Here is a 576,716-nt window from a genome sequence, read left to right on the forward strand (position 1 = left end):
TATCAAATACTTAGGAATTCCTATTCATAGAGACCTCTCCCATCTATGTTATCTTAATTTTGGGCCCTTTATTGAACAATTCCATACAGACCACGGTTGGCAAGTTAGAACTGTAAGATTCACTACGTGAACCACTGGTGTTTTGTGGAAAAGCACATGTACACCGCGTTCCAAATTATTATGCAAAAAGTGTTTAGGAGTGATAAGGGAAGAATTTGTTTGTTTGTCAGTTAAACTCATTGATGGTGATGTGTGTCAGGGCTCTTTATATCACTGTAAGCAATTGCAGACACCTGTGCTAATTAGTTTGGCAGGTGTGTCCAATGAAAGGCAAGACTACTTAAGAAGGCTCTCTCACATTATTAAGCAGCCTACATTTTCTGCCAAAATGGGAAAGAAAAAGGATGTGTCGGCTGCTGAGAAGCAACAAATTGTGGAGTGTTTAGGTCAAGGCATGACTACAATCAACATTGTGCGATGATCAGGATGAAGTGTCTTGGCAATCAAGAAGTATGTAGCTGATTCACAGTACACACGTGTGCGTGCTGATAAGGCAAATTGAGGACTCTTTCCTACAGGCAATTACGTCAGGTTGAAAGAGCAGCGGCAAAAAAGCCTTGTCATAGCAGCAGACAAGTTTTTGAAGCTGCTTGTGCCTCCAACGTCCCCCGAACAACAAGATGCAGGGTCCTTCAGAGGTTTGCAGCTGTGCATACGCCATCCTGTCGACCTCCTCTATCCACTTCACACAAGCAGAAACGGCTCCAGTGGGCCAAACATTACATGAAGACTGATTTCAAAACTGTTTTGTTCACGGATGAGTGCCGTGCAGCGCTCGATGGTCCAGATGAATGGAGTGGAGGATGGCTGGTTGATGGACACCCCACGCAAACACGGCTACAGCGCCAACAAGGAGGAGGTGGAGTAATGTTTTGGGCTGGAATCATGGGGAGAGAGATTGTCGGCCCCTTTAGGATCCCTGAAGGCGCTAAAGATGAACTCCATAATGTATGTGGATTTTCTCAAACAGCACTTCCTGCCATGGTTCAAGAAGAAGAACCGTGTATTTCACAGCAAGATCATTTTTCTGCATGATAATGCACCATCTCATGCTGCACATAAAACATCTGCATCTCTGGCTGATATGGGCATAAAAGGGGACAAACTTATGGTGTGACCCCCATGCTCCCCTGACCTCTACCCCATTCAGAACCTTTGGAGCATCATTAAAAGGAGTGTCTATGATGGCGGGAGGCAGTTCACATCTAAGCAACAGCTCTGGGAGGGTATTCTGTCCTCATGCAAAACAATTGAAGCAGAAACCATCCAAAACCTGACAAATTCAATGGACGAGAGAGTTCAGAAGCTCCTTTCGAACAAGGGGTCCTATGTGAAAATGTAACATCACCTAGAATAAAGTTTTGAGTTGAAAACTGTTTGATTTCAGTTTCTAACAACCTGCTAATGCTTATAATTTCAAAAATGACCATTTTTTTGGTCTTTATTAAAATGAAAAGGTTGATCGAAAAGTTTGGGGGATCTAAGAGTGTGGCAACCCAGTAGTCATGATTACTTCGAATTCTGACAATATGAGGGTCATGCTGCAGGTAGTGCAGCAAGAAGGCACTTATGTGTCTTGCGCATCTCGGAGCCCCAAAATTATTTTCCGGGCTAGATGCAGCTAAAAATTATTTTTAATTTTAAATCTGGTGAAGCTTATTATAGATGGCCTAATAGGATCAGTGCTGCACACTGCTACAAAGCCCAAATTATTTTCCAGTCAAGATACAGATAAACATGATTAGTAATTTGAAAGCTTAAAACGGTTGGTAGGGTGATTTTAACCAATCATCAAGCTTTTACTCTCCCCAGGATGACACAGGGGTAGAAAAGTCGTTTCGGATCCATGATTTGTTCATCTTTATGAACGTGAGTCTGTCTACATTATCAGTGGAGAGCCGCGTGCGCTTATCTGTCAGCACACCACCAGCAGCGCCGAACACACGTTCAGACAGAACGCTGGCTGCGGGGCATGACAAGATCTCCAAGGCGTAAGTGGCTAGCTCCGGCCATTTATCCAGATTGGAAGCCCAAAAAGAGCAAGGGTCCAGTGACACAGTCGTGGCTTCAATGTTTACTTGGAGATACTCCTGTACCATCGTCTCTAGGCGTTGACTATGTGTCAGACTTCTTGTCTCCTGTGGCCTTGCAAAGGATGGGCTAAAAAAGTGGTGAAATGATTCCGCAAAATTGATGTTACCAGCAGATACTGTGGTTCTGTTACGGTTTGAGTGCTGAACACTTGACGGTCCCACGGTTGGCAAGTTGGAACTGTGAGATTCACTACGTGCACCACTGGTATTTTGTGGAAAAGCACATGTAAGATTCTGCAACAGTCTCTGCTGATACTCCTGCATGCGTGCATCCCTTTCTATGGCAGGAATAATTTCTGCAAATTTACTTTTGTACCGGGGATCTAACAGTGTGGCAACCCAGTAGTCAGGATTATTTCTAATTCTCACAATTCGAGGGTCATGTTGCAGGTAGTGCAGCAAGAAGGCACTCATGTGTGTTGCGCATCCAGGAGCACCAAGTCCCTGTTGTGTTGGTGGCGAGGTAACAATCATGCTTCCTTCCTCTGTCCTCTCCCCCCAACCTCGCACAACAGAAATGTGATCAAGGTCTCCCTCATCTGATGAGTCTTCCATCAGTTCGTCCTCCACTTCTTCCTGGGCTCCTGCACCTTCCTCACTAGTTTGGCTGCTACCATGCGCCCTGGTAAAATCATCTCCCCCACCCTCACATGCCTGCCGCCTTGGTGCTGCCGACCGTCTGGACCTTGCAGATGTTAGCCCTTCCGCATACAACTCCTCCTCCTCTACTTCCTCCACCTCCTCTTGTGCCACCACCTGACTCCGAATTCTGTTTAACATGTGCTCCAGCATGTAAATCACCGGAATAGTCATGCTGATAATGGCATCGTCAGCACTAAACATCTTCGTCGCCATTTCAAAACTGTGCAGAAGGGTGCATAGGTCCCTGATCTGAGACCACTCCTCCAGCGTGATTTGCCCCACCTCTGAATCTCGTTGGCCCAGGCTATACGTCAGAACGTATTGCACCAGGGCTTGTCGGTGCTGCCACAGTCGCTGCAACATGTGCAGAGTTGAATTCCACCGGGTAGGCACATCGCATTTTAGCCGGTGAAGTGGCAGGCCCAACGACTTCTGTAGAGATGTAAGTCGCTGAGCTGCGGGATGCGAACGGCGGAAGTGAGCACACAGCGACCGTGCCCTCTGCAGAAGGCCATCTAGTCTGGGATAGTGGGCTAAAAATTGCTGGACAACCAGGTTCAACACGTGAGCCATACAAGGCACGTGTGTGACATTGCCCCGGCGAAGGGCCGCACCCAGGTTTGCAGCATTGTCGCACACGGCCTTACCTGGTTTCAGGTCCAGTGGAGACAACCATTCATGAAATTGGTTCTCCAGAGCTGACCACAACTCCTCAGCTGTGTGACTCACATTTCCCAGACATTTCAATGTAAAAACCGCCTGATGACGTTGAGCCCTACTGCCAGCATAGTAAGGAGGTGTGCAGGATCCCTTCTGCGCAGTTAGAAAGCTTGTGGCATGACCAGACAGGCTTTGGGTGCAGGTGGAAGACCGAGAGGAGGTTGAGGAGGCAGAAGCAGTGGAGGAACTTTGACATAAAGAGGATTGACGCACAACTCGTGGGGACGGCAAGACTTGGACAGCAGCCCCTTGTCCTGCTGTCACCATAGTTACCCAGTGCCCAATCAGCGACATGTAACGCCCCTGTCCATGCCTACTCGTCCAAGTGTCTGTGGTGAAATGCACCCTGTCACACACAGAGTTTCTCAAAGAAGCGGTGATGTTGTGTGCGACATGCTGGTGGAGCGCAGGCACACCTTTCTTTGAGAAGTAGTGCCGACTGGGCATCTGGTACTGGGGCACTGCGACGGACATAAGGTCTCGAAAATCCTCTGTGTCCACCAGGCGGAAAGGCAGCATTTCTGTAGCCAAGAGCTTGCAGATGGTGAAATTCAACCTCTTAGCTTTCTCATGGCTAGGAGGAAATGGTCTTTTACTTGTCCACATCTGAGGGACCGAGGGCTGGCTATTGTGCTTAGACGGGGTTGATAAGGGTGTCCCCGGCAAACTGCCGGTCTGTGAGGAAGATGCAGGCGGACATGTTAGGTTGCCTTGATCCAAAGGTGGTGCTATCAATGTCGGACAGCGCTCAAGACCAGCTGGTGTTACCACCTCCAAAGAAAATGATGACCTGCCAATCACGCTGGCTGTTGCGGGTAAAGAGGTGGCAGGTCTGCGCCCCAAAACAGGTGTGACTGCTGTCCCCCCAGTCACAGAGGATGAAGAGGCCGCGGATGCACAAGATATGGCAGACGGTGGTTGGCCCGGCCGGCTAGGCCGCATTGTAGCACACTGAGCTTCCCACTGCAACTTATGCTTCATGTCCATGTGCCGGTTCATGCATGAAGTACTCAAACTATGTATTTTTTTTCCTCTACTTAGCTTTTGCTGACAAATGTTACAGATAACACGAGTTGGGTCATCTTTATCGATCTGAAAAAATGCCCAGGCTATGCAAGGCTTAGCACCCATGCGACCTGAAGAGCCACCACGACTTGTGGTGAGAGGCAGAGTTGTGTTTGAGGATGCAGTTGTTGACGTGCTTCCAGTACTACGTCTCTGTCCAGGAAGGCGCAACCTGACCTCGTCGTCACTAGCATCTTCCTCCACCTCCTCTGCTGACCTCATCTCTTGGCTGACTGTGGGTTGACAGTAAGTGGGATCTCCGACCTCATCATCATCACCCTGTGCGTTATCACACCCGTCGTCCTCAGAGCCAACCTGTTCCTGCCCTGACAAAAAACTAAAGTTGTCGCTCCAATCAGGTATTTGAGTCTTATCATCGTCTTCCTCATTGTCTCCACCAACAGGAGTTACAGTTTGGGAATGAGGGTCTACATTATGGTCAGAACCTTCTGCGTCTGGTCCTGGATCCGACTCATAAAGATTCTGGGCATCAGTGCAGATCATTTCCTCGTCTGGATTCACAGAAGCGCTGGAGTCGACCTCTGATTCCCAGGCTATAGTATGAGTAAACAGCTCTGCAGACTCAACCATCTGTTCTACCTCATACTCAGACGGGCAGCTGGAGATTTGGGAGCTGTGAGGAAGCAAGTGCGATTTGGGTGACACCTTTGAGGACTGGAGTATTTGTGATGTTGAAGTTGATGTGGAGGAGAGCCCACTTAAAGGAGCACTTGATATCCGTTGAAGCACCTGCTGTTTTTGTGCCTCATCTGGAATTTGTAGCGATTGGCGTGGCCGTAAGAAAGGGATCTTATCACATTGTCCGCTAAAAGAAGTAGACATTTTAGTTTGGCTGGAAGATGGTCTTTCTTCTGCACCTACCCCACGGACACAACCTTTTTTCCCCTTCCCAACACGCCTATTCCCCTTTCCACCAGCTGCAGGCCTTTTTCCACTCATTTTGGTGGTTAACTAATTCACAACTCTGGAGTTGTTTGCACAAAAAAACAATGGATGGTAACCGAGCAGAGCTGAGTGGCCAAACTGTGGTTTTAGGCCAAAACTATTGGCTGGGTTAGATGCAGAAAAAAAAATATATTTAATTTGCAACCTGATGGAGGTCAGTATAGATGGACTAATAGACCAAGTCCCACACACCGCTAGAAGCCCAAATATTTTTTCAGAGCTAGATGCAGAAAATTTTTTTATTCAATTTGCAACCTGATGGAGGTCAGTATAGATGGACTAATAGACCAAGTCCCACACACCGCTAGAAGCCCAAATATTTTTTCAGAGCTAGATGCAGAAAAAAATTATATTCAATTTGCAACCTGATGGAGGTCAGTATAGAAGGACTAATAGAACAAGTCCCTCACACTGCTAGAAGCCCAAATATTTTTTCAGAGCTAAATGAAGAAAAAAATTATTTTTAATTTGCAACCTGATGGAGGTCAGTATAGATGGACTAATAGACCAAGTCCCACACATTGCTAGAAGCCCAAATATTTTTTCAGAGCTAGATGCAGAAAAAAATTATTTTTAATTTGCAACCTGATGGAGGTCAGTATAGATGGACTAATAGAACAAGTCCCACACGCTGCTAGAAGCCCAAATATTTTTTCAGAGATAAATGAAGAAAAAAATTATTTTTAATTTGCAACCTGATGGAGGTCAGTATAGATGGACTAATAGACCAAGTCCCACACACTGCTAGAAGCCCAAATATTTTTTCAGAGCTAGATGCAGAAAAAAATTATTTTTAATTTGCAACCTGATGGAGGTCAGTATAGATGGACTAATAGAACAAGTCCCACACGATGCTAGAAGCCCAAATATTTTTTCAGAGATAAATGAAGAAAAAAATTATTTTTAATTTGCAACCTGATGGAGGTCAGTATAGATGGACTAATAGACCAAGTCCCACACACTGCTAGAAGCCCAAATATTTTTTCAGAGCTAGATGCAGAAAAAAATTATTTTTAATTTGCAACCTAATGGAGGTCAGTATAGATGGACTAATAGACCAAGTCCCACACACCGCTAGAAGCCCAAATATTTTTTCAGAGCTAGATGCAGAAAAAAATTATTTTCAATTTGCAACCTGCTGGAGGTCAGTATAGAAGGACTAATAGAACAAGTCCCACACACTGCTAGAAGCCCAAATATTTTTTCAGAGCTAAATGAAGAAAAAAATTATTTTTAATTTGCCACCTGATGGAGGTCAGTATAGATGGACTAATAGACCAAGTCCCACACACTGCTAGAAGCCCAAATATTTTTTCAGAGCTAGATGCAGAAAAAAATTATTTTTAATTTGCAACCTGATGGAGGTCAGTATAGATGGACTAATAGACCAAGTCCCACACACCGCTAGAAGCCCAAATATTTTTTCAGAGCTAGATGCAGAAAATTTTTTTATTCAATTTGCAACCTGATGGAGGTCAGTATAGATGGACTAATAGACCAAGTCCCACACACTGCTAGAAGCCCAAATATTTTTTCAGAGCTAGATGCAGAAAAAAATTATTTTTAATTTGCAACCTGATGGAGGTCAGTATAGATGGACTAATAGACCAAGTCCCACACACTGCTAGAAGCCCAAATATTTTTTCAGAGCTAGATGCAGAAAAAAATTATTTTAAATTTGCAACCTGATGGAGGTCAGTATAGATGGACTAATAGAACAAGTCCCACACGCTGCTAGAAGCCCAAATATTTTTTCAGAGATAAATGAAGAAAAAAATTATTTTTAATTTGCAACCTGATGGAGGTCAGTATAGATGGACTAATAGACCAAGTCCCACACACTGCTAGAAGCCCAAATATTTTTTCAGAGCTAGATGCAGAAAAAAATTATTTTTAATTTGCAACCTGATGGAGGTCAGTATAGATGGACTAATAGAATGATGCTATGCCCAAAAGATTTTACTTCACTAGGTGCAGTAAAAAAATTGGTATTCTATACACAGGTGGTATATCTTGCAACACAGATAGGCTACTCCACTGACTAACACACTCTGCAATAGGCCAAAAAGGATTAGCTTTGCTAGATTCAGCCAAATGCTGTGAAAAAAACTTGCACAGCACTGGCACAGACCTGCCTGGCAAAAACTGATAGGAACTGATGTAACCTAGTCCTGAAAAGGACTCCAATTACAATTAGTCTTTACTCCCACAATCTATCTATTTAAGAGCACAGACCTGCTTGATAAAAGTCGTAGGAAATGCTGTAACCTAGTCCTTAAAAGGACTGCAATCACAACTATTCCCTACTCCCAAGCTATCTGTATATTTGTGCGAAAATTGGCTTGAAATTAACAAGGTATAGCGCACACAGCAACAGCGGTGCCGTCTAACACGCAGCTGCAGCAGTGAGAAAATGGTGGCGACGGGGAAAATGGCTTGGTCTTATAGGGCAAGGACATGTGACATACACTGCCAATCACACATGCCCTTGCTTGTGTGAAAAAAAGCACTTCGCTCCGTGTGTGCGCTGCTGATAGGCTGACAGATTGCACCTCCCCACTGCAAATGCGGGAAAGAGAAAAAAAAATGGAGATCTTCATTGTTCCTGCAGAGATCCATCCCCTGCCCCTCCCCCCGCCCCGCTGTACACTCAAACTGCGTATTAACATTAATTTTCATCATTACTGAGAAAAAATCCAGTTATGATTTTGGTGCACGAACAGTTATCGAACATAACCTCGAACAGCCGAATTTTTCTCAAATTGTTCGTGTTCGCCGACCGGCTCGAACACCGCCCAAAACAGCTCGAATTTGAGATTGGCGAACAGTTCGAGTAGAACAATGCTCATCTCTAGTCAGTACAGATGGACTAATAGAACAAGTACCACGCACTGCTAGAAGCCGAAATATTTTTTCAGAGCTAGATGCAGAAATAAATTATAGTTAATTTGCAACCTGATGGAGGTCAGTATAGATGGACTAATAGAACAAGTCCCACACACTGCTAGAAGCCGAAATATTTTTTCAGAGCTAGATGCAGAAAAAAATTATATTGAATTTGCAACGTGATGGAGGTCAGTATAGATGGACTGTTAGAACAAGTCCCACACACTGCTAGAAGCCTAAATATTTTTTCAGAGCTAGATGCAGAAAAAAATTATATTGAATTTGCAACCTGATGGAGCTCAGTATAGATGGACTAATAGAAAAAGTCCCACACACTTCTAGATGCCGAAATATTTTTTCAGAGGTAGTTGCAGAAATAAACTATATTAAATTTGCAACCTGATGGAGGTCAGTATAGATGGACTAATAGAACAAGTCCCACACACTGCTAGAAGCTGAAATATTTTTTCAGAGCTAGATGCAGAAAAAAATTATATTGAATTTGCCACCTGATGGAGGTCAGTATAGATGGACTAATAGAACAAGTCCCACACACTGCTAGAAGCCTAAATATTTTTTCAGAGCTCGTTGCAGAAAAAAATTATATTGAATTTGCAACCTGATGGAGGTCAGTATAGATGGACTAATGGAACAAGTCCCACACACTGCTAGAAGCCAAAATATTCTTTCAGAGCTAGATGCTGAAAAAAATTATATTGAATTTGCAACCTGATGGAGGTCAGTATAGATGGACTAATAGAACAAGTCCCACACACTGATAGAAGCCGAAATATTTTTTCAGAGCTAGATGCAGAAAAAAATTATATTGAATTTGCAACCTGATGGAGGTCAGTATAGATGGACTAATAGAACAAGTCCCACACACTGCTAGAAGACGAAATATTTTTTCAGATCTAGATGCAGAAAAAAATTATAATGAATTTGCAGCATGGTGGAGGTTAGTATAGATGGACTAATAGAAAAAGTCCCACACACTGCTAGAAGCCTAAATATTTTTTCAGAGCTAGATGCAGAAAAAAATTATATTGAATTTGCAACGTGATGGAGGTCAGTATAGATGGACTAATAGAACAAGTCCCACACACTGCTAGAAGCCGAAATATTTTTTCAGAGCTAGATGCAGAAAAAAATTATATTGAATTTGCAACCTGATGGAGGTCAGTATAGATGGATTAATAGAACAAGTCCCACACACTGCTAGAAGCCGAAATATTTTTTCAGATCTAGATGCAGAAAAAAATTATATTGAATTTGCAGCATGGTGGAGGTTAGTATAGATGGACTAATAGAAAAAGTCCCACACACTGCTAGAAGCCTAAATATTTTTTCAGAGCTAGATGCAGAAAAAAATTATATTGAATTTGCAACGTGATGGAGGTCAGTATAGATGGACTAATAGAACAAGTCCCACACACTGCTAGAAGCCGAAATATTTTTTCAGAGCTAGATGCAGAAAAAAATTATATTGAATTTGCAACCTGATGGAGGTCAGTATAGATGGACTAATAGAACAAGTCCCACACACTGCTAGATGCCAAAATATTTTTTCAGAGGTAGATGCAGAAAAAAATTATATTGAATTTGCAACCTGATGGAGGTCAGTATAGATGGACTAATAGAACAAGTCCCACACACTGCTAGAAGCCGAAATATTTTTTCAGAGCTAGATGCAGAAAAAAAATATATTGAATTTGCAACCTGATGGAGGTCAGTATAGATGGACTAATAGAACAAGTCCCACACACTGCTAGAAGCCGGAATATTTTTTCAGAGCTAGATGCAGAAAAAAATTATATTGAATTTGCAACCTGATGGAGGTCAGTATAGATGGACTAATAGAACAAGTCCCACACACTGCTAGAAGCCGAAATATTTTTTCAGAGCTTGATGCAGAAAAAAATTATATTGAATTTGCAACCTGATGGAGGTCAGTATAGATGGACTAATAGAACAAGTCCCACACACTGCTAGAAGCCGAAATATTTTTTCAGAGCTAGATGCAGAAAAAAATTATATTGAATTTGCAACCTGATGGAGGTCAGTACAGATGGATTAATAGAACAAGTCCCACACACTGCTAGAAGCCGAAATATTTTTTCAGAGCTAGATGCAGAAAAAAATTATATTGAATTTGCAACCTGATGGAGGTCAGTATAGATGGACTAATAGAACAAGTGCCACAAACTGCTAGAAGCCGAAATATTTTTTCAAAGCTAGATGCAGAAAAAAATTATATTGAATTTGCAACCTAATGGAGGTCAGTATAGATGCACTAATAGAACAAGTCCCACACACTGCTAGAAGCCGAAATATTTTTTCAGAGCTAGATGCAGAAAAAAATTATATTGAATTTGCAACCTGATGGAGGTCAATATAGATGGACTAATAGAACAAGTCCCACACACTGCTAGAAGCCGAAATATTTTTTCAGAGCTAAATGCAGAAAAAAAATATATTGAATTTGCAACCTGATGGAGGTCAGTATAGATGGACTAATAGAACAAGTCCCACACACTGCTAGAAGCCTAAATATTTTTTCAGAGCTCGATGCAGAAAAAAATTATATTGAATTTGCAACCTGATGGAGGTCAGTACAGATGGACTAATAGAACAAGTCCCACACACTGCTAGAAGCCGAAATATTTTTTCAGAGCTAGATGCAGAAAAAAATATTGAATTTGCAACCTGATGGAGGTCAGTATAGATGGACTAATGGAACAAGTCCCATACACTGCTAGAAGCCAAAATATTTTTTCAGAGCTAGATGCAGAAAAAAATTATATTGAATTTGCAACCTGATGGAGATCAGTATAGATGGACTAATAGAACAAGTCCCACACACTGCTAGAAGCCGAAATATTTTTTCAGAGCTAGCTGCAGAAAAAAATATTGAATTTGCAACCTGATGGAGGTCAGTATAGATGGACTAATGGAACAGGTCCCATACACTGCTAGAAGCCAAAATATTTTTTCAGAGCTAGATGCAGAAAAAAATTATATTGAATTTGCAACCTGATGGAGGTCAGTATAGATGGACTAATAGAACAAGTCCCACACACTGCTAGAAGCCGAAATATTTTTTCAGAGCTAGTTGCAGAAAAAAATTATATTGAATTTGCAACCTGATGGAGGTCAGTATAGATGGACTAATAGAACAAGTCCCACACACTGCTAGAAGCCGAAATATTTTTTCAAAGCTAGATGCAGAAAAAAATTAAATTGAATTTGCAACCTGATGGAGGTCAGTATAGATGGACTAATAGAACAAGTCCCACAAACTGCTAGAAGTCGAAATATTTTTTCAGAGCTAGATGCAGAAAAAAATTATATTGAATTTACAACCTGATGGAGGTCAGTATAGATGGACTAATAGAACCAGTCCCACACACTGCTAGAAGCCGAAATATTTTTTCAGAGCTAGATGCAGAAAAAAAATATATTGAATTTGCAACCTGATGGAGGTCAGTATAGATGGACTAATAGAACAAGTCCCACACACTGCTAGAAGCCTAAATATTTTTTCAGAGCTCGATGCAGAAAAAAATTATATTGAATTTGCAACCTGATGGAGGTCAGTATAGATGGACTAATAGAACAAGTCCCACACACTGCTAGAAGGCGAAATATTTTTTCAGAGCTACATGCAGAAAAAAATTATATTGAATTTGCAACCTGATGGAGGTCAGTATAGATGGATTAATAGAACAAGTCCCACACACTGCTAGAAGCCGAAATATTTTTTCAGATCTAGATGCAGAAAAAAATTATATTGAATTTGCAGCATGGTGGAGGTTAGTATAGATGGACTAATAGAACAAGTCCCACACACTGCTAGATGCCAAAATATTTTTTCAGAGGTAGATGCAGAAAAAAATTATATTGAATTTGCAACCTGATGGAGGTCAGTATAGATGGACTAATAGAACAAGTCCCACACACTGCTAGAAGCCGAAATATTTTTTCAGAGCTAGATGCAGAAAAAAAATATATTGAATTTGCAACCTGATGGAGGTCAGTATAGATGGACTAATAGAACAAGTCCCACACACTGCTAGAAGCCGAAATATCTTTTCAGAGCTAGATGCAGAAAAAAATTATATTGAATTGCAACCTGATGGAGGTCAGTATAGATGGACTAATAGAACAAGTCCAACACACTGCTAGAAGCCGAAATATTTTTTCAGAGCTAGACGCAGAAAAAAAATATATTGAATTTGCAACCTGATGGAGGTCAGTATAGATGGACTAATAGAACAAGTCCCACACACTGCTAGAAGCCTAAATATTTTTTCAGAGCTTGATGCAGAAAAAAATTATATTGAATTTGCAACCTGATGGAGGTCAGTATAGATGGACTAATAGAACAAGTCCCACACACTGCTAGAAGCCGAAATATTTTTTCAGAGCTAGATGCAGAAAAAAATATTGAATTTGCAACCTGATGGAGGTCAGTATAGATGGACTAATGGAGCAAGTCCCATACACTGCTAGAAGCCAAAATATTTTTTCAGAGCTAGATGCAGAAAAAAATTATATTGAATTTGCAACCTGATGGAGGTCAGTATAGATGGACTAATAGAACCAGTCCCACACACTGCTAGAAGCCGAAATATTTTTTCAGAGCTAGATGCAGAAAAAAAATATATTGAATTTGCAACCTGATGGAGGTCAGTATAGATGGACTAATAGAACAAGTCCCACACACTGCTAGAAGCCTAAATATTTTTTCAGAGCTCGATGCAGAAAAAAATTATATTGAATTTGCAACCTGATGGAGGTCAGTATAGATGGACTTATAGAACAAGTCCCACAAACTGCTAGAAGGCGACATTTTTTTCAGAGCTAGATGCAGAAAAAAATATTGAATTTGCAACCTGATGGAGGTCAGTATAGATGGACTAATGGAACAAGTCCCATACACTGCTAGAAGCCAAAATATTTTTTCAGAGCTAGATGCAGAAAAAAATTATATTGAATTTGCAACCTGATGGAGGTCAGTATAGATGGACTAATAGAACAAGTCCCAGACACTGCTAGAAGCTGAAATATTTTTTCAGAGCTAGATGCAGAAAAAAATTATATTGAATTTGCCACCTGATGGAGGTCAGTATAGATGGACTAATAGAACAAGTCCCACACACTGCTAGAAGCCTAAATATTTTTTCAGAGCTCGATGCAGAAATAAATTATATTGAATTTGCAACCTGATGGAGGTCAGTATAGATGGACTAATAGAACAAGTCCCACACACTGCTAGAAGGCGAAATATTTTTTCAGAGCTAGATGCAGAAAAAAATATTGAATTTGCAACCTGATGGAGGTCAGTATAGATGGACTAATGGAACAAGTCCCATACACTGCTAGAAGCCAAAATATTTTTTCAGAGCTGGATGCAGAAAAAAATTATATTGAATTTGCAACCTGATGGAGGTCAGTATAGATGGACTAATAGAACAAGTCCCAGATACTGCTAGAAGCTGAAATATTTTTTCAGAGCTAGATGCAGAAAAAAATTATATTGAATTTGCCACCTGATGGAGGTCAGTATAGATGGACTAATAGAACAAGTCCCACACACTGCTAGAAGCCTAAATATTTTTTCAGAGCTCGATGCAGAAAAAAATTATATTGAATTTGCAACCTGATGGAGGTCAGTATAGATGGACTAATGGAACAAGTCCCACACACTGCTAGAAGCCAAAATATTCTTTCAGAGCTAGATGCAGAAAAAAATTATATTGAATTTGCAACCTGATTGAGGTCAGTACAGATGGACTAATAGAGCAAGTCCCACACACTGCTAGAAGCCTAAATATTTTTTCAGAGCTAGATGCTGAAAAAAATTATATTGAATTTGCAACCTGATGGAGGTCAGTATAGATGGACTAATAGAACAAGTCCCACACACTGATAGAAGCCGAAATATTTTTTCAGAGCTAGATGCAGAAAAAAATTATATTGAATTTGCAACCTGATGGAGGGCAGTATAGATGGACTAATAGAACAAGTCCCACACACTGCTAGAAGCCGAAATATTTTTTCAGATCTAGATGCAGAAAAAAATTATATTGAATTTGCAGCATGGTGGAGGTTAGTATAGATGGACTAATAGAAAAAGTCCCACACACTGCTAGAAGCCTAAATATTTTTTCAGAGCTAGATGCAGAAAAAAATTATATTGAATTTGCAACGTGATGGAGGTCAGTATAGATGCACTAATAGAACAAGTCCCAAACACTGCTAGAAGCCGAAATATTTTTTCAGAGCTAGATGCAGAAAAAAATTATATTGAATTTGCAACCTGATGGAGGTCAGTATAGATGGACTAATAGAACAAGTCCCACACACTGCTAGATGCCAAAATATTTTTTCAGAGGTAGATGCAGAAAAAAATTATATTGAATTTGCAACCTGATGGAGGTCAGTATAGATGGACTAATAGAACAAGTCCCACACACTGCTAGAAGCCGAAATATTTTTTCAGAGCTAGATGCAGAAAAAAATTATATTGAATTTGCAACGTGATGGAGGTCAGTATAGATGGACTAATAGAAAAAGTCCCACACACTGCTAGAAGCCTAAATATTTTTTCAGAGCTAGATGCAGAAAAAAATTATATTGAATTTGCAACGTGATGGAGGTCAGTATAGATGGACTAATAGAACAAGTCCCACACACTGCTAGAAGCCGAAATATTTTTTCAGAGCTAGATGCAGAAAAAAATTATATTGAATTTGCAACCTGATGTAGGTCAGTATAGATGGACTAATAGAACAAGTCCCACACACTGCTAGATGCCAAAATATTTTTTCAGAGGTAGATGCAGAAAAAAATTATATTGAATTTGCAACCTGATGGAGGTCAGTATAGATGGACTAATAGAACAAGTCCCACACACTGCTAGAAGCCGAAATATTTTTTCAGAGCTAGATGCAGAAAAAAAATATATTGAATTTGCAACCTGATGGAGGTCAGTATAGATGGACTAATAGAACAAGTCCCACACACTGCTAGAAGCCGAAATATTTTTTCAGAGCTAGATGCAGAAAAAAATTATATTGAATTTGCAACCTGATGGAGGTCAGTATAGATGGACTAATAGAACAAGTCCCACACACTGCTAGAAGCCGAAATATTTTTTCAGAGCAAGATGCAGAAAAAAAATATATTGAATTTGCAACCTGATGGAGGTCAGTATAGATGGACTAATAGAACAAGTCCCACACACTGCTAGAAGCCTAAATATTTTTTCAGAGCTTGATGCAGAAAAAAATTATATTGAATTTGCAACCTGATGGAGGTCAGTATAGATGGACTAATAGAACAAGTCCCACACACTGCTAGAAGCCGAAATATTTTTTCAGAGCTAGATGCAGAAAAAAATTATATTGAATTTGCAACCTGATGGAGGTCAGTACAGATGGATTAATAGAACAAGTCCCACACACTGCTAGAAGCCGAAATATTTTTTCAGAGCTAGATGCAGAAAAAAATTATATTGAATTTGCAACCTGATGGAGGTCAGTATAGATGGACTAATAGAACAAGTGCCACAAACTGCTAGAAGCCGAAATATTTTTTCAAAGCTAGATGCAGAAAAAAATTATATTGAATTTGCAACCTAATGGAGGTCAGTATAGATGCACTAATAGAACAAGTCCCACACACTGCTAGAAGCCGAAATATTTTTTCAGAGCTAGATGCAGAAAAAAATTATATTGAATTTGCAACCTGATGGAGGTCAGTATAGATGGACTAATAGAACAAGTCCCACACACTGCTAGAAGCCGAAATATTTTTTCAGAGCTAAATGCAGAAAAAAAATATATTGAATTTGCAACCTGATGGAGGTCAGTATAGATGGACTAATAGAACAAGTCCCACACACTGCTAGAAGCCTAAATATTTTTTCAGAACTCGATGCAGAAAAAAATTATATTGAATTTGCAACCTGATGGAGGTCAGTACAGATGGACTAATAGAACAAGTCCCACACACTGCTAGAAGCCGAAATATTTTTTCAGAGCTAGATGCAGAAAAAAATATTGAATTTGCAACCTGATGGAGGTCAGTATAGATGGACTAATGGAACAAGTCCCATACACTGCTAGAAGCCAAAATATTTTTTCAGAGCTAGATGCAGAAAAAAATTATATTAAATTTGCAACCTGATGGAGATCAGTATAGATGGACTAATAGAACAAGTCCCACACACTGCTAGAAGCCGAAATATTTTTTCAGAGCTAGCTGCAGAAAAAAATATTGAATTTGCAACCTGATGGAGGTCAGTATAGATGGACTAATGGAACAGGTCCCATACACTGCTAGAAGCCAAAATATTTTTTCAGAGCTAGATGCAGAAAAAAATTATATTGAATTTGCAACCTGATGGAGGTCAGTATAGATGGACTAATAGAACAAGTCCCACACACTGCTAGAAGCCGAAATATTTTTTCAGAGCTAGTTGCAGAAAAAAATTATATTGAATTTGCAACCTGATGGAGGTCAGTATAGATGGACTAATAGAACAAGTCCCACACACTGCTAGAAGCCGAAATATTTTTTCAAAGCTAGATGCAGAAAAAAATTATATTGAATTTGCAACCTGATGGAGGTCAGTATAGATGGACTAATAGAACAAGTCCCACAAACTGCTAGAAGTCGAAATATTTTTTCAGAGCTAGATGCAGAAAAAAATTATATTGAATTTACAACCTGATGGAGGTCAGTATAGATGGACTAATAGAACCAGTCCCACACACTGCTAGAAGCCGAAATATTTTTTCAGAGCTAGATGCAGAAAAAAAATATATTGAATTTGCAACCTGATGGAGGTCAGTATAGATGGACTAATAGAACAAGTCCCACACACTGCTAGAAGCCTAAATATTTTTTCAGAGCTCGATGCAGAAAAAAATTATATTGAATTTGCAACCTGATGGAGGTCAGTATAGATGGACTAATAGAACAAGTCCCACACACTGCTAGAAGCCGAAATATTTTTTCAGAGCTAGATGCAGAAAAAAAATATATTGAATTTGCAACCTGATGGAGGTCAGTATAGATGGACTAATAGAACAAGTCCCACACACTGCTAGAAGCCGAAATATCTTTTTAGAGCTAGATGCAGAAAAAAATTATATTGAATTGCAACCTGATGGAGGTCAGTATAGATGGACTAATAGAACAAGTCCAACACACTGCTAGAAGCCGAAATATTTTTTCAGAGCTAGACGCAGAAAAAAAATATATTGAATTTGCAACCTGATGGAAGTCAGTATAGATGGACTAATAGAACAAGTCCCACACACTGCTAGAAGCCTAAATATTTTTTCAGAGCTTGATGCAGAAAAAAATTATATTGAATTTGCAACCTGATGGAGGTCAGTATAGATGGACTAATAGAACAAGTCCCACACACTGCTAGAAGCCGAAATATTTTTTCAGAGCTAGATGCAGAAAAAAATATTGAATTTGCAACCTGATGGAGGTCAGTATAGATGGACTAATGGAGCAAGTCCCATACACTGCTAGAAGCCAAAATATTTTTTCAGAGCTAGATGCAGAAAAAAATTATATTGAATTTGCAACCTGATGGAGGTCAGTATAGATGGATTAATAGAACAAGTCCCACACACTGCTAGAAGCCGAAATATTTTTTCAGAGCTAGATGCAGAAAAAAATTATATTGAATTTGCAACCTGATGGAGGTCAGTATAGATGGACTAATAGAACAAGTGCCACAAACTGCTAGAAGCCGAAATATTTTTTCAAAGCTAGATGCAGAAAAAAATTATATTGAATTTGCAACCTAATGGAGGTCAGTATAGATGCACTAATAGAACAAGTCCCACACACTGCTAGAAGCCGAAATATTTTTTCAGAGCTAGATGCAGAAAAAAATTATATTGAATTTGCAACCTGATGGAGGTCAGTATAGATGGACTAATAGAACAAGTCCCACACACTGCTAGAAGCCGAAATATTTTTTCAGAGCTAGATGCAGAAAAAAAATATATTGAATTTGCAACCTGATGGAGGTCAGTATAGATGGACTAATAGAACAAGTCCCACACACTGCTAGAAGCCTAAATATTTTTTCAGAGCTCGATGCAGAAAAAAATTATATTGAATTTGCAACCTGATGGAGGTCAGTACAGATGGACTAATAGAACAAGTCCCACACACTGCTAGAAGCCGAAATATTTTTTCAGAGCTAGATGTAGAAAAAAATATTGAATTTGCAACCTGATGGAGGTCAGTATAGATGGACTAATGGAACAAGTCCCATACACTGCTAGAAGCCAAAATATTTTTTCAGAGCTAGATGCAGAAAAAAATTATATTGAATTTGCAACCTGATGGAGATCAGTATAGATGGACTAATAGAACAAGTCCCACACACTGCTAGAAGCCGAAATATTTTTTCAGAGCTAGATGCAGAAAAAAATATTGAATTTGCAACCTGATGGAGGTCAGTATAGATGGACTAATGGAACAGGTCCCATACACTGCTAGAAGCCAAAATATTTTTTCAGAGCTAGATGCAGAAAAAAATTATATTGAATTTGCAACCTGATGGAGGTCAGTATAGATGGACTAATAGAACAAGTCCCACACACTGCTAGAAGCCGAAATATTTTTTCAAAGCAAGATGCAGAAAAAAATTATATTGAATTTGCAACCTAATGGAGGTCAGTATAGATGGACTAATAGAACAAGTCCCACAAACTGCTAGAAGCCGAAATATTTTTTCAGAGCTAGATGCAGAAAAAAATTATATTGAATTTACAACCTGATGGAGGTCAGTATAGATGGACTAATAGAACCAGTCCCACACACTGCTAGAAGCCGAAATATTTTTTCAGAGCTAGATGCAGAAAAAAAATATATTGAATTTGCAACCTGATGGAGGTCAGTATAGATGGACTAATAGAACAAGTCCCACACACTGCTAGAAGCCTAAATATTTTTTCAGAGCTCGATGCAGAAAAAAATTATATTGAATTTGCAACCTGATGGAGGTCAGTATAGATGGACTAATAGAACAAGTCCCACACACTGCTAGAAGGCGAAATTTTTTTCAGAGCTAGATGCAGAAAAAAATATTGAATTTGCAACCTGATGGAGGTCAGTATAGATGGACTAATGGAATAAGTCCCATACACTGCTAGAAGCCAAAATATTTTTTCAGAGCTAGATGCAGAAAAAAATTATATTGAATTTGCAACCTGATGGAGGTCAGTATAGATGGACTAATAGAACAAGTCCCAGACACTGCTAGAAGCTGAAATATTTTTTCAGAGCTAGATGCAGAAAAAAATTATATTGAATTTGCCACCTGATGGAGGTCAGTATAGATGGACTAATAGAACAAGTCCCACACACTGCTAGAAGCCTAAATATTTTTTCAGAGCTCGATGCAGAAAAAAATTATATTGAATTTGCAACCTGATGGAGGTCAGTATATATGGACTAATAGAACAAGTCCCACACACTGCTAGAAGGCGAAATATTTTTTCAGAGCTAGATGCAGAAAAAAATATTGAATTTGCAACCTGATGGAGGTCAGTATAGATGGACTAATGGAACAAGTCCCATACACTGCTAGAAGCCAAAATATTTTTTCAGAGCTGGATGCAGAAAAAAATTATATTGAATTTGCAACCTGGTGGAGGTTAGTATAGATGGACTAATAGAACAAGTCCCAGATACTGCTAGAAGCTGAAATATTTTTTCAGAGCTAGATGCAGAAAAAAATTATATTGAATTTGCCACCTGATGGAGGTCAGTATAGATGGACTAATAGAACAAGTCCCACACACTGCTAGAAGCCTAAATATTTTTTCAGAGCTCGATGCAGAAAAAAATTATATTGAATTTGCAACCTGATGGAGGTCAGTATAGATGGACTAATGGAACAAGTCCCACACACTGCTAGAAGCCAAAATATTCTTTCAGAGCTAGATGCAGAAAAAAATTATATTGAATTTGCAACCTGATTGAGGTCAGTACAGATGGACTAATAGAGCAAGTCCCACACACTGCTAGAAGCCGAAATATTTTTTCAGAGCTAGATGCTGAAAAAAATTATATTGAATTTGCAACCTGATGGAGGTCAGTATAGATGGACTAATAGAACAAGTCCCACACACTGATAGAAGCCGAAATATTTTTTCAGAGCTAGATGCAGAAAAAAATTATATTGAATTTGCAACCTGATGGAGGGCAGTATAGATGGACTAATAGAACAAGTCCCACACACTGCTAGAAGCCGAAATATTTTTTCAGATCTAGATGCAGAAAAAAATTATATTGAATTTGCAGCATGGTGGAGGTTAGTATAGATGGACTAATAGAAAAAGTCCCACACACTGCTAGAAGCCTAAATATTTTTTCAGAGCTAGATGCAGAAAAAAATTATATTGAATTTGCAACGTGATGGAGGTCAGTATAGATGCACTAATAGAACAAGTCCCAAACACTGCTAGAAGCCGAAATATTTTTTCAGAGCTAGATGCAGAAAAAAATTATATTGAATTTGCAACCTGATGGAGGTCAGTATAGATGGACTAATAGAACAAGTCCCACACACTGCTAGATGCCAAAATATTTTTTCAGAGGTAGATGCAGAAAAAAATTATATTGAATTTGCAACCTGATGGAGGTCAGTATAGATGGACTAATAGAACAAGTCCCACACACTGCTAGAAGCCGAAATATTTTTTCAGAGCTAGATGCAGAAAAAAATTATATTGAATTTGCAACCTGATGGAGGTCAGTATAGATGGACTAATAGAACAAGTCCCACACACTGCTAGAAGTAGAAATATTTTTTCAGAGCTAGATGCAGAAAAAAATTATATTGAATTTGCAACCTGATGGAGGTCAGTATAGATGGACTAATAGAACAAGTCCCACACACTGCTAGAAGCCGAAATTTTTTTTCAGAGCTAGATGCAGAAAAAAATATTGAATTTGCAACCTGATGAAGGTCAGTTTAGATGGACTAATGGAACAGGTCCCATACACTGCTAGAAGCCAAAATATTTTTTCAGAGCTAGATGCAGAAAAAAATTAGATTGAATTTGCAACCTGATGGAGGTCAGTATAGATGGACTAATAGAACAAGTCCCACACACTGATAGAAGCCGAAATATTTTTTCAGAGCTAGATGCAGAAAAAAATTATATTGAATTTGCAACCTGATGGAGGTCAGTATAGATGGAATAATAGAACAAGTCCCACAAACTGCTAGAAGCCGAAATATTTTTTCAAAGCTAGATGCAGAAAAAAATAATATTGAATTTGCAACCTAATGGAGGTCAGTATAGATGGACTAATAGAACAAGTCCCACACACTGCTAGAAGCCGAAATATTTTTTCAGAGCTAGATGCAGAAAAAAATTATATTGAATTTGCAACCTGATGGAGGTCAGTATAGATGGACTAATAGAACAAGTCCCACACACTGCTAGAAGCCGAAATATTTTTTCAGAGCTAGATGCAGAAAAAAAATATATTGAATTTGCAACCTGATGGAGGTCAGTATAGATGGACTAATAGAACAAGTCCCACACACTGCTAGAAGCCTAAATATTTTTTCAAAGCTTGATGCAGAAAAAAATTATATTGAATTTGCAACCTGATGGAGGTCAGTATAGATGGACTAATAGAACAAGTCCCACACACTGCTAGAAGCCGAAATATTTTTTCAGAGCTAGATGCAGAAAAAAATTATATTGAATTTGCAACCTGATGGAGGTCAGTATAGATGGACTAATAGAACAAGTCACACACACTGCTAGAAGCCGAAATATTTTTTCAGAGCTAGATGCAGAAAAAAATTATATTGAATTTGCATCCTGGTGGAGGTCAGTATAGATGAACTAATAGAACAAGTCCCTCACTGCTAGAAGCCGAAATATTTTTTCAGAGCTAGATGCAGAAAAAATTATATTGAATTTGCAGCCTGATGGAGGTCAGTATAGATGGACTAATAGAACAAGTCCCACACACTGCTAGAAGCCGAAATATTTTTTCAGAGCTAGATGCAGAAAAAAATTATATTGAATTTGCAACCTGATGGAGGTCAGTATAGATGGACTAATAGAACAAGTCCCACACACTGCTAGAAGCCGAAATATTTTTTCAGAGCTAGATGCAGAAAAAAATTATATTGAATTTGCAACCTGATGGAGGTCAGTATAGATGGATTAATAGAACAAGTCCCACACACTGCTAGAAGCCGAAATATTTTTTCAGAGCTAGATGCAGAAAAAAATTACATTGAATTTGCAACCTAGTGGAGGTTAGTATAGATGGACTAATAGAAAAAGTCCCACACACTGCTAGAAGCCGAAACATTTTTTCAGAGCTAGATGCAGAAAAAAATTATATTGAATTTGCAACCTGATGGAGGTCAGTATAGATGGACTAATTGAACAAGTCCCACACACTGCTAGAAGCCGAAATATTTTTTCAGAGCTAGATGCAGAAAACAATTATATTGAATTTGCAACCTGGTGGAGGTTAGTAAAGATGGACTAATAGAACAAGTACCACACACTGCTAGAAGCTGAAATATTTTTTCAGAGCTAGATGCAGAAAAAAATTATATTGAATTTGCAACCTGATGGAGGTCAGTATAGATGGACTAATAGAACAAGTCCCACACACTGCTAGAAGCCGAAATTTTTTTTCAGAGCTAGATGCAGAAAAAAATTAGATTGAATTTGCAACCTGATGGAGGTCAGTATAGATGGACTAATAGAACAAGTCCCATACACTGCTAGAAGCCTAAATATTTTTTCAGAGCTAGATGCAGAAAAAAATATATTGAATTTGCAACCTGATGGAGCTCAGTATAGATGGACTAATAGAAAAAGTCCCACACACTGCTAGATGCCGAAATATTTTTTCAGAGGTAGTTGCAGAAATAAATTATATTAAATTTGCAACCTGATGGAGGTCAGTATAGATGGACTAATAGAACAAGTCCCACACACTGCTAGAAGCTGAAATATTTTTTCAGAGCTAGATGCAGAAAAAAATTATATTGAATTTGCCACCCGATGGAGATCAGTATAGATGGACTAAGAGAACAAGTCCCACACACTGCTAGAAGCATAAATATTTTTTCAGAGCTCGATGCAGAAAAAAATTATATTGAATTTGCAACATGATGGAGGTCAGTATAGATGGACTAATGGAACAAGTCCCACACACTGCTAGAAGCCAAAATATTCTTTCAGAGCTAGATGCAGAAAAAAATTATATTGAATTTGCAACCTGATGGAGGTCAGTACAGATGGACTAATAGAACAAGTCCCACACACTGCTAGAAGCCGAAATATTTTTTCAGAGCTAGATGCAGAAAAAAATATTGAATTTGCAACCTGATGGAGGTCAGTATAGATGGACTAATGGAACAGGTCCCATACACTGCTAGAAGCCAAAATATTTTTTCAGAGCTAGATGCAGAAAAAAATTATATTGAATTTGCAACCTGATGGAGGTCAGTATAGATGGACTAATAGAACAAGTCCCACACACTGCTAGAAGCCGAAATATTTTTTCAGAGCTAGTTGCAGAAAAAAATTATATTGAATTTGCAACCTGATGGAGGTCAGTATAGATGGACTAATAGAACAAGTCCCACACACTGCTAGAAGCCGAAATATTTTTTCAAAGCTAGATGCAGAAAAAAATTATATTGAATTTGCAACCTGATGGAGGTCAGTATAGATGGACTAATAGAACAAGTCCCACAAACTGCTAGAAGCCGAAATATTTTTTCAGAGCTAGATGCAGAAAAAAATTATATTGAATTTACAACCTGATGGAGGTCAGTATAGATGGACTAATAGAACCAGTCCCACACACTGCTACAAGCCGAAATATTTTTTCAGAGCTAGATGCAGAAAAAAAATATATTGAATTTGCAACCTGATGGAGGTCAGTATAGATGGACTAATAGAACAAGTCCCACACACTGCTAGAATCCTAAATATTTTTTCAGAGCTCGATGCAGAAAAAAATTATATTGAATTTGCAACCTGATGGAGGTCAGTATAGATGGACTAATAGAACAAGTCCCACACACTGCTAGAAGGCGAAATATTTTTTCAGAGCTACATGCAGAAAAAAATTATATTGAATTTGCAACCTGATGGAGGTCAGTATAGATGGATTAATAGAACAAGTCCCACACACTGCTAGAAGCCGAAATATTTTTTCAGATCTAGATGCAGAAAAAAATTATATTGAATTTGCAGCATGGTGGAGGTTAGTATAGATGGACTAATAGAACAAGTCCCACACACTGCTAGATGCCAAAATATTTTTTCAGAGGTAGATGCAGAAAAAAATTATATTGAATTTGCAACCTGATGGAGGTCAGTATAGATGGACTAATAGAACAAGTCCCACACACTGCTAGAAGCCGAAATATTTTTTCAGAGCTAGATGCAGAAAAAAAATATATTGAATTTGCAACCTGATGGAGGTCAGTATAGATGGACTAATAGAACAAGTCCCCCACACTGCTAGAAGCCGAAATATCTTTTCAGAGCTAGATGCAGAAAAAAATTATATTGAATTGCAACCTGATGGAGGTCAGTATAGATGGACTAATAGAACAAGTCCCACACACTGCTAGAAGCCGAAATATTTTTTCAGAGCTAGACGCAGAAAAAAAATATATTGAATTTGCAACCTGATGGAGGTCAGTATAGATGGACTAATAGAACAAGTCCCACACACTGCTAGAAGCCTAAATATTTTTTCAGAGCTTGATGCAGAAAAAAATTATATTGAATTTGCAACCTGATGGAGGTCAGTATAGATGGACTAATAGAACAAGTCCCACACACTGCTAGAAGCCGAAATATTTTTTCAGAGCTAGATGCAGAAAAAAATATTGAATTTGCAACCTGATGGAGGTCAGTATAGATGGACTAATAGAGCAAGTCCCATACACAGCTAGAAGCCAAAATATTTTTTCAGAGCTAGATGCAGAAAAAAATTATATTGAATTTGCAACCTGATGGAGGTCAGTATAGATGGATTAATAGAACAAGTCCCACACACTGCTAGAAGCTGAAATATTTTTTCAGAGCTAGATGCAGAAAAAAATTATATTGAATTTGCAACCTGATGGAGGTCAGTATAGATGGACTAATAGAACAAGTGCCACAAACTGCTAGAAGCCGAAATATTTTTTCAAAGCTAGATGCAGAAAAAAATTATATTGAATTTGCAACCTAATGGAGGTCAGTATAGATGCACTAATAGAACAAGTCCCACACACTGCTAGAAGCCGAAATATTTTTTCAGAGCTAGATGCAGAAAAAAATTATATTGAATTTGCAACCTGATGGAGGTCAGTATAGATGGACTAATAGAACAAGTCCCACACACTGCTAGAAGCCTAAATATTTTTTCAGAGCTCGATGCAGAAAAAAATTATATTGAATTTGCAACCTGATGGAGGTCAGTACAGATGGACTAATAGAACAAGTCCCACACACTGCTAGAATCCGAAATATTTTTTCAGAGCTAGATGCAGAAAAAAATATTGAATTTGCAACCTGATGGAGGTCAGTATAGATGGACTAATGGAACAAGTCCCATACACTGCTAGAAGCCAAAATATTTTTTCAGAGCTAGATGCAGAAAAAAATTATATTGAATTTGCAACCTGATAGAGATCAGTATAGATGGACTAATAGAACAAGTCCCACACACTGCTAGAAGCCAAAATATTTTTTCAGAGCTAGATGCAGAAAAAAATATTGAATTTGCAACCTGATGAAGGTCAGTATAGATGGACTAATAGAACAAGTCCCACACACTGCTAGAAGCCGAAATATTTTTTCAAAGCAAGATGCAGAAAAAAATTATATTGAATTTGCAACCTAATGGAGGTCAGTATAGATGGACTAATAGAACAAGTCCCACAAACTGCTAGAAGCCGAAATATTTTTTCAGAGCTAGATGCAGAAAAAAATTATATTGAATTTACAACCTGATGGAGGTCAGTATAGATGGACTAATAGAACCAGTCCCACACACTGCTAGAAGCCAAAATATTTTTTCAGAGCTAGATGCAGAAAAAAAATATATTGAATTTGCAACCTGATGGAGGTCAGTATAGATGGACTAATAGAACAAGTCCCACACACTGCTAGAAGCCTAAATATTTTTTCAGAGCTCGATGCAGAAAAAAATTATATTGAATTTGCAACCTGATGGAGGTCAGTATAGATGGACTAATAGAACAAGTCCCACACACTGCTAGAAGGCGAAATTTTTTTCAGAGCTAGATGCAGAAAAAAATATTGAATTTGCAACCTGATGGAGGTCAGAATAGATGGACTAATGGAACAAGTCCCATACACTGCTAGAAGCCAAAATATTTTTTCAGAGCTAGATGCAGAAAAAAATTATATTGAATTTGCAACCTGATGGAGGTCAGTATAGATGGACTAATAGAACAGGTCCCAGACACTGCTAGAAGCTGAAATATTTTTTCAGAGCTAGATGCAGAAAAAAATTATATTGAATTTGCCACCTGATGGAGGTCAGTATAGAAGGACTAATAGAACAAGTCCCACACACTGCTAGAAGCCTAAATATTTTTTCAGAGCTCGATGCAGAAAAAAATTATATTGAATTTGCAACCTGATGGAGGTCAGTATAGATGGACTAATAGAACAAGTCCCACACACTGCTAGAAGGCGAAATATTTTTTCAGAGCTAGATGCAGAAAAAAATATTGAATTTGCAACCTGATGGAGGTCAGTATAGATGGACTAATGGAACAAGTCCCATACACTGCTAGAAGCCAAAATATTTTTTCAGAGCTGGATGCAGAAAAAAATTATATTGAATTTGCAACCTGATGGAGGTCAGTATAGATGGACTAATAGAACAAGTCCCAGATACTGCTAGAAGCTGAAATATTTTTTCAGAGCTAGATGCAGAAAAAAATTATATTGAATTTGCCACCTGATGGAGGTCAGTATAGATGGACTAATAGAACAAGTCCCACACACTGCTAGAAGCCTAAATATTTTTTCAGAGCTCGATGCAGAAAAAAATTATATTGAATTTGAAACCTGATGGAGGTCAGTATAGATGGACTAATAGAACAAGTCCCACACACTGCTAGAAGCCGAAATATTTTTTCAGAGCTAGATGCTGAAAAATTTTTTATTGAATTTGCAACCTGATGGAGGTCAGTATAGATGGACTAATAGAACAAGTCCCACACACTGATAGAAGCCGAAATATTTTTTCAGAGCTAGATGCAGAAAAAAATTATATTGAATTTGCAACCTGATGGAGGGCAGTATAGATGGACTAATAGAACAAGTCCCACACACTGCTAGAAGCCGAAATATTTTTTCAGATCTAGATGCAGAAAAAAATTATATTGAATTTGCAGCATGGTGGAGGTTAGTATAGATGGACTAATAGAAAAAGTCCCACACACTGCTAGAAGCCTAAATATTTTTTCAGAGCTAGATGCAGAAAAAAATTATATTGAATTTGCAACGTGATGGAGGTCAGTATAGATGCACTAATAGAACAAGTCCCAAACACTGCTAGAAGCCGAAATATTTTTTCAGAGCTAGATGCAGAAAAAAATTATATTGAATTTGCAACTTGATGGAGGTCAGTATAGATGGACTAATAGAACAAGTCCCACACACTGCTAGATGCCAAAATATTTTTTCAGAGGTAGATGCAGAAAAAAATTATATTGAATTTGCAACCTATGGAGGTCAGTATAGATGGACTAATAGAACAAGTCCCACACACTGCTAGAAGCCGAAATATTTTTTCAGAGCTAGATGCAGAAAAAAATTATATTGAATTTGCAACCTGATGGAGGTCAGTATAGATGGACTAATAGAACAAGTCCCACACACTGCTAGAAGTAGAAATATTTTTTCAGAGCTAGATGCAGAAAAAAATTATATTGAATTTGCAACCTGATGGAGGTCAGTATAGATGGACTAATAGAACAAGTCCCACACACTGCTAGAAGCCGAAATTTTTTTTCAGAGCTAGATGCAGAAAAAAATATTGAATTTGCAACCTGATGAAGGTCAGTTTAGATGGACTAATGGAACAGGTCCCATACACTGCTAGAAGCCAAAATATTTTTTCAGAGCTAGATGCAGAAAAAAATTAGATTGAATTTGCAACCTGATGGAGGTCAGTATAGATGGACTAATAGAACAAGTCCCACAAACTGCTAGAAGCCGAAATATTTTTTCAAAGCTAGATGCAGAAAAAAATTATATTGAATTTGCAACCTAATGGAGGTCAGTATAGATGGACTAATAGAACAAGTCCCACACACTGCTAGAAGCCGAAATATTTTTTCAGAGCTAGATGCAGAAAAAAATTATATTGAATTTGCAACCTGATGGAGGTCAGTATAGATGGACTAATAGAACAAGTCCCACACACTGCTAGAAGCCGAAATATTTTTTCAGAGCTAGATGCAGAAAAAAAATATATTGAATTTGCAACCTGATGGAGCTCAGTATAGATGGACTAATAGAACAAGTCCCACACACTGCTAGAAGCCTAAATATTTTTTCAAAGCTTGATGCAGAAAAAAATTATATTGAATTTGCAACCTGATGGAGGTCAGTATAGATGGACTAATAGAACAAGTCCCACACACTGCTAGAAGCCGAAATATTTTTTCAGAGCTAGATGCAGAAAAAAATTATATTGAATTTGCAACCTGATGGAGGTCAGTATAGATGGACTAATAGAACAAGTCACACACACTGCTAGAAGCCGAAATATTTTTTCAGAGCTAGATGCAGAAAAAAATTATATTGAATTTGCAACCTGATGGAGGTCAGTATAGATGGACTAATAGAACAAGTCCCACACACTGCTAGAAGCCGAAATATTTTTTCAGAGCTAGATGCAGAAAAAAATTATATTGAATTTGCAACCTGATGGAGGTCAGTATAGATGGATTAATAGAACAAGTCCCACACACTGCTAGAAGCCGAAATATTTTTTCAGAGCTAGATGCAGAAAAAAATTACATTGAATTTGCAATCTAGTGGAGGTTAGTATAGATGGACTAATAGAAAAAGTCCCACACACTGCTAGAAGCCGAAACATTTTTTCAGAGCTAGATGCAGAAAAAAATTATATTGAATTTGCAACCTGATGGAGGTCAGTATAGATCGACTAATTGAACAAGTCCCACACACTGCTAGAAGCCGAAATATTTTTTCAGAGCTAGATGCAGAAAACAATTATATTGAATTTGCAACCTGGTGGAGGTTAGTACAGATGGACTAATAGAACAAGTACCACACACTGCTAGAAGCTGAAATATTTTTTCAGAGCTAGATGCAGAAAAAAATTATATTGAATTTGCAACCTGATGGAGGTCAGTATAGATGGACTAATAGAACAAGTCCCACACACTGCTAGAAGCCGAAATTTTTTTTCAGAGCTAGATGCAGAAAAAAATTATATTGAATTTGCAACCTGATGGAGGTCAGTATAGATGGACTAATAGAACAAGTCACACACACTGCTAGAAGCCGAAATATTTTTTCAGAGCTAGATGCAGAAAAAAATTATATTGAATTTGCATCCTGGTGGAGGTCAGTATAGATGAACTAATAGAACAAGTCCCTCACTGCTAGAAGCCGAAATATTTTTTCAGAGCTAGATGCAGAAAAAATTATATTGAATTTGCAGCCTGATGGAGGTCAGTATAGATGGACTAATAGAACAAGTCCCACACACTGCTAGAAGCCGAAATATTTTTTCAGAGCTAGATGCAGAAAAAAATTATATTGAATTTGCAACCTGATGGAGGTCAGTATAGATGGACTAATAGAACAAGTCCCACACACTGCTAGAAGCCGAAATATTTTTTCAGAGCTAGATGCAGAAAAAAATTATATTGAATTTGCAACCTGATGGAGGTCAGTATAGATGGATTAATAGAACAAGTCCCACACACTGCTAGAAGCCGAAATATTTTTTCAGAGCTAGATGCAGAAAAAAATTACATTGAATTTGCAACCTAGTGGAGGTTAGTATAGATGGACTAATAGAAAAAGTCCCACACACTGCTAGAAGCCGAAACATTTTTTCAGAGCTAGATGCAGAAAAAAATTATATTGAATTTGCAACCTGATGGAGGTCAGTATAGATGGACTAATTGAACAAGTCCCACACACTGCTAGAAGCCGAAATATTTTTTCAGAGCTAGATGCAGAAAACAATTATATTGAATTTGCAACCTGGTGGAGGTTAGTAAAGATGGACTAATAGAACAAGTACCACACACTGCTAGAAGCTGAAATATTTTTTCAGAGCTAGATGCAGAAAAAAATTATATTGAATTTGCAACCTGATGGAGGTCAGTATAGATGGACTAATAGAACAAGTCCCACACACTGCTAGAAGCCGAAATTTTTTTTCAGAGCTAGATGCAGAAAAAAATTAGATTGAATTTGCAACCTGATGGAGGTCAGTATAGATGGACTAATAGAACAAGTCCCATACACTGCTAGAAGCCTAAATATTTTTTCAGAGCTAGATGCAGAAAAAAATATATTGAATTTGCAACCTGATGGAGCTCAGTATAGATGGACTAATAGAAAAAGTCCCACACACTGCTAGATGCCGAAATATTTTTTCAGAGGTAGTTGCAGAAATAAATTATATTAAATTTACAACCTGATGGAGGTCAGTATAGATGGACTAATAGAACAAGTCCCACACACTGCTAGAAGCTGAAATATTTTTTCAGAGCTAGATGCAGAAAAAAATTATATTGAATTTGCCACCCGATGGAGATCAGTATAGATGGACTAAGAGAACAAGTCCCACACACTGCTAGAAGCATAAATATTTTTTCAGAGCTCGATGCAGAAAAAAATTATATTGAATTTGCAACATGATGGAGGTCAGTATAGATGGACTAATGGAACAAGTCCCACACACTGCTAGAAGCCAAAATATTCTTTCAGAGCTAGATGCAGAAAAAAATTATATTGAATTTGCAACCTGATGGAGGTCAGTACAGATGGACTAATAGAACAAGTCCCACACACTGCTAGAAGCCGAAATATTTTTTCAGAGCTAGATGCAGAAAAAAATATTGAATTTGCAACCTGATGGAGGTCAGTATAGATGGACTAATGGAACAGGTCCCATACACTGCTAGAAGCCAAAATATTTTTTCAGAGCTAGATGCAGAAAAAAATTATATTGAATTTGCAACCTGATGGAGGTCAGTATAGATGGACTAATAGAACAAGTCCCACACACTGCTAGAAGCCGAAATATTTTTTCAGAGCTAGTTGCAGAAAAAAATTATATTGAATTTGCAACCTGATGGAGGTCAGTATAGATGGACTAATAGAACAAGTCCCACACACTGCTAGAAGCCGAAATATTTTTTCAAAGCTAGATGCAGAAAAAAATTATATTGAATTTGCAACCTGATGGAGGTCAGTATAGATGGACTAATAGAACAAGTCCCACAAACTGCTAGAAGCCGAAATATTTTTTCAGAGCTAGATGCAGAAAAAAATTATATTGAATTTACAACCTGATGGAGGTCAGTATAGATGGACTAATAGAACCAGTCCCACACACTGCTACAAGCCGAAATATTTTTTCAGAGCTAGATGCAGAAAAAAAATATATTGAATTTGCAACCTGATGGAGGTCAGTATAGATGGACTAATAGAACAAGTCCCACACACTGCTAGAATCCTAAATATTTTTTCAGAGCTCGATGCAGAAAAAAATTATATTGAATTTGCAACCTGATGGAGGTCAGTATAGATGGACTAATAGAACAAGTCCCACACACTGCTAGAAGGCGAAATATTTTTTCAGAGCTACATGCAGAAAAAAATTATATTGAATTTGCAACCTGATGGAGGTCAGTATAGATGGATTAATAGAACAAGTCCCACACACTGCTAGAAGCCGAAATATTTTTTCAGATCTAGATGCAGAAAAAAATTATATTGAATTTGCAGCATGGTGGAGGTTAGTATAGATGGACTAATAGAACAAGTCCCACACACTGCTAGATGCCAAAATATTTTTTCAGAGGTAGATGCAGAAAAAAATTATATTGAATTTGCAACCTGATGGAGGTCAGTATAGATGGACTAATAGAACAAGTCCCACACACTGCTAGAAGCCGAAATATTTTTTCAGAGCTAGATGCAGAAAAAAAATATATTGAATTTGCAACCTGATGGAGGTCAGTATAGATGGACTAATAGAACAAGTCCCCCACACTGCTAGAAGCCGAAATATCTTTTCAGAGCTAGATGCAGAAAAAAATTATATTGAATTGCAACCTGATGGAGGTCAGTATAGATGGACTAATAGAACAAGTCCCACACACTGCTAGAAGCCGAAATATTTTTTCAGAGCTAGACGCAGAAAAAAAATATATTGAATTTGCAACCTGATGGAGGTCAGTATAGATGGACTAATAGAACAAGTCCCACACACTGCTAGAAGCCTAAATATTTTTTCAGAGCTTGATGCAGAAAAAAATTATATTGAATTTGCAACCTGATGGAGGTCAGTATAGATGGACTAATAGAACAAGTCCCACACACTGCTAGAAGCCGAAATATTTTTTCAGAGCTAGATGCAGAAAAAAATATTGAATTTGCAACCTGATGGAGGTCAGTATAGATGGACTAATAGAGCAAGTCCCATACACAGCTAGAAGCCAAAATATTTTTTCAGAGCTAGATGCAGAAAAAAATTATATTGAATTTGCAACCTGATGGAGGTCAGTATAGATGGATTAATAGAACAAGTCCCACACACTGCTAGAAGCTGAAATATTTTTTCAGAGCTAGATGCAGAAAAAAATTATATTGAATTTGCAACCTGATGGAGGTCAGTATAGATGGACTAATAGAACAAGTGCCACAAACTGCTAGAAGCCGAAATATTTTTTCAAAGCTAGATGCAGAAAAAAATTATATTGAATTTGCAACCTAATGGAGGTCAGTATAGATGCACTAATAGAACAAGTCCCACACACTGCTAGAAGCCGAAATATTTTTTCAGAGCTAGATGCAGAAAAAAATTATATTGAATTTGCAACCTGATGGAGGTCAGTATAGATGGACTAATAGAACAAGTCCCACACACTGCTAGAAGCCTAAATATTTTTTCAGAGCTCGATGCAGAAAAAAATTATATTGAATTTGCAACCTGATGGAGGTCAGTACAGATGGACTAATAGAACAAGTCCCACACACTGCTAGAATCCGAAATATTTTTTCAGAGCTAGATGCAGAAAAAAATATTGAATTTGCAACCTGATGGAGGTCAGTATAGATGGACTAATGGAACAAGTCCCATACACTGCTAGAAGCCAAAATATTTTTTCAGAGCTAGATGCAGAAAAAAATTATATTGAATTTGCAACCTGATAGAGATCAGTATAGATGGACTAATAGAACAAGTCCCACACACTGCTAGAAGCCAAAATATTTTTTCAGAGCTAGATGCAGAAAAAAATATTGAATTTGCAACCTGATGAAGGTCAGTATAGATGGACTAATAGAACAAGTCCCACACACTGCTAGAAGCCGAAATATTTTTTCAAAGCAAGATGCAGAAAAAAATTATATTGAATTTGCAACCTAATGGAGGTCAGTATAGATGGACTAATAGAACAAGTCCCACAAACTGCTAGAAGCCGAAATATTTTTTCAGAGCTAGATGCAGAAAAAAATTATATTGAATTTACAACCTGATGGAGGTCAGTATAGATGGACTAATAGAACCAGTCCCACACACTGCTAGAAGCCAAAATATTTTTTCAGAGCTAGATGCAGAAAAAAAATATATTGAATTTGCAACCTGATGGAGGTCAGTATAGATGGACTAATAGAACAAGTCCCACACACTGCTAGAAGCCTAAATATTTTTTCAGAGCTCGATGCAGAAAAAAATTATATTGAATTTGCAACCTGATGGAGGTCAGTATAGATGGACTAATAGAACAAGTCCCACACACTGCTAGAAGGCGAAATTTTTTTCAGAGCTAGATGCAGAAAAAAATATTGAATTTGCAACCTGATGGAGGTCAGAATAGATGGACTAATGGAACAAGTCCCATACACTGCTAGAAGCCAAAATATTTTTTCAGAGCTAGATGCAGAAAAAAATTATATTGAATTTGCAACCTGATGGAGGTCAGTATAGATGGACTAATAGAACAGGTCCCAGACACTGCTAGAAGCTGAAATATTTTTTCAGAGCTAGATGCAGAAAAAAATTATATTGAATTTGCCACCTGATGGAGGTCAGTATAGAAGGACTAATAGAACAAGTCCCACACACTGCTAGAAGCCTAAATATTTTTTCAGAGCTCGATGCAGAAAAAAATTATATTGAATTTGCAACCTGATGGAGGTCAGTATAGATGGACTAATAGAACAAGTCCCACACACTGCTAGAAGGCGAAATATTTTTTCAGAGCTAGATGCAGAAAAAAATATTGAATTTGCAACCTGATGGAGGTCAGTATAGATGGACTAATGGAACAAGTCCCATACACTGCTAGAAGCCAAAATATTTTTTCAGAGCTGGATGCAGAAAAAAATTATATTGAATTTGCAACCTGATGGAGGTCAGTATAGATGGACTAATAGAACAAGTCCCAGATACTGCTAGAAGCTGAAATATTTTTTCAGAGCTAGATGCAGAAAAAAATTATATTGAATTTGCCACCTGATGGAGGTCAGTATAGATGGACTAATAGAACAAGTCCCACACACTGCTAGAAGCCTAAATATTTTTTCAGAGCTCGATGCAGAAAAAAATTATATTGAATTTGAAACCTGATGGAGGTCAGTATAGATGGACTAATGGAACAAGTCCCACACACTGCTAGAAGCCAAAATATTCTTTCAGAGCTAGATGCAGAAAAAAATTATATTGAATTTGCAACCTGATTGAGGTCAGTACAGATGGACTAATAGAGCAAGTCCCACACACTGCTAGAAGCCGAAATATTTTTTCAGAGCTAGATGCTGAAAAATTTTTTATTGAATTTGCAACCTGATGGAGGTCAGTATAGATGGACTAATAGAACAAGTCCCACACACTGATAGAAGCCGAAATATTTTTTCAGAGCTAGATGCAGAAAAAAATTATATTGAATTTGCAACCTGATGGAGGGCAGTATAGATGGACTAATAGAACAAGTCCCACACACTGCTAGAAGCCGAAATATTTTTTCAGATCTAGATGCAGAAAAAAATTATATTGAATTTGCAGCATGGTGGAGGTTAGTATAGATGGACTAATAGAAAAAGTCCCACACACTGCTAGAAGCCTAAATATTTTTTCAGAGCTAGATGCAGAAAAAAATTATATTGAATTTGCAACGTGATGGAGGTCAGTATAGATGCACTAATAGAACAAGTCCCAAACACTGCTAGAAGCCGAAATATTTTTTCAGAGCTAGATGCAGAAAAAAATTATATTGAATTTGCAACTTGATGGAGGTCAGTATAGATGGACTAATAGAACAAGTCCCACACACTGCTAGATGCCAAAATATTTTTTCAGAGGTAGATGCAGAAAAAAATTATATTGAATTTGCAACCTATGGAGGTCAGTATAGATGGACTAATAGAACAAGTCCCACACACTGCTAGAAGCCGAAATATTTTTTCAGAGCTAGATGCAGAAAAAAATTATATTGAATTTGCAACCTGATGGAGGTCAGTATAGATGGACTAATAGAACAAGTCCCACACACTGCTAGAAGTAGAAATATTTTTTCAGAGCTAGATGCAGAAAAAAATTATATTGAATTTGCAACCTGATGGAGGTCAGTATAGATGGACTAATAGAACAAGTCCCACACACTGCTAGAAGCCGAAATTTTTTTTCAGAGCTAGATGCAGAAAAAAATATTGAATTTGCAACCTGATGAAGGTCAGTTTAGATGGACTAATGGAACAGGTCCCATACACTGCTAGAAGCCAAAATATTTTTTCAGAGCTAGATGCAGAAAAAAATTAGATTGAATTTGCAACCTGATGGAGGTCAGTATAGATGGACTAATAGAACAAGTCCCACAAACTGCTAGAAGCCGAAATATTTTTTCAAAGCTAGATGCAGAAAAAAATTATATTGAATTTGCAACCTAATGGAGGTCAGTATAGATGGACTAATAGAACAAGTCCCACACACTGCTAGAAGCCGAAATATTTTTTCAGAGCTAGATGCAGAAAAAAATTATATTGAATTTGCAACCTGATGGAGGTCAGTATAGATGGACTAATAGAACAAGTCCCACACACTGCTAGAAGCCGAAATATTTTTTCAGAGCTAGATGCAGAAAAAAAATATATTGAATTTGCAACCTGATGGAGCTCAGTATAGATGGACTAATAGAACAAGTCCCACACACTGCTAGAAGCCTAAATATTTTTTCAAAGCTTGATGCAGAAAAAAATTATATTGAATTTGCAACCTGATGGAGGTCAGTATAGATGGACTAATAGAACAAGTCCCACACACTGCTAGAAGCCGAAATATTTTTTCAGAGCTAGATGCAGAAAAAAATTATATTGAATTTGCAACCTGATGGAGGTCAGTATAGATGGACTAATAGAACAAGTCACACACACTGCTAGAAGCCGAAATATTTTTTCAGAGCTAGATGCAGAAAAAAATTATATTGAATTTGCAACCTGATGGAGGTCAGTATAGATGGACTAATAGAACAAGTCCCACACACTGCTAGAAGCCGAAATATTTTTTCAGAGCTAGATGCAGAAAAAAATTATATTGAATTTGCAACCTGATGGAGGTCAGTATAGATGGATTAATAGAACAAGTCCCACACACTGCTAGAAGCCGAAATATTTTTTCAGAGCTAGATGCAGAAAAAAATTACATTGAATTTGCAATCTAGTGGAGGTTAGTATAGATGGACTAATAGAAAAAGTCCCACACACTGCTAGAAGCCGAAACATTTTTTCAGAGCTAGATGCAGAAAAAAATTATATTGAATTTGCAACCTGATGGAGGTCAGTATAGATCGACTAATTGAACAAGTCCCACACACTGCTAGAAGCCGAAATATTTTTTCAGAGCTAGATGCAGAAAACAATTATATTGAATTTGCAACCTGGTGGAGGTTAGTACAGATGGACTAATAGAACAAGTACCACACACTGCTAGAAGCTGAAATATTTTTTCAGAGCTAGATGCAGAAAAAAATTATATTGAATTTGCAACCTGATGGAGGTCAGTATAGATGGACTAATAGAACAAGTCCCACACACTGCTAGAAGCCGAAATTTTTTTTCAGAGCTAGATGCAGAAAAAAATTAGATTGAATTTGCAACCTGATGGAGGTCAGTATAGATGGACTAATAGAACAAGTCCCATACACTGTTAGAAGCCTAAATATTTTTTCAGAGCTAGATGCAGAAAAAAATTATATTGAATTTGCAACCTGATGGAGCTCAGTATAGATGGACTAATAGAAAAAGTCCCACACACTGCTAGATGCCGAAATATTTTTTCAGAGGTAGTTGCAGAAATAAATTATATTAAATTTGCAACCTGATGGAGGTCAGTATAGATGGACTAATAGAACAAGTCCCACACACTGCTAGAAGCTGAAATATTTTTTCAGAGCTAGATGCAGAAAAAAATTATATTGAATTTGCAACCTGATGGAGGTCAGTATAGATGGACTAATAGAACAAGTCCCCCACACTGATAGAAGCCGAAATATTTTTTCAGAGCTAGATGCAGAAAAAAATTATATTGAATTTGCAACCTGATGGAGGTCAGTATAGATGGACTAATAGAACAAGTCCCAAACACTGCTAGAAGACGAAATATTTTGTCAGATCTAGATGCAGAAAAAAATTATATTGAATTTGCAGCATGGTGGAGGTTAGTATAGATGGACTAATAGAAAAAGTCCCACACACTGCTAGAAGCCTAAATATTTTTTCAGAGGTAGATGCAGAAAAAAATTATATTGAATTTGCAACCTGATGGAGGTCAGTATAGATGGACTAATAGAACAAGTCCCACACACTGCTAGAAGCCGAAATATTTTTTCAGAGCTAGATGCAGAAAAAAATTATATTGAATTTGCAACCTGATGGAGGTCAATATAGATGGACTAATAGAACAAGTCCCACACACTGCTAGAAGTAGAAATATTTTTTCAGAGCTAGATGCAGAAAAAAAATAAATTGAATTTGCAACCTGATGGAGGTCAGTATAGATGGACTAATAGAACAAGTCCCACACACTGCTAGAAGCCGAAATATTTTTTCAGAGCTAGATGCAGAAAAAAATTATATTGAATTTGCAACCTGATGGAGGTCAGTATAGATGGACTAATAGATCAAGTCCCACACACTGCTAGACCCGAAATATTTTTTCAGAGCTAGATGCAGAAAAAAAATATATTGAATTTGCAACCTGATGGAGGTCAGTATAGATGGACTAATAGAACAAGTCCCACACACTGCTAGAAGCCTAAATATTTTTTCAGAGCTTGATGCAGAAAAAAATTATATTGAATTTGCAACCTGATGGAGGTCAGTATAGATGGACTAATAGAACAAATCCCACACACTGCTAGAAGCCGAAATATTCTTTCAGAGCTAGATGCAGAAAAAAATTATATTGAATTTGCAACCTGATGGAGGTCAGTACAGATGGACTAATAGAGCAAGTCCCACACACTGCTAGAAGCAGAAATATTTTTTCAGAGCTAGATGCTGAAAAAAATTATATTGAATTTGCAACCTGATGGAGGTCAGTATAGATGGACTAATAGAACAAGTCCCCCACACTGCTAGAAGCCGAAATATTTTTTCAGAGCTAGATGCAGAAAAAAATTATATTGAATTTGCAACCTGATGGAGGTCAGTATAGATGGACTAATAGAACAAGTCCCAAACACTGCTAGAAGACGAAATATTTTTTCAGATCTAGATGCAGAAAAAAATTATATTGAATTTGCAGCATGGTGGAGGTTAGTATAGATGGACTAATAGAAAAAGTCCCACACACTGCTAGAAGCCTAAATATTTTTTCAGAGCTAGATGCAGAAAAAAATTATATTGAATTTGCAACGTGATGGAGGTCAGTATAGATGGACTAATAGAACAAGTCCCACACACTGCTAGAAGCCGAAATATTTTTTCAGAGCTAGATGCAGAAAAAAATTATATTGAATTTGCAACCTGATGGAGGTCAGTATAGATGGACTAATAGAACAAGTCCCACACACTGCTAGATGCCAAAATATTTTTTCAGAGGTAGATGCAGAAAAAAATTATAGTGAAATTGCAACCTGATGGAGGTCAGTATAGATGGACTAATAGAACAAGTCCCACACACTGCTAGAAGCCGAAATATTTTTTCAGAGCTAGATGCAGAAAAAAATTATATTGAATTTGCAACCTGATGGAGGTCAGTATAGATGGACTAATAGAACAAGTCCCACACACTGCTAGAAGTAGAAATATTTTTTCAGAGCTAGATGCAGAAAAAAAATATATTGAATTTGCAACCTGATGGAGGTCAGTATAGATGGACTAATAGAACAAGTCCCACACACTGCTAGAAGCCGAAATATTTTTTCAGAGCTAGATGCAGAAAAAAATTATATTGAATTTGCAACCTGATGGAGGTCAGTATAGATGGACTAATAGATCAAGTCCCACACACTGCTAGACCCGAAATATTTTTTCAGAGCTAGATGCAGAAAAAAAATATATTGAATTTGCAACCTGATAGAGGTCAGTATAGATGGACTAATAGAACAAGTCCCACACACTGCTAGAAGCCTAAATATTTTTTCAGAGCTAGATGCAGAAAAAAATATTGAATTTGCAACCTGATGGAGGTCAGTATAGATGGGCTAATGGAACAAGTCCCATACACTGCTAGAAGCCAAAATATTTTTTCAGAGCTAGATGCAGAAAAAAATTATATTGAATTTGCAACCTGATGGAGGTCAGTATAGATGGATTAATAGAACAAGTCCCACACACTGCTAGAAGCCGAAATATTTTTTCAGAGCTAGATGCAGAAAAAAATTATATTGAATTTGCAACCTGATGGAGGTCAGTATAGATGGACTAATAGAACAATTGCCACAAACTGCTAGAAGCCGAAATATTTTTTCAAAGCTAGATGCAGAAAAAAATTATATTGAATTTGCAACCTAATGGAGGTCAGTATAGATGCACTAATAGAACAAGTCCAACACACTGCTAGAAGCCGAAATATTTTTTCAGAGCTAGATGCAGAAAAAAATTATATTGAATTTGAAACCTGATGGAGGTCAGTATAGATGGACTAATAGAACAAGTCCCACACACTGCTAGAAGCCTAAATATTTTTTCAGAGCTAGATGCAGAAAAAAATTATATTGAATTTGCAACCTGATGGAGGTCAGTATAGATGGACTAATAGAACAAGTCCCACACACTGCTAGAAGCCGAAATATTTTTTCAGAGCTAGATGCAGAAAAAAATATTGAATTTGCAACCTGATGGAGGTCAGTATAGATGGACTAATGGAACAGGTCCCATACACTGCTAGAAGCCAAAATATTTTTTCAGAGCTAGATGCAGAAAAAAATTATATTGAATTTGCAACCTGATGGAGGTCAGTATAGATGGACTAATAGAACAAGTCCCACACACTGCTAGAAGCCGAAATATTTTTTCAGAGCTAGATGCAGAAAAAAATTATATTGAATTTGCAACCTGATGGGGGTCAGTATATATGGACTAATAGAACAAGTCCCACACACTGCTAGAAGCCGAAATATTTTTTCAAAGCTAGATGCAGAAAAAAATTATATTGAATTTGCAACCTAATGGAGGTCAGTATAGATGGACTAATAGAACAAGTCCCATACACTGCTAGAAGCTGAAATATTTTTTCAGAGCTAGATGCAGAAAAAAATTATATTGAATTTACAACCTGATGGAGGTCAGTATAGATGGACTAATAGAACAAGTCCCACACACTGCTAGAAGCCGAAATATTTTTTCAGAGCTAGATGCAGAAAAAAAATATATTGAATTTGCAACCTGATGGAGGTCAGTATAGATGGACTAATAGAACAAGTCCCACACACTGCTAGAAGCCTAAATATTTTTTCAGAGCTCGATGCAGAAAAAAATTATATTGAATTTGCAACCTGATGGATGTCCGTCTAGATGGACTAATAGAACAAGTCCCACACACTGCTAGAAGGCGAAATATATTTTCAGAGCTAGATGCAGATAAAAATATTGAATTTGCAACCTGATGGAGGTCAGTATAGATGGACTAATGGAACAAGTCCCATACACTGCTAGAAGCCAAAATATTTTTTCAGAGCTAGATGCAGAAAAAAATTATATTGAATTTGCAACCTGATGGAGGTCAGTATAGATGGACTAATAGAACAAGTCCCAGACACTGCTAGAAGCTGAAATATTTTTTCAGAGCTAGATGCAGAAAAAAATTATATTGAATTTGCCATCTGATGGAGGTCAGTATAGATGGACTAATAGAACAAGTCCCACACACTGCTAGAAGCCTAAATATTTTTTCAGAGCTCGATGCAGAAAAAAATTATATTGAATTTGCAACCTGATGGAGGTCAGTATAGATGGACTAAGTGAACAAGTCCCACACACTGCTAGAAGCCAAAATATTCTTTCAGAGCTAGATGCAGAAAAAAATTATATTGAATTTGCAACCTGATGGAGGTCAGTACAGATGGACTAATAGAGCAAGTCCCACACACTGCTAGAAGCCGAAATATTTTTTCAGAGCTAGATGCTGAAAAAAATTATATTGAATTTGCAACCTGATATAGGTCAGTATAGATGGACTAATAGAACAAGTCCCACACACTGATAGAAGCCGAAATATTTTTTCAGAGCTAGATGCAGAAAAAAATTATATTGAATTTGCAACCTGATGGAGCTCAGTATAGATGGACTAATAGAACAAGTCCCACACACTGCTAGAAGCCGAAATATTTTTTCAGATCTAGATGCAGAAAAAAATTATATTGAATTTGCAGCATGGTGGAGGTTAGTATAGATGGACTAATAGAAAAAGTCCCACACACTGCTAGAAGCATAAACATTTTTTCAGAGCTAGATGCAGAAAAAAATTATATTGAATTTGCAACGTGATGGAGGTCAGTATAGATGGACTAATAGAACAAGTCCCACACACTGCTAGATGCCAAAATATTTTTTCAGAGGTAGATGCAGAAAAAAATTATATTGAATTTGCAACCTGATGGAGGTCAGTATAGATGGACTAATAGAACAAGTCCCACACACTGCTAGAAGTAGAAATATTTTTTCAGAGCTAGATGCAGAAAAAACTTATATTGAATTTGCAACCTAATGGAGGTCAGTATAGATGGACTAATAGAACAAGTCCCACACACTGCTAGAAGCCGAAATATTTTTTCAGAGCTAGATGCAGAAAAAAATATTGAATTTGCAACCTGATGAAGGTCAGTTTAGATGGACTAATGGAACAGGTCCCATACACTGCTAGAAGCCAAAATATTTTTTCAGAGCTAGATGCAGAAATACATTATATTGAATTTGCAACCTGATGGAGGTCAGTATAGATGGACTAATAGAACAAGTCCCACACACTGATAGAAGCCTAAATATTTTTTCAGAGCTAGATGCAGAAAACAATTATATTGAATTTGCAACCTGGTGGAGGTTAGTACAGATGGACTAATAGAACAAGTCCCACACACTGCTAGAAGCCGAAATATTTTTTCAGAGCTAGATGCAGAAAAAAATTATATTGAATTTGCAACCTGATGGAGGTCAGTATAGATGGACTAATAGAACAAGTCCCACACACTGCTAGAAGCCGAAATATTTTTTCAGAGCTAGATGCAGAAAAAAATTAGATTGAATTTGCAACCTGATGGAGGTCAGTATAGATGGACTAATAGAACAAGTCCCATACACTGCTAGAAGCCGAAATATTTTTTCAGAGCTAGATGCAGAAAAAAATTACATTGAATTAGCAACCTAGTGGAGGTTAGTATAGATGGACTAATAGATCAAGTCCCACACACTGCTAGAAGCCGAAACATTTTTTCAGAGCTAGATGCAGAAAAAAATTATATTGAATTTGCAACCTGATGGAGGTCAGTATAGATGGACTAATAGATCAAGTCCCACACACTGCTAGACCCGAAATATTTTTTCAGAGCTAGATGCAGAAGAAAAATATATTGAATTTGCAACCTGATGGAGGTCAGTATAGATGGACTAATAGAACAAGTCCCACACACTGCTAGAAGCCTAAATATTTTTTCAGAGCTTGATGCAGAAAAAAATTATATTGAATTTGCAACCTGATGGAGGTCAGTATAGATGGACTAATAGAACAAGTCCCACACACTGCTAGAAGCCGAAATATTCTTTCAGAGCTAGATGCAGAAAAAAATTATATTGAATTTGCAACCTGATGGAGGTCAGTACAGATGGACTAATAGAGCAAGTCCCAAACACTGCTAGAAGACGAAATATTTTTTCAGAGCTAGATGCAGAAAAAAATTATATTGAATTTGCAACCTGATGGACGTCAGTATAGATGGACTAATAGAACAAGTCCCAAACACTGCTAGAAGACGAAATATTTTTTCAGATCTAGATGCAGAAAAAAATTATATTGAATTTGCAGCATGGTGGAGGGTAGTATAGATGGACTAATAGAAAAAGTCCCACACACTGCTAGAAGCCTAAATATTTTTTCAGAGCTAGATGCAGAAAAAAATTATATTGAATTTGCAACGTGATGGAGGTCAGTATAGATGGACTAATAGAACAAGTCCCACACACTGCTAGAAGCCGAAATATTTTTTCAGAGCTAGATGCAGAAAAAAATTATATTGAATTTGCAACCTGATGGAGGTCAGTATAGATGGACTAATAGAACAAGTCCCACACACTGCTAGATGCCAAAATATTTTTTCAGAGGTAGATGCAGAAAAAAATTATATTGAATTTGCAACCTGATGGAGGTCAGTATAGATGGACTAATAGAACAAGTCCCACACACTGCTAGAAGCCGAAATATTTTTTCAGAGCTAGATGCAGAAAAAAATTATATTGAATTTGCAACCTGATGGAGGTCAGTATAGATGGACTAATAGAACAAGTCCCACACACTGCTAGAAGTAGAAATATTTTTTCAGAGCTAGATGCAGAAAAAAAATATATTGAATTTGCAACCTGATGGAGGTCAGTATAGATGGACTAATAGAACAAGTCCCACACACTGCTAGAAGCCGAAATATTTTTTCAGAGCTAGATGCAGAAAAAAATTATATTGAATTTGCAACCTGATGGAGGTCAGTATAGATGGACTAATAGATCAAGTCCCACACACTGCTAGACCCGAAATATTTTTTCAGAGCTAGATGCAGAAAAAAAATATATTGAATTTGCAACCTGATGGAGGTCAGTATAGATGGACTAATAGAACAAGTCCCACACACTGCTAGAAGCCTAAATATTTTTTCAGAGCTTGATGCAGAAAAAAATTATATTGAATTTGCAACCTGATGGAGGTCAGTATAGATGGACTAATAGAACAAGTCCCACACACTGCTAGAAGCCGAAATATTGTTTCAGAGCTAGATGCAGAAAAAAATTATATTGAATTTGCAACCTGATGGAGGTCAGTACAGATGGACTAATAGAGCAAGTCCCACACACTGCTAGAAGCAGAAATATTTTTTCAGAGCTAGATGCTGAAAAAAATTATATTGAATTTGCAACCTGATGGAGATCAGTATAGATGGACTAATAGAACAAGTCCCCCACACTGCTAGAAGCCGAAATATTTTTTCAGAGCTAGATGCAGAAAAAAATTATATTGAATTTGCAACCTGATGGAGGTCAGTATAGATGGACTAATAGAACAAGTCCCAAACACTGCTAGAAGACGAAATATTTTTTCAGAGCTAGATGCAGAAAAAAATTATATTGAATTTGTAACCTGATGGAGGTCAGTATAGATGGACTAATAGAACAAGTCCCACACACTGCTAGAAGTAGAAATATTTTTTCAGAGCTAGATGCAGAAAAAAAATATATTGAATTTGCAACCTGATGGAGGTCAGTATAGATGGACTAATAGAACAAGTCCCACACACTGCTAGAAGCCGAAATATTTTTTCAGAGCTAGATGCAGAAAAAAATTATATTGAATTTGCAACCTGATGGGGGTCAGTATAGATGGACTAATAGAACAAGTCCCACACACTGCTAGAAGCCGAAATATTTTTTCAAAGCTAGATGCAGAAAAAAATTATATTGAATTTGCAACCTAATGGAGGTCAGTATAGATGGACTAATAGAACAAGTCCCATACACTGCTAGAAGCCGAAATATTTTTTCAGAGCTAGATGCAGAAAAAAATTATATTGAATTTACAACCTGATGGAGGTCAGTATAGATGGACTAATAGAACAAGTCCCACACACTGCTAGAAGCCGAAATATTTTTTCAGAGCTAGATGCAGAAAAAAAATATATTGAATTTGCAACCTGATGGAGGTCAGTATAGATGGACTAATAGAACAAGTCCCACACACTGCTAGAAGCCTAAATATTTTTTCAGAGCTCGATGCAGAAAAAAATTATATTGAATTTGCAACCTGATGGATGTCCGTCTAGATGGACTAATAGAACAAGTCCCACACACTGCTAGAAGGCGAAATATATTTTCAGAGCTAGATGCAGATAAAAATATTGAATTTGCAACCTGATGGAGGTCAGTATAGATGGACTAATGGAACAAGTCCCATACACTGCTAGAAGCCAAAATATTTTTTCAGAGCTAGATGCAGAAAAAAATTATATTGAATTTGCAACCTGATGGAGGTCAGTATAGATGGACTAATAGAACAAGTCCCAGACACTGCTAGAAGCTGAAATATTTTTTCAGAGCTAGATGCAGAAAAAAATTATATTGAATTTGCCATCTGATGGAGGTCAGTATAGATGGACTAATAGAACAAGTCCCACACACTGCTAGAAGCCTAAATATTTTTTCAGAGCTCGATGCAGAAAAAAATTATATTGAATTTGCAACCTGATGGAGGTCAGTATAGATGGACTAAGTGAACAAGTCCCACACACTGCTAGAAGCCAAAATATTCTTTCAGAGCTAGATGCAGAAAAAAATTATATTGAATTTGCAACCTGATGGAGGTCAGTACAGATGGACTAATAGAGCAAGTCCCACACACTGCTAGAAGCCGAAATATTTTTTCAGAGCTAGATGCTGAAAAAAATTATATTGAATTTGCAACCTGATATAGGTCAGTATAGATGGACTAATAGAACAAGTCCCACACACTGATAGAAGCCGAAATATTTTTTCAGAGCTAGATGCAGAAAAAAATTATATTGAATTTGCAACCTGATGGAGCTCAGTATAGATGGACTAATAGAACAAGTCCCACACACTGCTAGAAGCCGAAATATTTTTTCAGATCTAGATGCAGAAAAAAATTATATTGAATTTGCAGCATGGTGGAGGTTAGTATAGATGGACTAATAGAAAAAGTCCCACACACTGCTAGAAGCATAAACATTTTTTCAGAGCTAGATGCAGAAAAAAATTATATTGAATTTGCAACGTGATGGAGGTCAGTATAGATGGACTAATAGAACAAGTCCCACACACTGCTAGAAGCCGAAATATTTTTTCAGAACTAGATGCAGAAAAAAATTATATTGAATTTGCAACCTGATGGAGGTCAGTATAGATGGACTAATAGAACAAGTCCCACACACTGCTAGATGCCAAAATATTTTTTCAGAGGTAGATGCAGAAAAAAATTATATTGAATTTGCAACCTGATGGAGGTCAGTATAGATGGACTAATAGAACAAGTCCCACACACTGCTAGAAGTAGAAATATTTTTTCAGAGCTAGATGCAGAAAAAACTTATATTGAATTTGCAACCTAATGGAGGTCAGTATAGATGGACTAATAGAACAAGTCCCACACACTGCTAGAAGCCGAAATATTTTTTCAGAGCTAGATGCAGAAAAAAATATTGAATTTGCAACCTGATGAAGGTCAGTTTAGATGGACTAATGGAACAGGTCCCATACACTGCTAGAAGCCAAAATATTTTTTCAGAGCTAGATGCAGAAATACATTATATTGAATTTGCAACCTGATGGAGGTCAGTATAGATGGACTAATAGAACAAGTCCCACACACTGATAGAAGCCTAAATATTTTTTCAGAGCTAGATGCAGAAAACAATTATATTGAATTTGCAACCTGGTGGAGGTTAGTACAGATGGACTAATAGAACAAGTCCCACACACTGCTAGAAGCCGAAATATTTTTTCAGAGCTAGATGCAGAAAAAAATTATATTGAATTTGCAACCTGATGGAGGTCAGTATAGATGGACTAATAGAACAAGTCCCACACACTGCTAGAAGCCGAAATATTTTTTCAGAGCTAGATGCAGAAAAAAATTAGATTGAATTTGCAACCTGATGGAGGTCAGTATAGATGGACTAATAGAACAAGTCCCATACACTGCTAGAAGCCGAAATATTTTTTCAGAGCTAGATGCAGAAAAAAATTACATTGAATTAGCAACCTAGTGGAGGTTAGTATAGATGGACTAATAGATCAAGTCCCACACACTGCTAGAAGCCGAAACATTTTTTCAGAGCTAGATGCAGAAAAAAATTATATTGAATTTGCAACCTGATGGAGGTCAGTATAGATGGACTAATAGATCAAGTCCCACACACTGCTAGACCCGAAATATTTTTTCAGAGCTAGATGCAGAAGAAAAATATATTGAATTTGCAACCTGATGGAGGTCAGTATAGATGGACTAATAGAACAAGTCCCACACACTGCTAGAAGCCTAAATATTTTTTCAGAGCTTGATGCAGAAAAAAATTATATTGAATTTGCAACCTGATGGAGGTCAGTATAGATGGACTAATAGAACAAGTCCCACACACTGCTAGAAGCCGAAATATTCTTTCAGAGCTAGATGCAGAAAAAAATTATATTGAATTTGCAACCTGATGGAGGTCAGTACAGATGGACTAATAGAGCAAGTCCCAAACACTGCTAGAAGACGAAATATTTTTTCAGAGCTAGATGCAGAAAAAAATTATATTGAATTTGCAACCTGATGGACGTAAGTATAGATGGACTAATAGAACAAGTCCCAAACACTGCTAGAAGACGAAATATTTTTTCAGATCTAGATGCAGAAAAAAATTATATTGAATTTGCAGCATGGTGGAGGGTAGTATAGATGGACTAATAGAAAAAGTCCCACACACTGCTAGAAGCCTAAATATTTTTTCAGAGCTAGATGCAGAAAAAAATTATATTGAATTTGCAACGTGATGGAGGTCAGTATAGATGGACTAATAGAACAAGTCCCACACACTGCTAGAAGCCGAAATATTTTTTCAGAGCTAGATGCAGAAAAAAATTATATTGAATTTGCAACCTGATGGAGGTCAGTATAGATGGACTAATAGAACAAGTCCCACACACTGCTAGATGCCAAAATATTTTTTCAGAGGTAGATGCAGAAAAAAATTATATTGAATTTGCAACCTGATGGAGGTCAGTATAGATGGACTAATAGAACAAGTCCCACACACTGCTAGAAGCCGAAATATTTTTTCAGAGCTAGATGCAGAAAAAAATTATATTGAATTTGCAACCTGATGGAGGTCAGTATAGATGGACTAATAGAACAAGTCCCACACACTGCTAGAAGTAGAAATATTTTTTCAGAGCTAGATGCAGAAAAAAAATATATTGAATTTGCAACCTGATGGAGGTCAGTATAGATGGACTAATAGAACAAGTCCCACACACTGCTAGAAGCCGAAATATTTTTTCAGAGCTAGATGCAGAAAAAAATTATATTGAATTTGCAACCTGATGGAGGTCAGTATAGATGGACTAATAGATCAAGTCCCACACACTGCTAGACCCGAAATATTTTTTCAGAGCTAGATGCAGAAAAAAAATATATTGAATTTGCAACCTGATGGAGGTCAGTATAGATGGACTAATAGAACAAGTCCCACACACTGCTAGAAGCCTAAATATTTTTTCAGAGCTTGATGCAGAAAAAAATTATATTGAATTTGCAACCTGATGGAGGTCAGTATAGATGGACTAATAGAACAGGTCCCACACACTGCTAGAAGCCGAAATATTGTTTCAGAGCTAGATGCAGAAAAAAATTATATTGAATTTGCAACCTGATGGAGGTCAGTACAGATGGACTAATAGAGCAAGTCCCACACACTGCTAGAAGCAGAAATATTTTTTCAGAGCTAGATGCTGAAAAAAATTATATTGAATTTGCAACCTGATGGAGATCAGTATAGATGGACTAATAGAACAAGTCCCCCACACTGCTAGAAGCCGAAATATTTTTTCAGAGCTAGATGCAGAAAAAAATTATATTGAATTTGCAACCTGATGGAGGTCAGTATAGATGGACTAATAGAACAAGTCCCAAACACTGCTAGAAGACGAAATATTTTTTCAGAGCTAGATGCAGAAAAAAATTATATTGAATTTGTAACCTGATGGAGGTCAGTATAGATGGACTAATAGAACAAGTCCCACACACTGCTAGAAGTAGAAATATTTTTTCAGAGCTAGATGCAGAAAAAAAATATATTGAATTTGCAACCTGATGGAGGTCAGTATAGATGGACTAATAGAACAAGTCCCACACACTGCTAGAAGCCGAAATATTTTTTCAGAGCTAGATGCAGAAAAAAATTATATTGAATTTGCAACCTGATGGAGGTCAGTATAGATGGACTAATAGATCAAGTCCCACACACTGCTAGACCCGAAATATTTTTTCAGAGCTAGATGCAGAAAAAAAATATATTGAATTTGCAACCTGATAGAGGTCAGTATAGATGGACTAATAGAACAAGTCCCACACACTGCTAGAAGCCTAAATATTTTTTCAGAGCTAGATGCAGAAAAAAATATTGAATTTGCAACCTGATGGAGGTCAGTATAGATGGACTAATGGAACAAGTCCCATACACTGCTAGAAGCCAAAATATTTTTTCAGAGCTAGATGCAGAAAAAAATTATATTGAATTTGCAACCTGATGGAGGTCAGTATAGATGGATTAATAGAACAAGTCCCACACACTGCTAGAAGCCGAAATATTTTTTCAGAGCTAGATGCAGAAAAAAATTATATTGAATTTGCAACCTGATGGAGGTCAGTATAGATGGACTAATAGAACAATTGCCACAAACTGCTAGAAGCCGAAATATTTTTTCAAAGCTAGATGCAGAAAAAAATTATATTGAATTTGCAACCTAATGGAGGTCAGTATAGATGCACTAATAGAACAAGTCCAACACACTGCTAGAAGCCGAAATATTTTTTCAGAGCTAGATGCAGAAAAAAATTATATTGAATTTGAAACCTGATGGAGGTCAGTATAGATGGACTAATAGAACAAGTCCCACACACTGCTAGAAGCCTAAATATTTTTTCAGAGCTAGATGCAGAAAAAAATTATATTGAATTTGCAACCTGATGGAGGTCAGTATAGATGGACTAATAGAACAAGCCCCACACACTGCTAGAAGCCGAAATATTTTTTCAGAGCTAGATGCAGAAAAAAATATTGAATTTGCAACCTGATGGAGGTCAGTATAGATGGACTAATGGAACAGGTCCCATACACTGCTAGAAGCCAAAATATTTTTTCAGAGCTAGATGCAGAAAAAAATTATATTGAATTTGCAACCTGATGGAGGTCAGTATAGATGGACTAATAGAACAAGTCCCACACACTGCTAGAAGCCGAAATATTTTTTCAGAGCTAGATGCAGAAAAAAATTATATTGAATTTGCAACCTGATGGGGGTCAGTATAGATGGACTAATAGAACAAGTCCCACACACTGCTAGAAGCCGAAATATTTTTTCAAAGCTAGATGCAGAAAAAAATTATATTGAATTTGCAACCTAATGGAGGTCAGTATAGATGGACTAATAGAACAAGTCCCATACACTGCTAGAAGCCGAAATATTTTTTCAGAGCTAGATGCAGAAAAAAATTATATTGAATTTACAACCTGATGGAGGTCAGTATAGATGGACTAATAGAACAAGTCCCACACACTGCTAGAAGCCGAAATATTTTTTCAGAGCTAGATGCAGAAAAAAAATATATTGAATTTGCAACCTGATGGAGGTCAGTATAGATGGACTAATAGAACAAGTCCCACACACTGCTAGAAGCCTAAATATTTTTTCAGAGCTCGATGCAGAAAAAAATTATATTGAATTTGCAACCTGATGGATGTCCGTCTAGATGGACTAATAGAACAAGTCCCACACACTGCTAGAAGGCGAAATATATTTTCAGAGCTAGATGCAGATAAAAATATTGAATTTGCAACCTGATGGAGGTCAGTATAGATGGACTAATGGAACAAGTCCCATACACTGCTAGAAGCCAAAATATTTTTTCAGAGCTAGATGCAGAAAAAAATTATATTGAATTTGCAACCTGATGGAGGTCAGTATAGATGGACTAATAGAACAAGTCCCAGACACTGCTAGAAGCTGAAATATTTTTTCAGAGCTAGATGCAGAAAAAAATTATATTGAATTTGCCATCTGATGGAGGTCAGTATAGATGGACTAATAGAACAAGTCCCACACACTGCTAGAAGCCTAAATATTTTTTCAGAGCTCGATGCAGAAAAAAATTATATTGAATTTGCAACCTGATGGAGGTCAGTATAGATGGACTAAGTGAACAAGTCCCACACACTGCTAGAAGCCAAAATATTCTTTCAGAGCTAGATGCAGAAAAAAATTATATTGAATTTGCAACCTGATGGAGGTCAGTACAGATGGACTAATAGAGCAAGTCCCACACACTGCTAGAAGCCGAAATATTTTTTCAGAGCTAGATGCTGAAAAAAATTATATTGAATTTGCAACCTGATGGAGGTCAGTATAGATGGACTAATAGAACAAGTCCCACACACTGATAGAAGCCGAAATATTTTTTCAGAGCTAGATGCAGAAAAAAATTATATTGAATTTGCAACCTGATGGAGCTCAGTATAGATGGACTAATAGAACAAGTCCCACACACTGCTAGAAGCCGAAATATTTTTTCAGATCTAGATGCAGAAAAAAATTATATTGAATTTGCAGCATGGTGGAGGTTAGTATAGATGGACTAATAGAAAAAGTCCCACACACTGCTAGAAGCATAAACATTTTTTCAGAGCTAGATGCAGAAAAAAATTATATTGAATTTGCAACGTGATGGAGGTCAGTATAGATGGACTAATAGAACAAGTCCCACACACTGCTAGAAGCCGAAATATTTTTTCAGAACTAGATGCAGAAAAAAATTATATTGAATTTGCAACCTGATGGAGGTCAGTATAGATGGACTAATAGAACAAGTCCCACACACTGCTAGATGCCAAAATATTTTTTCAGAGGTAGATGCAGAAAAAAATTATATTGAATTTGCAACCTGATGGAGGTCAGTATAGATGGACTAATAGAACAAGTCCCACACACTGCTAGAAGTAGAAATATTTTTTCAGAGCTAGATGCAGAAAAAACTTATATTGAATTTGCAACCTGATGGAGGTCAGTATAGATGGACTAATAGAACAAGTCCCACACACTGCTAGAAGCCGAAATATTTTTTCAGAGCTAGATGCAGAAAAAAATATTGAATTTGCAACCTGATGAAGGTCAGTTTAGATGGACTAATGGAACAGGTCCCATACACTGCTAGAAGCCAAAATATTTTTTCAGAGCTAGATGCAGAAAAAAATTAGATTGAATTTGCAACCTGATGGAGGTCAGTATAGATGGACTAATAGAACAAGTCCCACACACTGATAGAAGCCTAAATATTTTTTCAGAGCTAGATGCAGAAAACAATTATATTGAATTTGCAACCTGGTGGAGGTTAGTACAGATGGACTAATAGAACAAGTCCCACACACTGCTAGAAGCCGAAATATTTTTTCAGAGCTAGATGCAGAAAAAAATTATATTGAATTTGCAACCTGATGGAGGTCAGTATAGATGGACTAATAGAACAAGTCCCACACACTGCTAGAAGCCGAAATATTTTTTCAGAGCTAGATGCAGAAAAAAATTAGATTGAATTTGCAACCTGATGGAGGTCAGTATAGATGGACTAATAGAACAAGTCCCATACACTGCTAGAAGCCGAAATATTTTTTCAGAGCTAGATGCAGAAAAAAATTACATTGAATTAGCAACCTAGTGGAGGTTAGTATAGATGGACTAATAGATCAAGTCCCACACACTGCTAGAAGCCGAAACATTTTTTCAGAGCTAGATGCAGAAAAAAATTATATTGAATTTGCAACCTGATGGAGGTCAGTATAGATGGACTAATAGATCAAGTCCCACACACTGCTAGACCCGAAATATTTTTTCAGAGCTAGATGCAGAAGAAAAATATATTGAATTTGCAACCTGATGGAGGTCAGTATAGATGGACTAATAGAACAAGTCCCACACACTGCTAGAAGCCTAAATATTTTTTCAGAGCTTGATGCAGAAAAAAATTATATTGAATTTGCAACCTGATGGAGGTCAGTATAGATGGACTAATAGAACAAGTCCCACACACTGCTAGAAGCCGAAATATTCTTTCAGAGCTAGATGCAGAAAAAAATTATATTGAATTTGCAACCTGATGGAGGTCAGTACAGATGGACTAATAGAGCAAGTCCCAAACACTGCTAGAAGACGAAATATTTTTTCAGAGCTAGATGCAGAAAAAAATTATATTGAATTTGCAACCTGATGGACGTCAGTATAGATGGACTAATAGAACAAGTCCCAAACACTGCTAGAAGACGAAATATTTTTTCAGATCTAGATGCAGAAAAAAATTATATTGAATTTGCAGCATGGTGGAGGGTAGTATAGATGGACTAATAGAAAAAGTCCCACACACTGCTAGAAGCCTAAATATTTTTTCAGAGCTAGATGCAGAAAAAAATTATATTGAATTTGCAACGTGATGGAGGTCAGTATAGATGGACTAATAGAACAAGTCCCACACACTGCTAGAAGCCGAAATATTTTTTCAGAGCTAGATGCAGAAAAAAATTATATTGAATTTGCAACCTGATGGAGGTCAGTATAGATGGACTAATAGAACAAGTCCCACACACTGCTAGATGCCAAAATATTTTTTCAGAGGTAGATGCAGAAAAAAATTATATTGAATTTGCAACCTGATGGAGGTCAGTATAGATGGACTAATAGAACAAGTCCCACACACTGCTAGAAGCCGAAATATTTTTTCAGAGCTAGATGCAGAAAAAAATTATATTGAATTTGCAACCTGATGGAGGTCAGTATAGATGGACTAATAGAACAAGTCCCACACACTGCTAGAAGTAGAAATATTTTTTCAGAGCTAGATGCAGAAAAAAAATATATTGAATTTGCAACCTGATGGAGGTCAGTATAGATGGACTAATAGAACAAGTCCCACACACTGCTAGAAGCCGAAATATTTTTTCAGAGCTAGATGCAGAAAAAAATTATATTGAATTTGCAACCTGATGGAGGTCAGTATAGATGGACTAATAGATCAAGTCCCACACACTGCTAGACCCGAAATATTTTTTCAGAGCTAGATGCAGAAAAAAAATATATTGAATTTGCAACCTGATGGAGGTCAGTATAGATGGACTAATAGAACAAGTCCCACACACTGCTAGAAGACTAAATATTTTTTCAGAGCTTGATGCAGAAAAAAATTATATTGAATTTGCAACCTGATGGAGGTCAGTATAGATGGACTAATAGAACAAGTCCCACACACTGCTAGAAGCCGAAATATTTTTTCAGAGCTAGATGCAGAAAAAAATATTGAATTTGCAACCTGATGGAGGTCAGTATAGATGGACTAATGGAACAAGTCCCATACACTTCTAGAAGCCAAAATATTTTTTCAGAGCTAGATGCAGAAAAAAATTATATTGAATTTGCAACCTGATGGAGGTCAGTATAGATGGATTAATAGAACAAGTCCCACACACTGCTAGAAGCCGAAATATTTTTTCAGAGCTAGATGCAGAAAAAAATTATATTGAATTTGCAACCTGATGGAGGTCAGTATAGATGGACTAATAGAACAATTGCCACAAACTGCTAGAAGCCGAAATATTTTTTCAAAGCTAGATGCAGAAAAAAATTATATTGAATTTGCAACCTAATGGAGGTCAGTATAGATGCACTAATAGAACAAGTCCAACACACTGCTAGAAGCCGAAATATTTTTTCAGAGCTAGATGCAGAAAAAAATTATATTGAATTTGAAACCTGATGGAGGTCAGTATAGATGGACTAATAGAACAAGTCCCACACACTGCTAGAAGCCGAAATATTTTTTCAGAGCTAGATGCAGAAAAAAAATATATTGAATTTGCAACCTGATGGAGGTCAGTATAGATGGCCTAATAGAACAAGTCCCACACACTGCTAGAAGCCTAAATATTTTTTCAGAGCTCGATGCAGAAAAAAATTATATTGAATTTGCAACCTGATGGAGGTCAGTATAGATGGACTAATAGAACAAGTCCCACACACTGCTAGAAGCCGAAATATTTTTTCAGAGCTAGATGCAGAAAAAAATATTGAATTTGCAACCTGATGGAGGTCAGTATAGATGGACTAATGGAACAAGTCCCATACACTGCTAGAAGCCAAAATATTTTTTCAGAGCTAGATGCAGAAAAAAATTATATTGAATTTGCAACCTGATGGAGGTCAGTATAGATGGACTAATAGAACAAGTCCCACACACTGCTAGAAGCCGAAATATTTTTTCAGAGCTAGATGTAGAAAAAAATTATATTGAATTTGCAACCTGATGGGGGTCAGTATAGATGGACTAATAGAACAAGTCCCACACACTGCTAGAAGCCGAAATATTTTTTCAAAGCTAGATGCAGAAAAAAATTATATTGAATTTGCAACCTAATGGAGGTCAGTATAGATGGACTAATAGAACAAGTCCCATACACTGCTAGAAGCCGAAATATTTTTTCAGAGCTAGATGCAGAAAAAAATTATATTGAATTTACAACCTGATGGAGGTCAGTATAGATGGACTAATAGAACAAGTCCCACACACTGCTAGAAGCCGAAATATTTTTTCAGAGCTAGATGCAGAAAAAAAATATATTGAATTTGCAACCTGATGGAGGTCAGTATAGATGGACTAATAGAACAAGTCCCACACACTGCTAGAAGCCAAAATATTTTTTCAGAGCTAGATGCAGAAAAAAATTATATTGAATTTGCAACCTGATGGAGGTCAGTATAGATGGACTAATAGAACAAGTACCACACACTGCTGGAAGCCGAAATATTTTTTCAGAGCTAGATGCAGAAATAAATTATATTGAATTTGCAACCTGATGGAGGTCAGTATAGATGGACTAATAGAACAAGTCCCACACACTGCTAGAAGCCGAAATATTTTTTCAGAGCTAGATGCAGAAATAAATTATATTGAATTTGCAACCTGATGGAGGTCAGTATAGATGGACTAATAGAGCAAGTCCCACACACTGCTAGAAGCTGAAATATTTTTTCAGAGCTCGATGCAGAAAAAAATTATATTGAATTTGCAACCTGATGGAGGTCAGTATAGATGGACTAATAGAACAAGTCCCACACACTGCTAGAAGCCTAAATATTTTTTCAGAGCTAGATGCAGAAGAAAATTATATTGAATTTGCAACCTGGTGGAGGTTATTTTAGATGGACTAATAGAACAAGTCCCACACACTGCTAGAAGCCGAAATATTTTTTCAGAGCTCGATGCAGAAAAAAATTATATTGGATTTGCAACCTGAATGAGGTCAGTATAGATGGACTAATAGAACAAGTCCCACACACTGCTAGAAGCCTAAATATTTTTTCAGAGCTAGATGCAGAAGAAAATTATATTGAATTTGCAACCTGGTGGCGGTTACTATAGATGGACTAATAGAACAAGTCCCACACACTGCTAGAAGCCGAAATATTTTTTCAGAGCTAGATGCAGAAAACAATTATATTGAATTTGCAACCTGATGGAGGTCAGTATAGATGGACTAATAGAACAAGTCCCACACACTGCTAGAAGCCGAAATATTTTTTCAGAGCTAGATGCAGAAAAAAATTATATTGAATTTGCAACCTGGTGGAGGTTAGTATAGATGGAGTAATAGAACAAGTTCCCACACACTGCTAGAAGCCTAAATATTTTTTCAGAGCTAGATGCAGAAAAAAATTATATTGAATTTGCAACCTGATGGAGGTCAGTATAGATGGACTAATAGAACAAGTCCCACACACTGCTAGAAGCTGAAATATTTTTTCAGAGCTAGATGCAGAAAAAAATTATATTGAATTTGCAACCTGATGGAGGTCAGTATAGATGGATTAATAGAACAAGTCCCACACACTGCTAGAAGCCGAAATATTTTTTCCGAGCTAGATGCAGAAATAAATTATATTGAATTTGCAACCTGATGGAGGTCAGTATAGATGGACTAATAGAACAAGTCCCACACACTGCTAGAAGCCGAAATATTTTTTCAGAGCTAGATGCAGAAATAAATTATATTGAATTTGCAACCTGATGGAGGTCAGTATAGATGGACTAATAGAGCAAGTCCCACACACTGCTAGAAGCTGAAATATTTTTTCAGAGCTAGATGCAGAAAAAAATTATATTGAATTTGCAACCTGATGGACGTCAGTATAGATGGACTAATAGAACAAGTCCCACACACTGCTAGAAGCCTAAATATTTTTTCAGAGCTAGATGCAGAAGAAAATTATATTGAATTTGCAACCTGGTGGAGGTTACTATAGATGGACTAATAGAACAAGTCCCACACACTGCTAGAAGCAGAAATATTTTTTCAGAGCTCGATGCAGAAAAAAATTATATTGAATTTGCAACCTGATGGAGGTCAGTATAGATGGACTAATAGAACAAGTCCCACACACTGCTAGAAGCCAAAATATTTTTTCAGAGCTAGATGCAGAAAAAAATTATATTGAATTTGCAATCTGATGGAGATCAGTATAGATGGACTAATAGAAAAAGTCCCACACACTGCTAGAAGCCGAAATATTTTTCAGAGCTAGATGCAGAAAAAAATTATATTGAATTTGCAACCTGGTGGAGGTTAGTATAGATGGACTAATAGAACAAGTCCCACACACTGCTAGAAGCCTAAATATTTTTTCAGAGCTAGATGCAGAAAAAAATTATATTGAATTTGCAACCTGATGGAGGTCAGTATAGATGGACTAATAGAACAAGTCCCACACACTGCTAGAAGCCTAAATATTTTTTTAGAGCTCGATGCAGAAAAAAATTATATTGAATTTGCAACCTGGTGGAGGTTACTATAGATGGACTAATAGAACAAGTCCCACACACTGCTAGAAGCCGAAATATATTTTCAGAGCTAGATGCAGAATGAAATTATATTGAATTTGCAACCTGATGGAGGTCAGTATAGATTGACTAATAGAACAAGTCCCACACACTGCTAGAAGCCGAAATATTTTTTCAGAGCTAGATGCAGAAAAAAATTATATTGAATTTGCAACCTGATGGAGGTCAGTATAGATGGACTAATAGAACAAGTCCCACACACTGCTAGAAGCCGAAATATTTTTTCAGAGCTAGATGCAGAAAAAAATTATATTGAATTTGCAACCTGATGGAAGTCAGTATAGATGGACTAATAGAACAAGTCCCACACGCTGCTAGAAGCCTAAATATTTTTTCAGAGCTAGATGCGGAAAAAAATTATATTGAATTTGCAACCTGATGGAGGTCAGTATAGATGGACTAATAGAACAAGTCCCACACACTGCTAGAAGCCGAAATATTTTTTCAGAGCTAGATGCAGAAAAAAATTACATTGAATTTGCAACCTAGTGGAGGTTAGTATAGATGGACTAATAGAACAAGTCCCACACACTGCTAGAAGCCGAAACATTTTTTCAGAGCTAGATGCAGAAAGAAATTATATTGAATTTGCAACCTGATGGAGGTCAGTATAGATTGACTAATTGAACAAGTCCCACACACTGCTAGAAGCCGAAATATTTTTTCAGAGCTAGATGCAGAAAACAATTATATTGAATTTGCAACCTGGTGGAGGTTAGTATAGATGGACTAATAGAACAAGTCCCACACACTGCTAGAAGCCGAAATATTTTTTCAGAGCTAGATGCAGAAAAAAATTATATTGAATTTGCAACCTGATGGAGGTCAGTATAGATGGACTAACAGAACAAGTCCCACACACTGCTAGAAGCCGAAATATTTTTTCAGAGCTAGATGCAGAAAAAAATTATATTGAATTTGCAACCTGATGGAGGTCAGTATAGATGGACTAATAGAACAAGTCCCACACACTGCTAGAAGCAGAAATATTTTTTCAGAGCTAGATGCAGAAAAAAATTATATTGAATTTGCAACCTGATGGAGGTCAGTATAGAAGGACTAATAGAACAAGTCCCACACACTGCTAGAAGCCGAAATATTTTTTCGGAGCTAGATGCAGAAAAAAATTATATTGAATTTGCAACCTGGTGGAGGTTAGTATAGATGGACTAATAGAGCAAGTCCCACACACTGCTAGAAGCCGAAATATTTTTTCAGAGCTAGATGCATTAAAAAATTATATTGAATTTGCAACCTGATGGTGGTCAGTATAGATGGACTAATAGAACAACTCCCACACACTGCTAGAAGCCAAAATATTTTTGCAGAGCTAGATGCAGAAAAAAATTATATTGAATTTGCAACCTGATGGAGGTCAGTATAGATGGACTAATTGAACAAGTCCCACACACTGCTAGAAGCCGAAATATTTTTTCAGAGCTAGATGCAGAAAACAATTATATTGAATTTGCAACCTGGTGGAAGTTAGTATAGATGGACTAATAGAACAAGTCCCACACACTGCTAGAAGCCGGAATTTTTTTTCATAGCTAGATGCAGAAAAAAATTATATTGAATTTGCAACCTGATGGAGGTCAGTATAGATGGACTAATAGAACAAGTCCCACACACTGCTAGAAGCAGAAATATTTTTTCAGAGCTAGATGCAGAAAAAAATTATATTGAATTTGCAACCTGATGGAGGTCAGTATAGATGGCCTAATAGAACAAGTCCCACACACTGCTAGAAGCCGAAATATTTTTTCAGAGCTCGATGCAGAAAAAAATTATATTGAATTTGCAACCTGGTGGAGGTTAGTATAGATGGTCTAATAGAGCAAGTCCCACACACTGCTAGAAGCTGAAATATTTTTTCAGAGATAAATGCAGAAAAAAATTATATTGATTTTGCTACCTGATGGAGGTCAGTATAGATGGACTAATAGAACAAGTCCCACACACTGCTAAAAGCCGAAATATTTTTTCAGAGCTAGATGCAGAAGAAAATTATATTGAATTTGGTACCTGGTGCAGGCTAGTATAGATGGACTAATAGAACAAGTCCCACACACTGCTAGAAGCCTAAATATTTTTTCAGAGCTAGATGCAGAAAAAAATTATATTGAATTTGCAACCTGATGGAGGTCAGTATAGATGGACTAATAGAACAAGTCCCACACACTGCTAGAAGCTGAAATATTTTTTCAGAGCTAGATGCAGAAAAAAATTATATTGAATTTGCAACCTGGTGGAGGTTACTATAGATGGACTAATAGAACAAGTCCCACACACTGCTAGAAGCCGAAATATTTTTTCAGAGCTCGATGCAGAAAAAAATTATATTGAATTTGCAACCCGATGGAGGTCAGTATAGATGGACTAATAGAACAAGTCCCACACACTGCTAGAAGCCGAAATATTTTTTCAGAGCTAGATGTAGAAAAAAATTATATTGAATTTGCAACCTGATGGAGGTCAGTATAGATGGACTAATAGAACAAGTCCCACACACTGCTAGAAGCCGAAATATTTTTTCAGAGCTCGATGCAGAAAAAAATTATATTGAATTTGCAACCTGAATGAGGTCAGTATAGATGGACTAATAGAACAAGTCCCACACACTGCTAGAAGCCTAAATATTTTTTCAGAGCTAGATGCAGAAGAAAATTATATTGAATTTGCAACCTGGTGGAGGTTACTATAGATGGACTAATAGAACAAGTCCCACACACTGCTAGAAGCCGAAATATTTTTTCAGAGCTAGATGCAGAAAACAATTATATTGAATTTGCAACCTGATGGAGGTCAGTATAGATGGACTAATAGAACAAGTCCCACACACTGCTAGAAGCCGAAATATTTTTTCAGAGCTAGATGCATAAAAAAATTCTATTGAATTTGCAACCTGGTGGAGGTTAGTATAGATGGACTAATAGAACAAGTTCCCTCACACTGCTAGAAGCCTAAATATTTTTTCAGAGCTAGATGCAGAAAAAAATTATATTGAATTTGCAACCTGATGGAGGTCAGTATAGATGGACTAATAGAACAAGTCCCACACACTGCTAGAAGCCGAAATATTATTTCAGAGCTAGATGCAGAAAAAAATTATATTGAATTTGCAACCTGATGGAGGTCAGTATAGATGGACTAATAGAACAAGTCCCACACACTGCTAGAAGCCAAAATATTTTTTCAGAGCTAGATGCAGAAAAAAATTATATTGAATTTGCAACCTGATGGAGGTCAGTATAGATGGACTAATAGGACAAGTCCCACACACTGCTAGAAGCCGAAATATTTTTTCTGAGCTAGATGCAGAAATAAATTATATTGAATTTGCAACCTGATGGAGGTCAGTATAGATGGACTAATAAAACAAGTCCCACACACTGCTAGAAGCCGAAATATTTTTTCAGAGCTAGATGCAGAAAAAAATGATATTGAATTTGCAACCTGATGGAGGTCAGTATAGATGGACTAATAGAGCAAGTCCCACACACTGCTAGAAGCTGAAATATTTTTTCAGAGCTAGATGCAGAAAAAAATTATATTGAATTTGCAACCTGATGGACGTCAGTATAGATGGACTAATAGAACAAGTCCCACACACTGCTAGAAGCCTAAATATTTTTTCAGAGCTAGATGCAGAAGAAAATTATATTGAATTTGCAACCTGGTGGAGGTTACTATAGATGGACTAATAGAACAAGTCCCACACACTGCTAGAAGCAGAAATATTTTTTCAGAGCTCGATGCAGAAAAAAATTATATTGAATTTGCAACTTGATGGAGGTCAGTATAGATGGACTAATAGAACAAGTCCCACACACTGCTAGAAGCCGAAATATTTTTTCAGAGCTAGATGCAGAAAAAAATTATATTGAATTTGCAATCTGATGGAGGTCAGTATAGATGGACTAATAGAAAAAGTCCCACACACTGCTAGAAGCCTAAATATTTTTCAGAGCTAGATGCAGAAAAAAATTATATTGAATTTGCAACCTGGTGGAGGTTAGTATAGATGGACTAATAGAACAAGTCCCACACACTGCTAGAAGCCTAAATATTTTTTCAGAGCTAGATGCAGAAAAAAATTATATTGAATTTGCAACCTGATGGAGGTCAGTATAGATGGACTAATAGAACAAGTCCCACACACTGCTAGTAGCCTAAATATTTTTTTAGAGCTCGATGCAGAAAAAAATTATATTGAATTTGCAACCTGGTGGAGGTTACTATAGATGGACTAATAGAACAAGTCCCACACACTGCTAGAAGCCGAAATATATTTTCAGAGCTAGATGCAGAATGAAATTATATTGAATTTGCAACCTGATGGAGGTCAGTATAGATGGACTAATAGAACAAGTCCCACACACTGCTAGAAGCCGAAATATTTTTTCAGAGCTAGATACAGAATGAAATTATATTGAATTTGCAACCTGATGGAGGTCAGTATAGATGGACTAATAGAACAAGTCCCACACACTGCTAGAAGCCGAAATATTTTTTCAGAGCTAGATGCAGAAAAAAATTAGATTGAATTTGCAACCTGATGGAGGTCAGTATAGATGGACTAATAGAACAAGTCCCACACACTGCTAGAAGCCTAAATATTTTTTCAGAGCTAGATGCAGAAAAAAATTATATTGAATTTGCAACCTGATGGAGGTCAGTATAGATGGACTAATAGAATAAATTCCACACACTGCTAGAAGCCCAAATATTTTTTCAGAGCTAGATGCAGAAAAAAATTACATTGAATTTGCAACCAGTGGAGGTTAGTATAGATGGACTAATAGAACAAGTCCCACACACTGCTAGAAGCCGAAACATTTTTTCAGAGCTAGATGCAGAAAAAAATTATATTGAATTTGCAACCTGATGGAGGTCAGTATAGATGGACTAATTGAACAAGTCCCACACACTGCTAGAAGCCGAAATATTTTTTCAGAGCTAGATGCAGAAAACAATTATATTGAATTTGCAACCTGGTGGAGGTTAGTATAGATGGACTAATAGAACAAGTCCCACACACTGCTAGAAGCCGAAATATTTTTTCAGAGCTAGATGCAGAAAACAATTATATTGAATTTGCAACCTGGTGGAGGTTAGTATAGATGGAATAACAGAACAAGTCCCACACACTGCTAGAAGCCGAAATATTATTTCAGAGCTAGATGCAGAAAAAAATTATATTGAATTTGCAACCTGATGGAGGTCAGTATAGATGGACTAATAGAACAAGTCCCACACACTGCTAGAAGCCAAAATATTTTTTCAGAGCTAGATGCAGAAAAAAATTATATTGAATTTGCAACCTGATGGAGGTCAGTATAGATGGACTAATAGGACAAGTCCCACACACTGCTAGAAGCCGAAATATTTTTTCCGAGCTAGATGCAGAAATAAATTATATTGAATTTGCAACCTGATGGAGGTCAGTATAGATGGACTAATAAAACAAGTCCCACACACTGCTAGAAGCCGAAATATTTTTTCAGAGCTAGATGCAGAAAAAAATGATATTGAATTTGCAACCTGATGGAGGTCAGTATAGATGGACTAATAGAGCAAGTCCCACACACTGCTAGAAGCTGAAATATTTTTTCAGAGCTAGATGCAGAAAAAAATTATATTGAATTTGCAACCTGATGGACGTCAGTATAGATGGACTAATAGAACAAGTCCCACACACTGCTAGAAGCCTAAATATTTTTTCAGAGCTAGATGCAGAAGAAAATTATATTGAATTTGCAACCTGGTGGAGGTTACTATAGATGGACTAATAGAACAAGTCCCACACACTGCTAGAAGCAGAAATATTTTTTCAGAGCTCGATGCAGAAAAAAATTATATTGAATTTGCAACTTGATGGAGGTCAGTATAGATGGACTAATAGAACAAGTCCCACACACTGCTAGAAGCCGAAATATTTTTTCAGAGCTAGATGCAGAAAAAAATTATATTGAATTTGCAATCTGATGGAGGTCAGTATAGATGGACTAATAGAAAAAGTCCCACACCCTGCTAGAAGCCTAAATATTTTTCAGAGCTAGATGCAGAAAAAAATTATATTGAATTTGCAACCTGGTGGAGGTTAGTATAGATGGACTAATAGAACAAGTCCCACACACTGCTAGAAGCATAAATATTTTTTCAGAGCTAGATGCAGAAAAAAATTATATTGAATTTGCAACCTGATGGAGGTCAGTATAGATGGACTAATAGAACAAGTCCCACACACTGCTAGTAGCCTAAATATTTTTTTAGAGCTCGATGCAGAAAAAAATTATATTGAATTTGCAACCTGGTGGAGGTTACTATAGATGGACTAATAGAACAAGTCCCACACACTGCTAGAAGCCGAAATATATTTTCAGAGCTAGATGCAGAATGAAATTATATTGAATTTGCAACCTGATGGAGGTCAGTATAGATGGACTAATAGAACAAGTCCCACACACTGCTAGAAGCCGAAATATTTTTTCAGAGCTAGATACAGAATGAAATTATATTGAATTTGCAACCTGATGGAGGTCAGTATAGATGGACTAATAGAACAAGTCCCACACACTGCTAGAAGCCGAAATATTTTTTCAGAGCTAGATGCAGAAAAAAATTATATTGAATTTGCAACCTGATGGAGGTCAGTATAGATGGACTAATAGAACAAGTCCCACACACTGCTAGAAGCCTAAATATTTTTTCAGAGCTAGATGCAGAAAAAAATTATATTGAATTTGCAACCTGATGGAGGTCAGTATAGATGGACTAATAGAATAAATCCCACACACTGCTAGAAGCCGAAATATTTTTTCAGAGCTAGATGCAGAAAAAAATTACATTGAATTTGCAACCTAGTGGAGGTTAGTATAGATGGACTAATAGAACAAGTCCCACACACTGCTAGAAGCCGAAACATTTTTTCAGAGCTAGATGCAGAAAAAAATTATATTGAATTTGCAACCTGATGGAGGTCAGTATAGATGGACTAATTGAACAAGTCCCACACACTGCTAGAAGCCGAAATATTTTTTCAGAGCTAGATGCAGAAAACAATTATATTGAATTTGCAACCTGGTGGAGGTTAGTATAGATGGACTAATAGAACAAGTCCCACACACTGCTAGAAGCCGAAATATTTTTTCAGAGCTAGATGCAGAAAACAATTATATTGAATTTGCAACCTGGTGGAGGTTAGTATAGATGGAATAACAGAACAAGTCCCACACACTGCTAGAAGCCAAAATATTTTTTCAGAGCTAGATGCAGAAAAAAATTATATTGAATTTGCAACCTGATGGAGGTCAGTATAGATGGACTAATAGAACAAGTCCCACACACTGCTAGAAACAGAAATATTTTTTCAGAGCTAGATGCAGAAAAAAATTATATTGAATTTGCAAACTGATGGAGGTCAGTATAGATGGACTAATAGAACAAGTCCCACACACTGCTAGAAGCCGAAATATTTTTTCAGAGCTAGATGCAGAAAAAAATTATATTGAATTTGCAACCTGATGGAGGTCAGTATAGATGGACTAATTGAACAAGTCCCACACACTGCTAGAAGCCGAAATATTTTTTCAGAGCTAGATGCAGAAAACAATTATATTGAATTTGCAACCTGGAGGAAGTTAGTATAGATGGACTAATAGAACAAGTCCCACACACTGCTAGAAGCCGGAATTTTTTTTCCTAGCTTTATGCAGAAAAAAATTATATTGAATTTGCAACCTGATGGAGGTCAGTATAGATGGACTAGTAGAACAAGTCCCACACACTGCTAGAAGCAGAAATATTTTTTCAGAGCTAGATGCAGAAAAAAATTATATTGAATTTGCAACCTGATGGAGGTCAGTATAGATGGCCTAATAGAACAAGTCCCACACACTGCTAGAAGCCGAAATATTTTTTCAGAGCTCGATGAAGAAAAAAATTATATTGAATTTGCAACCTGGTGGAGGTTAGTATAGATGGACTAATAGAGCAAGTCCCACACACTGCTAGAAGCTGAAATATTTTTTCAGAGATAAATGCAGAAAAAAATTATATTGAATTTGCTACCTGATGGAGGTCAGTATAGATGGACTAATAGAACAAGTCCCACACACTGCTAAAAGCCGAAATATTTTTTCAGAGCTAGATGCAGAAAAAAATTATATTGAATTTGCAACCTGATGGAGGTCAGTATAGATGGACTAATAGAACAAGTCCCACACACTGCTAGAAGCTGAAATATTTTTTCACAGCTAGATGCAGAAAAAAATTATATTGAATTTGCAACCTGGTGGAGGTTACTATAGATGGACTAATAGAACAAGTCCCACACACTGCTAGAAGCCGAAATATTTTTTCAGAGCTCGATGCAGAAAAAAATTATATTGAATTTGCAACCCGATGGAGGTCAGTATAGATGGACTAATAGAACAAGTCCCACACACTGCTAGAAGCCGAAATATTTTTTCAGAGCTAGATGTAGAAAAAAATTATATTGAATTTGCAACCTGATGGAGGTCAGTATAGATGGACTAATAGAACAAGTCCCACACACTGCTAGAAGCCGAAATATTTTTTCAGAGCTAGATGCCGAAAAAAATTATATTGAATTTGCAACCTGGTGGAGGTTAGTATAGATGGACTAATAGAACAAGTCCCACACACTGCTAGAAGCCAAAATATTTTTTCAGAGCTAGATGCAGAAAAAAATTATATTGAATTTGCAACCTGATGGAGGTCAGTATAGATCGACTTATAGAACAAGTCCGACACACTGCTAGAAGCCGAAATATTTTTTCAAAGCTAGATGCTGAAAAAAATTATATTGAATTTGCAACCTGATGGAGGTCAGTATAGATATACTAATAGAACAAGTCCCACACACTGCTAGAAGCCGAAATATTTTTTCAGAGCTAGATGCAGAAAAAAATGATATTTAATTTGCAACCTGATGGAGGTCAGTATAGATGGACTAATAGAACAAGTCCCACACACTGCTAGAAGCCGAAATATATATTCAGAGCTAGATGCAGAATGAAATTATATTGAATTTACAACCTGATCGAGGTCAGTATAGATGGACTAATAGAACAAGTCCCACACACTGCTAGAAGCCGAAATATTTTTTCAGAGCTAGATGCAGAAAAAAATGATATTGAATTTGCAACCTGATGGAGGTTACAATAGATGGACTAATAGAACAAGTCCCACACACTGCTAGAAGCCGAAATATTTTTTCAGAGCTAGATGCAGAAAAAAATTATATTGAATTTGCAACCTGGTGGAGGTTACAATAGATGGACTAATAGAACAAGTCCCACACACTGCTAGAAGCCGAAATATTTTTTCAGAGCTAGATGCAGAAAAAAATTACATTGAATTTGCAACCTAGTGGAGGTTAGTATAGATGGACTAATAGAACAAGTCCCACACACTGCTAGAAGCCGAAATATTTTTTCAGAGCTAGATGCAGAAAAAAATTATATTGAATTTGCAACCTGATGGAGGTCAGTATAGATGTACTAATAGAACAAGTCCCACACACTGCTAGAAGCCGAAATATTTTTTCAGAGCTAGATGCAGAAAAAAATTATATTGAATTTGCAACCTGATGGAGGTCAGTATAGATGGACTAATAGAACAAGTCCCACACACTGCTAGAAGCCGAAATATTTTTTCAGAGCTAGATGCAGAAAAAAATTACATTGAATTTGCAACCTAGTGGAGGTTAGTATAGATGGACTAATAGAACAAGTCCCACACACTGCTAGAAGCCGAAACATTTTTTCAGAGCTAGATGCAGAAAAAAATTATATTGAATTTGCAACCTGATGGAGGACAGTATAGATGGACTAATTGAACAAGTCCCACACACTGCTAGAAGCCGAAATATTTTTTCAGAGCTAGATGCAGAAAACAATTATATTGAATTTGCAACCTGGTGGAGGTTAGTATAGATGGACTAATAGAACAAGTCCCACACACTGCTAGAAGCCGAAATATTTTTTCAGAGCTAGATGCAGAAAAAAATTATATTGAATTTGCAACCTGATGGAGGTCAGTATAGATGGACTAATCGAACAAGTCCCACACACTGCTAGAAGCCTAAATATTTTTTCAGAGCTAGATGCAGAAAAAAATTATATTGAATTTGCAACCTGATGGAGGTCAGTATAGATGGACTAATAGAATAAATCCCACACACTGCTAGAAGCCGAAATATTTTTTCAGAGCTAGATGCAGAAAAAAATTACATTGAATTTGCAACCTAGTGGAGGTTAGTATAGATGGACTAATAGAACAAGTCCCACACACTGCTAGAAGCCGAAACATTTTTTCAGAGCTAGATGCAGAAAAAAATTATATTGAATTTGCAACCTGATGGAGGTCAGTATAGATGGACTAATTGAACAAGTCCCACACACTGCTAGAAGCCGAAATATTTTTTCAGAGCTAGATGCAGAAAACAATTATATTGAATTTGCAACCTGGTGGAGTTTAGTATAGATGGACTAATAGAACAAGTCCCACACACTGCTAGAAGCCGAAATATTTTTTCAGAGCTAGATGCAGAGAACAATTATATTGAATTTGCAACCTGGTGGAGGTTAGTATAGATGGACTAACAGAACAAGTCCCACACACTGCTAGAAGCCAAAATATTTTTTCAGAGCTAGATGCAGAAAAAAATTATATTGAATTTGCAACCTGATGGAGGTCAGTATAGATGGACTAATAGAACAAGTCCCACACACTGCTAGAAGCAGAAATATTTTTTCAGAGCTAGATGCAGAAAAAAATTATATTGAATTTGCAACCTGATGGAGGTCAGTATAGATGGACTAATAGAACAAGTCCCACACACTGCTAGAAGCCGAAATATTTTTTCAGAGCTAGATGCAGAAAAAAATTATATTGAATTTGCAACCTGGTGGAGGTTAGTATAGATGGACTAATAGAGCAAGTCCCACACACTGCTAGAAGCCGAAATATTTTTTCAGAGCTAGATGCAGAAAAAAATTATATTGAATTTGCAACCTGATGGTGGTCAGTATAGATGGACTAATAGAACAACTCCCACACACTGCTAGAAGCCAAAATATTTTTGCAGAGCTAGATGCAGAAAAAAATTATATTGAATTTGCAACCTGATGGAGGTCAGTATAGATGGACTAATTGAACAAGTCCCACACACTGCTAGAAGCCGAAATATTTTTTCAGAGCTAGATGCAGAAAACAATTATATTGAATTTGCAACCTGGTGGAAGTTAGTATAGATGGACTAATAGAACAAGTCCCACACACTGCTAGAAGCCGGAATTTTTTTTCCTTGCTTTATGCAGAAAAAAATTATATTGAATTTGCAACCTGATGGAGGTCAGTATAGATGGACTAATAGAACAAGTCCCACACACTGCTAGAAGCAGAAATATTTTTTCAGAGCTAGATGCAGAAAAAAATTATATTGAATTTGCAACCTGATGGAGGTCAGTATAGATGGCCTAATAGAACAAGTCCCACACACTGCTAGAAGCCGAAATATTTTTTCAGAGCTCGATGAAGAAAAAAATTATATTGAATTTGCAACCTGGTGGAGGTTAGTATAGATTGACTAATAGAGCAAGTCCCACACACTGCTAGAAGCTGAAATATTTTTTCAGAGATAAATGCAGAAAAAAATTATATTGAATTTGCTACCTGATGGAGGTCAGTATAGATGGACTAATAGAACAAGTCCCACACACTGCTAAAAGCCGAAATATTTTTTCAGAGCTGAATGCAGAAGAAAATTATATTGAATTTGGTACCTGGTGCAGGCTAGTATAGATGGACTAATAGAACAAGTCCCACACACTGCTAGAAGCCTAAATATTTTTTCAGAGCTAGATGCAGAAAAAAATTATATTGAATTTGCAACCTGATGGAGGTCAGTATAGATGGACTAATAGAACAAGTCCCACACACTGCTAGAAGCTGAAATATTTTTTCACAGCTAGATGCAGAAAAAAATTATATTGAATTTGCAACCTGGTGGAGGTTACTATAGATGGACTAATAGAACAAGTCCCACACACTGCTAGAAGCCGAAATATTTTTTCAGAGCTCGATGCAGAAAAAAATTATATTGAATTTGCAACCCGATGGAGGTCAGTATAGATGGACTAATAGAACAAGTCCCACACACTGCTAGAAGCCGAAATATTTTTTCAGAGCTAGATGTAGAAAAAAATTATATTGAATTTGCAACCTGATGGAGGTCAGTATAGATGGACTAATAGAACAAGTCCCACACACTGCTAGAAGCCGAAATATTTTTTCAGAGCTAGATGCCGAAAAAAATTATATTGAATTTGCAACCTGGTGGAGGTTAGTATAGATGGACTAATAGAACAAGTCCCACACACTGCTAGAAGCCAAAATTTTTTTTCAGAGCTAGATGCAGAAAAAAATTATATTGAATTTGCAACCTGATGGAGGTCAGTATAGATGGACTAATAGAACAAGTCCCACACACTGCTAGAAACCGAAATATTTTTTCAGAACTAGATGCAGAAAAAAATTATATTGAATTTTCAACCTGGTGGAGGTTAGTATAGATGGACTAATAGAACAAGTCCCACACACTGCTAGAAGCCAAAATATTTTTTCAGAGCTAGATGCAGAAAAAAATTATATTGAATTTGCAACCTGATGGAGGTCAGTATAGATCGACTTATAGAACAAGTCCGACACACTGCTAGAAGCCGAAATATTTTTTCAAAGCTAGATGCTGAAAAAAATTATATTGAATTTGCAACCTGATGGAGGTCAGTATAGATATACTAATAGAACAAGTCCCACACACTGCTAGAAGCCGAAATATTTTTTCAGAGCTAGATGCAGAAAAAAATGATATTGAATTTGCAACCTGATGGAGGTCAGTATAGATGGACTAATAGAACAAGTCCCACACACTGCTAGAAGCCGAAATATATTTTCAGAGCTAGATGCAGAATGAAATTATATTGAATTTACAACCTGATGGAGGTCAGTATAGATGGACTAATAGAACAAGTCCCACACACTGCTAGAAGCCGAAATATTTTTTCAGAGCTAGATGCAGAAAAAAATTATATTGAATTTGCAACCTGATGGAGTTTACAATAGATGGACTAATAGAACAAGTCCCACACACTGCTAGAAGCCGAAATATTTTTTCAGAGCTAGATGCAGAAAAAAATTATATTGAATTTGCAACCTGGTGGAGGTTACAATAGATGGACTAATAGAACAAGTCCCACACACTGCTAGAAGCCGAAATACTTTTTCAGAGCTAGATGCAGAAAAAAATTACATTGAATTTGCAACCTAGTGGAGGTTAGTATAGATGGACTAATAGAACAAGTCCCACACACTGCTAGAAGCCGAAATATTTTTTCAGAGCTAGATGCAGAAAAAAATTATATTGAATTTGCAACCTGATGGAGGTCAGTATAGATGTACTAATAGAACAAGTCCCACACACTGCTAGAAGCCGAAATATTTTTTCAGAGCTAGATGCAGAAAAAAATTATATTGAATTTGCAACCTGATGGAGGTCAGTATAGATGGACTAATAGAACAAGTCCCACACACTGCTATAAGCAGAAATATTTTTTCATAGCTAGATGCAGAAAAAAATTATATTGAATTTGCAACCTGATGGAGGTCAGTATAGATGGACTAATAGAACAAGTCCCACACACTGCTAGAAGCCGAAATATTTTTTCAGAGCTAGATGCAGAAAAAAATTACATTGAATTTGCAACCTAGTGGAGGTTAGTATAGATGGACTAATAGAACAAGTCCCACACACTGCTAGAAGCCGAAACATTTTTTCAGAGCTAGATGCAGAAAAAAATTATATTGAATTTGCAACCTGATGGAGGACAGTATAGATGGACTAATTGAACAAGTCCCACACACTGCTAGAAGCCGAAATATTTTTTCAGAGCTAGATGCAGAAAACAATTATATTGAATTTGCTACCTGGTGGAGGTTAGTATAGATGGACTAATAGAACAAGTCCCACACACTGCTAGAAGCCGAAATATTTTTTCAGAGCTAGATGCAGAAAAAAATTATATTGAATTTGCAACCTGATGGAGGTCAGTATAGATGGACTAATCGAACAAGTCCCACACACTGCTAGAAGCCTAAATATTTTTTCAGAGCTAGATGCAGAAAAAAATTATATTGAATTTGCAACCTGATGGAGGTCAGTATAGATGGACTAATAGAATAAATCCCACACACTGCTAGAAGCCGAAATATTTTTTCAGAGCTAGATGCAGAAAAAAATTACATTGAATTTGCAACCTAGTGGAGGTTAGTATAGATGGACTAATAGAACAAGTCCCACACACTGCTAGAAGCCGAAACATTTTTTCAGAGCTAGATGCAGAAAAAAATTATATTGAATTTGCAACCTGATGGAGGTCAGTATAGATGGACTAATTGAACAAGTCCCACACACTGCTAGAAGCCGAAATATTTTTTCAGAGCTAGATGCAGAAAACAATTATATTGAATTTGCAACCTGGTGGAGTTTAGTATAGATGGACTAATAGAACAAGTCCCACACACTGCTAGAAGCCAAAATATTTTTTCAGAGCTAGATGCAGAAAACAATTATATTGAATTTGCAACCTGGTGGAGGTTAGTATAGATGGACTAACAGAACAAGTCCCACACACTGCTAGAAGCCAAAATATTTTTTCAGAGCTAGATGCAGAAAAAAATTATATTGAATTTGCAACCTGATGGAGGTCAGTATAGATGGACTAATAGAACAAGTCCCACACACTGCTAGAAGCAGAAATATTTTTTCAGAGCTAGATGCAGAAAAAAATTATATTGAATTTGCAACCTGATGGAGGTCAGTATAGATGGACTAATAGAACAAGTCCCACACACTGCTAGAAGCCGAAATATTTTTTCAGAGCTAGATGCAGAAAAAAATTACATTGATTTTGCAACCTGGTGGAGGTTAGTATAGATGGACTAATAGAGCAAGTCCCACACACTGCTAGAAGCCGAAATATTTTTTCAGAGCTAGATGCAGAAAAAAATTATATTGAAATTGCAACCTGATGGTGGTCAGTATAGATGGACTAATAGAACAACTCCCACACACTGCTAGAAGCCAAAATATTTTTGCAGAGCTAGATGCAGAAAAAAATTATATTGAATTTGCAACCTGATGGAGGTCAGTATAGATGGACTAATTGAACAAGTCCCACACACTGCTAGAAGCCGAAATATTTTTTCAGAGCTAGATGCAGAAAACAATTATATTGAATTTGCAACCTGGTGGAAGTTAGTATAGATGGACTAATAGAACAAGTCCCACACACTGCTAGAAGCCGGAATTTTTTTTCCTTGCTTTATGCAGAAAAAAATTATATTGAATTTGCAACCTGATGGAGGTCAGTATAGATGGACTAATAGAACAAGTCCCACACACTGCTAGAAGCAGAAATATTTTTTCAGAGCTAGATGCAGAAAAAAATTATATTGAATTTGCAACCTGATGGAGGTCAGTATAGATGGCCTAATAGAACAAGTCCCACAAACTGCTAGAAGCCGAAATATTTTTTCAGAGCTCGATGAAGAAAAAAATTATATTGAATTTGCAACCTGGTGGAGGTTAGTATAGATTGACTAATAGAGCAAGTCCCACACACTGCTAGAAGCTGAAATATTTTTTCAGAGATAAATGCAGAAAAAAATTATATTGAATTTGCTACCTGATGGAGGTCAGTATAGATGGACTAATAGAACAAGTCCCACACACTGCTAAAAGCCGAAATATTTTTTCAGAGCTAGATGCAGAAGAAAATTATATTGAATTTGGTACCTGGTGCAGGCTAGTAAAGATGGACTAATAGAACAAGTCCCACACACTGCTAGAAGCCTAAATATTTTTTCAGAGCTAGATGCAGAAAAAAATTATATTGAATTTGCAACCTGATGGAGGTCAGTATAGATGGACTAATAGAACAAGTCCCACACACTGCTAGAAGCTGAAATATTTTTTCACAGCTAGATGCAGAAAAAAATTATATTGAATTTGCAACCTGGTGGAGGTTACTATAGATGGACTAATAGAACAAGTCCCACACACTGCTAGAAGCCGAAATATTTTTTCAGAGCTCGATGCAGAAAAAAATTATATTGAATTTGCAACCCGATGGAGGTCAGTATAGATGGACTAATAGAACAAGTCCCACACACTGCTAGAAGCCGAAATATTTTTTCAGAGCTAGATGTAGAAAAAAATTATATTGAATTTGCAACCTGATGGAGGTCAGTATAGATGGACTAATAGAACAAGTCCCACACACTGCTAGAAGCCGAAATATTTTTTCAGAGCTAGATGCCGAAAAAAATTATATTGAATTTGCAACCTGGTGGAGGTTAGTATAGATGGACTAATAGAACAAGTCCCACACACTGCTGGAAGCCGAAATTTTTTTTCAGAGCTAGATGCAGAAAAAAATTATATTGAATTTGCAACCTGATGGAAGTCAGTATAGATGGACTAATAGAACAAGTCCCACACACTGCTAGAAACCGAAATATTTTTTCAGAACTAGATGCAGAAAAAAATTATATTGAATTTGCAACCTGGTGGAGGTTAGTATAGATGGACTAATAGAACAAGTCCCACACACTGCTAGAAGCCAAAATATTTTTTCAGAGCTAGATGCAGAAAAAAATTATATTGAATTTGCAACCTGATGGAGGTCAGTATAGATCGACTTATAGAACAAGTCCGACACACTGCTAGAAGCCGAAATATTTTTTCAAAGCTAGATGCTGAAAAAAATTATATTGAATTTGCAACCTGATGGAGGTCAGTATAGATATACTAATAGAACAAGTCCCACACACTGCTAGAAGCCGAAATATTTTTTCAGAGCTAGATGCAGAAAAAAATGATATTGAATTTGCAACCTGATGGAGGTCAGTATAGATGGACTAATAGAACAAGTCCCACACACTGCTAGAAGCCGAAATATATTTTCAGAGCTAGATGCAGAATGAAATTATATTGAATTTACAACCTGATGGAGGTCAGTATAGATGGACTAATAGAACAAGTCCCACACACTGCTAGAAGCCGAAATATTTTTTCAGAGCTAGATGCAGAAAAAAATTATATTGAATTTGCAACCTGATGGAGGTTACAATAGATGGACTAATAGAACAAGTCCCACACACTGCTAGAAGCCGAAATATTTTTTCAGAGCTAGATGCAGAAAAAAATTATATTGAATTTGCAACCTGGTGGAGGTTACAATAGATGGACTAATAGAACAAGTCCCACACACTGCTAGAAGCCGAAATATTTTTTCAGAGCTAGATGCAGAAAAAAATTACATTGAATTTGCAACCTAGTGGAGGTTAGTATAGATGGACTAATAGAACAAGTCCCACACACTGCTAGAAGCCGAAATATTTTTTCAGAGCTAGATGCAGAAAAAAATTATATTGAATTTGCAACCTGATGGAGGTCAGTATAGATGTACTAATAGAACAAGTCCCACACACTGCTAGAAGCCGAAATATTTTTTCAGAGCTAGATGCAGAAAAAAATTATATTGAATTTGCAACCTGATGGAGGTCAGTATAGATGGACTAATAGAACAAGTCCCACACACTGCTATAAGCAGAAATATTTTTTCAGAGCTAGATGCAGAAAAAAATTATATTGAATTTGCAACCTGATGGAGGTCAGTATAGATGGACTAATAGAACAAGTCCCACACACTGCTAGAAGCCGAAATATTTTTTCAGAGCTAGATGCAGAAAAAAATTACATTGAATTTGCAACCTAGTGGAGGTTAGCATAGATGGACTAATAGAACAAGTCCCACACACTGCTAGAAGCCGAAACATTTTTTCAGAGCTAGATGCAGAAAAAAATTATATTGAATTTGCAACCTGATGGAGGTCAGTATAGATCGACTTATAGAACAAGTCCGACACACTGCTAGAAGCCGAAATATTTTTTCAAAGCTAGATGCTGAAAAAAATTATATTGAATTTGCAACCTGATGGAGGTCAGTATAGATATACTAATAGAACAAGTCCCACACACTGCTAGAAGCCGAAATATTTTTTCAGAGCTAGATGCAGAAAAAAATGATATTGAATTTGCAACCTGATGGAGGTCAGTATAGATGGACTAATAGAACAAGTCCCACACACTGCTAGAAGCCGAAATATATTTTCAGAGCTAGATGCAGAATGAAATTATATTGAATTTACAACCTGATGGAGGTCAGTATAGATGGACTAATAGAACAAGTCCCACACACTGCTAGAAGCCGAAATATTTTTTCAGAGCTAGATGCAGAAAAAAATTATATTGAATTTGCAACCTGATGGAGGTTACAATAGATGGACTAATAGAACAAGTCCCACACACTGCTAGAAGCCGAAATATTTTTTCAGAGCTAGATGCAGAAAAAAATTATATTGAATTTGCAACCTGGTGGAGGTTACAATAGATGGACTAATAGAACAAGTCCCACACACTGCTAGAAGCCGAAATATTTTTTCAGAGCTAGATGCAGAAAAAAATTACATTGAATTTGCAACCTAGTGGAGGTTAGTATAGATGGACTAATAGAACAAGTCCCACACACTGCTAGAAGCCGAAATATTTTTTCAGAGCTAGATGCAGAAAAAAATTATATTGAATTTGCAACCTGATGGAGGTCAGTATAGATGTACTAATAGAACAAGTCCCACACACTGCTAGAAGCCGAAATATTTTTTCAGAGCTAGATGCAGAAAAAAATTATATTGAATTTGCAACCTGATGGAGGTCAGTATAGATGGACTAATAGAACAAGTCCCACACACTGCTATAAGCAGAAATATTTTTTCAGAGCTAGATGCAGAAAAAAATTATATTGAATTTGCAACCTGATGGAGGTCAGTATAGATGGACTAATAGAACAAGTCCCACACACTGCTAGAAGCCGAAATATTTTTTCAGAGCTAGATGCAGAAAAAAATTACATTGAATTTGCAACCTAGTGGAGGTTAGCATAGATGGACTAATAGAACAAGTCCCACACACTGCTAGAAGCCGAAACATTTTTTCAGAGCTAGATGCAGAAAAAAATTATATTGAATTTGCAACCTGATGGAGGACAGTATAGATGGACTAATTGAACAAGTCCCACACACTGCTAGAAGCCGAAATATTTTTTCAGAGCTAGATGCAGAAAACAATTATATTGAATTTGCAACCTGGTGGAGGTTAGTATAGATGGACTAATAGAACAAGTCCCACACACTGCTAGAAGCCGAAATATTTTTTCAGAGCTAGATGCAGAAAAAAATTATATTGAATTTGCAACCTGATGGAGGTCAGTATAGATGGACTAACAGAACAAGTCCCACACACTGCTAGAAGCCGAAATATTTTTTCAGAGCTAGATGCAGAAAAAAATTATATTGAATTTGCAACCTGATGGAGGTCAGTATAGATGGACTAATAGAGCAAGTCCCACACACTGCTAGAAGCCGAAATATTTTTTTCAGAGCTAGATGCAGAAAAAAATTATATTGAATTTGCAACCTGATGGTGGTCAGTATAGATGGACTAATAGAACAACTCCCACACACTGCTAGAAGCCAAAATATTTTTGCAGAGCTAGATGCAGAAAAAAATTATATTGAATTTGCAACCTGATGGAGGTCAGTATAGATGGACTAATTGAACAAGTCCCACACACTGCTAGAAGCCGAAATTTTTTTTCAGAGCTAGATGCAGAAAACAATTATATTGAATTTGCAACCTGGTGGAAGTTAGTATAGATGGACTAATAGAACAAGTCCCACACACTGCTAGAAGCCGGAATTTTTTTTCATAGCTAGATGCAGAAAAAATTATATTGAATTTGCAACCTGATGGAGGTCAGTATAGATTGACTAATAGAACAAGTCCCACACACTGCTAGAAGCAGAAATATTTTTTCAGAGCTAGATGCAGAAAAAAATTATATTGAATTTGCAACCTGATGGAGGTCAGTATAGATGGCCTAATAGAACAAGTCCCACACACTGCTAGAAGCCAAAATATTTTTTCAGAGCTCGATGCAGAAAAAAATTATATTGAATTCGCAACCTGGTGGAGGTTAGTATAGATGGACTAATAGAACAAGTCCCACACACTGCTAGAAGCCAAAATATTTTTTCAGAGCTAGATGCAGAAAAAAATTATATTGAATTTGCAACCTGATGGAGGTCAGTATAGATGGACTTATAGAACAAGTCCGACACACTGCTAGAAGCCGAAATATTTTTTCAGAGCTAGATGCAGAAAAAAATGATATTGAATTTGCAACCTGATGGAGGTCAGTATAGATGGACTAATAGAACAAGTCCCACACACTGCTAGAAGCCGAAATATATTTTCAGAGCTAGATGCAGAATGAAATTATATTGAATTTGCAACCTGATGGAGGTCAGTATAGATGGACTAATAGAACAAGTCCCACACACTGCTAGAAGCCGAAATATTTTTTCAGAGCTAGATGCAGAAAAAAATTATATTGAATTTGCAACCTGATGGAGGTCAGTATAGATGGACTAATAGAACAAGTCCCACACACTGCTAGAAGCCTAAATATTTTTTCAGAGCTAGATGCAGAAGAAAATTATATTGAATTTGCAACCTGGTGGAGGTTACTGTAGATGGACTAATAGAACAAGTCCCACACACTGCTAGAAGTCGAAATATTTTTCAGAGCTAGATGCAAAAAAAAATTATATTGAATTTGCAAACTGATGGTGGTCAGTATAGATGGACTAATAGAACAAGTCGCACACACTGATAGAAGCCGAAATATTTTTTCAGAGCTAGATGCAGAAAAAAATTATATTGAATTTGCAACCTGGTGGAGTTTAGTATAAATGGACTAATAGAATAAGTCCCACACACTGCTAGTAGCCGAAATATTTTTTCAGAGCTAGATGCAGAAAAAAATTATATTGAATTTGCAACCTGGTGGAGGTTAGTATAGATGGACTAATAGAGCAAGTCCCACACACTGCTAGAAGCCGAAATATTTTTTCAGAGCTAGATGCAGAAAAAAATTATATTGAATTTGCAACCTGATGGTGGTCAGTATAGATGGACTAATAGAACAACTCCCACACACTGCTAGAAGCCAAAATATTTTTGCAGAGCTAGATGCAGAAAACAATTATATTGAATTTGCAACCTGGTGGAAGTTAGTATAGATGGACTAATAGAACAAGTCCCACACACTGCTAGAAGCCGGAATTTTTTTCATAGCTAGATGCAGAAAAAAATTATATTGAATTTGCAACCTGATGGAGGTCAGTATAGATGGACTAATAGAACAAGTCCCACACACTGCTAGAAGCTGAAATATTTTTTCAGAGCTAGATGCAGAAAAAAATTATATTGAATTTGCAACCTGATGGAGGTTACTATAGATGGACTAATAGAACAAGTCCCACACACTGCTAGAAGCCGAAATCTTTTTTCAGAGCTCGATGCAGAAAAAAATTTTATTGAATTTGCAACCCGATGGAGGTCAGTATAGATGGACTAATAGAACAAATCCCACACACTGCTAGAAGCCAAAATATTTTTTCAGAGCTAGATGCAGAAAAAAATTATATTGAATTTGCAACCTGATGGAGGTCAGTATAGATGGACTAATAGAACAAGTCCCACACACTGCTAGAAGCCGAAATATTTTTTCAGAGCTAGATGCAGAAAAAAATTACATTGAATTTGCAACCTAGTGGAGGTTAGCATAAATGGACTAATAGAACAAGTCCCACACACTGCTAGAAGCCGAAACATTTTTTCAGAGCTAGATGCAGAAAAAAATATATTGAATTTGCAACCTGATGGAGGACAGTATAGATGGACTAATTGAACAAGTCCCACACACTGCTAGAAGCCGAAATATTTTTTCAGAGCTAGATGCAGAAAACAATTATATTGAATTTGCAACCTGGTGGAGGTTAGTATAGATGGACTAATAGAACAAGTCCCACACACTGCTAGAAGCCGAAATATTTTTTCAGAGCTAGATACAGAAAAAAATTATATTGAATTTGCAACCTGATGGAGGTCAGTATAGATGGACTAACAGAACAAGTCCCACACACTGCTAGAAGCCGAAATATTTTTTCAGAGCTAGATGCAGAAAAAAATTATATTGAATTTGCAACCTGATGGAGGTCAGTATAGATGGACTAATAGAGCAAGTCCCACACACTGCTAGAAGCCGAAATATTTTTTTCAGAGCTAGATGCAGAAAAAAATTATATTGAATTTGCAACCTGATGGTGGTCAGTATAGATGGACTAATAGAACAACTCCCACACACTGCTAGAAGCCAAAATATTTTTGCAGAGCTAGATGCAGAAAAAAATTATATTGAATTTGCAACCTGATGGAGGTCAGTATAGATGGACTAATTGAACAAGTCCCACACACTGCTAGAAGCCGAAATTTTTTTTCAGAGCTAGATGCAGAAAACAATTATATTGAATTTGCAACCTGGTGGAAGTTAGTATAGATGGACTAATAGAACAAGTCCCACACACTGCTAGAAGCCGGAATTTTTTTTCATAGCTAGATGCAGAAAAAATTATATTGAATTTGCAACCTGATGGAGGTCAGTATAGATTGACTAATAGAACAAGTCCCACACACTGCTAGAAGCAGAAATATTTTTTCAGAGCTAGATGCAGAAAAAAATTATATTGAATTTGCAACCTGATGGAGGTCAGTATAGATGGCCTAATAGAACAAGTCCCACACACTGCTAGAAGCCAAAATATTTTTTCAGAGCTCGATGCAGAAAAAAATTATATTGAATTCGCAACCTGGTGGAGGTTAGTATAGATGGACTAATAGAACAAGTCCCACACACTGCTAGAAGCCAAAATATTTTTTCAGAGCTAGATGCAGAAAAAAATTATATTGAATTTGCAACCTGATGGAGGTCAGTATAGATGGACTTATAGAACAAGTCCGACACACTGCTAGAAGCCGAAATATTTTTTCAGAGCTAGATGCAGAAAAAAATGATATTGAATTTGCAACCTGATGGAGGTCAGTATAGATGGACTAATAGAACAAGTCCCACACACTGCTAGAAGCCGAAATATATTTTCAGAGCTAGATGCAGAATGAAATTATATTGAATTTGCAACCTGATGGAGGTCAGTATAGATGGACTAATAGAACAAGTCCCACACACTGCTAGAAGCCGAAATATTTTTTCAGAGCTAGATGCAGAAAAAAATTATATTGAATTTGCAACCTGATGGAGGTCAGTATAGATGGACTAATAGAACAAGTCCCACACACTGCTAGAAGCCTAAATATTTTTTCAGAGCTAGATGCAGAAGAAAATTATATTGAATTTGCAACCTGGTGGAGGTTACTGTAGATGGACTAATAGAACAAGTCCCACACACTGCTAGAAGTCGAAATATTTTTCAGAGCTAGATGCAAAAAAAAATTATATTGAATTTGCAAACTGATGGTGGTCAGTATAGATGGACTAATAGAACAAGTCGCACACACTGATAGAAGCCGAAATATTTTTTCAGAGCTAGATGCAGAAAAAAATTATATTGAATTTGCAACCTGGTGGAGTTTAGTATAAATGGACTAATAGAATAAGTCCCACACACTGCTAGTAGCCGAAATATTTTTTCAGAGCTAGATGCAGAAAAAAATTATATTGAATTTGCAACCTGATGGAGGTCAGTATAGATGGACTAACAGAACAAGTCCCACACACTGCTAGAAGCCGAAATATTTTTTCAGAGCTAGATGCAGAAAAAAATTATATTGAATTTGCAACCTGATGGAGGTCAGTATAGATGGACTAATAGAACAAGTCCCACACACTGCTAGAAGCCGAAATATTTTTTCAGAGCTAGATGCAGAAAAAAATTATATTGAATTTGCAACCTGGTGGAGGTTAGTATAGATGGACTAAAAGAGCAAGTCCCACACACTGCTAGAAGCCGAAATATTTTTTCAGAGCTAGATGCAGAAAAAAATTATATTGAATTTGCAACCTGATGGTGGTCAGTATAGATGGACTAATAGAACAACTCCCACACACTGCTAGAAGCCAAAATATTTTTGCAGAGCTAGATGCAGAAAACAATTATATTGAATTTGCAACCTGGTGGAAGTTAGTATAGATGGACTAATAGAACAAGTCCCACACACTGCTAGAAGCCGGAATTTTTTTCATAGCTAGATGCAGAAAAAAATTATATTGAATTTGCAACCTGATGGAGGTCAGTATAGATGGACTAATAGAACAAGTCCCACACACTGCTAGAAGCTGAAATATTTTTTCAGAGCTAGATGCAGAAAAAAATTATATTGAATTTGCAACCTGATGGAGGTTACTATAGATGGACTAATAGAACAAGTCCCACACACTGCTAGAAGCCGAAATCTTTTTTCAGAGCTCGATGCAGAAAAAAATTATATTGAATTTGCAACCCGATGGAGGTCAGTATAGATGGACTAATAGAACAAATCCCACACACTGCTAGAAGCCAAAATATTTTTTCAGAGCTAGATGCAGAAAAAAATTATATTGAATTTGCAACCTGATGGAGGTCAGTATAGATGGACTTATAGAACAAGTCCGACACACTGCTAGAAGCCGAAATATTTTTTCAGAGCTAGATGCTGAAAAAAATTATATTGAATTTGCAACCTGATGGAGGTCAGTATAGACATACTAATAGAACAAGTCCCACACACTGCTAGAAGCCGAAATATTTTTTCAGAGCTAGATGCAGAAAAAAATGATATTGAATTTGCAACCTGATGGAGGTCAGTATAGATGGACTAATAGAACAAGTCCCACACACTGCTAGAAGCCGAAATATATTTTCAGAGCTAGATGCAGAATGAAATTATATTGAATTTGCAACCTGATGGAGGTCGTATAGATGGACTAATAGAACAAGTCCCACACACTGCTAGAAGCCGAAATATTTTTTCAGAGCTAGATGCAGAAAAAAATTATATTGAATTTGCAACCTGATGGAGGTCAGTATAACTGGACTAATAGAACAAGTCCCACACACTGCTAGAAGCCTAAATATTTTTTCAGAGCTCGATGCAGAAAAAAATTATATTGAATTCGCAACCTGGTGGAGGTTAGTATAGATGGACTAATAGAACAAGTCCCACACACTGCTAGAAGCCAAAATATTTTTTCAGAGCTAGATGCAGAAAAAAATTATATTGAATTTGCAACCTGATGGAGGTCAGTATAGATGGACTTATAGAACAAGTCCGACACACTGCTAGAAGCCGAAATATTTTTTCAGAGCTAGATGCAGAAAAAAATGATATTGAATTTGCAACCTGATGGAGGTCAGTATAGATGGACTAATAGAACAAGTCCCACACACTGCTAGAAGCCGAAATATATTTTCAGAGCTAGATGCAGAATGAAATTATATTGAATTTGCAACCTGATGGAGGTCAGTATAGATGGACTAATAGAACAAGTCCCACACACTGCTAGAAGCCGAAATATTTTTTCAGAGCTAGATGCAGAAAAAAATTATATTGAATTTGCAACCTGATGGAGGTCAGTATAGATGGACTAATAGAACAAGTCCCACACACTGCTAGAAGCCTAAATATTTTTTCAGAGCTAGATGCAGAAGAAAATTATATTGAATTTGCAACCTGGTGGAGGTTACTGTAGATGGACTAATAGAACAAGTCCCACACACTGCTAGAAGTCGAAATATTTTTCAGAGCTAGATGCAAAAAAAAATTATATTGAATTTGCAAACTGATGGTGGTCAGTATAGATGGACTAATAGAACAAGTCGCACACACTGATAGAAGCCGAAATATTTTTTCAGAGCTAGATGCAGAAAAAAATTATATTGAATTTGCAACCTGGTGGAGTTTAGTATAAATGGACTAATAGAATAAGTCCCACACACTGCTAGTAGCCGAAATATTTTTTCAGAGCTAGATGCAGAAAAAAATTATATTGAATTTGCAACCTGATGGAGGTCAGTATAGATGGACTAACAGAACAAGTCCCACACACTGCTAGAAGCCGAAATATTTTTTCAGAGCTAGATGCAGAAAAAAATTATATTGAATTTGCAACCTGATGGAGGTCAGTATAGATGGACTAATAGAACAAGTCCCACACACTGCTAGAAGCCGAAATATTTTTTCAGAGCTAGATGCAGAAAAAAATTATATTGAATTTGCAACCTGGTGGAGGTTAGTATAGATGGACTAAAAGAGCAAGTCCCACACACTGCTAGAAGCCGAAATATTTTTTCAGAGCTAGATGCAGAAAAAAATTATATTGAATTTGCAACCTGATGGTGGTCAGTATAGATGGACTAATAGAACAACTCCCACACACTGCTAGAAGCCAAAATATTTTTGCAGAGCTAGATGCAGAAAACAATTATATTGAATTTGCAACCTGGTGGAAGTTAGTATAGATGGACTAATAGAACAAGTCCCACACACTGCTAGAAGCCGGAATTTTTTTCATAGCTAGATGCAGAAAAAAATTATATTGAATTTGCAACCTGATGGAGGTCAGTATAGATGGACTAATAGAACAAGTCCCACACACTGCTAGAAGCTGAAATATTTTTTCAGAGCTAGATGCAGAAAAAAATTATATTGAATTTGCAACCTGATGGAGGTTACTATAGATGGACTAATAGAACAAGTCCCACACACTGCTAGAAGCCGAAATCTTTTTTCAGAGCTCGATGCAGAAAAAAATTATATTGAATTTGCAACCCGATGGAGGTCAGTATAGATGGACTAATAGAACAAATCCCACACACTGCTAGAAGCCAAAATATTTTTTCAGAGCTAGATGCAGAAAAAAATTATATTGAATTTGCAACCTGATGGAGGTCAGTATAGATGGACTTATAGAACAAGTCCGACACACTGCTAGAAGCCGAAATATTTTTTCAGAGCTAGATGCTGAAAAAAATTATATTGAATTTGCAACCTGATGGAGGTCAGTATAGACATACTAATAGAACAAGTCCCACACACTGCTAGAAGCCGAAATATTTTTTCAGAGCTAGATGCAGAAAAAAATGATATTGAATTTGCAACCTGATGGAGGTCAGTATAGATGGACTAATAGAACAAGTCCCACACACTGCTAGAAGCCGAAATATATTTTCAGAGCTAGATGCAGAATGAAATTATATTGAATTTGCAACCTGATGGAGGTCGTATAGATGGACTAATAGAACAAGTCCCACACACTGCTAGAAGCCGAAATATTTTTTCAGAGCTAGATGCAGAAAAAAATTATATTGAATTTGCAACCTGATGGAGGTCAGTATAACTGGACTAATAGAACAAGTCCCACACACTGCTAGAAGCCTAAATATTTTTTCAGAGCTAGATGCAGAAGAAAATTATATTGAATTTGCAACCTGGTGGAGGTTACTAAAGATGGACTAATAGAACAAGTCCCACACACTGCTAGAAGTCAAAATATTTTTCAGAGCTAGATGCAGAAAAAAATTATATTGAATTTGCAACCTGATGGTGGTCAGTATAGATGGACTAATAGAACAAGTCGCACACACTGCTAGAAGCCGAAATATTTTTTCAGAGCTAGATGCAGAAAAAAATTATATTGAATTTGCAACCTGGTGGAGGTTAGTATAAATGGACTAATAGAATAAGTCCCACACACTGCTAGAAGCCGAAATATTTTTTCAGAGCTAGATGCAGAAAAAAATTATATTGAATTTGCAACCTGATGGAGGTCAGTATAGATGGACTAATAGAACAAGTGCCACACACTGCTAGAAGCCGAAATATTTTTTCAGAGCTAGATGCAGAAAAAAATTATATTGAATTTGTAAACTGGTGGAGGTTAGTATAGATGGACTAATAGAAAAAGTCCCACACACTGCTAGAAGCCTAAATATTTTTTCAGAGCTAGATGCAGAAAAAAATTATGTTGAATATGCAACCTGGTGGAGGTTAGTATAGATGGACTAATAGAACAAGTCCCACACACTGCTAGAAGCCTAAATATTTTTTCAGAGCTCGATGCAGAAAAAAAATATATTGAATTTGCAACCTGGTGGAGTTCAGTATAGATGGACTAATAGAGCAAGTCCCACACACTGCTAGAAGCTGAAATATTTTTTCAGAGCTAGATGCAAAAAAAATTATATTGAATTTGCAACCTGATGGAGGTCAGTATAGATGGACTAATAGAACAAGTCCCACACGCTGCTAGAAGCCTAAATATTTTTTCAGAGCTAGATGCAGAAGAAATTTATTTTGAATTTGCAACCTGGTGGAGGTTACTATAGATGGACTAATACAACAAGTCCCACACACTGCTAGAAGCCGAAATATTTTTTCAGAGCTCGATGCAGAAAAAAATTATATTGTATTTGCAACCTGATGGAGGTCAGTATAGATTGACTAATAGAAAAAGTCCCACACACTGCTAGAAGCCGAAATATTTTTTCAGAGCTAGATGCAGAAAAAAATTATATTGAATTTGCAACCTGGTGGAGGTTAGTATAGATGGACTAATAGAACAAGTCCCACACACTGCTAGAAGCCTAAATATTTTTTCAGAGCTAGATGCAGAAAAAAATTATATTGAATTTGCAACCTGATGGAGTTCAGAATAGATGGACTAATAGAACAAGTCCCACACACTGCTAGAAGCCGAAATATTTTTTCAGAGCTAGATGCAGAAAAAAATTATATTGAATTTGCAACCTGATGGAGGTCAGTATAGATGGACTAATAGAACAAGTCCCACACACTGCTAGAAGCCTAAATATTTTTTTAGAGCTTGGTGCAGAAAAAAATTATATTGAATTTGCAACCTGGTGGAGCTTACTATAGATGGACTAATAGAACAAGTCCGACACAATGCTAGAAGCCGAAATATTTTTTCAGAGCTCGATGCAGAAAAAAATTATATTGAATTTGCAACATGATGGAGGTCAGTATAGATGGACTAATAGAACAAGTCCCACACACTGCTAGAAGCCGAAATATTTTTTCAGAGCTAGATGCAGAAAAAAATTACATTGAATTTGCAACCTGATGGAGGTCAGTATAGATGGACTAATAGAACAAGTCCCACACACTGCTAGAAGCCGAAATATTTTTTCAGAGCTAGATGCAGAAAAAAATTATATTCAATTTGAAACCTGGTGGAGGTTAGTATAGATGGACTAATAGAACAAGTCCCACACACTGCTTGAAGCCGAAATATTTTTTCAGAGCTAGATGCAGAAAAAAATTATATTGAATTTGCAACCTGATGGAGGTCAGTATAGATAGACTAACAGAACAAGTCCCACACACTGCTAGAAGCAGAAATATTTTTTCAGAGCTAGATGCTGAAAAAAATTATATTGAATTTGCAACCTGATGGAGGTCAGTATAGATATACTAATAGAACAGGTCCCACACACTGCTAGAAGCCGAAATATTTTTTCAGAGCTAGATGCAGAAAAAAATTATATTGAATTTGCAACCTGATGGAGGTCAGTATAGATGGACTAATAGAACAAGTCCCACACACTGCTAGAAGCCTAAATTTTTTTTTTTGAGCTCGATCCAGAAAAAAATTATATTGAATTTACAACCTGGTGGAGGTTAGTATAGATGGACTAATAGAATAAGTCCCACACACTGCTAGAAGCCGTAATATTTTTTCAGAGCTCGATGCAGAAAAAAATTATATTGAATTTGCAACCTGATGGAGGTCAGTATAGATGGACTAATAGAACAAGTCACACACTGCTAGTAGCCGAAATATTTTTTCAGAGCTAGATGCAGAAAAAAATGATATTGAATTTGCAACCTGATGGAGGTCAGTATAGATGGACTAATAGAACAAGTCCCACACACTGATGGAAGCCGAAATATTTTTTCAGAGCTAGATGCAGAAAAAAATTATATTGAATTTGCAACCTGATGGAGGTCAGTATAGATGGACTAATAGAACAAGTCCCACACACTGCTAGAAGCCGAAATATTTTTTCAGAGCTAGATGCAGAAAAAATTATATTGAATTTGCAACCTGATGGAGGTCAGTATAGATGGACTAATAGAACAAGTCCCACACACTGCTAGAAGCCGAAATATTTTTTCAGAGCTAGATGCAGAAAAAAATTATATTGAATTTGCAACCTGGTGGAGGTCAGTATAGATGGACTAATAGAACAAGTCCCACACACTGCTAGAAGCCGAAATATTTTTTCAGAGCTAGATGCAGAAAACAATTATATTGAATTTGCAACCTGATGGAGGTCAGTATAGATGGACTAATAGAAAAAGTCCCACACACTGCTAGAAGCCGAAATATTTTTTCAGAGCTAGATGCAGAAAAAAATTATATTGAATTTGCAACCTGATGGAGGTCAGAATAGATGGACTAATAGAACAAGTCCCACACACTGCTAGAAGCCTAAATTTTTTTTTTTTAGCTCGATCCAGAAAAAAATTATATTGAATTTGCAACCTGATGGAGGTCAGTATAGATGGACTAATAGAACAAGTCCCACACACTGCTAGAAGCTTAAATATTTTTTCAGAGCTAGATGCAGAAGAAAATTATATTGAATTTGCAACCTGGTGGAGGTTACTGTAGATGGACTAATAGAACAAGTCCCACACACTGCTAGAAGTCGAAATATTTTTCAGAGCTAGATGCAAAAAAAAATTATATTGAATTTGCAACCTGATGGTGGTCAGTATAGATGGACTAATAGAACAAGTCCCACACACTGATAGAAGCCGAAATATTTTTTCAGAGCTAGATGCAGAAAAAAATTATATTGAATTTGCAACCTGGTGGAGTTTAGTATAAATGGACTAATAGAATAAGTCCCACACACTGCTAGTAGCCGAAATATTTTTTCAGAGCTAGATGCAGAAAAAAATTATATTGAATTTGCAACCTGATGGAGGTCAGTATAGATGGACTAACAGAACAAGTCCCACACACTGCTAGAAGCCGAAATATTTTTTCAGAGCTAGATGCAGAAAAAAATTATATTGAATTTGCAACCTGATGGAGGTCAGTATAGATGGACTAATAGAACAAGTCCCACACACTGCTAGAAGCCGAAATATTTTTTCAGAGCTAGATGCAGAAAAAAATTATATTGAATTTGCAACCTGGTGGAGGTTAGTATAGATGGACTAATAGAGCAAGTCCCACACACTGCTAGAAGCCGAAATATTTTTTCAGAGCTAGATGCAGAAAAAAATTATATTGAATTTGCAACCTGATGGTGGTCAGTATAGATGGACTAATAGAACAACTCCCACACACTGCTAGAAGCCGAAATATATTTTCAGAGCTAGATGCAGAATGAAATTATATTGAATTTGCAACCTGATGGAGGTCAGTATAGATGGACTAATAGAACAAGTCCCACACACTGCTAGAAGCCGAAATATTTTTTCAGAGCTAGATGCAGAAAAAAATTATATTGAATTTGCAACCTGATGGAGGTCAGTATAACTGGACTAATAGAACAAGTCCCACACACTGCTAGAAGTCGAAATATTTTTCAGAGCTTGATGCAGAAAAAAATTATATTGAATTTGCAACCTGATGGTGGTCAGTATAGATGGACTTATAGAACAAGTCGCACACACTGCTAGAAGCCGAAATATTTTTTCAGAGCTAGATGCAGAAAAAAATTATATTGAATTTGCAACCTGGTGGAGGTTAGTATAAATGGACTAATAGAATAAGTCCCACACACTGCTAGAAGCCGAAATATTTTTTCAGAGCTAGATGCAGAAAAAAATTATATTGAATTTGCAACCTGATGGAGGTCAGTATAGATGGACTAATAGAACAAGTGCCACACACTGCTAGAAGCCGAAATATTTTTTCAGAGCTAGATGCAGAAAAAAATTATATTGAATTTGTAAACTGGTGGAGGTTAGTATAGATGGACTAATAGAAAAAGTCCCACACACTGCTAGAAGCCTAAATATTTTTTCAGAGCTAGATGCAGAAAAAAATTATGTTGAATATGCAACCTGGTGGAGGTTAGTATAGATGGACTAATAGAACAAGTCCCACACACTGCTAGAAGCCTAAATATTTTTTCAGAGCTCGATGCAGAAAAAATCTATATTGAATTTGCAATCTGGTGGAGTTCAGTATAGATGGACTAATAGAGCAAGTCCCACACACTGCTAGAAGCTGAAATATTTTTTCAGAGCTAGATGCAAAAAAAAATTATATTGAATTTGCAACCTGATGGAGGTCAGTATAGATGGACTAATAGAACAAGTCCCACACGCTGCTAGAAGCCTAAATATTTTTTCAGAGCTAGATGCACAAGAAATTTATTTTGAATTTGCAACCTGGTGGAGGTTACTATAGATGGACTAATACAACAAGTCCCACACACTGCTAGAAGCCGAAATATTTTTTCAGAGCTCGATGCAGAAAAAAATTATATTGTATTTGCAACCTGATGGAGGTCAGTATAGATTGACTAATAGAACAAGTCCCACACACTGCTAGAAGCCGAAATATTTTTTCAGAGCTAGATGCAGAAAAAAATTATATTGAATTTGCAACCTGATGGAGGTCAGTATAGATGGACTAATAGAAAAAGTCCCACACACTGCTAGAAGCCGAAATATTTTTTCAGAGCTAGATGCAGAAAAAAATTATATTGAATTTGCAACCTGGTGGAGGTTAGTATAGATGGACTAATAGAACAAGTCCCACACACTGCTAGAAGCCTAAATATTTTTTCAGAGCTAGATGCAGAAAAAAATTATATTGAATTTGCAACCTGATGGAGTTCAGAATAGATGGACTAATAGAACAAGTCCCACACACTGCTAGAAGCCGAAATATTTTTTCAGAGCTAGATGCAGAAAAAAATTATATTGAATTTGCAACCTGATGGAGGTCAGTATAGATGGACTAATAGAACAAGTCCCACACACTGCTAGAAGCCTAAATATTTTTTTAGAGCTCGGTGCAGAAAAAAATTATATTGAATTTGCAACCTGGTGGAGCTTACTATAGATGGACTAATAGAACAAGTCCGACACAATGCTAGAAGCCGAAATATTTTTTCAGAGCTCGATGCAGAAAAAAATTATATTGAATTTGCAACATGATGGAGGTCAGTATAGATGGACTAATAGAACAAGTCCCACACACTGCTAGAAGCCGAAATATTTTTTCAGAGCTAGATGCAGAAAAAAATTATATTGAATTTGCAACCTGATGGAGGTCAGTATAGATGGACTAATAGAACAAGTCCCACACACTGCTAGAAGCCGAAATATTTTTTCAGAGCTAGATGCAGAAAAAAATTATATTCAATTTGCAACCTGGTGGAGGTTAGTATAGATGGACTAATAGAACAAGTCCCACACACTGCTTGAAGCCGAAATATTTTTTCAGAGCTAGATGCAGAAAAAAATTATATTGAATTTGCAACCTGATGGAGGTCAGTATAGATAGACTAATAGAACAAGTCCCACACACTGCTAGAAGCAGAAATATTTTTTCAGAGCTAGATGCTGAAAAAAATTATATTGAATTTGCAACCTGATGGAGGTCAGTATAGATATACTAATAGAACAGGTCCCACACACTGCTAGAAGCCGAAATATTTTTTCAGAGCTAGATGCAGAAAAAAATTATATTGAATTTGCAACCTGATGGAGGTCAGTATAGATGGACTAATAGAACAAGTCCCACACACTGCTAGAAGCCTAAATTTTTTTTTTTGAGCTCGATCCAGAAAAAAATTATATTGAATTTACAACCTGGTGGAGGTTAGTATAGATGGACTAATAGAATAAGTCCCACACACTGCTAGAAGCCGTAATATTTTTTCAGAGCTCGATGCAGAAAAAAATTATATTGAATTTGCAACCTGATGGAGGTCAGTATAGATGGACTAATAGAACAAGTCCCACACACTGCTAGTAGCCGAAATATTTTTTCAGAGCTAGATGCAGAAAAAAATGATATTGAATTTGCAACCTGATGGAGGTCAGTATAGATGGACTAATAGAACAAGTCCCACACACTGATGGAAGCCGAAATATTTTTTCAGAGCTAGATGCAGAAAAAAATTATATTGAATTTGCAACCTGATGGAGGTCAGTATAGATGGACTAATAGAACAAGTCCCACACACTGCTAGAAGCCGAAATATTTTTTCAGAGCTAGATGCATAAAAAATTATATTGAATTTGCAACCTGATGGAGGTCAGTATAGATGGACTAATAGAACAAGTCCCACACAGTGCTAGAAGCCGAAATATTTTTTCAGAGCTAGATGCAGAAAAAAATTATATTGAATTTGCAACCTGGTGGAGGTCAGTATAGATGGACTAATAGAACAAGTCCCACACACTGCTAGAAGCCGAAATATTTTTTCAGAGCTAGATGCAGAAAACAATTATATTGAATTTGCAACCTGATGGAGGTCAGTATAGATGGACTAATAGAAAAAGTCCCACACACTGCTAGAAGCCGAAATATTTTTTCAGAGCTAGATGCAGAAAAAAATTATATTGAATTTGCAACCTGATGGAAGTCATTATAGATGGACTAATAGAACAAGTCCCACACACTGCTAGAAGCCGAAATATTTTTTCAGAGCTAGATGCAGAAAAAAATTATATTGAATTTGCAACCTGGTGGAGGTTAGTATATAGGTGGACTAATAGAAAAAGTCCCACACACTGCTAGAAGCCTAAATATTTTTTCAGAGCTAAATGCAGAAAAAAATTATATTGAATTTGCAACCTGGTGGAGGTTAGTATAGATGGACTAATAGAACAAGTCCCACACACTGCTAGAAGCCGAAATATTTTTTCAGAGCTAGATGCAGAAAACAATTATATTGAATTTGCAACCTGATGGAGGTCAGTATAGATGGACTAATAGAACAAGTCCCACACACTGCTAGAAGCCGAAATATTTTTTCAGAGCTAGATGCAGAAAAAAATTATATTGAATTTGCAACCTGGTTGAGGTTAGTATAGATGGACTAATAGAACAAGTTCCCACGCACTGCTAGAAGCCTAAATATTTTTTCAGAGCTAGATGCAGAAAAAAATTATATTGAATTTGCAACCTGGTGGAGGTCAGTATAGATGGACTAATAGAACAAGTCCCACACACTGCTAGAAGCCGAAATATTTTTTCAGAGCTAGATGCAGAAAAAAATTATACTGAATTTGCAACCTGATGGAGGTCAGTATAGATGTACTAATAGAACAAGTCCCAAACACTGCTAGAAGCCGAAATATTTTTTCCGAGCTAGATGCAGAAATACATTATATTGAATTTGCAACCTGATGGAGGTCAGTATAGATGGACTAATAGAACAAGTCCCACACACTGCTAGAAGCCGAAATATTTTTTCAGAGCTAGATGCAGAAATAAATTATATTGAATTTGCAACCTGATGGAGGTCAGTATAGATGGACTAATAGAACAAGTCCCACACACTGCTAGAAGCCGAAATATTTTTTCAGAGCTAGATGCAGAAATAAATTATATTGAATTTGCAACCTGATGGAGGTCAGTATAGATGGACTAATAGAGCAAGTCCCACACACTGCTAGAAGCTGAAATATTTTTTCAGAGCTAGATGCAGAAAAAATTATATTGAATTTGCAACCTGATGGACGTCAGTATAGATGGACTAATAGAACAAGTCCCACACACTGCTAGAAGCCGAAATATTTTTTCAGAGCTAGATGCAGAAAAAAATTATATTGAATTTGCAACCTGATGGAGGTCAGTATAGATGGACTAATAGAACAAGTCCCACACACTGCTAGAAGCCGAAATATTTTTTCAGAGCTAGATGCAGAAAAAAATTATATTGAATTTGCAACCTGGTGGAGGTTAGTATAGATGGACTAATAGAACAAGTCCCACACACTGCTAGAAGCCGAAATATTTTTTCAGAGCTAGATGCAGAAAAAAATTATATTGAATTTGCAACCTGATGGAAGTCAGTATAGATGGACTAATAGAACAAGTCCCACACACTGCTAGAAGCCGAAATATTTTTTCAGAGCTAGATGCAGAAAAAAATTATATTTAATTTGCAACCTGGTGGAGGTTAGTATATAGGTGGACTAATAGAAAAAGTCCCACACACTGCTAGAAGCCTAAATATTTTTTCAGAGCTAAATGCAGAAAAAAATTATATTGAATTTGCAACCTGGTGGAGGTTAGTATAGATCGACTAATAGAACAAGTCCCACACACTGCTAGAAGCCGAAATATTTTTTCAGAGCTAGATGCAGAAAACAATTATATTGAATTTGCAACCTGATGGAGGTCAGTATAGATGGACTAATAGAACAAGTCCCACACACTGCTAGAAGCCGAAATATTTTTTCAGAGCTAGATGCAGAAAAAAATTATATTGAATTTGCAACCTGGTTGAGGTTAGTATAGATGGACTAATAGAACAAGTTCCCACACACTGCTAGAAGCCTAAATATTTTTTCAGAGCTAGATGCAGAAAAAAATTATATTGAATTTGCAACCTGGTGGAGGTCAGTATAGATGGACTAATAGAACAAGTCCCACACACTGCTAGAAGCCGAAATATTTTTTCAGAGCTAGATGCAGAAAAAAATTATACTGAATTTGCAACCTGATGGAGGTCAGTATAGATGTACTAATAGAACAAGTCCCACACACTGCTAGAAGCCAAAATATTTTTTCCGAGCTAGATGCAGAAATACATTATATTGAATTTGCAACCTGATGGAGGTCAGTATAGATGGACTAATAGAACAAGTCCCACACACTGCTAGAAGCCAAAATATTTTTTCAGAGCTAGATGCAGAAATAAATTATATTGAATTTGCAACCTGATGGAGGTCAGTATAGATGGACTAATAGAGCAAGTCCCACACACTGCTAGAAGCTGAAATATTTTTTCAGAGCTAGATGCAGAAAAAAATTATATTGAATTTGCAACCTGATGGAGGTCAGTATAGATGGACTAATAGAACAAGTCCCACACACTGCTAGAAGCCTAAATATTTTTTCAGAGCTAGATGCAGAAGAAAATTATATTGAATTTGCAACCTGGTGGAGGTTACTATAGATGGACTAATAGAACAAGTCCCACACACTGCTAGAAGCAGAAATATTTATTCAGAGCTCGATGCAGAAAAAAATTATATTGAATTTGCAACCTGATGGAGGTCAGTATAGATGGACTAATAGAACAAGTCCCACACACTGCTAGAAGCCGAAATATTTTTTCCGAGCTAGATGCAGAAATAAATTATATTGAATTTGCAACCTGATGGAGGTCAGTATAGATGGACTAATAGAACAAGTCCCACACACTGCTAGAAGCCTAAATATTTTTTCAGAGCTAGATGCAGAAATAAATTATATTGAATTTGCAACCTGATGGAGGTCAGTATAGATGGACTAATAGAGCAAGTCCCACACACTGCTAGAAGCTGAAATATTTTTTCAGAGCTAGATGCAGAAAAAAATTATATTGAATTTGCAACCTGATGGACGTCAGTATAGATGGACTAATAGAACAAGTCTCACACACTGCTAGAAGCCGAAATATTTTTTCAGAGCTAGATGCAGAAAAAAATTATATTGAATTTGCAACCTGATGGAGGTCAGTATAGATGGACTAATAGAACAAGTCCCACACACTGCTAGAATCCGAAATATTTTTTCAGAGCTAGATGCAGAAAAAAATTATATTGAATTTGCAACCTGGTGGAGGTTAGTATAGATGGACTAATAGAACAAGTCCCACACACTGCTAGAAGCCGAAATATTTTTTCAGAGCTAGATGCTGAAAAAAATTATATTGAATTTGCAACCTGATGGAGGTCAGTATAGATATACTAATAGAACAAGTCCCACACACTGCTAGAATCCGAAATATTTTTTCAGAGCTAGATGCAGAAAAAAATTATATTCAATTTGCAACCTGATAAAGGTCAGTATAGATGGACTAATAGAACAAGTCCCACACACTGCTAGAAGCCTAAATTTTTTTTTTTGAGCTCGATCCAGAAAAAAATTATATTGAATTTGCAACCTGGTGGAGGTTTGTATAGATGGACTAATAGAATAAGTCCCACACACTGCTAGAAGCCGAAATATTTTTTCAGAGCTCGATGCAGAAAAAAATTATATTGAATTTGCAACCTGATGGAGGTCAGTATAGATGGACTAATAGAACAAGTCCCACACGCTGCTAGTAGATAAAATATTTTTTCAGAGCTAGATGCAGAAAAAAACTATATTGAATTTGCAACCTGATGGAGGTCAGTATAGATGGACTAATAGAACAAGTCCCACACACTGCTAGAAGCCGAAATATTTTTTCAGAGCTAGATGCAGAAATAAATTATATTGAATTTGCAACCTGATGGAGGTCAGTATACATGGACTAATAGAACAAGTCCCACACACTGCTAGAAGCCGAAATATTTTTTCAGAGCTAGATGCAGAAAAAAATTATATTGAATTTGCAACCTGATGGAGGTCAGTATAGATGGACTAATAGAACAAGTACCACACACTGCTAGAAGCCAAAATGTTTTTTCAGAGCTAGATGCAGAAAAAAATTATATTGAATTTGCAACCTGATGGACGTCAGTATAGATGGACTAATAGAACAAGTCCCACACACTGCTAGAAGTCGAAATATTTTTTCAGAGCTAGATGCAGAAAAAAATTATATTGAATTTGCAACCTGATGGAGGTCAGTATAGATGGACTAATAGAACAAGTCCCACACACTGCTAGAAGCCGAAATATTTTTTCAGAGCTAAATGCAGAAAAAAATTATATTGAATTTGCAACCTGGTGGAGGTTAGTATAGATGGACTAATAGAACAAGTCCCACACACTGCTAGAAGCCAAAATATTTTTTCAGAGCTAGATGCAGAAAAAAATTATATTAAATTTGCAACCTGATGGAGGTCAGTATAGATAGACTTATAGAACAAGTCCCACACACTGCTAGAAGCCGAAATATTTTTTCAGAGCTAGATGCTGAAAAAAATTATATTGAATTTGCAACCTGATGGAGGTCAGTATAGATATACTAATAGAACAAGTCCCACACACTGCTAGAATCCGAAATATTTTTTCAGAGCTAGATGCAGAAAAAAATTATATTCAATTTGCAACCTGATAAAGGTCAGTATAGATGGACTAATAGAACAAGTCCCACACACTGCTAGAAGCCTAAATTTTTTTTTTTGACCTCGATCCAGAAAAAAATTATATTGAATTTGCAACCTGGTGGAGGTTTGTATAGATGGACTAATAGAACAAGTCCCACACACTGCTAGAAGCCAAAATATTTTTTCAGAGCTAGATGCAGAAAAAAATTATATTAAATTTGCAACCTGATGGAGGTCAGTATAGATAGACTTATAGAACAAGTCCCACACACTGCTAGAAGCCGAAATATTTTTTCAGAGCTAGATGCTGAAAAAAATTATATTGAATTTGCAACCTGATGGAGGTCAGTATAGATATACTAATAGAACAAGTCCCACACACTGCTAGAATCCGAAATATTTTTTCAGAGCTAGATGCAGAAAAAAATTATATTCAATTTGCAACCTGATAAAGGTCAGTATAGATGGACTAATAGAACAAGTCCCACACACTGCTAGAAGCCTAAATTTTTTTTTTTGACCTCGATCCAGAAAAAAATTATATTGAATTTGCAACCTGGTGGAGGTTTGTATAGATGGACTAATAGAATAAGTCCCATACACTGCTAGAAGCCGAAATATTTTTTCAGAGCTCGATGCAGAAAAAAATTATATTGAATTTGCAACCTGATGGAGGTCAGTATAGATGGACTAATAGAACAAGTCCCACACACTGCTAGTAGCCAAAATATTTTTTCAGAGCTAGATGCAGAAAAAAACTATATTGAATTTGCAACCTGATGGAGGTCAGTATAGATGGACTAATAGAACAAGTCCCACACACTGCTAGAAGCCGAAATATTTTTTCAGAGCTAGATGCAGAAAAAAATTATATTGAATTTGCAACCTGATGAAGGTCAGTATAGATGGACTAATAGAACAAGTCCCACACACTGCTAGAAGCCGAAATATTTTTTCAGAGCTAGATGCAGAAAAAAATTATATTGAATTTGCAACCTGATGGAGGTCAGTATAGATGGACTAATAGAACAAGTCCCACACACTGCTAGAAGCCGAAATATTTTTTCAGAGCTCGATGCAGAAAAAAATTATATTGAATTTGCAACCTGGTGGAGGTTAGTATAGATGGACTAATAGAACAAGTCCCACACACTGCTAGAAGCCTAAATATTTTTTCAGAGCTAGATGCAGAAAAAAATTATATTGAATTTGCAACCTGATGGAGGTCAGTATAGATGGACTAATAGAACAAGTCCCACACACTGCTAGAAGCCAAAATATTTTTTCAGAGCTAGATGCAGAAAAAAATTATATTGAATTTGCAACCTGATGGAGGTCAGTATAGATGGACTAATAGAACAAATCCCACACACTGCTAGAAGCCGAAATATTTTTTCAGAGCTAGATGCAGAAATAAATTATATTGAATTTGCAACCTGATGGAGGTCAGTATAGATGGACTAATAGAGCAATTCCCACACACTGCTAGAAGCCGAAATATTTTTTCAGAGCTAGATGCAGAAAAAAATTATATTGAATTTGCAACATGATGGAGGTCAGTATAGATGGACTAATAGAACAAGTCAAACACGCTGCTAGAAGCCAAAATATTTTTTCAGAGCTAGATGCAGAAGAAAATTATATTGAATTTGCAACCTGATGCAGTTTAGTATAGATGGTCTAATAGAACCAGTCCCACACACTGCTAGAAGCCTAAATATTTTTTTAGAGCTCGATGCAGAAAAAAATTATATTGAATTTGCAACCTGGTGGAGGTTAGTATAGATGGACTAATAGAAGAAAGTCTCACACACTGCTAGAAGCCGAAATATTTTTTCAGAGCTCGATGCAGAAAAAAATTATATTGAATTTGCAACCTGATGGAGGTCAGTATAGATGGACTAATAGAGCAAGTCCCACACACTGCTAGAAGCCAAAATATTTTTTCAGAGCTAGATGCAGAAAAAAATTATATTGAATTTGCAACCTGATGGAGGTCGGAATAGATGGACTAATAGAACAAGTCCCACACACTGCTAGAAGCCTAAATATTTTTTCAGAGCTAGATGCAGAAAAAAATTATATTGAATTTGCAACCTGATGGAGGTCAGTATAGATGGACTAATAGAACAAGTCCCACACACTGCTAGAAGCCGAAATATTTTTTCAGAGCTAGATGCAGAAGAAAATTATATTGAATTTGCAACCTGGTGCAGGTTAGTATAGATGGACTAATAGAACAAGTCCCACACAGTGCTAGAAGCCGAAATATTTTTTCAGAGCTAGATGCAGAAAAAAATTATATTGAATTTGCAACCTGATGGAGGTCAGTATAGATGGACTAATAGAACAAGTCCCACACACTGCTAGAAGCCGAAATATTTTTTCAGAGCTAGATGCAGAAAAAAATTATATTGAATTTGCAAACTGGTGGAGGTTAGTATAGATGGACTAATAGAACAAGTCCCACACACTGCTAGAAGCCGAAATATTTTTTCAGAGCTAGATGCAGAAGAAAATTATATTGAATTTGCAACCTGGTGCAGGTTAGTATAGATGGACTAATAGAGCAAGTCCCACACAGTGCTAGAAGCCGAAATATTTTTTCAGAGCTAGATGCAGAAAAAAATTATATTGAATTTGCAACCTGATGGAGGTCAGTATAGATGGACTAATAGAACAAGTCCCACACACTGCTAGAAGCCGAAATATTTTTTTAGAGCTCGATGCAGAAAAAAATTATATTGAATTTGCAAACTGGTGGAGGTTAGTATAGATGGACTAATAGAACAAGTCCCACACACTGCTAGAAGCGGAAATATTTTTTCAGAGCTCGATGCAGAAAAAAATTATATTGAATTTGCAACCTGATGGAGGTCAGTATAGATGGACTAATAGAACAAGTCCCACACACTGCTAGAAGCCGAAATATTTTTTCAGAGCTAGATGCAGAAAAAAATATTGAATTTGCAACCTGATGGAGGTCAGTATAGATGGACTAATGGAACAAGTCCCACACACTGCTAGAAGCCAAAATATTTTTTCAGAGCTAGATGCAGAAAAAAATTATATTGAATTTGCAACCTGATGGAGGTCAGTGTAGATGGAATAATAGAACAAGTCCCACACATTGCTAGAAGCCAATAAATTTTTTCAGAGCTAGATGCTGAAAAAAATTATATTGAATTTGCAACCTGATGGAGGTCAGTATAGATGTACTAATAGAACAAGTCCCACACACTGCTAGAAGCCGAAATATTTTTTCAGAGCTAGATGCAGAAAAAAATTATATTGAATTTGCAACCTGATGGAGGTCAGTATAGATGAACTAATAGAACAAGTCCCACACACTGCTAGAAGCCGAAATATTTTTTCAGAGCTAGGTGCAGAAAAAAATTATATTGAATTTGCAACCTGATGGAGGTCAGTATAGATGGACTAATAGAACAAGTCCCACACACTGCTAGAAGCCGGAATATTTTTTCAGAGCTATATGCAGAAAAAAATTATATTGAATTTGCAACCTGATGGAGGTCAGTATAGATGGACTAATAGAACAAGTCCCACACACTGCTAGAAGCGGAAATATTTTTTCAGAGCTAGATGCAGAAAAAAATTATATTGGATTTGCAACCTGATGGAGGTCAGTATAGATGGACTAATAGAACAAGTCCCACACACTGCTAGAAGCCGGAATATTTTTTCAGAGCTAGATGCAGAAAAAAATTATATTGAATTTGCAACCTGATGGAGGTCAGTATAGATGGACTAATAGAACAAGTCCCACACACTGCTAGAAGCCGAAATATTTTTTCAGAGCTCGATGCAGAAAAAAATTATATTGAATTTGCAACCTGGTGGAGGTTAGTATAGATGGACTAATAGAACAAGTCCCACACACTGCTAGAAGCCTAAATATTTTTTCAGAGCTAGATGCAGAAAAAAATTATATTGAATTTGCAACCTGATGGAGGTCAGTATAGATGGACTAATAGAACAAGTCCCACACACTGCTAGAAGCCAAAATATTTTTTCAGAGCTAGATGCAGAAAAAAATTATATTGAATTTGCAACCTGATGGAGGTCAGTATAGATGGACTAATAGAACAAATCCCACACACTGCTAGAAGCCGAAATATTTTTTCAGAGCTAGATGCAGAAATAAATTATATTGAATTTGCAACCTGATGGAGGTCAGTATAGATGGACTAATAGAGCAATTCCCACACACTGCTAGAAGCCGAAATATTTTTTCAGAGCTAGATGCAGAAAAAAATTATATTGAATTTGCAACATGATGGAGGTCAGTATAGATGGACTAATAGAACAAGTCAAACACGCTGCTAGAAGCCAAAATATTTTTTCAGAGCTAGATGCAGAAGAAAATTATATTGAATTTGCAACCTGATGCAGTTTAGTATAGATGGTCTAATAGAACAAGTCCCACACACTGCTAGAAGCCTAAATTTTTTTTAGAGCTCGATGCAGAAAAAAATTATATTGAATTTGCAACCTGGTGGAGGTTAGTATAGATGGACTAATAGAAGAAAGTCTCACACACTGCTAGAAGCCGAAATATTTTTTCAGAGCTCGATGCAGAAAAAAATTATATTGAATTTGCAACCTGATGGAGGTCAGTATAGATGGACTAATAGAGCAAGTCCCACACACTGCTAGAAGCCAAAATATTTTTTCAGAGCTAGATGCAGAAAAAAATTATATTGAATTTGCAACCTGATGGAGGTCGGAATAGATGGACTAATAGAACAAGTCCCACACACTGCTAGAAGCCTAAATATTTTTTCAGAGCTAGATGCAGAAAAAAATTATATTGAATTTGCAACCTGATGGAGGTCAGTATAGATGGACTAATAGAACAAGTCCCACACACTGCTAGAAGCCGAAATATTTTTTCAGAGCTAGATGCAGAAGAAAATTATATTGAATTTGCAACCTGGTGCAGGTTAGTATAGATGGACTAATAGAACAAGTCCCACACAGTGCTAGAAGCCGAAATATTTTTTCAGAGCTAGATGCAGAAAAAAATTATATTGAATTTGCAACCTGATGGAGGTCAGTATAGATGGACTAATAGAACAAGTCCCACACACTGCTAGAAGCCGAAATATTTTTTCAGAGCTAGATGCAGAAAAAAATTATATTGAATTTGCAAACTGGTGGAGGTTAGTATAGATGGACTAATAGAACAAGTCCCACACACTGCTAGAAGCCGAAATATTTTTTCAGAGCTAGATGCAGAAGAAAATTATATTGAATTTGCAACCTGGTGCAGGTTAGTATAGATGGACTAATAGAGCAAGTCCCACACAGTGCTAGAAGCCGAAATATTTTTTCAGAGCTAGATGCAGAAAAAAATTATATTGAATTTGCAACCTGATGGAGGTCAGTATAGATGGACTAATAGAACAAGTCCCACACACTGCTAGAAGCCGAAATATTTTTTTAGAGCTCGATGCAGAAAAAAATTATATTGAATTTGCAAACTGGTGGAGGTTAGTATAGATGGACTAATAGAACAAGTCCCACACACTGCTAGAAGCGGAAATATTTTTTCAGAGCTCGATGCAGAAAAAAATTATATTGAATTTGCAACCTGATGGAGGTCAGTATAGATGGACTAATAGAACAAGTCCCACACACTGCTAGAAGCCGAAATATTTTTTCAGAGCTAGATGCAGAAAAAAATATTGAATTTGCAACCTGATGGAGGTCAGTATAGATGGACTAATGGAACAAGTCCCACACACTGCTAGAAGCCAAAATATTTTTTCAGAGCTAGATGCAGAAAAAAATTATATTGAATTTGCAACCTGATGGAGGTCAGTGTAGATGGAATAATAGAACAAGTCCCACACATTGCTAGAAGCCAATAAATTTTTTCAGAGCTAGATGCTGAAAAAAATTATATTGAATTTGCAACCTGATGGAGGTCAGTATAGATGTACTAATAGAACAAGTCCCACACACTGCTAGAAGCCGAAATATTTTTTCAGAGCTAGATGCAGAAAAAAATTATATTGAATTTGCAACCTGATGGAGGTCAGTATAGATGAACTAATAGAACAAGTCCCACACACTGCTAGAAGCCGAAATATTTTTTCAGAGCTAGGTGCAGAAAAAAATTATATTGAATTTGCAACCTGATGGAGGTCAGTATAGATGGACTAATAGAACAAGTCCCACACACTGCTAGAAGCCGGAATATTTTTTCAGAGCTATATGCAGAAAAAAATTATATTGAATTTGCAACCTGATGGAGGTCAGTATAGATGGACTAATAGAACAAGTCCCACACACTGCTAGAAGCGGAAATATTTTTTCAGAGCTAGATGCAGAAAAAAATTATATTGGATTTGCAACCTGATGGAGGTCAGTATAGATGGACTAATAGAACAAGTCCCACACACTGCTAGAAGCCGGAATATTTTTTCAGAGCTAGATGCAGAAAAAAATTATATTGAATTTGCAACCTGATGGAGGTCAGTATAGATGGACTAATAGAACAAGTCCCACACACTGCTAGAAGCCGAAATATTTTTTCAGAGCTAGATGCAGAAAATAATTATGTTGAATTTGCAACCTGGTGGAGGTCAGTATAGATGGACTAATAGAACAAGTCCCAAACACTGCTAGAAGCAGAAATATTTTTTCAGAGCTAGATGCAGAAAAAAATTATATTGAATTTGCAACATGATGGAGGTCAGTATAGATGGACTAATAGAACAAGTCCCACACACTGCTAGAAGCCGAAATATTTTTTCAGAGCTAGATGCAGAAAAAAATTATATTGAATTTGCAACCTGGTGGAGGTTAGTATAGATGGACTAATAGAACAAGTCCCACACACTGCTAGAAGCCGAAATATTTTTTCAGAGCTAGATGCAGAAAAAAATTATATTGAATTTGCAACCTGATGGAGGTCAGTATAGATGGACTAATAGAACAAGTCCCACACACTGCTAGAAGCCAAAATATTTTTTCAGAGCTAGATGCAGAAAAAAATTATATTGAATTTGCAACCTGATGGAGGTCAGTGTAGATGGACTATTAGAACAAGTCCCACACACTGCTAGAAGCCAAAATATTTTTTCAGAGCTAGATGCAGAAATAAATTATATTGAATTTGCAACCTGATGGAGGTCAGTATAGATGGACTGATAGAGCAATTCCAACACACTGCTAGAAGCCGAAATATTTTTTCAGAGCTAGATGCAGAAAAAAATTATATTGAATTTGCAACATGATGGAGGTCAGTATAGATGGACTAATAGAACAAGTCCCACACACTGCTAGAAGCCGAAATATTTTTTCAGAGCTCGATGCAGAAAAAAATTATATTGAATTTGCAACCTGATGGAGGTCAGTATAGATGGACTAATAGAACAAGTCCCACACACTGCTAGAAGCCGAAATATTTTTTCAGAGCTAGATGCAGAAAAAAATTATATTGAATTTGCAACCTGATGGAGGTCAGTATACATGGACTAATAGAACAAGTCCCACACACTGCTAGAAGCCGAAATATTTTTTCAGAGCTAGATGCAGAAAAAAATTATATTGAATTTGCAACCTGATGGAGGTCAGTATAGATGGACTAATAGAACAAGTACCACACACTGCTAGAAGCCAAAATGTTTTTTCAGAGCTAGAGGCAGAAAAAAATTATATTGAATTTGCAACCTGGTGGAGGTTAGTATAGATGGACTAATAGAGCAAGTCCCACACACTGCTAGAAGCCGAAATATTTTTTCAGAGCTAGATGCAGAAAAAAATTATATTGAATTTGCAACCTGATGGAGGTCGGAATAGATGGACTAATACAACAAGTCCCACACACTGCTAGAAGCCTAAATATTTTTTCAGAGCTAGATGCAGAAAAAAATTATATTTAATTTGCAACCTGATGGAGGTCAGTATAGATGGACTAATAGAACAAGTCCCACACACTGCTAGAAGCCGAAATATTTTTTCAGAGCTAGATGCAGAAGAAAATTATATTGAATTTGCAACCTGGTGCAGGTTAGTATAGATGGACTGTAGTGCCGGCGTCCCTGCCCTCTGCTAGGCAGGGACGCTGTTCCCCTCACCGCTCTGCTCCGTGCCCGGCGTCCCTCTCCCGCTCTGCTGGCAGCGCGCGCTCCTTCCCGGCCACTGTGCTTAGGGCGCGCTCGCGCGCCCTCCCTCCCTCTTAAAGGGGCCGCGCGCGCCGTCCTAAGGAGTCCCCGGCCAATGGCCGGAGGACTTTACCATATATATTGCACCTCCTCCAAAATGGAGGTGCCCGAGCAATGTTGTTGCGCCGTTCTACTCTGCTTCAGCCCTCAGGTCCCGTTGCCAGTTACCTGCCAGATTCCTGCCAGCTTGCTGTCCTAATCCTGCCTGATTTCCTGTTACCTGCCTGCCTGCCTGAGGTCCGACGGTCTGCCTTACAACTCCGGTCAGTCTGTCTAAGGACCAACTTGCCCGCTCACCTGGGAGCGCACATCAGCTACCTGCCTGCTTGCCTGAGGTCCGACGGTCTGCCTTACAACTCCGGTCAGTCTGTCTATGGACCAGCTTGCCCGCTCACCTGGGAGCGCTTCTCCGCTACCTGCCTGCTTGCCTGCCCGGAGGCTCCGCTGTCACGTGCTGTGACCACCAGCTATTCCAGACACTTGCCCGCTCACCTGGGAGCGCTTCTCCACTACCTGCCTGCTTGCCTGCCCGGGGGTTCCGCTGTCACATGCTGGGACCACCAGCTATTCCAGAGACTCTTGCCCGCTCACCTGGGAGCGCTTCTCCGCTACCTGCCTGCTTGCCTACCTGGAGGCTCCGCCGTCACGTGCTGTGACCACCTGCTATTCCAGAGACTCTCGCTTGCTCACCTGGGAGCACACATCCTCCATCTGCCTTGCTAGCCTACCTGGAGGTTCAGCCATCACAGGTCGTACCTACCCTTTACCTAGAGACTGCCCCGGTCACTTGCCGTGACCTCCAGCCCGTTCTTCCAGAGACTGCCCCGGTCACTTGCCATGACCTCCAGCCCGTTCTTCCAGAGACTGCCCTGATCACTTGCCGTGACCTCCTGCCCGTACACCCAGAGACTGTCCCGGTCACCTGCTGTGACTGCCTGCCTGGTCGCCACCCGCTCCCTTACAAGGACCGATCCCTTGTTTAGTAGCCCAGAGGTTCCGCCTCCCAGACCCGTTACAGTTTGCTCGGGCCATGGAACCCGGTGGCACCCAAGCTCCCTCGCTCTCGGACCTGTGTCATGAACTGTCCCGTCAAAGGTCCCAACAGGAGTCCATCCTGGGTCACCTGCGGAATGTCAATACTCGCCTGGACACTCTGACTGTTCCACCAACAACCTCCGCCAGTGCCATGTCTCGCAATCCGGCAGCTCCGCTGTCCACTAACACCATGATATCCTACCCCGGACTTCGGCTTTCTGCACCTCCTCGCTTCGGAGGCGACTCAGCCCAGGCTCGGGGCTTCATAAATCAGTGCATCCTGCACTTTGAACTATTGTCCCACCAGTTTAACTCCGACCGAGCCAAAATTGCATTCATCATGTCCCATCTCACCGGGGAGGCCCTGGCCTGGCTAAATCCTCTATGGGAGAGAGGAGACCCCCTGGTGTCCAACTTGCCTGCTTTTCTCACGGCCTTCCGGAAAGTCTTCGACGAACCCGGACGGAAGACCTCATCCGCATCATCGTTGCTACGCCTCCGTCAGGAAAGTCTCACCGTGGGCCAATATGCCATACGGTTCCGTACCCTTGCCTCGGAGCTGGCCTGGGGTAACGACGCTCTGGTTTCCGTCTTCTGGGAGGGTCTGTCCGGCCATATTAAAGATGAACTTGCCGGTCGGGACATTCCTACCACTCTCGATGACTTAATAACTCTTGCCACCCGGATTGACCTACGGTTCCAGGAGCGTGCCAGAGAGGTCACCCGTGAGAGGAGGTTACCACGTCTAGCTCCTACTTTTCAGAAACCCGTCACTCCTTCTGTCTCTAACCAGGTACACCCTCCTGAGCCTATGCAGGTCGACCAGACCAAGATGGTCAAGACCCGTCAGGACTTACGCCGTGCCGAGGGAACCTGCTTCTACTGTGGCAGTAAGGAGCACCGGATCCGTGCCTGCCCGGAGAGGTCGGGAAACGCCTGTGTCTAGGTTCGCTCAGAGAGGTCCACCTAGACAAGAATAAATCCTCTCCATCCCTGCTGTTGTCAGTTTCAATCGTCTATGGGGAGAACCGTTATTTCGAACTAGCCCAACTGGACTCTGGAGCAGCCGGGAATCTTATTTCACAGTCCCTGGTAGAGAAATACCGCATCCCCACCAAACCTCTGGCTGTACCCTTGTCTGTTGCTGCCGTGGATGGGGGGCTCTTACCACGCCCCATCCAACTCATCACCGAATCCATTACTCTGCAGGTGGGAATGCTGCATTCTGAAAGTATCTCCTTCCATGTTCTGCCTGGACTCTCTCACGCCCTCTTGCTAGGCCTAGAAACATGCACCCGTTCTTGACTGGCAGACCGGAGAAGTCCTTCGCTGGGGACAGGGCTGCCATAAGACCTGTCTGGTTCCCGTTCATCCCGTCCGTCCTTCTCCTACCCCAGCTAATCTACCTGGACTTCCGATTCCTTATTGGTCTTATGCTGATGTCTTTAATAAAAAGGAGGCAGAGACACTACCCCCTCATAGACCATACGACTGCCCTATCGACCTGTTACCTGGTACTTCTCCTCCCCGTGGGCGTATTTATCCATTATCCGCTGCTGAGACCCGGTCGATGTCCGAATATATTGAGGAGAATCTGGCCAGGGGATTCATCCGGAAATCTACCTCCCCGGCGGGAGCAGGCTTCTTTTTCGTCAAAAAGAAGGACGGCTCTCTCCGTCCCTGTATAGACTATAGAGGCCTTAACCAGATCACGGTGAAGAATAAGTACCCCCTTCCGCTCATTCCGGAGTTATTTGATCGTCTGAGGGGGGCTAGAATCTTCACCAAACTGGACCTCCGTGGGGCGTACAACCTGGTTCGTATCCATCAGGGGGATGAATGGAAGACGGCATTCAACACCCGGGACGGCCACTATGAATATCTGGTAATGCCCTTTGGCCTCTGTAACGCTCCTGCAGTCTTTCAAGAGTTGGTCAATGACATCTTCCGGGACCTTCTCTACTCCTGCGTAGTGGTGTACCTGGACGACATCTTGGTCTTCTCTCCGGATCTCCAGACTCACCGGAGGGATGTTCGTCAGGTCCTGCTCAGGCAGAACCATCTCTACGCTAAATATGAGAAGTGCCTCTTTGAGCAGACCTCGCTTCCGTTTCTGGGCTACATTATCTCTCAGACCGGCCTACAAATGGATCCTGAGAAACTGTCTGCCATCGAGAAATGGCCCCGACCAGAGGGGTTGAAGGCTATTCAACGGTTCCTGGACTTCGCCAACTATTACCGCCTCTTCATCCCGCACTTCTCTTCCCGGACTGCCCTAATTTCCGCGCTCACCCGTAAGGGTACTAATCCCAAAGAGTGGCCGCCCGAAGCAGAGGAGGCCTTTCTTTCCCTAAAACAGGCCTTCTCTTTCGCCCCGGTGCTGCATCGCCCGGACGGCAACAAGCAGTTCTTCCTGGAAGTTGACGCCTCCTCCTCTGGAGCCGGAGCGGTACTTACTCAAAAATCATCTTCCGGGAGAATGGTAACTTGTGGCTTCTTCTCCAAACTCTTCTCCTCTTCTGAGCGCAACTATTCCATAGGAGACCGAGAGTTATTGGCCATCAAGCTGGCGTTGGAGGAGTGGCGTTACCTACTCGAGGGGGCTCTTCATCCGGTAATAATTTACACTGACCACAAGAACTTGGCTTACCTCCAGCATGCCCAGAGACTTAACCCGCGCCAAGCCCGGTGGTCCTTGTTTTTTGCTCGCTTTGATTTTGTTCTTCATTTTCGCCCGGCTGACAAAAACGTCAAAGCAGACGCCTTGTCCCGATCCTTTCTGGTGTCCGATCTCGAGGAAGAACCTAAACATATCATCGATCCCGCCAGAGTAATGCAGGTGGCTCCCGTGAGTCTAAATCGTCTCCCTCCCGGTAAGACGTTTGTTTCAGTACCTGATCGGGAGAAGATCCTACACTGGGGCCATTCGTCTAAACTAGCTGGCCACGCCGGTCAGAAAAAGACCCTCCAGCTTATTGCCCGGCACTATTGGTGGCCTACCCTGCACAAGGACATAATAGACTTTGTTTCTGCCTGTTTGTCCTGCGCCCGCAACAAAGTCCCGAGACATCTGCCAGCCGGACGCCTCCTTCCGCTTCCTGTACCTGCTGCCCCCTGGCAGCATATAGCAATGGACTTTATAACTGATCTCCCCGTCTCTGCCGGTTGTACGGTCATTTGGGTGGTCGCTGACCGCTTTTCCAAGATGGCTCACTTTATTCCCCTGCCAGGCCTTCCGTCTGCACCCGAGCTGGCTAAAGACTTTATCCGCCACATCTTCCGTCTTCATGGCCTGCCCCTCCACATCGTGTCGGATCGTGGGGTACAGTTCACCTCACGTTTCTGGAGAGCCACTTGTAAACTACTAGAAGTCACCCTGGACTTCTCTTCCGCTTACCACCCACAGTCCAATGGTCAAGTGGAGCGGATCAATCAGAACCTGACCAGTTACCTCCGGCACTTCGTTAATGCCCACCATTCTGACTGGGTGGATCTCCTACCATGGGCCGAGTTCTCTTATAATAATCACGAGAGCGAATCCTCCTCCAAATCCCCGTTTTTTGTAGTCTTTGGTCAGCATCCTCGGATTCCTTTTCCTGTCTCCACCTCTGTGGACAACCCGGCTGCGGAATCTCTCGTTAGCAAATTTTCCTCCATATGGGAGAGTACCCGGTCCGCACTCCTTCTGTCATCCGAGCGTATGAAAAGACACTCTGACAACAAACGCCTGGATCCTCCACAATTTCGTCCAGGAGATAAAGTCTGGCTCTCATCTAAATATGTTCGACTCAAGATACCTTCTTACAAGTTAGGGCCTCGGTTCATCGGTCTTCTGGAGGTCATCAGTCAGATCAACCCGGTGGCCTATAAATTGAAACTCCCGGCCAACTTACGGATCCCTAACTCCTTCCATGTATCTCTCCTCAAACCCATGGTGCTTAACTCTTTTCCAAGTCTACAGGTACGCCTCCTGCTCCGGTTTCTGCTGAGGACGAGTTTGAGGTAGAGAACATTCTTGCCACCAAAAGGGTAAGAGGAAAGACCTTTTTTCTGGTAGATTGGAAGGGGTTTGGTCCTGAGGAGAGAACGTGGGAGCCCCGGGAGAACATCCATGCCCCTCTCATCCTAGCTAAATTTCTATCTGGCCTAAAAAAGGGGGGGCCTAAAGGGGGGGGTACTGTAGTGCCGGCGTCCCTGCCCTCTGCTAGGCAGGGACGCTGTTCCCCTCACCGCTCTGCTCCGTGCCCGGCGTCCCTCTCCCGCTCTGCTGGCAGCGCGCGCTCCTGCCCGGCCACTGTGCTTAGGGCGCGCGCGCGCGCCCTCCCTCCCTCTTAAAGGGGCCGCGCGCGCCGTCCTAAGGAGTCCCCGGCCAATGGCCGGAGGACTTTACCATATATAAGGCACCTCCTCCAAAATGGAGGTGCCCGAGCAATGTTGTTGCACCGTTCTACTCTGCTTCAGCCCTCAGGTCCCGTTGCCAGTTACCTGCCAGATTCCTGCCAGCTTGCTGTCCTAATCCTGCCTGATTTCCTGTTACCTGCCTGCCTGCCTGAGGTCCGACGGTCTGCCTTACAACTCCGGTCAGTCTGTCTAAGGACCAACTTGCCCGCTCACCTGGGAGCGCACATCAGCTACCTGCCTGCTTGCCTGAGGTCCGACGGTCTGCCTTACAACTCCGGTCAGTCTGTCTATGGACCAGCTTGCCCGCTCACCTGGGAGCGCTTCTCCGCTACCTGCCTGCTTGCCTGCCCGGAGGCTCCGCTGTCACGTGCTGTGACCACCAGCTATTCCAGACTCTTGCCCGCTAACCTGGGAGCGCTTCTCCACTACCTGCCTGCTTGCCTGCCCGGGGGTTCCGCTGTCACGTGCTGGGACCACCAGCTATTCCAGAGACTCTTGCCCGCTCACCTGGGAGCGCTTCTCCGCTACCTGCCTGCTTGCCTACCTGGAGGCTCCGCCGTCACGTGCTGTGACCACCTGCTATTCCAGAGACTCTCGCTTGCTCACCTGGGAGCACACATCCTCCATCTGCCTTGCTAGCCTACCTGGAGGTTCAGCCATCACAGGTCGTACCTACCCTTTACCTAGAGACTGCCCCGGTCACTTGCCGTGACCTCCAGCCCGTTCTTCCAGAGACTGCCCCGGTCACTTGCCGTGACCTCCAGCCCGTTCTTCCAGAGACTGCCCTGATCACTTGCCGTGACCTCCTGCCCGTACACCCAGAGACTGTCCCGGTCACCTGCTGTGACTGCCTGCCTGGTCGCCACCCGCTCCCTTACAAGGACCGCTCCCTTGTATAGTAGCCCAGAGGTTCCGCCTCCCAGACCCGTTACATGGACTATTAGAACAAGTCCCACACAGTGCTAGAAGCCGAAATATTTTTTCAGAGCTAGATGCAGAAAAAAATTATATTGAATTTGCAACCTGATGGAGGTCAGTATAGATGAACTAATAGAACAAGTCCCACACACTGCTAGAAGCCGAAATATTTTTTCAGAGCTAGATGCAGAAAAAAATTATATTGAATTTGCAAACTGGTGGAGGTTAGTATAGATGGACTAATAGAACAAGTCCCACACACTGCTAGAAGCCGAAATATTTTTTCAGAGCTAGATGCAGAAGAAAATTATATTGAATTTGCAACCTGGTGCAGGTTAGTATAGATGGACTAATAGAACAAGTCCCACACAGTGCTAGAAGCCGAAATATTTTTTCAGAGCTAGATGCAGAAAAAAATTATATTGAATTTGCAACCTGATGGAGGTCAGTATAGATGGATTAATAGAACAAGTCCCACACACTGCTAGAAGCCGAAATATTTTTTTAGAGCTCGATGCAGAAAAAAATTATATTGAATTTGCAAACTGGTAGAGGTTAGTATAGATGGACTAATAGAACAAGTCCCACACACTGCTAGAAGCGGAAATATTTTTTCAGAGCTCGATGCAGAAAAAAATTATATTGAATTTGCAACCTGATGGAGGTCAGTATAGATGGACTAATAGAACAAGTCCCACACACTGCTAGAAGCCGAAATATTTTTTCAGAGCTAGATGCAGAAAAAAATATTGAATTTGCAACCTGATGGAGGTCAGTATAGATGGACTAATGGAACAAGTCCCACACACTGCTAGAAGCCAAAATATTTTTTCAGAGCTAGATGCAGAAAAAAATTATATTGAATTTGCAACCTGATGGAGGTCAGTATAGATGGACTAATAGAACAAGTCCCACACACTGGTAGAAGCCAAAATATTTTTTCAGAGCTAGATGCTGAAAAAAATTATATTGAATTTGCAACCTGATGGAGGTCATTATAGATGTATTAATAGAACAAGTCCCACACACTGCTAGAAGCCGAAATATTTTTTCAGAGCTAGATGCAGAAAAAAATTATATTGAATTTGCAAACTGGTGGAGGTTAGTATAGATGGACTAATAGAACAAGTCCCACACACTGCTAGAAGCCGAAATATTTTTTCAGAGCTAGATGCAGAAGAAAATTATATTGAATTTGCAACCTGGTGCAGGTTAGTATAGATGGACTAATAGAACAAGTCCCACACAGTGCTAGAAGCCGAAATATTTTTTCAGAGCTAGATGCAGAAAAAAATTATATTGAATTTGCAACCTGATGGAGGTCAGTATAGATGGATTAATAGAACAAGTCCCACACACTGCTAGAAGCCGAAATATTTTTTTAGAGCTCGATGCAGAAAAAAATTATATTGAATTTGCAAACTGGTAGAGGTTAGTATAGATGGACTAATAGAACAAGTCCCACACACTGCTAGAAGCGGAAATATTTTTTCAGAGCTCGATGCAGAAAAAAATTATATTGAATTTGCAACCTGATGGAGGTCAGTATAGATGGACTAATAGAACAAGTCCCACACACTGCTAGAAGCCGAAATATTTTTTCAGAGCTAGATGCAGAAAAAAATATTGAATTTGCAACCTGATGGAGGTCAGTATAGATGGACTAATGGAACAAGTCCCACACACTGCTAGAAGCCAAAATATTTTTTCAGAGCTAGATGCAGAAAAAAATTATATTGAATTTGCAACCAGATGGAGGTCAGTATAGATGGACTAATAGAACAAGTCCCACACACTGGTAGAAGCCAAAATATTTTTTCAGAGCTAGATGCTGAAAAAAATTATATTGAATTTGCAACCTGATGGAGGTCATTATAGATGTATTAATAGAACAAGTCCCACACACTGCTAGAAGCCGAAATATTTTTTCAGAGCTAGATGCAGAAAAAAATTATATTGAATTTGCAACCTGATGGAGGTCAGTATAGATGGACTAATAGAACAAGTCCCACACACTGCTAGAAGCCTAAATATTTTTTCAGAGCTAGATGCAGAAAAAAATTATATTGAATTTGCAACCTGATGGAGGTCAGTATAGATGGACTTTTAGAACAAGTCCCACACACTGCTAGAAGCCGAAATATTTTTTCAGAGCTAGATGCAGAAAAAAATTATATTGAATTTGCAACCTGATGGAGGTCAGTATAGATGGACTAATAGAACAAGTCCCACACACTGCTAGAAGCCGAAATATTTTTTCAGAGCTAGATGCAGAAAAAAATTATATTGAATTTGCAACCTGGTGGACGTTAGTATAGATGGACTAATAGAACAAGTCCCACACACTGCTAGAAGTCGAAATAGTTTTTCAGAGCTAGATGCAGAAAAAAATTATATTGAATTTGCAACCTGGTGGAGGTTAGTATAGATGGAATAATAGAACAAGTCCCACACACTGCTAGAAGCCTAAATATTTTTTCAGAGCTCTATGCAGATAAAAATTATATTAAATTTGCAACCTGATGGAGGTCAGTATAGATGTACTAATAGAACAAGTCCCACACACTGCTAGAAGCCGAAATATTTTTTCAGAGCTAGATGCAGAAAAAAATTATATTGAATTTGCAACCTGATGGAGGTCAGTATAGATGGACTAATAGAACAAGTCCCACACACTGCTAGAAGCCGAAATATTTTTTCAGAGCTAGATGCAGAAAAAAATTATATTGAATTTGCAACCTGATGGAGGTCAGTATAGATGGACTAATAGAACAAGTCCCACACACTGCTAGAAGCAGAAATATTTTTTCAGAGCTAGATGCAGAAAAAAATTATATTGAATTTGCAACCTGATGGAGGTCAGTATAGATGAACAAACAGAACAAGTCCCACACACTGCTGGAATCCGAAATATTTTTTCAGAGCTAGATGCAGAAAAAAATTATATTGAATTTGCAAACTGATGGAGGTCAGTATAGATGGACTAATAGAACAAGTCCCACACACTGCTAGAAGCAGAAATATTTTTTCAGAGCTAGATGCAGAAAAAAATTATATTGAATTTGCAACCTAATGGAGGTCAGTATAGATGAACAAATAGAACAAGTCACACACACTGCTAGAATCCGAAATATTTTTTCAGAGCTAGATGCAGAAAAAAATTATATTGAATTTGCAACCTGATGGAGGTCAGTATAGATGGACTAATAGAACAAGTCCCACACACTGCTAGAAGCCGAAATATTTTTTCAGAGCTAGATGCAGAAAAAAATTATATTGAATTTGCAACCTGATGGAGGTCAGTATAGATGGACTAATAGAACAAGTCCCACACACAGCTAGAAGCCGAAATATTTTTCCAGAGCTAGATGCAGAAAAAAATTATATTGAATTTGCAACCTGATGGAGGTCAGTATAGATGGCCTAATAGAACAAGTCCCACACACTGCTGGAAGCCGAAATATTTTTTCAGAGCTAGATGCGGAAAAAATTTATATTGAATTTGCAACCTGATGAAGGTCAGTATAGATGGACTAATAGAACAAGTCCCACACACTGCTAGAAGCCTAAATATTTTTTTAGAGCTCGATGTAGAAAAAAATTATATTGAATTTGCAACCTGGTGGAGGTTAGTATAGTTGGACTAATAGAACAAGTCCCACACACTGCTAGAAGCAGAAATATTTTTTCAGAGCTAGATGCAGAAAAAAATTATATTGAATTTGCAACCTGATGGAGGTCAGTATAGATGAACAAATAGAACAAGTCCCACACACTGCTGGAATCCGAAATATTTTTTCAGAGCTAGATGCAGAAAAAAATTATATTGAATTTGCAAACTGATGGAGGTCAGTATAGATGGACTAATAGAACAAGTCCCACACACTGCTAAAAGCAGAAATATTTTTTCAGAGCTAGATGCAGAAAAAAATTATATTGAATTTGCAACCTGATGGAGGTCAGTATAGATGAACAAATAGAACAAGTCACACACACTGCTAGAATCCGAAATATTTTTTCAGAGCTAGATGCAGAAAAAAATTACATTGAATTTGCAACCTAGTGGAGGTTAGTATAGATAGACTAATAGAACATTTCCCACACACTGCTTGAAGCCGAAATATTTTTTCAGAGCTAGATGTAGAAAAAAATTATATTGAGTTTGCAACCTGATGGAGGTCAGTATAGATGGACTAATTGAACAAGTCCCACACACTGCTAGAAGCCGAAATATTTTTTCAGAGCTAGATGCAGAAAACAATTATATTGAATTTGCAACCTGGTGGAGGTTAGTATAGATGGACTAATAGAACAAGTCCCACACACTGCTAGAAACCGAAATATTTTTTCAGAGCTAGATGCAGAAAAAAATTATATTGAATTTGCAACCTGATGGAGGTCAGTATAGATGGATTAATAGAACAAGTCCCACACACTGCTAGAAGCCTAAATATTTTTTCAGAGCTCGATGCAGAAAAAAATTATATTGAATTTGCAACCTGATGGAGGTCAGTATAGATGGACTAATAGAACAAGTCCCACACACTGCTAGAATCCGAAATATTTTTTCAGAGCTAGATGCAGAAAAATATTATATTGAATTTGCAACCTGATGGAGGTCAGTATAGATGGACTAATAGAACAAGTCCCACACACTGCTAGAAGCCGAAATATTTTTTCAGAGCTAGATGCAGAAAAAAATTATATTGAATTTGCAACCTGATGGAGGTCAGTATAGATGGACTAATAGAACAAGTCCCACACACTGCTAGAAGCCGAAATATTTTTCCAGAGCTAGATGCAGAAAAAAATTATATTGAATTTGCAACCTGATGGAGGTCAGTATAGATGGCCTAATAGAACAAGTCCCACACACTGCTGGAAGCCGAAATATTTTTTCAGAGCTAGATGCGGAAAAAATTTATATTGAATTTGCAACCTGATGAAGGTCAGTATAGATGGACTAATAGAACAAGTCCCACACACTGCTAGAAGCCTAAATATTTTTTTAGAGCTCGATGTAGAAAAAAATTATATTGAATTTGCAACCTGGTGGAGGTTAGTATAGTTGGACTAATAGAACAAGTCCCACACACTGCTAGAAGCAGAAATATTTTTTCAGAGCTAGATGCAGAAAAAAATTATATTGAATTTGCAACCTGATGGAGGTCAGTATAGATGAACAAATAGAACAAGTCCCACACACTGCTGGAATCCGAAATATTTTTTCAGAGCTAGATGCAGAAAAAAATTATATTGAATTTGCAAACTGATGGAGGTCAGTATAGATGGACTAATAGAACAAGTCCCACACACTGCTAGAAGCAGAAATATTTTTTCAGAGCTAGATGCAGAAAAAAATTATATTGAATTTGCAACCTGATGGAGGTCAGTATAGATGAACAAATAGAACAAGTCACACACACTGCTAGAATCCGAAATATTTTTTCAGAGCTAGATGCAGAAAAAAATTACATTGAATTTGCAACCTAGTGGAGGTTAGTATAGATAGACTAATAGAACAATTCCCACACACTGCTTGAAGCCGAAATATTTTTTCAGAGCTAGATGTAGAAAAAAATTATATTGAATTTGCAACCTGATGGAGGTCAGTATAGATGGACTAATTGAACAAGTCCCACACACTGCTAGAAGCCGAAATATTTTTTCAGAGCTAGATGCAGAAAACAATTATATTGAATTTGCAACCTGGTGGAGGTTAGTATAGATGGACTAATAGAACAAGTCCCACACACTGCTAGAAACCGAAATATTTTTTCAGAGCTAGATGCAGAAAAAAATTATATTGAATTTGCAACCTGATGGAGGTCAGTATAGATGGATTAATAGAACAAGTCGCACACACTGCTAGAAGCCTAAATATTTTTTCAGAGCTCGATGCAGAAAAAAATTATATTGAATTTGCAACCTGATGGAGGTCAGTATAGATGGACTAATAGAACAAGTCCCACACACTGCTAGAAGCCGAAATATTTTTTCAGAGCTAGATGCAGAAAAAAATTATATTAAATTTGCAACCTGATGGAGGTCAGTATAGATGGACTAATAGAACAAGTCCCACACACTGCTAGAAGCCGAAATATTTTTTCAGAGCTAGATGCAGAAAAAAATTACATTGAATTTTCAACCTAGTGGAGGTTAGTATAGATGGACTAATAGAACAAGTCCCACACACTGCTAGAAGCCGAAATATTTTTTCAGAGCTCGATGGAGAAAAAAATTATATTGAATTTGCAACCTGATGGAGGTCAGTATAGATGGACTAATAGAACAAGTCCCACACACTACTAGAAGCCGAAATATTTTTTCAGAGCTAGATGCTGAAAAAAATTATATTGAATTTGCAACCTGGTGGAGGTTAGTATAGATGGACTAATAGAACAAGTCCCACACACTGCTAGAAGCCGAAATATTTTTTCAGAGCTAGATGCAGAAAAAAGTTATATTGAATTTGCGACCTGATGGAGGTCAGTATAGATGGACTAATAGAACAAGTCCCACACACTGCTAGAAGCCAAAATATTTTTTCAGAGCTCGATGCAGAAAAAAATTATATTGAATTTGCAACCTGATGGAGGTCAGTATAGATGGACTAATAGAGCAAGTCCCAAACACTGCTAGAAGCCGAAATATTTTTTCAGAGCTAGATGCAGAAAAAAATATTGAATTTGCAACCTGATGGAGGTCAGTATAGATGGACTAATAGAACAAGTCCCACACACTGCTAGAAGCCAAAATATTTTTTCAGAGCTAGATGCAGAAAAAAATTATATTGAATCTGCAACCTGATGGAGGTCAGTATAGATGGACTAATAGAACAAGTCCCACACACTGCTAGAAGCCGAAATATTTTTTCAGAGCTAGATGCAGAAAAAAATTATATTGAATTTGCAACCTGATGGAGGTCAGTATAGATAGACTAATAGAACAAGTCCCACACACTGCTAGAAGCCGAAATATTTTTTCAGAGCTAGATGCAGAAAAAAATTATATTGAATTTGCAACCTGATGGAGGTCAGTATAGATGGACTAATAGAACAAGTCCCACACACTGCTAGAAGCCGAAATATTTTTTCAGAGCTAGATGCAGAAAAAAATTATATTGAATTTGCAACCTGATGGAGGTTGGTATAGATGGACTAATAGAACAAGTTCCACACACTGCTAGAAGTCTAAATATTTTTTCAGAGCTCGATGCAGAAAAAAATTATATTGAATTTGCAACCTGGTGGAGGTTAGTATAGATGGAATAATAGAATGATGCTATGCCCAAAAGGTTTTACTTCACTAGGTGCAGTAAAAAAATTTGTATTCTATACACAGGTGGTGTAGCTTGCAACACAGATAGGCTACTCCACTGACTAACACACACTGCAAGAGGCCAAAAAGGATTTGCTTTGCTAGATTTAGCCAAATGCTGAGAAAAAAACTTGCACAGCACTGGCACAGACCTGCCTGGCAAAAAGTGATAGGAACTGATGTAACCTAGCCCTGAAAAGGACTGCAATTACAATTAGTCTTTACTCCCAACCTATCTATTTAAGAACACAGACCTGCCTGATAAAAGTGATAGGAACTGATGTAACCTAGCCCTGAAAAGGACTGCATTTACAATTAGTCTTTACTCCCCACCTATCTATTTAAGAGCACAGACCTGCCTAATAAAAGTCGTAGGAAATGATGTAACCTAGTCCTTAAAAGGACTGCAAACACAACTCTTCCCTACTCCCAAGCTATCTGTAGATTTGTGCGAAGATTGGCTTGAAATTAACAAAGTATAGTGCACACAGCAACAGCTGGGCCGTCTAACACGCAGCTGCAGCAGTGAGAAAATGGTGGCGACGGGGAAAATGGCTGGGTCTTATAGGGCAAGGACATGTGACATACACTGCCAATGACACATGCCCTTGCTTGTGTGAAAAAATGCAGTTCGCTCCGTGTGTGCGCTGCTGATAGGCTGACAGATTGCACCTCCCCACTGTAAATGCGGGAAAGAGAAAAAAAAATGGAGATCTTCATTATTTCTGCAGAGATCCATCCCCTGCCCCTCCCCCCACCCCGCTGTACACTCAACTGCGTATTAACATTAATTTTCAGCATTACTGAGAAAAAATCCAGTTATGATTTTGGTGCATGAACAGTTATCGAACATAACCTCGAACAGCCGAATTTTTTTCAAATCGTTCGTGTTCGCTGAACGGCTCGAACACCGTTCAAAACAGCTCGAATTTGAGATTGGCGAACAGTTCGAGTCGAACACCGCTCATCTCTATTGCTGACCAGACATATTTAACAAGAGTCCTTATAAACGGTAGAACAGTAACATTTAATGAGGCACGGCCAGTGCAATGTAAATGTTTCTTTGAGCAACAGGCTCCAGTAATAACAGTATAATCTCCTTTGCAGCACAGCAGTACACAGTCTATTATCCTGTAGCACAGTTCAGCATAGTTTTAATGCATACACAACCACAGGCTTTTCCTTCACAAGGACTCAATTGTACACAGCATTCTTTATCCTGCATGGAGATGGAGGGAGGGAGGGTTTGATGAAGGAGATGATCCATATGAAAGGATTCCTTCCAGTCCTTATCTTCCTGGCCAACAATACTCCACATTGTTAGCTCAGTGAGTCTAACTGACCTTTGTTTAGCTTCCCTCCTGACCTGAATTCTGTTCCCTTGCCTTCTGTGAGATACAGATCATAAGCCACCTTTGTCTTCGGCTCCAGTCTGACAGTCAACAACTTCCCCACAATCCCCCTGGGGCTCTGCTAAAACACTCCCTGTCTACTGTGAGTGTGTTAACCCCTCTAGTTGCTGGATGCTTCTGGAGCACAACACTTCCTGTCTCCTGTGCTTGTGTTACTTCTAATAGTTGCTGAATGCTTTTAAAGCAACAGCACTACTTCTGCATGTCACATATATACTGTTCATATTGCGCACAAATATATAAAAGGAATAAGTCAAACATCTCATCGACAAAAGAAGAAAAAAAACATTTATATCAATAGGCAGAAAAATTTCTGTATTACACAAAAGTTTTGTTTGTGGCTCACTGTTAGAGATTCTGCCTTCCATATTACAAGTTCTGTTTTTGAGACCTGTCAATGATCAGCTACAAAAAAAAGCAAAGAATTAATTATATTTATAAAAGTGTCAACTTAGCACAGTCATAATTTGTGGTGATGGACTATACAAAGGATGGCTAGTCCTCCCTCAAATGTGACAGAAAGTGAAAATCTTCGCTGGGAGTGGAGAAGTCAGTGTCCTGTGTCAGGAACTACACAGTACTCATGTACTGTGATTGCTATGGTGTTAAAAGAATGGGCATAGAGTTGGGAGAATAGATTTTTGGGACTCTGGTCCATCGGCCAGGTCAGTAGTCTATGGCCGCCGGACAGGAGGCTCATGAATCTCTTACCTTCCGGGATCTCAGGCACACCTTTTGATTAGCCAGGCTAGTGCAATGTCAACAATGGAAACAATGGATCTTGGGTATCGTGAATCGATCCACCCAACTCTAACTGGACCCTTCCGGGTGCTGTGCAGCTGAACCGGATGAACATGTGATATGACCGCCCCTGGATAAATAACCAGTTGCTGTATTCCTGTTTATATTTGCAGGTGTTATTTATGGTATCGGATTAAAAAAATGTAGTGAAGCGCACACCTTTATAAACACACACGCACCTGCAGTTCTGTATATCAGCATATCGGAGAATTTTCAGAAACATGCAGTCAAAACTAGGACCTGTCTTGGGAAATCTTACACATCCTTCTAAAAAAACACATAATCAATCTGAACAGAAGCCAAATAAATCTACTGTAAACCTGCATTATATCTCTGTACCTGTGGGAGATTACTGCAGTTCGCAGAAATTTTGCAGACATCCCTTTCCTGATATTGCAGATCCTGAGCCGGTTTGTCAACAGAGATCTTTTCGAAAGATTTTTCATTAACACTTTCCATTGCAGATGTCTGTACACTGTGGCTCTAAAGATGCAATTTTCCTTCCATCACGGTATTGGTAAGATAGTGGGTTCAGAAAGGTTCTTAGTGTTGGAGTAATATATATATATATATATATATATATATATATATGTATATATATATATATATATATATATATATATTAATCTTCGTCTTATTTTAGGGGTTTCTTTAAAAATTGAACAGAAACATTATTCACGGTTAATGTGTTTATTGAACGCAGATCTCAAAGAGCCTTGGAGCTGACAGAACAATCACGAGAGTCTGTTCATGGGTATTGATTGCAGGAGCCATTACCTGACTCACCATCCCCCATTGCCACCCACTTCTTCAGGTTTAGTTTACCTGGTGGATTACACGTAGGAGAACTCGATTGAGATGCTTACATTTCACTCTTGTTAGCCAGTACTTGATATGAAAGAAGAAAGCAAACCAATGTTTTCCCAAATTGCTTCGCCAAAGAGAGTGTCTACAGGAGAATTGGAGATGCTAATCACTTACTAGGTAATGAACTTAGTCCAATCTCTACTTCTCAGATTTTTCTAAAATAGATAAGTTGTATTTCATCAGCTTTAAAGGGATTTTTAATACTTCCAAATTATTCATATTTGCATGTAGGTCTTTCAAAGACAAGTCCAGCAATACCTTTACATGCCCAGTCCATTCCTCTGTTATTGAGAAATCAGTATTTGAATTCATATCCAATTGACTATGGTAGATCTGAAGTCACTCCAGTTCTATTCCCCGCCATGCTCCGCCTCCTCCTGCCTGATTGACAGCCTCTATGATGTGTGACTTCAGGCAAAGGAGTCATCAGTCAAGCAGCAGGAGTGTCACGCTGGGTATGGGGAAAATCCAGTGTATAACGGCAGGAAAAGGGAAGGGTGCCCTACAATTAGGGAAAGGGGAAGTGGAGACCCCTAAACAGCTCAAAAAACAAAGCCTGTCTCCCTCATGGACCCTATATAGGTTCTGCACCTATCACCGAGCAGGAAACCTGGACATAACTAACTCTAAAGCTATGCCCTAGGTAGGGAGAGGAAGGGGTGAGCACTAGTCAGCCCCACTGCAACTAAAGTATACACTAAAACACTATATAAGTTGGTATCGCTGTAATTATACTGATCTAGAGAATCATGTTGCCAGATTATGTTTACTGCACAATGAACGCTGTAAAAACAAAACTTAAAAAATAATGGCAGGCCACATCACTGCTATGGGGCCCGTGAGCCGGCCCCTCTGCCTGGCCACCCGCCCATACAGAATGATAGGGGTGGAAGCATCTGTTGAAGCTCCTTCCTCCATCATCATTGCTCGCTGCATAACCGGAGGGGGGGACCAGTACGAGCAATGATGACGGAGGAGGATGCATCAGCAGACGCTTCTATCCCCATCAATTTTCCTCGGTGTCTGACATGTCAGAGCAGCGGGCGCAATGACTTCATTACAGGGCACCTGCTGCTCTGAGATGTCCGGCGCTTCACACCACAGGCTGAGGAGACTGGAGCATCGGCTGGAACCAGGAGAGGTGAGTACTTTTTTTAAAAATCAGTGACCGGTGGCCATAATACAGTATGGGGGAGTACATTATATGGTGTGGAAGACCATGGGGGTGCATTATACTGTATGGAGGACCATGGGGGTGCATTATACTGTATGGAGGACCATATGGATGCATTATATTGTATGGATGACCATGGGGGTGCATTATACTTTATGGAGGAACATGAGGGGTGCATTATATTGTGTGGCGAACTATGAGGGTGCATTATACTGGATAGAGGACCATTGGGGTGCAGTACACTGTATGGACGATCATGGAGGGCGCATTATATTGTGTGGAGGACCATAGGGGGCACATTATATTGTATGTAGGACCATGGGGAGTGCATTATACTATATGGAGGATTATGGGGGGTGCATTATGCTATGTGGAAGGCTATGTGGGGCCATTATAATATGTGGGGGTCCATTATACTGTATGCAAGCAATTATACAGTGTGAAGGTTTGCGTGGGATCCATTATACTGTGTAGGGGCCATTATACTGTTTGGAGGGCTAGTACGGGCCATTATACTGTATGTAGGCCTATTATACTGCATGGAGGGCTGTGTGGGGGTCACAGTTGGGGGATCATACTGTGTTAGCGTCACCATACTTTGCCTTGGGAGTTGAGGTGAGGTACAATAGGGTCATTATACTGTGCATGTGGAGGAATTCTTCATGGGGTTAACATACTGTGTTTGGGGGGCACTTTTGTTTGCATAATATTTTATGGGGGCAACTAAAGAGGAATCTAGGACTTCAGCAGGAGGAAAATTATTGTGTAAAGGCTGGAAAGTTGTGAGATCTGCTCTTCTGTGACCCCGACAATTATTTAATTGTTTTTTTTGGGGTGGCCCAATTAGAACTTTTGCTATAGGCCCCATAATTTCCATCTACGCCCCCTGATGGCGGAATTGTGTTTTTGCACCATTTTACCCCACTTGTGTTTTTTTCCTGTTTGTCGGTACATTATATGTTAATATGAAAGGATTCATTCAGAATTACAACTTGGCTATGCCAACATAAAAATAAAAATTAGCCCCAAAACAATAATTGCTCCCAGGGCAAGGGATTTAAGGGGTTGCCCCAAATTTTTTTCCTATTCACATTGTGGAGGATTGACCACTGAGACCCCAACTGATTCCAAGAAGGGTGAAATAAAATGCCCCGTACAAATTGAAAATTGAAAGGTGGCTGCACAATGGACAAGAACAGCTTGGCCATCTCTAGAGGTCACATAGACAATGACTAGAGCTGTGGTTCACAATTGCAAACACTGCTCCCTTGTGAATGGGTATTTCGGAGCCCTGCTCTTGAGTTTGGAAAGTCCCATTAAAGAACAACTGTCCTGGACATATCAGGTGATGAGGATAACAAATGACATTAAAGCCTGGACTATGTTGAAAATATTGATGTTGCTGAACCCAAAAGTAGGTTCATCTGAAATCCAAGATTGGACAAACTTGAGGCAAATGCTGTAAACTAAAAAAATAAAAATCATTACTTTCCTATTGAAGCTCCTACTGCTCCACCTCCACCTGTCCTTACCGTTTTTGTTTACAGGGTCGGAGTAATGACGTCCTGTTAAGTACAACACATGATCGTGCAGTCAATCACTGGCCTCAGTGGTCTTGTGTCATCTACCCCGGAGTCACCACATTGAGGCTAGTGATTTGCTGAATTGGTCATATGTTGTGGACGCTGTAGCTCTGTAAACACAGACTGATTTGGAACAAAGCAGAGGTAAGTAATATTTATTTTGTTATTTTACAACATTACTAGCCTTTATCTCAAGACATTTAATATTGGTCCATTTTTTTGATTTTCTGGACCATTCAAATAATCAATTGTGGAAATATTGAGACTTTGGTGGTTTCGAAATCATTGTTTGCACTCAACATGCAGATGGCTGCCCTTATTCTATTCCAGAATATAGTTGAGTTAGCACCTAACTCCAGAATAACTAACAGTATTTGTGACCAAAGTACCAACTTTAATAGAATTTTAGAAACATTTTCCAACTTTTCACATACACTGAGATGTCATAGAATTAAAATAATTTTAGGTGACAGGACCATGATGCAAACTTCAAACTGAGAATGAGACCTCATCATTACTTTGCACCACGCAGATGACTCAGCTATATATCGTGGTGCTGAGAGGCGTATACCTCTATAGTATGCAATCGTACCTCCACGTGCTGCCATACAGACTCCATTGGGTGCTGCATGTGAAGAGCAATAGTGTCCAACTAGTAGAACTTCAAAGGCAGAGCACCTCCATATAAATGGCTTTCGATAGATCGTGCCACAACTTTTTTTAATCGGAGGTATGTAAAGGTACAGTGGTGGTCCGAAAGAGAAACATACTCTAGGACCACTCCTAAATATTTCTGCAAACATGAAAAAGGGGGTTTAGAAGGGTAAACTTGGCTAGCGGTTAGCAGTAAGTACAGATATCGAAGCCACCAACTTGTCCAGCTGGAGTTTACACAAGAGCATAGTCATCCAACGTAGCCACTTGTGGTAGCCATATCTGATTATATATTGCCTAAACTCATGTGGGCACTGACTAACAAGGTCAACCCTTGATGTGTAAAGGACCCCCATATCATTAGAAAATTTCCCTGGTGTCTCCTTTAAAGAAAAAAAAGAAAAAAAAACATTGTTGAGCATTTCTATTATCCCAGCAAAGCATCACTGAAAAAATGTACAGATCGAAATAAGTCATTCATATCTGACTTGAACGCACCTACAATGGGCTCTGAAAGAAAACTACTAATGTCTTCTCAGGCTAAGGAAAAAACACAGAATAAAACAGAAAATAGGAAATTAAAAGCTTTGTTGGCAGCCGAGTGCTCTTTTAATAGACGGCTAAAGAAAAAAAGTGCATTTTATTCTTTACCAAGTAAAAGTTTTCAAAAAAGGGCATGCCAATAAAGATCTCTCATAGATGTATGATAATGAATTTACTAGCCCATCTCATTAGTGTAAAACATATGACCAAGAACCACCAGAGCACTAAGTAAAGTAATGATCTAGTAACCTATATACTTAGACCGCAGAATGTACACAAAATTATTAGCAGAACGTGCTGGTATTCAGTTATCATACTATACTGTAAAAATGTAAGGGTGCACCGTATTCATATGTAAGGTGAAACTGCTTTTGGTGTACAACCTTGATTCTAACATTTTGTAACTTGCTATCCCCCCTTTCTCAGTGTGCAGTTTGTCTTCATCAGCATTCTGCAAGCACCATGTGTACTGAAACTCCTCTTTCATTAACTTGTCAGCATGCACTGCACCTGCTATTGTCCACTTACTTGCCTGCCCTGAAAGCCCATTCCTCTGTTATGCATTTTGACAGGCAGTAGAACAGGAGCAGAGAAACAAAAAACCCACCCTCACTTCCTGTAGAGACAAATACCTACCCTCACTTCCTGTAGAGAGACAAAGACCTACCTTCACTTACTGTAGATAGATAAGGACCTGCCCCACTTCTTGTAGAGAATGACCCATCATCACTTCTTGTAGAGACAAAGATCTACCGTCACTTCCTATAGAAAGACAAAGATTTACCCTCACTTCTTGTAGAGACACAAAGACCTACCCTCACTTCTTGTAGAGAAACAAAGACCTACCCTCACTTCCTGTAGAGCGACAAAGACCTACCTCCACTTCCTGTGGATAGATAAGGACCTACCCTCACTTCCTGTAAAAAGAGAATGACCCACCATCACTTTCTTTAGAGCGACAAAGACCTTCCTTCACTTCCTATGGATAGACAAGGACCTACCCTCACTTCCTGTAGAGAGAAAATGACTCACCATCACTTTCTTTAGAGAGACAAAGACCCATCCTCAGTTCCTGTAGATAGACAAAGACCAGCCATCACTTCCTGCAGATAGCCAAAGACCCAACTCCACTTCCTGTAGAGAGACATAGACTTCCCTCCTTGTCCTGGAATTGCTGTCTGTTTCTTTGATGCTAAATGATGCGCCCCCTGGGCCTAGTGTGGACGAGTGTGGGTTACCCGGAGCCGGGTCTCTGGGGGTTGTAGTCTCCGTGGCGGCGACCCGGTCCCGTGGCTCAGGGTGGTCAGGCCGATGGCAGTCTTTTAGGGGTTTTAGGTTAATTGTCCGACTACGCCACCCGTGGATTGCGGTCAGGGTGTACCGCCGCTGCGAGGCAGTTTCTGAGGCTGGTGTGGTGTGCGCAGCAAAAGATGGGATAACTCCCCACGGGAGGAGTATAGCCTCAGGGCAGGGAATGTGGATGATGGGAGTGATGGTGTGCGGGCGTCCCAGCACTAGTAGTGCTGGTGCAGCGATGAGCAGGAACGACTCAGAGTCTTTGCAGTGCAGTTCAGGGTCTTTACTGGTGATATTAAGGCAGACCCTCCTGGGAGTACTGGCTAGCATAAGGGGCCTGGTCAGTCTGCGAGCAAACAGGAGTTCCCCTGGCCAGGTGGAGTTGTAGGCCTCCCCGTCTATCTGCACTCTTTCTGGCTACCTTGCTGAAAGTGGGTAGAAGTAGCCCACGTCCTTGGTATACCGTGTGGTGCTCACCCGTATGGCTGGTGACTTGGGGCCTTCTGTTAGCCTCCGCTCCTGGGTGGCGGTGCTGGTCCCTTCCTTGTGACTGAGCCTCCGGGCTTCTATGGCCAGAGGACCTGGAATCCCCTGCCGGCTGGTTTCTGCTGCTGGGTGGATATCAGTCCCCACAGCCTCGGACTCCGGTGTCCGGTTATCAGATTCTTCTGCCAGGGCGAGCTCTGCTCAGATCCAGCCCCTGGTCTTCAGCTACTGCTCCTACAGAGCTATTGCTGTAACTCTCCCTGTGTCTGGAACTGTCTCCAGGCTCTGACTCAACTGACTAATCCCGCCCCAGACCCAGTTTATAAGGGCAGATTCCTCCCCTCCCAGGTCTGGGCAGGAAGTGTTGCATGATTAAGGGCTCCTGACCAGAGAAACCTCCCACCTGCTCTCAGACGTAATATTTCCATTACTGTGGCTACCAGACCCCTGGGGTGCCACATTCCCCCCTAGTGAATTTTAGTACTCCGGGACTAAACACATTTTTAAGAAAACACAAATACAGGGTATAAACAATAATACAACAACATATATACAAGAAGCTTTAGTCTTTAGAGGTCACGGCGTGTCCGTAACCGGGTGTCCATAACTAGTGTTGAGCCACCCCCATAGTGTTCGGGTTCGGTTCGGTTCGTCGAACACCGGGATGTTCGAGGAACTGTTCGTCTAACTGTTCGTCGAACACCTTAGAACACCGTCGAACACCGTTAAAACCAATGGCAGGCAAACAAAAACACATAGGAACACATAGAAAACACCTTCAAAGGTGTCCAAAAGCTCACAAACTGCTCAGAAGACGCTTTCTTTAAAAAAGCCGGCCGGCAATTCAGCAGCGGCATACACCGGTACCCGACAATTTAGACATGAAGGAATAGAGCATCACACATAGATTAGATAGATAGAAACATGTCAGTCACATATATATGAAGTACAGTGACAGTGTTGCTTACTGTACTTGTCATTTAGTGTAAAGAATTTATTAAAAAATATAATAGTGTTTTCGTGCACCGTCTCTTTAAAAAAGCCGGCCGGCAATTCAGCAGCGGTACCCGACAATTTATAACAGACAGAATAGAGCTTCATACATAGATTAGATAGATAGAAACATGTCAGTCACATATATATGAAGTACTGTGACAGTGTTGCTTACTGTACTTGTCATTTACTGCAAAGAATTTATTTAAAAAAATAATAGTGTTTTCATGCACCGTCTCTTTAAAAAAGCCGGCCGGCAATTCAGCATCTGTACCAGACAATTTAGAATAGAAGGAATAGAGAATCACACATAGATTAGATAGATAGAAACATGTCAGTCACATATATATGAAGTACTGTGACAGTGTTGCTTACTGTACTTGTCTTTTACTGCAAAGGATTTATTAAAAAAAATAATAGTGTTTTCATGCACCGTCTCTTTAAAAAAGCCAGCCGGCAATTCAGCATCTGTACCCGACAATTTATAACAGACAGAATAGAGCTTCACACATAGATTAGATAGATAGAAACATGTCAGTCACATATATAATAAGTACAGTGACAGTGTTGGTTACTGTACTTGTCATTTAGTATTAAAATAAAGGATTTATTATTAAAAAAAATTGGCGTGGGGTTCCCCGTAATTTTAGTCTCTAGCGGAGGTTAAGCAGACAGCTGGGGCAGATGTTTGAAGCCTGGGAAGGGGGTAATACCCACGGAGCTTCCCAGGCTACTAATATCAGCCCCCAGCTGAATACCTAGCCTTTACTAGCTATTAAAATGGAGGACCCCCCCAAAAAAATGACGTGGGGTCCCCCCTAATTTAATAGCTAGCAAAGGCTAGGCAGACAGCTGGGGGCTGATATTAATAGCCCAGGAAGGGAGCCATGAATATTGGCCCCCTCCCAGGCTAGAAACACCAGCCCTCAGCCGCCCCAGAAATGGCGCATCCATAGGATGCGCCAATTCTGGCACTTAGCCTCGCTCTTCCACGCTGCCCTGGTGCGGTGGCAGGGGGTAATAGGGTTGGGGTTGATGTCAGCTTATAATGCCAGCTGACATCAAGCCCAGGTTAGTAATGGAGAGGCGTCTATAAGACACCCCCATTACTAACCCCATAGTCAAAGTTAAAAAAAAAACACAAACACCCAGAATAAAGTCCTTTAATTGAAATAAAGACACAATTCTTTATTGTTCTAAATTAAACCATACTTACCATCACGCCCATTCCAGCTGAAGCCAACGATCTCCTGCAATAAAAGAAAAATAATAAAGCAACCTCATCCTTACCTTTCTGTAACGGGTCCGGGAGGCGGACTGAAACGGGTCCGGGAGGCGGAACCTCTGAGCTACTATACAAGGGGGCGGCCCTTGTAAGGGAGCGGGTGGCAGTCTCTGGGTGAACGGACAGGGAGTTACGGCAAGTGATCAGGGCAGTCTCTGGGTAAGGGGTAGGTACGACCTGTGATGGCAGAGCCTCCGGGTAGGCTAGCAGGCAGGTGGTAGATGTGTGCTCCCAGGTGAGCAAGCGAGAGTCTCTGGAATAGCAGGTGGTCACGGCACGTGACGGCGGAACCTCCGGGCTGGCAGGCAGGTAGGTAACGGAGAAGCGCTCCCAGGTGAGCGGGCAAGAGTCTCTGGAATAGCTGATGGTCACCGCACGTGACAACGGGACCTCCGGGCTGGCAAGCAGGCAGGTAACGGAGATGCGCTCCCAGGTGAGCGGGCAAGAGTCTGGAGTAGCTGGTGGTCACAGCACGTGACAACGGAGCCTCCGGGCTGGCAAGCAGGCAGATAACGGAGAAGCGCTCCCAGGTGAGCGGGCAAGCTGGTCCATAGACAGACTGACCGGAGTAGTAAGGCAGACCGTCGGACCTCAGGCAAGCAGGCAGGTAGCTGATATGCGCTCCCAGGTGAGCGGGCAGGCTGGTCCTTTAGACAGACTGACAGGAGTAGTAAGGCAGACCGTCGGACCTCAGACTGGCAGACAGGTAACAAGTATTCAGGCAGGAATCAGGCAGGTAACTGGCAGGTACTGGCAGGTAACTAGCAGGAAACTGGCAGGAAACTGGCAGGAAACTGGCAGGTAACTGGCAACGGGACCTGAGGGCTGAAGCACAGGTGAGACACAGGTGCAAACAACATTGCTCGGGCACCTCCAATTTGGAGGAGGTGCCTTATATATGATGAAGTCCTCCGGCCATTGGCCGGGGACTCCTTAGGACGGCGCGCGTGGCCCCTTTAAGAGAAGGGGAGCGCGCGCGCGCGCGCCCTAAGCACAGGGGCCGGGAAGGAGCGCGCGCTGAGAGCAGAGCGGGAGGAGGACGCCGGGAAGGAGCGCGCGCTGACAGCAGAGCGGGGAGAGGACGCCGGGCACGGAGCAGAGCAGGAGGAGGACGCCGGGACGGAGCGCGCGCTGCCAGCAGAGCGAGGAGAGGACGCCGGGACGGAGCGCGCGCTGACAGCAGAGCGGTGAGGGGAGCAGCGTCCCTGCCTAGCAGAGGGCAGGGACGCCAGCGCTACAGTACCCCCCCCTTTAGGCCCCCCCTTTTTTAGGCCAGACAGAAATTTAGCTAGGATGAGAGGGGCATGGATATTCTCCCGGGGCTCCCACGTTCTCTCCTCAGGACCAAACCCCCTCCAATCTACCAAGAAAAAGGTCTTTCCTCTTACCCTTTTGGTGGCAAGAATGTTCTCTACCTCAAACTCGTCCTCAGCAGAAACCGGAGCAAGAGGCGTACCTGTAGACTTAGAAAAAGAGTTAAGTACCACAGGTTTGAGGAGAGATACATGGAAGGAGTTAGGGATCCGTAAGTTGGCCGGGAGTTTCAATTTATAGGCCACCGGGTTGATCTGACTGATAACCTCCAGTGGGCCGATGAACCGAGGCCCCAACTTATAGGAAGGGATCTTGAGCCGGACATATTTGGACGAGAGCCAGACTTTATCCCCAGGACGGAATTGAGGAGGATCCAGACGTCCTTTGTCAGCGTGCCTTTTCATACGCTCGGATGACAGAAGGAGTGCGGACCGGGTACTCTCCCATATGGAGGAAGACTCGCTCTTGTGATTGTTGTACGAGAATTCGGCCCTTGGCAGGAGATCCACCCAGTCAGAATGGTGAGCATTAACGAAGTGCCGGAGGTAACTGGTCAGGTTCTGATTGATCCGCTCCACTTGACCATTAGACTGTGGGTGGTAAGCGGAGGAGAAGTCCAGAGTGACGTCTAGCAATTTACAAGTGGCTCTCCAGAAACGAGAAGTGAACTGTACTCCTCGATCCGACACGATGTGACGGGGCAGGCCATGAAGACGGAAGATGTGGCGGATAAAGACTCTGGCCAGCTCGGGTGCAGACGGAAGACCTGGCAGGGGAATGAAGTGAGCCATCTTGGAAAAGCGGTCAGCGACCACCCAAATGACCGTACAACCGGCAGAGACGGGCAGATCAGTTACGAAGTCCATCGCTATATGCTGCCAGGGGGCAGCAGGTGCTGGCAGAGGAAGAAGGCGGCCGGCCGACAAGTGTCTCGGAACCTTGTTGCGGGCGCAGGACACACAGGCAGAAACAAAGTCCATAACATCCTTGTGCAGGTTAGGCCACCAGTAGTGCCGGGAAATAAGCTGGAGGGTCTTTTTCTGACCGGCGTGGCCAGCTAGTTTAGACGAATGACCCCAGTGTAGGATCCTCTCCCGGTCAGGTACCGATACGAACGTCTTACCAGGAGGGAGACAATTTAGACTCACGGGGGCCACCTGCATTACTCTGGTGGGATCGATGGGGCAGTCACATGGTCTACGAGGTGGTAATGTCTCTGCCTCCTCCATATCAAAGACATCAGCACAAGACCAATAAGGAATCGGAAGTCCAGGTAGATTAGCTGGGATAGGAGAGGGACGGACGGAATGGACGGGAACCAGACAGGTTTTATGACAGTCTTGTCCCCAGCGAAGGACTTCTCCGGTTTGCCAGTCAAGCACGGGTGCATGTCTCTGGAGCCAAGGCAGACCTAGCAAGAGGGCGTGAGAGAGTCCAGGCAGAACGTGAAGGGAGATACTCTCTGAATGCAGCATACCCACTTGCAGAGTAATGGATTCGGTGATGAATTGGATGGGGCGAGATAAGAGGCCCCCATCCACGGCAACAACAGACAAGGGTACAGCCAGAGGTTTGGTGGGGATGCGGTATTTCTCCACCAGGGACAGTGAAATAAGATTTCCGGCTGCTCCAGAGTCAAGTTGGGCTAGTTCGGAATAACGATTCTCCCCGCAGATGATTGAGACAGACAGCAGCAGGGATGGAGAGGATTTATTTTTGTCTAGATCAAGTCCTCTGAGCGAACCTAGACACAGGCGTTCTCCCGACCTCTCCGGGCAGGCACGGATCCGATGCTCCTTACTGCCACAGTAGAAGCAGCTCCCCTCGGCACGGCGAAAGTCCTGACGGGATTTGACCATCTTGGTCTGGTCGACCTGCATAGGCTCAGGAGAGTGTACCTGGGGAGAAACGGAAGGAGTGACGGGTTTCAGAAAAGTAGGACCCAGACGTGGAAGCCCCTTTTCACGGGTGACCTCTTTGGCACGTTCCTGGAACCGTAGGTCAATCCGGGTGGCAAGAGTTATTAGGTCATCGAGAGTGGTAGGAATGTCCCGACCAGCAAGTTCATCTTTAATACGGCCGGACAGACCCTCCCAGAAGACGGATACCAGAGCTTCGTTATCCCAGGCCAGCTCCGAGGCAAGGGTGCGGAACCGTATGGCATATTGACCCACGGTGAGGCTTCCCTGACGGAGGCGTAGCAGAGATGATGCGGATGAGGTCCTCCGTCCGGGTTCGTCGAAGGCTTTCCGGAAAGCCGTGAGAAAGGCAGGCAAGTCGGACACCAGGGGGTCTCCTCTCTCCCACAGAGGATTTAGCCAGGCCAGAGCCTCCCCGGTGAGATGGGACATGATGAATGCAATTTTGGCTCGGTCGGAGTTAAACTGGTGGGACAATAGTTCAAAATGCAGGGTGCACTGATTTATGAAGCCCCGAGCCAGGACGGAGTCGCCTCCGAAGCGAGGAGGTGCAGAGAGCCGGGGTCCGGAAAAGGATACCATGGTACTGGCCGTAGTTGCAGGATCAGACAGGGTGTTCAGGCGAGTATTAACATTCCGCAGATGACCCAGGATGGCCTCCTGTTGGGACTTCAGACGGGACAGTTCAAGACAGAGGTCCAAGAGCGAGGGAGCTTGGGTGCCACCGGGTTCCATGGCCCGAGCAAACTGTAACGGGTCCGGGAGGCGGACTGAACCTCTGAGCTACTATACAAGGGGGCGGCCCTTGTAAGGGAGCGGGTGGCAGTCTCTGGGTGAACGGACAGGGAGTTACGGCAAGTGATCAGGGCAGTCTCTGGGTAAGGGGTAGGTACGACCTGTGATGGCAGAGCCTCCGGGTAGGCTAGCAGGCAGGTGGTAGATGTGTGCTCCCAGGTGAGCAAGCGAGAGTCTCTGGAATAGCAGGTGGTCACGGCACGTGACGGCGGAACCTCCGGGCTGGCAGGCAGGTAGGTAACGGAGAAGCGCTCCCAGGTGAGCGGGCAAGAGTCTCTGGAATAGCTGATGGTCACCGCACGTGACAACGGGACCTCCGGGCTGGCAAGCAGGCAGGTAACGGAGATGCGCTCCCAGGTGAGCGGGCAAGAGTCTGGAGTAGCTGGTGGTCACAGCACGTGACAACGGAGCCTCCGGGCTGGCAAGCAGGCAGATAACGGAGAAGCGCTCCCAGGTGAGCGGGCAAGCTGGTCCATAGACAGACTGACCGGAGTAGTAAGGCAGACCGTCGGACCTCAGGCAAGCAGGCAGGTAGCTGATATGCGCTCCCAGGTGAGCGGGCAGGCTGGTCCTTTAGACAGACTGACAGGAGTAGTAAGGCAGACCGTCGGACCTCAGACTGGCAGACAGGTAACAAGTATTCAGGCAGGAATCAGGCAGGTAACTGGCAGGTACTGGCAGGTAACTAGCAGGAAACTGGCAGGAAACTGGCAGGAAACTGGCAGGTAACTGGCAACGGGACCTGAGGGCTGAAGCACAGGTGAGACACAGGTGCAAACAACATTGCTCGGGCACCTCCAATTTGGAGGAGGTGCCTTATATATGATGAAGTCCTCCGGCCATTGGCCGGGGACTCCTTAGGACGGCGCGCGCGGCCCCTTTAAGAGAAGGGGAGCGCGCGCGCGCGCGCCCTAAGCACAGGGGCCGGGAAGGAGCGCGCGCTGAGAGCAGAGCGGGAGGAGGACGCCGGGAAGGAGCGCGCGCTGACAGCAGAGCGGGGAGAGGACGCCGGGCACGGAGCAGAGCAGGAGGAGGACGCCGGGACGGAGCGCGCGCTGCCAGCAGAGCGAGGAGAGGACGCCGGGACGGAGCGCGCGCTGACAGCAGAGCGGTGAGGGGAGCAGCGTCCCTGCCTAGCAGAGGGCAGGGACGCCAGCGCTACACTTTCCATGGTTCCCAGGACAGCTCCAGCTCTGCTACATCGAGATGACAGGCTGGACCGCAGCAGAACGCTGCCATCCAGCTTGCCATGCCGCACACACTGAGAAGCGCAGGCATGCTTGCGCTCCTCAGTGTCTGACTGTGACGGCATCCAGATGACACGACAATGAACTCGGCTCACCTCATGTACGTCACTGACAGCGTGGGAAAATTCTCCTGCACTCAGCGCTTCAGCGTGAGAATTTACCACGCTGTCAGTGACGTGCATGAGGTGAGCCGAGTTCATTGGACATGACCTCGGCTCATCTGGATGCCGTCACAGCCAGACACTGAGTAGCGCAAGCATGCCTGCGCTTCTCAGTGTCTGCGGGATGACAGGCTGGATGGCAGCGTTCTGCAGCGGTCCAGCCTGTCATCTCGATGTAGCAGAGCTGAAGCTGTCGTGGGAGCCATGGAAAGGTAAGGATGATGTTGCTTTATTATTTTACTTTTATTGCAGGAGATCATTGGCTTCAGCTGGAATGGGCGTGGCGGTAAGTATGGTTTAATTTAGAACAATAAAGAATTGTGTGTTTATTTCAATTAAAGGACTTTTTTCTGGGTGTTTGTGTTTTTTTTAAATACTTTACTAGAAATTCATGGTGGTCATGTCTAATATTGGCGTGACCCCATGAATTTCGGGCTTAGGGCCAGCTGATAATGCCAAGCTGGCCTTAACCCCTTTATTACCCAGTGAGCCACCGCACCAGGGCCCTGGATGAGTTGGGTACAGCGCCAGAAGATGGCGCTTCTATGAACGCGCCATTTTCCGGGGCGGCTGCGGACTGCAATTTGCAGCGGGTGGGGCCCAGAAAGCTTGGGCCTCCCTGCGCTGCAGATTCCAGCCCCCAGCTGCCTAGTTGTACCTGGCTGGACACAAAAATAGGGCGAAGCTCCACGTATTTTTTTTTTAAATTCATGAAATTCATGGAATAATTAAGAAAAAAAGGGCTTCCCTATATTGTTGTGTCCGGCTAGGTACAAATAGGCAGCTGGTGGTTGGGAGCAGCCCGTTCCTGCCTGCTGTACCTGACTGGACACAAATATAAGGGCGAAGCCCCACATCAATTTTTTTTTCATTATTTCATGAATTTCCTGAAATAATTTAAAAAAAATTGACGTGGGGCTTCGCCCTATATTTGTGTCCAGTCAGGTACAGCAGGCAGGAACGGGCTGCCCCCAACCACCAGCTGCCTATTTGTACCTGGCCAGACACAACAATATAGGGAAGCCCTTTTTTAAAAAAATTATTTCATGAAATAATTAAAAAAAAATTGACGTGGGGCTTCGCACTATATTTGTGTCCAGCCAGGTACAGCAGGCAGGGACGGGCTGCCCCCAACCACCAGCTGCCTATTTGTACCTGGCCAGACACAACAATATAGGGAAGCCCTTTTTTAAAAAAATTATTCCATGAAATAATTAAAAAAAAATTGACGTGGGGCTTCGCACTATATTTGTGTCCAGCCAGGTACAGCAGGCAGGGACGGGCTGCCCCCAACCACCAGCTGCCTATTTGTACCTGGCCGGACACAACAATATAGGGAAGGCCTTTTTTTCTTAATTATTCCATGAATTTCATGAAATAATTAAAAAAAAAATGCGTGGGGCTTCGCCCTATTTTTGTGCCCAGCCAGGTACAACTAGGCAGCTGGGAGCTGGAATCCGCAGCGCAGGGAGGCCCAAGCTTTCTGGGCCCCACCCGCTGCATATTGCAGTCCGCAGCCGCCCCAGAAAATGGCGCGTTCATAGAAGCGCCATCTTCTGGCGCTGTACCCAACTCATCCAGGGCCCTGGTGCGGTGGCTCACTGGGTAATAAAGGGGTTAAGGCCAGCTTGGCATTATCAGCTGGCCCTAAGCCCGAAATTCATGGGGTCACGCCAATATTAGACATGACCACCATGAATTTCTAGTAAAGTATTTAAAAAAACACAACACCCAGAATAAAGTCCTTTAATTGAAATAAACACACAATTCTTTATTGTTCTAAATTAAACCATACTTACCGTCACGCCCATTCCAGCTGAAGCCAATGTCTTCTGCAATAAAAGTAAAATAATAAAGCAACCTCATCCTTACCTTTCCATGGTTCCCACGACAGCTTCAGCTCTGCTACATCGAGATGACAGGCTGGACCGCAGCAGAACGCTGCCATCCAGCCTGTCATCCCGCGGACACTCAGAAGCGCAGGCATGCTTGCGCTCCTCAGTGTCTCGCTGTGACGGCATAAAGATGAGACAAGCTCATGTCCAATGAATTCGGCGCACCTCATGCACGTCACTGACAGCGTGGGAGAATTCTCCTGCACTCAGCACTTCAGCGTGAAAATTCTCCCACGCTGTCAGTGACGTACATGAGGTCAGCTGAGTTCATTGGACATGAATGAGCTCACCTCATGCACGTCACTGACAGCGTGGGAAAATTCTCACGCTGAAGCGCTGAGTGAAGGAGAATTTTCCCACGCTGTCAGTGACGTGCATGAGGTGAGCTCATTCATGTCCAATGATCTCAGCTCACCTCATGCACGTCACTGACAGCGTGGGAAAATTCTCCTGCACTCAGCGCTACAGCGTGAGAATTCTCCCACGCTGTCAGTGACGTGCATGAGGTGAGCTCATTCATGTCCAATGAACTCAGCTGACCTCATGCACGTCACTGACAGCGTGGGAGAATTCTCACGCTGAAGTGCTGAGTGCAGGAGAATTCTCCCACGCTGTCAGTGACGTGCATGAGGTGCGCCGAGTTCATTGGACATGAACTCGTCTCATCTTTATGCCGTCACAGCCAGACACTGCAGAGCGCAAGCATGCCTGCGCTTCTCAGTGTCTGCGGGATGACAGGCTGGATGGCAGCGTTCTGCTGCGGTCCAGCCTGTTATCTCGATGTAGCAGAGCTGAAGCTGTCGTGGGAACCATGGAAAGGTAAGGATGAGGTTGCTTTATTATTTTTCTTTTATTGCAGGAGATCGTTGGCTTCAGCTGGAATGGGCGTGACGGTAAGTATGGTTTAATTTAGAACAATAAAGGAATGTGTCTTTATTTCAATTAAAGGACTTTATTCTGGGTGTTTGTGTTTTCTTTTAACTTTGACTATGGGGTTAGTAATGGGGGTGTCTTATAGACGCCTCTCCATTACTAACCTGGGCTTGATGTCAGCTGGCATTATAAGCTGACATCAACCCCAACCCTATTACCCCCTGCCACCGCACCAGGGCAGCGTGGAAGAGCGAGGCTAAGTGCCAGAATTGGCGCATCCTATGGATGCGCCATTTCTGGGGCGGCTGACGGCTGGTGTTTCTAGCCTGGAAGGGGGCCAATATTCATGGTTCCCTTCCTGGGCTATTAATATCAGCCCCCAGCTGTCTGCCTAGCCTTTGCTAGCTATTAAATTAGGGGGGACCCCACGTCATTTTTTTGGGGGGTCCCCCATTTTAATAGCTAGTAAAGGCTAGGTATTCAGCTGGGGGCTGATATTAGTAGTCTGGGAAGCTCCGTGGGTATTACCCCCTTCCCAGGCTTCAAACATCTGCCCCAGCTGTCTGCTTAACCTCCGCTAGAGACTAAAATTACGGGGAACCCCACGCCAATTTTTTTTAATAATAAATCCTTTATTTTAATACTAAATGACAAGTACAGTAACCAACACTGTCACTGTACTTATTATATATGTGACTGACATGTTTCTATCTATCTAATATATGTGTGAAGCTCTATTCTGTCTGTTATAAATTGTCGGGTACAGATGCTGAATTGCCGGCCGGCTTTTTTAAAGAGACGGTGCATGAAAACACTATTATTTTTTTTAATAAATCCTTTGCAGTAAATGACAAGTACAGTAAGCAACACTGTCACAGTACTTCATATATATGTGACTGACATGTTTCTATCTATCTAATCTATGTGTGAAGCTCTATTCTGTCTGTTATAAATTGTCGGGTACCGCTGCTGAATTGCCGGCCGGCTTTTTTAAAGAGACGGTGCACGAAAACACTATTATATTTTTTAATAAATCCTTTACACTAAATGACAAGTACAGTAAGCAACACTGTCACTGTACTTCGTATATATGTGGCTGACATGTTTCTATCTATCTAATCTATGTGTGATTCTCTATTCCTTCTATTCTAAATTGTCGGATACAGATGCTGAATTGCCGGCCGGCTTTTTTAAAGAGACGGTGCATGAAAACACTATTATTTTTTTTGATAAATCCTTTACACTAAATGACAAGTACAGTAAGCAACACTGTCACTGTGCTTCTTATATGTGTGACTGACATGTTTCTATCTATCTAATCTATGTGTGATTCTCTATTCTTTCTGTTCTAAATTGTCGGGTACCGGTGTATGCCGCTGCTGAATTGCCGGCTTTTCATGTTTCACTGTGAGCACTGTTCCCATCGATTTGGGCAATCACTGTAATGCCACAACCACCATGGCTGTGGCATTACAGTGAGTGGCAGACAATCCCTGCATGATTGGTGCTCTAAATAGCGCCAGACATGCAGGACACGCTTTTGGTGCACGAACAGTTATCGAACATAACCTCGAACAGCCGAATTTTTTGCAAGTCGTTCGGGTTCGTCGAACAACTCGAACACCGCCCAAAACAGCTCGAATTTGAGATTGGCGAACAGTTCTAGTCGAACACCGCTCATCTCTATCCATAACCTGTCAGTCCAAATAAACCTGAAGGGTAACTAGAGAAACATAATTAGTAACCAGGTAACAAAAATATAAACTATTTTCAACATTTGCAAGTTACAGATGACATTTTAGATTCTCCAGTGAGCGGGCATCTGTCCTCTAGTGCTCCTGGTGGACCTACGTAACCCACTATCTGGTTCTGCACTACAGGGTGTAGAAGGTGTTACGGGTAGGTCTGGCAGCTTTCTGCGTACTCTTTGGCTTACTAGGGGCACGGCAGGCTCACTACTAGCAGAGGGTTGATTCTCCTGGGCTGCTGGTATGGATTCTTCTGCCTCCTTGGCCGGCTGCTCTTCTGACACTACCTGTTCTTCTGTAGGCCCTAGAGGGGCTGGCTGGAGAAAGGTGAGGATGGGTACCACGACTGCGTTGTTGATCTGAGTCCAGGACCGGGGAAAGTCTCCGAGTACGGTACTGATCATTTCTTCCCTTTCCTCTGCGGGTTGAGGGTTTTCTTGATCTTCTTCAGGGCTTTGCAGCTGCTCGGGACACTTCTTCAGGTGGTCTCTTGAGACAATGGCTGTGGTCTCTCCTCCGTCCTTACTGATGATACATACTTTTGGGTTCTCATGACTTGAGGGCAGTACGGTGTACGGGTCCTTCTCCCATTGGTCGTCCAACTTGTGGAGCCGCCTCTTTCTCTTCAAGACCTGCTCTCCAGGTACCAGCGGAACAGCGGGAGCATACTGGTTATAAGCCTTCTCTTGCCTTTCTCTGGCCTGAGACAGACTTCGCTCGACACTCTCCTGTACTTTCCGGTACTGCTGCTGCCATTTTGTATCCCAGTCTGCCTCTGGTGAGGTGTCCTCAGGTATCAGGACTCCCATATCCAGGTCAATAGGCAGCTTACCAGGTCTTGCTCTCATTAGGTAAGCCAGGGTACAAGTTGGTGGAGCCTACGGGGATGTGATTGTACAAGTCCACCAAATCAGGCAGTTTTTCAGGCCACAGACTGCGTTCCTCCAGGGGCAATGTTTTCAGCAAGTCCATCACCACCTGGTTCATTTTCTCACATAGTCCGTTAGTCTGAGGGTGATAGGGCGTTGTTCTTATCTTCCTGCAGCCATACAGATTGCAGAACTCATGGAAGACCTCCGCTTCGAAGGCTGGTCCTTGGTCCGTCAGCACTTGCTCCGGATACCCGTGTGGACGGCAGAAGTGCAGTTGGAAGGCTCTGGCTGCAGTTTGGGCCATTAAGTCCTTGACAGGGACCACCACTAGGAACCGGGAGTAGTGATCTACGATGGTGAGGGCGTAGACGTACCCAGATTGGCTTGGAGCCAGTTTCACATGGTCCAGGGCTACCAGTTCCAATGGCTGCCTGGTGATGATGGGCTGCAGGGGACTCTTCAGGCTGGCACGGTCCTTTCTTCTTAGGTTGCATGGGCCACAGTCTCTGCACCACCTCTCGATGGCTCCTCTCATGCCTACCCAGTAGAACCGTTCATGCAACAAGAACTCCAGCTTCTTCCATCCGAAGTGTCCTGCTCCGTTGTGGTATGCCTCCAGAACCATAGCAGCGTCTCGTCTTGGGACCACTACCTGCCAGGTCAGCTCATGTGTTCGAGAGTTGACCATTCTCCAGCACAGCTTCTCCTTGTAAAGGAACAGCTTACTTTTCTCCTTCACAGTTGCTTGGTCTCCTCCGGAGCGTCTGGGTCAAGACGGGCATCAGCCTGTGTCAGCATTTCCTTCACCAGACGGACTGCGGGATCACTGTCCTGTGTCTCTGCCCAGCTGTAGTGGGGTAAGGGATTGAACGTAGCAGAGCGCCTGTCCCTCACACGGTGGGAATACAGGGTAATCCCATGGCGGTGGAACGCGGGGAGTTCGATTTCTTCCAGTTCTTCTGGATCTTCTCCTACGTCCGGTAAGTTTGGCATTCTGGACAGGGCATCCGCGTTGGCATTTGAGCATCCCGCCCGGTATTTGATGGTGAATTCATAGTTGGACAAGCGGGCCATCCATCTCTGCTCCAGGCCACCAAGTTTTGCAGTGTCCAGGTGTGTCAACGGGTTGTTATCCGTGTACACGGTGAACTTGGAAGAGGCAAGGTAATGCTTGAAACGTTCGGTCACTGCCCACACCACTGCCAGGAACTCTAGCTTGAATGAGCTATAATTCTCAGGGTTTCTTTCTGTGGGCCGTAGTTTTCGGCTGGCGTAAGCAATTACCCGTTCTTTCCCCTGCTGGATCTGGGACAGTACGGCTCCTAGCCCGATGTTGCTCGCGTCCGTGTGGAGGATAAAGGGCTGGCTGTAGTCAGGGTACGCCAGGATTTCATCCCCCGTGAGGGCCATCTTCAGCTGGCAGAAGGACTCCTCTTCCAGCTTTTCCCATCTGAAGGGCGGCTTCTGGTTTTTGGCCTTCCTGGATTGGCCTATCAGGAGGTCCTGCATAGGGGCTGCCATTTTGGTGAAACCGGGAATGAATCTTCGGTAGTAGCCTACCAACCTGAGGAACTGCCGCACTTCCTTTATGCTGGAGGGTTTTGACCAATCCTTAATCACGGTGATCTTATCGGGGTCGGGAGCCACTCCGTCAGCACTCACCACGTGTCCCAGGTACTGCACCTTTGGTTTCAGGAGGTGACACTTGGAGGGTTTCACCTTTAGGCTGTAGCTTGCCAGGGCATCAAATACTTCTGCCAGGTGTTTCAGATGGTCCTCGTAGGTTTTGGAATAAATGTTGACATCGTCCAGGTATAACAGGACCGTCTCGAAATTCCGGTGTCCCAGACAGCATTCCATCAACCGCTGGAAGGTTCCTGGTGCGTTGCAGAGCCCGAACGGCATACAGTTGAATTCGCTGAGACCCATCGGGGTGGTGAATGCGGTCTTCTCCTTGTCCGCCTCTGCTACAGGAACCTGCCAGTACCCGCTAGTAAGATCCAAAGTGGAGAAGAAGTTAGCAGATTTTAAAGCAGCTAATGATTCTTCTATTCTAGGTAACGGGTACGCATCTTTGTGTGTGATACGGTTGACCTTTCTGTAGTCTACACACATTCTCATTGTGTTGTCCTTCTTTTTCACTAGAACTAGTGGAGCTGCCCAGGGGCTGCAGCTGTCCCTGATTACCCCAGCCTCCTTCATGTCCCGCAACATCCCCTTTGCATGCTGATAGTGTGCAGGGGGTACAGGTCGGTATCTTTCCTTTATGGGTGGATGGTCTCCTGTTGGGATGTGATGTTCTACCCCCTTTACTCTCCCGAAGTCTTGCGGGTGTTTACTAAAGACTCTTTCGTACTCCTGAACCACCCGGTAGACTCCCTGTTTTTGGTGTGAGGGAGTGGAGTCAGTACCCAAATGCAGTTGCTGACACCAGTCCTCCATTTCTTTCTTAGAGCCGTTACCTTCCTCTGGTTGAGATGGAGGCAAGGGTTCCACGGCCCTTACAGAATTTTGGTTTATGGTGAACAATTTGGCTAGCATGGCATACCGGGGCAGGTATACTTCTCTCTCCCCGATATTTATGATGCGGACGGGCACCCTCCCATGGCGTACATCGACCACCCCCCGTGCTGTCAAAATGGTGGGCCTACTGTCTGAGTAGACGGGTTCTACCATTGCTTGGTAGTCTCTACCTCTTAGACCAATAGCTGCCCGGCACCAGATCATCATCTCACTTTTCAGGGGCATGGCAATAGGGAATGGGTCACACATTCTCACGCTACCTATCTCACCACCAGATAGTTACACTTGTTGCCGCTTCATCAGTGCCCGGATCTCTTTTTGGAGCACACGCTGCTGGCTGGAACTGGCGTTCTTGGCAACCTGCTGTAAAGTGAGAATCACCTCTGCAAGACAATTTTCAATCATGTTAGCTCCCAAGGTTATTCTAGGGTGACTCTCATGACAGTCAATGTCCACAATGATCAGTCCTTGTGCCACCAGTTCGACCTTACCGACCTTAATGGTCACCACTTTGAACCCCTCCTGCGGCACGGGCTGACCATTTCTGGCGATGATACTCAGGTCGTCATCTGGGTAGCGGGTTATGTCCGAGTCATTCCAGTACCGCTTAAAGAGCACGTACGGGATGGTAGTCACTTGTGACCCAGTGTCCAGTAGGGCACTCATAGGAATGCCATCCAGTACCACAGGCAAGACCGGACGTCCCCCTACGTATTTATCACGCCAGTTCGATGGGCCTGATGATCTTATGCCTGGGGGTTGGCCCTCTACCCCAGGTTGTGCCCGTTTAAATGACAGTACCTTGCCATGTGTCCGGGTTGATTGCAGCGGCGGCAGATGGGTTGTCCGTCCTCGTTGTATCTGTCGCTAGGTCTTCCTCTGGACGTTGGGATCCTCCTCTGTCGGCGCCATGGGACGTCCTCCGGTCCGGATGCCAGCTGGATCTTCCCTGGAGGGGAAACCTGTAAAGACTGCACAGTTCTGGTTAGTGCGGCTACACTTTTGGTTAACTCTTGGACCTGATGATGCAGGTCTGTAGCCGGGTTGTTATCCAAAGCCTGCGCACCAGCTCCTACAGACTCTGTAGACAAGGGCGCCGCCTCCTGATGATAGGTAATAGCAGAACGCCGGTGGGTTACAGCGCTACCCGGTGCCGGTTCTCGGAGCACCCGGATGGCCCTGTCTTTGAACTTTGCAAAGTCTAAACCAGGGTTCGGCAAGGCCATTGCAAGTAACTGGGTTCGGTGGGCGTTGGACAGCAGACCCTCAATGAATTACTCAGTTAACAGTTCATCTACATTTCGCACACTGTCAGGGTCTGCCGGTTTAATGGCTCCCAGGGCCTCTTGCAAATTCAAAGCATAGTCTCTTATACTGTCTTGGGCCCGCTGCTTGCACCCATAGAATTTCATTTTGATCTCTGCTGAGGTACGGGTATCAAAAGTGTCCCTCAGATGGGTTAAGATTTCATTTACAGTCTCCTTGTCCCGGACTGACCAGGACTTTACTTCACGTTGGGCTGCCCCGGTTAGCTGGCCTACCAATATGCTCACTTTTTGTCCTTCTGTCAGGGGGTATACCTTAAACAGGCTGTACAGTCTCTCTTTAAAGTCGCTTAGGGTATGCGACTCCCCTGAGTACTGGGGCAGCCAGGCCGCTCCGGGGATAAAGGGGTTTTAGGTTAATTGTCCGACTACGCCACCCGTGGATTGCAGTCAGGGTGTACCGCCGCTGCGAGGCAGTCCGCTGAGGCTGGTGTGGTGTGCGCAGCAAAAGATGGGATAACTCCCCATGGGAGGAGTATAGCCTCAGGGCAGGGAATGTGGATGATGGGAGTGATGGTGCGCGGGCGTCCTAGCACTAGTAGTGCTGGTGCGGGGATGAGCAGGAACGACTCAGAGTCTTTGCAGTGCAGTTCAGGGTCTTTACTGGTGATATTAAGGCAGACCCTCCCGGGAGTACAGGCTAGCATAAGGGGCCTGGTCAGTCTGCGAGCAAACAGGAGTTCCCCTGGCCAGGTGGAGTTGTAGGCCTCCCCATCTATCTGCATTCTTTCTGGCTAGCTTGCTGTAAGCGGGTAGAAGTAGCCCACGTCCCTGAGTATACCGTGTGGTGCTCACCCGTATGGCTGGTGACTTGGGGCCTTCTGTTAGCCTCCGCTCCTGGATGGCGGTGCTGGTCCCTTCCTTGTGACTGAGCCTCCGGGCTTCTATGGCCAGAGGACCTGGAATCCCCTGCCGGCTGGTTTCTGCTGCTGGGTGGATATCAGTTCCCACAGCCTCAGACTCCGGTGTCCGGTTATCAGATTCTTCTGCCAGGGCGAGCTCTGCTCAGCTCCAGCCCCTGGTCTTCAGCTACTGCTCCTACAGAGCTCCTGCTGTAACTCTCCCTGTGTCTGGAACTGTCTCCAGGCTCTGACTCAACTGACTAATCCCGCCCCAGACCCAGTTTATAAGGGCAGATTCCTCCCCTCCCAGGTCTGGGCAGGAAGTGTTGCATGATTAAGGGCTCCTGACCAGAGAAACCTCCCACCTGCTCTCAGACGTAATATTTCTATTACTGTGGCAACCAGACCCCTGGGATGCCACATAAAGACAGATAACAATTGACAACAGGTAATGGACAGTAAGTTAGAGAGAAGGGAGACACTTAGTGACTGACAGTTAAAAGTTATATTTCTGGGGGTAAAAGAATAATTTTGAAATTAAGTAACTTAGAGATTGTTTGTTAAGCAAATGAGATCATGTTGTCCTAAAGTACCGTGACCACTTAAGGCTCAAGTAAAAATGATCATCATGTACGTTACCAAAATTGGACTGTAGGACTTCAGCCCAAACTGGAAATTCTTCTGAGGGTTATCCTCGATTTAAACACAACATCTATATGTCCACTCTTAATTGCATTGTAATCTTTGTTGGTATCATTGCACTCTCAGAACATATAATTAATAAGGGAAAATTGATTACTTGAAAAACAATTCTTAAGAAAAATCTGCTAAAGGCAAGTGTCTGGCTCTAAAGTCAATTCCAAATGGTGTTATCTTCAGCTGCACCTTGAATGAAAACCCATTATAGATCCACCATAGGAACCTTTGTTGGACCAGTTTGACCCTTAATGTTACTATTATTCTCTTCCAAAAAATCTTCTGGTCAGAACTTGATTGGAATACCATTGTGTAAATGAGCCATCAAGGACTAATCTGCTGTTAAAAGTTAATTGTTTTTGAGTCACCTACTAAATGTAGCATTTTTCAATCATAAAAGTAAGATTTAGCATCATTAATGTAATTAGAATTTAGTTTACGAACTGAACTTAATCTCAGAGATATTGAGAGCAATAATTATTCCTATATTTTACAATCTTTTAGAATTAAGGAAATGGAAAATACATGGTGTTGTAGGTTAACACCATTTTTTAATTAATTTTCATATGACTTTAGTACATATTAGAAATAGATTTTTTCTCATACTTCAAACCACACAAGTCAAACTCTGGCCAGTGGCAACGCCAAATGGAGGACTATATGGGGCCATTATTCTGTATGGAGGACTATGTGGGGCCATTATACTGTATGGAGGACTATGTGGGGCCATTATACTGTATGGAGGACTATGTGAGGCCCATTATTCTGTATGGAGGACTATGTGGGGCCATTATTCTATATGGAGGACTATGTGGGGCCATTATTCTGTATGGAGGGCTATGTGGGACCATTATACTGTATGGAGGACTATGTGGGGCCCATTATACTGTATGGAGGACTATGTGGGACCATTATACTGTATGGAGGACTATGTGGGGCCATTATCCTGTATGGAGGACTATGTGAGCCCCATTATTCAGTATGGAGGACTATGTGGGGCCCATTATACTGTATGGAGGACTATGTGGGGCCATTATACTGTATGGAGCCCGTTATTCTGTATGGAGGACTATGTGGGGCCATTATACTGTATGGAGAACTATGTGAGGCCAATTATACTGTATGGAGGACTATGTGGGGCCCATTATACTGTATGAAGGACTATGTGGTGCCATTATACTGTATGGAGGACTATGTGGGGCCCAATATTCTGTATGGAGGACTATGTGGGACCATTATTGTGTAAGGAGGACTATGTGGGGCCATTATTCTGTATGGAGGACTATGTGGGGCCATTATTCTGTATGGAGGACTATGTGCGGCCATTATTCTGTATGGAGGACTATGTGCGCCCATTGTACTGTATGGAGGACTATGTGGGGCCATTATTCTGTATGGAGGACTATGTGGGGCCATTATACTGTATGGAGCCCGTTATTCTGCATGGAGGACTATGTGGGGCCCATTATACTGTATGGAGGGCTATGTGGGGCACATTATACTGTATGGAGAAATATGTGAGGCCAATTATACTGTATGGAGCACTATATGGGGCCCATTATACTGTATGGAGGACTATGTGGGGCCATTATACTGTATGGAGGACTCTGTGGGGACCATTATACTGCATGGAGGACTATATGGGGCCATTATTCTGTATGGAGGACTATGTGGGGCCATTATTCTGTATGGAGGACTATGTGCAGCCATTATACTGTATGGAGGACTATGTGGGGCCCATTATTCTGTTAGGAGGACTATGTGGGGACCATTATACTTCATGGAGGACTATGTGGGGCCATTATTCTGCATGAAGGACTATGTGGGGCCATTATTCTGTATGGAGGACTATGTGGGGCCATTATACTGTATGGCCGACTATGTGAGGCCCATTATTCTGTTTGGAGGACTATGTGGGGCCCATTATGCTGTATGGAGGACTATGTGGGGCCTATTATACTGTATGGAAGGCTATGTGGGGCCCATTATTTTGTATGGAGGACTATGTGGGACCATTATTGTGTAAGGAGGACTATGTGGGGCCCATTATTCTGTATGGAGGACTATGTTGGACCATTATTGTGTAAGGAGGACTATGTGGGGCCATTATACAGTATGGAGGACTAGGTGGGATCTATTAATCTGTATGGAGGACTATGTGGGGCCCATTATACTGTATGGAGAACTATGTGGGCCCATTATACTGTATGGAAGACTATGTGGGATCTATTATACTGTATGGAGGACTATGTGGGATCTATTATACTGTATGGAGGACTATGTGGGGCCATTATACTGTATGGAGGACTATGTGGGGGCCATTATACTGTATGGAGGACTATGTTGGGCCTATTGGACTGTATGGAGGACTATATCGGGGCCATTATACTGCATGGAGAACTACTTCATAAACAAGAAAATATAGGCAGTACTCTCTTTGCATTATTAGTTTATTAGAAATGAGTTAATTTTTTGAAATTTGAATTTGCCACCTTTGTCAAATTTTTCCTAAAAATATTTTTCCCAGCAAATTGATTTGCTGCACATCACGAATGCTACAAAGCCTCCAACAGTACTAAAAAATATATGTGACACTCTGCGGTCTCTTAGGACTCTATTGAACATCTTACAAGCTCTTTATTGCAAACACAGCCTTACCAATGTCAAAATGATCTCAACATATTTAATTATGATGGCCGATGCTCTTCACTGCTGTGCTGTCACATACTAACTGAACAGTTTATTCACTCTTTGAAAGCTTTCTCTAATCTTTATTGCTAAGTTGTCATGTCCTCTCACTGTCCAGATTCACCAAAAGCTCGCTGAGCTGCTGCATTCCCTGCTTGGCTTTTATACTGGCTATGATAGTCTTTTCTGATTGATCACCATGTGATGTGATAACTGAAAGGCACTACAGGGAAAGCCTGCAAGGCCATGACTAAGGACATATCTTCCTTTTCTGGCTCATGCAATCTGCTTTGTGAAAAATGCGGTGGGCAATTTTTTTTTCCAATTCTCGTGAATCGATTTGCATATTGTACAAATACACCAGTTCCAGCTAATTTCTTAAAAGTCGACACAAATTCGACTTGCATGGAATTGATTAACTGATCTCTATGATTTACATTAAGAGATAAAGACAGTAATATCTATACATAAATAATTTATTTGAAAAGAAGCAGGGAAGCAGTACTATCTGTGCCTACATTGTTCAAATGGAGAAGTAGGCTGGCAGTACGACAACTTTACAATGAAGCTTAGATGCAGAGAAGATCATTAATTTTTTCATGTCCAGTATATTTTTTAATGAACCAATTGCCATTGGAAGCACGTGCAACTTCTCTTTCATAAATATGAACAAATACATTTTATACCAGAATAGTACTACAATAAGGGGCTAAAAGGGCCAATGTAGACCTGTCACAGGTGTGTCAGGTGTGACAGACAGTCGTTCTGGATTCGGCTATAGAAGGTAACTGTGCTTGGCATTGCAGATGCCTTCTTGATCCTCTCATCTCTGTAGTAAAGTTATATCCTTCTCCCTTCAGGACCTAGCAGCGACTTTCACCTTCTGCTGTTGATTGACACATCCTTGCTTGGTAGTTAGAAACTCTCAGTTTCTCCAGAGAGTCGCTGGTGATAGTTCTATGTACCTCTGTGCAAACTTGGAGTATTGACAGTTGGCTAGTATTGTTTTTGGTGCCCTTGGAGGACAGTTGGCGCTATCTCTCTGGTGTCTGCTGAAGCCAACTTTATCCCCTTTGTTTGTTTACCTTGTTGTCTTTAGTTTGTACTGGGAGTTTACTAGTGCTCACCCTGTTCCCTCCCTATCTAGCTCTAGGAACATTCAGGGTTTAGGTTCCTGCTTGGCGATAGGTGCAGAACCTATATAGGGATGATAGGGTAAGCAGATGATATTAGATCTGCCTAGGGGTCTCCACTTCTCCTTTCTCTAGTTGTTGGGCTCCCTTCCCCCTCTTCCCATCATTATACATTTATTCCTACCCTCATCTTGCGTGACAAGACCCCTTTCTGCAGACTATTTTTGCTTTTACATGATAAGGAAAAGCATAAACAGATGGCAAATGATGGAAGATATCTATGAAGTATGGTAATGGCATATTGATTTCTTCCAGCTGTTCTTATTTCAATTATTTTTATTACTTTTGAATGGCGCAGGCAGGACCATACTAATATGTCATATACCAACATCCGATTTACCGATTCACACTACAGGAGGAGGCAGGCAAAGAAGTCTTAGGCAAAGAGAACTGGTGGAATAGAGTGGCCAAGTAGGGTGAGAAATATTGGGGCACCAGACCGGGCAGGCACCAACTTTACCACTGTGGTTCAAATTCGCCTCTACAACTTGCACAAGTCTAACTAATGAACCAATGGTTTATCAAACATACAATCTTTAAATGCAATCCAGCTTCTTCCAAAGTCACCAAACACTAATTCTACCTATGACACCCAACACAATAGCTTTGTGTAATCTACGGGAATTGGCAGTAAAAAACAGTTTTCATTTTCGCTAGAAACTCAGTAGGCTCCATTTTCACTTGCATCACGACTTCTGTTCCAAATTGAACCACAAAAGCTATGCGGGATCTGTTTTTTCAGTTCACTGGTTTTTATTTTTTATATATATATACAGTGCCTACAGGTAGTATTCAACCCCCTGCAGATTTAGCTGGTTGACACATGCGGAATTAACTTGGCATTGTGACATTTGTACTGTAGATCAGCCTGGAAGTGGGAAATGCTCTGCAGCAAATTTTTTTTTTTTTTTTTTTTTTTAAAAAAACGTTAAAAGTTAATTCAGAGTGTCATTTATTATTCAACCCCTCAAACCACAAGAATTCTGTTTGGTCCCCCTAAAGTATTAAGAAGTAGTTCAGGCACCAAGAATAATGAGCTTCACATGTGTGGATTAAAGATCTCTTTTGCCAGCCTTTTCTGATTATTTAAGACCCTCCCCAAACTTGTGAACAGCACTCAGACATGGTCAACATGGGAAAGACAAAGGAGCATTCCAAGGCCATCAGAGACAAGATCGTGGAGGGTCACAAGGCTGGCAAGGGGTACAAAACCCTTTGCAAGGAGTTGGGCCTACCTGTCTCCACTGTTGGGAGCATCATCCGTAAGTGGAAGGCTTATGGAACTACTGTTAGCCTTCCACGGCCTGGACAGCCTTTGAAAGTGTCCTCCCGTGCCGAGGCCAGGCTTGTCCGAAGAGTCAAGGCTAACCCAAGGACAACAAGGAAGGAGCCCCGGGAAGAACTCATGGCAGTGGGGACATTGGTTTCAGTCAATACCATAAGTAACGTACTCCACCGAAATGGTCTCCGTTCCAGACGAGCCTGTATGGTACCTTTACTTTCAAAGCGTCATGTCAAGGCTCGTCTACAGTTTGCTCATGATCACTTGGAGGACTCTGAGACAGACTGGTTCAAGGTTCTATGGTCTGATGAGACCAAGATCGAGATCTTTGGTGCCAACCACACACGTGACGTTTGGAGACTGGATGGCACTGCATACGACCCCAAGAATACCATCCCTACAGTCAAGCATGGTGGTGGCAGCATCATGCTGTGGGGCTGTTTTTAAGCCAAGGGGCCTGGCCATCTGGTCCGCATCCATAGGAAGATGGATAGCACGGCCTACCTGGAGATTTTGGCCAAGAACCTCCGCTCCTCCATCAAGGATCTTAAGATGGGTCGTAATTTCATCTTCCAACAAGACAGCGACCCAAAGCACACAGCCAAGAAAACCAAGGCCTGGTTCAAGAGGGAAAAAGTCAAGGTGTTGGAGTGGCCTAGTCAGTCTCCTGACCTTAACCCAATTGAAAACTTGTGGAAGGAGCTCAAGAATAAAGTCCACATGAGACACCCAAAGAACCTAGATAACTTGGAGAAGATCTGCATGGAGGAGTGGGCCAAGATAACTCCACAGACCTGTGCCGGCCTGATCAGGTCTTATAAAAGACGATTATTAGCTGTAATTGCAAATAAGGGTTATTCCACAAAATATTAAACATAGGGGTTGTATAATAATTGACCCACACTTTTATGTTTAAAATTTAATAAAATTCAACTGAGCAACATAACTTTTTGATTTGTAAGATTTATGCTTCTGTTCATAAAACCTACTCTCGTTTGCAGTTTGAAGGCTCTAACTTATTTGCATCTTATCAAACCAGCTAAATCTGCAGGGGGTTGAATACTACTTGTAGGCACTGTATATAAAGCATAAAGAATACATACAAATCGTACTACCGGTAAACGTACCAAGGTCAATAACAACCACAGCCGCACAAATGGTTATACAACTAAAGAGAAGAAATACACAAAATTTGATTCCCGGTCGAAGACAAGTGCCCAAAGGAAATGAGACCTTGTAATGTAGTAAGATAGATATTCCAGTCCATGTAGTGTAGGGATACAATATGTGAACTCAGGACCCCTTGACGTCATGCGAGACGTATTAATAGATAAATATAGAGTACAGAGACGCTACAATGGCTAAATGGTCCGCTCTGGAGTTTGGAGCATCAGAGTGAGGTTGAAGTAAGGCTGAAGCCTTACAGTACTGCTCCACTGGCTTGGTACTGCCCACATCATGCTGTACATCTCTTTAGAATGACTTGATGTGGGCACTGACTTGAGTGTAGCAAGAGCCGCTCTCCACTACATTGGTAAGTGTGTGGCATGGCATTATTCTTCCTCAACATCCACCCCTCAACTGATAGACCATAGCTTCCTCTAGGGTACAAAAAATTAGATGTCCCCCCCTATTGGTCCACTTATATTAAATTCCTTAGAATGTGATGTGGTCAGCCGACCACAGAGTAGCAGTATTTTGACTACAAACAAATAAAGGACATGCTTTGCAGCGCTGGGGTGCTAGGTTCAAATCCCACCAAGGACAACATCTGCAAGAAGTTTGTATGTTCTCCCTGTGTTTGCTTGGGTTTGCTCAAGGTTCTCCGGTTTCCTCAAACATTTCAAAGACATCCTGATAGGAGGTTTATATTGCGAACCCCAATATGATGGTGCTATATAAGTGAATAAAATAAATTATATATATTTTATATATTTATTTGAAGCATCTGTATATATATATATTAGATGCTTCTGTCTGGTCAGTGGTTGTCATGTGAGATCTTTCATGGTTTTTTTGGGCTGTGATGTTGCTTTCACATATTTTTACGCTGTTAGTATGGACATACATTTCCAGTAATGGCAGAGTTCCTCACCGCGTTAAGGTTTGTTCATATAAAATCACCATTCCGAACCATCAACCAAGGCAGTAAATAAGTATCAGCCTTTTACCAACTCAACATAAAAGTCTTTGGAACTTCAAGAGAATTTAAAGCATGGGATGATTGTTTTCCAATAAGGGTCAAGCAGAGGACAGAAGAGAATTAACACTGGCTGCATATGGCCTATGTGCACCCAGCCTGATTGCCTGTAAATCTAGATGCATTATGGGATATAAAACGTATAGTGTTTGGATTACAAGCCGGCTTCATAATTGCAATAAAATGGACCAAAACCTTTTATTCCAAGTAACGCACACGGAGAATGGAATTTATTTATTACACATACACATTACTAACAGCGCTTCCTCGATATAAATCCCTTTGCTAAAATTAGATCCTGATTTAATTTTGAACCAAGATAGCAATGTTGATTTATGGATGAAATTGTCCATCTATAGAGCAGTGCTAAACAATTCAAAGCAAAAAAGAAGTGTGCAAATTAGCTCTCTACAGAGCAGAGAAACTGTCTGGAAAGTGCAACCTATCGAGGAAGGCTCATTTTCCTACTTTACTGTCCTTGGAGATTTTCAATTAAACTCTAAATGATCTGATCTCTTTAAGAAGATACAGATCTCCACAAAAGTAAAATAAAGTGGCCAATAATGTGGAATGCCAAAGTTAAGAATTTCCATTGCATGCCCCTTTCCTCCAGGACTTCTCAGTCTCTTAGTGATGTCACTGCTTTCTGGGTCTTCTATCCTTGGATTACGATATCGGAGAGAATGAGACACAGGACAGGATGTATGTGTCAAACAAGCTCTAACTTTATTACAAAGCATAGGGTTTATATACACCCTGAAGGCAGGAAAAGGATTTACCATATATGGTCCGATTATACAATTTAGCACACAAAGACTGGTTTCTGTTCTCGTGATGTCTATGCTTGTGTTGAAACATTCAATCGGACACATTTAATTAGACACATTTAATCAGATACATTCTGATGACTAGCAAGGACACGTTAGTCTCTATTGATACAAGGAAGGAACATTTAGCTGTTGTTTTGACCTAAAGTAACTGTCAGATTTATATAGCATAGATGGGGCCTTTAAACTTGAGGGACCTCATCTTCTGCTATAACATTCCGTCCTTTTGTTCCTTCATTTATCAATATGAATTTCTACATTTTCTTTTAGTACAACGCTGAATACACATTAGAAAAAACTTAAAAACCAAATAAACCGCAAGACACATTAGCAAAACCTGAAAAATAGCTTGCACTATACCAGCCAACCACCCACCGATACCTTTAAAATAGACATTATTCACCCAATTAGAAGTGTGTAGATATCTTTCCAACAGGGAAGGTTTAAAGGCATCACTGCTTCCTGAAGTGGCATTATTGGCCCAAGTATCTGAACAGTTCACCCAAAAGTTTATCTCTTCCCATAAGACTGGAACAGCGAGAAAGGGTATGCTAGGGATGTCACAGGGGCAAGTGTACATATCCAACAATTAGCAATAGTCTGGTTTTGCTCCTTTAGTTCATTGATTAGAGCAAGATGGTGTTTAATGAATCTATTGTCGCCTCCATCTGTGGTGCCTAATGTAGTCCATGCACCTGTGGTCGTAAGGATGCAGGTAAGTATAAACAATGTCATCATTCTTTGTCCACTGGTTTTCCTAGTATCTTTTTGCAATGGGACACGTGGATCCAGGCCTCTTTTCCCTCTAGCTTAACGGCTGTGCTTGTGGTCAGCAGAACTTGAAAGGGTCCGTCAACCGTGGATCTAGGCTTTTCCTCACGTGTCTTTTTATAACCACCCAGTCTTCAGGTTGCAGCGTATGGCTGCTAGAGTCTTGATCTGGATCTGGAAGAGAACTGAAAACATTATCATGTATTTGCTTGATCTTTTTGTGTAAAGCCCTCACGTAGGAACTTAGCACATGGTTGTTCACTTCTAATGCTTGCGGATAGAAACACCCTAGGCTGGGTACGTTGCCAAACAATATCTCATATGGAGAGAGTCCAGTCTTTTTATTGGGCGTATATCTTACTGAAAACAGAGCAAGAGGTAAACAATCCGGCCATGGTTTTCCTGTTTCAGCCATGGCTTTCTGAATTTTTAATTTCAATGTCCCATTCAGTCTTTCCACTTTACCACTACTTTGTGGGTGATATGGGGTATGGAATGCATGTTGAATTCCTAGAGCTGACATGACTTCATTCATTATTTCACCTGTGAAGTGTGAACCTCTGTCACTCTCAATTACCTCTGGTACCCCATACCTGCAGACCACCTCCGCAAGCAGTTTCTTTGCGGTTGCCGCAGCCGTGGCTTTGGCAATCTGGAAAGCCTCTGGCCATCCTGAGAACAAATCAATACAGACCAACACATATTCCCATGATCCTGACTTTGGCAGCTGAATATAATCAATTTGCAGTCTCTGTAATGGATAGAGGGGCTGGGGGGTGTGTTTGGGTGGTGTTTTAACTACTCTACCCTGATTATGTGTAGCACATATCATGCACCCTTTTATTAGTTGTTCAATACAGGTGGAGAATCCTGGTGCCATCCAATCTTTCTGCATCACACTCATCACAGCCGTTTTAGATTGGTGTACCGGTCCATGTAGCATCTGGGCAGCCGCTGGGTACAGTGCCCTTGGAAGGCATCGTCGTGTCCCTTTCCCCCATACCCCATTTGCTTCATTCAGGCATGCACCTTCCTTTAACCACTTATCAACCTCCTCCTTTGAGCCTGAGCCTGCATTTGGGATAAGATGTCCTCCGACACAAAGGGGTTTTTAGGGGCACTTAACTGACGTACTGTTGGCCCTTGTTGCGGCTTACAGGCTGCTGTTTTTGCTGCTGCATCTGCCATCGCGTTTCCTCTACTCACCTGGTCCTTGCGTCTGGTATGTGCACTTACCTTTATGACAGCTACTTTTTTGGGTAGTTGTAGTGCATCAATTAACTGCTGGACCGCATCAGCAATCTTTATGGGGTGTCCTGCTGTCGTCAGGAAACCTCTTGACTTCCATATGGGACCAAAATCATGCGATATACCGAATGCGTACCTAGAATCCGTGTAAATGTTAACAATACTACCTTCTGCTAGTTTACAGGCCTCGGTTAGGGCCCTAAGTTCGGCCTCTTGAGCCGATTGTTGTGGGAGCATTGGTTCTGCCTTGATTACTGCATTGAGGGAGACAACTGCATATCCAGTATGGAAAGTACCCGAATCGTCCTGATGACGGGATCCATCTACAAAAAATTCAAAATCTGCATTTTCTAATTCATGTTCAAATACAGTAAGTAAACCTGCCGTTTCTTGTGCCATCATTTGTACACAGTCATGTGGAACTTCCTCTCTTGGATCTTCCTTAAAAAGCACAGTACCTGACCCCTCCTTTAGATCCGAGAGAGGTAACAAAGTTGCTGGGTTCAAAGTAGTACACCTCTGTAAAGAAACATTGGGAGGCATTAACAGTGCACATTGTAACCTGAGATGACGTGCTGCTGAGAGGTGAGCGGGTTGCACTTGGTTCAATATAGTGTAGACATCATGAGGTGTTAGAACGGTGAGCGGATGGTCAAGAACAATGTCTGTGGATTTATGGAGTAATAGTCCAACAGCATGCAGAGCATGTACGCAGGATGGTGCACCTCTGGCTACTGGATCTAATCTGCCACTAAAGTAGGCAACAGGTCCCTGATTGTCACCATGTGATTGAGTTAAAACTCCTGCTGCATGTCCAGCTTGTTCATGAAGGTACAGAGTAAATGGGAGCTCATAAATAGGGGTACCCAAAGCTGGAGCGGCCAAAATACGGTTTTTGAGAGAATAAAAACAGTCTATTGCCTCTGGTGTTAGTACAAAAGGTGTTGGGGTAAGACAGTCATAAAGGGGCTGCATCAAAACAGAGACGGCATGAATCCACTGTCTGCAATAGGAAACAAGTCCAAGAAAAGTTCTGAGGGCTGCAACATTGTTAGGGACGGTGAATGCCTGTACTGCTTGTTTGCGTGCATTTGTTAAATGACGGGCTCCTGGTGTAATGCAATGTCCCAAAAAGGTGACTGAAGATTTACAAAACTGAAGCTTATCTTTTGAAGCCTTGCAGCCAGCGCGATAGAGAAACAACATAAGTGATATAGTTGCGTTATGACATTGTTTCCTGGAGGGGGCACAAATGAGCAGGTCATCGACATATTGCAAAACAACGATATGTGGTTCAGACCATCCTTCCAGTATTTCCTGCAGACTTGCAGTGTACATGGTGGGGGAGTTCTGGGCACCCTGTGGCAACACTGTCCATGTATATTGACTGCCCTGGAACGTGAAAGCAAACAGGTACTGGCAGTCAGGATGTAATGGTACACTGAAAAATGCATTTGCCAAATCGACCACTGAAAAGCAAAGAGAGTTAGAAGGTATCTGTGACAGAAGAGTATGCGGGTTGGGCACAACTGGTGTTAGAAGTTCTGTGGCTTTGTTAACCAACCGGAGGTCATGGACCATTCTATATGCGGCTGGTTGTCCTGGCACGCTCTTTTTCTTTACTAGGAACAGGGGAGTGTTGCAAGGGGACTGGGTTTTGACTAGGACTCCCCTGTGTAGTAATTTTTGGACTTGCTGGGCTATGGCATTCTCCTGAGCCGAGCTAAGGGGATACTGCCTCTGTTGAGGTAAGATTGCTCCTGGTTTTAATTTCACCATTACTGGTTGAACTCTTAACCTACCGACATCTGAGGCCCAAAAGTCATGTGGCACAGCATGCTCCAATATCGGGGGAAACTCATTTTTCTCTTCTATTCCTGCAATATCTAGCGACATCATTTTGCAAAGGGTACTTGGTTTTAAACCTGGGGTCATGGTGACAGTGCCATCGGGATGATATTCAATATGTGCTTGCAATTGGGACAACACATCATTTCCCAAAAGATTACATTGGCCTCGGGGCGATACCATGAGCTGGCTATGTACAGTAGCTCCTTGAATTTGCAGGGGAATTCTCTTGGTGACAGAGAGCCGGACAGACGGGGAATTGAAGGGGGTGGCAATGACATGATGTGAAAAATCAGTGTCAGTGTATGGCCAATCACCTTGCGTAATTACTGAATTGTCGGCCCCCGTATCTACTTGGAAATCGATTTCATGTCCCCCTGGTAGGTTCACCTGCACTATACAACTGGGAGTTGGGGGTAGGAGATGAGGGGGTTCATGTGCAAGCTACCCTTATCCTATGGGGGTGTTGTTTGGTCGGCTGGAGGACCCGTACTCTGAGCATTTGGATACGGGTTGGTCCTACAGTCCTTTCTAAAATGTCCTGGCTTTTTACATCCGTAACATAGTCTCTGTCCCCCTCCTGCAGTCCGTCCTTTGTCTCGGTTGTTTCTAGGGGAAGTCTCTACTATGTGTACTCTGGCAGCTCTCTTTGCCTGCATTATGTCATGCTGTGCCCCCTGGGCTATTCTAGCCAAATCCTCTGCTTTCACTGATCTCCAGTCTGGTCTACTTGCTTTTACCTTCTCTGCAATCTCCTTATTTAGTCCATTCATGAAAGCACTTGCTAATACCCTCTCACTAGTCTTATTTTCGGGAATAAATCCCATTTCTGACCAAGTTCTCCTTAATGCCCAAAAGTAATCTTTGGGGTCTTCTTCCTTACCTTGAACCCGGTCTTCTAGTGTAACCTGCCTCTCTGCCTGTCTGTCTTTACATGCCTTTACCAACGCTGCTGCGAATAGGACTCCGGCTGCTGCATCATTAGATTCTGCATCTACGGGTCCGGTCCTATTGGCATACTGTTTGTTTGTCTCATCTTTTAACCTATCATAGCGGGCTTCATCTGCCAATTTTCCCTTAATTACCCCTTGTAAATCCAACCTAGTTGCATTGTACGTATCCTGTATGGTTCTTATCATTCTGGCAAAACCCATCGGGGACTGGGACGGATCTGGCAACTGGGAAATCAACGCCAATTGTTCTGAGGGACTCCATGGTCTATACATTAACATTGTACGGGTTTCTTGACCTGAAACAACTGCGTCCCCTACTGCTGCTGCTGCTGCTACTGCTCCCGCTGCTCCTGGCACAACTACCGTTCTCATTGGGAATAGACTAGCTGGGTGGGGTCTCGGTCCTCCACATGCCACACAGATGTCTGCTGTCAAGGGGTTCTGCTGTCCACATCTGGGGCAAACCCAGCAATTGGGTTCCTGGGAATTCTGGTACTGGGGTGGGGGTGACGTCGGGGGCAGATAGGGAGAAAAATCTGTCATTCCGGTTTTTGTCAGTCTGTAACATCCGTCTCCTAGTTCTTCAATCTTTCCTTCAAAATGAGCGCATGCATTCATCCATACATCCACTGTCTTCAACAGACCCTTATCTTTCAGCCATCCATGATAGGAGTTAAAGAAGGATTTCCATTTCTCTCCGTTCATCTCTCCATTTTCATTCATTCCCGCTTTACACAATATTTTGTCAATTCCATTCAGTGCCTGTTTCCCTTCTCTGCATACTACTAAGTCTTTGGCAGTAATGCCTTCTTTGGCATTTTAGTTCCCCATTCTTTCGGTTCTCCTCACTTAGAGTAGACTCCTCAGTCACTTAGACAATGGGCCACAAAGGTTTCTGAACCACACCACTACTAGCCTTCCAGGACTTATACGCCAACCAGAAAAAAAGACCAAAAACACCGATCCCGAGACACACCCACAACACAATCATCGGATTCATACTTTCATTCTTAAGTTTTTCCAAAGGATAGAAGGCAGGACTGACAATTTATCTGAGGGGATTCTACTGGTTCAAAGGGACCTGAGCCAGACAACAATCTGTGAATTACCTGGGAGCCGACCGCTCGGGGGTGAGGGAGTCTCTTCTATGTAGTGATATAATTTAGGTAGAATATAACAGTTATTCTTACCTCAGCACTGTATATATCACCAACAGAGAGCTTTGCTCGTCCCACGTCTCGGACCGGTCGAGCACCCCTGGGTAGATTAACTCAGGTCCCTGTTCGGGCGCCAGCTGACGTCACTGCTTTCTGGGTCTTCTATCCTTGGATTACGATATCGTAATCTCTAAATGATCTAATCTCTTTAAGAAGATACAGATCTCCACAAAAGTAAAATAAAGTGGCCAATAATGTGGAATGCCAAAGTTAAGAATTTCCATTGCATGCCCCTTTCCTCCAGGACTTCTCGGTCTCTTAGTGACGTCACTGCTTTCTGGGTCTTCTATCCTTGGATTACGATATCGGAGAGAATGAGACACAGGACAGGATGTATGTGTCAAACAAGCTCTAACTTTATTACAAAGCATAGGGTTTATATACACCCTGAAGGCAGGAAACGGATTTACCATATATGGTCTGATTATACAATTTAGCACACAAAGACTGGTTTCTGTTCTTGTGATGTCTATGCTTATGTTGAAACATTCAATCGGACACATTTAATTAGACACATTTAATCAGATACATTCTGATGACTAGCAAAGACACGTTAGTCTCTATTGATACAAGGAAGGAACATTTAGCTGTTGCTTTGACCTAAAGTAACTGTCAGACTTATATAGCATAGATGGGGCCTTTAAACTTGAGGGACCTCATCTTCTGCTATAACACTTAGCTAAGATCAAGTGAAGAATCTTTTGAAAAGTTGTTTTTAGGACCAGCCACCTTAGGAGATTGATAATATGCACACTGGTATTGGTGCACTTGTTAGTACGCCGGGTGGTTATAATGAGGTTGGAACCTCAGCACCGCAAAAGAAAATGAAATGAGACTGTGGGTCTTGCTGTAGTGTGAATTTATTTTGATCCGGCAAGGAGTCAAAAACAGATCTTGTCCAACGTTTCGACTTGGAACGGTCTTTGTCAAGGACATCTGTTGCAGGTGCAGGTAGACAGAAATTTAGTAGAACAATAATGTAAAACATAAAATCTATATGCAGAAAGTGAATAGAAGAAAGGTAGCACTTACCATAGGTATGCGGGATCTGCAATCTTTATTTGGATAAAAACATACGGGAGCAGCAGTGCGGGAGGAGTGCGGGGGAGAGCATTACTGGACTACGGCCGTTTCGCACTTGATTGCGTTTCTATGGGTCCACATGTCTTAGACTTTTCAAAAAAGTTGCCAAATTTTGCACAACACTATTCCTGTCCCCACCCTACAGTGATTACATGTCTTTCAGCTAAAAAGGCACTTTTTTTTGTGACAGCAAAATTTGCAACTTTTTGCACTAAAAGGTCACAAAAATGGTTAGAGCCAGAAAAAATACTATTTTGGACTTTGCACAAAATTCATGAAACACGTGCGCCATTTTGACAAATTTGGTGCAAAAAACATCATAGAGACCAGTATGGACCGGAAAACCACCAAAATGGAAGAAGCTGGAAATCAGTTAGGTTAAGTTTTACTTCTATTAATTTGTTTTTCCCTTTGTAAAAAAATGGCTTCACTGGGCAACCTGTGCAGAATAACATATTTTGATTGCAGAAATCAGTAATCTTTGGGCTCAAGGTCAATTTATCTGTAAAATTCATGCATCCCAAAAGCTGAATAACAAAAAAGCCAGAGTTTGCGTATGTGGTCCTGAGTGAGGGCGCACTAACATTAAAGAAGGATATGTCATTTGCCATAAATATGTATTTTTTTACATGGTGTAAATGCCACTGTTCTCCTGAATCTGGAATTGTTTTTCTTTTGTTTCTGCGTCTCTCCGTTCCTGAGATATCACTATCACGGTTCCACCCCTTACTGTGTCTGGGACGCAGTTACTGACAGCTCAGCTGTCCAATTTTGTACAGGGGCGTGCTGGAGCTGCCAGTACTGTGTTTGACAGCTTGACCATCCAATCAGATACAGGGGTGTGCAATAGCTGCCAGTGTGGTGATTGACAGCTCGGCTGTCCAATCTGAGACTGGGAGGCACTGGCTATCTTCAGGTGTTCATTATCCCAGATTAATGCCTGGCTACTTAACTGAGCTGTTTCCCCCAGATCTCTGCCAGATGTACATTCAGCTAGTGTGTGGTTTGTTCTCTGTGCCTTGCCTTCTGTTTATTGATCTGTTGCCTGACCTTGGACCTGGTGCTGACCATTCGTCTGTTTAACCCCTTCTGCTCTGATCTGCTTTCCTCTTGGTATTCTGATCTACGGAATGTTACCTGACTACGCCTTTGCCTCTTCCCTCTGTTTATGACGTACCCTCCTGGCTTTGACTTCAGACCCCTTGACTATCCCGTCTAACGGCCTGGCCATGAAAAGTGATTCAGCATCAAATTACATCTGGCCCATACGTTTTTTCTTTTTCACCTGTATGGAAACTGTTCACACTCTCTGTGACCAGATGGTGAATTTGAAGCTGATGACTCAGGATCTGGCTAAGGAATGCTGGAGTCTGGAGTCATCACAATGTCAGCTGCAGGGTCAGATAACTAATATAATGAAAACCTCTGATAGCCCTTCACCGCCGGCAGTCGCTGTGACGTCAGTACCCACTGATGTACAGTTGGTCTCTCCAGAACCTGTAATAGACCTCCCTGATTAATTTTCTGGAGAGAGAGACCAGTTTTGGGTCTTCAGGGAGAGCTGTAGGTTATTCTTTACCCTGCGCCCCCGATCGTCAAGGGAGGAGTTCCAGCGGGTGGGGATAATCATGTCCCTACTGCGAGAGGGTCCTCAGACCTGGGCATATTCCTTACCCCCCCCCCCCCATGCTCCAGAATGGTTTTCTATTGATACCTTCTTTGACAGTTTAGGACTGATATATGACAAACCCGACAGGATCTAGGTCGCTGAGGCTAAGATCACAAACCAGGCACAAGGGGGTCGCACAGCTGAGGACTAATGAACTGAGTTCCAGCAGTGGTCCACTGCAGTTCTGTGGAACGATGCAGCTCTAAGGTGCCTATTCCGCAAAGGCCTTTCTGAAACCCCTAAGGACGCTCTGGTCCTCCATGACGCTCCTTGTTCTCTGGCGGGGGCCATGACCAAGGCCTTACAAATGGACCGTAGAATCCGTGACAGAGACGTGATGAACAGCAGGCTGCTCGTTATATTTCCCTGGAGCAAGGCCATGTACCGGAGGTGGAACCATTGGAGATCAGAGTTGCCAGTCTTGTTGTAGAGAGAAGACGCAGACAAGATCTCGGACTCTGTTTGTACTGTCGTCTCTCTGGACATTTTCTCAAGGATTGCCCTACTCGTCCTCAGGCTACCAAACCACCAGGAGAACGTCTGAGTCAGAGTGATGGCTGAGGAGGTCACCCAGACTCCCAGGTACCTTTTTCTTCCTCCTCTAAGGTACTGATAAATACTGTGTTATCCTTCGAGAACCAGGTGTTCTCAACATTGGCATTCATTGACTGTGGGTCTGCTGCTAACTTTATTGATTCAGAACTGGTTCTGAAGTTAGGGTTAGGGACAGTTAGTTTAGAAAGACCGTTGCAAGTCTTCACCCTTGACAAAACATCATTATCCAGGAATTTGGTCAAGAAGGTTACGGTGGATTTCACGCTTCAAGTAGGAGCTCTCCACTTTGAATCCCTCTCATGTTTTGTGTTGGATAATTTATCTGCTGGGTTGGTACTGGGGCTTCCATGGCTGCAGATTCACAATCCTGTCATTGATTGGTGTCAGAGGGAGATTGCTAAATGGGGCCCTAATAGTTGCAAGAAATGTCTAAAAACTGTACAAATATGCTCTGATAGTCTGAAGGGTCTGCCTGGGTACCTGAAGGTCTTTGGAGATGTGTTTTCGGAAAAAGAGGCGGAGATACTACCTCCCCATCGTCCTTATGATTGTGCTATTGAGCTTATTCCTTGTGCCAAACTGCCTAAAGCTCGCCTTTATAATTTGTCCAGGCCTGAACGGGCCGCCATGAAAAAATATGTTAACGAAAGTTTAAGGAAGGCTCATATCTGTCCTTCCTCCGCTCCGGTAGCTGCAATTTTTTTCTTCGTAAAAAAGAAAGATGGGGGTCTCTGTCCTTGCCTCGATTTCCAGGAACTAAACAAAATCACGGTTAAAAAGTACTGTACATACCCACTTCCACTCATCCCCGACCTATATAATCAGTTTCTTGGGGTCAGGGTACTCTCTAATCTTGATCTTAGAAGGGCTTACAATTTGATACGTATCCTGGAGGGTGATGAGTGGAAAACTGCTTTTTTAACATCTAAGGGTCTGTTTGAAAACCTTGTCATGCCTTTTGGGTTATCCAATGCACCTGCGGTGTTTTTCTCTAATTGCATTGAAAGATATGTTGTCATTTATCTGGATGATATTGTAATTTTCTCGCCAGATTCGGAATCTCACCAGGAACATGTGTAAGGTGCCTCAGCGAGGTAGTCGTGGGTGAGCTGTAGCCCCTGCTCGCTCTGGCACCCTACAGACAATACGTGTCCTCTCTCTGATGTGTGGCTGTGTATGTGGTGCTCTCCACTTACTTCAGACCATCCGATCGCGGCTGTCTCCAGGCATTTCTCTTCTGGGACTAGGGCAGCAATAAATTCAGAGGACACCAGGTTCTTAACCATAACTTGGACTTTACTTGGGGAAGAGAAATATATACAGTATTTACAGGCAGATATAATGGATAAGGCCCGACAGGTTATCATCTCCCTCACAGGCGCTGGCAACATCTTCAGCCCTGATTCCCTCTTTAAGTGAAGCATCTCTGTGACTCTAATCTCTAGTCCAAGAGAAACTTTTTCAATATCAACAGTGTATTCGGATCCTATATCTCCCCCAAGCCTTAACCTGGAGTCCTATCTTCCTCTGCTGCCTGCAGACTGAAAGTGCCCCGGGTCCTCAATCCCTCTGTTGAGTTTCTCCGGCCGGCTAACAGGACTCTTGTGTATGGAGATCTTCACACTGGTGATCCCACTGTCTGAGGGTACCGAGCTCCCGTCTACCCTAGCAGCCACCATACACTCAGGCTGACCGTATGGTTCACAGTCCCAACTCTTTCTCACTTGTTCTGGAAAACTCACCACAGGTTTCCTAGAGTGCCCACCCTCTGTGGGCTGTCATCACAACCATTAACCCCATCACTGTCTGCAATACTATTGGCAGACCCAACCTGGCATCTGCACCCGGGACCCGGGACAGTGGCATCTTGTGGCTGGTTACCAATAATACAGCCCACAAGGAATTATATCAAAAACAAGCTTTATAAACACTCGATGCTTGGTCAAGGCGCTAAGTTCCCCCTCTACTCTACTGACTGGACCACTGCAGCTAACCCCTTATCTTGGCCTAACAACAGTTCAGGTCTAACTCCGGGAGCATTCTCTTTTAACTACATCAGTGCCAAAGGAAGGCTACGTCCTTCCCCACTATTACATTCCCCCACACTTTAATATTGGTCGTCCCCGACCACATTAGGCAACCAATACATACAGTATTAACATTCATAACATCATGTCACGTTACTAAAACATTTTAGTACAAGACTGGTCCTGAAGTCTTCTTCTTGGGTGGGAGACCGGCCCTTCTCGGTTAAGGGCCCAGGGAACATCGATTCAGGACAGTCCATTGTCATAACATTCAACTTTGCTCAGAAGTACCTGTCCTTCTTCGTAAGGACTCCGGAAACAATGTCAATGTCCATATTATTAAGATAGGTCAACACACCAATAGCCCTCAATCTCCTTCAAGGGCTGCATTCTGAGGCACACGGTCACAGGGAACACCCCGTGAGTCTCTTTCGTCTTGGCCCTCGCGGGGGTCACCGGTTCTTCCCACTAGGCCGCAAGTCTCTTAGGTTTAGAGGACATCCATCCTCAAGGTGTGCCTCAGGGCTGCAAATTCCAGCAGAAAAAGGCGCAACGGGCGCAACAAAAATAAAAGTAAAAATAAAAAGAGCAGCTCAAGTAGGTACTCAACTTGGTGCTGCTTGAGGCCTCCTTGGCCTAGGAGGTAGGGGAAACAGTCCTCCGATTCTTTCTCTTTTTTTTTTTTTTTTTTTAACTCTAAATCAACATGGGGCACTCTGCCCCAATTGGGAAACAGTCCCATAAAAAGGACCATGGCTGGTGGATCCTAGTGAAGGATAAATGGAAGGTCAACGGACCTTTTAATAAACCAACTCACTTCTTCCGGGCCTCCCTCCACTCCTTCATGAAGGTGGCCCATGCTGCAGATGAAGGTGACTTCTTCCACCTCCAAGGCTGGTCAGGGTACCTGCTGGGCCCAGGGTCCTCATCCAAAGACATGGCACTGCCGCAGCCAACCTGGGTAGGGCCGTAGCTGGTAACCCTGAAGTTGTGGACCACATTACTGGCTCCAGCTTGTGATTCTCCAGCAGTTCTCTGCCCAGCTCCTTCAGCCCCTCCTGGGTGTTTTGGCGATGAGCTGACAACGTGCGCCTCACTGGGAGAGTCAGCTGCCCCACAGCTTGCGAAGCCTTCCTCCTCTTCGCTCTCGATCTCTCCCCATTGCCGTTTTCTTTGTTCCTCCTCTTGACAGACACCGGCCTTGGGAGGGGGTAGAAATCCCTTAGGGGCTTCCCTAGCCCACCGCTGCAGAGCCTCTCTTTTGGCCCTCCGCCGGAAGACCTCCTCATCCATCTCGAGGACATCTTTCCATTCATAGTAGCGGGTGAGCGCAGCCGCGTACCACCCTCTGGAGCATTCGCACTTCACAAAGTGCACTATGTCTCCCACGTGCAGGTTGTGGAGGCGATCGGGCAGATACTCTCGCTTGACCGCCTCATGAGTAAAGAAAACTTCGTGCCCGGTCCATTCCTCCTCTAGGAACCCATATCCTTCTCTGATGCGGAACTCCGTGACCCGTCCCCGGGTCTGGTAAGCCTCCACTGACTCACTCCGTGCCGCTTTGGACCCTTCCAGCCAGCCTCACAGGAACGTATCGGTCCACCGCTGGTTCTCCCGTGGCGTCATTGGGGGATTACACGTGGTCAACCTCAGGCTACCAGGTTCGGAGTGGCGATTCGCTGGGGGTGTATTTAGGGCCTCCATCGCCATTTGCCACCAATTTATGCGGGTGAACTTTCTCTTTGGAGACCTCGCCTCCATCACAACACCTTCAGGCCTGGGAGCCTCGGCCGCCCCTCTGGGAGTTATCGCTATGGGTGCCGCGAGCAGGACCAGCCACCATGGTATATGCTGCTCACCTTCACCAGGCCGTGCTGCAGCTGCTGCTTCGGCCCGACCGTGATGTTCTTCGCCCTCCGCCGAGGGGGAAGCATCTTCCGGCATCCGCAGGATGCGCGTCCATCCCCTCCTCTTTCTGGGCCGGTGTTCTGACGCGACCGTCGCGTCGCACATCACTCCTGGCAGCTTCACCTTCAACCGCGCCCCTTCTCTGGGCTCGCTGGTACTCACTGGGCCGGACTTTGCTCTGCGCCGCGCCCTCTTCTACACTGGACGCATCTTCACTGCTGGGCCCATCCTCCTCTAGGCCGGAACTAGTAGGGGCTGGACATCTTTTCGCGCTCTCCGGCGCCGTCCACTCCCATGATAGGTGGTTCTTCTCCTGTACTTTACCGTCACTGTCACCATCTTGGAATCCATGCTTCGGGCCGCCATCTTGGGACACATGCCTTCCAACACTTTCTCTTCAGTGTTCTGCATCAGCTCTTCCCCGTTTTCTTCATGCGAGGAGCTTGCATCCTGCTGACTACTCCAAATGTAAGGTGCTCAGCGAGGTAGTCGTGGGCGAGCTGTAGCCCCTGCTCGCTCTGGCACCCTACAGACAATACGTGTCCTCTGTCTGATGTGTGGCTGTGTCTGTGGTTCTCTCCACTTACTTCAGACCATCCGTTTGCGGCTGTCTCCAGGTATCTCTCTTCTGGGACCAGGGCAGCAATAAATTCAGAGGAAATGAGGTTCTTAACCATAACTTGGACTTTACTTGGGGAAGAGGAATATATACAGTATTTACTGGCAGATATAATGGATAAGGCCCGACAGGTTATCATCTCCCTCACAGGCACTGGCAACATCTTCAGCCCTGATTCCCTTTTTAAGTGAAGCATCTCTGTGACTCTAATCTCTAGCCCAAGAGAAACTTCTTCAATATCAACATTGTATTCGAATCCTATATCTCCCCCATGTCTTAACCAGGAGTCCTATCTTCCTCTGCTGCCTGCAGACTGAAAGTGCCCCGGGTCCTCAATCCCTCTGTTGAGTTTCACCAGCCAGCTAGCAGGACTCTTGCGTAGGGATATCTTCACACTGGTGATCCCACTGTCTGAGGGTACGGAGATCCCCTCTGCCCTAGCAGCCACCATACACTCAGGCTGTCCGTATGGTTCACTGTCCCAACTCTTTCTCACTTGTCCTGGAAAACTCACCGCAGGTTTCCTAGAGTTCCCACCCTCTGTGGGCTGTCATCACAGTGTGCAATACTACTGGCAGACCCAACCTGGCATCTGCACCCGGGACAGTGGCATCTTGTGGCTGGTTACCAATACTACAGCCCACAAGGAATTATATGAGAAACAAGCTTTATAAACACTCGATGCTTGGTCATGGCACTAAGTTCCCCCTCTACTCTACTGACTGGACCAGTGCAGCTAACCCCTTAGCTTGGCCTAACAACAGTTCAGAGAGGTCTAACTCCTGGAGCATTCTTTTTTAACTACATCAGTGCCAAAGGAAGGCTACGTCCTTCCCCACTATTACACATGTCCGGGTTGTGTTACAAAGGTTAAGGGAGAACTCTTTGTTTGCTAAATTAGAGAAATGTGTTTGGTCACAGGGGCCCAAAACTCTGACTAACTTGCGTCCCTGTGCTTTTTTGCCTAAGAAATTTTCATCAGCGGAAAGAAATTATGTTGGGAATCATGACGTAAGTTACTTGCTGTAAAATTAGCCTTTGAGGAATGGAGGAATTTTTTGGAGGTGGCGTTTCATCCAGTTACTGTGATCACTGATCACAAGAATCTAGCCTATATTGTGTCAGCTAAAAGGTTAACTCCTAGACAAGCCAGATGGTACTTGATTTTCTCACGGTTTAATTTTTCGATTACATTCAGACCGGGGTCTAAGAATGTGAAAGCTGGCGCATTGTCTTGTAGTCTTAATCCAGTTTCTCCTCGAGAACCTCCATCCTCCATTATTCCTCAGGGTATTGTGGTTTCTATGGTAACGTCAAAATTGGAGGAGGAGATCCATGATGCCCAGTCATTGGCTCCTCCCTCTACTCCAGGGTCAAAATTATTTGTGCCTGTGTACCTAAGATTGTTACAGGAATTTCATGATTCTGTCTTGAGTGGTCATCCTGGGGTTACTGCTACACGGAACGCAATTGCCAGACTTTTTGGTGGCCATCCATGCTTAATGATCTCAAAGATTTTGTATCTGCTTGTGAAGTCTGTGCACGCGCTAAAGTCAGTCATAGCCGGCCGGCTGGGAAATTGGCTCCATTGACAATTCCAGAAAGACCATGGACTCATTTGTCCATGGATTTCATCACGGATTTGCCTCTGTCTGATGGGAAAACTGCTATCTGGGTGGTAGTGGACCGATTCAGCAAACAAGCTCATTTTGTTCCCTTGTCTGGATTACCTAATGCAGAGACACTCTCCAGGTTGTTTATTTCCCATATTGTAAGGTTACATGGTATCCCTCTTAACATTGTGTCCGATAGGGGAGTACAATTTGTCTCTAAATTCTGGAGAGCTTTTTGTAGTAAACTCAGGATTGACTTGTCATTTTCTTCTGCTTACCACCCTGAGACCAACGGTCAGACTAAGAGGACAAATCAATCTTTAGAACAAATTTTAAGGTGCTTTGTGGCGGCTCAGCATGAGTATTGGTCTACGTTTTTACCTCTCGCTGAGTTTGCCTTTGATAGTCGAGTGAATCAGTTTACTGGAACCTCTCTGTTTTTCTGTAATTATGGGTTTCATCCCTATTTTGGTGAATTTTCTAGAATTAGTTCTGAATGTCCTGGGGTGGAGGTCATCGTACAAAGACTTGGGGATGTTTGGAAGGAGGTTCAAAAGAATATTGAGACTGCTCAGACTCGCCAAAAACTGAAGGCCGATAGAAGACGTTCGGTGGGTCCTGTTTTTAAGATTGGGGATAAGGTTTGGTTGTCATCCAGGAACATTAAACTTAAAGTACCATCGGCAAAGTTGGGTCCAAAGTTTATTGGTCCTTATGAGATCCTTGAGGTGGTCAATCCAGTGGCATTCAGATTAAAGCTTCCTCCATCCCTTTGCATCTCTAACATCTTCCATAAATCCTTATTAAAGGAGTTTGTTCCCTCGGTATTGTCACTCTCATCCCCGCCTCCTCCAGTTTCAGTCAACGGTGGCTTAGAGTATGAGGTTCAGAGAGTGGTGGATACTCGTAGGGTCCGTAATTCCCTCCAATACCTCATCCACTGGAGTGAATACGGACCAGAGGAGAGATCATGGGTCCCTGCTTGAGATGTGAAGGCCGATCGGTTAGTCAGGGCCTTCCATCTAAAGTTTCCTGGGAAGCCTGGGGGTCCGATGGCCCCCCTCAGAAGAGGGGGTACTGTCACGCTTCCACCCCTTACTGTGTCTGGGATGCAGTTACTGACAGCTCAGCTGTCCAATCTTGTACAGGGGAGTGCTGGAGCTGTCAGTACTGTGATTGACAGCTCGACCATCCAATCTGGTACAGGGGCGTGCAATAGCTGAGAGTGTGGTGATTGACAGCTTGGCTGTCCAATCTGAGACTGGGAGGCACTGGCTATCTTCAGGTGTTCATTATCCCTGTTGAATGCCTGGCTATTTAACTGAGCTGTTTCCCCCAGATCTCTGCCAGATGTACATTTAGCTAGTGTGAGGTTTGTTCTCTGTGCCTTGAGTTCTGTTTATTGATCTTCTGTTGCCTGACCTTGGACCTTGTGCTGATCATCCGTCTGTTTAACCCCTTCTGCTCTGATCTGCTTCCTCCTGGTATTCTGATCTATGGAACGTTACCTGACTATGCCTTTGCCTCTTCCCTCTGTTTATGACGTACCCTCCTGGCTTTGACTTCGGACTCCTTGACTATCCCGTCTCACGGCCTGGCCGTGAAAAGTGACTCAGCGTCACAATCACCCATTCTTATCTTTATATAAATTTAGTTCTTTTAGCCAACTAGGCGTGTTGCTAAAAAAAATGCTTTCCGAGAAAAGCTGAGGCTCACGCCTGCTTGGCTAAAATGACTATATTTGTATACAGGGAAGAGGAGGCCATATCTCAGTAACAGAGACGCTCAGGAATGAATGAAAAACATCTCCGGATTCAGAAAAACAGCGGCATTTACGCCAGGTCAAAAAATTACATAGATTTATCAAGGTACAAGTCTGCTTTAAATGTTACTTTTTTGCTTAATATTTTTAGCACATTGTATTTCTTTCATTCTTTTGTTTTCTTTCTTTGTTACAAAAAAATATCCTCTCTCTACAGTGAATTGTCTCATTAATGCAGAATGTAGCTCTAGATTTTGTCTAAATCTCCCATACAAGGAAAAAAAAAGAAATGTATCTTTATTTTTGAAGAAAGTTTTTTTACTTTCTTATCATATTTGCTAATAGGATAAATGAAGACGTCATTTCTTCTGCACTGCCTCTGTAAACAAACATTCAGAAGTTAATAATCTCTTAAAGAAAAGTTTGAGTTTTCTCGATTTGAAGAAAATTTTCAACTCTTTTCTAATATGCAACAAATGATTCGATAACATCTGAGAAGTTAAAACAACTATGGTTTTGACCCTGGGACACTATGGCTGCTTTTATCAGGCACTATGGGGCCAATTCATCAAGACAATAGTGCACACTCGCACTACTCCAGTTTTGCTGGAGTGCAAGATGCTAAATTCTTTAACAGGTGCATGGCAGAGTGTCAGCACCTCTGTGCCCCGCAGCAGAAATGTTACCGGACTGGAGGAGAATTTCTGCCTTACAAAGCACCAACACTTTTGATGAAAATGGTAAAAGTTGAAGATTTTTTTGCGCAATTCCACATATCGCAAACGTTTTGCAACTTTTCAAAGTTTACAAACATATACATCTCTCTATCATCTATCTATCTATCTCATTTCTATCTATATATCAATCTATCTATCTATTTTCCATCTATTTATCTATCTAGAATAGAAAATTGAAACAGCTTACAATAAACATATAAATGATGGGTGCAGGGCCTCCCATGCAAAATGTATGCTTTTTACAAAAATATATAAAAATGGAAAAAGCAGGCAGCACTTCAATATTTACCAAAAGAAAAGTGGACTTTATTTAGCCCATGTGGGATGGCAACGTTCTGGTTGCAGTGAACCTTTTTCAAGCCATGCAACCAACACGCCATATAATAAAGCCTTTTCTTTTCGTAATTATTGGAGTGCTGCCTGCTTTTTCCATTTTTATCTATTATCTATCTATCTATCTATTATATATCATCTATCTATCTATCTATCTATCTGTGAAGCCCAGCTGTGCTTGGCATCACAAATCCCAGAAGGGTGTATTGAAGGATTCCTCCACAAGAGGCCCCCATACCATTCACACATCTCCACCTTCCACCTCAGACCACCAGAGGGAGCCCATTAGGGAGATATAAAAGGGAAGGTGGAGCCAGGCAGCCTTTAGTCTATTCTGGTATAACAGTGAGTCCAGTGCAGCCTGAGAGGAGTTACCTCAGAGGACAAAAGTCTGTTCCAGCTCCTGCAATTGCTATCCTGCAGTGGAGCTTCCAGATCAAGACTCCGTGTAGCTCAGAGAGGTGAGCTTTAGGTGTGCCGGCGCCATAATCGGTGAAGAGCGGCACGCTGCCGTTAGTTTGAGTAGCCTATTGAGGGTCCGAGTAGGCCGAAGGCGAGTAGAGAGAGTTAGTTCATAGGGGGCAGAGGAGCTTAACTAGCTCACCCCGAAGAAGCCGTTACCGGACACCGGGTCCGAAGCTTACCAGGATCTCCATGACCCAGTAAGATAAACCGGAATCCCTGGAGAACTACAGGTCCCAGGATCGCTAAAGTGCTGATACGTACCAGAGCCAGGAGACACATAGGCCCCGTAGGTCGGGAGCGTGCACTCCAAGAGAAGGCCCTACCACAAGGTCAGCCAGCACAGGACAGAGACAAGGTTAGGCCTAGCTCCAGGCAGGTCAGAAACTTATTACGCAGCAGCAAGAACCAGGAGGCCCAAAACCTGCTCATTGGGGAGGATCCGGACATACACCCTTCACCCTACAGTGCTCCGGGGAGTGCCTGAATTTCCATCAGTAAAAGGTACTGAAGTGACTTTTGTGTCCATCCCTGTTCTTGCTCCGACTCGGCTGAGTATCTCTGTCCTGCATCCCCGTTCATACACTGCCATGAGGTCCAGCTCCACCTGTGGGGAGCTATACCATCTAGCTGCCTTATCACCGGCCTCAGTGGACTGCGCAGCGCTGGTTAATATAATCAGAAACCATAGGTGGCGTCACGAACATTTTTATAAACTTAACATCTATCAACGCCTTTTTAAAGAGTGACCCCAGAGTACGGGCCCGGGAGCCGACCACCGCGACCTCCTTAAGGCTAAAGGCCCGGGTAACCGAGTCATCCCCCATCCCCTGGGCTAGTCATCTCTTCTGGCGTCACGAACAGGATTGCGTGCCCGCTGCAACGACACCGTGTTTTGCCCGTTGCCACCGGGTACTGTGCGCCTTTATTCTGAACTGTGTACATAAAGTTGTGGTGAAAGTTGCCGCCATTGTTGGGCCGCTGAGCGAGAAGAAGGGCGTAACCGTGGGAAAATAAGGGGCGTACCTGCAAAAGAGCGCGAAGTCCCGGACACGCCCCACACCTCGACGTCAAAGCAGGAAGCGCCAGGTCCTGTACGGAGCGTCGCTGAACGCTCTGACGTAGGACACAAGCGACGCAAGGTCCTGAAGATAACCGTCACCTGCGGAGATGCGGCCTACCGGAAGACAAATCAGATGGTAGGCCACGGTTAACTAGGGGGGCGCTAAGATGTCCGTCGAGCAGCAGAACGCCGACCTAACGGTCCACGTCCCTGAAGTTCAGCCCGCGCCCGATAATGAGCAGGCCGAAGCCGCCGCTCCACCGACAGCTCCTGTAACACCTGTAATTCCTATGACTTTGCCGTACATTCCTGGAGCAAAGTGGCTCCCCCAGTACAACAGCAAACCAGATACCCTGTCTGGATTCAAGCGGAAGATATGTGGTATCTTAGACATGTACTCTATGACCGGCAAACAAGGAGCTGCACGGGAAGTGGAAACATGGTCAGCCGCAGACCAGGAGTCAGTGTCCGCAATATTCCAAAAACTACAGACTGTATTTGAGGGCCTTACTGAGGCGGACCTCCGGATGAGTTTCTACAGCTGCTCCCAACAACCAGAGGACAATGTTCAGGACTACTCCTGGCATCTCCAAGGGGCCCTGCGGGTTCTGAACCAGGTTAGTCCAACCAGCGTTGAGAATGAGAACAAAATGCTGAAGGAACAGTTTGTCCGGAGACTGAAGTCTCCAGAGGAGAGCAGGACTGTGCGTTGGTGGTCCCTGGATCATCCAGATGCCACCTTTGACAATCTTAAGGACATGGCTATAAAAGGACTGCAGCCCCTGGAAACAAATGCCATCCAACGTTACCAGGGTGGGGCTACTCCAGTGCCTGCTACACCCACCTTATCCCCAGTGGCTGCTGAAGTTAAAGTCCCAGCAATGTCCCCTAAAGAACTGGACAGTCTGCGCTCTGAGGTGCGTCAGTTGAGCAAAACTCTGACCACCGTGCTGAGTGCTCTGCAGCTGCAGACGGAGCCCGAGGAAGGAGGGAAGATCCTGTTAGCCGACAGCCCAGAGGATGTGCCCTGGATGCGGAGGAGGAGGAGGCCAACACCACCCTCGCCAAGGACCAGTGACCAGCGCCGCCCACCGAGGGAACCAACCTGCTACCGATGCCGTAAGACCGGACACCTCGCCCAGAAATGTCCTTTAAACGAGAAAACCCTGGGTCCGAGGGCCGACACCCAGTAGTAGATTCACCAGGCCCATCAGACTGGTACAACAGTTTCGTCGGAGGAAGACCTTTCCTGTCCATTGTACTGGACGGGATCCCGACGCATGCCTTGCTGGACACAGGATCTCAGGTAACCATCATGCCTGAAGTCCTCTACAAGAGGTTCTGGTCCATGGACGATCTACGTCCGCCAGCTCCAAATTTGTCTGTCCATGCTTCAAATGGACTCCCCCTTAACCTACTCGGGGTTAAGAATGTGACTGTAAAGGTGGGGAGAGTGGAGCTGAAGGACCAGGGACTAATTGTAGTAGAGACCAATCCTGATGACACTAATCCGTACATGGTACTTGGCACTAACATTGTTGGTAACTGTTTGGGAGAGGTTGTGTTCTTACTCCAACAGATAGCTGACACTGCCAAACCAGGACAGAGGAGGGCGCTACAGAAGGCGATCCGAGTCCCGATGTATCAACAGTAAGTAAGACTAACAGACTGTGAAATCGGTAACGTGAGGGTAACAGACCCCATACCCATTGTCATCCCCCCAATGAGTGAAATGCTCATCTGGTGTAGAGCTGCCATAGGTCTTAGAGGACAGAGCTACCAGGCGGTAGTAGAACCCCTTTGCTCCGAGCATAGACCCACACTCTTAACCACCAGGGGAGTGGTAGATGTATGTAATGGGAGGGTGCCTGTCCGTCTTCTTAACCTAGGGGATGAGGTCAAACTGCCACATTATGCCACTGTTGCCAAATTACATGCTGTCAATAATAACTGCATCCATGAGGTGGAGTCCTTAACCTCACCAGACGAAGTAGAGGATAATGACCCTGCAACCCAGGTGGAGGATTGGTGTCAACAGCTCCATGTTGGGACAGACACCACTCCTGCCCATCAAAAACAGGGTATACACTGGGTGGTTCAAGAATACTTGCAGGTGTTCAGTAAACATCCACTAGACTTCGGGAGGATTAAGGGGGTTCAACATCATATCCCCACAGGCAGCCATTCCTCAATCAAAGAACGCTATAGGCCTATACCCCCAGCTCACTACCAGAAGGCAAAAGAAATGCTGCATGACATGAGGAAGGCGGGAGTGATAAGGTATACTTGTAGTCCCTGGGCGGCTCCCCTAGTGCTGGTCAGGAAAAAGGATGGGAGCATGAGAATGTGTGTAGATTACCGTCAAGTAAATCGCATTACACATAAAGATGCATACCCTTTACCACGCTTAGAGGAGTCCCTAGCTGCCTTGAAGTCTGCAAATTACTTTTCCACCCTTGACCTCACTTGTGGATACTGGCAAGTAGCTGTGGCTGAGGAGGATCGGGAGAAGACGGCCTTCACCACCCCGATGGGACTCTGCGAGTTCAACAGCATGCCGTTTGGACTCTGCAATGCCCCCAGAACGTTCCAGAGATTGATGGAGTGCTGCCTGGGACACCGCAACTTCGAGACTGTGTTACTTTACCTGGATGACGTAATTGTGTACTCCAGAACGTACGAGGACCACTTGAAACACCTGGCAGAGGTATTTGAGTCACTGTCCCGGTACGGGATGAAGTTGAAGCCCTCAAAGTGCCACCTGCTCAAGAAGAAGGTACAGTACCTGGGACACATTGTCAGTCCGGAAGGGGTAGCACCAGACCCAGAGAAAGTTACTGCCATCCAGAAGTGGCCGGAGCCGAAGAACCTCAAGGAGGTGCGTCAGTTCTTGGGACTAGTAGGATACTACCGGAGGTTCGTAAAGGACTACACAAAGAAAGCAGCTCCTCTGCAAGACCTCCTGGTAGGGCAGTCCCCCCAAAGGCAAAAATCCTCCATTCCACTGGGGTAAGGAGCAAGCAGAGTCATTTCAGGAGATGGAGGAGATCCTGACAGGTGATGAGCCTACCCTGACTACAGCCAACCGTTCCTGCTGTATATAGATGCCAGCAACGAAGGCCTGGGCGCTGTTTTAAGTCAGAAGCAGAATGGGCAAGAGAAAGTCATCGCATACGCCAGCAGGAAGCTCCGTCCGACTGAGAGGAACCCAGAGAACTATAGCAGCTTCAAGTTGGAGTTCCTGGCCTTAGTCTGGGCCATCACTGAAAGATTCAAGCACTATCTGGCTTCCAGCAAGTTCACTGCCTATACTGATAACAACCCCTTGACCCATCTTGAAACAGCTAAGTTTGGGGCTCTGGAACAACGATGGATGGCTCGGCTGTCAAACTACCAATTTACAATTAAATACCGGGCAGGCCGCAAGAACGCCAACGCCGATGCCCTGTCTAGGATGCCTCACCAGTCAGACACAGAAGAAGAAGTGGATGAGCTGGAAGAGATTGAGCTACCTGCCTTTCACCGGAGTGGGATGATCCATGAGCAACGAGCCTCCAGGAAGCCGCGTGAAAAGACGTTAAACCCCCTTCCTCACCATAGCTGGAAAGAGACCCAGGACAGTGACCCGGTTGTCAGCCGCATCAAACAGCTGATAACCCAAGAAGGTGCCTCCCTGGAGCAAGATGCGTCTCTGCAAGCAAAGCAGCTGTGGAACGAGAGAAGCCAGCTGTTTATCTACCGTGAGAAGCTGTGCCGGAGGTACGTTAATCCAAGAACCCATGAGATGGTATGGCAGATAGTGGTCCTGAAGACAGACATCCAGATGGTATTAGAGGCTTACCACGATCAAGCGGGGCACTTTGGCTGGAAAAAGCTAGAGACCCTGCTGAAATGTCGATTCTACTGGGTAGGAATGCGCAGCTCCATTGAAAGGTGGTGCCGGGACTGTGGACCCTGCGGCCTAAGAAGGAAAGACTTCAGCAGCCAGAAGGCACCCCTGCAGCCCATCAAGACGACTCGGCCCCTGGAGATCGTGGCCCTGGACCATGTCAAGCTCTCCCCTAGCAGGTCAGGGTACTCCTATGCTCTGACCATGGTAGATCACTACTCACGTTTCCTGGTGGTCGCCCCCATCAAAGACCTGACAGCAGAGACAGCAGCAAAGACATTTCAAGCGTATTTCTGCAGACCCCATGGCTACCCTGAGCAGGTGCTGACGGACCAGGGCCCGGCATTTGAGGCTGAGTTGTTCAAAGAGTTCTGCCATCTCTACGGGTGTAAAAAGATAAGAACTACACCGTATCACCCCCAAACCAACGGTCTCTGCGAAAAGATGAACAACATCATCATCGACCTGCTAAAGACCATACCACTTGAGGAGAGAAACCAGTGGCCAGACCTACTACCAGACCTAGTGGATCTGTACAATCATATACCAGTCAGTTCCACCAATTGCACTCCGGCATATCTCATGCGGGCAAGGCCAGGAAAGCTGCCCATGGATTTGGAGCTTGGTGTTGTTGAACCTGAAGCTGATATGACCACTGAGGACTGGGACACTACCAGACAAGAGCAGTACAGAAGGGTACAAGCTTGTGTCAAGGACAGTCTTACTCGGGTGAGAGAAAAGCAGGAAATGCACTACAACAAAAACGCACCCGCAGAACCTTTCACACCTGGTGAAACAGTACTAAAAAGGAAAAGACGTAACCACAAACTTGATGACCAGTGGGAAAAAGAACCCTACACTGTGTTACCGTCAAGATTTGACAACAAAAAGACTTGTATAATCAGTTGAGATGGAGGAAGAACATCTGCTACAGTGTCCAGGGAACATCTAAAATTGTGTCCACATCTACTAAGAACTCAGGAAGAATTGTCTCTCACAACGCAGGAAGAACCTAAAGAAGCGGTGATACCCACTGACCTAGGAGACTTCCCAGCGGATTGGCCTCAAGATAGGAGGTGCAGTAATCATTCCAGTACTCCAATTCTATGAACAACCAGAAAACCCTCTACAGCAAGTTGTACCTGTAAGTGCTGCAGAAGAGCCAGCTCAAGAAGCATCCCCGGATGAAGGATCCCCGGCAGGAGCAGAGCAAGAAGGCCCAGCCAATGGTAGACTTGCCAGTCCAAGAGAGAGGTTAATTCAGTTTTACAACATGGTCACACGTAGAACTGGTAGAGTAACTGAGGATACAGATACTGACACTCCACCAACCACAGCACTACGCAGATCAGTAGGCAGCACGAGAGGTAAACCCCCTGCTAGGTACACTGAGTAAAGTAGCAACATTTCAGAGAGTGTAGATAGTTACCCCTGGGGTATGGTATGTTAAATTGAAATGTACTGCATAATTGTGTATTTCCCATGCAAATGTACATTATTTTGTGTTTTGCTTATTTTTGAACAGTTTAAGTGATATGGACACTTTGCCTATTTACTTCTTTATTTACCAAAGAACTTTGTGGCTGAGGACTGTGTGCAGCCCAAAAACTCTTTATTATATATAATTGCGCTCCCTGGAGTGCCCTTTAGGTGACCTCAGAAGGAAAACCTGTCTGGAGTGGCACGTGTGGAGGTCCAACTCGGGATCTTCATGCCCTGCAGCCACCCCAGGGCCTACGTAGAGGGCTTAGGACAGGTCCCTCAAAACCTCCAAAGTACTCAACCTTGTGAGATGGACACCCTTCTTGGGAACCTCACCACAAGAGACTTGGATTCTGAGGACACTCTGTAATTGTTTTGTTATGTAACGTTTAAGATTCGTGCCTCCCATAAAGGGAAGATAGTCCTTATTGTTTTAGTATTGCTTATATTTCCTATTGTTATTGTTGTTTTATAAAATGTACTTCAGCCCAGGAGTGCTGAGTTTAACTAGGGGGGGATGTGAAGCCCAGCTGTGCTTGACATCACAAATCCCAGAAGGGTGTATTGAAGGATTCCTCCACAAGAGGCTCCCATACCATTCACACATCTCCACCTTCCACCTCAGACTACCAGAGGGAGCCCATTAGGGAGATATAAAAGGGAAGGTGGAGCCAGGCAGCCATTAGTCTATTCTGGTATAACAGTGAGTCCAGTGCAGCCTGAGAGGAGTTACCTCAGAGGCCAAAAGTCTGTTCCAGCTCCTGCAATTGCTATCCTGCAGTGGAGCTTCCAGATCAAGACTCCATGTAGCTCAGAGAGGTGAGCTTTAGGTGTGCTGGCGCCATAAGATCGGTGAAGAGCGGCACGCTGCCGTTAGTGTGAGTAGCCTATTGAGGGTCCGAGTAGGCCAAAGGCGAGTAGAGAGAGTTAGTTCATAGGGGGCAGAGGAGCTTAACTAGCTCACCCCGAAGAAGCCGTTACCGGACACCGGGTCCGAAGCTTACCGGGATCTCCATGACCCAGTAAGATAAACCGGAATCCCTGGAGAACTACAGGTCCCAGGATCGCTAAAGTGCTGATACGTACCAGAGCCAGGAGACACATAGGCCCCGTAGGTCGGGAGCGTGCACTCCAAGAGAAGGTCCTACCACAAGGTCAGCCAGCGCAGGACAGAGACAAAGTTAGGCCTAGCTCCAGGCAGGTCAGAAACTTATTACGCAGCAGCAAGAACCAGGAGGCCCAAAACCTGCTCATTGGGGAGGATCCGGACATACACCCTTCACCCTACAGTGCTCCGGGGAGTGCCTGAATTTCCATCAGTAAAAGGTACTGAAGTGACTTTTGTGTCCGTCCCTGTTCTTGCTCCCACTCGGCTGAGTCTCTCTGTCCTGCATCCACGTTCATACACTGCCCTGAGGCCTAGCACCACCTGTGGGGAGCTATACCATCTAGCTGCCTTATCACCGGCCTCAGTGGACTGCGCAGCGCTGGTGAATATCATCAGAAACCATAGGTGGCGTCACGAACATTTTTATAAACTTAACATCTATCAACGCCTTTTTAAAGAGTGACTGCAGAGTACGGGCCCGGGAGCCGACCACCGCGACCTCCTTAAGGCTAAAGGCCCGGGTAACCGAGTCATCCCCCATCCCCTGGGCTAGTCATATCTATCTATGATCTATCTATAATCTATTTTCTATCTATCTATCTATCTATCTATCTACAGTTGAAACCAGAAGTTTACATATATAAAAACACAAAGGGCAATGGTACCAAATACTAATGAAATGTATGTAAACTTCTGACTTTGCAGTAAGTAATAAAAATGCCTTAAAACATTCTCTCTCTCCGTATTCTGGCATTTGGCAGATATTAAAACTTATAGTAATCCTCATGACCTAAAACGGGAAAGGTTTATTCTGATTTCATGTCAGATATTAAGAAAAACATGTATATGTGTCTATTTATACAGTGTATGTAAACTTCTGGTTTCAACTATATTATCTATCTATCTATCCATTATCTATCTATCAATCTATCTATCTATTATCTATCTATCTATGATCTATTATCTATCTATCTATCTATTATCTATCTATTATCTATCTATTAGCTATCTATCTAACTATTAGCTATATATCTATATATTAGCTACTATCTATATATTATCTGCCTATCAATCTATTATCTATCTATCTATCTACCATCTATCTATCCATTATGTATCTATCTATTAGCTATCTATTAGCTATCTAACTATTAGCTATCTATCTATATATTAGCTATCTATCTATATATTAACTGCCTATCAATCTATTATCTATCTATTTTCTATCTATCTATCTATCTATTATCTATCTATTTATATATTATCTGTCTATCAATCTATTATCTATCTAAATAGAAAAGACAGATAGCAGCACAGAATTAAGCAGATTTTGGGTGCAATACTTCCTGAGTAATGCGGCTGTCCAACGCAAAATATATAAATGGAAAAAATCAGGCAGCTATCTAGCACCTTGCTTGACAAAGACAGTGCCATAAGGTCAAAACGTTGCACCACTTGGTGCTGGATTAAAGTCCACAATTTTTCCTTGAACTGGAGTGCTGCATGATTTTTTCCATTTATCTATCTATTTATCTACATATTATCTGTCTATCAATCGATTATCTATCTATCGTCTATCTATTATCTACATATATATTATCTATATATCTATTATCTATATATCTATCTATTAGCTATCTATTATCTCTCTATTATCTATATATCTATCTATTATCTATCTACTATCTCTCTATTATCTATATATCTAGTATTTATATATCTATTATCTATCTATTATCTATCTATTATCTATTAAATATCTATCTATTATCTATCTATCTATTATCTATCTATCTATTATCTATATATTGTAGGATGGCCGCTGGACAGGTCTTTGAGGGGAGATATGTGTCATCGAGGTTGGTAGCTTCAGTGATGTAAACCTGGGAAGTATGCTCCAGCACACATAGTGCTGAGATGGTTAACAGGGCGTATCAGGGCCGATTTTTACGAGCAGTCATAGGAGTTGAGAGGGATTGGCTGCTCACATATCCCCACCCCAGGGCATATCTATTATCTCTCTCTCTCTCTATATATATATATATATATATATATATATACATATATATACTGTATATACACTGTGTGCAGAATTATTAGGCAAATGAGTATTTTGATCACATGATACTTTTTATACATGTTGTCCTACTCCAAGCTGCATAGGCTTGAGAGCCAACTACCAATTAAGTAAATCTGGTGATGTGCACCTCTGTAATGAGGAGGGGTGTTGACTAATGACATCAACACCCTATATAAGGTGTGCTTAATTATTAGGCAACTTTAGTGATGAGCGAGTATGTTCTGTTAACCCTTTCGGAGAGTATGCTCAGGCGAGCACCGAGTAGTTACAGCTGCGCGGTGTTATGTTTGAATCACTCCCGTGTGCACGATTTGCGACTGTTTGACAGCTTTAGTACATGTGAGGAATGTCTATTTCTTACACATTCCTCACATGTATTAAAGCTGTCAAACAGTCGCAAATCATGCACACGGAAGTGATTCAAACATAACACCGAGCAGCTGTAACTACTCGGTGCTCGCCCGAGCATACTCGCCGAAAGGGTTAACAGAACATACTTGCTCATCACTAGGCAACTTCCTTTCTTTTGGCAAAATGGGTCAGAAGAGACATTTGACGGGCTCTGAAAAGTCCAAAATTGTGAGATGTCTTGCAGAGGGATGCAGCAGTCTTGAAATTTCCAAACTTTTGAAGCGTGATCACCGAACAATCAAGCGTTTCATGACAAATAGCCAACAGGGTCGCAAGAAGCGTGTTGGCCAAAAAAGGCGCAAAATAACTGCCCATGAATTGAGGAAAATCAAGCGTGAAGCTGCCAAGATGCCGTTCGAAACCAGTTTTGCCATATTTCAGAGCTGCAACGTTACTGGAGTATCAAAAAGCACAAGGTGTGCGATACTTAGGGACATGGCCAAGGTAAGGAAGGCCAAAAAATGACCACCTTTGAACAAGAAACATAAGATAAAACGTCAAAAATGGGCCAAGAAATATCTTAAGACTCATTTTTCTAAGGTTTCATGGACTGATGAAATGAGAGTGACTCTTGATGGGCCAGATGGATGGGCCAGAGGCTGGATCAGTAAAGGGCAGAGAGCTCCACTCCTACTCAGATGCCAGCAAGGTGGAGGTGGGGTACTGTTATGGGCTGGTATCATCAAAGATGAACTTATGGGACCTTTTTGGGTTGAGGATGGAGTGAAGCTCAACTCCCAGACCTACTGCCAGTTTCTGGAAGACAACTTCTTCAAGCAGTGGTACAGGAAGAAGTCGGTATCGTTCAAGAAAAACATGATTTTCATGTAGGACAATGCTCCATCACATGCATCCAACTACTCTACAGCGTGGCTGGCCAGTAAAGGTCTAAAAGAAGAAAAAATAATGACATGGCCCCCTTGTTCACCTGATCTGAACCCCATAGAGAAACTGTGGTCCATCATAAAATGTGAGATCTACAGGGAGGGAAAACAGTACACCTCTCGGAACAGTGTCTGGGAGGCTGTGGTGGCTGCTGCATGCAATGTTGATCGAAAACAGATCAAGAAACTGACAGAATCTATGAATGGAAGGCTGTTGAGTGTCATCATAAAGAAAGGTGGCTATATTGATCACTAATTTTTTTTGTTTTTGTTTTTGCATGTCAGAAATGTTTATTTCTAAATTTTGTGCTCTGATATTGGTTTACCTGGTGAAAATAAACAAGTGAGATGGGATTATATTTGGTTTTTATTAAGTTGCCTAATAATTCTGCACAGTAATAGTTACCTGCACAAACAGATATCCTCCTAAGATAGCCAAATCTAAAAAAAAAAAACACTCTAACTTCCAAAAATATTAAGCTTGGATATTTATGAGTCTTTTGGGTTGATTGAGAACATAGTTGTTGATCAATAATAAAAATAATCCTCTAAAATACAACTTGGCTAATAATTCTGCACACAGTGTACAGTATATATCTATTATTTATCTGTCTATTGATCTATTTCTTATCTATCTATTATCTATCTATTGTGGTAGATCGCTCACTTGGCTGCACATGGAGGTAGATACAGGTACACCGTCTCTTTAAATCTTTGATGGGTTTATTATAACAGCATAAACAAGCCGTTAGCCCATGAAAATAAACACAGTTTGCTGGGAAAAACAGGAAAACAAAGTCAAAAATGGTAACTAGTGTTGAGCGATACCTTCCGATATCGGGAAATATCGGATCGGATTGGATCGGACCGATACCGAAAAAGTATCGGATATCGCCGATTCCGATACCGGAAACCAATGCAAGTCAATGGGACATAAATATCGGAATTAAAATAAACCCTTTCTTTCCTTGTAGGTTATTTCTACATGAAGGAAAACAACTAAGAATAATGTAGAATGTATTGGGGGAGGGGGGAGGTGGGGGAGACAATAAAGGCATAGAGGTTTAGCCCAGTCAAATGGAATAGCAGGAATTACTATTTTTTTATTATGTTCTGAGTTACGGAAATATTAACTATGTTAAGTATTTTTATATTTTGTCAGATATTTATGTTTCACTACTTCCATGCTCTTCACCTTCTTTTTTACTTCTCCCACACTTTCTCCTTCATCATCCTCAGCATCTTTTTCATCCACTTCTTCTTCACCTTCTTCTTCTTCACCTTCTTCGTATTATTCTTTTTTTTACATTCTTCATATTCTACTTCTTCATCTTCTTCATATTCTTCTTCTTCATCATATTCTTATTTGTGACAGGCATTCCTGTAGTTGTTATCTATAAAAGGTTGGACATTACACCTTTCGTTCTGCCCGTCACAAAAGATTTACAACAGGATTTGTCCGCGTTCAGTTTGGCCTGCAGCAGCAGGTCTTTTCCAGGGGCACCACGAGGAGGAACGGACTCACCCCCATACACTGCTTAGTCATCTTCTGCTTATAATTTAGATGTTATCTTTTGCTCTGATTTTTAGTCTTATGCTTAATGTTCTTCCGCTTTTTGTTCTGCAGCTTCTTGTATTTCTGCTTCTTGGTTTTCTGTCTCTTGTTCTTCTGTATCTTGGTGCTTGTCTTCTCTTCTTTGTCTTCTTGGTCAACTTCTTCAGGGTCATCTTCTTGGTGTTCTTCGGGGTGGTCTTCAGGGTCGTCGTCTTCGGGGGTCCTCGTCTTCGGGGTCCTCGTCTTCTTCGGGTTGGTCTTCTGGGTCCTCGTCTTCGGGGTCCTCATCTTCTTCGGGGTGGTCTTCAGGGTCCTCGTCTTCTTCGGGGTGGTCTTCAGGGTCCTCGTCTTCTTCGGGGTGGTCTTCAGGGTCCTCGTCTTCAGGGTCATTGTCTTCGGGGTCCTCGTCTTCTTAGGGTTGGTCTTCAGGGTCCTCGTCTTCAGGGTCCTCGTCAGGGAGATCCAGAGTGATTACCAAGAACCATTTCAAAAAGCTTGAACTTGGAAATGTAGCAGAAGGTACAAGAAAGCTGAGGAACTACCGAGGACCAGCTGACGGTACTGGAACCCGGATGGGTAGCAGAAGGTACAAGAGCCAATGGAACTACCGAGGACCAGCTGATGTTACTGGAACTTGGTTACTAAGCAGGAGGTACCTGTGCCAGAAAGCACTACCAAGGACCAGCAGACGTTGGTGGAACTTGGATACCGAGAAGGAGGCACCTAATCCAAAGGCACTGCTGAGAACCAGCTGACGGTACTGGAACCCGGATGGGTAGCAGAAGGTACCCATGTAAAAAAAAGTTCAAGGCCGCGAGCCGGCCGCAGTTACCAAAACCCACAGTCCTACAGGGGGTGCTTGTCCTATTGGCACTATGGAACCAGCCTTCATTGCCAGATCCCGCAGCCCACATAGGAGTCACCTAAACTGCAGGCACCAAAGAGTCGGCTAACCCGACCGCAACACGACAGGACAACGCATTGGAGGCAAAGTGACGTTGACACTACCCGGAAACAGCTGGCGTGCTGGAACCAGGCTGGGCAGGAGGGAGTACCCGTGCCAAAGACACTGCCGAGAACCAGCTGACGGTACTGGAACCCGGATGGGTAGCAGAAGATACAAGAGCAAATGGAACTACCGAGGACCAGCTGACGGTACTGGAACCCGGATGGGTAGCAGAAGGTACAAGAGCCAATGGAACTACCGAGGACCAGCTGATGTTACTGGAACTCGGTTACTAAGCAGGAGGTACCTGTGCCAGAAAGCACTACCAAGGACCAGCAGACGTTGGTGGAACTTGGATACCGAGAAGGAGGCACCTAATCCAAAGGCACTGCCGAGAACCAGCTGACGGTACTGGAACCCGGATGGGTAGCAGAAGGTACCCATGTAAAAAAAAGTTCAAGGCCGCGAGCCGGCCGCAGTTACCAAAACCCACAGTCCTACAGGGGGTGCTTGTCCTATTGGCACTATGGAACCAGCCTTCATTGCCAGATCCCGCAGCCCACATAGGAGTCACCTAAACTGCAGGCACCATAGAGTCGGCTAACCCGACCGCAACACGACAGGACAACGCATTGGAGGCAAAGTGACGTTGACACTACCCGGAAACAGCTGGCGTGCTGGAACCAGGCTGGGCAGGAGGGAGTACCCGTGCCAAAGACACTGCCGAGAACCAGCTGACGGTACTGGAACCCGGATGGGTAGCAGAAGATACAAGAGCAAATGGAACTACCGAGGACCAGCTGACGGTACTGGAACCCGGATGGGTAGCAGAAGGTACAAGAGCCAATGGAACTACCGAGGACCAGCTGATGTTACTGGAACTCGGTTACTAAGCAGGAGGTACCTGTGCCAGAAAGCACTACCAAGGACCAGCAGACGTTGGTGGAACTTGGATACCGAGAAGGAGGCACCTAATCCAAAGGCACTGCCGAGAACCAGCTGACGGTACTGGAACCCGGATGGGTAGCAGAAGGTACCCATGTAAAAAAAAGTTCAAGGCCGCGAGCCGGCCGCAGTTACCAAAACCCACAGTCCTACAGGGGGTGCTTGTCCTATTGGCACTATGGAACCAGCCTTCATTGCCAGATCCCGCAGCCCACATAGGAGTCACCTAAACTGCAGGCACCATAGAGTCGGCTAACCCGACCGCAACACGACAGGACAACGCATTGGAGGCAAAGTGACGTTGACACTACCCGGAAACAGCTGGCGTGCTGGAACCAGGCTGGGCAGGAGGGAGTACCCGTGCCAAAGACACTGCCGAGAACCAGCTGACGGTACTGGAACCCGGATGGGTAGCAGAAGATACAAGAGCAAATGGAACTACCGAGGACCAGCTGACGGTACTGGAACCCGGATGGGTAGCAGAAGGTACAAGAGCCAATGGAACTGCCGAGAACCAGCTGGCGGTGCTGGAGCCCAGGGTAAATACTAAAAACAGAGGAGCCAGAGGTGTATTTGGAGGAGGTTTTAAATCCGTAGTACAGTGGATGTGGACAAAGCAGGAGAATTTGCCGGACACACAGCTGGGGATCAGCTGACGTTACTGAACCCCAATAACACTGGAGCAAGCGTTGACTGTGCAGACGGCACTTCTGAGCAGCAACTAGCGGTATTGGAGCCCAGGGTAAATACTAAAAACGGAGGAGCCAGAGGTGTAATTGGAGCAAGTTTTAAATAAGTAGCACAGTGAATATGGACAGAGCAGGAGAAATTGCCGTGAACACAGCAGGGGAACAGCTGACGTTACCGAACCCCAATAACACCGCAGCAAGTGTTGACTGTGCAGATGGCACTTCCGTGCGCCAACTGGCGGTGTTGGAGCTCAGGGATAATACTGAAAACAGAGGAGCCAGAGGTGTAATTTGAGCAACTTTAAAATCTGTAGTAGTGAGAATGTGGACAGAGCAGGAGAAATTGTCGTCCGCACAGCAGGGGAACAGCTGACGTTACTGAACCCCAATAACACGGTAGCAAGTGTTGACTGTGCAGACGGCACTTCCGAGCGCCAACTGGCGGTGTTGGAGCTCAGGGATAATACTGAAAACAGAGGAGCCAGAGGTGTATTTGGAGGAGGTTTTAAATCAGTAGTACAGTGGATGTGGACAGAGCAGGAGAAATTGCCGTCCGCACAGCAGGGGAACAGCTGACGTTACTGAACCCCAATAACACGGCAGCAAGTGTTGACTGTGCAGACGGCACTTCCGAGCGCCAACTGGCGGTGTTGGAGCTCAGGGATTACAGTTCAGGTGGTAGAAACATGAACAGAACAGGAGACCTGGATACTGTTGCCAACCAATTATTTATTCTGGAAGAGGAATGGCAAATTCATGAGAGATCCAGGCCTTGTTCATTTTGAGAAAAGTAAGCCGGTCAACGTTATCGGAGGATAGTCGCATGCGACGGTCTGTTAGTACACCACCTGCGGCACTAAAGACGCGTTCCGATAATACACTAGCAGCAGGGCAAGCTAGCACCTCCAGTGCATACTGACTAAGCTCTGGCCATGTATCCAGCTTACAGACCCAAAACTTGAAGGGAGAAGAGCCGTCTGGGAGTACACTAAGAGGGCAAGACATGTAGTCTGTCACCATCTGACGGAAACGTTGCCTCCTGCTGACTGGAGCCGTCTGTGATGGTGTAGACATTTGTGGCGGCGGGGACACAAAACTTTGCCACATTTCGGCCATACTGGTCTTGCCTTGTGCTGAGGCGCTGCTTCTGCTCCCTCTTTGTGCAGAGCTTCCTCCACTGCCTCGACGCACTGAGCTGCTTTGTAAAGCACTAGCAGCACTGCTCTCGGTTGGAATGGAGAACATGATGGAATGCACCAGTGCGTCTTGGTACTCCCGCATTTTACACTCCCGGTTCAACGGTGTTATGAGGCTTTGTAAGTTGTCCCGGTAGCGAGGATCTAGGAGGGTGGACACCCAATAATCAGCAGTGTTGAGAATGTGGGCGATGCGGCGGTCGTTTCTCAGGCACTGCAGCATGAAATCAACCATGTGCTGCAGACTGCCAACTGGCCAAGAAACGCTGTCCCCTGCTTGAGGCGTGATCTCTGCCTGCTCTGCATCACCCCACCCTCGCTCTAGATACTGACTACTAGAGCATTGTGTACCTCCCTCCTCTGGACAGATGTCTTCCTCATCCATTGACTCCCCCTCATCCTCCTCACAAAGTGTCCCCTGCCTAGGCCTTTGTGAGGAACCACGTTGCGCAGACTGTAGAGAAGCAGATGGCATTTGTGACTCCTCATCCTCCACCTCTTCCAAAACCTCGTCCCTTAGTGCTTGCAGTGTTTTTTCAAGCAGGCAGATAAGGGGGATAGTCATGCTGACTAGTGCATCATCTGCACTCGCCATCCGTGTGGAATAATCGAAGGCACGCAAAACGTGGCAAATGTCCTTCATAGAGGCCCACTCAGTGGTGGTGAAGTGTGAACGGCGCGCACTGCGACTTGTTTGCGCCTGCTGCAGCTGGTACTCCATTACTGCTGCCTGCTGCTCACACAACCTCTCCAACATATGTAACGTTGAATTCCACCTGGTGGGTAGGTCACATATGATGCGATGTTCCGGAAGACATAATCGGCGCTGCAGAGCTGCAATGCGTGATCTTGCATTGCTGGAACGCCGCAAGTGAGCGCACTCTATGCGGACCTTGTGAAGCAGTGCATCAAGATCCGGATAGTCCCTCAAAAAACTCTGCACGACCAAGTTGAGCACATGTGCCAGACATGGGATGTGAGTGAGGTTGCCTAGGCCCAGAGCTGCCACCAGATTTCGGCCATTGTCACACACTACCATGCCTGGCTGGAGATTCGCTGGCACAAACCACACGTCACTCTGCTGCTTGATGGCATTCCAGAGCTCCTGCGCTGTGTGGCTTCGATTCCCCAAAGAAATTAATTTTAATACGGCCTGTTGACGTTTGGCCACGGCTGTGCTCATATCGGTCATCATAACAGGTAACCGTTCACGGGTCGATGTGGAGGTAGACCGTGACGGCTCCTGCAGCGCTGATTCAGAGGAACTGGAGTATGAGGAGGAGTCAATGTGTACAGACTGGATTCCTGCAATCCTTGGAGTTGGCAGAACACGTACAGCACCACTCTCAAGATCTGTACCCGGCTCCACAACATTTACCCAATGGGCAGTGAGGGAAAGGTATCGTCCCTGTCCATGCTTACTGGTCCACGCATCAGTGGTCAGGTGGACCTTGCTACTGACGGCGTTTTGTAGCGCATGTTTAATTTTTCCCTCCACATGATGTTGCAGGGCAGGGACGGCTTGCCTGCTGAAATAAAAGCGGCTGGGCACGTTGTATTGTGGGACTGCCAATGCCATAAAGTTACGGAATGTGTCAGTCTCCACCAGCCTGAATGATAGCATTTCAAGGGCCAGTAGTTTAGCAATGCCAGCATTCAGAGCCTGTGCTCGGGGGTGGTTTGCCGAGTATGGGCGCCTTTTCTCCCATGCCTGTGCTAACGATGGCTGTAGACTGGCCTGGGAGTGTGAGGATGACTGGGAAAGTGGTGCTGTGGGTGGAATTACACTGTGTCTCTGTACAACAGTGCCAGAGATTCTTCCATGGCGATCCTGTGAGGAAGCCGAACCAGCTGTGTGTGAGCTGGAGGAAGAGGCTACAACACGAGCTGAAGAGGTGGTAGGTGGCGCTGTAGGTTGGCCTAGGTCTTCAGTGTGTTTGTGTAACTCCACCACGTGCTTGGTCCGCACATGTTTCCACATATTTGTGGTATTGAGGTTGCTGACACTTTTCCCTCTTTTCACCTTCTGATTACACAGCTTGCATTTGACAAAGCAAATGTCATCTGCAACTGTGTCAAAAAAGGACCAGGCACTGCAAGTCTTGGGAGCGCCCGCTTTGGATTTTGGAAGAGCCATGCTCCTAATGGGTGCCGAAGTGGAGGCTACAGGCAACCAAGTCTGCCCCCTCCCTCTCCCTCCTTTTTGGGCCGTTCGGGGAATCTCTTCCTCAGAGCTGCTCCCACCACCTTCCTGTCCCTCACGCCATGATGGGTCAAGGACCTCATCATCTACACCACCCTCTTCAAACAACTGCTTCTCCTGGGTAGTCTCGACAGCACAGTACGCACCAGAAAGTGGCACCTGAGTCTCATCATCAGATGCGTACTGAGGTGTGCTGCTGACCATAGGCACTGGCCCACCCGCCTCTTCAGATTCAGAGAGACAAAACGGTTGCGCATCACTGCATACTACCTCTTCTTCAAATTCTCGAATTCTGCTTGGCTGGCCCCCTCTTTCCAAGCCAAGAGATTCAGAGAACAGAAGTAGAGATGGCTCCTGTCCAGGGCTCTCTGACTGCCTGGGCAATTTGGCAGGTGGTGAAGAGACAGATGGGTGCTCTTCAGTGCTCAGGACCTGAGAGGATCTGGAACTAATTGAAGTCGATGCGTTAGCTGCCATCCATCCGACAACGGCTTCAATTTGGTCCTCGCGCAGCAGTGGGGTACGGCTAGCTCCTACAAAGCTGCGCATAAAGGACTGTTCCCTGGTAAAACTGGGGGATGCTGAGTCACTGGTGCCCGCAGCAGGCACAGAATCCCCACGTCCTCTCCCTGCAGGCACAGAATCCTCACGTCCTCTCCCTGCAGAAACTCCACACCCACGCCCACGCCCACGCCCACGACCACATGCCTTACTCCCTGCCTTCTTCATCTTGGTAGACTGATAAAGATAGGCAGAAAAGTACTAAGGGCTTAGTGTGCTTATTCCTGAACAGCTGCTAACAGGTATAAGAAACACTAATTTTATAAAGTGTGGACTAGACTTTAATATGAGCTAATGTGGCCTACACAACTGTAAAGTGGAGTGTTTGGTGAACTTTATTTAGGTTTTTTTTTGTCACAAAAAGACACTGGATGTGCCTAAAGATGTAATAACGATAGTATCACAAACTTTTTGTAGCTATTACAATGTAGGAAGGTAACCTACAATGCAATAGATGAGGCTGCAAAAAATAGGCTAATACTAATCTGGCTGGGGCTGCAGGGCCCAAGGCTGCAGAAAGGCTCCTCTATCTACTCCTATATAGTGTGTTTGGAATCAATTTAGCTGAATACGGATGGAACCACCACACTAATAGGAGATATCAGGAAAAATTATGAATTGGCAATAAAGGACAATGTATGAGGCAGTGACACACACTGAGTGCACTACAACCAGACGGGGTTGAAGCACACACTACAGGGTGAGCTGCACTCACACACCAGACCTTGCAGACAGCGGTGAGCAGTACAGATGCAGAGCACTGTGCACTAGCGCTGCAAGACGGAAAAAAATTTCTCTATCTACTCCTATATAGTGTGTTTGGAACCAATTTAGCTGAATACAGATGGAACCACCACACTAATAGGAGATATCAGGAAAAATTATGAATTGGCAAAAAAGGACAATGTATGAGGCAGTGACACACACTGAGTGCACTACAACCAGACTTGGCTGAAGCACACACTACAGGGTGAGCTGCACTCACACACACAGACCTTGCAGACAGCGGTGAACAGCACAGGGAACTGTGCACTAGCACTGCAAGGCACAGTGATTTAGAAAGTAGCTTGGGTAAAGCAGTATAGAGCAAATAGGTAGCTAAAACTGTCCCTCAGAACAACAGCGTCCTATCCCTAACTGAATTCACAGCAGAGTGAGCTCAAAATGGCGGCGGTGGCTTTTATAGTGCATCATGACATCATTTCAGCAGCCAATCACAGCCATGCCATTAGTTAAGATGCCTACATGCCTAACAGGATGTGCCCACACTTCTTAGGATCCTCATTGGCTGAATAAAATGAAAATGTCTCATTGCATTATGGGAACTTCCGATTCCGGTATACGATATTGCAAAAGTATCGGAATTAAGTATCGGAATTCCGATACCGCGAATATCGGCCGATACCCGATATTTCAGTATCGGAATGCTCAACACTAATGGTAACACAAAGAACGTAGTTCTTGTAATAGCAGGGCTTCGCCTGCTGGGAGTTCAGCAACTTCCCATGGTTCAGGAACAAACACGAGCTCCCTTCTGGAGCTTACTTCTCCAGACATTGAACTCTGAATGCCTCAGCTGTCCGAGTAATTAAACTCCCCCATACCACACCCTGAGCCAGAGAGATATGGTGAATGGCCTCCCACCCTTCGCAATGGCCGTTCACAAAAAACACTCCCTTTTACTATATACTCAACCCCTCTCAACAAATAACATGCTGGAGGAAATTTAATGGTTTTATTTCACTGACGCCAACAGCCTCAGGGAACCATACCTCCCCTCCAGCACTTTACCAGTAACTTTGTCACATATTCCCCACCCCTGCCCAAAAAGCCAGGGGTTTTGGCACCTTCACTCGCTAAACAGGGAAGTCTGGACAGGGCATCTGTGTTTCCAGGTAGTTTCCCGGGCCTGTGCTCTACATGAAAATTAAAATCTTGGAGTGCTAGGAACCATCTAGTTACCCAGGCATTGTTCCCCTTCCTTTCCCTCATCAATCTCAGGGGTGCATGGTCTGACACTAGCCTCAACTTTCAGCCTAACAGGTAGTATCTTAGGGTCTCAATGGCCCATTTGATGGCCAGGCACTCCGTCTTTACGATGGAATAGTTCTTTTCACAGGAGGAGAGTTTCCTACTCAGGAATAGGACTGAATGTTCATCCCCATCTATTTCCTGGGACAACATGGCACCCAAACCGACCTTGGAGGTGTCAGTCTGAACCACAAACTCCTTAGTAAAGTCAGGTGCTACTAAGACTTGCTGCTTACATAGGGCAAGCTTCAACTCCTGGAATGCCATCTCCGTTTCAGGGGACCACTTGGCCATGGATGTCTTCGTGCCCTTAAGAAGATCAGTCAGGGGGGCGGCTATCATGGCAAAATTTGGGATAAATCGCCGATAAAAGCCCACAATTCCCAGAAATGCACGAACACATTTCTTAGAGTTCAGTTGCGGGCAGTTTTGGATAACCTCCACCTTCTTTCCTTGCAGCTTTATTTCGCCCCTTCTGACAATGTAGCCCAAGTATTTTGATTTTTTCTTCCCAATGGTGCACTTCTTTGGGTTTATCGTAAACCTTGCTTTCTGTAGCGCATCCAGTACCGCCTGGACCTTCTGTAAATGACTTCCCCAATCCGGGATGAAGATTAAGATGTCATCAGGGTAAGCTACAGTGTACTTCTTATGAGAGACTAGGATCTGGTCCATGGCCCTCTGGAAGGTAGCTGGGGCTACCTGCAGATCGAACGGCATCCTGGTGTACTGAAAGCACTCGTCAGGAGTAGAGAAGGCCATTTTCTCCTTGGAACTTGGGGACAAGAGAATCTGCCAGTACCCTTTCGTTAGGTCCAGGGTGATGATATATCTGGCTGTAACTAGCCTCTCAATAAGCTCACAGATGTGGGGCATCGGATACATGTTGAACTTCGACACCTCATTCAGCTTCCTGTAGTCATTACAGAATTGCCATTCTCTGTCTGTATTCGTCACCAGGACAATGGCACTGGACCAACTGCTCTTTGACTCCTCGATGACGCCCAGGCTCAACATTCTCCTAACCTCTTTGGAGATTACCTCGTGGCAGGCTTCAGGAATCCGATACGGCCTTTGATTCACCCTTACATGTGGCTCTGATTTCATGTTCGACCACCTGCATACAACCTGGCAGCACTGAAAACAGGTCCCGGTTCCGCTGAAGCAGCTCTCGGCACTGTTGCTTCTGGGCCAGTGAAAATATCTCCGCCACTGTGACATTCTCAACTCGGGCTTCAGGATGGGCCCCCAGGCACATAGCTTCCACCGGCTCCCTGTTTCGCCAAGGTTTGAGTAGGTTAACATGGTATACCTAATACGGCTTCCTTCTTCCTGGTTTGTGGACCTTGTAGTTGACGTCACTCAACTTTTCCACCACCTCATGTGGCCCTTGCCACTTGGCCAATAATTTACTTTCCACCGTTGGGTTCAACATCAACACCTGGTCTCCAGGGCTGAACTCTCTCAGTCTCGCCGATCAAATGTAGACCCTTGCCTCTTGGGCCTCTTGTGCTTGTAAGAGGCTTTTCCTTACAATTGGCATCACCCTCGTAATCCGGTCTTGCATTTGTGCCACATGCTCTATGACGCTCCAGTGGGGTGTTGCCTCTGCTTCCCAGGTCTCTTTCGCAATGTCCAAAAGTCCCCGAGGGTGCTGTCCGTATACCAACTCGAAGGGTGAGAACCATGTAGAGGCCTGTGGGACTTCTATAATGGAGAATAGCAGGTAGGGAGTAGGCAATCCCAGTCTCGGCTATCCTTCTCCATGACCCTTTTAAGCATGGACTTTAGGGTCTTATTGAACATCTCCACCAGGCCGTCCATCTGTGGATGGTACACTGACGTCGTGAGTTGTGTAATCTAGAGAGCCTTAAACAACTCCCTCATCACCTTCGACATGAACGGAGTACTGGTCTGTCAGGATCTCCTTTGGCAGGCCCGTCGGAGAGAAAATATGGACCACTTCTCGCACTATACTCCGGGCAGAGGAGTTTCTCAGTGGTACTGCCTGCGGGGACCGTGTCGCATAGTCCAGCACCACCAGGATGTATTGGTGTTCCCTGGCGGACTTAATTAAGGGCCCTACAAGGTCCATAGCAATTTGGTCAAACGAGACCTCTAAAATGGGTAACAGAACCAGGGGACTATGGAAGTGGGACACAAGAGCAGTTAACTGACATGTAGGACAGGACCGACAATAGTTGACCACGGCCCGGTGACACACAGGCCAGTAAAATCTTTGAAGGACCCGCTACTGGGTTTTGTCTACGCCCAGATGCCCACCCAAGACATGAGAATGGGCTAGGTCTAGTACCCTACGGCTATAATGGACAGGTACCAACAACTGTTCTAACACTTACCTCTCTGTTTAGTGACCCAATATAGCAAATCCTCATTCACTGAAAAATAAGGAAACCTGGTATCAGCCCCCGGCTTTTGGGCAACTCCATTTATCACAGTCACATTGTCCCATGCCCCTTTTAACGTAAGGTCCTCCTTTTGAGCAGTCCCAAAATTCCCCCAGAAACTCCCAACTCAGGAATCTCAGCCTCTTGGGTCCCTGTCTCGTCCTCGTCACCTGCAAGGCCACACAGGGGGAACTCATAAGCCTCTGGCTGTAATGGGGATTCGTGGACGAACTGGCTCTGGTCTGAGCAAGTGGACACCCCCAACTTTCCCCACAAGTCCCAGAACAGCCGGAAGTCCCGCCTGATTATAACTGGGTGTAACAAGTCTCTGACTACCCCGACCTCATGGGACTCAGTACCACGGCTCATTTTTATAGTCACTTGGGCGACGGGGTATTTCTTGGTGTCTCGGTGGATACAGCAGATGCCCACATGTTTCCCAGGGATCAATTGGTGGGGAAGTGTGGCCCTTACCAGAGTCACCAAACTCCCCGAGTCCAAAAGTCCCGACACCAGTACCCCATTTACGTTCACGGGACATGACTGTGGCCCCTCAGCGGGCTGATGGTCCACACTGATAAGTGTAATATGAGCAGCGTTTTCTCCCACTCTGCCACCCACTCAAACACAGTCAAAAATGCCTCCACATCATCACCCGTGGTAATTTTTTGCATGGCTCGCCTTACCGATTTCCGCTCGAGTCATCACCTGGAGTTGGGGGAGGGGCTGTCATCCTTCCACGAACCGCCTCTGCGAGCAATTCCATTTGCTGCTGCTGTTGTTGGAGTTGGTCCTGTTGGTGCTGCTGCTGTTGGTGGATCTGCTACAATAGTAGCTTGCTTGTCTCCTGCTGTACTAGCACAAGATGCTTGACCAGGTCCTCAATACTGTCGGTCTTTGTTTCCTGACTTATGGCTGCCTTTTCCTAGGACATGTCCTCAGCCGTTACACGTGCCTCCTTGGTTCTCTCCACCAGATAACAGCTCTTCTGTGGAAGCAATCCAGTGATCCCAGATTTAAGACCAAATCCCTGTAAAGGGGTTGAAGTATGAAGGTCGGGGTTCCTATCTGCTCAAAGTCTTTCCAAGGTAGCTTTTTTGAGCATGTAGCCTCTGACAGATATTACCTCCCCTGGGCATTCTGTGTCCATATTTGGCTGAGCACTCCTCCCATCAGTCTGGGGCCTCATTCAGATGTTCGTTTTTCACGTATAGGTTCTATTCGTGATTGTCAAATGCTGAACACATACCCATTGAAGTCTTTTGAACTGTTCATATGTTCATGTTTGTTTGGAGACCATGTGCCTGCAAAAAAAATCACGGAGACATGTTTTTGAGTCACGGATCAAAATTACCAATACAAGTCAAGGGGTTGGTGAGAATCATGTACAGCACATGAATGATGTCAGTGTGCTGTCAGTGATTATCATTGACCAATTTGTGCACAAGTACTACAATTTTATAAGTATTGTGTATACGGCAGTAGTGCAGTTTAAGAATCATAGAATCCTAGAATGTTAGAGTTGGAGGGGACCTCCAGGGTCTTAGTGTCCAACCCCCTGCTCAGTGCAGGATTCATTAAACCATCTCAGACAGATGTCTGTACAGCCTCTGTTTGAAGACTTCAGTTGAAGGAGAACTCATCATCACTCATGGCAGCCTGTTCCTCTCATTGATCACTTCACTGTCAAAAAGTTTTTTCTAATCTCTAATCTGTATCGTCTCCCTTTCAGTTTCATCCCATAGCTTCTCGTGTTTCCATGTGTAAATGAGAATAAGGATGATCCCTCTACAGTGTGACAGCCCTTCAGATATTTGTAGACAGCTATTAAGTCTCCTCTTAGCCTTCTTTTTTGCAAGCTAAATATTCCCAGATCCTTTACCCATTCCTCATAAGACATAGTTTGCAGTCTGCTCACCATCCTGGTAGCTCTTCTCTGAAGGTACTCCAGTTCAGAGTCAAACATTCAATGCTTGGAATATATAATCTTCATCTATTTTTTCAGTTAAACAGTATGATCCAATCATGTTTATGTTATTAAATTTGTAATAATGAATTGAACAAAATATACCCCAATATATGTCATTCACTTTTGGAAATAAAAGAAAGTTCTTGGTACACTGGAATGTTCCCTTTCCAGATTCCTGCATTTGCCCTTACCCCAGAGGGCATTTATATACATTCATCCATTCATTCTAGTTCATGTTATATTGTTTAGCTGTTTCTGTGGCCAGAAAAAAAGGAAATTTGCAGCAGAGATCATTCGGAAAGTAGTTAAACACTGGAGATTTATAGTGAAGGGCATAAATGGGAATGCATGGTCCTTGATGTCATAAATCATGCAATGTGCGAAGGTGATATTATTTATAAAGAATCCAATAGTTCTCCAGGTGGAAGGTGGCTGGGAACAACGCCTGGTGAGTACATAACATTTATGGGTGAAGGGAGCAGCAGTTTACTAATTAGATTATGCATTAGATTAAGCTGTATATTGTAACAATTGTGAACAATTCAAATGTTTATCACCTTCCTACAGGACCGATGATAAATGTCCAATCACTGAGGCTCTGGCTGCTGAGGACCCTCTGATGCTGAGAACGGGGTACCCAAAGTCCTTTGTGTGAATGGAGCAATGGAGAGCATGTGCAACCATCTTTCCTATGCTGTAGATAGTGAATTAAGCAGTGGTTGCACATGCTCACCACTGCTCCATAGTGTTGAGCCACCCCCGTAGTGTTCGGGTTCGGTTCGGTTCGTCGAACACCGGTATGTTCGCCGAACTGTTCGTCGAACACCGTTAAAACCAATGGCAGGCAAACAAAAACACATAGAAACACATAGAAAACACCTTCAAAGGTGTCCAAAAGCTGACAAACTGCTCAGAAGACACAACTAACACATGGAAAAGTGACAAGTACATATAGTCATGCGAAAAGAAAAGAGGTGGAGGAGTAAAAGGAGGGGGAGACACAGATATAGGCATGTCATGCCCTTCTAAAATCAAGAAAGGCTGGAGTAAAAATCTAAAATCAGCCTACCAACACCCAGACGTCGTGACAAGAAAATTAAAAAAAGAAATATCTTTAGGTAGAATGGCGGTTCCATTCAGAACACTTTCCTTACAAGACGTAGTGGTATCCCCGTTGTGAGTTGTGCCAAAAGCGGAACCCAATACATTCGGACTAATCCACCATTTGTCATATCCAAGGGGCAGGTCAGTAAACGACAACATCGACGCGGAACCAAGTACAGTAGTATATACTGTACATCCTTTGACAAGGCAATCAGGCAGATCAAGAAGTTGGGAAGGGTCACCCTAATAGCCAAAACAGACATTGATGATTCCGGTTACTTACTACCTGTGCCTCCAAATAGTGTCCACCTATTGGGCTGCTCCTGGGAAAGAGCATACTATATAGATCGCTGTTTGCCCATGGGGTGGTCCAGATCCTGCTCACTATTTGAGGTGTTTAGTTGCTTCCTCGAATAGGTTGTAATGGACATTTCTAAGGGCGCACATATTATCCATTACCTCGACAACTTCTTATGCCTGGACCCAAAAGATTCTCCACAGTATGAATACACGCGGTAGTCCACCTGTGAGAAGGAGAGAGCAGGAGGGAGAGTGGACACCACAGAGCCGAAGGGTTAGATGGAGAACGGAAGAAGGAAAGAGGGCGAGGGAGGTAAGGGAGTACAGTGGAAGGCTGACCTGAGCTCCCCCACGTTCCTGCTGGGCGGGGAACAGCCCTGGGAAGCAAAGCCGCTTGCGCATCCCTTTGAGGTTACGGGCGCGAGCGGGCAGAGGGACTACGCTGGAGTGTAAAGCCGACACGGCCAGTTCGTTCCTGCCCGTGCGACCTCCGTGTCGCCGGGTTTGTGCCAGAGCCGTGGTGGACCATGACGGCGAGCCCCCCTCTCCCTATACTGGTGCCTGTCCGCTGGTGGATCGAGCCCCCCCGGGGTGGGGGGGAGTAACATCTGCAGAAGAAAGACCATTTTCCAGCCAAACTAAGATGTCTACTTCTTTTCGTGGACAATGTGATACGATCCCTTTCTTACGGACACGCCCATCGCAACAAATTCCAGATGAGGCACAAAAACAGCAGGTGCTTCAACGGATATCAAGTGCTCCTTCAATTGGGATCTCCTCCACCTCAACTTCAACATCACAAATACTCCAGTCCTCAGAGGTGTCACCCCAATCGCACTTGCTTCCTCACAGCTCCCAAGTCTCCAGCTGCCTGTCTGAGTATGGGGTAACACAGATGGTTGAGTCTGCACAGCTGTTTACTCATACTATAGCCTGGGAAACGGAGGTTTGCTCCAGAGCTTCTGTTAATCCAGACGAGGAAATGATCTGCACTGATGCCCAGAATCTTTATGAGTCGGATCCAGGACCAGATGAAGAAGGTTCTGAGCATAATGTAGACCTTCGTTCCCAAACTGTAACTCCTGTTGGTGGAGACAATGATGAAGACGATGATGAGACTCAAATACCTGATTGGAGCGACAACTTGACTTTTCGGTCAGGGCAGGAAGAGGTTGGCTCTGAGGATGACGGGTGTGAGAATACACAGGGTGATGATGACGAGGTTGGAGATCCCACTTACTGTCAACCCACAGTCAGCCAGTCGATGAGGTCAGCAGAGGAGGTGGAGGAGGATGCTATTGACGACGAGGTTAGGTTGCACCTTCCTGGACAGAGACGGAGTACTGGAAGCACGTCAACAACTGCATCCTCAACCACAACTCTGCCTCTGACCACAAGTCGTGGTGGCTCTTCAGGTCGCATGGGCTCTAAGCCTTGCATAGCCTGGGCATTTTTTCAGATCGATAAGGATGACCCAACTCGTGTTATCTGTAACATTTGTCACCAAAAGCTAAGTAGAGGCCAAAAAATCCATAGTTTGAGTACTTCATGCATGAACCGTCACATGGATATGAAGCATAAGTTGCAGTGGGAAGCTCACTGTGCTACAATGCGGCCTAGCGGGTCGGGCCAACCACAGTCTGCCCCATCTTGTGCATCCACGGCCTCTTCATCCTCTGTGACTGGGGGGACAGCAGTCAAACATGTTTTTGGACGCAGACCTGCCACCTCTTTACCCGCAACAGCCAGTGTGATTGGCAGGTCATCATTTCATTTGGAAGTGGAAACACCAGCTGGTGTTGAGCGCTCTCCGACATCGAGAGCACCACCTTTGGATCAAGGCAACCTAACTTTTCCGCCTGCATCTTCCTCACAGACCGGCAGTTTGCCGGGGACACCCTACTCAACCCCGTCTAAGCACGACAGCCAGCCCTCGGTCCCTCAGATGTGGACAAGTAAAAGACCATTTCCTCCTAGCCATGACAAAGCTAAGAGGTTGAATTTCACCATCTGCAAGCTGTTGGCTACAGAAATGCTGCCTTTCCGCCTGGTGGACACAGAGGATTTTCGAGACCTTATGTCCGTCGCAGTGCCCCAGTACCAGATGCCCAGTCGGCACTACTTCTCAAAGAAAGGTGTGCCTGCACTCCACCAGCATGTCGCACACAACATCACCGCTTCTTTGAGAAACTTTGTGTGTGACAGGGTGCATTTCACCACAGACACTTGGATGAGTAGGCATGGACAGGGGCGTTACATGTCGCTGACTGGGCACTGGGTAACTATGGTGACAGCAGGACAAGGGACTGCTGTCCAAGTCTTGCCGTCCCCACGAGTTGTGCGTCAATCCTCTTTATCTAGAAGTTCCTCCACTGCTTCTGCCTCCTCAACCTCCTCTCGGTCCTCCACCTGCACCCAAAGCCTGTCTGGTAATGCCACCCGCTTTCTAACTGCGCAGAATTAATCCTGCACACCTCCTTACTATGCTGGTAGCAGGGCTCAACGGCATCAGGCGGTGTTTACTTTGAAATGTCTGGGAAATGTGAGTCACACAGCTGAGGAGTTGTGGTCAGCTCTGGAGACCCAGTTTCATGAATGGTTGTCTCCACTGGACCTGAAACCAGGGAAGGCCGTGTGCGACAATGCTGCAAACCTGGGTGCGGCCCTTCGCCGGAGCAATGTCTCACACATGCCTTGTATGGCTCACGTGTTGAACCTGGTTGTCCAGTAATTTTTAGCCCACTATCCCGGACTAGATGGCTTTCTGCAGAGGGCACGGTCGCTGTGTGCTCACTTCCGCCGTTCGCATCCCGCAGCTCAACGACTTACATCTCTACAGAAGTCGTTGGGCCTGCCAGTTCACCGGCTGAAATGCGATTTGCCGACCCGGTGGAATTCAACTCTGCACATGTTGCAGCGACTGTGGCAGCACCGACAAGCCCTGGTGCAATACGTTCTGACGTATAGCCTGGGCCAAAGAGATCCAGAGGTGGGGCAAATCACACTGCAGGAGTGGTCTCAGATCAGGGACCTATGCATCCTTCTGCACAGTTTTGAAATGGCGACGAAGATGTTTAGTGCTGACGATGCCATTATCAGCATGACTATTCCGGTGAGTTACATGCTGGAGCACACATTAAACAGAATTCAGAGTCAGGTGGTGGGACAAGAGGAGGTGGAGGAAGTAGAGGAGGAGTCGTATGCGGAAGGGATAACATCTCCAAGGTCCAGACGGTGGGCAGCACCACGGCAGCTGGCATGGGAGGGTGGGGGAGAGGGATTAACCAGGGTGCATGATAGCAGCCAAACTATTGAGGAAGGTGCAGGAGCCGAGGAAGAAGAAGTGGAGGATGAACTGGCGATCGGCATGGAACACTCATCAGATGAGGGAGACCTTGATCACATTTCTGTTGTGCGAGGTTGGGGGGAGAGGGCAGAGGAAGGAAGCATGATTCTTACCTCGCTACCAACACAACAGGGACTTGGTCCTCCTGGATGCGCAAGACACATGAGTGCCTTCTTGCTGCACTACCTGCAAGATGACCCTCGGATTGTCAGAATTCGAAGTAATCCCGACTACTGGGTTGCCACACTCTTAGATCCCCGGTACAAAAGTAAATTTGCCGAAATAATTCCTGCCATAGAAAGGGATTCACGCATGCAGGAGTATCAGCAGAGGCTGTTGCAGAATCTTACATGTGCTTTTCCACAAAACACCAGTGGTGCACGTAGTGAATCTCACAGTTCTAACTTGCCAACCGTGGGACTGTCGAGTCTTCATCACTCAAACCGTAACAATAACACAGTATCTGCTGGTAACAGCAATTTTGTGGAATCGTTTCACCACTTTTTTAGACCATCCTTTGCAAGGCCGTGGGACTGTCGAGTCTTCATCACTCAAACCGTAACAGTAACACAGTATCTGCTGGTAACAGCAATTTTGTGGAATCGTTTCACCACTTTTTTAGACCATGCTTTGCAAGGCCACAGGAGACAAGAAGTCTGACACATAGTCAACGCCTAGAGAGGATGGTACAGGAATATCTCCAAGTGAACATCAAAGCCATGACTGTGTCACTGGACCCTTGCTCATTTTGGGCTTCGAATCTGGAAAAATGTCCGGAGCTCACCACTCACGCCTTGGAGATCTTGTCATGCACTGCAGCCAGCGTTCTCTCTGAACGTGTGTTCAGCGCTGCTGGTGGTGTGCTGACAGATAAGCGCACGCGGCTGTCCACTGAGAATGTAGACAGACTCACGTTCATAAAGATGAACAAATCATGGATCAGCAAGGACTTTTCTACCCCTGTGTCATCCTGGGGAGACTAAAAACTTAAGGATTTGGTAGAATCACCTCACCAACCGTTTTAAGCAACTCTGGGGCAATTGACGCCACTTAAGTGGTGTCTGTGCCACAATTTTTGGAAAAAATGGAGACTCTTTTTGGAGTCCCCTTGCTGTGTTTTACGTGACGTTGGCATCGTCAATTCCAGATGGGTTGGGTCGCTCCCCCTTCCTTTTAACCGTAAGAAACTACATACACTATGGCTTGGGGTAACACAGATGGTTGAGTCTGAAGAGCTGTTTTCTCAGAGGTCTGCTCCAAAGCTTCAGTGTCTACTAGTCAGCGTAGTAGCCCAGCTCTGAAGCAAGCTACACCGCTACAATTGGATGGGTGAGGATCGGTCACAGCTTTATTAACTCTTTATACTCATTCCATTAGAAAGGCATTTTATTTCTTAAATAATTCAGCTTGTTGCAGCATGCCCTGTGTCTCCACACCGGCAAGTTGGCCAACAAGTGTAACTCTCCAACATGTCCTTTCTATTTCCAGGCCACGGAGGATCCTGCGTACTCGTATGCAGGACTCTGACCCCCATCCATCACTCTTAACGCTTGTTCCACTCCGTCCTGGAGTCCTGACAGGAATATGTCCAGTCCAAAATCCATTAAGTGAACACCGTCGGGCCGTATGAGGCCTGCTTTATCTCCTTCCAGTTGTCGGTGTCGTATCACTACACCGCCTCTGTCTCTTCTAAATTTTGCCATCCGAATATTTATTACCCGCCTTGTCCGTTCGATGGCCGTGATGTCTCGCGCACCTTGTCATACCGCTATCGGCACAATCTCTGACCATACTATTTTTAGTTTTGTGAAAAATTCTCTGAAGCGCTCAGTGTCTAGTTTCATTATTGCCATTAGTTATGCGCTCTTGTGATGACCTAGGTCGTTTTCCCCGGCCTCTATAACTAAGATGACGGGACCTCTTGCCTCTCTCCCTACCTTGATTACCTCCATTAGTACCTGTGGCCATTGCAGGCCTCTAATACCTCTCCATTTGAAATATGTGTTATGAAACTCTAATTTCCTCCCGCCTGGGTGGACTTTCGCCCTTTTTTCTGCCCAATATATATACGAGTTGCCCATCACCCACACTGTTGGCTTAGCGCACCTGTAAATGAAACAAACCACGTTAGGATAACAAGTCTGGTCTTATGTATCTCGCCAAACATGTGGATCGCCATCTCCCTATCCTCTGAACTTCCGTTTCTGACAGTCCTGCTCTTGCTGCTTCCGTGGCCGCGCCTATGCGGAATGAGTGTGTCCCGTAATCTTTGGGGTGGTTCCCTACCGATGTTATGCATTTATTAAATATAGCTTGGAACTGGTATATTGATAATGGTGTTCCATCAATGTGTGATAGGAAGAAATTACTTTGTGATCTGATGGTTATATATGTTTTTACTATTGTTACCGGACTCAGTGTACCGTTTGTGGGTTGTGGAAGTACCCAAGTGCCCCTGCCCGCTGGAACCGTTTTCGATTTGCGTATGCGTAGACGTATTGCATTATTGGCTATGACTACGTCCTGGTGTAATAAGCCTCCACTGGTGGTAATTGTGGATGGAGGGACTAATTCGCTTATGCATAGCGCCCCGAAGAAGGCGATCGCAAATGCAGTAGGCAGTAGTATTGCTTCAAATTGTGAGTGTCATGTTAATGGTGTTAGGGATATGATGTGAGAAATCAGTTTTAGTGACACGGGACGGGACGTCTACACTCCTGACTTGGTTGACCCCTTTTCTACCCTTTTATGGATTGTCTGATGATGAATCTCTTTATCACATCTCCCCAATTCAGTAGTTGGAAGTGAAATGCTACTCCGGTCAGACACCGCTGCGCTGACTCCCCTGATATGCCCCTCATCATTAGCCGTTGGAGAAATTCTATGGTGACTTGTAATCTGGCTTGTTCACATTGGTCAACCTGTCTGCCTGCTACTAGTCATGTCCACTCTTCCCATGCCTTACCGTATGCTTGCCACGTCGACTGGGCAACTGACGCTCTGATTAATGGCATCAACTATTCGCCACTAGATCCCATAGGGAGGGTGGGCAACTGTTGCCCGATGCGTGGGCGTTGGGGAGGAGCTCTGTGAAAATCTGCCAATTGAATTGTGATAAAGCGTTAGCAGCAGCATTAGACTCCTCAGCATCGTGGCTAGCGCGGACCCATACATTGTGTTTTAGGCACAGGAATGCTAGCCGGCGTAGTAGGCCTAGCACTGGGAGAGACGATGATGCCATCTTATTAATGCAGTGCGCTAGGCTGGTGTTTTTTGTTATGAAGCGTATATTTTTGTTAGCCAGGCGCGCGTCCCATATTTCTATTGCTACCACTATTGGGAAGAAAAATTATTTTCCGGGCTAGATGCAGCTAAAAATTATTATTAATTTCAAAGTTGGTGGAGCTTGGGATAGATGGCCTAATACAATGAGTACAACACACTGCTACTATGCCGAAAATTATTTTCCGGGCTAGATACAGCTAAAAATTAATATTAATTTCAAAGCTGGTGGAGCTTGGTATAGGTGGCCTAATACAATGAGTACCACACACTGCTACTATGCCCAAAATTATTTTCCGGACTAGATGCAGCTAAAAATTATTATTAATTTCAAAGCTGGTGGAGCTTGGTATAGATGGCCTAATACAATGAGTACCACACACTGCTACTATGCCCAAAATTATTTTCCGGGCTAGATGCAGCTAAAAATTATTATTAATTTCAAAGCTGGTGGAGCTTGGTATAGATGGCCTAATACAATGAGTACCACACACTGCTACTATGCCCAAAATTATTTTCCAGGCTAGATGCAGCTAAAAATTATTATTCATTTCAAAGCTGGTGGAGCTTGGTATAGATGGCCTAATACAATGAGTACCACACACTGCTACTATGCCCAAAATTATTTTCCAGGCTAGATGCAGCTAAAAATCATTATTAATTTGAAAGCTGGTGGAGCTTAGTATAGATGGCCTAATAGAATGAGTACCACACACTGCTACAGGCCCAAAATTATTTTCCAGGCAAGATGCAGCTAAAAATTATTAGTAATTTGAAAGCTGGTGGAGCTTAGTATAGATGGCCTAATAGAATGAGTACCACACACTGCTACTATGCCCAAAATTATATTCCAGGCAAGATGCAGCTAAAAATTATTAGTAATTTGAAAGCTGGTGGAGCTTAGTATAGATGGCCTAATAGAATGAGTACCACACACTGCTACTATGCCCAAAATTATTTTACAGGCAAGATGCAGCTAAAATTATTAGTAATTTGAAAGCTGGTGGAGCTTAGTATAGATGGCCTAATAGAATGAGTACCACACACTGCTAATATGCCCAAAATTATTTTACAGGCAAGATGCAGCTAAAAATTATTAGTAATTTGAAAACTGGTGGAGATTAGTATAGATGGCCTAATAGAATGAGTACCACACACTGTTAATATGCCCAAAAGGTTTTACTTGGCTAGGTGCAGTAAAAAATTTGTATTAAATACACAGGTGGTGTAGCTTGCAACACAGATAGGCTACTCCACTGACTAACACACACTGCAAGAGACCCAAAAGGATTTACTTAGCTAGGTTTAGCTAAATGCTGTGAAAAACACTTGCACAGCACTAAAACAGACCTGCCTGGCAAAAAGTGATAGGAACTGATGCAGGGGAGTACATAGGAATCATGGGGCCCCATAGCAGAAGCTCTAATCGGGCCCCCCCCCCAAAAAGATAAATAAATAAATAATTGTCGGGGTCACCAAAGATCAGATCTCACAACTTTCCATCCTTTACATAGTAATTTTCCTCCTGGTGACGTCCTAGTTCTCTCTTTCATTGCCCCATAAAGTGTGATGCCAATAAAAGGGCCCCCCAAACACAGTATGAAAGCCCATGGTGAATTCCTCCACATGCACAGTATAATGACCCTACTGTACCCCACCTCAACTCCCAGGGTAAAGTATGCTGACCCCAACACAGTATGATCCCCCAACTGTGAGCCGCTAGAGAGGATGGTACATAATAAGGGACGGCGCAATGCATAATAAAAGAGGAAACTATATAACTAAGGATGGCGCTATACATAATAAGTGAGTACACTATATACTAAGGGACTGTGCTATACATAATAAGGCTACATTCCTGCATCTGTGTGCAGTGTCAGTGTGCTGCCCTGTTTTACTGACGCATTGAGCATGTCCTATTCTAATCCTCAAAATCGGATCAGAACAGGACATTCTCTTACCCTCTTAGATCTCATTCTCAGATACGTGATTTTCATGGATGTGTGAATGGATCTATAAAACTGTACGAGTCCGTGGACCATCCGATAAAAAGATCTGGCAGCACACGGACATTTCACACAAATTTGGGAATGTGGCCTAAGGGATTTTACAGATAACATTATCACTTCAAGTCACACAGTGCAGATATAGAATAATATTTATATCCAGGCACTTACCGCTGACATCTCATCTGATCAGAGTCGGTTTCTGCTGCTTCTTCTCCATCTGGTCAGACCTTCATGTCGACATCTACCAGTCACGACTCATCTTGTCACGATGATCTCCTGCCTAGAAAATAACAAAGTCACATATTGTATGCATACATGTGTCTCCCCCGCTCTGCGCCCCTGAATACAGATATGTACCCCCCCCATTAATATACTATTAGTCACTTAGTAATCAAAATATAAAGTGATAAGTAGCACTGTGCCCCCCATTAACTATAATCTGCACCGGCCAATAATATAAATTATTCAGTCTCTGTGACTCTCCCCAATTAACTGTAAGGCTGTGTGCACACGGAAAACATTCAAGGCTGCACAGTACGAGCAAAGTGAAACCCCCATAATTGCTCTCTCCCAGCACCCCCATTATTGCTCTCTCCCAGCACCCCCATCATTGCACTCTCCCACCACCTCCATCATTGCTCTCTCTCAGCACCCCCATCATTACTCTCTCCCAGCACCCCCGTCATTGCTCTGTCCCAGCACCCCCGTCATTACTCTGTCCCAGCACCCTCATCGTTGCTCTCTTCTACCACCCCCATCATTGCTCTCTCTCAGCACCCGCATCATTGCTCTGTCCCACCACCCCCATCATTGCTCTCTCCCAGCCCCCAATATTGCTCTGTCCCAGCATCCCCATAATTGCTCTGTCCCAGCACCTCCATCATTGCTCTCTCCCAGCCCCCCATCATTGCTCTGTCTCAGCACCTCCATCATTGCTTCTCCCAGCACTCCCATCATTGCTCTCTCCCAGCACCCGCATCATTGCTCTGTCCCACCACCCCCATCATTGCTCTCTCCCAGCCCCCATTATTGCTCTGTCCCAGCACCCCCATCATTGCTCTGTCCCAGCACCTCCATCATTGCTCTGTCCCAGCCCCCCATCATTGCTCTGTCCCAGCACCTCCATCATTGCTTCTCCCAGCACTCCCATCATTGCTCTCTCCCAGCACCCCCATCATTGCGCTCTCCCAGCACCCCCATCATTTCCCCTCAGCGCCCCCATCATTACTCTGTCCCAGCACCTCCATCATTGCTCTCTCCCAGCCCCACATAATTGCTCTCTCCCAGCCCCCCACCATTGCTTTGTCCCAGCACCCCCATCATTGCTCGCTCCCAGCACACCCATCATTGGTCTCTCCCAGCAACACGTCATTTCTCTCCCCTTCCCCACCATCCCCATTATTGGTCTCCCCAGCCCTATCAGCCCCATTATTGCTCTTCCCAGCCCCATCAGCCCCATTATTGCTCTTCCCAGCCCCATCAGCCCCATTATTGCTCTTCCCAGCCCCATCATTCCTCTCTCCAGCCCCATCAGCCCCATTATTGCTCTTCCCAGCCCCATCATTCCTCTCCCCAGCCACATCAGCCCCATTATTGCTCTTCCGAGCCCCATCATCCCATCATTCCTCTCCCCAGCCCCATCATCCCATCATTCCTCTCCTCAGCCCCATCAACTCCATTATTCCTCTCTCCAGCCCCATCAGCCCAATTATTGCTCACCCCAGCCCCACCATCCCATCATTGCTCTCCCCAGCCCCATCATTCCTCTCCCCAGCCCCATCATTGCTCTCCCTAGCCCCACCATCCCATTATTGCTCTCCCCAGCCCCATCAACCCCATAATTCCTCTCCCCAGCCCCATTATTGCTCTTCCCAGCCCCATTAGTCCCATTATTCCTATCCCAAGCCCCATCACTCCTCTCCCCAGCCCCATCAGCCCCGTTATTGCTCTCCCCAGCCCCATCAACCCCATTATTGCTCTCCCCAGCCCCATCAAACCCATTATTGCTCTCCCCAGCCCCATCAAACCCATTATTCCTCTCCCCAGCCCCATCAGCCCTCTCCCCAGCCCCAATATTTCTCTCCCCAGTCCCATCAGCCCCATTATTGCTTTTCCCAGCCCCATCATCCCACCATTTCTCTCCCCTCACCTCCCCTCCCCAGCATTTCAGTAAAAAAAAACAAGCAAAAAAAAAACAACAACTTACCTCAGCTCGCTCCCCTGCAGCAGCATCCTCCTGGTTGCCGGCAGCTTTCTTCCTGACCCAGGCACGTGCTGCATGATGACATCATCAAGCTGCGCGCGCCTGGGTCAGGGAGGAAGCAGAGGACGAACCCTCCAGCTCCGCTGCTATTCTCCTCCTGACAGCAGCTGAGCTGCAGGGTTCGCTCCCTGACCACCGCGTGCAGGGAGCAGCTGCACCTTGCGGGCCCCTTGGTGCAGCTGCATGGTGGGGACCTGGCACAGATGCACCGGCGGCGGTATGTCCACCCCTGGACTGCTATGGGGCCCCCCCGGCTCATGGGCCCCATAGCAGTCGCGTGGTCTGCCGCCATTGGCGGTACGCCACTGAACTGATGTAACCTAGCCCTCACAAGGGCTGCAATTACAACTAGTCACTACTCCCAACCTATCTGTCTATTTAAGAGCACAAACCTGCCTGCTAAAAGTCGTAGGAAATGCTGTAACCTAGCCCTCAAAAGGGCTGCAATTAGAACTAGTCCCTACTCCCAAGCTGTCTATTTCAGATAAAATTCGCTTGCAATTCACACAGTTATACTGTATAGCGTGCACACAGCAGCAGTGGTGCCGTCTAACACTCAGCTGCAGCAGTGAGAAAATTGTGGCGACGGGGAAAATGGCTGGGTCTTATAGGGCAAGGACATGTGACATACACAGCCAATGACACATGCTCTTGCTTGTGTGAAAAAAAGCACTTCGCTCCTTGTGTGCGCTGCTGATAGGCTGACAGACTGCACCTCCCCACTGTAAATGCGGGAAAGAGAAAAAAAATGGAGATCTTCATTATTTCTGCAGAGATCCATCCCCTGCCCCTCGCCCCGCCCCGCTGTACACTCAAACTGCGTATTAACATTGATTATCAGCATTACTGTGATAAAATCCAGTTACGATTTTGGTGCGCGAACAGTTATCGAACATAACCTCGAACAGCCGGATTTTTTTCAAATCGTTCGGGTTCGTCGAACGGCTCGAACACCGCCCAAAACAGCTCGAATTTGAGATTGGCGAACAGTTCGATTCGAACACCGCTCATCTCTACTGCTCCATTCATACAAGAGACTCAGGGACCCTCATTCTCAGGATTGGTGGTCAGACCTCCAGCAATTATACAATTATCTTCCATCACCTTTCATTTAAAGGGGTTGTCCAATGTTCTAATGGTGTCGGCAGTGGCTCTCCCAGGGATTGCGTGACATTGTTATTGATCCCTGTGGCCAATCAGAGCTGGCTATACTATCCTCTTCTTCGGGCATAATTGACATCTGGAGGAAGAGAGAGCTGGCTTCTCTCTCACTTCCTCCGGATGTCTTAATTTGTCTGATTGAGAGGAGAATGAAGCCAGCGCTGATTGGCCACAGTGATTGCATTACATAACAATGTCACGCAAGCCCAGAAAGAGAAAGTGCCGATAAGACTGGAATGGCACCGGAGGTGGGTATAAGTGTTATTTTTTTACTGGGGGGAAACAGCGATTCGGAAAGGGTTGTCCGAGTAGTGGATAAACCCCTTTAAAACCTATCTGGTTTGGACAATTCAGTCTCCATTTTATGTTGATGGTTTCCCTGGGATCAACATATTATGGGGATCTTGATATGTTGAAGCCCCTATGAATAGCTTGTAATCCAGGGGAAATAATCTCAATGAGTACTCGCCTACTAATGGGTATTCCATATATAAATATATGACCTATCCACAGGGCAGGTAATGAATTTCTAATTGCTGGTGATCTGACAGTTAGAATCCCCACCGATACTGAAGACTGGATGAAAGGAGCAGCAATGAGCATGTGCAACCTCTATTCCACTTACGCACATGCTCACTACTACTCCATTCACACTGGGAACTTTGGGTCTCTGGTTCCCAGGTTCAGTAGGGGGGTCTCAGAAGTTGAATTCCCTACAATTTGACTTTTAAGAGTCAACCCTTTTAGGAGCTTTAACCTGGGTTTGTCAAATCAGAGTACCTTCTTTATGGGATGATATAAACTAGAAAACATGTACATAATACAATCAGATATATTTACTATGTAACATAAAACTCCGCTCCTCCTCCTGTAGGCTCATGCTGCTCTCCGCTATCGGCACAGATGGGAATTTACTGTGAAAGTTACTGCAAAATAATTTCATCAATTAGAGTTTAGAATTGACCATCATTATAAATCTAGATGGCCAGAATGGAAAGATGTCTGGAGATGATACTAAACTACGGAAGATTAATAACACAGAACAGGACAATTATTCCTTAATATAATCATTTGCACAAAATTGCACTGAGAAAAGTAGACATGGCAGATGAGCTTCAACATAGATAATGGGAGTTAATGCACATGAGCTCTAGTAAAAAGTATGCTCGTTACATAATAAATGTAAAGAGAATGATGGAAAATGAATTAATTGTATTCAGAAACAGTGATGGATGTCCTGCAGAAAGGAAGATATATATGAAAAAACATAGCATTACCAGTAAAACAAAGCCTGAATTAAAGTGGTTGGCCAAACTTATCAAGTTAAAACCACGGGTTTGGCGATAACTCGCCAACATTGGGATTTCCACCATTGGGCCCTTCATTGATCTCAATATTGAAGTTTCACATTTGAATATTGCAAAACCGTGCTTGGGCACCACCACTGCTCCACTCACGATTGCGTGATGTAGGTGGACACACCGACACCAGTGTTTATTGCAGCTGAATGTGCGTCCGAGGATGCACATTTGGCCAAAGTCTATTGCTCTGCAGGGACCCACCAGCTCCCTGCACAGTAATACATGTTGCCGGCCAATCAGAGACCGACAGCTGACATTGGCATGCCAGTCACGAGTGGCGCATGACATCCTGCGCTACCCATAATGGCACACTGAAGTCAGCTACAGAAGAGTATGCCACACATCATAGGAGCGGAGGAGGGTAAGAAGAATTGTTCATTTTTTTATTATTATTTAATGTATTGGAAAAAAGTGGCAGAAGATTATACCAGGAAGGGGCCCAGGATAGGGGTCATTATACAAGGAAGGAGCCAAGATTGGGGAGCATTATGCAAGGAAGGGGCTCAGGATGAGGAGCATTATACAAGGAAAGGGACCAGGATGGCAGGCATTATACCAGGAAAAGGGAAATTATACCAGGAAGAGGGCCATAATGGGGGACATTTATAACAGGAGGAGGTCCAGAAAAGGGGATATTGTAGGGGATATTATAACAGGAAGGGGCTCAGGATGGGGGACATTATACCAGGAAGGGGAATAGAATTAGAGACATTATTACAAGATGGGGGCCATGAAGGGGGAGATTATTACAGGGAACAGCCAGGACGGGGGCATTATTACATGGGGGGCAAACAAGCAGGTTATTATAGGATCTAGAATGCTCCAAGGGCCCATACATCCGGCCAACATGCAAGTGGGACCCCAGGTCCAAATTTTGCACTGGATAGTAATGGACTCTAGTTACACTACTGGCTCCACTCATTATCTATGGTACTAGCTGATGTAGCCAAATGATGTACTCTGCTATCTCCTTCAGTTTTATAGACAAAATCGGAGCCGTGGTGCACATGTGCAGCCATGGCCCCATTCAGGAAGAAGAAATCAGAATCCAATTCTCAGAATCCCAGAATTCTCAGACTAATCTTCTTCACTGATGTGCTGTCACACACTATCTCTACATTTTCTTCAGTATTTTATGGATTTCTCTCTATCTCTATGGTTAAGCTGTGAGCTGTGAGGTCTTCTCACTATCTAGGTACACCACAAAATATCCACTGCATTCCCTGCCTCGGCTTTTATATGGTCTATGATTGTCCTTCTAATTGATTGTGATAGCGGCAAGGCATTATGGGGAAGCGTGCCCCACCACTGCTGAGGTCTTGTGATCTTTTTCTGTTTCTGCAATGTGTTGTTGACATCATACTTTAAGATACCCCTTTCATGGCCCCAATAATGTGTGAGAACATTAGGGGGTTTCAATAGGGGCAAAATTACTTTGTAAGGACTGCAAAGTTGTGAGATATGCTCTTCTGTGACCCTGCTGATTTTTTTAAATTTTTTTGTGGATGGGGTGCCCTAATTAGGACTTCTGCTATGGGGTATTATGTAGGCCATTGATTACACTGTATATCTTCTAAAGACAAATCTGGGCAAAACAAATCTTCAGTAACTATGCAATATGTGAACACACCCTAAGGCCATGTTTCCACATTGCATAAATGCTGTATTTTTTCTGCTGTGGTTTTTTTTGTGTGAAAACTTCATTGCATTTAGTAGTTTAAACAAAATGGATGTGATTTTATGGAAACTCTTTTCCAATGTGTGTTTAAAGACATTTAGGAACAGTGCATTTTTACCCACATAGGGCATGTTACTTTTTTCCTGTGGATTTTATTGTGTAAAGTTCTGCAATTGTCCTGTTGAACTAAAACAAACCCAAGGGAATAGAAACGGATTTTACATTGCTGAAATTTTTGCAAATACAACCATAGCATAAAAAATTGGAAGCAAAATTGCAAAACAAATCTTCCCAAAAAATGTATCAAAAAAGGTAAAATTGTTAAAATAATGCAGAAAGCAGAAAAAATGTAACAGATAAAATGCAGGAATATGGGTTAAGGCTAAGGTGAAACCAAAGTTCGCAAAGAAATCCACATGTGCTTTTGATTGGAGATTTTGATGCGGATTTCACATCAACATTTCTGAATTAGATGGGGCATGCTGATGATTTAAATTTCTACAGCACACCTTACTAAAAGTCCTTTCTGTTCTCAAGAATGGAGGGTTTTTAAATTTTATTGTTTATCGCTCGTTATCTAGGCTACCGACCACTCTTACAGTCTATCCGAAGTGGTTGGTCTCCTAGGCAAGCAGAGCATGGTGGCAAGATGTTTGCTATACAGTTTGCCCGCGAGATCGCTGGATCCAGCCCTTGTGCTCTTCTGATGTTGCTGAGGTAAGGTGTCATGGAGACGTCAGGTCCAATCATGGATCGCAATGCATGGAATGGTCTCGGGTCTCCAGTCCAGTTCTATGATGCCGGGGTGCGGAGACCCACAGCCAGTCCATGCATTGCGATCCATGATTGAACCGAGATCTACGGACCTCTGCATGAGCCCTAAATCTGTCTCTGCTTTTTTAGCATTAGAGAGCACAAAGTATAGACCAGCGTTACGACCATGCCTTCGCCTCACAACCGTGAAGCTGGGAGGCAGAGGAGTTGCGTTCTCCTGAAGAAGGAAACATTAGACAACCAACCCCTTTAATGAGAGCTGAATTAACTAGTTTGCAAAATAATTTTGTGACTTCTACTTTTTGGTGAGAAATATTTCCTCTTCTTCCGAAATATTAATGCACATCGCATCGGGGCATTGTTTTCTTTTTCAGTACATCAACAGAGACAAGGCTTAGAAAAAGGCTGAACATGATGGATTTAAGAATTTCTTTGTCTTGGTAATAAGGTGATACACAGTATAAACTATATAACAACACCAGAGAGGTAGATTTTGTGTTGAGGAATACTTTCATGATTTCTTTATATATTTATATGATGTAATAATCACACTGTGTGCTTTTTGTTTTCTTGCCTTCAGGAAAGGAACAATCGCTCTTATTGTGTGCTTTTTGTATCTCAGATAGGTGCTAAGAATTTTTAGTGGTTGGTAGTAGATGCATATTAATAATGCATTTGAAATCATACCTGTCATTTCAGGCGACTCCTCACAATAAGCTGTCAGGTGTGTACATGAAGAATAACACTATTTCTGTCAATTATTTGATTTGTATTCTGCATTTTCACCAGTTTTCTCTTCTATGGGCTTTATCTATAACTTTCAGTTGTCTCTGAGCTAGTGGGTGGACACTGGCTTTTGTGATGTCTCCCATACACAGAACACAACAACGGGAGGGATTCCTGCTTTCCTCTCAGGGAACCTGACAGCTGATACATGTTGCACAACCTACAGGCATCATGATTCAGACAACGGCTGTGTTTTTGCAGCCAAGTATGTTGTACTCTGACCTGCTACACCAGTTGAGAGAAAACATAATTTGAAACTCAACCGGGAATCATATGTCTCTGATGACTAGTCCAAGAGGCAGGTCCTCGGTGGCTTCTCCCAGCTTCTTCCCATAGACTGACACGTCATTCCCTATATACACATAGGGAATAACCTGTCTTTAATGGGGATTGGGGTAGGGATCACTCTTGTTATAGACATGTCACGGGTGTATCAGGTTGACAGACAGTCATTCTGGATCCGGCTGTAGAAGGTCGCTGCGCTTGGCTTTGCAGACTCCTTCTTGATCTTTTCATAATCCTACTCTCAATAGGACCCAGCGGTGATCTCCACATTCTGCTGCTAATTAACACACCCTTGCTTGACCTTCAAAAACCCTCAGTGTCTCCAGAGTTGCCAGTCATAGAAGTATATTCCTCTGTTCAGGCCTGGTGGTCTAGCAGTCAGCTAGTTTCTTCTTGGAGTTCCTTGGTGGATTGTTGTCGTGATCTCTCTCATGTTTTCTCAAAGCTAAATGAATTCCCTTGTCTTTTTGCCTTGTTTGTCTTTAGTTGCAGTGGGGCTGACTAGTGCTCACCCCTTCCCCTCTGTTACGGATCCGGGTGGTGGAACCTCTGTGCTGCGGTGCAAGGAGGGACCAGAGGGGCGTAACTAGGTATCAACTCGGACTGACCAAGGTCGCACGGCGGCTCAATCGACTCCGTGAACCAGGGAAGGACCGAGCAGAGGGACCAGGTCCTACTCTGGACCAGTCATTGTATAAGAGCAGGTGACTCCCACAGGTCAGAAGGCAGGGACTGACCGGTACAGCAGATGAACACGGCAGGCAGGCTGACGCGTGATCCGGGAAGACGGACTGGCAGACACCACGGGTAACTGGCAGGAGCCGCCAGGTAGTCTGACTGGTAGGCACGGCAGGTAACTGGTACGTTCTCCGGGTAGGCAGGCGAGCCTGGCCCATAGACAGACTGGCGGGTTTGGACCGTAGGCAGACCGTCGGGCTGGAGAGTGTACTTGGCTGGCGAGACAGGTAGTCAGGCTGGCGGACTGGACTGGTAGTCAGGCTGGCGGACTGGACTGGTAGTCAGACTAGCAGCGGGACCTGAGGGCTGAAGCAGAGTTAGAACACAGAGCTATAACCTTGCACGGGCACCTCCATTTTGGAGGAGATGCCTTTTATATGAGAGGTTCTCTGGCCATTGGCCGGGGACTCCTTAGGACAGTGCGCATGGCCCCTTTAAGAGGGAGGGAGTGCGCGCGCGCCCTAAGCACAGTGCTCGGGAAGCTGTGCGCGCCGGCAGCAGCAGCAGCAGGAGGGCCGGAAGATACCAGGCCAGGAGCACGGCGGTAAGGGGGACGGCGTCTCTGCCTGTCAGGGGGCAGAGACGCCGATGCTACACCCTCCCTACCTAGGGCCTAGCTCTAGGGTCAGTCAGGGATTAGGTATCCACTCGGCGATAGGTGCGGAACCTATTTAGGGATGACAGGGGAGTCAGGGTGTTTTAGATCTGCCTAGGGGTCTCCACTTTCCCTTTCCCTAGTTGCTGGGCTTCCCCCCTTTTCCCATCGTCAAATGCTGGATCCTTCCCATACCTAGCATGACAAGACATCTGAGATGCAAAGTTCTTTGTTGGCTTTTAAAGGTATCTTTACTCTTTAATATTACAGCATTTCAGAGTAAAACCGGCATAGCGTCTGATCCATGTTGCCCCTGGTTCATGCAGCATGTCACAAGCTGTCAGGCTCACTTTCAGCTGACCATAATTATGAAATTAATGTTGAATGAAATGGCCAAGGTCAACCCCTGCACCCCATGGACAGCCACTTTTAGCCAAGAACCTTCATTCAAACAATCAATCAAGAACAGAGATGAGCCAATATCTAGAAATTTATTGTCTACAGATTTGCTCAAATGAAACAGACAACATATATTCATTGTCCTCTGAGGTGTCTCCACAGCCTAAGGCATAATAATGGAAATGTGACACTGAGTCACTTCTTACGGACAAGCCGTGAGCCGGGGAAGTTAAGAAGTTCGATGCCTTAAAGCCAGGAGGGTAGGCATTAACAGAGGGAATGAGACAAAGGCGTAGTTAAGTTACAGTCCAGGTCAGAATTCCAAGAAGGTAGCGGATCAAGACAAAGGGGCTAGGTAAATGCAAGGTCGGGCAACAAAGATCAGAATATAAGAACTCAGAACAGAGAACAAACACACACCACTTGAGCAAAGCTACACCTGCCAATGTTCCAATCATTGTTTGCCAGCTAAGCAGCCAGGTAACCACTCAGAATGGGTGACACCTTGAGGAAACCCCACAGGCCCGGTCAGATTGGATAGCTGAGCTGTCATTCTCATTCCAGACAGCTCAGCACGCACCTGATTCTATAGGGTGGCTGAGCTGTTAGCCATAGCATCCTTACGTGGTGGAATTGTGACAGGAAAGGGGTGGAAAGGGGCTAAAAGATTTCAAAAATGTTATACTCACCTGTCCTAGGTCCACCCCTCATCAGTCCTGCTGCTGCAGCTCCCCGCCTGTACCTCTGCTAACTCAGTTAAGATCTTTCTTTCGGTCTTCTTCTTCAGGATGTTGACATGCATCGACTCCCCCACATGACCATTTGAGCCCTGGTCAGAAAAAAAAGACTAGACAATAGCAGGACACGCCAGAGTAAGGCCTAGGACATGTGAATATAATATTTTTTAATTTTTTAACTTTTATTGGTTCTCAAAATAATCCATAAATGTGGCATCAAGTTGGTTATGATTTATTTGTTATATTTTCTTATATTGCGCCATCATATTCTGCAGCACTTTACAAATATCATAATTGTCCCTATTGAGGCTCACAATCTAGATTGCCTATTAGATATGTCTTTGGAGTGTTGGAGGAAGCCTGAGAACCCAATAATACAAACTCCTTGCAGATGTTGTCCTTGGTGGGATTTGAACCCAGGACCCCAGCGCTGCAAGGCTACAATTCTAACCACTGAGCCAATATGCTGCCCATTGCCATTTTGTCTAGATTCATATAGCTTGAATACAAAAAAAATTGTATCATAGGAAATCAGAATTTTAAGGGAAATTTGTAATTTGATCCAATGCAAATCAATCAGCTCATCACTAATCAAGTTCAACATTTTCAGCCGACTGTTGGCCATAACATGCAGTTTTCAACACAATCGGCAACTTTAAAAAATAGTCTTTTCCCCTGGTCCCATCAGAAGATTTTTATTCTTTGTTCACACTATGTAATTACATACGCCACGATTTCACCCCTCAGTGTGTTTGGGATGCAGTTACTGATGGCTCAGAGGTCCAATCTGGTACAGGGGCGTACTAAGTTGTCAGCACTTTGATTGACAGTTTCGTGTCCAGTCTGGTGCAGGGGCGTGCCGAGCTGTAGGTGTTTTGGTTGACAGCTCAGCCATTCAGTCTGAGACTGAGAGGTGCTGGCTGTCTCCAGGTGTTCATTGTCCTTGCTACTTAACTGGGCTGTTAGTCCCATTCCTCTGCCAGACGTACTTTCAGCTTTTTGTGGTTTGTCTCTCTGTGCTTTGTGTTCTGTGAATTTATCTTTTCTTGCCTGATCTTGGACCTCATTCTGACCATCTGTCTGTTTACCCCTTTTGTTCTGATCTGCTATTTTTCTGGAATTTTGACCTCGGACCATTACCTGACTATGCCTTTGTCCCTTCCTTTTGCTTATGACATACCCTACTGGCTTTTGACCTCAGACTCCTTGACTATCCCGACTCACGGCTTGTCCGATAGAGGTGACTCAACGTCACCCCAAGACTCTGTAATTACGTGTTACAAGAGTGATTTTATCATGATCTGGTTGACAGAACCGAAATTAATAATCAGGTTAGGGTTTTTTTGTTTTGTTTACACCCATGGGTCATTTTTTCCTACTAGATTTCTTCACAAATTCCCGGTTGAAATCACCACTAGCTTTGATTTTGTCTCAGTGTCTTCTGGGTTTTCTCTTTTAATGACTTTTTTGTTTTTTCCCGTGCTCTGCTTAGTTGGTAATAGCCTCCATTCAGACTTTCACAATCTTGATCATTACTTTGGGCAGCCAAGAAGTTGTTAACCTGTCATACGCTCATTATTTCATTTGCGTCTCCTAATAGGTGACACTGTTACTTACCTAAATACTTTTCCTGAGCTGTGACTACATTTGCAAGTATTCAGTAAATTAAGTTTCTAGTATCTGTATTATTTTGTGTTTTTGTCTCGCCTTTGCCGGCTGGATGTCATGTTTCCTGCTGGGCTGGGTACTTAATTAAAACCCTAATTAAAATTGATCTAATCATTAGCATGCACCTGCTCTGGCTTTCCTTCGCTGTGCATTATATGGTCCTGTGAAGGTAGTAGCTTGGTTCTTAAGAAGTCAAGCCCAGATGTCATCTCATCCTGTGACAGACTCACAAACACCTGTATAATATTGATTTGCGATTGTTAGTGACCTGTACGAGGAACGAATGTGAGCCTGTGTGTGTCCGTATGTCAAGCTGTGTCGCGCTCCCGCTATCACTAATTTTAATACCTCTTAGTAATCACCTCTTTAGGAAAACATTTCTGCATCTCCCGCTGACACTCTTATAATTCCATCGAAAGCGCGGTAATGTATGCCACTTACTGATCATTGAGTCCTGCTTACTGAGTGCCGCTTGCTCCTTCTTGGAATATCTTTTTTGGTTTTTAATTGAGCATTTAATATAGAGCTATGTTCAGACCAATGTGCTAATGCCTGTCTCCAAATTGTGGAAGAGACAGCATCCTTGTACTTATCCATATATGGCACAATTAAATTAGCATTGTCTGCAAAATGGAGGGGACTTGTACATGCTGCAATTTTTTCTATCCAAGTAGAGAATCGGTCAGATCTTTTGAAATTCCAGTTCACCATCTTTGCAAAATTTTTCAAAAAGATTGATAAATTCACCCCAAATCTTAGCACTACAAGGCCACTAATGGTCTGGAAAATATGTGTATAACATTCGGAAGTCTTCTAGGACTGCATTAAACCCATTTTCAGCAATTTGATGCCAACACATCCTAATTAACGACCAAGTGACCTCGACATATCAGGCTAGGGGAAAATGGCCCGGTGGTAGCCAACAGCTGTATTCAAGAGGCATATATGGGATTAGCATTTGACTAAGGAAGTGTGCAAATAAAATATTTTATTTTTACAACATGCACCCTTTGTGTTGTAGACAGTTGTGTTTAAATTTTTGGATTATGCAAATTTACCTTTTTTCTTAAAAAAATAATAATTATGGCATTAGTAACAAAATTAGGACAGAGGAGCATTAACCTGTCTGCCTTGTTTGCAATGTGTAAAGGATATAAAAATGCTGTTATTAATGTGTTGTTAGTGCAGTATATCTCAGATCAATCAATTCACAGACACTGGCTATACAGGTCTTGAACCTCCCTATTCACAGTGACACTGATTCTGCAGGCCCAGCACTTCCATATTCACAGACACTGACTGCAGGTCCAGCACCTCCCTATTCATAGTCACACTGACTCTGCAGGACCAGCACCACCCTATTCACAGTCACACTGATTCTGCAGGCCCAGAACCTCTCTATTCACAGTCACACTGAATCTGCAGGTTCAGCACTTCTCTATTCATAGTTACACTGACTCTGCAGGTCCAACACCTCCCTATTCACAACCACACTGACTCTGCAGGTTCAGTACCTCCTGATCACTTGATAATGTCTGTAAAGCGCTGTGGAATCAATGGTGCTATATAAGTGAGTAAAATAAATAAATAAATCTTTGAATTATATTATTCACAGACAGAGACTATCACACCCATTTTTCAACGTGTATAAGCTCTGCATCTTTTCTGTTGCATTTTTTTTCAGCAGATCTCCGCATCAAAATATGCAAAAGAAATCTGCTCTGATCTTTGCTTTTTTTGCTGCAAGTGTTTTACCCTTGTTTTGATATGTTTTTGGTGCAGATTTTAAGCTGTTTTTTTCAACTATTTGTTTTATTGCAGAAACACTGGAGATTCTACAATTATTGCATTTTTACATGCATGTGTTCAGGCTCCCAATGAAAGCCTGTAGAGAAATGAAGCACCAAAAAATGGCACAGTTTAACAGGGTCCTTAAACGCACAGGGGTCAAGAGTTTTCATTAAATCACATTTAGTTTGCTTGAACTACTTAACTCAGCTGATCTTTTGCATACAAAAAATGCAGAGGAAAAAAATGCAATGTTTACACAATGTCTGAACATGGCCTTAGATTTCCCATGCATCCAACTGATATTCCCCACAATCTGCCTATGCCCATTCAATTCTTGATAAACTCCTCAGACCCCCCCCTCCCCGATAAAATCATAATCCCAAGTCTGTTTTCCTTCTATACATTGTATCTATTTCTGTATTTTTTAAAAATCTTTGTTTTATTTTAGGAACCACATTCCAGATTGTAACATTTGACAGTTCTATTACACGCTGCTCACTTTTAATGCGTTTTTTTTTTGTGTTTCCATAGTAATAGTTGTGTGATTTACTTCTCTCATGCTTTCTGCATATTCACCTGTAATTAATGGATAATTGTAAGCCTATTGATTGGGGGCTTAGTACTCCCTGACGATGGGTTCCTTCTAATAAATGTTTGCTCGGGCAATGATAAATATTCACAGCGTTCTTCCGATGCATCATCTACATTGTTTGTGTATTTATTTAGCAATCATGCTTTGTTTCCCAGATAAAGCGTATTAACAACTGAGTCAACTTGCAGAAGCTTCACATTGTAAAAAGTCCCTGCTCAGCTTGCATTGTAATGATGGAGATCAGCACTTTTTCTTGCAGCACCGAGGCCCTGGGGACAAATACAAAAATGTATAACAGGTAAATTACCCTAGTGTATGCTTGAGATTGGAAAATTATAATAAGGTTGTATTTAGCCTTTACTATCTACATTGGCTTCAGAACTTATGTTGCGGGGTGAAGTGCTGTGCATCTTTTCAGGAAGTGCTGTGCATCTTTTCGGAAAGTGCTGTGCATCTTTTCGAGAAGTGCTGTGCATCTTTTCGAGAAGTGCTGTGCATCTTTTCGAGAAGTGCTGTGCATCTTTTCGGGAAGTGCTGTGCATCTTTTCGGGAAGTGCTGTGCATCTTTTCGGGAAGTGCTGTGCATCTTTTCAGGAAGTGCTGTGCATCTTTTCAGGAAGTGCTGTGCATCTTTTCAGGAAGTGCTGTGCATCTTTTCAGGAAGTGCTGTGCATCTTTTCAGGAAGTGCTGTGCATCTTTTCGGGAAGTGCTGTGCATCTTTTCGGGAAGTGCTGTGCATCTTTTCGAGAAGTGCTGTGCATCTTTTCGAGAAGTGCTGTGCATCTTTTCGAGAAGTGCTGTGCATCTTTTCGAGAAGTGCTGTGCATCTTTTCGGGAAGTGCTGTGCATCTTTTCAGGAAGTGCTGTGCATCTTTTCGGGAAGTGCTGTGCATCTTTTTAGGAAGTGCTAGAGTTTTTATTTAGTAGAAATTATAATTTTTATTTATTTTTAATTATTTATTTTACTTACTTATATAGCGCCATTAATTCCACAGAGCTTTACAGACATAATCAGATCTGTCCCAGTTGAAGCTCACAATCTACATTCCTTATCAGGATGTCTTTGGAATATGGGAGGAAACCGGAGAACCCGGAGAAAACCTACGCAAACACGGGGAGAACATACAAACTCCTTGCAGATGTCCTTGGTGGGATTTGAACCCCTTTGGAAATACGATTAAGGAGGAAAATGAAGGGGGCAGATATGATGCACCTGATGAAGGGGATGGAACATCCCTGAAACTCATAATACCATTACACGCCTCATCTTGGGAATAGGCTGGTCTCCTACATCGCAGCACCCGGAACATATCTGCCCCCTTTTTTTCCCTTTTCCTCCTGAATTGTAGCTCAGCTCCTGCCCAGAAGGTTGTGGAGCCAGCAGTTGGTGCGAGAGCTAATTGGGGAAGCCATCCGTCCTACACCTCCGCCAAGAGTGTGCTTATTGAGTACAACAGTGCAGCTCCTTCCCGGGGAGGGTTGGAGTTGTCCAGGGTTGTCAGTTGTCCACTAAGCTAGAAGACTGAACCTCGCTGCTATGATACACACTACATGAAGAGAAAAGGGAAGATCCTGCTCCCCTATGTTTCTGTTGCACATGATCCAAAGCAGAAGCATCATGGAGGACATTATACAGCAGTAATGAGCAGTGTAGCTGTAAATCCAGCATGTGGATGACATAGAACACTTATTGGAAAGCAGCAGCACCCTCACCTTGTGACTTTGTGCAACAATCTCACACTCTGCTCTTCTTCTGCCTCTTCTTCCTCTTTTCCGACTCCTCTCAGTCAACTTTTAGTTGCAGCAACTGAACCTGATCCTCCAGTTAGCTGAAAATCACTGCAATTCATGGAAAACAGATTTTAATAAGTGAAATAAGAGTGAAAGATCAATGCAGCAAGAAAAAGAGGCATTTTTATTTACTAAGACATGAAAAATAGAGATGAGCCAATCTCTCGAAATTCGAATGTGGAAGATTAACTCAAATTCAGTCTGGAAATCCTATTTGTGTCAGATGCATTCTTCACCAATACAAAGTGCTCCGGTTGTCATTTACACATGTTTATTATGCTCTGAGGTCTCTACAAATCTGAAAGCGTAATAAACAGAGGACTGGGAATTGGATAATTAATGACTAGTAGAGATGAGAAAATCTTTTAAAATTCAAATCTGACAGCATTACAAAAAATTTTCGCCAAAAATTTGTTTTGCAGCAAATAAAAATTGTGGTGAACCGCAAGTACTCCAATTACCTTGAAAGGATGTATATGACAGTCTGAGGTCTTGCAAGACTGTATCCATTCCCTTTCAAGCTTTGCAATTCAAGCACAGCCTTAGTAATGTCAAAATGACCTCAATATATATGATTATGGGTAAACGGATAGTAACCAACAGCTTGTCCCTCACATACTAATCTTTTTCATTGCGGTGCTGTCACACACGATCTATACTTCAGTATTTTATGGCTTTCTCTCCTTATCTCTATCACTAAGCTGTGACCTGTGACGTCCTCTCACTGTCCAGATTCTCAACAAAATATCCGCTGCATTCCCTGCCTCTGCTTTTATACAGGCTATCATAATTCTCATGATTGGCTGTGCCTTAATGGATGATAACTGTTTCTTCAGTTTTTTTACGGCTTCCTCTCTATCTCTATTGCTGAGCTGTGACGTCTTCTCACTATCCAGATTCACTACAAAATGACTTCTGTATTCCCTACCTCTGCTTTTATTCCATTTTAGGCGATTGACACCAATCAAATAGTAAATTGTTCTTATTTGTCAGGCTCAGAAAATTCACATTGAATTGATTTGCTCATCTCTGATAATAATCTATTATACTCAAGAGTCGAAGATAAATTCTGCATCGAGATTTGACATGCTGCAGATTTGAAAATCGACATTGTATGTTAATTTAAGAGCAGAACATATCTGCAAGGCATAGGCGGGATTTGTTCAATCTCATCGACATTGTTGGTTCTGTATTATGATGCACATTTACTACTGTAAAATCTGCAAAAGAAAATCAGCAAGACGAATCAGCAGAAAACATGGCATATGTGCATTTACCTATAGGACTCCTTCACATGTCAGTGATTTTTCTCATACGCCCCAAAAAAAACGGTCCAAGTTTCATTGGTGTCTTTTATCAGAGTGTCCTGAGAGTTTGGTCAGTGTTACCATCAGAGTTTGGTCAAAGTTTCATTGGTTTCTCAAAGGCTATGTTCACACATTGCGTTTTTTCAGGGGTTTTTTATGCTTCTTTTATGCACATTTTAAGCTGCATTTTACAGTACCAGCAAAGTCTATGAGATTCCAGAAATCTCATGCACACAGCTTGGTTTTTATTTGTTCAGTATTTTGTGCCTTGCATGTTTTTTTGCAGAATAGAGCATGACACTTCTTTCAGTGTTTTTTTCAACATTTTTTCACCCTTTGGAAGTAATGATTGGTGAAAAAAGCGCTGAAAAAATGCATCAAAAATGCAGGTGTCAGGTTTTTCAGCATTTTTTTCAGCGTTTTTTTGTTCCAAAACCAGAATGAGATTTTTTTTTTTCACTGAAATTTATGTACATGCATAAAAGAGACAAAAAGACAAGGAAAAAATGCCTCAAAAATGCACCAAGAAACAAGCAAAAAAGCAAAAAAAATCCTGAACAAAACTCCAGCCAAGAGATCAGGTTTTGCTGCAGAAAAAAACGCTGAAAAAACACAATATGTGAACATAGCCTTAGGTGAAATAAAAATTGATGGAGGTTTCTTAAGCTTCTCCTTTTCAACAGGCCATTAAAAATGGATAACACACTGGTGGCTTCCGACCAAATACTGAATGTGTGAACGTGGCCTTAGGCTGCTATCTCTATATCACTACTATTGAGTTGTAGGCACTCCGTGTGTAGACATACTGTATAGAGACAGATTTAGGCTAGGGTTATGCCAGCATATTTTCTCTAATCTGAGAGAATCAGGCTGATTATGCTAATCTTACTCTGATCAAGATTTGGTCAGAGTGTGATCTGATTTTCTCAGATGAGAAGATGGAAAAAAACATTTCTCCATTTCTCCATTCTGTCACTCAGTGAAAATCAGACTGCACTCAGATGTTATCCGAGTGCAGTCTGAATTTTCCACAGAATCATTGACTTGCATGGCTAAGTGGAATCTCATAATTGGAGGCATGCTGCAATTTTTTACCTTGGTCCGCCTCGATCAGAGGAAAAAATCGGACATGTGCACGGCCCCATAGAACAACATTGGTCCAAGTGCGATCCAATGTTTTGCACTTGGACCTATAATACGGCCCTTATTTAGACTGTAGCTTTATTCTCAAGCATAATAAAAAAATGTTAAATCATTATAGTAAATTGTGCCAAATTTATTAAAAGGCACAACTATGCACATTAAATAGTATTAGAGATCTGACCATAGTAGCATAATGTTGGGCAGAAAATCCAAAATAAAACCTACCTATATGAATGCTGCTTTGAAATGTGTTGTGACGTTCCTCTGTGGTTTCTCCTAGGAATGTATTGATAAATTAACAAGTGGGTGTAACTATTCTACTTATCAAAGGGGTGTGTCCCTGCACAGCCTGATACTAGCAACACTGATTGGACAACGTCAGCGTGCACTGAGACACAGGTGTCCATTTATTCTTTATGTCATGCTAGATATAGGAAGATATACGTTTTTTCATCCCCTGCCCTCACACTTTATGTGCTCTTCATTGTTCCTCATCCCATAGCACCTATCGGGGTATCTCTAACCTCATAGCCACCGATTACACTAAGTGTCATCACACATCTTACATTGTTCTAGACCTCTAAATTTTTTTTAAAAAATTTTTTATATGTGTTCCCTTAGTTTACAAATTTCTACAGACAGCGGCCCAAATGCATCACGCCTTTAATAAAACCGGTATGTCACTTTTTTATTTTTCCCTTTCCTCCTAACCTAGTTCTCCTTCCCATCCCCTTTCCCCAGATCCTCTACTATATTATTATTTTTTCCCGATGTTGTATTTTCTGTATGTACATTATCCATGACCCATTGAATTTTGATCTCATTCTGTCAAACCTAAGTTATATGAATTGCATATTTCTATGTGGTACTCACTATTATATTTTTTTGCTTTTGTAGTACACCGATGAAGGTCTATTGTGACCGAAACGTCTGTTTATTTGTTATTTACTACATTACTTTATTAAAAATCACTAAAAGAACCCATGAGTCTTCTGAGTGCCAGGTTGTTTTTCTATATCTATACGGGCTTGTAACCCTACCTGGGCACCACCACCACTCCAGGAGTGCGGTAGTTTCTATTTTTATATATCTGGTTTCTATATACCAGCACCCTGTGGTGTCATGACAACTAACACCTTCTTCTACAACGCCGAGGAAACTTCCAGTATCATCTCCAACTCCAATTTTTCTTGTGACTTTCTGAAAATACCGCCCAGGGAAACAAGAAGCAGGGATTGGGAGAAGGAACTACGCCATTGCACCAATCTTGAATTACACTGTGCGACTCTTTCTGAATACGTTCGAGTTCAACGTATTCCAAGGGGACTTAGGGTCCCATTACGCCCCACTCTTTTTAGTAACCAAGAAGACTACTGTCTTAAGTTTGAACGTATTTTGAACAAATGCTCGTTTGATTTGATGACCCTAACAATTGAATCTTTACAGAAGGAAATAGTCATATCGAAGGAACAAATCTCTAACATTGAATCCCAACTGACATCTACGACCTCCGCGGAAGAGTTAAGCTCCTTAAAGATCAAGGTGAACCAGAACCTTGAACAGCATCGTCGAGATACAGAAAACAGGAAAAGGCTGAAATTTATCCGTGATACGGAGGACTACCAGAAAAATCGAGTTTACAAATGGCGCGACTTTTCTACCATAAAACATGGACCGGGGTATCCTGGACGCTCCTCAACCGATCTGTCCTCCTCCGGCTCGGAGACGGACAGACGGGATCAACCTTCCACCTCTACCCATCATTTTTTAGGTTACCGGAAGAAATACAACAGAAGAGGAGGAGGACGAGGAGAGGCGGCACCAACAGGAGGGGACAGGAACTTCACCAGAGTCACACGTTCCCAGGTACGACCCCATTGGTTGTGAACATTTCTTCTCGATCGCTTAGTATAGCGGAACTAATGGTATTACAAAAAGGCCTGTCCTTTTGCCCATCATATAAATGTAATACATTTGGCTTAGAAATGGAATTGCAGAGGTTCTTTAGGTCCATCAGACTGAAGACACATTTCTCCCAGACAACTATTACTGACACCACTATACCCACTAACAACTCCGTTAGCATCACAGCAACCAGTTTAGGCTTGAGAAACAAAAGCACATATCGACCCCCTCAACATTATCACGCAGCATAGACCTTTATCGATTTTATTAATCAATCCTTTCTAAAACTACGGTCGGACATTGACCTGGGCAGGTTACACTACCACCAGAATCTATCTTCTTTGGATAGACAGGCACTCAAAACACTTCAGTCCGACCCCTCAATTACCATAAAACCGGCAGACAAGGGGGGAGCGATAGTGGTGATGGACACATCCTTCTACCTAGGTGAGATCCAGAGACAACTGAATGACAGCTCAGTTTATCAGAAGCTCTCACATGACCCAACTTCCATGATCAGGGGGGCCATTTCCGAAACATTGAAACACCATTCCCTAAACGGGACGATAGATATCAAAACCTGTGAGTTTTTAACTAACAAATTCCCAATTGCTCCAGTGTTCTATATACTACCTAAAATACACAAGAACATGGATAATCCCCCGGGACGTCCCATCGTCGCCGCCACTGATTCTATTCTTTCACCATTAGCCATTTTTCTGGAGAAAGTCCTGACCCCTCTGGTTAAACAAACTGCATCCTTTATTCTTGATACAGGAGCTTTTCTTACCATTATTAGAGAAATCAAACAGGTCCACCCAGACTCCCTACTGGTCACTTTAGATGTAAACAACTTATATACCTCGATCCCACATGAAAAGGGTATCATTTGCGTCAAAAATCTATTGGAGTTGTCCCAAACACCACCTGAAATTAGCCACCTCTGTCTAGACCTTTTACATTTGGTCCTGTCCAAAAACTTCTTCCTCTTCCAGGATACCTTCTACTTACAGAAACAGGGTACCGCCATGGGATCCAATGTAGCCCCACCGTATGCAAACTGCTTCATGTCATCGTTTGAAGAAGAGGTGGTATATACGAACCCACTCTTCCAAACCTATTCCAGGATGTGGAAACGCTATATTGATGACATTTTTTGCATCTGGGCGGGACCCATAGAAACCCTATCACGATTCTTTGAGACCCTCAACTCATCCTGGGAGGGCCTACGGTTCACCATTTCCTCTAGCAGGGAATCCATAAACTTCCTCGACACTACCATTTTAAAAGATAATCTAGGACACCTCTCATCGGACCTTTATGTTAAACCCACAGACAGAAACGGCCTCTTACATTATACCAGCCTCCACCCCAAATCCATCTTCACCTCGGTGCCCAAGTCCCAATTCCACCGCGTTGAACGAATTGTTAGCAATCCTACCACACGGGACATCAGGATCACCGAGATGAAAGAGAAGTTCCTCAACAGAGGTTACCCACCTGATACATTATCTCGAGCCCTAGAACCCACCAACAGACCCAGACCTTCCACCAATAACCGTATACCGTTTGTCCATACCTACCATCCTGTAGTCTCGATAATACACAAGAAAATACGACAACATTGGAACATACTCCAAACAGCCTATCCCACAGTTCAAGAGTTCAAAGCTCCATTTTTACCATGCTACAAGAGACCCACTAACATCCGTGACCGCCTCGTCCATTCCGACGTAGGCACCCCCATCACTAAACCTAGACAAAGATTTCTGTCCACACCCAAAAAGGGGACATTCCCATGTCTTCAATGCTACCAATGCAACAATATCATCCGAGGCGACACGTTTTACCACCCACACTCGGGGAAACAGTACAAAATTAAGGACTACTTTACCTGCAACTCCTCCTATGTTGTTTACATCCTTAAATGTCCTTGTGGTCTCATTTACGTGGGGGAAACCACCCAGTGTGTTAAAGATAGGATCTCAAAACACAAATCGACCATACGTTGTAAAAACCTTCTTCTTCCGGTTCCATCACATTTTGCATCAGCTGGCTATTCAGTGGCACAGCTTAAATTCCAAGTGATTGAACACGTACCCCCTCCCAGACGGGGAGGCGACCGTATTCGCCTTCTTAAATATAGAGAGGCTTTTTGGATCCACGAGTTACAGTCGTTATCCCCAAGGGGCTTAAATAAGGAATACGATCTCAGCTCCTTTACCTAAACGACTAGAGCCACCTCAGTATGGGTGTGCATATGTGCATATGGATATATATAAATGTATATGTGTGTTTATGGGTGTGTGCCTCCTAACAAAATAAAGTTCTTCCACTTTGACTGATTCTTGCCACACAATACGGATTGCATATATACATGTATTCACTACCAAGACCACAGGTATATTTGTTGGAACCTCTTTTATTTGTTACTTGGGGGGTCGTGATGATATGACTACACTCTATTGTGGTTTTTATGATATACACCGTGTTTTCTGCCTGAATAACTTATGCTATCATTATCTGTTTCTCCAGATCCCATCCTAATATGGCATCCCTCCTCCTGATCCCCATCCTTCCTGGACTCCTATCCTGGCTTTCCCTTGTTCTACTATGATAGCGTTCCCACCGCTCTGTGGAACGCATGGTACCTGTGTGGAACGCAACCACACATCTATTAGTGGGTCTCCTCTGCTCTACAGCACTGTTAGAAGTATTACAGCGCTCCCCTCGCTCAGTGGAACGCATAGAACACTGTGTGGAACGCATACACACGTCACTTCCGGTCACGTGACCGGTTTTTTTCCTTACAGGACCTGAATAGCGTCATTTGACGCTACTTCCGGTTTTCAGGTCCTATCCCAGAAGCTAGTAAAGCGCGTTCCCACACCACTACCACCAATGATTGGCTCCTATTACAACCTTTCACCCCTCCTATCCCCTATTTAAAGCCCCCTGGTGCCTTAGCCTGCCACATGCTTCTGGACAAACGGTGGATACCGCGTCCTGCGTCCTTTACAATACAGGTACGCTTCCTACACTGGTCCCCTTATCCTTAATACTTATTGGGGCTTCATTTAATGTGCCCTTTTTCTTTCCCTTAGCATACAACTTCCTACCGGGCTACTGCCTCTGGTTATTCATTTTCTCCTACGGGTATGTTTTTCTTTTTTCTTTTTTGGCTCCTACTATACTTAATGCCCCTATATCCCATAGATATTATATTATTTACTCCATCCTCTATACAGCTTACGGCACCGACCAGGCCATTACCTTTAAGTACCTACCACAAGCAACGGGTACGTTTTTTCATCCCCTGCCCTCACACTTTATGTGCTCTTCATTGTTCCTCATCCCATAGCACCTATCGGGGTATCTCTAACCTCATAGCCACCGATTACACTAAGTGTCATCACACATCTTACATTGTTCTAGACCTCTAAATTTTTTTTAAAAAATTTTTTTTATATGTGTTCCCTTAGTTTACAAATTTCTACAGACAGCGGCCCAAATGCATCACGCCTTTAATAAAACCGGTATGTCACTTTTTTATTTTTCCCTTTCCTCCTAACCTAGTTCTCCTTCCCATCCCCTTTCCCCAGATCCTCTACTATATTATTATTTTTTCCCGATGTTGTATTTTCTGTATGTACATTATCCATGACCCATTGAATTTTGATCTCATTCTGTCAAACCTATGTTATATGAATTGCATATTTCTATGTGGTACTCACTATTATATTTTTTTGCTTTTGTAGTACACCGATGAAGGTCTATTGTGACCGAAACGTCTGTTTATTTGTTATTTCCTACATTACTTTATTAAAAATCACTAAAAGAACCCATGAGTCTTCTGAGTGCCAGGTTATTTTTCTGTATCTATACGGGCTTGTAACCCTACCTGGGCACCACCACCACTCCAGGAGTGCGGTAGTTTCTATTTTTATATTTTTTTATAGATCCAGTATGACTGTCTGTCAAACCTGACACACCCATGACACCTTTTTTCTCAGGAGAATAACAGAGAGACGGCACAATGCAAAGCTCATTTTGCTCATTCATCTGGTTGATTAAAAAGTGTAAATTGTTTACTAATGGCCTTACAATTTCACCCAAGGTTAAGAAAGATGCAAGAGTGATACCGCTATAAGGTGCCCTTTTTACTTTCCCACAGCGTTTCATCTCTTCAAAGTCAATAGAGCAATGTTCCTAGGTAGCACTGCCTTCCTCCTCCGTTAATGACTTATCAGCAAGTTGGCAAACAGAATTTTTTTCCCCGTGCTTCTACCTTGTTGATATTCCTGTTTCACTACAGAATCATCCTTGGAAGAGACGCTGCGGTGAAGAATTTTTTTTTTTAAAGCTCAAATTGTTGTTTTTAGTAAGAAAAGACAATATCACAAGCTGCATGTTGTTTGATGGTTTTCTCTGCGGCAGGGGGCAGTGGGGCACATACAGACACGCAGCGATCAGTATGGACCCCTGCTAGGAGGAGATGCCAATGCCACATTACACAAAGACATAGTTATTTTTTTTTTTTCAGCGTTCCATTCCCATTAGAGACGCTGATTTCAGATAAAACCCCCCCAAAAGTACATTTGCCGAGACACGGAGCTCAGGACATTGTGTGTCTCCAGCTTCACTTAAAAGTAAATCTATCCCTGATTGAGGCTTTTATCTGCTAGGATGTGACGCGGGGCGAGGAAAGCCGATGTTTGCCTGTCTGTGTTATTGTCAGCATTGTGACCGAAGGAAGAAAATACAATGCAATCGAGCAACGAGCTCCGTAATGCAGCCGCAAAATGCTACTCGCTCCACTATTCCTAGCCATCAGCAAGAAGCGAGGGAGGCGGATTCACCGGTGGGGAGGGGGGAGTCGTAATGTGCATCGTCTCAGGTGATGACAGCGGTTACCATTTCTACAAATGGATTAGAAGAAATAGATTCGGACTCTTTACCAATGGAGGATTTTTTTTTTTAATTAATCAGTTTGTACCTGCTTCTAAATATAAATGATTAAACAGCCACAAAGGTCAGATCTGACAATAGCACTGGCTTGCTTTCAAATGTGCCATTTCAGAATGATTTGCGGTTTTTGCATTTGCATTAAAGTGACTCAGATACTGTTCTCAAATCTGACCAAAATGAAGGTTCCAGGTAATGAGGGTAGAGAAGAGATACCGTTGCATAAGCATAAATCTGTATAAATATGAAAATGGATACAATGCTAATTAGCCATTTTATTAAAGACCCTTGCCCTTTAATGATTGGAGCCTCCCTGTATAGAATTTAGACACATGACCCCGGAGTGCATCAAATTTCCTGTTGATTACTTTCAGAATAAATCCACATCCATGCCGTGTTGGGTTTTCCTCCGTGCTGTAGAGTAAAAAGTAGGGATGAGCGGACCCATGGAAGTTTGGGGTCTGGTACCCAACCTCAACTTTATTCCAAAGTTAGATTTGAGTATCAGAACTGTACCCGAAGTTGAATCAGAACCCAAACCACATTGAAAACAATGGGGACCCAAACTTTTGAGCTGGAAAAAATTCTCTCTCTTCTTCCCCCAGAAATCCGACAGAGTTCAGGAGGAAGTCCGTGTTCGAAGTTTAGCACCGGACACTAAATGTCTGGTACAAATGCCGAACTTTCAAGTTCGGGTTTGCTCATCTCTAGTCAAGAGCATGGGTTGACAAATCATTGGTGCAACCTAGGTGGACACTCAAGGGCCTAAGAGTTAAGGGGAACCATTTGCACATCCAAAGGAGGTGGACTTGTGCTTTAGGATGGGCTTTTGGGCTGTAAAGGGTCCATATACTGTTATTGCACATGGACCCTCTCCTGACTGGGCACACCAGTGGTCAAGAATATACCCAGAATGGCAAGATTAAGGAAAAACATACAGAAAAATTAGATCTTGCGGATGTAAACTACCATCTAACGAAAGCGGTCAGAGGTGGACATGAAGATGAAGAATTGCTCTGATAATCAGGAACACAGTCAAGGAAACTGCAACAGGTAGCTGGTGTCCAACTAATTTCTCTCAACGCACAACTCATCGTTCCTTAGCAAGGATGGGCTATAACAGCAGCCATCTAGTTTCATTACTGTCTAAGGTCAGGTTCTGATAGCTGTATTGAAAAACTAAGGCAGTTGTATCCAAAAATTGGGGACATGACTGGCTCCATGTGCTGATCCATGTGCTCATCTCCATTGCCAGAGTTTGCTTTTATGGTCCATGCATTATTCTGATGTGTAAAACAGGACAATCGGTCTGCATGGAAAATCAGCTACATGCACTGGCCCACTGGCTATAATGGGTCTATATGTTCTCCGTGTGAAGTCCATGGTGCATACTGACACAGCACACAAAAAGATTATATGCTGAACAAGCCCTAAAAAAATAGAAAAATGACTCTACTGGCCAAAAGAGCAACAATATTGAATCACTGAGCAATGGACAATAGTGATGAGCGAACGTGCTCGCCACTGGTCCGTACTCGCCCAAGCAACTCACTCGAGATGCTGAGCGCGCTGCGAGTATTTCCTGGTTGCTCGGGTCCCCTCTCTGCATGTTTGGCGCTCTTTAGAGAGCCAATGAACATGCAGGGATTGCCTGCCACACACTGTAATGCCGTAGCCATGTTGGTTGTGGCATTACAGTGATTGGCTGGCTGCACAGCGTCATCAGGTGTGTATATAAGACCGGGTGCCGCCATGCTCGTCACTGTCTACCCCTGAAACAGGCAGTGTAGGGAGAGGAGCTGCTGAGTCAGGGAGAGATTTGCTTGTTTATTAGTTAGTGTAGGTATACCACAAGATCTATATATCTCCATCTGAACTAACAATCCTTCTGAGGACTAATCCAGCTGCATATATTCAGTGGTGATAGAAGGAGTTAGGCAGGCAGGCAGTGTATAGGCAGGCAGTGTATGTGGCAGATTGCAGTGCATATAGCAAGAGGGTCCATTGAACGTCCTGTAAGTCTAGGTATTCCACTATATATATATATATATATATATATATATATATATATATATATATATATATATATATCAGAGCTAGGCAGACAGACAGTGTATGTGGCAGACTGCAGTGCATACAGCACAAGAGGGTCCATTCCAGTTCTGTCTGCTGGTGCTTTTACAGATATTTCTAGAAATAGCCCCAAGTATCAGGGGCCAAGAATTTTTTTTTATCTTAATCCTGATTATTTGCTTAAAAAACAATCCAGAGAACACCATTTTTCTGCTCCATTTGCTTGTTGCCACTGCAGAATACAGACAATTCCTTTCCATATTACAGCGATAAAAATCCAGAAATTTGTAGTGAACGTGGAAAATATTGGCCTCCATTTAAATTTTGTTGCAGTGTGTTAGTGAAGTTATTGACACCAGGTCACTGTGAAAAATAGTAACCTACAGGCCAGGTATTTAAAACTGTAATCCGTCACACGTGTCACATATCACTGCGGTTCAAATCCAGCCATTTGTAGTGAACGTGGAAAATATTGTCTTCCATTTAAAATGGGCAAGGCGCGTGGCAAGTGACAGGGAAGTAGACGTGATGGTGATGGTGCATGCAGAGGACGAGGCCATGGGCCACCTGAAATTGTGCCACAACAAACACCCACATTTTGTCGCTCGACCTTCCTGTCCCAATTAATGGGGGACCACAGAACACCACTATTGAACCCAGAGCAGTGTGAAAAGGTTATTGGTTGGATAGCAGATAATGCTTCCAGTGACTTAGCCACCACCACCACCACCCTGTCTTCTACACGTTCAAGTCTCAGTAGCCATTAGTCTGGACTGCATATTCCTCACCCTGATCCTCCTTCCTCCCATCATGCCGAGTGCCCAGAGACAACTGATCCCACACTTGGACACTCTGAAGAGCTGTTCACTTTTCCATTTATAGATTTGGGTCTCTCGCCAAGGCCACTTGAAGCGGGGCAAGAGGCGATAGCATGTAGCGATGCCCAAATATTTGAGCAGCCACGGTCTCCCGGTGTGCCGTCCCCGCATTACACAAGCATGTGTTCCACAACATTAGCTGTGCCCTCAACAATGCAGTTACTGGGAAAGTCCACCTTACCATGGACACGTGGACAAGTGCTTGTAGGCAGGGACGGTACATTTCTCTGAAGGCACACTGGGTTAATATAGTGGAAGCTGGGACCGAGTCAGACCTTGGGATGGAACACGTCCTCCCGATGCCGAGGATTGCAGGCCCTGGGTCAATCAGGGTTGACCCACATTCTACAGCTCCTGCACCTCCTCTTCTTCAGCCTCCATCTCTAAAATGACCACATCAGTCGCAAGCTGGTAGCACTGCAGCACTGCCTTGGCCAAGCGGCACCAGGCTGTGCTGAAACTAATATGCTTAGGTGACAAACTATACAACGCTGAAGAGTTGTGGACAGCTCTGAAAGAGCAGGCAGATCTGTGGCTGAAGCCACTGACCCTACTTCCAGGCATGGTCATGTGTGACAATGGCTGGAACCTTGTGACGGCTCTGAGGCGAGTCGAGCTCACACATGTACCATGCCTGGCTCATGTGCTTAACTTCGTGGTTCAGCAGTTTCTCAAAACATACCCAGATCTGCCAAATCTTCTCAAAGTATGCCGCCTGTGTGCCCATTTTAGAAAATCAGATACAGCTTCCGCCGTTCTTGCCATGCTTCAGCAGCATTTGCAGCTTCTGGCTCACCGACTGGTGTGTGATGTCCCCACGCATTGGAACTCTACATTGCAGATGTTGGGAAGGATTTGTGAGCAGAAGAGGGCAGTTGTTGACTACCAGCATCAACAAGGCCGTCGGTATTCAGTTCAGACTCCACACATAAGACCTCAGGAGTGGACATGGATGTCAGACATATGTACCATCCTCCAAAACTTTGAGGACTCCACCATAATTAGCATCATCATCCTGCCTCTCTGTCTTCTGAAACACTCCCTGCTCACAATTAAAGAGGATGCATTGCAGGTGGAGCACGATGAGATGGAGCAAGGAACCATACAGGGTGATTACACAGAGCCCAGCCTCATCTCATCCCAATGTGGATTGGGTGACAATAAGGAAGAGGAGGGAGGAGGAAGAGGAAGAACAGGAGCTAGTTTCCTAGTGCTATAGACGGTACTACCTGCACAACTGTCATACCGTCTTTTCAGCGTGGATGGCCTGAGGACAGGGAGGAGGAGGAAGAAGAGGAGGATAAGGAGGAGAGGTTGGTCAGTTGTCTTCTTGGTGAAGACACGGAAGTCTTGCCTCTTTGCAGTCTGGCACACATGGCTGAATTTATGTTACGCTGCCTCTCCCGTGACCCTCGCTTTGTCCAAATTTTGGGTGACAGTCATTACTGGTTGGTGACACTTCTAGACCCACGCTACAGGGAGAACTTTATGTCTCTTATTCCCTTGCCGGACAGGCCTAATAAAATGGTGCAGTATGAGAAGGCCCTTGTTGTGGAATTATTAAAAAAATTACCATCTGAAAAGGTCACAGAGGCAGAGGTCACAGTTCATTGGCAACCAAGGAGTACAGACGAGAGAGCCACAAATGCAATGCAGCAGAGGCAGGGGAACACTGTCAAAGTTCTGGAACAGTTTTCTCAGACCCTCTCATCGCACATGCCCTGAGGCGGGGGGTACTCTCACAAGGAGTGCAACGTTTCGGAAGATTGTGAGGGAGTACCTTGCCGACTGTACCAACGTCCTCCGTGATTCCTCTGTGCCTTATAATTATTGGGTATCCAAGCTGGACATGTGGCATGAACTGGCTCTCTACGCCTGGCCAGCCCTGCCGCTAACGTTTTGTCAGAGCGGGTTTTTAGTGCCACCGGTGGAATTATAACCGATAGACACATCCGCCTGTCAACTGGATTGGGCCTCACTTCTCAACACCACCGAATGATAACAGTGTAATATAAACTCAAATACAGTGTCTTTTTTTGGGGAGGTCTAACTCTATTCCCATGCATCTCTGTCTTCACACCTAGACATGGGTATACGCTTCCTGATTTTGTCTATTTGCTGTTGTCCTCCTCCTTCTCCTCATCCTCATCCTCCACCACCATATCACCATCATATGTACCATATCAACATATCTAAGTCTCTTGCAAGGGGCATTGGAGTTCCTTCAAATTTTTGACAGCCGTTGCTTCAGTGCATAGACAAACAGTATGGGAGACTCACTTCCTAATAATGGGAACATTGTGTTCAGGAGGCGCCTTCCATTGCAGGCATCTCCTGCCTTTCAGCAGCGCTGCTTCCATTCTTGCACAGCACATGCAATCCGTGTTTGATAAACGCCTGAGTGTATAAGGCCGAAATGTTATATTTACCTTGGATTGCTTCATGAAATAATGAAATAAATATTTTTTTGCATCAATTTTGTGCATAATTTTGAGTGCCGAGTACTCTGCTACAAGTATAGGGGACCCACTCGTTAATAATTGGAACAACAAAGCATAACCAGCTGATGGATCTCTAACAATAGCGAGGGCCGACTGCTGGCCCTTTAAGAATAGTAAGGGCCACCTGATGGCCCTATAAATATAGGCTTTGTGACTTTCAGAATCCCTCAATCATATGAAACGGGATGTGTATGATGATGTGTCACACACCACATGGCCAGATAAGGTTGTCAAATGTTAAAATGACATTTCCTGGTGAATGCATTGGCTTAAAAAATAACATAAAAAAAAAATACAGTAAGATCTTTCTTTAGTATAAAAAACAGAGTCGCCAATGTAGCCTCAATGTAATCACATTGCTCCTGCACCTCCTCCTCCATCTCCGAAATGACCACATCAGTCACAAGCTGAAAGCACTGCAGCACTGCCTTGGCCAAGCGGCAACACGCTGTGCTGAAGATAACCTGCTTAATGCTTAGGTGACAAACCACCCAGCGCTGCAGAGTTGTTGAAAGCTGTAACACAGCAGCTTTATCTGTGGCTCTCACCGCTGAACATATAGCCAGGCAAGGTTGTGTGTGACAATGGGTGGAACCTGGTGATGGAGAAATGAGAACCGGAGTAGATATGGTTTCCCTCTATGCCAGTCCTTTCACCAAGCTAAAGAATATGGCTGTGGTGAAATACAACTCCCACTGAGAAGCAGTTTCAAACTGAAAAACATTGAGCCCAGCAGAGGAGTTTATTCTGAGGGCTCACCTTTCTCCCCCGCTCAAGAACTCCATAGCTGCTGCAAAGTTTGTGGCCACATTTCAAGTGCAAGCAGCTGTCAAAAATTGGGCAGTATAATATTTCAGCCTGTAGGTGAGTGGGTGGCTGGCTGCATACTTGCACTTGCATTCCAAGTAACAGAAAACTAAGTAAATGGTGGCCTCTATCATCATCATGGCCTCACCTCGGCACTATGAACTCTCCCGATGGAGAAGCCAGGGCCCGCCGGAGGAGTCTCCGGTTCTCTGGTGGGCCCGTCCAACCGTGCCGAGAAGCATCCCTGGCTAAGAAAAGTGTGTGGGAAGGTTCCCAGACACTCTATGGCTGCTTTTTTCAATGTGGATTGGACGTGCTTAATTGCATGATATTTCTGAAACCGCATTACAGATCAGGCCATTGCCCAACTCTGTAGTCATGAAATTAAAGGGCAAAGAAAGATGTTTGTGTGTTAAAGCACCACCGACAAGAGCGAGCTGATGTTGGACAGGCTGCTTGCATTGCTTATGAGCCAAGCTGCATTAGAGTATTTCCTGGGAGAAATGACACCCAGAATAGATACGGTTTCCCAAAAGTCAGTCCTTTCTCCGAGCTAAAAAATATGGCTGTGGTGAAATACAACTCACTGACAAGCTGTGGACTGGCTCTGTACCGTCCCTGGCCACATTCACTTGTCCACGTGTTTGTGGTTATACGGTCCTTCCAAGTAAGTGCACTGGGGAAGACACGGATAATTTTGTAGGACCCGTGCTTGTGGAAGGCGGAGATGACATCGGGACAAATAGTGGCAGCTGGGGTATGGACACCCAGCCTCCGCCGCCATGAGGTTGTGGACAGCTTCCAAGCCCACGAGTCTAAAAGGCCACATTTAAAGTGCAAGCTGCTGTCAAAAAATTGGCAGTATAGCATTGCAACCTGTGGTTGAGTGGCTGGCTGCATACTTGCGCTTGCATTCCAAGGAATTGGGTAGGGACAACTGAACGCTGTTCTGGGACAAGGACGTGGACGGTAATTGTTGCAAGTCTGCAACAACAGAGGCATCTTTGCATGCTTCAAGGATCACTTATGATGGGCACACTTTTAGGCAGTGACCTGAAAATCAGAGATGCTTCCAGGGGTCTTCCCCATGCTGTTCCCATATCTTTTCAGCACTGTATGCATGTGTCTGATGATGTGTCACACACCACATGGCCGGATAAGGTTGTAAAATGCTAAAATGACATTTCCCAGTGAATGCATTTGTCTTGGTTGAAAGCAATGCAAAAGTGCAAAAACGCAACAAAAATGCTACGTGTGAACATAGCCCAAGGTGTGGAGGAGTATTTTTGTATGTGGTTATTTATTGTGCCTTATATACAAGTCATTACCCTGGAAAGGATGTTCCTTAACATATGTCCCAGGAAAATCCATTTTGGTTTCGTTTTTCCATGTTTTATTGTGAGTCCGTAAAAGTGGCATAATACTCTGACAATGTTGTTGACAGCAGTGACCTGGGAGTCAGAAATGCTTCCAGGGGTCTTCCCCATGCTGTTCCCATGTCATTTGAGCACTGTTCCCATTGATTTGGGCAATTTTTATGCCCTCTACAGATCGCCGAGGGGAGCCACCTGAAAAATGCTCGAGTTTCCCATAGTCTTACATTGGGCTCATTACTAGAGTCGAGCACCCGAGTATTCCAATTTGCTTGACTCAAACAACGAGCACCCAAGCATTTTAGTGCACGCTCATCAGTAATGAACAATAGATGAATTCCGACTTTTATTGCACCGTTCTGTTGGGAGGGTCATAATCTGGCCAAGTGGCATGAATGTGATGAACACTCCTGGTCAGGTGTGAACAGTTCAGGCTGGTGGAGGTGGATTAGTGATGCACAGGATGTTTTCTTGGCAAAGTCTTGCTCTTATTCCTATGGATGGACGTTTTAGCAGAAGGACTTAGCTGAACTTTGAGGCTCATCAAGTTCATCCCTTCATTCCAGCTGTTCGCTCTTAGTCAGGAGGACAATACACTAGTGATGAGCGAGCATGCTCGCTACTGCTCGGTACTCGCCCGAGCATCTCACTGCTCGAGATGCTTGGCACTCGCCGAGTATTTCCGGGTTGCTCGGGCGGGAACTCAGGTCCCCTCCCTGCATGTTTGGCGCTCTTTAGAGAGCCAATGAACATGCAGGGATTGCCTGCAATGCACTGTAATGCCGTAGCCATGTTGGTTGTGGGCATTACAGTGATTCGCTGGCCGCACAGCATCATCAGGTCTATATCAGACCTGGTGCCGCCATGCTCGTCACAGTCACTCCGGATTAGACAGTGTAGGGAGAGCTGCTGCTGCGTCAGGGAGACATTTGATTGTGTATTAGGTAGTGTAGGGAGAAAAAACGTACATTACACATTTTCATCTTAACAAACAGTCCTTCTGAGGACTAATCCATCTGCAGAGATATCAGGTAGGCAGTGTATATAGCAGACTGCAGTACATATAGCACAAGAGGCTCCATTCCAATTCTGCATTCTGCTGCTCTTAGATATTTCTATACAAAGGCCCAGGTCTCAGGGGCCAGGAATACTTTTCTTTGGATCTTAATCCTCATTATTTGCTTAAAAAGCAATCCAGAGAACACCGTTTTTCTGCACCATTTGCTTGTTGGCACTGCAGAATACAGCCAGGTCCTTTCCATGTTAGAGCGCTAGAAATCCAGCTATTTAAAACTGTGTTTTCTCTGACAAACGGATCACATATATGTTGTCAGAAAATACTGCCATTTCTGGCCTCCATTAAAAATTTCTTTCAGTGTGTCAGTGAAGCAATTCACAGCAGTTTGCTGTCCAAACTACTTACCTACAGGCCAGGTATTTAAAACTCTGTTTTCTCCATCACATGGATCACATATAAGTTCGCTCCAAACTCAATCTTTTGAAGTGAGCGTGGAAGATACTGTCCTCCATTGAAAATGGGCAAGGCACGTGGCAAGGGACGGGGAACTGGACGTGATGGTAATGGTGCATGCAGAGGCCGAGGACAAGGCCGTGGGCAAGCTGAAATAGTGCCACAACAAACACCCACATCTTCTCGCCTGACCTTCCTGTCCCAATTTCTAGGGGACCGCAGCACACCACTATTGAACCCAGAGAAGTGTCAAAAGGTTGTTGGTTGAATAGCGGATAATGCTTCCAGTCACTTAGCCACCACCACCACCCTGTCTTCCACACGGTCAAGTCTCAGTAGCCGTGAGTCTGGACCGCATATTCCTCACCCTGATCCTCCTTCCTCCCACTATGCCAAGTACCCAGAGACAACTGATCCCACAATTGGACACTCTGAAGAGCTGTTCACTTTTCCATTTATAGATTCGGGCCTCTCGCCCGGTACACTTGAAGCGGGGCAAAAGGAGATCGCGTGTAGCGATGCCCAAATATTTAAGCAGTCATGGTCACACAACGGTGACGGTGGGAAAGTGTCACAAGAGGTAGACGATGATGAGACACAATTGCCAGAAAGTCAGGAGGAGGACCAGGGTGCGGAAGTGGAAGACGAGGTGGTGGATGATATAGTAACTGACCCAACCTGGCAGGAGGACATGCAGAGCGAGGACAGCAGCACACAGGGGGAGGGAGGCAGAGCACCCCAACAGGCAAGAGAAAGCAGTGAGGTGGCCGCAGACAGAATGCAGGCAACCGTTCCCCGTAACACCAACACAAAGGAAGTTGCCAGTACAACTGTTAGGTCTTCCCGAGTCTGGTTGTTTTTTAAAGACTCTGCCGATAACCCCAAAAAGGCCATTTGCACCACCTGCCAGGCCAGCATCAGCAGGAGTGACAAAACGACCAGCCTGACCACCACCAGCATGATCAGGCACATGGCAGCAAAGCACCTGACTTTGTGGGCCGAACACCAGGGTCCAGGAACAGTGTCTGTGGGTGGCACCATTACTTTTTCCGCTGTTGTGCATGCAAGCCAATCCCCTGTCCATGGTGCATGCGAAGATGCCTCCTGCCGTGCGCCTGTCATTGCACACTCTCAAGTAGCAGCATCAGGAAGTACGTCCATGTCCTTGACCCAGCGCAGCATTCAGTTGTCCATACCCCAGTCCTTGGAACACAAGCGCAAATATGCAGCCAATGCCCCACAGGCCACACTACAAAATTCTCACATTACACGACCACTTGTGCTCGAAATGTTGCCTTTTAGGCTCGTGGAGACGGAAGCATTCCGCAATCTGATGGCGGCGGCCGTCCCTTGGTACTCGGTCCCCAGCCACCACTATTTCTCCCGGTGTGCCGTCCCCGCATTACACAAGCACGTGTCCCAAAACATTAGCCGTGCTCTCATCAACGCAGTTACAGGTAAAGTCCACCTAACCACGGACACATGGACAAGTGCTTGTGGGCAGGGATGGTACATCCCCCTGACGGCACACTGGTTTAACATAGTGGAAGCCGGGACCCAGTCGGACCTTGGGATGGAACACGTACTCCCAACGCCAAGGATTGCAGGCCCTAGGTCAATCAGGGTTGCCCCCACGGTCTACAGCTCCTGCACCTCATCCTCCTCCTCCTCTTCAGCCTCCATCTCCGAAATGACCACATCAGTCACAAGCTGGAAGCACTGCAGCACTGCCTCGGCCAAGCGGCAACAGGCTGTGCTGAAGATAATATACTTAGGTGAAAAACCGCACAATGCTGAAGAGTTGTGGACAGCTCTGAAAGAGCAGGCAGATCAGTGGCTCACACCGCTGAACCTACAGCCAGGCATAGTCGTGTGTGACAATGGCTGGAACCTGGTGGCGGCTCTGAGGCAAGGCAAGCTCACACACTTACCATGCCTGGCCCATGTGCTTCACCTCGTGGTTCAGTGGTTTCTGAAATCCTTCCCAGAGCTGCCGGATCTGCTTGTTAAATTAAGCCGCCTGTGTGCCCATTTAGAAAGTCAGCTACAGCTTCCGCCGCCCTTGCAGTGTTTCAGTGCATTGGCAGCTTCCGGCTCACAGACTGGTGTGTGATGTCCCCACGCGTTGGAACTCTACACTGCAGATGTTGGGAAGGATTTGTGAGCAGAAGAGGGCAGTTGTTGAGTACCAGCATCAACAAGGCCGTCGGAATTCAGTTCAGACTCCACACATAAGAACTCAGGATTGGACATGGATGTCAGACATATGTACCATCCTCCAAAACTTTGAGGACTCCACCAAGACGGTGAGCAGCGATGACGCCATAATTAGCGTCACCATCCCGCTTCTCTGTCTTCTGAAACACTCTCTGTTCACAATCAAAGAGGATGCATTGCAGGTGGAGCACAATGACATGGAGTAAGGAACCATACAGGGTGATTACACACAGCCCAGCCTCATCTCATCCCAACGTGGATTGGGTGAAGAGGAGGAGGAGGAAGGACAGGAGCAGTTTCATGCACTATAGACGGTACTACCTGCACAGTTGTCATACTGTCTGTTCAGCGTGGATGGCCAGAGGACAGAGAGGAGGAGGAGGAGGAGAGCATGGTCAGTCATCCTCTTGGTGAGGACTAGTGTTGAGCCACCCCCGTAGTGTTCGAGTTCGGTTCGGTTCGTCGAACACCCGTATGTTCGCCGAACTGTTCGCCGAACTGTTTGTCGAACACCGTTAAAACCAATGGCAGGCAAACAAAAACACATAGAAACACATAGAAAACAACTTCAAAGGTGTCCAAAAGCTGACAAACTGCTCAGAAGACACAACTAACACATGGAAAAGTGACAAGTACATATAGTCATGCGAAAAGAAAAGAGGTGGAGGAGTAAAAGGAGGGGGAGACACAGATATAGGCATGCCATGCCCTTCTAAAACCAAAAAAGTGCGAAGCCGACATGGCCAGTCCGTTCCTGCCCATGCGACCTCCGTGTTGCCGGGTTTGTGCCAGAGCCGCGGTGGACCCTGACGGCCAGCCCCCCTCTCCCAATACTGGTGCCTGTCCGCTGGTGGGTCGAGCCCCCCCACGGTGGAGGGGGAGTAACATCTGCAGAAGGAAGACCATCTTCCAGCCAAACTAAGATATCTACTTCTTTTCGTGGACAATGTGATACGATCTCTTTCTTACGGACACGCCCATCGCTACAAATTCCAGATGAGGCACAAAAACAGCAGGTGCTTCAACGGATATCAAGTGCTCCTTTAAGTGGGCTCTCCTCCACCTTAACTTCAACATCACAAATACTCCAGTCCTCAGAGGTGTCACCCCAATAGCACTTGCTTCCTCACAGCTCCCAAGTCTCCAGCAGCCCGTCTGAGTATGGGGTAACACAGATGGTTGAGTCTGCACAGCTGTTTACTCATACTATAGCCTGGGAAACGGAGGTCTGCTCCAGAGCTTCTGTTAATCCAGATGAGGAAATGATCTGCACTGATGCCCAGAATCTTTATAAGTCGGATCCAGGACCAGATGAAGAAGGTTCTGAGCATAATGTAGACCCTCGTTCCCAAACTGTAACTCATGTTGGTGGAGACAATGATGAAGACGATGATGAGACTCAAATACCTGATTGGAGCGACAACTTGACTTTTCGGTCAGGGCAGGAAGAGGTTGGCTCTGAGGACGACGGGTGTGAGAACACACAGGGTGATGATGAAGAGGTTGGAGATCCCACTTACTGTCAACCCACAGTCAGCCAGTCGATGAGGTCAGCAGAGGAGGTGGAGGAGGATGTGACTAGCCCAGGGGATGGGGATGACTCGGTACCCGGGCCTTTGCCTGGCCTTGGGGATGTCGCGGTGGTCGGCTCCCTGGCCCGTACCCTGGGGTCACTCTTTAAAAGGTTGGATAATTGTTAATTTTATAAGAGTTCGTGACGCCATCTGTGGTATCTGGTGAGAAGCACCAGCGCTGCAGCAGTCCACTGAGGCCGGTGATAAGGCAGCTCGATGGTATAGCTCCCCACAGGTGGAGCTAGGTCTCAGGGCAGCGTATGCAGGGGGAATGCAGGACAGGCGAGACCCAGCTGGGTCGGAGCAAGAACGGGAACGGACACGGTAGTCACTTCAGTACCTTTTACTGGTGGAAATTCAGGCACATCCCGGAGCACTGTAGGGTGAAGGGTGCATATCAGGATCCTCCCCAATGAGCGGGTGTAGGGCCTCCTGTTTCTTGCCTCTGCGTAGTAAGTTTCTGACCTGCCTGGAGCTAGGCCTAACTTTGTCTCTGTCCTGCGCTTGCTGACCTTGTGGTAGGGCCTTCTCTTGGAGTTCACGCTCCAGTATGCGGGGCCTAAGCGTCTCCTGGCTCTGTTAAGTATCAGCACCTTAGCGATCCTGGGACTTGTAGTTCTCCAGGGATTCCGGTTATGCCTTACTGGGTCATAGAGATCCCAGTAAGCTCAGATCCGGTGTCCGGTAAATGCTTCGGGGTGAGCTGGTTAAGTGCCTCTGCCCCTTACGTACTAACTCGCCACTCGCCTTCAGCCTACTCGGGCCCTCACTAGGCTATACACACTAACAGCAGCTTGCCGCGCTTCACCGATCTTATGGCGCCGGCACACCTTAAGTTCTATCTGGGCTCCCTGAATCTAGCTAGCAGGAGCCTCGTGTTCCACTGCTGAACTATTAACTGAGTTCTCTAGACTAGACTGAGCTCCACTGCAGAGTGACCTCTCTTAGGCTTCTCTACTGCAGGAACTCTTCAGAGGAACTGAACTGCCTAGCTCCATCTTCCCTATTTATATCCCTAACGGGCTCCCTCTGCTGGTCTGATGTGGAAGGTGGAGATGTGTGAATGTTTATGGGGGCCTCTTGTGGAGGATTCCATCAATGCACTCTTCTAGGATCTGTGATACCAAGCGCAGCGGGGCGTCACAGATGCTATTGACGATGAGGTTAGGTTGCGCCTTCCTGGACAGAGACGGAGTACTGGAAGCACATCAACAACTGCATCCTCAACCACAACTCTGCCTCTGACCACAAGTCGTAGTGGCTCTTCAGGTCGCATGGGCTCTAAGCCTTGCATAGCCTGGGCATTTTTTCAGATCGATAAGGATGACCCAACTCGTGTTATCTGTAATATTTGTCACCAAAAGCTAAGTAGAGGCCAAAAAATCCATAGTTTGAGTACTTCATGCAAGTACCGTCACATGGGTATGAAGCATAAGTTGCAGTGGGAAGCTCACTGTGCTACAATGCGGCCTAGCGGGCCGGGCCAACCACCGTCTGCCCCATCTTGTGCATCCGCAGCCTCTTCATCCTCTGTGACTGGGGGGACAGCAGTCACACATGTTTTTGGACGCAGACCTGCCACCTCTTTACCCGCAACAGCCAGTGTGATTGGCAGGTCGTCAGTTCATTGGGAAGTGGAAACACCTGCTGGTGTTGAGCGCTCTCCGACATCGAGAGCACCACCTTTGGATCAAGGCAACCTATCATGTCCGCCTGCATCTTCCCCACAGACCGGCAGTTTGCCGGGGACACCCTACTCAACCCCGTCTAAGCACAACAGCCAGCCCTCGGTCCCTCAGATGTGGAAAAGTAAAAGACCATTTCCTCCTAGCCATGACAAAGCTAAGAGGTTGAATTTCACCATCTGCAAGCTGTTGGCTACAGAAATGATGCCTTTCCGCCTGGAGGACACAGAGGATTTTCGAGACCTTATGTGCCCCAGTACCAGATGCCCAGTCGGCACTACTTCTCAAAGAAAGGTGTGCCTGCACTCCACCAGCATGTCGCACACAACATCACCGCTTCTTTGAGAAACTGTGTGTGACAGGGTGCATTTCACCACAGACACTTGGACGAGTAGGCATGGACAGGGGCATGACATGTCGCTGACTGGGCACTGGGTAACTATGGTGACAGCAGGACAAGGGGCTGCTGTCCAAGTCTTGCCGTCCCCACGAGTTGTGCGTCAATCCTCTTTATCTCGAAGTTCCTCCACTGCTTCTGCCTCCTCAACCTCCTCTCGGTCCTCCACCTGCACCCAAAGCCTGACTGGTAATGCCACCTGCTTTCTAACTGCGCAGAAGGAATCTTGCACACCTCCTTACTATGCTGGCAGCAGGGCTCAACGGCATCAGTGTTTACTTTGAAATGTCTGGGAAATGTGAGTCACACAGCTGAGGAATTGTGGTCAGCTCTGGAGACCCAGTTTCATGAATGGTTGTCTCCACTGGACCTGCAACCAGGGAAGGCCGTGTGCGACAATGCTGCAAACCTGGGTGCGGCCCTTCGACGGGGCAATGTCACACACGTGCCTTGTATTGCTCACGTGTTGAACCTGGTTGTCCAGCAATTTTTAGCCCACTATCCCGGACTAGATGGCCTTCTGCAGAGGGCACGGTCGCTGTGTGCTCTCTTCCGCCGTTCGCATCCCACAGCTCAACGACTTACATCTCTACAGAAGTCGTTGGGCCTGCCAGTTCACCGGCTGAAATGCGATGTGCCGACACAGTGGAATTCAACTCTGCACATGTTGCAGCGACTGTGGCAGCACCGACAAGCCCTGGTGCAATACGTTCTAACGTATAGCCTGGGCCAACGAGATCCAGAGGTGGGGGCAAATCACGCTGCAGGAGTGGTCTCAGATCAGGGACCTATGAAGTTGACGCGCCCCTGGGCCGTGGGGTACCCGGAGCCGGGCCGGTAGACGCTGGGGGTTGTAGTCACTGTGGCGGTGACCTGGTCCGTGACCCAGGGCGGTCAATCCAAGGGTAATTTGTATATATGGGTTTTATAATGTCCGACTACGCCACCTGTGGAGTGCAGCCAAAGGGGCCACCGCTGCGGAACAGTCCTCTGAAGCTGGTGGTTTAGCAGCAATGGTATTATTACTCCCCACAGGAAGAGTGTAGCTTCAGGGCAGTGTGGGTGGATGATGGTGGTTGTAGTGCAGGGAGTCAGTAATGAATACAGAGTCCGTGTGATGCAGTCCCAAGATCTTTACTCACAGTTGTTGCAGTCCAGATTACAGGTACCAGAGCAATCTCCCCCGTCGTGCTGTGCGTACTCAGTGAGGGGCTCAGTCCACCCCCAGATAGCTCCGGAGTACTTAGCAGGACCCCCTTCTGTGTGTCCTTTCTCTGGCCTTCTCCCTGCACCTCACACAAAGTGACACTTCTATCTGGGATCCTCGGGCCTTGGCGGGCGACGTGTGTTCCGTCCCCTGGGTCCTATGTGGCTACCTTCTTAGTGAGACTGGTGTGGACTTTGGCCTGCAGTACATGAAATGCTGCAGCCTCCGGTTTCTAGTTGAGCCTTGCTGTTTCTCCGCTAGTTGAAGGACCGGTTCCCCTTATCTGGCCTGACCCCTCTACCTCCTGGTAGCAGTGGGAGTACGGGTGGCCTTCTGCACGGCCCGTAACCCTAGGGTCCCTTCGGTTCCTGGAGCCTTCCTGCTCCCACTCCTCTCTTCTCCCCTTCAGTCCTGGGCCTCCCAGGCTAGGCCCGCCTCCGGAGAAGAGCTCATGCAGAGCCTCTGCTCCTGTCACTTTTCCTCCTCTGACTGGCTTGCTCTTTCTAAGAAGGCTTCCTATTTATACTCTCCCTGTCATGTGCTCCCCTAAGCTGCTCCCCTAAGCACCCACTACATAGGACCCTCCCGCCAGCTAGGGACCTGGGACTGTGCTCTCCCTTAGGAGCAATCTCACCCTACCCCCACTGCGGGTATGTGTTGGATGCAGGTGTTAGGGTCCCGAGCCATACGCCTTCCTTACCTGATGGTGAGATACCACACCTCTGGGTGAGATGCAGTAACTCTGTGGCGACTGAACCCTCAGGGGCGCCACACACCCTTCTGCACAGTTTTGAAATGGCGACGAAGATGTTTAGTGCTGACGACGATGTCATTATCAGCATGACTATTCCGGTGATTTACGTGCTGGAGCACACATTAAACAGAATTCAGAGTCAGGTGGTGGGACAAGAGGAGGTGGAGGAAGTAGAGGAGGAGTCGTATGCGGAAGGGATAACATCTCCAAGGTCCAGACAGTCGGCAGCACCAAGGCGGCAGGCATGGGAGGGTGGGGGAGAGGGATTAACCAGGGCGCATGGTAGCAGCCAAACTGTTGAGGAAGGTGCAGGAGCCAAGGAAGAAGAAGTGGAGGACGAACTGGCGATGGGCATGGAAGACTCATCAGATGAGGGAGACCTTGATCACATTTCTGTTGTGTTAGGTTGGGGGGAGAGGGCAGAGGAAGGAAGCATGATTCTTACCTCACTACCAACACAACAAGGACTTGGTCCTCCTGGATGCGCAAGACACATGAGTGCCTTCTTGCTGCACTACCTGCAACATGACCCTCGGATTGTCAGAATTCGAAGTAATCCCGACTACTGGGTTGCCACACTCTTAGATCCCCGGTACAAAAGTAAATTTGCCGAAATAATTCCTGCCATAAAAAGGGATTTACGCATGCAGGAGTATCTGCAGACGCTGTTGCAGAATCTTACATGTGCTTTTCCACAAAACACCAGTGGTGCACGTAGTGAATCTCACAGTTCTAACTTGCCAACCGTGGGAATGTCGAGTCTTCATCACTCAAACCGTAACAGTAACACAGTATCTGCTGGTAACAGCAATTTTGTGGAATCGTTTCACCACTTTTTTAGACCATCCTTTGCAAGGCCACAGGAGACAAGAAGTCTGACACATAGTCAACGCCTAGAGAGGATGGTACAGGAGTATCTCCAAGTGAACATCGAAGCCATGACTGTGTCACTGGACCCTTGCTCATTTTGGAATTCCAATCTGGAAAAATGGCCGGAGCTCGCTGCTCACGCCTTGGAGATCTTGTCATGCCCTGCAGCCAGCGTTCTCTCTGAACGTGTGTTCAGCGCTGCTGGTGGTGTGCTGACAGATAAGCGCACGCGGCTGTCCACTGAGAATGTAGACAGACTTACGTTCATAAAGATGAACAAATCATGGATTCGCAAGGACTTTTCTACCCCTGTGTCATCCTGGGGAGACTAAAAGCTTGAGGATTTGGTAAAATCACCTCACCAACCGTTTTAAGCAACTGTGGGGCAATTGATGCCACTTAACCCTAGAACGCATGACCATAAAAATCTACGCTTTCACATACCTGGGGCCTTCTAGGCCCGTGTGCAAATAACATGGAATAACTCAAAATCAAATGACAAACAACTATATACATGAAGAATACCTAGAGTTTCAAAATTCTAACTAAAGTAATCTTGCAGAAAATAGAAAACAATTAACAGGGCGGGCCTGCGAGGCCCCAGGTATGCGTTCTAGGGTTAAGTGATGTCTGTGCCACAATTTTGGGAAAAAACGGAGACTCTTTTTGGAGTCCCCTTGCTCTGTCTTACGTGACGTTGGCATCGTCAATTCGAGGTGGGTTGGGTCGCTCCCCCCCCCTTTAACTGTAAGAAACTACATACACTATGGCTTGGGGTAATGTGGCACCCCAGGGGTCTGGTCTCCACAGTAATAGAGATATTATGTCTGAGAGCAGGTGGGAGGTCTCTTGGTCAGGAATCCTATGCATGCCACACCTCCTGCCCAGTCCTGGGAGGGGAAGGACTTCCCCTATATAAAGCTCGGGCTGAGGCAGGGTTAGTGAGTAGAGTAGAGTTGAGAAGAAGAGAAGCAGCTATAGGAAAGAGAGATCAGGAGCTCTGTGGGAGCAGTGCTAGCAGCTGAAGAGCTCGCCCTGATTGAAGAGTTACCACCGAACCGGGAGTCCGAGGCTGTGGGGATTAACCCAGACCCAGCAGCAGAAACCGCCCGGCAGGGGATTTCAGGTCCTCTGGCCAAGAAACCCGAAGGCACGGTCACACGCGTGGGACCAGCACCGCCGTCGTGGAGCGGAAGCCACTAGAAGGCCCCGAGTCACCGGCCATACGGGTGAGCACCACACGGTACACTCAGGGACGTGGGCTACCTTTACCCGCCTCTAGCAAGGAAGCCAGAAGAGTACAATTAGTTGGGGAGGCCTACAACTCCGCCTGGCCAAGGGGGATCCCATCTGCTCAAGGACTGACCAGGACCCGACCGCTAGCCAGTACTCCGGGAGGGTCTATTTTTGTCACCAGTAAAGACCCTGAACTACACCGTATCGTCTCTGAGTGGTTCCTGCTACCCCCATCATCCACGTCGGCTGCCCTGAGGCCATACCCCTCCCGTTGGGGGTTATACCATCTACGCTGCACTATCCTACCACCGGCCTCAGCGGTCTGCCCTGCAGCGGCAGCTCCATAGCTGCATTCAACGGGTGGCGTAGTCGTCCTACATCTACTGCTAATATACCGCCACTTAGTCTGACTCCCTGGGCACGGACCGGGTCACCGCCACGAGACTACTACCCCTATCAGATCCGGCTCCGGGTAGGCTCCCGCGTGCGCAACGCTACACTAAGTAGGCCCAGGGGCGCGTCAACTTTTGGCGTAGTCGGCAGGATTACGTGCCCGCAACCGCCGGGTACTGCGTGCCTGAAAAAGAGACTTTTAAACTAACCTGTGGTGAAGATTCCCGCCATCCGGCACCATCTTCAGCCTTCTTCCCACCATCCGCGAAGATTCCCACCATCCGGCGCCATCTTCAGCCTTCTTCCCTCCATCCGTGAAGTTTTCCCGCCATCCGGCGCCATTTTCAGCCTTCTTCCCGCCTTCCGTGGAGTTTTCCCGCCGTTGGACGCCATCTTGAAGACGCCGCGCGGGAAGAAGAGGGGCGTGGACTCCGAAAGCGCGCGAGAACTGAAGCCCCGCCTCACGTCCGGACGTTGCGTAAGGTCCTGGAAGGAGCCCAGCAGACGCCGACGTCACAGGAGCGCGACGGAAGGTCCTCAACCCTGACGATCCACTGCGGAGCCGCGGCCTACGGAAGAGGATCATCGCAAGGTAGGCCACGGTCCACTCGGGGGGGAGAAAGATGTCGGATACGGAGGAGAGCTTCACTGCCTCAACCCCCGCCAGCGCCAGCGCTGCTGCAGTCATGCCTTTTACCATGCCCTATATCCCGGGAGCAGCCTGGCTACCCCAATACTCAGGGGAGTCACATACACTGAATGACTTTAGAGAAAAGCTGGATAGCCTCTTCCAGGTGTACCCCCTCACAGAAGAGCAAAAAGTGAGCATCCTGGTGGCCCAACTAACCGGGGCAGCCCAAAGGGAGGTAAAGTCCTGGCCACCTGGGAGGAGGACTGTCGCGGGGATACTAACCCGGCTGAGGGACACCTTTGATACCCGCACCTCAGCCGAGATTAAGCTTAAATTCTATGGGTGCAAGCAGCGAGCAAATGAGAGTATAAGGGACTATGCACTAAACCTACAAGAGGCCCTGAGAGCCATTAAGCAGACCGACCCCGACAGCGTGGGAAACGAGGACAGGCTGTTGACTGAACAATTTATAGAGGGACTATATTGCAATGCCCACCGAACCCAGTTGCGGGCAATGGCCTTACAGGATCCTCATCTGGACTTTGCACAGTTCAAGGACAGAGCCATCCGGGTGCTCCGAGAACCGGCACCGGGTGGCGTTGTGACCCACAGGCGCCCAGCTATCACTTACCACCAGGAGGCGGCGCCCTTGTCGGCAGGGCCTGTGGGGGCTGATGCGCAGGCTTTGAACAATGACCCGGCTCCAGACCTGCACCATCAGGTCCAAGAGCTAGCTAAAAGCGCTGCTGCGCTAACCCGAACTGTGCAGTCTTTACAGGTTTCTACTCCAGGGAAGATCCAGCTGGCATCCGGACCGGAGGACATCCCGTGGCGTCGACCAAGGAGGACCCCACCGGCCAGAGGAAGACCCAGCGACCGATACAACGAGGACGGACAACCCATCTGCCGCCGCTGCAATCAACCCGGACATATGGCAAGGTACTGTCCTTTAAACTGGCACAACCTGGGGTAGAGGGCCAACCCCCAGGAAAAAGATCACCAGGCCCATCGAACTGGCGCGACAAATATGTGGGAGGACGTCCAGTCTTGCCTGTGGTACTGGATGGCATTCCTATGAGTGCCCTACTGGACACCGGGTCACAGGTCACCACCATCCAGTACGTGCTCTTCAAGCAGTACTGGAATGACTCGGATATAACCCGCTACCCTGACGACGACTTAAGTATCATTGCCAGCAATGGTCAACCCGTGCCGCAGATCGGATTTAAAGAAATGACCATTAAAATCGGTAGAGTCGAACTGGCAGCACAGGGACTGATCATTGTGGACATTGACAAGCGCAAGAGTCACCCAAAGATAACTCTAGGAACTAATGTGATTGAAAATTGTCTTGCAGAGGTGATTTTCATTTTACAGCAGGTTGCCAAGAACGCCAGCTCCGGCCAACAGCGAGTGCTCCAGAAAGAGATCCGGGCACTGATGCGACGGCAACAGGTGGAACTCTCCGGTGGTGAGATTGGTAGCGTAAGAATGTGTGACCCTTTCCCTATTGCCATGCCCCCGAAAAGTGAAATGATGATTTGGTGCCGGGCAGCTATTGGTCTGAGAGGTAGAGATTACCAGGCCATGGTAGAGCCAGTCTACTCAGACAGTAGGCCCACCATTTTGACAGCCCGGGGGGTAGTTGATGTACGCCATGGGAGGGTACCCGTTCGCATAATAAATATTGGGAAAAGGGAAGTATACCTGCCCCGGTATGCTACGCTAGCCAAATTATATACTATCAACCAAAATTCTATACAGTCTGTGGAACCCTTGCCTCCATCTCACCCGGAGGAAGGTAACGGCTCTACGAAAATAATGGAGGATTGGTGTCAGCAACTACATTTGGGTACTGACTCCACTCCCTCCCACCAGAAACAGGGAGTCTACCGGGTGGTTCAAGAGTACGAGAGAGTGTTTAGTAAACACCCGTTAGACTTTGGGCGAGTCAAGGGGGTAGAACACCACATCCCCACGGGAGACCATCCTCCCATAAAAGAGAGGTATCGACCCGTACCCCCTGCACACTACCAACACGCCAAGGGGATGCTTAGAGACATGAAGGAGGCTGGGGTGATCAGGGATAGCTGTAGCCCCTGGGCAGCTCCACTAGTCTTGGTCAAAAAGAAAGACAACACCATGAGAATGTGTGTAGATTACCGGAAAATTAACCGTATCACACACAAAGATGCGTACCCCTTACCAAGATTAGAGGAGTCTTTGGCTGCTTTAAAATCTGCTAACTTCTTCTCCACCTTGGATCTCACTAGCGGGTACTGGCAGGTTCCTGTAGCAGAGGCGGATCGGGAGAAGACCGCATTCACCACCCCGATGGGACTTAGCGAGTTTACCTGCATGCCGTTCGGACTCTGCAACGCACCAGGAACCTTCCAGCGATTGATGGAATGCTGTCTGGGACACCGGAACTTTGAGACGGTCCTGTTATACCTGGACGATGTCATCGTCTAATCCAAGACCTACGAGGACCACCTGAAGCACCTGGCGGAAGTGTTTGAAGCTCTGGCAAGTTACGGCCTAAAGGTGAAACCCTCCAAGTGTCACCTCCTGAAGCCAAAGGTGCAGTACCTGGGACACGTGGTGAGTGCTGACGGAGTGGCTCCCGACCCTGATAAGATCACCGCAATTAAGGAATGGCCAAGCCCCTCCAGCGTAAAGGAAGTGAGGCAGTTCCTCGGGTTGGTAGGCTACTACCGAAGGTTCATTCCCGGTTTCACCAAAAAGGCAGCTCCTATGCAGGACCTCCTGATAGGCCAGTCCAGGAAGGCCAAGAACCAGAAGCCACCCTTCAGATGGGAGAAGCTGGAAGAAGAGTCCTTCCGCCAGCTGAAGATGGCCCTCACGGGGGATGAAATCCTGGCGTACCCTGATTACAGCCAGCCCTTTATCCTCTACACCGACGCAAGTAACATCGGGCTAGGAGCCGTACTGTCCCAGATCCAGCAGGGGAAAGAACGAGTAATTGCTTACACCAGCCGAAAACTGCGACCCACCGAAAGAAACCCTGAGAATTACAGCTCATTTAAGCTAGAGTTCCTGGCAGTGGTGTGGGCAGTCACCGAACGCTTTAAGCACTACCTCGCTTCTTCCCGGTTCACCGTGTACACGGATAACAACCCGTTGACACACCTGGACACTGCAAGACTTGGTGCCCTAGAGCAGAGATGGATGGCCCGCTTGTCCAACTATGAGTTTACAATCAAATACCGGGCAGGACGCTCCAATACCAACGCAGACGCCCTGTCCAGGATGCCAAACCTACCGGACGTAGGGGAAGATTCAGAGGAACTGGAAGAAGTTGAGCTCCAAGCGTTCCACCGTCATGGGACTATCCAGTATTCCCACCGTGTAAGAAGTAAGCAAACCGCTACGTTCAACCCCTTACCTCATTACAACTGGGTGGAGACGCAAGACAGTGACCCTGCCGTCCGTCTGGTAAAGGAGATGCTGACTCGGCCAGATGCACGCCTTGACCCAGACGCTCCGGAGGAAGCCAAGCAACTGTGGGCTGAGAAGAGTCGACTGTTCCTTTACAAGGGAAAGTTGTGCCGCAGAATGGTTAACTCCCGGACGCATGAACTAATCTGGCAAGTAGTGGTGCCAAGAAGAGACGCAGCTATGGTGATGGAGGCATACCACGACGGAGCTGGGCATTTCGGATGGAACAAGCTGGAGTTCCTGCTGCGCGGGCGGTTCCATTGGGTAGGCATGAGAGGAACCATCGAGAGGTGGTGCAGAGACTGTGGCCCATGCAACTTAAGAAGGAGGGACCGTGCCAGCCAGAAGACTCCCCTGCGGTCCATCATCACCAGACAGCCGTTGGAACTGGTAGCCTTGGATCATGTAAAACTGACCCCAAGCAGAAGTGGCTACGTCTACGCGTTAACCATCGTGGATCACTACTCCCGGTTCTTGGTTGTCGTCCCCGTCAAGGACTTAACGGCTCACACAGCAGCTAGAGCCTTCCAGCAGCACTTCTGCCGTCCGCATGGATACCTGGAGCAGGTGCTGACGGACCAGGGGCCTGCCTTTGAAGCGGAAGTCTTCCAGGAGTTCTGCACCCTGTATGGCTGCCGGAAGATTAGAACAACACCCTATCACCCGCAAACTAATGGACTTTGTGAGAAAATGAACCAGGTGGTGATAGATCTTCTGAAAACATTGCCCCTGGAAGAACGTAGTCTGTGGCCTGAAAAGCTGCCCGACCTGGTGGACCTATACAACCACATCCCTGTAGGTTCCACCAACTGTACCCCGGCTTACCTAATGAGGGCGAGACCTGGTAAGCTTCCTGTTGATCTGGAGATGGGAGTCCTGACACCCGAGGACACTTCACCAGAAGCAGACTGGGACACAGAGAGGCAGCAGCAGTACCGGAAAGTACAGGAGAGCGTGGAGCGAAGTCTCTGTCAAGCTAGGGAAAGACAAGAGAAAACTTACAACCAGTATGCTCCCGCTGTTCCCCTGGTGCCCGGAGAGCAGGTCTTGAAGAGGAAAAGACGGCTCCACAAGTTGGATGACCAGTGGGAGAAGGACCCGTACACCGTACTGCCCTCAAGCCACGACAACCCAAAGATCTGTACAATCAGTAAAGACGGAGGGGAAACCACAGCCATTGTATCCCGGGATCACCTGAAGAAGTGTCCCGAACAGCTACGGAACCCTGAAAAGGAACAAGAAGACCCTCGACCCGTAGAGGAAAGGGAAGATATGGTTAGTACTGTGCTCGGAGACTTCCCTCGGTCTTGGACTCAAGTCAATGGTGCTGTTGTGGTACCCGTCCTCACGTTCCTCCAACCAGCATCCCAAGGACCTACGGAGACACAGGTGGAGCTGGAAGAACAGCCGGTCCAGGAGGCAGAAGATCCCACACAAGCAGACCAGGAGAATCAACCCTCTGCTTATAGTGAGCCTGCCATACCCCTAGTGAGCCAAAGAGTCCGTAGACGGCTGCCCAGTTTACCCTTGACAGCTCCTATACCCTGTAGCTCAGGACCAGTCAGCCAGCTCCGTAGGTCCACTAGGGTCACTAGAGGCCAGCTGCCCATACGGTGGAGGATCTAAATGTTCAAGCTATTTTATTAATGTTTACCTGTTTATTGTTGCTTGTGTATAATTATGTGTTTCTAGTTATTTATAGGAGTCTTTGGTGGATTTACCGGGAATCCTTTGTGTATATAGTTGGAGCGTAACCCAGGACGGACTGAAAGACTGTTAAGGACTCGGGGCAGGACAGACCCCTACCTGGTTACGTCTCCCTGTGTTGGTGAAATGGACACCCTTGTTTTCCTCAAAAGTTACACCCGGTTGCGGACACGCCGTGACCATCCTAATGTTTTTCTTTATTGCGTTGTTTCTGTTTGTAATTTGTTATGTTACAAAAATATGTTTAGTCCCGGAGTACTAACTTTCACTAGGGGGGAATGTGGCACCCCAGGGGTCTGGTCTCCACAGTAATAGAGATATTATGTCTGAGAGCAGGTGGGAGGTCTCTTGGTCAGGAATCCTATGCATGCCACACCTCCTGCCCAGTCCTGGGAGGGGAAGGACTTCCCCTATATAAAGCTGGGGCTGAGGCAGGGTTAGTGAGTAGAGTAGAGTTGAGAAGAAGAGAAGCAGCTATAGGAAAGAGAGATCAGGAGCTCTGTGGGAGCAGTGCTAAAAGGAATCAGGGGCTGGCAGCTGAAGAGCTCGCCCTGATTGAAGAGTTACCACCGGACCCGGAGTCCGAGGCTGTGGGGATTAACCCAGACCCAGCAGCAGAAACCGCCCGGCAGGGGATTTCAGGTCCTCTGGCCAAGAAACCCGAAGGCACGGTCACACGCGTGGGACCAGCACCGCCGTCGTGGAGCGGAAGCCACTAGAAGGCCCCGAGTCACCGGCCATACGGGTGAGCACCACACGGTACACTCAGGGACGTGGGCTACCTTTACCCGCCTCTAGCAAGGAAGCCAGAAGAGTACAATTAGTTGGGGAGGCCTACAACTCCGCCTGGCCAAGGGGGATCCCATCTGCTCAAGGACTGACCAGGCCCCGACCGCTAGCCAGTACTCCGGGAGGGTCTATCTTTGTCACCAGTAAAGACCCTGAACTACACCGCATCGTCTCTGAGTGGTTCCTGCTACCCCCATCATCCACGTCGGCTGCCCTGAGGCCATACCCCTCCCGTTGGGGGTTATACCATCTACGCTGCACTATCCTACCACCGGCCTCAGCGGTCTGCCCTGCAGCGGCAGCTCCATAGCTGCATTCAATGGGTGGCGTAGTCGTCCTACATCTACTGCTAATATACCGCCACTTAGTCTGACTCCCTGGGCACGGACCGGGTCACCGCCACGAGACTACTACCCCTATCAGATCCGGCTCCGGGTAGGCTCCCGCGTGCGCAACGCTACACTAAGTAGGCCCAGGGGCGCGTCAGTAACACAGATGGTTGAGTCTGAAGAGCTGTTTACTCAGAGGTCTGCTCCAAAGCTTCAGTGTCTGCTAGTCAGCGTAGAATTTTTAACTGCATCTAGCCTAGACAATACTTTGGGCATAGTAGCCCAGCTGCGAAGCAAGCTTCACCGCCTGTGTATCTAATAAGAATTTTTAAATGCATCTAGCCTAGGCAGACTGTGGGGACCCCCAACCAAACCCAGACGCTCAGCCCCCTACTGCCCCCCTTTCCTTGACAATACAATAATGTAACTCTTACAACTGGATGGGTGAGGATCGGTCACAGCTTTATTAACTCTTTATACTCATTCCATTAGAAAGGCATTTTATTTCTAAAATAATTCAGCTTGTTGCAGCATGCCCTGGGTCTCCACTCCGGCAAGTTGGCCAACAAGTGTAACTCTCCAACATGTCCTTTCTATTTCCAGGCCACGGAGGATCCTGCGTACTCGTATGCAGGACTCTGACCCCCACCCATCACTCTTAACGCTTGCTCCGCTCCATCCTGGAGTCCTGACAGGAATATGTCCAGTCCAATATCCATTAAGTGAACACAGTCGGGCCGTATGAGGCCTGCTTTATCTCCTTCCAGTTGTCGGTGTTGTATCACTACACCGCCTCTGTCTCTTCTAAATTTTGCCATCCGAATATTTATTACCCGCGTTGTCCGTTCGATGGCCGTGATGTCTCGTGCACCTTCCCATACGCTATCGGCACAATCTCTGACCATGCTATAGCTAGTTTTGTGAAAAATTCTCTGAAGCGCTCAGTGTCTAGTTTCATTATTGCCATTAGTTATGCGCTCTTGTGATGACCTAGGTTGTTTCCCCCAGCCTGTATAACTAAGATGACCAGACCTCTTGCCTCTCTCCCTACCTTGATTACCTCCATTAGTACCTGTGGCCATAGCAGGCCTCTAATACCTCTCCAGTTGAAATATGTGTTATGAAACTCTAATTTCCTCCCACCTGGGCGGACTTTCGCCCTTTTTTCTGCCCAATATATATACGAGTGGCCTATCACCCACACTGTTGGCTTAGCGTCACCTGTAAAAGAAACAAACCACGTTAGGATAACAAGTCCGGTCTTATGTATCTCGCCAAACACGTGGATCGCCATCTCCCTATCCTCTGAACTTCCGTTTCTGACAGTCCTGCTCTTGCTGCTTCCGTGGCCGCGCCTATGCGGAATGAGTGTGTCCCGTAATCTTTGGGGTGGTTCCCTACCGATGTTATGCATTTATTAAATATAGCTTGGAACTGGTATCTTGATAATGGCGTTCTATCAATGTGTGATAGGAAGAAATTACTTTGTGATCTGATGGTTAGATATGTTTTTACTATTGTTACCCGACTCAGTGTACCGTTTGTGGGTTGTGGAAGTACCCAAGTGCCCCTGCCCGCTGGAACCGTTTTCGATTGGCGTATGCGTAGACGTATTGCATTATTGGCTATGACTACGTCCTGGTGCAATAAGCCTCCACTGGTGGTAATTTTGGATTGAGGGACTAATTCGCTTATGCATAGCGCCCCGAAGAAGGCGATCACAAATGCAGTAGACAGCAGTGTTGCTTCAAATTGTGAGTGTCATGTTAATGGTGTTAGGGATATGATGTGAGAAATCAGTTTTAGTGACACGGGACGGGACGTCTACACTCCTGACTTGGCTAACCCCTTTTCCACCCTTTTATGGATTGTCTGATGATGAATCTTTATCACATCTCCCCAATTCAGTAGTTGGAAGTGAAATGCTACTCCGGTCAGACACCGCTGCGCTGACGCCCCTGATATACCCCTCATCATTAGCTGGTGGAGAAATTGTATGGTGACTTGTGATCTGGCTTGTTCACATTGGTCAACCTGTCTGCCTGCTACTAGTCGTGTCCACTCTTCCCATGCCTTACTGTATGCTTGCCACGTCGACGGGGCAACTGACGCTCTGATTAATGGCATCAACTATTCGCCACTAGATCCCATAGGGAGGGTGGGCAACTGTTGCCCGATGGGTGGGCGTTGGGGAAGAGCTCTGTGAAAATCTGCCAATTGAACTGTTATAAAGCGCTAGCAGCAGCTATAGACCCCTCAGCATAGTGGCTAGCGCGGACCCATACATTGTGTTTTAGGCACAGGAATGCTAGCCGGCATAGTAGGCCTAGCACTGGGAGAGACGATGATGCCATCTTATTAATGCAATGCGCTAGGCTGGTGTTTTTTGTTATGAAGCGTATATTTTTGCCCCATATTTCTATTGCTACCTCTATTGGGAAGAAAAATTATTTTCAGGGTTAGATGCAGCTAAAAATTATTATTTATTTCAAAGCTGGTGGAGCTTGGTATAGATGGCCTAATACAATGAGTACCACACACTGCTACAAGCCCAAATATTTTTTCAGAGCTAGATGCAGATAAAAATTATTTTTAATTTGCAACCTGGTGGAGGTTAGTATAGATGGACTAATTGACCAAGTCCCACACACTGCTAGAAGCCTAAATATTTTTTCAGAGCTAGATGCGGAAAAAAATTATTGAATTTGCAACCTGATGGAGGTCAGTATAGATGGACTAATAGACCAAGTCCTACACACTGCTAGAAGCCTAAATATTTTTTCAGAGCTAGATGCAGATAAAAATTATTTTTAATTTGCAACCTGGTGGAGGTTCGTATAGATGGACTAATAGACCAAGTCCCACACACTGCTAGAAGCCTAAATATTTTTTCAGAGCTAGATGCAGATAAAAATTATATTGAATTTGCAACCTGATGGAGGTCAGTATAGATGGACTAATAGAACAAGTCCCACACACTGCTAGAAGCCTAAATATTTTTTCAGAGCTAGATGCAGAAAAAAATTAGATTGAATTTGCAACCTGATGGAGGTCAGTATAGATGGACTAATAGACCAAGTCCCACACACTGCTAGAAGCCTAAATATTTTTTCAGAGCTAGATGCAGATAAAAATTATATTGAATTTGCAACCTGATGGAGGTCAGTATAGATGGACTAATAGACCAAGTCCCACACACTGCTAGAAGCCTAAATATTTTTTCAGAGCTAGATGCAGATAAAAAATATTTTTAATTTGCAACCTGATGGAGGTCAGTATAGATGGACTAATAGAACAAGTCCCACACACTGCTAGTAGCTGAAATATTTTTTCAGAGCTAGATGCAGAAAAAAATTATATTGAATTTGCAACCTGATGGAGGTCAGTATAGATGGACTAATAGAACAAGTCCCACACACTGCTACAAGCCGAAATATTTTTTCAGAGCTAGATGCAGATAAAAATTATTTTTAATTTGCAACCTGATGGAGGTCAGTATAGATGGACTAACAGAACGAGTCCCACACACTGCTAGAAGCTGAAATATTTTTTCAGAGCTAGATGCAGAAAAAAATTAGATTGAATTTGCAACCTGATGGAGGTCAGTATAGATGGACTAATAGAACAAGTCCCACACACTGCTAGAAGCCTAAATATTTTTTCAGAGCTAGATGCAGAAAAAAATTAGATTGAATTTGCAACCTGATGGAGGTCAGTATAGATGAACTAATAGACCAAGTCCCACACACTGCTAGAAGCCTAAATATTTTTTCAGAGCTAGATGCAGATAAAAATTATATTGAATTTGCAACCTGATGGAGGTCAGTATAGATGGACTAATAGAACAAGTCCCACACACTACTAGAAGCCTAAATATTTTTTCAGAGCTAGATGCAGAAAAAAATTTGATTGAATTTGCAACCTGATGGAGGTCAGTATAAATGGACTAATAGACCAAGTCCCACACACTGCTAGAAGCCTAAATATTTTTTCAGAGCTAGATGCAGATAAAAATTATTTTTAATTTGCAACCTGATGGAGGTCAGTATAGATGGACTAATAGAACAAGTCCCACACACTGCTAGTAGCTGAAATATTTTTTCAGAGCTAGATGCAGAAAAAAATTATATTGAATTTGCAACCTGATGGAGGTCAGTATAGATGGACTAATAGAACAAGTCCCACACACTGCTACAAGCCGAAATATTTTTTCAGAGCTAGATGCAGATAAAAATTATTTTTAATTTGCAACCTGATGGAGGTCAGTATAGATGGACTAACAGAACGAGTCCCACACACTGCTAGAAGCTGAAATATTTTTTCAGAGCTAGATGCAGAAAAAAATTGGATTGAATTTGCAACCTGATGGACGTCAGTATAGATGGATTAATAGAACAAGTCCCACACACTGCTAGAAGCCTAAATATTTTTTCAGAGCTAGATGCAGAAAAAAATTATATTGAATTTGCAACCTGATGGAGGTCAGTATAGATGGACTAATAGAACAAGTCCCACACACTGCTAGAAGCTGAAATATTTTTTCAGAACTAGATGCAGAAAAAAATTAGATTGAATTTGCAACCTGATGGAGGTCAGTATAGATGGACTAAAAGACCAAGTCCCACACACTGCTAGAAGCCTAAATATTTTTTCAGAGCTAGGTGCAGAAAAAAATTATATTGAATTTGCAACCTGATGGAGGTCAGTATAGATGGACTAATAGACCAAGTCCCACACACTGCTAGAAGCCTAAATATTTTTTCAGAGCTAGATGCAGATAAAAAGTATTTTAATTTGCAACCTGATGGAGGTCAGTATAGATGGACTAATAGAACAAGTCCCACACACTGCTAGAAGCTGAAATATTTTTTCAGAGCTAGATGCAGAAAAAAATTATATTGAATTTGCAACCTGATGGAGGTCAATATAGATGGACTAATAGAACAAGTCCCACACACTGCTAGAAGCTGAAATATTTTTTCAGAGCTAGATGCAGAAAAATATTATATTGAATTTGCAACCTGATGGAGGTCAGTATAGATGGACTAATAGAATGATGCTATGCCCAAAAGGTTTTACTTCACTAGGTGCAGTAAAAAAAATTGTATTCTATATACAGGTGGTGTAGCTTGCAACACAGATAGGCTACTCCACTGACTAACACACTCTGCAATAGGCCAAAAAGGATTTGCTTTGCTAGATTTAGCCAAATGCTGTGAAAAAAACTTGCACAGCACTGGCACAGACCTGCCTGGCAAAAAGTGATAGGAACTGATGTAACCTAGCCCTGAAAAGGACTGCAATTACAATTAGTCTTTACTCCCAACCTATCTATTTAAGAGCACAGACCTGCCTGATAAAAGTCATATGAAATGATGTAACCTAGTCCTTAAAAGGACTGCAATCACAACTCTTCCCTACTTCCAAGCTATCTGTAGATTTGTGCGAAAATTTCCTTGAAATTAACAAAGTATAACGCACACAGCAACAGCGGTGCCGTCTAACACGCAGCTGCAGCAGTGAGAAAATGGTGGCAACGGGGAAAATGGCTGGGTCTTATAGGGCAAGGACATGTGACATACACTGCCAATGACACATGGCCTTGCTTGTGTGAAAAAAAGCAGTTCGCTCTGTGTGTGCGCTGCTGATAGGCTGACAGATTGCACCTCCCCACTGTAAATGCTGGGAAAGAGAAAAAAAAATGGAGATTTCATTATTTCTGTAGAGATTCATCCCCTGCCCCTCCCCCCGCCCCGCTGTACACTCACACTGCGTATTAACATTAATTTTCAGCATTACTGAGAAAAAATCCAGTTATGATTTTGGTGCATGAACAGTTATCGAACATAACCTCGAACAGCCGAATTTTTTTCAAATCGTTCGTGTTCGCGGAACGGCTTGAACACCGCCCAAAACAGCTCGAATTTAAGATTGGCGAACAGTTCGAATAGAACACCGCTCATCTCTAGTGAGGACAAGTAAGTCTTACCTGTTAGTAATCAGGCACGCATGGCTGAGTTTATGTTACGCTGCCTTTCCCATGACCCTCGCGTTCTCAAAATTTTGGGTGACAGCCATTACTGGTTGGTGACACTTCTAGACCCACGCTACAAGGAGAACTTTATATCTCTTACTCCTGAGGCGGACAGGTCTACAAAAATGGGGCAGTACCAGAAGGCCCTTGTTGCGGAACTATTAAAAAAATTCCCATCTGAAAATGCTGGCGGCAGAGGGCACACTTCGTTGGACAACCAAGGAGTACAGGCGAGAGAGACACAACTTCAATCCAGCAGAGGCAGAGGAACACTGTCCAAGTTCTGGGAGAGTTTTCTCAGACCCTCCCATCAGACAGGCCCTGAGGCGCGGGGTACTCTCACAAGGAGTGCAAAGTTTGGGAAGATGCTGAGGGAGTACCTTGCCGACCGTACCAACGTCCTCCGTGATTCCGCTGTGCCTTATAATTATTGGGTATCCAAGCTGAATACGTGGAATGAACTGGCTCTCTATGCCTTGGAGGTCCTGGCCTGCCCTGCCGCCAGCGTTTTATCAGAGCGGGTTTTAAGTACCGCTGGTGGAATTATAACTGACAAGCGCATCCGTCTGTCAACTGAAAATGCTGACAGGCTGACTCTTTTAAAAATTAACAAGGGCTGGATTGGGACAGACTTCTCAACACCACCGAATGATAGCAGTGTAACATATACTCAAATCCAGTGTCATTTCTTGGGAGGTGTATTCTCTTGCACCTTTTCACACCCACACATGGGTATACTCTTCCTGATTTGGGCTATTTGCTCTTGTCCTCCTCCTTCTCCTTATACTCCACCACCATATCACCAGGGTGACCGTGGTCCGTGATGCAACACCCATATAATTTTTTTAAAGGGTGTTTATGATGCCCGTAAAAAAAAAAAAAATGTATACAGTATGTTCATGTATATTCCCCCAGGGAAAAATGTTTGTGAGCCCATACACTTAGTGCATGGGCATTACAAGTATAGGAGGCCCGCTCCTTTCTAATGGGAACATTTTTTTATGAGGCCCTCCTCCACGTCTCTTCCAAGAGGCATTGGTGTGCCTCCAAATTTTTGGCAGCCCTCGCATTCACTGCATAGGCCAACACTGTGGGAGACTCTCTCCTTTCTTATGGGAATTTGTCGTTACTGTGGCCGTGCTCTGTGTGTCTTTAAATTCTTAGTGGGGTTTTTCCTAAAATTGGTCAGCCGTTGGACTCACTGCATACCCTATAACTGTATAGCAGACTCTCTCCTTTCTAATGGGAACATGTCGTACTTGTTACTGTGGCCCTGCTCTGTGTGTCTTTAAATTTTTAGTGGTGTTTTTACTAAAATTGGTCAGTCGTTGGACTCACTGCATACCCTATAACTGTATAGCAGACTCTCTCCTTTCTAATGGGAACATGTCGTACTTGTTACTGTGGCCCTGCTCTGTGTGACTTTAAATTCTTAGTGTTTTTTCCTAAATTTGGTCAGCCGTTGGACTCACTGCATACCCTTTAACTGTATAGCAGACCCTCTCCTTTCTAATGGGAACATGTCGTACTTGTTACTGTGGCCCTGCTCTGTGTGTCTTTAAATTCTTAGTGGTGTTTTTACTAAAATTGGTCAGCCGTTGGACTCACTGCATACCCTATAACTGTATAGCAGACTCTCTCCTTTCTAATGGGAACATGTCGTTCTTGTTACTGTGGCCCTGCTCTGTGTGTCTTTAAATTCTTAGTGTGGTTTTTCCTAAATTTGGTCAGCCTTTGGACTCACTGCATACCCTATAATTGTATAGCAGACTCTTTCCTTTCTAATGAGAATTTGTCGTTACTGTGGCCCTGCTCTATGTGTCTAAATTCTTAGTGGAGTTTTTCCTAAAATAGGTCAGCCGTTGGACTCACTGCATACCCTATAACTGTATAGCAGACCCTCTCCTTTCTAATGGGAACATGTCGTACCTTGTTACTGTGGCCCTGCTCCATGTGTCTTTAAATTCTTAGTGGGGTTTTTCCTAAAATTGGTCAGCCATTGGACTCACTGCATACCCTATAACTTTATAGCAGACCCTCTTCTTTCTAATGGGAACATGTTGTACCTTGTTACTGTGGCCCGGCTCTGTGTGTCTTTAAATTCTTAGTAGGGTTTTTCCTAAAATTGGTCAGCCGTTGGACTCACTGCATACCCTATAACTGTATAGCAGACCCTCTCCTTTCTAATGGGAACATGTCGTACCTTGTTACTGTGGCCCTGCGCTATGTGTCTTTAAATTCTTAGTGGGGTTTTTCCTAAAATTGGTCAGCCATTGGACTCACTGCATACCCTATAACTTTATAGCAGACCCTCTTCTTTCTAATTGGAACATGTCGTACTTTGTTACTGTGGCCCTGCTCTGTGTGTCTTTAAATTCTTAGTAGGGTTTTTCCTAAAATTGGTCAGCCGTTGGACTCACTGCATACCCTATAACTGTATAGCAGACCCTCTCCTTTCTAATGGGAACATGTCGTACCTTTTTACTGTGGCCCTGCTCTATGTGTCTTTAAATTCTTAGTGGGGTTTATCCCAAATTTTGGCAGCCCTTGCAGTCACAGCATGGGCATTACCACTATTGGAGACCTGCTCCTTTATAATGGGAACGTTTTTTTACTGAGACCCTCCTCTATGTCTCTTCAAAGGAGTATTGGGTTGCGTCCAAATTTTTGGCAGCCCTTGCAGTCACTGGATACGCAATAACAGTATAGGAGACCCACTTGTTAATAATGGGAAAAAAAAAGCGTAGTCGGCTGATGGCTCTCTAACTAGCTAGGGCCAACTGCTGGCCTTTCAAGAATAGTAAGGTCCGTCTGATGTCCCTATAAAAAATAGGCTTTATGACTTTCAGAGTCCCTGCATTATAAATAAAACAGGATGTGTCTGATGATATGTCACACACTACATTGCCAGATAAGGTTGTAAAATGTTAAAATGACATTTCCCGGTGAACGCATTTGTCTTAAAAAATAACGTAAAAAAACAAAACAATAGGATCTTTCTTTAGTATAAAAAACAGCGTCACCAATTTAACCTCAATGTAATCATATTATTCAGCTCATGCACCTCCTCCTCCATCTCCGAAATGACCACATCAGTCACAAGCTGAAAGCACTGCAGCACTGCCTTGGCCAAGCGATTACAGGCTGTGCTGAAGATAACCTGCTTAATGCTTAGGTGACAAACCGCCCAGCACTGCAGAGTTGTTGAAAGCTGTAACACAGCAGCCTTATCTGTGGCTCTCACCGCTGAATATACAGCCAGGCATGGTCGTGTGTGACAATGGGCGGAACCTGGTGACGGAGAAATGACAGCCGGGGTAGATACGGTTTCCCTTTATGCCAGTTCCCTTTATGCCAGAATATGGCTGTGGTGAAATACAACTCCCACTGAGAAGCTTTTTCAGATTGAAAAACATTGTGCCCACCAGAGGATTTGATTCTGAGGGCTAACCTTTCTCTCCCGCTCCAGAGCCCCATAGCAGCTGCAAAGTTAGTGCTATCATGAACTCTCCTGAGGTAGAAGCCAAGGCACACCATAGGATTCTCTGGTGGGACCGTCCAACCCTGCCGAGAAGCAGTCCTGGCTAAGAAAAGTGTGTGGAAAGGTTCCCGGACACTCTATGGCTGCTTTTTTACTGAGGAGGAAACACACGCAAACACGGGGAGAACATGCAAAGTCCTTGTGTGACACCCCAGGGGTCTGGTTGCCACAGTGATAGAGATATTACGTCTGAGAGTAGGTGGGAGGTCCTTTGGTCAGGGATCCTGTGCATGCCACACCTCCTGCCCAGTCTTGGGAGGGGAAGAACTTCCCCTATATAAACCCGGGGCTGAAGCAGGGTGAGGAGTCAAGGAGAGTAGAGACAAGAAACAGTCACAGGAAGAAACAGCAGAAGCTCAGTGGGAGCAATACTACTACAAGTCAGGGGCTGGCAGCTGCAGAGCTCGCCCTGACTGAGAAGCTTTCTTACCGGACCCGGCGTCCGAGGCTGTGGGGACTAACTCTTACCCAGCAGCAGAAGCCGACCGGCAGGGGATTTCAGGTCCTCAGGCCCAGAAACCCGAAGGCACGGTCACACGCATGGGACCAGCGCCGCCATCGTGGAGCGGAAGCCATTAGAAGGCCCCGAGTCACCGGCCATACGGGTGAGCACCACACGGTACACTCAGGGACGTGGGCTACTTATATCCGCTTCTAGCAAGGTAGCCAGAAGAGTACAGTCAGTTTGGGAGGCCTACAACTCCGCCTGGCCAGGGGAGATCCCATCTGCTCAAGGACTGACCAGGCCCCGTTCGCTAGCAAGTACTCCGGGAGGGTCTATCGTTGTTACCAGTAAAGACCCTGAATTACACCGCACCGTCTCTGAGTGGTTCCTGCTACCCTCATCTTCCACGTCGGCTGCCCTGAGGCCATACCCCTCCCGTTGGGGGTTATACTATCACGCTGCACAATTCCACACCGGCCTCAGCGGTCTGCCCTGCAGCGGCAGCTCCATAGCTGCAAATCAACGGGTGGCGTAGTCGACACTCAAATAACATCTATCAAGACTGCCACACACTAAGTTGACTCCCTGGGCACGGACCGGGTCCCCGCCACTCGGAGACTGCAACCCTCATCTGATCCGGTTCCGGGTAAGCCCCCGTGCGCGAGACGCTGCGCGACACAGCAGGCCCAGGGGCGCGTCAACTTTTGGCGTAGTCGGCAGGATTTCGTGCCCGCAACCACCGGGTACTGCGTGCCTGAAAGAGACTGTTCAAACTTACCTGTGGTGAAGATTCCCGCCATCCGGCGCCATTTTCAGCCTTCTTCCCGCCTTCCGTGGAGTTTTCCCGCCGTTGGACGCCATCTTGAAGACGTCGCGCGGGAAGAAGAGGGGCGTGGACTCCGAAAGCGCGCGAGAACTGAAGCCCCGCCTCACGTCCGGACGTCGCGTAAGGTCCTGGAAGGAGCCCAGCAGACGCCGACGTCACAGGAGCGCGACGGAAGGTCCTTAACCCTGACGATCTACTGCGGAGCCGCGGCCTACGGAAGAAGATCATCGCAAGGTAGGCCACGGTCCACTAGGGGGGAGGAGGAAGTCGGATACGGAGGAGAGCTTCACTGCCTCAACCCCCGCCAGCGCCATCGCTGCTGCAGTCATGCCTTTCACCATGCCCTATATCCCGGGAGCGGCCTGGCTACCCCAGTACTCAGGGGAGTCACATACCCTGCATGACTTTAGAGAAAAGCTGGATAGCCTCTTCCAGGTGTACCCCCTCACAGAAGAGCAAAAAGTGAGCATCCTGGTGGCCCAATTAACTGGGGCAGCCCGGAGGGAGGTAAAGTCCTGGCCACCTGGGGGGAGGACTGTCGCAGGGATACTAACCCGGCTGAGGGACACCTTTGATACCCGCACCTCAGCCGAGATCAAGCTTAGATTCTACGGGTGCAAACAGCGGGCACATGAGAGTATAAGGGACTATGCCCTGAACCTACAAGAGGCCCTGAGAGCCATTAAGCAGACCGACCCTGACGGCGTGGGAGACGAGGACAGGCTGTTGACTGAACAATTTATAGAGGGTTTATATTGCAATGCCCACCGAACCCAGTTGCGGGCAATGGCCTTACAGGACCCTCATCTGGGATTTGCACAGTTCAAGGACAGAGCCATCCGGGTGCTCCGAGAACCAGCACCAGGTGGCGTTGTGACCCACAGACGCCCCACTACTACTTACCACCAGGAGGCGGCGCCCTTGTCGGCAGGGCCTGTGGGAGCTGATGCGCAGGCTTTGAGCAATGACCCGGCTCCAGACCTGCACCATCAGGTCCAAGAGCTAGCTAAACGCGTTGATGCGCTAACCCGAACTGTGCAGTCTTTACAGGTTTCTACTCCAGGGAAGATCCAGCTGGCATCCGGACCGGAGGACATCCCGTGGCGTCGACCAAGGAGGACCCCACCGGCCAGAGGAAGACCCAGCGACCGATACAACGAGGACAGACGACCCATCTGCCGCAGCTGTAATCAACCCAGACATATGGCAAGGTACTGTCCTTTAAACTGGCACAACCTAGGGTAGAGGGCCAACCCCTAGGAAAAAGATCATCAGGCCCATCGAACTGGCGCGACAAATATGTGGGAGGACGTCCAGTCTTGCCTGTGGTACTGGATGGCATTCCTATGAGTGCCCTACTGGACACCGGGTCACAGGTCACCACCATCCCGTACGTGCTCTTCAAGCAGTACTGGAATGACTCGGATATTACCCGCTACCCTGACGACGACTTGAGTATCATCGCCAGCAATGGTCAGCCCGTGCCAAAGATCAGATTTAAAGAGGTGACCATTAAAATTGGTAGAGTTGAACTGGCAGCACAGGGACTGATCATTGTAGACATTGACAAACACGAGAGTCACCCAAAGATAACTCTAGGAACTAATGTAATTGAAAATTGTCTTGCAGAGGTGATTTTCCTTTTACAGCAGGTTGCCAAGAACGCCAGCTCCGGCGAGCAGCGAGTGCTCCAAAAAGAGATCCGGGCACTGATGCGACGGCAACAGGTGGAACTCTCCGGCGGTGAGATTGGTAGCGTGAGAATGTGTGACCCTTTCCCTATTGCCATGCCCCCAAAAAGTGAAATGATGATTTGGTGCCAGGCAGCTATTGGTCTGAGAGGTAGAGATTACCAGGCAATGGTAGAACCAGTTTACTCAGACAGTAGGCCCACCATCTTGACAGCACGGGGGGTGGTTAATGTACGCCATGGGAGGGTGCCCGTTCGCATAATCAATATCGGGAAGAGGGAAGTGTACCTGCCCCGGTATGCCACGCTAGCCAAATTATATACCATTAACCAAAATGCTATACAATCTGTGGAACCCTTGCCTCCATCTCACCCGGAGGAAGGTAACGGCTCTAAGAAAACAATGGAGGACTGGTGTCAGCAACTACATTTGGGTACTGACTCCACTCCCTCACACCAGAAACAGGGAGTCTATCGGGTGGTTCAAGAGTACGAGAGAGTGTTTAGTAAACACCCGTTAGACTTCGGGCGAGTCAAGGGGGTAGAACACCACATCCCCACGGGAGACCATCCTCCCATAAAAGAGAGGTATCGACCCGTACCCCCTGCACACTACCAACACGCCAAGGGGATGCTTAGAGACATGAAGGAGGCTGGGGTGATCAGGGATAGCTGTAGCCCCTGGGCAGCTCCACTAGTCTTAGTCAAAAAGAAAGACAACACCATGAGGATGTGTGTAGATTACCGGAAAATCAACCATATCACACACAAGGATGCGTACCCCTTACCAAGGATAGAGGAGTCTTTGGCTGCTTTAAGATCTGCTAACTTCTTCTCTACCTTGGATCTCACTAGTGGGTACTGGCAGGTTCCTGTAGCAGAGGCGGACCGGGAGAAGACCGCATTCACCACCCCGATGGGACTTAGCGAGTTTACCTGCATGCCGTTCGGACTCTGCAACGCACCAGGAACCTTCCAACGATTAATGGAGTGCTGTCTGGGCCACAGAAACTTCGAGACGGTCCTGTTGTACCTGGACGATGTCATCGTATATTCTAAGACTTATGAGGACCACCTGAAACACCTGGCGGAAGTGTTCGAAGCTCTGGCAAGCTACGGCCTAAAGGTGAAACCCTCCAAGTGTCACCTCCTGAAACCAAAGGTGCAGTACCTGGGACACGTGGTGAGCGCTGACGGAGTGGCTCCCGACCCTGATAAGATCACCGCAATTAAGGAATGGCCAAGTCCCTCCAGTGTAAAGGAAGTGAGGCAGTTCCTCGGGTTGGTAGGCTACTACCGCAGGTTCATCCCCGGTTTCACCAAAAAGGCAGCTCCTATGCAGGACCTCCTGATAGGCCAGTCCCGGAAGGCCAAGAACCAGAAGCCGCCCTTCAGATGGGAGAAGTTGGAAGAAGAGTCCTTCCGCCAGCTGAAGATGGCCCTCACGGGGGATGAAATCCTGGCGTACCCGGATTACAGCCAGCCCTTTATCCTCTACACCGACGCAAGTAACATTGGGCTAGGAGCCGTGCTGTCCCAGATCCAGCAGGGGAAAGAGCGAGTAATCGCTTACGCCAGCCGAAAACTGCGACCCACCGAAAGAAACCCTGAGAATTACAGCTCATTTAAGCTAGAGTTCCTGGCAGTGGTGTGGGCAGTCACCGAACGCTTTAAGCACTACCTCGCTTCTTCTCGGTTCGTCGTGTACACGGATAACAACCCGTTGACACACCTGGACACGGCAAGACTCGGTGCCCTAGAGCAGAGATGGATGGCCCGCCTGTCCAACTACGAGTTCACCATCAAATACCGGGCAGGACGCTCCAATACCAACGCGGACGCCCTGTTCAGGATGCCAAACCTACCGGACGTAGGAGAAGATCCAGAGGGACTGGAAGAAGTCGAACTCCCCGCGTTTCACCGTCATGGGACTATCCAGTATTCCCATCGGGTAAGGAGTAAGCAAGGCGCTACGCTTAACCCCTTACCTCACTACAACTGGGCGGAAACGCAAGACAGTGACCCTGCTGTCCGGCTGGTGAAGGAGATGCTGACTCAGCCAGAGGCTCGCCTTGACCCAGACGCTCCGGAGGAAGCCAAGCAACTGTGGGCAGAAAAGAGTAGACTGTTCCTTTACAAGGGGAAGTTGTGCCGCAGGATGGTTAACTCCCGGACGCATGAACTAATCTGGCAAGTAGTGGTGCCCCGACGAGACGCAGCCATGGTGATGGAGGCATACCACGATGGAGCTGGGCATTTCGGATGGAAGAAGCTGGAGTTCCTGCTGCGCGGGCGGTTCCATTGGGTAGGCATGAGGGGAACCATCGAGAGGTGGTGCAGAGACTGTGGCCCATGCAACCTGAGGAGGAAGGACCGTGCCAGCCAGAAGACTCCCCTGCAGTCCATCGTCACCCGGCAGCCGTTGGAACTGGTGGCCTTGGATCATGTAAAACTGACCCCAAGTAGAAGTGGCTACGTCTACGCGTTAACCATCGTGGATCATTACTCCCGGTTCTTGGTTGTCGTCCCCGTCAAGGACTTAACGGCTCAAACAGCAGCTAGAGCCTTCCAGCAGCACTTCTGCCGTCCACACGGGTACCCGGACCAAGTGCTGACGGACCAGGGACCTGCCTTTGAAGCGGAGGTCTTCCAGGAATTCTGCAATCTGTATGGCTGCCGGAAGATAAGGACGACACCCTATCATCCGCAAACTAATGGACTTTGTGAGAAAATGAACCAGGTGGTAATGGATCTTCTGAAAACGTTGCCCCTGGAAGAACGCAGTCTGTGGCCTGAGAAGCTGCCCAATCTGGTGGACCTATACAACCACATCCCGGTAGGTTCCACCAACTGTACCCCGGCTTACCTAATGAGGGCGAGACCTGGTAAGTTACCTGTTGACCTGGAAATGGGAGTCCTGACACCCGAGGACACTTCACCAGAAGCAGACTGGGACACAGAGAGGCAGCAGCAGTACCGGAAAGTACAGGAGAGCGTGGAGCGAAGTCTCTGTCAGGCTAGGGAGAGACAAGAGAAAACTTACAACCAGTATGCTCCCGCTGTTCCCCTGGTGCCCGGAGAGCAGGTCTTGAAGAGGAAAAGACGGCTCCACAAGTTGGACGACCAGTGGGAGAAGGACCCGTACACCGTACTGCCCTCAAGCCACGAGAACCCGAAGGTCTGTACCATCAGTAAAGACGGAGGGGAGACCACAGCCATTGTATCCCGGGATCACCTGAAGAAGTGTCCTGAACAGCTACGGAACCCTGAAGAGGAACAAGAAGACCATCGACCCGTAGAGGAAAGGGAAGATATGGTTAGTACTGTGCTCGGAGACTTCCCTCGGTCTTGGACTCAAGTCAATGGTGCAGTTGTGGTACCCGTACTCACCTTCCTCCAACCAGCATCCCAAGCACCTACGGAGCAACAGGTAGAGCTGGAAGAACAGCCGGTCCAGGAGGCAGAAGACCCCACACCAGCAGACCAGGAGGATCAACCCTCTGCTTGCAGTGAGCCTGCCATATCCCTAGTGAGCCAAAGGGCCCGTAGACCGCTGCCCAGTTTACCCTTAACAGCTCCTACACCCTGTAGTTCAGGGCCAGACAGTCAGCTCCGTAGGTCCACTAGGGCCACTAGAGGCCAGTTACCCGCACGTTGGAGGATTTGAAGTGTATAAATTGTTTTATTTGTGGTTACCTGTTTTTCTTGTTGCTTGTGTATAATTATGTGTTTCTAGTTGTTTATAGGAGTCTTTGGTGGATTTACCGGGAATCCTGTGTACATAGTTGGAGCGTAACCCAGGACGGACTAAAGACTGTTAAGGACTCGGGGCAGGACAGACCCCTACCTGGTTACGTCTCCCTGTTTTGGTGAAATGGACACCTTGCTTTCTTCAAAGACTGCACCCGGTTACGGACATGCCGTGACCACCTTTATGTGTTTCTTTATTGTATTGTTATTGTTATATCTTGTTATGTTTTTCTAAAATATGTTTAGTCCCGGAGTACTAAATTTCACTAGGGGGGAATGTGACACCCCAGGGGTCTGGTTGCCACAGTGATAGAGATATTACGTCTGAGAGCAGGTGGGAGGTCTCTTGGTCAGGAATCCTATGCATGCCACACCTCCTGCACAGTCCTGGGAGGGGAAGAACTTCCCCTATATAAAACTGGGGCTGAGGCAGGGTTAGTGAGTAGAGAAGAAGTAGAGACAGAGAAAAGAAGCAAATATAGGAACAGAACATCAGGAGCTCTGTGGGAGCAGTGTTACAAGGAGTCAGGGGCTGGCAGCTGCAGAGCTCGCCCTGACTGAGAAGATTTCTTACCGGACCCGGAGTCCGAGGCTGTGGGGACTAACTCCTACCCAGCAGCAGAATCCGTCAGGCAGGGGATTCCAGGTCCTCTGGCCAAGAAACCCGAAGGCACGGTCACACGCATGGGACCAGCACCGCCGTCGTGGAGCGGAAGCTACTAGAAGGCCCCGAGTCACCGGCCATACGGGTGAGCACCACACGGTACACTCAGGGACGTGGGCTACTTATACCCGCTTCTAGCAAGGTAGCCAGAAGAGTACAGTTAGTCTGGGAGGCCTACAACTCCACCTGGCCAGGGGAGATCCCATCTGCTCAAGGACTGACCAGGCCCCAATCGCTAGCCAGTACTCCGGGAGGGTCTATCTTTGTCACCAGTAAAGACCCTGAACTACACCGTACCGTCTCCGAGTGGTTCCTGCTACCCCCATCATCCACGTCGGCTGCCCTGAGGCCATACCCCTCCCGTTGGGGGTTATACTATCACGCTGCACAATCCTACCACCGGCCTCAGCGGTCTGCCCTGCAGCAGCAGCTCCTTAGCTGTACTCAACGGGTGGCGTAGTCGTCCAACATCTACCGCTGATACATCGCCGCTCAGTTTGACTCCCTGGGCACGGACCGGGTCACCGCCACGAGACTACAACCCTCAACAGATCCGGCTCCGGGTAAGCTCCCGCATGCGCAACGCAGCACGACACAGGCCCAGGGGCGCGTCACTTGCAGATGTTGTCCTTCCTGGGATTTGAACTCAGGATCCCAGCGCTGCAAGGCTTCAGTGCTAACCACTGATCCAATGTGCTGCCGTTCACCCTCTAATATCTAACAGGCTGGAGAAACTTGCACCTACTGCCACTCTATCTTCAGCTCCTTTGTGAGAAAATGTATTTGGGCAGCCACTCAGTCTACCAAATAAAATTTCTGAGAAGGAAATTGGGGATGGCTTCGCTACTGGTACTGGGGGCAGTGCTAATACCATGGCGTCGTACCATAGTTTGCTGGAAATATTGCAGGCTGGTAGGAGGCAAGCAAATTCCCACAGAAAAGTACCAGCAGTAATGTTCAGGCCACATTTCAAGTGCAAGCAGCTTTAGAGGACTTCCTGGGAGAAATGACACACAGGGTAGATACGGTTTCCCTCTATGCCAGTCCTTTCACCGAGCTAAATACAACTCTTAGCAAAAAAAGTTGTGGACTGGCTCCGTACCGTCCCTGGCCACATTCACCTGTCCAGGGCCCGCCGGAGGAGTCTCCGGTTCTCTGGTGGGCCCGTCCAACCTGGCCGAAAAGCAGCCCTGGCTAAGAAAATTGTGGGGGAAGGTTCCCGGACACTCTATGGCTGCTTTTTTAATGTGGATCAGCCATGCTTATGCATGTTATTTATCAAACCGCATTACAGATCCGGTCATTGTCCAACTCTGTATTAAAGAAATTAAATGCGCAAAGAAAGATGTGTGTGTGTCAAAGCACCACCGACAAGTGTGAGTTGATGTTGGACGGGCTGCCATTGCTTCTGCAACAAGCTGCATTAGAGGACTTCCTGGGAGAAATGACACCAAGGGTAGGTACGGTTTCCCTCTATTCCAGTCCTTTCACCGAGCTAAATACAACTCTTAGCAAAAAAAGTTGTGGATTGGCTCCGTACCATCCCTGGCCACATTCACCTGTCCACGTGTTTGTGGTTAGGCGGTCCTTCCCAGTAAGTGCACTGGGGAGGGTACGGGTAATGTTGTGGGACCCGTGCTTTTGGAAGGCGGAGGCGACACCGGGAGAAACAGAGGCGGCTGGGGACCGAGTATGGACACCCGGCCGCCGCTGGCATGAGGTTATGAAAAGCTTCCGCCTCCACGAGCCTGAAAGGCCACATTTCAAGTGCAAGTTGTCAAAAATTTGGCAGTATAGTATTTCAGCCTGTGGGTGGGTGGGTGCATACTTGCGCTTGCATTCCAAGGAATAGGGTAGGGACAACTGAACGCTGCAGTGGGACAAGAACGTGGACGGTGATTGTTGCAAGTCTGCAACGACAGGTACATGGCAGGAGGCATCTTCGCATGCGCCAAGGATCACTTATGATGGGCACACTTTTAGGCAGTGACCTGGGAGTCAGAAATGCTTCCAGAGGTCTTCCCCATTCTGTTCCCATGTCTTTTCAGCACTGTATGCATGTGTTACACAGCACATGGCCAGATAAGGCTGTAAAATGTTAAAATGACATTTCCTGGTGAATGCATTTGTCTTGATTGAAAGCAATGCAAAAGTGCAAAAATGCATCAAAAACGCTACGTGTAAACATAGCCCAAGCTGTGGAGGAGTAATTTTGTTTTTGGTTATTTATTTTGCCTTATATACAAGTCATTACCCTGGAAAGGATGTTCCTTAACACATTTCCCAGGAAAATCCATTTTGGTTTCGTTTTTGTATGTTTTCTTGTGAGTCCGTAAAAGCGGCATAATACTCTGACAACGTTGTTGACAGCAGTGATCTGGGAGTCAGTGATCCAGGGGTCTTCCCCATTCTGTTCCCATGTAATTTGAGCAAGGTTCCCATTGATTTGGGCAATTTTTAGGCCCCCTGCAGACCACCGGGGAGAGCCACCTGAAAAATGCTCGAGTTTCCCATAGACTTACATTGGGCTCGTTGCTCGGGTCGAGCACCCGAGTATTCCAATTTGCTCGACCCGAGCAACGAGCACCCGAGCATTTTAGTGCTCGCTCATCACTACAATACACCATTCCACAAGGGTCGTATAGTCTCTGATTGGTTCCCAGAACATGGCAGTGAGTTTTCCTGCCTTCCCTTGAGCCTGTATCTTGGGAAAAGGTGCCACAGACTATTCAGAACAGGTCAGTACTTCCATGAAAAGTCTATCTTCAACCTTAAAAACTATGAAACTGTGACATTTGTGTCAACTGCAAGAAACTATTCTTTCCAAAGAGGCCAGTCTGAAGTCTCAAGAGTTCCCAGGCTGTATTACAGCACATTCTGGAGACAAACTCGTCATTAACATGAAATATCACACATTCCAAACCAGGGACACAATTTCTAAGTTGTAATTTTTAATTACCTTATATTAGAAACGTGTCTAAATTGAAATAATGAGTCTCATAAAAAGTAACAATTGACTTTTCAATTCAAAGCTACAGACTTTCAATGCCACAACATTATTTCTACCTCCCCCCTCCCCCCTCAATCTTCACTTTGTTAAAGGGACTTCATCAGCACAGGAGGACTCTTCAAACCAAGTACAGGAGATTGGTGCACCCTTGGTGTGGGCAATCACTTTCATACACCTTCCCACCTGCTTGTTTTCCCCCAATCTCCACCCCCTCTTCTTTGATTGACAGTTTTGGCTTAAGGGAGTAGATAGATGGAAAACAAGCAGGTGAGAAGACCTCTTTAAATGATTGATCACACCAAGGGGACACCGAGCACTTGGACTTGGTTTGAACAGTCATCCTGTGCTGAGAGAGTCCCCTTAATTTGACTTAAATTCCAACTACCATTTTTTTATTTTTATTTTGCAAAACTTAGAAATGTTATCTGTATGACCTGTGCAAATGCACTCAGGTCCTGGGAAGAGGGGAGTCCTTTCTGAAACAAAGTGGCTTGAGAGCCAGGCTGATGTGTCTGATATTTAACCCCTTGCCCTAATATTGATATGTATCACTCCTTATGCATCATTCAAGTAAAGCTGTACATTTTCTGCAAAATGAGCATATACCCCGCAGTAAGTAAATAGATAAATAGTAATAGCACATGTAAATAATATAGGGTACTTAGTTGACACTATTTTGATCAAAAAGCCATCCCATTGTAACAAAGTGTACCCAATCGGGATGGACCGAAACTCTTGAAGTTCTCAGGGTATTTTCTAGTTTTGTTTTTTTCTTAGGTTTGGTCTGTTAACTTACCACAGGGTGAATTTGCACCTACCCACTGCACTTATAAAATTGTCATGCTTCTGGATTTGAACCCTTGATTCTGTGTTCTGTGGTCGCCGTCTCTTTCCTCTCAGCCACAACTAATACACCTTTTCTTTGGTTGTTTTAGTTCTGTTATCTTTGTTTTTGTTTGGTTTGGGGTACCAGGTGTTTTTAATTTACTCTGTTTGTCTGTCCTATCACCTTTCTGGTGCAGCTTTAAATACTTTTCCCTATTGGAGTTTAATGCTGGTGATAGACTTTGTTGGATTAATTCGCTGTAGTTTGTATTGGTTGCAGTTGTTTTGTGTGCGATTCCTTTATCAGAGAAAAAACATAGGGAGGGGATAAAGGAAATATTCAGGTCACCAAGTGCAGATGGTTTGAAGCCTCCATATGAAGAATGTGGTGCACGGACATCAGACCGGCAGCTTGGCAGTAGAAAAACTGAGAGTGATCTAGCATTCGCCAATGATTAGACGTTAAATCATGACTTTGAATGAAAAAAAGGTTTTTTTACAAAGACATGTCAATTAAGTGGGAGCAGGGGAAGGGGAGACATGGGGGAGGGTGATAAAAAATACATGGTTCTATGCGTTTCAAGCTGTGAAGCTCTTAGTCCTGCGGTCAGGCAGGTACTGACCAGAGTCAGAGAATGGCTTTTCCTAGTCTGATCAGGAATCTGTCAGGTTGAGGTCTTTGTCTTCTTGTTTTGCTCGTTACCCGTGTGAATGTGCTTTGGCAATCATAAAACCAACACATGTTCCGGCTCATTTCTTTAGTTTTGCTTTAGTTTTTTGTACTTTGTACATACAGGGGCGTGGCTCCCCCTCTTTCGGCTGGACATTTTGTCCATATAGCTTTCATGTGCAGGTGTCTGAACAGTCGTGTCCGGGTCTTGCTCTGTGCCTGTCTATTTTAAGGTCAAGTGACACATAGTGAGGAGAACTACAAGAGTTAGAGTCCATCCCGATTGGGTACAGATTGTCGCAGTAGGATGGCTTTAAGGCTATGTTCACACGCGTTGGGTTTTTCAGTGTTTTTTGCTGCAGATTTTTATGCAAATTTTCAGATGCGTTTTGCAGTACCAGCAAAGTCTAAGAGAAACCAGAATTCTCTGTTCACACATCTTGGTTTTTTTGTTGTTGCGTATTTTGTTCCTTGGTTAGGTGTTTGGAAAATTGAGCATGTCACTTCTTTAATTGTTTTTTCAGCGTTTTTTCAGCACTTTTTCTCCCATAGGAAGTAATGGGTGGTGATTGGTGAAAAAACGCTGAAAAAATCGCACCAAAATTTACATCAGTGTTTTTGATGGCAAAATAGAATGAGTTTCTTTTTTTCACAGGACTTTATGTACATGCATAAATAGAGACAGAAGGACAGTGGAAAAAATGCTGAAAAAGTGCTGAAGAACAGCACCAAAAACGCATCAAAAAAGCACCAAAACTGCAAGAAAAATACTGAACAAAATGTCCCTGAAGATAAAGTTTTGCTGCAGATTGTGTGAACATAGCCTAAAAGTGTAAGATAGTGACTGGGTAATTGTAGCTACTTTTTGTCTTACGTGGCCTTACAATAAGAATATTTCTAAAACTGATTGGATTGGCTTCGTACGTCTCTAGATCTTGCTAAACTCACAATCCTGAGGTCATGCACCTCTTACGTTTCATATATGTTCTTTTTATTACTAATTACAGTAACTAAACTTTTCTTTGGAAGTATCGAATACAGGGTGCAATGGCTAAAAGGCTGAAACAATAGTATTTTTTTATACAGTCTTCTCCTGGTTTCAATAAATTAGTACCAGTGTCTAGAAATGTAATTGGAGTGCCCTTTACAACCTCCATTTAGTGCAATCTTTGTCATTTCCTGAAGGTTTTTTTTTCTTTCCTGGCATTATTTGGACAGGTTGCAATAGTCTGTTGTGCGGGTCTGAAATACAGTGGTAGGATATTGGATTAGTTGTTATTGTTCTCATTGGTACTGAGCAATGCACCGAATCTTCCAGGATGCATCACTTCTCATCCGCACGAGAAAGATGCCGCAATATGCTTATAGCTAAAACAACAAATCTCCTGCTCGGAGGTTGATCGCTGACTCTGTCTGTGTCAATCTGCACACAGCGCTGGATAAACTCATTCTGCGGGTTGATCGATCCTGGCTGGTTCATCTTTAATGCATTCATTTGGTCCCTTTTTAAAGTGAAATTACGAGATTGCTCAACTCCAGCTGGTTTGGAAATTATTTTTTTAATGCAGCTGTGGATTGTGAAATGGTTCAGTATCGGGATAGGAGGAATTGTTTTAGTCGTTTAGTTTTGTTCTAGGTCATCAAATGTAGCAGTGAGTGATCAGAAATGAGTAATCAGAGCAAATTAAGTTGTAGTAGGATAGGTCATCATTATCAGGTTGGTGAAGGTCCAACACCCAAAAGCCTGAGTTGATATCTGGAGCTGTGGCTGCAAAACTAACTGTGCATAAAGCCGGAATCCCCTCGCTCCATGCACTGTATAATGGCTGTTCTCTGGTACTGCAGCTCAGATCATGTTCACTTCAGTAGGAGTTGAGCTGTAGTACCCTAGAATGGCAACTGCACAGGATACAGAGCTGTACTGGTCTTCCTTAGTAAAATGTGTACTTCACGCAGTCTTCATCTCTTTACACGAAGTAAGGACGGGTCTTCATCTTTCTACAGGAAGTGGGGGTGGGTCTTTATCTCTCTACAGGAAGTGGGGATGGGTCTTCATCTTTCTACAGGAAGTGGGACGGGTCTTCATCTTTCTACAGGAAGTGGGGGTGGGTCTTTATCTCTCTACATGAAGTGGGGATGGGTCTTTGTCTTTCTACAGGAAGTGGGGATGGGTCTTCATCTTTCTACAGGAAGAGGGGGTGGGTCTTTATCTCTCTACAGGAAGTGGGGATGGGTCTTTATCTCTACAGGAATTGGGGCAGGTCTTCATCTCTCAATAGGAAGTGGGGGCAGGTCTTTATCCCTCTACAGGAATTGGGGGAGGGTCTTCATCTCTCAACAGGAAGTGGTTGCGGGTCTTTATCTCTCTACAGGAAGTGGTGGCTGGTTTTTATCTCTCTACAGGAAGTGGGGACGGGTGTTTATCTCCTGACAGGAAGTGGGGGTGGATGTTTATCACTCTACAGGAAGTGTGGGTAGGTCTTTATCTCTCTACAGGGAGTGGGGATGGGTCTTCATCTTTCTACAGGAAGTGGGGGGCGGGTCTTTTTCTCTCTACAGGAAGTGGGGATGGGTCTTCATCTTTCTACAGGAAGTGGGGTGGGTCTTCATCTCTCTACAGGAAGTGGGGATGGGTCGTTATATCTCTACAGGAATTGGGGTAGGTCTTCATCTCTCAACAGGAAGTCGTGGCGGGTCTATATCTCTCTATAGGAAGTGGGGGCAGGTCTTTATCCCTCTACAGGAATTGGGGGAGGGTCTTCATCTCTCAACAGGAAGTGGTGGCGGGTCTTTATCTCTCTACAGGAAGTGGGGCGGGTGTTTATCTCTCGACAGGAAGTGGGGGCGGATGTTTATCACTATACAGGAAGTGGGGGAAGGTCTTTATCTCTCTACAGGAAGTGGGGGCGGGTCTTTATCTCTCTACAGGAAGTGGGGTGGGTCTTTATCTCTCTACAGGAAGTTGAGGTAAGTTTTTATTTCTCTACAGGAAGTGTGGGCAGGTCTTTATGTCCTTACAGGAAGTGGGGGCGAGTCTTTATCTCTCTACAAGAAGTGGTGGGTGGGTCTTTGTATCTCTATAGGAAGTTGGGTGGGTCTTTATCGCTCCCCAGGAAGTGAAATAAAGTCTTTGTTTCTCTACAGGAAGTGGGGGCGGGTATTTGTCTCTCTACAGGAAAGTAGGGTCAGGTCTTTGTCTCTGTTCAGGAAGTGGTGGCAAGTCTTTGTCTCGCTGCCTTTGTTTCCTGTTTATAGAACAACATCTAGGCAAAACAGAGAGGTGGGCTTTCAGTCTATGGCAGCAAACCATTTGATAGTAACAGAGACAATGCATAATGGAAGTGAGAGAAAGGAAGTTTCAATACCTATAGTGCTGACAGAATGCTAATGAAAAGGAGCAGCCACTTTAAATGGAATTGATGAAAAGTTGCAGAGCATAAGAATCAGGACAGCTCCTATTAGACTGTATGTTCCCCCTAAAAGCAGTGTTAACTGGTTGTGCGGCAGCAAAAACATGCTTTTCTACAGGTTTTGTGTGAAAAGACTGATTTGTATTCAATTGTAGCATGTACCTCTATTGTATTCTTGAATTATCTTTTTTTTTCACTCAGGCAATGTCAAATGTCATGATCAATTTTCCTTGTTCCTGCTTTAGCAATTTGTGCCCATACCTGGCAAAAAATATTAAAAGTAAGAAGAACTGGAATCTTACTTGAGTGAGGAAATCCTTATCTCGAAATCACACTTTATGGTTTGCTGCAAAAATAACGTAGCATCCAATGATTCAAGAATGAAAAGTTTTGGGGGAAAAGTTTTCCAACTTTTTAGTTTGGGTCATGGTGCAGCTTTGTACTTGGTCTTAAAATATTGCCTGATGCAATTGCCTGGGTAGATAAACTTGACTCCTGGGTGCTTGCCGCAGCTTTTTTTTGTGCTTTTGATAGATACAGTTGCTGCTATTTGGATTCCTCTGACATCTCGGAAAATAAAAGCTATTTGCTTTAGATTTCTCAGTCGTCTCAATTCTCACTCAACAGTGTCTGCTACACTCGGTTACAGCTTAGCTTCACCTGCTTCAAAGATGCTGACATAGCCGAGCAAAAGAAATGTGAAGTAGGCAGCTTAGGGAAACACAGTGATAGGACGGTATATTGAAATTTGCCAACTGTGTAGCTGAAGTAAGCCAGATAAGCAGCAGAAATATCATCTTATCAAACCTTATCAAGCAAGAGGACTCATATTTATTGATCTTGATGTAGATCTAGATAGCATATAATGGAGAATGGCAAATGCCCTAAGGGCACTGAATCTGCCCCTATTATTTCCCGTGATGCTTTATATTTAATAGCAATGGAAACCACTAAACAACAAAAGTAAAAAAATAAAACTTTTTCACCACCCATTGATAAACTAAGCATTAACCAGATTGCATGCGTTTCTTTCTCATTTTAAACAGAAACCCCTTATTTTTCCTTCATATTTCATTTATTATTATTTAATATATGACCTAACATTTTTGTCGATACATTATCAATGTTTTTTTGTATCTTTCACTTTGTATTGTTTAAAGAAGCACTCCTCCCATCAAAGTTTTTATCTTCTTAATATATTGCAGTCATCATATTATATAGCACTGTGCACTATTAATCGTTTTGCCTTTCTACCCAGTAAATTGTTCTCTTTTCTTTGTTCTATGTAGAAATATGAAATATTTTTTTCCTTGCGGGAGTCATCCCCCTCTTCAACTCCTTGCCCTCTTGTTTCTACAAAGAGCTTAGAAGGATTCAGTTAGTCAGTTTTTAATCAAGTGATGTCATAGACCTAATGGAAAAGAGAAGAATTATCTGGGTAGAAAGGCAAAATGAGCAATTGTAAGTACACAGTGCTATATAATATGATGAATGCAATATATAATAAGAGGATAAAAAATTTGATGAGGGTGCTTCTTTAAAGTGGTTTTCCCACTAACAAAAGTAAATTTTAATCAATAGATCTTGGAATAATAATAAGTTCCACAATTGGATGTGTTTAAATAAATTGTTCCTGTGCTGAGATAATCTTATAAATTGAAAGTGTGATACTAAGTGGCTAAGGGAAAAGTTTCTCCTTTTGGAGAGCACCAAACTTTTTTGTTGACAATTATGGGCCAGGTAATATTCCTTGGGAAAAAAGGGAAAGAAGAAAGCTAGCTCTCTAGTGCCACTTATCGAAGGTACTATAAAAAGATACAAAGCGCAATAGGGTCTCATCTGAGTAATAAGGTTAAGAATTTACTGTCATCTGCAGGGGTTTTGTGTGACACAACCACTCTCATAGCATAGTTGTCAGCCGTTGCAATATCCACAGGTTGGTTTTGCAATATAGGGAGAGCCAGAACAAGTGGACTTGAAGGTGGTTTATTCTCAACGCGTTTCGGAGTCAAAAACGACTCTATTCTCTGGGCAAACACATGTGAAAGTCACATGTGTCACTTTCACATGTAGTTGTCCTGAGGAAGGAGTTCGGTTTGACTTCGAAACTCGTTGACAATAAACCACCTTCAACTATTTTTTCTTCTTATCCATTCTGGTTATAATGCAAATCTATCAGACAGCCATCCTCCCAGGGCTGTGGAGCCGGTAAGCCAAAACACCGACTCCAACTCCTCAATTTCCCTGACTTCTGACTCCGGCTCCAAGACTCTGACTCCACAGCCCTGCCTCACTACTGAGCATGTACATAAAGTGCAGGACAGATTCATCTCAACTAAAAGCTGGGATCCTTAGATCAGAAATAGGACTGACATTTATAGGACATTTCATAACTTTCCCAAATTCTTATGAAAACATTTACAGGACATCCTGCATCGAACTACTACAACCAATTTATTATATATTTTAGGAGTCGAAGTGGGTCCATTTTATACTGACTCGGACTACATCAAAATGGACACCGACTCCACGACTCCGACTCCAGAACCCTGCATCCTCCAATAGGTAAAAGTTAAAAGAGGGGCCATTTGCATTACTTAGTACAATGCAATTATACTACACAGATATCACTGAAATATATCAGAAGACAACATTGGCAGATGCCTTAGGAGCTCTGTCCACCATAGCTTTCAAGACAGCTGAGCCCTTGATTAGGCATATTTTTCTATACCCAGTTGTCATGGGTGTGTCAGGTTTAACAGGCAATCATACTGGATCTGGCTGTAGAAAGTCTCTGCGCTTGGCCTTGCAAACACCTTCTTGATCCTTTCATCATCCCTCTGTCTCTAGGACCCATCGGTGATTCTCATTTTAGTTGGAGATTAGACCTTTAGGACCCAGTGGATCTCCACTTTCTGCTGCTAATTAACACACTCTTGCTGGATCCTTAAATACATTCAGTTTCTCCAGAGAGTTGCTGGTGATAGAGTAAATTCCTCTGTTCAGGTCTGGAGTTCTAGCAGTCGACTAGATTCTCCTTGGAGTTCCTTTGTGGATTGTAGTCATGATCTCTCTGTTGTCTTCTCAAAGCTAAGTGTACCCCCTTGTCTGTTTCCCTGGTTTGTCTTTAGTTGCAGTGGGGCTGACTAGTGCTCACTCCTCCCCCTCCATACCTAGGGCCTAGCTCTAGGGTCAGTCAGGGCTAAGGTATCCTGCTCGTGCGGAACCTATTTAGGGATGATAAGGAAGTCAGGATGTCGTTAGATCTGCTTAGTAGTCTCCACTCTCCCTTTCCCTAGTTGCTGGATTTCCCCCCTTTTCCCGTCGTTGTATGCTGGGTTCTTCCCATACCTAGCATGACACCAGTTGATGGTGGTTAGAGATTTCCATAATTGAAATCTTCAACACTAGAATAAAAAGTAAACTAATTTACATCATTAATAACTTTTCCATGAATCTCACATTCCCCTCCTAGCAAAAGATTTGTGAAGTGATGTGCTGAAATTCTTCTTTTGAGCCCAAAAGTGAGATTTGCTTATTGAACCAAGCCTTGAGAGCTTTTTCTCATCTCCGACATGTAGCTTTCCTTATTTCTAATCATCTATATGCGTACAGTACACATGTTAATGATAAAGAATCACGCATCTGTGAGCTAAAACCCTAAAGCAAACTCATTTCCAAAGTGCCAAGCCACCGTTCTGTTCATGACACTGGTTAATTGATGCGCTGATCTTGCGGATCCACCAAAAGACCTGGCTAATTTACAAGGCTTTCATCCTAAAGGACAACTTCGACCTTATTAATACATCGTGCATAAAGAGAAATAGAGGTAAAGTAGCCAAATAGACAACTGTAAGCAGGTTTAGCATAAACTGTCACCAAGGAACAAGTGGATTAAATTTAATGGTTCGGGCAAGAATATAAATCTGCGCTTATTCTTTCACAGTTTGATTCCCAAACGGAGGATCATTTTTTTTTATATTTATAAAATATTCCACAGTAAACTGGTCTGAGAGTATCAGTGGATTTATAAGAATTCTCCATCATCTAGCAGACTGGACAGACAGACTGACATTTTAAGAAAAAAACGAATAAGTTTAATTGCCACCCTCTTCCCTCATTAAAAGAAAGGATATGTAAAGAATAAGAAAATAAAAAATTCACAACTTCCTCTAAATATCTCCACATCCTTAAAAATCTGATCTTTTACATAAAAAATTATTTAACCAGCACGGTAAAAAAAAAAAAAGAAATTTTGAAACATCAGAATTGTTGTTTTTCAATTTTTGCACTTTTCCAAATTAATACAACAAAAAGTGATCAAAACGTGACATTTACCTCAAAATGGTAGCAATAAAAAGGTCAAACAAACCGTAACGCAGTTCAATTTACTGCAGGCTTCAGAAAATAGCAACAAACTAGTTTTTTTTTCTTTTACAAATTTTTGAATTGCTTTTCACCACTAAAATACAAAAATTCTGGTATCGCTGCAATCGTACTGACCTGAAAAATCACGTTACCGCACAATGAAAGCTATAAAAATAAAACCCAAAAAACAATGGTGGAATTTTCAATATTATAATATATTGTGATCCCCTTTAATAACATTAAAGTTTCCTGCAGCAGTCTGCTGCCATACTTACTGGCTTCCCTGCTGCTGGCAGTGGTAACATGAACATATGATTACTTTGATGTGGACAGAGTGCGGTGAGGGACACAGGAGCATTGGCACTAAAGTGTCAGGATTTAACTGGTCAATATGGACTTTGATTTTCAGCTTTCAGAAAACCTTTCAACTTATTCATTTAAGACAGGTCCCACCTTTGTGACCTGCACCTATGTAATGAAAAAGCATTTCCTCCTCATTCCCACCAGTCAAGTGAGGCAGCTACTGGTTTTAGTTTTGTTGGAAGTAGGGGGGAGGCCAAGCTGAACTTTATGTGTGTCTGGAGGGGCTTAAATGGACGATTACCTGGGTTTTCACTGGAGTTCCTGATGGTGTGGTGTTGGTTGGGCCACAGTTGGACGCCAAGTGCTACTCCAGTACTCCAGCACAGATCTCAGTACTGTGGCAGCAGACCCCAAGGGTCAGGACAATAGACTCAGAGTCCAATGTGGGACTGGATACTGGCAAAAGTGCTAGTCAGATGGGAGAGGGTAGTAGGCAGAGGTACTGGTTCATGTACTTTTCAGGCTCAGATACCACAGGTGCGGTTTCAGGTTCTGGAACTGCCAGATGGTTTTGGATTCAAGTACCACCAGAGAGGTTTCTGGTCAACGCACCGCCAGAGCGATTTCAAGTGCAGGTACCACAGGTGCAGTTTTAGCTTCTGGTACCACCGGATTGGTTTCAGGCTCAAAGTACAGATACAGATCATACTGGAACAGATGCTAAAACAGATGCAGGTTTCGGGACCTGACAACAGGCTTGCAGCTAGCAGCCAAAATTCAATTGTTGCTCAGGCACCTCCCTACAGGTGGAGGTGCCTTAAGTACTAAGTGTCTCCCAGCTATTGGCTGGGGACACACAGGATTGTGCATGCTGTCTCTTTAATTGACTGGGAGTGTGTGAGCATGAGCCCTTAGCATGCCACCAGGGGAGAAGTACAGCGCGCACTGAGACTGGGACACGGGAGTCGGAGCAGGGGGCATAACAGGGCGGGCTGGATAGTGAGTAAGTTGGCGTCCCTGCCGGAAGGGAGGAGCGGAGGCATGCAGAGATGCCGGCGGTACACTTTAGCTACGATCTGGGTATTACATTGTACATTAGATATAAAGAACTGATAGGTGTAAAGAAGACTTCATATTTTTCATTATGAAATGTATCAGGCATTTTCCCTTTTCGAAGGATTGAACATTGCATTGTTGTCACAATTCAGTATTCTGTATAATATCAGCATTACATATTTATAAACTGAGAAAATTAACAGTCTCAAGGATGTGTCAGGTTTAGAGCTTTAAGAATTATGAAACCCCAGCAAATCCAATACTATAAATTCAACTAAGGAGAGTTAGAGAGTAGTTACCCAACTCATTATCGAATGAGAATGTTGAGAAGGCAAAGGGGTTTCTTGAAATCCTTTATTACAGACAGAAAAAAAATTCCATACACATTAGAAAAAAAAAGTGTGCAAAATCCTCTGATTTCATCAGGTTCTGTGTACCATCTAATCTATATGGGGGCTTCAAACCCTCCCAGACAAATTATGTTCTGGTTTTTGGATGTTAAATTCAAAACCAGGAGGTATAAATAAGGAATACAATCATTAGGTAACAGAGTAGTCAGTAAATGAGCCGAGATCTGAAATCTGATTTCCTGAAGAAGTAAGAATACTTCGAAACACGTAGAGAATAAACCATACTGATACCCTCTCTCGATTGGACTCCTTTATTGGATATAATACCAGCAGCACAGTTTAACCACAACTTCCGAATATTCTATTCCAAGGTCTGAAAAATGAGTATTCACTAGAACAACAGGAGCTGAGAACAAGGCTGTGAACCAGGTAAGGCAGAACTTATAACTGGCAATGAGAGACAATGGGTTTACGTAGTGAGCTGCCCCACCCAAGACTCCCAGAAGTAATTAATTAAGCCCCTAGATCCTCATGTGGATAGCACCATAAGCCCCAAAGAACTAAATAGCATGTTGTGTTGTCACTCACAAGAAAAGTATGGTTCCGCCCAGCGATAGATGTGGAAACGAGAGGCAGGTAATGACATGGATGTTACATTCAGGCATTCCAAAATGTACGGTACATTAAGGAACATATTGTTAAACACATACAAAAATAAATCCTAGATATAACAATGAAGTTGTGGGAAAAATACAAAAATAAATCACTAAAAAACATAAAAAGGCCACGTATAACATGATAATGGGTTACAAAAGCAAAAAAATATCACTGCAGACAGTCTAAAGACAAAAAAAGAGTACATGATGGAAATAGCATAAAAGTGTAGACAGTTGTCTAAGTCACTAAAGTAAAAGATCTTGAACTTCTTGAACCAAAATGAGATAGATGTAGTGCACTTATTTCCACAGCAGGAAATGAAACTTTTGGCCTAGGAATAAGTACAATCTAGATGAACAACAGCGCCACCGTATGTTCAATAATGAATGCAGCAAAACTCTATTACCAAGGCAACAATAATGAAATGTGTCCTCATCTGTAATATTTTATGGGATGTTAAAGTATAAGCATGCTGAGCATCACTTGAAGCCCCTACTGTTCCACACCGCTATTCGCCAAGGGGCTTTGTTGACTGGACTGCAGCTGTGATATGCCATCTACCAATCGTGGTGGCTACAGTCAATCTCTAGTCTTGGCAGCCTCTTGCCATCTGTACCTTGGCATAACTGTTAAGATGGTGACGTGTTGAAGATGGGAAGGTAGCAAAGACCAGTGTGCAGCAGCGGAGAGGCAGCACAGGAGCAAGGGATTAAAAAGGTAAAAAGCCTTTGGCCATTTAAAAAAAATTGACATTTGCATAACAATAAAAATGTAAATAAATGTAGTAAAAAGTTGGATAAACCTTTTGCTGCTACAATAATCCACCTCAGAGTTTGCATCCAGAAGGAAAATTGACAGCAAATTGAACACATCTCTTGTCCTTGCTGTACATCCGAGATATGCTGCAGATTTCCACTGCAGATTTGTGTAACATCTGTATCTGTACCTGCGCTTTCCACTTTTGAGGTAAAAAATTAGGACTAGAACTTTCGCTCTGCATCGCCAGCAACGAGGGTGCGGTGCCGGCTGGCGATGCAGAGCAACAGTTCTAGTGGTGTCTGCTGACTTGTAGAGTTGGGAGATACAGAACTAACTGCTGTGTGGTTTGGGTGGGGCTGCAAGCTATTTAAGCTCCTGAAATCCTGCTGTCCACTGCCAGTTATAATCAGACTTGCTTCTGTGTAACTTATCTTGCTATTTTCCCAGTGGACAGTCCTGATTTTTGACCTCGGTTGGCGCTTTGCCTATTCTCCTTCTTTATGGTTTTGTCACTACACCGACCTCCTGGTTCTGACCCACCTACCCGACTATTTTCTTGCTTCTGGTTCATACCTTCGGATAGAAACTCTTCCGTGGAAGCAATCCAGTGGCCCCCATTTGAAGAGCAGATCCCTGTACAGGGATTGAAGGGTCAAGGATGAGGTTCCTTTGGAATCTGCCAGACAGAGTGGCTAGTGCCAAGTCTCTCCGAGGTAGCCATTTTGAGCCTGCGGTCTCTGACAGAAGTAACAATTTGTAAAAGAAAAGTTTACAATTTATTACAGCAACAGAAAAGTGGATTAAACTTTCCTAAACTCCAGCTCAAATTGACCTCCAGGGTGGATTCTAAAGCAATGCACGGGGGTGAAATCTGCTGCGAAACCACAGCAAAATTTAAGAGAAATCTAGATGTAACGCTGTGAATTTAATAGTAGATTTTGATGACCATTACCTGCAAATCAATTACAAAAATCACAGTGGAATATGAGTGTATCGCGTCCTTGCTGTAAGTGGCAATGGAGCACTTCTTACCATTTTGCATGGTTCTGCATTTTAAGCAATAGCCATTCTTTCGCCCAGCACCCGATAACATCCAGACCACTTCCTATGATGAGCCTCATCTGTATAATCACAGATCTGATTTAGCAGCTGTACATAAGCTCATAGCTTTTTTTTTTTCTCTGAATGTTTTCTATGACTGAGTTGAAACCAATTAGTCTCATGGTGGTATCTGCATAAATAATAGATGTCCCAATGATGGATCGCTATTCCGAAAGGTGTAATTACCAAGAGATAATTCCTTCTCTAAATACGATCATTTTATTTTATTCATACCTTTAATATACAGGACGGGGGGCTCCTGTGCTTGCTGTCTTTGAGAAAAATGGACAGAAAGAAGAAGGCAACAATAGTGCACATCAGGATTCCTTTATAGAGGAAGAAAGAGCATAATTTGGTTTCCTCGCTCCTCATTATTATTTTAATTCTAATGGTTCCTTTTGCAGTTTATAATTGGGACAGAAGAAGATTATTTTTTTTATTAAGCGATATAAATAAATCATTTCAGTTTCAAAATATCTGGTAAGGTGAAACTCCCGAATTTTAACTTAAGAATAAAGGTGTGACTCAAACTAAGTATCCCATGGCTAATGGGAGCACCATTAAAGGTAAGTGCAAAAATTACCGCCTGGAAATCTGCACCAGAATCAACAAGGAAATTTGCATGTGTTAAATTTTACTTTAACTTGTAGAATGGCAAAAATCCATTTTTTTTTTTTTTTTTTTCAATAAAATACATTGAATGGTGCAAATTTTCCAACCAAAAATTCTGCACCAGATATTTGTTAATTCATCCTATCTTGCCAACTCAGAAGAACATCTTGGAGGCTTCTGAAAAAAGGAAGGGGTAGAGAATAGATATGGATTAGGTGGAGGATGAGTGTCATAAAGAAGTCAATAAAAGTGGTCAATAAAAGTGATGGAAAGTTTCAGCAACACCACTTTCCAAAGTTTGCAAGTGCGCTAATAGGGCGTAAATTTTTCAATTTATTATTAGGAGGAATGGGACCTCATCTTACTTTTTGCTTTAGACTGAAAAAAGTAAAAATTCCAGGAATTAGGTATGTAGGGTCCTTGCACTGAGCAACTGGTTTTGTTACCACTAGTCACTATTAATCTTCTGACAAGAGGTTTTCAGTAACAAATCAACAGGTAACTCATGTGTAGATGAGACATGCCATGTAACATAATGGGTGTCCTCTTTTTTGAGTGAAGCCCCCTTCTACTCTAAATTATATTCTTCTATCTATCAATAGTGGAATTCTCTTAAGTGAAAGAGAGAGAGAATGGCACTATCTGAGCATAGTAAATTTAAAAATTAGGGAATTTGCTCACTCGATGGAATTGTGCATAGTAAGGCTAAGTGCCCACGATGCAGAAATGCTCCGGATTTTTCCAGAGCGTTTCTGCATCTCCCTGGCAGAAAAAACGCATGCGGATTTTACATGCGTTTTTTCAGCCAGGACAAGCGTTTGTCATGTGTTTTGCACATGCGATTTTGCATGCGGGTTGTCAAGCACTTTCCAAGCGATTTTAGCATCACTTGGAATTGTGCTTGACAACTTGGTCACACTATATAAATCCATGCAACCTGCATGGAAATTGACGCGCCCCCTGGGCCGTGGGGATACAAGGAGCCGGGCAATGTAGATGCTGGGGGTTGTAGTCACCATGGCGGCGACCCGGTCCGTGACCCAGGGCGGTCAAACCAGGGGTAGTCTATGTGTATCTGTTATATATATAGTCCGACTACGCCACCTGTGGAATGCGGTTTTTGGTAACCGCCGCTGCGGGGCAGTCCGCTGAAGCTGGTGGTGTGCGCAGCAGGGTGATGTAACTCCCCACAGGTGGAGTGTAGCTTCAGGGCAGCATGAGTGGATGATGGGGGTGATGGTGCAGGGAATCAGTAGTGACAACGCGGAGTCTTTGCAATGCAGTCTCAGGGTCTTTACTCACAGTTCTCTCACTCCAAGTTATTTCTGCAGGTTTATAACTTCCGGCGTTGTCCTGTGGTTACCAAGTGAGGGGCTCAGTCGAGTCCCAGGCAGCTCTGGAGCATTTAACAGGACCCCCTTCTGTGTGTCCTCTCTGGCCTCTCTCCTTGTATCTCACACCTAGCGGCACCTTTGTCCAGTGTCCTCGGGCCTTGGCGGGCGACGTGTGTTCCGTCCCCTGGCCCTATGTAGCTACTTTCCTGATGGCTGGTGTGAGCGGCCTGCTGTACTTGAAGTGCTGCAGCCTCCGGTTCCCAGTTAAGCCCTGAAGTCTCTGCTGGTTGGGGGACCCGGTTCCCCTTCTTGGCCTGAACCCCTTACTCTTCTAGTAACGGCGGGCGTACGGGTGGCCTGCTGCACGGCCCGTACCCCTAGGGTCCCTTCTCTCCTCGTCCTGGAGCCGTCCTGTTCCCTCTCCTTTCTAGGCTCAGGCCTCTTGGCAGGGCCCGCCTGTGGAGAAGAGCTCATACAGAGCCTCTGCTCCCTGTCACTTCCACTCTCTCAACTCAACTCCCCTCAACTCCCCTCAACTCCCTAATCTAAGATGGTTCCTCACTAATATACCTTTTACTACTGTGCTCCCAGAATCTACGTCCTCCACCCATCCACTACATAGTTCACCCTCTCTAAGTGGTTCCTCCCCACTCCAGCCAGGGGTCAGGGACAGTTGTGCTCTCCCATAGGAGCATTGTCGCCCTGTCCCCCGGAAATGTGGTTTAGTGGATGTAGTGTTAGGGTCCTGAGCCATACTCCTTCCTTACCTGAGAGTGAGATACCACACCTCTGGGTGAGATGCAATACCTCTGTGGCGACCGAACCCTCAGGGGCGCCACAATATTATATAGTGTGACCAAGTTAGTTAAAAAAAAAAAGAATAAAAATGGTAAAAAATAAAAAAAAAACATTATACTCACCTTCCGATGGCCCCCGGTCTCCTTCTCCGGTGTCTTCGGAGGCTCGCGGTGGTGTAAAAGGACCTTCCATGACGTCATTTAGTCATGGGACAGGTCACGCGACTGCCGACGTCAGCGGCTGTGTGATCTGTCACATGACTTAATGACGTCATGGAAGGTCCTTTTAGACCATCGCAAGCCGCCGGGGAGACCGGAGAAGGAGACAGGAGGCCATCAGAAGGTAAGTATAATGTTTTTTTTTTATTTGAAATTCTTTTTTTTTACAGGTACTATGGTACCCGGCTCCGGAGGAGAGTCTCCTCTTCTCCAGACTCGGGTACCATCCGCACATTGAATTGCTTAATATTTGCATGCGCACGTGTAGTCATACGGATATTAAGCGATTCAATGCAAGTCAATGGCAGCAAAAACGCCGCGCTTACACAAAATAATTGGTAGTGCTGCGTTTTTTCCGCAATGATAATCCGCAGCGGAAATTTCTGCAGCATGTGCACAGCACATGCGGATTATCATTGGGGAACATGGCAGACCTTCTACCAAACGGTTTTTAAGCGTTTCTGCGGCAGAATTGCCGCTGCGGAAACGCTTAAAAAAAGCATCGTGGGCACACAGCCTTAGACACAACCCTAGATAGCTTATGACCTAGATCCAATAGTTGTAGCCGACCTGGTGTGCTGTTGGAAATTCCTCCAAGGGAGTTTCGGCAGTGTGTAATAAGGGTGGAGATACCAGGTGAAAGGTGATCCCACGGTATCAAATGAGAATAATACTAGGAATACACCAAAAAATAAAATTTATTTAAAAAACACTGGATAAAGCCGAAACGCGTTGTGTTTTTTAAATGTGTTTTGTTTTATTTTTTTTGTATATTCCTGGTATTATTCTCATTTGGTACCGCGGGGATGCCTTTCACCTGGTATTTCCATATCCTTCTATCTGCATGTGTCAATCAAATGACATCACATCTATACTTTGTGAATATAGGATCTTATCTAATAAAAAGCTAACTGTCAAGGTCACAGACCATAATTCACATATGAACCTGGGAAAGAACTGGGCAATGAGGTTCCAAACATAAAATCAGAAGAAGCTATGGAAGATCCCATTTCTTCATGACTGCAGATGTATGAATCCACCCAGCGCACACACTGCGCGCTGCGAGGATTCACCGGTTACTGAGCCGGGAACAGCGGTGATGTATGCGTTATACATACTCCCGGCCACAGCCCGTCTAGTGGGCACAGCCTTGCTCCATACACTTCTATTGAGCGAGGCCGCACCCCGTCTAGTGACGTGGCCGTCCAGTGGGCGCGGCCATCAATACAAGTGTAAGCTATTCTGAAATGGATTTTCAAAGTAAGTACACCAGCCTCATCAGTTCTAAGAGATTTATGTTTTAATGTATGTAGTTTATATGGTGAAATCTGGTGACAGGTCCTTTTCAATTACACAAGAGTGTCTTGTTATCTGTAATATTCTAGCAGATTGTTTTGGGCCAGGCAATAACAAACACTATGTGAAACACATTTTATTTTTTGAAAGAAAAGTGAGAATGAGACTTTAGATGCATTATGACAGTCTGACCTTTAGTTATTGCCATAAAAGAAATATTCATTAATTTCTTAAGAGATGACTGAAGCAAAAAGGAATACAGCTTTCTTGTTCTAGAAGATAATGCGCAAAGCAATAGGAATTTCCACCTAAAGCCATGATTTCCCTGTGAAAGGCTAATAGATGTCTGATGGATCGCATTTTATGTCTAATCTATTACATTTGTACACTCTCAGATTATGTCACTTTCAATTCTTTCATGAAAATAAGTATTCATCTGACCTTAATGCTTTAATATCACAATTTTGCAATGTATTGTAATACCATGCCTGTCCTCGTGGGGTGCTGTCACCAGGAAATGTACTCAAGAACAACACTAACCAAGATCACCTTTTTTTAAATGTATGTAGTACAATATTCTACAGTGCCACCTAGTGTTTATAATTATTTGAGATTGAGGAACATATTAAAGGGTTATGTGGACTTTATATCAGATGTATTAATATTAATTATATAAATTAAAGCATAGATGTTAGAGATGAGCGAATCACTTTGAGGCTAATTTAATTTGCCTCAAAATTCACAAAAAAATAAAGAAAATTCACCAGAATCCAAGGTTTATTAAAATAATTTAATACAAATTCAGCAAGATAAAAACAAATCGTAGAAAAAGACAGATAAACTGGTATAAATATGCAAATTCATTTTATTGTAGTATATTATAAAGAGTAATAAAAACACAATAAGGAGGGTGGGTGCAATATCAATTCATAAAACAATGTATATCACCTACTATATGGGTTGATATCGGGGGAAAAAAATGGTGGCCTATTAGCTCTAAGTAATATTCATAGACTCTGATTATTGCAATTTGCCTCGTGGCCAAACAGAAACCACACCTAACCTATCCATAGATAATTAATATAATTGTCTTAATGACCAAATTATAAGAGCCCAGTGGCCCCACAAATACTATGGCAATAGGGAAGGTATGATACAATAAATCCAAAGTTGGACAGGCAATCAACAAGTAAGACGACTAGTGTTGAGCGATACCTTCCGATATCAGGAAATATCGTATCGGATTGGATCGGGCCGATACCCAAAAAGTATCGGATATCGCCGATTCCGATACCGGAAACCAATGCAAGTCAATGGGACACAAATATCGGAATGAAAATAAACCCTTTCTTTCCTTGTAGGTTAATTCTACATGAAGTAAAACAACTAAGAATAATGTAGAATGACATGAAAAGCCGGCAATTCATCAGCGCATACACCGGTACCCGACAATTTACAACAGAAAGAATAGAGCTTCACACATAGATTAGATAGATAGAAACATGTCAGTCGCATATATATGAAGTACAGTGACAGTGTTGCTTACTGTACTTGTCATTTAGTGTAAAGGATTTATTTAAAAAAATATTAGTGTTTTCGTGCACCGTCTCTTTAAGAAAGCCGGCCGGCAATTCAGCAGCAGTACCCGACAATTTAGAATAGAAAGAATAGAGAATCATACATAGATTAGATAGATAGAAACATGTCAGTCACATATATATGAAGTACAGTGACAGTGTTGATTACTGTACTTGTCATTTAGTGTTAAAATAAAGGATTTATTTAAAAAAAAATTGGCGTGGGATTCCCCTTAATTTTAGGCTCTAGCGGAGGTTAAGCAGACAGCTGGGGCAAATGTTTGAAGCCTGGGAAGGGGGTAATACCCACGGAGCTTCCCAGGCAACTAATATCAGCCCCCAGCTGAATACCTAGCCTTTACTAGCTAATAAAATGGGGGAACCCCCCCAAAAAAATAACGTGGGGTCCCCCCTAATTTAATAGCTAGCAAAGGCTAGGCAGACAGCTGGGGGCTGATTTTAATAGCCCAGGAAGGGTGCCATGAATATTGGCCCCCTCCCAGGCTAGAAACACCAGCCGTCAGCCGCCCCAGAAATGGCGCATCCATAGAATGCGCCAATTCTGGCACTTAGCCTCGCTCTTCCCACTGCCCTGTAGCGGTGGCAGTGGGGTAATAGGGCTGGGGTTGATGTCAGCTTATAATGCCAGCTGACATCAAGCCCAGGTTAGTAATGGAGAGGCGTCTATAAGACACCCCCATTACTAACCCCATAGTCAAAGTTAAAGAAAAACACAAACACCCAGAATAAAGTCCTTTAATTGAAATAAACACACAATTCTTTATTGTTCTAAATTAAACCATACTTACCATCACGCCCATTCCAGCTGAAGCCAACGATCTCCTGCAATAAAAGAAAAATAATAAAGCAACCTCATCCTTACCTTTCCATGGTTCCCAGGACAGCTTCAGCTCTGCTACATCGAGATGACAGGCTGGACCGCAGCAGAACGCTGCCATCCAGCCTGTCATCCCACAGACACTGAGAAGCGCAGGCATGCTTGCGCTCCTCAGTGTCTCTCTGTGACGTCATCCAGATGAGCCGAGTTCATGTCCAATGAACTCAGCTCACCTCATGCACGTCACTGACAGCGTGGGAAAATTCTCCTGCACTCAGCGCTTCAGCGTGAGAATTCTCCCACGCTGTCAGTGACATACATGAGGTGAGGTCATGTCCAATGAACTCAGCTCACCTCATGCACGTCACTGACAGCGTGGGAAAATTCTCACGCTGAAGTGCTGAGTGCAGGAGAATTTTCCCACGCTGTCAGTGACGTGCATGAGGTGAGCTGAGTTCATTGGACATGACCTCGGCTCATCTTTATGCCGTCACAGCCAGACACTGAGGAGTGGAAGTATGCCTGCGCTTCTCAGTGTCTGCGGGATGACAGGCTGGATGGCAGCGTTTTGCTGCGGTCCAGCCTGTCATCTCGATGTAGCAGAGCTGAAGCTGTCGTGGGAGCCATGGAAAGGTAAGGATGAGGTTGCTTTATTATTTTACTTTTATTGCAGGAGATCGTTGGCTTCAGCTGGAATGGGCGTGACGGTAAGTATGGTTTAATTTAGAACAATAAAGAATTGTGTGTTTATTTCAATTAAAGGACTTTATTCTGGGTGTTGTGCTTTTTAAATACTTTACTAGAAATTCATGGTGGTCATGTCTAATATTGGCGTGACCCCATGAATTTCGGGCTTAGGGCCAGCTGATAATGCCAAGCTGGCCTTAACCCCTTTATTACCCAGTGAGCCACCGCACCAGGGCCCTGGATGAGTTGGGTACAGCGCCAGAAGATGGCGCTTCTATGAACGCGCCATTTTCCGGGGCGGCTGCGGACTGCAATTTGCAGTGGGTGGGGCCCAGAAAGCTTGGGCCTCCCTGCGCTGCAGATTCCAGCCCCCAGCTGCCTAGTTGTACCTGGCTGGACACAAAAATAGGGCGAAGCCCCACGTATTTTTTTTTTTAATTATTTCATGAAATTCATGGAATAATTAAGAAAAAAAGGGCTTCCCTATATTGTTGTGTCCGGCTAGGTACAAATAGGCAGCTGGTGGTTGGGGGCAGCCCGTTCCTGCCTGCTGTACCTGACTGGACACAAATATAGGGCGAAGCCCCACATAATTTTTTTTTAATTATTTCATGAATTTCCTGAAATAATTAAAAAAAAATTGACGTGGGGCTTTGCACTATATTTGTGTCCAGCCAGGTACAGCAGACAGGAACGGGCTGCCCCCAACCACCAGCTGCCTATTTGTACCTGGTTGGACACAACAATATAGGGAAGCCCTTTTTTTCTTAATTATTCCATGAATTTCATGAAATAATTAAAAAAAAAAAAAACGTGGAGCTTCTCCCTATTTTTGTGTCCAGCCAGGTACAACTATGCAGCTGGGGGATGGAATCTGCAGCGCAGGGAGGCCCAAGCTTTCTGCCCCCCCCGCTTAAAATTGCAGACCGCAGCACCCCGGAAAATGGCGCGTTCATAGAAGCTGGATGCTGTACCTGGCTGGCATACAAAAATATGGCGAAGCCCACGTCAAAAGTTTTGGGAAAAATTAATTAAAAAATAAATAATAATTTAGGGACTGCATCTTTATTAACTCCTCAAATGTCATTTAGTGTTAAAATAGAGGATTTATTTAAAAAAAAAATGGCGTGGGATCCCCCATAATTTTAGTCTCTAGCGGAGGTTAAGCAGACGGCTGGGGCAGATGTTTGAAGCCTGGGAAGGGGGTAAAACCCACGGAGCTTCCCAGGCTACTAATATCAGCCCCCAGCTGAATACCTAGCCTTTACTAGCTATTAAAATGGGGGACACCCCCCAAAAAAATGACGTGGGGTCCCCCCTATTTTAATAGCTAGCAAAGGCTAGGCAGACAGCTGGGGGCTGATATTAATAGCCCAGGAAGGGTGCCATGAATAATGGCCCCCTCCCAGGCTAGAAACACCAGCCGTCAGCCGCCCCAGAAATGGCGCATCCATAGGATGCGCCAATTCTGGCACTTAGCCTCGCTCTTCCACGCTGCCCTGGTGCGGTGGCAGGGTGTAATAGTGGTGGGGTTCATGTCAGCGCCAGCTGCCATGAAGCCCAGGTTAGTAATGATGGGCGTCTATAAGACACCCCCATTACTAACCTACAAAGTGTTAAAAAGAAAAAACACACTACACCCAGAAAAAAAATAATTTATTTGAAATAAAACACACCATTTTATTTAATTCTTAGTTTACTAAAAATAATAGTTACCTGTCCACGTTCCTGCGCTGATCTCCCATGCACAGCTGTCACATCTGGAGATGGTGACAGCTGTGCATGGCTGCTGTAAGCTCACACTGCCGGGAACACGTCCGCTCCCGGCAGCGGGAGCCACTGACTGAGGTCACCGGAGTGCATTCAGGCAGCGCAGCTCCGGAGACCTCCTTTACGGCACTGCTGTACCATGGGAATTTCTCACGATACAGCAGGGCCGTAAAGGAGCTAACCGGAGCAGCGCTGCCTGAACTCTGGTGAACCCTTACGGCCCCGTCATTCTAGCGGCGGCAGCGGTTCAGAGCGGTCACATTCTATGTGGCTGCTCTGAACTGGAGATCATCGTGGGACACTCGTGGACTACTACGGAGGGGTAAGGATAAGGTTGTGGTTTATTATTTTATATTTTATTACAGGAGATCGATGGCTTCGGGGAATTAGGTGTCTAGGTGAGTATAAGTGTAGTTTTTTATTTTTTACTTTATTTTAGGTGGCGATCGGCAGGGACAGGTAATGTATGAACTAATTTATTGTAGGTAACCACTGGCCACCAATGACATGTATTTAACATTTATTGGGGCACAGTAGGGCAATTTATATAGCAGGATCAGGCTGATGGGAACTACTGCTCCCATCGAGCTGATCCTGCTGGCACGAGTGGACGGGGGACAGACATAGGCCGATGGGAGTAGTAGTGTCACATTGGCCTATGTCTGCCTGCACGCACACACCCGCACAGACACCGCGCACACCCTCAGACATCGCACAGACACCGCACACACACGCAGACATCGCACACACACCCCACACACACACGCACAGACACTCGCACACACACTAATCATGACCGGTCTGATGGTCTGGGAGGTGAGGCTGACCTGTGCGGCCGTGGGAAAGTTCATGTGAGTTCATGCAATGCAGTCAAGCATGAACTCACATGAACCCTCTGAGGGCACCGCGGCTACTTCAAATGAACAGCTGATCGGCATCACCTGATACCTCAGCTGTTCATTTGAAATAACCGGCGGGAAAGCGCAGCACAGAACGGGAAAGCCGGCGGTGAAGTCTTTTCACTGCCGGCTTCCCCGCCCGGGTCCTTCGCTCCTTGGTGCTGCGCTCCCCGCCCGGTCCTAATTTACGATTGGGATTGGAGGTGGCGAGGGGAGCGGAGGATCGGGGTGGGAGGCTGCGGGGAAGCAGTATGGGGCTGTGTGATTGCTTAAAAGCCGGCGGCTTTTTACCGCGCGCCGGCTTTTAAACAATCAAGAGAATTCTCCCCCGCTGGGATGGCATTCTGATGACAGGCTGGATCTCAGCTGAGCGCTGCCATCCAGCTTGTCATCCTTCAGAGACACTGCAGAGCGCAGGCATTATGGGAACTTCCGATTCCGGTATTCGATATTGTAAAAGTATCGGAATTAAGTATCGGAATGCTCAACACTAAAGACGACTGAGCCAAAATATATGGGTATCAGGAAACCCCCCCCCCATACCTATGAACCCATTAGCATATTGCTTACCAGGGATGGAGGGAGGGTAGTAAAAGTAGAAAAGCGCCCGACGCGCGTTTCGCAGTGCGGCAGACCGCTTTGTCAGGGGCGATGAGATACTCAGTCGTCTTACTTGTGATTGCCTGTCCAACTTTGGATTTATTGTATTATTCCTTCCCTATTGCCATAGTATTTGTGGGGCCACTGGGCTCTTATAATTTGGTCATTAAGACAATAATATGAATTATCTATGGATAGATTAGGTGTGGTTTCTTTTTGGCCACGGGGCAAATTGCAATAATCCGTGTCTATGAATATTACTTAGAGCTAATATGCCACCATTTTTCTCCCCCGATATCAACCCATAGAGTAGATGATATACATTGTTTTATGAATTGATATTGCTCCCACCCTGCTTATTGTCTTTTTATTACTCTTTATAATATACTACAATAAAATGAATTTGCATATTTATACCAGTTTGTCTGTTTCTCCAATTTGTTTTCATGCTCTTTGGACAGTTAAATGGTTAAAACCTAAACAAAGGAATTAATAGAGGGGAATTCGCTGCCCAAGGACGGCTAGTGATTTACCCTCCATGTTTACGTGTTTTTTTTGGCTATGTACAGTTGCTTAAATTCAGCAAGATGCTGGCCTCCAATTTTCCAATCTCAAATAAGCCAGAAAGGGGTTAAAAAAATAATAATACTACTCAGCACTCATCGGTTGTCTTTGTTCTGGTTAGTGGTGTGGTCTTCACGTGCTCTGTATAGTGTCTTTTGGAGCCCAGTATCTTTGGCATCTCCGGCGCTGACTGGTCCACGATGCATCGTTACGTGCGTCAGGTGATGTTATAAAGTTGCAGCAAAGTCAGCACAGAGGACCATGAAATAGCTGAGTGCCCAATGAACCGGAAGTTGCCAGGCACCGGAAGACGCTAAAGATAGCCCACTGAGGACCACACGATAACCAGACCAAAGATGACAACTGGACAACTGCAGGGCTGCACGATGGGACAGGTGAGGACCATGTATATATGTATATATAAATATATATTTTTTCCTATATAGGTTTATTTTTCTCTGGGGTCTGGACTGATTTGCGAATCGAATTCCATCTGATTCGCCCATCAATAATACCAATCATTTCTTTGGACTTTTCTGTACAAGCTGTTGTCCCATTAATTGATTTGTATTCTGTATTTTCCACCTGTTTTCTCCTTTTCAGACTCTACCTTTAAAGAGTTTATTCAAGACTATTTTTATTTTACTATGGGCCTAAAAACTAACAGGCAGACAAGTGCTACCTACCTGCCTGCTGTGCCTGGCGACGACCTCTGCCGGCATCGAGCGATCATCGATCGCTCCTGCCAGCGATTAAGCAGCTTTTGCTGATGTCACGTCGACAGAGCACCTGAATTTTCTCCGCTCTGCTCTGTTGATGGGGTGTGATTGTCGACATCATGCTGATTGACAGCCTAACTGTGGGGAGTTGGCTGTTGATCATCATGACGTCGGCAGTCATGCCCCGTTAACAGAGCAGCCCAGAAGAGGAAGAGGTGCTCTCTTGACGTTGATCAGCTGAATTACCAATAGAAGCAGTCAATGACCCTTCTGTTATGGCAACGGGTAGAACAGTTAGGTAGTTAGTAACTATCTGCCTGTTGGTTTTTAAGCCCATAGTAAAAAAAAAAGTCCTGGATAAACTCTTTAATTTTCAGTTATCTTTGAGCTAGTGGGTTGAAACTAACTGCTTTTATGTGTACAATACACAGAAACTGCAAATATAAGGCATTCCTGCTCTCTTGTCTCTATGTAGCACACAGTCAGAAGCAGCCGCTGTCAGGATTCCTGTTGTCCTTTTACAGTTTGATCACTAGTTCTGCAATTGTCCTTTACTAGGATGGCAGATTCTGAGCCTGTGGAATCCATCTTGTTTCCTGTTTGGGCCTACTTAAAACCGCATGTATTTTTTATATATTGCTTGAGTATTGTGTCTAGCTGTTTAGTCTAGCTCCAGTCTCCAGCTCTGAACTGTCTTACCCAGACTGTTCTCCCCTATCTACGGATTGTTTCCTACAACTCCTTTGCTAACTCCAAGAACATCTACTACCACTTGCTGTTCTGCTCATGCTCCTACGGCCACTGGATTCCTGCAGTGCTACGCCAGTATCGCAACAGCAGCATGGAAGACAAGAGTGCTAAACAGTGTAGATGTGAATCTAGTTTTGGGGTGATAAAAAAAAACTAGAAAACTTCAACACGATCTGTGTTTGTCTCTCTCACACTCTTTCTCTCTCTCTCTCCCTCTGTTCCTCCTTCTTCCCTCTGCATAGACTTCAATAGGCAGCTGTAATCTGATCTCTCAGTGAGTTGGCAGTCCTTTTTGCTTGGATTTTAGCATTTTTTAGGATGACTGATGAGTTCAGGAGGCAAGGGAAGGAGAAGAAGTGGCTTATAAGAGGATAAAAGAAGCAGATTTCTCAGATTAAGATGCATTACAAAGTTTTTCATGTTGTAGTATTGATTTATGAAAAGTTTATGAGCATTTAAATGAAAGGTTCCTATTTTGAGGAATATACCCAGATTTTCCAAAGCAATGCATACAACGTAAATGCATGAATATGATATCCATCTCTACAAGACATGGAAAATCCATCTACAAATCTCGGAAATTAAACACTTGTGCCATTCAGGCTCCGCCTTCACCATATAAAGTTACTTGACTCCATTAAACTCGTGCTGTGCGTGAGGTTAAACACTAATAAGTAAATCACTGGGTTTATTACTGACGGCGTGTTATAATGACATTAATACCTTACAAAGAGGTCATTACTGTTACATAATGAACCATGCCACAATTAAACTCCTACAGGACACTCGCCAACACACACTAAATTACCTTGGAGTAATGATCGCTGTGTCATTGGATATTACTGCAGGAATTAATTGTAGAAAGTTCATTAATAAAGCCCCTAACAGTGAGGGTGGCGTGAAGGAGTTAAATAATTTTGCCATCCTTCGAAATGCAGCTGGTATCATTTTTTGTCGGGTTTCCTGTAGGATGGAGCTTTGTATAGAGGTAATTACGCACACTGCTTTAGAATGACTACTGGTTAATGCTGCCTTTTCACATCCGTCCTGAAAAAAAAAGAGAGAAGTCCTCCTGAGTTTCTAACTAATGCAAAGCGACCTCCTGAGTGTAGAATTGGAAGGGCATGCTGGAACAATGATGGGTTCATAGCTAATGTATTCTGAGATTAGCAGGAACAGGTTTGGGCAGCGCTAACTTTATATCGTGTTTTAGGATTGCTGGGTGAGGATTAGTATAGACAGGTTCAGACAACGCAGATTCTCGCCTAATATGAGTCCTGGATGTGACACTTCAGGAATGGAGAATATGGAGGTGCACAGAGCTATACACGAGACAATGGCATGACATGCAAACTCCACATACAGTGGGGAAAAAAGTATTTAGTCAGCCACCAATTGTGCAAGTTCTCCTACTTAAAAAGATGAAAGAGGCCTGTAATTGACATCATAGGTCGACCTCAACTATGAGAGACAAAATGAGAAAACAAATCCTGAAAATCACATTGTCTGATTTGGAAAGAATTTTTTTTCAAATTTTGGTGGAAAATAAGTATTTGGTCAATTACAAACAAGCAAGATTTCTGGCTCTCACAGACCTGTAACTTCTTCTTTCAGAGGCTCCTCTGTCCTCCACTCATTACTTGTAGTACTGGCTCCTCTGTCCTCCACTCATTACCTGTAGTACTGGCTCCTCTGTCCTCCACTCATTACCTGTAGTACTGGCTCCTCTGTCCTCCACTCATTACCTGTAGTACTGGCTCCTCTGTCCTCCACTCATTACCTGTAGTACTGGCTCCTCTGTCCTCCACTCATTACTTGTAGTACTGGCTCCTCTGTCCTCCACTCATTACCTGTAGTACTGGCTCCTCTGTCCTCCACTCATTACCTGTAGTACTGGCTCCTCTGTCCTCCACTCATTACCTGTAGTACTGGTACCTGTTTGAACTTGTTATCAGTATAAAAGACACCTGTCCGCAACGTCAAACAGTCACACTCCAAACTCCACTATGGTGAAGACCAAAGAGCTTTCGAAGGACACCAGAATCAAGGACAAGTATATTACGTGGTAAAATAAATTTGTTCATTCGAAAGTACAAATCGTTCTGGAGAAAACAAACTCTTATAGGTCTATGTGAACAGCAAAAAAAATCTTACGGCTCTGGGAAGAAGGGGAAGAAAAAATGAAAACGCAAAAGCGGAAATTGGCGGCATTGGGAAGGAGTTAAATTAACCCATCTAGTTTGGAAAGGACGAACAGTGATCCGATGCAAGGAATCATTTTCCCTACAGGGATAAACTATAATATGTTACCCTGTTTTGCACGACTGAAAAAGCAACTCAGCTTATTTGTAAATTGAGCACATTTCCAAGGTGCACCATCCCCGCGGCTTCCACCTTCCTCCGCCGGTTGCTGCACTGGTCTGAATACAATTTGTACATCAACATCGGAGAAGAACTGTCACAGAATATGGAAGACTAATTGACCTGTATGAAAGAAATGACAGGCAAACCCGAGCTAGTGAAATTACAGGTGGCAAAAGATCACATTAAGACATGCTAAAATAGATCTCAGGAGACACAAATGATGGCACTATGCCCCTCCGGCTGGGTACAGGTATAATTTGGGATACCGGATCAAGTAAAAATAACAGTTGCAATAATGTGAATATTCTGACCTTTACAATAATGATCACAGGGCCCTATAGAAAAAAAATCAGAGGGGGCCAAGGTAACAGCTCTGATAAATGTGTCACAATTAGTGTTGAGCGAGCATCAAAATGCTCGGGTGCTCGAAGCTCGGACCGAGCTCACCGTGATACTCGGGTGCTCGACCCGAGCAACAAGCCCAATGTTAGTCTATGGGAGACCCGAGCATTTTTGCGGCGGGACCCCTGGCAGTCTGTAGAAAACCTAAAAAGTGCCCAAAACGATAATGACAGTACAGTCATGGCCAAAAGTATTGAGAATGAGACAAATAGTAATTTTTCCAAAGTTTACTGCTTCATTTTTTGTAATGGCAATTTGCATATACTCCTGAATGTCAAAGAGTGATCAGCTTAACAGCAATTACTGTACTTGCAAAGTCAATATTTGCCCAGAAAATGAACTTTAACCCCCAAAACACATTTCAGCATCATTGCAGTCCTGCCTTAAAAGGAGCAGATAACATCGTTTTAGTGATTGATCCATTAACACAGGTGTGGGTGTTGATGAGGACAGGGCTGGCGATCAATCAGTCATGATTAAGTAAGAATGACATCACTGGACACTTAAAAAGGAGGCTGGTTCTTGGTATCATTGTTTCTCTTCAGTTAACCATGGTTATCTCTAAAGAAACACGTGCAGCCATCATTGCACTGCACAAAAATGGCCTAACAGGGAAGAGTATCGCAGCTACAAAGATTGCACCTCAGTCAACAATCTATCGCATCATCAAGAACTTCAAGGAGAGAGCTTCCATTGTTGTCAAAAAGGTTCCAGGGCGCCCAAGAAAGACCAGCAAGCGCCAGGACCGTATCTTAAAACTGTTTCAGCTGCGGGATCGGACTACCAGCAGTGCCGAGCTTGCTCAGGAATGGCAGCAGGCTGGTGTGAGTGCTTCTGCACGCACTGTGAGGCGGAGACTCTTTGAGCAAGGGCTGGTTTCAAGGAGGGCAGCAAAGAAGCCACTTCTCTCCAGAAAAAACATCAGGGACCGACTGATATTCTGCAAAAGGTACAGGGAGTGGACTGCTGAGGACTGGGGCAAAGTCATTTTCTCCAATGAATCCCCTTTTCGATTGTTTGGGACATCTGGAAAACAGCTTATTCGGAGAAGAAGAGGTGAGCGCTACCACCAGTCTTGTCTCATGCCAACTGTAAAGCATCCTGAAACCATTCATGTGTGGGGTTGCTTCTCAGCCAAGGGAATCGGCTCACTCACAGTCTTGCCTAAAAACACAGCCATGAATAAAGAATGGTACCAGAATGTCCTCCAAGAGCAACTTCTCCCAACCGTCTAAGAGCAGTTTGGCGCCCAAAAATGCCTTTTCCAGCATGATGGAGCACCTTGCCATAAAGCAAAGGTGATAACAAAATGGCTCATGGAACAAAACATAGAGATTTTGGGTCCATGGCCTGGAAACTCCCCAGATCTTAATCCCATTGAGAACTTGTGGTCAATCATCAAGAGACGGATGGACAAACAAAAACCAACAAATTCTGGCAAAATGCAAGCATTGATTATGCAAGAATGGTCTGCTATCAGTCAGGATTTGGTCCAAAAGTTGATTGAGAGCATGCCAGGGAGAATTACAGAGGTCTTGAAGAAGAAGGGGCAACACTGCAAATATTGACTTGCTGCATTAACTCATTCTAACTGTCAATATAACCTATTGGTACTCATAATATGATTGCAATTATATTTCTGTATGTGATATAAACATCAGACAAACACTAATAAAAACCAGAGGCCAGCAGATCATGTGAAAATATAATTTTGGTGTCATTCTCAAAACTTTTGGCCATGACTGTACACAAATAACATGGGGACAGCATGGGGATCGCCCCAGGAAGCATTTCTGACCCCCAGGTCACTGCTGTCAACAACGTGGTCAGAGGTATTAAGCCACTTTTACGGGCTCACAATAAAACGTTCAAAAACAAAACTGAAACTGCTTTCCTGTGAAATATGTTAAGGAACTTCCTTTCTAAGGTAAAGACTTGTGTATAAGGTAAAATAAATAACCAAAAACAAAAATACTCCTCCACACCTTGGGCTATGCTCACAAGTAGCATTTTTATGCGTTTTTGCATTGCTTTCAACCGTGACAAATGCATTCACCGGGAAATGTCATTTTAACATTTTACAACCTTATCTGGCCATGTGCTGTGTGACACATGCATACAGTGCTGAAAAGACATGGGAACAGCATGGGGAAGACCCCTGGAAGCATCTCTGACACCCAGGTCACTGCCTAAAAGTGTGCCCATCATAAGTGATCCTTGCCGCATCAGAAGATGCAGACTTGCAACTATCCCCGTGCAAGTCCTTGTCCCAGGGCAGTGTTCAATTGTACCTCCCCCATTCCTTGCAATGCAAGCGCAAGTATGCAGCCAACCACCCACCCACCCCCAGGCTGCAATACCATACTGCTAGCTTGCTTGCACTTGAAATTGAGCCTTTTAGGCATGTGGAGGCGGAATCTGGCCACCACGTCATGGCTGCGTCGAAGGCCTGGTATCCATACTCAGTCCCCAGCCACCCGGTGGCCGGGTGTCCACGCTTGGTCCCCAGCTGCCAGGGGGCGGCCGGGTGTCCATACTCGGTCCCCAGCCACCCCTATTTGTCCAGGTAACCTTCCCCACACTTTTCTTAGCCTGGCCTGCTTTAGGGCAGCATTGGCCAAGCCCACCAGACAACCAGACTCCTCCGGTGGGCCCTGGCTTCTCCATAAGGGGAGTTGAGAGTGCCAAGGTGAGGAGCATGATGATGATGATAGAACTTAACATCTGCTTTGTTTTCTTGGAATGCAAGTGACGCGCCCCCTGGGCCTGTGTTGTGCAGGGGAACCCGGAACCGGGCCTGTTGTAGAATGCTGGGGGTTGTAGTCTCCGTGTGGCGGTGACCCGGTCCGTGCCCAGGGTGGTCAAACCAGTGGCAGTCTTCATGTATAGCAAATGTCCGACTACGCCACCCGTGGATTGCGGTCAGTGGGGACCGCCGCTGCGCTGCCGACCGCTGAGGCTGATGTTGTTTGCGCAGCTGAGTATGGGATAACTCCCCACGGGAGAAGTATTGCCTCAGGGCAGCTAATGTGAGAGATGATGGGAGTGATGGTGTGAGCGTCCCAGTTCTAATGGTGCTGGTGCGGCGAGGAACCACAGAGACGTGCGGTTGCAGTTTTCAATGCTTTACTCACAGTTGTTGTTCATGTCAATGCTGCAGGCGATGACTGCCCGAGCCGTGCTGCGTCCACCAGTCAAGGGACTCGGTCAACTCCCAGGTAATTCCAGAGTGTGGTTCAGAGCTCCCTTCTCTACCTTTCTCTGGCCGTCCCCACCAGTGACCCACCTTTGTCCAGCTTCCTCGGGCCTTCTGTTGGCGAAACCTCTCCCGGTTTCCCTGACCCTATACGGTATGCCTTTCTGGTGGATGTAGTGAGGGGTCGCACCAAGATGTGGTAACAACCTCCGGTCTTTGGCTGAGGAATCTGTTGCCTCCACCAATTTGGGTTCCGGTACCCTGTTCTGCCAACCCTTCACCCTGTATCTCCTCTGGGCATATGGGGTTCCTTCGGTCCTCGTGTCTCTGGGCCTTTCTCTGTGTTCCTTGCTTCCTTTCTCCTCTATTCCAGTTCCTTTCTTACTTTCCTTTCCGTTCCTTCTCCTCTCTCTTTCTGCTGTTTCTGGCCTCCACTCCAGGCCTGCCTCTGGAGCTGGGCCCAGACTGAGCCACAGCTCCCTGTCAGCCCTCTCTGGCTGAACTCCTGTCTTCTTCTCCTCCTCTCTGAACTGAACCGGACTGAACTGGACCCTGTCCTAAGATGGTGCCCAACTTTTATACCTCCTTCTGACACCCGAGCCCAGGTGACTAGCAACCAATGGGCTCCTGCCTATGCCCAGAGACCCACCCCTATCTGCTCCTACACCACTGGGTATTCCACCCCCTCCCCACTCCAGCCAGGGACAGATGCTGTCGTGCCTGCACTTCTGTCTAGTGGGAGCACCGTTGAGCTGTCCCTCGGAAATGGGGTGTGTGTGGTGCATGCAGCTTACTGAGTCCTGGTCCACACTACATCCTTACCCGGGAGTGGAATATCACACCTCTGGTTTGAGGTGCAATACCCCTGTAGCAGCCGAGCCCTCGGGGTGCTACATTCCCCCCTGGTAAATCACAGCATGTCCTCGGGCTGGAAAAGAGCAAAACAATTTAAACATACAAATTTTTAGAATGCATTCGTATATAAGACAATAACTATAAACCCATCCCTTTATGGGAGGCACTTTTCTTTTTCTTTTAACGTTGCTGGTACTCTTTTTCTTTTCTTTAACATTCTTCTGTCACTACCTATGGTCAAAACTACCGGAACTCTTTTAGCATATAAAACATCACATGAAACATTTGCATTATTATTCTAGCAGCATATAAAACTTTTCAATATAAAACTTTTCAAGTAGAACATTCTTGAGCTCTGGCCGCTGTGCAACTTGCGACCAGGAAAAGGTGCAACAGTCCATTTAATCTGCCTTGAGGTAGACGTTGCGGTTTTTTGTATAAAACCAGTAGGGGGCGCTTTAGGAAGCGCAACTATTTACAGGGATGGCCGCTCTCAGTCCTCGGCCAGTGGGGATAGGGGAATGGCTGCTCACAGTCCTCAGCCTGGTTAGGGATTGAGGGGGTTAACTTGCACACGGGTAACAGTCCTTTAACTATTCTATTCCACACTAGTCCCAACGGGGACCACACTTCAATCAGCAACAGTTTCAGCAAGTTCTCATAACAGTTCTTGTAACAGTTCTGGTACCCTGACGGGTAACTATATACAGTTCCACTTTACCGTTTACTGGTAACGGTGTCCTCCTGATGCTCCTTGCTCTTCCGGGTAATCTTCTGGTCCGTCCGGATCCTCAGTGTACTCCGTGTCTGGGCGGTACTGCAGTTCCTCCTCCGTGAGCCGGTGAACGTGGAGGGCGTACAGTCCCTTTGCGCCCTTGTGCCGGGTGTAGGTGACCAAGTCACCGGGGTACAGGTCACGGCCGTGATGTCCCTCTGGCAGGTGGCTTTCAATGTCCCTTCTAGTGACGAAGACGTCGGTGTCAGCCTCCGGGTCTCTTATGAAGCCCCAGCCATGCTCTAGCTGGAACTTGACTACGGTCCTGGTGGCTCTGGGACCGCGGATGGCGTGGGTGTCTTGTCGGGCCCTCCTCTTCTGTTCCGCGCTCCTGGCCTGGAGTCGCTCCTCCCTGATGCGCCTCTGCCACCGCTCTCTTTCTTAGGTGGCCAGCTGCTGACGGCAGCAATCCAGGCGCTGGGCTGCTTCCGCCCGGGTCTCCTGGGTGAACCCCATGAGACTCTCGCCGGTGGGGTCCCATGCAAACTGGGCATCCTCCAGCGGGGGTAGAGCGATGTTGGCGGGCTCCGGGGCCGGGATCAGAGGCTCGCTCAGGGGTTGTTCTCCCCGGAGACGGGGGTTGTCAAACTCTGGTGGCCACTCAAAGGGCAGCCCGTCCGGGCTGGTATGTTGGGCGTACAGGTCCGCACCCAGGGGCGGCACCGCGGGCTTCGGACGTGTGGCAGCGCCCGGGGGCACTCGGCCTTGTGACCAGGCCGGTGGTCGCCTGTTGATCGCGCCCGGAGGTGGCACCGCCAAGGTAGGGGGCGCTGGTGAGGCAGCGGCGCCCGGGTGTGCTGGGCCTTGCGTTCTGGCCTGTGACGTCTCCCGCGTTACGGCGCCCGGTTTCAGAGGGCACAGCGCGGGGCGGGGCGTGATGACGGTTCTCGCTGCCTGAGGTCTAGCTGGCGGCGGTGGAGGCGTGGTGTCAGGTACGGTCCCCGGGGCTTTGGGTCCCGCAACGGAGGGTGAGGGCAGGCTGGTGTTCCCAGGGCTTGGGGTGGTGGCGTCCCCATTACCTGCCTCGGTCTCCATGGCCTCCGCGGTGTCGTCTGCAGCTGCCGGTCCCGGCGGGGTCCTCCGCTGGCTGCCTTCGTGCTGCCGGGTCATCTCCTCCTTCCACCCGGCAAACACATCCCGCTGCGCCCGGACCATTCTTCTGTTTAGGTCTTCCAACGCTGCGCGCGCACTGTCCGGGTCTCTAGGCAGCTGGGCCAGCAACTCAGTCAGGCTGCAGGGTGGCTCAGCTTGCAGCAGGCTGCGGGCCAGGGTGCTGGTGGAGTTCTCTGCTCCTTCCATCTCCGGGTGCAGCAGGTCCAGACTGATCAAGGCCGCACCCAGCCCCTCAGTTTTCTTTCCTATCCGCCCCCATGGGGGTTGGTCTTGGGGGCATCTGCTGACAATCACCCTCAGGGGCAGCCCCGCCACGTTGATGGACATCTCCACTGCTGCACTCATGGCTGGTGGGGGCGGGCTCCTTCTTTGGCGCCATTCTGGGACCTGGCCCACGATGGGAGGTGGCTTCCTGCTGTCTTTTGGTGCGCACATAATGGCGTCCGCTCTGCCAGGGCGGGAAAAACGGATGAAGACGGCGGGAAACGGTCCAAGATGGCGTCCGATGGCGGGAATCGGCTTGGGATGGCGGGAAACGACTCCGGACGGCGGGAAACTTCTGGAAATGGCGGGAGACTTCTTTTTAAGGTACATGTGCAGTTTTCTTCAGGCACGCAATACCCGCTTGTGGCGGGTTGGTAATGATCCTGCCGAGTACGCCAAAGTTGACGCGCCCCCTGGGCCTCTGTTGTGCAGGGGAACCCGGAACCGGGCCTGTTGTAGAATGCTGGGGGTTGTAGTCTACGTGTGGCGGTGACTCGGTCCATGCCCATGGTGGTCAAACCAGTGGCAGTCTTCATGTATAGCAAATGTCCGACTACGCCACCCGTGGATTGCGGTCAGTGGGGACCGCCGCTGCGCTGCCGACCGCTGAGGCTGATGTTGTTTGCGCAGCTGAGTATGGGATAACTCCCCACGGGAGAAGTATTGCCTCAGGGCAGCTAATGTGAGAGATGATGGGAGTAATGGTGTGAGCGTCCCAGTGCTAATGGTGCTGGTGCGGCGAGGAACCACAGAGACATGCGGTTGCAGTTTTCAATGCTTTACTCACAGTTGTTGTTCATGTCAATGCTGCAGGCGATGACTGCCCGAGCCATGCTGCGTCCACCAGGCAAGGGACTCGGTCAACTCCCAGGTAATTCCAGAGTGTGGTTCAGAGCTCCCTTCTCTACCTTTCTCTGGCCGTCCCCACCAGTGACCCACCTTTGTCCAGCTTCCTCGGGCCTTCTGTTGGCGAAACCTCTCCCGGTTTCCCTGACCCTATACGGTATGCCTTTCTGGTGGATGTAGTGAGGGGTCGCACCAAGATGTGGTAACAACCTCCGGTCTTTGGCTGAGGAATCTGTTGCCTCCACCAATTTGGGTTCCGGTACCCTGTTCTGCCAACCCTTCACCCTGTATCTCCTCTGGGCATATGGGGTTCCTTCGGTCCTCGTGTCTCTGGGCCTTTCTTTGTGTTCCTTGCTTCCTTTCTCCTCTGTTCCAGTTCCTTTCTTACTTTCCTTTCCGTTCCTTCTCCTCTCTCTTTCTGCTGTTTCTGGCCTCCACTCCAGGCCTGCCTCTGGAGCTGGGCCCAGACTGAGCCACAGCTCCCTGTCAGCCCTCTCTGGCTGAACTCCTGTCTTCTTCTCCTCCTCTCTGAACTGAACCGGACTGAACTGGACCCTGTCCTAAGATGGTGCCCAACTTTTATACCTCCTTCTGACACCCGAGGCCAGGTGACTAGCAACCAATGGGCTCCTGCCTATGCCCAGAGACCCACCCCTATCTGCTCCTACACCACTGGGTATTCCACCCCCTCCCCACTCCAGCCAGGGACAGATGCTGTCGTGCCTGCACTTCTGTCTAGTGGGAGCACCGTTGAGCTGTCCCTCGGAAATGGGGTGTGTGTGGTGCATGCAGCTTACTGAGTCCTGGTCCACACTCCATCCTTACCCGGGAGTGGAATATCACACCTCTGGTTTGAGGTGCAATACCCCTGTAGCAGCCGAGCCCTCGGGGTGCTACACAAGCGTAAGTATGCAGCCTGCCACCCACCCACCCCCAGGCTGCAATACCATACTGCTAGCTTGCTTGCACTTGAAATGAGGCCTTTTAGGCTTGTGGAGGCAGACGCCGGCCACCATGTCATGGCTGCGTCGGCGGCCTGGTATCCATACTCAGTCCCCAGCCGCCCGGCGGCCGGGTGTTCACACTTGGTCCCCAGCCGCCAGGGGGCGGCCGGGTGTCCATACATGGTCCCCAGCCGCCCAGCGGCCGGGTGCCCACAAATGGTCCCCAGCCGCCTGGGGGCGGCCGGGTGTCCATAAACGATCCCCAGCCGCCACTATTTGTCCCGGTGCGCCTTATACACAAGCGTGCATACCAAAACATTACCTGTGCCCTCCCCAGTGCATTTAGTGGGAAGGACAGCCTAACCACAAACACGTGGACAAGTGAATGTGGCCAGGGATGGTCCATCTCACTGACGCCTTCACACTGGGTTAATATTGTGGAAGCCGGGACACAGTTGGACACTGGGATGCAACACGTCCTCCAGACATAGAGGATTGCAGGTCCTGGGTCAATCAGGCTTCAACACAAAGTTCAGAAGGTAGACAGCAGCAGTAGTCGGCCTCCTACACAACGAGTAAATTATTCATGATCATGAGGCCATCCATCTCCTTACCTTTCTGTTCCTTGGAATGCAAGCGCATGTATGTAGTAGCGGCTAGGCCTGAGGGGATCAGCGTTTTGGCGCATATCCTACCTCCTCCGAGGATTGCTGGATGTTTTCCTGCTACTATCCCAGTTCTATGACTCCTGTTAAAACAAAGCTTCAGGTGATGAATGATGGATGAGGTGGTGGCAAAGGAGAAAGAGCAGGAGGAACAGGGACCATTCACATCAATATCAGGCCAGTCAACCACACATGTCTTGTAGGATATGTTTCTGTACCAAAAGGAGCGGTTCGGCTACACATTTATAGGGCATACAGTGAGTGCAATGCCTACCAAAAATTTCGAAGCACTCCAATGCCCCTTGGAAGTGACATAGAGGTCAGAGGGCCTTAACTAAACCGTTTTTCCATTTATAGCAACTGGGTCTCCTGTACACTGTTGGCCTAAGCAGTGAATGGAAGGCTTTCCAAAAATTATGAGGAACTGCAATGCCCCTTGAAACAGACCTGGATTACAGCGTACTAAAAACCTTCTACCCATTATTGGGGAGTGGGTCTCTCTTAGTGTTCTCCTATGCATTGAAAAGAAAAAGCTGACTAAAATTAGGAGAAAATGCAATGCCCTTTGGAAGAGTCATGGAGGTTAGAGGTAATTAAAAACAACATTTCAATGACCCTTGAAGAGCTGTGGAGTTCAGAGTGGTTTAACAAGACAGTTTTAATGCCCCTTGGAAGAGACGTGGAGGTCACAGTAGTTTAACAAGACGGTTTTAATGCCCCTTGGAAGAGACGTGGAGTTCACAGTAGCTTAACAACACAGTTTTAATGCCCCTTGGATGAGACGTGGAGGTCAGAGTGGTTTAACAAGATGGTTTTAATGCCCCTTGGAAGAGACGTAGAGGTCACAGTAGCTTAACTAGACGGTTTTAATGCCCCTTGGAAGAGACGTGGAGGTCAGAGTGGTTTAACAAGACGGTTTTAATGCCCCTTGGAAGAGTGGTGGAGGTCACAGTGGAATAGAAAGACAATATCAATGCCCCTTGGAAGAGTGGTGGAGGTTGCAGTGGAATAAAAGCACAATATCAATGCCCCTTGGAAGAGTGGTGGAGGTGGCAGTGGAATAAAAAGACAATATCAATGCCTCTTGGAAGAGTGGTGGAGGTGGCAGTGGAATAAACAGATAATATTAATGCCCCGTGGAAGAGACGTGGAGGTCACAGTAGCCTAATAAAACGGTTTTAATACCCCTTGGAAAAGTGGTGGAGGTCAGAGTGGTTTAACAAGATGGTTTTAATGCCCCTTGGAAGAGACGTGGAGTTCAGAGTGGTTTAACAAGACGGTTTTAATGCCCCTTGGAAAAGACATGGAGTTCACAGTAGCTTAGCAAGATGGTTTTAATGCCCCTTGGATGAGATGTGGAGGTCAGAGTGGTTTAACAAGACGGTTTTAATGCCCCTTGAAAGAGACGTAGAGGTCACAGTAGCTTAACAAGACGGTTTTAATGCCCCTTGGAAGAGACGTGGAGGTCAGAGTGGTTTCACAAGATGGTTTTAATGCCCCTTGGAAGAGACGTGGAGTTCAGAGTGGTTTAACAAGACTGTTTTAATGCCCCTTGGAAGAGACGTGGAGTTCACAGTAGCTTAACAAGACGGTTTTAATGCCCCTTGGATGAGACGTGGAGGTCAGAGTGGTTTAACAAGATGTTTTTAATGCCCCTTGGAAGAGATGTGGAGGTCACAGTAGCTTAACAAGACGGTTTTAATGCTCCGTACAAGAGCCAATAAAAACATTATTTCCATTATTGGAGAGTGGGTCTCCCATAGTCTTTGCCTATGCCTTCCAAGCAAAAGCTGCCAAAAATTAGGACGGAGGAACTTGCAATGCCCCGTACAAGAGCCATGCAGTACAGCATATTAAAAACATTATTCCCATTATGGGGGAGTGGGTCTCCCATAGTCTTTGCCTATGCCTTCCAAGCAAAAGCTGCCATCCAAGCAAAAGCTGCCAAAAATTAGGACGGAGGAACTTGCAATGGTGGCAACACGGACCACGGTCACCCTGGTGGAATAGTGGTGGTGGAGGCTGAGGATAAGGAGAAGAGCAAAAAACAGCCGAAATGAGGAAGCGTATACCCATGTGTGGGTGTGAAGCAGTGCATGGGAATACACCTCCCGAAACAACACAGTGGATTTGACTTTATGTTACTCTGCTGTCATTTGGTGGTGATGAGAAGTCTGGCCCAATCCAGTCCTTGTTCATTTTGATAAGGGTCAGCTTGTCAGCATTGTCAGTTGACAGGTGAGTACGCTTATCAGTTATAATTCCCCCAGTGGCACTAAAAACACGCTCCGATAACACGCTAGCGGCAGGGCAGGCCAGGACCTCCAAGGTGTACAGAGTGAGTTTATTCCAAGTGTCCAGCTTGGATACCCAATAATTAAAAGGCACAGATGTTAGAACCTTGCAGTTAGGTTTTTTTTTCCTTTGCTGGTCACATGACTTTGTTGGCCTATTTAATCCTGCTCCGCCCTTCTGGCTTTGCTGGACTTCATTGTATATCTACTTTCTAGCTAGCCTGTGCTCTGTATCATACTCTGTTAGTTTGCTTGGTCTACGGACCTCTATGTTCTATCTATTTTGTTTGTTCGTCTGTCTGCTACTATTTCTGTTAGGAGGTGTCCCATATTCCTCCCAGTCCTTAGTGCTTGTAGGGATTCCCTCCCCACATCTATAGGTCTTCGTACAGACTAGATTAGGACTTTAGCAGGTCTGATCGCAGGATCAGGTTCCCTGTTACATCGTAGGGATTCAGCTGAGTCTCATAGTAGGGACAGATCTCCTCTCTTTCCTTAGCTTTGGTAGCAGAACATAACAGTAAGTCCAGCCAGCAAATTCTCTAAGGAAAGATTTTTCTGTTCCATCATGGTGTCGGTTCAGGATTTGGCTCATCGCCTGCAGGGACTCTCTCTGGAGGTGGCCGAGCTCCGTCAGCACGTGAGTAACTGTCCTGGAGCACATTTCATGGAGCCTAAGGTATGTTTGCCGGATTTGTTTTTTGGTGAACACCGAGAATTTTTTTTCATTTAAAAATGCTTGCTTATTGTATTTTCGTTTGAGACCTAAGTCCTCTGGGATTGAATCCCAGCGCGTAGGGTTCATAATGTCACTTTTGCGCAAAGAGCCTCAGGAGTGGGCCTTTTCTTTGCAACCTAGTGATTCATGCTTCAGATCAGTGGATAGTTTTTTTTCTGCTTTGGGACTATTATATGATGATCCTGACCGTGTCGCATCAGCTGAGACTGAGTTGAGACGTCTAAAACAAGGATCGGGTAATGTGGAAAAATATTGTACACATTTTCGTCGTTGGTCCACTCAAACAGGGTGGAACGATTCTGCTCTGAAAAGTCTATTTCTTGCTGGGCTCAGTGAAAGGGTTAAAGACCTGCTAATTGCTTATCCTACACCTGAGGATTTGCAACAGGCTATGCAATTAGCTATACGGGTGGATAGAAGACTGCGTGCTAGGGTTAATGAGAGCAAATCCTCTGCTATGTCAGTTTCTGGTTATGATAATGTGTGTACTAACAGTGGTGAACCGATGGAGATTGGATCGGTGGCACCTCGCTCTCAAGAAAAAGACCGTCGTTTTTCGGAAGGCTTGTGCTTTTATTGCGGAAAATCTGGTCATTTGATTAAAGGCTGTGAGCTTCGGATGAAGAAAGAAAAAAAAAATGGTCAGTCACGCCCGTATTGCCTGTTTAAATTCCAAGGGTATATTTTTAGCTGCTTCCACGATTGCTCAGGAAAAATTAATGGAATTTCGGGTGTTTGTTGATTGCGGGTCTACACTGAATGTAATTGATGGGGGATTCGTGGAAAAACTCAATTTAAAACCTGAACCTTTATCATCCCCCATTGCTGTGGTTTCTGTGGATGGCTCCCCTTTGAAGAATATTACTCTCAAGGTCAGTGAATTTCCTCTCACTATTAATGGTGTTCACCATGAGAAATTGGATTTGGTAGTGTTGAATAACTTGCCTTCTCCAGTAATATTGGGTTTGCCCTGGTTAAAATTTCACAATCCTGTACTGGATTGGTCTACCAGTGAAATTAAATCCTGGAGCCATAAATGTTATGACAAGTGTTGTAATGGGCGTATTGCAGCTTTGGATAGGGGAGAATTGCCTGTTCCTATTCAGGATTTTTGGAGAGTTTTTTCTGAGAAGGAATCGCAGGTTTTGCCTCCCCATAGAGACTATGATTGTTCTATTGAATTTGTCCCTGGAGCGACTCTTCCTAAAAGTCGTTTATTTAACCTTACTATTCCTGAGAGGAAGGCTTTGGAGGAATACATACAGACAAGTTTGGCCGCCGGTCACATTAGGTCCTCTAAGTCTCCTGTGGCGGTTGAAATTTCTCGCATCCTTGACTCTAGACGGTATAGAGGTAGTTTGCAGTATCTTGTGGCCTGGAAAGGTTTCGGACCCGAGGATAACTCTTGGGTGAGGTCAGATGATGTTTCCGCGTCCAGACTTATCAGAGCGTTTCACAGGAGATTTCCTGATAAGCCTGGTCCTAGGGGATCCGGAGGATCCTCTTAGAAGGGGGGGTACTGTTAGAACCTTGCAGTTAGGTTTTTTTTTCCTTTGCTGGTCACATGACTTTGTTGGCCTATTTAATCCTGCTCCGCCCTTCTGGCTTTGCTGGACTTCATTGTATATCTACTTTCTAGCTAGCCTGTGCTCTGTATCATACTCTGTTAGTTTGCTTGGTCTACGGACCTCTATGTTCTATCTATTTTGTTTGTTCGTCTGTCTGCTACTATTTCTGTTAGGAGGTGTCCTATATTCCTCCCAGTCCTTAGTGCTTGTAGGGATTCCCTCCCCACATCTATAGGTCTTCGTACAGACTAGATTAGGACTTTAGCAGGTCTGATCGCAGGATCAGGTTCCCTGTTACATCGTAGGGATTCAGCTGAGTCTCATAGTAGGGACAGATCTCCTCTCTTTCCTTAGCTTTGGTAGCAGAACATAACAACAGAGGAATCACGGAGGACACTGGTACGGTCGGCAAAGTACTCCCTCACCATATTTTGAAACTTTTTACTCCTTGTGAAAGTACCCCACGCTTCAGGGCCTGTAAGCTGGGTGGGTCTCAGAAAACTGTCCCAGAATGTTGAGAGTGTTCCCCTGCGTCTGCTGGATTGGAGTTGCATCTCTCTCGCCTGTACGCCTTGGTTGGTCAACGAACTGTGACCTCTGCCGCTAGCGTGTTCAGATGGGAATTTTTTTAACAGTTCTGCAGCAAGGGCCTTCTGGTACTGCCTCATTTTTGTAGACCTCTCCACCTCAAGAATAAGAGAGTGAAAGTTCTCCTTGTAGCGGGGGTCTAAAAGTGTCACTAACCAGTAATGACTGTCACCCAACATTTTGACAACACGTGGGTCACGGTTAAGGCAGCATAACATTAAGTCAGCCATGCGTGCCAGACTGGTAACGAGCAAGACTTCCGTGTTCTCACCAAGATGACGATTGACCATGCTCTCCTCCTCCTCCTCTTCCTCCTTCTCCTCCCCCTTGTCCTAAGGCCACCCACGCTGAACCGACGGTATGACAGTTGTACAGGTACTACCGTCTACAGCGCATGATGCCAGCTCCTGCTCTTCCTCCTCCTCCTCCTCCTCTCCCTCATTGTCCCCCAATGCACGTTGGGATGAGATGAGGCTGGGCTGTGTGTAATCGACCGCTACGGCTTCTTGATCCATCTCATCATACTCTGGCTGCAATGCCTCCTCTTTAATTGTCTGCAGAGAGCGTTGCAAAAGACAGACAAGTGGGATGCTGATGCTAATGATGGCATCATCGCCACTCACCAACTTGGTGGACTCCTCAAAGTTTGTCAGGATGGTACATATGTCAGACATCCAGGTCCACTCCTGAGGTCTTATGTGTGGAGTCTGACCTGAATATCGACGGCCTTCTTGCAGCTGGTACTCCACAACTGCTCTCTTCTACTCACAAACCCTTTGCAACATGTGGAGGGTAGAGTTCCAACGTGTGGGGACATCACACACCAGTCGGTGTGCCGGAAGCTGCAAACGCTGCTGCAACACAACAAGGGCGGCGGAAGCTGTAGCCGACTTCCGAAAATGAGCTGACAGGCAGCGTACTTTCACAAGCAGATCTGGCAACTCGGGGTACGATTTAAGAAACCGCTGAACCATGAGCAAGGCATGGTACGTGTGTGATCTCGCCTCGCCTCAGAGCCGCCACCTGGTTACGGCCATTGTCACATACGACCATGCCTGGATGTAGGTTCAGCGGTCTCAGCCACAGATCTGCCTGCTCTTTCACAGCTGTCCACAACTCACAAGCAGTGTGAGGTTTATCACCTAAGCTTATGAGTTTCAGCACAGACTGTTGCCGCCTGGCTGAGGCAGTACTGCAGTGCTTCCAGCTTGTAACTGATGTGGTGATATCTGAGATGGAGGCTGAACATGAGGAGGAAGAGGAGGATGATGCGCAGGAGCTGTACACTGCCCAGGTGACTGGAAGTATTATCTGCTATCCAATTAATAACCTGTTCACACTGATCAGTTCGCAATAGTGGTGCTGTTGTGCACTTCCATAGTAATTCGGTCAAGAACTGGGAGCGAGAAGATGTGGCTGTTGGTTGTGGCACATTTTCACCTTGGCCATGGCCCCGTCCTCTGAACGCACCATCACCAGAACGTCCAGTTCCACGTCCCTTGCCACGCACCTTGCCCATTGTAAATGAAGTAAAATAGCTTACACTCGCATTATCAATGGCAAAAGGGTAATAAAAAGGAGATTTGAACCGTGGAAGAGGAAAACCACAGTTCTATTTCTCTGGATTACACCAGACGCTTTTAAACAGATATATTGGTGTCTGAACAGTCAGCGAGACACTGAAAATGTTTTTTTTATGGAAAAAAGAAAAAAAAGTGGATAATACAGAGATTTGAACCGTGGAACTGCAAAACCACAGTTATAATTTCCTGGTGTATACCAGACTTGTTAAAATAGATAAATTTGTGTCTGAACAGTCAGCGACACACTCAAACTGGGTTTTTTTTATGGAAAAAAGGCAAACAGGTTGATAACACCCAGATTTGAACTGTGGAAAAGGAAAACCACAGTTCTAGTTATCTGGCCTACACCAGACTCTTTTAAACGGATATATTTGTGTCTGAACACTCACAGACACACTAAATTTTTTTTTGGGTGGGGAAAAAATACCAAAAGGTTAATAAGACGGGTAATTGTACAGTCTGACTGAGGAAAAAAAAACAAAAAAAGATTTAGATGAAAAAAAATGGATTTTTCCTGGCCCCTGAGACGGGGGGATAAGTCTAGCAATTTGACCAGCAGGAGCACACAGGACTGTAATGCAGTGTTTGTTGGTATAACCACTGCGTCTCCTATACAGCCTGCCTGCCTGATATCTGGGATGGATATTAGTCCTGAGAAGGACTGTTTGTTTGATTTTGCAGGCTTTAGAGACCCTACACTAACTATTTCGCAGTATAAATCTCTCCCTAGCTCAACAGCACTGACCCTACACTGTCTGATCCGGAGCGACTGTGTCCGGGCGGCGCCCGGTTTTAAATACTCGAGGTGACACTGTGCGGCCAGCCAATCACTGTAATGCCCACAACCAACATGGCTGCGGCATTACAATGACTGGCTGGCAATGCCTGCATGTTCATTGGCTCTGTAAAGAGCGCCAAACATGCAGGGCGGAGACCCGAGCTCCCACCCGAGTAACCCGGAAATGCTCCGTGCTCGCCGAACATCCCTAGTAGTGAGATGCGAGTACCGAGCTGTGTTGAGCATGCTCGCTCAACACTAGTCACAATATAAAAGTTAGTGCCACCCTTTAGTGCCATTTTCACTCTATTTCATTTCTTGTCAATCTCAAGATATAATTATATTGGTAAAGTCTTCATTCTGTCTTAATTATATAATTCTTGATGCATGTGGACACCAGAAGGGGGCGCTAACAATATGCAATGATACAGATAGTATTCAAAATAATGGGAGCTGAATAAATTTGTATACAGTGGCTTGATTAGGGCAAAACCACCGTCAACAGTGTACATATTGGAGACATTGCATGAGGTTGAAGCTCAAATTAAATTTTGCATTGTAGAGGTTGGTAAGCAGGTTGGTAAGAGGTTGGTATCTTGAGGCAAACATATGGTTATAAACAGGAACAGTAGATGTATAACCAATGTTATGGTGGAGGTGCAATTACTCACAGATACAGAAGATTTGCAATTATAAGTCAGTATAAGAAAAATCAAGTACCTTGCTTGCAGAGACAAAGGTATGAATAACACCTGTTAGCAGAAACAGAGGTGTTACATGTGGCTTGACAAAGCAGAGTCTGAAAACAGAGATGAGATTGTAACTAGTTACTTGATAATAGTAGAGATATACTATACATAAAAACAAACACTTGCAACAGAGATGCAATACCTTGTTAGCAGAGACTGAAGTAGGAACAATTTTGAGAACAATATAGAGTAGTTGGTTATCTGTAATCTTCATAGCAGAATTGTAGATCTACACAAGTCCTACAGATGTTGGACTGAGTTTGGAAGTAAATACTGGAAGTTGAATGGAAGTCAGAGGTAGCGGGGAATATAATTAAACATCTAGCTGGAGCTCATACAAGTGGAAGGTAAAGCTAGCTCCTGACAATCACGTGGTTGCTGAGATCCAAGCTTTTTCAATACTCAGGCAGTGGACGGATGCATGTGACTCGCCCCCTGGGCCGTGGGGCACTCGGATCCGGGCAATAGGGAGACGATGGGGGTAGTAGTGGCGACCCGGTTCCGTGGCTCAGGGTGGTCAGGCCAATGGTAGTCTGCTACGTTCTGCTGATAATGTCCGACTACGCCACCCGTGGATTGCGGTTATTAGGAACCACCGCTGCATGCAGACCGCTGGGGCTGATGAGGTGTGCAGCTAGGGTAGTGTGACTCCCCATGGGAAGAGTGCGGCCCCAGGGCAGTATAATGGATGGTGGGAGTGATGGTAGTGAGAATCCCAGTGCTGATAGTGCTGGAGGAGCAAGGAGCACACAGACAACAGGTTGCAGTCCAGGGTCTTTACTAGAACAGGTAAATTGACCCACAAACAGTCCCGGCTAGGAAGGGACCTGGATGTCTGAGAGCAACGGGGAAATTGGCCCTGGTCAGGGTGAGGGTGTAGGCCTACCGTGCTTTCTGCGCTCCTTCTGGCTATCTCCTCCTGATAAGGTAACAGCCCACGTTTCCAAGCTTTCCGTGTATTCTCGCCTGTATGGCCTGCGACGTGGGTTCCTTTCTGCTTCCAGCCTTGTACGGCTTTACTGGTCCCTTCGGTTGTGGCAGGGCCTCCAGGCTTCTTAGGCCAAGGAATGTACAGTCCCTTGCGGACAGGTTCTCTGCTGGGGGATGTGGAATCCTTCCAGCCTCAGACACCAAAGTCTGGTAAAATTAAGTCTTTTCTCTGCCAAGACAGGCTCTCTTCGCCTCTTGTCTCTGGCTTGTGGCTCTCCTACTGCCACACTTCCTCTTAGGTGCAACACAACTTTCTGTCCCTGCTCTGGGACACCTCTCAGTGCTGAGGCAGGTCGTCCAGTTCTCCCTAACCCTGCCCCCAGCACCAGTTTTTATAGGGGCAGCCTGCTCCCCCTACTGGCCTGAGACAGGAGGTACTGCATGCTAATGTTCCCCTGACTAGAGAACCTCTCCCTTGCTCTCAGACACAGCTTTATTACATTTTGTGGCATCCAGGCCAGGGTGACACATTCCCCCCTAGTAAAATTTAGTACTACGGGACTAAACAGTAAACAAAGACAATATGCATAGCCACAAAACATTAATAGACAGACGACGCACAAATTGAGTTCTTAAGGTCACAGTGTGGCCTGTGACCGGGTGTCCATATCACCAATACAACGGGGAGCCTTAACCAGGTGGGGGTCTGTCCTACCCCAAGTCCTTTACAGTCTTAGTTCATTCCTGGGTTAGGCTCCGAACGCAGTCCATACAAGGTCCCGGTTATAAAAAGTCCATAACCTTTGAGTCCTTACGGTAGCTGCAAGAAACTGAAACACAGAATTACCAAACATGCATGTAACTTGGCAAACAATTCAACATTTGACAACAGGGTTATTTACAATTTTAGTACACTCTATATTCTCCAGCGATCGGGTATCTGCCCCTTTGTGCTCCTGGTTGACCTCCTTAACCCACTGTCTGGTGGTGGACTAACCTGGCTTTCCCCACTAGCGTTAGGGGTACAGCTACCAGGTAGGGCAGGCAGCTGTCTGCGGGTCCTTTGGCTTACCGCAGGCATGGCAGGCTCACTGTCAGCAGAGGGTTGACTCTCCTGGGCTGCTGGTACAGGCTCTTCTGCCTCTGGAACCGCTTGCTTCTCTTCACCTTCCGGCTCTGGTATTGGTTGTTGCTGTGCCGGTTGCAGGAAATGCAGGACGGGTACCACTATGGCATCATTTATGCGAGTCCAGGACTGAGGGAACTCTCCGAGAACGGTGCTGATCATTTCTTCCTTGTCCTCTGCGGGTTCAAGGTCACTCTGACCCTCTTCTGCACTACGGAGTTGCTCGGGGCACCTTTTGAGGTGGTCTCTGGAGACGACACTAGTGGTTTCTCCTCCGTCCTTGGTGATTACGCACACCTTTGGGTTGTCATGGTCAGACTGCAGTACGGTGTAGGGTTCCCTTTCCCACTGGTCGTCCAACTTATGTAGCCTTCTTTTTCGCTTTAGGACTTGCTCACCAGGTTCTAGGGGACCAGCAGGGGCGTGCTGATTGAAGAGTTTTTCTTGCCTCTCTCTCACCTGGGCCAGGCTCTTCTCCACACTCTCCTGTACCTTCTTGTACTGCAGTTGCCTTTCCGTATCCCAGTCCGCATCCGGGGAGGTGTCCTCAGGTATTAGGACTCCCATCTCCAGGTCTACGGGCAGCTTACCTGGTCTAGCTCGCATCAGGTAAGCCGGGGTGCAGTTTGTAGCATTCACCGGGATATTGTTGTATAGGTCTATCAGGTCCGGCAGTTTTTCTGGCCACAGGCTGCGTTCCTCCAGGGGCAACGTCTTCAGGAGATCAATGACTATATTGCTCATCTTCTCACACATCCCGTTAGTTTGGGGGTGGTAAGGCGTTGTACGAATCTTCTTACAGCCATAGAGGTTGCAGAACTCTTGGAAGATTTCAGCCTCGAACACTGGACCCTGGTCTGTCAGGACCTGTTCCGGATACCCGTGAGGACGGCAGAAGTATTGTTGGAAGACTCTGGCCGCTGTTTGGGCTGTCAAGTCCTTTACCGGGACCACCACTAGAAAACGGGAATAGTGGTCCACGATTGTCAGGGTAAAGATGTATCCTGACCGGCTTGGAGCCAATTTGACGTGGTCCAGAGCTACCAGCTCAAGAGCCTGCGTGGTGACGATGGGCCTCAAGGGTATCTTCTGGCTGGTGCGGTCCTTCCTCCTTAGGTGACAAGGGCCACAGTCTCTGCACCATTTTTCTACAGCTCCTCTCATGCCGACCCAAAAGAACCTTCCTCTTAGTAGGAACTCCAGTTTCTTCCAACCGAAGTGTCCCGCTCTGTCATGGTAAGTCCCCAGGACCATAGCTGCATCTCGCCTTGGGACCACGACTTGCCAGGTCAGCTCGTGCGTCCGGTGGTTAACAATCCTTCTGCACAACTTGCCTTCGTAGAGGAACAGCTTGCTCTTCTCTTTCCATAGCTGCTTGGCTTCCTCTGGGGCATCTGGATCTAGGCGGGCGTCTTCCCGGGTCAGCAGATCTTTCACCAGGCGGACTGCAGGGTCACTATCTTGGGTCTCGGCCCAGCTGTGGTGAGGTAGGGGATTCATCATCACAGTTGTTAGATCCTCCTCCTTCACGCGGTGAGAGTGTTGAGCGGCTCCATACCGGTGAAACGCGGGGAGTTCTACCTCCTCCAGCTCTTCTGGGTCTTCGTCACCTTCAGGTAAGTGAGGCATCCTCGACAGGGCGTCTGCGTTGGCATTGGTTTTGCCGGCCCGGTACTTGATCACGAAGTCATAGTTGGAGAGACGGGCCATCCACCGCTGTTCTAGGGCACCCAGTCTTGCATTGTCAAGGTGTGTCAACGGGTTGTTGTCCGTGTACACTGTGAACTCTGCGGAGGCCAGGTAATGCTTGAAGCGTTCCGTCACGGCCCACACCACCGCCAAGAATTCTAGCTTGAAGGAGCTGTAATTCTCCAGGTTCCTCTCGGTGGGCCTCAGCTTCCGGCTGGCGTATGCGATCACCCGTTCTCTGCCCTGTTGGTTTTGGGACAGTACGGCTCCCAGTCCCACATTACTGGCATCTGTGTGGAGAATGAAAGGCTGGCCGTAATCAGGGTAGGCCAGGATCTCATCCCCCGTGAGGGCCATCTTTAGCTGGCGGAAGGATTCCTCTTCCGGTTTATCCCACTTGAAGGGTGGCTTTTGACTCCTGGACTTAGACTGTCCGATCAGGAGGTCCTGCATAGGAGCTGCCATCTTAGTGAACCCAGGGATGAACCTTCGGTAGTAGCCTACCAACCCGAGAAACTGTCTCACCTCTTTGATGTTCGAGGGGCTTGGCCAGCTCTTGATTGCCGTGACCTTGTCAGGGTCGGGGGCCACTCCTTCCGCGCTTACCACGTGCCCTAGGTACTGGACCTTTGGTTTCAGCAGGTGACACTTCAATGGTTTCATCTTCAGGCCATAGCCTGCCAGGGCTTCGAACACCTCGGCCAGGTGCTTTAGATGGTCCTCGTAGGTCTTCGAATAGACGATCACGTCGTCCAGGTAAAGGAGGACCGTCTCGAAGTTTCGGTGCCCTAGACAGCATTCCATCAGCCGCTGGAAGGTCCCTGGTGCGTTGCAGAGCCCGAAAGGCATACAGTTGAATTCGCTCAGTCCCATCGGGGTGGTGAAGGCGGTCTTCTCCTTGTCAGCCTCTGCCACAGGAACCTGTCAGTACCCGCTAGTAAGGTCCAAAGTTGAAAGGAAGTTAGCTGATTTTAGTGCAGCTAAAGACTCTTCTATTCTAGGCAGCGGATATGCGTCTTTGTGGGTGATACGGTTGATTTGTCTATAGTCCACGCACATTCTCATGGAGCCGTCTTTCTTTTTGACCAGAACCAAGGGGGCTGCCCAGGGGCTACAGCTGTCTCTAATGACCCCAGCTTCTTTCATTTCTCTCAGCATGCCCTTGGCGTTCTGATAATGTGCAGGGGGTACAGGCCTGTGTCTCTCTTTTATTGGTGGGTGGCTCCCTGTGGGGATGTGGTGTTCTATCCCCTTTACTCTGCCGAAGTCTAGCGGGTGCTTACTAAAGACTCTCTCATACTCCTGTACCACCCGGTAGACTCCTTGTTTTTGGTGCAGGGGAGTGGAGTCAGCACCCACGTGGAGTTTCTGGCACCAGTCCTCCTTTTGTTTCTGGGATCCATTACCCTCCGCCTGTGGAGATGGAGGCAAGGGTTCCACGGCCCTGATAGCTTTGTGTTCGACAACAAACAGTTTGGCGAGTGTAGCGTACCTGGGTAAGTGTACTTCCCTCTCCCCAATGTTGAGGATGCGGACAGGCACCCTCCCATGACGGACATCAACCACCCCCCGGGCTGTCAAAATGGTGGGCCTGCTGTCTGAGTACACGGGTTCTACCATGGCTTGGTAGTCTCTACCTCTCAACCCGATTGCAGTCCGACACCAGATCATCATTTCACTTTTGGGAGGCATGGAAATGGGGAATGGGTCACTCAGTCTTACGCTACCGATCTCACCACCAGACAGTTCTACCTGCTGCCGTCTCATCAGGGCTTTTATCTCCTTGTTGAGGACTCTCTGTTGGCTGGAACTAGCATTCACCGCCACCTGTTGTAGAATTACAATTACCTCTGAAAGACAATTTTCAATTATGTTAGTACCCACAGTTATTTTAGGGTGACTTTCATGACGGTCAATGTCCACAATAATCACTCCCTGTGCCAGTAGTTCAACTTTACCAATTTTAATGGTCATCTCCTTGAACCCCATCTGCGGCACGGGTAAGTCATTACTGGCGATGATGCTCAAGTTACTGTCTGGATACCGTGTGATATCAGCATCAGTCCAATACTGCTTAAAAAGTACATAATGGATTGTGGTTACTTGCGACCCATTATCCAGCAAGGCGCTCATGGGGATACCGTCCAGCACCACGGGTAAAACCGGGCGCCCCCCAACGTACTTATTACGCCAATTGTAAGGGCCTGGTGATCTTATGCCTGGGGGTTGGCCCTCTGCCCCAGGTTGGACCCGTTTAAATTATAGTACCTGGAAATGTGTCCGGGCTGGTTGCATCGACGGCAAATGGGCTGTCCATCCTCTGCGTAGCGGTCTGTGGGCCTCCCTCGGAACGACGGGATCCTCCTCTGTCGACGCCACGGGACATCCTCCGGACTTGAAGCCAGCTCGATGGGTCTTGATGGGTCCACTTGTAACGCCTGGACGGTCCTGGTCAACGCCGTGACGCTCCTGGTCAGCTCCTGGACTTGGTGGTGCAGGTCTTTCGACGGGGCTTGGTTCAGGGCCTGTGCATCAGCCCCCACGGGGTCCATAGAGGAGGGCGCCGCCTCCTGGTGGTAGGTGAAAGCAGGGCGCCGGGGGTTTATAGCGCCACTGGTTGCAGATTCACGGATCACCCTTATGGCCCTGTCCTTAAATTGGGCAAAGGTCAGAGCAGGGTTCTGAAAGAACATGAGGCGCAGTTGGGCCCTGTGGGCGCTAGACAGCAGACCTTCTATGAATTGTTCTGTTAGCAGCTTATCCTTTTCCTGCACGCTGCCAGGGTCAGTTTGTTGGATGGCCCTTAGGGCTTCCTGCAGATTTAGGGCATAGTCTCTGATGCTGTCCTGTGCCCGCTGCTTACATCCATAGAACCTCATTTTAATTTCAGCGGAGGTACGTGTGTCAAAGGTACCCCGCAGCCGGGCCAGAATACCCTTCACAGTCCTTTTCTCCTCAGCGGGCCATGACTTTACCTCCCTTTGGGCTGCGCCTGTTAACTGCCCTGTTAGTATGCTGACCTTCTGTTCCTCTGTCAGGGGGTAGACTTGGAGCAAACTGTATAGCCTTTCCTTGAAGTCAGTTAGGGCATGGGGCTCCCCTGAGTACTTGGGCAGCCAGGCCGCTCCAGGGATGTAGGGCAGGGAAAAGGGCATCACCGCTGCTGCAGCTGCGTTGGTGGTAGTGGGCGCCTCTGAGTCCGACATCTTCCTCCCCCCTAGTTAAGCGTGGCCTACCTTCCGACGATCCTCTTCTGTAGGCCGCGGCTCCGCTGATGCTGCTATGGACGAGGACCTGGCGTCGCGTCCTGATGACGTCAGCGTCGCTCTCTCTCCCTTCCAGGACCTTGCGCAGCGTCGGTGCGTGGGGCGGAGCTTCGAGTCTCGCGCGGTTTGGACGTCCACGCCTCTCTTCTTCCCGCGCGGCGTCCTGAAGATGGCGTCCGATGGCGGAAAACAGCTGCAGATGGCGGGAAGACGGCAGAAGACGGCGGGAAACGGTCCAAGATGGCGTCTGATGGCGGGAATCGGCTCCGGATGGCGGGAAACGACTCCGGACGGCGGGAAACTTCGCCACAGGTAAGTTACAAAAGTCTTTTTCAGGCACGCAGTACCCAGTGGTTGCGGGCACGAAATCCTGCCGACTACGCCAAAGCTGACTCGCCCCCTGGGCCGTGGGGCACTCGGATCCGGGCAATAGGGAGACGATGGGGGTAGTAGTGGCGACCCGGTTCCGTGGCTCAGGGTGGTCAGGCCAATGGTAGTCTGCTACGTTCTGCTGATAATGTCCGACTACACCACCCGTGGATTGCGGTTATTAGGAACCGCCGCTGCATGCAGACCGCTGGGGCTGATAAGGTGTGCAGCTAGGGTAGTGTGACTCCCCACGGGAAGAGTGCGGCCCCAGGGCAGTATAATGGATGGTGGGAGTGATGGTAGTGAGAATCCCACTGCTGATAGTGCTGGAGGAGCAAGGAGCACACAGACAACAGGTTGCAGTCCAGGGTCTTTACTAGAACAGGTAAATTGACCCACAAACAGTCCCAGCTAGGAAGGGACCTGGATGTCTGAGAGCAACGGAGAAATTGGCCCTGGTCAGGGTGAGGGTGTAGGCCTACCGTGCTTTCTGCGCTCCTTCTGGCTATCTCCTCCTGATAGGGTAACAGCCCACGTTTCCAAGCTTTCCGTGTATTCTCGCCTGTATGGCCTGCGACGTGGGTTCCTTTCTGCTTCCAGCCTTGTACGGCTTTACTGGTCCCTTCGGTTGTGGCAGGGCCTCCAGGCTTCTTAGGCCAAGGAATGTACAGTCCCTTGCGGACAGGTTCTCTGCTGGGGGATGTGGAATCCTTCCAGCCTCAGACACCAAAGTCTGGTAAAATTAAGTCTTTTCTCTGCCAAGACAGGCTCTCTTCGCCTCTTGTCTCTGGCTTGTGGCTCTCCTACTGCCACACTTCCTCTTAGGTGCAACACAACTTTCTGTCCCTGCTCTGGGACACCTCTCAGTGCTGAGGCAGGTCGTCCAGTTCTCCCTAACCCTGCCCCCAGCACCAGCTTTTATAGGGGCAGCCTGCTCCCCCTACTGGCCTGAGACAGGAGGTACTGCATGCTAATGTTCCCCTGACTAGAGAACCTCCCCCTTGCTCTCAGACACAGCTTTATTACATTTTGTGGCATCTAGGCCAGGGTGACACACATGAGCCAGCCTTAAAGGGCATAGAGAGATGATATCTATGGTGCGTTTTGTGCTACCATAGTAACAAAATGTGGACTAGCACAGATGAAGCGAGCCTTAGGGAAAGGCAGCAAGACCCAGTGCTGGAACTAGGACATGTGTTTAACATACAGTACAGACCAAAAGTTTGGACACACCTTCTCATTTAAAGATTTTTCTGTATTTTCATGACTATGAAAATTATACATTCACACTGAAGGCATCAAAACTATGAATTAACACATGTGGAATTATATACTTAACAAAAAAGTGTGAAACACCTGAAAATATGTCTTATATTCTAGGTTCTTCAAAGTAGCCACCTTTTGCTTTGATGACTGCTTTGCACACTCTTGGCATTCTCTTGATGAGCTTCAAGAGGTAGTCACCGGAAATGGTTTTCACTTCACAGGTGTGCCCTGTCAGGTTTAATAAGTGGGATTTCTTGCCTTATAAATGGGGTTGGGACCATCAGTTGTGCTGTGCAGAAGTCTGGTGGATACACAGCTGATAGTCCTACTGAATAGACTGTTAGAATTTGTATTATGGCAGGAAAAAAGCAGCTAAGTAAAGAAAAACGAGTGGCCAACATTACTTTAAGAAATGAAGGTCAGTCAGTGCGAAAAATTGGGAAAACTTTGAAAGTGTCCCCAAGTGCAGTTGCAGAAACCATCAAGCACTACAAAGAAACTGGCTCACATGAGGACCGCCCCAGGAAAGGAAGACCAAGAGTCACCTCAAGAGATGAGCGGTGTTCGACTCGAACTGTTCGTCAATCTCAAATTCGAGCTGTTTTGGGCGGTGTTCGAGCCGTTCAGCATACACGAACGATTTTAAAAAAATTCGGCTGTTCGAGGTTATTTTCGATAACTGTTCGTGCACCAAAATCATAACTGGATTTTTTCTCAGTAATGCTAAAAATTTGTGTTAATACGCATTTACAGTGGGGAGGTGCAATCTGTCAGCCTATCAGCAGTGCACACACGGAGCGTACTGCTTTTTTTCACACAAGCAAGGGCATGTGTCATTGGCAGTGTATGTCACATGTCCTTGCCCTATAAGACCCAGCCATTTTCCACGTCGCCACCATTTTCTCACTGCTGCAGCTGCGTGTTAGACGGCACCGCTGTTGCTGTGTGCGCTATACTTTGAGTGTTAATTTCAAGCCAATTTTCGCACAAATCTACAGATAGCTTGGGAGTAGGGAATAGTTGTGATTGCAGTCCTTTTGAGGACTAGGTTACATCATTTCCTACGACTTTTATCATGCAGGTCTGTGCTCTTAAATAGATAGGTTGGGAGTAAAGACTAACTGTAATTGCAGTCCTTTTGAGGGCTAGGTTATATCAGTTCCTATCACTTTTTGCCAGGCAGGTCTGTGCCAGTGCTGTGCAAGTTTTTTTCACAGCATTTGGCTAAATCTAGCTAAGCAAATTCTTTTTGGCCTCTTGCAGTGTGTGTAGCCTATCTGTGTTGCAAGCTACACCACCTGTGTATAGAATACAAATTTTTTTACTGCACCTAGCCAAGTAAAACCTTTTGGGCATAGCATCATTCTATTAGTCCATCTATACTAACCTCCACCAGGTTTCAAATTCAAAATAATTTTTATCTGCATCTAGCTCTGAAAAACATATTTGGGCTTGTAGCAGTGTGTGGGACTTGTTCTATTAGTCCATCTATACTAACCTCAACCAGGTTGCGAATTCAAAATAACTTTTATCTGCATCTAGCTCTGAAAAAATATTTGGGCTTGTAGCAGTGTGTGGGACTTGTTCTATTAGTCCACTATACTAACCTCCACCAGGTTGCAAATTCAAAATAATTTTTATCTGCATCTAGCTCTGAAAAAATATTTGGGCTTGTAGCAGTGTGTGGAACTTGTTCTATTAGTCCATCTATACTAACCTCCACCAGGTTGCAAATTCAAAATAATTTTTATCTGCATCTAGCTCTGAAAAAATATTTGGGCTTGTAGCAGTGTGTGGGACTTGTTCTATTAGTCCATCTATACTAACCTCCACCAGGTTGCAAATTGAAAATAATTTTTATCTGCATCTAGCTCTGAAAAAGTATTTGGGCTTGTAGCAGTGTGTGGGACTTATTCTATTAGTCCATCTATACTAACCTCCACCACCACCTGTGTATGTAATAAAATTGTTTTACTGCATCTAACCCAGCCAATACTTTTGGGCTAATACCACAGTTTGGCCACTCAGCTCTGCTCGGTTCCCATCCATTGTTATTTGTGCAAACAACTCCAGAGTTGTCAATTAGTTAACCACCAAAATTAGTGGAAAAAGGCCTGCAGCTGGTGGAAAGAGGAATAGGCGTGTTGGGAAGGGAAAAAAAAGTTGTGTCCGTGGGGTAGGTGTTAAAGCAACAGTAACATCTGCAGAAGAAAGACCATCTTCCAGTCAAACTAAGATGTCTACTTCTTTTAGCGGACAATGTGATAAGATCTCTTTCTTACGTCCACGCCAATCGCTACAAATTCCAAATGAGGCACATAAACAGCAGGTGCTTCAACGGATATCAAGTGCTCCTTTAAGTGGGCTCTCCTCCACCTCAACTTCAACATCACAAATACTCCAGTCCTCAGAGGTGTCACCCCAATCGCACTTGCTTCCTCACAGCTCCCAAGTCTCCAGCTGCCAGTCTGAGTATGGGGTAGAACAGATGGTTGAGTCTGCAGAGCTGTTTACTCATACTATAGCCTGGGAATCAGAGGTCGGCTCCAGAGCTTCTGTGAATCCAGACGAGGAAATGATCTGCACTGATGCCCAGAATCTTTATGAGTCGGATCCAGGACCAGAAGCAGAAGGTTCTGACCATAATGTAGACCCTCATTCCCAAACTGTAACTCCTGTTGGTGGAGACAATGAGGAAGACGATGATGAGACTCAAATACCTGATTGGAGCGACAACTTGAGTTTTTTTGTCAGGGCAGGAAGAGGTTGGCTCTGAGGACGACGGGTGTGATAACACACAGGGTTATGATGACGAGGTTGGAGATCCCACTTACTGTCAACCCACAGTCAGCCAGTCGATGAGGTCAGCAGAGGAGGTGGGGGAGGATGCTATTGACGACGAGGTCAGGTTGCGCCTTCCTGGACAGAGACGTAGTACTGGAAGCACGTCAACAACTGCATCCTCAAACACAACTCTGCCTCTGACCACAAGTCGTGGTGGCTCTTCAGGTCGCATGGGTGCTAAGCCTTGCATAGCCTGGGCATTTTTTCAGATCGATAAGGATGACCCAACTCGTGTTATCTGTAACATTTGTCAGCAAAAGCTAAGTAGAGGTCAAAAAATACATAGTTTGAGTACTTCATGCATGAACCGGCATATGAATATGAAGCATAAGTTGCAGTGGGAAGCTCACTGTGCTCCAATGCGGCCTAGCCGGCCGGGCCAACCATCGTCTGCCACATCTTGTGCATCCGCGGCCTCTTCATCCTCTGTGACTGGGGGGACAGCATTCACACCTGTTTTGGGACGCAGACCTGCCACCTCTTTACCCGCAACAGCCAGCGTCATTGACAGGTCATCATTTTCTTTGGAGGTGGAAAAACCAGCTGGTGTTCAGCGCTGTCCGACATCGATAGCACCACCTTTGGATCAAGGCAACCTAACATATCCGCCTGCATCTTCCTCACAGACCGGCAGTTTGCCGGGGACACCCTTCTCAACCCTGTCTAAGCACAACAGCCAGCCCTCGGTCCCTCAGATGTGGACAAGTAAAAGACCATTTCCTCCTAGCCATGAGAAGGCTAAGAAGTTGAATTTCACCATCTGCAAGCTCTTGGCTACAGAAATGCTGCCTTTCCGCCTGGTAGACACAGAGGATTTTCGAGACCTTATGTCCGTCGCAGTGCCCCAGTACCAGATTCCCAGTCGGCACTACTTCTCAAAGAAAGGTGTGCCTGCGCTCCACCAGCATGTCACACACAACATCACCGCTTCTTTGAGAAACTCTGTGTGTGACTGGGTGCATTTCACCACAGACACTTGGACGAGTAGGCATGGACAGGGGCATTACATGTCGCTGACTGGGCACTGGGTAACTATGGTGACAGCAGGACAAGGGGCTGCTGTCCAAGTCTTGCCGTTCCCACGAGTTGTGCGTCAATCCTCTTTATCTCCAACTTCCTCCACTGCTTCTGCCTCCTTAACCTCCTCTCAGTCCTCCACCTGCACCCAAAGCCTGTCTGGTCATCCCACAAGCTTTCTAACTGTGCAGAAGGGATCCTGCACACCTCCTTACTATGCTGGCAGCAGGGCTCAACGTCAACAGGCGGTTTTTACTTTGAAATGTCTGGGAAATGTGAGTCACACAGCTGAGGAGTTGTGGTCAGCTCTGGAGAACCAGTTTCATGAATGGTTGTCTCCACTGGACCTGAAACCAGGGAAGGCCGTGTGCGACAATGCTGCAAACCTGGGTGCGGCCCTTCGCCGGGGCAATGTCACACACGTGCCTTGTATGGCTCACGTGTTGAACCTGGTTGTCCAGCAATTTTTAGCCCACTATCCCGGACTAGATGGCCTTCTGCAGAGGGCACCGTCGCTGTGTGCTCACTTCCGCCGTTCGCATCCCGCAGCTCAGCGTCTTACATCTCTACAGAAGTCGTTGGGCCTGCCACTTCACCGGCTAAAATGCGATGTGCCTACTCGGTGGAATTCAACTCTGCACATGTTGCAGTGACTGTGGCAGCACCGACAAGCCCTGGTGCAATATGTTCTTACGTATAGCCTGGGCCAACAAGATCCAGAGGTGGGGCAAATCACGCTGACGGAGTGGTCTCAGATCAGGGACCTATGCACCCTTCTGCACAGTTTTGAAATGGCGACGAAGATGTTTAGTGCTGACGATGCCATTATCAGCATGACTATTCTGGTGATTTACATGCTGGAGCACATGTTAAACAGAATTCGGAGTCAGGTGGTGGCACAAGAGGAGGTGGAGGAAGTAGAGGAGGAGGAGTTGTATGCGGAAGGGCTAACATCTGCAAGGTCCAGACGGTCGGCAGCAACAAGGTGACAGACATGTGTGGGTGGGGGAGATGGTTTTACCAGGGCGCACGGTAGCAGCCAAACTAGTGAGGAAGGTGCAGGAGCCCAGGAAGAAGTGGAGGACGAACTGATGGAAGACTCATCAGATGAGGGAGACCTTGATCACATTTCTGTTGTGCGAGGTTGGGGGGAGAGGGCAGAGGAAGGAAACATGATTGTTACCTCGCCACCAACACAACAGGGACTTGGTGCTCCTGGATGCGCAAGACACATGAGTGCCTTCTTGCTGCACTACCTGCAACATGACCCTCGAATTGTGAGAATTAGAAATAATCCTGACTATTGGGTTGCCACACTGTTAGATCCCCGGTACAAAGGTAAATTTGCAGAAATTATCAGCAGATAATCAGAGTATCAGCAGAGACTGTTGCAGAATCTTACATGTGCTTTTCCACAAAACACCAGTGGTGCACGTAGTGAATCTCACAGTTCCAACTTGCCAACCGTGGGACCGTCGAGTGTTCAGCATTCAAAACGTAACAGAAACACAGTATCTGCTGGTAACATCAATTTTGCGGAATCATTTCACCACTTTTTTAGCCCATCCTTTGCAAGGCCACAGGAGACAAGAAGTCTGACACATAGTCAACGCCTAGAGACGATGGTACAGGAGTATCTCCAAGTAAACATTGAAGCCATGACTTTGTCACTGGACCCTTGCTCTTTTTGGGCTTCCAATCTGGATAAATGGCCGGAGTTCGCCACTTACGCCTTGGAGATCTTGTCATGCCCCGCAGCCAGCGTTCTGTCTGAACGTGTGTTCAGCGCTGCTGGTGGTGTGCTGACAGATAAGCGCATGCGGCTCTCCACTGATAATGTAGACAGACTCACGTTCGTAAAGATGAACAAATCATGGATCCGAAAGGACTTTTCTACCTCTGTGTCATCCTGGGGGAGTAAAAGCTTGATGATTTGTTAAAATCACCTCACCAACCGTTTTAAGCTTTCAAATTACTAATCATGTTTATCTGTACCTTGGCTGGAAAATAATTTGGGCCTTGTAGCAGTGTGCAGTACTGATTCTATTAGGCCATCTATACTAAACTCCACCAGATTTAAAATTACTAATCATGTTTATCTGTATCTTGGCTGAAAAATAATTTGGGCATTGTAGCAGTTTGCAGTACTATTAGGCGATCTATACTAAACTCCACCAGATTTAAAATTACTAATCATGCTTATCTGTATCTTGGCTGGAAAATAATTTGGGCCTTGTAGCAGTTTGCAGTACTGATTCTATTAGGCCATCTATACTAAACTCCACCAGATTTAAAATTACTAATCATGTTTATCTGTATCTTGGCTGTAAAATAATTTGGGCCTTGTAGCAGTTTGCAGTACTGATTCTATTAGGCCATCTTTACTACACTCCACCAGATTTAAAATTACTAATCATGTTTATCTGCATCTTGGCTGGGAAATAATTTGGGCCTTGTAGCAGTTTGCAGTACTGATTCTATTAGGCCATCTATACTAAGCTCCACCAGATTTAAAATTAATTATAATTTTTAGCTGCATCTAGCCCGGAAAATAATTTTGGGGCTCCGAGATGCGCAAGACACATAAGTGCCTTCTTGCTGCACTACCTGCAACATGACCCTCATATTGTCAGAATTCAAAGTAATCATGACTACTGGGTTGCCACACTCTTAGATCCCCCAAACTTTTCGATCAACCTTTTCATTTTAATAAAGACCAAAAAAATGGTCATTTTTGAAATTATAAGCATTAGCAGGTTATTAGAAACTGAAATGAAACAGTTTTCAACTCAAAACTTTATTCTAAGTGATGTTACATTTTCACATAGGACCCCTTGTTCGAAAGGAGCTTCTGAACTCTCTCGTCCATTGAATTTGTCAGCTTTTGGATGGTTTCTGCTTCAATTGTTTTGCATGAGGACAGAATACCCTCCCAGAGCTGTTGCTTAGATGTGAACTGCCTCCCGCCATCATAGACACTCCTTTTGATGATGCTCCAGAGGTTCTGAATGGGGTAGAGGTCAGGGGAGCATGGGGGTCACACCATAAGTTTGTCCCCTTTTATGCCCATATCAGTCAGTGATGCAGATGTGTTATGTGCAGCATGAGACGGTGCATTATCATGCATGAAAATGATCTTGCTGCGGAATACACGGTTCTTGAACCATGGCAGGAAGTGCTGTTTGAGAAACTCCACATACATTATGGAGTTCATCTTTACCCCTTCAGGGATCCTAAAGGGGCCGTCAATCTCTCTCCCCATGATTACAGCCCAAAACATTACTCGACCTCCTCCTTGTTGGCGCCATAGCCGTGTTTGCATGGGGTGTCCATCAACCAGCCATCCTCTACTCCATCCATCTGGACCATCGAGCGTTGCACAGCACTCATCGGTGAACAAAACAGTTTTGAAGTCAGTCTTCATGTATTGTTTGGCCCACTGGAGCCGTTTCTGCTTGTGTGCAGTGGATAGAGGAGGTCGACAGGATGGCTTACGCACAGCTGCAAACCTCTGAAGGACCCTGCATCTTGTTGTTCGGGGGACGTTGGAGGCACCAGCAGCTTCAAAAACTTGTCTCCTGCTATGACAAGGCTTTTTTGCCGCTGCTCTTTTAACCTGACGTAATTGCCTGTAGGAAAGAGTCCTCAATTTTCCCTTATCAGCACGTACACGTGTGTACTGTGAATCACCTACATACTTCTTGATTGTGCGATGATCAGGATGAAGTGTCTTGGCAATGTTGATTGTAGTCATGCCTTGACCTAAACTCTCCACAATTTGTTGCTTCTCAGCAGCCGAAACATCCTTTTTCTTTCCCATTTTGGCAGAAAATGTAGGCTGCTTAATAATGTGGGACAGCCTTCTTAAGTAGTCTTGCCTTTCATTGGGCACACTTGCCAAATTAATTAGCACAGGTGTCTGCAATTGCTTACAGTGATATAAAGAGCCCTGACACACATCACCATCAATGAGTTTAACTGACAAACAAAAAAATTCTTACCTTATCACTCCTAAACACTTTTTACATAATAATTTGGAACACAGTGTACATGTTCTTACAGTTCTAACTTGCCAACCGTGGTCTGTATGGAGTTGTTCAATAAAGGGCCCAAAATTAAGATAACATAGACGGGAGAGGTCTCTATGAATACGAATTCCTATGTATTTGATACCCTGTGAGGGCCAGGCTAAGGGAAAGTTGGACTGGATGGAATCCTGTATGGATTTGGGGGGGGTAACATCGAGGGCCTCAGACTTCGCTGCATTGATTTTAAAATTTGACCATGTAACAAAGTGATCTATTTCAGCCATAACAGCAGGGATGGATATATGTGATTGAGTGATATATACTAGGACATCATCAGCAAATGCAGAGCACTTGTACTCGGTGTCTCCCACCTCAATCCACCTAATATTGGGGTTATGGCGAATTGATGAGAGCTGGTGCTCCGTCACTAGGATGTATAAGAGAGGGGACAGAGGACATCCCTGCCTTGTCCCATTGGTGATTATGAAAGGTGATGAAAATGTTCCATTTATCTTCAGCCTAGGTGACGTATTGCGATACAGGGCCGTGATTTTACCTATAAAAGGGTCCCCTAGATCCCTACCCCAAGCTTTTTAAGAGAATAATATATGGCGTGCCAGGAGACTCTATGGAATGCTTTCTCAGCATCCAACGAGAGTATCTAATTACAAATTTTTAACTGCATCTAGCCCAGGAAATACTTTGTGCCTAGTAGCAGTGTCTGCTAGTCAGCGGGTTATCCCAGCTGTTAAGCAAGCTACACCACCTGTAGTTTGGACACTTAATTTTTTCAAAGGAAATGGTTCGGGCCCCCGGGACACTCAGTGAAGAGCATCGGGGAGGCACCCCAAGGCACAGGGGCTGGGACTGGCGGTAGGACGCCTTGCGGTGGACCGCCAAGCTCGATCCTTATAAAAGCTTTTTTACTGCAGCAGCTTTAGTGGACGCTACTGGAGCTGGAATTAACGCGGCTGCTGGCATGAGACTTGCCCTTCAATAGATCCTTGTAAAAGGATTTAAAGTGTACTCATTCAAATTAGAGAGACAATTTAAATTAAAAAGCTTAGAGCTGCCTCCACCACAGTGGGGCTCGCTCGACCCACCAGCGGACAGGCACCAGTATTGGGAGAGGAAGGCTGGCCGTCAGGGTCCACCGCGGCTCTGGCACAAACCCAGCGACACGGAGGTCGCACGGACAGGAACGGACTGGCCGTGTCAGCTTCGCACTTTTTTGGTTTTAGAAGGGCATGACATGCCTATATCTGTGTCTCCCTCTCCTTTTACTCCTCCACCTCTTTTCTTTTCGCATGACTATATGTACTTGTCACTTTTCCATGTGTTAGTTGTGTCTTCTGAGCAGTTTGTCAGCTTTTGGACACCTTTGAAGTGTTTTCTATGTGTTTTCTATGTGTTTCTATGTGTTTTTGTTTGCCTGCCATTGGTTTTAACGGTGTTCGACGATGTTCGACGAACAGTTCGGCGAACATACGGGTGTGGCTCAACACTAGTCACCTCTGCTTCTGAGGATAAGTTTATCCAAGTCACCAGCCTCAGAAATCGCAGGTTAACAGCAGCTCAGATTAGAGACCAGATCAATGCCACACAGAGTTCTAGCAGCAGACACATCTCTTCAACAACTGTTAAGAGGAGACTGTGCAGCAGGCCTTCATGGTAAAATAGCTGCTAGGAAACCACTGCTAAGGACAGGCAACAAGCAGAAGAGACTTGTTTGGGCTAAAGAACACAAGGAATGGACATTAGACCAGTGGAAATCTGTGCTTTGGTCTGACGAGTCCAAATTTGAGATCTTTGGTTCCAACCACCGTGTCTTTGTGCGACGCAGAAAAGGTGAACGGATGAAGCTGACTCGCCCCCTGGGCCGTGGGGTACCCGGAACCGGGCCTTCTGGTGTACGGTGCTGATGGGGGTAGTAGTGGCAACCCGGTCCCGTGGCTCAGAGCGGTCAGACCAATGTTGTGGCAGTCTATTTATAGATTTGTGAATGTCCGACTACGCCACCCGTGGATTGCGGGCAGAGATAACCGCCGCTGCAAGGCAGACCGCTGAGGCTGGTGTTGGTGTGCAGCACAGGGGTAGGATAACTCCCCACGGGAAGAGTGTAGCCTCAGGGCAGTGTAAGTGGATGCTCAGGGTGATGGTGCAGGCGCAGCAGAAATCACACAGAGTCCAATGATGCAGTCCAGGGTCTTTTACTCACAGTTGTTATCCAAGTCACTTCTGTCAGCAGGGACTGCCCGAGCCGTGCTGCGTCCACCAGGTGAGGAGCTCGGTCAACCCCCAGTCAATTCAGGAGTATGGCACAGGACCCCCTTCTGTCCTTTCTCTGGCCTCTCGTGCCCAACCAGTGACCAAACTTCTGTCCAGCTACCGCGGACCGTGTCGGGTAAGCGTTGGCCTCCGCTTCCCGCTATCCTATATGGCGCCTTCCTAGCAGGTTTGGCGGGGGGTCGCACCAATAAATGATCACGACCTCCGGTTCTTGGCTGAGGGATAATTTACCTCCACCAACTTGGGAATCCGGTACCCTTTCACAGCCTGACCCTTCACCCGATATAACGCGGGTTTACAACGGTTGCTGTCCGTTCTGCTCTCTTAGGGTCCCTTCTGACTTCTTGTTTCTGGAGCCCTTCCACTCCTCTGTCTCTTCTCCTTCCTTCCTTCTCCTTCTCCTCTTTTCCTCTCTGGCCCCGGCCTTCTCTCTAGGTCTGTCTTATGGAGCTGAGCTCAGGCTGAGCCTCGGCTCCCTGTCAGCTCTCTACTCCTTCACTCTGCTCTGCTTCTCCCTGACTTAAGATGGCTCCGACCTTTTATCTGCTTCTCTGTGTCTGAGCTCAGGTGACCTGCACCCAATGAGCTCCTTCTTGTGCTCCAGAAACCGTCCCCTTCTGCTCCTACACCACTGGGTTCTCTCCCCCCTCCCCACTCCAGCCAGGGACATGGTCAGTTGTGCCTGCATAAATGGGAGCACCGTCGAGCTGTCCCCCGGAAATGGGGGGAGTGTGTATGTGTATGTGCAGCTAACTGAGCCCTGGTCCACATTCCATCCTTACCTGGGAGTGGAATATCACACCTCTGGTTGAGGTGCAATACCCCTGTAGCAACCGAACCCTCGGGGCGCTACATTCCCCCCTGGTAAACCACAGCACGTCCTCGGGCTGGAACAGAGCAAAAGACAATTCAAAAACATGCAAGTTTTTAGAATGCATTCACATATAAGATTATAAACCATTATAACTCATCCCTTTATGGGAGGCAATTTTTTTTTCTTTTAACGTTACTGCCACATTTTCTCTTTCAGCAATTATTATAAGACTTTCTTCACATATATAAAACATTATAAAACTCTTTTCACTTTTATAACCACATCTGTCACATATAAAACATTTTCTTATAAACATTCTTCACGTAAAACTTTGGTTAACTGGTCACAGTGCACTTTGCAACCAGGTGTCCATCTTTCTATTAAGTGCAAACGCATGAACACAAACACGAGGGACCCGTTCGTAAACCCTCAACGTAGGCCCTGGGGTGGCTGCAGGGCGTAGCTGATCCAGCTGCTGGACCTCGTCTTCTGCCACCTCTAACGGGTTTTTGTTCTGAGGTCAGTTGTTGTGGTAGTCTCTTATAAAACCAGTAGGGGGCACTTTAAGAAGTGCAATTATGTAGAAGATTGACCGCTCCCAGTCCTCGGCCGGATAGTTCAATAATTTGGCTGCTCCCAGTCCTCAGCCGGTTTTAACTGACTCGATGTCGGGTAACTCTATGTAACTGTCACTTTACCCTGACGGGTAACTATATACATTGTACGCTGCCGCTCCTTAGTAGCGGCGTCCTCCTTGCGCACCTTCTTCCTCCTCAAAGTGTTCTTCAGACCCGTCCGGGTCCTCAGCAGTGTGACTCTCTGCGCCCACCTGGTGGATGTTGAGGGCATACCCGCCCCTTGCGCCGCGGTGCAGTAGGCCTCACGGCGGGGACTGGAGAGGGCCGCTGTTGATGACGCCCGGGATCCGCGGCTCCACCAGGGGGTCCGGGAGCAGGCTGACGCTGGCAGCGTCCGGGACAGGGAGACTCCTCTTACCTGCTCCCGCGACCGCTCCTGCGTCACGCGTCTTCTCCTGGCGCTGGTCGGGACCCGCGACGGCTGGGGCACTGCAATGCTGGGCAGCTTAGTCTGCTGCCGGTCCGCCATCTTGCTCTCCATTCCTGATGTCTTTCTGCTCCTTCCAGGACCTTGCGCAGCGTCCGGACATAGGGCGGGGCTTCAGGTCTCGCACGGTTTTGGTGTCCACGCCTCTCTTCTTCCCAAGCGGCGTCCCAAAGATGGCGCCCGATGGCGGGAAAATGGCCGCGGATGGCGGGAAATGGCTGCGGATGGCGGGAAGCGCCACAAGGTAAGTATTACAGTCTTTCTTCAGGCACGCAATACCCGCTGGTGGCGGGTTGGTCACGATCCTGTCGACTACGCCAAAGCTGACTCGCCCCCTGGGCCGTGGAGTACCCGGAACCGGGCCTTCTGGTGTACGGTGCTGATGGGGGTAGTAGTTGCAACCCGGTCCCGTGGCTCAGGGCGGTCAGACCAATGTTGTGGCAGTCTATTTATAGATTTGTGAATGTCCGACTACGCCACCCGTGGATTGCGGTCAGAGATAACCGCCGCTGCGAGGCAGACCGCTGAGGCTGGTGTTGGTGTGCAGCACAGGGGTAGGATAACTCCCCACGGGAAGAGTGTAGCCTCAGGGCAGTGTAAGTGGATGCTGGGGGTGATGGTGTAAGCGCAGCAGAAATCACACAGAGTCCAATGTCCAGGGTCTTTTACTCACAGTTGTTATCCAAGTCACTTCTGTCAGCAGGGACTGCCCGAGCCGTGCTGTGTCCACCAGGTGAGGAGCTCGGTCAACCCCCAGTCAATTCAGGAGTATGGCACAGGACCCCCTTCTGTCCTTTCTCTGGCCTCTCGTGCCCCACCAGTGACCAAACTTCTGTCCAGCTACCGCGGACCGTGTCGGGTAAGCGTTGGCCTCCGCTTCCCGCTATCCTATATGGCGCCTTCCTAGCAGGTTTGGCGGGGGGTCGCACCAATAAATGATCACGACCTCCGGTTCTTGGCTGAGGGATAATTTACCTCCACCAACTTGGGAATCCGGTACCCTTCCACAGCTTGACCCTTCACCCGATATAACGCGGGTTTGCAATGGTTGCTGTCCGTTCTGCTCTCTTAGGGTCCCTTCTGCCTTCTTGTTTTTGGAGCCCTTCCACTCCTCTGTCTCTTCTTCTTCCTTCCTTCTCCTTCTCCTCTTTTCCTCTCTGGCCCCGGCCTTCTCTCTAGGCCTGCCTCGTGGAGCTGAGCTCAGGCTGAGCCTCGGCTCCCTGTCAGCTCTCTACTCCTTCACTCTGCTCTGCTTCTCCCTGACTTAAGATGGCTTCCACCTTTTATCTGCTTCTCTGTGTCTGAGCTCAGGTGACCTGCACCCAATGAGCTCCTTCCTGTGCTCCAGAAACCGTCCCCTTCTGCTCCTACACCACTGGGTTCTCTCTCCCCTCCCCACTCCAGCCAGGGACATGGTCAGTTGTGCCTGCATAAATGGGAGCACCGTCGAGCTGTCCCCCGGAAATGGGGTGAGTGTGTATGGGTATGTGCAGCTAACTGAGCCCTGGTCCACACTCCATCCTTACCTGGGAGTGGAATATCACACCTCTGGTTGAGGTGCTATACCCCTGTAGCAACCGAACCCTCGGGGCGCTATAGACTCTACATACCTGGTTCCCACCGTGAAGCATGGAGGAGGAGGTGTGATGGTGTGGGGGTGCTTTTCTGGTGACACTGTTGGGGATTTATTCAAAATTGAAGGCATACTGAACCAGCATGGCTACCACAGCATCTTGCAGCGGCATGCTATTCCATCCGGTTTGCGTTTAGTTGGACCATTATTTATTTTTCAACAGGACAATGACCCCAAACACACCTCCAGGCTGTGTAAGGGCTATTTGACAAAGAAGGAGAGTGATGGGGTGCTACGCCAGATGACCTGGCCTCCACAGTCACCAGACCTGAACCCAATCGAGATGGTTTGGGGTGAGCTGGACCGCAGAGTGAAGGCAAAAGAGCCAACAAGTGCTAAGCATCTTTGGGAACTCCTTCAAGATTGTTGGAAGACCATTTCCGGTCACTACCTCTTGAAGCTTATCAAGAGAATGCCAAGAGTGCGCAAAGCAGTCATCAAAGCAAAAGGTGGCTACTTTGAAGAACCTAGAATATAAGACATATTTTCAGTTGTTCCACACTTTTTCGTTAAGTATATAATTCCACATGTGTTAATTCATAGTTTTGATGCCTTCAGTGTGAATATACAATTTTCATAGTCATGAAAATACAGAAAAATCTTTAAATGAGAAGGTGTGTCCAAACTTTTGGTCTGTACTGTAGATATAAAGAAAAGAGAGCAGCACTTTACTCCAAGTGTGAACAGGGTACAAGCCTCAGGTTAACGACTTTGTATTCTTCTTTATGTAATATAAAAAAATTACAGCACTCCAAAGTACAGTGGCAAAAATTTAGATGGGATTTATTCACCAATGTGACATGGTACTATTTATTATGCTCAGAGGTCACCAAACCACAAAAAATTAAAAAAAACTTTAACATTGATGGCCTGTTCTTAGGATATTTTATCAATGTCTGTATGGTGAGGGTGCGACAGCTGTTCCTGGTGTCAGAAGTGGCTGTAACTGCTCAGTTATGTAGCTGCACAGCACAGCTCCGTCAACTGTATAGTGGCCGCGTTCGGGTACTGCACATCGGCCCCCTATACCAGGGGTCCTCAAACTTTTTAAACAGGGGGCCAGTTCACGGTCCCTCAGACCATTGGAGGGCCGGAATATAGTTTTTAAAAAAAACTATGAACAAATTCCTATGCACACTGCACATATCTTATTTTGAAGTAAAAAAACAATACAGGAACAAATACAATATTTAAAATGAAGAACAAGTAAAGTTAAATCAACAGGTATTTCAATAGGTAGGTAACTGTACCCAATAGGCAGCATAGGTCCTCAATAGGCAGGTAAATGTCCCCAATAGGCAGCATAGGTCCCCAATAGGCAGGTAAATATCCCCAATAGGCAGGTAAATGTCCCCAATAGGCAGCATAGGTCCTCAGTAGGCAGGTAAATGTCCCCAATAGGCAGCATAGGTCCTCAATAAGCAGGTAAATGTCCCCAATAAGCAGCATAGGTCCTCAATGGGCAGGTAAATGTCCCCAATAGGCAGCATAGGTCCTCAATAAGCAGGTAAATGTCCCCAATAGGCAGCATAGGTCCTCAGTAGGCAGGTAAATGTCCCCAATAGGCAGCATAGGTCCTCAATAAGCAGGTAAATGTCCCCAATAGGCAGCATAGGTCCTCAGTAGGCAGGTAAATATCCCCAATAGGCAGCATAGGTCCTCAGTAGGCAGGTAAATGTCCCCAATAGGCAGGTAAATATCCCCAATAGGCAGCATAGGTCCTCAATGGGCAGGTAAATGTTCCCAATAGGCAGGCTGTTTCCCCCTTATAATGCCATATGCAGGCTGTTCCCCCCCCTTATAATACCCAATGCAGGCTGTTCCCCCCTTATAATGCCCCATGCTGTATGCCACCCCCCATATAATGCCCCATGCAGGATGTCCCTTTCTCACACCATATAATGCCCCATGCAAGATATCACTCCCCTGTCTTGATAATGCCCCATGCAGCATGTCACTCCCCCATATAATGCCCCATGCAGCATGTCACCCCCCCATATCATGCCCCATGCAGCATGTCACTCCCCCATATAATGCCCCATGCAGCATGTCACTCCCCCATATAATGCCCTATGCAGCATGTCACCCCCCATATAATGCCACATGCAGCATGTCACCCCCCATATAATGCCCCATGCAGCATGTCACCCCCCCATAGAATGCCCCATGCAGCATGTCACCCCCCCATATAATGCCCCATGCAGCATGTCACCCCCCCATATAATGCCCCATGCAGCATGTCACCCCCCCATATAATGCCCCATGCAGCATGTCACACCCCCATATCATGCCCCATGCAGCATGTCACACCCCCATATCATGCCCCATGCAGCATGTCACCCCCCATATCATGCCCCATGCAGGATGTCACTCCCCCTTATAATGCCCCATGCAGCATGTCACCCCCCCATATAATGCCCCATGCAGCATGTCACACCCCCATATCATGCCCCATGCAGCATGTCACTCCCCATATAATGCCCCATGCAGCATGTCACCCCCATATCATGCCCCATGCAGGATATCACCCCCCCATATAATGCCCCATGCAGCATGTCACCCCCCATATAATGCCCCATGCAGCATGTCACCCCCCCATATAATGCCCCATGCAGCATGTCACCCCCCATATAATGCCCCATGCAGCATGTCACCCCCCCATATAATGCCCCATGCAGCATGTCACTCCCCCATATCATGCCCCATGCGGCATGTCACTCCCCCATATAATGCCCCATGCAGCATGTCACCCCCCCACATAATGCCCCATGCAGCATGTCACCCCCCCATATAATGCCCCATGCAGCATGTCACCCCCCCATATCATGCCCCATGCAGGATGTCACACCCCCATATAATGACCTATGCCTCCATACATCAAAAAAAAAAATCCAATACTCACCTCACTTCTCACTTGCTGCCGCTGCTCTACTCTGGTCTGGACTCCAGCGTCGCAGCGGCATTGTCCCGCTCTGCGCTGCCTGTGACGGCACTCGGGAGGGCGCGGTGTAAAGACGTCACCGCACCCTCTGACCTGAGACGTCACAGGAAGCGCAGAGCAGGAAGACAGCGGATCTGCGGAGGCACGGGGAGAGGTAAATATCCGCCTGCCGGGGCCCTGAGCAAGCGGCGGAGAAGGGCGGGCGCTGACACAGCTCTCCTCTCCTCCGCCCATAGCCCGGCGGGCCGGATAAAAGTCCTCCACATGTGGCCCGCGGGCCGTAGTTTGAGGACCCCTGCCCTATACAGATCAATAGAGGGTGAATGTGCGGTACCTAGCCACGGCCACTTTTCCATCGAGCTGTGCAGCTCCATAACTGAGCAGTTCCAGTCGCTGATGACACCGGGAACAGCTGATTGGCGGGGTGCTAGGTGTCGCACCCCCGCTAAACAGACATTGAAGACCCACCCTAAGGATAGGCCATCAATGTCAAAGTCCCGTACAACCCATTTTAAAACAAATGGGAAGGGGTTAAAAAAAACAATAAACGATCATACTCAGTTTGCCTTTTACCTGTCCCTGCAAGTGGCAGAGACAGGTGAGGGGCGAGGCGAGTGTGACATTTTAATGCTTTTTAACCCCTTCCTGGCTTATATGAATTTAGCAAAATGGTGGCCAACTGAATTCTAAAAAATTTAATTTCTCCTAATTTGGGGTAATTGTAGACAAATTTGATTTACTCATTCTTAATAATAGATAATAAATAAGTATATAGATAATATGTAGACAGATGGTAGGTAGATAGATAATAGATAGCTACATAGATAGATGATAGATAGATAGTTGGATGATGTATAGATAATAGATAGATAGATAATAGATAATAGATAGATGATAGATAGATAATAGATATATGGATAGCTAGATAGATATATAGATAGATAATAAATATGAGATGGATAATAGATAGATAATAGATAGATGATAGATAGATAGATAGATAGACAGATAATAGAGAATAGATAATAGATAGATAAATAATAGATAGATGATAGATAGATGATAGATAGATAGATAGATAGATAATAGATAGATGATAGATAATAGATAGATAATAGATGGATAATAGATGATAGATAGATAATAGATAGATGATAGATAATAGATAGATAATAGATGATAGATAGATAGATAGATAGATAGATAGATAGATAGATAGATAGTGTGAGGCAGTGACCGGGATCATATACGAGGGACGTTATATAACCCCAGAATGTGTACAGAGACCTATTAAATCCATTGGAGTGCATTGCAGTCACAAACTCACCTGCGGCTGCAATGCAGGAATGAAGGTGAGCATTGACCTGGTCAGGCTATCTGGCTAAGGCAGATTAGTAAAACCCGGCAGGGCCTTCATTTCTTGGAGGAGGCTACAAGAAGGCAGTGGGGGAGGCCTCCTCCCTCCAACCCGGGTTTTCCAGTGGCTCTTGCCACAGGTCCTTTATAAACCCTGCACTAAGGATTAGTGTTGTTCTATGTTGAAACCTGGTAGGAGGATAGCAGGAAAACTCGGCAGGATTGAGTGTGGCTGAACCCACACCTGGGAAGGCTCTGCACCTGTCAGGCTCTGAGTGGCCCGGCGCCCACGGCAACCGTTGTTTAAGGACTCGTATTAACCAGGCTGCGAACCGGAGGATTTTTCTGTTTACTCGTGAGTTGCTGAATAAAGCTGTTTATGTTGGACTTGCTTGGGTCACTGCCTCAGTTACTGCACGGTGTGAACACCGCCGCTTTACAATAGATAGATAGATAGATAGATAATAGATAGATGATATATAGATAATAGATAGACAATGAATAGATAGATAATAGATATATGGATAGCTAGATAGATAGATATATAGATAGATAATAGATAGATGACAGATAGATGATAGATAGATAATAGATAGATGATATATAGATAATAGGTAGATAATGAATGGATAGATAATAGATATATGGATAGCTAGATACTGTAGATATATATATAGATAGATAATAGATATGAGATCGATATTAGATTCAGTGGGAAAGGAAAGTATTCGGACCCCTTTAAATTTTTCACTTTGTTTCATTGCAGCCATTTGGTAAATTCTAAAAAGTTCATTTTTTCTCATTAAAGTACACTCTGCACCCCATCTTGACTGAAAAAAAAACAAAATATAGTATAAGTATTCAGACCCTTTGCTCAGACACTCATATTTAAGTCACATGCTGTCAATTTCCTTGTGATCCTCCTTGAGATGGTTATACTCCTTCATTGGAGTCCAGCTGTGTTTAATTAAACTGATAGGACTTGATTTGGAAAGGCACACACCTGTCTATATAAGACCTCACATCTCACAGTGCATGTCAGACCAAATGAGAATCATGATCTCAAATGAACTGCCCAAGGAGCTCAGAGACAGAATTGTGGCAAGGCACAGATCTGGCCAAGGCTACAAAGGAATTTCTACTCAAGGTTCCTAAGTGCACAGTGGCCTCCATATTCCCTAAATGGAAGAAGTTTGGAACCACCAGAAGTCTTCCTAGACCTGGCTGTCCAGCCAAACTGAGCAATCGTGGGAGAAGAGCCTTGGTGAGAGAGTTAAAGAAGTACCCCAAGATCACTGTGGCTGAGCTCCAGAGATGCAGTAGGGAGATGGGAGAAAGTTCCACAAAGTCAACTATCACTGAAACCCTCCACCAGTCGGGCCTTTTTGGCAGAGTGGCCCAACGGAAGCCTCTCCTCAGTGCAAGACATATGAAAGCCCGCATAGAGTTTGCTCAAAAACACATGAAGGACTCCCAGATTATGAGAAATAAGATTTTCTGGTCTGATGAGATGAAGATAGAACTTTTTGGTGATAATTCTAAGCGGTATGAGTGGAGAAAACCAGGCACTGCTCATCACCTGACCAATACTATCCCAACAGTGAAACATGATGGTGGCAGCATCATGCTATGGGGGTGTTTTTCAGCTGCAGGGACAGGACGACTGGTTGCAATTGAAGGAAACATGAATGCGGCCAAGTACAGAGATATCCTGGATGAAAACCTCTTCCAGAGTGCTCTGGACCTCAGACTTGGCCGAAGGTTCACCTTCCAACAAGACAATGACCCTAAGCACACAGCTAAAATAACAAAGGAGTGGCTTCAGAACAACTCTGGACCATTCTTGACTGGCCCAGCCAGAGCCCTGACCTAAACCCAATTGAGCATCTCTGGAGAGAACTGAACATGGCTGTCCACCAACGTTCACCATCCACCGTGACGGAACTGGAGAGGATCTGCAAAGAAGAATGGCAGAGGATCCCCAAATCCAGGTGTGAAAACCTTGCAGCATCATTCCCAAGAAGAATCATGGCTGTACTAGCTCAAAAGGATGCTTCTACTCAATACTGAGCAAAGGGTCTGAATACTTATGACTATGTGATATTTCAGTTTTTCTTTTTTAATAAATTTGCAAAAATTTCTACATTTCTGTTTTTTTTCAGTCAAGATGGGATGCAGAGGGTACTTTAATAAAAAAAATGAACTTTTTAACTTTTTAGAATTTACCAAATGGCTGCAACGAAATAAAGAGTGAAAAGTTTAAAGGGGTCTGAATACTTTCCGTACCCACTGTAGATAATAGATAATGGATAGATAGAGATAGATAGATAGATAATAGATAAATAACAGATAGATAATACAGATAGATAGATAGATACAGTACAGACCAAAAGTTTGGACACACCTTCTCATTTAAAGATTTTTATGTATTTTCATGACTTTGAAAATTGTACATTCACACTGAAGGCATCAAAACTATGAATTAACACATGTGGAATTATATACTTAACAAAAAAGTGTGAAACAACTGAAAATGTATCTTATATTCTAGGTTCTTCATAGTAGCCACCTTTTGCGTTGATGACTGCTTGGCACACTCTTAGCATTCTCTTGATGAGCTTCAAGAGGTAGTCACCGGAAATGGTTTTCACTTCACAGGTGTGCCCTGTCAGGTTTAATAAGTGGGATTTCTTGCCCTATAAATGGGGTTGGGACCATCAGTTGTGTTGTGCAGAAGTCAGGTGGATACACAGCTGATAGTCCTACTGAATAGACTGTTAGAATTTGTATTATGGCAAGAAAAAAGCAGCTAAGTAAAGAAAAATGAGTGGCCATCATTACTTTAAGAAATGAAGGTCAGTCAGTCAGAAAAATTGGGCAAACTTTGAAAGTGTCCCCAAGGGCAGTTGCAAAAACCATCAAGCGCTACAAAGAAACTGGCTCACATGAGGACAGCCCCAGGAAAGGAAGACCAAGAATCACCTCTGCTTCTGAGGGTAAGTTTATCCGAGTCACCAGCCTCATAAATCGCAGGTTAACAGCAGCTCAGATTAGAGACCAGGTCAATGCCAAACAGAGTTCTAGCAGCTGACACATCTCTACAACAACTGTTAAGAGGAGACTTTGTGCAGAAGGCCTTCATGGTAAAATAGCTGCTAGGAAACCACTGCTAAGGAAATGCAACAAGCAGAAGAGACTTGTTTGGGCTAAAGAATACAAGGAATGGACATTAGACCAGTGGAAATATGTGCTTTGGTCTGATGAGTCCAAATTTGAGATCTTTGGTTCCAACCACCGTGTCTTTGTGCGACGCAGAAAAGGTGAACGGATGGACTCTACATGCCTAGTTCCCACCATGAAGCATGGAGGAGGAGGTGTGATGGCGTGGGGGTGCTTTGCTGGTGACACTGTTGGGGATTTATTCAAAATTGAAGGCATACTGAACCAGCTTGGCTACCACAGCATCTTGCAGCGGCATGCTATTCCATCCGGTTTGCGTTTAGTTGGACCATCATTTATTTTTCAACAGGACAATGACCCCAAACACACCTCCAGCCTGTGTAAGGGCTATTTGACCAAAAGGGAGAGTGATGGGTTGCTACGCCAGATGACCTGGCCTCCACAGTCACCAGACCTGAACCCAATCGAGATGGTTTGGGGAGAGCTGGACCGCAGAGTGAAGGCAAAAGGGCCAACAAGTGCTAAGCATCTCTGGGAACTCCTTCAAGATTGTTGGAAGACCATTTCCAGTGACTACCTCTTGAAGCTCATCAAGAGAATGCCAAGAGTGTGCAAAGCAGTCATCAAAGCAAAAGGTGGCTACTTTGAAGAACCTAGAATATAAGACATATTTTAAGTTGTTTCACACTTTTTTGTTAAGTATATAATTCCACATGTGTTAATTCATAGTTTTGATGCCTTCAGTGTGAATGTACAATTTTCAGTCATGAAAATACAAAAAAATCTTTAAATGAGAAGGTGTGTCCAAACTTTTGGTCTGTACTTTAGATAGATAGATATGTGTCACCCCAGGCCTGGATGCCACAAATATTAAAGGCTGTGTCTGAGAGCAGGAGGGAGGTTCCCTGGTTAGGGACAATTAGCATACAGCATCTCCTGTCCCAGGCCAGTAGGGGGAGCTGGCTGCCCCTATAAAAGCTGGAACTGGGGGCAGGGTTAGAGAGAACTGGACGACATAGCTCAGGACTGAGACTTGTCCCAGAGAAGGAGGGACAGGTCAGCTGTAGCTGAGGAGTCCGTGAGGCAGAGGAGAAACTGCAAGCCAGGGACAGAGGTGACGAGAGCCGGTCCTGGCTGAGAGAATCGATCTAACCGGACATTGGGGTCCGAGGCTGTCTGGGTTATTAAGCCCAGCAGCAGAGAACCAACCCGCGAGGGATTTCAGGTCCCTTGGCCTAAGAAGCCTGGAGGCTCCGCCACACAGAGGGACCAGTACAGCGAGGGGAAAGCAAAAGGTACCCAAGGCCCGAGTCGCAAGCCATACAGGCGAGAAGTACACGGCCAGCTCAGGGACGTGGGCTATTAAACCTCGAAGAGGGGGATAGCCAGAAAGAGCATAGAGAGAACGGTAGGCCTACACACTCACCCTGACCAGTGGGGCTCGCCCGAATGCTCTCAGACACCGAGGCCCATTCCTAACCGGTACTATTGTTGGGTCATTAATAATTCCTACAATAAAGACCCTGGACTGTTTGAAGCGGACTCTGAACTCTTACTGTTGCGGCCTGCACTATCACCCCCAGCATCCACCTACACTGCCCTGAGGCTACACTCTTCCCGTGGGGAGTTATCCTATCCCTGTGCTGCACACCAACACCAGCCTCATCAGTCTGCCTTGCAGCGGCGGTTATCCATGACCGCAATCCACGGGTGGCATAGTCGGACATTCAAAACACTGATAAATAGACTGCCACAATTTGGTCTGACCACCCTAAGCCACGGGATCGGGTTGTCACTACTACCCCCATCAGCACCGTACACCAGAAGGCCCGGTTCCGGGTACCCCACGGCCCAGGGGGCGAGTCAGCTTTTGGCGTAGTCGACAGGATTGTGACCAACCCGCCACAAACGGGTATTGCGTGCCTGAAAAAGACTTTATACTTACCTGAGTGAAGTTTCCCGCCATTCGGGGCCATTTCCCGCCAATCGGAGCCGTTTCCCGCCATCGGGCGCCATCTTCGGGACGCTGCGCGGGAAGAAGAGGGGCGTGGACGTTAAAACTTCGCGAGACCTGAAGCCCCGCCCTACGCTGAGATGCTGCGCAAGGTCCTGGAAGGAGATCCAGCGGACGCCGACGTCATCACCGAGCGACGCAAGGTCCTCGCCCAGAGCATCGCGAGCGGAGCTGCGGCCTACAGAAGAGGATCGCCGGAAGGTAGGCCACGGTTAACTAGGGGGGGGGAAGATGTCGGACGCGGAGGAACCCTCTACCACCAGCGTAGCCGCTGCAGCTGTGATGCCATTTTCCATGCCCTATATACCCGGAGTGGCCTGGCTGACACAGTATGCCGGCGAGTCGCATACCTTGGGCGACTTTAAAGAAAGGCTGTATAGCCTGTTCAAAGTTTATCCCCTGACAGAAGAACAGAAAGTAAGCATACTGATAGGGCAGTTAACTGGTGCGGCCCAGCGGGAGGTAAAGTCTTGGACAGCTGAGGAAAAAAGGACTGTAAGGGGGATTCTGACCCATCTACGGGACACCTTTGATACCCGTACCTCAGCAGAAATCAAAATGCGGTTCTATGGATGTAAGCCGCGAGCTCAAGATAGCATCAGAGATTATGCCCTAAATTTACAGGAAGCCTTGGGGGCAATTAAGCAAGCTGACCCTGGCAGCGTGCAGGATCCAGATAAACTATTGACTGACCAGTTCATAGAAGGTCTGCTGTCCAGCGCCCACAGAACCCAGCTGCGCCTCATGGCCCTACAGAACCCTGATTTGACTTTTGCACAGTTCAAAGATAGGACCATCCGGGTGCTCCGAGAACCCGCACCAGGTGGCGCTGTAGCTTCCCGGCGCCCTGCCATCACTTACCACCAGGGGGCGGCGCCCTACCCCGCAGACCTTGTGGGGGCTGATGCACAGGCCCTAAATCCATCCCCGCCTGCAAACCTGCACCATCAGGTCCAAGAACTAACAAAGAGTGTTGCTGCATTGACCAGGACCGTACAGTCGTTACAGATGGACCCGTCAGGACCAATCAAGCTGGCTTCCAGTCCGGAGGATGTCCCGTGGCGTCGACAGAGGAGGATCCCGTCGTTCAGAGGGAGGCCCACCGACCGTTACACTGAGGATGGACAGCCGATTTGCCGCTGTTGCAGCCAGCCGGGACACGTAGCCAGGTACTGTACTTTAAATGGGTCCGACCTGGGGCAGAGGGCCAACCCCCAGGCATAAGGTCATCAGGCCCGTCTAATTGGCATGATAAGTACGCGGGGGGACGCCCAGTTTTACCCGTAGTGCTGGACGGTATCCCCATGAGTGCACTGCTGGATACCGGGTCACAAGTAACTACCATCCCCTACGTACTTTTCAAGCAGTACTGGAGTGACACTGATATAACTTGTTATCAAGACAATGACTTGAGCATCATCGCCAGCAATGGTCAACCCGTGCCACAGGTGGGGTTCAGAGAGATGACCATTAAGATTGGTAAAGTTGAACTGTCGGCACAGGGAGTGATCATTGTGGAGATTGACCGTCGGGAAAGTCACCCTAAAATAACCTTGGGTACTAACGTGATTGAAAATTGTCTTTCAGAAGTAATTGTAATTTTGCAGCAGGTGGCGATGAATGCGAGGTCCAGCCAACAGAGGGTCCTCCAGAAAGAGATAAGAGCCCTGATGAGACGCCAACAGGTAGAACTGTCTGGTGGTGAGATCAGTAGCGTGAGGATGAGCGACCCGTTCCCCATTGCCATGCCTCCCAAAAGTGAAATGATGATCTGGTGTTGGACTGCAATCGGGTTAAGAGGGAGAGACTACCAAGCCATGGTAGAACCCGTGTACTCAGACAGCAGGCCCACCATTTTGACAGCCCGGGGGGTGGTTGATGTCCGCCATGGAACATTGGGGAAAGGGAAGTACACTTGCCCCGGTACGCTACACTAGCCAAATTGTATACTGTTGAACACAATGCTGTCAGGGCCGTGAAACCCTTGCCTCCATCTCCCCAGGCGGAGGGTAATGGCTCCCAGAAACCCAAGGAGGACTGGTGCCAGAAACTCCATGTGGGTGTTGACTCCACTCCCCTGCACCAAAAACAAGGAGTCTACCGGGTGGTTCAGGAGTACGAGAGAATCTTTAGTAAGCACCCGCTAGACTCCGGCCGAGTAAAGGGAGTGGAACACCACATCCCCACGGGGAGCCACCCACCAATAAATGAAAGATACAGACCTGTACCCCCTGCACACTATCAGAACACAAAGGGCATGCTGAGAGAAATGAAAGAAGCCGGGGTCATTAGAGACAGCTGTAGCCCCTGGGCAGCCCCCTTGGTTCTGGTAAAAGAGAAAGACGGTACTATGAGAATGTGCGTGGACTATAGACAAGTCAATCGTATCACCCATAAAGACGCATACCCGTTGCCTAGAATAGAGGAGTCTTTGGCCGCACTAAAATCAGCTAATTTCTTCTCTACTTTGGACCTTACTAGCGGGTACTGGCAGGTTCCTGTGGCAGATGCTGACAAGGAGAAGACCGCCTTCACCACCCCGATGGGATTAAGTGAATTCAACTGTATGCCATTCGGGCTCTGCAACGCACCCGGGACCTTCCAGAGGCTGATGGAATGCTGTCTAGGGCACCAAAACTTTGAGACGGTCCTACTCTACCTGGATGACGTGATTGTCTATTCAAAGACTTACGAGGACCATCTGAAACACCTGGCAGAGGTGTTCGAAGCCCTAGCAGGCTTTGGCCTGAAGGTGAAACCCTCAAAGTGTCACCTGTTGAAACCGAAGATACAGTACCTAGGACACATGGTGAGTGCAGAGGGAGTAGCCCCAGACCCCGACAAGGTTACAGTAATCAAGAACTGGCCAAGCCCCTCTAACATCAAAGAAGTGAGGCAATTCCTCGGGTTGGAAGGCTACTACCGAAGGTTCATCCCCGGGTTCACAAAGATGGCAGCTCCAATGCAGGACCTCCTGATAGGTCAGTCTAAATCCAGAAGTCACAAGCCACCCTTCAAGTGGGACAAGCCGGAAGAGGAGTCCTTCCGCCAGCTGAAGATGGCCCTCACGTGGGATGAGATCCTAGCCTACCCCGATTATGGCCAGCCTTTTATCCTCCACACAGACGCCAGTAATGTGGGGCTGGGAGCCGTACTGTCACAGAACCAACAGGGCAGAGAAAGGGTGATCGCTTACGCCAGCTGGAAGCTGAGGCCCACTGAAAGAAACCCGGAGAATTACAGCTCCTTTAAGCTAGAATTCTTGGCAGTGGTGTGGGCCGTCACAGAACGGTTTAAACATTACCTGGCCTCTGCAAAGTTCACTGTGTACACGGATAACAACCCGTTGACACACCTGGACAATGCAAGACTTGGTGCCCTGGAACAGCGGTGGATGGCCCGGCTATCAAATTATGACTTCACAATCAAATACCGGGCAGACAGAACCAACGCCAACGCAGATGCCCTATCGAGAATGCCCCACCTACGCGAAGGAGAAGAAGACTCAGAAGAGCTGGAGGAAGTAGAGCTCCCTGCGTTCCACCGGTATGGGGCCACTCAGTATTCTCACCGGGTAAGAGACAAAGACCTAACCACCGTCATGTTTAACCCCTTACCCCACCACGGCTGGGCTGAAACGCAAGATAGTGACCCTGCAATTCGCCTGGTGAAAGACCTTTTAACCCAGGCAGATGCTAGCCCTGGCCCGGAAGCTCCAGAGGAAGCCAAGCAGTTATGGAAGGAGAAAAGCAGGCTATTCCTCTACGAAGGTAAGCTGTGCAGAAGGCTTGCCAACCACCGGATGCACGAGCTGGCCTGGCAGGTAGTGGTCCCAAGATGAGATGCAGCAATGGTCCTGGAGGCCTACCATGACAGAGCGGGACACTTCGGGTGGAAGAAACTGGAGTTCCTACTGAGAGAGCGGTTCTACTGGGTCAGTATGAGAGGGGCCATAGAGAAGTGGTGCAGGGACTGCGGCCCATGTAACCTCAGAAGGAAGGACTGTACCAGCCAGAAGACACCCTTGAGGCCCATCATCACCAGGCAGCCTCTTGAGCTGGTAGCTCTGGACCATGTGAAATTGGCTCCAAGCCGGTCGGGCTACGTCTATGCCCTGACAATAGTGGACCACTATTCCCGGTTCCTGGTGGTGGTTCCCGTTAAAGACTTGACAGCCCAAACAGCGGCCAGAGCCTTCCAACAACACTTCTGCCGTCCACACGGGTATCCGGAACATGTCTTGACAGATCAAGGTCCAGCGTTTGAGGCGGAAATCTTCCAGGAGTTCTGCAACCTCTACGCTGTAAGAAGATTCAGACAACGCCTTACCACCCGCAAACCAACGGGCTGTGTGAGAAAATGAATAATATCGTCATTAATCTCCTCAAAACGTTGCCCCTGGAGGAACGCAGCCTGTGGCCGGAGAAGCTGCCAGACCTGATAGTCTTATACAACCATATCCCGGTGAATGCTACCAACTGCACCCCGGCTTACCTGAAGCGAGCAAGACCAGGTAAGCTGCCTATGGACCTGGAGATGGGAGTCCTGACACCCGAGGACACCTCCCCAGATGCGGACTGGGATACGGAACGGCGGCTACAGTACAAGAAGGTACAGGGGAGTGTGGAGAGGAGTCTGGCTCAAGCGAGAGAAAAGCAAGAGAGGCTCTTCAACCAACATGCCCCTGCTGGTCCCCTGGAACCTGGTGAGCAGGTCCTGAAGCGGAAGAGGAAGCTTCACAAGCTAGATGACCAGTGGGAGAGAGACCCATACACAGTACTGCCGTCCGACCACAACAACCCGAAGGTATGTGTAATTACCAAGGATGGAGGAGAAACCACTAGCACTGTGTCCAGAGACCACCTAAAACGGTGCCCCGAGCAACTGCAGATTCCAAGTGAAGATCAAGATGACCTTGAGCCCGCAGTGGACAAGGAAGAAATGGTCAGCACCGTTCTCGGAGAGTTCCCCCGGTCCTGGACTCGGATAAATGATGCCATAGTGGTACCCGTCCAACACTTCCTTCAACCTACCCAGCAGGAGCCTACAGGAGAGCAGGAAGAGCAAGAAGAACAAGCAGCCCCGGAGGCAGAAGAACCCATGCCAGCAGCCCAGGAGAGTCAACCTTCTGCTGACAGTGAGCCTGCCATGCCTGCGGTAAACCAAAGGACCCGCAGACACCTGCCTGCCCTGCCTGTAAGCCCAGCTGGTAGCTGTACCCTAATTGATAGTGGGGAAAGCCAGGTTAGACCACCACCAGACAGTGGGTTACGCAGGTCAACCCGGATCACTAGGGGTCAAATACCAGCTCGCTGGAAGATCTAAATGCTGTATATTGCGAATGTTTTATACTTGTTACCTGGTTATTAATACTGTTTTCCCAGTTTTTCTAGATACAATGGACTGACAGGTTATGAACAGTGAATAACCGGAACTACCATGTAGATAGTTGCACTTGGTGCCCTCTTGCGAAGATGGCCACAGAAGAAAAACCTGTCCGGCGTGGCCTCCTTGTGGTCCAAAGTAGTTAGCTTTTACCTTGCCGCCACGCCCAAGGCCAGGAACTTGGGGTTTATAGGGACAGGTCCCCACACTGTGGAAAACTTCACCTTGTTGGGTGATATGGACACCCGGTCACGGAAGCGCCGTGACCTTAAGGACAAAATGTACTTGTAAATATGTTATGTTGTCATTTATAACCTGTATTTGTGTTTCCTGTTTAGTCCGGAGTACTAAATTTTACTAGGGGGGAATGTGTCACCCCAGGCCTGGATGCCACAAATATTAAAGGCTGTGTCTGAGAGCAGGAGGGAGGTTCCCTGGTTAGGGACAATTAGCATACAGCACCTCCTGTCCCAGGCCAGTAGAGGGAGCTGGCTGCCCCTATAAAAGCTGGAACTGGGGGCAGGGTTAGAGAGAACTGGACGACCTAGCTCAGGACTGAGACTAGTCCCAGAGAAGGAGGGACAGTTCAGCTGTAGCTGAGGAGTCCGTGAGGCAGAGGAGAAACTGCAAGCCAAGGACAGAGGCGACGAGAGCCGGTCCTGGCTGAGAGAATCGATCTAACCGGACATTGGGGTCCGAGGCTGTCCGGGTTATTAAGCCCAGCAGCAGAGAACCAACCCGCGAGGGATTTCAGGTCCCTTGGCCTAAGAAGCCTGGCGGCTCCGCCACACAGAGGGACCAGTACAGCGAGGAGAAAGCAAAAGGTACCCAAGGCCAGAGTCGCAAGCCATACAGGCGAGAAGTACACGGCCAGCTCAGGGACGTGGGCTATTACACCACGAAGAGGGGGATAGCCAGAAAGAGCATAGAGAGAACGGGAGGCCTACACACTCGCCCGAATGCTCTCAGATACCCAGGCCCATTCCTACCCGGTACTACTGTTTGGTCATTAATAATTCCTACAATAAAGACCCTGGACTGTTTGAAGCAGACTCTGAGCTCTTACTGTTGCGGCCTGCACTATCACCCCCAGCATCCACCTACACTGCCCTGAGGCTACACTCTCCCGTGGGGAGTTATCCTATCCCTGTGCTGCACACCAACATCAGCCTCAGAGGTCTGCCTTGCAGCGGCGGTTATCCCTGACCGCAATCCACGGGTGGCGTAGTCGGACATTCAAAACACTGATAAATAGACTGCCACAATTTGGTCTGACCACCCTGAGCCACGGGATCGGGTTGCCACTACTACCCCCATCAGCACCGTACACAAGAAGGCCCGGTTCTGGGTACCCCACGGCCCAGGGGGCGAGATAGATAGATAGATAGATAGATAGATAGATAGATAGATAGATAGATAGATAGATAGATAGATAGATAGATATTCTGCATCAGTATACAGGGTGACCATACAGTAGTATTTCCATTGTATCCTGCTATTTATATGACGTATCATTGCACTGATGTTTATGCCGCAGCTTTTGGTTTCATGCCTAGAATACGCGACCTACACAGCCGCCTGTTGAGCAGTTTCCTTCACAGAAGGCAGTAAGAAATCCCGACCGCCTTTTTTTTTCTATACAGAGAAAAAAAAAATAATAAAGTGCTTAACGTTTAATGGGAAGTGACATATGGTCTCATTTTTTCCTTCAAATCTGCGCAGACAAAGAAAAAAAATTACAAATCCCCAGTAGGCAGATTTGTCATGAATAGTAATACCAACATCATTTTGGGATGATTAGGAGTTACAATTAAGGGTTATTAATAATGACACAAATAGCCAGATTTAAGGGCCTCATTTTGTACTGAGTAATATTCATTGCAGCTCTGTTTAAACAGCTCCGTTCACTGACAGAATGGATGAGATAATCTCTTATCTGCAGTTTCTTCTAACCGTTCCCTAGGGGAGAGACGGCGCAGGACCTTGGACATAGGGAATGAGGCAGCGTGGGGTGGAGGCGCTCTCAATGCATCTGGGGTGAGGATATCCACTGGATTCAGAGCATATTACAAAGTATCAATGCAAAACAGCCTCACATCAGGAAATGATGTGCTGATCTCAGAAGTCAGCTGCTCGGAGGATTTGCATAGAATTGCATCTAATAGTCATCAGGATCGGTGGGCATCATCTAAAACGCATTTTCTATTAGGTCACTTCGAGGCTTGGCTTCTGCTCAGGTTATGTTTGCTCATTTGCAAAGTAATATACATACTGTATACTCCATATATGCAGATACGTATACATGGATCTGTAATCCAGTGCCCAATTATCCAGATGTACTGCTGCCGGGTGGTGGCCTTTCTCTGTTCCACCATGGAAAGGAAGTCTTATGCTATAATAATACCTATAGCCTTTATTACTAAATCTATAATACAAAGGGGTGTACTCATCTCAAACATTTATGGCATATCGGTATGTAATAAATGTCCAATAGATGAGGTTCCATAGAGTGTCCCATTCCCAATGTTCCATAGAGATGAGTGGATAGTGCTGCACATGTGCAGCTGCTTCTCCTTTGACCAACGCCAAGACCCTTATTCCCAAGGTAGGTACAGATTCTAATGGGTTCCACAACCATAGGATAATTATGGCCTATTGATAATATATACCATGAACAGATGGATAGTGCTGCACATGCGCAGTTGTTTCTCCTTTGACCAAACCAAGCACCAGGACCCTTGTTCCCAAGGTAGGAACAGATTTTAATGGGTCCCACAACTATAGGATAATTATGGCCTATCGATAATATATACCATAAATGGATGGATAGTGCTGCACATGCGCAGCTACTTCTTAGGCCAAGACAAGTTCCAGAACTCTTGTTCCCAAGGTAGGTACAGATTCTAATGTGTCCCACAACCATAGGATATTTATGGCCAATCGATAATACATACCATAAACATCCAATAGATTTTGGTCTCACATGCTTGCTCCTCCTTTTTTGGAGCTCAGATAGAAATGAATGGATAAAGCTGCATATGCACATAGGCGTGGGCCAAGGTCTTCATTCTCAATATAGGTGTAGATCACAAAGTGTCCTACAACTGTAGGATATTTGTGGCATATTGATAGAATATGCCATAAATGTCCAATAGATGAGGGTCCCACTGCACACACTCAGCAATTTTGGGATTTTCCATAGAGCCACGCATGCACAGCCACTGTGTCAGGGCCTCCATTCCTGGAATAAGTTCATTCATAAAATATAGAACGAATAGATGAGATTTGAAGTGGATATCACAGGTCTTTCTGTTTCTTGTGAGCCGTTCCCAATGTGGCTGAGTTCTGGGCCACCTTGAGCTGATGTTCCATAGCTCTGGAGTGACTGTTCTGAACAGTTTTTTCCATCTAAAGTTGCCGTTTGCCACCTGGAAGCTAGTTGCTATACAAGGGCCTGTTGCCCTGCTGCTAAAGAGAACATAGACACACCGGTTTGGCCAACCAAAGTTGCTCAGATGAGGAGGTCATTTATGGGAGAAGAAAAGGAGGGATTGTTTTAGGAAAGTTATATGTTTTATTATATGTGTATAGAATGGTCAGGGACGACCACATTTTGCTGTGGGGGAATGAGGGAGGGTGGCGGGCTGATGAAGATGCCGTGGCAACAGGTGGGTTAAATGTGTTGCAAGTTATGTGTTATGTTATGTCTTATGATTAGTGTGATAACGTTTACTATGTTTTATCCCTATGGCTGTTATTGTATGCCAGTTCTCCTACTCCTACAGGCTTTGCCTCAGGCTGTCCCTGGGAATGCGGGAGGTCTGTCCACTAGGGGAACCATAGAAAGTATAGGGACATAGTTTGCATTATATTGCTTAGACACTAGATGGTTAACACTGGGATTAGCCCACAGGTTGAGAGGGGTTAGGAGAGTTTTTAGAGAAAACAATTTCCGGGTTGCTAGGCAGTCTAGTCAGGGTGTGGAGTTTGTGACTTCCACACCATAGTGACCTCTGGGTCCATGACCCTTACAGCACAGGACTGGTGCAAGACCTGTACAAGAGAGTGGAGTGAGAGGAAGCAGGCTGAACAAGCAGGAAAACAGGTTCTAGAAGCAGATACAGCAGAAAAGGAAAGTGTTCTGTCAGTGTGCATTTTCTGATAAGAATGAGGGCACGTCTAATGCTTCAAATGGACTCCAGGACAGTGTTGGACTTATAGTCCGGAAGGGGACCTGACAATCAGGACTCTGTCTCCCAGAAGAGGAAGATGTCAGCCGGGTCGCAGGTGGAGAAGTGGATAGTGAATTTCTAGACAGGATGGGGACAAAGACTGCTAGGACACAAAACCAAAGGAACATCACCACAAAAAGACTGTGTCTTAATCTGTATGCTGCAGCCGTCTGTAAATGAATTGCACAGTAAAGACGAACCTGTTAACCCGGACTTCAAGTCTCCTGTGTTGTTTGCAGTCGGTCCTGAGGATGAAGAGGTAATGGGGACTGCCGAAGTAACAGTGACTAAAGAATAGACTCCATCACACAAAACACTCCACTCTCAGTCCTTTATAGAAGAGGGGTTACAGGGCGCAGAGAACTCAGTGTGTTGAAACAGGCCCTGTGACCCCCTTCAGAGGCCCAGACAGATGATAACATGGGATCACGCCGGGCCATCTGCAAAGCCCAACGTGGAGCACAACAGAGTTCAGCAGACAGGGGTGAGGGGAGCAAAGCATGGATTTGAAAAAGGTGAGTATCATGGCCATTCTGACATGGATTTTCTCAGTAAGTACTCCAGACTAATCGGGTCCAAGAAATCAATTAAATTATGTATGCACTTTCCATTGAGAAGTCTGGTGACAGATCTATTTTAAAAAGGCTCAGAAGACCAGTAAAAGAAATAATACTAGAAATTATAATCACCCTTAGAGACCCCCTGTCCTGGCACTTACCCGATTCCTGCCGGTCTGTGCTTCCTGGTCCTATTCTTCGTGCAGCAATAATAGGTGGAAATAATTGCTCAGCCAATGACCGGTAGCAGCAGTGACCCTTCCTAGCCAGTGATTAGCACCAGAAATGGCATTTTCATCCATTTCTAATTTGTCAAGCACGGGACCATGAAGTAGAGAACAGCAGGGACCAGTAAGCACTGGAATACGCTCTACACGGGTCATTGAGGGTGATCAGACATTTAAGCATAATCTTAATCGGCTTTTAAAGAAAATAAAAATGAGCATAACCAAGTATTAAAAATCTGTTTTAGTTCTTTTTACCCCTTTCTTAGCCATTTAATGTCTATTTTTTCTAGCGGTGATCACAAAGATGAAAAGTTTTCTGTTTTTACTTTAAAGAAGTGAGAAACCGAGCGGCCTAGCAGGACTGTAAAATGCTGTGCCGAAAGGAGCATTAACCATTAACGATGACACTTCATGCCGGGAGATGATGCATGGTACTTTGTGTTGTGCAGTAAACCAAATTCAATCATAAAGACGATATAATAATGTGAAAGCAACAACCACCTAGGACTACAATGGAGAACAGTCACTCCGCCGGTCTCATCATATACTCCAAAGGTGGCGGTCTACACATATCTGAATTATAGTTGTGAACCGGAGCTATAACATGTATTAAAGTGCAATGTTTTATTATGAAGAGAGGGTGACAGCGGGTTTAATTCCGTTCTGTATTCAGCTACCAAATAAATGACCCCGGCTTGGGGTATACTTGGCATTGTGCTGCCAGCTGTGTGATGAGCATGGACTGATTCACAAATTACTTTGTCGGATCCAACATACCAATTTTGGAAGCGGAGAGAGAGATTTGGGGGATTATAGCTTCGGTGGCGGATGGCTCCGCACGGTGGGGCTCAGATTGGATGCAGAGACCAACATTAGCCAACATTAACCCAGTGGGGGCTTGATGTTCCCACGGTTATTTTTCCTTACAGCACGGAACTGGCACTTCCAAAGGAGAAATTTGTATAAAGAGCAGAAAAAGGTTCAATTTAGATAAAAGCTAAAGCCGTGAATTACTGTGGTCATGTAATGCATTACCCTGACTGCTTCCCCTCCTACCCAAATATCCCTCCTGGCTGACTCAGAAATGTCTTTATACCACGACTGCCGCTGTCACTCAATGCAGAAAAGTCAGGAAAAATCCCAGGTAATTGGCGTAATTGTGCACAAAACACAAAATTATACGATGATTAGAGGGAAACAAAGGGAATTCCTCAACGTTTTGCAACACGAACAGTTTGATTTAGGAAAAACGATTTTGCATTGTTGTAAACGACAAAGGAAACATAACAGGTTTTGTATAATATCATGTCTTTTTTATATATCTTCTGTATAGTAGAGAATGATAGCTCTCGCTGCGGAGACTTTCGAGGAAGATTTAGCGTTCGTACGGCTCCTTTGGGGAAACTACGTTCCTTTAACTATTATCCGTTAATCGTACAATAGAAAATGATGTAATGAGCGTAAATCAGTCCACATGACGTTCCCCTCCATTTACAATTCTTCTCGCTAATTCTGGATGTCTAGCTCATGTTCAACTACCATTCAAATCATATTTTGAGACTTTGGAAGGAATTCATTAAGGATTTTGTTTCAGGTTTTTTTTTTTATAAAAAAAATGAGCAATGCCGCTAGTGTCTTTGTGCAAAAATTTACAATTTCTCACCAGTGTAACACCCATTGCCGGCACCCCTGCATGGTTTCCCTCATCCTTGCATGTGAAGATGCCGGCATATTCACCGCCTCGGCTGCGACAGCGTCCTCACGCTCCTCTAACCCCTACCCCTGTGCACGCCGCTCTGTCTTCCAGTGGCGCACCTAGAGCATGCATGCACACTCTCCTGCTCTTAAAGGGGCAGCGCACGCCCCTGCAAAAATGCCACCAGCCAATAGCCGGGAGGAATCTTGTATAAAAGGCACCCTCCCCAATAGGGATGTGCCTGAACAACTCCAATAGTTTTTTAGTGGTAGTTCATGTGTGCAACTGTACGTTGCCAAGTCTCCTGTCCTTAGTCTAATATAGTTATTTCCCTGTACTGTACTGTCCCTGTAGTCCTGTGTAGTTTATATGTTACTCTGAAGCAGCTCCGGTGGTACCTGAACCGTTTCTCGAGACGTGTGTCTGAAGGAGAGCCTATTCCATTGTCTGTACTGTCTGTCAGTCTCCAAATCTTTCCTGTCCTTGTCTTCGCTCCCGTGTCCCCGTCCAGCATAACTGACCCCTGGGATCAGCAGCTGCAGTACCGGAGACTGCCTATGGGTGGTGCTTGGAGGCTACCTGCAGATCAAGCCTGAATCCTCCATCAGGAGCTCCAGTGAACACCCGGTAGCCACTTAGCTATGCCCCTCTTGGGCAAGCCCGGCCTCGTGGCACAGTGGGTCCACGAACCATGTGCGCCACCTGCGAGCATGACAACCATTTTACACTGCTCTTACTATGTTTAAAAATGTGGGAGTAAGCTGGGTGTGCACAAAATGTTGAAAACTTACTAAAGTAGCGTAACGGATTACGAAGTGGAAAATCAGCTTAAGTCAGTGATCTTAAAGGGGTTGTCCGGCCTTAGGCTAGAAGTCTGCAGTCACTCTATGTAACTGCAGACTTGTGAATCCTCACAATTACTCTGATTCTGAACTGCATCCATTACTGGGCTATTATCATGCCTCTGGATTCGAACCCTTGATTCTGTGTTCTGTGGTTGGCGTCTATTTCCGCTGAGCCACAGCAGATTTACTTTTTCTTTGGGTGTTTTAGTTCTGTTATCTTTGCTTCTGTTGGTTTTGGGTAAAACGTGTTTTTCATTTACTCTGTTGGTCCTATCGACTTTCGGGTGCAGCTTTAAATACCTTACCCTGCTGGTGTTTCCTGCTGGTGATAGACTTTGTTGGATTCATTCACTTAGCTGTAGTTTGTGTTGGCTGCAGTTGTTTTGTGTGTGATTCCTTTACTCCTTAGGGAACTGTTATTCTAGCGATCCTAGGCACTGCTAAGGACATTCAGGGTAAGCCGCCATTGCGTTATCTTAGGGTGCCAACCTCTGCAGCCAGGAAAGGATAGACCAGGGTCAGAGAAGGGCTTTTTCCTAGTCTGAACAGGTACCTGTCAGGTTCAGGTATTTGTGTTCCTGGTTTGTACGTTACCTGTGTGAATGTGCTTTGGCAGTCATAATAGCCATACAGCCATTGAATACCTACTTAATATTATTACTACTATGAATACCGTCGTTTTTATGTTTATGTCTGTTGTTTTTGTTACTTTATACTACTGTTATCATGACTTATTTTAAATCCAAATGCTATTTCCGACATTCTTACGTTGGATGGATTTTCTAGACCTCCATCTGCTTACCCATCTATGCTGATCACATGCACGCTTTAAAGGCGATTCTTCATCATCGGAGTTTAAATAAAGGACTCTTTAATATTTATAGTCCCGGTGTGAATACAGAACGTACGCCCCAATGCACCATCGCTATAGAGCTCGTCTTCTAATTATCTGTCACTTTATAATCCATGTTTTCTAGGGCTTACACTATCAACTTGCCCCTATAAAAAAAAAAAAATCAGAAAAGTTCCCTCTAAGCAGTTTAACCACTCTAACTGCCTCTCATAGCTGATCTCCTGTCACTTATCTTGCACAGTCTCACCTCTTTCTCTCCAGCGCCTCGGCCTTTTCATACGCTTTGATTTCCATTCCCAGGTAATTGCAGGACTCAGCAGAGAGCCGTCCGCATTTGCATTAGTTCTTTGCATGTATATATTTTTATTTTTAACAGGCTGCCTGTCAAACTGGTGAACTTGCTTATTTAGTGTCCCGGTGATCCATGCTCATCCTCATCCTGTTATGACAGGAGACCAGAGACCTCACAACCAAGGAAATTACATACTAATAATATGACAAGAGATTTGTACCCAACATTTTAATGCAAAGAAAACAACATAATGCCGTTACTCCGCTGAGGACATGGTCCTTTACTGCTCCTTATTACTTCTGTTCATACAGACATTGCCCATTTTATCTCCGATCATACAGCACGCACATATTGGAGAATTCGTTGCAGTATGAAATGGTATGTAATGCTGGTGGAGAGGAAGCAATATGCTGAGACTAGATTTTTATACTGGTATACTGATTACACTCTGAGCAAGGAATACAAGAATACTATTATCATAATATAGAAAATTACAGTACTTAAAGAGGTTTTCTATTTTTGGGGGATGTTATAAACTTTAGAAATAAACATTATTTACCGCTAAGTTCCCAGTCACTTCATCTTGCCGCTCCAGTGGTCCTCATCAGTAACAATAGTGGTGTTGTACCATCCATCAATCACCTGAGCCTGTAACTCCTATACAGCCAGGCCAGTTATTGGTTGCAACTATTGTAGCTCCGGCATCCCTGCACGCTTCTCTCCTCCCCCGGCAGGGACGCCGACTCACTCACCACCGCGGCCCCCATCCCGCACTTGCCCGATCTCTGGGCACTGAGTTTAGGGTGTGCGCGCACTCCCTCCTTCTTAAAAGGACAGCACGCGCTGTCCTCAAGCATCCCCAGCCAATGGCTGAGAGATACTTATTATTTAAGGCACCTCCACCTGTTGGGAGGTGCCTGAGCGACGTATTCATGTTCACTCTGCTTTTTGGGTGCTTGCTAATTCTCAGATCCCCTGTCCTAGTTTATCTTACAGTACCTGCCTGTAACTGCCTGTATATCAGCTGTACGAGCCTGCACCTGCCGTGCCCACCTCTATACCAGCCATACCTGCCTGCACCAGCATGCAGCTGCCGTGCTCACCAGTATTCCTAGCCTACCTGCCTGCACCAGCCATGCCCATCTGCATACCAGCCGCTTCTGCCAGCATCTGCTGTTCCTGAGTTCCTGCTGTGCCTGCCAGTACCAGCTGAGCTTTCCCTTTCTAGGCCATTCCAGCTCCCTGCCCTTTGGGGGTGAACTGCCATTCATCCGAGGTCCATTCTGGAGTATCACTTGGTGTCCAAATGGAGCCAAGCCTAACCCCACCTTCAGGGGTTCTAGCAAAGAGTCAGGTGTTCACCTAGTTACGCTCCCGCCAGGCTCTCCTTGGACCACGGCACAGTGGTTCCACTACCACTTCCATTACAACTGTCAGGTAGTTGCTGATTGTTAGGTGTCGGGCATTTGCTGGATCTGAAATTGGGTCAGAATCATCAGTGGACTCTGTGGTCTCCCATTCCGTTCCAGCCAGGGCAGAGGCTGCTCAGCATCGCCGTCGGTCCCAACGCCTAACTAGTGCACGAGATGTACAAGTTGTCTCCTAGTAGTGTTAAGCATAGGTTGCGGAGGAGAACAGAGCTGCTACAGCCTAAGTCCAGGATGCACTGCACTGAGCATGCCCGTGACATGGCAGACCGTGATTGGTGGTTTGGTGTCAGCTGATCCGGTGACCTGATTGGCCGCGGGTGACGTCATCAGTAGTGCGACCAATAATGCGACTGTGGGCAGGGCTTAGTCTTTAAATAGCCCGCCCACAAGCATGGCGGTGCGCTCTGATCATTCCGATTAGGTTGTGTACATGTGTGGACGCTTGTCTGTTTGGGCTCCACGTACTCCCTAGCTGCTGTCTCCGTGACCTGCTGTGACGCCTCATTCTCGAAAGAGCCCTTTTAGTTTTGAGTTTACCCTGGGTGATGGGGGACTCGGCGTTGGGTCCTAAGATGAAGAGATGGAGTGCAGCCGTGGCCCGGACCCGACCCGTGCTCAGGGCCATCACATGAAAAGGAAGATGTTGTGGGCTCGTCCAGCTTGAGTGGCTTATTTAACGACTACGCCACATGTGGTGCCTGGTGAAGGGTCACCAGCGCCGCTGCAGTCCGAGGCCTGGTGTCATGGCGGCCTAAGTTCTCACTGCTCCCCACAGGCGGAGCAAGGCCTCGGGGCAGGCAGACAGGATGAGGGGGGGGGAATAGTAGTAGTGCGGGGAGTACGGGCACCGCGTCGCGTGGTATGGCGCATAATGAACAGTCCAGAGGCCATAGGGGTGAACTTCCAAGGCTTTACTCACTTAGATGGCAAAGGAAGGCGACTCCCTGCTCCCCGCGGAGTCCTGCGGTCACCAGAGACGGGGATCCGACAACCTGCGAGAAAGTCCAGCATTCAGTCGTGTCCCCTCATCAGAGTATTCCTGCACTACAGACTTCACCCTTTCCCGTCTGTGCGTGTGTAGATAGGCCGGGTCTCCCTCTGAGCTCCTCTCAGGACCAGTGCGTGGGTGGCAATTCCTCTCCATCCGATGCCCGCTGGGATCCTCTGGGCCTACCGGGCTTTCCCGACCAGGACATGGAGTAGCAAGGTGGGGTATCGGGGGCCGGTACCCCTTTTGCAGCCGGAGTCCCTCCGAATATATCAGGTTGGCTAGGACAGGTGGCGTACCTCGCTCCGTCTGCATCCTGCCTGGGATCCATTTGCTGTGGAGCCACACTCTAGAGCTCCCGGGCCTTCTTGCTCATGGTCCTCGACCGGGCTGAGATATTCCTTATCTCCCGCCTGCCCATCATCCAAAGGCCTAGGGACTAGGGCCGTGTCTCCATCCCCTGCAGGCCCACACAGGATCCACTTTCAGGGTAGGAGATCACGTTCTGACACCAGTCAGGGTACAGCCATAGAACAGCCGAGTACTGTCCGGATACAGTCAGAGAACAGGACCAAGAACACAAGAACCAAGAACCAAGATGGCTTTCTATTATATCACAAATTTTAAAGTGTCACTAACTTGTAAGTCCTCCACCCTCACCCACTAACTGGTTCCTACCACTTTGTGTTCCCCAGTCTCCCTGTAACCAGGGGAGCAGCACCTAGTGCATACTAGCTCCCTCTGGTGGAGAAGTGTGGTGTTGGATGCAAGAGGTTGGGTCACGACTATCACACTGGCCTTACCTCAGAGGAGGAACACCACACTCCATTAGAGAAGTGCAGCATCCCTGTGGCGGTCGAACCCACACTGCCAATGCCAGAGTTCGCTCGGCTGATTAGCACAGGTCGCTTAGGCAGGCTTAGCGTGCTCTCTAGCTGCTCTCTCCGTGACATGCCGACGCCAGAGTTCGCTCGGCTGATTAGCACAGGTCGCTTAGGCAGGCTTAGCGTGCTCTCTAGCTGCTCTCTCCGTGACCTGCCAATGCCAGAGTTCGCTCGGCTGATTAGCACAGGTCACTTAGGCAGGCTTAGTGGGGGGAGGCAGGTAGTTTCCGTTTGGCAGTCTGGCTCCGACAAGGGGGTTGCTATATGCCCCGAGCAGACTGCGGGTTCCGTATCCCTGGCACCGCCTGTTAGCCACTTGGAGAGTTACCCTGCAGGCCGGTCACACACCGGCAGGGAGCACGTACACTCCGGCGTGAGTCACACACACTTCCTAGCCCCTGCTGCGTAGCCTCTGTGCAGTCAACAGAGCTACAGCTACGTTAGTTGTCGCACATCTTCCGTGTAGTTAACGGAGATAGTGCGAATCCTTTTCCCGTCCAGGTGTGTAGTAACACTGGAGGGATTTACACTTTAAGTTGGTTGTTTTACACTCTAAACCCAGTGGGTGTTCGGTCGCAGTCTTCTAGGCTGCATTGCGGACCCCGGGTTCGGTTACATTTCATTTTAATAAAGTTGTTGCAACCGTCCCCTTAACACTGATGCATGAGATCCTAAAAGGGTAAAAGAGAGAAAGTGGTGCTCCAGTAAGGAACTAGGTAGACATGTAGCGAATAAATTTGAAAGCCCTTAGTCCAGCGGCCACATCAATATTTTGTGGCTGCCAGACGGGAGCCCTGTGAACCATCTCCTACCTGCCAGCATTCTCGATCCTCTGCTCCTCTTTTGATTAGTCAGCCTGATGCGATGTCATCATTGTGTCATGATGTTCTGATGTTGACAGCCACTTCAATCTTTGGATCCTGGTGGCACCCGTTGCCCACAAGCAGAGTAGCAAGTGCATCTTTCTTCTGCTACTTTGAATCGATGGATGGGATGCCATTACTATAAGTACAAGCATGGACTACCCCAAGGTCAATAGGTAGATTTTGTGAAATCATGGAAAACCCCTAAAATATTTAAGATATTGTTATTGGACAGTGCTCGCTCCAAGGTAGCCAGTGTTGTCAATCACCAGCGAGGGAGGCAGGGCATCAAAACCATTTGTCGGAACAGTGCACTGAGCCTCTCGACCACACCAAGGGCGCACCAAGCTCCATAATTAGCATTTTTTCTTAAACTAATTTCTGCAGAATAGAGGCAGCGATTGGAACACTAAAGTTGGGAATTTTATAAAGGCTTTATCCCTATGAGGCTGTACGATAATTATACATTGTCAGTTGCAGATGACCATATTTTCGGTCCAAGTCCGATCTGACAAAATATCAGATCACATTCGGATCAATATTATTATATAAAATAGAAAAGACAAATAGGGTCTGCATACTTTTAGTATTAAATTATTGCACAGGTGCACAAATACGCTAAGTGGCCAATATACTAACATATACATACACGATGCGTCAGCACACTGCGACTAAAAAATACATGAACTCTAAAATGACTGCAAATGTTGACAACGTAAAGGTAAGTAGTTAGCGTTTTTCAATCAAAGAGCGCAAAATTTATCCAACCACGTCAAGGTGACCTTTTTATATGGATGGTGCCTAGCCACTGAATATCCTACTTCTCTATGTACCAAACCAGCCCCATGTGAACCCTAGGAGCAATTAGTAGATTTTTTTGAAATCTTGATAAAATCCTATAAAAATTTAATATATTGTTATTGGACAGTGCTCGCTCCATACAAGCCAGCTCAATCAATCCAATCCCAGGAAAAAATTGCAGTACATATGTATTGCATCCATAAATAGGATCGCAGTCAATGGGTCTGTCAAAAAAATCAGACCGCACTAGGGTGATATCTGAGTGCGGTCCAATTTTCACAGACAGCCAGAATGGAGAAGATGGAGAAATGTTTTTTTTACACCTTTCCTACATCCGAGAGAATCAGATCACACAGTGATCACACAGAGTGATCAGAGTGTAATTAGTGTAATTGGCCCGATTCTCTTGGGTGAGAGAAAATACGGTTGTGTGACCCTAGACTAATTCTAGCAAGAGGCTTCAGAGCATGGAAAAGTTATGTTAGGCTTTTTTTACGACATGAGTTACCTTTTTACTCTTTACGAACTATAGTCATACCATATATGAAAAAAACATAAATTGCAATTTTTAACCCAAGTTTCCAAAACCTAATTTACAAGCAAAGAGCGGCGTCATACATCCCCTATCCCGCTGTGTGCCGTGCTTCGGTTTCCTGGTATGTGGTATTCCTGTGGAGTAGAGAAAGCTGTCAAGCATAGATCTATCTCCACCATACATAACCTGGCTGTAAAATCTAAAATCACCTCTGACGTGATCTTGAATTTTATGGACTCCTTAAATTCGCTGTTCGAGAACATAGGAAATCTGAAATTTGATGCCCAGGGACACACAAAGCCAGCGGCCGACCCTGAACTAAAAAACTGGACACTCGCTAACTCTTTATTGCCTGTGCACCTAAAATAGCATCATAGAAAAAGACGCCTCGGCGGACCACCTTAGAACAATTCACAACTTTTTTTTCTTCCTCCGGAATACATCGTGTGACAAGTTTCAGCTAAAAGCCCAAGGGATTTGCCAACTGAAATGGATTCTATCATTTATTAAATCTGACAATATGGCATCATTCTGTAGGAAGGACGGAGCACAAACTTTCCGTGGCAGCAATAAAAAAAATACCTCTGACCTGGAATACAAGGGGCACAACACGAACCACTAGTTAAATGAAGCCAAGAGAGTTGTACAAACTGGGAAAATGTGACACTGAGTTTTCAGGCTGCAAGTAGCTCTTCATTTTACAGATTCTCTACTTCTACCCTCCAGGGACGTCACTCTGGCTTTTTTTTTCCAATAGGGAATAAAAGTTTTGACTTGGATATCATAAAATGACAACATTGAAAAACCTCCTGTAACTATAGAAGTGACTGCAGGTGACGATGTGTCGCGTTCTAGTATCAAAGAAAAGATTTTTTTTAAATTTTTGCTGTTTTATATTTTTTACTGATATGAAGAGACAGATTTGGTTGGTTGTCATTTCTTATTCACCTTTTCTGGCTCCAATGCCTCTATAGTGGCCAGGTCCTTCTGATCATCTGCACTTCAGGTTGCCTAAGCAACCTGACCCCCTTTTAATGACGTCTTCCTCCAGAGAAATTTTGTCTGGGTCAGGTAATTGGACAACACTGGAGTATTTAGATAGTCGGCATCCTGTCACTACTTAGTTCTTCCACTGTACCGCTCTGCTATTCCATGGTTCCGGCATTACTACACTAGTCATCACTGCTGGTCCAGTTCTGATACACCAGTCACAGCAGATGTCACAACTCTGCTACACCAGTCATCACAGGCTCTTCTGCACCACACATCGCTAATCCAGCCCTTTTACACCAATCATTGCTGATCCAACTCTGTTCCATCAGTCATCGTTGATTCAGCTCTTCTACACAAATCATCGCTGACTCAGTTCTGCTACACCCGTCATCGCTTATCCAGCTCTTCTACACCAATCGTTGCTGATCCAGTTTTACTACATAAATTATCAATAGTCCAGCTCTGCTACACCAATTACCACTGACTCAGTTCGGTTAAATCAGTAATCACTGGTTGAGCTCTGCTACATCAGTCATTGCTAATCCAGCTATGCTACACCAGTAATTTCTGATCCAGCTCTTCTACATCAATCATTTCTTATCCAAGTATGCTACATAAGTCATTGCTAATCCAGCTCTGCTACATCAGTCATCATTAATCCAGCTCTGCTAAACCAATCATTGCTGACCCAACTCTGCTACATCAGTCATCGTTGATCCACCTCTGCTACACCAATCATCGTTGATTCAGTTCTGCTACATCAGTCATCACTGATCGAGCTCTGCTACACCAGTCATCACTGATTGAGCTCTGCTACACCAGTCATCACTGATCGAGCTCTGCTACACCAGTCATCACTGGCTCTTTTACACCAGTCATCACTGGCTCTTTTACACCAATCATCGTTGATTCAGTTCTGCTACACCAATCATCGTTCATTCAGTTCTGCTACATCAGTCATCACTGATCGAGCTCTGCTACATCAGTCATCACTGATCGAGCACTGCTACACCAGTCATCACTGGCTCTTTTACACCAGTCATCACTGGCTCTTTTACACCAGTCATTGCTGATCCAGCTCTTCTACACGATTGCTGATCCAACTCTGCTACATCACTCATTGCTGAATCAATTCTGCTACATCAGTCATCACTGATCCAGCTCTGCTACACCAGGCATTGCTCATCCAGCTCTGTTACACCTGTCATTACTCATTCAGCTCTGCTCCATCTGTGCCAGCTGTCTGAGCTGCTGAAGAACTGCTTTTTCCGACTGGATGCTTCAAGGATCCACCTCATCCAATGAGATTAAGTCATCATAGTTAGAAGTGCACTGCTAGCCCATATCTTGCATCACTAGTCAATAACACATCTTTCTATGAAGTCTATACTACTTCTTTCCTTCTAGATAATTCACTGCAAGATTTTGGCATTTTGATCATATCCCTTTTCTTATCAGACCATCTCCTTGTTGAGCGAGTCCAAAAACTGTGCCAAAAGCACATAATAAATGTAAATTAATTGAATTGTAATAAATCACAGTTTATCCATTTCAATACAGCTGTCAATCACTGAGAGTGACAATTAAATGGTGCAAATGCAACTGGCTCCCATTGGACATCCTGTGACGCGATAGCGGGGTGCAGATGAGTTGTCATTGCTGACGGTGGTATGTTGAAGACCCCTATGCCTGCCATCCTTGTCCTCATATGATGCCCAACCTAAGGATCGTTGCAGTATATAGAACTAGCAATCAAATAATCACAGGTTCAAGTCCCCAAAGGGAACTAAAAGATAAAGTAAAAGATATTTTTTGTATTGAATCGTTCCCCTTTTTTCCCCTTTTAACATACAAAAAATAAACATATTTATATCATCACATCCATCAAATTATCCCATATGGTAAATTATGTCATGAAAAAAAAAGAAAGAAATGTCAGAGTTGTTTTTTTTTTGGTTTGGTTACCTGCCTATAAAAATACAGTAAAAAGGTGAAAAAAGTCATATGTAACTTACAAGGGTATTAATAAAAATATCAGCTAGCCGCCCAAAACACAAGTCTTTACACAACTATATATCTAAAGACGGAAAAATAAAAAAGTTACAGATTCCAGAAATGGAGACACAAACCAGTTTTATTTTTCTTCAAATTTTCAGATTTTTTTTTCACCCTTTAAATAAAACAATTCTAGTTTGGTTTCTCCATGATCGTACTGACCTGGAGAATCTTATTTACAGGTTATTTTTTTTACTGCAAATTGAAGGTCATAAAAACAAAACACAGAAACTGAAGGCAGAATTTCTTTTTTTTCTTTCTCTCCATTTCGCTTGACATTTTTGTCACATTTCTCTGTAAAGTTTATGGCAAAGTGAATGGTGTCATTCAAAGCGACAACTCGTCCCGCGAAAAAAACATTACCTCATACGGCTATTTGGATGGAAAATAAAAAGAAGAAGAGGAGAAGAAAATAAAAACTGAACGTTTTCCGAGGTGGAAAGAAGATAAAGGGGTAAAAAAAGTATTTTTTTTCTCCTCTATTATTTTGGTCATTACTTAATAGCAAGAAAAGATTCTTCCATATGAACAGAGGTCTAGAAAGTTTAGAAAAGCAACATCTCCTTATTTTGAGAAAAGCCAAGGGGAACAGTAAAAGCATACATTTACATGTATTCATACATTTTCAGGAGGAATAACAGAGGCAGAGCACAATATAGAGTTATAAGAACAGATGCTCTAAAGTGATTTCCTTGAAAATACAAGTATGTAGCAGATGAGATGAAGATAAGTCAGAGACCTCTGCTGATAATTATTTTAATGTATTTGTGTTCCTCTAATTATTACATAAGTTTCATTGTATGAATGCAGCGTTCAGTTGGTTAATTAACGACGATGTACACAGAAAAACAAACACTGAAATAATTCCTCCACTGTTATTTACATGAGGTTTGAAAAATTTCACTGTAATGCTAATGCCGGCATCCCTGCATGGACCCTCTCCCTACTCCTGGCAGGGACGCTGACACACTCACTGCCTCAGCCTCTCAGCAGTGTCTCCAATCTCTGCACGGCTGCCTGGTCTCCTGGGCCCATACATGGCGTGTGGGTCTCCTGGCGGCGCACTTAGTGCGTGAGCGTGCATTTTAAAGGGGTAGTGTACCTCTTAAAGGGGTAGCATGCACAGTCTGAATCTGCCCCCAGCAAATAGCTGGGAGGCGTCTAGTATTTAAGGCACGCTCCCCTGTAGGGAGGTGGCTGTACAATGCCTTCCTTAGTGTTAGTTTGAGTTTGTCCCTGCTAGTTAGTTGTCAGGTCCTTGAACCTATTCCTGAAACTGTGCCTGAACGTATTCTGTTAGAACTTGAACCTGTTGCTGTACTCGCCTAGTCTCAACCTGTTCCTGCTATCTGTGTTACCTGAACCTGAAGGCGCTCCGTCGGTACCTGAACCTGAAACCACTCCGGCAGTACCTGAACCTGAAGGTACTCCGACGGTAACTGAACCTGAAACCACTCCAGCGGTACCTGAACCTGAAACCACTCCGACAGTATCTGACCCTGAAATTGCTCCAGCAGTACCTGAACCTGAAATTGCTCCAGCAGTACTTGAAGCTGAAGCCACTTTGGCAGTGCTTGTGTGGCGCCCCTGCGTGTCCAGTTGCCGCAGAGGTACTGCATCCCATCCAGAGGTGTGGTACTGACGCGCCCCCTGGGCCATGTTGTTAGGGATACCCGGAGCCGGATCAGATGGGGGTTGTAGTCTCCGAGTGGCTGTGACCCGGTCCGTGCCCAGGGTGTCAAACTCAGTGTGCGGCAGTCCTTATAGATGTTATTAGTGTCGACTACGCCACCCGTTGATTTGCGGTCAAAAGGCCGCCGCTGCAAGATGGTCCGCTGAGGCTGGTGGTGTGTATGCAGCTGCGGTAGTATAACCCCCAACGGGAGGGGTATAGCCTCAGGGGGTCAGCCGTGGAGGATGGTGGTTGTGAAGGTGCAGCAAGGAGACTCAGAGGCATAAAATGCAGTTCCAGGGTTTTACTTACTGGTGTTGCTCGGGTCACTGTGTACAGCAGTGACCACCCAAGCCGTGCTGCGTCCACCAGGTCCTGGACTCGGTCAACTCCCAGGCAACTCCGGAGTGTGGTCCTGAGCTCCCTTTCTGACTTGTCCTCCTCTCCGGCCTTCCCCACCAGGGATCCACCTAAGTCCGGCTCCCTCGGGCCTCTTGTTGGTAAACCCTTGTCTCTGGGTTCCCTGACCCTATTCTTGGTTTGCCTTCCGGGTGGATTTAGTGGGTGGTCGTGGCAGATCCTGCCCACGACCTCCGGTCTCTGGCTAAGGATTAGGGCCCTCCACCAGCTTGGGATCCGGTACCCTTGTGCCAACTCTTCACCCTCTGATCTAATTTTGGGTTCTTGGAGTTCCCTCTTCTCCCCCTCTGGGTCCTTCTTTCTCCTCTCTCTCTCTCTCTCTTGGCCTTGGAGCTGGCTGAGCTGCTCTGCTTCTCTGACTCAACTCTGACAGACTGACCCTGATCTAAGATGGTTCCCACCTTATATACTCCCTCTTTGTGTGAGCTCAGGTGACCAGCACCCAATGAGCTCCTAGCTTTACCCAGGCTGCTCCCCCTATCTGCCCCTACACTACTGGGATGTTCCACCCCCCTCCCACTCCAGCCAGGAACAGACACTGTCGTACCTGCACATAAACTGGTGGGAGTACCGTCGGTCTGTTCCCCGGAAATGGGATGTGTGTAGTGCATGCAGCTAACTGAGCTCAGCTCCACACTCCATCCTTACCCGGGAGTGGAATATCACACCTCTGGGTTGAGGTGCAATACCCCTGTAGCAGCCGAATCCTCAGGGTGCTACATTCCCCCCTGGTAAATCACAGCACGTCCTCGGGCTGTAAAATAACAAAACATCCAAAAACATACAATTTTTTTTTTTTTCATAAACATCATAAACATATAAAACAATATATATATATCATAAAACTTTTCATATAAAACTCCTCATTAGAAACATTCTTGTTCCTCCGGCCACGGTGCAACTTGTGACCGGGTAAAGTGCGACAGTCTCTCTTGGAAGAAAACAGTTTCCTATAAAACCGGTAGGGGGCGTTTTAGGAAGCGCAACTATATACAAGGGAATTATGGCCGCTCTCAGTCCTCGGCCAGGTATTAGGGAGGATTGACCGCTCTCAGTCCTCGGTCAGTGGGAATAGGGACACACGGGTTTCAGTTCAATCTGCTGGTCCCAACGGGGACTATATTTTAACTAGAACAGTTCTTATACCCTGACGGGTAACTATGTACAGTCTCTCTCTACCGTACTTCAACGACGGCGTCCTCCTGCTCCTTCTTTAGATTCTTCAGACCCGTCCGGGTCCTCTTGCTCCTCCTCACACCGCAGCTCCTCCTCCGTCAGGCGATGCACATGGAGGGCGTAGGGTCCTTTGGCACACTTGTGCCGGGTGAAGGTGACCTCGTCCCCTACATACAGGTCACGACCTCTGTGTCCCTCCGGCAGATGGCTTTCTACGTCTCTGCGGGTGACAAAGACGTCGCTGGGGGTGTGATGATCCCTGATGAAACCCCAACCGTGCTGCAGTTGGAATTTAATTACAGTCCCGGTGGCACGGGGACCGTGGGCTGCACGGGGGTTCCTCCGGGTCCGGCTCTTCTGCTCTGCGCTCTGGATTTGCAGCCGCTGCTCTCGGACCCGCCTCTCTCTCCTCTCCCGGTCGAAGACCTCTAACTGCTGCCGGCAGCACTCCGCACGTTCAGCTGCGGCCGCCCGCGTTTCTTGGGTGAATCCCATGAGGTCTCCTCCGGTGGGGTCCCACGCAAACTGCGCTTCCTCCAACGAGAGTGGGGTGATCTTAACGGGCTTCGGAACCGGAATCAGGGGCTCATCTAGGGGTCTTTCTTTTTGGAGCTCAAGTTGGTAATACTCCGGTGGCCATATAAAGGGCTGCCCATCCGGGCACGTATGCTGGGCGAACAGGTCTTCACCCAGGTGCGGCACTCTAGATGTTGAGGGCGCGGAGGTGGTAGCGGCGCCCAGGTTTACCAGGCCTTGCGACCAGGCTTGGGGCACCCTGAAGGTGAAGGGCACCGTAAAGACGGCGGCGCCCGGGTGTTCCTGGCCTTGCGACCAGGCCGGTGGTTCGGCAGAGGTAGGGGGCGCTGTTGGTACTGCGGCGCCCGGGGGCACTCGGCCTTGCGACCAGGCCGGTGGCGTCTCCTGCTTGGCCGCGCTCTGGATTGAGGCGCATGACGTAGCAGGGGGCGTGGCCGCGGCTCCGGCTGCTTGAGGCCTAGCTTGGAGCGATGACGCAGCGGCTACGGGAACGGTGAGTGGGGCTTCAGGCTCTGCGACGGGGAGCTGGGGCAGGTTTACGGCTTCTGGGCACGGGATGCTGTCGTCCCCATTACCTGCCTTTATCTCTTCGGCTCCCTCCGCGGTGTCGTCTCCGGCCGTCGTCCCTCCTTCGCCGTACTCAGAGGTGGACTTGCTCCTCGCTGCGGGTGGCATGCTTCGCTGGCGGGCTCCAGCCTGCTGGGCCATCTCTCGAGTCCACTCCGCCAGTGTTTCCTGCTGCACCCGGGCCATCCTCCGTGCGAGGCCCTCCAACGCGGTCTGTGCACGCTCCCGATCTCCGGGGAGCTGCGCCAGGATCTCCAGCAGGCCTTCTGGAGTGGCGACCTGCAACAGGCTCCTGACCACTGGGTCGGTGCTGCCTGACTCTCCCTCCATCTCCGGGTGTGTTCTCTCTGGACTCTCCTCCAGACTCCTCCAAGCTGCTCCCATCTTCTTTCTTTTGTTCTGTCTACGCCCATCCCGAGGGCGGTCCTGGGGCAACTTTGTGATTGCCAGTTCCAGGGGCAGTTCTCTCACGCTGATGGACATATCAATCATCACAGTCTCTGCTGGTGGGGGCGGTTTCCACTTTTGGCGCCATTTTCGGTCCTGGCCCACGATGGGAGGTGGCCTCTTGCCATCCTTTGGCACGCCCATAATGGCGTCCGCTCTGCCAAGGCGGGAAACCTTCTCAGATGGCGGGAACCGCTTCCCAGTGGCGGGAAACTCTGTGGATGGCGGGAAAAGACTGCAGATGACGGGCAAATGGCGGGAACTGATCCGAGATGGCGTCCGGTGGCGGGGACCCTCTGGAATTGGCGGGAGACTTCTTTTTGAGGTAAATGCGATCTTTTCTTCAGGCACGCAGTACCCGGTTGTTGCGGGCACGTGATCCTGCCGACTACGCCAAAGTTGACACGCCCCCTGGGCCATGTTGTTAGCGATACCCGGAGCCGGATCAGATGGGGGTTGTAGTCTCCGAGTGGCTGTGACCCGGTCCGTGCCCAGGGTGTCAAACTCAGTGTGCGGCAGTCCTTATAGATGTTATTAGTGTCGACTACGCCACCCGTTGATTTGCGGTCAAAAGGCCGCCGCTGCAAGATGGTCCGCTGAGGCTGGTGGTGTGTATGCAGCTGCGGTAGTATAACCCCCAACGGGAGGGGTATAGCCTCAGGGGGTCAGCCGTGGAGGATGGTGGTTGTGAAGGTGCAGCAAGGAGACTCAGAGGCATAAAATGCAGTTCCAGGGTTTTACTTACTGGTGTTGCTCGGGTCACTGTGTACAGCAGTGACCACCCAAGCCGTGCTGCGTCCACCAGGTCCTGGACTCGGTCAACTCCCAGGCAACTCCGGAGTGTGGTCCTGAGCTCCCTTTCTGACTTGTCCTCCTCTCCGGCCTTCCCCACCAGGGATCCACCTAAGTCCGGCTCCCTCGGGCCTCTTGTTGGTAAACCCTTGTCTCTGGGTTCCCTGACCCTATTCTTGGTTTGCCTTCCGGGTGGATTTAGTGGGTGGTCGTGGCAGATCCTGCCCACGACCTCCGGTCTCTGGCTAAGGATTAGGGCCCTCCACCAGCTTGGGATCCGGTACCCTTGTGCCAACTCTTCACCCTCTGATCTAATTTTGGGTTCTTGGAGTTCCCTCTTCTCCCCCTCTGGGTCCTTCTTTCTCCTCTCTCTCTCTCTCTCTTGGCCTTGGAGCTGGCTGAGCTGCTCTGCTTCTCTGACTCAACTCTGACAGACTGACCCTGATCTAAGATGGTTCCCACCTTATATACTCCCTCTTTGTGTGAGCTCAGGTGACCAGCACCCAATGAGCTCCTAGCTTTACCCAGGCTGCTCCCCCTATCTGCCCCTACACTACTGGGATGTTCCACCCCCCTCCCACTCCAGCCAGGAACAGACACTGTCGTACCTGCACATAAACTGGTGGGAGTACCGTCGGTCTGTTCCCCGGAAATGGGATGTGTGTAGTGCATGCAGCTAACTGAGCTCAGCTCCAGACTCCATCCTTACCCGGGAGTGGAATATCACACCTCTGGGTTGAGGTGCAATACCCCTGTAGCAGCCGAATCCTCAGGGTGCTACAGTACCCCACTCTCAGGTAAGAAGGGAGCACTACCCGGGACCCACCCACCTACATCCAACACGACACCACTCCAGACCAGCAGGCGGGGCAAGATGCACTTGCTCACTGCTGATCCCTGTCCCTGGCTGGAAGGGGGGGAACCAGAAGAGAGGGAACCATGTAGTGGGTGTGGGTGGAGGAAGAGATTCAGGGGAGCACTGAAAGGAAGAGTATAAAAGGAAGGTAGAAAGTTGCAGAAAGGGCCAGTCCTGCTCAGGAGAGCAAGGAAGGAGTTCAGTGGAGAGGAGAGAGAGAGGAGTAGGGCCCTGTCAGAGTGGCCCAGGAGGAGGAAAGTGAGGAAAGAAGATAGGAGCAGTGAGGAGGGCTCCAGAGAGACCGAAGGGATCCCAGGGGCACGGCGAGTGCAGAGACCACCCGTGCGCCCAAATTCATGCTGATGACTCGCCCCCTGGGCCGTGGGGCACTCGGATCCGGGCAATAGGGGGAACGATGGGAGTAGTAGTGGCAACCCGGTTCCGTGGCTCAGGGTGGTCAGGCCAGTGGTAGTCCGTTATGTGTTATTGATTATGTCCGACTACGCCACCCGTGGATTGCGGTTATTAGGAACCGCCGCTGCATGCAGACCGCTGGGGCTGATGAGGTGTGCAGCTAGGGTAGTGTGACTCCCCACGGGAAGAGTGCAGCCCCAGGGCAGTATAATGGATGTTGGGAGTGATGGTAGTGAGAGTCCCAGTGATGATATTGCTGGAGAAGCAAGGAGCACACAGACAACAGGTTGCAGTCCAGGGTCTTTACTAAACAGGAAAACTGACCCACAAACAGTCCCAGCTAGGAGGGGACCTGGATGTCTGAGAGCAACGGGGAAATTGGCCCTGGTCAGGGTGAGGGTGTAGGCCTACCGTGCTTTCTGCGCTCCTTCTGGCTATCTCCTCTTTATAGGGTAACAGCCCACGTTTCCGAGCTTTCCGTGCTTTCTCGCCTGTATGGCCTGCGACGTGGGTTCCTTTCTGCTCCCAGCCTTGTATGGCTTTACTGGTCCCTTCGGTTGTGGCAGGGCCTCCAGGCTTCTTAGGCCAAGGAATGTACAGTCCCTTGCGGACTGGTTCTCTGCTGGGGGATGTGGAATCCTTCCAGCCTCAGACACCAAAGTCTGGTAAAGCTAAGTCTTTCTCTGCCAAGACAGGCTCTCTTCGCCTCTTGTCTCTGGCTTGTGGCTCTCTCCTACTGCCACACTTCCTCTTAGGTGCAATCAACTTTCTGTCCCTGCTCCACTCTGGGACACGTCTCAAAGCTGAGACAGGCAATCCAGTTCTCTCTAACCCTGTCCCCAGTACCAGCTTTTATAGGGGCAGCCTGCTCCCCCTACTGGCCTGAGACAGGAGGCATTGCATGCTAATGTTCCCCTGACTAGAGAACCTCGCCCTTGCTCTCAGACACAGCTTTATTACACTTGTGGCATCCAGGTCAGGGTGACACATTCCCCCCTAGTGAAATTTAGTACTCCGGAACTAAACAATAAACAAAGACAATATGCATAACAATAAAACATTAATAGACAGACGGCGCACAAATTGAGTTCTTTAGGTCACAGTGTGGTCTGTGACCGGGTGTCCATATCACCAGCACAACGGGGAGCCTTAACCAGGTGGGGGTCTGTCCTACCCCAAGTCCTTCACAGTCTTAGTTCATTCCTGGGTTAGGCTCAGAATGCAGTCCATACAAGGTCCCGGTTATAAAAAGTCCATAACCTGTGAGTCCTTACGGTAGCTGCAAGAAACTGAAACACACTATTAATAAACATGCAGGTAACTTGGCAAACAATTCAACATTTGGCAACAAGGTTATTTACAATTTTGTGCATCCTATATTCTCCAGCGAGCGGGTATCTGTCCCTTTGTGCTCCTGGTTGACCTCCTTAACCCACTGTCTGGTGGTGGACCAACCTGGCTTTCCCCACTAGCGTTAGGGGTACAGCTACCAGCTGGGTGTACAGGTAAGGCAGGCAGCTGTCTGCGGGTTCTTTGGCTTACCGCAGGCATGGCAGGCTCACTGTCAGCAGAGGGTTGACTCTCCTGGGCTGCTGGAACAGGCTCTTCTGCCTCTGGAATCGCTTGCTCCTCTTCACCTTCCGGCTCTGATGTTAGTTGTTGCTGGGCCGGTTGCAGGAAATGCAGGACGGGTACCACTATGGCATCATTTATGCGAGTCCAGGACTGAGGGAACTCTCCGAGAACGGTGCTGATCATTTCTTCCTTGTCCTCTGCGGGTTCAAGGTCACTCTGATCCTCTTCTGCACTGCGGAGTTGCTCGGGGCACCTTTTGAGGTGGTCTCTGGAGACGACACTAGTGGTTTCTCCTCCGTCCTTGGTGATCACGCACACCTTTGGGTTGTCATGGTCAGACTGCAGTACGGTGTAGGGTTCTCTTTCCCACTGGTCGTCCAACTTATGTAGCCTTCTTTTTCGCTTTAGGACTTGCTCACCAGGTTCTAGGGGACTAGCAGGGGCGTGTTGATTGAAGAGTCTTTCTTGCTTCTCTCTCACCTGGGCCAGGCTCTTCTCCACACTCTCCTGTACCTTCTTGTACTGCAGTTGCCTTTCCTTATCCCAGTCCGCATCCGGGGAGGTGTCCTCAGGTATTAGGACTCCCATCTCCAGGTCTACGGGCAGCTTACCTGGTCTAGCTCGCATCAGGTAAGCCGGGGTGCAGTTTGTAGCGTTCACCGGGATGTTGTTGTACATGTCTACCAGGTCCGGCAATTTTTCTGGCCACAGGCTGCGTTCCTCCAGGGGCAACGTCTTCAGGAGATCAATGACTATATTGTTCATCTTCTCACACATCCCGTTGGTTTGGGGGTGGTAAGGCGTTGTCCGTAATTTCTTACAGCCATAGAGGTTGCAGAACTCCTGGAAGATTTCAGCTTCAAACGCTGGACCCTGGTCTGTCAGGACCTGTTCCGGATACCCGTGTGGACGGCAGAAGTATTGCTGGAAGGCTCGGGCCGCTGTTTGGGCTGTCAAGTCCTTTACCGGGGCCACCACTAGAAAACGGGAATAGTGGTCCACGATTGTAAGGGCGTAGATGTATCCGGACCGGCTTGGAGCCAATTTGACGTGGTCCAGAGCTACCAGCTCAAGAGGCTGCGTGGTGACGATGGGCCTCAAGGGTGTCTTCTGGCTGGTGCGGTCCTTCCTCCTCAGGTGACAAGGGCCACAGTCTCTGCACCACTTTTCTACTGCTCCTCTCATGCCGACCCAAAAGAACCTTCCTCTTAGTAGGAACTCCAGTTTCTTCCAACCGAAGTGTCCCGCTCTGTCATGGTAAGCTCCCAGGACCATAGCTGCATCTCGCCTTGGGACCACGACTTGCCAGGTCAGCTCGTGCGTCCGGTGGTTGACAATCCTTCTGCACAACTTGCCTTCGTAGAGGAACAGCTTGCTCTTCTCCTTCCATAGCTGCTTGGCTTCCTCTGGGGCATCTGGATCTAGGCGGGCGTCTTCCCGGGTCAGCAGATCTTTCACCAGGCGGACAGCAGGGTCACTATCTTGGGTTTCGGCCCAGCTGTGGTGAGGTAGGGGATTCATCATCACAGTTGTTAGATCCTCCTCCTTCACGCGGTGAGAGTGTTGAGCGGCTCCATACCGGTGAAACGCGGGGAGTTCTACCTCTTCCAGCTCTTCTGGGTCTTCGTCACCTTCAGGTAAGTGAGGCATTCTTGATAGGGCATCCGCGTTGGCGTTGGTTTTGCCTGCCCGGTACTTGATCACGAAGTCATAGTTGGAGAGACGGGCCATCCACCGCTGTTCGAGGGCACCCAGTCTAGCATTGTCCAGGTGTGTCAACGGGTTGTTGTCCGTGTACACGGTGAACTTTGCGGAGGCCAGGTAATGCTTGAAGCGTTCCGTCACGGCCCACACCACCGCCAAGAATTCTAGCTTGAAGGAGCTGTAATTCTCCGGGTTCCTCTCGGTGGGCCTCAGCTTCCGGCTGGCGTATGCGATCACCCGTTCTCTGCCCTGTTGGTTTTGGGACAGTACGGCTCCCAGTCCCACATTACTGGCATCTGTGTGGAGAATGAAAGGCTGGCCGTAATCAGGGTAGGCCAGGATCTCATCCCCAGTGAGGGCCAACTTTAGCTGGCGGAAGGACTCCTCTTCCGGTTTATCCCACTTGAAGGGTGGCTTTTGACTTCTGGACTTGGACTGTCCGATCAGGAGGTCCTGCATAGGAGCTGCCATCTTGGTGAACCCGGGGATGAACCTTCGGTAGTAGCCTACCAACCCGAGAAACTGTCTCACCTCTTTGATGTTCGAGGGGCTTGGCCAGCTCTTGATTGCCATGACCTTGTCAGGGTCGGGGGCCACTCCTTCCGCACTTACCACGTGCCCTAGGTACTGGACCTTTGGTTTCAGCAGGTGGCACTTCGATGGTTTCACCTTCAGGCCGTAGCCTGCCAGGGCTTCGAACACCTCGGCCAGGTGCTTTAGATGGTCCTCGTAGGTCTTCGAATAGACGATCACGTCGTCCAGGTAAAGGAGGACCGTCTCGAAGTTTCGGTGCCCTAGACAGCATTCCATCAGCCGCTGGAAGGTCCCTGGTGCATTGCAGAGCCCGAAAGGCATACAGTTGAACTCACTCAGTCCCATCAGGGTGGTGAAGGTGGTCTTCTCCTTGTCAGCCTCTGCCACAGGAACCTGCCAGTACCCGCTAGTAAGGTCCAAAGTAGAAAAGAAGTTAGCAGATTTTAGTGCGGCTAAAGACTCCTCTATTCTAGGCAGCGGATATGCGTCTTTGTGGGTGATACGGTTGATTTGTCTATAGTCCACGCACATTCTCATGGTGCCGTCTTTCTTTTTGACCAGAACCAAAGGGGCTGCCCAGGGGCTACAGCTGTCTCTAATGACCCCAGCTTCTTTCATCTCCCTTAGCATACCCTTGGCGTTCTGATAATGTGCAGGGGGTACAGGTCTGTGCCTCTCTTTTATTGGTGGGTGGCTCCCTGTGGGGATGTGGTGTTCTATCCCTTTTACTCTGCCGAAGTCTAGCGGGTGCTTACTAAAGACTCTCTCGTACTCCCGTACCACCCGGTAGACTCCTTGTTTTTGGTGCAGGGGAGTGGAGTCAGCACCCACGTGGAGTTTCTGGCACCAGTCCTCCTTTTGTTTCTGGGAGCCATTACCCTCCGCCTGAGGAGATGGAGGCAAGGGTTCCATGGCCCTGATAGCTTTGTGTTCGACGACAAACAGTTTGGCGAGTGTAGCATACCTGGGTAAGTGTACTTCCCTCTCCCCAATGTTGAGGATGCGGACGGGCACCCTCCCATGACGGACATCAACCACCCCCCGGGCTGTCAAAATGGTGGGCCTGCTGTCTGTGTACACGGGTTCTACCATGGCTTGGTAGTCTCTACCTCTCAACCCGATTGCAGTCCGACACCAGATCATCATTTTACTTTTGGGAGGCATGGAAATGGGGAATGGATCACTGAGTCTTACGCTACCGATCTCACCACCAGACAGTTCTACCTGCTGCCGTCTCATCAGGGCTTTTATCTCCTTGTTGAGGACTCTCTGTTGGCTGGAACTAGCATTCACCGCCACCTGTTGTAGAATTACAATTACCTCTGAAAGACAATTTTCAATTATGTTAGTACCCACAGTTATTTTAGGGTGACTTTCATGACGGTCAATGTCCACAATAATCACTCCCTGTGCCAGCAGTTCAACTTTACCAATTTTAATGGTCATCTCCTTGAACCCCATCTGCGGCACGGGTAAGCCATTACTGGCGATGATGCTCAAGTTATTGTCTGGATACCGTGTGATATCAGCATCAGTCCAATACTGCTTAAAAAGTACATAAGGGATTGTGGTTACTTGCGACCCAGTATCCAGCAAGGCGCTCATGGGGATACCGTCCAGCACCACGGGTAAAACCAGGCGCCCCCCAACGTACTTATTACGCCAATTATAAGGGCCTGGTGATCTTATGCCTGGGGGTCGGCCCTCTGCCCCAGGTTGGACCCGTTTAAATTACAGTACCTGGAAATGTGTCCGGGCTGGTTGCATCGACGGCAAATGGGCTGTCCATCCTCTGCGTAGCGGTCTGTGGGCCTCCCTCGGAACGACGGGATCCTCCTATGTCAACGCCACGGGACATCCTCCGGACTTGAAGCCAGCTCGATGGGTCTTGACGGGTCCACTTGCAACGCCTGGACGGTCCTGGTCAACGCCGCGACGCTCCTGGTCAGCTCCTGGACTTGGTGGTGCAGGCCTTTCGACGGGGCTTGGTTCAGGGCCTGTGCATCAGCCTCCACGGAGTCCATAGAGGAGGGCGCCGCCTCCTGGTGGTAGGTGATAGCAGGGCGCCGGGGGTTTATAGCGCCACTGGTTGCAGATTCACTGAGCACCCTTATGGCCCTGTCCTTAAATTGGGCAAAGGTCAGGTCGGGGTTCTGAAAGAACATGAGGCGCAGTTGGGCCCTGTAGGCGCTAGACAGCAGACCCTCTATGAATTGTTCTGTTAGCAGCTTATCGGTTTCCTGCACACTGCCAGGGTCAGTTTGTTGAATAGCCCTCAAGGCTTCCTGCAGATTTAGGGCATAGTCTCTGATGCTGCCCTGTGCCCGCTGCTTACATCCATAGAACCTCATTTTAATCTCAGCGGAGGTACGTGTATCAAAGGTACCCCGCAGCCGGGCCAGAATACCCTTCACAGTCCTTTTCTCCTCAGTGGGCCATGATTTTACCTCCCTCTGGGCTGCGCCAGTTAACTGCCCTGTCAATATGCTGACCTTCTGCTCCTCTGTCAGGGGGTAAACCTGGAACAAACTGTATAGCCTTTCCTTGAAGTCAGTTAGGGCATGGGGCTCCCCTGAGTATTTGGGCAGCCAGGCCGCTCCAGGGATGTAGGGCAAGGAAAAGGGCATCACCGCTGCTGCAGCTGCGTTGGTGGTAGTGGGGGCCTCTGTGTCCGACATCTTCCTCCCCCCTAGTTAAGCGTGGCCTACCTTCCGACGATCCTCTTCTGTAGGCCTCGGCTCCGCTGCTGCTGCTATGGACGAGGACCTGGCGTCGCGTCCTGATGACGTCAGCGTCGCTCTCTCTCCCTTCCAGGACCTTGCGCAGCGTCGGTGCGTGGGGCGGAGCTTCGGATCTCGCGCGGTTTTGACTTCCACGCCCCTCTTCTTCCCGCGCGGCGTCCTGAAGATGGCGTCCGATGGCGGGAAACAGCTGCGGATGGCGGGAAGACGGCAGAAGACGGCGGGAAACGGTCCAAGATGGCGTCTGATGGCGGGAATCGGCTCCAGATGGCGGGAAACGACTCCGGACGGCGGGAAACTTCTCCACAGGTAAGTTTACAACAGTCTTTTTCAGGCACGCAGTACCCGGTGGTTGCGGGTACGAAATCCTGCCGACTACGCCAAAGCTGACTCGCCCCCTGGGCCGTGGGGCACTCGGATCCGGGCAATAGGGGGAACGATGGGAGTAGTAGTGGCAACCCGGTTCCGTGGCTCAGGGTGGTCAGGCCAGTGGTAGTCCGTTATGTGTTATTGATTATGTCCAACTACGCCACCAATGGATTGCGGTTATTAGGAACCGCCGCTGCATGCAGACCGCTGGGGCTGATGAGGTGTGCAGCTAGGGTAGTGTGACTCCCCACGGGAAGAGTGCAGCCCCAGGGCAGTATAATGGATGTTGGGAGTGATGGTAGTGAGAGTCCCAGTGATGATATTGCTGGAGGAGCAAGGAGCACACAGACAACAGGTTGCAGTCCAGGGTCTTTACTAAACAGGAAAACTGACCCACAAACAGTCCCAGCTAGGAGGGGACCTGGATGTCTGAGAGCAACGGGGAAATTGGCCCTGGTCAGGGTGAGGGTGTAGGCCTACCGTGCTTTCTGCGCTCCTTCTGGCTATCTCCTCTTTATAGGGTAACAGCCCACGTTTCCGAGCTTTCCGTGCTTTCTCGCCTGTATGGCCTGCGACGTGGGTTCCTTTCTGCTCCCAGCCTTGTACGGCTTTCCTGGTCCCTTCGGTTGTGGCAGGGCCTCCAGGCTTCTTAGGCCAAGGAATGTACAGTCCCTTGCGGACTGGTTCTCTGCTGGGGGATGTGGAATCCTTCCAGCCTCAGACACCAAAGTCTGGTAAAGCTAAGTCTTTCTCTGCCAAGACAGGCTCTCTTCGCCTCTTGTCTCTGGCTTGTGGCTCTCTCCTACTGCCACACTTCCTCTTAGGTGCAATCAACTTTCTGTCCCTGCTCCACTCTGGGACACGTCTCAAAGCTGAGACAGGCAATCCAGTTCTCTCTAACCCTGTCCCCAGTACCAGCTTTTATAGGGGCAGCCTGCTCCCCCTACTGGCCTGAGACAGGAGGCATTGCATGCTAATGTTCCCCTGACTAGAGAACCTCCCCCTTGCTCTCAGACACAGCTTTATTACACTTGTGGCATCCAGGTCAGGGTGACACACTGACGTGGAGGGATCAGGCCACAGTAGGGGACCAGCCCCAGCCTAGTGGAGTACTTTAGGTCTCAGCTAGCAAACCGGAGGCTGCAGCATTTCTGGTGCTGCAGCCACACTCCACACATAATCGCCGAAAATGTGGCCATAGAGGACCAAGGGGACAAAGAGGACGTCACCCGACAAGGCCCACGGCCACTGGCTTGGGACACTGAGAGTTTGGGATACCTGAGAGTTTGCTGGATCACTACCCTGGAGGACATAGAATGACGTGGGCGGTTATAACCGGCTGCAGTGGTAACCTGGAACTGCCTAGAACTGTGAATTAAGCCTGAAGACTGCACCCCACTGTGTCCTTGACTCATTACTGCGTCACCAGCCCTGCATTACACTGCACCAACAAATTCTACCTCTTAAAATCATCTACACTGCCCTGGAGCTTAGCTCTGCCCGTGGAGAGCTGAACCAACTCTGCTGCGTCACCATCAGCTCCAGTGGATCTACACCACAGCAGCGGCCTCATATAGCCGCATACCACAGGTGGCGTCACAAACATCTTCCCCAAACAGTTTATTTTCCCCATTTAACTGTTCTTTATTTGACCACCCGGGGTCACGGATCGGGTCACTGCCACCGTGACATCCCCAGCACCGACCGGCACGGCTGCCGAGTACCCCACGGCCCCAGGTGGCGCGTCACCTGAACCTGAAGCCGCGCCGGTGATGCCTGAACCTGAAATCACTCTGGCAGTACCTGAACCTGAAATAACTCCAGCAGTACCTGAACCTAAAACCACTCTTGCGATACGTGAGCCTGCAGCCGCTCTGGTGAAACCTCAACTAGTACGAGTGTCCATCCTGTCAAGTGTTCAAGGATCCACAATGTCAGAATCTGCAGCAGTATCCAGTCCTGCCTTGGACTCTTAATCCGTGTCTAGGATCCTGAGTCTGACCCTTGGGGTTAGTTGCCACAGTACTGGGGACTGCCCTTGGAGTGGTACCTGGCGGTCACCTGCAGCTCGAGCCTAACTCCACCATCAGGATCTCTAGTGAAAGCCAGTTGCCACTTAGCTACGCCCCTCCAAGGGTAAGCCTGGACCGTGGCACAGTGGGTCCACGATCTACGAGTGTGACTATTGTGGTTGTAATGTAGCAGGTGCAGATATATTGGATTGACCCCAGGGCACTAAGGAGCCCAGAAAGTTCCTTCTGACATGCTTGTAAGAGGGTGACCGGGATGGTCATGTGCTCTCCCTTGATTAGAAAAACAGTTATAACTTGTGTATACGAAATAAAATTTAGATTGCATAGAACCTTATAGGCACCAGGGTGCATGGTTAATGTATTGCTATAATATGTGGATGACTCAATGTGCTCTGATAAATGTATTACATATAGGGAAAGGATGATATTAGTACATAGGCCATAGGTTTAGATTTAGCTATAAGATAGGATTGGATACAGTGCAGTGGTGGGCACAATAAGTTAAGGAAGTAGACAGGTTTAGGATAGAAACAGTTAATGTGTTCAGGAACAGCCCCAGTGTGGGAGGGCCAGTTAACCAGAGGAATACTTTCTGGTTAGTGCAGTTAGAGTGAGAGATTAGTTGGAGAGAGAGCAGTAGTTGGAGGTCTGAGGGCACAAGGAGCACGGACTGTTCAGCAGCAAGAGAACATCAGCCATAAACTCGGAGCGGACATTCTTGGAACGTCTGGGGCCTATGTCCAACTGAGGCATTGAGAAGCATGCCTCAATATCTTCCTAGGAGAGGAAATCGGATGGGGCATCACATAAGATAGTTGGGACAGCACTCATGGAAGCTGCAGAGCCGGAGGGAGTATCCCAGGGGCCATAGATGCCAGAGAGGAAAAGGATAGCTCAGGGCGATAGAACAGCGGACATCAGAACGTGCTGTGCTATGCACTTTGAAAATAGAAAAGTTTGTGCCCAATACTGCGTGTTTCAATATGATGAAAATGGACAGTTAAGGAAACTTCTTTATTATAAAACAAATTTGATGTCACTTTGCTTGAACAGTAAAAGGCTGCATTATTCATGGCACAAAAAGCAGGAAAAAATACTGTAAAAATGTTTGTGAATATATTCTTACTCTTGTACACTTCTAGTTTTCTATTGTATAAACAAAGAGCTAAGAGACCCTCCGTTAGACTCTGCTGTACTCCACACATTTGTCTGCGCATCCCTTGATTTCTTGCTGGTGAAACTCTTAAAGTGAACCTGTTCGCAGGATTTTGCTAAGTAAACTACAGGCAGCATCATGTTGGGGTTGTTACACTGATTAATATGATACCTTAGGTGAAGAAATCCATCTTGTGGTTCTTGTGTAATCAGTGTTTGTGGTTTTGAGTTAATGATATGCCTGTGCATATCATCCGTTAACACTTTTATTAACACTTTTCTTTTGTCTACAATTTGTTGCCTTGGCGACCAACCACCGCTGCTAAACAGCATTTACAACTTACAAACTCTTTACTATTGGGTTAGTAAACCCTGTTTTTGAAGGATCTCCGGGATCACTGGAGCGCTCTGTTACCTGCTAATACCGGCCCGTTTCAGCTCTTTGCTTACAGGCTAGACTGCAGAGGTGGACGGTCTCCAAGGTAACTAATTTTAAAGAAACGAAAAGTGTTGATATCTCAAGAACGGTTGCAAATTTTAATAAGCAGTAAATTGCAAAAGTGTTTGTTTTTACAAGCTCTATGCTGACAGTGTCTATCTATGAAGATGGGAATAACCCTTTAAATGCCTTTGATCAATAGAGTTTCAATATACAGTTCAATAATGTTTGAATATACAGTAAGAGAACGAGTATTAAATAATAGTAATTAGTGATTTTTCCTATGATTTCACCATCCTCTCTATCAAGAGAGTAAGCGAGGCGCTTTTCAATACAAGTATGCACACATTGGACAGCAGTCTGAAGGAGTGTATATCATATTATTTAGCCCTGGTAGCCATAGAAGCAGGACTGCGACAAGTTCTGTTCATTTCACAAGGGTTCTTATCAGCAGTAAATAGAATAACCATACTACGGAGCTGCGGATTTCATAAATGGGTTTTATGTATTTTAAGGAGAAATACCCTTTCATAACTGAACTGGATACCATGACACAGATGGTCCGATTGCTTCCTTCACTTTTTCCAGTTTACTTTGACTTCGCTACAAGATAAGCCCAGGTCTCAGACCCTAACTCTGTGCCATTACAGGGCAGCTGAGATCAATATGACAATATGAAAGTGCTAGATAAGGACAGAATGAGAGGAAGAAGATAGAATTCCGGGAAACCGGGTTACGGGCAGTGAGAAGTAAGACACGTCAATAAGAATGTAAGATACAGTAATAAGAAACACAAACTATCTCCGCACACTCGGAGATAAGGCAAACAATAAGTGAAACTGCTAAAAGCCAAGATATACTGTACAGATAGGGATATGACATCAACAAAAACTACCTGGACATGTGCAACTGATGAGAAACTCCATACATGTAAAATGCCGAGGACACACAAATCGGTAAATGTTTCCAAATAGATGAGTAAGGAAAGGAGGCAAAAATATTCCAATATACAGTGGGGAAAATAAGTATTTGATCTACTGCCGATTTTGTAAGTTTTCCACCTACAAAGAATGGAGGGGTCTGTAGTTTTTATTGTAGGTACACTTTACCTGTGAGAGACAGAATCTAAGAAAAATCTAGAAAATCACATTGTATGATTTTTACATAATTAATTTGCATTTTATTGTATGAAATAAGTATTTGATGCAATAGAAAAACAGAACTTAACATTTGGTACAGAAAACTTTGTGTGCAATTACAGAGGTCAGACGTTTCCTGTAGTTCTTGACCAGGTTTGCACACACTGCAGCAGGGATTTTGGCCCACTCCTCCATACAGATCTTCTCCAGATCTTTCATCTTTTTGGGCTGTCACTGGGCAACATTGAGTTTCACCTCTTTCCAAACATTTTCTATTGGGTTCAGGACTGGAGACTAGCTAGGCCAGTCCAGGACCTTGAAATGCTTCTAACGTAGCCACTCCTTAGTTGCCCTGGTTGTGTGTTTCAGGTCATTGTCATGCTGGAAGACCCAGACACAACTCATCTTCAAGGGAAGGAGGTTGTTGGCTAAAATCTTGCGAAACATGACCCCATCCATCCTCCCTTCAATACGGTGCAGTCGTCCTGTCCCCTTTGCAGAAAATCACCCCCAAAGTATGATGTTTCCCCCATCATGCTTCACGGCTGGGACGGTGTTCTTGGGGTTATACTCATCCTTCTTCTTCCTCCAAACACGGCGAGTGAAGTTAATGCCAAAAAGGTCTATTTTGCTCTCATCCAACCACATGACCTTCTCCCATGCCTCCTCTGGATCATCCAGATGGTCATTGGCGAGCTTCTAACTGGCCTGGAAATATGCTGGCGTCAGTAGGGGGACCTTGGGTGCTCTGCAGGATTTTATTTCATGACGGCATAGTGTGTAACTAACGATAATGTCTGAGACTGTGGTCCCAGCTCTCTTCAGATCATTGACCAGGTCCTCCTATGTAGTTCTGGGCTGATTCCTGACCTTTCTCAGAATCATCCTTACCCCTCGAGGCGAGATTTTGCATGGGGCCCCAGATCGAGGAACATTGACAGTCATCTTGTGTTTCTTCCATTTTCTAATAATTGTGCCAACAGTTATTGCCTTTTCACCAAGCTGCTTGCCTATTGTCCTGTAGCCCATCACAGTCTTGTGCAAGTCTACAACTTTGTCTCTGGTGTCCTTAAACAGCTCTTTGGTCTTGGCCATGGTGTAGAGGTTGGAGTGTGATTGATTGTGTGGACAAGTGTCTTTTATACTGGTAACGAGTTCAAACAGGTGCAATTAATGCAGGTAATGAGGGTTTCTTAAAGAAAAACTAACAGGTCTGTGAGAGTCAGAATTCTTGCTGGTTGGTAGGTGATAAAATACTTATTTAATGCAATAAAATGCAATTTAATTATTTAAAAATCATACAATGAGATTTTCTGGTTTTTATTTTGAGATTCTGTCTCTCACAGTTGAAGTGTAACTACGATAAAAATTACAGACCTCTCCATTCTTTGTATATGAGAAAACTTGCAAAGTTGGCAGGGTATCAAAAACTTATTTTCTCCACTGTACTGAGCAAGAAGGGCAAAAAATATCATATCCAGAATATTTAGGCTATGTGTTTATGGAGTTGTTTTCGAAGCAGAAGACGCTTTAGGAAAATGCTGTAATGTTTTTTCTGATATCACTCTGGACGCCATTTGTGGCAGCTTTGCTGTCAATGTTTTCTTTTTAATTCCTTAAGTAACATCGTTGCCAGAAGAATGGGCTGGTTAATTCTTTTAGCATCATGGCTTTTGAAGCTCTTATTGGTTACAAAAAAAAGTTACACAGAATGAAACATGTACTGCAAGTCAATTTTATATTGTTCTCCATATGATCATTCTTTTTGGCTTTTTTTTAACACTTTTTTAGGCAAGTGAATCCACCTTAAAAAGATGTTGTGTGCACAGACCTTTAAAAAGAAGGTATTCCCATCTGGACAATCTATTTTTCTATATGAAAATCCGCTAGTGATCATCTGATCGCTGTATATTTGCCAACAGCGATCAATGATTGCTTGGAAAGCATTTAATTAGTCACAAGTTTCTCCTACAGTGGCCACTACAGGGGAAATGCAGTATGACACGGTGATCATTCAAATGAGTGCACACACTATACAGTGCCTACAAGTAGTATTCAACCCCCTGCAGATTTAGCTGGTTTGATAAGATGCAAATAAGTTAGAGCCTTCAAACTGCAAACGAGAGTAGGTTTTATGAATAGAAGCATAAATCTTACAAACCAAAAAGTTATGTTGCTCAGTTGAATTTTATTAAATTTTAAACATAAAAGTGTGGGTCAATTATTATACAACCCCTATGTTTAATATTTTGTGGAATAACCCTTGTTTGCAATTACAGCTAATAATCGTCTTTTATAAGACCTGATCAGGCCGGCACAGGTCTGTGGAGTTATCTTGGCCCACTCCTCCATGCAGATCTTCTCCAAGTTATCTAGGTTCTTTGGGTGTCTCATGAGGACTTTATTCTTGAGCTCCTTCCACAAGTTTTCAATTGGGTTAAGGTCAGGAGACTGACTAGGCCACTCCAACACCTTGACTTTTTCCCTATTGAACCAGGCCTTGGTTTTCTTGGCTGTGTGCTTTGGGTCGTTGTCTTGTTGGAAGATTAAATTACGACCCATCTTAAGATCCTTGATGGAGGAGCGGAGGTTCTTGGCCAAAATCTCCAGGTAGGCCGTGCTATCCATCTTCCCATGGATGCGGACCAGATGGCCAGGCCCCTTGGCAGAGAAACAGCCCCACAGCATGATGCTGCCACCACCATGCTTGACTGTAGGGATGGTATTCTTGGGGTCGTATGCAGTGCCATCCAGTTTCCAAACGTCACGTGTGTGGTTGGCACCAAAGATCTCGATCTTGGTCTCATCAGACCATAGAACCTTGAACCAGTCTGTCTCAGAGTCCTCCAAGTGATCATGAGCAAACTGTAGACGAGCCTTGACATGACGCTTTGAAAGTAAAGGTACCTTACGGGCTCGTCTGGAACGGAGACCATTGCGGTGGAGTACGTTACTTATGGTTTTGACTGAAACCAATGTCCCCACTGCCATGAGATCTTCCCGGAGCTCCTTCCTTGTTGTCCTTGGGTTAGCCTTGACTCTTCGGACAAGCCTGGCCTCGGCACGGGAGGACACTTTCAAAGGCTGTCCTGGCCGTGGAAGGCTAACAGTAGTTCCATAAGCCTTCCACTTACGGATGATGCTCCCAACAGTGGAGACAGGTAGGCCCAACTCCATGGAAAGGGTTTTGTACCCCTTGCCAGCCTTGTGACCCTCCACGATCTTGCCTCTGATGGCCTTGGAATGCTCCTTTGTCTTTCCCATGTTGACCATGTCTGAGTGCTGTTCACAAGTTTGGGGAGGGTCTTAAATAGTCAGAAAAGGCTGGCAAAAGAGATCTTTAATCCACACATGTGAAGCTCATTATTCTTGGTGCCTGAACTACTTCTTAATACTTTAGGGGGACCAAACATAATTCTTGTGGTTTGAGGGGTTGAATAATAAATGACACTCTGAATTAACCTTTTACATTTAAAAAAAAAAAAAAAAAACTTGCTGCAGTGCATTTCCCACTTCCAGGCTGATCTACAGTACAAATGTCACAATGCCAAGTTAATTCCGCATGTGTCAACCAGCTAAATCTGCAGGGGGTTGAATACTACTTGTAGGCACTGTATATGGCCACATTCACATGTTCAGTATTTAGTCAGTATTTTACATTCAGTACTTGTAAGCCAAAATCAGGAATGGAACAATCAGAGGAAAAATATAAGGCCACTATCAGTATTTGGTCAGTATTCAATCAGTATTTTTTCTCAGGAGTGGGAGACAAAACCAGGTGAGGAACAATCAGAGAAAAGGTATAATAGAAACAAGTCACCAATTCTGCATTTATCACCCACTCCTGGTTTTGGCTCCCACTCCTGAGAAAAAATACTGACCGAATACTGACTAAATACCGTGGCCTAATAGAAACACTTGCACCACTTTAATCACCAACTCCTGGTTTTGGCTTACAAATACTGAGGTAAAATACTGACCAAATACTGAACAAGTGAATGTGGCCTAAAACATAGACTCTTAGTTTAGCAGCTGAAACCTGCAAGAATCAATGATTTCTGGGGAAGAAGTGGAATGTAGAATAGGGGGCTTTGGTCCTCTTTATTCATATCTCTTCCCTGGCCACAATATTTGTTGGGATAGAATGGGTCTCACTTTTGGGAACCTCACCAATTAACCAAAATGAGGAGCATCTACAGTGAAGGAAATAAGTATTTGATCCCTTGCTGTTTTTGTAAGTTTGCCCACTGACAAAGACATGAACAGTCTATAATTTTAAGGGTAGGTAAATTTTAACATTGAGAGATAGAATATCCAAAATAAAATCAAGAAAATCACATTGTATAAATTAGATACAGTGGTGGCCAAAAGTATTGGCACCCCTGCAATTCTGTCAGATAATACTCAGTTTCTTCCTGAAAATGATTGCAATCACAAATTCTTTGGTATTATTCTCTTCATTTAATTTGCTTGCAAGGAAAAAACACAAAAGAGAATGAAGCAAAAATCAAATCATTGATCATTTCACACAAAACTCCAAAAAAGGGCCGGACAAAAGTATTGGCACCCTCAGCCTAATACTTGGTTGCACAACCTTTAGCCAAAATAACTGCGAACAACCGCTTCCGGTAACCATCAATGAGTTTCTTACAATTGACGCGCCCCCTGGGCCGTGTGTGTGTGTGGCGATACCCGGAACCGGACCTGTTGTGGATGCTGGTGGTTGTAGTCTCCGTGGCGGCGACCCGGTCCGTGCCCAGGGCGGTCAAACCAAATGGCAGTCTATATGCTGAATGTCCGACTACGCCACCCGTGGATTGCGGTCAGAGTGAACCGCCGCTGCAGGGCAGACCGCTAAGGCTGGTGTTGTGAGTGCAGCAGAGGGTAGTATAACTCCCCACGGGAAGAGTATAGCCTCAGGGCAGCAAGTGCGGATGTTGGGGGTGATGGTGCGCGGGAGCAGCAGTATCGACACAGAGTCATGTAATGCAGTCCAGGATTTTTACTCACAGTTCTTTATCCACATTACTCCAGCTGGTCATAACGTCCCACGTCGCACTGTGCTCACCAGGTGAGGGACTCGGCCTACTCCCAGATAACTTTGGAGCGTTTCACAGGACCCCCTTTGTGTGTCCTTTCTCTGGCCTGTCATACCCCACCAGTGACCTCGCTTCTGTCCGGCTGCCTCGGGCCTTCTCGGGTGAACATTGGTGCCTTTTCCCTGACCCTATGTGGTGCCTTCCTAGCGGGTGTAGCGAGGGGCTGCACCACATAAAATGTCACAGCCTCCGGTTTCTAGCTGAGGGTAGTTCCCCGCCTCCACTAGCTTCGGGGACCGGTCTCCCCCTTTGGCCTAACCCCCCTACGCAGGTAGATTCGGGCGTGCGGTGGCGACTCACCGGTCCACACCCCTGGGGTCCCTTCGTTCCTTGTTCCTGGAGCCTCCTCTGCTCCTCTTCCTTCCTTCTCCTTCCTCCAGGCTCCGGCCGTTCTCTCAGGCCTGCGGAGCAGAGCTCGGTCTGAGCCTCTGCTCCCTGTCTTCTCCTCTTACTCACAAACCTCTCTCCTTGCTCTTTCAGTGCTGGCTGGGCCTCACAGGCTAGGCCCGCCTACGGAGCAGAGCCCCATGCAGAGGCCCTTACTCTGTCACTTCCTCTCTCTGACTGCACTGAACTGAACCCAGAACTAAGATGGTGCCCACCTTTTATACCTCCTTCTCAATGCACCCAGGAACTGCCCTCTCCCTCCTATGCACTACAGGGTCCCCCCTTCCTCGGTGTTCCCTCCCCCCACTCCAGCCAGGGACAGGGACTGTCGTGCTCTCCTTGGAGCATATCGGTCGCCCTGCCCCCCGGAAATGTGGTGTAATGCATGCAGGTGTCGGGGTCCTGATCCACACTCCATCCTTACCTGGAAGTGAGATATCGCACATCTGGTTGAGATGCAATACCTCTGTAGCGACCGAACCATCGGGGCGCTACACAATGCTCTGCTGGAATTGTAGACCATTGTTCTTTGGCAAACTGCTCCAGGTCCCTGATATTTGAAGGGTGCCTTCTCCAAACTGCCATTTTGAGATCTCTCCACAGGTGTTCTATGGGATTGAGGTCTGGACTCATTGCTGGCCACCTTAGAAGTCTCCAGTGCTTTCTCTCAAACCATTTTATAGTGCTTTTGGAAGTGTGTTTTGGGTCATTGTCCTGCTGGAAGACCCATGACCTCTAAGGGAGACCCAGCTTTCTCACACTAGGCCCTACATTATGCTGCAAAATTTGTTGGTAGTCTTCAGACTTCATAATGCCATGCACAAGGTCAAGCAGTCCAGTGCCAGAGGCAGCAAAGCAACCCCAAAACATCAGGGAACCTCCGCCATGTTTGACTGTAGGGACCGTGTTCTTTTCTTTGAATGCCTCTTTTTTTTTCCTGTACACTCTATGTTGATGCTTTTTCCCAAAAAGCTCTACTTTTGTCTCATCTGACCAGAGAACATTCTTCCAAAACGTTTTAGGCTTTCTCAGGTAAGTTTTGGCAAACTCCAGCCTGGCTTTTTTATGTCTCGGGGTAAGAAGTGGGGTCTTCCTGGGTATCCTACCATACAGTCCCTTTTCATTCAGACGCCGATGGATTGTACGGGTTGACACTGTTGTACCCTCGGACAGCAGGGCAGCTTGAACTTGTTTGGATGTTAGTCGAGGTTCTTTATCCACCATCCGCACAATCTTGCGTTGAAATCTCTCGTCAATTTTTCTTTTCCGTCCACATCTAGGGAGGTTAGCCACAGTGCCATGGGCTTTAAACTTCTTAATGACACTGCGCACGGAAGACACAGGAACATTCAGGTCTTTGGAGATGGGCTTGTAGCCTTGAGATTGCTCATGCTTCCTCACAATTTGGTTTCTCAAGTCCTCAGACAGTTTTTTGGTCTTCTTTCTTTTCTCCATGCTCACTGTGGTACACACATGGACACAGGACAGAGGTTGAGTCAACTTTAATCCATGTTAACTGGCTGCAAGTGTGATTTAGTTATTGCCAACACCTGTTAGGCGCCACAGGTAAGTTACAGGTGCTGTTAATTACACGAATTAAAGAAGCATCTCATGATTTTTCAAACAGTGCCAATACTTTTGTCCACCCCCTTTTTAGGTTTGGTGTGGAATTATATCCAATTTGGCTTTAGGACAATTCTTTTTGTGTTTTTTCATTGAAGACAAATTAAATGAAGATAATAATACCAAAGAATTTGTGATTGCAATCATTTTCAGGAAGAAACTGAGTATTATCTGACAGAATTGCAGGGGTGCCAATACTTTTGGCCACCACTGTACATTTGTTTGCATTTTGCAGTGAGAAATAAGTATTTGATCCCTCTGCCAAACAACACTTGGTTGCAAAACCCTTGTTGGCAAGCACAGAGGTCAGACATTTTTTGTAGTTGATGATGAGGGTTGCACACATGTCAGGAGGAGTTTTGGTCCACTCCTCTTTGCAGATCATCTCTAAATCATTAAGATTTTGAGGCTGTCGCTTGGCAACTCGGAGCTTCAACTCCCTCCATAAGTTTTCTATGGGATTAAGGTCTGGAGACTGGCTAGGCCACTCCATGACCCTAATGTGCTTCGTTTTGAGCCACTCCTTTGTTGCCTTGGCTGTATGTTTTGGGTCATTGTCTTGCTTGAAGACCCAGCCACAACCCATTTTTAATGTCCTGGAGGAGGGAAGGAGTTTGTCACTCAGGATTTTACGGTACATGGCTCCATCCATTCTCCCGCTGATGTGGTGAAGTAGTCCTGTGCCCTTAACAGAAAAACACCCCCAAAAACGTAATGTTTCCACTTCCATGCTTGACAGTGGGGACGGTGTTCTTTGAGTCATAGGCAGTATTTCTCTACCACCAAGCACGGTGAGTTGAGTTAATGCCAAAGAGCACAATTTTTGTCTCATCTGACCACAGCACCTTCTCCCAATAAGTCACATAATACTCCAGGTGTTCATTGGCAAACTTCAGACGGGCCTGCATATGTGCCTTCTGTTATGTTCTGCTACCAAAGCTAAGGAAAGAGAGGAGATCTGTCCCTACTATAAGACTCAGCTGAATCCCTACGATGTAACAGGGAACCTGATCCTGCGATCAGACCTGCTAAAGTCCTAATCTAGTCTGTACGGAGACCTATAGATTTGGGGAGGGAATCCCTACAAGTACTAAGGACTGGGAGGAATAAGGGACACCTCCTAACAGAAATAGCAGCAGACAGACGAACAAACAAAATAGAAAGAACCTAGAGGTCCGTAGACCAAGCAAACTAACAGAGTTAGATACAGAGCACAGGCTAGCTAGAAAGTAGATATACAATGAAGTCCAGCAAAGCCAGAAGGGCGGAGCAGGATTAAATAGGCCAACAAGGTCATGTGACCAGCAAAGGAAAAAAAACCTAACAGCAAGGTTCTAACAGTACCCCCCCTTCTAAGAGGATCCTCCGGATCCCCTAGGACCAGGCTTATCAGGAAATCTCCTGTGAAACGCTCTGATAAGTCTGGACGCGGAAACATCATCTGACCTCACCCAAGAGTTATCCTCGGGTCCGAAACCTTTCCAGGCCACAAGATACTGCAAACTACCTCTATACCGTCTAGAGTCAAGGATGCGAGAAATTTCATATTCCCCGTCCTCCACCACCGGAGGAACAGAGGCAGAGGCGTCACCATCCGACACAACAGCTTTTTTTTAACAGAGAGACATGAAAGACCGGATTAATTCTCCAGGAGGTAGGAACCTCCAACCTAACAGCAGATTGGTTGACAACCTGAAGCACCTTAAAGGGCCCTACAAACTTGGGACCCAATTTCTTAGAAGGAATCCTCAACCGCAGATTCCTAGAGGACAACCAAACCATGTCACCAACAGCGAACAAAACCTCCTGTCGTTTCCTATCAAAGTAGTCTTTAGATTTTCTGTTGGCCTCCTGAAGATTACCACGCACATCCGTCCAAACTCTTTCCAAATCACCGGAAAAATTCTCCTCCTCAGGCACGGCAGATCCCAACTTGGAGAACGACCCAAACGACGGATGTCTCCCAGAACAACAAAAAAAAGGCGAACAACCAGCAGAAGAAGATGTATGATTGTTCAGAGCAAATTCGGCAAGTGGCAGAAACTCAGACCACCCCTCTTGATTGTCTGCCACAAAACAACGCAAGAACTGCTCAACATCCTGGTTTTTCCTTTCTGTCTGGCCATTAGATTCAGGATGATATCCGGACGAAAACGACAAATGAATTCCCAACCTGTCACAAAAGGCACGCCAAAAACGAGCCACGAACTGAGGACCCCTATCAGAAACAATGTCAGTAGGAACGCCATGAAGTCTGACAATTTCCTTGACAAAGGCCTTAGCGAGAGTTTTAGCGCAGGGCAGTTTGACGAAGGGAACCAAGTGACACATCTTGCTAAAACGGTCCACGACCACCCAGATGACAGTAAAACCCTCAGAGGGGGGAAGGTCAGTTATAAAGTCCATAGCCAAATGTGTCCAAGGAGCACTGGGGACCTCCAAAGGACAAAGCAACCCCGCAGCAGGAGTATGTGAGGACTTAGATCTAGCACATATAGTACATTGGCGCACCCACTTAATGACTTCCTTCTGCCATCCAGGCCACCAAAAACTGCGACCCACCAGTCTCTTGGTCTCAGAGATTCCGGGATGACCTGCCAACCGAGATTCGTGACACTCAACAAACAAATCTCTCCTAAAGGTCCCAGGCACAAACAACCTCCCATGAGGAGTGTTAGATGGGGCATTCTCCTGAGCTTTAAGAATCTCATCTTCCAAAACGGAGTCTAAAGCAGCTATCACAACACCTTCTTGTAAAATGTTTTCCTCTTTCTCAGCACCGACTATGGGAGAAAAACTGCGAGACAAGGCATCCGCCTTAACATTCTTAGTACCAGGGATGTAAGTAACGGAGAAATTAAACCGCGAGAAAAACAGTGCCCACCTAGCCTGACGGGCATTCAGGCGCTTGGCAGCGTCAAGATATATCAGATTTTTATGATCCGTAAGAACCTGAACGGGAAATTCCGCACCTTCCAAGAAGTGGCGCCAGTGTTCAAATGCGAGTTTAATAGCCAATAATTCCCGATTACCAATATCGTAATTCAATTCAGTCTCCGAAAATTTTTTTGAAAAAAATGCACAGGGATGTAATCCATCCCCGTTATCCTGAGACAATACTGCGCCAACCCCCACAGAGGAAGCATCAACCTCAACCAAAAACGGCCTAGTAACATCAGGCTGCATAAGGATGGGAGCAGAGGTGAACCTCTCCTTGAGATACACAAAAGCTTCAATGGCCTCAGAAGACCACTGAACCGCATCAGCACCTTTCCTGGTGAGATCAGTCAGAGGTTTGACAATACTAGAAAAATTTTTTATGAATTTTCTATAGTAATTGGCGAAACCCAAAAACCTCTGTATTGATTTCAAACCAATAGGCCTAGGCCATTCCTGCACAGCCTGAACCTTAACCGGATCCATCTCAAAACCTTTGCTGGAGATAATGTAGCCCAAAAAACTAATTCTCTGTACAGCGAACTCACATTTCTCCAGCTTAGCAAAAAGCGAATTGTCCATTAATAACTGTAATACCTCACGCACGCTCCGCCAATGAGACTCCAGATCTGGCGAATAAATCAAAATGTCATCCAAATACACAACCACATTTTTACCGATCAAAGGTCTAAGGATGTCATTAATCAGATTCTGAAAAAATGCAGGAGCATTAGTAAGACCAAAAGGCATAACCAGATTCTCAAAATGACCCACAGGAGTGTTAAAAGCAGTCTTCCATTCATCACCCTCCTTCATGCGCAACAGATTGTATGCCCCCTTAAGGTCAATTTTAGAGAACCACTTGGCCCCCAATAACTGGTTAAACAGATCAGGAATCAATGGCAGTGGGTAAGGATTGCGTACCGTAATTTTGTTAATCTCACGAAAATCCAGACAAGGACGTAAACCGCCGTCCTTTTTTTTTACAAAAAAAAATCCAACCGCCACAGGAGACTTAGAGGGCCTAATGTGACCGGCGGCCAAACTTGTCTGTATGTATTCCTCCAAAGCCTTCCTCTCAGGAATAGTAAGGTTAAATAAACGACTTTTAGGAAGAGTCGCTCCAGGGACAAATTCAATAGAACAATCATAGTCTCTATGGGGAGGCAAAACCTGCGATTCTTTCTCAGAAAAAACTCTCCAAAAATCCTGAATAGGAACAGGCAATTCTCCCCTATCCAAAGCTGCAATACGCCCGTTACAACACTTGTCATAACATTTATGGCTCCAGGATTTAATTTCACTGGTAGACCAATCCAGTACAGGATTGTGAAATTTTAACCAGGGCAAACCCAATATTACTGGAGAAGGCAAGTTATTCAACACTACCAAATCCAATTTCTCATGGTGAACACCATTAATAGTGAGAGGAAATTCACTGACCTTGAGAGTAATATTCTTCAAAGGGGAGCCATCCACAGAAACCACAGCAATGGGGGATGATAAAGGTTCAGGTTTTAAATTGAGTTTTTCCACGAATCCCCCATCAATAACATTCAGTGTAGACCCGCAATCAACAAACACCCGAAATTCCATTAATTTTTCCTGAGCAATCGTGGAAGCAGCTAAAAATATACCCTTGGAATTTAAACAGGCAATACGGGCGTGACTGACCATTTTTTTTTCTTTCTTCATACGAAGCTCACAGCCTTTAATCAAATGACCAGATTTTCCACAATAGAAACACAAGCCTTCTGAAAAACGACGGTGTTTTTCTTGAGAGCGAGGTGCCACCGATCCAATCTCCATCGGTTCACCACTGTTAGTACACACATTATCATAACCAGAAACTGACATAGCAGAGGATTTGCTCTCATTAACCCTAGCACGCAGTCTTCTGTCCACCCGTATAGCTAATTGCATAGCCTGTTGCAAATCCTCAGGTGTAGGATAAGCAATTAGCAGGTCTTTAACCTTTTCACTGAGCCCAGCAAGAAATAGACTTTTCAGAGCAGAATCGTTCCACCCTGTTTGAGTGGACCAACGACGAAAATGTGTACAATATTTTTCCATATTACCTGATCCTTGTTTTAAACGTCTCAACTCAGTCTCAGCTGATGCCACACGGTCAGGATCATCATATAATAGTCCTAAAGCAGAAAAAAAACTATCCACTGATCTGAAGCATGTATCACTAGGTTGCAAAGAAAAGGCCCACTCCTGAGGCTCTTTGCGCAAAAGTGACATTATGAACCCTACGCGCTGGGATTCATCCCCAGAGGACTTGGGTCTCAAACGAAAATACAATAAGCAAGCATTTTTAAATGAAAAAAATTCTCGATGTTCACCAAAAAATAAATCCGGCAAACATACCTTAGGCTCCAAGAAATATGCTCCAGGACAGTTACTCACGTGCTGACGGAGCTCGGCCACTTCCAGAGAGAGTCCCTGCAGGTGTTTAGCCAAATCCTGAACCGACACCATGATGGAACAAAAAAAAATCTTTCCTTAGAGAATTTACAGGCTGGACTTACTGTTAAGTTCTGCTACCAAAGCTAAGGAAAGAGAGGAGATCTGTCCCTACTATAAGACTCAGCTGAATCCCTACGATGTAACAGGGAACCTGATCCTGCGATCAGACCTGCTAAAGTCCTAATCTAGTCTGTACGGAGACCTATAGATTTGGGGAGGGAATCCCTACAAGTACTAAGGACTGGGAGGAATAAGGGACACCTCCTAACAGAAATAGCAGCAGACAGACGAACAAACAAAATAGAAAGAACCTAGAGGTCCGTAGACCAAGCAAACTAACAGAGTTAGATACAGAGCACAGGCTAGCTAGAAAGTAGATATACAATGAAGTCCAGCAAAGCCAGAAGGGCGGAGCAGGATTAAATAGGCCAACAAGGTCATGTGACCAGCAAAGGAAAAAAAACCTAACAGCAAGGTTCTAACACCTTCATGATTAGGGGGACCTGGCGGGCACTGCAGGATTTTAAACCTTTAAGGCGTGTTACCAATGGTTTTCTTGGTGACTGTGGTCCCATCTGCCCTGAGATCATTAACAAGTTCCCCCCGTGTAGTTTTAGTCTGATCTCTCACCTTCAAAGATACCCCATGAGGTGAGATTTTGCATGGAGTCCCAGATCGATGTCGATTGACAGTCATTTTGCATTTCTTCTATTTTCTTACTATTGCACCAACAGTTGTCTCCTTCTCACCTATTGTCTTACTTATGGTTGTGTAGCCCATTCCAGCTTTGTGCAGGTCTATGATCTTGTCCCTGACATCCTTAGAAAGCTCTTTGGTCTTGCCCATGTTGTAGAGGTTAGAGTCTGATTAATTGAGACTGTGGACAGGAGTCTTCTATACAGGGGATTATGTAAGACAGCTGTCTTTAATGAAGGTAACGAGTTGATTAGGAGCGTCTAACTGGTCTGTAGGAGCCAGAACTCGTAATGGTTAGTAGGGGATCAAATACTTATTTCTCACTGCAAAATGCAAATAAATTTATACAATGTGATTTTCTTGATTTTTTTGGGATATTCTATCTCGCAATGTTAAAATTAACCTACCCTTAAAATTATAGACTGTTCATGTGTTTGTCAGTGGGCAAACTTACAAAAACAGCAAGGGATCAAATACTTATTTCCTTCACTGTATCTCCTGTTCTCTTCTATTTCCTCCCTGGCCACAAGACCAAAACTTAGATTTCATTGCTAAATTAGTGTGAGTCTCGGTACTGGGACTTTCATCTTTCATACTATCCTTGTTCTATCTTGACCACAAGACCAAAACCAAATCCAAAGTGCTACATTGATGCAGGTTTTACTGATAAGATCCTGACCTAATGTCACGCACAGAGTGAGAAAGACTAAGTGCAACACGAAGGGATGAGGGGCAGGAGTGGAGACCCCTAGGCTGATCTAATAAGACCCTGCCTACCTTACCAACCCCATATTGGTTCCACACCAATCGCCGAGCAGGAAACCTAAGCCTTATATATCCCCAGAGTTAGGTCCTTGATAGGGAGCGGGGGGGGGGGAGCACTGGTGAGTCCCCACTAAACTAAAGACAACAAGGGAGACAAAGAAAGGGGGAAAACTTTGCTTGAGTAGACACCAGAGAGATAACATCAAACGTCCTCCAAGGGAACCAGAGAGGAAGTGGGCTGACTGCTATAGCTCCAAGCCTTCACAAGGGAACATGTGAATATCACCGGTGGCTCCCTGCAGGAGAATGAGAGTTTATAAACACCCAGACTAGGGTGTGTCAGTCAGAGCAGGAGGGAGGTTGCCACTGGGTCCAAGAGTGAGAAGGATTTAAGAAAACTTCTGCAATGCTAAACGCAGTGACCTTCTGCAGCCAGATGCAGAGCGACTGTCTCACATCTGACACACCCGTGACACCTATCTCCAGGAAGAGGGAATTGTTCCCCATGTTCTCCCCTAACCAGAAGACTGAGACCTGTAAAAGTTGAGTGGAGAAGCTGGTCACACATGTGCCATATGGCATTGTTGAAAATAGCGCTGCTCTTTGCTATCTTTCTTGCCATACACTGCAGGAGGGCGCATACATGACCAGCTTAATTTTTCAACTTCTTGCAATCGCGCTGTTGTGGCCAAGAACAGGGAATATAGGTCTTCCATTGTGGAAATTGGTGAGGGCACCAGTGGTGGGACTTATACCAATCCAACAATTATCTACTATCCAGATAACGCGAATCTTCTATAAATTTCCTAATAAATGAGTCCCCTCCTCCACCTACTTTCTTACATTTAGAACTTAATAAATTACCCACAATTCAAATCATGGATTAATTGGCAGAACTTTACATACAGTCTGGTATTATTTCAACATTACAAATGCCAAATTGTGGATAATTTACCAGACTTGACAATGAAAAGGCGGATGACCGCGCCGCCGACTGGGTCACTGTTATCAGATCTTTAATTAATTTCATCAACATGAGTCACAAGTGAAGTCATTTTCATTCCGATACGTGGATTACGTTCTCCGGATTCCTATAAATCCACGCTCTCAGTAATTGATTCCTCGTCTGCACATATGGCCAGCGTTTGTGAAGATGACAACATTGTTCCATCGTCAGATGTAAAAAAAAAGATGAATTAATGTGTCATGTTCAATGCGGAGAAAAGACCACGCGAGAAGATACAAACAATTCCTGCTGATGGAAAATAAATTAGAGAGTGTTAGGTAAAAAACACACATTGGCTCGCGTTGATTAGCAAACGGGCAAGCTGAGAGTGAATCGGAAAGGATGGAGGCCAAAAAGGGAGTTCAAGGAAGGACAGGGGTGGCGTTGACTGGCGGAAAGGTAGAAGGTCACATGGGAGTAAAATGCCTGTAATGCTTGGCGAAGGAGAGCACAATTGCCCCCTTTTTTTAGAAGGTGTCGTGCTGCATAACCTTTAAAAATCAACGTCAGAAATGGTATGGGGATGAGAGGTAGGCAGGGAAATGAAGCAAAGATGAGAAGATTGCGAGGAGGTGCTTTCTGTTTGAGAAGGATTGTGTGTATGCGTGTTGGGAGGGGGTGAATGTCTGCGCGTTTCATTCTGCCGAGAAGATCTTAGATGTGGGTGATTAAATCTGGCATTTCTGCCAAACGAACTGACCCATAAACATGAGTCACAGAGGAGAGTTCCCGGCTCATTGGAGGATTGAGGACGTGGAGGGAGGAAGCTTAGGCAGCTGCAAGCAGCAGAAATATGGAAGATAAGCTGTAGTGCTGTGCTGGTGGTAACTCTGAACTGTTGCACACATGCTAAACTGCTGTGCACGCCGGCAGTTACGATTTACAACTGCACGCTGCCTGGACACCATTTCTGTGTGTCATGGTGAAAAGCTGCTAATAGACGTATGTGCGCTGAAAATAAAACCGCACAATTGTGCAAAATAAATCAATTTTTTAAAGCAAGGGTCAGCAAACGGTGACAATCTGACACTACAACTCCCAGCGTGTCCTGACAGCTGCAGGATATACTGTAGTTTTGCAACAGTTGGAGTTCCGTAGTTCCGCTTTACAAGATATCTGGAGAATTAAACAATGACGTAATATTAAAAAAAGAAATATAAATCCTTTATTAAGAATGAAGTCAGTTTTTGTTTTTGCATTTTCAGACCTTTAACTCCCCTTAAGGCCTCATTCACACGTCCGATTTACACGTACGAGTGACATCCATATTTTTTACTGATAGCACTCGTACCTGTGATAGTATACGAGGACATTCACATATCCGATTTTTTTCTCGGACTGAGGGGTCTGCGGAAAATAAGGGAGACATGTCCGATTTTGATCCAAGGGTCAGATCAAAATAAGCAATGCAAGGCAATCCGAGTGCAGTCAGAATGGAGAAGGTGGAGAAACTTTTTTTTCATTTCTCCAAGTACAAGAAAATTGTATGACACTTGTACCACACTCTGATCAGACTCTGATCAAACTCTGATCAAACTCGGATTAGAATGGTCCGGTTTGCTCATACATTAATAAATCGAACGCCTGAATGAACTGGTTTTATTTTTCCGTTACCATAGGAGGGTTTGTTATTTATGGGGCAAGATGTAGTTTTGAATGACAATATCCATTTAAATGAACTGAAAAACGGGAAAAAAAATTCAAATGAGGAGAAGTGGTGAAAAAAAAATACAATTCCGCCATTTTTTTTTTGGGGGGGGGGTTCATATTTAATTTTATATATTTTATGGTGTTCATAGTTTAGTAAAAAATTGTTCTGCAAGTCAGTGCGATTAAGATGGTACCAAACTAGTATAGATCTCTTTATATGTTTAAGTGGTCAAAAAAAGAAAATCAGAAATTTGTTAAAAATAAGACTTGTTTTTGTCACCATTTTCTGACACCTGTAATTTTTTATATTTTTCCGTATATAGAGCTGAGCAAGGGCTTGTTTTTCTGAGTTAGGAGCTGGCGATTTTACTGGCACCATTTTTCACTTTTTTGTTAGTCCTCATGGGTGCCTCGAACCCGCAATTGCTTAATTGCCTGCACTATATACCAGAAGTACTTGAGCCATACAGCATACGACAAATTTTACAATCTCCTATGAAGCCCATCCTGAGAAACAAAGATGGCAGCGATGGGGGCATCCTGCAATCGTTTCACTGAGCCAGAATCAATTTGAATACCTCTATATGTGATTGCCCGCAGCAGTTAAAGGGTTAAACAGCAGCGATCATAGCTAGCTCCAATCGCTGCTGTTGTATAACACAGATGGCACCTACCAAGTATGAATCGGGCACCATACACCCGCATTGGACATGCAGGTGCCAAGAAAAGGTTAAAAAGTAACATAATAATGAAATAAATGTAAATCCTTTAATAACTCACACATGTCCCCCCTGTTTCTCAAATAGTGGAACAGATTTATTAAAACTGCCTAAAAGAAAAATTTCCTTTGTTGCCCACAGCAACCAATCACAGCACAGCTTTCATTTTCCAAGAGCAGAATTTGAAATGAAAGCTGCCCTGCGATTGGTTGCTATGGGCAAGAAAGGCAATTTTTCTTTTAGACAGTTTTGAAAAATGTTTTTTAAGAAATGTCAGGTCAGAATTGAAGACAAAATGGAAAACATAGGGTGGGCTAACAAAAAAAATAGACCCCTGTTTCACTCCTGGGGTTTATACAGGAGGACGCTTATCAGGCCTCGTTTGTCAAAACTGTCTTGCAGTTAAACAGTTTGCTTCCCATAGCAACCAATCAGAGCTCGGCTTTCATTTTACCTCAGCAGTGTAAGAAATGAATGAGGTCCCTCGTCTCCTTCCTTGTTAGTCAGAAGTTGGCTCAGGAGGGGATTCTCAATCCGGCAATAGCTCGTATATATGATTTGGTGGCATAAAACGAGATTTGTGGCCATGCCTATGACGCGCCCCCTGGGCCATATTCTTTAGTGGGAATATCCGGAGCCGGATCAGATGGGGGTTGTAGTCTTCCGAGTGGCTGTGACCCGGTCCGTGCCCAGGGTGTCAAACTCAGTTGTATGTGGCAGTCCTACAGATGTTATAAGTTCTTTATTGTCGACTACGCCACCCGTTGTGTTGCGGTCACTATGGCCGCCGCTGCAGCAGGGTCCGCTGAGGCTGATGGTGTAGGTGCAGCTTTTGGTGGTATAACCCCCAACGGGTGGGGTATAGCCTCAGGGGGTCAGGTGCAGAGGATGGGGGTTGTGGTGGTGCAGCGTAGATGTAAAATGAAGACAGAGTCGGGTTGTGCAGTTTAGGGTATTTACTCACTGCTGATGTTCCGGTCACTCCAGCTTCAAGTGACCTCCCGAGCCGTGCTGCATCCACCAGGTCCTGGATCCAGCCAACCCCCAAGCGAGTCCGGAGCGTGACCCTGAGCTCTCCTTCTGTCCTTTCTCTGGCCGTCCCCACTAGTGATCCACCTAGGTCCAGCTCCCTCGGGCCTTCTGTTGGGTGACCCTTGGCCTTGGGTTCCCTGACCCTCCACGTGGTATGCCTTCGTGGTGGATGTGGTGGGTGGCCGTGGCAGACGCTGCCCACGGCCTCCGGTCTCTGGCTGGGGTGTGTTTTTGCCCCCACCAGCTTGGGTTCCGGTACCCTGATGCCGACTCTTCACCCGTGGATTGGATTTGGGGTCTTAGAGTCCTCTCTTCTGCTTCCCCCTCTGGGTCTTTCCTTCTTTCTCCTCTCTCTCTCTGGATCTGCTCTGCTCCTCTTCCTGTGACTCCTCTGCAAAGGCTGACAGACTGACCCTGTTCTCTGATGGTGCCCACCTTATATACACCCTCTATGTGTGAGCTCAGGTGACCAGCACCCAATGAGCTCCTATCTTTACCCAGGCTGCTCCCCCTATCTGCCCCTACACTACTTGGGATGTACCACCCCCCTCCCACTCCAGCCAGGAACAGACTCGGTCGTACCTGCACATTTCTAAGTGGGAGTACCGTCGGCCTGTTCCTCGGAAATGGGATGTGTGTAGTGCATGCAGCCTACCGAGCTCAGTTCCACACTCCATCCTTACCCGGGAGTGGAATATCACACCTCTGGATTGAGGTGCAATACCCCTGTAGCAGCCGAATCCTCAGGGTGCTACATTCCCCCCTGGTAAATCACAGCATGTCCTCGGGCTGTAAGACATAAACAACACCAAAACATACATTTTTTTTTTCATAAACATATAAAACATATTAAACAACATATCTTAGCAGATAAAACATCCTCGTCGCCTCAGGCTCCTCCTCCGGTCACTGTGCAACGTGTGACCGGGTAAAGCGCGACAGTCTCTCTGGAAAACTGGTTTTCCCTATAAAACCGGTAGGGGGCGCTTTAGGACGCGCAACTATTTACAAGGGATGTGGCCGCTCTCAGTCCTCGGCCAGGTATTTAGGAAAGGGATGACCGCTCTCAGTCCTCGGTCAGTGGGATTTAAGGAAATACGGGTAACAGTTCACACTTGCTGGTCCCAACGGGGACTATTTTTAGCAACAGCAACAGTTTCAGTTTCAGTTTATGGTGCCCCGACGGGCAACTATATACAGCTCCTGCTTCGCTGTACTTAACGACGGCGTCCTCCTGCTCTTGCTTTATGGTTACCTTTGGCTCTAGTTTCAGACCCGTCCGGGTCCTCTTGTTCTTCCTCCTCACACCGCAGCTCTTCCTCCGTCAGGCGATGCACATGGAGGGCGTAGGGTCCTTTGGCACACTTGTGCCGGGTGAAGGTGACCTCGTCCCCGATGTAAAGGTCACGACCTCTGTGTCCCTCCGGTAGGTGGGACTCAACGTCTCTCCTCGTCACGAAGACGTCGCCTAGGGTGCGGTGGTCTCGGATGAAGCCCCACCCATGCTGCATGTTAAACTTTATCACAGTCCCGGTGGTGCGGGGACTATGCGCTGCACGGGGGTCTCTCCTGGCCCGGCTCTTCTGCTCCGCGCTCCTTACTTGAGCTTGCTGTTCCCGGACCCGCCTCTCTCTCCGCTCCCTCTCAAAGTCCTCGAGCTGTTGGCGGCAGCACTCAGCACGCTCCGCTGCAGCTGCCCGAGTCTCTTGAGTGAACCCCATGAGATCTTCTCCGGTGGGGTCCCACTCGAACTGCGCTTCTGCTAGCGGGGGCGAGATCCTCTTTACGGGCTTTGGAGCCGGGATCAGGGGTTCATCCAGGGGTCTCTCTCTCCGGAGTCGGGGATGGTGAAACTCCGGTGGCCATATAAATGGCTGCCCATCCGGGCACGTATGCTGGGCGTACAGGTCCTCTCCCAGATGCGGCACTTTAGGTCTTATGGGCGCGGTGGTGTTAGCGCCCGGGTTGCCCGGGCCTTGCGGCCAGGCCTGGGGTATCTGGAAGGTGAAGGGCACCGTAAGGACGGCGGCGCCCTGGGCTACTTGGCCCTGCGACCAGGCCGGGGGCTCCGCGGAGGTAGGGGGCGCTGTTGGTATTGCGGCGCCCGGGGGTACTAGGCCTTGCGACCAGGCTGGTGGTACTTCCTGCTTGGTCACGCTCGGGGTCGAGGCGTGTGACGTCACAGGGGTCGCGGCTCCCATTTGAGGCCTAGTCTGCGGCGGTGACGTTGCAGCGACGGGCACGGCAGGATAGACTTTGGGCTCTGCGACGGGGAGCTGGGGCAGGTACGCGGTTTCCCGGTTTGGGGTATAGACGTCCCCTTTACCTGCCTCCACTCGTTCGGCTCCCTTCTCGGCGCCGTCTCCGGCCTTGAGTCCTCCCGCGCCATCCTCAGAGGCGGTCGGTCTCCTCGTCTTGGGTGGCGTGCTCCGCTGACGGGTCTCGGTCTGCTGGGCCATCTCTCGGCTCCACTCCGCCAACGTCTCTCGCTGCAACCGGGCCATCCTCCTTGCGAGGCCCTCCAGAGCGGTCTGCGCACACTCCCGGTCTCGGGGGAGCTGTGCTAGGACCTCCACTAGGCCTAGTGGGGTCGTTGTTTCCAGCAGGCTCCTGACCAACGGGTCGGTGCTGCTCTGCTCTCCTTCAGTTGTCTCCAGCAGGCTCCTGGCCAGCGGGCCGGTGCTGCTCTGCTCTCCCTCTTCTGTTTCTAGCAGGCTCCTGGCCAACGGGCCGGTGCTGCTCTGCTTTCTCGCCATCTCCGGGTAAGCTCCTCCGATATTCTTCTCCAGGCTTCTTGCCTCCGGGTGCGCTCGCTCTAGCCTGCTCCAGGCGGCACCCATCTTTGTTCTCTCCTTTCGTCTCCTCCCCCTTCGAGGGCGGTCCCGGGGCCACTTGGTGACTGTCAGCTCCAGGGGCTGTTCTTTCACGCTGACAGACACCTCTAGCATCACAGTCTCTGTTGGTGGGGGCGGTTTCCACTTTTGGCGCCATTTTCGGTCCTGGCCCACGATGGGAGGTGGCCTCTCGCCACCCTCTGGCACGCCCATAATGGCGTCCGCTCTTCCAAGGCGGGAAACCTTTGGAAATGGCGGGAATTGCTTCCCAGTGGCGGGAAACTCTGCAGATGGCGGGAAAAAGCTGTTAATGGCGGACAACCAGCTGGAATCGACTGGTGATGGGGTCCGATGGCGGGGACCCTCCGAAACCGGCAGGAGACTTCTTTTTGAGGTAAACTCGCACTTTTCTTCAGGCACGCAGTACCCGGGTGTTGCGGGCACGTAATCCTGCCGACTACGCCAAAGTTGACGCGCCCCCTGGGCCATATTCTTTAGTGGGAATATCCGGAGCCGGATCAGATGGGGGTTGTAGTCTTCCGAGTGGCTGTGACCCGGTCCGTGCCCAGGGTGTCAAACTCAGTTGTATGTGGCAGTCCTACAGATGTTATAAGTTCTTTATTGTCGACTACGCCACCCGTTGTGTTGCGGTCACTATGGCCGCCGCTGCAGCAGGGTCCGCTGAGGCTGATGGTGTAGGTGCAGCTTTTGGTGGTATAACCCCCAACGGGTGGGGTATAGCCTCAGGGGGTCAGGTGCAGAGGATGGGGGTTGTGGTGGTGCAGCGTAGATGTAAAATGAAGACAGAGTCGGGTTGTGCAGTTTAGGGTATTTACTCACTGCTGATGTTCCGGTCACTCCAGCTTCAAGTGACCTCCCGAGCCGTGCTGCATCCACCAGGTCCTGGATCCAGCCAACCCCCAAGCGAGTCCGGAGCGTGACCCTGAGCTCTCCTTCTGTCCTTTCTCTGGCCGTCCCCACTAGTGATCCACCCAGGTCCAGCTCCCTCGGGCCTTCTGTTGGGTGACCCTTGGCCTTGGGTTCCCTGACCCTCCACGTGGTATGCCTTCGTGGTGGATGTGGTGGGTGGCCGTGGCAGACGCTGCCCACGGCCTCCGGTCTCTGGCTGGGGTGTGTTTTTGCCCCCACCAGCTTGGGTTCCGGTACCCTGATGCCGACTCTTCACCCGTGGATTGGATTTGGGGTCTTAGAGTCCTCTCTTCTGCTTCCCCCTCTGGGTCTTTCCTTCTTTCTCCTCTCTCTCTCTGGATCTGCTCTGCTCCTCTTCCTGTGACTCCTCTGCAAAGGCTGACAGACTGACCCTGTTCTCTGATGGTGCCCACCTTATATACACCCTCTATGTGTGAGCTCAGGTGACCAGCACCCAATGAGCTCCTATCTTTACCCAGGCTGCTCCCCCTATCTGCCCCTACACTACTTGGGATGTACCACCCCCCTCCCACTCCAGCCAGGAACAGACTCGGTCGTACCTGCACATTTCTAAGTGGGAGTACCGTCGGCCTGTTCCTCGGAAATGGGATGTGTGTAGTGCATGCAGCCTACCGAGCTCAGTTCCACACTCCATCCTTACCCGGGAGTGGAATATCACACCTCTGGATTGAGGTGCAATACCCCTGTAGCAGCCGAATCCTCAGGGTGCTACATTCCCCCCTGGTAAATCACAGCATGTCCTCGGGCTGTAAGACATAAACAACACCAAAACATACATTTTTTTTTTCATAAACATATAAAACATATTAAACAACATATCTTAGCAGATAAAACATCCTCGTCGCCTCAGGCTCCTCCTCCGGTCACTGTGCAACGTGTGACCGGGTAAAGCGCGACAGTCTCTCTGGAAAACCGAGCTCAGTTCCACACTCCATCCTTACCCGGGAGTGGAATATCACACCTCTGGATTGAGGTGCAATACCCCTGTAGCAGCCGAATCCTCAGGGTGCTACACCTATATTCAGTATTAAAGATTCTCGGCTAAATATGTGATCATGGGCGTGGACATGGCCACCTTCCGCCAATTTTGAGCACAGTTTATTGATTACACGCCGAATTCAAAAACTGAGTTTGTTTTTTTATTGCCCATTTTACGTATAGGAAGAACTTCCACTTTTTTGCTGGATCCATTTCTGGCTTTTGAGGTCCTCTACTAAAACTTAGAAAGTTAAAAAATGTGTTTAAGAAAAAAATCCAAGTGAAAAAAAACACCCATCGTCTTCGCGATAAAAAAAACTGTAATGACAACATAATGAAATCACATATTATTTATCCCGCACTGTGAGCACCATGAAAAATAAATTAAAAGCTCTGTGCCAAAAGTTGCTGTTCTTTGTTAATTCTGCTGTAACAGGGTGTTCTGTAGAAGATGAGATTCCCCATCACTATGTGCTATTTGTGTCCGGAGACTGCCACCTACTGCCCAAGCAGAACCCTGGGGAACCAACAGGAAGGGGAAGAGTTTCGGGAAGGACGAGTCCAGACAGAACACCAGGTCAGGTGACCTTTGTGACTCAGTTCCTCAATATAATAGACGGGGAAGAGATTTGGCACCAACCAGTGAAACCAGCAGGACGTGTGCTGAGAAGGGCGCTTAGGCCAAGACACCGGTACGTGCTAGGAAGTCCGAACCAGCAGGTTGTTGTACGCCCGCAAGAGGGATCCAGACGACGCCAGTTAACATCTATGGACCAAACCATGCCAGTCAAGACCTGAGGCCCAAACCTGCACCAATCAAGATCCATAGACCAGACCATGCCAGTCAAGACCTGAGGCCCAAAGCCATGCCAGTAAAGATCCATGGACCAGACCATATCAGTCAAGGCCTGAGGCCCAGACCTGCTCCAGTCAAGATCCATGCACCAGACCATGCCATTCAAGACATGAGGCTCAATCCCACGTCAGTCAAGATCCATGGACCAGACCAAGCCAGTCAAGACCTGAGGCCCAGACCTGCTCCAGTCAAGATCCATGGACCAGACCATGCCAGTCAAGACCTGAGGCCCAAACCTGCGCCAATCAAGATCCATGGACCAGACCATGCCAGTCAAGACCTGAGGCCCAAAACCACACCAGTAAAAATCCATGGACCAGACCATGCCAGTCAAGACCTGAGGCCCAGACCTGCTCCAGTCAAGATCCATGGACCAGACCATGCCAGTCAAGACCTGAGGCTCAAACCCACGCCAGTCTAGATCCATGGACCCGACCAAGCCAGTCAAGACCTGAAGCCCAGACCTGCTCCAGTCATGATCGATTGACCAGACCATGCCAGTCAAGATCCATGGACCAGACCATGCCAGTCAAGACCTGAGGCCCATCCCTCGTTCAAATGGGCCCGATAGACAACCGTCTCAGGTCAAGCACCGAAGACCTGGCAAGGATTCCCAGCAGGAGGTGGACGTCCGCAGCGGGAACAGGAGGAGCGACTGAGTTGGTCCATTACTTCCAGCACTGACGTATGGTACAGGGTACATTCTGGCATGGTACAGCAGATGGTACGGGAGGCAACCAATGCAAGAAAGGTCCAGAGAGCACTGATTGACTTTGTCAGAAGGACTTGTGGCCTAGTAGGAACAACCAGAGGCTCCCGCTAGGGCCTGTAACCTAAAGAGGATCATTGTAGTGACATCTTTAGTACTGTGACTATTGCCCTCATTAGGAATTTGCCAGGTAACATAGAGCGAGCCTGCTGCAAGAGTTATAGTGTGCTTGAATACACATTGTATATTGTATATTGTGTACTGTAAATACCTGCCCTCATAGGATCTATTTCCCGTAAACACTACCACCTCCTCTTATAGGGAAATAAACAGTTAAATTGGTTCCTTCCACCTTGTTCTGTCTGCGTGTTGCATCCAGTAACCTGTTTACACCGCCTCTTAAAAAATGCAATAAAAAAGTGATCAAAAAGTTACATATACTTCAAAATGGCACCAAAGAAAAATGCAAGTTGTTCTCCTCCAAAGAAAATATATAAATAAACCCTTTGATGGAAAAGTAAAAATGTTACATCTTTGAATGAAATATATATATATATTTAAAAAAAATTCTTAACTCTAAAATTTGTGACATACTTGGAGAAGGCATTGAAAAAATATTTTCCTTGATTTCTACTTTTCATAGTTATGGATTTTGTTTTGAGCTGTTGTTGAGAACCTATTTCTTACTCTACATTGGACACAAAGCCTTTCGCCAGTCAAATGATTCAAGCTCCGGCTCAGTACCCGGCAAAGAAATCAGACATGTTCTGCCACTATCTCTCTCTAAATCTTTGGATTCAGGGCAAAACAGATGCTCGAAGATGCGTCACAGTCAGCCCCTCTAAATGCGGCTGTCGTGCACATATGTGCCAAACTCTTACTTCCTATTAATAGTTTACAACCCAGTAATATTCGCAGCATAATATCTACAAATTATAATTACAATGTATTTTCAAAACCTTTTTTTGGTCTGCCAAAAAAAAAAAAAAAAAAGTCCTCCAGAATATGTTCCATTTATAATTGTTTGAACGGCTATCGAGACAGCTGCGTAAAAGCCATTGCCTCTTTTATAACAGCTCCATGTGACGCCGCAAACCGGGATTAGTGGATTATTTTAGTCTATGGGAAAGATATCCCATTGTGATAATTTTCTTAGAGACATTTTATTAGAGAAGGCTTAAGCAACGTGTGCAACTCCAGCTGGGATCACTAGAGGATAGGAGAGCATTATGGGATATATAGTCTAGGTCTCTATTACTTGTTAGTGCTACCATAGTCAAGCCTCTACCCTAGCAAGCACAAAATGGACCTAAGACCATTATATAGGTTTTCCAGGTTCAATACATTTTTCAGATGGGCATATGAAGGAAGCAAAACTCACCCAGCTGTGCCCTTGCGGCTCCAGCACAGACCCCCATTGTGCTCTCGGACAGAACCAGGACACTATCAGATGCACAGCATTAATGTCAGAGTTGATCTAGGTTTGCTAAGATCCAGCAGATCTGCTATGATTGGCAGGCATCTGGCAATCATGTGTGTTGAGGAGATAAATGTTTTCCTCAGCCCTGCCAAATCTCACAGTTAGGACTCAGTCAGAGGTCTGATTTTTCAACTTACGAGAAAAAGGGACCAATTCTGATCAGACTCAGATCAGAGTGTGGTCTGAGTGTCATCAATTTTTCTCGTATGTGAAGAAAAAAAGTCTATCCACCTTCTCCTTTCCAACAGTCTGTGAAAATCGGACCGCACTTGGAGGTCATCCGAGTGCGGCCCGATTTTTCCATGAACCCAAAGACTTGGATTGCCGATTTGAATCTGATCTTCAGATCGAAACTGGACATGTCTCTTCGATTTTCCACAGACGTGAATGGCCCCATTGTTTATCACAGGTACGAGTACTATCCGAAAACTATGGATAGCACTTGCACGCAAATATTGGATATCTGAATGAGCCCTTAGGATGTGGTAGTTGTCCCAAGGATAATAGAATAAAGAACGAATGTGAAGTGTGACAAAGTTGGGTGGACACAGTAAGTGTTTGTACAGAACGCCTGTATTCATGAAGCCTATAAATATATAAACACTCCAGGAAGCCCCTGGAGATTGTTGGAAATTACATGAATGAGTATTTCTACCATTCTCACTAACTGTAATTTGAATCCCAGAAACTTCTAAGTTGGAGTGAGGGTCCTCATAACCCTGTGATAAACAGCTTCTGTGTAAAGGCGCAGTTAGACGGCTGTATAACATGCCAACATGTCATATAGACATGGTAGTGCTCAAAAGTTACTGTGAAATTGCAGGCTTCCCATGAATGAGTTTTGACTCCAATTTTTGCCTATGGCAAAAGGGGTTCACATGTTCACTACAGTTGGGGTGTAATCGATATTAGAATATGATGTAGCCCCTTTTACAGAACCCGAGATTTCAATATTAAAAATACATAGGTGATTACAATTCAAAGTGATGTAAATTAAAGAGGGAATCTAATAAACAACATAAGTTACCTTTCTACAGAAGAGAGGATAAATGACTGTTTGCGTAGGGTCTGGCTACTGAGATCCCCACCGATACCAAGAATGGGCAATCCAAATTCAATCCAAAGTGAGCATGTGCGACCACCACTCCTATAGAGAATAAATGGAGCACTGGTCGCACATGCTCACTGCTGCCTAATGTATGCCACCGTTTTTGGGATTTGTGCCACCCATTTTTGGGATTGGCGGGGCTCTCAGTAGCTAGACCACCAGCACCATCATACCCTTACAATCTATCCCGTGAATAGATGATAAATGTTGCTTACAGCACAACCCCTTTCGATATAATTCTAGTGGAGCTGGAATGTGTGTTTATGGAAAGATATCAATATAATATGATTATAATATATAGAAATAGGTTGTAGAATAGGTTATAGAAAATAAATAGAATATTTTGCACTATATGGATATATAATGTGTTAATTTGACATTAATATTCCTATTTTATAGCAGCAAAAATAAATTTACAAGTAAATATTACTTTCCATCAACTAATATGGAGCCAAAATTAAAGCTTCATATTTTATCACTTATTGGACGGATGAAATACTAAACAACAAGCCATTGTCAAGGATTCCAACAATCAAGTAATTATATTCCAGCATTAGACAAGCTGAAAAGTAAAAGTCCCCATTCATTGGGGACCAATAAAAAGGAATTTTCATTTATGAATCAAAAATGCTTTCAAAAATACGATTAATGTTTTTGGATTTGGCTGCAATGCAATAGCTTATTTTCCATGCACTGGGCTGCATTTACACGTAGCTATTTCTGAAATGTTAAATATTCACTGAATAGTAATATTTATAACAAAAAATGTTGCACAGATGTTTAGAATTTCATGCACTTATGTTAACAAAAACTATTAAAAAAAAAAGCGCAATTTGTATGACCGCAATGAGCAACATTGTAATAATATCACCCATAATGTGAACATCATTAAAAAAAATTGCCAGAATTGCTGTTTTTTGTTCATCCGCTATCCAAAAAAAAAATATATATATATTCTGTTGATATGAAAAGAAAGTTATAGCTTTCAGATTAATGCAGCAAAAAAATATATATATATAAAAAAAAATGCGATTGTAACATGACAAAAAATTGCAGAAATACAATTTTTCTATATGGACTGATCTATGGCCAACACATATACAATATATAGCAGACCTAGCACCTATCATGGAGAAAAGAGAAAATACGAATAGAAAATGTATGACCAGGCCTGCAAAATACCAGAGAAAAATGTGCAACTCTACTGAAGAATAACATAACTATAGGTCATTGTACAAAGGCAAATTTCTGCCCATAGCCTCCCCTGATTGATGATATGACAATTCAATCAGGGCTCATTTAAAGGATATTGGCACCTTTGGGCGCACATTTTTGGGCTAAAAATCATTTTTGCAATTTGGTTATGTTAAAAATTTTGCACCATTTGCCTTCTATAGCTTTTGTGTCTTCGTTGAATGCAGAATGAGTTAGACCACAGACAGCATCAAAGCTCAGCTGAACTTTGATGTGATAATAAATCAGTTGAGAGGCGCTCAGAAAAAGACAAAAAAAAAAAGTTGTAAACTTCCCGATAAAACAAGCTAGTTTTAAGGATGGTTTATACGATCCAGTTTGCATATTTTTGGGGAGACCTGAGGCCAATAACTAGCAGAAAATATGTTTTGCTCATTCGTTTTCTGATCATTACCATATTTACAAGGTGAGAAGAGCGGGTATGAGCATTGTTATGAAGGCCCTTTTGGTCTATATCACCCAATGTTAAAGGGCTTTAGGGAGCCTGATAATAGGCGCAAAACATTGTGACCCAGAAGCCAAGTGCAAAATGAATCTGGCCTTACTTGACTTCAACCTGCAATCCCTAGTTAACTGTTACACTGGTGTTTCATTGCTTGCACAGCTTCTAAAACTCATGGCGGACATTACACATTCTCCATTATGGCACCATAGATAAATCACAGCTCCAGGTATAGACAGGGACTCGGTATTTTAAAGTGAATATCTAAGGGTTCCCTAAAATTCTAGACTCTGAGTTGCAAGGAAGCGGCTCATGCACGTTCCTGGGTGACTTTCTGCAAGAACATGAAAAAGAAACTGTCTGTGTGATAATTAATCCCCCGGGAAGTTACAGCCTGACATCCCGCTGCCACTGCCAGGGAGAAGCACTTCAAAGCAGGACTGTCCGTCTGTTTGTGATAATAAGACAAGAACACGGAACACGGACACAGAGACTGTCACACATGAAAAGAGGAAAGGAGGAGCAGGGGACATCAGAGAGCGAAAAAGAGGGTGCAACGACACTGGCGGAGATCTCTCCGTACACTGTAATATAGCTACTAAGCTCGTCTTTAGGGGGAGTTCAGTGGAACTAAAAGAATCAATGTTCACCTTCATCATCCACTCAACACACAAATAACACCCCAAATATAAGCAGCGTCTACTCTCCCGGTTGACCAATACATGATACCTAATAGCTTTCGAGAGGAATGCAATCTCACTGCTTGTATTCCTTGAAAGGGTTGGAAATGTGCAGCAAATAGTAGGAACATTTGTGGGTTTTGGTAATAACAAGCATTGCCTTAAAGGTGTTGGCCAATTTTTTTTCTTTACAAACACTGCTTGTGTCCTTCACCGGTCTATCTGACTTCTTCTTCTAGCATGTGACGATCATCGGCCACAGAGGTCAACAAAGTCATCTCTGTGGACAGTGAAGAGCTACAGTGGCCATGCACAGACCCTGCCAGAAAAACAAGCAGACCTACGGGGGACCTGGGCAGTAGTATTGAGAAGTGGGAAGAGATTGATTAGTGAGTATTTTTATTTTTTTTTTGGACTATTTCTGGTGACCCCACCCACCCACAAGTAAAGATGCTGGGTATAAGAGTTCAGTCAAACCTAAGGTCTCATACACACCTGATGAAGGCTCTATGAGTAGAAACTCGTTGTGTGATCCTATTTAAAGACTCCCTCTCTCTTCCCTTTTTTGTACATCCATGTCCCTTATGTGTATTCATGGCTTTATGATTTTTTAATAGACCTACAAATATTAATCCCTTGTGGAATATCCTCCATGTCAGTGCACCACGTTTGGAAGATTCAACAATTTTTTGCTTATTCTTTCTTCCACGGGAGCTCCTCAGAATCCATTTGTCTCAGTTTGTTCACATGGTAGCTGTCTGTCGGGTAGGACAAATATACCACCACCGTCTATGGTAGAGCTGCAAACCGTGGTCTGAGAACCCTGATAATGGACAAATTCCTCAAATAGAGTTGTGCCTATCAGCACAACTTGCTCAGGTGAGCGTAAAAGATTTAATATTCTTTTCAAATTTTTAGTCTCTACTTACTAAGCTCAGGTAGCGCTCTCTTTACCTTTTTCCTCCACATCTTTCTACCCAGGAACAATCACCTGGTCTAAGAATAAAAAAGTGAACAACCCCTTTAATTATAACAGCAGGGAAAGCGGCACTTGCCATAGATAATTTCAATAAAACACACTTTATTTCAGTCACAGGATTGGAGACAGAAAAATCAATAAAATGAGCAACAGCTGTTTCGCATGAGAAAACGCTTCTTCTGGAGTGTGAGCCAGAAGTGTGTACTCACGCGAAACAGCAATTGCTAATTTCACTGATGTCTCTGTCTGCAGTTCTGTGACTGAAATAAAGTTCTTTTTATTGAAATTGCCAGTGGTGAGTGCCGCTTTTCCTGCTTTCCTCTGAAACCCATGATTTAATACATGTAGCACCGAAAGATATGGAGATTATAATCTGGATATTTTTTGTTTGATTCCATCTCTGTTTTGAATTGGGTTTGGTGATCGTGCCAACATTTTTTTTCTTTTTTGGTCTTTATTCAGTCGTCTTGCAAAGTTTTAAGAAGTGGGATAAAGGAACTATTAAAATTTTGGGTACGGTAACTGAAAATTCAGAATCTTGGGTTTTATGAAAAGAAAGATTTAATGGTTTGTCTCATCAAGATGATCAGCTGAGAGGAAGTTGGGAAATGTGAATTATTTGGCGACTAGTCAAATGAATGAACAGCCATGTAATACATGGTCAACTGTTTGGAGTGGCAATTTGGTCTGACTAATATGAGGGCTTCAAGTACAAGATCCATTATATGTATGAATCCTCAAGGCCCTAGGTTCATGTGGGCACGTAAAGGCATGGTAGTATTGGAGTCCGCAGGCAGACAGGACACCGGGAAGAAGATATGGAGCAGATACTGGAAGCACTGGGGACCACAGGCAGAAAGGACACCAGGATGCAGATACGGAGGAGATACTGTAAGCACTGGAGGCCACAGGCAGACACTACACCAGGAATCAGATATGGAGCAGATACTGGAAGGACTGGAGGCCGCAGGCAGACAGGACACCGGGAATCAGATATGGAACAGATACTGAAAGGACTGGAGGCTGCAGGCAGACAGGATACCGGGAATCAGATATGGAGAAGATACTGGAAGCACTGGAGGCCACTGGCAGACAGGATACTGGGAATCAGATATGGAGCAGATACTGGAAGGACTGGATGCCACAAGCAGACAGAAAATCAGGACGCATATATGGAGCAGACACTGGAAGCACTGGTGGCCACAGGTAGACTGAAAACCAAGACGCAGATATGGAGCAGATACTGGAAGGACTGGAGGCCACAGGCAGACAGGACACCGGGAATCAGATATGGAGCAGATACTGGAAGGACTGGAGGCCACAGGCAGACAGGACACCGGGAATCAGATATGGAGCAGATACTGGAAGGACTGGAGGCCACAGGCAGACAGGACACCAGGAATCAGATATGGAGCAGATACTGGAAGGACTGGAGGTCACAGGCAGCCAGGATACCGGGAATCAGATATGGAGCAGATACTAGAAGCACTGGAGGCCACAGGCAGACAGGATAGCGGGAATCAGATATGGAGCAGATACTGGAAGGACTGGAGGCCACAGGCAGACAGGATAGCAGGAATCAGATATGGAGCAGATACTGGAAGTACTGGAGGCCACAGGCAGACCGAAAACCAGGATGCAGATATGGAGCAGATACTGGAAGGACTGGAGGCCGCAGGAAGACGGGACACCGGGAATCAGATATGGAGCAGATACTGGAAGCACTGGAGGCCACAGGCAGACAGTGGCAACCAGATATAGAGCAGATACTGGAAGGACTGGAGGCCGCAGACAGACAGGACACCGGGAATCAGATATGGAGCAGATACTAGAAGCACTGGAGGCCACAGGCAGACAGGATACAGGGAATCAGATATGGAGCAGATACTTTAAGGACTGGAGACCACAGGTAGACAGGATAGCAGGAATCATATATGTAGCAGATACTGGAAGCATTGGAGGCCACAGGCAGACTGAAAACCTGGATGCAGATATGGAGCAGAAACTGGAAGGACTGGAGGCCGCAGGCAGGGAGACAGGACACCGGGAATCAGATATGGAGCAGCTACTGGAAGCACTGGAGGCTTCAGGCAGACACCGGGAATCAGATATGGAGCAGATACTGGAAGGACTCGAGGCCGCAGGCTGACAGGACAGCTAGAATCAGATATGAAGCAGATGCTGGAAGCACTAGTGGCCACAGGCATACAGGGCAGTGGGAATCAGATTTGGAGCAAATGCTGGAAGCACTGGAGGCCACAGGCAGACAGGGCAGTGGGAATCAGATTTGGAGCAGATGCTGGAAGCACTGGAGGCCACAGCCAGGATAGCGGGAATCAGATATGGAGCAGACAAGTGAAGCGCTAGTGGCTACAGGCAGACAGGACAACAGGAATCAGATATGGAGCTGACACTGGAAGCACTGGTGGCCACAGGCAGACAAGACAGCTAGAATCAGATATGGAGCAGATGCTGGAAGCACTAGTGGCCACAGGCAGACAGGGCAGTGGGAATCAGATTTGGAGCAGATGCTGGAAGCACTGGAGGCAACAGACAGACAGGACACCAGGAATCAGATATGGAGCAGACACTGGAAGCACTATATGCCACAGGCAGACAGGTCACAAGAGAGTTAAGAGTCTTAATACTACAACACAGATGTGTGTCTTTGTGGGCTTTATATATGCCGACATTTACATTGGAGCCTGCCAAGCTACTTGCAAAGCCGGATGTGGAGCACAACAGAGTTCAGCAAACTGGCATGACGGGAGCAGAGCCCAGACCCGGGATAGGTGTGCTACAAAAATGAGGGTGAAGATAGATATAAAAAAAAGAAGTAAGTGGGATAGTGCGCTAAACTGATTGGCTATGCCAAGGGTGCACCGAGTGAATATGCTTTGTTTGAACAGTCATTTTGTGCTGACAGTTTCCCATTATATTGAACCCATCTAGGTTCGATAGTAAATTCTAGTACAACAATAACAATGATACCTTTCTTGCAGTAATGCAATGTGGCAGAGCTGAGGAATTAGGCCCTTTGACAAGAATATAAGTGCACTGGGGGGCGTGACAATGTACTCCAAGTGCATTGACGCACCCCCTGTGCACTTCCAGACTAATTTTCAAGTGGCTTCAAGCTTAATTTCTCAGCTTTGGAAGATCACATTACTATAAGGCAGGTATCATTTTTATTGTTGTTCTAGGATCTATATAGTCATACCACTAGATCATCAGTAAAATAATCTCTGAATCTGTTGATCTGTTATATACTGTAATGTGGCCCTCTGTTGGTTAATGGTCAGTCACATTCCTTTTAATAAACTCATAGTCAGACAGTCAGAGCTTATTACTGTAAAAGACACATCAGATGTCATTAAGATGCTGTATACATCATTATGAAATATACATGTGATACAGACACCAGTAGTAAGACGCGACATGATGAATGCATGATAAAACACCAGGAAAGCAGGCCACACCAAAGTGAAGTGTAATGTGGCCTGACAACGGCGGTCCCAAGGTATTCTCCTGTAGTCACACTTTTACCGTATCCAGACACCTACTCATGCTAATCTACGCTGGTGTCATCCATGCAGAAGCTGAGATGTAACAACCTTTATTTATAGCCCATTGTGTTTGTAGTGAGCAGATAAATGTTTAGGGTAAATTTGCAAACTCAGATCATGTCTGATATTACTATTATATACATGACTTGATAGACGCTTATACCTAGTTACGTTTCTAGCATGATCCAATGAAGTGCTATATTTAAAGGGATATCACCCTCAAGACCCCAGTTGTACTCAGATTTGTGTCCTTATTATTGTGCAGCATCTTGTGGATTTTATATCCTGACCATTGTTTCTGATTTTGCTACATCCTGACCATTTTGTTGCTTCGTTCTTTTGGATCCATACTTGGTACTTTGCCGACGTTCTCCATTACTTGATTTTCTAACCGAAACATGACCATCACCATTGGTACATCTGTCCAAATCAGACTGTGTTCCCTTTATTAAAGGAGTTTTCCACTTTAAAAAAAAATGGTCTACAAAACAAAAGAACTGGTGTAAAATAATAAAAACACTTGACGCTCACCCTCTCCGGGTTCAGCACCATCTCAGTGTTTTGGCAGCAATGTCTCGTGCATTCTATAAAAGCAGAACTGTTGAGTAGAGATGACCGAACCCGAAGTTACTAATTCAGCGTTCGTACCGGACATAAACGCCAAACACGGACTTTCAACGGAAGTCTGTTGCAATGTTCAGAGTTCTGCAGGAAGTCCGTTGCATAGAGAGATATTTTTTTCCAGCTCCAGAGTACGGATCCCCATTGTTTTCAATGGGGTTCAGGTTCTGGTTCAAGTTCGTGTACTGTTTGGCACCCGAACCGAACTTTTGACTATAGTTCGGGTCGGGTACCAGAACCCGAATTTCTACAGGTCCGCTCATCCCTATTATTGAGTTCAGTAATTGGCTGCATATGATGTGAGACGCCAAAGTGACAGCACAGCTACAACCTAAAGACTTAGCAAAACCAAAAAAAAGGCCATGACACCTGTTAGTATAAGTGTACACCGCGTGCAGAATTATTAGGCAAATGAGTATTTGGATCACTTTGATACTTTTTATACATGTTGTCCTACTCCAAGCTGCATAGGCTTGAGAGCCAACTACCAATTAAGTAAATCTGGTGATGTGCATCTCTGTAATGAGGATTGGTGTTGACTAATGACATCAACACCCTATATAAGGTGTGCTTAATTATTAGTCAACTTCCTTTCCTTTGGCAAAATGGGTTAGAAGAGAGATTTGACGGGTTCTGAAAAGTCCAAAATTGTGAGATGTCTTTGCGAGGGATGCAGCAGTCTTGAAATCTCCAAACTTTTGAAGCGTGATCACCGAACAATCAAGCGTTTTATGGCAAATAACCAACAGGGTCGCAAGAAGCGTGTTGGCCAAAAAAGGCACCAAATAACTGCCCATGAATTGAGGAAAATCAAGCATGAAGCTGCCAAGATGCCATTCGCCACCAGTTTTGCCATATTTCAGAGCTGCAACGTTACTGGACTATCAAAAAGCACAAGGTGTGCGATACTTAGGGACATGGCCAAGGTAAGGAAGGCTGAAAAACGAACACCTTTGAACAAGAAACAAAAGATAAAACGTCAAGAATGGGTCAAGAAATATCTTAAGACTGATTTTTCAAAGGTTTTATGGACTGATGAAATGAGCGTGACTCTTGATGGGCCAGATGGATGGGCTAGAGGCTGGATCAATAAAGGGCAGAGAGCTCCACTCCGACTCAGACACCAGCAAGGTGGAGGTGGGGTACTGGTATGGGCTGGTATCATCAAAGATGAACTTGTGGGACTTTTTCGGGTTGAGGATGGAGTGAAGCTCAACTCCCAGACCTACTGCCAGATTCTGGAAGACAACTTCTTCAAGCAGTGGTACAGGAAGAAGTTGGTATCGTTCAAGAAAAACATGATTTTCATGCAGGACAATGCTCCATTGTAACGGGTCTGGGAGGCGGAACCTCTGAGCTACTATACAAGGGGGCGGTCCTTGTAAGGGAGCGGGTGGCGACCAGGCAGGCAGTCACAGCAGGTGACCGGGACAGTCTCTGGGTGTACGGGCAGGAGGTCACGGCAAGTGACCGGGACAGTCTCTGGATGAACGGGCTGGAGGTCACGGCAAGTGACCGGGGCAGTCTCTGGGTGAACGGGCTGGAGGTCACGGCAAGTGACCGGGGCAGTCTCTAGGTAAAGGGTAGGTACGACCTGTGATGGCTGAACCTCCAGGTAGGCTAGCAAGGCAGATGGAGGATGTGTGCTCCCAGGTGAGCAAGCGAGAGTCTCTGGAATAGCAGGTGGTCACAGCACGTGACGGCGAAGCCTCCAGGTAGGCAAGCAGGCAGGTAGCGGAGAAGCGCTCCCAGGTGAGCGGGCAAGAGTCTCTGGAATAGCTGGTGGTCACAGCACGTGACGGCGGAGCCTCCGGGCAGGCAAGCAGGCAGGTAGCGGAGAAGCGCTCCCAGGTGAGCGGGCAAGAGTCTCTGGAATAGCTGGTGGTCACAACATGTGACGGCGGAGCCTCCGGGCAGGCAAGCAGGCAGGTAGCGGAGGAGCGCTCCCAGGTGAGCGGGCAAGCTGGTCCATAGACAGACTGACAGGAGTAGAAAGGCAGACCGTCGGACCTCAGGCTAGCAAGCAGGCAGGTAGCTGATGTGCGCTCCCAGGTGAGCGGGCAAGCTGGTCCTTAGACAGACTGACAGGAGTTGTAAGGCAGACCGTTGGACCTCAGGCTAGCAAGCAGGTAGCAGGAATAACAGGCAGGAAACAGACAGCAAACTGGCAGGACTCTGGCAGGAATCAGGCAGGTAACTGGCAGGTAACTGGCAACGGGACCTGAGGGCTGAAGCAGAGTAGAACAGTGCAACAACATTGCTCGGGCACCTCCATTTTGGAGGAGGTGCCTTATATATGGTGAAGTCCTCCGGCCATTGGCCGGGGACTCCTTAGGACGGCGCGCGCGGCCCCTTTAAGAGGAAGGGAGAGCGCGCGCGCGCGCCCTAAGCACAGTGGCCGGGAAGGAGCGCGCGCTGCCAGCAGAGCGGGAGGAGGACGCCGGGCACGGAGCAGGGAGGTGAGGGGAACAGCGTCCCTGCCTAGCAGAGGGCAGGGACGCCGGCGCTACAGTACCCCCCCCCTTTAGGCCCCCCCTTTTTTAGGCCAGACAGAAATTTAGCAAGGATAAGAGGGGCATGGATGTTCTCCCGGGGCTCCCACGTTCTCTCCTCAGGACCAAACCCCTTCCAATCTACTAGAAAAAAGGTCTTTCCTCTTACCCTTTTGGTGGCAAGAATGTTCTCTACCTCAAACTCGTCCTCAGCAGAAACCGGAGCAGGAGGCGTACCTGTAGACTTGGAAAAAGAGTTAAGTACCACAGGTTTGAGGAGAGATACATGGAAGGAGTTAGGGATCCGTAAGTTGGCCGGGAGTTTCAATTTATAGGCCACCGGGTTGATCTGACTGATGACCTCCAGGGGGCCGATGAACCGAGGCCCTAACTTGTAAGAAGGTATCTTGAGTCGGACATATTTAGATGAGAGCCAGACTTTATCTCCGGGACGAAATTGTGGAGGATCCAGGCGTTTTTTGTCAGCGTGTCTTTTCATCCGTTCGGACGACTGAAGGAGTGCGGATCGGGTACTCTCCCAAATGGAGGAAAATTTGCCAACGAGAGATTCCGCAGCCGGGTTGTCCACAGAGGTGGAGACAGGAAAAGGAATCCGAGGATGCTGACCGAAGACTACAAAAAATGGGGATTTGGAGGAGGATTCGCTCTCGTGATTGTTATAAGAGAACTCGGCCCATGGTAGGAGATCCACCCAGTCTGAATGATGGGCATTAACGAAGTGCCGGAGGTAACTGGTCAGGTTCTGATTGATCCGCTCCACTTGACCATTGGACTGTGGGTGGTAAGCGGAAGAGAAGTCCAGGGTGACGTCTAGCAGTTTACAAGTGGCTCTCCAGAAGCGTGAGGTGAACTGTACCCCACGATCCGACACGATGTGGAGGGGCAGGCCATGAAGACGGAAGATGTGACGAATAAAGTCTTTAGCTAGCTCGGGTGCAGACGGGAGGCCTGGCAGGGGAACGAAATGAGCCATCTTGGAGAAGCGGTCAGCGACCACCCAAATGACCGTACAACCGGCAGAGACTGGGAGGTCTGTTATAAAGTCCATTGCTATATGCTGCCAGGGGGCAGCAGGTACTGGGAGCAGAAGGAGGCGACCGGCTGGCAGATGTCTCGGAACCTTGTTGCGGGCGCAGGACACACAGGCAGAAACAAAGTCTATTACGTCCTTGTGCAGGGTAGGCCACCAGTAGTGCCGGGTAATAAGCTGGAGGGTCTTTTTCTGACCGGCATGGCCAGCCAGTTTAGACGAGTGACCCCAGTGAAGGATCTTCTCCCGATCAGGTACTGATACGAACGTCTTTCCGGGAGGGAGACGATTTAGACTCACGGGAGCCACCTGTATTACTCTGGCGGGATCGATGATGTGTTTCGGATCTTCCTCGAGATCAGACACCAGAAAGGATCGAGACAAGGCGTCCGCCTTGACGTTTTTGTCAGCCGGGCGAAAATGAAGAACAAAATCAAAGCGAGCAAAAAACAAGGACCACCGGGCTTGGCGCGGGTTAAGTCTCTGGGCATGCTGGAGATAAGCCAAGTTCTTGTGGTCAGTGTAAATTATTACCGGGTGAAGAGCCCCCTCGAGCAGGTAACGCCACTCCTCCAATGCCAGTTTGATGGCCAATAACTCTCGGTCTCCTATGGAATAATTGCGCTCTGAGGAGGAGAAGAGTTTAGAGAAGAAGCCGCAAGTTACCATCCTCCCGGAAGATGATTTTTGAGTAAGTACCGCTCCGGCTCCAGAGGAGGAGGCGTCAACTTCCAGGAAGAACTGCTTGTTGCCGTCCGGGCGATGCAGCACCGGGGCGGAAGAGAAGGCCTGTTTTAAGGAAAGAAAGGCCTCCTCTGCTTCGGGCGGCCACTCTTTGGGATTAGTACCCTTACGGGTGAGCGCGGAAATTGGGGCAGTCCGGGAAGAGAAGTGTGGTATGAAGAGGCGGTAGTAGTTGGCGAAGCCCAGGAACCGCTGAATGGCCTTCAACCCCTCCGGTCGAGGCCATTTCTCGATGGCAGACAGTTTCTCTGGATCCATTCGTAGGCCGGTCTGAGAAATAATGTAGCCCAAAAACGGAAGCGAGGTCTGCTCAAAGAGGCACTTCTCGTATTTAGCGAAGAGGTGATTCTGCCTGAGCCTGTGCAGGACCTGACGAACGTCCCTCCGGTGAGTCTGGAGATCCGGAGAGAAGACCAAGATGTCGTCCAGGTACACCACTACGCAGGAGTAGAGAAGGTCCCGGAAGATGTCATTGACCAACTCTTGAAAGACGGCAGGAGCGTTACAGAGACCAAAGGGCATTACCAGATATTCATAGTGGCCGTCCCGGGTGTTGAATGCCGTCTTCCATTCATCCCCCTGACGGATACGAACCAGGTTGTACGCCCCACGGAGGTCCAGTTTGGTGAAGATTCTAGCCCCTCTCAGACGATCAAATAACTCCGGAATGAGCGGAAGGGGGTACTTATTCTTCACCGTGATTTGGTTAAGGCCTCTATAGTCTATACAGGGACGGAGAGAGCCGTCCTTCTTTTTTACGAAGAAGAAGCCTGCTCCCGCCGGGGAGGTAGATTTCCGGATGAATCCCCTGGCCAGATTCTCCTCAATATATTCGGACATCGACCGGGTCTCAGCAGCGGATAATGGATAAATACGCCCACGGGGAGGAGTAGTACCGGGTAACAGGTCAATAGGGCAATCGTATGGTCTATGAGGGGGTAGTGTCTCTGCTTCCTTTTTATTAAAGACATCAGCATAAGACCAATAAGGAATCGGAAGTCCAGGTAGATTAGCTGGGGTAGGAGAAGGACGAACGGGATGGACGGGAACCAGACAGGTCTTATGGCAGTCCTGTCCCCAGCGAAGGACTTCTCCGGTCTGCCAGTCAAGCACGGGTGCATGTCTCTGGAGCCAAGGTAGACCTAGCAAGAGGGCGTGAGAGAGTCCAGGCAGAACATGAAAGGAGATACTCTCAGAATGCAGCATTCCCACCTGTAGAGTAATGGATTCGGTGATGAGTTGGATGGGGCGTGGTAAGAGACCCCCATCCACGGCAGCAACAGACAAGGGTACAGCCAGAGGTTTGGTGGGGATGCGATATTTCTCTACCAGGGACTGTGAAATAAGATTCCCGGCTGCTCCAGAGTCCAGTTGGGCTAGTTCGAAATAACGGTTCTCCCCGCAGACGATTGAAACTGACAGCAGCAGAGATGGAGAGGATTTATTCTTGTCTAGGTCGACCTCTCTGAGCGAACCTAGACACAGGCGTTTCCCGACCTCTCTGGGCAGGCACGGATCCGGTGCTCCTTACTGCCACAGTAGAAGCAGCTCCCCTCGGCACAGCGTAAGTCCTGACGGGTTTTGACCATCTTGGTCTGGTCGACCTGCATAGACTCAGGAGAGTGTACCTGGGGAGAGACGGAGGGAGTGACGGGTTTCTGAAAGGTAGGAGCTAGACGTGGAAACCTCCTCTCACGGGTGACCTCTTTGGCACGCTCCTGGAACCGTAGGTCAATCCGGGTGGCAAGAGTTATTAGGTCATCGAGAGTGGTAGGAATGTCCCGACCGGCAAGTTCATCTTTAATACGGCCGGACAGACCCTCCCAGAAGACAGATACCAGAGCGTCGTTATCCCAGGCCAGCTCCGAGGCAAGGGTACGGAACCGTATGGCATATTGGCCCACGGTGAGACTTCCCTGACGGAGGCGTAGCAGAGATGATGCGGATGAGGTCTTCCGTCCGGGTTCGTCGAAGACTTTCCGGAAAGCCGTGAGGAAGGCAGGCAAGTCGGACACCAGGGGGTCTCCTCTCTCCCATAGAGGATTTAGCCAGGCCAGGGCCTCCCCGGTGAGATGGGACATGATGAAGGCAATTTTGGCCCGGTCGGAGTTAAACTGGTGGGACAATAGTTCAAAGTGCAGGGTGCACTGATTTATGAAGCCCCGAGCCTGGGCGGAGTCGCCTCCGAAGCGAGGAGGTGCAGAAAGCCGGGGTCCGGGATAGGATACCATGGTATTGGTGGGCAGCGGAGCTGCCGGGTTGCGAGTCATGGCACTGGCGGTGGTTGCTGGTGGAGCAGTCAGAGTATCCAGGCGAGAATTGACATTCCGCAGGTGACCCAGGATGGACTCCTGTTGGGACCTCTGACGGGACAGTTCATGACAGAGGTCCGAGAGCGAGGGAGCTTGGGTGCCACCGGGTTCCATGGCCCGAGCAAACTGTAACGGGTCTGGGAGGCGGAACCTCTGAGCTACTATACAAGGGGGCGGTCCTTGTAAGGGAGCGGGTGGCGACCAGGCAGGCAGTCACAGCAGGTGACCGGGACAGTCTCTGGGTGTACGGGCAGGAGGTCACGGCAAGTGACCGGGACAGTCTCTGGATGAACGGGCTGGAGGTCACGGCAAGTGACCGGGGCAGTCTCTGGGTGAACGGGCTGGAGGTCACGGCAAGTGACCGGGGCAGTCTCTAGGTAAAGGGTAGGTACGACCTGTGATGGCTGAACCTCCAGGTAGGCTAGCAAGGCAGATGGAGGATGTGTGCTCCCAGGTGAGCAAGCGAGAGTCTCTGGAATAGCAGGTGGTCACAGCACGTGACGGCGAAGCCTCCAGGTAGGCAAGCAGGCAGGTAGCGGAGAAGCGCTCCCAGGTGAGCGGGCAAGAGTCTCTGGAATAGCTGGTGGTCACAGCACGTGACGGCGGAGCCTCCGGGCAGGCAAGCAGGCAGGTAGCGGAGAAGCGCTCCCAGGTGAGCGGGCAAGAGTCTCTGGAATAGCTGGTGGTCACAGCACGTGACGGCGGAGCCTCCGGGCAGGCAAGCAGGCAGGTAGCGGAGGAGCGCTCCCAGGTGAGCGGGCAAGCTGGTCCATAGACAGACTGACAGTAGTAGAAAGGCAGACCGTCGGACCTCAGGCTAGCAAGCAGGCAGGTAGCTGATGTGCGCTCCCAGGTGAGCGGGCAAGCTGGTCCTTAGACAGACTGACAGGAGTTGTAAGGCAGACCGTCGGACCTCAGGCTAGCAAGCAGGTAGCAGGAATAACAGGCAGGAAACAGACAGCAAACTGGCAGGACTCTGGCAGGAATCAGGCAGGTAACTGGCAGGTAACTGGCAACGGGACGTGAGGGCTGAAGCAGAGTAGAACAGTGCAACAACATTGCTCGGGCACCTCCATTTTGGAGGAGGTGCCTTATATATGGTGAAGTCCTCCGGCCATTGGCCGGGGACTCCTTAGGACGGCGCGCGCGGCCCCTTTAAGAGGAAGGGAGAGCGCGCGCGCGCGCCCTAAGCACAGTGGCCGGGAAGGAGCGCGCGCTGCCAGCAGAGCGGGAGGAGGACGCCGGGCACGGAGCAGGGAGGTGAGGGGAACAGCGTCCCTGCCTAGCAGAGGGCAGGGACGCCGGCGCTACATCCATCACATGCATCCAACTACTCCACAGCGTGGCTGGCCAGTAAAGGTCTAAAAGAATAAAAAATAATGACATGGCCCCCTTGTTCACCTGATCTGAACCCCATATAGAACCTGTGGTCCATCATAAAATGTGAGATCTACAGGGAGGGAAAACAGTACACCTCTCGGAACAGTGTCTGGGAGGCTGTGGTGGCTGCTGCACGCAATGTTGATCGAAAACAGATCAAGCAACTGACAGAATCTATGGATGGAAGGCTGTTGAGTGTCATCATAAAGAAAGGTGGCTATATTCATCACTAATTTTTTGGGTTTTTGTTTTTGCATGTCAGAAATGTTTATTTCTAAATTTTGTGCACTGATATTGGTTTACCTGGTGAAAATAAACAAGTGAGATGGGATTATATTTGGTTTTTATTAAGTTGCCTAATAATTCTGCACAATAATAGTTACCTGCACAAACAGATATCCTCCTAAGATAGCCAAATATAAAAAAAAACACTCCAACTTCAAAAATATTAAGCTTGGATATTTATGAGTCTTTTGGGTTGATTGAGAACATAGTTGTTGATCAATAATAAAAATAATCCTCTAAAATACAACCAGCCTAATAATTCTGCACACAGTGTAATATGCAGGTGCACATATACACGGGGGCACCGCCTGGAATAAAAACACAAAAAAAAATAGTAACACATATTACAAAATATGTTCACCTGCTTATTACACTTATACGAACATGTGTGCTGGTCCTTGTTTTTTGTTTTGTTTCAGTTTCTTGTACTCAGTACATTTGGTGGTGTGGCCACCCCTTTGGGCTCTGCACCATGATATACTCAGCCAGTGTTGGACTGGAGTGCTAAGGGTCCACCAGTAACATCAACTTCAGGGCCCCATTTTTCAGCTACATACAAATATGACTTTACCCTTATTCACTAATTTCTATAGCAATAAACTTGGTTGTTATTAAATGAATAAGATTCTGCCTTTGTCTGTATATAGTGAATTAAGTATATTGAGCCAAGTACTGATCATATAAGAGAGTGATGGCCCACCGGAGGATTTTCCTGTTCTCCGGTGGGCCAGTCCAAGTTTGTACTCATCTTTCCACCGGTAAGTTCCAACACAGTCAGGCACTGGTCCTGCTCTGTCCCCTGTCTCTTTTGAAGCATGGCTGGCTCATAGTGAGATGAGTTACTAGAATTATCTCATTCAATGTATCTCATTGAAGAATTTAAGCAAGAAGAATAGGAGGGCTCTTTTCCGCTCGGCTAGCAGATACACATGTGGTTAAAATTGTTGGTACCCCTCGTTTAATGAAAGAAAAACCCAAAATGGTCACAGAAATAACTTGAATCTGACAAAAGTAATAATAAATTAAAAATCTATGAAAATGAACAAATGAAAGACAGTCATTGCTTTTCTACCCTGCTTCCACAGAATTTTTTTTAAAAATTAAACTCATGAAATAGGCCTGGACAGAAATGATGGTACCCCTGAAAATAATGTGACAAAAGGGACATGTTAAATCAAGTTTTGTCCACTAATTAGCATCACAGGTGTCTACAATCATGTAATCAGTCAGTGGGCCTGTGTATATGGCTACAGATACTCACTGTGCTGTTTGGTGACATGATGTGTTCCACACTCAACAACATGGACCAGAGGAAGCAAAGGAAAGAGTTGTCTCAGTAGATTAGAAAGAAAATTATAGAAAAGCATGTTAAAGGTAAAGGTTATAAGACCATCTCCAAGAAGCTTGATGTTCTTGTGACTACAGTTGCACATATTATTCAGAAATTTAAGATCCATGGGATTGTAACCAACCTCCCTGGACGTGGCCGCAGGAGGAAAATTGATGACAAATCAAAGAGACAGATATTACGAATGGTAACAAAAGAGCCCAGCATAACTTCTAAAGAGATTAAATGTGAACTTCAAGCTCAAGGAACATCAGTGTCAGATCGCACCATCCATCGTTGTTTGATCCAAAGTGGACTTCATGGGAGACGACCCAGGAGAAAACTATTGTTGAAAAAAAATCATAAAAAAGCCAGACTGGAATTTGTCAAACTACATGTTGACAAGCCATAAAGCTTCTGGGAGAATGTCCTATAGACAGATGAGACAAAAATGGAAGTTTTTGGCAAGGCACATCAGCTCTATGTTTACAGACGGAAAAATGAAACATATCAAGAAAAGAACAATGTCCCTACTGTGAAACATGGAGGAGGCTCTGTTATGTCCTGGGGCTGCTTTGCTGCATCTGGCACAGGGTGCCTTGAATCTGTGCAGGGTACAATGAAATCTCAAGACTATCAAGGGATTCTAGAGAGAAATGTGCTGCCCAGTGTCAGAAAGCTTGGTCTCAGTCGCAGGTTATGGGTAGAGATGAGCGGTGTTCAACTCGAACTGTTCGCCAATCTCAAATTTGAGCTGTTTTGGGCGGTGTTCGAGCCGTTCGGCGAACACGAACGATTTGAAAAAAATTCGGCTGTTCGAGGTTATGTTCAATAACTGTTCGTGCACCAAAATTATAACTGGAATTTTTCTCAGTAATGCTGAAAATTAATGTTAATACGCAGTTTGAGTGTACAGCGGGGCGGGGGGAGGGGCAGGGGATGGATCTCTGCAGGAATAATGAAGAACTCCATTTTTTTTCTCTTTCCCACATTTACAGTGGGGCGGTGCAGTCTGTCAGCCTATCAGCAGCGCACACACGGAGCGAAGTGCTTTTTTTCACACAAGCAAGGGCATGTGTCATTGGCAGTGTATGTCACATGTCCTTGCCCTATAAGACCCAGCCATTTTCCCCATCGCCACCATTTTCTCACTGCTGCAGCTGCGTGTTAGACGGCACCGCTGTTGCTGTGTGCGCTATACTTTGTTAATTTCAAGCCAATTTTCGCACAAATCTACAGATAGCTTGGGAGTAGGGAAGAGTTGTGATTGCAGTCCTTTTAAGGACTAGGTTACATCATTTCATACGACTTTTATCAGGCAGGTCTGTGCTCTTAAATAGATAGGTTGGGAGTAAAGACTAATTGTAATTGCAGTCCTTTTCAGGGCTAGGTTACATCAGTTCCTATCAGTTTTTGCCAGGCAGGTCTGTGCCAGTGCTGTGCAAGTTTTTTTCACAGCATTTGGCTAAATCTAGCAAAGCAAATCCTTTTTGGCCTATTGCAGAGTGTGTTTGTCAGTGGAGTAGCCTATCTGTGTTGCAAGCTACACCACCTGTGTATAGAATACAATTTTTTTTACTGCACCTAGTGAAGTAAAACCTTTTGGGCATAGCATCATTCTATTAGTCCATCTATACTGACATCCACCAGGGTGCAAATTAAAAATAATTTTTATCTGCATCTAGCTCTGAAAAAATATTTGGCCTTCTAGCAGTGTGTGGGACTTGGTTTATTAGTCCATCTATACTAACCTCCATCAGGTTGCAAATTCAATATAATTTTTTTCTGCATCTAGCTCTGAAAAAATATTTAGGCTTCTAGCAGTGTGTGGGACTTGTTCTATTAGTCCATCTATACTGACCTCCATCAGGTTGCAAATTCAATATAATTTTTTTCTGCATCTAGCTCTGAAAAAATATTTCAGCTTCTAGCAGTGTGTGGGACTTGTTCTATTAGTCCATCTATACTGACCTCCATCAGGTTGCAAATTAAAAATAATTTTTATCTGCATCTAGCTCTGAAAAAATATTTGGCCTTCTAGCAGTGTGTGGGACTTGGTCTATTAGTCCATCTATACTAACCTCCACCAGGTTGCAAATTAAAAATAATTTTTATCTGCATCTAGCTCTGAAAAAATATTTGGGCTTGTAGCAGTGTGTGGTACTCATTGTGTTAGGCTATCTATACCAAGCTCCACCAGCTTTGAAATTAATAATAATTTTTAGCTGCATCTAGCCCTGAAAATAATTTTTCTTCCCAATAGTGGTAGCAATAGAAATATGGGGCGCACGCCTGGCTAACAAAAATATACGCTTCATAACAAAAAACACCAGCCTAGCGCATTGCATTAATAAGATGGCATCATCGTCTCTCCCAGTGCTAGGCCTACTACGCCGGCTAGCATTCCTGTGCCTAAAACACAATGTATGGGTCCGCGCTACCCACGATGCTGAGGGGTCTAAAGCTGCTGCTAACGCTTTATAACAATTCAATTGGCAGATTTTCACAGAGCTCTTCCCCAACGCCCACCCATCGGGCAAGAGTTGCCCACCGTCCCTATGGGATCTAGTGGCGAATAGTTGATGCCATTAATCAGAGCATCAGTTGCCCCGTCGACGTGGCAAGCATACAGTAAGGCATGGGAAGAGTGGACACGACTAGTAGCAGGCAGACGGGTTGACCAATGTGAACAAGCCAGATCACAAATCACCATAGAATTTCTCCACCAGCTAATGATGAGGGGCATATCAGGGGCGTCAGCGCAGCGGTGTCTGACCGGAGTAGCATTTCACTTCCAACTACTGAATTGGGGAGATGTGACAAAGATTCATCATCAGACAATCCATAAAAGGGTGGAAAAGGGGTCAGCCAAGTCAGGAGTGTAGACGTCCCGTCCCGTGTCACTAAAACTGATTTCTCACATCATATCCCTAACACCATTAACATGACACTCACAATTTGAAGCAACACTACTGTCTACTGCATTTGTGATCGCCTTCTTTGGGGCGCTATGCATAAGCGAATTAGTCCCTCAATCCAAAATTACCACCAGTGGAGGCTTATTACACCAGGACGTAGTCATAACCAATAATGCAATACGTGTACGCATACGCCAATCGAAAACGGTTCCAGCGGGCAGGGGCACTTGGGTACTTCTACAACCCACAAACGGTACACTGAGTCGGGTAACAATAGTAAAAACATATCTAACCATCAGATCACAAAGTAATTTCTTCCTATCACACATTGATGGAACGCCATTATCAAGATACCAGTTCCAAGCTATATTTAATAAATGCATAACATCGGCAGGGAACCAACCCAAAGATTACGGGACACACTCATTCCGCATAGGCGCAGCCACGGAAGCAGCAAGAGCAGGACTGTCAGAAACGGAAGTTCAGAGGATAGGGAGATGGCGATCCACATGTTTGGCGAGTGTAGCATCGGCGTCCCTGCCTCCTGCTAGGCAGGGACGCCGTTCCCCTCACCTCTCCGCTCCGTGCCTGGCGTCTTCCTCCCGCTCTGCTGGCAGCGCGCGCTGCTTCCTGGCCTCTGTGCTTAGGGCGCACGCGCGCTCCCCCTCTCTTAATGGGGCCGCGTGCGCCGTCCTAAGGAGTCCCCGGCCAATGGCCGGAGGACCTCACCATATATAAGGCACCTCCTCCAAAATGGAGGTGCCCGAGCAATGTTGTTGCAAAGCCTTTCAACTCTGCTTCAGCCCTCAGGTCCCGTTACCAGTTACCTGCCAGTCACCTGCCAGATTCCTGCTTGATACCTGCCTGATACCTGCCTGATATCTGCTTACCTGCTTGCTATCCTGTGGTCCGACAGTCTGCCTACCAGCACCTGCCAGTCTGTCTATGGATCAGTTCGCCTGCGGACCAGGAAGTACCTGCCAGATACCTGCCTGATACCTGCCTGCCTGTCCAGAGACTCTTACTCGCTCACCTGGGAGCGCTCACCTGCTACCTGCCTGCTAGCCTACCTGGAGGCTTAGCCATCACTTGCTGTGACCACCTGCCTGTCCAGAGACTCTTACTCGCTCACCTGGGAGCGCTTACCTGCTACCTACCTGCTAGCCTACCTGAAGGCTCTGCCGTCACTTGCCGTGACCACCTGCCTGTCCAGAGACTCTTGCCCGCTCACCTGGGAGCGCTCACCTGCTACCTGCCTGCTAGCCTGCCTGGAGGCCCTGCCGTCACTTGCCGTGACCACCTGCCTGTCCAGAGACTCTTACCTGCTCACCTGGGATCGCTCACCTGCTACCTGCCTGCTAGCCTATCTAGAGACTCTTCCCTGCTGTCACTTGCCGTGACCACCTGCCCGTCTAGAGACTCTTTCCCTGCTGTCACTTGCCGTGACCACCTGCCCGTCTAGAGACTCTTACCCTGCTGTCACTTGCCGTGACCATCCGCCTGTCTAGAGACTGTCCCCGTCACTTGCCATGACTTCCTGCCCCTTCTACCCAGAGACTGTCCCTGTCACTTGCCGTGACAACCTGCCCGTCTTCCCTGGGAGCCACCCGCTTCCTTACAAGGACTGCCCCTTTGTATAGTTGCTCAGAGGTTCCACCTCCCAGACCGGATTTGTTATCCAAACATGGTTTGTTTCTTTTTCAGGTGACGCTAAGCCAACAGTGTGGGCGATAGGCCACTCGTATATATATTGGGCAGAAAAAAGGGTGAAAGTCCGCCCAGGTGGGAGGAAATTAGAGTTTCATAACACATATTTCAACTGGAGAGGTATTAGAGGCCTGCTATGGCCACAGGTACTAATGGAGGTAATCAAGGTAGGGAGAGAGGCAAGAGGTCTGGTCATCTTAGTTATACAAGCCGGGGGGAACAACCTAGGTCATCACAAGAGCGCATAACTAATGGCAATAATGAAACTAGACACTGAGCGCTTCAGAGAATTTTTCACAAAACTAGCTATAGTATGGTCAGAGATTGTGTCGATAGAGGTATGGGAAGGTGCGCGAGACATCACGGACATCGAACGGACAAGGCGGGTAATAAATATTCGGATGGCAAAATTTAGAAGAGACAGAGGCGGTGTAGTGATACAACACGACAACTGGAAGGAGATAAAGCAGGCCTCATACGGCCCGATGGTGTTCGCTTAATGGATACTGGACTGGACATATTCCTGTCAGGACTCCAGGACAGAGTGGAACAAGCGTTAAGAGTGATGGGTGGGGGTCAGAGTCCTGCATATGAGTACGCAGGATCCTCCGTGGCCTGGAAATAGAAAGGGCATGATGGAGAGTTACACTTGTTGACCAACTTGCCGGAGTGGAGACCCAGGGCATGCTGCAACAAGCTGAATTATTTTAGAAATAAAATGCCTTTCTAATGGAATGAGTATAAAGAGTTAATAAAGCTGTGACCGATCCTTACCCATCCAGTTGTAATAGTTACATTATTGTATTGTCAAGGAAAGGGGGGCGGTAGGGGGGCTGAGCGTCTGGGTTTGGTTGGGGGTCCCCACAGTCTGCCTAGGCTAGATGCATTTATTAATTCTTATTAGATACACAGGCGGTGCAGTTTGCTTCGCAGCTGGGCTACTGCGTCCAAAGTATTGCCTAGGCTAGATGCAGTTAAAAATTCTACGCTGACTAGCAGACACTGAAGCTTTGGAGCAGACCTCTGAGTAAACAGCTCTTCAGACTCAACCATCTGTGTTACCCCAAGTCATAGTGTATGTAGTTTCTTCCAGTTAAAAGGGGGGGGGAGCGACCCAACCCACCTCGAATTGACGATGCCAACGTCACGTAAGACACAGCAAGGGGACTCCAAAAAGAGTCTCCATTTTTTCCCAAAATTTTGGCACAGACACCACTTAAGTGGCATCAATTGCCCCACAGTTGCTTAAAACGGTTGGTGAGGTGATTTTACCAAATACTCAAGCTTTTAGTCTCCCCAGGATGACACAGGGGTAGAAAAGTCCTTGCGAATCCATGATTTGTTCATCTTTATGAACGTGAGTCTGTCTACATTCTCAGTGGACAGCCGCGTGCGCTTATCTGTCAGCACACCACCAGCAGCGCTGAACACACGTTCAGAGAGAACGCTGGCTGCAGGGCATGACAAGATCTCCAAGGCGTGAGTGGCGAGCTCTGGCCATTTTTCCAGATTGGAATCCCAAAATGAGCAAGGGTCCAGTGACACAGTCATGGCTTCGATGTTCACTTGGAGATACTCCTGTACCATCCTCTCTAGGCGTTGACTATATGTCAGACTTCTTGTCTCCTGTGGCCTTGCAAAGGATGGTCTAAAAAGTGGTGAAACGATACCACAAAATTGCTGTTACCAGCAGATACTGTGTTACTGTTACGGTTTGAGTGATGAAGACTCGACAGTCCCACGGTTGGCAAGTTAGAACTGTGAGATTCACTACGTGCACCACTGGTGTTTTGTGGAAAGGCACATGTAAGATTCTGCAACAGCGTCTGCAGATACTCCTGCATGCGTAAATTCCTTTTTATGGCAGGAATTATTTCGGCAAATTTACTTTTGTACCGGGGATCTAAGAGTGTGGCAACCCAGTAGTCGTGATTACTTCGAATTCTGACAATCCGAGGGTCATGTTGCAGGTAGTGCAGCAAGAAGGCACTCATGTGTCTTGCGCATCCAGGAGGACCAAGTCCTTGTTGTGTTGGTAGTGAGGTAAGAATCATGCTTCCTTCCTCTGCCCTCTCCCCCCAACCTCGCACAGCAGAAATGTGATCAAGGTCTCCCTCATCTGATGAGTCTTCCATGCCCATCGCCAGTTCGTCCTCCACTTCTTCCTCGGCTCCTGCACCTTCCTCAACAGTTTGGCTGCTACCATGCGCCCTGGTTAATCCCTCTCCCCCACCCTCCCATGCCTGCCGCCTTGGTGCTGCCGACCGTCTGGACCTTGGAGATGTTATACCTTCCGCATACGACTCCTCCTCTACTTCCTCCACCTCCTCTTGTCCCACCACCTGACTCTGAATTCTGTTTTGCGCCAGCATGTAAATCACCGGAATAGTCATGCTGATAATGGCATCATCGTCAGCACTAAACATCTTCGTCGCCATTTCAAAACTGTGCAGAAGGGTGTGTGGCACCCCTGAGGGTTCAGTCGCCACAGAGTTACTGCATCTCAGCCAGAGGTGTGGTATCTCACCATCAGGTAAGGAAGGCATATGGCTCGGGACCCTAACACCTGCATCCAACACATACCCGCAGTGGGGGTAGGGCGAGATTGCTCCTAAGGGAGAGCACAGTCCCTAGCTGGCGGGAGGGTCCTATGTAGTGGGTGCTTAGGGGAGCAGCTTAGGAGAGCACATGACAGGGAGAGTATAAATAGGAAGCCATCTTAGAAAGAGCAAGCCAGTAAGAGGAGGAAAAGTGACAGGAGCAGAGGCTCTGCATGAGCTCTGCTCCGGAGGCGGGCCTAGCCTGGGAGGCCCAGGACTGAAGGAGAGAAGAGAGGAGTGGGAGCAGGAAGGCTCCAGGAACCGAAGGGACCCTAGGGCTACAGGCCATGCAGAAGGCCACCCGTACTCCCGCTGCTACCAGGAGGTAGAGGGGTCAGGCCAGATAAGGGGAACCAGTCCCTCAACTAGCGGAGAAACAGCAAGGCTCAACTAGAAACCGGAGGCTGCAGCATTTCATGTACTGCAGGCCAAAGTCTACACCAGTCTCACTAAGAATGTAGCCACATAGGACCCAGGGGACGGAACACACGTCGCCCGCCAAGGCCCAAGGATACCGGATAGAAGTGTCACTGGGTGTGAGGTGCAGGGAGAAGGCCAGAGAATGGACACACAGAAGGGGGTCCTGCTAAGTACTCCGGAGCTATCTGGGGGTGGACTGAGCCCCTCACTGAGTACGCACAGCACGACGGGGGAGATTGCTCTGGTACCTGTAATCTGGACTGCAACAACTGTGAGTAAAGATCTTGGGACTGCATCACACGGACTCTGTGTTCATTACTGACTCCCTGTACTACAACCACCATCATCCACCCACACTGCCCTGAAGCTACACTCTTCCTGTGGTGAGTAATAATACCATTGCTGCAAAACCACCAGCTTCAGAGGACTGTTCCGCAGCGGCGGCCCCTTTGGCCGCACTCCACAGGTGACGTAGTCGGACATTATAAAACCCATATATACAAATTACCCTTGGATTGACCGCCCTGGGTCACGGACCGGGTCACCGCCACAGTGACTACAACCCCCAGCGTCTACCGGCCCGGCTCCGGGTACCCCACGGCCCAGGGGGCGCAACAACTTCATAGGTCCCTGATCTGAGACCACTCCTGCAGTGTGATTTGCCCCACCTCTGGATCTCGTTGGCCCAGGCTATACGTCAGAACGTATTGCACCAGGGCTTGTCGGTGCTGCCACAGTCGCTGCAACATGTGCAGAGTTGAATTACACCGTGTCGGCACATCGCATTTCAGCCGGTGAACTGGCAGGCCCAACGACTTCTGTAGAGATGTAAGTCGTTGAGCTGCGGGATGCGAACGGCGGAAGTGAGCACACAGCGACCGTGCCCTCTGCAGAAGGCCATTTAGTCCGGGATAGTGGTCTAAAAATTGCTGGAATACCAGGTTCAACACGTGAGCCATACAAGGCACGTGTGTGACTTTGCCCCGGCGAAGAGCCGCACCCAGGTTTGCAGCATTGTCACACACGGCCTTCCCTGGTTGCAGGTCCAGTGGAGACAACCATTCATGAAACTGGGTCTCCAGAGCTGACCTCAACTCCTCAGCTGTGTGACTCACATTTCCCAGACATTTCAAAGTAAACACTGATCCCGTTGAGCCCTGCTGCCAGCATAGTAAGGAGGTGTGCAGGATTCCTTCTGCGCAGTTAGAAAGCAGGTGGCATTATCAGACAGGCTTTGGGTGCAGGTGGAGGACTGAGAGGAGGTTGAGGAGGCAGAAGCAGTGGAGGAGCTTCGAGATAAAGAGGATTGACGCACAACTCGTGGGGACGGCAAGACTTGGACAGCAGCCCCTTGTCCTGCTGTCACCATAGTTACCCAGTGCCCAGTCAGCGACATGTAACGCCCCTGTCCATGCCTACTCGTCCAAGTGTCTGTGGTGAAATGCACCCTGTCACACACAGAGTTTCTCAAAGAAGCGGTGATGTTGTGTGCGACATGCTGGTGGAGCGCAGGCACACCTTTCTTTGAGAAGTAGTGCCGACTGGGCATCTGGTACTGGGGCACTGCGACGGACATAAGGTCTCGAAAATCCTCTGTGTCCTCCAGGCGGAAAGGCAGCATTTATGTAGCCAACAGCTTGCAGATGGTGAAATTCAGCCTCTTAGCTTTGTCATGGCTAGGAGGAAATGGTCTTTTACTTTTCCACATCTGAGGGACCGAGGGCTTGCTGTTGTGCTTAGACGGGGATGAGTAGGGTGTCCCCGGCAAACTGCTGGTCTGTGAGGAAGATGCAGGCGGACATGTTAGGTTGCCTTGATCCAAAGGTGGTGCTCTCAATGTCGGAGAGCGCTCAACACCAGCAGGTGTTTCCACTTCCCAATGAACTGACAACCTGCAATCACACTGGCTGTTGCGGGTAAAGAGGTGGCAGGTCTGCATCCCAAAACGTGTGACTGCTGTCCCCCCAGTCACAGAGGATGAAGAGGCTGCGGATGCACAAGATGGGGCAGACGGTGGCTGGCCCGGCCCGCTAGGCCGCATTGTAGCACAGTGAGCTTCCCACTGCAACTTATGCTTCATATCCATGTGACGGTACATGCATGAAGTACTCATACTATGGATTTTTTGGCCTCTACTTAGCTTTTGGTGACAAATATTACAGATAACACGAGTTGGGTCATCCTTATCGATCTGAAAAAATGCCCAGGCTATGCAAGGCTTAGAGCCCATGCGACCTGAAGAGCCACTACGACTTGTGGTCAGAGGCAGAGTTGTGGTTGAGGATGCAGTTGTTGACGTGCTTCCAGTACTCCGTCTCTGTCCAGGAAGGCGCAACCTAACCTCATCGTCAATAGCATCTGTGACGCCCCGCTGCGCTTGGTATCACAGATCCTAGAAAAGTGCATTGATGGAATCCTCCACAAGAGGCCCCCATAAACATTCACACATCTCCACCTTCCACCTCAGACCAGCAGAGGGAGCCCGTTAGGAATATAAATAGGGAAGGTGGAGCTAGGCAGTTCAGTTCCTCTGAAGAGTTCCTGCAGTAGAGAAGCCTAAGAGAGGTCAGTCTGCAGTGGAGCTCAGTCTAGTCTAGAGAACTCAGTTAATAGTTCAGCAGTGGAGCACGAGTCTCCTGCTAGCTAGATTCAGGGAGCCCAGACAGAGCTTAAGGTGTGCCGGCGCCATAAGATCGGTGAAGCGCGGCAAGCTGCCGTTAGTGTGTATAGCCTAATGAGGGCCCGAGTAGGCCGAAGGTGAGTGGCGAGTTAGTACATAAGGGGCAGAGGAGCTTAACCAGCTCACCCCGAAGCATTTACCGGACACCGGATCCGAGCTTACCGGGATCTCTATGACCCAGTAAGGCATAACCGGAATCCCTGGAGAGCTACAAGTCCCAGGATCGCTAAGGTGCTGATACGTAACAGAGCCAGGAGACGCTTAAGCCCCGCATACTGGGAGCGTGAACTTCAAGAGAAGCCCCTACCACAAGGTCAGCCAGCGCAGGACAGAGACAAAGTTAGGCCTAGCTCCAGGCAGGTCAGAAACTTACTACGCAGAGGCAAGAAACAGGAGGCCCTACACCCGCTCATTGGGGAGGATCCTGATATGCACCCTTCACCCTACAGTGCTCCGGGATGTGCCTGAATTTCCACCAGTAGAAGGTACTGAAGTGACTACCGTGTCCATTCCCGTTCTTGCTCTGACCCAGCTGGGTCTCGCCTGTCCTGCATTCCCCCTGCATACGCTGCCCTGAGACCTAGCTCCACCTGTGGGGAGCTATACCATCGAGCTGCCTTATCACCGGCCTCAGTGGACTGCTGCAGCGCTGGTGCTTCTCACCAGGTACCACAGGTGGCGTCACGAACTCTTATAAAATTAACAATTATACAACCTTTTAAAGAGTGACCCCAGGGTACGGGCCAGGGAGCCGACCACCGCGACATCCCCAAGGCCAGGCAAAGGCCCAGGTACCGAGTCATCCACATCCCCTGGGCTAGTCACATCCTCCTCCACCTCCTCTGCTGACCTCATTGACTGGCTGACTGTTGGTTGACAGTAAGTGGGATCTCCAACCTCGTCATCATCACCCTGTGTGTTCTCACACCTGTCGTCCTCAGAGCCAACCTCTTCCTGCCCTGACCGAAAAGTCAAGTTGTCGCTCCAATCAGGTATTTGAGTCTCATCATCGTCTTCATCATTGTCTCCACCAATAGGAGTTACAGTTTGGGAACGAGGGTCTACATTATGCTCAGAACCTTCTTCATCTGGTCCTGGATCCGACTTATAAAGATTCTTGGCATCAGTGCAGATCATTTCCTTGTCTGGATTAACAGAAGCTCTGGAGCAGACCTCCGTTTCCCAGGCTATAGTATGAGTAAACAGCTGTGCAGACTCAACCATCTGTGTTACCCCATACTCAGACGGGCAGCTGGAGACTTGGGAGCTGTGAGAAAGCAAGTGCAATTGGGGTGACACCTCTGAGGACTGGAGTATTTGTGATGTTGAAGTTGAGGTGGAGGAGAGCCCACTTGAAGGAGCACTTGATATCCGTTGAAGCACCTGCTGTTTTTGTGCCTCATCTGGAATTTGTAGTAATGGGTGTGTCCGTAAGAAAGGGATCGTATCACATTGTCCACGAAAAGAAGTAGACATCTTAGTTTGGCTGGAAGATGGTCTTTTTTCTGCAGATGTTACCCCCCCCCTCACCGTGGGGGGGCTCGACCCACCAGCGGACAGGCACCAGTATTGGGAGAGGGGGGCTGGCCGTCAGGGTCCACCGTGGCTCTGGCACAAACCCGGCGACACGGAGGTCGCACGGGCAGGAACGGACTGGCCGTGTCGGTTTCGCACTTTTTTGGTTTTAGAAGGACATGACATGCCTATATCTGTGTCTCCCCCTGCTTTTACTCCTCCACCTCTTTTTTTTTCACATGACTATATGTACTTGTCACTTTTCCATGTGTTAGTTGTGTCTTCTGAGCAGTTTGTCAGCTTTTGGACACCTTTTGAAGTGTTTTCTATGTGTTTTCTATGTGTTTCTATGTGTTTTTGTTTGCCTGCCATTGGTTTTAACGGTGTTCGACGGTGTTCGACGAACAGTTCGACGAACAGTTCGGCGAACATACGGGTGTTCGACGAACCGAACAGAACTCGAACACTATGGGGTGGCTCAACACTAGTCATGGGTCTTGCAACAGGATAATGACCCAAAACACACAGCTAAAAACACCCAAGAATGGCTAAGAGGAAAACATTGGACTATTCTGAAGTGGCCTTCTATGAGCCCTGACTAGAGATGAGCGTTGTTCTACTCGAACTGTTCGCCAATCTCAAATTCGAGCTGTTTTGGGCGGTGTTCGAGCCGTTCGGCGAACACGAACAATTTGAGAAAAATTCGGCTGTTCGAGGTTATGTTCGATAACTGTTCGTGCACCAAAATCATAACTGGATTTTTTCTCAGTAATGATGAAAATTAATGTTAATACGCAGTTTGAGTGTACAGCGGGGTGGGGGGAGGGGCAGGGGATGGATCTCTGCAGGAACAATGAAGATCTCCATTTTTTTTTCTCTTTCCCGCATTTGCAGTGGGGAGGTGCAATCTGTCAGCCTATCAGCAGCGCACACACGGAGCGAAGTGCTTTTTTTCACACAAGCAAGTGCATGTGTCATTGGCAGTGTATGTCACATGTCCTTGCCCTATAAGACCCAGCCATTTTCCCCGTCGCCACCATTTTCTCACTGCTGCAGCTGCGTGTTAGACGGCACCGCTGTTGCTGTGTGCGCTATACCTTGTTAATTTCAAGCCAATTTTCGCACAAATCTACAGATAGCTTGGGAGTAGGGAATAGTTGTGATTGCAGTCCTTTTAAGGACTAGGTTACAGCATTTCCTCCGACTTTTATCAGGCAGGTCTGTGCTCTTAAATAGATAGATTGTGGGAGTAAAGACTAATTGTAATTGGAGTCCTTTTCAGGACTAGGTTACATCAGTTCCTATCAGTTTTTGCCAGGCAGGTCTGTGCCAGTGCTGTGCAAGTTTTTTTCACAGCATTTGGCTGAATCTAGCAAAGCTAATCCTTTTTGGCCTATTGCAGAGTGTGTTAGTCAGTGGAGTAGCCTATCTATGTTGCAAGATATACCACCTGTGTATAGAATACCAATTTTTTTACTGCACCTAGTGAAGTAAAATCTTTTGGGCATAGCATCATTCTATTAGTCCATCTGTACTGACCTCCATCAGGTTGCAAATTGAATATTATTTTTTTCTGCATCTAGCTCTGAAAAAATATTGGGCTTCTAGCTGTGTGTGGGACTTGTTCTATTAATCCATCTATACAGACCTCCATCAGGTTGCAAACTGAATATATTTTTTTCTGCATCTACCTCTGAAAAAATATTGGGCTTCTAGCTGTGTGTGGGACTTGTTCTATTAATCCATCTATACAGACCTCCATCAGGTTGCAAACTGAATATATTTTTTTCTGCATCTACCTCTGAAAAAATATTGGGCTTCTAGCTGTGTGTGGGACTTGTTCTATTAATCCATCTATACAGACCTCCATCAGGTTGCAAACTGAATATATTTTTTTCTGCATCTACCTCTGAAAAAATATTGGGCTTCTAGCTGTGTGTGGGACTTGTTCTATTAATCCATCTATACAGACCTCCATCAGGTTGCAAACTGAATATATTTTTTTCTGCATCTACCTCTGAAAAAATATTGGGCTTCTAGCTGTGTGTGGGACTTGTTCTATTAATCCATCTATACAGACCTCCATCAGGTTGCAAACTGAATATATTTTTTTCTGCATCTACCTCTGAAAAAATATTGGGCTTCTAGCTGTGTGTGGGACTTGTTGTATTAGTCCATCTATACTGACCTCCATCAGGTTGCAAACTGAATATATTTTTTTCTGCATCTACCTCTGAAAAAATATTGGGCTTCTAGCTGTGTGTGGGACTTGTTGTATTAGTCCATCTATACTGACCTCCATCAGGTTGCAAACTGAATATATTTTTTTCTGCATCTACCTCTGAAAAAATATTGGGCTTCTTGCTGTGTGTGGGACTTGTTCTATTAATCCATCTATACAGACCTCCATCAGGTTGCAAACTGAATATATTTTTTTCTGCATCTAGCTCTGAAAAAATATTGGGCTTCTAGCTGTGTGTGGGACTTGTTCTATTAATCCATCTATACAGACCTCCATCAGGTTGCAAACTGAATATATTTTTTTCTGCATCTACCTCTGAAAAAATATTGGGCTTCTAGCTGTGTGTGGGACTTGTTGTATTAGTCCATCTATACTGACCTCCATCAGGTTGCAAACTGAATATATTTTTTTCTGCATCTACCTCTGAAAAAATATTGGGCTTCCAGCTGTGTGTGGGACTTGTTCTATTAATCCATCTATACAGACCTCCATCAGGTTGCAAACTGAATATATTTTTTTCTGCATCTACCTCTGAAAAAATATTGGGCTTCTAGCTGTGTGTGGGACTTGTTCTATTAATCCATCTATACAGACCTCCATCAGGTTGCAATCTGAATATATTTTTTTCTGCATCTACCTCTGAAAAAATATTGGGCTTCTAGCTGTGTGTGGGACTTGTTCTATTAATCCATCTATACAGACCTCCATCAGGTTGCAAACTGAATATATTTTTTTCTGCATCTACCTCTGAAAAAATATTGGGCTTCTAGCTGTGTGTGGGACTTGTTCTATTAATCCATCTATACAGACCTCCATCAGGTTGCAAACTGAATATATTTTTTTCTGCATCTACCTCTGAAAAAATATTGGGCTTCTAGCTGTGTGTGGGACTTGTTCTATTAATCCATCTATACAGACCTCCATCAGGTTGCAAACTGAATATATTTTTTTCTGCATCTACCTCTGAAAAAATATTGGGCTTCTAGCTGTGTGTGGGACTTGTTCTATTAATCCATCTATACAGACCTCCATCAAGTTGCAAACTGAATATATTTTTTTCTGCATCTACCTCTGAAAAAATATTGGGCTTCTAGCTGTGTGTGGGACTTGTTCTATTAATCCATCTATACAGACCTCCATCAGGTTGCAAACTGAATATATTTTTTTCTGCATCTACCTCTGAAAAAATATTGGGCTTCTAGCTGTGTGTGGGACTTGTTCTATTAATCCATCTATACAGACCTCCATCAGGTTGCAAACTGAATATATTTTTTTCTGCATCTACCTCTGAAAAAATATTGGGCTTCTAGCTGTGTGTGGGACTAACCCAGCCAATAGTTTTGGCCTAATACCACAGTTTGGCCACTCAGCTCTGCTCGGTTCCCATCCATTGTTTTTTTGTGCAAACAACTCCAGAGTTGTGAATTAGTTAACCACCAAAATGAGTGGAAAAAGGCCTGCTGCTGGTGGAAAGGGGAATAGGCGTGTTGGGAAGGGGAAAAAAGGTTGTGTCCGTGGGGTAGGTGTTAAAGCAACAGTAACATCTGCAGAAGAAAGACCATCTTCCAGCCAAACTAAAATGTCTACTTCTTTTAGCGGACAATGTGATAAGATCCCTTTCTTACGGCCACGCCAATCGCTACAAATTCCAGATGAGGCACAAAAACAGCAGGTGCTTCAACGGATATCAAGTGCTCCTTTAAGTGGGCTCTCCTCCACATCAACTTCAACATCACAAATACTCCAGTCCTCAAAGGTGTCACCCCAATCGCACTTGCTTCCTCACAGCTCCCAAATCTCCAGCTGCCCGTCTGAGTATGAGGTAGAACAGATGGTTGAGTCTGCAGAGCTGTTTACTCATACTATAGCCTGGGAATCAGAGGTCGACTCCAGCGCTTCTGTGAATCCAGACGAGGAAATGATCTGCACTGATGCCCAGAATCTTTATGAGTCGGATCCAGGACCAGACGCAGAAGGTTCTGACCATAATGTAGACCCTCATTCCCAAACTGTAACTCCTGTTGGTGGAGACAATGAGGAAGACGATGATAAGACTCAAATACCTGATTGGAGCGTCAACTTTAGTTTTTTGTCAGGGCAGGAACAGGTTGGCTCTGAGGACGACGGGTGTGATAACGCACAGGGTGATGATGATGAGGTTGGAGATCCCACTTACTGTCAACCCACAGTCAGCCAAGAGATGAGGTCAGCAGAGGAGGTGGAGGAAGATGCTAGTGACGACGAGGTCAGGTTGCGCCTTCCTGGACAGAGACGTAGTACTGGAAGCACGTCAACAACTGCATCCTCAAACACAACTCTGCCTCTCACCACAAGTCGTGGTGGCTCTTCAGGTCGCATGGGTGCTAAGCCTTGCATAGCCTGGGCATTTTTTCAGATCGATAAAGATGACCCAACTCGTGTTATCTGTAACATTTGTCAGCAAAAGCTAAGTAGAGGCCAAAAAATACATAGTTTGAGTACTTCATGCATGAACCGGCTCATGGACATGAAGCATAAGTTGCAGTGGGAAGCTCAGTGTGCTACAATGCGGCCTAGCCGGCCGGGCCAACCACCGTCTGCCATATCTTGTGCATCCGCGGCCTCTTCATCCTCTGTGACTGGGGGGACAGCAGTCACACCTGTTTTGGGGCGCAGACCTGCCACCTCTTTACCCGCAACAGCCAGCGTGATTGGCAGGTCATCATTTTCTTTGGAGGTGGTAACACCAGCTGGTGTTGAGCGCTGTCCGACATCGATAGCACCACCTTTGGATCAAGGCAACCTAACATGTCCGCCTGCATCTTCCTCACAGACCAGCAGTTTGCCGGGGACACCCTTATCAACCCCGTCTAAGCACAATAGCCAGCCCTCGGTCCCTCAGATGTGGACAAGTAAAAGACCATTTCCTCCTAGCCATGAGAAAGCTAAGAGGTTGAATTTCACCATCTGCAAGCTCTTGGCTACAGAAATGCTGCCTTTCCGCCTGGTGGACACAGAGGATTTTCGAGACCTTATGTCCGTCGCAGTGCCCCAGTACCAGATGCCCAGTCGGCACTACTTCTCAAAGAAAGGTGTGCCTGCGCTCCACCAGCATGTCGCACACAACATCACCACTTCTTTGAGAAACTCTGTGTGTGACAGGGTGCATTTCACCACAGACACTTGGACGAGTAGGCATGGACAGGGGCGTTACATGTCGCTGACTGGGCACTGGGTAACTATGGTGACAGCAGGACAAGGGGCTGCTGTCCAAGTCTTGCCGTCCCCACGAGTTGTGCGTCAATCCTCTTTATGTCAAAGTTCCTCCACTGCTTCTGCCTCCTCAACCTCCTCTCGGTCTTCCACCTGCACCCAAAGCCTGTCTGGTCATGCCACAAGCTTTCTAACTGCGCAGAAGGGATCCTGCACACCTCCTTACTATGCTGGCAGTAGGGCTCAACGTCATCAGGCGGTTTTTACATTGAAATGTCTGGGAAATGTGAGTCACACAGCTGAGGAGTTGTGGTCAGCTCTGGAGAACCAATTTCATGAATGGTTGTCTCCACTGGACCTGAAACCAGGGAAGGCCGTGTGCGACAATACTGCAAACCTGGGTGCGGCCCTTCGCCGGGGCAATGTTACACACGTGCCTTGTATGGCTCACGTGTTGAACCTGGTTGTCCAGCAATATTTAGCCCACTATCCCAGACTAGATGGCCTTCTGCAGAGGGCACGGTCGCTGTGTGCTCACTTCCGCCGTTCGCATCCCGCAGCTCAGCAACTTACATCTCTACAGAAGTCGTTGGGCCTGCCACTTCACCGGCTAAAATGCGATGTGCCTACCCGGTGGAATTCAACTCTGCACATGTTGCAGCGACTGTGGCAGCACCGACAAGCCCTGGTGCAATACGTTCTGACGTATAGCCTGGGCCAACGAGATTCAGAGGTGGGGCAAATCACGCTGGAGGAGTGGTCTCAGATCAGGGACCTATGCACCCTTCTGCACAGTTTTGAAATGGCGACGAAGATGTTTAGTGCTGACGATGCCATTATCAACATGACTATTCCGGTGATTTACATGCTGGAGCACATGTTAAACAGAATTCGGAGTCAGGTGGTGGCACAAGAGGAGGTGGAGGAAGTAGAGGAGGAGGAGTTGTATGCGGAAGGGCTAACATCTGCAAGGTCCAGATGGTCGGCAGCACCAAGGCGGCAGGCATGTGAGGGTGGGGGAGATGGTTTTACCAGGGCGCATGGTAGCAGCCAAACTAGTGAGGAAGGTGCAGGAGCCCAGGAAGAAGTGGAGGACGAACTGATGGAAGACTCATCAGATGAGGGAGACCTTGATCACATTTCTGTTGTGCGAGGTTGGGGGGAGAGGACAGAGGAAGGAAGCATGATTGTTACCTCGCCACCAACACAACAGGGACTTGGTGCTCCTGGATGCGCAACACACATGAGTGCCTTCTTGCTGCACTACCTGCAACATGACCCTCGAATTGTGAGAATTAGAAATAATCCTGACTACTGGGTTGCCACACTGTTAGATCCCCGGTACAAAAGTAAATTTGCAGAAATTATTCCTGCCATAGAAAGGGATGCACGCATGCAGGAGTATCAGCAGAGACTGTTGCAGAATCTTACATGTGCTTTTCCACAAAATACCAGTGGTGCACGTAGTGAATCTCACAGTTCCAACTTGCCAACCGTGGGACCGTCAAGTGTTCAGCACTCAAACCGTAACAGAACCACAGTATCTGCTGGTAACTAGTGTTGAGCATTCCGATACTGAAATATCGGGTATCGGCCGATATTCGCGGTATCGGAATTCCGATACTTAATTCCGATACTTTTGCAATATCGTATACCGGAATCGGAAGTTCCCATAATGCAATGAGACATTTTCATTTTATTCAGCCAATGAGGATCCTAAGAAGTGTGGGCACATCCTGTTAGGCATGTAGGCATCTTAACTAATGGCATGGCTGTGATTGGCTGCTGAAATGATGTCATGATGCACTATAAAAGCCACCGCCGCCATTTTGAGCTCACTCTGCTGTGAATTCAGTTAGGGATAGGACGCTGTTGTTCTGAGGGACAGTTTTAGCTACCTATTTGCTCTATACTGCTTTACCCAAGCTACTTTCTAAATCACTGTGCCTTGCAGTGCTAGTGCACAGTTCCCTGTGCTGTTCACCGCTGTCTGCAAGGTCTGTGTGTGTGAGTGCAGCTCACCCTGTAGTGTGTGCTTCAGCCAAGTCTGGTTGTAGTGCACTCAGTGTGTGTCACTGCCTTATACATTGTCCTTTTTTGCCAATTCATAATTTTTCCTGATATCTCCTATTAGTGTGGTGGTTCCATCTGTATTCAGCTAAATTGGTTCCAAACACACTATATAGGAGTAGATAGAGACATTTTTTTCCGTCTTGCAGCACTAGTGCACAGTGCTCTGCATCTGTACTGTTCACCGCTGTCTGCAAGGTCTGGTGTGTGAGTGCAGCTCACCCTGTAGTGTGTGCTTCAACCCCGTCTGGTTGTAGTGCACTCAGTGTGTGTCACTGCCTCATACATTGTCCTTTTTTGCCAATTCATAATTTTTCCTGATATCTCCTATTAGTGTGGTGGTTCCATCCGTATTCAGCTAAATTGGTTCCAAACACACTATATAGGAGTAGATAGAGAAATTTTTTTGGTCTTGCAGCGCTAGTGCACAGTGCTCTGCATCTGTACTGTTCACCGCTGTCTGCAAGGTCTGGTGTGTGAGTGCAGCTCACCCTGTAGTGTGTGCTTCAACCCCGTCTGGTTGTAGTGCACTCAGTGTGTGTCACTGCCTCATACATTGTCGTTTTTTGCCAATTCATAATTTTTCCTGATATCTCCTATTAGTGTGGTGGTTCCATCTGTATTCAGCTAAATTGGTTCCAAACACACTATATAGTAGTAGATAGAGAAATTTTTTTCCGTCTTGCAGCGCTAGTGCACAGTGCTCTGCATCTGTACTGTTCACCGCTGTCTGCAAGGTCTGGTGTGTGAGTGCAGCTCACCCTGTAGTGTGTGCTTCAACCCCGTCTGGTTGTAGTGCACTCAGTGTGTGTCACTGCCTCATACATTGTCGTTTTTTGCCAATTCATAATTTTTCCTGATATCTCCTATTAGTGTGGTGGTTCCATCCGTATTCAGCTAAATTGGTTCCAAACACACTATATAGGAGTAGATAGAGAAATTTTTTTGGTCTTGCAGCGCTAGTGCACAGTGCTCTGCATCTGTACTGTTCACCGCTGTCTGCAAGGTCTGGTGTGTGAGTGCAGCTCACCCTGTAGTGTGTGCTTCAACCCCGTCTGGTTGTAGTGCACTCAGTGTGTGTCACTGCCTCATACATTGTCCTTTATTGCCAATTCATAATTTTTCCTGATATCTCCTATTAGTGTGGTGGTTCCATCCGTATTCAGCTAAATTGATTCCAAACACACTATATAGGAGTAGACAGAGGAGCCTTTCTGCAGCCTTGGGCCCTGCAGCCCCAGCCAGATTAGTATTAGCCTATTTTTTGCAGCCTCATCTATTGCATTGTAGGTTACCTTCCTACATTGTAATAGCTACAAAAAGTTTGTGATACTATCGTTATTACATCTTTAGGCACATCCAGTGTCTTTTTGTGACAAAAAAAAACCTAAATAAAGTTCACCAAACACTCCACTTTACAGTTGTGTAGGCCACATTAGCTCATATTAAAGTCTAGTCCACACTTTATAAAATTAGTGTTTCTTATACCTGTTAGCAGCTGTTCAGGAATAAGCACACTAAGCCCTTAGTACTTTTCTGCCTATCTTTATCAGTCTACCAAGATGAAGAAGGCAGGGAGTAAGGCATGTGGTCGTGGGCGTGGGCGTGGGCGTGGAGTTTCTGCAGGGAGAGGACGTGAGGATTCTGTGCCTGCAGGGAGAGGACGTGGGGATTCTGTGCCTGCTGCGGGCACCAGTGACTCAGCATCCCCCAGTTTTACCAGGGAACAGTCCTTTATGCGCAGCTTTGTAGGAGCTAGCCGTACCCCACTGCTGCGCGAGGACCAAATTGAAGCCGTTGTCGGATGGATGGCAGCTAACGCATCGACTTCAATTAGTTCCAGATCCTCTCAGGTCCTGAGCACTGAAGAGCACCCATCTGTCTCTTCACCACCTGCCAAATTGCCCAGGCAGTCAGAGAGCCCTGGACAGGAGCCATCTCTACTTCTGTTCTCTGAATCTCTTGGCTTGGAAAAAGGGGGCCAGCCAAGCAGAATTCGAGAATTTGAAGAAGAGGTAGTATGCAGTGATGCGCAACCGTTTTGTCTCTCTGAATCTGAAGAGGCGGGTGGGCCAGTGCCTATGGTCAGCAGCACACCTCAGTACGCATCTGATGATGAGACTCAGGTGCCACTTTCTGGTGCGTACTGTGCTGTCGAGACTACCCAGGAGAAGCAGTTGTTTGAAGAGGGTGGTGTAGATGATGAGGTCCTTGACCCATCATGGCGTGAGGGACAGGAAGGTGGTGGGAGCAGCTCTGAGGAAGAGATTCCCCGAACGGCCCAAAAAGGAGGGAGAGGGAGGGGGCAGACTTGGTTGCCTGTAGCCTCCACTTCGGCACCCATTAGGAGCATGGCTCTTCCAAAATCCAAAGCGGGCGCTCCCAAGACTTGCAGTGCCTGGTCCTTTTTTGACACAGTTGCAGATGACATTTGCTTTGTCAAATGCAAGCTGTGTAATCAGAAGGTGAAAAGAGGGAAAAGTGTCAGCAACCTCAATACCACAAATATGTGGAAACATGTGCGGACCAAGCACGTGGTGGAGTTGCACAAACACACTGAAGACCTAGGCCAACCTACAGCGCCACCTACCACCTCTTCAGCTCGTGTTGTAGCCTCTTCCTCCAGCTCACACACAGCTGGTTCGGCTTCCTCACAGGTTCGCCATGGAAGAATCTCTGGCACTGTTGTACAGAGACACAGTGTAATTCCACCCACAGCACCACTTTCCCAGTCATCCTCACACTCCCAGGCCAGTCTACAGCCATCGTTAGCACAGGCATGGGAGAAAAGGCGCCCATACTCGGCAAACCACCCCCGAGCACAGGCTCTGAATGCTGGCATTGCTAAACTACTGGCCCTTGAAATGCTATCATTCAGGCTGGTGGAGACTGACACATTCCGTAACTTTATGGCATTGGCAGTCCCACAATACAACGTGCCCAGCCGCTTTTATTTCAGCAGGCAAGCCGTCCCTGCCCTGCAACATCATGTGGAGGGAAAAATTAAACATGCGCTACAAAACGCCGTCAGTAGCAAGGTCCACCTGACCACTGATGCGTGGACCAGTAAGCATGGACAGGGACGATACCTTTCCCTCACTGCCCATTGGGTAAATGTTGTGGAGCCGGGTACAGATCTTGAGAGTGGCGCTGTACGTGTTCTGCCAACTCCAAGGATTGTAGGAATCCAGTCTGTACACATTGACTCCTCCTCATACTCCAGTTCCTCTGAATCAGCGCTGCAGGAGCCGTCACGGTCTACCTCCACATCGACCCGTGAACGGTTACCTGTTATGATGACCGATATGAGCACAGCCGTGGCCAAACGTCAACAGGCCGTATTAAAATTAATTTCTTTGGGGAATTGAAGCCACACAGCGCAGGAGCTCTGGAATGCCATCAAGCAGCAGAGTGACGTGTGGTTTGTGCCAGCGAATCTCCAGCCAGGCATGGTAGTGTGTGACAATGGCCGAAATCTGGTGGCAGCTCTGGGCCTAGGCAACCTCACTCACATCCCATGTCTGGCACATGTGCTCAACTTGGTCGTGCAGAGTTTTTTGAGGGACTATCCGGATCTTGATGCACTGCTTCACAAGGTCCGCATAGAGTGCGCTCACTTGCGGCGTTCCAGCAATGCAAGATCACGCATTGCAGCTCTGCAGCGCCGATTATGTCTTCCGGAACATCGCATCATATGTGACCTACCCACCAGGTGGAATTCAACGTTACATATGTTGGAGAGGTTGTGTGAGCAGCAGGCAGCAGTAATGGAGTACCAGCTGCAGCAGGCGCAAACAAGTCGCAGTGCGCGCCGTTCACACTTCACCACCACTGAGTGGGCCTCTATGAAGGACATTTGCCACGTTTTGCGTGCCTTCGATTATTCCACGCGGATGGCGAGTGCAGATGATGCACTAGTCAGCATGACTATCCCCCTTATCTGCCTGCTTGAAAAAACACTGCAAGCACTAAGGGACGAGGTTTTGGAAGAGGTGGAGGATGAGGAGTCACAAATGCCATCTGCTTCTCTACAGTCTGCGCAACGTGGTTCCTCACAAAGGCCTAGGCAGGGGACACTTTGTGAGGAGGATGAGGAGGAGTCAATGGATGAGGAAGACATCTGTCCAGAGGAGGGAGGTACACAATGCTCTAGTAGTCAGTATCTAGAGCGAGGGTGGGGTGATGCAGAGCAGGCAGAGATCACGCCTCAAGCAGGGGACAGCGTTTCTTGGCCAGTTGGCAGTCTGCAGCACATGGTTGATTTCATGCTGCAGTGCCTGAGAAACGACCGCCGCATCGCCCACATTCTCAACACGGCTGATTATTGGGTGTCCACCCTCCTAGATCCTCGCCACCGGGACAACTTAAAAAGCCTCATAACACCGTTGAACCGGGAGCGTAAAATGCGGGAGTACCAAGACGCACTGGTGCATTCCATCATGTTCTCCATTCCAACCGAGAGCAGTGCTGCTAGTGCTTTACAAAGCAGCTCAGTGCGTCGAGGCAGTGGAGGAAGCTCTGCACAAAGAGGGAGCAGAAGCAGCGCCTCAGCACAAGGCAAGACCAGTATGGCCGAAATGTGGCAAAGTTTTGTGTCCCCGCCGCCACAAATGTCTACACCATCACAGACGGCTCCAGTCAGCAGGAGGCAACGTTTCCGTCAGATGGTGACAGACTACATGTCTTGCCCTCTTAGTGTACTCCCAGACGGCTCTTCTCCCTTCAAGTTTTGGGTCTGTAAGCTGGATACATGGCCAGAGCTTAGTCAGTATGCACTGGAGGTGCTAGCTTGCCCTGCTGCTAGTGTATTATCGGAACGCGTCTTTAGTGCCGCAGGTGGTGTACTAACAGACCGTCGCATGCGACTATCCTCCGATAACGTTGACCGGCTTACTTTTCTCAAAATGAACAAGGCCTGGATCTCTCATGAATTTGCCAGTCCTCTTCCAGAATAAATAATTGGTTGGCAACAGTATCCAGGTCTCCTGTTCTGTTCATGTTTCTTCCACCTGAACTGTAATCCCTGAGCTCCAACACCGCCAGTTGGCGCTCGGAAGTGCCGTCTGCACAGTCAACACTTGCTGCCGTGTTATTGGGGTTCAGTAACGTCAGCTGTTCCCCTGCTGTGCGGACGGCAATTTCTCCTGCTCTGTCCACATCCACTGTACTACTGATTTAAAACCTCCTCCAAATACACCTCTGGCTCCTCTGTTTTCAGTATTATCCCTGAGCTCCAACACCGCCAGTTGGCGCTCGGAAGTGCCGTCTGCACAGTCAACACTTGCTACCATGTTATTGGGGTTCAGTAACGTCAGCTGTTCCCCTGCTGTGCGGATGGCAATTTCTCCTGCTCTGTCCACATTCTCACTACTACAGATTTTAAAGTTGCTCCAATTACACCTCTGGCTCCTCTGTTTTTAGTATTATCCCTGAGCTCCAACACCGCCAGTTGGCGCACGGAAGTGCCATCTGCACAGTCAACACTTGCTGCCGTGTTATTGGGGTTCAGTAACGTCAGCTGTTCCCCTGCTGTGCGGACGGCAATTTCTCCTGCTTTGTCCACATCCACTGTACTACACATTTTAAAGTTGCTCCAATTACACCTCTGGCTCCTCTGTTTTCATTCTTATCCCTGGGCTCCAACACCGCCAGTTGGCGCTCGGAAGTGCCGTCTGCACAGTCAACACTTGCTGCGGTGTTATTGGGGTTCGGTAACGTCAGCTGTTCCCCTGCTGTGTTCACGGCAATTTCTCCTGCTCTGTCCATATTCACTGTGCTACTTATTTAAAACTTGCTCCAATTACACCTCTGGCTCCTCTCTATTTTTATTCTTATCCCTGGGCTCCAGCACCGCCAGTTGGCGCTCGGAAGTGCTGTCTGCACAGTCAACACTTGCTGCCGTGTTATTGGGGTTCGGTAACGTCAGCTGTTCCCCTGCTGTGTTCACGGCAATTTCTCCTGCTCTGTCCATATTCACTGTGCTACTTATTTAAAACTTGCTCCAATTACACCTCTGGCTCCTCTCTATTTTTATTCTTATCCCTGGGCTCCAGCACCGCCAGTTGGCGCTCGGAAGTGCTGTCTGCACAGTCAACACTTGCTGCCGTGTTATTGGGGTTCGGTAACGTCAGCTGTTCCCCTGCTGTACGGACGGCAATTTCTCCTGCTTTGTCCACATCCACTGTACTACACATTTTAAAGTTGCTCCAATTACACCTCTGGCTCCTCTGTTTTCATTCTTATCCCTGGGCTCCAGCACCGCCAGTTGGCGCTCGGAAGTGCCGTCTGCACAGTCAACACTTGCTGCGGTGTTCGGTAACGTCAGCTGTTCCCCTGCTGTGTTCACGGCAATTTCTCCTGCTCTGTCCATATTCACTGTGCTACTTATTTAAAACTTGCTCCAATTACACCTCTGGCTCCTCCGTTTTTAGTATTTACCCTGGGCTCCAATACCGCTAGTTGCTGCTCAGAAGTGCCGTCTGCACAGTCAACGCTTGCTCCAGTGTTATTGGGGTTCAGTAACGTCAGCTGATCCCCAGCTGTGTGTCCGGCAAATTCTCCTGCTTTGTCCACATCCACTGTACTACGGATTTAAAACCTCCTCCAAATACACCTCTGGCTCCTCTGTTTTTAGTATTTACCCTGGGCTCCAGCACCGCCAGCTGGTTCTCGGCAGTTCCATTGGCTCTTGTACCTTCTGCTACCCATCCGGGTTCCAGTACCGTCAGCTGGTCCTCGGTAGTTCCATTTGCTCTTGTATCTTCTGCTACCCATCCGGGTTCCAGTACCGTCAGCTGGTTCTCGGCAGTGTCTTTGGCACGGGTACTCCCTCCTGCCCAGCCTGGTTCCAGCACGCCAGCTGTTTCCGGGTAGTGTCAACGTCACTTTGCCTCCAATGCGTTGTCCTGTCGTGTTGCGGTCGGGTTAGCCGACTCTATGGTGCCTGCAGTTTAGGTGACTCCTATGTGGGCTGCGGGATCTGGCAATGAAGGCTGGTTCCATAGTGCCAATAGGACAAGCACCCCCTGTAGGACTGTGGGTTTTGGTAACTGCGGCCGGCTCGCGGCCTTGAACTTTTTTTTACATGGGTACCTTCTGCTACCCATCCGGGTTCCAGTACCGTCAGCTGGTTCTCGGCAGTGCAATTGGATTAGGTGCCTCCTTCTCGGTATCCAAGTTCCACCAACGTCTGCTGGTCCTTGGTAGTGCTTTCTGGCACAGGTACCTCCTGCTTAGTAACCGAGTTCCAGTAACATCAGCTGGTCCTCGGTAGTTCCATTGGCTCTTGTACCTTCTGCTACCCATCCGGGTTCCAGTACCGTCAGCTGGTCCTCGGTAGTTCCTCAGCTTTCTTGTACCTTCTGCTACATTTCCAAGTTCAAGCTTTTTGAAATGGTTCTTGGTAATCACTCTGGATCTCCCTGACGAGGACCCTGAAGACGAGGACCCTGAAGACCAACCCTAAGAAGACGAGGACCCCGAAGACAATGACCCTGAAGACGAGGACCCTGAAGACCACCCCGAAGAAGACGAGGACCCTGAAGACCACCCCGAAGAAGACGAGGACCCTGAAGACCACCCCGAAGAAGACGAGGACCCCGAAGACGAGGACCCAGAAGACCAACCCGAAGAAGACGAGGACCCCGAAGACGAGGACCCCCGAAGACGACGACCCTGAAGACCACCCCGAAGAAGACCAAGAAGATGACCCTGAAGAAGTTGACCAAGAAGACAAAGAAGAGAAGACAAGCACCAAGATACAGAAGAACAAGAGACAGAAAACCAAGAAGCAGAAATACAAGAAGCTGCAGAACAAAAAGCGGAAGAACATTAAGCATAAGACTAAAAATCAGAGCAAAAGATAATATCTAAATTATAAGCAGAAGATGATTAAGCAGTGTATGGGGGTGAGTCCGTTCCTCCTCGTGGTGCCCCTGGAAAAGACCTGCTGCTGCAGGCCAAACTGAACGCGGACAAATCCTGTTGTAAATCTTTTGTGACGGGCAGAACGAAAGGTGTAATGTCCAACCTTTTATAGATAACAACTACAGGAATGCCTGTCACAAATAAGAATATGATGAAGAAGAAGAATATGAAGAAGATGAAGAAGTAGAATATGAAGAATGTAAAAAAAAGAATAATACGAAGAAGGTGAAGAAGAAGAAGGTGAAGAAGAAGTGGATGAAAAAGATGCTGAGGATGATGAAGGAGAAAGTGTGGGAGAAGTAAAAAAGAAGGTGAAGAGCATGGAAGTAGTGAAACATAAATATCTGACAAAATATAAAAATACTTAACATAGTTAATAATTCCGTAACTCAGAACATAATAAAAAAATAGTAATTCCTGCTATTCCATTTGACTGGGCTAAACCTCTATGCCTTTATTGTCTCCCCCACCTCCCCCCTCCCCCAATACATTCTACATTATTCTTAGTTGTTTTCCTTCATGTAGAAATAACCTACAAGGAAAGAAAGGGTTTATTTTAATTCCGATATTTATGTCCCATTGACTTGCATTGGTTTCCGGTATCGGAATCGGCGATATCCGATACTTTTTCGGTATCGGTCCGATCCAATCCGATCCGATATTTCCCGATATCGGAAGGTATCGCTCAACACTACTGGTAACATCAATTTTGCGGAATCATTTCACCACTTTTTTAGCCCATCCTTTGCAAGGCCACAGGAGACAAGAAGTCTGACACATAGTCAACGCCTAGAGACGATGGTACAGGAGTATCTCCAAGTAAACATTGAAGCCACGACTGTGTCACTGGACCCTTGCTCTTTTTGGGCTTCCAATCTGGATAAATGGCCGGAGCTAGCCACTTACGCCTTGGAGATCTTGTCATGCCCCGCAGCCAGCGTTCTGTCTGAACGTGTGTTCAGCGCTGCTGGTGGTGTGCTGACAGATAAGCGCACGCGGCTCTCCACTGATAATGTAGACAGACTCACGTTCATAAAGATGAACAAATCTTGGATCCGAAACGACTTTTGTACCCCTGTGTCATCCTGGGGAGAGTAAAAGCTTGATGATTGGTTAAAATCACCCTACCAACCGTTTTAAGCTTTCAAATTACTAATCATGTTTATCTGTATCTTGGCTGGAAAATAATTTGGGCTTTGTAGCAGTGTGCAGCACTGATTCTATTAGGCCATCTATAATAAGCTCCACCAGATTTAAAATTACTAATCATGTTTATCTGTATCTTGACTGGAAATTAATTTGGGCTTTGTAGCAGTGTGCAGCACTGATCCTATTAGGCCATCTATACTAAAGCTTCACCAGATTTAAAATTAATAATAATTTTTAGCTGCATCTAGCCCGGAAAATAATTTTGGGGCTCCGAGATGCGCAAGACACATAAGTGCCTTCTTGCTGCACTACCTGCAGCATGACCCTCATATTGTCAGAATTCGAAGTAATCATGACTACTGGGTTGCCACACTCTTAGATCCCCCAAACTTTTCGATCAACCTTTTCATTTTAATAAAGACCAAAAAAATGGTCATTTTTGAAATTATAAGCATTAGCAGGTTGTTAGAAACTGAAATCAAACAGTTTTCAACTCAAAACTTTATTCTAGGTGATGTTACATTTTCACATAGGACCCCTTGTTCGAAAGGAGCTTCTGAACTCTCTCGTCCATTGAATTTGTCAGGTTTTGGATGGTTTCTGCTTCAATTGTTTTGCATGAGGACAGAATACCCTCCCAGAGCTGTTGCTTAGATGTGAACTGCCTCCTGCCATCATAGACACTCCTTTTAATGATGCTCCAAAGGTTCTGAATGGGGTAGAGGTCAGGGGAGCATGGGGGTCACACCATAAGTTTGTCCCCTTTTATGCCCATATCAGCCAGAGATGCAGATGTTTTATGTGCAGCATGAGATGGTGCATTACCATGCAGAAAAATGATCTTGCTGTGAAATACACGGTTCTTCTTCTTGAACCATGGCAGGAAGTGCTGTTTGAGAAAATCCACATACATTATGGAGTTCATCTTTAGCGCCTTCAGGGATCCTAAAGGGGCCGACAATCTCTCTCCCCATGATTCCAGCCCAAAACATTACTCCACCTCCTCCTTGTTGGCGCTGTAGCCGTGTTTGCGTGGGGTGTCCATCAACCAGCCATCCTCCACTCCATCCATCTGGACCATCGAGCGCTGCACAGCACTCATCCGTGAACAAAACAGTTTTGAAATCAGTCTTCATGTAATGTTTGGCCCACTGGAGCCGTTTCTGCTTGTGTGAAGTGGATAGAGGAGGTCGACAGGATGGCGTATGCACAGCTGCAAACCTCTGAAGGACCCTGCATCTTGTTGTTCGGGGGACGTTGGAGGCACAAGCAGCTTCAAAAACTTGTCTGCTGCTATGACAAGGCTTTTTTGCCGCTGCTCTTTCAACCTGACGTAATTGCCTGTAGGAAAGAGTCCTCAATTTGCCCTTATCAGCACGCACACGTGTGTACTGTGAATCAGCTACATACTTCTTGATTGCCAAGACACTTCATCCTGATCATCGCACAATGTTGATTGTAGTCATGCCTTGACCTAAACACTCCACAATTTGTTGCTTCTCAGCAGCCGACACATCCTTTTTCTTTCCCATTTTGGCAGAAAATGTAGGCTGCTTAATAATGTGAGACAGCCTTCTAAAGTAGTCTTGCCTTTCATTGGACACACCTGCCAAACTAATTAGCACAGGTGTCTGCAATTGCTTACAGTGATATAAAGAGCCCTGACACACATCACCATCAATGAGTTTAACTGACAAACAAACAAATTCTTCCCTTATCACTCCTAAACACTTTTTGCATAATAATTTGGAACGCAGTGTACATGTGCTTTTCCACAAAACACCAGTGGTTCACATAGTGAATCTTACAGTTCTAACTTGCCAACCGTGGTCTGTATGGAGTTGTTCAATAAAGGGCCCAAAATTAAGATAACATAGATGGGAGAGGTCTCTATGAATAGGAATTCCTAAGTATTTGATACCCTGTGAGTCCCAGGCAAAGGGAAAGTTGGACTGGATGGAATCCTATATGGATTTGGGGAGGGAGACATCGAGGGCCTCAGACTTCGCTGCATTGATTTTAAAATTTGACCATGTAACAAAGTGATCTATTTCAGCCATAACAGCATGGATGGATATATGTGATTGAGTGATATATACTAGGACATCATCAGCAAATAGAGAGCACTTGTACTCGGTGCCTCCCACCTCAATCCACCTAATATTGGGGTTATGGCGAATTGATGAGAGCAGGTGCTCCGTCACTAGGATGTATAAGAGAGGGGACAGAGGACATCCCTGCCTTGTCCCATTGGTGATTGTGAAAGGTGATGAAAATGTTCTGATGCACCCCCTGGGCCTTGGGACACCCGGAGCCGGACCCTTTTTGGTGGATGCTGGTGGTTGTAGTCTTCGTGGCGGCGACCCGGTTCCGTGGCTCAGGGTGGTCAAACCAGTGGCGGAACTATTTATGTGGTTTTGATGTTTAAATGTCCGACTACGCCACCCGTGGATTGCGGTCAGAGTGAACCGCCGCTGCAGGGCAGACCGCTGAGGCTGGTGTTGTGGGTGCAGCAGAGCGTAGCATAACTCTCCACGGGAGGAGTATAGCCTCAGGGCAGTGTATGCGGAGGATGGGGGTGATGGTGCAGGGCAGCAGCAGTAACGACACGGAGTCAGTGATGCAGTCCAGGGCCTTTACTCACAGTTCTTATTATCCAGACCACGTCTGCAGGTAACGGCTGCCCACGTCATACTGTGCTCACCAGGTGAGGGGCTCAGACAACTCCCAGATAACTTTGGAGCGCTTCACAGGACCCCCTTTGTGTGTCCTTTGTCTGGCCTTTCTTACCAACCCTTCTGTCCGGCTGCCTCGGGCCTCCTCTTGGTAAACTTGGCGCCAGTTTCCCTGACCCTATGTGGTGCCTTCCTAGCGGGTGTAGCGAGGGGCTGCGCCACATAAAATGTCACAGCCTCCGGTTTCTAGCTGAGGGTCGTTTCCTGCCTCCACTAGTTTCGGGGACCGGTCTCCCCCTTTGGCCTGACCCCTCCACGCAGGTGGATTCGGGCGTTCGGTGGCGACTCGCCCGTCCGCACCCCTGGGATCCCTTCATTCCTCGTTCCTGGAGCCTTCTCCGCTCCTCTTCCTTCCTTCTGCCTCTTCCAGGCCTGGGCCTCTGTTACTAGGCCCTCCTCCGGAGCAGAGCTCATGCAGAGCCCCTGCTCCCTGCCACTTCTGCTCAGACTTCTCTGCACTGAACTAAGATGGTGCCCACCTTTTATACTCCCTTCTCAATGCACCCAGGAACTGCTTCCTCCCTGCTCCTGCACTACAGGGTTCCCCTTCCTCAGTGTTCCCTCCCCCCACTCCAGCCAGGGACAGGGACTGTCGTGCCCATCTCAGAGGCATATTGGTCGCCCTGCCCCACGGCAATGTGGTGTAATGCATGCAGGTGTCGGGTCCTGATCCACACTCCATCCTTACCTGAGAGTGAGATATCACACCTCTGGGTGAGGTGCAATACGTCTGTAGCAACCGAGCCCTCAGGGTGCTACAGTTCCATTTATCTTCAGCCTAGGTGACGTATTGTGATACAGGGCCGTGATTTTGGCTATAAAAGGGTCCCCTAGACCCCTACCCCAAGCTTTTTAAGAGAATCATATATGGCGTGCCAGGAGACTCTATGGAATGCTTTCTCAGCATCCAACGAGAGTATCTAATTACAAATTTTTAACTGCATCTAGCCCAGGAAATACTTTGTGCCTAGTAGCAGTCTCTGCTAGTCAGCGGATTATCCCGGCTGTTAAGCAAGCTACACCACCTGTAGTTTAGACACTTAATTTTTTCAAAGGAAATGCTTCGGGACCATGGGATACTCAGTGAAGAGCATCAGGAGGCACCCCAAGGCATAGGGGCTGGGACTGGCAGTAGGATGCCTTGCGGTGGACAGCCGAGCTCGATCCTTATAAAAGCTTTTTAACTGCAGCAGCTTTAGTGGACGCTACTGGAGCTGGAATTACGCGGCTGCTGGCATGAGACTTGCCCTCCAATAGATCCTTGTAAATGGATTTAAAGTGTATTCATTCAAATTAGAGAGACAATTTAAATTAAAAAGCTTAGAGCTGCCTCCACCACAGGGGGGCTCGCTCGACCCACCAGCGGACAGGCACCAGTATTGGGAGAGGGGGGCTGGCCATCAGGGTTCACCGCGGCTCTGGCACAAACCCGGCGACACGGAGGTGGCACGGGCAGGAGCGGACTGGCCGTGTCGGCTTCTCACTTTTTGGATTTTAGAAGGGCATGACATGCCTATATCTGTGTCTCCCCCTCCTTTTACTCCTCCACCTCTTTTATTTTCGCATGACTATATGTACTTGTCACTTTTCCATGTGTTAGTTATGTCTTCTGAGCAGTTTGTCAGCTTTTGGACACCTTTGAAGGTGTTTTCTATGTGTTTCTATGTGTTTTTGTTTGCCTGCCATTGGTTTTAACGGTGTTCGAAGGTGTTCGACGAACAGTTCGACGAACAGTTCGGCGAACACACGGGTGTTCGACGAACCGAACCGAACTCGAACACTACGGGCGTGGCTCAACACTAGCCCTGACCTAAATCCTATTGAGCATTTTTGGAAAGAGCTGAAACATGCCGTCTGGAAAAGGCAACCTTCAAACATGAGACAACTGGAGCTGCTCATGAGGAGTGGGCCAAAATACCTGTCGAGAGGTGCAGAAGTCTCGTTGACAGTTACAGGAATCGTTTGATTGCAGTGATTGCCTCAGAAGGTTGTTCAACAAAATATTAAGTTAAGAAGAACCATCATTTCTGTCCTGGCCTATTTCATGAGTTTAATTTTATTTTTAAATTCTGTGGAAGCAGAAAAGCAATGTCTGACTTTCATTTGTTAATTTTCATAGATTTTTAATTTATTATTACTTTTGTCTGTGACCATTGTGGGTTTTTCTTTTATTAAACGAGGGGTACCAACAATTTTGACCATGTGTGTAAATAGGCATTTTAACACACTTCACCTATATTGAGTACAAGCAAATATAAGAGTATTAGTAATATAACTTCTCAATGCAATCTGCTTCTTTCTCCACTTATGAACTTTTTCTTCCCGCCACTTGCTGAACACATTCACTCTGAAAAAGTGGTAAAATCTATTGTGGTCAAGACAATGGCAACTTAGTAAAATCTATGGGTAGATTAGGGGAGGAAAGGAGTAAAATGTGAGAGTGAGACGCTGATACAAACAGAGCCATGCTGCTTCTTTCTAGTACATGTTTTATTTTGAAACCCAGGGCTGAATTCACATCTACACTGCTCTGTACTTCTGTATTAAATTACTGCTTCCACTGCTTCTGGACATGTGACGCGCCCCCTGGGCCATATTCTTTAGGGGGAATATCCGGAGCCGGATCAGATGGGGGTTGTAGTCTTCCGAGTGGCTGTGACCCGGTCCGTGCCCAGGGTGTCAAACTCAGTTGTATGTGGCAGTCCTACAGATGTTACTAAGTTCTTAATGTCGACTACGCCACCCGTTGTGTTGCGGTCACTGTGGCCGCCGCTGCAGCAGGGTCCGCTGAGGCTGGTGGTGTAGGTGCAGCTTTGGTGATATAACCCCCAACGGGTGGGGTATAGCCTCAGGGGGATCAGGTGCAGAGGATGGGAGTTGTGGTGATGCAGTGTAGACGGCAATCAGAGACAGAGTTGGGTTATGCAGTTTAGGATGTTTACTCACTGCTGATGTTCTGGTCACTCCAGCTTCGAGTGACCTCCCGAGCCGTGCTGCGTCCACCAGGTTCTGGATCCAGCCAACCCCCAAATAAGTCCGGAGCGTGACCCTGAGCTCTCCTTCTGTCCTTTCTCTGGCCGTCCCCACTATTGATCCACCCAGGTCCAGCTCCCTCGGGCCTTCTGTTGGGAGACCCTTGGCCTTGGGTTCCCTGACCCTCCACGTGGTATGCCTTCGTGGTGGATGTGGTGGGTGACCGTGGCAAACGCTGCCCACGGTCTCCGGTCTCTGGCTGGGGTGTGTTTTTGCCCCCACCAGCTTGGGTTCCGGTACCCTGTGCCGACTCTTCACCCGGGGATTTAATTTGGGTTCTTAGAGTCCTCTTCTTCTGTTTCCCCCTCTGGGTCTCTCTTTCTCCTCTCTCACTCTGGGTCTCTCTTCTCCTCAGCTCGCTGACTTTCTCTCTGCAACTGACCCTGTTCTTTGTTGGTGCCCACCTTATATACACCCTCTATGTGTGAGCTCAGGTGACCAGCACCCAATGAGCTCCTATCTTTACCCAGGCTGCTCCCCCTATCTGCCCCTACACTACTTGGGATGTACCACCCCCCTCCCACTCCAGCCAGGAACAGACTCGGTCGTACCTGCACATTTCTAAGTGGGAGTACCGTCGGCCTGTTCCTCGGAAATGGGATGTATGTAGTGCATGCAGCCTACCGAGCTCAGTTCCACACTCCTTCCCTACTCGGGAGTGGAATATCACACCTCTGGGTTGAGGTGCAATACCCCTGTAGCAGCCGAATCCTCAGGGTGCTACATTCCCCCCTGGTAAATCACAGCACGTCCTCGGGCTGTAAGACATAACGCCAAAAACATACAAAATTTTTCATAAACATATAAAATATATAAAACATTATATATATAAAACTTTCTCGTCGCCTCTGGCTCCTCCTCCGGTCACTGTGCAACGTGTGACCGGGTACAGTGCGACAGTCTTTCTAGAAAACATGGTTTTCCTATAAAACCGGTAGGGGGCGCTTTAGGAAGCGCAACTATGTACAAGGGTATGGCCGCTCTCAGTCCTCGGCCAGTTAAGGAGGGAAAGGGAATGGCTGCTCACAGTCCTCAGCCTGTGGGATTAAGGGTAAACGGGTAAACAGTTCACTCAGCTGGTCCCAACGGGGACTATATTTGCAGTAACAGTTTCTTTATACCCCGATCGGGTAACTATTTACAGCACCTGCTCCGCTGTACCCAACAACGTCTTCCTCCTGCTCCTTCTTTGGGGATCTCAGCTTCAGACCCGTCCGGATCCTCTTGCTCTTCCTCCTCACATCGCAGCTCCTCCTCTGTCAGGCGATGCACATGGAGGGCGTAAGGTCCTTTGGCACACTTGTGCCGGGTAAAGGTGACCTCGTCCCCGATGTAAAGGTCACGACCTCTGTGCCCCTCCGGCAGATGGGACTCCACGTCTCTGCGCGTGACAAAGACGTCGCCGGGGGTGTTGTTGTCTCTGATGAAGCCCCACCCATGCTGCAGGTTAAACTTTATTACAGTCCCGGTGGTACGGGGACTGTGCGCTGCACGGGGGTCCCTCCTGGTTCGGCTCTTCTGCTCGGCGCTCCTTATTTGGGCCTGTTGTTCCCGGACCCGCCTCTCTCTCCGCTCCCTCGCAAACTCCTCGAGCTGCTGTCGGCAACACTCAGCACGCTCCGCTGCAGCTGCCCTGGTTTCCTGAGTGAACCCCATTAGGTCTTCTCCGGTGGGGTCCCACTCAAATTGGGTCTCTTCAAGCGGGGGCGAGATCCTTATCACGGGCTTCGGAGCCGGAATCAGGGGTGCACACATGGCCCCAACTCTCCTCTGGTGCTCCAGTTCATAATACCTCTGGGGCCAGATGAAAGGCTGCCCGTCCGGCCACGTGTGCTGGGCAAACAAGTCCTCTCCCAGACGCGGCACCCTTGGTTTTACGGGTGCGGGCGCGGTGGTGGTGGCGCCCGGGTTGCCCAGGCCTTGCGGCCAGGCCTGGGGCACCTGGAAGGTGAAGGGCACCGTTAGGACGGCGGCGCCCTGGGCTACCTGGCCTTGCGGCCAGGCCGGAGGCTCCGCGGAGGTAGGGGGCGCTGTTGGTGATGCGACGCCCGGGAATTCTAGGCCCTGCGACCAGGCTGGTGTTACTTCCTGCTTGGTCACGCTCGGGGTCGGTGCGTGTGACGTCACAGGGGTCGCGGCGGCGGCTTCCGGTTGGGGCCTAGTCTGCGTCGGTGACATGGCGTTTTCGGGCACAGCAGGGGGACTTTCGGGCTCTGCGACGAGGAGCTGGGGCAGGCAAGCGGTGTCCTGATTTGGGGTATAGACGTCCCCTTTACCTGCCTCCATGCGTTCGGCTCCCTTCTCGGCGCCGTCTCCGGCCTTGGGTCCTCCCGCGCCGTCCTCAGAGGCGGTCTGTCTCCTCATCTTGGCTGGCGTGCTCCGGGTCTTGGTTTGCTGGGCCATCTCTCGGCTCCACTCCGCCAATGTCTCTCGCTGTACCCGGGCCATCCTCCGTGCGAGGCCCTCCAGGGCAGTCTGTGCACACTCCCGGTCTTGGGGGAGCTGTGCAAGGACCTCCACTAGGCCTAGTGGGGTCGTGGTTTCTAGCAGGCTCCTGACCAACGGGTCGGTGCTGCTCTGCTCTTCTTCCAGCAGGCTCCTGGCCAGCGGGCCGGTGCTGCTCTGCTCTCTCGCCATCTCCGGGTGAGCTTCTCTGCTACTCCTTTCCAGGCTTCCTGCCTCCGGGTGCGCTCGCTCCAGACTGCTCCAGGCGACACCCATCTTTTCTCTCTCCTTTCATCTCCTCCCCCCTCGAGGGCGGTCCCGGGGCCACTTGGTGATTGTCAGCTCCAGGGGCGGTTCTTTCACGCTGACAGACACCTCTAGCATCACAGTCTCTGTTGGTGGGGGCGGTTTCCACTTTTGGCGCCATTTTCGGTCCTGGCCCACGATGGGAGGTGGCCTCTCGCCACCCTCTGGCACGCCCATAATGGCGTCCGCTCTTCCAAGGCGGGAAACCTTTGGAAATGGCGGGAATCGCTTCCCAGTGGCGGGAAACTCTGCAGATGGCGGGAAAAAGCTGTTAATGGCGGACAACCGGCGGGAATCGACTGGTGATGGGGTCCGATGGCGGGGACCCTCTGGAACCGGCAGGAGACTTCTTTTTGAGGTAAACTCATTCTTTTCTTCAGGCACGCAGTACCCGGTTGTTGCGGGCACGTAATCCTGCCGACTACGCCAAAGTTGACGCGCCCCCTGGGCCATATTCTTTAGGGGGAATATCCGGAGCCGGATCAGATGGGGGTTGTAGTCTTCCGAGTGGCTGTGACCCGGTCCGTGCCCAGGGTGTCAAACTCAGTTGTATGTGGCAGTCCTACAGATGTTACTAAGTTCTTAATGTCGACTACGCCACCCGTTGTGTTGCGGTCACTGTGGCCGCCGCTGCAGCAGGGTCCGCTGAGGCTGGTGGTGTAGGTGCAGCTTTGGTGATATAACCCCCAACGGGTGGGGTATAGCCTCAGGGGGATCAGGTGCAGAGGATGGGAGTTGTGGTGATGCAGTGTAGACGGCAATCAGAGACAGAGTCGGGTTATGCAGTTTAGGATGTTTACTCACTGCTGATGTTCTGGTCACTCCAGCTTCGAGTGACCTCCCGAGCCGTGCTGCGTCCACCAGGTTCTGGATCCAGCCAACCCCCAAATAAGTCCGGAGCGTGACCCTGAGCTCTCCTTCTGTCCTTTCTCTGGCCGTCCCCACTATTGATCCACCCAGGTCCAGCTCCCTCGGGCCTTCTGTTGGGAGACCCTTGGCCTTGGGTTCCCTGACCCTCCACGTGGTATGCCTTCGTGGTGGATGTGGTGGGTGACCGTGGCAAACGCTGCCCACGGTCTCCGGTCTCTGGCTGGGGTGTGTTTTTGCCCCCACCAGCTTGGGTTCCGGTACCCTGTGCCGACTCTTCACCCGGGGATTTAATTTGGGTTCTTAGAGTCCTCTTCTTCTGTTTCCCCCTCTGGGTCTCTCTTTCTCCTCTCTCACTCTGGGTCTCTCTTCTCCTCAGCTCGCTGACTTTCTCTCTGCAACTGACCCTGTTCTTTGTTGGTGCCCACCTTATATACACCCTCTATGTGTGAGCTCAGGTGACCAGCACCCAATGAGCTCCTATCTTTACCCAGGCTGCTCCCCCTATCTGCCCCTACACTACTTGGGATGTACCACCCCCCTCCCACTCCAGCCAGGAACAGACTCGGTCGTACCTGCACATTTCTAAGTGGGAGTACCGTCGGCCTGTTCCTCGGAAATGGGATGTATGTAGTGCATGCAGCCTACCGAGCTCAGTTCCACACTCCTTCCCTACTCGGGAGTGGAATATCACACCTCTGGGTTGAGGTGCAATACCCCTGTAGCAGCCGAATCCTCAGGGTGCTACACATGTGCTACATAAAGACAGGAGAACAGGAATCCCTCTTGTCTCTATGTGTATTGTGCATGTGAGACATTATAGCAACAGGTCCTCCTCACCCACTAGCTCAGAGACAACTGAAAATTAGACATAGAGCCTGCAGAGGGGAATCCTAGCGAAAAATGCAAGATACAAGTCACATAATAAACCAGAAACAATGTTGTTTTTTTACATGTATTATTACAATTTACTTATTTACTTACTAAAGGGTATTTGCTCATTTTGTTTTTATTCTAGGTCATATTTGTTAATGGCCACAGTGTGAATGTGCACCTACATATTGCACTTATATCAGCATGTGTTCCAGCTCATTTCTTTGGTTTGCTTTTGTTTCATTTCATGTATTCTCATGGCTGCTTATTTTGAGAAGTAACCTGAAATAACAAGAACTCTTTAAGTCAGCGGCAAACCAGTAAAATAGGTTTTCCAGTTTTGAGAAAACAAAATACTTCTACCAGATGCAGTTTGCTTAAAAAAAACTGTTCTTTTCTTACCCTGCCTGGGTCCAGCCCTGAGTCTAAATCGCTTCTCCCGGTGTCTTTTATTGTCTGCTGTGCTAATGTCACAGCGACAGCGTTGCAAATAATCAGTGAGCTCAATGGCTTTGCCCGAGATGACGCTCTGAGCTGCTGAGCTCACTGATTGACTGCAGCGTTATCGACAGGATGTAAGCGCTGTAAGCAACAACAAACACCAGGAACATCAGCAGAAACTCAGCATTGGACCCAGGGAGGGTTTAATTTTTTTAAAACAAACTTCAGCTACTAGACAGGTGTTTTCCGAAACCAGAAAACCCTTTTAAGACATAAAAGTTCCAATATTCCGGTGAGATCATCTGACTCCAGACTTTACAATATCTAAAGTGAATGTCTAATAACTGATTTAAAATTCTTAAAAATATCTGCCTCCTATAAACCCTGAAAGCCCCCAGAAACATTATTAGCATTTTAGGGGCCCTTTTATACATTTTTGTGATGTTCTACAAATATGATTTGTACTAAACAAGTTTATTATACATTGGCTTCTAGTTGCGCCTGTTAAAATTCTAGTAAATCAAGCAGTAATATCCGATAGCATGGAAGGGGAAATGCTATGTATTGAACAATATGATTTTCTTATGTTCGGTACTGATGTGCTTTGTTATTTTCTGAGAAACCTAAGTGATCTGCAAATTGAATTGCAACAGATTTACTGAAATATGTTGTTATAAATTGATACTCATGAGACTATTTTCTGAAAATATAATGTAGTAAAAAGGAGGTATGTAATCTCAGGACATGCAAGTTTTAAGAGATGGGGTTTAATAATTGAAAATGGAACATAATGCTTAACATTTTTTTTTTGTAAAATATTAAAACTAATCATTTTGTTGAGTTACCTTGTATAAAGTAGGTAATTGACTGACTTATGCTAAAACTTACTGTCATCAGCTGAAGTTGGGGTCATTTACCTTGGCCGAACTCAAACCGGCAACACTCTTGTGTTCAACTCTTTTTTTTTTCAACTCTATGAAGCAATGCTTATCTGGAGAATAACATGAACTAATAATTAACTAATGCTGCTTATATAAAAAACAGGTCTGACCCATAAAGACATGGACTCCACATGACCTCTTTAGGTGACAAACCAAGACAATGCCGGCAGATTTATTGAGTTTTGTAAGTAAAGTTGAGCGAATTGTTTCATAAAGTCAACCATTTTACTGGATCCTTTGAGGGCCTGAGAAGTGTTAAAAAATTATAGTCATGTAGTCACCTGTCCTAAGAGTAGGTAGATTCTTGGTGCATAATTTTATTGAAACCGACCCATGCAGAACAGAAAATAAAAGATCCAACGTTTCGGCCATATCAAGCCTTTTTCAAGGAATATTTCTTGGAGAAGTGGTTGGAGGATTGCGGAACTCATCGCGCCATGGCAATCCTCCAACCACTTCACCAACAAATATACCTTGAAAAGGCTTGATATGGTTGAAATATTGGATCTTTTATTTTCTGTTCTGCACGGGTTGGTTATAATAAAATTATACTCCTAGAATCTACTTACTCTCATCACTGGTGTGCCAAAGTATCTCCAATGGTTGATGATACATAGTAACATAGTTTGTAAAGCCGAATAAAGACTTGCGTCCATCAAGTTCGACCTGTTAGTTCTGTAATTGCTAAAGTTGATCCAGAGGAGGGCAAAAACCCCAAATGATTTGGCCAATCTTCGCCTGAGGAAAAATTCCCTCCCGACTCTGAAACCAGCAGTCAGAATAAATCCCTGTATCAACCTACTATTTTATTTTATTTTTAAGTATACGCTGAAATCTGCCTGGTATCTAGAAATGCTTCCAGTCCCCGCTTGAACTGGTGTAGTGAATCCGACATTACCGTCTCCTCACTCAGTGAATTCCATATTCTCACTGCTCTTACCGTAAAGAACCCCTTCCTATGCTGGTGCTGAAACCTTTTCTCTTCCAGTCTTAGTGAATGCCCTCTTGTTACCGTAATATTCCTCCTTTTGAACAAATCCCTGGCAAGGTCTCTATACTGTCCCCTAACATATTTGTACACATTTATTATGTCCCCCCTCAACCTTCTCTTTTCCAGGCTGAATAGTCCTAGTTTTGCCAACCTCTCTGGGTATTGCAGTCCCTCCATTCCCTTTATTAATTTTGCTGCCCTCCTTTGTACCTTTTCAAGCTCATTTATATCCTTTCTATATATTGGGGCCCATAACTGAGCACAGTATTCCAAGTGTGGTCTGACCAGTGCTTTGTACAGTGGAAGAACAATGTTCTCCTCCTTTGCAGCTATACCTCTTCTGATACATCCCATTACCTTGTTTGCCCTTACAGCAGCGGCCTGACTTTGGGCACTCCAATTTAGTTTGCTATCAATCAAGATGCCCAAGTCCTTCTCCATCTCTGAATTCCCCAATGATTTCCCATTCAGTAAGTAATGGTGACTTCCATTTTTCCTTCCCATATGTATGACCTTACATTTCTCCTCGTTAAACCTCATTTGCCATTTAATGCTCCACATACCCAGCTTATCCAAATCCCTCTGTAGGTCTGCACTGTCCTCTTTTGTATTAATTGTTTTACATAACTTTGTGTCATCTGCAAATATTGATATTTTACTATTTATCCCATTGACTATGTCGTTAATAAAGATATTAAATAGCATTGGGCCTAGTACAGACCCTTGTGGTACCCCACTAGTGACGCTTACCCAATCTGAGTATATTCCATTTATAACCACCCTCTGCCTTCTATCCTTTAGCCAGTTAGCTACCCACTTGCAGACATTTTCCCCCAGCCCCATCATTCTCATTTTGTATACCAACCTATTATGTGGCACGCTATCGAACGCTTTTGAGAAGTCAAGGTACACGACATCCACTGGTTCCCCCTGATCTACTCGAGAGCTAACCTCCTCGTTGAAGTCAATCAGGTTTGTTTGGCAGGAGCGATTCCTCATGAATCCATGTTGGTTCGGGATTAAAAGATTATTAGCATCAAGATGCTCCGTAATTGCCTCTTTAATGAAGCTTTCAAAAATTTTGCCCACAACGGACGTCAGACTCACCAGCCGATAGTTTCCGGCGTCACTTTTCGCTCCCTTTTTGAATATTGGCACTACATTCGCCTGTCGCCAATCAAGTGGCACAGACCCAGTCTCAACAGAGTCCTTAAATATAAGATATAACGGTCTGTCTATCACATTACTTAGTTCCCTTAGTACCCGTGGGTGTATGCCATCAGGTCCTGGTGATTTGTTTATTTTAATGTTACTGAGGCGTTTCTGTACCCCAGCTTGGGTTAGATTTGTCATACTTAGTGGAGGATTAAGCTTGTCACTTCTCATTTCTCCTGTTAGTTCGATTTCCTTTGTGAAAGTTGTCGAAAAAAAATTATTTAAAAGATTAGCTTTATCCTCATCTTTCTCTATGATTTTGCCTTCCTCACTTTTTATCGGTCCAATATTATCCGATTTAATCCTTTTACTATTTATATACGTAAAGAACAGTTTGGGATTTGATCTACTTTCCCTAGCAATACGTCTCTCTGTTTCCTCCTTTGCTATTTTTATTTGTTTTTTGCAGGTTCTCGTTTTTTCCTTGTAACACATTAGTGCCTCCTTACTGTTTTCCTGTTTTAATCTCTTGAATGCCTCTTTTTTGCTATTTAACGCCCCTTTTACGTTCTTGTTCAACCATATTGGTTTCCTCTTATTTCTGGCCCTTTTATTCCCATACGGTATATACCTCTCGCACTGAGTATTCAGAATTCTTTTGAAGGTTTCCCATTTACTATTCGTATTCCTTTGATTAAGAACTTTGTCCCAGTCAATAAGTTGAAGGCTTTCTTTCAGCTGATCAAACTTCGCCCTCCTAAAGTTTAATGTTTTAGTTGTTCCCTTATTGATAACCCTACTGAAGGGCATTTTGAAGTCGATAATATTATGATCGCTATTACCTAGGTGCCCCCCTATCTGTACCTCAGTTATTCTATCAGGCCTATTAGTCAATATTAAGTCCAACACGGCCTTCCCTCTCGTTGGTTCCTGCACTAGTTGGGAGAGATAATTATCCTTAATATTTGTCAAGAACCTTTTTCCTTTCTGAGATCTACAGGTTTCTGTTTCCCAGTCAATATCCGGGTAGTTGAAATCCCCCATTACAATCACTTCATTATGTTTTGCTACTTTGTCTATTTGTCCTAATAGCAGATTCTCATTCTCCTCTGTTATATTGGGTGGCTTATAGCAGACCCCTAGTAATATTTTATTATTATTTTTTGCCCCCTCTATCTCTACCCACATGGACTCGACCCCCTCTTCTCCCTCTCCTATATCTTCCCTTAGTCTGGGTTTTAGACATGACTTTACATATAAGCAGACTCCTCCGCCTTTCCCCTGTTTCCGGTCCCTTCTAAATAAACTATAATCTAATAAATTTACCGCCCAGTCGTAGCTATCGTCTAGCCAAGTCTCTGTTATACCTACGATGTCATACCTCTCCTCCGATATAAGCGCCCGCAGCTCATCCGCCTTATTTGTCAGGCTTCTTGCGTTGGTCAGTGTGATGAACCCGTAGCCGCCATCTTGGTAATGATAAATCATATCCAGGGATGGCCACACTTCAGCAGCCCCCACCCTTGGGACCTTCTGTTAAAACGTCAACTAGATAGTTTCCCCCATCCAGGCTCCTGTGAGATAAGAAGCCCCAGGGCCTACTTAACACTTGAATGCTAGGAGCTTCAAAGACTTCGAGAGGAAACACAGCCAGCAGGGGGGGGGGTGCTTCGTCCATCTGTAACTGACCATTTGTCCCATAGGACTAGTTTCTTTGTCACAAGCATGGAGGCATAAGATATAGAAACATGAATAGTACACGCATGTTGCGTGGGATGGGCCAATAAAAAAATATCACGGCGTCCCGGAGCCATTGCGCACACAAGCCTCCGCGGTAGACGTTGGTACGTGCTCTGGAAGCCAAGATATAGCGCTGAGCCATTCCTGAGGACCGTATGGTATCATAATTGATATCAAAAGGTCGGTTACGGCGGCCCGAATCCATGGGAACCCCTGGGGGTATCCTGAGACCATCTCAGAAGAAGTTATTGGGTTCCTTAGAATTTGGGCTTCTGATCGAAGTTAGACCTGAGGGTGGAGACTGAGCCAGCTGACCTCACCAGCAGTGGGCGGGACGGGGGAGGTAAGATAGCAGGACAGACAAGAGATAAGTCAGTCTTGACCCAAGAGTGGGGTGCTGAACATCTGAGCACCAGCTGAGGCCACCAAGGGGAGGAGCAGTCTGACCATGCGGTGGTAGGCCTCAGCCTGTAACAAAGAACCGTGCCTGCGACCGCAGAATCCTCTCCCTGCGTCACAAGAAAATCAAGAAACCGGTAACTGATATGCTGTGGTGATTCTGTGTGTTGTATTCCATTGTTGTATAGTTTAGCCTGACCTTATACCTGTGTATATTTAGTTGTATATCGTGTATCTAGTGTATTATTATAATCAATTACCTCAAGTAATTGTGGGCCTGCCTTTTATTCTGCATAACGAACGCACGTCCGTGTGAGCTCGGCTCAAGCCAAAAACGCTACCCAGGGTTGGTTCCTGACCCGATATAGGCCCATTCACGGACTGGGCGTATATCTAAAATAGGGACTGGTGGCAGTATACCAACTGGGGATTGGGGAAGGCTGGTAGTGACGGTCGGAGGTTCAGATATATATATTCCTGGCGCGGCCATGGAAGATATATATACCGCCCTCACTACAGAGGGCCCCGATACCCAGTAGGTTACAGGACAGTCTCTCTGGCGACCGCTTATCCTAGGTGCAGTTCCTTGACTGACCTGAGGCTAAGAGGGCGCTAGCGAGTTGTGCTGTGTAGTGACGTTACGGTTTAGTGACGTTGAAGGGGAACACTCTACCGTGTTCCCTGCGCTGGTTGCAGCTTCCTGGCACTACTTTCTCTAGGTGCAGTACCTTGACTGACCTGAGAGGTAAGGGGGCGCCAGAGAGCTGCACCCACCGGCCGGCTTTCATCACATTGGTGGCAGAGCGGTGGGATTGCAGAATAATAGTGTTGTGGGACCCCTACTCCCAGGCACTAAAGACTGCCAGTGGTAACTTCCACTGCTGGAGTCTTAAGGTCAGCCCAACGTTAGACGGTCAGGCTAAAAGTATAACAAGGTGTGTGCAAACTCAGGGTTGCAGCGGTGTCGGTTACCAAGATGGCAGACGGCACCAGGAGCAAGACCCTGCAGGAGGCTAATGCTACGGTCCGTGTGGCAGGAGGGGAGGACATTGTTACTCATGGCGAGGAGGAGTCCAGCCCGGGCACCTCAGGGAGCCAGTCCCCAGTATACGGTCCCGCAGTGGGCTGCCCACCACCTACCCAGCCCAGCCTGTCCAGATCACAAGCCCTTTTACAAGCGGCTATGGCAAGTCTCCAGTCTCATGGCGATGCCGTCTACAAAACCCTCCTGGCAGCATCAGAGAAGGCAGCGGAGGAGGAGCGCAAGGCAGCGGAGGAGGAGCGTGCAGAGCGGGCTGCGGAGCGGGCTGCGGAGCGTGAAGCTGCAGAGCGCCGGGAGGCTGCGGAGCGTGAAGCTGCAGAGCGCCGGGAGGCTGCGGAGCGTGCAGAGCGAGCTGCGGAGCGCCAGCACCGACTGGACCTGGCCCAGCGGGGGCTTCCGCTAGAGCAACCAACCCATCAGGAGACCAAGTCGTCCAAAGTCCGAGCTGAGGACTTCCCTCTACTGGAGAAGGATGGGGACCTGGACTCCTTTCTGGTGGCATTTGAACGGACCTGTCTTCAGCACCATCTGGCCCGGGATCAGTGGGCCAGATACCTGACCCCCCGTTTGAGGGGTAAGTCCCTGGATGCCTTGGGGGACTTACCTGCCGGGGAGGTACAGAACTACGACTGCATCAAGCGGGTCCTGATCCGGCAGTACAACCTCACTCCCGAGTCGTACCACCAGAAGTTCCGGAGCCTGCTGCGTGGCCCCAAGGACACCTGGACCGATCATATGCGGGCGCTGTTGAGAGCCGCAGAGCACTGGACCTCGGGTCTAGCGCTTACTACCCGCCAGGAGGTCCAGGAACTGTTCGTCACGGAGCAGTTCTTGTGGAACTGCCCAGAGGACCTCCGACAGTTCCTCCGTGACCGAAAACCAACAGGGGCTTCTGCTACAGCCGCCCTGGCAGACGAGTATGCCAATAACAGGGCGCCTGAGCTGAAGAAGTCTGCCAGTAGCACCTGGAGAGGGGGTAAGCCCAATCATGCCCCTGTTTCCCCGGTCCCTAGAACACAAGGGGTGTATCCCCCTGTTGCCCTCTCCAGGCAAGGACCAGACGTAAGACGTTGTCATCTATGCAACAAACCAGGACACTTTAGGGCTGAGTGTCCCCAGCGCCAAAAGACCCCATCCCAGTCCCAGAGAGCGCCCAATGTTTTGTGTGTGGGAGGGGGTGGTGGTAGGTCCCTGGACAACATCCAACCCGTCACCATAGGCCGTTCTGCGGTCATGGGACTGCGGGACACTGGCGCTGAACGAACACTGGTACGGCCTGAGGTGGTGTCCCCCCAGGACTTGGTACCAGGAAAGACTCTTTCCGTCTCCGGGGTTGGAGGCGTGGAGCCGGCACTTCCCGTTGCCATGGTGTATTTGGACTGGGGTGCCGGGAGGGGGATGCGAGAGGTGGGAGTAACGCCAAATATTCCCGCAAATGTTTTATTAGGGACCGACTTGGGGCGTCTAGTATCGCAGTATGTACCCTCTGAACCCCCAAGTTCGGCCCCCCAAGAGTGTATTGATTTGTCTGCTGCTAATGCCAACCATGTTGTATGTAGTGTGCGTCCTGCTGAGGAGGAGGGAGTGAAACCTGAGGGTAACACCTGCACAGACACAACACAAACAGGGTTAGTGAGAGCAGGTGGGGAGTGTGGGGATGCCCGCAGAGGTGCTCAGCCGGCGTGCCGTGACCTCTTGTCCTCCGGTGAGGGAGGGGGTGGGCAGGATTCTGTAGAGGGAAGCTCAGGGATGGAGAGGGGGGCAGCTACCGGCAGTGTAGGGCTCCCAGGGGTATCCAGGCTGCTGAGTATAGGCCCACTGCAGGGGGAGGAACAGGCCATGGGGGGTGGGGGTGTCCCAAGAGAGGAGCCGCCAGGTAAGACCCCAGGGCAGGAGTTCCCCACATCCGAGATGTCCAAAGGCCTAGGAAGCCTGCCTGATCGGGCGGCTTGGTCAGAAACAGAGGGGAAGCGGGCACTACCCACGGTCACAGCGGTCATAGCCGCTGTCACCAGGAGTGGGAGCGCCGGAGCCCAAGGAGCCTTGCAGAGGTCCGACGGCTTCCCCACTTCTGACCAAGTGTCTGCCGGGTCAGACAACGGCCAGGTGACATGCCCGGAGGGGCTGACGGAGGATGTCGCAGTGTCGTCGATTCTGGCCACATCAAGTCAGGAATTTCAGGCTGCGTTGGAAGCAGACGACAGCCTGAAAGCTCTCAAGGAACAGGCGGCACAGCCTCCCATGGAGTCAGACTGCAAGCGTGTGGTCTGGGACCAGGGACGGCTGTACCGGGTAACGGTCTAGCAGGGTTCACCGGAGGCGTGGCCCAGGGACCGACAGTTAGTGGTACCCTATCCGTTCAGGGCGGAATTGTTGCGGATCGCACACGAGATTCCGATGGCCGGACACCTAGGGATCGCTAAAACCAAGGCCAGGATAGCTCAGCATTTCTACTGGCCTGGGATGGGAGCCACGGTGGGTGCCTACTGCCGTTCGTGTGACACCTGTCAGAGGGTGGGGAAGGCGGGGCCGCTCCCCAAAGCCCCACTGGTAACTCTGCCAATCATCAAAGAGCCTTTCTCGAGGGTCACTGTGGATCTTATTGGACCTCTGTCCACTCCCAGCCACTCCGGGAAATGCTTCATACTCACGGTAGTGGACTATGCCACCCGGTACCCGGAAGCGGTAGCTTTGTCGTCCATTCGGGCCGACAAGGTGGCTACCGCCTTACTGGAGATCTTCTCCAGAGTGGGTTTCCCCCAGGAAATGCTCACCGACCGAGGGACCCAGTTCATGTCGCGGCTGATGGAGTCCCTCTGTAAGCAAATGCAGGTGCAACATCTGGTGGCCAGCCCGTATCACCCACAGACTAATGGCCTGTGTGAGCGGTTCAATGGCACCTTAAAGCAGATGCTTAAAATGTTGGTCGACTCCCACGGGAGAGACTGGGAGCGTTACCTCCCACACCTCCTATTTGCTTACCGGGAGGTTCTGCAGGCCTCAACGGGGTTCTCCCCCTTTGAGCTCCTGTACGGGCGACGGGTACGGGGCCCCCTGGCTCTGGTGAAGGAAGCATGGGAAGGGGATTTGGCCACCCCCGAAGTGTCGGTCATCGAGTATGTCGTGCGCCACCGGGACAGGATGATGGCCTTGGCAAAGCTGGTGCAGGACAATATGGCCCAGGCCCAGGCCGACCAGAAGCGGTGGTACGACCAGAATGCTTGTGAGAGGACCTACCAGGTGGGTCAAAAGGTGTGGGTACTGGTCCCCGTACCACAGAACAAGCTTCAGGCAGCCTGGGAAGGTCCTTACTTCGTGCACCAGAAACTCAACGCCGTCACCTATCTGGTCACCCTGGATCACGCCCGTGGAAGGAGGAAGGCCTTACACGTGAACATGATGAAGGCTCATCATGAGCGGGAAGCGACTGCCCACCCAGTGTGCAACCTTCCCGAGGAAGGAGAGGTAGAAACCCTCCTGGATCTGCTCACCCAAGCCAAGGCGGGTGGGTCCATCGAGGATGTGGGGGTTGGCCACCAGCTCACGGAGGACCAACGGTCGCAGCTGGGGACCACCCTGCACCCCTTCCGGGGGCTGTTCAGCAGCCTGCCCGGAAGGACTGAAATGGCTGTCCACGACGTGGACACTGGCGATCACCCGCCGATCCGGCGTTCAGCATATCGGGTCTCTTTCGAGGTGCAGGGAAACATGCGCCAAGAGATAGACGAGATGCTGAAGCTGGGGGTGATCCAGGCATCCAGCAGCGCGTGGGCCTCGCCTGTAGTCCTCGTTCCATAAAAGGACCGAACTACACGGTTCTGCGTGGACTACCGGGGGCTCAACGCTGTAACGGCCACCGATGCGTTCCCCATACCACGCATCGATGACCTGCTCGATCGGATGGCCGGGGCTAAGTACCTGACCATCATGGATCTGAGCCGGGGGTACTGGCAGATTCCTCTGACCCCCGCGGCAAGGGAACGCTCTGCCTTTATCACCCCTTTTGGACTGTACGAGTCCACAGTGATGCCATTCGGCATGAAGAATGCCCCTGCCACTTTTCAGCGGATGGTCAATACGCTGCTTGAGGGACTTGAAGGGTACGCGGCTGCGTACTTGGACGATATTGCAGTCTTCAGTCCCACTTGGGAGGATCACCTAGAGCACCTGCGGCAGGTGCTCGGTTGGATCCACCGGGCAGGCTTGACCATCAAGCCGGAAAAGTGCCAGCTGGGCATGAGTGAGGTCCTCTACCTGGGTCACCGGGTAGGCGGGGGGGTTCTGAAGCCAGAACCTGGGAAAGTGGATGCCATCGCATCCTGGCCCACTCCTAGGACCAAAAAGCAGGTGATGTCCTTCTTGGGGACCGCCGGGTACTATAGGAGGTTCGTCCCACACTATAGCACCCTGGCCAAGCCCCTGACGGACCTCACCAAGAAGAAGCTGCCCGTCGCAGTCGACTGGACAGTCGCCTGCGAGACAGCTTTCGGGGCACTCAAGGCCGCCCTAAGTAGCTCCCCTGTACTGCAAGCTGCCGACTTCGACCGGCCGTTTGTGGTACAGACCGACGCCAGTGACTTTGGCCTCGGTGCTGTGCTAAGTCAGGTCAACACGACAGGCCAGGAACATCCTGTCTTGTACCTGAGCAGGAAGCTACTGCCCCGGGAGGTGGCTTACTTCACGGTGGAAAAAGAATGCCTGGCAATTGTATGGGCCCTGCAGCGTCTGCAGCCCTACTTGTACGGGAGCCATTTCACCGTGGAGACGGACCACAACCCCCTCAGCTGGTTACACACGGTCTCTGGGTCGAATGGCAGGTTGCTACGCTGGAGCCTCGCTCTCCAGCAGTACCACTTCTCCATTCGCCACAGAAGAGGCCGTGACCACGGTAACGCTGACGGGTTATCCCGGCAAGGGGAGGGTGCAGAAGGACGCACGGGGGAACACAGGAATGTGCTACCCCCTCGAGCCCTCGTATAGGGGGAGGTGTGATGAACCCGTAGCCGCCATCTTGGTAATGATAAATCATATCCAGGGATGGCCACACTTCAGCAGCCCCCACCCTTGGGACCTTCTGTTAAAACGTCAACTAGATAGTTTCCCCCATCCAGGCTCCTGTGAGATAAGAAGCCCCAGGGCCTACTTAACACTTGAATGCTAGGAGCTTCAAAGACTTCGAGAGGAAACACAGCCAGCAGGGGGGGGGTGCTTCGTCCATCTGTAACTGACCATTTGTCCCATAGGACTAGTTTCTGTGTCACAAGCATGGAGGCATAAGATATAGAAACATGAATAGTACACGCATGTTGTGTGGGATGGGCCAATAAAAAAATATCACGGCGTCCCGGAGCCATTGCGCACACAAGCCTCCGCGGTAGACGTTGGTACGTGCTCTGGAAGCCAAGATATAGCGCTGAGCCATTCCTGAGGACCGTATGGTATCATAATTGATATCAAAAGGTCGGTTACGGCGGCCCGAATCCATGGGAACCCCTGGGGGTATCCTGAGACCATCCCAGAAGAAGTTATTGGGTTCCTTAGAATTTGGGCTTCTGATCGAAGTTAGACCTGAGGGTGGAGACTGAGCCAGCTGACCTCACCAGCAGTGGGCGGGACGGGGCAGGTAAGATAGCAGGACAGACAAGAGGTAAGTCAGTCTTGACCCAAGAGTAGGGTGCTGAACATCTGAGCACCAGCTGAGGCCACCAAGGGGAGGAGCAGTCTGACCATGCGGTGGTAGGCCTCAGCCTGTAACAAAGAACCGTGCCTGCGACCGCAGAATCCTCTCCCTGCGTCACAAGAAAATCAAGAAACCGGTAACTGATATGCTGTGGTGATTCTGTGTGTTGTATTCCATTGTTGTATAGTTTAGCCTGACCTTATACCTGTGTATATTTAGTTGTATATCGTGTATCTAGTGTATTATTATAATCAATTACCTCAAGTAATTGTGGGCCTGCCTTTTATTCTGCATAACGAACGCACGTCCGTGTGAGCTCGGCTCAAGCCAAAAACGCTACCCAGGGTTGGTTCCTGACCCGATATAGGCCCATTCACGGACTGGGCGTATATCTAAAATAGGGACTGGTGGCAGCATACCAACTGGGGATTGGGGAAGGCTGGTAGTGACGGTCGGAGGTTCAGATATATATATTCCTGGCGCGGCCAAGGAAGATATATATACCGCCCTCACTACAGAGGGCCCCGATACCCAGTAGGTTACAGGACAGTCTCTCTGGCGACCGCTTATCCTAGGTGCAGTTCCTTGACTGACCTGAGGCTAAGAGGGCGCTAGCGAGTTGTGCTGTGTAGTGACGTTACGGTTTAGTGACGTTGAAGGGGAACACTCTACCGTGTTCCCTGCGCTGGTTGCAGCTTCCTGGCACTACTTTCTCTAGGTGCAGTACCTTGACTGACCTGAGAGGTAAGGGGGCGCCAGAGAGCTGCACCCACCGGCCGGCTTTCATCACAGTCAGCATGCAAGATAAAACTTTGGGGTTATTTAGCATCCTATTCTTTAACGATCTAACTGTACTATCCCCACCCCCCTCTCCACCCTCATTATATTCACTTCTCCCCTTCCCCCTTGCTTGCCTCACATCCCACCTATTTCCTTGGTTTCCCCCCCCACTGTTAGAATTATTCTTCTAAGCATCTATCTCCAGTAGGCAGTTAGAGCAAGCTTATCTATCTCTCCACTCACCTATCCTAGGCACGTTCCTCACCTGTCCTCCTGGTACAGCTCCCTTCCAGTTCTCCCTCCCGTGTTTGCATCTTCTGGCACTGTCAAGGGCTCACTCTGCCATGTGGCGTGACGTTGGAGATCTGGGTAGCTCGGAGGTCAAGCTATCACTTTGAGCTCTTCCTCAAACCATTCCTGAACAGTTCTTGCAGTGTGGCATGGGTACTATCCTGCTGAAATAAGAAGTAACATTTACATGAGTACCAGGAATCCAGGTTTCCCAGCAGAATCCTTTATGCATCACACTGCTTTGGGTCAACTTGTTTTCTTCACATAGTGCATCTTAGTGCCATCTCTTACACAGGGAAGCAATGCACAGATATCCTCTTCTCCACTGGATGGACACAGACAGAAGAAGGTCCTTGTACAAGGCCAATATATGGGGCCTTTGTAGTCCAATAGCTCATCAGTATGCACAATTCCACCTGCTTTGGAGGTGGTAGTGGCCTCCTTACCTCTTGGGTCCCTATGTGGCTGAACAGGTTGCTCCAATGATATGTCCGCTCTTGCTCTTATCCACATCCTTCAAAAGAAACCATGATTCAGACCAGGCTACCTTCATCTTTTATTATTTCATGGTTCAGTTTTGATGCTTATTCAGCCATTGTAGACACATTTGGCACCGGACAGCAGTCAGCATGGGCATCTGACTGAACTGCAGCTATGCAGTCCGAAAGAAAAAAGGATGATAATGGTGCCCTATATGTTCTGAAATCCTACTATCATAGTTAGAATTTGCATTTTTAGAAATTTGTACTAGGGTAGCTCTTCTGTGGAGTTGGACCAGAAAGGCTAGACTTAGCTTCCGATGCGCATCAATAAGCCTTGGATGTCCATTACCCTGTCACAGGTTATCCTTCCATTTAAAATTTTTACTAGATATGAACTACTACATATAGTAAAAACCTCACAAGACCAAGAGCTGCCATTTTGGAGGTGCTCTAACCGAGAGTGTTGTTTAAAATAAAGGTTGAAGACCAAGCTGCTAATCCTTTCAGAGCATCCATGTTTCCTTAGTTCTTATTGTGTCCAAGTAGTTCTTAAATATGGTATTTCTTTTAATCAATGTCCAACCTATGTAAAGAGAGAAGAAAATCGAGCATTTCATACATACTAATAGGTTTGAGCCTAATCTTAATGTCAATCAGAGTCAATGAACTGCTCAGTGTACAAATTGCAGGAGGTGTAACAGTGCACCAAGCTCTCGGCCATGACAAGGGTGCACCAAGCTCTCGGCTATGCCAAAGGTGCATCAAGCTCTTGGCCATGCAAAGGGTGCACCAAGCTGTCGGCCATGCAAAGGGTGCACCAAGCTCTCGGCTATGCCAAGGGTGCATCAAGCTCTTGACCATGCCAAGAGTGCACCAAACTCTCGGCCATGCCAAGAGTGCACCAAACTCTCGGCCATGCCAAGGGTGCACCAAGCTACCAAGCTTTTGACCATGCCAAGGGTGCACCAAGCTCTCGGCCATAACAAGGGTGCAACAAGCTCTCGGCCATGCCAAGGGTGCACCAAGCTCTCGGTTTGCATTTTGTGGGTGACAGACTCTCTTTTGATTAAAATGTGTGTCCCAATGCCTTTGTCCATATAGTGTATGACGCAGGGGCAGACATATCATTGGTGCAGCCTGTGCAGCAGTACAGGGGCCCAAGAGGTAAGGGGGCCCATTTCCACCTATAAAACAGATGGAATTGTACATTATGATGAGCCATTGGATCGCAAAGGACCCATGTACTTTTCTTGCACAAAAGCCCTTTTATGTCTGTATTCGCCAGTGGTATGATATAATTAAAGTTGTTATGCACACATTCTCTATGGATGGAGGGTGGTTGAACCCTAAAGTCAGTTCCAGAATGCATGGATGATCACTGAGGATGACCCCTTGAGAATGAAGGGCCACGGCACTATTTAAGTATTTACAGTTTTCAAACGGGACATTCTTGGCCACGATTTGCACTGTGGTCCCTATTCAAATGAATGGGGTCTACTGTGGTGCCCTGCATAGGCATAGGAAAAACTTTCAAGGGGAAGCAGCTCTGAAACAACGCTGCTGTCATGGGTTTACCGCGACAGAGAGACACTAGACTGTGCCGTCTGATTTCTCCTACTCCTGCACTGACTAGAAGCACTTCTCCTTCACAATAAATGGTGCAGGTTTCTTCTAGTAGTACAGGGGTTAATCTGCTCAGTAGAGAGCTCCTGGAAGCTTACCTGCATTAAGGCTCTCAGCTGTTCACTGTTGGCCACTCCCCGCTCCTATACATGCTGGACTCTGGCTAGCAGTCATTGCCAGGGCTAGCTTCATTGCTGTATGGTTCAGGAGTTGGTGGAGAATTGTTGTTTGAGGAGGAGTTTGGTGGATTTATCTGAGACTGTTATATGGTTTTGATTGTGGGCAAATCCTCTCTTTCTTCTACTTTGGTTTTTCCCCATCCTCCACTACCCAGTTTCCTTCTGTTGTTTGTATGTGCATATTTGTATTATTTGTATTTTACTTCACCCCTGTTAGGATACCTTGTTAGTCTGGTTGCTGTATTGCCATACATGACCACTCCCCTCTGAGGACGGATTCAGGTGCTTAGCAAGGTACATGGCCCCGGCGTCTTCACCATTAGAAGTAATCCAGGGAATAGGGATAGCTAGGGCACCCCCTAGCATCAGAGACAGGGGAGGAGCCCCTGGTTCTAGGATACCCAAAAACAGACCTGTGATAGCTCATTCTCAGGATCAGGGAGGATCCCAAAGGTGGGAATATCCTAACAATATGGGAATACCACTTTAATGGGCCTGATGAAGAAAAGAATCTGTAATCTGGTTGCTTTGAGAAACTACTTCCCTCTTTGCAATATTTTCTTTGCATATGACTGACTACTAGCAGCAATTTATGGTGAATATAGAAAAGAGCCATTAAGATGTGAGCACAGACTAAACACCTCTATATTAATGAATCATTTCTAGAGAATTGTCACAATATAATAGTCTACTCTACTCTGACTGCAGCAGAATGTAAACCTGTACTTCTAAGAGACAAGAATGTCATAGTAAACTGCAATTGTGCCATTTCCAAACAGCAAGTTTGAATGATGATGTCACGAGAAATAAAGATTACAGTGGCGGTTTGATTTAAACAATGGGGTATTTATGCCGATACATGGAAAAGGGACGATTATTACACACAGGGTGTTTTTTATTATTAAGAATAAAAAAAAGAAATAGAAATTTCTTAAAGCACAAAACCATTATTGTGTGAAAGGCGCATTGCATGGGGACTGCTACATGCACAATGTGCTTATTGTTCAGCTGCAAATTGCGAGGACTGCCATTCAGAAAGGAAAAAAACATGTTTTCAGACATATTTCTTTAAAAGATACAGCCTTTGCTTAGACTGAGGTTATTAAGTCATCATCGAACCCCCTCTAAAAGCTTTATAAACAGTTAAAGGGAACCTGTCACCAGGTTTTCCTCATACAAAGTACGGCCACCACCATTAAAGGGGTAGTCCCATCTCCAAGATCCTATCCCAACATGTACTAGGTGTAATAATAACAAAATTCGCAAATACCTCCAGTTAGAAATGTAGTGTAGTTTTCTTTATTCGCTATGTCTCTTTCCTCATGTGCAGGCATTGCAGGACCTTAGGTATCCATGGTTACGACCACTGATAAAGTGACAGCTAGTGGTCGTAACCATGGATACCTAAAGACCTGCAATGCCTGCGCATGGGGAAAGAGACAGCAAATCAAAAGAACTATACTATATTTCTAATTGGAGGCATTTGCTAATATTATTATTATACCTACTACATATTGGGATAGGATCTTGGAGATGGGAATACCCCTTTAAGCCCTCTTACAGCATTCTAGAATGCTGTATGTATGTTCTCAATCCCCTCTGCAGATGCCAAAAAAGATATTAATCATGCACACAGACGTCTGGTCCGGGCCGATGGGCGTCTCTGTTCTTTATCTGGCGCCTCCTCTCTTCCTTCAATTACTGTCCTCCTTCCCTGCTTCATGTGGATGACGCATCGTACGTCATCCACATAGTGTCCTAAATCACGTTCCTGCACAGGTATACTTCTCTCTACCCTACCAAGGACAGAGCAAAGTATTGTACTGTGCATGCGCCAGCTTTACTTCCAGGTCATCGGCGCTCTTTGATCTTTGCTCTGCCCACAAAGTGCGTTTTGGCAGAGGAGCTATTGGGGGTCACTGTGTGGATGACATAGGACGCGTCATCAACACAAAGCAGGTGAAGGAGGATGATGATTGAAGGAGGAGAGGAGGCGCCGGATCAAGACCAGAGATGCCCATTGGACCAGAACGTGCCATCTGTGAGTATAATAAAAAAAATTGGGGGTGGGGATCTGCAGAGGAGATTGGGGACTTTTTACAGCATTCTAGTATGCTTTAGAAGAGGCTCTAATTGTGGTGGCCTTACTTTATGTGGGGAAAATTTAGTGACAGGCACCCTTTAAAATCACTAACCCTTAACCATGACCTAGATTAGTGTTTTTCAATATCCTTAAGCTCAGTAACTTGTGCTTAAAGGGGTTGTTTCACTTTTTATTAGTTTATTAGTTTTAGGTGGTCCTAAAATAAAAAAAGAAACACATACCTATTGGAACTTCGATGTCACGCAAGGTGTGAGAAAGACTTAGTGCAACACAGAGGGAAGAGGGAAAGGGAGCCCAGACCCTCCTAATCTGGTCTAGTGACACCCTGTCTCTACTACTGTCCCTATATTAGCTCTTCACCAATCACCGCATGCGTACCTCGCCCTGACTATCCCTGGCGTATGGCTAAGAGAAGGGAAGGAAGGAGATGAGCACTAGTCGATCTCCACTAAACTCTATAGACAACAAGGGTAGACAAACAGGGGGGAATCACTTAGCTTTAGACGACTCCAAACAAATGCGCACGCGGCCTCAAGCTCCAGAGAGGACGAAGTACTGCTTTTGCTAAAGCCTCACAAGTAGTAATGAATATCGCCGGCACCTCCCTCTCAGACACACCAGGTATTTATACACCCAGGCCAGGGAGCTAATTAGCCAGAGGGAGGTAGCCGCTGGGTCCTAGAGACTACCAGTCTCTAAGAAGATGTCTGTAATGCCAAACATAGAGATCAACTGCAGGGTGACTGTCTGTCACCTCTGACTCACCCGTGACATTCGACCACTCTTCTGTACTGCAGCCAGTATCCCCCATCAATCTACTGGCTCCTTCTTGTGGGTGGAATGTGTCAGTTGACCAGCTGTGATTGGCTGAAGCGGTCACATTCTTTCTGAGCCGGATGAAACAGTCTCCTAGTTTTTTCTTCCAATTTGAATGGAATGTGACTGCTGCAGCCAATCGGTATCAACTAATTAATTTTAGCAGTCATCTGACCTCCCCTTCCAGAAGAGGAATGGGGGCATTGATGGAAGTGCGGACAAGCAATGGGTGGTACAATAGGTGAGTATGTGTATTTTGTTTATTTTTTTAGGACCTCCATGGGCCCCTTTTTAAACTAATAAAAAGTAGTGGTTTATGCCTTTATGCTTTTTCTTGACAAAAGGAATAATTCATTTACTGCAACAATTGGTTTAGGGTAAATTCATATGTCATGGATTTGATGAGGTTTTAGAAGTAATTCCCATGCCTAAATACTCCTCAAACCAAATAAAATTCAACACCCAATGGTTTCTGTAATCCATTTCATAGGTTCTGAAAAAAAAAAACGTAGGGGCAAATTTTGGGCCATGGAAAAAATCACCCGCAAGCATGGTCATCATTTCTGTTGATTACCCAATAAATCTGAGGGTCAATCTGGGATTGTACTTCAGATTTAGTTGACGAGAATATGGCCAATAAATTCCTTGGTGACTTCCACCATTCTGATTATTTACAGCAGGAGCCATACAGAATTAATTACCAAGGAAGGGCAATTTTTTCTTCATCTTCAGCTCTTTAGAAGTATTGTTCTTCCCCAGGGAACACTGGTTTGCTCTCACATGGTATTATAAAGTGCAGATATAAAATCCACAGTGCTTTCGACAGACGCCAAGAACGTTTGCTTTCGTTAGCTGAATGTGATTGGTTGATAGGCAACAGCATTGTTTTCTACTACGATCCTCTTCGGAATGTCTCATGGGAGAAGTCAAAATGACTTTCCATCTTATATTCCACTGTGGTTGCGTTCTTTCCTGTATTTCTTCTTAATGTTTCCTGTATTTGTGTCATTTGTCATTGCGTTGTTTTGGTAGATGTCTGTTTTTTCTTATTTGTTCCCTTAATTATTCTCAGTTGTCTATTCTTAAGAGATTAGAGCATTAATGGATAGGAGAAACCTTGCTAATCGCTGGAGATTCCACCATTGGACCTCCACTGATCCTTGAGCGCTCGGCTCTCTCCACTAATCCCAACAAGGAATGGAGTGATGATGTGGTACCGTTCAAAGGAGGAACTTCAGAACCTCATTCTCAAAATCAGTGCAGGTCCCCATTGTGAGACCTCCAACAATCAGCAAGTTATCTCCTAACATTTGTTAGGTTAACATGTGCTATACTTACATGATACCTACATTGGGGGCCAAGAGGTAAGCTGGCCCATCGCCAACCTATGAACAACTAGCAGTATCCTACTGTATATTAAGGACTAAACTAATGAGCTTCAGAGCTCCAAAGTACTAGCAGACTGTAAGTGAGTTAAAGTGGTGCTTTATGATGAGCTATTCGAGAAAAAGTTTCCCGTAGATTCTGTTCACAACTGTGTAGAAGGTCCGGAGGGGGGGGGGGGGCATTGCAGATTTAATCTGGCATTATTTTTCCAAGAAAAAGATAGACAGGCACCTTGATGAAATATGATGGCCTCCATTACAAGTCGTTGGAGTGCTTTCAGGTCCAATAGCATCTGTCATACGATGGATTTGGCACTGTATCTTGGCTCCCATTATAAAGAAAACCCCTAACACAGAGATCCTACGCAGTCTACATATTTCTGTCATGGGTGTGTCAGGTGTAACAGACAGTCGCTCTGGATCTGGCTGTAGAAGGTCACTGCGCTTGGCATTGCAGATACCTTCTTAATCCTTCTTCCTTTAAGACCCAGCGGCAACCTCCCTCCTGCTGCTGATTGACACACACTTTTATGGGAGTTAAAAACCCTCAGTTTGCTCCAGGCAATCGCCAGTGATACTTCTATGTACTTCTGTGCATGCTTAGAGCACTAGTAGTCAGCTAGCGTCTTCTCTGGTGCCCTTGGAGGACAGTTGGCATTACTCCTTTGGTGTCTGCTCAAGCTAAGTTTGTCCTCTTTGTTTGTCTACCTTGTTGTCTTTAGTTTGTAGTGGGGCCTGACCAGCGCTCACCCCTCCCCTTCCCTATCTAGGGCCAAGCTCTAGGGTCATCCAAGGTTTAGGTTCCTGTGTGGCAATAGGTGAGGAACCTATATAGGGATGATAGGGTAGGCAGGGTGATATGAGATATGCCTAGGGGTCTCCACTCCCCCTTTCTCTAGTGTTTGGGCTTCCTCCACCTCTTCCCTTTGTGTTGCACTTAGTCTTTCCCAAACCTTTCGGGACAATTAACGCCCCACCCCTAGTCCCTACTGTCTTCATCAGATTATTTTTATTGAGGAAATTTTACAATATTAGGGGAAGGGGGAAAAAAAAGCCAAAAAAAACAACATAACCCTATAAACTTAATTAATGTTCTCTATTGTCATGTTTTATTCAGTGCTGTAAAAACTACACTTTGTAGGATGCAAATAATTCTAAAAGACGCTGAAGAAGCAGGGAGTGGCTGAGGAATAGAGCTAAGAGGCCTTAAGAAGTTTTAGGGCTCGCTTACACCACCTTATACATCGGACGAGGACTATCCGTTTTTTTTATCGGAGAGCATTTGGACCAATGTTTTTTAATATGGCAGTGCTGATGCACGATCTTTTTTACCGACAGGATCCATACCTGAAAAAAATCGCAGTATTCTACGATTTCACTCCAAAATCGGATGGTTGCGAGAAAAAAAATCGGATGCCACAGATTGGCATCCGATTTTTTTTACGGATACATTAGAATTCTATAGCAAAGGAAACTATAAATGGTCTTATAAAATATTAATAACTGTTGAATAAAAAAAATGGATTGCATACGTACACATGGATAACAAGTGAGAAAAAAAATCATCCAACTTTTCTGGATGAAAATCAGATGGATTTTTTATATGCTCGTGGGACCCTAGCCTTAATGTGATAAAGAATGGTCTAGGGAACCTGCGTTTATCTTTTAGCAATAATGTGGCAGTACTTAAAAATCAAACTTTGAAGCCACATGCAAATTAGCCTAGTAGTGCACTGTGGGCGTGTCAATGTTTTCTGAGTGCATTAAAGGGTTATTCCCAACTGCATAGATAGATATTGTAGGATAGTGCTTGTTAAAAACAGGACTTTTGGAATTTACAGCTTGTTCAAGCTTTTTTTCTGTGAGGTTAAAAAAAAATATTTTATTTCGTTTGTTGCCTAAGAGACTGACCACCACTGCATTGCACTGAGGCTGATCGAGATTAGAAGGCCACAGTTCGATCCAGCGATCCTAACCAGCTTCAAAACAGTGCTCACAAGTTCAATAGAAAAGAGCTTGCAAGTCCTGCACATGTGCTGCTGTCTCGCAGCGACGGTCAGTCTCCAAAGCAACGAGCTGTAAGCAAAAGAAAAGTGTTAATATCTCATGAACGGTTGAAAATTTTAACAAGCAGTAAATTACAAAATTACTTGTATTTACATGAACGATCCGACAATATCCAGCTATGACGATGGGAAAAACCGGGCGACACACCCCAATGCACTTCCGGGCCAATTTGTATGTGTCTTTAAAGCTTGATTTCTCAGCACTGGTACATCGGATTACTGCAAGACAGGTATCATTTTTATTGTCATGTTAGGATCTAACCATCCGTACAACAGATTTCACTAATAAAATCATCACTTTAAGAGCTGGGAAAATAAAACGTTTCATGACTATAAATAACGTTTGATAACTTTTTATGTAAATTATCTCCATATCTAGTACAAGATGAGCTCAACATATAAAGTAACATTTGGTTTTCTACTTTGGAAAACACCACAGGGACTCTTTACAGTCGAGTTTAGCTCGTCTACATGTATTTATTCTGCTTCCTCTGTATCTCTTACTTTAGAAATTAGCCGAATAATATATTGGCTGGCTTGTTCATTATATTGCTGCTCTAAACAAGAAATGCATTGACCGGAGCTCTCATACAACACAAGAACACTTTTGTTTCCATTTTTCGCCTTCTTCTAGTTAATGTTCCAACTGTGAGCTGCTCTTGAAAAACTATTCTTCGCAATTTGTCCCAAAAAGTTTGAATCTATTCACTTGGTGCCACCACAATGACTTGTCTGACCTCTGTGAACCTCTACATTGTATATGACGGTCTGACGTACAATACGGCTAGACGGGGCTGGAGACACATTGTAATAAAGTATCCGATAACTTCATACCAAAGACATATTTCATAGGGTAAGCGTCTTCAAATATGCCAAGCAATAAAGTATTATTTCCCACAGAGGTTTGTGATTTTTACTGTGAGGGTCGTAAAATATTTCCAGGAATGGATGAAATAAAATATTTTCTGAGTACACAGAAATCGGGTTCTCTACAGATGTGGAGATTAGGGATCTCTGCTGATCCTGGTATGGTGGTTGTATTGGGATAGTCATGTTGGAATTGGTTGGTACAGCACATACAATTTTAAGAAGGACTCTTCAGAAGTAGCATTGCCTGGCTATTTTAAATTAATACCTTTCACGATTTCACTGCTCAGGTTGTCTTGGATGCTGTGATTGACAGCTCAGTCATCCAATCTTATGCAGGGGTGTGCTGAGCTGTTGGTGTTTGGGTTGACTGGGAGTCTGGAAGGTGCTGAGCTTCCTTCAGGTGTTCCCTGTTCCAGGTGATTACCCAGCTACTTAGCTGAGATGTCAGTCCCAGATGTCCGCCAGTTGTAGCATTTGCTCAGTGGTGCTTTGCCTTGTATTTCTGTGGGCTGTTTATTGATCTACTAGATGGTGGCCCGATTCTAACGCATCGGGTATTCTAGAATATGTATGCGTCCGACCGGGCGCGACTAATCAGTGAAGCAGTGTTTAAATGGGTTGTGCACTACTTTAAATTAACCCCCCAATGTATCCCCCCGGGGCCCCTAATGAATTTTGGAGGACCGGGGAGCGAGGCCGCCAGTCGGGGTACTTCTGCTGCAAGCAGCCGGGAGATGACCGGCTAGCACAGGGTGAGCGTGTGAGGGAGATGACCGGCTAGCACAGTGTGAGTGTGTGAGGGTGAGCGTGGGAGCGGGTGAGCGTGGGAGGGTGAGAATGTGAGGGTGTGAGGGTGAGCGTGGGAGTGGGTGAGGGTGAGCGTGTGAGGGTGAGCGTGTGAGGGTGAGCGTGTGACGGTGAGCGTGTGAGGGTGAGCGTGTGAGGGTGAGCGTGGGAGTGTGTGAGGGTGAGCGTGTGAGGGTGAGCGTGTGAGGGTGAGGGTGAGAATGTGAGGGTGAGAATGTGAGGGTGAGAATGTGAGGGTGAGAATGTGAGGGTGAGAATGTGAGGGTGAGAATGTGAGGGTGAGAATGTGAGGGTGAGAATGTGAGCGGGTGAGGGTGAGAGGGTGAGGGGGTGAGGGTGAGGGGGTGAGGGTGAGGGGGTGAGGGTGAGCGGGTGAGCGTGTGAGGGTGAGCGTCAGAGCGTGAGCCTGAGCGTCAGAGCGTGAGCGTCAGTGCGTGAGCGTCAGAGCGTGAGCGTCAAAGCGTGAGCGTCAGTGCGTGAGCGTCAGTGCGTGAGCGTCCGAGCGTGAGCGTCAGTGCGTGAGCGTCCGAGCGTGAGCGTCAGTGCGTGAGCGTCAGTGCGTGAGCGTCCGAGCGTGAGTGTCAGTGCGTGAGCGTCAGAGCGTGAGCGTCAGTGCGTGAGCGTCCGAGCGTGAGCGTCCGAGCGTGAGCGTCAGTGCGTGAGCGTCAGTGCGTGAGCGTCAGAGCGTGAGCGTCAGAGCGTGAGCGTCAGTGCGTGAGCGTCAGTGCGTGAGCGTCAGAGCGTGAGCATCCGAGCTTGAGCGTCTGAGGGTGAGCGTCTGAAGGTGAGCGTCTGAGCGTCCGAGCGTGAGCGTCTGAGGGTGTGAGGGTGAGCATGTGAGGGTGAGCCGCTAACGGCCGCCATCTTGTTCTGAAATCCCCCGTCGCTGATTGGCCGCGGCCTGACCAATCAGCGACGTGGGATTTCCTGGACAGACAGACAGACGGGATAAGACAATTATATATATTAGATTGTTGACTGACCTTGGACTTTGTTCTGATCATCCATTTGCCTAGCCCCTTTGCTTTGATCCACTATCTTCCTGATATTCTGACCTCGAACCGTGACCTGACGTTGCCTTTGTCTTTCCCCTTTAGTTTACTACATGCTCTTTTGGTATCTGACCCAGAACGTTTGACTACATTGCCTCACGGCTTCTCCGTGAGTAGTGACTAGTGTCACCATACCATAAGTTGACAGATGTGCCTATCCCAAGAGATGGTCAATGGACCCATCAGTGGTCATTGTATCCTTTTTAGACACTACTCTGGTGCTCAGTGGCGTAACTTCAATCATGTGGGAACCAATTCAAAAGCTCAAACGGGACCCCTAATTATTGCAAATCTTTAATAGTAATGGTCTTTTAATATGGGCCAAAGGGGCCCATATGAGGGCTTCCTAGGCTACCGTGCTGAGGTGCTATTGCAACCCCTGCTCTTATTATAGTTATTCCAAGACTGATGTGCTATTTGGAATAATAGTTTGTTATTGACCCATGGACTGCCACATGGATTTTGACTTCTACTGAATACCTATTTGGATCTGATTCTGCAGAGAAATAAAACCTAACAAGAAAGGTGTCCTGTCCTTCTGATACTGACCTTTCTCTTTAGTTTTTTTCCCCCTGCAGGCACAACCCAGTAGCCCCTACAGCGAGGGTCAGATTGCCGTAGGTGAACTCCTGAACCCTGCAAAGTGGATTGGCTAGTGCCGAGCCTGAGCACGGAAGATCACTTTAACTTGAGCAACTTGTTATAGTCCTCTTTCTACATCCTATTGTGAATATTTTTTTATGTAAACTGACCCTGTCATTTCAACAAACCTTGCAAAAATCAATAATACAAGCAAATCTAAGAAACGTTTCAATATATCATTATCAGAAAAATAAGATTCTTTTTCCGCCTATGAGACACTTTTTCTCCTCCATACTCTCTCCTGAACTCTTCATTTCACTCTAAAAACCTGTTAAAATCCTTCTTGGTCAAAACAATATAGATTTCCAACTCATTGAGGGATCACATTGCAGCTTCCTATTAAAATTCATGGAGAGTAGAGGGAGGAGTGTGAGATGCAGAATGTTGCTTTCTAGTAAGTGTTTTATTTTATTACAGTGCTGGATTCACATTTATACTGCTAAGTACTGCTGTTTAATGTCCTCCTTGGTGCTGCTGCTTCTTACCACAAGGTACATTGAGGGATCACATTACAGCTGTCTATTAAAATTGACGAAGAGTGGACAGAGATGTGAGATGCAGAATGTTGCTTTCTAGTAAGTGTTTTATATTATGCCAGAGCTGGATTCACATTTGCACTGCTCAGTACTAGGGATGGGTGGACCACTGGAAGCTCGGGTTCTGGTGACCGACAAGAACTTTATGTAAAGTTTCTGTTCAGTTACTAAAACTTTAACCAGAACCCAAACCTCATTGAAAATAAAGGCTGCCTGAACTCTGAAATGAAGAAAAAAAAATTCTCTCTCTCTGTCCTTCATGCTGCTGCTGCTTCTGAATACATGGTACATTGAGGGATCACATTACAGCTGCCTACTAACATTGACGGAGAGAGGAGGGGGGAGTGTGAGATGCAGAATATTGCTTTCTAGTAAGTGTTTGATCTTATCCCAGAGCTAGATTCACATTTGCACTGCTCAGTACTTCTGTATAATGTCCTCCATGCTGCTACTGTGTCTGAACATATGGTACATTGAGAAATCACATTACAGCTGCTTATTAAAATAGACGGAGGGTGGAGGATGGAGTGTGAGATGCAGAATGTTGCTTTCAAGTAAGTGTTTGATCTTATCCGAGAGCTGGATTCACATTTGCACTGCTCATTACTGCTGTATAATGTCCTCCATGCTGCTGCTGCTGCAGAACACACGGTACATCGAGACAGCACAGCAGGAATAACTCTTGTTGATGTGTGCTGTGTATGGGAGACATCATAGCAGCTCGTCTCCACCCACTAGCTCAGAGACAACTGAAAATAAGGAATAGAACTTGCAAATGAGCAAAATACAGGATACAAGCCATATAATGACCAGAAATAGTGTCCTTTCTAATGTATACATATGACAACTTATTCTGAAAAGTCTCCTGAAATGATAGCTATACTGAAATTTATTTATGGAAATATTTAGCTACAAAGTAATAACTTAGATGTAACTGGAAATTGCTGGATGTAATATTTTTCTCCTTCGGGCAATGGCTGTTACAGTACATGATACAGAGCAAATCTTAGTATGTGCATCGGAGTCTCCCAGACACTCGTACAGTCAGGTTATTGGCCTCAGTAGAACTGTGAGAGTAGGGAAACTTTTCCGTCTATTTAAGAGCTAATAAATTTCATGACTTGTAGCCGCTGTACAGATGGAGCATTTACATCCTCTGGGCCTCGTATTTTCCCATCTACCACCATGCGCTCCCTCCCTACCACCAATGTCTGATATTCCCTTTATTGTAAGAAAATATTTGTACAGAGTTCCCTGAACGGCTGGACTCACTTCATCGCTCACCGACCACAGGCTGTGACCTCTCAGCAGAGACAGACACATCCAGCGAGCTATCCAGCAGCCGGGATCACAGCGACAATTTCTCTTCATGCCTCTGGCACTGAAATGGGAACTTTCACTTAAATTCCTCACATTTCTTCATTTTCATGCCGCCAAAGAGGTTCCTGTAACCTCCAGTGAAAACGCACAAAATGACACCGAAAAGATGAAAAACGCATTTATTTACAGTTCCTAGTGACCGCATAATCACTTTTTACAGCGACTACCATTGTCCTACATAAATCCCGGCCGAGACAGGAAACAGAGGTAAACTTCATCCCCGAATACGAGCGAGGCAAATAATAAAATCTTAGGTTTCTATACGTTCGGAAAGGAAAAGTCAGAAATCCCTTTCAAGAGGATATTATTTTTTGTTGTTGTTTTCCCATCTTTTTTATATATATATTTTTTTATAACTTTATTTTTCCGTTAGCTTTATAACTTAGCTTTTCATTTTATCATTAGAAAATATTTTTCTTTTTGATCTCTTAGTCTTATTATTATTTTATTATTTTTTGTTTTATCCACATTTTTTTTTTCCCGTAAAGCAATAAAACGCAAATTACAATTAGAGATGAGCAATAAAAAATTATATTGTGGTAATGTGTTAGCCAGAAAAATCGATGTAAATATTTTTATGCTAAAAAAAAAAAAAGTATTCTAGGGGTGATACCTTTATTGGCTAACCAGAAAAAATATATATTTGCGAGCTTTTAGAGCACAGAGGCTCCTTCTGCCTGAAGATACACTGCTCAGTACTGCTGTATAATGTTCTCCATGCCGCTGCTGCAGCATTTCAACATGTGCTACATAGAGACAAGAGAGCAGAAGTCCCACATATCTGTGTGTGCTGTGTATGGGAGACATCATAGCAGCTAGTCTCCACCCACTAGCTCAGAGAGAGCTGAAAAGTAGAGATTGCGTCTGCAGAAGAAAAACATGGTGAAAAATGCATTCTACAAGTTATATGATGGCCAGAAATAGTGTTATTGTCACGCGGGAGTATTAGAGCTGACAGAGAGTCGCCCTGCAGTTGGTTGCAGGAGATCTCTATGATTGGCATTACAGATACCTTCTTAGATGAGAGGCTGTCTCTAGCACCTACTGGTTACCTCCGTCTGGTAATTAACTCCCTGGTTTGGGTGTATATATACCTGGTGTGTCTGAGTGGGAGGTGCCGGCTATATTCATTTCTACTTGTGAGGCTTTAGCAAGAGCAGTATTTCGTCCTTTCTGGAGCTTGAGGCCGAGTTCGCATTTGTTGGAGTCATCTAAAGCTAAGCATTCTCCCCCTGTTTGTCTACCCTTGTTGTCTATAGAGTTTAATGGAGATCGACCTGTGCTTATCTCCTCCCATTCCTAGCCTTAGCCATACGTCAGGGAAAGACAGGGCGCGGCGATTGCTGAAGAGGCAATATAGGGACGGTAGTTGAGACAGGGTGACACTAGACCAGACTAGGAGGTCTCTACTTCTCCCTTTTCCTATTGTCTGGGCTCCCTTTCCCCCTGCGTTGCACTTAATCTTTCCCACACCTGGTGTGACAGTTATTCCTCATGTGTAAATGAGCCATGGGCGAGGTACTCTTCTCTTACGCCCTGACACGTTACATGAAGATGGGGGTCCTGGCTGAGTGTGTGGGCTTGTGCTGTGGGGGCGCTACGCCCTTGCAGGCGACTTGTAACCGATAACATTGGTTAGACAGTACCAGGTATTTGACAGTCCAATGAGGGAGACCACCAGTCAAAAATAAACTTTTTATTCAATGATAACTTGAGAGGGATTATATACAAGAGATAGCAGGCACATACCTTGATGAACGTTTCCTTTACAATACAGAGTATTTTCCACCCACAGTTTCAATTCTTTCTTTTTTTCTGTCCTATCCTCCATCTTCAACGTTCCAGCTCAATACGAAAGTCCAGTTAGTAAGAGTTCTATTCTCAACCCGCGGTTCCGCGTCTTCTATCCTCTGTAGGGAACTATATTGCTAATATGGCAGGTGCTTATCTTCTCTGTCTCTGACGCTCCGGAACTCCCGCCCGGACACTCTCTTCGCCTTATGTTCTCTATTCCGTCTTGGCCTATTACCTCTGTGAGTTATAAACTCTGGGCCATACTGTTAGACGTCCTAACCCTGAACTCATCTCTGATTTATCACTCTGTTCTTTCCATCACTTCTCTTCCTTTCTCTCCTTTAGGATCTCTCTATCCTCTGTCTCTGTCTCCTCTCTTGTTAGGGACACCCACATCATGCATCATTGCTCACACTAGACCTTAGGTCTTCTTTCTACTCACTCTCGGCCCTTTCTGGCATTTAGACAGGAACTGTCTCTGTTTCTTCAGCTTAGTCCCTCCCACTTTGGGCTAGTCTCATCCATTAACTTTTATTTTCCCTATTGTCAAACAACACAAATTATGAATCCCATTGATGCATCGCACAATTCACATTACGCAACTTAAAAATATACTTGTTCTTCAAGAAGGGGGGAATGTGGGCAATATGTCCATCTCCTTACACACACACAGAACAGCTTGTTTTGCAGTTTCCTGGAATGACAAGCATGCAGAAATTTCTTTATAGAAATCTAGATATAAAATAAAAAATTAGATGTAATTGAGTAACATAGCTGAAAGTACTTTATTTGTCATTACGGTAATGGCTGCTAAAGTACATGAGAATTTACAACGGGTTAATCTTGGTCAATCTCTCTTTGGAGCGATTGTAGAAGTAGTAGTCGCATATGAAAACAACATCACACCACAAACGATATCCCATGCATTATTGAAACATGTTCTATACGTTATTTGTGCTGTTACTAGAAACACTTTTGAAAGATTTTAGAATTTTGAAGGACCCCTCCAGATTCTGCAGTCGGAATCTCGACATCCTTGCTGATGAGATTTTCAGAGGGGCTACTGAATATGGCAAGCTCTGTATCTTTTTTAGCGCTGTTCATTTTAAACCATCTACATAGTATCAGCTGCGCAGGGTATTGCGGCAATATTTAAAGTGAATGATACAATGTTGAAATACGCGGCACAGTCAATAAGATGTGTCAAAGATAACAGCGCAGAGAAGGACGCCGAGCTTACTAGGCTCCTCATCTCCTTCAAACAGCTGATTGATGGGTAAACCAAACGGAGACCACTAACTATTAAATAGACTAACAACGATCAGGCTAGGCCATCGATATTCTGAACACAGAAAACAACTTTAAGGACTTTTTATTAGGACTTTTGCATTAAAAATATAATGGATACAAAGTTGGACGTGTGCTTAGACTACAAACAACTAAAAAACTGCAAAGAATTAATTACAAGTCACAAAAGCCAATATAGCAAGGAGATATTCATTGTCTTAATTTGTATGTATATTTTCCAACAAAGTGTTTTCTTCCATAAGAAGGAGACAAAAAAATTGGACCCTTAGGCTGAGTGGAATTTCCGCAGCATAAACGCTTGTGAAACGCTAAGTAATCCGCACCCCATGGTCCCCAAGGGGATTCCGCATGTTCTATGCACATGCTGCGGATTTTTCCGCAGCGTTTATGCTGCGTACAAAAATCCGCAGCATGTCATTTAATTTTGCGGAAGCGCAGCGGAACTCCCGCCATTGACTTGCATTGAGACACATAGAAACCGCGACTGTACATTTCTACAAGCGGCTTCTATGCGTCTCTATGTGCGGATGGTATCCAGTTCTGGAGGAGAGGAGACTCTCATCCAGACCTGGGTACCATTCTACCTGTAAAAAAAGAATAAAATAACAAATAAAGTTTATATTCACCTGTCCGGCGGCTTCTCTCTGAATGCCGGCATCGCTTGAGGACCTGCGGTGACGTCACAGTCATGTGACCGCAGGCCCTTCACCGCTCTGTCTCGCGATATGCCGGCAGCCGGGAACCAGACAGGAACGAGCGCTGCAGCCACGCCGGGGCCTCGGGGGTTAGTATAGCTTTATTTGTTTTCATTTTTACGGTTCACACTATATAAATCCATGCTGGTTGCATGGATTTATACAGTGTGACCTAGTTGTCAAACACTTTCCAAGTGATGCTATCGCCTGGAAAGCGCTTGTCAATCTGCATGCGGAAACGCATGTGAATCCGCATGTATTCTGCAGGAAAAACGCATGTACAATCTGCATGCGTTTTTTCTGCCAGGGAGATGCAGAAATGCTGCAGAAATTTTCTGCTTCATTTCTGCATCGTGGGCACATAGCCTTATGATGTTTCTTAGAGGCACAGACTGAGACAGGGTTTACTCACATGCATCACCTAAATGCCTTGTCCATGGTCCTGAAATTTGGGATTATAATACTTTCTCAGCAGCACAAATTCTTATTTTTATTCTAGTCAGGGGAATCCACTTTGATTATTTGATCTCCATTTTCTTTTAATTATATGAAAGCTAGAGTCAATTTATTCCTTTAATGGCAGCTCAGCCATTTATTATTATTATTATTATTTATTATTATAGCTCCATTTATTCCATGGCACTTTACATGTGAAAAAGGGGTATACATAGCAAAAACACTTTCAATAATCTTGAACAAATACGAGTCAGCGACTGGTACAGGAGGAGAGAGGACCCTGCCCGCGAGGGCTCACAGTCTACAAGGGATGGGTGAGGATACAGTAGGTCGGGGTAGAGCTGGTCGTGCAGCCGTATGGTGGAGCAAGGGTTACTGCAGGTTGTACGCTTGTCAGGAGAGGTGGGTCTTCAGGCTCCTTTTGAAGGTTTCCACTGTAAGAGAGAGTCTGATATGTTGGGGTACAGAGTTCCAGAGTAGGGGGTATACACGGGAGAAATCTTATATGCGATTGTGGGAAGAGGAGATAAGAGGGGAGTAGAGAAGGAGATTCTGTGAGGTTCGGAGGTTGCGTGCAGGTAAGTACCGGGAGACTAGGTCACAGATGTATGGAGGAGACAGGTTGTGGATGGCTTTGTATGCCATGGTTAGGGTTTTGGACTGGTGTCTCTGGGTAATGGGTAGACTGTGAAGGGAATGACAGAGGGGAGAGGCTGGAGAATAGCGGGGGGACAGGTGGATTAGTCGGGCAGAAGAGTTTAGGATAGATTGGTGGGGTGCGAGAGTGTTAGAGGGGAGGCCACAGAGCAGGAGGTTGCAGTAATCGAGGTGGGAGATGAGGGCGTGCACTAGGGTTTTTGCAGATTCTTGTTTAAGGAATGTGCGGATCCGGGAAATATTTTTGTGTTCGAGTCGGAATGACGTGGAAAGAGCTGGGATATGTGATTCGAAAGAGAGATCAGAGTCCAGGGTTACCCTGAGGCAGCGAACTTGCGGGACTGGGGAGAGTGGGCAGTCATTTACTTTAATGGATAGGTCTAGTGATGAGCGAGCATACTCACAAGTACTCGGTACTCGCCCGAGCATCTCAGTACTCGAGATGCTCGGAGCTCACCGAGTACTGGCGAGAGGCTCGGGCGGATGCTCAGGTCCCCTTCCTGCATGTTTGGCGCTCTTTAAAGCGCCAATCAACATGCAGGGACTGCCTGCCACTCATTGTAATGCCGTAGCCATGTTGGTTGTGGGTATTACAGTGATTGGATGGCCACACAGCGTCATCAGATCTATATCAAGCCTGGCACCGCCATGCTCGTCACAGTCACTCCGGAATCAGCAGTGTAGGGAGAGGTGCTGCTGAGCTAGGGAGAGATTTGGTTGTGTATTAGGTAGTGTAGGGAGAAAACAAGTAAATTACACATATCCATCTCAATAAACAGTCCTTCTAAGGACTAATCCATCTGCAGAGATATCAGGCAGGCAGGGTGTATAGGCAGGCAGGCAGTGTATATAGCAGACTGCAGTGCATATATCACAAGAGGCTCCATTCCAGTTCTGCTGTTAGATATTTCTAGACAAAGGCCTAGGTCTCAGGGGCCAGGAATAATTTTTTTGGGATCTTAATCCTCATTATTTGCTTAAAAAGCAATCCAGAGAACATGTTTTTTCTGCGCCATTTGCTTGTTGGCACTGCAGAATACAGACAGGTCCTTTCTATATTACAGCACTAAAAATCCAGCTGTTTAAAACTGTGTTTTCTCCGTCACACGGATCACATATACGTTTTCAGAAAATACTGCCATTTATGACCTCCATTAAAAATTTGTTTCAGTGTGTCAGTGAAGCAATTCACAGCAGATTGCTGTTCAAAATAGTTACCTACAGGCCAGGTATTTAAAACTGTGGTTTCTCCGTCACATGGATTACATATAAGTTCGCTCCAAATTCAGTCATTTGTAGTGAGCGTGGAAGATATTGTCCTCCATTTAAAATGGGCAAGGCATGTGGCAGGGGACGGGGAACTGGACGTGATGGTGATGGTGCATGCAGAGGCCAAGGCCAAGGCCGTGGGCAAGCTGAAATTGTGCCACAACAAACACCCACATCTTCTCGCCCGACCTTCCTGTCCCAATTCCTAGGGGACCGCAGCACACCACTATTGAACCCAGAGCAGTGTCAAAAGGTTGTTGGTTGCATAGCGCATAATGCTTCCAGTCATTTAGCCACCACCACCACCTTGTCTTCCACACGGTCAAGTCTCAATAGCCGTGTGTTAGAACCCTCCTGTTTGTTTTTTCCATCTTGTGTTTTGCGGTCACGTGAACACCTGCCTTTATATTCCAGCTCCGCCCTTTTGGCTGTGCTGGACTTCAGTGTTGTTTGACTGTTTTGCTAGCCAGGTGCTTTGGTGCCTTTCTCTGTCAGTTTGCTTGGTCCTTCTGGGACCTCTAGTACCTTTTTGTTAGTTTGTCTTTTTGTGTTCTGCAACAACTTCTCTGTTTAGGAGGTGTCTCATTTTTGTTTCAGTCCCTAGTTCTTTTAGGGACCCCTCCCCTTATGCTACAGGTCTTGGTTCAGACTAGCCGAGGACTAAGGCGGGTCTGTTCGCTAGGAACAGGCAGCCCGCTACATCGTAGGGATTCAGCTTAGTCTTACTGTAGGGACAGTTTTCCCCTATCTTTCCTTAGTACATGTTGCAGATTATAACAGTAAGTCCAGTCCAAAAAAACTAAAGGAAAGAAATTCATGGATCAGTATGGCTTCCATCCATGTTCTGGCTCAACATTTGCAGGGATTGTCTCTGGAGGTGGCCGAGCTCCAGCAACACGTGAGTAGCTGTTCTGGAGAGCATTTTGTGGAAACCAAGGTAGGACTGCCTGATGTTTTTTATGGTAAACAGCAAGATTTTTTTCCTTTAAAAATGCTTGTTTGTTATATTTTTGTTTGAGACCAAGGTCCTCTGGGAATGAATCACAGCGCATTGGTTATATTATGTCACTTTTGCACAAAGAGCCACAGGGGTGGGCCTTTTCTCTCCAACCTAATGATCCATGCTTAAGGTCTGTGGAGGATTTTTTTTTGGCTATAGAGGTGTTATATGACGATCCTGATCGAATCTCATCTGCTGAATCAGAACTCAGGCGTTTGAATCAGGGGTCAGGTGATGTTGAAAATTATTGCACACACTTTAAAAGATGGGCTTCAGAAGTCAAATGGAATGATCCTGCTCTGAAATGTCTATTTCTTGCTGGTCTTAGTGAAAGGGTTAAGGATTTGCTAATTGCATTCCCTGCTCCTGAGACTCTGCAGGATGCCATGCAATTAGCTGTTCTTGTGGATAGGAGACTGAGATTTAGGCAGAATGAGGTAAAGACTCCTGTAATACCAGGTCCTAGTCCACAGAAAATCTGCTCTGATGGCGGAGAACCGATGGAGGTAGGGGCGAAGTCACTCTCCTCTCAGGAAAGAGACCGGAGGTTCGCCAAGGGATTGTGTCTTTATTGTGGTAAAGCTGACCAGTTGATTAAGTATTGTGAGTTCCGTTTAAGTAAAGAAAAAAAAAGGTCAGTTACACCCGTATAGCTTGTTTACGCTCAGCAGGAGTATTTCTTTCAGGGAGTACTACTTTGCAGGAAAATTTGATTGAATTTCAGGTATTTGTAGATTGTGGTTCAACACTTAATGTGATTGATAAAGAGCTTTTGGAAAAACTTAAATTGAGATCCAAAACTTTGTCATCACCTATTTCTGTGATTGCAATTGATAACACTCCCTTGAAATGTATTACTCACAAGGTTGCTGCATTTCCCCTCACTATCAATAGAGTTCACCAAGAAATTTTGGACTTGGTTGTATTAAATAATTTACCCTCTCCGGTCGTTCTAGGTTTGCCTTGGTTAAAACTGCACAAACCTTTGGTGGACTGGTCTATTAATGTGATTAAGTCTTGGAGTCCGAAGTGCTACGATAAGTGTTGTAATGATCGCCTTGCAGCTGTGGAAAAAGGGGAATTACCTATACCTATTCAAGATTTTTGGAGGTTTTTTTCAGAGGAGGAGTCGCAAGTTTTACCTTCTCATAGGGATTATGATTGGGCCATTGAGTTTGATCCGGGAGCTACTCTTCCCAAGAGTCGCTTGTTTAATCTGACTATCCCTGAAAGAAAGGCCTTGGAGGAATACTTACAGACTAGCCTGGCTGCTGGTCACATTAGACCTTCTAAGTCGCCTGTGGCAGTTGAATTTTTCTATGTTAAAAAAAAGGACGGAGGTTTACGTCCATGTCTGGATTTTCGTGAAATTAATAAGATTATCGTACGCAATTCCTACCCATTGCCGTTAATTCCTGACTTGTTTAACCAGTTGGTGGGGGTCAAGTGGCTCTCTAAAATTGATCTCCGGGGGGCATACAATTTGTTACGAGTGAAGGAGGGTGATGAATGGAAAACTGCTTTTAACTCTCCGGTAGGTCATTTTGAGAATCTGGTGATGCCTTTTGGTCTTACCAATGCACCTGCATTTTTTCAGAACCTTATTAATGACATCCTGAGACCTTTGATTGGTAAGAATGTGGTTGTGTATTTGGATGATATTTTGATTTATTCACCAGATCTAGAGTCCCATTGTCAGAGTGTACGTGAAGTTTTGCAGTTGTTGAGTGATAATTCACTCTTTGCTAAGCTGGAGAAATGTGAGTTCGCTGTGCAGAAAATTAGTTTTTTGGGCTACATTGTCTCCAGCGAGGGCTTTGAGATGGACCCTGTGAAGGTTCAGGCTGTGCAGGAATGGCTTAGGCTTATTGGTTTGAAATCTATACAGAGAATTTTGGGTTTTGCCAATTATTACAGGAAATTCATTAAGAATTTTTCTGTAATTGTTAAGCCTTTAACCGATCTCACCAGGAAAGGTGCGAATGCGGTCCAGTGGACTACTGAGGCCATTGAAGCGTTTAAGTATCTCAAAGAGAGGTTCCATTCTGCCCCTATCCTTATGCAACCTGATGAGACCAAGCCTTTTTTGGTCGAGGTCGATGCTTCTTCAGTGGGGGTCGGAGCAGTTTTGTCTCAGGAGAACAGGGATGGAGTACTTCTTTTCGAAAAAAATTTCGGAAACCGAACTGAATTGTGATGTTGGAAATCGAGAGTTGCTGGCTATTAAACTTTCGTTTGAACATTGGCGTCATTTTTTGGAAGGCGCTAGATTTCCTATTCAGGTTTTCACAGATCATAAGAATTGGATCTATCTGGATGCTGCCAAGCACTTGAATGCCCGTCAAGCTAGGTGGGCACTTTTTTTTTCTCGGTTTCATTTTTCTGTTACCTATATCCCTGGTACTTAGAATGTTCAAGCAGATGCTTTATCTCGCAGCTTCTCTCCTATGGTTGGTGCCGAGGAGGAGGAGAGCATTTTACAGAAAGGAGGTGTGGTGGCGGCATTGGACTCCGTTTTGGAGAATGGGATTCTGAAAGCTCAAGATGATGCTCCATCTAACACTCCCCATGGGAGGTTGTTCGTGCCTAGAACCTTTAGGAGAGATTTGTTTGTGGAGTGTCATGAGTCTCGGTTGGCAGGTCATCCAGGAATTTCGGAGACTAAGAGACTTATTAGTCGCAGTTTTTGGTGGCCTGGATGGCAGAAGGAAGTCATCAAGTGGGTGTGTCAATGTACGGTGTGTGCTAGGTCAAAGGCTTCACATACTCCTGCTGCGGGGTTGCTTTGCCCTCTGGAGGTTCCTAGTGTGCTTTGGACGCATCTTACAATGGATTTTATTACTGATCTTCCTGTGTCCGAGGGTTTTACTGTCATCTGGGTGGTCGTGGACCATTTTAGTAAGATGTGTCATTTGGTTCCATTCATTAAGTTGCCCTGCGCCAAGACACTCGCTAAGGCATTTGTTAAGGAGATTGTCAAGCTTCAGGCGTTCCCACGGATATTGTTTCTGATAGAAAACCTCAGTTTGTGGCTCGCTTTTGGCGTGCTTTTTGTGACAGGTTGGCAGTCCATTTGTCATTTTCGTCTGGGTATCATCCTGAGTCTAATGGACAGACTGAAAGAAACAACCAGGATGTTGAACAGTTTTTGCGTTGTTTTGTGGCGGACAATCAAGAGGTGTGGTCTGAGTTTCTGCCTCTCGCAGAATTTGCTCTTAACAATCATACATCCTCCTCTGCTGGGTGTTCTCCTTTTTTTTGTTGTACTGGGAGACATCCGTCTTTTGGTTCGTTCTCCAAATTGGGGTCGGCGGTGCCGGAGGAGGAGAATTTCTCCAGTGATTTGGAGAGAGTTTGGACTAATGTACGTTGCAACCTTCAAGAGGCTAACAAGAAGTCCAAGAAGTATTTTGACAGGAAACGTAAGGAGGTTTTGTTTACTGTGGGTGACATGGTTTGGTTGTCCTCAAAGAACCTGCGGTTGAGGATTCCCTCTAAAAACCTGGGTCCTAAGTTTGTGGGTCCATTTAATGTGCTTCAGGTTGTTAACCCGTCTGCAGTTAGGTTGGATGTCCCAACTTCCTGGAAGATTAATCCTGTGTTTCATGTTTCCTTGTTGAAAAAGGCTGATGTATCAGATAGGGATTCCACTGTCACAGTGAATTGTAGATGGCATAGAGGGAGATTACAGTATCTTGTCTCCTGGAAGGGTTTCGGTCCCGAAGATAACTCCTGAGTAAGGGCGGATGATGTCTCTGCTCCTAGGCTTGTTAGAGCTTTCCACAGGAGGTTTCCGGATAGGCCTGGGCCTGGAGGATCTGGGAGATCCTCATAAAAGAGGGGGTACTGTTAGAACACTCCTGTTTGTTTTTTCCATCTTGTGTTTTGCGGTCACGTGACCACCTGCCTATATATTCCAGCTCCGCCCTTTTGGCTGTGCTGTGCTTCAGTGTTGTTTGACTTTTTTGCTAGCCAAGTGCTTCGGTGCCTTTCTCTGTCAGTTCTCTTGGTCCTTCTGGGACCCATAGTACTTTTTTGTCAGTTTGTATTTTTGTGTTCTGCAACAACTTTCTCTGTTTAGGAGGTGTCCCATTTTTGTTCCAGTCCTTAGTTTTTTTAGGGACCCCTCCCCTTATGCTATAGGTCTTCGTTCAGACTAGCCGAGGACTAAGGCGGGTCTGTTCGCTAGTAACAGGCAACCCGCTACATCGTAGGGATTCAGCTTAGTCTTACTGTAGGGACAGTTTTCCCCTATTTTTCCTTCCTCCCACCATGCCGAGTGCCCGGAGATTGCACACTTGGACACTCTGAAGAGCTGTTCACTTTTCCATTTATAGATTCGGGCCTCTCGCCCGGTCCACTTGAAGTGAGGCAAGAGGAGATCACATGTAGCGATGCCCAAATATTTGAGCAGCCACGGTCACACGAAGGCGACGGTGGGAAAGTGTCACAAGAGGTGGACGATGATGAGACACAATTGCCAGAAAGTCAGGAGGAGGACCAGGGTGCGGAAGTGGAAGACGAGGTGGTGGATGATATATTAACTGACCCAACCTGGCAGGAGAACATGCAGAGCGAGGACAGAAGCACACAGGGGGAGGGAGGCAGAGCACCCCAACAGGCAGGAAGAAGCAGTGTGGTGGCCGCAGACAGAAAGCAGGCAATCGTTCCCTGTAACACCAACACGAAGGAAGTTGCCAGTACAACTGTTAGGTCTTCCCGAGTCTGGTTGTTTTTTAAAGACTCTGCTGATAACCCCAAAAAGGCCATTTGCACCACCTGCCAGGCCAGCATCAGCAAGGGTAGCAAAACGACCAGTCTGACCACCCCCAGCATGATCATGCACATGGCAGCAAAGCACCCGACTTTGTGGGCCGAACCCCAGTATCCATGAACAGTGTCTGCGGGTGGCACCATTGTTTCTTCCGCTGCTGTGCATGCAAGCCAATCCCCTGTCCATGGTGCATGCGAAGATGCCTCCTGCCCTGCACCTGTCGTTGTACACTCTCATGTAGCAGCATCAGGAAGCACGTCCACGTCCTTGTCCCAGCGCAGCGTTCAGTTGTTCATACCCCAGTCCTTGGAACGCAAGTGACGCGCCCCCTGGGCCAGTGCTGTAGTGCGGCGCATGTGTGCGCGGGGGAATACCCGGAGCCGGATCCGATGGGGGTAGTAGTCTCCGAGTGGAGGGGACCCGGTCCGTGCCCAGGGTGGTCAAACTAAGTGTGTGGCAGTCTTTGTAGATGTTGTTTAAGTGTCGACTACGCCACCCGTTGATTTGCGGTCGCAAGGCCGCCGCTGCAGAACAGTCCGCTGAGGCCGGTGGTATGTGTGCAGCAATGGTGGTATAACCCCCAACGGGAGAGGTATGGCCTCAGGGCAGCTGGTGCGGGTGAAGGGGGTGATAGAAAGGGCGTCCCGGTACCTTTAGTGCTGGTAGTGCGATGGAACACAGAGACTGATTGCAGTTTTCAATGCTTTACTCACAGATGTTATCAGTGTCAGTCCTGCAGGTGATGACGACCCGAGCCGTGCTGCGTCCACCAGGTACGGGGCTCGACCAACCCCCAGGCAGTTCCAGAGTGTGACCTTGAACTCCTTTCTCCGTTCCTTTCTCTGGCCGTCCCCACTAGGGACCCACCCATGTCCAGCTTCCTCGGGCCTTCTGGTGGCGAAACCTATCTCCGGTTTCCCTGACCCTATGTGGCGTGCCTTCGTGGTGAGTGTAGTGAGTGGTCGCGCCAAGACGTGGCCACGACCTCCGGTTCCTGGCTGAGGATAAGTGGCCTCCACCAGTTCGGGATCCGGTACCCTGATCTGCCAACCCTTCACCCGCTGACTCCTAGCGTGTTCGGGTTCCCTCTTCCTTCATGTCTCTGGGCCTTTCTCCAGGTTCCATTCCTTCCTTGTTCCTTGTTCCTTTCCTCTTGTCTTTCTCTCTCTTGCTCCCTTCAGGAGCAGCACCCAGACAGGGCTGCTGCTCCCTGTCACTACTCTTCTCCTCTTCTTCTGTCTGACTGAACTCCTAAGATGGTGCCCACCTTTATACTCCCTCTGACACCCGAGCCCAGGTGACTAGCCACCAATGGGCTCCTTCCTATGCCCAGAGTCCCTCCCCTCTCTGCTCCTGCACCACTGGGATATTCCTCCCCCCTCCCACTCCAGCCAGGGACAGACGCTGTCGTACCTGCACATCTATCTGGTGGGAGTACCGTTGATCTGTCCCCCGGAAATGGGATGTATGTGGTGCATGCAGCTAACTGAGTTCTAGTCCACACTCCATCCTTACCCGGGAGTGGAATACCACACCTCTGGTTCGAGGTGCAATACCCCTGTAGCAGCCGAGCCCTCGGGGTGCTACACAAGCGCAAATGCGCAGCCAACGCCCGACAGGTCACACTAAATTCTCACATCCCTCGGTACTCTCTCCCCAGCCGCCACTATTTCTTCTGGTGTGCCTTCCCTGCATTACACAAGCACGTGTCCCAAAACATTATCCGTGCCCTCAACGACGCAGTTACCGACAAAGTCCACCAAATCATGGACACGTGGACAAGTGCTTGTGGGCAGGGACGGTACATCTCGCTGACGGCACACTGGGTTAACATAGTGGAAGCCGGGACCCAGTCGGACCTTGGGACAGAACACGTCCTCCCAAAGCCAAGGATTGTGGGCTCTAGGTTTATCAGGGTTGCCCCTATGGTCTACAGCTCCTGCACCTCATCCTCCTCAGCCTCCTCTTCAGCCTCCATCTCCGAAATGACCACATCAGTCACAAGCTGGAAGCACTGCAGCACTGCCTCGGCCAAGCGGCAACAGGCTGTGCTGAAGCTAATATGCTTAGGTGTCAAACCACACAATGCTGAAGAGTTGTGGACAGCTCTGAAAGAGCAGGCAGATCTGTGGCTCACAGGGCTGAACCTACAGCCAGGCATGGTCGTGTGTGACAATCGCCGGAACCTGGTAGCGGCTCTGAGGCGAGGCGAGCTCACACATGTACCATGCCTGGCTCATATGCTTAACCTCATGGTTCAGTGGTTTCTCAAATCCTACCCGGAGCTTCCGGATCTGCTTGTTAAAGTACGCCACCTATGTGCCCATTTTAGAAAATCACTTACAGCTTCCGCCTCCCTTGCCATGTTTCAGCAGCGTTTGCAGCTTCCGGCTCACAGACTGGTGTGTGATGTCCCCACACATTGGAACTCTACACTGCAGATGTTGGGAAGGATTTGTGAGCAGAAGAGGGCAGTTGTTGAGTACCAGCATCAACAAGGCCCTCGATATTCAGTTCAGACTCCACACATAAGACCTCAGCACTAGACATGGATGTCAGACATATGTACCATCCTCCACAACTTTGAGGACTCCACCAAGATGGTGAGCGGCGATGACGCCATAATTAGCGTCACCATCCCGCTTCTCTGTCTTCTGAAATGCTCTCTGCTCACAATCAAAGAGGATGCATTGCAGGTGGAGCACGATGAGATGGAGCAATGAACCATACAGGGTGATTACACACAGCCCAGCCTCATCTCATCCCAACGTGGATTGGGGGACAATGAGGAGGAGGAGGAGGAAGAACAGGAGCTAGTTTCTTGTGCTATAGATGGTACTACTTGCACAGCTGTCATACCGTCTGTTCAGCGTGGATGGCCAGAGTACAGTAAGGAGGAGGAGGAGAGCATGGTCAGTCATCCTTTTGGTGAGGGCATGAAAGTCTTTCCTGTTAGTAGTCTGGCACGCATTGCTGAGTTTATGTTACGCTGCCTTTCCTATGACCGTCGCGCTCTCAAAATTTTGGGTGACAGTCATTACAGGTTGGTGACACTTCTAGACCCATGCTACAAGGAGAACTTTATATCTCTTATTCCTGAGGCGGACAGGTCTACAAAAATGGGGCTGTACCAGAAGGCCCTTGTTGCCGAACTATTAAAAAAATTCCCATCTGAAAACGCTGGCGGCAGAGGGCACACTTCGTTGGACAACCAAGGAGTACAGGCAAGAGAGACACAACTTCAATCCAGCAGAGGCAGGGGAACGCTATTAAAGTTCTGGGAGAGTTTTCTCAGCCCCTCCCATCACACAGGCCCTGAGGCGTGGGTACTCTCACAAGGAGTGCAAAGTTTGGGAAGATGCTGAGGGAGTACCTTGCCGACCGTACCAACGTCCTCCGTGATTCCTCTGTGCCTTATAATTATTGGGTATCCAAGCTGGATACGTGGATTGAACTGACTCTCTATGCCTTGGAGGTCCTGGCCTGCCCTGCCGCCAGCGTTTTATCAGAGCAGGTTTTTAGTGCCGCTGGTGGAATTATAATTGATAAGCGCATCCTCCTGTCAACTGAAAATGCTGACAGGCTGACTCATATAAAAATGAACAAGGGCTGGATTGGGCCAGACTTCTCAACACCACCGAACGATAGCAGCGTAACATAAGCTCAAATCCAGTGTCTTTTCTTGGGAGGTGTATTCCCATGCATCTTTTCACACCCAGACATGGGTATACACTTCCTGATTTTGGCTATTTGCTCTTGTCCGCCTCCTTTTCCTCATCCTTCACCACCATATCACCAGGGTGACCGTGGTCCGTGATGCAACACCCACATAATTTTTTTAAAGGATGTTTATGATGCCCGTAAAAAAAAATGTATACAGTATGTTCATGTATACCCCCCAGGGGTAAATGTTTGTCAGCCCATACACTTAGTGCATGGGCATTACAAGTATAGGATGCCCGCTCCTTTCTAATGGGAACATTTTTTATGAGGCCCTACTCCACGTCTCTTCCAAGGGGCATTGGAGTGCCTCCCAATTTTTGGCAGCCCTTGCATTCACTGCATAGGCAAACAGAATGGGAGACCCACTTCCTAATAATGGGAACATTATTTTCAGGAGGCCCTCTGACCTCCACGTCTCTTCCAAGGGGCATTGGAGTGTATCCAAATTTTTGGCAACCCTTGCATTCACTGCAAAGGAAACACAATGGGAGACCCACTTCCTAATAATGGGAACATTGTTTTCAGGAGGCCCTCTGACCTCCACGTCTATTCCAAGGGGCATTGGAGTGCCTCCAAATTTTTGGAAACTCTTGCATTCACTGCATAGGCAAACACAATAGGAGACCTACTTCCTAATAATGGGAACATTTTTTCAGGAGGCCCTCCTCTAAGTCTCTTCAAAGGGGTATTGGGGTGCATCCAAATTTTCCAAAGTGGTATTGGGGTGCATCCAAATTTTGGGCAGCCCTGGCACTCACTGCATACGCAATAACAGTATAGGAGACCCATTCTTTAGTAATGGGAACAATAAAACATAGCCGGCTGATGGCTCTCTAAGAATAGTGAGGGCCGACTGCCGGCCCTTTAAGAATAGTAAAGGCCGCCCTATAAAAATAGGCTTTGTGACTTTCAGAGTCCCTCCTTCATAAATGAAATACAATGTGTCTGATGATATGTCACACACCACATGGCCAGATAAGGTTGTAAAATGTTAAAATTACATTTCCTGGTGAATGCATTTGTCACTGTTGAAAGCAATGCAAAAGTGAAAAACGCATCAAAAACGCTATGTGTGAACATAGCCCAAGGTGTGGAGGAGCATTTTTGTTTTTGGTTATTTATTTTGCTTTATATACAAGTCATTACCCTGGAAAGGATGTTCCTTAACATATTTCCCAGGAAAATCCATTTTGGTTTTGTTTTGGTATGTTTTATTGTGAGTCCGTAAAAGTGGCGTAATACCTCTGACAATGTTGTTGACAGAAGTGACCTGCGAGTCAGAAATGCTTACAGGGGTCTTCCCTATGCTGTTCCCATGTCATTTGAGCACTGTTCCCATCGATTTGGGCAATTTTTAGGCCTTCTGCAGACAGCCGGGGGGAGCCGCCTGAAAAATGCTCGAGTTGCATTGCATTGGGCTCGTTGCTCACTCAGCCCCTCCATCTGACCTATCTAGTGATGAGCGAGCACTAAAATGCTCGGGTACTCGATGCTCGGGTCGAGCACATTGGGAGACCCGACCATAAACCAGACCATTGGGGGAGTATAGATAGAGCTCAGCCTTTTCTCCAGATACTAACCACGCACTTAGTGGATGCAGAAGTATTTTTCTTTATATAGGTGATCCAGATTTTATTTTTATACTTCATCTACTTGATATATTTATGTATCTTCAAAGACAATTGCTTTGTGGGCATTCCTAAGGAGTAGAACTGGTAACGTCATTGATCATTGCTTGCCCTGAGCTAAGGGATTCCTGGGGAAGAACATACCTAGTTAAAGGTAAATGGGTCACGATCATATAACAGACGATCACTAACATCGCCCAAGTGTAAAAAAAGGCTGCAGTTAAACATCGTGTGTGACTTGTGTGCATCTGTGTTCAAAGAGTAAAAGTCATGAACTGAAACACTGATGAGAAATCTATGGAGTGGGAAATCTATCCTGATTGTAGAGGGACAGTGATAGAGAGTTTAAATGTCCAAGGGTCAAGCTTGCGTAAAAGGGTAATCCCAAGGTCCTGAACCTATTCATTCCACTTTCCGAGGTTAGATAAGAGAGCACAACCTGTGCAGACCTCCTGAGGTGCCCACAGAATGCTACAAATAACCTTGCTCCCATCTATTTGCCCTGGCACCTCTAGAGAGCCATGTGTTCTGGAAAATCAGCTGATGCATGCCATTTTGCGGAGAATTTCATGACCTTGTCATGACAAGGGCTATTCTTCAGTGACCGAACATACTACAGGTAAAATGAAATTTCAGTGAGTCGTGTATTTCATGCCGTACACTATTCTGCTACTATTCTTTTTCCCATATAATGATATTTTCCACCATTTTGAAAAGCCACATTGAGAATTAGGAATTAAGTTAATAGATAAAGGTTCTACCCATTTGAACCTCATGTTCTTAGCAGGAAGCAGAAGTCAACAAGAAGATTAGAAGCTACTTAAATTTTCTAAGTATCCTTAGGGCTCTAATTTGTAAATGACTATTTAATTTGGCATTTTCGCTGTGACCTTTTTATTGAATTGCTATTTATATAATTCATTCTACTAGAGAGAAACCTTAAAACGGCAGCTCTACCGACTACTGGCAGAAAAGTTTTTGCTTACAGTGTTAATGTGTCACCTATTTTTCACACCATGTTTTATTATTCAAAATCTCCACCAACTACACCAACATAGTGTGTATCACTATGGTCTTTATACCTTGAGAAAGGTGCCGGTTTGGCGCAGAAACGCGTTGGTATTAATAAAAATCGTTTTGGAATCCCAATGCTCGTCATTCCCGCAGCACAGCCTGCCTAAACATACCAGCTTCCATTTTTACCATGTGTATCACTATGGAGTAGTTAAGTATTTCCTCGCTTCATCAGAGTAAACTGTTACATCACTTATCCTTAACACAAGCACTGGGACAGTACAAGTATAATTAGGAAGCTGTATTATTGCTGTATGGTTCTAAAATATACTTTTAGGATAATTAATCAAGATCAGATTTGTGGGGGTCTAAATCCTGGTGCCTCTGCAATGTGGCGCCGGGTGGTAGCCGCGGGCAAGACACTCATCTGGGGCGTCCCAGCTGTTAGAACCCTCCTGTTTGTTTTTGTTTCTATCTTGTGTTTTGCGGTCACGTGACCATCTTCCTATATATTCCAGCTCCGCCCTTCTGGCCTTGCTGGACTTCAGTGCTGTTTAGACTGTCTTACTAGCCAGGTGCTTTTGTGCCTATCTATCTCTAGTTTGCTTGGTCCTCTGGACCTCTAGTACTTTTGTCAGTTTATCTTTTGCTCTGCAACAACTTCTGTTAGAAGGTGTCCCATTTTTTGTCCCAGTCCTTAGTTCTTTTAGGGACCCTTCCCTTTCTCTATAGGTCTCCGTTCAGACTAGCCGAGGACGAAGGTGGGTCTGTTCACAAGGAACAGGTCGCCCGCTACAACGTAGGGACTCAGCTTAGTCTTACTGTAGGGACAGCTCTCCCCTTCTTTCTCTAGTTTATGTTGCAGATCATAACAGTAAGTCCAGCCATAACAAAAAAACTTTAAGGAAAGAAATCCGGGGATCAGTATGGCTTCAGTTCAAGATTTGGCTCAACGCCTGCAGGGATTGTGTCTGGAGGTGTCCATGCTCCGGCAACACGTGAGTAGCTGTCCTGGAGCGCATTTTGTGGAACTGAAGGTAGAACTCCCTGATATTTTTGATGGTAAACAACAAGATTTTTTTTCCTTTAAAAATGCTTGTTTATTATATTTTATTTGAGACCAAAGTCCTCTGGGAATGAATCACAGCGCATTGAGTTTATCATGTCACTTTTGCGCAAGGAACCACAGGGGTGGGCTTTTTCTCTCCAACCTAATGATCCGTGTTTTAGGTCAGTGGAGGATTTTTTTTCTGCTATGGGGCTATTGTATGACGATCCTGATCGAGTCTCATCTGCTGAGACAGAACTGAGACGTTTGAATCAGGGGTCAGGTGATGTTGAAAATTATTGTACACACTTCAGAAGGTGGTCCTCAGAAGTGAAATGGAATGATTCGGCGTTAAAATGTTTTTTTCTTGCTGGTCTAAGTGAAAGGGTTAAGGATCTGCTGATTGCATTTCCTGCACCTGAAACCTTGCAAGAAGCCATGCAATTAGCTATACGTGTGGACAGGAGACTGCGTGCCAGGGTTTATGATGAAAAGATTCCTGCAATGGCAGCTCCTAGTTCCCAGAGGGTCTGCTTGGACGGCGGAGAACCGATGGAGGTTGGGGCGATGTCACTCCGCTCTCAGGAAAGAGACCACAGGTTTTCCAAGGGATTGTGTTTTTATTGTGGTAAATCTGACCATTTGATTAAGAACTGTGAGCTTCGTTTGAGTAAAGGAAAAAAAAAGGTCAGGTACGCCCGTATAGCTTGTTTATACTCTAAGGGAGTATTTCTTTCAGGAAGTACCTCATTGCAGGAAGATTTGATTGAATTTCAGGTATTTGTGGATTGTGGTTCAACACTTAATGTGATTGATAAGGGGTTTTTGGAAAAACTTAAATTGGAATCCAAACCTTTGTCATCACCTATTTCTGTGATTGCAATTGATAACACTCCTTTTAAATGTATTACTCACAAGGTTGCTGCATTTCCCCTCACTATCAATGGCATTCACCAAGAAAATTTGGATTTGGTGGTATTAAATAATTTACCCTCTCCAGTCGTTTTAGGTTTGCCTTGGTTAAAACTGCACAATCCTTTACTGGACTGGTCTACTAATGAGATTAAGTCTTTGAGTCCTAAGTGCTATGATAAATGTTGTAATGGTCGCATTGCGGCTGTGGAAAAAGGGGAATTACCTGTACCTATTCAGGATTTTTGGAAGGTTTTTTCAGAGGAGGAGTCGCAAGTTTTACCTCCTCATAGGGACTATGATTGCACCATTGAGTTTGTTCCTGGAGCTACTCTTCCCAAGAGTCGCTTATTTAATCTGACTATCCCTGAAAGAAAGGCCTTGGAGGAATACATACAGACGAGCTAGGCTGCTGGTCACATTAGACCTTCTAAGTCGCCTGTGGCCGTTGGATTTTTCTTTGTTAAAAAAGGCTGATGTATCGGATAGGGAGGCCACTGTCACAGTTCCTCCGGTGGTGGAAGACGGCGAATATGAAATTTCTCGTATCCTGAATTCCAGAGAGCATAGAGGGAGATTGCAGTATCTCGTCGCTTGGAAAGGTTTCGGTCCCGAGGATAACTCCTGGGTTAAGGCGGATGATGTCTCTGCCCCTAGACTTGTCAGAGCTTTCCACAGGAGATTTCCGGATAGGCCTGGGCCTGGAGGATCCGGAGGATCCTCACAAAAGAGGGGGTACTGTAGGAACCCTCCTGTTTGTTTTTGTTTCTATCTTGTGTTTTGCAGTCACGTGACCATCTTCCTATATATTCCAGCTCCGCCCTTCTGGCCTTGCTGGACTTCAGTGTTGTTTAGACTGTCTTTCTAGCCAGGTGCTTTTGTGCCTATCTATCTGTAGTTTGCTTGGTCCTCTGGACCTCTAGTACTTTTGTCAGTTTATATTTTGCTCTGCAACAACTTCTGTTAGAAGGTGTCCCATTTTTTGTCCCAGTCCTTAGTTCTTTTAGGGACACCTCCCTTTCTCTATAGATCTCCGTTCAGACTAGCCGAGGACGAAGGCGGGTCTGTTCACAAGGAACAGGTCGCCCGCTAAAACGTAGGGACTCAGCTTAGTCTTATTGTAGGGACAGCTCTCCCCTTCTTTCGCTAGTTTATGTTGCAGATCATAACACCAGCACGTTACATGAAACTGGAGGTCCTGGCTGGGTGGCCGCATGTCACCGATGTTGCTGGTGTGCCAGGACCCGATGTCTCCCAGTTCAATGAGAGGGACCACTATTCAAAAACAACTCTTTACGGAACGGTAACTTGGTAAGATACAAGAGGTAGCAGCTACAAAGTCTTATGAACTTTTCTTTTGCAATATGAAGCATTTTCCACATAGCATCCTTCCTCCGTACTCCAGGGCTAATTATGTCCACTGTTTATCCCTACTTCACCACAACCCAGCTTTAACGCTACAGTCCTGATCAACAAGTCTCCTCTACTTGCTCAGGGGTTCCACGTCCTATTTCTTCCACTACTGGTACCCTCAAACTCCCTTTACTGGCAACCTTTCACTAGTTCCAGTCTCTAAAACGCAAGGTCTCTCCTAGGACCCATTCCCGGAAGGCGACTCTATCTCTCTGTCACTTATCTTCATGATATCGCTATCCGATCTATTCAGTCTCCTCTCATTTAGGGTCACCCTTGAATGCAGCACTGTTCACTTTGGACCTTTCTGTCCACTCATTCTACACTCCAAACCCTATCTGTAATTCTAGCAGAAAGCAGTCAGTTTCCTTTATCACTTTTCCCTCCCACTATGGGCTAGTCCTAAACATTAACTCCAAACGTTCCTACAGTCAAGCTATATACCTTACGCTTTACATTACATTACTTATCTTACATTACTACACATTATACAGGAACACATTACATTATCAATGCTTACTACACTCTATATCACATAACATTATTTACAATAAGACGCAAGACATCATTCACATTACAATAGATAACAATACATAGCGAAATTGGTGTTTTCAGGGGTAGGGATGCAAGAGCCATTGTCCACCGCCCTTACACCCCCAGAAATCAACTGTTATTAGATCTGGCAGCAGCTGATTGTAAACAATGAACAAATCTGAACAGTACAGCTTCATTCAAGGTATAGCAGCCGCCTGCTGAGCTCCTACTTCCTCTCCAGTCTATAACCTTTCCATACATCTCTGTCCAATCTCATGAAACCTCCCCATATGTAATCTCCAGTCCATAATCTGTCCCCTCTATACATATCTGCCCTATTCTCCTGATACCTACAGTACCTACTTATAACCTCCAGTATATAACCTGTCCTCTTCATACATCTCTGCCTTATTCTCCTGATACCTCCCTACTTACAACCTCCAGTATATAACCTGTCTTCTCCATACATCTCTGCCCTAATCTCCTGATAGCTCTCCATACATAATCTCCAGGCCATAACCTGTCCCCTCTATACATCTCTGACCTAATCTCCTGATACCTCCCCTCATGTAATCTCCAGTATATAACCTGTCCCCTCTATACATCTCTGACCTAATCTCCTGATACCTCTCCACACATAATCTCCAGTATATAACCTGTCCCCTCTATACATCTCTGACCTAATCTCCTGATACCTCTCCACAGATAATCTCCAGTATATAACTTGTCCCCTCTATACATCTATGACCTAATCTCCTGATACCTTCTCATACAGAATCACCAGTCTATAACCTGTCCTCTTCGTACATCTCTGTCCAATCTCCTGATACCTCCCCACACATAATCTCCAGTCCACAACCTATCTCCTCTATACATCGCTGTCCTAATCTCCTGATTCCTCCCCACACATAATCTCTAGTTCATAACCTGTCCCTTCTATACATTGCTGTCCTAATCTCCTGATACCTCCCCACACATAAACTCCAGTCCATAATCTGTCCCCTCTATACATCGCTGTCCTAATCTCTTGATACCTCCCCACACATAATCTCCAGTCCATAATCTGTCCTCTCCATACATCTCTGCCCTAATCTCCTGATACCTCCACACACGTAATTTCTGATTCATAACCTTTCCTCTCCATACATCTTTATCCTAATCTCCCAATACCTCCCCACATATAATCTCCAGTCCATAACCTGTCCTTTCCATACATCTCTGACTTTATCTCCTATCCTGATACCTCCCCATAAGTAATCTCTGGTTGGTAACCTGTCCTCTCCATACATCTCCGATCTAATTGAGGTTTCGAGAAACGCAAAGGTGAAAAAAGTATATAACAAACTGAAGACCCCAACACACATAACAAGAGCCCAGGTGTCCTATCGAACAAGATGTCTATAAACAACGATTCAAAACTTCCTCTACTATATGTTCCTCAAAGCAAACAGCAAAGCATGGACGGGTTGTGGACATTTTTCCATATTGGATCGTGGTATAATATTTTCTTATCTGAAGCTGTAAAATTCTAATTCCAGCTGGAGGAGCAAAGTGTTAATTTGTGCACTTCATCTAATCCCTGCGGGTGACAGATATTTAGTGATCGCTGATTAATCCCACATTTCAGCCCTCCCCTTAGTCTGCTCTTCATAACGAGTCGTCCATACATTGCAACATAACAAACTAAATGAAATAAGAAGGGCAGTCAGTGAGATGGAGGAAGCCTCAGAGAGCTGATCTGAAAACCATTCTCTGCATGTCCTAACATATTAAGGCTATGTCATTAAGAATTAGCGTGATATGACCACAGCTCTGTCCCAGGAGACATCTCAGCCCAAGTGTCCGAGGAAAAGGCCAAGCTGTATGACATCTTATTTCCATATTACGTGGCTCTGTCCTGCCATCCCCATCTTTGGCCCTCTACTATAAGAGCTCCTCTCGTGGATCATTTATCAGGTTAAGATTAAAGATGCAGTAAACAGCGCCTGGATTGATTACCTGCTGTAGGGCCGGTGCGGGCAACCGAAATCAATGTTTGCATCTGTTGTCACCGTCTGCACACAAGGCATTGTCATTAACAATAAAGCGGTCTGTCTACGTTACATAGTCCTTATGTCCTTCTCCCATCCCACTTTTCAAAAAGGGTAATGGAGGAAGAAAGCTAAATATAGCTAACGTCTTCAAGGATTTGCTGGAACAAATATCAGTAGGTCTAAAATCTGTGACATACCAAGAGGGATTGCAGACGTTACAATTGTAATACGGTCATAGGCAACATATGGCAACATATGGGAAGGCAGTGCTATCAGAGGACAGGGGAAAAATGAAAGAAATCATGTACATATACTTAGAGCCCATTCTTGGCATGAGTCTGAGTGTCTTCTACAATATAGCCGTCCTTTCACATAAAACCTGTAGAAAAGACTTCATTCCACACGAGTTAAAAAAGCTTTCGGTGAACATACTTATCTACTATGTCCGGGAAATCCCTAATTCTCATGCTCTTTAACCTTCTCTTTGTAAGCATTCTTCCAGCACTATAGGTATAGGAACTTCCTTTTCCTCACTTGTCAATATACATTGTTTCTGCAATTATATAATGGTTGCCTACCCTATACGGATAGTCTGCCTCTATGTCATGCCTGAATGCAGGTTGGCAGACAGGAGAACAGAAGCAAAGAAACAAAAAACCCACCCCCACTTTCTCTACTTCTTGTAGAGATAAAAAAGACCCACACCAGTTCCTACAGAGAGACAAAGACCTGCCTCCACTTTGTGTAGAGTGAATAATACCCACCCTGAGTTCCTGTAGAGATAAAATAGACCACCTAACTTCCTGTAGAGCAACAAAAAACAGTCTCCATTTCCTGTAGAGGGAAAAAGACATACCTCATTTCTTGTAGAGATAAAAGGAACCACCCCCAACTTCCTGTATAGAGACAAAAACCAGTCCCCATTTCCTGTAGAGGGAAAATGACCCACTCCCACTTCCTGTAGAGATAAAATGTCCCACACCACTTCCTTTAGAGAGACAAAGACCTGCCCCCACTTTTGCTACTGTAAAAAAGACCCATTTCCTGTAGCGATAAAAATACCCACACCACTTCCTGTAAAGAGACAAAGACCTGCCCCCACTTTCTGTAGAGAGAAAGAGACCCACCCACTTTGTGTAGAGTGAAAAATTCCCACCTTAACTTCCTGTAGAGATAAAATAGACCCACTTCCTGTAGAACAACAAAAAAAGTTACTATTTCATGTAAAGAAAAAAAAGATAAACTCCAACTTCCTGTAGGAATAAAAGGACCCACCTCCACTTCCTGTGGAGACAAAAAAGACCCACACCACTTCGTGTAGAAAGACAAGGACCTGCTCCCCACTTTGTGTAAAGTAAAAAAGACCTACACATACTCTGTGCAGAGTAAAAAATACCCACTCAAATTGCTGTAGACATAAAATGGACCACCTATTTCAAAACAAAATTAGTACCCATTTCCTGTAGATCAAAAAAGACATACCCCATTTCCTGTAGAGAGACAAACACCCACCCCCACTTCCTGTAGCGATAAAAGGACCCACCTCCACTTCCTGTAGAGATTAAAAGACCCATACTAGTTCCTATAGCAAGACAAAGACCTTCTTCCACTTTTTGCAGAGTGAATAATACCCACCCCAAGTTTCTGTAGAGATAAAATGGACCCATGCGACTTCCTGTAGAGTAACAAAAAACAATTGCCATTTCCTGTAGAGGGAAAAAGACATACCCCATTTTCTGTAGAAATAAAAGAACCCACCCTAACTTCCTGTTTAGAGATGAAAAACAATCCTCATTTCCTGTAGAGTGAAAAAGACATACTCCATTTCCTGTAGAGATAAAATGAACCCACCTACTTCCTGTAGAGAAACAAAAACAAAAATTAGTACTAATTTCCTGTAGATCAAAAAAGACACACCTTACCTCTTGTAGAGAGACAAACACACACCCCCAGTTCTTGTAACGATTAAAGGACCCACCTACACTTCTTCTAGAGATTAAAAGACCAACACCAGTTCATGTAGAGAGACAAAGACCTGCCTCCACTTTGTATAGAGTGAATAATACCCACCCTGACTTCTATCTGTAGAGATAAAATGGACCCATACGACTTCCAGCAGAGCAACAAAAACCAGTCCCCATTTCCTGCAGAGTGTAAAAGACATATCCCATTTCCTGTCGAGATAAAAAGACCCACCCTAACTTCCTGCACAAAGACAAAACCAGTCCCCATTTCCTGCAGAGTGAAAAAGACATATCCCATTTACCGTAGAAATAAAATGACCCGCCCCAACTTCCTGCGCAAAGATAAAAAAACAGTCCCCATTTTCTGTAATCCATCTCAGGATCGCTGCTGCTATAGATGGAATGATTTTGACAATAGGCAGTGGACAGCAAGTTATACACAAGGTAAACACATAATGGCAGGCACTTTGGAGTTGTAGCAAACCCTAAAGCTTCGAGAAGTATTCATTTGAAATAAATTTTCATCCCCTGGATGTGAATAATAAGAAGCTTTTTAAAAGAGATAAAGGAAAGTTATGATTCAGAAGAGCAAAATACAGGTGCATATCATGGTACAAAGCATGTCCTGACCACTTTTGAGCTAGTCTGAAACTAGTATGAATAAGAGAAGCCACATACTGGCTGGGTTGCAGATTGTTGGAGATGCTCTATAAATTATCTATTTTTATAGTTTATACAGATTATGTAGTGCATGAAATAATCTCATACAATGATGGAGAATTACTAGAGGTTAGGCTGAGAGTTTATCAATAGCTGTCACATTGGAGCTTCGGAGCCTTAGACTATTTCTACGTATCTAGCCTCAATTATTTTGGAGTAATTTTTTACCCAATTCTGGTTTACATTAATTCTATGTTGTTTTCAAAGCAACTAAAGAGGAAGGGGAAAATAATCCCTGCTCTAACAGGGCATATGAACCTCAAAGAAGGAGGGAACCCCCACATTGACCTCCCCAACGATGAGTAAACATGGAGAGACGCTCACCTGAATGACTTTCGGGTAATACTAAATTTCTTTTTTGACCTGACAAGACTTTACCTTGGCAAAAGCATCTGTTTGCTTTGGGTGCCAGAAGCCAAATTCACAGCAACGAGACGGCTATTTTAATTGCATTTGTAATAGGTAAGGAAGGTTTCACTATTGGTATTTAGATAAAAATGAGCTCTAGCCTATGGCCATAAGACAAGGGTATTTTCACATACTACTTTTTTAAAGCTTTTTGCATTTTTTTTTAAAGACAAGAAAATATATTTCTATCTGCAAAGCAGAAATGTTTTTATAAATATACATTACATATGCATGTTCATATATTATCTACCAAATGTAATACCATACTATTTATCCTAGAAAATAAAAAAATATATTGTAGGCTTATTATTCCTAGGAATAAGAGCTGCTTTATTGAAATTGTCAATCACCTTTCAAATGTATGTATTGTATGTGTGTGCTTATAGTGTTACTCACCAGTCTTGGCTCCAGTGCCGGGCTTTGATTCCTTCTCCTATGAACAGCTCCCCTTGGTGGAGTCATGGCTCCAGTGCCGGGCTTTAATTCCTTCTCCTATGAACAGCTCTCCTTCGTGAAGTCCTGGTTCCAGCGCCAGGCTTTGATTCCTTCTCCTGTGAACAGCTCCCTTTGGTGGAGTCCTGGCTCCAGAGCCGTGCTTTGATTCCTTCTCCTATGAACAGCTCCCCTAGGTGCAGTCCTGGCTCCAGTGCCAGGCTTTGATTACTTCTCCTATGAACAGCTCCACTTAGTGAAGTCCTGGCTCCAACGCTGGGCTTTGATTGCTTCTCCTATGATAAGCTCCCCTTGGTGGAGTCCTGGCTCCACTGCTGGGCTTTGATTCCTTCTCCTATGAACAGCTCCCCTTAGTGAAGTCCTGGCTCCAACGCCGGGCTTTGATTCCTTCTCCTATGAACAGCTCCCCTTGATGCTAGACCACCCCAGGTTATTGTAGTAGCACAGAAAAACACCACTAATGTCATCATCCAGGGTGATTTAAAGCTGACTCAGACAACCATGCACCGATTCAGATTCTTGGATGAAGGGAGGAAAGTTTTCACTAGCTTTGTATCTCAATGACACTCTGTGTGACTGCAGACTTATGAATCCCCCAGAGCATGCATTGTGTGCTGCTGTGATTCTCCTGTTTCTAACCTGGACCAGCGGGTATATATGCTTTACACATACTCCCGGACAGAGCCCAACTAGTGGGAGCAGCCTCGCTCCACACACTTGTATTAATCAAGGCCACTTGATGCCTGCGTCACTAGACGGGGTGTGGTCTCACTCTATACAAGTGTATGGAGTGAGGCCATGCCCACTGGATGAGCTCTAGCCAGGAGTATGTATGTATGACCAGTGGCGTACCGCCAATGGCGGCAGACCACGCCACTGCTATGGGGACCGTGAGCCGAGGGGCCCCAAGCAGCGTGGGGACGAGTTGTATAGGTGAGTATTGGTGGATAGTGGTGGGGGGAGGGAGGTTGCGGCGGAGCACACACAGTAGCCGCTGAAGCAGCTATCACGTCTGCCCACTGCTAAAGGGATATGAATATTCCCTCTTCTCCACTCCCATGGGCGTGGAGAAGAGGGAATATTCATTCTCTTTAGTAGTGGGCACAGAGGAGTGCTGAGTCGCAGCTCCTGCTGACAGTGCCTGCTACTAAAGAGAATGCATATTCACTATTCACGCTTCTCCACGCCCATAGTCCTGGAGAGGAGTGAATATGCCGGCAGCAGCAGCTCACCTCGGGATCTGAGAATGCGCGTTGCTCAGATGCCGACATGAGCTGCAGCAGACAGGACGCATCGCTGGAGGAGAGGTGAGGAAGGAAGGTGAGTATTAGTTTCATTTTTTTTGTGTGTGCAGTGATTGGGGGATGAGGGGGCCATATATACCAGGATTGGGGGGGCCACACATACCAAGATTGGGGGATTGAGGTGACCACATATACCAGGATTGGGGGATTGAGGGGGCCACGCATACCAAGATTGGGGGATTGAGGAGGTCACACATACCAGGATTGGGGGATTGAGGAGGTCACACATACCAGGATTGGGGGATTGAGGAGGCCACACATACCAGGATTGGGGGATTGAGGAGGCCACACATACCAGGATTGGGGGATTGAGGAGGCCACACATACCAGGATTGGGGGATTGAGGAGGCCACACATACCAGGATTGGGGGATTGAGGAGGCCACACATACCAGGATTGGGGGATTGAGGAGGCCACACATACCAGGATTGGGGGATTGAGGAGGCCACACATACCAGGATTGGGGGATTGAGGAGGCCACACATACCAGGATTGGGGGATTGAGGAGGCCACACATACCAGGATTGGGGAATTGAGGAGGCCACACATACCAGGATTGGGGGATTGAGGAGGCCATACATACCAGGATTGGGGGATTGAGGAGGCCACACATACAAGGATTGGGGGATTGAGGAGGCCACACATACCAGGATTGGGGGATTGAGGAGGCCACACATACCAGGATTGGGGGATTGAGGAGGCCACACATACCAGGATTGGGAGATTGAGGAGGCCACACATACCAGGATTGGGGGATTGAGGAGGCCACACTTACCAGGATTGGGGGATTGAGGAGGCCACAGATACCAGGTGTTAGGAGGGCGGTTGCAAACAACTTTAATAAATGGAACGCAACGGACCCCGGGGTCCGCAATGCAGCCTGGTGGACTGATGCTGAACACTTTCCGGGAGGAAAGGAAAGCGACAAACTTAAATGTTAAACCCTTCCGTGTTTCTGCACACAGAAACGGGTATAGCGGTTCGCTCTATCTCCGTTAACTGCACGGGAGAAGAGCATCCGGGATAGCACCTACTTAACTGATAAACCACTCCGTGTTAAAGCACACGAGCGGATTTCAGCGGTTCACACAATCTCCAAGAACCGCAGGGAGACGTGCGACCGGGGGAAAAGCAGTAGCCCTGTCTTCGATACAGGCGCTACGCAGTAGGAGTTGGCGCTAAGATGCGTGTGTGACTCACGCCGACGGGTACGTGCCCTCTGCCGGCGTGCTACCGGACAGAGGAGTATTTCTCCACGTGGTCCACAGGTGTCTACAGGGAGTAGGACGTCTGCAGGCTGCTCGGGGTGTAAGGCGACCCTCTCTGACAGAGCCAGACTGCAAGGCGAAGCTACCTGCCTAGTTTCACTAGCCTGCCTACTTTCACTAGACCTGCCTGAGGAAACTACACGTGGAGCACAGTCGTCCACACAACAGCATCATGCTCAATGATCGGAGTGCGCCGCCATGTTTGTGGGCGGGCCTTTTAAAGACTAAGCCCTGCCCACCGACGCGCTATTTGTGACGTTACCCGTGGACCAATCAGGCGGTGCCAGGTCACCGGGTCAGGTGGGTGCCAAACCACCAATCACGATCTGCCAGGTCACGGGCATGCTCAGTATGGCGAATCCTGGACTTAAACTCCAAGCACCCTGTCTCCCTCTGCAACTTATGCTTAACTTTGCTAGGTGCCAATACATGGGAGACAATCTGTGTGTCTCGTGGACCAGCTAGGTGTTGGGGCTGACGATGATGCTGAGCAGCATCAGACCCGGCTGGACTGAAATGGGAGATCACAGAAGGTCCTGGACCCATTTCGAATTCAGAACCAGACCAACGCCTAACATTATCCCCCCCTCTAACATCCCTCTCCACTTGACACTCATTTTCCTCTATGAGCCGGGGGGCAAGGATGTGGTCCATCGGGTCACAGAGAGGATTCATGAAACTGTGACCCCTCCGGTGTACAGGATACCCTTTTTTTGGGCGGGAAGCAGGATGGCAAGAAGTGACAACTGGTTCTCTATGTGTGGGATCCTTCACGGGTGACAGAGGGAAAGGACCCGCCGGTCTCTGGTGGAAAGATTTATCTCTCGCACAGACGGGACACGCGAGAACAAAGTCCTTGATGTCCTGGCGCCACTGGGGCCACCAATAGGACCGTTGAAGGGACTTAGTGGTACATTTGACCCCCAGGTGAGCTCCGGTTTTAGGGGCATGAGCCCAGGAGAGCACCATACTCCGTAGATATGAGGAAACAAACGCCATCCCCGACGGAACCGGGTTGGAGGACACTGCAGCCACCCTCTCTTCCTGAGAGTTCTTTGCGACATAATCTGACAAGACCCGGGTCCTGGAAACAGACAAGGAATCTGTACCGGATGTCGCAATGAAAGGAGGATCAGAGACTACTCTCCGGGTGACTTTGACCAAACACTGAGATGCACAATTCTCACTCCAGGAAGAAATTCTCCCCGTATTCCAGTCAATGTGTGGAGTATGACAACGTAACCAGGGGAGACCCAATAACACCTCGTCTAATCCACCGGGAATAATAAGAAAAGAGATAACCTCCCGGTGGCCCTGAGGAAATGACATGGTGAGAGGGATCGACTGATGGGTGATTTAGACATCCAGGAGTGAACCATTGGCAACACTAATGTTCAATGGACTAGAGAGTAGCTCAATAGGGATGGCATGCCTCTGGGCAAATGTAGATGATAAAAAATTGCCCTCAGCACCAGAGTCCACCCACGCCTTGGCAGTAACTGCAGATTTACCAAAGGACAATGTCACATCATATGATAACTTGGAGGAAGAAGTCCCAGAATTTAATATACCTCCACCAACGGTGGTAAGACCTACTCGTTTTACTGACTGCTTGGAACCCTTATTTACGGGGTGCTCCAAGAGATGTGCAGGTCGGGAACGAGAGGGACTAGACTCAGTCCGGGATATATCCATAGCCTCAGGCTCCTGGTCGAGAGTCTTAGGTTTGGATCTAAAGACGCCTGGTGCCAACAGATACTGAGGTCTGCCAACCTCTAGCTCTAACTTGTGTTCTGCATGACGCAAGTCTATACAGTCAGCGAGAGATATTAACTCCTCCAGAGAGGTTGGAATCTCTCTGGTAGATAAAGCATCTTTAATATGCCCGGCCAGACCCTTCCAGAACACCGGGATAAGCGACCGCTCAGACCAATCCAGTTCAGCTGCTAAGGTTCTGAACTGGACGGCATAGTGACTGGCGGTGTCCGAACCCTGGACCAACGCAAGGAGCTTAAGAGCCGTATCATGCGTGACCTGAGGACCCAGGAAAACACTTTTTAGGGTCTTAAGGAAAAGACCCACATTTACTACAACCGGGTCGTTCCGCTCCCATAGAGAAGTAGCCCACTCCAGAGCCCTGTGAGAAAGCAATGAGATGATATATCCCACTTTGGCTCTTTCGGAGGGGAACCGTGCCTCCATCATCTCCAAATGAATGGAGCATACATTAATAAAACCCCTGCAGAGTTTACTATCCCCAGAAAATTTCTCCGGGAGAGCAAACCGGGGTAATGGGGCACTTGCAGTGGTTGCAGTATTCACCGCAGCCGAGTTAATAATATTGGCTGCTAGAGTAACCGCCTGGGAAGCTACTGCAGTGATATCAGCGACCAGAGCAGTTTGTTCCAGAGTTCTAAGTCTGGTCTCCAGTTGCTGTATATAACGCTGCAGTTGTTGATTGTCGGCCATGTTCGGCAAGACCCTGGCGCTCGGATACTGTTAGGAGGGCGGTTGCAAACAACTTTAATAAATGGAACGCAACCGACCCCGGGGTCCGCAATGCAGCCTGGTGGACTGCTGCCAAACACTTTCCGGGAGGAAAGGAAAGCGACAAACTTAAATGTTAAACCCTTCCGTGTTTCTGCACACAGGAACGGGTATAGCGGTTCGCTCTATCTCCGTTAACTGCACGGGAGAACAGCGTCCGGGATAGCACCTACTTAACTGATGAACCACTCCGTGTTAAAGCACACGGAGCGGATTTCAGGGGTTCACACAATCTCCAAGAACCGCAGGGAGACGTGCGACCGGGGGAAAAGCAGTAGCCCTGTCTTCGATACAGGCGCTACGCAGTAGGAGTTGGCGCTAAGATGCGTGTGTGACTCACGCCGATGGGTACGTGCCCTCTGCCGGTGTGCTACCGGACAGAGGAGTATTTCTCCACGTGGTCCACAGGTGTCTACAGGGAGTAGGACGTCTGCAGGCTGCTCGGGGTGTAAGGCGACCACCTCTGACAGAGCCAGACTGCAAGGCGAAGCTACCTGCCTACTTTCACTAGCCTGCCTACTTTCACTAGACCTGCCTGAGGAAACTACACGTGGAGCACAGTCGTCCACACAACAGCATCATGCTCAATGATCGGAGCGCGCCGCCATGTTTGTGGGCGGGCCTTTTAAAGACTAAGCCCTGCCCACCGATGCGCTATTTGTGACGTTACCCGTGGACCAATCAGGCGGTGCCAGGTCACCGGGTCAGGTGGGTGCCAAACCACCAATCACGATCCGCCAGGTCAGGGGCATTCTCAGTACGGCGAATCCTGGACTTAAGCTCTAAGCACCCTGTCTCCCTCTGCAACCTATGCTTAACTTTGCTAGGTGCCAATACATGGGAGACAATCTGTATGTCTCGTGGACCAGCTAGGTGTTGGGGCTGATGATGTTGCTGAGCAGCATCACCCCTGGCTGGACTGAAATGGGAGACCACAGAAGGTCCTTTACCCATTTCAAAACTGGAACCAGACCAACACCTAATGCCAGGATTGGGGGATTGAGGAGGCCACACATACCAGGATTGGGGGATTGAGGAGGAAACACATACCAGGATTGGGGGTTTGAGGAGGCCACACATACCAGGATTGTGGGATTAAGGAAGCCACACATACCAGTATTGGGGGATGAGGAGTGCCATGCGTGCCAGGATTGGGGGAAGAGGGGTGCCATACGTACCAGGATTGGGAAATTTACTATTAGCTGCTGCATTTCCCACCCTATGTTTACACTCAAGTCGATACGTTTTTCCAGTTTTTTTGTAGTAAAATTAGGGGCCTCGGCTTATACTCGGGTTGGCTTATTTAAAATATACGGTATTTTAAAAATCAGTGAGTACGTGGTGCCCATAATACTGCTGGACTGTGGGGTGCATTATACTATATGGGGGCTGCATTTTACCCTATGAGGTGTGTAATATACTTTATGGAGGACTGTGGGGAGTGAATTATATTCTCTGGAGGACCATGGGAAGTTCATTATACTATATGGAGGATTATGGGGGGCACATTATACTATATGGAGATTATGGGGGCGCATTATACTATATGGAGGATTATCAGTGGCGTATTATACTATATGGAAGGCTGTGGAGCCATTATAATATTTTGAGGGCTATGTGGGGGGCCATTATACTGTTTGGAGGGCTAGTGCAGGCCATTATACTGTATGTAAGCCCATTATAGTGTATGGTGGGGTCTGTGGGGGTCACAGTTGGGGGATCATACTGTGTTGGTGTCACCATACTTTGCCTTGGGAGTTAAAGTGGGGTACTGTAGGGTCATAATACTGAGCATGTGGGGGCTAATGTGGAGGAATGCACCATGGGAGTATCATACTGTGTTTGGGGGGCACTTTTGTTGGCATCATACTTTATGGAGAAATGAAAGAGGAATCTAGGACTTTAGCAGGAGGAAAATTACTATGTAAAGGATGGAAAGTTGTGAGATCTGCTCTTCTGTGACACAGACAAATATTTATTTATGTATTTGGGGGGGGGGGGGGCAATTAGAGCTTCTGCTATGGGGCCCCATGATTTCTATGTACGCCCCTGTGTATGACGCATATGTACCCGCCGGTCCCGGCTCGGAAACTGTCGAATCAACGCAACGCACAGTGCGTGCTGGAGGGATTCATAAGTCTGCAGTCACAGAGTTCGACTGCAGACATATCATTTTGGACTAGACAACCCCTTTCAGTTTCACCTTTTACGTGACCCAGCTCCAAAAAAGTGTCTAATTATCTCCTCGGCTACTCCTGACTTCTATCAAGCTACCAGCGTTTACTACCAAGCTTATCTAGGTGTTGTCCACACTGAAAACTCTGCTGAATCAAGATTCCGAAAAATTAACTGCTTCCTGCTATTCTCGGTCTTGTTCACAACTTCATCTCTGCTATCAAGGTATGTGATAATTTGCCAATCCTAACCTGGTGTAATCACACAACCATGTTACATCAAATTGGTTGATGTAAACTTCTGGTTTCAACTGTATGTACTGCCTCTACATTACTCATGCACTATACATTATCAAGATATACAAAAGAAGCATAACACTATATACATGACGCAGTTGGTGACTTCAAGGGTAGGAACTAGTGATGATCGAGCATGCTCGTTGCTCGAGATTTACGAGCATGCTTGGGTGAGCACCTATTATCTTCAGCGTGCTCCGGGGTTAAGTTTTCGTCGCTCCGTGAACATGATTTGCGACTGTTTGACAGCTTTAATACATGTGAGGAATGTCTGCTTCTTACACATTCCTCCCATGTATTAAAGCTGTCAAACAGTCACAAATCATGCACACGGGAGTGATTCAAACATAACACCGAGCAGCTGTAACTACTCGGTGCTCGCCCGAGCATACTCGGCGAAAGGGTTAACAGAACATACTCGCTCATCACTAGTAGGAACGTGTCAGTACAGTCCACCACTCTTATAGATGTCAGTTGGGGAGAGGCGGTTTCCAGTGGGCACAGATTACTGATGTGGCCGACGGACCAAGTCCTGTAGATCGATTTGCACCAACTCTAGTAGATGTCCATTTGTACTTCCAGTGTTTCTTCCAGCGGTAATGGGTGAATATTTCATTCTTCTATTATCCTGTACAAATCACACAAGCGAAACCGAGTTGCGTTTTTGATGATACACCCTTTATTTACAAATTTGCAGAGAATATTACAAGTATTTCTCGCTTGCGCTTGGTTACCGGGTCACATTAGCACACATATAGCGTTATACCAATGCACAAGTGTCTTTTAAGTATCTTTTTTTAATTATCTTACAGTTTAAAAGTCCAACCTGGAAGAGTTGTTAAAGTATAGATTTCCCATATGAAATGCAAGATACATTGAAAATGAATTCTGAAACCTTACAAAGATTTCCGTGACCTGTTGGCGAGAGCCAATAACACACAAATTAATTGAAAGTGTGTCAAGTGGGCGACCTTTGTAAAGACTGTAAATGGAAGAACACAGTGAACTCTTTGCTTAAAAAAAAGAACCATTAAAATCTCTCTGATTGCCATATTCATTGGGAGAAAAAAAAGAAGAATTTCTTATATGCTACGGAGTTAATACAAATAATTTTGGTTTAGAAACAATGTTTTTTCCATAGTAAAATTAAAAGAAATAATTTAAAAAAATCTAAAACATAAAGGACCAACATAATGCAAATTTTTTCCTACACTTCAGGTTGTATATAGTAACTCTGTTGTTTCTAAAATCAATCTTCCAGGTTTTATCTCCTGAGGGGTCATACAGTAAATCATTGAGAATTTGGAAATTGTGCAAAATTTTAAATGATAAATTTCTGGTTATTTTGCTTTATTTTACAAGCTCTTTATTGTTGTATACTTGGTGTAATGTTTTTTTTTGTTCAATTTCCTGCTAATTTGTTTTCCTGTAGAATGAGTTAACTGAGAAGCCATTAGTGAGCTGTTCTGATGGAAAATTTTCAACTCTTTTGTCTGTCTTTTTTCAAGCTCCTTTTTGCTGATTTTGATCACATATAAGTTCAGCTCAACTTTTATGTGGTCTGTGGTCGTTAATTGGATTAGATTAGCTCCAAAAAAGACAGGTAAAAGATTTGCAAGCTCTCCATCAGAACAAGCTCACTTATTGATTCTCAGTTAATTCCTTCTGCAGCCAGAAATGTGTAGGAAAACAAAGGTTCTGAAAAAGTGGTGCAAAATTTTTAATGAGATCCACATGCAACAATTAATTTTAACCATTAAAATTGTCCTTGATGGTGACCACATCCTTTAATCCCAATTTTGCTCATCTCTGCTCTATTTGTCTCCATATGACAACTGATAGGACATGCCAGTCTGAGGGTGCCAGCTGCCCTACTCGAGGCTCAAAGCTCTTGTCCTACAAGGCATGTCCATCTCTGAGCTATCTTACTGAAACTGTAAATTCTGGCAAAAATTATGGAATCACCACATTTAAAGGATGCTCACCCAAGCTTTGCTTAGTGAACTGATACAGTATCGATAGGTTACACGCCAGACATATGACCTGTAAGTTGACAATTTTATGCCATATAGTTAGGTAGCTTTAAGAAAAGTGAGAAAAATTGGCACTTCTCCGGGTAAAATAATAAATCTTTATTTTGGATACATTATAAAAAATATTTAGAAAAAACTGACGCGTTTCTGGCACTAAGTACGTCCTTAGTCGCATGAGTAAGGGCATACTTTTCTACCATATGAGAATACTTTTTAATGCATGCAAAATAAAGATTTATTATTTTACCAGGGGAAGTGTCGATTTTTCTCACTTTTCTTCAAGATTGCTGATCTTTACCAGCAGGATTCGGCACCCATGGTATAAAGCTGATCCAAGCATCAATTCTATTGAAACCTGGTAACATCACTATTTTTTCTTTTAGTGTATACAGTTAGGTAATGAAAGAGTAAGGGTAGAAGTTTAACTGGCATCAAATCTTGAATCACCACTTTTTGTGGAACTGCCAAGTTCTGTGCCTCAATCTGGAAGTGTAACTGCCAAGAGTTGTATCATCAATGGTTGTGTAACGACAAAGTTTTGTGCATCTGTTTACAGCCAAAGTCTCAAGTTTTAGAGTCTATTGTCTTGAATTGAGTAAAAGTGCTCAATCTGTCATCCTCATATGATGTACCATGGCTAGGGTCTAGGAGTACATACTAAAGCCAGCCCCTGCAACAATAATTCGTGCGCTAACTTAGATAATAGGAAAGGTTAAGGGCTTTTAGAAACATATTTCTTAAGGAGGCATGTGATTTATTTTTATGCCAAATTCACCAAAACATTGGTGGCTTCCATCATTGCATGTCATATAATAGAATGAGCTACTTAAAGGGGTTGTCCGATTTTAAGCTACAAGTCTGCAGTCACCCTATGTAACTGCAGACTTGTGAATCCTGACATCACGAGCACTGTGTGCGGAGAGGATTATTCTGTGCCGAGAGCCGGCGGTTATGTTACAATATATGTGATATGCATGTTCCCGGCCACATTCCGACTAGATGGGTGAGTGTATTGAGCAAGACTGGAAATAGTCTAGTTGGAATGTGGCCGGGAGTATGCATATCGCATACTTGTGGTCACATGACCGCCTGCTCCCGGCGCCATCACTGGGAATCCTCATAGCATGCAGAGCGTACGATGTGAGGATTCACAAGTCTGCAGTCACATAGAGTAACCGGGGACTTGAAGTTTAAGACTGGACAACCCATTTAAGACATGAGCAAGTAAGCAAATGCTTTCGGATCTGCAGTGCACAGATACATTGCTGACTCTATTATGTAATTGACGCCTAAGACAAAAAAAATATAAAAGGAAATACCAGATATATGAACCATACCTTCAGCAGTAATACATGCATGCATGCAAAAACTTCCTATAATCCTACATGTTTTTCATAAATAATTAACCAAAATTTCATTAGGTACATCATAATGGAAAAGACCACCCAATCCCAACTAGGGTCCCATATATAGGGAAGGTGACTATCAATGCCACTCCATAGAATATAGATGAAAAAATGGCAAAAATCTGAGTTTTTTTACAAAAAAGTAACAACATACTTTATTGAGCATATAAAACAAGTGACATATAAAAAAGGACGACTAAGACAACCAAGCTGGGCAGCCTGTCATTGTAAAGATAATGCAATCGCTGGGGGGGTGGTTGACGCGTGCGGCTCAGTGCGCATGCGCCCAAAAAAGCGGGATTTCATTGGTGCACCGTGGTCATGGGACCACAGGTTCTAGAAGGTATTTAAGTAAGCATGGAAGGCCCTACAGGTATTCCCACCGAGGAAGCTGTAATACACCACGCAAAACGCGCGTTGGGGATTTCTTATGCTGGGCGCTTTGATTTCTATTTATGGGTAAGAGTGCAATACTATAATTATAATAATGAACTGGAGTTTTCTGTAGTTCTTATTTATGCATACCACATGACCATCTTGTTATGGTTATTAGGCCGTTTACACATTAATGAAGTGTTATGCGTAGTGCATATATGATTTCTCATTTGAGACTGGCACTATTTGCACTTTAGCCCTATTACTATTTATATCAGCGATTGCATTATCTTTATATTGACAAGCTGCCCAGCTTGGTTGTCTAAGTCATCCTTTTTTATATGTCATTTATCTTATATGTTCAATAAAGTGCGTTGTTCCTTTTTTTTCCAAAAAACTCTGATTTTTGTCCATTTTTTCATCTATGTTTTTCATAAAGCTGTTAACTCCAAGCCTCATTACATATTACATTGCATTCTATGGAGGAAATGTGCTCACAACTTTTCAAAACACATCCCAAGGCACAATCACAGAAAATCCCAAAGAAATAATATTAACATGCTGTATATGTAACGGGTCTGGGAGGCGGAACCTCTGAGCTACTATACAAGGGGGCGGTCCTTGTAAGGGAGCGGGTGGCGACCAGGGAAGACGGGCAGGAAGTCACAGCAGGTGACCGGGACAGTCTCTGAGTGAACGGGCTGGAGGTCACGGCAAGTGACCGGGGCAGTCTCTGGATGAACGGGCAGATGGTCACGGCAAGTGACCGGGGCAGTCTCTGGATGAACGGGCAGATGGTCACGGCAAGTGACCGGGGCAGTCTCTGAATGAACGGGCAGATGGTCACGGCAAGTGACCGGGGCAGTCTCTGGGTAAAGGGTTGGTACGACCTGTGGCGGCAGATGATAGACGTGAGCTCCCAGGTGAGCAGGCGAGAGTCTCTGGATGAATGGGTGGTCACAGCATGTGACGGCGGAGCCTCCAGGAAGACCAACAGACAGGCGGCAGATGAGCGCTCCCAGGTGAGCGGGCAGAAGTCTCTGGACAGGCGGGTGGTCACAGCACGTGACGGCAGAGCCTCCAGGTAGGCTAGCAGACAGGCAGCAGATGAGCGCTCCCAGGTGAGCGGGCAGGAGTCACTGGACAGGCAGGTGGTCAAAGCACGTGACGGCGGAGCCTCCAGGTAGGCTAGCAGGCAGGTAGCAGATGTGTGCTCCCAGGTGAGCAGGCAAGCTGGTCCATAGACAGACTGACAGGAGTTGGAAGGCAGACCGTCGGACCTCAGGCAAGCAGGCAGGTGGCTGAAGTGCGCTCCCAGGTGAGCGGACAGGCTGGTCCTTAGACAGACTGACAGGAGTAGTAAGGCAGACCGTCGGACCTCAGACTAGCAGGCAGGTAGCAGATAATCAGGCAGGAAAAGACAGCAAGCTGGCAGGAATCTGGCAGGTATCTGGCAGGTAACTGGCAACGGGACCTGAGGGCTGAAGCAGAGTAGTGAACAGTGCAACAACATTGCTCGGGCACCTCCATTTTGGAGGAGGTGCCTTATATATGGTGAAGTCCTCCGGCCATTGGCCGGGGACTCCTTAGGACGGCGCGCGCGGCCCCTTTAAGAGGGAGGGAGAGCGCGCGCGCGCGCCCTAAACACAGTGCCCGGGAAGGAGCGCGCGCTGCCAGCAGAGCGGGAGGAGGACGCCGGGCACGGAGCAGAGAGGTGAGGGGAACAGCGTCCCTGCCTAGCAGAGGGCAGGGACGCCGGCGCTACAGTACCCCCCCCTTTAGGCCCCCCCTTTTTTAGGCCAGACAGAAATTTAGCTAGGATAAGAGGGGCATGGATGTTCTCCCGGGGCTCCCACGTTCTCTCCTCAGGACCAAACCCCTTCCAATCTACTAGAAAAAAGGTCTTTCCTCTTACCCTTTTGGTGGCAAGAATGTTCTCTACCTCAAACTCGTCCTCAGCAGAAACCGGAGCAGGAGGCGTACCTGTAGACTTGGAAAAAGAGTTAAGTACCACAGGTTTGAGGAGAGATACATGGAAGGAGTTAGGGATCCGTAAGTTGGCCGGGAGTTTCAATTTATAGGCCACCGGGTTGATCTGACTGATGACCTCCAGAGGACCGATGAACCGAGGCCCTAACTTATAAGAAGGTATCTTGAGTCGGACATATTTAGATGAGAGCCAGACTTTATCTCCAGGACGAAATTGTGGAGGATCCAGGCGTTTTTTGTCAGCGTGTCTTTTCATCCGTTCGGACGACTGAAGGAGTGCGGATCGGGTACTCTCCCAAATGGAGGAAAATTTGCTAATGAGAGATTCCGCAGCCGGGTTGTCCACAGAGGTGGAGACAGGAAAAGGAATCCGAGGATGCTGACCGAAGACTACAAAAAACGGGGATTTGGAGGAGGATTCGCTCTCGTGATTGTTATAAGAGAACTCGGCCCATGGTAGGAGATCCACCCAGTCTGAATGATGGGCATTAACGAAGTGCCGGAGGTAACTGGTCAGGTTCTGATTGATCCGCTCCACTTGACCATTGGACTGTGGGTGGTAAGCGGAAGAGAAGTCCAGGGTGACGTCTAGCAGTTTACAAGTGGCTCTCCAGAAACGTGAGGTGAACTGTACCCCACGATCCGACACGATGTGGAGGGGCAGGCCATGAAGACGGAAGATGTGGCGGATAAAGTCTTTAGCCAGCTCGGGTGCAGACGGGAGGGCTGGCAGGGGAATAAAGTGAGCCATCTTGGAAAAGCGATCAGCGACCACCCAAATGACCGTACAACCGGCGGAGACGGGGAGATCAGTTATGAAGTCCATAGCAATATGCTGCCAGGGGGCAGCAGGCACAGGAAGCGGAAGGAGGCGACCGGCTGGCAGGTGTCTCGGGACTTTGTTGCGGGCGCAGGACACACAGGCAGAAACAAAGTCTATTACGTCCTTGTGCAGGGTAGGCCACCAGTAGTGCCGGGCAATAAGCTGGAGGGTCTTTTTCTGACCGGCGTGGCCAGCTAGTTTAGACGAATGGCCCCAGTGTAGGATCTTCTTCCGATCAGGTACTGAAACAAACGTCTTACCGGGAGGGAGACGATTTAAACTCACGGGAGCCACCTGCATTACTCTGGCGGGATCGATGATATGTTTAGGTTCTTCCTCGAGATCGGACACCAGAAAGGATCGGGACAAGGCGTCTGCTTTGACGTTTTTGTCAGCCGGGCGAAAATGAAGAACAAAATCAAAGCGAGCAAAAAACAAGGACCACCGGGCTTGGCGCGGGTTAAGTCTCTGGGCATGCTGGAGGTAAGCCAAGTTCTTGTGGTCAGTGTAAATTATTACCGGGTGAAGAGCCCCCTCGAGTAGGTAATGCCACTCCTCCAACGCCAGCTTGATGGCCAATAACTCTCAGTCTCCTATGGAATAGTTGCGCTCAGAAGAGGAGAAGAGTTTGGAGAAGAAGCCACAAGTTACCATTCTCCCGGAAGATGATTTTTGAGTAAGTACCGCTCCGGCTCCAGAGGAGGAGGCGTCAACTTCCAGGAAGAACTGCTTGTTGCCGTCCGGGCGATGCAGCACCGGGGCGGAAGAGAAGGCCTGTTTTAGGGAAAGAAAGGCCTCCTCTGCTTCGGGCGGCCACTCTTTGGGATTAGTACCCTTACGGGTGAGCGCGGAAATTGGGGCGGTCCGGGAAGAGAAGTGTGGTATGAAGAGGCGGTAGTAGTTGGCGAAGCCCAGGAATCGCTGAATGGCCTTCAACCCCTCCGGTCGAGGCCATTTCTCGATGGCAGACAGTTTCTCTGGATCCATTCGTAGGCCGGTCTGAGAAATAATGTAGCCCAAAAACGGAAGCGAGGTCTGCTCAAAGAGGCACTTCTCGTATTTAGCGAAGAGGTGATTCTGCCTGAGCCTGAGCAGGACCTGACGAACGTCCCTCCGGTGAGTCTGGAGATCCGGAGAGAAGACCAAGATGTCGTCCAGGTACACCACTACGCAGGAGTAGAGAAGGTCCCGGAAGATGTCATTGACCAACTCTTGAAAGACGGCAGGAGCGTTACAGAGACCAAAGGGCATTACCAGATATTCATAGTGGCCGTCCCGGGTGTTGAATGCCGTCTTCCATTCATCCCCCTGACGGATACGAACCAGGTTGTACGCCCCACGGAGGTCCAGTTTGGTGAAGATTCTATCCCCCCTCAGACGATCAAATAACTCCGGAATGAGCGGAAGGGGGTACTTATTCTTCACCGTGATCTGGTTAAGGCCTCTATAGTCTATACAGGGACGGAGAGAGCCGTCCTTCTTCTTGACGAAAAAGAAGCCTGCTCCCGCCGGGGAGGTAGATTTCCTTATGAATCCCCTGGCCAGATTCTCCTCAATATATTCGGACATCGACCGGGTCTCAGCAGCGGATAATGGATAAATACGCCCACGGGGAGGAGTAGTACCAGGTAACAGGTCGATAGGGCAGTCGTATGGTCTATGAGGGGATAGTGTCTCCGCTTCCTTTTTATTAAAGACATCAGCATAAGACCAATAAGGAATCGGAAGTCCAGGTAGATTAGCTGGGGTAGGAGAAGGACGGACGGGATGGACGGGAACCAGACAGGTCTTATGGCAGTCCTGTCCCCAGCGAAGGACTTCTCCGGTCTGCCAGTCAAGCACGGGTGCATGTCTCTGGAGCCAAGGTAGGCCTAGCAAGAGTGCGTGGGAGAGTCCAGGCAGAACATGAAAGGAGATACTCTCAGAATGCAGCATTCCCACCTGCAGAGTAATGGATTCGGTGATGAGTTGGATGGGGCGTGGTAAGAGACCCCCATCCACGGCAGCAACAGACAAGGGTACAGCCAGAGGTTTGGTGGGGATGCGGTATTTCTCTACCAGGGACTGTGAAATAAGATTCCCGGCTGCTCCAGAGTCAAGTTGGGCTAGTTCGAAATAACGGTTCTCCCCGCAGACGATTGAGACTGACAATAGCAGAGATGGAGAGGATTTATTCTTGTCTAGGTCGACCTCTCTGAGCGAACCTAGACACAGGCGTTTCCCGACCTCTCCGGGCAGGTACGGATCCGGTGCTCCTTACGGCCACAGTAGAAGCAGCTCCCCTCGGCACGGCGTAAGTCCTGACGGGTTTTGACCATCTTGGTCTGGTCGACCTGCATAGGCTCAGGAGAGTGTACCTGGGTAGAGACGGAGGGAGTGACGGGTTTCTGAAAAGTAGGAGCTAGACGTGGTAACCTCCTCTCACGGGTGACCTCTTTGGCACGCTCCTGGAACCGTAGGTCAATCCGGGTGGCAAGAGTTATTAGGTCATCGAGAGTGGTAGGGATGTCCCGACCGGCAAGTTCATCTTTAATACGGCCGGACAGACCCTCCCAGAAGACGGATACCAGAGCGTCGTTATCCCAGGCCAGCTCCGAGGCAAGGGTACGGAACCGTATGGCATATTGGCCCACGGTGAGACTTCCCTGACGGAGGCGTAGCAGTGATGATGCGGATGAGGTCTTCCGTCCGGGTTCGTCGAAGACTTTCCGGAAAGCCGTGAGAAAAACAGGCAAGTTGGACACCAGGGGGTCTCCTCTCTCCCATAGAGGATTTAGCCAGGACAGGGCCTCCCCGGTGAGATGGGACATGATGAATGCGATTTTGGCTCGGTCGGAGTTAAACTGGTGGGACAATAGTTCAAAGTGCAGGGTGCACTGATTTATGAAACCCCGAGCCTGGGCGGAGTCGCCTCCGAAGCGAGGAGGTGCAGAAAGCCGGGGTCCGGGGTAGGATACCATGGTATTAGTGGGCAGCGGAGCTGCCGGATTGCGATACATGGCACTGGCGGAGGTTGCTGGTGGAGCAGTCAGAGTGTCCAGGCGAGTATTGACATTCCGCAGGTGACCCAGGATGGACTCCTGTTGGGACCTTTGACGGGACAGTTCATGACACAGGTCCGAGAGCGAGGGAGCTTGGGTGCCACCGGGTTCCATGGCCCGAGCAAACTGTAACGGGTCTGGGAGGCGGAACCTCTGAGCTACTATACAAGGGGGCGGTCCTTGTAAGGGAGCGGGTGGCGACCAGGGAAGACGGGCAGGAAGTCACAGCAGGTGACCGGGACAGTCTCTGAGTGAACGGGCTGGAGGTCACGGCAAGTGACCGGGGCAGTCTCTGGATGAACGGGCAGATGGTCACGGCAAGTGACCGGGGCAGTCTCTGGATGAACGGGCAGATGGTCACGGCAAGTGACCGGGGCAGTCTCTGAATGAACGGGCAGATGGTCACGGCAAGTGACCGGGGCAGTCTCTGGATGAACGGGCAGATGGTCACGGTAAGTGACCGGGGCAGTCTCTGGGTAAAGGGTTGGTACGACCTGTGGCGGCAGATGATAGACGTGAGCTCCCAGGTGAGCAGGCGAGAGTCTCTGGATGAACGGGTGGTCACAGCATGTGACGGCGGAGCCTCCAGGAAGACCAACAGACAGGCGGCAGATGAGCGCTCCCAGGTGAGCGGGCAGGAGTCACTGGACAGGCAGGTGGTCACAGCACGTGACGGCGGAGCCTCCAGGTAGGCTAGCAGGCAGGTAGCAGATGTGTGCTCCCAGGTGAGCAGGCAAGCTGGTCCATAGACAGACTGACAGGAGTTGGAAGGCAGACCGTCGGACCTCAGGCAAGCAGGCAGGTGGCTGAAGTGCGCTCCCAGGTGAGCGGACAGGCTGGTCCTTAGACAGACTGACAGGAGTAGTAAGGCAGACCGTCGGACCTCAGACTAGCAGGCAGGTAGCAGATAATCAGGCAGGAAAAGACAGCAAGCTGGCAGGAATCTGGCAGGTATCTGGCAGGTAACTGGCAACGGGACCTGAGGGCTGAAGCAGAGTAGTGAACAGTGCAACAACATTGCTCGGGCACCTCCATTTTGGAGGAGGTGCCTTATATATGGTGAAGTCCTCCGGCCATTGGCCGGGGACTCCTTAGGACGGCGCGCGCGGCCCCTTTAAGAGGGAGGGAGAGCGCGCGCGCCCTAAGCACAGTGGCCGGGAAGGAGCGCGCGCTGCCAGCAGAGCGGGAGGAGGACGCCGGGCACGGAGCAGAGAGGTGAGGGGAACAGCGTCCCTGCCTAGTAGAGGGCAGGGACGCCGGCGCTACAGTATATCAGTCTCAAAATGGTTAAAAGCTACTTTTATAGCTCTTGGACTCCATTAAACCAGAGTGAGAGCCATTATCTCCTATAGAGGAGACTCTGAAGAGTGATAAATCTTCCTAACATGGATGACCTGTCAAACGAAAAGTGAGCATTAGATTAGAGCATTATGTCAAACATTAGCATCAAGTAGTAAGACTTGTTTGGTTGCAATTACTCCTAATAAAGGTTGTTCAAGAAATATTTAGTTTAATGGTCCATGTTCACATGAGGAACATATATATGGGTCTTAGAGAACGTCAGTTTTATAAAGAGGAAATGCATTCAAATTGATTACATTTGAAGATCACTTTGGTCAAATCTGTGATTTCGTACAATTAGTTGTGATTTTTCATTAAGTATTTATTCCTTCAAGTTCACTTTTGTTCAAAGTTACATTTTTTTAAAGATCTAAAACACTTCTACTTTAGAGAGGGGTATATTCTTTTTTTCACACCAATGTAGGTTGAAGAGTTAGTCCCACCAAAGGATAGGTGATAATTTGTGGATCAGTGAGGGTCTGACCGCTGAAACCCCCAAGGGCTCTGAAGTGCACCATTGGAATAGACCAAGCGCATCCACCAATCCATGCTAAAAGAACATTTCAGAGCCCCGTTTTGGAGATCTCTAGGGCTCCCATCGGTCGGATCCACAAGACTTCATCTATCATTTCGATAGATGAGAACTTAAAATTTTAAGAATAACCCTTTAAAAAGAGGTTGAAAACAAATGTATTTGCGAAAAATCAAGACATAATAGTCTGATCAGTTGGGGTTCTCCATTCTTAGAATTTTTCAACTCAAAGGTTTCCATAACTTCCATTAATTTATATGGAAAATGACTAGATGTTGAGTCACTTCCACTTATAATCATCACAAGGGACAATGGAATCAATCAGCCTTGCGATGAAAGTAATTTTTGAGATGGTCAGATCTTTAATTTTGTTGAAGTCCAAATATAATGGTCACTATTGTTTGAATGAACATAGGCTCTGATGGCTAATGCCATGATTACCTAAATTGGCAGGAGGAATGTACATTGGAAAGTGAGGAAAAAGAATAGTGCTGGCAGAATGATGATGATGAGGAACTATCATCTCAAGAAGAGTCGGTGGTAAGTTACAGAGCATGAAAATTGAGACAGTTCCTAAACATACTCCACTGCTCTTCAATAAAAAATTGGCCAAACCCAACATTTTTGCAAAAGCACTATCTACTGCCTAGTTAGATTTTCTTCTATGGCCAATGTCAGAAAGAAAGAAGGAGCAAAAAGGATGGATTTCGAGCTGGCTGGAGATATGCTGGCTTATTACCCTCTCTACTCTGAAATCCCAACCATGGTTAGCTAACTGTGCATTTCTGTGGAGGAGTATGGACAAGTCATGAGGAGTAGCTGTCAATAGAGTAAGCATTTGACTAACAGCTATCTTAGTCTATGTGATTCTGGGTTTATTCACTGGTGAAGCTGCATGAATCCACATTCACACGACAGTGTCATGACATGTCTTTTTGGTCTTATTAACTGTAAAAGAAAGTATATATCGGCTTGCAGCTGGGAAGGTACTGGATGAAGTGTATGCGTCACTGAAGTGTCTAGCCTTCGTGATGTGAAACCCAGAGAGAAGGCTTCAGCATGATAGGCACAGAGAGGGTTGTTAATGGTCCCGGAATTTGGGGTCCGGGTTTTAGGAATGACAGGTAGAGCTGGGTGGGACTGGTTGTCCCCATCCTCCCATCCAGGAGGAGCAGCTGAGATAAAAGGGCAGCTAACCTGCTCCACAAGAGTCTAGGAGTAGAGGTAGAAACATCTCTGGGACTTAGGTCTGTGAGTGCAAGGTGGAAAGACCTATTGGGTGCTCCTTAGACACTGCTAGAGGCTGCATATCAGAATTTAGCCTTGAGCGGCTGAACAGCTCTGTCTTTTGTATTGCTGTACAGACACTTTGTTTTTGTCTATTTTAACCTTTATGCTGGAGAAAGGCAGTTTGTTTCATTTTTTCCTGGAAAATTAATGAACTGCAATAAAACTGTTTTCCCACGAAGAGACTTCCTACCTGTGTGAACGCTACCAGCTGCCAGAAAGTGATTGAATCCCTACACATAGAAGAAAGCAAAATTGTATATTGCGCAGTATACAACTTCTAACATAGTTTTTCAATGACCACTTTATGATTTCCATCCAAAATTTACTTGGGGGAATTAAGAGGGGAGTAAAAAAAGACTAAACATATAGACACCTTTATTTTCTGATTTTCCAGTAGACCTGTACAGATCCGATTCCTTATCTGTCTTTCATCTGTTTCGCCCTCAAGATGTAATATCTAATTCAATTTCGAGTTGCACGTTCTTCCATCTTACTTGTGTAAAACACTCCACTCCCTCTATTAATAGAGAGAGTAGAAACTTGTCTCTGAAGTGGATTTTATGACGGTGGCAGCTGTGACATTCTAGAGAGGTGGCTTTTGTTAATGTGTGTGACAATCACAACAACCTCTTCTGAGCCGTTTCTCGGCTGAGTTGTATTCCCCGTTTTGTGTTTGTATTAAAACTCTACGTCTAGGTGCCCAGGAGAGATCAGGGTGGATCAGACCAATCATTAGTAAATGCCAGCAGCAGATTTGAGAAGTTTGAGGCTACATAAACACAGCAACACTCAATCATCCCCGGAGGAGCCTTGTTTATACCTTGCAACTCTGCATTTCTGAATGTCAGCTCTCCGAACCTCAACCCATTACCTGTGCCTCAAATCATTTCTTGTTAGCAGCATTATAATATTTGCTTTTAACCCCTCTGCCACTTCTTTATGTATAGGACTGAACTGTGCGCAATTCTCCTACTATGCTGCCTATCACCAAGCATTGAAAGTATAGGAGAATATCTATTTGATTGAGATTGTAGGGCATACATCTCAGAAGGTAAAAGTCTGAATTGACCAAATAAAATGAGTTTGCCCACTAAATACAATAGGTAATAAATGTATGATTCCAAAAGGTCCCATTGGTGAGACCCCCACTAATACCAACAACAAGGGTCCCTAAGTCCACAGTGTTGCAGGAGTGTGGGTGGAGCTCAACCATCATAGGAATGAGGGAATGGCTATCTCCATCAGAAAATTTGAGAAGTGTGTATTTATATATATTTTATGGGTATTTACGTGCAATTGGGTAGTCATTGTTCTGTGAGAGTCAGAGGAAGACAATGGAAGGCTTCAAAAACGACGCCACACTATTTGGCATTATTTGGTAAGCCATAAGTGGCTTGAGGTTTAGCCAACTTGATAAGCAGAATCTGATGCTGGTCATATGTATGGGATTGCTGGTGGCTGACTCATTTGGCTCACATCCATTCCGCTCAACTTCCTACACGCATGATTTGACCAAATTTGGATGTATTCTGCATGACGAGAGGGGAATAAGCTGCTGGCAAAACCTATAGTGGCCTCTTACTTCCCAAGGGAATATAGGATTACAAATGTTCAACTGTAACTACTGATCCTTCTCTCTCAACATCTGCCATTGGGGCAAAGTCAACAAGCCCTTAAAGACATTAGCTCAGGGGTCCCCAACCTGTGGCTCAGGAGTGACATGTGGCTCATGAGCCCATGATGTGTGACTCGCGGCTGTCTGCCAGCTTAGTGCATTAACCCCAGGTCTAACATACAGCTATGAAGAGTTGGTCTCCAAATGGTGACTTTGTGAGTAGCCCCACACAGAAGACCAGATCTGAATGCGGATATGCTGGTCTTGTCGGTTTAGAGATAATTTAAGTATGGTAAACCGGAGACAGAATAAGACTACCTGTCAGAGGAGATGTTTAAAGCTGGATAAAAGTGTGGTGGCAGTTCTTGATGGAAGAATACTGAATGGCAGTATTTTGGGAACCCCTGAATCTTGGTATACTGCCTTAGAGTAGTTTCTGTGGATAAGCTTTGACTGTCATTATACTGGTAATAGAGGATCTGTTTGTCACTAATGTGATGGGGGCAGGAGCTAAATGTTGCTCATGCGCCTCTCACAGATCTGAATGTGGCTCACGATCCTCTCTCAAACCTGAATGTGACTCTCAAGGTCAGAAAGGTTGGGAACCACTGCATTAGATGATCAACCGGTCCCAATAAAGTCAAATTGTTCAGCCTATATTAATCTAACTTGTATGAAAAGCTTTAGGAGCTTACATTTAGGATCCTAAGATGTAAACTCAGAACTGGGTAGAGTTAAGCAAAAAGATTCAAACTACCCTGGTCCTGCGCCCAGTTTGGTCCTCTGTAGGTTCCTGATAAAGGCCATCTTTGCTTTTGCAGTTGGTATCCTGATAGCTTCTTGTTCTTAACAGGTCTTGTAATGTTGATGCCCAGGAGACACAAAAGTGAAGGACTGCCCTGTTCTGGCTGCGACTGAGCACCAAACTGGATCCGTCGTCAGCATCCGGCGCACCCGGGGTGCTGAGCAGGCAGGTGGCCCATTCGTCGTCGGGCACCCAGGCGTGCTATGGGGCCCGTGAGCAGAGGAATCCGGTGCCAGCGCCTGCAACTGGGGCCCCCCCCGCTTGCTCAGGGCCCCAGAACAATGCTTAACTCTCCCCGTTCCACCGCAGGTCCTGTGTCTTCTGCATCTTCTGACTGTGACGTCTCAGGTCAGAGGGCGTGATGACGACTTTCCAGCTCGCTCTCTGCTGAGCAGTCACAGTGCAGAGCAGGAAGACAGCGACGATGAGGAGTGAGTCCGGAGCAGATCAGCAGCAAGTGAGGAGAGGTGAGTATTTTATTTTTTTTATTTTCTTATGTATGGAGGCATGGAGCATTATATGGGGCCCATACAGCATGTAGCATTATAGGGACCCATAAAGCATGGAGCATTATGTGGGGCCCATACAGCATGGAGCATTATATGGGGCCAGTATTCTGCATGGAGCATTATATGGGGCCCATACAGCATGGAGCATTATATGAGGCCCATACAGCATAGAGCATTATATGGGGCTCATACAGCATGGAGCATTATATGGGGGCCAGTATTCTGTATGGAGCATTATATGGAGGTAAGTATTCTGTATGGAGCATTATATGGGGGCCATACAGCATGGAGCATTATATGGGGCCCATACAGCATAGAGCATTATATGGGGCCCATACAGCATGAAGCATTATATGGGGCCCATACAGCATGGAGCATTATATGGGGGGCCAGAATTCTGTATGGAGCATTATATGGGGCCCATACAGCATGGAGCATTATATGGGGCCCATACAGCATAGAGCATTATATGGGGCCCATACAGCATGAAGCATTATATGGGGCCCATACAGCATGGAGCATTATATGGGGGCCAGTATTCTGTATGGAGCATTATATGGGGGCAAGTATTCTGTATGGAGCATTATATGGGAGCCAGTATTCTGTATGGAGCATTAAATGGAGGTAAGTATTCTGTATGGAGCATTATATGGGGGCCATACAGCATGGAGCATTATATGGGGCCCATACAGCATAGAGCATTATATGGGGCCCATACAGCATGAAGCATTATATGGGGCCCATACAGCATGGAGCATTATATGGGGGGCCAGTATTCTGTATGGAGCATTATATGGGGCCCATACAGCATGGAGCATTATATGGGGCCCATACAGCATAGAGCATTATATGGGGCCCATACAGCATGAAGCATTATATGGGGCCCATACAGCATGGAGCATTATATGGGGGCCAGTATTCTGTATGGAGCATTATATGGGGGCAAGTATTCTGTATGGAGCATTATATGGGGGCCAGTATTCTGTATGGAGCATTAAATGGGGGCAAGTATTCTGTATGGAGCATTATATGGGGGCCAGTATTCTGTATGGAGCATTATATGGAGGCAAGTATTCTGTATGGAGCATTATATGGGGGCCAGTATTCTGTATGGAGCATTATATGAGGTCCATTATTCGGCATGTAGCATTATATGAGGCCCATTATTCTGTATATAGCATTATATGGGGTCCATTATTCTGTATGGAGCATTACATGAGGTCCATTATTCCGTAGTCCATTATTTTGGAGGACTATATTGTCCGGTCTGCACTGTGCTCTGCAACAATTTGCCGGTTTCTGAGATAGTGTAAAATTTACAATAGATATCTGACGCGCCCCCTGGGCCGCGTGGGCACGTGTGTGGGTTACCCAGAGCCAGGTCTCTGGGGGTTGTAGTCACCGTGGCGGTGACCCGTTCCCGTGGCTCAGGGTGGTCAAACCAATGGCAGTCTTTTATAGGGGTTTTTATGGCTTTAATGTCCGACTACGCCACCCGTGGATTGCGGTCAGGGTGTACCGCCGCTGCAGGGCAGACCGCTGAGGCTGGTGTTGTGGGTGCAGCAGAGTGTAGTACAACTCCCCACGGGAGGAGTATAGCCTCAGGGCAGTGTAGAGCGATGATGTTGGTTGTGGAGCGGGGCGTCCCAGTACTAGTAGTGCTGACGCGGTGAGAAAGCACAGAGACAAGGTGTTGCAGTTCAGGTTCTTTACTCACAGTTCTCATCCAGGTCACTTGTGCACAGATAGGACCGCCCAAGACGTGCTGCGTCCACCAGGCAGGGGGCTCGATCAACCCCCAGGCAATTCCGAAGTGTGGCACAGGACTCCCTTCTATCCTTTCGTCAGCCGTGCCCCACCAGTGACACTACTTCTGTCCAGCTGCCTCGGGTCTTCTCCTGGGAGGACTGGGTGTCCACTTCCCTGACCCTATGTGGTGTGCCTTTCTAGTAGGTGTAGTGAGGGGTCGCACCAGTAAATGGTCACGACCGCCGGTCCTTGGTTAAGGATTAGTCGCCTCCACCAACTTGGGATCCGGTACCCTGTTCTGCCAACCCGTCACCCGCAATCTCCTGGGTCCTTAGGGTTCCTTCTGCTTTCGTGTCTCTGGGCCCTTCTACACTTTGGGTACTTCTCTTTCTTTGCTCTTCCTTTCTGTTTCTGTTCCTTTCTGTTTCTGTTCCTTTCTGCTGGCTCTGGCCTTCCTCATAGGCCTGCCTCGTGGAGCTGGGCCCAGACTGAGCCACAGCTCCCTGTCAGCCCTCTCTGGCTGTACTCCTCTTCTCTTCTCCTCCTGACTGAACTGACTCAGAACTAAGATGGTGCCCACCTTATATACCTTCCCCTAGTGTGTGAGCTCAGGTGACAAGCAAGCAATGAGCTCCTACCTATGCCCAGAAACCGTCCCCTCCTGCTCCTACATCACTGGGTTTTCCTCCCCCCTCCCCACTCCAGCCAGGGACATGTTCTGTCGTGCCTGCATTACTGTACTAATGGGAGCACCGTTGAGCTGTCCCCCGGAAATGGGGGTGTGTGTGATGCATGCAGCTAACTGAGTCCTGGTCCACACACCATCCTTACCCGGGAGTGGGATATCACACCTCTGGTTGAAGTGCAATACCTCTGTAACGACCGAACCCTCGGGGCGCTACATTCCCCCCTGGTAAACCACAGCACGTCCTCGGGCTGGAAAAGAGTAAAAACAATTAAAAAAAATACAAAATTTTTAGAATGCATTCGCATATAAGACCATAACCATTTAACCCCTCCATTTATGGGAGGCTGTTTTCTCCTTCAACGTTACCAGTACACTTTTCTCTTTTAACAAATATTACAAGACTTTCTTCACACATATAAAATACCATAAAACTCTTTTAGCTGCATATAAAACTTTTCAGTATAAAACATTCTCAAGTAAAACACATTCTTGGGTACTGGCCGCCGTGCAACTTGCGACCAGGTGTCCTTTCTTCTTAAAGGTGCAACCGTCCAGTAAACTTTTCTTGAGGTAGACGTTGCAGTCTTTTTATAAAACCAGTAGGTGGCGCTTTAAAAAGCGCAACTATTTACATGATGGCCGCTCTCAGTCCTCGGCCAGGTAGGGAAAAGGGATGGCTGTTCTCAGTCCCCAGCCAGATAAAGAAAGGGGCAACTTTTTCAGGTAACAGTCCCAACGGGGACCACACTCTCAGTGGAAACAGTCCCACAACAGTCCTTATACCCTTACGGGTAACTATTTACATAGGCACATTTTCTCCTCCTTACCACTGACGGTATCCTCCGTATGCGCCTTGTTCCTCCGGGTAATCTTCAGGCCCGTCCTGGCCCTCTTGGTACTCGGGGTCCGAGTGGTACTGCTCCTCCTCTCCTACCACTCTATGGACGTGGAGGGCGTACAGTCCTTTTGCACCCTTGTGCCGGGTGTAGGTAACCACGTCACCAGGGTACAGATCTCGTCCGCGATGTCCCTCTGGCAGGTGGCTCTCGACGTCCCTGCGGGTCACAAAGACGTCGTCGGTGGTTTCAGGGTCCTTGATGAAGCCCCAGCCGCGATCCATCTGAAACTTCACCACGGTCCCGGTGACTCTGGGACCGCTGGCAGCTCGGGGTTTCTGTCGGGCTCTTCTTTTCTGTTCCGCACTCCGTGCTTGGAGCCGCTCCTCAGTGACACGCCGCTCCCTCTCAAATGTCGCCAGCTGTTGGCGGCAGGACTCCAGTCGACGGGCTGCGTCTGCCCGGGTTTCCTGGGTGAATCCCATCAGGTTTTCTCCAGTGGGGTCCCACTCGAACTGGGCGTCCTCCAGTGAGGGATGGCTTATCTCTCTGGGCTCCGGAGCTGGTATCAGGGGTTCACGCGGGGGCTGGTCTCTCCATTGGCGGCTGCTGATCAGGTCGGCCGGCCATACAAGGGGCAGTCCATACGGGCCGGTGTGCTGGGCGAATAGGTCCGCGCCCAGGGGCAGTATGGCAAGGGGCCCCGGTTGGAGAGCAGCGCCCGGGGGCACTCGGCCTTGCGACCAGGCCGGTGGGCATCTTCCGGTTGTGCCCGGGAGTGGCGCAGTCAAGGAAGGGGGCGCTCGTGAGGCGGTGACTCCCGGGTGCACTAGGTCTTGCGACCCGGCCTGTGGTGCCTGTTTCTTTATTGCGCCCGGGGTTAAAGGGCATGGCGCGGGGCGGGGCGTGACAGCAGCGCTTGCAGCCTGAGGCCTAGCTGGTAGCGGCGGAAGCGTGATGTCAGGTACGGTTCCCAGGGCTTCGGGTCCCGCAATGGGAGGCGGGGGCAGGTTTGCGGCCTCAGGGCTTGGGGTGATGACGTCCCCGTTACCTGCCTCGGTCTCTGTGGCCTCCTCCGCGGCGGCGTCCCCGGACTCCGGTCCACCTTCACCGCCCTCAGAGGCAGGCGTGCGGCTGAGCGGTCGTAGCGCCTCCTGTGGTCGGGTCACGGCTTGCCGGGCCAACTCCTCCCTCCACCCAGCGATCACATCCCGCTGTGCCCGGACCATCCTCCGATCCAGGTCTTCTTCATGCTCCGGGTCTCTGGGGAGCTGTGCCAGCAACTCTGTTAGGCTGCATGGCGGTTCAGCCTGCAACAGGCTACGGGCCAAGGTGCTGTTGGTGTTTGGTGTTCCTTCCATTCCCGGGTGCGGTCTGTCCAGACTTATCCAGACCGCACCCTGCCCCACAGTTTTCTTTCCTGTCCGCCCCCATTCGGGGTGGTCCTGGGGCCATCTGCTGACAGTCACTTTCAGGGGCAGCCCCCCCCACGTTGATGGACATCTCTACAGCCGCACCCATGGCTGTTGGGGGCGTGCTCCTTCTTTGGCGCCATTCTGAGACCTGGCCCACGATGGGAGGTGGCTTCCTGTTGTCTTTTGGAGCGCACATTATGGCGTCCGTTCTGCTGGGGCGGGCGCCATTTTCAACACAATAAAACAGTCTCTTTTCAGGCGCGCAATACCCGTTTGCGGCGGTTTGGTAACGATCCTGCCGACTACGCCAAAGTTGACGCGCCCCCTGGGCCGCGTGGGCACGTGTGTGGGTTACCCGGAGCCGGGTCTCTGGGGGTTGTAGTCACCGTGGCGGTGACCCGGTCCCATGGCTCAGGGTAGTCAAACCAATGGCAGTCTTTTATAGGGGTTTTTATGGTTTTAATGTCCGACTACGCCACCCGTGGATTGCGGTCAGGGTGTATCGCCGCTGCAGGGCAGACCGCTGAGGCTGGTGTTGTGGGTGCAGCAGAGTGTAGTACAACTCCCCACGGGAGGAGTATAGCCTCAGGGCAGTGTAGAGCGATGATGGTGGTTGTGATGCGGGGTGTCCCAGTACTAGTAGTGCTGATGCGGTGAGAAAGCACAGAGACAAGGTGTTGCAGTTCAGGTTCTTTACTCACAGTTCTCATCCAGGTCACTTGTGCACAGATAGGACCGCCCGAGACGTGCTGCGTCCACCAGGCAGGGGGCTCGATCAACCACCAGGCAATTCCGGAGTGTGGCACAGGACTCCCTTCTATCCTTTCGTCAGCCGTGCCCCACCAGTGACACTACTTCTGTCCAGCTGCCTCGGGTCTTCTCCTGGGAGGACTGGGTGTCCACTTCCCTGACCCTATGTGGTGTGCCTTTCTAGTAGGTGTAGTGAGGGGTCGCACCAGTAAATGGTCACGACCGCCGGTCCTTGGTTAAGGATTAGTCGCCTCCACCAACTTGGGATCCGGTACCCTGTTCTGCCAACCCGTCACCCGCAATCTCCTGGGTCCTTAGGGTTCCTTATGCTTTCGTGTCTCTGGGCCCTTCTACACTTTGGATACTTCTCTTTCTTTGCTGTTTCTTTCTGTTTCTGTTCCTTTCTGTTTCTGTTCCTTTCTGCTGGCTCTGGCCTTCCTCCTAGGCCTGCCTCGTGGAGCTGGGCCCAGACTAAGCCACAGCTCCCTGTCAGCCCTCTCTGGCTGTACTCCTCTTCTCTTCTCCTCCTGACTGAACTGACTCAGAACTAAGATGGAGCCCACCTTATATACCTTCCCCTAGTGTGTGAGCTCAGGTGACAAGCAACCAATGAGCTCCTACCTATGCCCAGAAACCGTCCCCTCCTGCTCCTACATCACTGGGTTTTCCTCCCCCCTCCCCACTCCAGCCAGGGACATGTTCTGTCGTGCCTGCATTACTGTACTAATGGGAGCACCGTTGAGCTGTCCCCCGGAAATGGGGGTGTGTGTGATGCATGCAGCTAACTGAGTCCTGGTCCACACACCATCCTTACCCGGGAGTGGGATATCACACCTCTGGTTGAGGTGAAATACCTCTGTAGCGACCGAACCCTCGGGGCGCTACATATCACTCATGTAATGTAAGAAGTCAGTGAAATCCTTGGCCTTGTACTATATATATATTTTTCTGATGTATCTGTGCATCATGAATCGTGGTATGTGTTAAAGGTCCCACTGAGACTCTTTCGCCCGGGGCCCACAAAAACCTGGAGCCGGTCCTGCAGGAAAGCGCAAAAATTTTTGTTCAACTCTAGTGGTGAGTGTTCTGTTTTTTTGTTTTAGAGATAGGCTAAAGAAAAGACCATATATTGTACCATAATTAGTGATGAGCGAGTATGTTTTGTTACCCCTTTCGCCGAGTATATTCGGGCGAGCACCGAGTATCTTCAGCGTGCTCAGTGACATGTTTGAATCACTCCCATGTGTATGATTTGTGACTGTTTGACAGCTTTATTACATGTGAGGAATGTGCAAGAAGCAGACATTCCTCACATGTATTAAAGCTGTCAAACAGTCACAAATCATACACACGGGAGTGATTGAAACAAATCACCAAGCAGCTGTAACTACTCCGTGCGCACCTGAGTATACTCGGCGAAAGGGTTAACAAAACATACTCATTCATCACTAACCTTAATGTATTTTGTTTCTTATGTTGTCCCATCTCAAAAATACATTTTAGTCTACTGTATAAGATCAATGTACAGTATATAGGTTATAGCTCAGGTTTGGAGGGTCAAAAAACTTTGGTGTAATCTTTGACCTAAACATGGTGCCCCACAGAAGAATGGTTGATACTTACACATCAAGGTTAACGCAAACTGAATTGGTAAGGATAATATTTGTACAATTCTTGCTTGCTAGTGCTTATGCTCACCTGGTGCGGTGGAATCTCTAAGCCTCAGGTCTGGGTGGGTTCGTGGACACCGGGAGTTGATGCAGTTGGCAGGAAGACACATGGGAAGCGAGGACTTGGCACACTCAGAAATCTCAGGAGCAACAGGATGGATGAAGTGGAACCCAGCAGGGATTAAAGCAAGCTGAAGCACAGATTGCAAAGAAGATGGAGCACACCAAACATAGAAGTCTAGAATCTCAATCCTAAAACAGAGGTGTGTGTCCTAGTGGACCTTAAATAGTCAGCGGGAAACCTGCAAAACCCAGGGGGAGCATAACAGAGGGTAGTGAACCAAGGTGAAGGAAGCAGAGCCCGGGATACCTGGGACAGGAGAGTAACAGTTGCACATTAATGTTGAGGCGCTGAGCTTGGCAGTTACACAATAATCAAATATCTTGGTGGTTACACTTTTACTGGAAAGCATTGAGCTTGGCAGTTTACACTACTATTAGGCTCAGAGCTTGACAGTTTTGGTGCTTATCAGTTTTTCAGATGGTTACCTTGCAAAGATTATAACCATTCAGCTTTGGGAATAGAGAGGTTGCACAGAGCACATTGCAGTAGGTCACACACGTCATAGCCCACATTAACTCCTTCACGATCTGTCCGCAATACATACTCACGTATGCATCCTGTATTCTGAGGATTTTCACTGCAGATTTTTTTTTCTGCAGAAATGCTGCAAATTTACTGCAGAAAATGGAATTTACTGCAAATATAATTGTCTTCTTTTGCAAAGCATTTCCGCAATAATAAAAAAAAAAAAACACTGCAAATTTTGCTATTGCAGATTCTAAGCCTTTTATGAGCAATCAAATAATGAACGTGTGCAGAACTTCTGGGGAGAGCTACAAACTATATTATTTTTATTTTGTTTCCGTAACTTAGAAAAACAGACATTTTGCCAGTAACCTGGTCGTGCAGGTGTTGGATTATTGGCACCCCAATGTGATCCAAATTTTATGGATGTTCTAGATGTTTCTCTTGCTTCCCATATATCACAGTGCAGGTGGGGAATGTTCTGGAGGGCAGTGCGATGTGTACTGCACAGGACCAGATAGTATATCCTGCACAGGTCTCATATACTAGAAAAATCCTCTGTAGTAGTAGAAGTGTCCATTATGTAATTACTGTATCATCATGTGAACCTGACTCTCTTTTTTGTATGGTTGGTGTTAATTAGGCCCCCATTAACTGTATTGCAGCTGCATGTACTTTCCCCACAATGCTAGATTAATGTCTTTGGCTGCTGCCGTGAGTCATCATTGACTATTATGATGTCAGCATCCAATTATTTTAAGACCCCTATTCTCTTAAATCATTACATAGTATGAAAAGCTTTTGATTCTTCTTATCAAATTGAATCTGTAATGAGCTAATGCCGGCCAGCTCTGAACGACTGCTGACATCCCCAGTCCGGATCACTGCATTTTATAACCCTGGCGGCGTGCCTCCTATCAGCGCGATATAACAACACAAAGCTTTTAGCTGGGAAAAAAAACTAATTTGCAATCATATATCATTTCACCTCCATGGTAACTCACCATAAAAAAATATGGGAAATCCTGTGTCGAATGTTCTCATGTCGTGGACTTCTTATTTTAGTGCTACCTTCTACCGGCAAGTTTCCGGTTATTACTCGTTTCTAGTTTTATGCATTTGGAAAAACTTGCTAAAATCAAAGAGTGAAATCCCAAACTTACTCAAATGGTCATTTAAATGATCTTCTCATTTGTAATAAATCTTGGTGAAGCCGTAATCTCAGAATCTCATGGATTTCCAGTATATTTAGAATTTACAGAATATCTAGGTCGTTGTTTTCTAACTTTACAGAGGGCAGCACGGTGGCTCAGTGGTCAGCACTGTTGTTTTGCAGCGCTGGGGTCCTGGGCTCATATCCCACCAAGGACAACATCTGCCAGGAGTTTGTATGTTCTCCCCGTGTTTGTGTGGGTTTCTTCCGGGTTCTCCGGTTTCCTCCCACACTCCATAGACATCCTGATAGGGAATCAAAATTAATTAATAAATTCTTTAAACTTTAAAAGTGGGCAACCATGGTCTAAATAAAAAATAAAGTATACATTATTCACCCAATGATGCTCCGCCGTCCATCACTAAGCTGTGCCTGGGTACCCCGCCGGTCTCTTTGCTTCCTCTCTAAACAATGACATGCATGTAACAACTACAGCCAATCACTAGCTTCATTGACGTGTTGGTCGCTGATTTGTTACAGTGGTCACATGCCTGTTCCCACCAAAACATTAAGGAAGGAGACTGGCGTCTGATCCCTGAACGGCTTGGAGCAGGACAGCAGAGTATTTGTAGGTGACAATACTTTAATTCTGTTGTATATAACTTTAGTTTGGGGAATCACTAGAGGATCAGGATCACTGGTTCCATAAATGTACACCCTCCAACAGGGGTGGACATATCATTGGTGCAACCTGTGCAGTAGCACAGGGAACCAGGAGGTAAAGGACCACTACCACTTCCAAAGTGGGTGGAATTGTGCATTATGATGTGATATTGGAAGGAAAAGGGCCCCTATATTGTTCTCGCACAGGAGCCCTCTTCTGTCCTTCAGTGCCTCCCAACATTTAAAATGAATAAGAAATATGCCTCCAAAAATGGCACAAATTAAGAAAGGCATGTAGCAAATTTTAAATAATATCTTGCATACTTAAATTGTTATTAGAGTTGAAAAAAAAAGTCCATCAAGGTCAACCAAGCGAGAGGGTGTAGATGGAAGGAATGGTTAGAGAGGAACTTTATAACTATTTAAGCTTTAAGCTTAATATACAAAAATGGCACATCACCATTTTCTGACTACCTGTTAGGTTCACCTGGTGAGGTGGATCCTCAAAGCCCAAAGTCCAGGTGGGCACATGGGCCACAAATGTCAGTGCAGCAGGTAGATGAGGCTCACAGGAAACAGGATGTAGAGGTACTGTAGACCACAGGCGGACAGGAGACCGCGAACAGGTAGCAGAGGTCCTGGAGACTGAAGACAGGTAGCAGAGGTCCTGGAGACCACAGGCAGACAGGAGACCGGGAACAGGTAGCAGAGGTCCTGGAGACCACAGGGGGACAGAAGGCCGGGAACAGGTAGCAGAAGTCCTGGAGACTGAAGACAGGTAGAAGAGGTCCTGGAGACGACAGGAGGACAGGAGACCGGGAACAGGTAGCAGAGGTCCTGTAGACTGCAGACAGGTAGCAGAGGTCCTGGAGACCACAGGCGGACAGGAGACGGGGAACAAGTAGCAGAGGTCCTGGAGACTGAAGACAGGTAGCAGAGGTCCTGGAGACCACAGGCGGACAGGAGACCGGGAACAGGTAGCAGAGGTCCTGGAGACTGAAGACAGGTAGCAGAGGTCCTGGAGTCCACAGGCGGACAGGAGACTGGGAACAGGTAGCAGAGGTCCTGGAGACTGCAGACAGGTAACAGAGGTCCTGGAGACCACAGGCGGACAGGAGATTGGGAACAGGTAGCAGAGGTCCTGGAGACTGAAGACAGGTAGCAGAGGTCCTGGAGACCACAGGCAGACAGGAGACTGGGAACAGGTAGCAGAGGTCCTGGAGACAGCAGACAGGTAGCAGAGATCCTGGAGACCACAGGCGGACAGGAGATCGGGAACAGGTAGCAGAGGTCCTGGAGAACACAGGCGGACAGGAGACCCGGAACAGGTAGCAGAGATCCTGGAGATTGAAAACAGGTAGCAGAGGTCCTCGAGACCGCAGACAAGTAGCAGAGGTTCTGGAAACCTCAGACAAGTAGCAGAGATCCTGGAGACCACAGGCGGATTGAAGACTGTGAAAAAGCAGCAGAGGTCCTCAGGGCTGCAGGCACACAGGACTCAAAAGCACTTAATAGTCTTAATACCAAGACACAGGTGTGCGCTGCTCTGAAGATGTCTGAATATCTGGATTCTGTCAGCTTCAATGTGGACAACAGACTACAGATGTTCTCTACTAGGTTATGTCAGCCTTATAAATACCTGTACAACTGACCCTATAAGTGCCTGCCTCAGATGCTCAGTAACGGCCACTGATGCATCCATAATGCATGATACAGAAAATGCCATACATACAGTGGCTTGCAAAAGTATTCACCTCCCTTGACTTTTTATCTATTTTGTTACATTACAACCTGTGTTTAAATATTTTTGTAATCTGATTTGTGTGTGATGTATCAGCACTAAATAGTCTGAGTTGGTAAAGTGAAGCGAGAAAAATATAGGCATAAGTTAAATTTATGGGATCAAATAACTAAAAATTGGCATGTCCATGTGTATTCACCCCTATTTGCTATGAAGCCTCTAAAAAATGTTGGTGCAAGCAATTCCCTTCATAAGTCCCATGCTTAGTGTCAGGACGTCAACCTGTATGCAATGTGTCACATGTCTGTCAGTATATACACTTTACCTTTTTTGAAAGCCACAGAGGCTGCAACACCATTAACCCATTACTTGCCAAATTAGCAATTTTCTTTTTTTGGACCTAATTGGGCCTAATTAGAAAATCTTAGTTGCTAGAAGCAAAAAATTAGGCGTCCCAAAAAAGGACATTGGTAGATAATGGGTTAACAAGAGGCACCACTAACCAAACAGCACCATGAAGACCAAGGAGATCTCCAAACAACACCATGAAGACCAAGGAGAACTCCAAATGACAAAGTTGTTGAGAAGTGACTGGAGTATCTGTCCATATGACCACAATAAACCGTACACTCCATAGAGGTGGCCTTTATGGAAGAGTGGGCAGAAAAAAGACTTTACTGACACACAAAAATTGTATTCTCGTTTTAAGCTTGCTAAAAGACATGTGTGAGACTCCCCAAATGTATGGAGGAAGGTGCTGTGGTCAGATGGGACCAAAATTGAACTTTTTGGCCACCAGAGTAAACGCTATGTCATGCGCCAAACCAACACAGCTCATCACTCCAAGAACACCATCCCCATAGTGAAGCATGGTGGTTTCAGCATCATGCTGTGGGGATGTTTTTCGACAGCATGGATAGGGAAAATGGTCTGAGGGGAAAATGGATGGTGCAAAATATAGAGATATTCTTGAGCAAAACCTTTTTCAGAATGTCAGTAAATTGAGACTGGGACGGAGGTTCACCTTCCAACAAGACAATAACCCAATAACCCAAAGCATACTGCTAAAGCAACACTCGAGTGGTTTAAGGGAAAACGTGTAAATGTTTTGGAGTGGCCGAGTCACAGCCCAGACCTTAATCCAATTGAGAATCTGTGGTCAGACTTGATTGTTAATCACCAGAGGAAACCATCTAACTTGAAGGAGCTGGAGCTGTTTTGTCTTGAGAAATGGGCAAAAATCCCAGTGGCAAGATGTGGAAAGCACATAGAGACTTATCCAAAGTGACTTGCAGCTGTAATAGCCACAAAATGAGGCTCTACAAAGTACTGACTTTAGGGGGAAGAATAGTTATGCACACTGAAGTTTTCAGTTATTTTGTCCTATTTGTTGTTTGCTTCACAACAAAAAGAAAACCAAATGTCCACAGTTGTAGGCATGTTCTTTACATGAACTGATGCAAGCCCTCACAAAAACAGTGAAATTTAAGGTTGTGAGGTATCAAAACACAAAAAATGCCAAAGGGGGTGAATACTTTCACAAGCCACTGTGTATTATAACTTGTGCCATGGTGATGGGTAGATCAAAATGACGCACAAGCAACCAAAAACCATTGACTTATCTGTGAGCTATCATCAACATGTCAATTGGGACTTGTTCGTATATGCCAACTCTAATTAGGTCCTGATTCCTCTTAGCTCTTCACATCTTAGCTCATCACAGATACATTGTTGCAGACTGGATTCAATTCCATCTGCTATTAATCCATGTTTCAGTAGATATTTAATAATCCATATATTTTCCACTATTAGGTCTTTTGGACTAGAAGATTCTCATAAGTTTCGATAAGAAAAATAAATAATAAGTCTAAATTCACACAACATGTTGTATCCATAGATTTCTGTATTTCTTCTCCATGGATCGTCATTTAAACAAAGTAATGTGTAAAGCTCCAGTACCTGCTCTTAGGCACCAAATAACTATATATAATGTATTACAAAGTGCAGGCACTTACCCCGCTCACATCAATAACCATTATTAACCCCAGAGAAGGTCTTTAAAGTGAAATAACTTGTCCTGCATATTATAAATCCACTTAAAGCGAATTTGCTTTTTGCCTTGCATTCACTGGCTCTGCTGTTTAGTGGTCCAAGCTTGCTTATGTATTCCCCATATAGTCTATTAGAGTGCTATTAGAGTGCTCTAGGTCACTATTACAGTGCCGCTGAATGGATGTCTAATTTTCTTCAATGTAATTTGAGATGTGTGAATTCATGTTTGGAATAAAAAAATTAAGAGAAATACTTTTTAAAAAATAAATCCATCCACTAAAAATGACAAGCAACTCAGCAACTTATTTGTTATTAAGAATCCTTATTTTTCATTTTAATGTTCACTACTCACTTCCTAGGTCTGAACGACAAAGAAACAAGGCAGAAGAAGAATCAACGCCTTCGAAGTGTGGTGCCGGAGAAGGATGTTATCAATACCACGCATGGCAAGAAGGACACACAACTCAATCTTGGAACAAATCAAGCAAGGATCACCAAGCTACGACTTGCCTA

Source organism: Phyllobates terribilis, unplaced genomic scaffold (assembly GCF_046119375.1).
Source record: "Phyllobates terribilis strain yellow unplaced genomic scaffold, ASM4611937v1 Scaffold_12__6_contigs__length_324123572, whole genome shotgun sequence".
Lineage (NCBI taxonomy): Eukaryota > Metazoa > Chordata > Amphibia > Anura > Dendrobatidae > Phyllobates > Phyllobates terribilis.